This window comes from Ursus arctos, unplaced genomic scaffold (genome assembly GCF_023065955.2).
Source record: "Ursus arctos isolate Adak ecotype North America unplaced genomic scaffold, UrsArc2.0 scaffold_13, whole genome shotgun sequence".
Classification (NCBI taxonomy): domain Eukaryota; kingdom Metazoa; phylum Chordata; class Mammalia; order Carnivora; family Ursidae; genus Ursus; species Ursus arctos.
In genome coordinates this window covers 67,467,347-68,044,062 of record NW_026622797.1, presented here as the reverse complement: position 1 = coordinate 68,044,062, position 576,716 = coordinate 67,467,347, and the positions used below count along the sequence as shown (strand labels likewise).

General features: G+C 38.7%; 4 protein-coding genes, 1 non-coding gene and 1 pseudogene across 12 annotated transcripts; 3 read left to right on the top strand and 3 right to left on the bottom strand.

The window, feature by feature from the left end:
- Positions 1–128,033: 128,033 nt before the first annotated feature.
- Positions 128,034–444,660, bottom strand: RNGTT (RNA guanylyltransferase and 5'-phosphatase). 3 transcript variants are annotated; one of them, XM_057311200.1, is made up of 17 exons: positions 431,673–431,947; positions 424,647–424,756; positions 421,112–421,215; positions 420,933–421,021; positions 407,430–407,505; positions 407,071–407,186; positions 405,887–405,999; positions 395,075–395,184; positions 393,757–393,858; positions 349,742–349,877; positions 331,190–331,261; positions 325,890–326,054; positions 285,681–285,749; positions 253,454–253,554; positions 179,609–179,675; positions 132,143–132,266; positions 128,034–130,682 (listed from the first exon to the last, which is right to left on the bottom strand). In XM_057311200.1, exons 1-17 carry the CDS (start codon positions 431,734–431,736, stop codon positions 130,519–130,521), a joined length of 1,782 nt encoding a protein of 593 aa, XP_057167183.1. In that variant the 5' UTR covers positions 431,737–431,947; the 3' UTR covers positions 128,034–130,518. The 3 variants fall into 3 exon arrangements, with proteins under 3 accessions (XP_057167183.1, XP_057167184.1, XP_026367615.2); XM_057311201.1 differs by lacking the exons at positions 407,071–407,186; positions 431,673–431,947 and adding an exon at positions 444,637–444,660 and having other exon boundaries at positions 405,887–406,127; XM_026511830.4 differs by lacking the exon at positions 407,071–407,186 and having other exon boundaries at positions 405,887–406,127; positions 431,673–432,024.
- LOC123001755 (ATP synthase subunit f, mitochondrial-like) lies at positions 291,573–291,837 on the top strand (annotated as a pseudogene).
- Positions 444,661–500,005: 55,345 nt separating the features above from the next.
- Positions 500,006–504,275, top strand: PNRC1 (proline rich nuclear receptor coactivator 1). The gene is made up of 2 exons (XM_026511829.4): positions 500,006–500,721; positions 503,190–504,275. The coding sequence occupies exons 1-2, from the start codon at positions 500,182–500,184 to the stop codon at positions 503,631–503,633; spliced, it is 984 nt and encodes a 327-aa protein (XP_026367614.1). The 5' UTR covers positions 500,006–500,181; the 3' UTR covers positions 503,634–504,275.
- Positions 504,276–515,608: 11,333 nt separating this feature from the next.
- On the bottom strand, positions 515,609–533,946 carry SRSF12 (serine and arginine rich splicing factor 12). 3 transcript variants are annotated; one of them, XM_057311198.1, is made up of 5 exons: positions 533,752–533,946; positions 525,508–525,612; positions 524,062–524,165; positions 523,773–523,914; positions 515,609–518,655 (listed from the first exon to the last, which is right to left on the bottom strand). In XM_057311198.1, exons 1-5 carry the CDS (start codon positions 533,814–533,816, stop codon positions 518,286–518,288), a joined length of 786 nt encoding a protein of 261 aa, XP_057167181.1. In that variant the 5' UTR covers positions 533,817–533,946; the 3' UTR covers positions 515,609–518,285. The 3 variants fall into 3 exon arrangements, with proteins under 3 accessions (XP_057167181.1, XP_044244822.1, XP_057167182.1); XM_044388887.3 differs by lacking the exon at positions 525,508–525,612 and adding an exon at positions 525,034–525,379 and having other exon boundaries at positions 524,062–524,173; positions 533,752–533,942; XM_057311199.1 differs by lacking the exon at positions 525,508–525,612 and adding an exon at positions 525,034–525,143 and having other exon boundaries at positions 524,062–524,173; positions 533,752–533,837.
- LOC113264857 (U5 spliceosomal RNA) lies at positions 520,416–520,533 on the bottom strand. The gene has a single exon (XR_003319846.1). It is a non-coding gene; the product is annotated as a U5 spliceosomal RNA (small nuclear RNA).
- Positions 533,947–559,288: 25,342 nt separating the features above from the next.
- On the top strand, positions 559,289–575,755 carry PM20D2 (peptidase M20 domain containing 2). Of its 4 annotated transcripts, XM_026511825.4 has the most exons (9): positions 559,289–559,874; positions 561,944–562,092; positions 565,559–565,701; positions 566,962–567,116; positions 569,313–569,378; positions 569,822–569,957; positions 571,019–571,126; positions 571,355–571,546; positions 573,495–575,755. In XM_026511825.4, exons 1-8 carry the CDS (start codon positions 559,425–559,427, stop codon positions 571,507–571,509), a joined length of 1,362 nt encoding a protein of 453 aa, XP_026367610.1. In that variant the 5' UTR covers positions 559,289–559,424; the 3' UTR covers positions 571,510–571,546; positions 573,495–575,755. The 4 variants fall into 4 exon arrangements, with proteins under 4 accessions (XP_026367610.1, XP_044244820.1, XP_048081852.1 ...); XM_044388885.3 differs by having other exon boundaries at positions 571,355–575,755; XM_048225895.2 differs by lacking the exon at positions 569,313–569,378 and having other exon boundaries at positions 559,292–559,874.
- The last annotated feature ends 961 nt before the right edge of the window (positions 575,756–576,716 follow it).

The window sequence follows — 576,716 nt, the reverse complement described above, 5'->3', positions numbered from 1 at the left end:
ATCCCAGGGTCTTGGAATCGAGCCCTGCGGCGGCTCCCTCCTCGGCAGGAGTCTGCTTCTCCCTCTCCCTCTGCTGCTCCCCTTGCTTGTGCTATTTCTCTCTGTGTATGTCAAATAAATAAATAAAACCTTAAAAAAAATGAGGAAAGAAATGTCATCCTGTTTTTTTAAAAATAATCTTATGCGCATAGAAAAAAACGCTGGTTATCTCTGGGAGATGGGGACTATAACTTATTATTTTATTTTTGCTTATTTTTTTGCCCTAAAATTTATAAAATAAGCCCATTTTATTTTGTAAAAAAAATGGCAATAAGTTTCTTGAAGACAAAGATATCCAGCATTTTGGAGACTGGGCAAGGCGGGGTCTACACAGAAACTTCAGAAGGTCAGAACCTTGCTGTAGATTCCACAGTGTGGACAGGCACCTTTGGTCAGAAGGAGCAGAAAAATGATAAAATGACTTAAGGGAGGAAATTCTGTGGAAAAGTTCAAGTAGACAAACATGGCAGAGAATGGTTTCTAAATGTTATAGGTCTAAGAACTTAGGGGATGTATTCCTTTAAGTCACAATAAAATGCTAGAACTAGAAGATGTAAAATGAAAGCAGTTCTTTTGAAGGCTGACAATGAAAAAAAAAAACTTCCTGAAATTGCCTAAGATTAGAAAATACATTTAAATTTTAATTAGGATGATTAATCGGCTCAATATTTCACACACACACAGGAAGGTACAAAAAGAAAAGCAGGCTTCTTCTTGAGATTGCCTGTGCTGATGTCAGCAAAGAAGTTTCCTTTTACAATCCGTCCATTCATTCCGTTAGCAAACATTATGGAGTTCCTACTGTGTGCCCAGGTACTATGGTCGATCCTGGAACCACAGACAACCAGTGCATCATTTGTGTCCTCAAGGCTCTGAAGTTCTTTTCAGGAGGACGGGTTTGTACACAGGCTAGGTATAGCACAATAGAAGCAAGTTCATTGGCAACTAAATCCCTTCGTGAGTTTGCCACAACACAGTGATCTCCCCTATCTCTTCACTAAGCTCGTTAAAAGACCAGTTTCCAGTCTTTGTATCTGACCTATATTCACCCATCCAGAGGCCGTGGGTTTAATTTGACTCAGGATCCATTTACTGAAAACAAAAGAAATCATCTTAATCATCTAACATTTGGGTAAGAGGCTTTACTAAAGTTTCATCAGGGATGTAGAGTCCCATTTGTGGTTAATTTGCCAGGTCTAAGCCCTGACCTACCTACATTGCACAGTCATTGACAGTTAGAATATTTGATCCCCAAAGGCAGCCAAGAGACAGAACTTAGATACGGGTGTTTTGACGGGAGAAAACATTTAGATTGATAACCCTTGATTTAGAAACTTCCAGAAATTGCTTCAACTTTATAATGCTGCAGAACTGAAAAGCTGTAACTCACATGCAACCGTGTGTCTATTCAAGAGCACAGGCGTGGGATACGATTGCTCCTATTGCCAAAGCAGCTTGAAGAAGTAACTGCAAAATAGTAGAGTCGGGCATGATGGAAAGCTCATGACTTGTCAGGTTTTATGGCTTGTGCTTCTTAGGGCCCCTTCTAGAGAATCTGCCCTATCCATTGGCCTTAGAAGTACCATTTCAAAGGTGACTTTCCCATGGATAAGGCAGGCCAGTCAACTTCTCGGGAGAAGAGTTAGAACTTGGTGATAGAGGCCAGACTGTAGTGAGGCAGAGGCCATAATAACAGTGTTGCAGCCAGGGCCCTACTGGGTCGTGGACAAGATGAGTAAGAGAAGAAACTGGCCAAAAGAGCAAGAGTAGACAGGTGAGAGGAAAGCAGAGAGAGCCAGAGAGAAGAGAAATTGTATGGCCCTGAGCATTTGGGAAAGCACTGGTTTTTCACTTCAGTTCCTGAATCCATTCATAGTCATTAAATGATCTGCATTTCTATGCAAGAGCTCCCTCTTTACTTGGGCCACCTTAAGTGGATTTGTTTTCTTTAGATTCTAGAGAGCCTCGACTAAGACAAATCAGAGCACAGTTGAGCAGAACATGTTATTACTTGGTATAAATAACATTCAAATGCTTCAGTGGGTAAACAAGCTCTATTAGTGAAAATCAACAGAATACTGCAAAGCAAATGGTGAAAAATGCACTGCTGGCTACCATGGTACCTAACCATGAGAGGGTGAAATGGATTGCACGTTCAACTTGAGATTCACTGGGAAACCAAGAGACATGCCACCGGGGACATATTAAGCCCTCATCTCTGATGGAAATAACAGCTTGAGTGCCTTGATCGACTACTGGGCTCAAAAATGTTATGAAATCAGGCGCTCCCAATAGCAGCAGTAAGGATATTAATTTAAAAGTAATTCATAACTCAAGACAACAAGCTGAGGCTTCATGACAGGCCCCTGGATTTTCCACATCATGGTAGCATCTGATGGACTGCGTGCATCAGCTTTTGTTTTCTCCGTGGCAATATCAGAACAGTGTTTATGTGCCCGAGTCACAGATACATTTACACAATCTTTTCCAATACTTACAATTCATTTATTAGATGGCAATGGTCTATTCTTCCGATAAAGACAAATCAGTCTTTCACTTAGGAGCTAAACCTATAAACTGGTTTCTTGTCTACAGCACTCATCCATTATAGATCTTGTGCCTTCTGAAAGATGAATAATTGCAGTCCCTGAGGAAATTTGCTATATATATTGCTGTGGTAGTCATCAAATTTGAGGGAGGGTTGATAGGTGTGGGCAACAATGATAAAACGAACAGCCCTCTTGTCTGTCAGGCAGCAAAGTAAATCGGCGAGAACAGCGCTCATTACCGCAAGTTGAGTGGGTGTGTGTGGCGTCCAATTTCTGGGCATGTACTCTTTCTCTCTGTGACAAAATAAATACTATACCATAAAGACTTACTTATCATAAATAAATTCATCTAATGAGTGAGTAAAAAAAATCATACATGACTTATGGATGAGTTCATTTGGGGCCCTGTTTTATATAAATAGTCCGCCCTTTAAAACAAAATAGCCATATTATTTTTTACTACACTGGAAGTCTAGATTCCTTGGGGAAAAATGGCAGATCAGAAATCAGAATCTAACAAGCTGTGCATAATAAATGTGTAGCATATGTTACGGCTGAATTCATTCCTACTGTTTGCAGCATATACATTCTACCTAGAATTGCAGAAGTGCTTGTTATCTTGATGACAGTGAGGCAAGGAGAAAAGATGACAAGAAGAATGCCATATATAGCACAAGATATTCCCTCCTGGGATGGTGTCAGGATTCCTAGCAATAAATCCAGGGGAATAAATCCAGGAATCACTAGAGTTTAAAATTGCCATATCCTAATTATAGACCATTCTCAGCAGTCCCATATCCCATAGGTTCTGTGGATTCATTTTACATATTATGTTGATTTCATTATAACATATAGCCTTTAGAAAATGCAGGTTATAAATGACTTGGACCTCCCGTTAATTCAGTATGTTCTTTGGATGGTTCTGTCCCACCAATTCTTACTGGTAAAGCAACTCCTTCTCTCTCCAGCTTCAAAATCCCCAGTTTCTTCTCTTTAACATGTCTACATGATTTGTGATTTTATCCTTCGTTCAGCAAATATTTATTGACTGCCAACTATGTGTAAGGCATTATGCTAGGCGGTAGGAGAGATGTAGAGATGTATAATGCATACCTTCTAGAAAATTCATCTTTTTCAGACAATAAGGCATGCACACATGAAAAGTGAAATATCAATACAGAAGTGAGAATAATGCAAGATAATAAAAGAGATACCTCAAAGCGGGACGTTTTGAAATACCAAATAACTGGTATAGACCAGAAATAAAAAAGACTGGAAGAAGCAATAATCTTTTAGTGCTCAGAAAAGGCTTTTTTGAAAAGGAGGAGAGAAGATCCGAACCATTTTATAAGAGGCAATCTGAGCACGGACAAGGCAAGTGTTCATATGCAGAGGTGAGCGAGGCATGGCAGGTTGGGGGAAAACGGACCACTCCTCAGACTGGAGGGAGATTTAATTGCAGTGCAGGAGAAACCAGCAAAAGAGTGATTTGAGGAGAGTCGGTAGAGAATCTTGACTAGCATTCTCTGCTTCATCTTAAAAGTAATGGGTATCCATAAAAGGTTTTATTGTTAAATCAACCTTAAGGCATAATTTATATACAATCAATAGCACACACTGTGAACATACTGTTAGATGAGTTTTAACAAGTGGATACTGCCATTTAACCACCACTGCAAACAAGATATAAAATATCCTTATCACTCGAGAATGTTCTCTCATACCTCTTCCAGTCAATTTCTTCCAAACCCCTTCTTTTTCATTAACACACCACAGTCCACTACTTACCTATTATTGGACATTTTGAATAGTTCCAGTTTTGGGCTATAAGATTTTCAAGCTGCTCTATTATATTTCATACAGCTGTAAACACTTTCAAACAGAAGGGCTTTTTTAAAGTTTCGTAAATTTTCTTAAGCCTGGGCCTCCCAAATGGTATTACTGGGTTAAACCAGACATACTCCATTCACGCACTAGATTTTAAGTGTGGTGTGGCTTCTGATGCCATGTTTCTGCCTTGCTCTGACTCCTAGCCTGCAAGGGGATATGCTAGGTTTCTTCATTGGTTTGGTGATCAGCAACAAGTCCATTAAAGACTTCAGGTTAAGCATGGCAAACTGATCATATACATATGCTTCCTCTCATTCTCAAGACCCTAATAACATGAAAATAATGAGATAAAGATATTTCTCCACAAGATATAGAGAGGAGGATAAGATGTTGGCAGACAAGAAGTTTCAATGTAACTTGGGAAGACAGAGGCATAGAGAGTTGCAGTAATTGATTCAGCAGAGGAAGCCGTATTCGAAAGAGCCTTAGAGATGAGAAATCATTTTATCCACAGAATCCTTGAGATTATCAGACTATCAGTTAAATACTGCAGGAAGAAAGGTTGAGGCATGCAGTTGAAAAGGGGATTGGTTGAAAATCTGCATGTCTGGGGTGGCTAGACCACAAGACTCCTTCTCTCACATTATTCTATTAAACAATTAAGCATTATCTCCCTACTTCAACTCTGCCCCAAGCCAGAGAAGGGAGATTAAATTTCATGAGAACTCAGGGAAGAAGCACTGAACTCAGAGATCCCATACCTAGCAGAGGACATAATGAAAAAATTAAATGAAAGACAGAAGACTGAATGGTGGGTGGTCCTAACTTTGCTCACTCTGGTGACATTGGCAACTGGGTATATGGCTCACAGAAACTGAAGCTCTCAGATAACTAAACTCCAGAGAGTGCCCTTAAAATCAAGTGACCACTTCACTGCCTGATACAGAGAAGTCTCCCAGCTGACAAATCTCACCTGTGCACACAGAGATTCCAAGAAACTCTTCATTGCTTCTTTTTTTTCTCTTAGAAATGGACAACCAAGGGTTACTGTCATTTCACTTCGAATATGAAAGGGAGAGACAAAAAACAAAGAGTAGAAAGGACCCCAGGGGAAGGAAAACAGTGCAGGAAATGGAAGAAATTTTTCCCCCCAAAAAGTAAATATCCTTAGAGAGATAAGAGAATGTGTTGCATTCACAAAATAAGAATATAAAGTTTTCAAAAAGGAATAGTTAAGAATCAGAAGGTGCTCTTGAAAATTAAAAATTAGAGAGAATCAAGGAATTCTCTCAGAAAATAAAGCAAAAATAGTAGGAAAAAAGATATTAAAATTTCAACCTAGGAAGTACATATAAGTTTTGGAGAAAGAAAGCCAACATGGAAGGAAGAAAATTACCAAAGGTACATGTGAAAATTGTATGAATACCTGGACAGAAAGGGCCACTCAGCAAAGTGCAAACAGACTCATATTAGGACATATTATTGGGACACCTAGGTGGCTCAGTAGGTTAAGTGTCCGACTCTTGATTTTGGCTCGGGTCATGATCTCAGCATTGTGGGATAGAGCCCCACATTGGGATCCACGCTCAGCATGGAGTCTGCCTGGGATTCTCTCTCTCCCTCTGCTTCAATCCTCCCTTCTAAAAAAAAAAAAAAAGACATATTATTGTGAAATTCCAGAATGCTTGAGATAAACAGAAGATAAATAATAATTTTTAAAGCTTTCAGGATAAAAACAATGACACACACAAAGGAACGTAGAACAGAATGCACTAGATTTTTTTAATAGCTATAATGGATAACAGAAAGCAATAGAGCAATATCTTAAAAGTTCTGAAGGAAAATGATATAAACCTTGATTTGTATACCCAGCCAAACTATCAATCAAGGGTCAGCGTAAACGGAAGATAGTTTCAGAAAAGGGAGTCTCAAAAACTAACCTCCCACTCACCTTTTCTTAAGAAACAACAGAAGGATTTTTCCATAGAAATAAAGAAAATTATCAAAATAGTGGAAGACGTAGGATTCAAAAAATGTGAGAATTCAACAGGAAAGTTGTGAATGAAATTCCCAAGATGATATTGAACAGAAGTTCCTGTTGGTGGCTGTGCAGGAAGCCTAGACACCAGCAGGTCCAGGGTGGGGCAGGAGCACCAATGATTCTAGGAGGGGGTCTCCAGGAAAAACAAAATGGAATTGATGGATTATCTGAAATGTTGAAATGTCTTACAGAAAATTATATGAAGAAAAAAAGAAGCGGTTAATAAATTCAGGTCTGAATTGCACTACTGGGTATTTACCCCAAAGATACAGACGTAGTGAAGAAAAGGGCCATATGCACCACAATGTTCATAGCAGTTCTGTCCACAATAGCTAAATCGTGGAAGGAGCCGAGATGCCCTTCAACAGATGACTGGATTAAGAAGTTGTGGTCCATATATACAATGGAATATTACTCAGCTATCAGAAAGAACGAGTTCTCAACATTTGCTACAACATGGACGGCACTGGAGGAGATAATGCTAAGTGAAATAAGTCAAGCAGAGAAAGACAACTATCATATGATTTCTCTCATCTATGGAACATAAGAACTAGGATGATTGGTAGGGGAAGAAAGGGATAAAGAAAGGGGGGGTAATCAGAAGGGGGAATGAAACATGAGAGACTATGGACTATGAGAAACAAACTGAGGACTTCAGAGGGGAGGGGGGTGGGGGAATGGGATAGACTGGTGATGGGTAGTAAGGAGGGCACATATTGCATGGTGCACTGGGTGTTATACACAACTAATGAATCATGGAACTTTACAACAAGAACCACGGATGTACTGTATGGTGACTAACATAATATAATAAAAAAAATATTAAAAATAAATAAATAAATAAATAAATTCAGGTCTGAAATGGACAGGGAGTGGGAGTAAAGTGGAATGCAGGTGTGCAAATGCATGTGTGTGCAGTACATGTGTGTGCATGTGCGTGTAACACACGTAGATGTACAAGTCCACAAGCACACATGTGCAGATGTGCCTGTGTGTCACAGGGTCACAGGAGAGAAAAGTGAGGACAGAGGAAGAAGGAAAACATGATACTACTGTGTTCAGGGGTCCTGACAAAAATCTCAGGCTTCTTTAAGGAAATGTCCCTCAGGTGATTTGGTTGTTTTTCAGTTTGCTCTAAGGTTAGAGGTCATGCTAGTTCTGCACAGTGGACTGTATGTGTTATGCCTTCCTGGGAGCTGGCACAGCGCAGCCCCTGACCGAGGGCTGGAGTTGGATGGCCGTCAGAAGTCTGGTGCTAGAAAAGGGTGTCCTGGGGTCCATATTATAGCCCTTGCACAGAAGTCTGCTGTCACATCCTGGAGCTGAGTTGTATAAAGTGGACTAAGACAAATCTGTCTCAAGTGCTACCTTTTAAAGCCTCCACGTGGTGCTTCCACTGGTTGAAAGGATTTCAGCAAAGAGTACAGGAGACAGGGAGGCTTCCTGCTGATTTTGAGAAAACAGATGACTCTGCTTTTCAAAAGTCTGGGTGGAAGTCACAGTGGGAATGCTATTTTTCTATGTTTGCTTTCTTTTTCTTTCCTACTCTGCTCCCTTTTACTATTACTGATTGTTGTATTTGCTATTAAGACCTGGGACATACACACAAAATCTTAAAAATATTCTTTATTTCCCGCAACATAATCTTACAGGAATGAGAGAGATGCCACCAGGATGGAGGTGGATAGCTGCCTAGCCAAAAAGAACAGCAAGCATGTCAAGGGCATGGGCCTAGGCATGGCACCAGCCCACAGAAGAGGGTCCTAAAAGAGTGCAACAATTGGGCAGCAGTCCCTCAAGCCTGGGATGAGAGACCCGGGTTTAGGTCCTGGCTATGAATGCAGGCAAGCGATTTGACATGCCTGTGCCTCAGTTTTCTTATCTGTAAAATAGAAATAATTGCTCATCTTGTGGGATTGTTTCAAAGAGCATATGTGGAAGATTTTTAAATGTAAGAATTATAACAACATGATTTATTATTATTAACATTCATGTCATAAAATTATATAACTAACGGTATGTAACATATTATTATATTTCATGACATAAAATATTTGAATATACATTAAATATCTTTCCATTTTTCAGAATTAATTTGATACGTTGTTCCCAACATGTAAACAATTAAACTGTGGCTCATCACTATATATCACTAAGGTGACAGTCGTCACATTATGCATTTGGTTTATCTCAACTGAGAAAAACTGAGTAGTATACAGAGCGCTTGGTGTGTATAGCGTCCCAAACCAGTCCCCTTGATTCTGTCACTCCTCGATGTGCACCCTGGTCGGGTCATACCCCTTCTCTGAACCTGAGTCTTCATATCTGTACAATGGAGTTAGATCGATAGTCTCCAAGGTTCTCTCCCTGCTTGGCAATTTCATTTCTCATGTGAGGCATCTGAATTAGGCTTGGGGGAAGTCAGCAACTGTGTTATCTATTACTAAATAACAAATCACCCCAATCCTTAGCAGCTGCAATTACATTTATGATCTCACAGTTTCTGTGGGTCAGGAATCCAGGCTCAGCTTAGCTGGGGACCTTTCGCTCAGGGTCTCCTATAGCCTTCAATCAGACTCTTGCCCAAAGCAGCAGTCATCTTAGGGTTCAGTGGCAGGGAGCATCCATTTCCAAGCTCATTCTTGTGACTGTTGGCAGAATTCAGTTCCCCCGTGGTTATCCTCCAGGTACTGAAGGCTTGAGGTCCTTGCTGGATGCTGGCCAGGGATACCTGTTTCTGGCCAGGTAGGCTCCATAGGGCTACTCAAAACAAGGCAGCTGGCTTTCCCCAGAGTGAGAGCTCTGAGAAAGAGTCAGAAGGAAAGAGAGAGACAGAGAGAGATGTCCAAGATAGAAGCCACAGTCTTTTTGTAACCAGATCTTGGAAGTGGCATTTCATCACTTCCGCCAAATTCTATTCATCAAAGGCAAGTCAACAAGTCTAGCTCACATTCAAGGAGAGGGGAAAACACAAGGGCATGTATAGTGGGAGGTAGGGATCTGTGGGACATTTAAGAGTTGGCCAACCACAACGGCTAAAGGAGAATCATCAGGGAATTGCCTCATAGTTGAAATTATATGATACTAATTATCCATTGGTTCGTTCCTGCAACAAACATTATTTATGCCTTCCATAACAATGCCTTGTGTTACATTGCTCTGAAATAGCAAAGATAACAACTAAGAAAGTCCTTGTCCCCGTCCCCGTCTACTTGCATTTGTTCTCAGTGAAGCAGGGGTGGGATGCTACTGGAATCGCCTGGCGCTGTTTCCCAATTATGTGTGCCCACGAAGACCTCCACCCACACTGATCCTAATGTGCTTTCCTATTAAGAACTACTAATAAGAGAAAGGCTAAAACTGATACTTGAAGGACCACAGGATAATGTAGAAACAAGGAAGGACTGTAAGACGGTTCTCCTGCTGCCAGACCCAGAAGTATTATGGGAAGAAGCAAATGTTACATGATGCCAAGTTCCAATAAAGAACCAGAAGGTGACTGCCTCCTAACCAAACACTTCCAGTGCCTTCCTTACTTCACCTACTTCTCATTTTCTGTGCCCATTTCCCCTACCAGATAGCCAACTCCACTGAGGACAGTGTCCTGTCCAATATATCCCCCCTCCCAGCCTTCCAGGCCCCACCCCATCAAGTCTCTTTCCTGTTAATCTTTCTCTTTAGTTTATTTAGTTGTTTTTTTGTTGTTGTTGTTTTTGTGGTGGGGTTTTTTGGTTTTTTTTTTTTTTTTTTTTTTTTTTGCATGTGGTACATGTTCACTAAGTTGATGTTAATTTTAAAAGTAAAATAAAATGAGGTACACAGTACTACAGGAGTTTAGGGGGTGATGATATTCTTTACCAAGAATATCATTTGAAATCTTTCTAAGAAAGAGATGGAATTTATATTTGGTTTCCTTTGAAATTCATTTTTGCCAGTAAAGTTTTGTCACAAATCCCTGTTAGGAAGTGAACTCCTTGTGTAGAACACAGTGGGGTCAGAGGAGCAAGGGCGGATTATTCCTTCAATTTTAAGCATCCATGACCTTTAGAGTTTTCTGCCTCCCTTTATCTTTCTTGATGCCAAGACCCAGGGGGAAATGGTGTTATCTTCATCAAATGCTGATACTGTGCATTGTAGACACATGTTAGTAGTCACATGAGAAGGCTCTGCATGGTACAAATGCCCCTGAATGGGTTAAATAGTATCCCTCCAAAATTCATGTCCACCCAGGACCTCAGCAAGTGACCTTTTTTGGAAATAGGGTCTTTGAAGATGTAATTAGTTAAGGCTCTACAGCTATAATCACTCTGGATTTAGAGCCATCCAATGATTGGTGTCCTTACAAGAAGAGAAGAGGACACAGAGACAGAAAGAAAGACCTGTGAATACCTCCCATTTGCATTGACATGGATGGGACTAGAGGGGATTGTGCTAAGTAAAATAAGTCAAGCAGAGAAAGACATTCATTGTATGGTTTCACTCATATGTGGAATATAAGAAACAGCACAGAGGATCATAGGGGAAGGGAGAGAAAACTGAATGGGAAGAAATCAGAGATGGAGACAAACCATGAGAGACTCTTGACTCTGGGAAATAAACTGAGGGTTGTGAAAAGGGAGGTGGGGATGGTGTAACTGGGTGATGGTCATTAAGGAGGGCACATGTTGTGATGAGCAGTGGGTGTCATATGCAACTAATGAATCACTGAACATTACATCAAAAACTAATGATGTACTATATGTTGGCTAACTGAAAATAATAATAATAATAATAACAATAATAATAATAATAATAAAAGAAGGGCCCATGGAGACAGAGTCAGTGATTAGAATTATGCCACCACAAGCCAAGGAATGCCAGGAGCCACCAGAAGCTGGAAGACGCAAGGAGGGCTTCTCCTCTAGAGTCTTTGGAGGGAGTGTCACTCTGCCTCCAGATCTGTGAGGGAAGAAATTTCTATTAATTTAAGCTACCAAGCTGTGGTAATTTGTTTCAGTAGCCTCAGGAAACAAATGAAGTTTCCAAATACCCACAGAACTATGGGTAACTCAGACACAAATGCATCAGTAATTCTTTCCCTCAGATGAGTGCTAAGTATTCAAGTCCTCCTGTACCCAAGGTGGGTTGTTTTCTGCTTTGCGGACACTGCAGAAGAGGGGAAAAGGAGCAAAGAAAAGTGAACTGTCGAAAGTGCTTCGGTTTTCTGGCCAAGGCTGTGCCCTGGCTGAACACTGGCCACCAGTCCTCGGAAAGTGTCACTGTGGACAAGTGTGCATGGATCTGTAGACGGTGTCTTCTAGAGTGAGGCAGGGTAGTGAGATCATGGGGACACTATGTTCCAGTTAGAACTAGAGGGCTATAGGATTTGAGAGAGTTATTCCTTCACAAAAACTGCAAAAGTAGCAAATTCTACAAGGCACTGACTCTGAGTGTAATCACAGAGGTTGAGAGAAAGAGGCGAATTGGGGAAGTTTTGGAGGAGTTAAGGATGATGCGAGATGGGGAGCCATGGGGCATGACGGGAGGCAGGCAGTGCCTGCACAAGTTAGGCATACAGACCTTGGTGCTAGAGCAGCTCTGGTTTTGCATCCCTGCTTTGTTCCTTACCACCTATGTAAACTGAAATGACTCTAAATCTTTCTAGTCACCAAAATTGGGCAGAAACAGTACCTACCTTACGTTGTTATTGTGAAAGCTGACGCAATAATGTTCAGAGAACGTAGGATTATGTGCTTAAAACATAGCCTAATAAATGTTAATCATCATCGTCATTATTATTATTATGGGCAAGGACACAGTTTTAGCGAATTGGAACTGTTGTGATGGACACAAATGAGGAGCAAACCTCATTGATTAGGTTCAAGGACATAGCACCTGTGGCCCTTTCAGGCTCAGAAATGAGACTTTCTTTGGACCCTAGACTGTTCCCTTGAAATTCAATCAGTTGAAGTACAAATGTGTATTTATTCTCGTAAGAATGGAATTCTGCAATAATTGATGATTTAGAAAACTGTTTGTTTTATATATAAAACAATTATTAAAAACTTTCAAATAGCTAGGTAGAGAACTAGAGAGAGTCATTTTATTTAATGAAAGAATGAGTTAGCTTATTTTAGAAAGAACATAATTTGACTTTTAAGCCAACGTGTTACAAAAATTAAAATATAAATACAGGCAGACCACAGAGCTGCACTGTCCACAGTAGCCACTTGCATATGTGGGCTGTTAAAAATTTGAAATGTGGCTAGTCTGGATTGTAGCACTCAGATCCGTGCAAACAGGACCAGACTCCCACAACTCACCTTCCTCCTTCTCTAAACCTCTCCTAAAGAGCCAGCTTCCAAAGAGGCTAGTCCTGTGTGTCTGGATTCTTTACTGACAATTAGCAGAGTTCTTTGTTTGGGAGATAGTGTTTTGGTTTTTTGTTTTGGTTTGGTTTGGTTTGGGTTTTTTGGGGAAAAAAAATCCCCAATACAGACATGAATAATTCTCTCTTTCCCATTCCACCCCAACTCTGTAGAAAATTCAGTAATCTCCATCTGATAACATCAGGATCTAATAATATAACCTCACTCAAGCAAGTGACTTTTTTACACCCGACTCTTCCCTGCTACAATTTAGTTCCCATCCTGTAGTTATTCTCACAGTGGAGGAAAAACAGCCTATTCCATCAGGCTATAGGCACTCCTCTGTGTTTGCAAATAGTTAATGAATTAGCCTTGCTTCTGTTTTCATATTGAGTAAATTATGATTTTTTAAAATATTTCCTTGGTTTTTGTTTGTTTGATTTATTTTGATTTCTTACACCCTCACCTGATTCTACTTGAGTTTCAAAACATTAAATTCTTTCATCTGTTTTTGGAGTCCTTATTTTCTAAAACTTGTTTCTGTTGGTCTTTTTAGAGCCCCGCCCTTCTCCTGTAAAGGTTTTGGTATCCCATTATAGAAATGAAAACAGTGCTTTGAAGTATGGCATATAAAATTTAAAAAAAGAACCTTCGGCTTCCACTTTTTATACTTCTCTTTATCCTCACCCAGTACACATTCCCCATTACAGTACCAGAGCTACATTATTGATTCATGTTCAATGTCCACGCCACTCTTCCCTGTCATTCTTGTACTATCTGCAATTCCCAACAGGATATTTGTTTCCCTGTCTTTCCTGTTACCTGCAGTTTTCATCTTAGGTTCCATTCTACTTGCTTTAAAATTGGCAAAGAAAAACTATTAAGAATGGCTGTTTTTAGGTTGTAAGTGAAGTTGTATAAAATGGGAGCTCTGGTCTCTTTTATTTCTTTAGCTTATCTTATTCCCCAAAGTGAAAAATGCACCTGCTACTCAAACCATAATTCTTTTGTCAGTGGCTTCTTGGTCAGAATCAAATTCCTTCCTTTGCCTTCAAAAATAGCAAATACATCAAGAGTGTTGTTTCATCCTATATATTGAATTATGGAATACCCGTAATATTTCCCGGCCCTGAAGATTTCTTAATGTTTGCAGGATGTAGTTCCAGAACACTATTAACTCAACTAAAGATACATAAATGGCATCTGAATTTGGAATCAGAAAAAGACGCCGATACACATTGTTTTTATTTTTAGCATGTTTTTTGTATTGTAGGTAGCTCACAGTGTTTTCCTGTGACTAAAAATGTAACTGATGATTAAAATAACTTTGGCTAGTTGGTAAGAGTTAACAATGGAAATAGTACATTTCCATTTTGGAAAATACGACCATTGAAGTAAAGGCATAAAGAACAAATAAAATTATTTTAATGAGTTTTAATTTTTAATTTCTGAATTTTTTTAATGCCCTAGGATCTTTCTTGCTTATATTTCTCTTATTGCATGGTAACTTGTTCTTTTTTTTTTTTATGGTCTCAATACTCAATGAGGGTGTTATTTGGACTTCTTTTCATTCTCTTTTTTTTTTTTTTAAAGATTTTATTTATTTATTTGACAGAGATAGAGACAGCCAGCGAGAGAAGGAACACAAGCAGGGGGAGTGGGAGAGGAAGAAGCAGGCTCATAGCAGAAGAGCCTGATGTGGGGCTTGATCCCATAACGCCGGGACCACGCCCTGAGCCGAAGGCAGATGCTTAACCGCTGTGCCACCCAGGCGCCCCAAAGATTTTATTTATTTATTTGACAGAGATAGAGGCAGCCAGCAAGAGAGGGAACACAAGCAGTGGGAGTGGGAGAGGAAGAAGCAGGCTCACAGCGGAGGAGCCCGATGTGGGGCTCGATCCCACAACGCCGGGATCACGCCCTGAGCTGAAGGCAGACGCCTAACCTCTGAGCCACCCAGGCGCCCCTAAGGACTTCTTTTCATTCTCTTAATGCCCACCATTAATCCTCTGTCCCTGGAACATTTACTCCAATTGTCCAGGTAGATCTCTCTTTATGCTAGCTCCTGATTCTCTTCATATGCCTACTGCTTTTTCTAATGCTGGTGCATATGCTTATTTCGGTATCAGTAACTGGTATGGAGTGGATCCATCTGGTAACTGTGGAAGTGAGATGCGTTAACTTCATAGGAATACAGGCCCTCCCTCACCTCTCTCACTACCTCCCAAAGCAGACAAGATCTGCTATCAGATCACTCATCCCAAACTACATCAGTGGCTCTGCTCCTGCCGTAGTCCATGTAACTCTGATACGGAATCAGGGAATCCACAACTTGCTGCACAAGGTGGGAACAGGCTTATCGAATCTAACAAGCTCTGAATTGACCTCTATCCCCACCACTACACTGTGAACTTCAGACAGTCCCAGAAAAGCTGAGATTCTGCCAGGGTACCATAAGTGTAAATGTGTCTGCCAACTATAGTTTAAAGAGAAACTAGAAACCCAACTGCTAAGTAGAGATAGTAGGGTATTTGAATTCAACCCCACATTTTTTTTTAATTTTTTTATTATGTTATGTTCGTCTCCAAACAGTACATCATTAGTTTTTGATGTAGTGTTCCATGATTCATTGTTTGCGCATAACACCCAGTGCTCCGTGTAATACATGCCCTCCTTAATACCCATCGCCGGCCTATCCCAATCCCCCCCCTCCCTTCTGTAGCTCCCAGTTTGTTTTCCAGAGTCCATAGTCTCTTGTGGTTCCCCACATTCTACATTCAGGATACCCACTGTGCAGTACAGTTAATTGGCACCAGGAACTCAAAAGAAAAATGTATGCGTGTCAGGAAGTCCTTTACACCTTGGCCTCCAGTGAGGTTAGACCAAGAACGCAGGTAAAGCCAGGTACTGCCAAAGATAAATTTAAGATGATGTCAACACAAAGCTCTATATCACAAGGGGAAGAAAAATTGAAATTTTAGTTACATGGACAAACAATATTATCAAAATGGCAGCAAACTCCCAGGAGACTATATTATCACTTTTCAACAGCATTTTTGTCAAATGTACAAAGACCTTATGTCCCAAAGCTTTGTTTTTTGCCCCGTATCTGTCCTTTCTCTGAAAATATCATGCATTATCTTTTACTGAATTGTTAGCTGAACTCCCCTTCCCCTTGATCTCTGTTCCCATTCTGATCCTAGCTTTTGAAGAAGCTTACAGCAAAGCTCTGGCAGACACAGAGCATGGGGTAGGAATTTGACATGCTTGGGTTTCCATAGCAGCTCCATCCCTTACCAGCTTCTGACCTTGGGAAATTACCTAGCATCTGTCCCCCTCAGCTTCCTCATCTGTGAACGTTAATGACAATGCCCAAGGTATGAGCAATACATTACCCAAGTACCAAGAGTAGGGGCCCAATTACAGATAAGATGAGTATGAATCTTCCAGTTTCTAAATGGAGCCTTTAGAAATTTAAGAATTCCAGAAGTTCCTTTCATGTACAATACCCTGCATGAGTGCTTGGAGGAACACAAAACCTCCAGGGTAGCCACATACCTTCTCTCAAGGCAGGCATATAAGCCCAGCCTGATCAAATTGGGGCTCTGAATAGAATTGGAATAAAAGTTCCTTTTGCAGAATGGCTCTCCTGGAGACAATGCTGAAGCTTAATCCCAAATCTTTTCTGTATTCCCCTGCCAGAGGCAAGGACAGGTGGCAATTTCGCTGAGCTCTGAAAGCCATTTAATCCCTTTTGGAAATTATTTAAGGCCGCCTCACTCCATTGCCCAGCCTCCCCTCTTGGGTACATGAACATCCAAGGATGTCTTCTAGTTCAGAAAATTTCTGGCTCTGGAACACACCAGGGCCTCCTTTGCCACGGAGGAAAATTCCAGTGATGTGTTCCCAAAATTAAAGTCCAATTCACCACGCCTGGATTTCTTACCGTTACTAATAAGAAAATTTCCATGCAGAAGTAGTTCAGATAATATAGGGCAGGAGCTAGTGAAGGAATTACAGTTTTCTTCTTATTTTAATAAATTGCACTAAAATCAAACACACGTGCATGTATCAGAACATGAGATCAATAAAACTCAAATATAAGGTAAAGATGAATATTGACTTCTACTAATTACCTTCCCTCTACTTCTTTGACTCCAGAAAGATTTTTCTTCAGCACCCTATCAGATGGGGACCCTCCCACCAGGTTGAAGTCTAAACTGAAAAAATAGGGTCCAAATCCTTCCAGGGCTGGTATTTGGGAAACTTTTGCTTGCACCCACCTTTTGTGGGAGGACAGGCAATTTCAGGGAAGTGTATTTCTGCTCCTACGTGGCTGACCTGACAAGACAAGTTATCTGGGAAAGCATGAGAGAGACCCTGAGACAGCCACTGTCCCTCCAGTGCCTCAGGGCCTGATGGCTGTCCCTGTCCAGTGGAGTCCAGTGCACTTATGTTTCATTCTCTGTGACAGAGTCAGCAGCTCTCTATTTTAATAGAATCGAATGCTCATTGCACTCCTCAACAGTTCCCAGCCATTTCTTGTGGGGCACCGCCATGTCTCCAGCTATGCCAATGAGCTGTGAGGAAAGATGATGTGTGTCACTTGGGAAAGGAGACAGTGACAAGCCCATGAGTGGTCCTCCTTACTCTCTCTCCTTGCTTCAACATTCTAGATGGCAGCACATCTTCAACCAGAGACTCCAAGTAACAACAGTCAGCAGAGACCCCCAACAACCACCCCCACTTCAGTTCAAAATGGATTTGTCATGTGTGCAAGTGTAAACCTTCAGGATTTCACATTATTTGGGTACCATGGCATAACCTAGCTGATCCTGTCTGGTACATCCTAAAACCCAAACCCTTTTTCCTACTCCAGACTGGGAGGATTTCTTTTCCTTATACCCAGAAGTCTAAGCCACCCACCCATAAATGTGAGACGACAGTCACAACAATGCAGAAATAACATCTGACCAAAATGCCTATTGTGTGTATGTGCATTAATAACTGGAAATGTTCACAGGATCATCTCTGGAGAGTAGGATTATGGACAAATTCAATGTCTGCTCTTTATATCATTCTGAATTTTTTCCAGTTTTCTCAATGTATATGTCTTCCTTTTATTATCAGAAAATAATGACATTTTTTTTAAAAAAGAATTTTTTTGCACTGATATCAATAAAACATCTTAGGGCAGATGGGCATTAAAGAAAAATGGTTCTTCAGCACTACAGACACAACTTGCTTCTAGCTTCGGCCTCACTCACCTCTGTGCTCACCAACGTCACCCATGACTTCTGTGGGAGTCTGGGATCTCATCGTTCGGACCATAAGCCACACGTTTGTAGCCCTAGACCGGTACTAGATCACAAACTCCTGGAGGGAGGGTCAACATCATACTGAAACACAGTGTGAGCAGGGCTGTGCCCCCTCTCAGACTCTGGGGGCAAGACTGCGCTGTGCCCCTCTCTGAGCCTCCGTCATTCTCCGGTTTGTGGGTACATTACTCCAGTCCTTGCCTCCGCCCTCACATCACTTTCTCTTCTCATAAGGATACGCATGATTGTATTTAGGGCCCACCCAGATAATCTAGGATGAACTCCTCTCTAGATCATTAACTTAATAATATTCACAGGTTCCAGGGATTAGCATATGGACATACATTTTGAAGGGCCACCATTCAGCCCACTACACCTAGCATAGGATGAAATTAGCATTCCATAATATTTGTTAAATGACCAATAAAGTATGAATAAATGGATGAGTCCTACAGGATCGACCTCCTTCCTGAAGTCTGACTTACCCTTCCTTCCCTAGGCCTGACTAAAGACGGCTTATGTACTCCAAACTGCCTATGTTCAGTCATATTACCACACGCTACAATAGCGTGTCTAGAAAAAAAAGTGCATTTGGACCTGAACGTGTGGCCCTTGACCGGATAATACATTTTTGGAACAGAGCTCCTTTGGAAGAGGAAAGGCCTTGTTTCCTTTTGTCCTGTTAGCTGTTTAATAAAGGCAGTAGCGTGCTGAGCAAAATCCACATGTGGTCTGCGGGCCCTTTCTCTCCAGGCTGATGGGAGGATTAATCTCCATTGGTGATACTTCTTTCTTTTGCAGTTGAGTCAGCAGGAGCTCCCAGAGTGAATCTCACCAGATGGAAGGCTGGAGGTCCAGGCACTGCCTAACATAGAATCAACACTGTAATTATCAGTCACATTAAAGAATCAAAGTCATTGAGTAGAGAGGCCTGCTATGGCAATCAGTGTGAGGCTAACTAATGGGGGAAAGAATGCATACATATCTCTTACTTAGCATTAAAGCTGTTTTTCTCTTCTTAGGTGCATCAGAGCTAATCCAGTACAGTGATAGCTTCACTTCTTCAGAGACCTTGGATCCCCTCCGGCATTGTCCAAGATCTGCATTTCTCGTCAAGCTGATTCCTGGGGTCATGTCAGTGTGATAAGCTCAAACCACAGATTGGATTTAAGACACATCTCTCCTTGTATCGAATCTTAAATTTTGTATTAGTATGAATTCCCATCATCTTTGAAGCATCGGAAGGCCATAAATTATGAAGGAATGTTTTCACGCGTGCACAGGATGGGGAACCGGCTCCTCCCCCATAACCTCCAGTTGCGAGCAGAACTGCCGAATTCAGAGAGCTGACATTTGACATTTGACAGCCCTACCTGCACCCTCCTTGTCCAGACAGATACAACATGAGTACACATTTGCTACTGACACCAGTGTCCCCCAAGGAGCCCCGTGTTTAGGGATCAAAAAGAAAGCACTGCTGCTGTCAGGGGAGCCAGGATCAGTGAGAGGAAAACAGGAGCAAAACGACCTTTGAGCAGGGAGGCTGCACAAAAGAGCTGCAGCTCTTCTGGAGGACGCAGGCCCGGGCTGTGCGGAGCTCCCAGGGACACAGGGCTGTGAGGAGAGGACCCAGGTGTGGAGACGAGGCGTGCTCCCCAGGGAATGTGCTTGTCACTGCTGACACCAGGCTGGCCCCGGATCCCACCCTCTGCTGAGACGGATGGCCACCGAAACTCCCACACCATCAAATGGAAGAAGGACACCCATGTCCCCACGTTCCTTTCACTTCCATTTTATTTCTTTAGCTCTTGCCTGCACATGCTCACTCTAACATCTCAACCCTAGCTGCTTTTTGGCTGCCTGTCTCTTGCTTCCCTGCTCACAGCAGCAAAGCCTTGAGCAGCCAAGAGCAAAGGAAGTTAGCCCCACTAACGCATTTCTTCAAAACTGCTCATTAATTAGGTTAGCTTTCACCTGAGTTTTTACGAATTAAAATACATATTTTTTTGCCTGTAAATAGGAAAAAAAAAAAACACCAGGAAGAATGTATACCAAAATGTAAACAGTGGTGCTGAAGGGATTCTATGTTACTTTTGGAGTTAAAACAAATCAATAAAGATATTTTCTATTTAAAAAAAAAAAGAGTAAGTTTGGTTTTGCTCCTTACTTTACCAAGGAAAAGTGAGAAGATCATTCTGAATCGCAGTTTGTGAAGAGATGGGTGTTTGGGCGTGTGTGAGTGCACTTGTACTTCTCAGGATGCGTGCACTTGAAGAGCTCAGGGATAACAGAGCCATGAGGGTTTCTGCCTTCCATCTGTAAGACCCTGAAGTGTGAATGCTTCATCTCCACTCCCTTGCTTGGGCAGAAGAAGCAGTCAACACCTCCTCTCCAAATCACAGCTGTGCAGCAGGGAGAAGCGGGGCTCCTCTTGTGAATGCCAGGGACCTTCACGGAGAAGGGGGTGCACGGTGCCTGTCTACCAGCAATCCGTAACTAGCAAAAATGAAGACGTAACGAAAATGACTGATAGAGACATGCACACACATTCAACCAACCAAGCCAACAGAAACTATACGTGTAAATAAACATTCAAACAAAGAAATGGGGAGGGGGGAATGAAAGATAGTGGCATTACTAAAGTGACTGAAAATAGAAGAAGCGGACCTCAAGATGCCCTTGTGTTGAGGCGGTTGGAGAAAAGAGAAGAAGGGAGGGCAGAATTGCCTCTTCTTTATTTCTTGTCCTAAAGTCATGCCTTGGAAATAGAACAACCCTCAAAAAGCAGTTGGTACTTCCAGTTTCACCTTGGAAGTAGAAAGAGCTGGAAAGAGCATGGCAGCCACACTAACAACAAGAAATACTGGGACAAAAAAGCAAACTGACAACTTTTCCTGAACCCATGAAAGAACTGAGATCACAGGACTGACATCCAATCTCAAATTTCAAATCTGGGGAGACAGGCATCTGCAGGGAGAAACCAAGCCAAGTATTTGTTTACCTGGAGCAAACACTGCCAACTTCCAAATAAGCTGATAAGAAGGTTTAGTGAAATTTTACAGAATCACTAAAGGCTGAGGGTGGGTGAGTGTGTGCAGTTCCTGGGAGCCACAGACCTAGGGGAGCTCATAACCTCTTCTTGCAGGATTTCCTCCACAACCCTCCCCGAGACACTTACAGGGAAATCTTGTGTCCACAGTGCTGGGTGCTGGGGTGACAGCAACCACTGCCAAGGCTCCACCCAGACCCATACTTCCCATCTTCCCTGTGGAACAAAGGCTTCAATCTGCAGGGAGAACAGCAACAAAAACCAACACCTTAGAGCACTGGTAGAGCCTATGGCAGCTGTAAGAAGGCAACAGATTTTTTTAAACCTCTACCGGTCGGGGAACGGCAGGATCAGGCGCTAGGATACCACTAGCTCTCGAAGAAGGGCAGGCACCCCTGTGGGAGCCTCCTGCTGAGACTCAGGCTCACAACACCTGTCCAAGACTGAGGCCAAGTCAGAACGTCCGAGAACGACCCCCTTCCCCTGACCGTAGTAACAGACACCAAGAAAGGAGCAGTAGCTTATAGCTGGAAGAAGTCCAAGTGACAGACTCTCTCTGGTTAGCAGACACTGAGAGAACTCCTCCGGCAAAGTGGCCCACACTCTAAAAACAAGGTGTTGCTGGAGAAATTTGAAGCCTGTGGTATACTAGGGGGAACCCAGCACAAAAAGAATCTTCAAAATCTGCCCAAGTCCTGCCTGGATTAACACAAACCTGCACAGTAAACGATATAGAAGAAAAACAGATGTGTTCATCTCCAAGTGTAATAAATAATTACTTCAAAATCTTCTGGTTATTTCTATCCTATAAAACATGGACAGTTCTCTCCAAAAAAAAAGAAAAAGAAAAAGAAAAGAAAAAAGAAAAAGAAAAAAGAAAAACATGTATATTAAAAGGTAAGGGAAACTGAATCTGAAAAGATAAAATAAGCAATAGAAACAGACTCATATATGACACAGATACTGGAAATCAAGGAATTTAAAACAACGATGGATATGTTAAAGATTCCAATGGAAAAGGTAGACAGCATCCAAGATGGGTAATTTCAGCAGAGGGAGAGGCACTATAAGGAGGAATAAAAAGATAAAATCAAGACCACAGTAACAGAGACAAAGAATGCCTTCAACAGAGCATTCAGGAGCTATGCTATATCAAATGGTTTGATAAATGTAAAAATTGGAATCCCAGAAGTAGAAAATAGAAAGAACAGGGCAGAAGAAATACTTGAATAAATAATGGTGGAGAATTTTCTAAAAGTAATGGCATATACTAATCACAGATCAAAAAACTCAGAAAGCACACAGCAGATTAAACACACACACACACACACACACACACACACACACAGCTACACTTATCATACCAAAACATCTGGAAATCAAAGACAAAAAAAATCTTACAGGCAGTCAGAGGGAAAAATCACATTGCTGACTGAGGAACAAATTAAAACCACATGAGATATAACTAAACATTTATAATAATGACTAAAGAATAAACTGACTATATTTGAGTGCTGGTGAGGATGAGAGGAAACTGGGACTTATATTGCTGGTGGAATATAAAACAGCACTGTGACTCTGGAAAGCAGTTTTCCAGTTACTTATAAAGACAAATATACACTTATCCTATGACCCCCTCCACCTAGCTATTTTCCCTAGACAAATGAAAAGGTATACTCACACAAGTGTTGTGCACAATTATGTATGGTGGCTCTATTTAAAATCACCCAAGAACTAGAAACAACTCAAATGTCCTTCAATGGGTAAATGAACTTTAAAAAATACATTACATGCACACAATAAAATTACCCAGCAATGAAAAGGAATGCACTACTGATACATACAGCAATGTGGATGGATCTGAAAGTCACGATGCTGAATGAAGAACTCTGTCTCAAAAGTTGACATATGATTCCGTTTACATTAAAATTCTGGAAAAGGCAAAGCTATAGTGATGGAGATGTTTGCCAGGGGTTAGTGGCAAGGGGAGGGTGTCACTACAAAAGGGCAGCATGAGGCATTGTTTTGGGGTGATGGAACTGTTTTGTATGCTAATTATTGCTTTCACATGAACGTAGAAGTGTTTAACTTTTTGAACATTTCCCCCTAAAAAGTTTATTTTACTGTATATTAATTTTTAATATAATAACAAAAAATTAAAAATAGGTTGAGACAAAGGGACACTGTGAAATTTTATAACTCGTGCTCCAGGTAGTGAAGGTTATTCTTCCATGGTCGTTGGATTACTTGATCCAGGTTGTAATAGCATAGGGTTACCTTGATTACTGGTAAGATTCTAGTTAAATGCTAGAAGCCCCCCCCCCCCCCCCCCCCGCCTTGCTACCAGGGATCATGGAGCTCTGCAGTGGGTCAGAGGAAGTTTCCTGGGCAGAAGGGTGACATCTCAGTGGTGCACTAGAGCCACCAACATCATGATAAAAAGACATATTAGAGAGCTGCAATTTTCTGGCTCATCCTATTAAACTATAGCAGAATAATGTTGAGTTATTAACTTATGTTTTCTTCTTTCCATATTTTTCTCTCTTTTTTTTTTTTTTTTTAAAGATTCCATCCATCCACCCGACAGAGACAGAGACAGCCAGCGAGAGAGGGAACACAAGCAGGGGGAGTGGGAGAGGAAGAAGCAGGCTCACAGCGGAGGAGCCTGATGTGGGGCCCGATCCCACAACGCCGGGACCACGCCCCGAGCCGAAGGCAGACGCCCAACCGCTGTGCCACCCAGGCGCCCCCATATTTTTCTCTCTTGCCTCCAATCTGAGCAGATGGACGGACTTTTGTTTGCTGCTGCCTCAGAGGACATTGGGGCAGGAGACCACAGAAGTAGCCTGCAGTCAGCCAGCCTTCCCTTCTTTGGTTTGCTGAAGCCTGAGCCAAAGGAGAGGATGCTGCTCAGAAGTAAGGGTAGACAGAGAGCTGTTAGAATTCCTTTGAAGGATAGCAATATCGGAGGAGAGGATGCAGTTGGAAACTTTCAGGTTCCAACAAAGACTGAAGAGCCATAGTCGACTGCCTTGCAGTGCCCTCAGGTGAACTTGGGGTCGAGGGAAAAACAAACTGTACCCAAGGAGGCAAATCCCCAGCACTGGAGCTCCTAATCAGAGCAAAGCTTTCCAAGCCCAAGAGAGCCACAAAGCTTCCAGACATATATAGAAACCGTTCTGATCTAAACAAACATGGAGTGAAACCAGGGCTTCCCACATAGTTTGCTTTGTACGAGTTTCCTAGAAACTTTGCCCAACCTGAAAAGAGCCAGGAAGAACTCCACTAATGGATAACCTTATACTTTCTGACAGGCTAGCTAGATATGGGCTTGGAATTAGGTTGAATCTCATTTAAAGAAAATGAAATATTGTAACACTTCTTGAAAACCGTCAGTGCTGTCAGGTTCCCACCCGTGTATCCGTGGCACCTGTGCTTGCTGGTCCAGTTTCCAGATGCCAAAACCTCCAGCCTACGCCTAGGAGCTCTCCGTGGCCGCTGGAGTAAGCTCTGCCCACATGAGGCACAGGCTTGAAGTTCCAGAAAATTAATGCCTACCCACGCCTACCCCAAGAGCAACCTTTAACCTGTGACTAGTGAATAAATACCCCGGCTCCCCTGTCTCCAGGGCAGGATAAGACATGTGCTTTATGTAGTTTTGTACTGTTTAAGTGCCAGTGGGATAAGCGCCAGTTACCCACAGTGGTAAATTTCTTGATAAAACACTCATGATATCTTCCTTTCTCTCTCACTTCCCCAGTGACTTACTAGTATTTCCTGAGATCACTTCCTATATGTTCCATATGCTAATGTTAATATGTTATATGTTAAAGTTTGCATCCTTCCCCAAAAAAATTTTATGTAGAAACCTAATCCCCAATGTGATGGTATTTGGAGGTGGGGCCTTTGGGAGGTAATTACATGATGAGGGAGGAGCCCCGCGATTGGGATTACAGCCCTTATAAAAGAGACCCAGAGAGCTCCCTTGCCCCTTCTGCCATGTGAAGACACAGGAAGATTTAGACTTCCTAGCCTGTGAGAAATAAATGTCTATTGTTCATAAGCCACATAGTTGATGGTGCTTTTGTCAGAGCAGCCTGAATGACTTAAAACACTATGGAAACCACTTACATTCAAATCCTTGGCTCACAGTCTGCTTCTGGGCAGCCCCAAAATGAAGACTCCCAAGGTCTTGACTGCAAATTGAAACTTACTATATTATTTTTAAAATTTATGTTTTTCTGGATTATTGTTGGGGAGAACATTTATTCCCCCACCCCTGTTCCCATAAGGAGAAGGATGGTCAAAACATCCCCAGATTCTTACTGCCTGCCAATGCACACCATGGGAGAAGCAAATTCCCTGTCTGGTGAGTTCAAGGAGAGGAATGGAGCATGTCTGGCCCTTCTCAGCCCAGATCTGCCTGCTCTCCGAGGGGGTGCCTTCTGGTCTATCCAGCCCTGTGGCAGCTTCCAGGTCAGCATATGCCTGTCGCTGTACAACAATCTCATTCATAGGTTAAGAATTAATATTTAACCCAATTTGATTATTAATCTAAGCCATTCTCTAATTCTCTGATCAAGTCTCTCAGTGATGAAGCTCAATGTTGATCTTCCTCTATCTCCTCTATTTTATTTCTCAACTGATTCCAAAGAAAAGGAGAGGGCAAAAAATGGTATTTAATTGTTGTTTTAAATGTTCTCCCAACTACTCTTGAAATTAAGCATACATTTCATTTGTTTATGGATTATTTGTATGAGTTTAGTATTCTAGGTTGATAGAATTTTGTTCTTCCAGTTCTTTAAAAATATTGTTCTTTTGTCCTATTTTTGGTGAGAAAATTGTCATCCTCAACTTTCTGTTCCTTTGTTCATGGCATGTCTTCTTTTCTGGCTGCTTTTAAATTTTTCTATCACTGGTTTGAGAAGTTAGAATACTAGGTGCCTTGGTTAGATTTTTTTTTTTTCCTAATGTTTTTCCTCTGGGAGCTTGCTGACCTTCTTGGATCTATGGGTTTTTAGTTTTCACAAATTTGGAAATTTTTCAGCCATTATTATTCAAATTATTTTTCTATTCTCCTCCCTCCTTCAGGGCTCTAATTGCATATGTATTAGGTTGTTTGATATTGTCCTCGTAGCTCACTAATGCTCTTCTAATGTTTTTTAATCCTTTTTTTCTAGGTGGTTCATTTTGAGCTGTTTCTATTACTATGTTCGCCAGTTCACTGATATTTTCTTCTGCAATATCTGATCTAATGTTAATTCCATCCAGAGTATTTTTCTTCTCAAACACTGTCGCTTTCATCTCCACGAGTTTAACTTGAGTCTCTTTTATATCTCCCATGACTCCACTTGATGTTTTGAACATCTGGATTACAGTTACAAGTATTTTAATTTCCTTGTGTGCTAAATTTAACATCTGCATTAGTTCTTAGTTTTGCTTGGCTGGGGTTTTTTTCTCTTCATCATGGGTTGTATTTTCCTGAATCTTTTCGGCATGCCTAGTAATCTTTGATTGGGTACCAGAGATTATGAGTTGTACCTTGCTGGGTGCTGGATATTTTCTTTTATTCCTATAAATATTCTTGAGTAGCTTTGCTCTAGTATGCCCTTGGAAACTGATCCTTCCCACCCACCCCGAGCTTTTTTGAGGTATAATTGATTAAAAAAAAAAAACAAAAAAAAAAAACCTGTATATATTTAAAGCATACAATGTGATAATTTCTTATACACATATACTGTGAAAGGATTCCATCAACTTAATTAACATACTCCACCTATTTAACACCCCCCCCCTTTTCTTGGTGAGAACATTGAAGTTCTCCTCTCTTAGCAAATTTTAATCATATGATATGGTAAAATCATCTATAGTTACCATGTTTTACATTGGGTCTTCAGACCTTAATCACCTTATGGGTGAATAAGGGAATGTTTGAATCCTTCAACAACCTCTTCCCATCCCTACCCCACCCCCCAGCCACTTTTCTACCATTTCTAATGAGTTCAAATTTTGTTTTGTTTTTTGCTTTGTTTCCACATATAAGTGATAACAGGGGAAACTGACTCTTTTGACTCTTTCTTTTAAGACCTGTTAAGCAGATCCAGGGCAGAGGTTCATCTAGAGCTAATCAATTCCCACAGCTGAGGCAAGACCCGTCTGAGTTCTCTATCCCATGAGTTATGAGGTTTTCCCATCTGGTTTTGAAGAAACAGGCGCTGTGGGAGTGATGGCCATCATTCCCCTGCTCCTTCTGGGTGCTTTTTTTTAGGTCTTTGGTTGTTTTCTCATCTGTTTGTACTGATTGGTACTCTGCTAAAGACTCAGGGGCCTCCATGTATCTCTAGAATTCTCTCTGTGCCTCTCTCCTCCCTCCCAGGCCTTGTTCTCTGTACTCAGTCACTTTGGTCTCTGTGGACCTCAACCTGGGGACATTTCCAGCCTCTCCCTGTGCTCCAGGAAATAAGCTGCAGCAATTGTATGTCTCACCTGGTTTGGTTCCCATCTGTCAGGAATTACTGTCCTACACTGCAAAAAGGAAGATGAAATAAAGTCTTCGTCAGGCAAAAAAAGCTGAGAGCACTCACCACCAATAGATCTTTAACAAACATGTTAGAGGAAGTTCCTCTGGCAGAAGAAAAAGGATACCAGATGGAAATTTGGATCTACACAAAGGAATGAAGAATGTCATAAGTGGTAAATATCTGGATAAATATAAAATCCTTTTATTCAAATGGATAGCAAGTCCCAGTCCACTTACGGAACAGTCCATTATTTTCCCACTGAAATGAAATGCCTCCTTTCGATCAAATTTCTTAAGTACACTTGGATCTGTTTCTCTGTTCTCTATTCTATTTCAGTGACCTACTTGTCTATAATTATATACTAGTACCATTCTGATTTTATTTCAATCACTATATAATTTGTTTAATATTTGTTAGGACAAGTTCACCTTGTTCTTCATTTTCAAAACTTACTTGTTAATTTCTCATGTTTATTCTATGATATAAACTTTTGAAAATCAATATATCCACTCCTTTTGCCAAAATATATATATATATATAAATTTCTGCTGAGATTGTGACTAAAATTATCATAAATCCATACATGAATGTGTAGTGCAACAGTGAGCTGAGAACAAGCTTTCATTAGGTGAAAGAGAGCCCAAGATTCTGGGCCTGGCTAGAACCATGGGATACTACATCTCGTGCTGAAGCCATGGCAGCTCATGAGAGTGTCAGGAAATGCTTTGTGGAATACCGACTGGGCAGGGGACACTGCTGAGAGAGAATATCTGGCTCAGGCCAGGGTGGCTAGGAGAGAGGAGTGTGCACACGTGTTGGTCATTCGGATTTACCCAGCTCAGTGGCCTGTCTTAGAAACATAGTCAGCTTTTTTCCCACAGGTAAATTTATTGCTGAGAGATTCATCTACAGAAGACATGAGGAGGGAGATTCCCATAAACCTACTGAAGTATACAGACCCAACTGGAGAGAAAAGCTTCCGATCCTTGGTCACAAACTCTCCATGACTCTGCCATTCACTCTTGTATGTGCTGTTTGACATTCTCAAATAAAGGTGAGAGAGGCCATGAAAACATGATATTTAAAAAGAGGTAGAAAGGGGCGCCTGGGTGGCACAGCGGTTAAGCGTCTGCCTTCGGCTCAGGGCGTGATCCCGGCGTTATGGGATCGAGCCCCACATCAGGCTCTTCTGCTGTGAGCCTGCTTCTTCCTCTCCCACTCCCCCTGCTTGTGTTCCCTCTCTCGCTGGCTGTCTCTATCCTGTCGAATAAATAAATAAAATCTTTAAAAAAAAAAAAAAGAGGTAGAAAACCATACAATAAAAGTTTTGAGTAATTTTAAGAAAACAAACAGCTAAACGATAATGTCGTCCAAGAATTTAAATTTCCCCAGTGTATATGAAGGACTCTTTCAGTGGAGGCAGCTGCAATATTCCTGAGGGTAAACTTCACCAGCCATCAGCCTGCAGGTAACCTGGAGCCCGCAGCATCGATGAGAAGGGCAAGCACTGGGCTACCTGTGCCTCCAGGCCTGTGGAGTAGGGCTCGCGACCAGAAGAAGGCGAGGGGCACCGAAAGTCAACCTTGCCTTATTCTTAGCTGTGCTGGGAGCTGACAGTTCTCCATCCCTGAGGTGATTTTTACTTCCCAACTGAAACTCTAAACTGTGAAGACTCTGAGATAAAAGCTTATAGCACTCACATATAAATGTGCTCATATTTTGCCTAAATGCTTTCATACAAGAAATTCAGAGCACTCTAAAAACCATGTGGTATCAGGGTTCATGTATCCCTATCTTTCATGTGGAGGAACAGAGAAGAGAAGGGAGTGTTGAAGTCACTTTGAGCTGGAGGATGACTCTGGGTTAAAGCTGAGAGGGGAACTTACACTTGGAATGTGTACTTGGAATCATCCTGCTCTGACTGTAGCTTTCTTCCAGCTTGAGTAGCTGCTCAGAAGTATTCCATATGGTTCAGAGCTGTGCCCAGCAAGTGGCCTGGTAACTACATATATCAAGTATTCCTTAAGCTGAATCCTCAGCCTTATGTTAGTTACTGGGCAGATTTGAAGGAAAGGAAAGATGGGGTACCTGTCATCTTCAAGGGGCTTATAATCTACTCAGAACAGACATAGACACATAACTCAGGTGTGTCACATTATGAGTTCCTTGAGGGCAGAAACTATTTTATTCAACTTTATATTCCCAGAATCTGGCTAAAAAAAAAAAAAAGTAGGCTAAAATGAACACTTGCTTAATCCACAAATGAGCAAGATGGAAAATCAGTGGGTTCTGAGACTGGAGGATTCACAGTGGGCTAAGTGGAGAGGGAAGGCTGCATGTCAGAGAAAGGATGTGACCCAGACACTGAAATCCTTGGAGAGCAAATTCCTATATGATCATTGGTCTTTAGTCCTCCTTTTTTACTCTGTACTGTGGAATATAAGAGAGAAAGTGGGAGTCACAATTAATTCTTTTCTTTATCCAATAAGAAGCAGTTCATTCATTCATCCTACAAATGATTTTTAGCACCTACTTTGTGCCTGACTTTGCCCCAGGGCCAAAAGATGTAAAAGTGAAGAAGTCAGGTGGTCCCTGTTCTGGATACTCCAGAAAACCATGGGGTCCATTTGCTCATGCGCTGGTCTCCCCTTGCCTCTAACCTCCATCTTATGTTAGGTCACAAGACTGTCTTCATATCAGAGGCTAATAGATCCTCTTCTTTCTCCTTCTACCCAAAGAAGAGAGAGGAAAGCCCATCAGGTCCCTCAGTGTAATGAAAAGGTTAGCAGTGACTGTAAATAGCAGATTATTCCCAGGCCCTTGGGAATCTCTAATGAGAAGAAACTGTCACGCTCAAATTCTCTGGTGACAGTTTCTTTGGGGAGCTTCCCTTGGGAAACATTGATTGGACAAAATACACTTTTTTGTACTATGCACAATCCATTACTCCCAGGAGAAGGTAGGGCTGGAAATAGTTTCAGTACACTATAATTAGCAGCACGATTCTCATAGCAACAAAGAAATCAGATGGGGAATGTGATCCCAGCAGCTTGCCCCTGCCTTGTGTCTTCTTGCTCTCAGATTTTAGTCCCACTTTATAGCCGTATTTCTGAGGTAAAATGTCTGTCTCCTACAAACACCTACTCTGATGTAGTCCCAGATCCATTCTCTGACTTTGCTGTGTGCGTATTCTCTGACTGTATCTACTGAAGTCCAACACATTCTCAGAGTTCTACTGAGCAATGTTACTATAAAGGAGAGATTGGGAAATTATGGCACCTAGGCCAAATCTTGCCCATGGCCTGTTTTTTAGATAAAGTTTTATTGGAGCACAGCTCTACCATTCATTTATGTATGTTTAGGGATGCTTCTGAGCTACAACAGAATTGAATAGTTGTTATAAAAACTGTATGGCTCACAAAATCTAAGATATTTACTAACTGCCTATTTACTAACTGCCCTTTACAGAAAAAGTATGCTGATTCCTGCTATAAAGTGATAGAAATTTAGGACACACATTCTGTACTTTTCATTGTATCAATGACATAAATGTTTATGTAAAGAAAATTGTATTTATATTTTTATCTTTTCAGAAAATATTTATATGTAGTGTTGGGTAATTTACCTCTGATCATAAGAATTTAATGGGATTTGTATCTGTATTACTGGTTTGTTTGTTCCCAGGGTAGCTAATGCTAATAATTCATTCCACTAGGTTCAAAGCAAGGCTGGTAAATAGAGAGGTAAAACATTTTGGGATGGCTTCAAATGGAAGTTTTTTGAGATAATACTAGAGAAATGGAACTTGGAAGGATAACTTGTCTTGACATGTACCCTTCTTCTTCAGGTCAGACTTTCAAGTGGACCATAAGAAATAATAAAAACCATTGTAGACTTCATAAAATTAGTATCATTTTTAGTTTGGATGGAAGGAGATCATCTCAAACATTTAAAAAAAAAAATCTGGAAGTGATCTAAAATTAAGCCCTACCTAGGAAGCAGAAATTCCAGAGACATAAAAATCTTGTCTGCTATAAATAATCCTTTATTAGATTTGCTGACCATAAGAACAGGAAGGCCTCTTACTGAATAAGCAGTCATTTTTGTTACTTTGATATAAGATATCTACAGTTATACCTTCACAGCTAGTTGAGAGTTATTGCTTCTGAAGAGTGGTCCATGTCTTAAATTTGTAGAAATACCTTTTTCTGTTGGTAGGAAAGTTGACTCAGGTAATATCTGATATATCTATGGATCAACAGAGTAGCACAGATGTACTGAGTAGCTGCCATCCAGTGGCTGAACAGAATAAGTGCTTTAACCCTGAAGGGAGATTCAGCTTGGGGGCTGAAGGAAGTCACAGAAATGTGTCTTGGACAGAGACTTTATTGACTTTGATCACACCGAAAGTGTGAAACTTACTTGCAAATAGTACTTCATAACTGAAAAAACTAAAAAACTCCATTTAAACAATTAGAATAAGGGAATTTGATAAAGAGGCTGAAGATAAGATAAATATACAAAAATGTGAAGCTTTTCTTTATGTTAGTGGTAACTGATTCAAGATAGAAATGCAAAAAATAATCTCACTTGCATTAGTTTTGAAAAGCATGGGAGAGCTGGTCTCCTTTCCTCCAGGAGGCTTCAAGCAAAGTATTTGGAATTGTGACACTGACCTGATAGCTTTCAATCTTCCATGAGGCTCTGAGGACTAGTATCAGCCTGTGTCATGTGTCTGTCTTATATCAGTCTCCCTCATGAGCACAAACCTTCCCATTTACAGTTTTTATGGGGTTTTTTGATTCTACGCTGTACTGAACAAACCCTAATCCCATCCATTCCCACTCCTCCCCTTCTTCCTAAATTCTTTTACTGAGCTCTCTAAAACTCTAAATCTGTAATCAAAAACCTAATCTCTGCATGATTGTCCACAGAGAACATTGTCTCTCCTGTAGCCCTTTGGCACTTTTTTTCTCTCACATTTCATGTTCTTCAGGGTCAAGAAGGAGGTAAGCCTATTTCTTATTCACCATTGCCTATTTTCACTCTGACACTACCACTTCATACCTTCTCTTTCTTCAAACCTCCTACTCCTTCTCTCCCAAACTCTCAGCTGATGACCTCCTCTTACACCTGACTGAGAACAAGAGCCATCATTAAAGAGTCTTCCTTCCCAGTGTAAATGTATAGACCAGTGGCTCTCAAACAAGGGCAATTTCACCCTCTAGAGAACATATGGCAATGTCCAGAAACATTTTGAATGACATAACCAAAGAGAGGGGCTTCTGGCATCTAGTAGGTAGAGGCCAGAGATGCTACTAAATATTGTACAATGGACAAGACAGGCCAAACTACAAAGAACCACCTGGCCCAGAATGTCAATAGTGCTACAGTTGAGAAACCCTAATATAGACGAACCTGCACAGACACCTCTTTCCTCTCTTATTCCAATGGAAGAGTGTTCCTGCCCCCATCAAATGTAGTTATCTCTCATTCTTAAGGACTTCCTCTTGAAATTATCACTTCTCTTTCTGTCTTCATCTCTCCTTCTCTGTTTTATGTACTCAATCATTCAACAAAAATGTTGAATCCTTATATATGCCAGAAATTCTTCTGAAGTGCCAAGGATACAAAACTGATGAAAATTCCTGCCCCTTGTGAAAATAACATCCTAGGGGAGGAAGACAATCAATATTATAAATAAGTAAAATACACATATTAGTGGTGAGTGCAAAAAGGAAAAAAAAAAGAAAAAGAAACAGGAACTTCGTGTGAGGGCAGGGGTTGAATTTTAAATAGCGAGGCCAGAAGAGGGCTCCCTGATATGCTGTGATGCGATAAAACCTGAAGGAAGTGAAGGGGAAACCCATGCAAATACCTGGGAGAAAACATTCTAGGCAGAGGGAAAAACAAGTGCAAAGAGGGAGTGAGCCTGGTGTGAGGTTTGTCTGTTGGGTCCAAGGAAAAGAAAAAGGTCGGTGCAACCAGAGCAGATGAACCAAGGTGGGAGTTATAGAAGATGAAGTTAGAGAGGTAATGAGAGACAACAAATGGTATAATTTTGGTTTTTACTCATCTAAGTGACATGGGGACTCCTTGGAGGATTTGAGCAAAGGATTTCATTATCTGACTTATTTTTTTAACACTGAGGTCAACAAACTAAAGCCAGCAGGCCATCACCTGCTTCTTTAAATGAAGTTTTATTGAAATACAGCCATGCCCACTTCTTTACATATTGTCTATGGTTGCTTTCAGCCTACAATGGCAGAAATGAGACCATATGGCCTAACATATTTGCTATTTGACCCTTTACAGAAAAATGTAAAGAGTGGAGAGACCCTAATAAATTCAAGAAGCTCAAAAGCAATAAATAAAAAGATACAATCGATAGCATAAACTTTTTATAAAAAAGATTTATTTATTTATTTATTTGAGAGAGAGTGCACGAGCATGGGGGGTGGATAAAGGGAGAGAGAATCCAAGCAGGCTCTGTGCTGAGCATAAAGCCAAACGCAGGGCTTGATCCCATGACCTAGAGATCATGACCTGAGCCAAAATCAACAGTTGGATGCTTAACCAACTGAGCCACTCAGGCATCCCAACAGCATAAAATTTTAAGTTACTTTTGTTGTTAAGTAGAAGTTATTATAAACAAAGTGCAGAAAAAATAAGAGATCGTAAAAAATACATTTATCACAAATAAAGAGTTAATGTTGCTATTACACACAGAGTCCCTGCAAATTGATGGAAGAGACTGAAACCCAGGAGAAAATAGGCAAAGAATAGGAACAAGCAATTCACTAAATAGAAAATGCGAATAGCCAGTAAACATATTAAAAGGTGCTCAACATCACTAGTGGTCAGAGAAATACAAACTAAAACCAAAGAAGATACCATTTGTCACTTCAGAATGTAAGAACATAATAAGAACTAGTCCTACCTGGGATGCAGGCGAACAGGCACTTCCCATCCATTGCTGGTGGGAATGTGAATTGTTTCAGACTTTTGAAAAGATAATCTAAGAATAGCTACTAAAATTAAAATACAGGGATTTCTTGAGCAAGCCATTCTACTTTGGGAAATCTATTTTACAAAAACAAAAGCAGCAGTATATATATATATATATATATATATATATATATATATATATATATATATTAGGATATTCTTTCAACTTTATTTGTCCATGCAAACAAGCACCTAAAAGAGGAGGAATATCTCATAATAAACACCAATAGTACATTATACTATGTAGCTATTTAAAAAATTGTATTTGAGACAAAAAGCTAATCTCCTTAAATTTCCCTAATGTACAAAGAGGTTCCATGAATCAATACTGAAAAGGACAAATAATTCGATTTTTCAAGTGGGCACAGAAGACAAATAGTTCACAGAAAAATAATCCATACACCCTTAATAACAAGAAATGGCACGCAATCATAATAAGAAAAATTCACTTTAAAACTACCTTAAGATACAACTCCGCCCATCCCATTGCAAGGGACAGAAAGTTTGATGACATACCATATTACCAGGGTGTGGAGATTTGGGTCCTGTCTTACTGGTAGAACTATAAATGATACAGGCTCTCTAGAGGACAGCTGGACTATAGGTTCAAAATTAAAATCACACGTTGGACCTACCAATTCCATTTCGAGAAATGCATTGTACAGATAAGTTTACATGTATGCAAAGTGATATAGTTATGAAGGCAGGGAGAGATAGACAAAATTTTCATTGGAAGGTAGTGCGTGAAATATATTTTGGCATATCTATATAATAGAAAGCTTGGCAGCCATGAAAAAGAATGAAAAAATAACAATAATAAAAGAATGACATAGTTTTACCTGTATGGATATGGAACACCTTCCAAGATATATTATTAAGTGAAAAAAAACAAGAGAAGATAGTGTGGGAAGAATTCTACCCTGAATAGAAAGTATGTGTTTTCACATATAGAACAACTCGATAGGGTTTCAGAACATAACATAATGGTGACTGTGCTGTGGAGGGGTGGGGAGTGGCTATGGGACAGGAGTAAGAGGAACACAATTTTCACTGAATAACATTTATTCCACCTTTTTTTTTTTATCATGGGCATGTATTACCTTCACAAAAATAAATAAAATTTAATTTTAAAAAAGATCTATAGTAGTGGACATGGAGAGATGCCCACAATGTATTATTAAGTAAGAATAAAAAGTTGCAGAGTAATATGTATAATATGATCCTATTTTTGTTAAAACACTAAGTAAACCAAGTTATATGTATATGCACATATGCACTGAGAGAAAGGTGCAGCACAAGCTCTGAACTTGGCTTATCTAGGTGGAAATGGGTTTGGGGTAAAGTAAGGAAGAGATGACTAGCTTTTCCTCATATGTCTCTTTTTTATTTGACCTATCATAACAAAATAACCTCATTTTTAAGTTTTAATAATCGACTACGGTAAAGGAAAATGCCTGGGTGGAATTGTGCGTGCTATGTATTTTCTTCATTACACTTCTCTTGTGTTTGAAGATGCACTGCAGTGAGTTCAAAACCACAAAGTCTTACCTGGTCAGCATTCCGACATATGTGCACTGTGACCCGCTGAGGCCTGCGTGCGTGCTCTTGTGTCCAGAGACACAATATGTATCTGTTCCATACACAACCCCATTTAATGCCACTGTACATTCACAAAGGTCTCAGTTTTTTTACTTCAAACCCACATTCCCAGAGTACCTACTTTCTTCCCTTCTCCTTTGACCCTTGGTATAAGCTACTGTATCAACAGTGACCGTGCCATAGCGAGCCTTCATGCCCCTTGAGGCAAAAGGGAAAAGTCAGGAATACTGATCCTGCCTTTACTTACAATGTTGTTTTGTGTTCATCATGAATTTTTGCATTAATTTTGATCTTTAAAATACTGCATTATTATCTTCATGAGTTTGTTGATGCTCCCTTAAATTTCACATCTGAGGCAAATGCCTCACTTGCCTCACCCAGGCTGGCCCTGCTGAGGCCAAGACAAAATGAAAAAGGGGGACTAGGATGGGCTGATTCCAGGAGCCCAGAAATTATGCCAGAGGCTTATGTACTGCCAAGGGCCACTGCTGACCCAACTAGAGCATGAGCTCCTTCGGTTTTGTCTTTTATGCTAAGCTGTTCTGTCTAGTACAATAGATTCTAGCCACATGTGGCTATTAAATTGATATTAATTAACATCACAGTAGAAGGAGGAGGAAGAGACCCCGTATACAGCTGAGGCAGCTCTGCGAGGACAGATAGGGTGCTCCGTGGGAAAAACATGGGACATAATGCAACGCCAGTTCACAGTACACACAAACTCATTTGTTCCTCCCATTCATCCGTTCAACCAATATTCACTAAAAGCATCTGCTATATGATCTCTAGGTATCGGGGATGCAGCAGTGAACAAAACAGAGCAAAAAGTCTCTGCCCTCATGGAGCTTACATCATAGTAAAGGGGAGAGAGATAAAATAAATGAGCAAAATGTGGTGGTAAGTGCTAAGAAGAGAAATAAAGCAGGGAAAGGGGGTGGCACGTACGTCAAGTGTAAGGCAGTAACAGCAGTAAAGGGGGAAGGGGGGAGGGTGGCTGTGGGAGCAGTAACATCTGAAGGATGACCTGGTCATCCTTCAGGGAACTGTGTACATATCTGGAGGACCAGCTTCAGGCAGAGGGAGCAGTGAAGACCCTGAGGGAGGAAGGGTTTGGATCCTTGAGGAATGGCCAGGAGGCTACTGGCCAAAGTGGAGAGTGAGGAAGAAGGGGGATGGTGTGGCCACCATTGGACTGGAGAGCTTTAGCCTCTCTTTCCCAGGCATAGATCTTTAGAGATCTTGCTACTCTGTGAAAATATCCTTGCTATTTTGTCTTTCTTCCTGTCCCTTTCTTGTTTTAGGCTACCTAAGGAGGTTCTGTCACCATCCCATTCTTCCTTGAGGCCAGTGGGACCTGATTGCTGACTGCCCCTCCCCCATCACTGCAGTCTTTCCTCTGGAGCTCTGAGTCTTCATTGAGCCTCCTTCCTCCAGGAACACTGCACTGTTCAAAGTTCCACTCCTTGGGTGTCACCCACCAACGCAGTGCCTGCAGGGCATCCCTTGTGTCTGATCACCACTCAGGTTCTACTGTTTAAGTTCACAATTCTCATTACCTTCTCCTTGTGGATCAAAACTACCTAAGACCAGGCGTGATATTCCAAATGGTCAACAGCGGGTGGGCAGGGCCTGGCAAAGCATGTTCCAGCTGGGGCAGGTCATGGGCCCCACTGCGCCAGGTTAACCTTTGCGGCTGGCTGTGTAAGGTCTGGGAGGTGACAGGAAGGGCAGGGCACATTCAGGGCTCAAAGCAGTGGTGGCTTCCTAGCCAGCACGGAAGTGTTGACTATTTAACAGCTGGTACAGGCATACCAGCATCTGTCAGCTGAACATGCACCCTGCTTACGGCCACATTTACAACTCATTACTGACTGCTGCTCTAGTTTCCGGTCTGAGGCCTTGACTTTAAATTCACAGTCGTGGGCTCCTCCAGCAATGATTATCAGGGAAAGCTAACTTGATCTCATATGTCCACGAGTCAACTACACTCATCAGCACAACCCTCATGGAAGGGGCAGGAGTCCTCTCCCTAGAACCATCTTTGTCTGGGAGAAAATGTGTGAGTGGATGGAATTCATCCTCCTTAAATCTCAGAGATGATCTGCTTGAGTGCACCACCTCCAACTGCTCCTTTTGCATCAGACATTCAGATCATGTTCCCAGCCACTGAAACAACACCACGCAGGCCTGCTGAGTGATCAGACACCAGGATAATCTCTGAAGCTCATGGAAGCTTATTTGTGACCCTGAGAAGTGGAAACTGTGTGAAAGACGGAGGCCAACTCCAAGTTCGTCTGCCTTTATGTTTCTCATTAAATCTGAAACCACAGTCACTCTCCGAAAAACTCCTCAACACAGTTATCAAACTTTTAAAAATTGCTGAGCTTTGCCAGTGTCCAACCCAAGGCAGGCCTGGAGAGTAGCAGGGAAGGGCAAGTGGGGAAAGCGAAGAGGGGTGGGTTTAACAGGCACTCCTCCTACTGCCACTTAAAAGTCCTGCCCCCTGAACTTCTCTCATCAGAGATAGCATTCCACTGCTGTTATCTGGAAGTACAAAGGCAAAGGAGGCAAAGGAGGTCACCCTGCATGGATCTGGCTTTTTCATTTGTTTATTTCTTGAGCTACATCGTCAGCTAACAAATGTTGGAGGGAACTTCTGGATCGCGATGGCGGATTAGATGCATATATTTGCCTGCCATCTCTCTTGGGAGATACCCCCTCACCAAAATATGTGCAAATCCTCCCCCCCAGAGACCACGAGAAATGTGAGGCATTAAATTGGCAGAGCAAGGGAAGGACCCCCCTGACAGAGGGTACTTACAGAGTTTTGTTAGGGAAGGATTTATAGCAGAAGTTAGAAAGCCTGGTCTAAGGAGATTGGTCAGAATTTGGAAGTTAAGTAGTTACTGGAATAGTCAGTGCTCTTAGGAACTCGTAAGTCCACAGGGGTTTCTAGTAATACATTAACTGGTGTTAAAACAGCTTGAAATGCTTGTCTCACCTGTCATGGCTTTGATGCACTTCATCTGTTTTGCAAGTCGTAGTACTCCTGTTCACTGCAAACAGTGGTTCTGTTCTTCAAATACGAACATTAGAAAAGAAAGAAATCCATACCAGGCAGCAACAGAAATGGCATCACCAGTAAATGAGAAATTGCAGCAAGTTTCTGGAAAATAAGAACAACGAGAACGGTTAGATGGATAAAACAGGCTGAGAAGAGGAGGGCAAGAGTATCCTGTGAGAAACTTTACAAAAGAGAGGCCACCTTTGTGTGTGGCCAGACATCTAATAGTAATAGCTACCATGTTGTGGAGTGCTCACAGGGCCATGTGCTTTCCATACATTATCTTCCTTAATCCTTTAAATGGCTTGATACAGTAGGAATTACTATCCATTTTTTATAAATTAAGAATCTGAGACTCAGATTAAATGATCACCTAATTTTGTACAGTTAGCAAGTGTCAGAGCTTGGGTTCAAACTCACAGAACTTGACTGCAAGCTCTACAAAGCAAGGATTGTTACCTCTGGTGCACTATCGTATCCCCAACTTAGTTCAGTAGTTGGCACATGGCAAACTCTCTTCTCTCTCTCTCTTTCTCTCTCTCCCAACCCCTTCCTCCTTCCCTCCCCATCTCTCTCTACCCCTCTCTCCTTCTCTTCCTATCTATCTATCTATCTATCTATCTATCACCTATAGAGAGAAGATAGATGGATATTGGTGGATGGATGGATGGATGGATGGATGAATATTTGGATCAACCCAAATCCAACTCCAAAACCACCACACCAAAGTGCCTCCTCAGGGCTCTAAAGTACCCTATTAATCAGTCTACAGACTATATCCAGAGATGTTAGTTAAAGCCAGAAGCATGTAGAGATTGACCAAAATGTCCAAGCAAGAAGAAGCCAAGAATTGAGAGAAGTCTTGAGTGGCAGGCCTGGGGCACCATCCCAGCACAGGAGCAGAGCCTCTTACCTTGTGTTTGGATTGAGCCAAAAGGCCAAGAAGCAGCGAAGCATGATGTGGAGCCAGAGGCCCAGGGAGCCAGGTGCTCGCTATATTTATTCATGTATTTATACACTGCCTGATTCTAGGAAGAACATAAGGTACCTTACAAGGATACGCAAAGTACAAGCTAACATAAATAAAAGTTAGGTGAGAAAGGAAAAGCAAATAACAAGGATTGGAGCATAAGAGGAAGCCAGGAATGATGCAAGCATGCATATCTTAAAACGCCATGCACGAGCTGTGGGACAATCATAAGTCTACCTGTAAGGGAGATAAAGGAAAGGAGTCCAGAGGAAACTCAGTAGTCCCTTTCCTCCCTGCCCAAGTATAGGTTACTTAAGACTTAGACATGGAAATCAGACATTAGCAAGAGCACGGTAACAGCACATTTGGAATGTACAGCTGAAGTGTGCAACCAAATCAACTTGCCACTGCTCTCCACTGGCACACATTCTCTCATGGGTCCACCCTCTGGGGGGAATTTCATAACCACAGGCAGAGGCATTCAGCCAAGAGGTCCAGGGCAGGGAAGGATGGAAAGAACCCAGATCCTCAATGCTCACAGCCTTTTACAAGGTAAGCCTCAGCCAGTCAAGAAACATTAACTGTTGGTTGTCACCCACCAGTCAGGGACTCCTACACTGTGAGAGAGAGAAAGGAGAGTGGGGAAGAGGCTGGGGGTGGTCCTCCAGTGGCAGTTTTCCCCATGCAGACACAAGGAGTGGGGCTACCTGCTCGCTGTTGATATGCCCCTTGGGACCATAAATGAAAGGGCTTGTTTACCTTCTCATTTGTTCTTTGTACCCTTTTCCCCAACTCCTCTCCTTCTAGTTATTGGCAGCAAATATGCACCAGGGTAAGTTGGGAAAAGCTGTTTGCTCTAGTCTGCACCAGAGAGCCTTGGCTAGGTGGGGAATGCCACTTTGGCTCTCCTCAGCTCCATGTGACAGAACGGCCTGGAATCTTGCCTTGTTCTGCTCCTCCATTCCGGAGACCATGTGCCTGAGACCAGAGCCAGGCCTAGGGTGATGGGGAGCTTGTGGTGAGCACTTTCACAGGGAAGTATGCACCTGGTAGCATTCAATTATTATTCATTGCAAATCCCCTGTGATTTTCAATGATCTGTTGTACTATGATTCAAGAAAAATGACATCTGACATTGTCCAATTTTCAGCATCAAGATCTAAATTTTTGTAAATCTCGTTCATGAAATATCTGTAGCAAGGGTGGTGGAAGTAATACATGGGTGATAGGAAGCTCGTTCTGAGGTAATGGTCAGAGCTTAGATTATACAGCTCCCGGTGTCATAGATCCTTTTTCATAAAGTCTGACTCAGAACAGTAAGGAACATTTCCTAGAGTAAATGCAAGATCTGTACTTAAAATCTGTGTGGAAAAAGGAAACTGTAGCTCTTAAGCATGAGACAAATTTCTCTCTTCCACTACTTTTCTTGAGAAAACTCAGAGATCCTCATTTGACCTGAGTTTTAATCTATTTCTGGATCCATGTAGAACACCAAATCTGCTAATAGGAAGCATTATCATTGTGTTATTTTTAATGTTTTGGCAGTAAAACTTCCCTGACTAATCAATTATTTCCAGCTCAGCTAAGCCTTCCACCTAAGACTCTCCAGCTCAATGTCTGTCAGCTCCCATCGCTCTGTTTCACCTCAGTGCCCTTAGAGCAGACAGGAAGCTATAGGGTCCTTCATTTGTAAAGTTCTTCTCAGAAAGAGACCATAAGGGCTGAGAGCTACAGTGAACTTCTGAAGGACACAGATTAACTTTCCACTCTATTACCAGCTTTCTTCAAAATCTTAATTATCCCCTTTCTCAAGGAGTTATTATCATTAAGCTAATTTAATGAACCGATGTAACTATTATGGAGGAATTAAATATAAAAGTCTAGTCACTTCCATCACTACAATAGAATTTTTTAAAAATAGAATTTTAAAAAATGAGTATCCATATTCTACCCAATAAATGGTTGCATAACTAATTTACACATAAGGAAATACAGGCAATAAATTATCAAGGATAGAAATGCTTGTCTTGATAGCAATGAAACAAATGCCAAGTTAAATAACTTCAGGTTATCATTACCCGTATATTTAAACAATTAAGCATTGTTGATGGATCTGTTCAGAAAAATACTCATATATATTTTGGGAGAGCAATTTATCAACACTGATCAAAAGCTATGAAGGTTTGGGGTGCCTGGGTGCCTCAGTGGGTTAAGGATCCAACTCTTGATTTTGGCTCAGGTCATGATCTCAGGGTCATGGGATCGAGCCCCTTGTTGGGAAGGCTCCATGCTCAGTATGGAGTCTGCGTGGGATTCTCTCTCTCCCTCTCCCTCTGCCCCTCCCTACTGCACTCTCGCTCTCAAATAAATAAATAAATAAATAAATCTTTTTTAAAAAGTTATGAAGGTTTGATAAAATTTAGTTCCACTTTATGAAATTTACAAGAAAAAATTAACAAAAACAATAATGTATAAAAATGGTCACAGTGATGTTATTTATTATAGAAGAAAAATGTAAATAACCTGATATCTAGCAGTAGGAGAATGGCTGGAAAAATTGTTTGATATCAACATAATAGTTTCTCTAGTACTAGATAACTTCAAAAATAGGTTTAGTCAACCCACATTTAATGTAATTATTGATATGCAATTTGTTTCCATCTCATGTCTTCTGCCATTTCTCTGTTCCTCTATTATTGCTTTTTCTTGTGTTAAACAAATATGTTTTAGTGTTCCATTTTAATTCCTCTGTTGATTTTTTACCTGTATTTTTTAAGTGATTTTCTTAGAAATTGCTTGTGGGATTACAATGTGCATATTGAATTTATCACAGTTGACTACAGATTGATACTAACTTAATTTTGATTAAGTAGAGCTGCTCTATTACAATATAGTTCCATTTCTTTCCTTTTCCTTTGTTATTATTGTTATACATGCCATATGTCATTATAGATACCATATATACTTACATATAATCATATACAATACATCACATATAACCATATATCAGCTATATGATCTCATATCATAATCACATAGTATATATAATACATATTACATATTGTGCATGGTATATATCACAAACCCAACAGTATATTATAGTTATTGCTTTAAGCAGTTATTTTTTAAAAAATAAGATGGGAAAAGAGAGAAAAAACTATGTTACAGTCTCATATTTACCCACATATTTGATATTTTTGTGCCCTTCATTCCTTCCGGTGGATTTGAATTACCATCTGTTAGAATTTCATTTCAGCCTGACTGACCTTCTGACTTTCTTCAATATCTTTTGTAGAGTAGGTGTTCTAGCAACAAAGTCTTCCATTCTTTGTTTATCTGGGAAGGTATTTATTTTGCCTTTCTTTTTGAAAGATAATTTTGCATGATACAGAATTCTTAATTGGGTTTTTGCTTTCAATGCCTTGACTATGTCATTTCACTGCTTTTTAACCTCCATTGTTTCTAATAAGAAATCAATTTTAATACTTTCCAGTCTCTTCTAATGTTTCCATATTCTAATCCATTCATCTTGTTCTCCATACTTTCATCTTTTAATTTAGTAAGATTTGCAGTATTGTTGCTATTGTTACTGCTCATTTAACTTTTTAATCTGTTCGTAATGCTTTGTATGGAGGATGAGTGGGTCTGAGTTCATTCTCCTTCAAAGTCATAACTTCTTGTCCTGGTGCAGTTTCCATTCTATGAAACACCCAGTTACGGGAGGTTGAACAGAAGTGGGATGAGGCAGAGCTAAGCACTGAGAACCTACAGAACTCAAGCAAACAGTTGGCATTAGCAAGGTCCAGCAATAGGTGACAGAATGAATGACAGACAGGATTATCAACAGAGACCTGGCAACAATCTGAAGCATAAATAAGAAGATAACTGGCACCATGGATGTCTGTGATCAAGTTAGCAGAACCCAGCCAAGTGCTGGGATCAAAGTTGGGTTCCAGTGTGACTCTGCAGAAAAGACCAGGGCTTTGGCATTAGAGAATCTTATATGACCCTGAGCAAGTTCTTAATCTACATGAGCCTTATTTTCCTATCTATAAAATAGGGCTTGTAATACCTATTATTATTGCAAGATTGTTGTAGGGACTAAAATATGTAATGCGCTATGTGGGACAAGGTAGGTGTTTAATAAATGGTAACTGCTTATAGTATCATAAATGAAGGGCTGATTATATAAGCAGGACCTCATTCCTAGAGGACCTGTCAAAGCATAGATGTAGGCACTAAGTGAACAAGGTGAAGATTTAGTTCTTAAAACTTAAACCTGAGGTAAGATTCCATTTAACTGCATGGAGGCAAAGATCAGAGCTGAACTGTGTCCAGAAGTCACCTAAATATTGCATGAGAAGGCCTCATGTTTCTACTTGAAGCATCTGATGACACTGATACAAAATGAACATATTTAACAGGTTGTGAAATTCTTTTCTACAATGGAAACCATACATTAACACCCTCTTCCAATTTCCATGACTCAGTAACAAATTACTCCAAAATTTAGAGACTTAAGCCAATGACATTTGCTTATGAATCTTCAATTTAGGCAAGACTTGGTAGGGTGGCCTGTCTATGCACCAGTCAGTATCAGCTAGGGTGATTGGAAGGCTGAGGTCAGTAGTCATCTGAGGACTTGTTCATTCACATGATGTTGGCTCCTGGCTGAGACACCTACTCTTCACATGCTTGGACCTGGACCTGAACTTCTTCATTATATGGTGGTTACAGGGGAATTGCATGTGTGTGTGTGTGTGTGTGTGAAAGAGAGAGCAAGAGAAACAAAAGGGATTCAACAGTAGGAAACATAAAGCCATATCCTTGATGGAGGTTTGTCATCATTACAATTTTAAAAGAGCATGTTGGGTGGGATATAGTGATATAACCAACTTTGTAAGAAAAAATCTGCCACTCAACTTTTGTTTTTTTTTGTTTCCAGACATGTATGAGAAAAGTTGGAATTAAAAGTAAATAAAGTTTATTTAAAACAGTAACTTGATCTAAATGAAAAATCATGATTCACAGAGTGATATGAAATGACTTTCTGCAGCTGCACGTGTTAAATTATCATGGGGGCAATCTTAAAATAATTACTAACTTTTGAAGTAAATGCTAATGCTTCCTTGGTAGGTTTATGTCTTCTGTTTTTATGTGGTCAGTGATATTGCTACAGACTCCTTTGGTGGTTGATAAACTTCAACAAATATTTGTGTATGTTACGCATTTATCACCAACTTTCTTGAGAAATAAGAATTCAATAATTGATATTTCATGAAACATAAACTTTTGTTTTGAGCTCATTGCCAGCAAAAGAGTTTATTGCAGGGTGGGGGATGGCTGAAATAGATAATGAGGATTAAGGAGTACATTTTCTATGGTGAGCACCATGTGTTGTATGGAAGTGTTGAATCACTATACTGTACACCTGAAATTAATATTACACTGTAGATTAACTGGAATTTAAATAGAAAAGAGGCAAAAAAAATAAATTTTTAAAAAAAGTTTATTGCAAAATTAACAGATAAACACCAAGGAATAAAATAAACTGATGTATACATACATATAATAGACTATTACTCAGCCTTATAAAGGAAGAAAATTGTGACACATGCTACAGAGGTGAACTTTGCAGACATGTACTGAGTGAAGTAAGCCAATCACAAAGGGACAAATATCGTATGATTCCACTTAAATGAAGTACCTAGAGTAGTCAAATTCATAGAGACAGAAGGTAGAATGGTGGTTGCCAGGGACTGGAGGGAAAGGGGGATGAAAAATTAGTGTTTAATTGGTATAGAGTTTCAGTTTAGAAAAATGAAAAAGTTCTGCAGATCGATGGTGGTGATGGTTGCAGAACAATGTGAATGTACTGATACTGAGCTGTCCACTTGAAAAGGTTAAAATGGTAAATTTATGTTATATATATTCTGCCACAACAAAAATTTTTTTAAAAAAACCCAAATAAATAAACTGATGTATGTTTATTCCGCATACTAAATGACTAACCATTCTTAAATTGATATTCAGACTACTCTACATGCTCAATGGAAGGACTACTGAGACTCCATATCTTCTACATATTTCACTTATCATACATAACCTATCATTTTCCAACTTCCCCATCAACCCCACCAACTGGTAGCCTGGTGACTTCATGCAAATGACTCATGTGAGCAGCCAGCTGGCACACCAAATTGCTGAGAGCCAGTGGCAGCAGCAAATACTTCTCCACCAAACTGGAAAGAGATAGCTACCTATACAATCTGGGTGCACTTTGTTTTGCTGGTGAGTATGCCCTCACCCTGGCTGCTGCACTTAAAAGGGAGGTGTTAGTTACTCTGCATCAAGGAAGGGTCAGGAAAAAGGAAAAGAGTTATCACTGTTCATCATCTTTCAGATTTAACACATATTTAAAGTGAGAACTCTGTTCTTTACACATGCTGTTACCTACTACTACAGAAGACCGTGACAGAGGCCAGAAGTACTCTGTGGAGATGGTACCAAACCTATCAAGATTATTTGAATGCAACTATTAATAATAATACTACCTTTTAGAAAGAAAACATATAGGAAAAATACCAAATGGAAGAGGGGCTTCTAGACAATAGCAAACAAAACAAAACAAAACAACAACAACGACAAAAAAAACCAGGACTGCCCCAGGTATACTGGGACTTACGGTTATCCTAAAATGGGGATAATAACTAAACATACCTCATCGCAGGAGTCATTGTAAGAATTAAATGAGATAATGTTGTGAATGCATTTTGTGTGATCTAAAGTGTTACATAAAAAGCTTTCTATATGTTGATCCTATATGCATTCTGTCCTACTGATTACTTCAAAAAGAATGTTACTATCATTTTGTAAATTTCCATAAAGTATCTTGCTGTGATTTTAATAGTCATTGCATTAAATCTATATATTAACCTAGAGAATATTGTCATATTCACTGTTTTTAGCCTTTTAAATAAATAGTATGGTATAGCTCCCTGCTTACTCAAGTTTGCCTTTATTGTCCTCATTAGACTTTTACAGATTCTTCAAATAAATCTCTTTGTCCTGGATTATATTAATAGCCAAGAATTTAATGTCCTGTTGCTATTTTAACGGAATCTACATTTTCATTGCATTTTCCAGCCTTGCATCACTGGAGTATATAAAGATGTTTTTGTCTATGTGGTGAATTAATCTTGCATTCTTTTCTCACGTGTTCACTTCTTTTAATCTTGTTTGCCTCCTACAGCTCCAATTCTGATGTCTCTACCCCAAATTCCATTCCCCTGAGCACCAAACACATCTATACAACAACTGGTGCCCAAATATCCCTCAGGCATCACAAACTTAACATAACCAGAAGAAATTTCATCTTCCTCCCAAAACCTCCTCTCTTTGATATTCTTAATTTCAGTGAACCACAGGTCCTGTTGTACAAGATAAAACTCAGAAGTTAGCCTTGACCCTGTCTCCTCTTTCATCTGTACAGTTCCTCAAACCCCCCAATCATATACGATCTACATCCCTCATATCTGAAATCCAATGTCTTCTCTCTCTTCAAATCCAGGCCTGGAAATAGAGAGGGATTTTTGTTTGTAACTCTTCTTCCTCCTTCCAGTTTTGTCTGACTCTTCCCTTTCCCCCAACCCCTCCCCACCCTTACACTCAAGTTGTTTTTCGTCCTACGGGGACCTTTCTGAAACCACACTGCTTCCATGCTTAGAATCCTTCAAAAGTTACCCATCATGTTTAGAAGAAATGCAAATTTCATCCTCCTCTTAGGGGGATACACAAGACTGGTGGCTTGGTGCCAGCCTATATCTGCATCTTTAGCTCTCAACACTGAACCACGTGCCCACCCCTCTACCCCTTTATTATAGCCATGCTGATTTACCTCTGCTACCCAAAGGAGCCATTGTGTTTTCTGGATTTTGTATGATTCCCATTCCCTCCATTTGGAAATCTTTCAAATCTTTAGATCTCCTTTAAGAGAGCATTTGTCTCTAGAAAGCTTTCTTTCACCCTCTTCTGGGTAAGACTCCACAGTCTACTTGTCTGTCCCCAAGAGCAAAACTTGCATGTGCAGGAGGTAGGCATCCCTGAAGTGGGCTTATGCCAGAGAACAGAATATGTTCCCTGCTCTTAGAGTCTTGATGCCCCAGAGGAAGAGCAGATCACAACTGGAGCAGATCACAACTGGAACAGATCAGAGCTTGAGACATGGTAGTCCATGAAAACAGCTACCTAAGTGGAAGGTGCAACTTACTCTTACAGGTGTTCAGCAGGCATGGTAAGAATAGCAAAAATTGTCACCGAAATCAAAGATCACCCTTGAAGACACTGCCAGCTCTCTGTCAGATTGAGGCCCCTCCCAATGCTGCCGGGGTCACCGATTAGGGAAACAGATGGTCAGTATAATAACAGTAAAGATCAAAGGACATATTGTGACATACCCTCGCCTACATGGGAAACATGCTGTTCATTGCTTATTTGTTTTGAATTACAGTTTCAAGAACAGGATATATCATTCTGGGATTATCACCACCAGTTTAGGGATAGTTCAGAAGGGGTTTTATGAGTCTAAGAGGCAGTCTACTGAATTCTATAGTGATCTCCACAAAGGGTGGGAATAATGGGAATAACAAAGATAGCAGAGGAAGGTGTTTTTAATTTGATTTTTGCAGTGAGTTTCTATCTTTTAAATATCATAAGTAACACATGAACAAACTCTAGTGTTGCTGGTTATTTCTCAGTTTTCCAGTAAATTCTAGCACAGCAGAAGAGAAAAAGGCACTAACATATTCCATTCAGTGGACAATTTTCCCCCTCCCTTTGTCACAGACACCTGCCAGGGGCAAGTCAGCTTTGTCAGGAACAGCAGCACACTCATTCCTGCTGGCACAGACTGCATTCTAACTTTTAGTCTGCGTTAGTTTCAAGAGTATTTCTTGTATGCAGCTACATTAGTGACTCTCATTTGTCATTGTTGGTGCTATTGTTTAAACCAGGAATCAACCCTTCTTTTTCTGTAATGGATCCATCCCATTAAGCTTATGTAATATTCTCCACATTGCCCTGTAAACTTCACCATTCTTCTTTGTTTCCTTCTTTTATTTTACATGGATAGCATGTTAAATTCTTTGTTGTGTTTTAAAAACCAAGTTGGAATATAATCTTTTTCTAATCTAATCTCATTACTTTTATTCACTAATTAACACCTAGCAGAGATAAGGTGGCAGACGTTTTGTAAGAATATCTATGATATTCTTATCTTCATTACAACATCATAAATATTGACTCAACAAATATTTATTGAGTATCTAGTATGTGCTGGGTTTGGACCCTCTATTTCCCTTTAAATTCTAGTCGCAAAGTAAAGTTCCTTCTTCAGTTCATGTCTTTCTTGCAACATTTTATTACATACATCAGGAAGTACCCTGATACTTTCAGCATTCTGTCTGAAAATCTCCTGAACTACAACTTTATTAACTAAATTGTCTATCTTCTAAGTTACCACATGCAATGTTTTCTTGCCGATTGTTTGCTACTATGTAATACCTGCTGCCATGTTTCTAGTCTCCAAAAACAATTTTCATCATTTTTCCAGGATTTACCAATAGTCTCCTTGCCACTTTTTCAGATCCACCCACCACCCAGCCCTAAAGCTAATGGCATATATTTTGAGTTTTTGCTTCAATAGCACTTCACTTCAGGGTATCGATTTTTCTCTTAGACTTTTCAGCTTTATCAGTTATCTCTTTTGAATAACAAACCACCCCAAAAGTTAGTAATTTTATTTCTAATGATTCTAATGGATCATCAGTTTGCCTGGACTCCACCAATCAAGCGTTCTTCTGGTCTCTTCTGGGATCCCTCCTTTAGCTGTTGCCTCTGGCAGTTTGTCTTGGGCTAGATGGTTTAGGATCACTCCACACACATGTCTGCTGGTTAGTGCTGGCTGTGGGTTTCTCATTCTCTCTCATCCTAAGGGCTGGCCCAGGCTCCTTTATAAGATAGAATCAAGGCTCCAAGAGGGCAAAAGTCAAACTGCAAAGCATCCTACAGCCTAGGCTCCTCAATGTCCCTTCTACCACATGCTATGATCAAAGCAAATCAGAAAGTCAGCCCAGAAATAAACCCCACTTTCTGATGGGAAGAGTAGCCATAGTGGATGCGTGCTGCACTGTCCTGAGTCCTGTTCCAAGATTAAGGCACTCATTCCCCTATGTTCCAGAAGTGTTTGCTGCTGATGGCTCACAGCTGAGTCCCTCCCCAGGAATTACCCTCTGACAGAGAAGTCTTCCTAACCCTAGCTTACATCCCTTCCCCAGGCGCCAATCCAATTCAGTGACTTAGAACCTTACTTCAGTGAAAGACAACTCTGAAGTTTCATTTCATTTTCATAGCTCCCATGAAATGGACCAAGGCCACTCTTGCAACTACATTGTCCAATCCCGCTTCCCCCAGTGCCCTCACAGATAGTCCCAAGGGCATTCACCCATAAACCACATATGTGCAAATCTTCATCTCAGAGTTGGTTTCATAGAAAACCCAACCTAAGTACAATTTAATAATATATAAGAAATATATATTTGGCCATTCAGATGACCAAAATACATTTCTAAGATAATATCTGGTCTTCATCCATAGTTCTCAAAAACACTTCAGAGCCATAAGGGTGAAATAAGCATCTTGTTATTAATGAAGGTGACTTTTGGATCCCACTCAAAGTTGGGGCTGGTTGCCATGAGGACAAACCATGTGATTAGAGGTTGGAACTTTCAGTTCCACCCTCTGGCCTCCAGGGAGGGGAGAGGGGCTAGAGGTTGAATCAATTGCCATTGGCCAATGACTTAGTCAATTCTAAGTATGCAATGAAAACAAACAAACATAAAAACCCAAGAGGAGAGCTTTGGTCTTTTTTTTTTTTTTTTTTTTTTTTGAGAACTTCCATGGTTGGGGAACCAGACTGCTTTTATATATCACCAAGCCAGGCCCCAAACTCATGAGGAGGGAAGTCAAGACCTGAGTTTTTGTGAGTCACTCCAGCAAGTTAATCAAACCTAAGGAGTAGACCACTGAAACCTCCAATCTGTAGATGGTGTGTGTGAAGCTCAGGTAACAGCCTGGGCTTGCAACTGGCAACTGGGATGTGGGACAGTCTTATAGGACTGAACTCTTAACCTATGGAATCTGACATTATCTCTGGGTAGATAGTGTTAGAATTGAATTAGATTATTGGACACCTTGCTGGTATCCAAGATTTACTTGGTGTTGGCAGTGGGGGCAGGGTACCTCCCCTAATGTAGGAATTGGGAAACTTAAAAGACTAAAGACATTAGAGATATTAGCAAAGTCACATTGTGACCTACCACAGTTGCAAAGTAAACCACCCCAAAACTTAATGGCTTCAAACAGCAACCATTTATTACTTCCCATGATTTTATGAGTTGACCAGGCAGTTGAATGACCTAGGATGGCCTTATTCAGTTGGGCAGTTTGTAATCTCCACATTGGGTTGCCTCAGTTCTTCACCTGCCTCTCACCCTCCAGCAGGCTAGCTCAGGCTTGTTCATATTACAGATTGTCATAGATTGAAAATATGGCCACAAATTCTTTCTCTTCCTGTACTTATCCCCTTGAAATGGGATGTTGCAGATTCTGTTGACCACAGATACATGAACCAGCTCAGCAGAGATCAGCTGAAACAATCCAGATCAGAGGAACTGACCCAAACAATCACAAGAAATAATAAATGTTTATTGTTTCAAGTCTCCGATTTTTGAGATGGTTTGGTTTGAAGCAAAAGCTGCGCATGTTAATGTAATATGCAAGGTAACAGGCAATGGTAAACAAAACAGACCTTGTATCAATGACCAAGAATAATTTTATTAACAAAAAATGTAGGCAATATAAAATCACCCCCAAAATAAACATATATCCATAAAAATTAAACTGTTCAATTAATAATAAATTTTCCTCATATCTTCCATTAATATTTAATTCCTATCTATTCTCTCATAGAGCAGGAATAGAAGTTTAAGGAAAAAAATTGATGAGGGAGGGAAGAGGAGTGTTAAATTGAGGAAGCTATGTTCAACATTTTTTCCTGTGTTTTGGGAATATACTGAAATCATTTATTTTATTAGTGGGACACCAATATTTTACAGAAGGGCATTTGAGAATGACATATCTAATTTACCTATTGATTTTATTTTACAGCATTGATCTTGCCCTTTGGGGATGTTCTAGTCTACTTATCTCTTATTAGTGTCTTTTATCTACTTTCAAATCCATAAAATCCCTTGTAATGATCTTGCCAACTGTGAAACTTTGTTGATAACCCACATGGGCTTCTCTAGCCCTTGAAATCATCTACTTCTATTTTAAGAGCAGAAAGTTGACTTCATGAGACATTATAATTGTGGTGATAACTCTATTTCTCTTCATTTGCATTTCATTTTTCCCTCAAGCCCCTCTTTTCTCTGAAGCTGAGGGTCAATAAGATCATTTTTATTTTAACATGTTTAGAAGTTATTTCTGTTTTCTTCTTAACGACTTATAAGTTCCTCTTAAAGTTTTGAATATTGTGACAAGGATGTATGTGCTGAGTGGAATGCTGGGCCTCATATGAGATTAGGTGTTTTCCATGCAATTAATCAACAAGATTTTTATTGAGCATCTATGACATGAAAAGCATTCAGGAGACATTGTGAGAGTTACCAAGATGGCTTACAAAGCCCTGACCATACAACCCCACACTTACTCTACTATTCCTATTCTTCTATTTCTTCTCATACTCTGATTATTTACAAATTCTACCTCTTGTGTATATTTTCTCTATATTAGTTCTTTCTTAAAAATTTAGCTCTGTTTGAACTTTGCTGAGTCGTGACCTTGGACATCATCAATTCTTTGTGGAGGAGTGCCTCTCTGCCACTTTCATAGATTTGATTTCTTTTGCAAACGTCCGTTGTGCTGTAACAGGATGGTAGAGTGTTGACTATTCACTCCAATAGCTGAGCACTGAAATTTGGAAAGGCTGCCCAGGCTTAAGTCCCAGAGAGAGTACAGTCTTTATTATTTTACCCACAGGCAGGAACACGACTACAATTCTTTTCAGAAAAAAAATGTTTTATTTTAAATTATGAATTGTATTCCTGCTCACACTACTATTGTCAAAGCTGGTTGACATTATAGCACTGTGATTAAGCTCTGAGGCTCTGGAGTTAAAATTTAAGTTCTGTCCCTGCCTGTTATATCATGCTCACTTTCTAGCCTCAGTTCCTTCATCTATATAATGGGAGTGATGATGGAATCTAGCTGGCTTAGCTGTCGTGGGGAGTAAATGAGGTAAGCTATGTAAAGCATTTAACACTGTGCCAGTGACGGAGTAAACATTTAATAAATGGTAGTTGTTATTACTATGTCTGCCCCCAGTACTGGCCTTTAATAAATGAAAGTCATTTTATTTTCCACAAGTGCTTTTTTATAGGTTATGAATTTGGTCTCATCAACTATTCTCATATGTATTCATACCTCTGATCAAGAGGAAATCATGAATCACTAAGCTTTGAGAATGTCAATGTGAAAAGAAGTCAAATAAATTTATCCCATCCCTATTGTGAGCACTGACCAATGTTGGTGTTCAACTGAATTTGAATAGTACTCCAAACAAAAACATAAATATTTATTACTTGATATATGCTTATTTTAGAAATCATTAGAAAAGTATCTTCTTGAGAATCATATAATGAAATGGAAGAAAATTCCTGTATTTTTGATTTACCTACAGGTCTTTAGATACCAATCTGAAGAGAGCATGACTTTCAAAATTCACATAGAAAACAAAATGATGATAATGTTTAGCTTTTAGAAGTTTAGACTCAAAAGCTTTAAGACAATTTACAATTCTTTTTAAAAAAACAACATCATTGTACACAGAGATAATATCCTTATAAAACTATAACAGTAAAATTAAATGGCCAATGTAAATTCCCAGAACAGCCGAAGAGAAAATGAAATGAAAATGAAATTAGTGTTACTGGTTTTCTCGTTCGGAGCAAAGCTGTTCAGTTTCTGAAATATTTGGAAGCTATAAGAAAGTTTTCCACACAACTGTTTTGTCATTTAAATATACAAAATGTATCTGACAAATCCTGAGGAGACAGAGAAGACAAAAGTGAGTTTACCAAGATAGAAACTCCCTCCCAACCAAGTGGCTAATCCTGTGATTTTATGGAGGTTTGTGTGCCTGGGGAAGGGGTTTAACACCACGTTTCTCTGAAATCCCTAAAGCAAGACTGAGGTAAGAAGGCACTGAGGCTTCCACATGTGATTCCAGGGACACATCCTCTCAGAGAACGACACAGATGTAGATAAAAAACGTTATCCCCCAGCTGAGTCTGAAAAAGACCTGGTGTTTGAAGACACTAAGAAGATTAAAGCATTAGCCGTTTTTTTTAAAGCTTCAAAACACTATCTTCCAGATGGTCCTTATTGAGAGTAAAGAGTTTGTTGGTTTTCAACGTCTAAGAAATCCTTAGACTCCCAGGGTACAACCCTCCTAGAACCTGACTTTTATTTTCATTTTCTGGGCAAAGCTCTTGTCTGTGGCCCCCGGTGCTGAGGCAGGACATGGAGCCGCCTCAGAGAAATTCCACACCAAGCCCCTGCTGTCAGGAGGAAGGAGCGCCACACCTGGAGGATGCTAAAATGCCAAGCAGTTGTCAGCGACTGTCAGTGGGATTCAAGCGCAGCTACCACGAAGTTCAAGATACAAGCCCCATCACCACTCCCATCAGCTCCTGTACTGTTCTCTTTGCTGGCTGTGTAGGCCCACGTGGAGAGGGAAGTCCGGCTTTATCCCTGTCTGCAGAGGACAAGGTCCAGTGCATTGGAGGTGGGACTTTTTCCCTAAGAGGTGAGAAAGAGGGTGATTTCAGATAGAGCCAAGAAAAACGAAGGAAGTTCGGAGAGGCGGAAAGAGCTTTTATCGAAACTCCATTCAGTGAGGAGCTAATGTAAAACAGGATGACTGTAGTTGATAACATTGTGTTGTAGAATTAAACAAAACAAAACACCTCACTCAGTTCTGCTGAAATATCACCTCCTCAGAGCAAAGCACCGATTCTCTGCCCTTTTTCCCTGCTTAGTTTTTCTGTGTAGAACTTACACTCCCTAAGTTGTATTATGTAGTTATTTGTTTATTGATTTATTTGTCCATTCATCAGCTTTTTATTGACTACCTACTCTGGCAGGCCTACTCCAGCCACTGCGACTACAGCACTGAATAAAGCAGGCCAAGTTCTTGCTCTCATAGAATTTGTATCTCATTTAGGAGTGAGAAGAACGATTCACAATGAGCAAATAAACAAGTAAATTGAAAGTCTGTCAGGTAATTATAAGTGCTCTAGAGAAAAAAGAGTGCAGGAAAGAAAAATAGGGGATGACAGCATGTAGGGAGTGGAAATTTAGACAGAACAGGCAGGGAAGGCCTCACTGAAAAGGTAGTATGAGCAGAGAGCTGCAGGAAGTGAGGGAGAGACACATGTGGCTGACCAGGAAGGAAGAGTGCCCTCCCTACGCAGAGAAAACAAGTGCAAAGGCAGGAATGTGCTTAGCGTGTTGGAGGAGCCACAAGAGGCCAGTGGTCAGGGAAGAGGAAGCAGCAAGAAAATGGTTAGTGATGAGATCACAGAGATACAGGATCAGGTCATACAGGGATGTTTTAAGGACTTTGTTGTTAACTTTGAGTGCTATGGAAAATCACTGGTGTAGGGTTACAAGATAAAATATAGGACACCCAGTAAATTCAAACCTCAGAGGAACAATTATTTTTTTACTCTAAGTATATCCCAAATATTTCATGGGACATACTTATATCTTGAAAGTATTTTATTACTTACCTGAAATTTGAATTTAACTGATCATCCTGCATTTTTCTTGGCTAAATCTGGCAACCCTCCCTTCAAGACTTTTGAGCAGAGGACTGACATAGTCTGATTTAAGTTTTAAACAGGATTGTTCTAGTTGCTGAGGTGAGAATAGGCCGCAGAGGCAAAAGGGGAAGCAGGGGGAACCTCTTCGGATGCTATGGAGTAATCCAAGATGATGAGGCTTTTCCCAACGTCAAAGGAGTGAATCAACAAATGCATGAACAAATGGATGGTACTGTAGCTTGACTAGAGTGGGGGACAAATTAAATTGGGCAATTGGGAAATAATGCTGGAAATGTCTACTGGGACCAGATCAGAGGGAGATTTTAGTGTCAAGCAAGAGATCTGTACTTTATATTTTAGGAAATGGGAAGCCCACGGAGGTTTTGGAATAGGTGGATGATATCAGAACTGGGTTTTTAAGGACACTCTGCTACCATAGGGCTGAAGAGAGGAATACTAGAGAGAGACCAGTTATGGGACTGTTCCACCTCTTGTTTAGAGATGCCAAGGGTGTGAGCTAGGGTGGGGCCAGCCAGACTGTTACTCATTAACTGTAGAAAGATGTTCTTTCTTCCAAATTGACCCAATACAGGGGCGCCTGGGTGGCTCAGCAATAAACGTCTGCCTTCGGCTCAGGTCATGATCCCTGGGTCCTGGGATCGAGCCCCACATCAGGCTCCCTGCTCAGCGGGAAGCCTGCTTCTCCCTCTCACACTCTCCTTACTTGTGTTCCCTCTCTCACTGTCTCTTTGTCAAATAAATAAATAAAATACTAAAAAAAAAAAATTGACCCAATACAAATAAATAAATAAATAAATATTTCTGAGCTCCTGCAATAAAAGCAAAAATGTGTGGAAAATCATACATACATTTCAAGAGTTCATTGATCCAAGTAATGGGAAGCCTTTCCCTCATATACACACATGGAGATACATGGATCTGCATGACCCAAATGCTCTCAAGTTTGCCCCACAAATGCCAACATTCCTCCATAGATAAGTAATTAGACATGGAGAAACCGGGGATAATTTATATGAAACCATTTGGTGATTTGTCCCTACTATCTCTTTCAAAACCTCCATTTGAGAAGGCAGTTCTGAATGATCCCAATGTTGCAGGGGCCATGGATGTGTCCGCTTCCTTACAGCACCCTAGTTGTGTTCAGGCCTCTTCCCCCTGGGGGAAGCTCCCATCCCTGCCCCAGGGGTGGGACTGACTGGTCTAAAGACAATTCCATCCTCCTTGTGTGTGGTGAGTAAAGAGTGGAATGTGTCCCATTTCTTACTAGCAAGTTAATAGGAAGTAGGGGATGGAGGGTGCTTCTGGGAAAAGTTTCTTCCTTCATTCTCAAACAGATCTGCAGGAAGAGCCATTCTCACTTCTGATTATGGACAGTGTAGGGTCTGGATGTGATGAGTTTAGCTCAGAGGAAGGATGGTGGAATGGAGAGAAAGAAAGAACCCGGTCCTAGACCACATGGCTGAACCACTGAACCAACAGCCCCAAAGCCTGAACTGCCTCTGTGCTCCCTGCTGTATGAGATACTAAATGCCCTCCTGGTTTATGTCACTGAGTCAGAAGTTCTAGACTTGTTGCTACTTGTGTCTTCACTGCTAGACCCAGCACGGTATGCCAGGCTCAGAGCTAGACAGGTCTCAGATTCTAGCCACATCCCTCCACACACAAGGGTTAGATAGACCACGCTGACTCATTCACAGCACCTATGCCCATTGGCAGGGCATTTGCCATGTGAGAGAGGGCATCCTTTTCTCCACATCTAGGAGGGCTTCTGCTATAGAAACCCTCCTCCTCTCTCCCCCCACCCTCTCTTACTCTGCCCCAGAAGATGAGGAATGATCTATCTGATTGGTGAGAGGTTGATTGGCTCAACCTCTTCTCTCCCTCCTGGAGACACCGTCTCTGCCCCTCTGTTGTGCCAGGGACGAGGTGGCTAAGTCCAATTCAGAAGTGAAGTATTAGCCAGCCCACTGGGCTGCAGCTTTAAAGCCACTTTTCAGTCTTGTGTGCATGACAAATGCTATATTTTGACCCACATCTGTCTGGGTCCAGCATCCCTCTCTTCATTGGTTCTGAACTCAGGGAAGGAAGAAAGGGCTTTTGCTTCCAACTCCCCCCCACACACACACATATTGTTAGGGTAAAGGCTAAGTTGCTGTAACACCATGGCTTAACTGAGACAGAGGTGATTTCTCTCATACCTAGGTGAGGTGAGCACTCTAGATTGGCAGCAGGCTCTGCTTCACACAATCACGTGTGGACCCAGGTTCTTCCAGCCTGTGTTTCTTTTTTTTTAATATATTTTTTTAAGATTTTATTTATTTATTCGACAGAGATAGAGACAGCCGGAACACAAGCAGGGGGAGTGGGGGAGGAAGAAGCAGGCTCATAGCAGAGGAGCCTGACGTGGGGCTCGATCCCATCACGCCGGGATCACGCCCTGAGCTGAAGGCAGACGCTTAACCGCTGTGCCACCCAGGCGCCCCTCCAGCCTGTGTTTCTGCCAACCCCAGTGTTAGTCTTGCATGCATGATGGAAGCTGGGTCACCACCATATCCATATTCCAGTCCACAAGAAGGGAGAAGAGAGGATGGAGGAACAAATACCCTGTGTAGTAAGGCCATGGCCCAGAAATGGCACATGTCACTTCCACTTAATTCCAAAGCCAGTCCCATGGCTACTGCTACTAAGCTGACAACAAGGGCAAAGTGTATCTTTAGTTTGGTGGCTCTACTCCATATACCTCTCATTTCTCTGGATGATCCACTCCAAGATTCACTGCCTTCTTCCACAGGATAGAATAATAAAATCCACTTAGCTACACAATACTGAGCTATAACTGAATGTCAGTGAAGATCGTGGTTCTTCTGGGACAATGGGATTCCCAGGTAGCAGCTCCTTCATATTGATATTTCTCAACCATGCTTCTGAGGGGCTTCTCATGCCTGTTCTGGGAGTTGAAGATGCTGAGCATTGTCCACCCAGCAGCCATGAGTGGGCGCCAGGTCTTAGCCTTGCCTGGTACACAGAGGCACTTAACAGTTGGAGCAATCAATGAATGAATGGGTGGGTGTGTTGGTGGGTGGATGGATGGATGGAATCAGTCCTCTTCACAGTCTAATGCTCTCTCCTATGGGCTATGTCAGAGTACTACCTCTGTTCCAAAGTGGGCAGTTTCTGGACAGGAACATTCTAAGACATGACCAGCAGGAAGCAGCACCTAAGTCAAATAAGCATGGCTGAGAATAAGCATATTTTAAACCCTTATTGTTTTCTTTGTTGTGATGAGTCTTGCTGTAAAGGGGACACGGGACATGTTCCCCCCAAAATCTAAAAGTTAAAACAAAATCTTCTCCGAAGTTTCTGCTGTCTGATGTTGACTATTTCTCCAGCATTTAAGCCATGAGGTCAGAGGAACAAGGATCTGTATGTGCTTTAGGGTGCAGGATGTGTCCATGCATGAGGGCAGCCCTTGGGGAGGGGCTGGTCCGTGCAGCTGCTGCCGCTGCTGGGGCCACAGCCCTGACTAGGTGGCACGTCAGTGCCAGTGGCCAAGGGAGAATTAGCAATCTGTGGACTATAGATTGAGATTTTCCAATCCTCAACTAGCACAAGCCAAAGTACTCTCTCATAGCATCTGGAGGGTCACTAATGAGTTCTAGGCTTCAGTTTTTCCCCTTTCATAAGAAAAGGTCAGGTACCAATTCATCACATAGAGTTGTTTTGAAGAAAATAAATAAGTAAAAAGAGGTGTCAAGTAACTCAATGGGGTCTCATAAATCAAAAATTATGCTTGCGTAGCCCTTTCCCCAGGCTCCAGTCTGAGGTCAGTCATCATTCCTTTGGTTCTCTTATCCCATGCAACCCCATCTTTTATGCCACTAGTCTATCAAAACAGCTCAGACCCCTTGAGGAGAAGACTCTCACCTTCCTAGTCACCATCCAAAGAAGTTCATGAAGAGTGCCATGTCAGGAGGACCCTGAAAGGGCTTTAAAATAATGAATCCGCCCTGTTGGTAGTGTCCTTTGACAGACTTTAAAAACCTCCCTTTTACAAGAGGACTTGCCTTGGCAAGCAGGTATGACGCCCGAGAAAGAAAGGAGACTTTTCAATGGAATGCTTTTATTCTTCTAAGTACCCCTGTCAGACTGTGGAGATCAAGACCCAAGTGCTACAAAGGAAAACGTAGCATTACCTTGCATTTGGAGAGACTCTTTCATCTGCCATGAGTTGGAAGGCAGGCAGGGAGGGAGGGAAGAAGGAAAGGGTATTATTTTCACCTGCTCCTGAAACCAGGCTGTAACAATAAATGGCAGTTCCCCGGCCCCTCCTTTAGGGAAGGACTTCACCGTAGCCTTCTCAGGCCCAGTAACTAGCATTGGCTTGGCTGGGCCCTGACACTGCAGTAAAGCATTGCCCTTGTCTGCAGGGTGCCCCGAGGGTCCCCTCTGACACCTCATGAGGCAAGCCTGGGAAAAACCCCAAAGAGGGTAATAGGAAGAGGAGGAGGAATTGAGGAGGAATCGAGGGATGGAGGTCTCTAAAAGATTAGAGCATGACTCCTGTATGTCCTCTCTTTGGAGTGCAGACTCTCCACTTGCTATAAAAGACATGCTTATTGCCTCACAAAGCATGCATTTTGTACCTTACCAGGACAGAATTTTCTTTTTTAATACCATTCTGGAGGGAGAAGCAAAACGCTCTCTCCCTGAGGTCTGAGTGTTATTGCCCATGTTGGGTATTGCGCATACTATGCATATGGAGGTCTGAGTAAGTGCTCTCCGGCGACCTTTGCTTCTCATCCAGAGTGAACATCCCTGAGCTGCGTCTGGGTTTAAATTGCCAACTTGGGGGTGCCTGGGTGGCTCAGTCGTTAAGCGTCTGCCTTCGGCTCAGGGCGTGATCCCGGCTCCTCCTCTGGGAGCCTGCTTCTTCCTCTCCCACTCCCCCTACTTGTGTTCCCTCTCTTGCTGGCTGTCTCTCTCTCTGTCAAATAAATAAATAAAATCTTAAAAATAAATAAATAAATTGCCAACTTGGACACCTTGTGGGTGCTGGTCTGGAAAATGCACCGTGTTTCTTAGTGCACCTCAGAGCAGGGCCACTCCAGATGGAGGAGGCACAGAGAGACAGAACCCTTTTGGTGTAGTACGGTGGTTCTCAGACTGGCATATCAGTCACCTACGGAAGTGCCCACAACCCAACGACCAGACTGCATGAAACCAGGATTTCTGGGGTGGACCTAGACATCACACCCCAAGGGTGCATTGGAAGTCTCTGAGTTTTTCAAGGTGCAGCTGCCTGATCCCCAGGAACCAAGTCTGTAAAAGTCTACCAGCAACTGGACCACAGGCTACTGGGCAAATGCCTTTGGTTTGTGTCAGCCCTCTCCATAGCTGCATTCTAGACCCCAAAGGTCCTCAGGCACTGGCCAGCCTACCATTCAAGGTTGGAAACACTGATCCAATAAAATGATAACAACACTCTTTGCCAGAGTCACACAGTTGTTAGTTACCTCAAAGTGCCAGCATTCCAACTTAGGTCAACTGATTCCATGGTCTGAGCTTTTAATCACTTTGCCTCAAATTTTCCTTATCTTCTTTGTTGATACCCAATGATCTGAACCCATCCACTTCTCCAAAAGCCAATTCTCCAAAACACAAGTTTGGCAAAAGCTAATTTGTCAACTTAGCACATCACCAAAAATTTCCTTGAACCATCTCAAGAGTTTATAGCCATTCATGGTGCATAGTTGGTTTCAACAGATTTTGAGGACTTTTTTTCTTCCAAGGATTTCATTTTGCCATCTCCAGCCTGGTGAGAGGAAGGGGGCAAGCCTTTGCCCCTCCAGAGTAGCAACACTGTATTCCCGATACCGCCTCTACATCGTGTCTGTGCCCTGCCTTTATTAACACTTGCACACAGGGACCATAGTGAGGCTGGACTACACAGGACTCCCTGCCTTTGGTCAGGTGCTCCAGAGACAGTCCCCCCAAACAGAGTGATAGAGAGGTTCCACCCCAGTCAGTCACTCCAGACCTTTCAGAAGCTATTCCTCTGCCAATCTGACGTAAACCAGTCGTTCACCTAATAGATTTTCAATGAATTGACAACAGCCCTCCAATTCAAACCCCCATGCACTGCTCTGGCACCCTGTCTTGCCTAGGGCCACGCACTGATGGTGCTGCATTATGAATGCTTCTTCACCTCCCTCCTGCAGCGCACTGTGAGTCCTTTACAGGCCGGGCCCCCTTTCACTCTTGTACATCCAGCACCTCACACAATAGCTCTCCTATTGTTGGGAGGACAATAAAATTTATCATTCAAACCAGGAACTTCGAGAGTGTGAAGGGCTGCTGACTCAGTGGGATATTAGGATAACTGGCATAAACCAGGACTGTCCTGAGCAGTATGAGTCATGATCACTCTATTGGTAGCAATTAATAAGAATTGCTCAAATAAAAGGCATTCACAGAATTGGCCCACTTCCTGTTAATTGTATAGTTTGGATGTCTCTCAGCAGAGATAGGGCTTTTCATGAGAAACCTTGGGTGATATGAAGCACCCCACTGAGTGCCAAAGGTGTTTGTCCCAAATCTACTCCCTGTACCCTGGTTCAGCACCCAGCACAGAGAAGCACTCTATAAATACATGTTGAACTAAATTAACACACTTTGTTAAAACACCCGCGTTTTAGGCCAAGAATATTGTTGTGGGTTGAATTGTATCCCCTAAAAAAATATGTTCAAGTCCTAACTCCTGGTTTCTGTGAATGTGACCATACTTGGAAATAGTATAACAGTGTGTTTGAGAATGTAATCAAATTAAGATGAGGTTATACTGGATTAGGGTGAGCCCTAATCCAATGACTGGTATCCATATTAGAAGAAGGAAATTTGGACCCAGACATATGGGGGAAATGCTATGTAAAAGACAGAGGCAGGGATTGGAATGATAAATCTACAAGCCAAAGAACTCTAAAAACTGCTGGAAACCACCAGACGTTAGCAGAAAGGCATGAAACAGGTTCTCCCTCTGAGCCCCCAGTAGGAACCAACCCTGCCGATATCTTGATTTTTTACTTCTAGTCTCCAGAATTGTGAAAAAATAAATTTCTATTGTTTTAAGCCAATCAGCATGTGGCAATTTTTTACTGCAGCCATAGGAAACTAATACAGATGACTCACGTTCACTGTAAATGAGAATAAAAATGGCTGTACCAACATAACCTGGCATAATCAATACTTCACACTCTTACCTCCACCTCCCTCTCTAACCTTTCCTACTACACTCCTCTGGACATCCTCTACTCCAACCATGCTGTCTTGTTCATATTTCCAGGAACGTGCTTTGCTCTTCCGTAATTCTGTGGCTTTGCATTTGCTGTTCCCTCTGCCCTGATCTCCCACATACTAGTTTAATAGATAACTCCTCTAGAAGACTTCTCTAAGTCTCTCAAGAAGGTTTAAGGCTCCCTGCTTTGAAATCCTACAGATCTTCTTCCTTCTCTCCTGGTGTTCATGGTTATGATCTCTGTTCTTGTCTATTTACCCTGTTAGGTGTTCAGTGCTTCCAGGAGCTGTGCCCAACTCCTCTCTGAATCCATGGTGCCTAGCAGTGCTGGGCACAGAGTAGAGACGTCATAAGAATTCGAACAACAGATTGGAGAAATTTAGCCCTGGGGAATAGTGAGAGTTTAGTAAGCAGAGAGTGGAGAGAGTGTCACTTTTTGTGGGAGGATAAGGCTAGTGAGATAGGTTAGATCCAGAAAGGGATGGGTCTGAAAAGCCATGGAGAGAAGTTTAGATCTGGTCCTGCATACTTTTGAGAGCCTGTGAAAACATTTTATCTGTGACCTGAAAGACACGTGCTCTGGAACAGGATCCTACAACAGTGTGGAAGACAGGCCAGAGAGGAAGCTGTGTAGATGTCCAATAGCTTAGCTGGGAGGGACCTGCCAGTCCAGGTGGGAGATGGCAAGTCAATGAACGAAGTAGGGCTGAGGTGGTGCAGATGGACTCAAGAGATGTGTCAGAGATACAATCAGGAGTCCTCACAGCCAAATCACTGGGCAAAATAATGGAGAAAAGGAAACAAGGAGAACCCTGAGATTTTCCACCTATAAATATGAGAGGCAATAGTGCCATCCGTCATGAGAGGACTACTCAGAAGAAGAGCACGTTTGGCGATAGGACTAGGGGTGTCCAGAAAGTGAGTTCTCTTCTGGACATACCTGGAGATTCCCAGGAGGCCATGACGTAAGTGGTTCTCAGACAAGATAGCTGATTGCAGATACAACTCTAGGAGGTGTTGAGGTGTGGGTAGGGAATGGCTGAAGGAGTAGATGAGGTCCTCCCAGGAAAGCGTACACCGCAAAGGCAAAGCGGGCTGTGGACAGACCCTGAAGAATACCAACAGCAAGTGAGAGCCTCTCCATAAGGCATTTCCTGGATTTCCTTACTGGGAAGTGGCGAGGAGGCTGCCCCATGGTTTTGCAGCCATCTGCCCTCAAATCCTCTGGGCCGCCTCAGGAGCAGCTCTCCTATGAGAAATAACTCTTTCACTCTGCCGTCTCTCAAAATTATTTTTTCTGTTTGCTAATAATATTCAGGCACAAAAACTCTGGCTCACAAGCTCAGGATTAATGTGATGAAAATCCATATTCACCTTGAACAGGCTGTTTCAAATAACAGATATTTATTTGATCAGACTCCATTATGCCCTCAGCTATATCCCTGAATATAAGAAAAAAGGCTCAGCCCAAGGTTTTGGAAACCATTGTTCGGGGTCCTTTAGTCCCTGGAACACAGTAACCACAAGAAGAGACAAATTAAAAATTAATGAATGTGCTGTACTAGATGTCTTGCAGTCAAGGATATTTATGTAGATAAAAGAGCAAGGGGGAGGGGAGGTTTCATGGTTAATGTTTTTCTTTATAATTATTAGGTGAGGAAAATTGGTGAAGAAAGTGGGGGAAGTGACAGGGCAACTGAGACAAAATTAAAGGCCTGCTTTAAGAAAGCAAAGCAAGCAGAGATGAAGAGTGTGGAGACAATCAGGCCTTTTAGGCTTACATTCCTTGGGGGGGGAGGGCAGTATACAAAAAAGTGGGGGGTACTTCAGGGTAAAGAGCAACCCCACTTCCACTCGGGCTGCTTTGCCCAAAGCCTAGCCAGCCCTGACTTGAATAATGAGACTGTTTGGACTAGCTTGAGGCCAGTGGCAGAGACTTATGTAACAAAACAAAAAGTCTTAGGCTTTTCTACCTTCCTCAAAGAAAATATAAAGCTTCCTATACATTGTAATCTTTTGTGGCCATGGAGTAGTTTTGTGCAGACACTATAGTGGTTACCACCAAAGGAAATGTGTGTTTCCTAATAAGAAGTAAATTAAAATGCCAATAATCAAATAAAACCATTCCCCCTTCAAACACACATACACATTTGCTGAACCCTGAAAAAAAAAAAAACCAATACTTCTTTTTAATGTCTATAAGATCAACAGACTTTCCCCCCCAAAAAAGTACCTAGTGAATTAGAAGCAAATCTACATATTTTCTAAAACTACTGAAGTATCACAAACCCAGAATATGAAGCAGCTTTCCAAATCAAGCCGGAAGCAAACAAAGATTGCATTTGGTTAAAGTCGTGCTTCATAAAATATACTACTATGCTATTTTAAGATGATAACTAAAATTTTGTGGTTTAAATCCCAATAGAAAGGAGAATAAGCATATCAAGGATGAGGACTTGGTTAAGTGCTAAAGCATACTATCTGTGAAACAGACTGGCTTCTGGCAAGTTAGATCAGTTGGATGGGGCTTACAGAGCAGCAGAGCCAAGATGAGGGCTGTAATGGCCTCGTGGGACAACTGGTCACTGTTCTGTTTGGGACTCTGAGCCTAAGGACCACCAGACACCAGTATTATGCTTCTCATGAGGTGGAGCTGATGTGAGCGCCCTTTTCCAAAGTACATGAGCCATCCCAAAGTACAGAGCCTGCTGGGTTCCCCAACACGGTGGGTTGTGACACTCACTGTTCGTCAGAATCACTTACGGGGGCTTTTTAAACCTATAGAAAAACTCAGGCCTCACCCAGAGATGCAGTTCCAGTGGCTGTCGGGGTTTGGGCAGCCCTGGCATCTGTGGTTTATAAAAGCTCTCCAGGTGGTTCCAATGTGCAGTCACCAAGAGAGGCTGGTGGCTGAGTCCCCTTCCTTTTCATTCACATTTCTTCCTGGGTCAGGGAGTGCCATTAATACCCCCTCCTCCACCAAGTGTCTGCAGATGGTGCAAAGCCTAGTCACGCTGAAAGCTAAGGGAGTCGGTGATTGCCTCCAAGCAAGGAGTGATGTAATCTGATTTGTATTTTAAGAAAATAACCATGCAGGCAGGATGGCAGAAGGACTGATGAGGGAGAGCCTGAGGGCAAGGAAACCAGCTGGGCACTTGACCAGTGTTGGCTATCAAGGCCAGGAGAAGGGAAACCAGGGAGGGGAGGATGTGGACAAAGTCTGAAAACATATCTGAGATTGAACCAACAGATTTGTTGACTGTGTCAGCAAGGGCAAGGGCAAGGAAGGAGTTGAGGGTAGAAATACAAGACAGGGAAATAAGGTTAAGAGTGACAAAATGAACTAAGAAGAAGACCAACAGATTTGGGGAAGGAGAAAGAGCATCAGTGTGCCTGGTGCTTGCCCTTCCTTCTCACCCATTGCCCTGGAAGGGCTGGGGCAGATAACACAGAGCTAATATTAGACCTGGTGCTATGGGTTTGTGTTGCATTATTAGTTTGTGTTTCTGTCTAAACTCTGAGCTGCTGAAGAGCAGGGACTGGCATTATTCATCTTTTTTATTCTCAGCACCTAACAGTAAGCACGACATAGGCACACAACAACTTTTTTTGCTAAGAAGATGAGTGACATAATGGAATTGGGAATAGCCTCTCTGGGAAATCTCATTGTTATCAAGCCAGCTTTATGACATAGACAGTTTCACATAAAAAGGAGCCAAAATGCTGTATTCACCTGGGCTGCAAATGGCTTACATGACATAATGATTCCAGCAACATCTTTTGGGAGGAAATGCTAATGAGGAAAGGCGTTTAGGCTTGAGTTATCATGTTTTGGTGCAGTGTGTGCTCTCCAGGGTGGGCAGCCCCTGGCACAAGCCACTGTCCATGGTGGGTGCCATCTTTCTGATTGTGGGAGAGGAGACCACAGACAGGGAACTGAGACTGGAGCCTGTGTCTGTCCTTGTCGTGGACACAGTGTGGGTGGAGGTGGTGGGGGACATGGAAGGTCAAGAAATGAACTTGACCCAAATAACCCACAGAAGTGGGGGATATGCCACTCTGCTCAACAACAGAGAAACTCTTTTCGAATGGAATGGACGATGGTGGCAAGAGCTGCAGACATTGAGCAATAATGTCCAAGAGCACAGTGAGACAGATTCTATGGTTCTTTGTCAGAATTGCCATTCTTTGCTTTCAGATCTCCCTTCAACACCCCTTTTCTTTTCCTGAATTCCCTGAAATGACACACTGAATATGGTTAATTAATTGGTCAATCAATAGCCAGTGATTATCAGACAGCTGCTATATGCCTACCAGAGAGGAAGCCACCAGCGGGCAAACTGGGGAGTGACCCAGACCAGGGCATGCCTAACCTCAAATGTGCTTCAGGCAGTGTTTGACCAGATGCTCCATCCCCACCTCTCCTTATAGATGCTTTCTAAGTAGTTTGATCCCTCCTGTGCCAGGAAATTGATCATGTCAGCTACAGTTATACTTTTCACATGCAATCTCCCTGTGTGACTTTTTATTGTGAGCCATCTCCCTCTCCCTACCCCCACCAACCCACTCCAATCCCTGAGGGGGACAGTATTGTATTGCCAATTAGAAGTATGATATCCAGACTTCTTTGTCTGCAATGCTGTGAACGCTTCATTTTCACATTTCTCTTTGGCTGGAAGTGTTAACTCCCAGTTTCAGGAGTTCAGGGTGGGTTTTCCTTTGCACATCTATGATATTCAGTATAAATGTGTACTCACTTTCCCTGCCCTATAGGTTTTCCTCTTCTGTTTCTTATTTCCTTCAAAAGAGAACTCAGCAAAATTCTGCACTGGGCGGTGTCCGTGGGGGACTGTTGCTGACAGCTTGGGAGAGAAGAACAGAAAAAAAAGGGGGGCAAGAGAAATAAAGAAGAGGCCAGTAGGAGAAAGGACTCTTGAGGCAAAAGGGAGTTGTCGAAATGGTTTGGGAAACAACTCACGGCCTCCTGTTGTCTGCAATCGGCTTTTGTTTTCAAAGTCTTGAACTCAGTCACCACTTTATTTATTCAGTTCTCTGAGCCTGATTCAGCTTTAAAATTGCCTGATACATGTCTAAGCATACTCCCTGCAAAGGCATCCGTCATGGAAATGAAGCCATGTTACGAAAAAGCACAACTAATACTGAAGGGATGAATTTAAACTATGAGACAGGGGAAAATATTAACATATAAATATTCAGAGCCTTACCTTCTATCGTGCCTGAAAGAGTTCTGGGCTTTTTCTATGTGTGTAACAGAGGCTGTGGGAGGAGAAACTCGAAGCCTGGCTAGGTTCGCTTTAGAAGGAGCAGAGAATAGATCTGTAAAGGAGCAACTACTGGTTAGGAGCCCACTAGGGGGAAGGAGAGAAACTAGTAAGATGCTGAGGTTTGGGGGGTGGAGAGAAAGAGAATGTTTAGATCTTTTCTGTGCATTATGACTATACTCTGTCATCAGCATTTTCTCAATAAACTGGGATGAAGGTTCAATTTACTTTTAAGCATTTGGGGTAATTTCATTTTGAAAGCGACTCCCCACTGAGGAAGGGCCACAGGACAGCTTATCTTTATACAGGGTACAGATACATCTAACATATCTGTAGAAATTAAGTTTTAAATTAAGAGCTGCCAAGGAAAGCAGTATTGATTGCGGAGGGTGTTCAGGAAAAAAAAAAGTGAAGGAAATAAGACTCATAATAGTATGAAAAAGTCAGTCTCAATTTTTCACCAGACTGTCCTTGAATACTAAATGGTCACTTATGGAACAATGACAATCATGAAAGAGGCCCAGGGCTCCAGATCTCCTCTAAGTAAGACCTCCTTCTTGTTAAATGTTAGTTCATGGCTTCCTCTGTGGCCAAAACAGCAATGCTGACCCCACTCCCTTTCCCAATCACAGGCAGGACTCCTGCTGGAGAGGCTATTAGCCACACTTCACATAAGATTAGGGACCTCCTCTCCACTCTCTTGCAGCAGTTTTTCTGGATGTGTCTACCACCTTGAAGGCTAAAGGAAACCTAAGAGAGCAACCCCACTCCCTTAGGGTTTATTGAAATTATTAACAAATTACCATAGGTGAGAAGTCACTTCATAGCAAAAAGAAGTGACCAGTTCCCCAAAATCACCATTCAGAATATTTGAGGGAAGAACTGTTTTGAGAGTGGCTGGGAAGGTGGGCAGGGATGCCTTGCCTCCATAGCCCACTTCTTGGCTTTGAAAGTTGCATACTTGGGGCTGTATCTGGGCCCACTGAGATGAAAGAGATTGCCCCCAGGCAGGGAGTCATGGAAACTCCAGGCTGGGCAGGTGGAGGGCTTGCCCCAGGACATGCAGGCTTCAACTCTCACACCCAGCTCCCTGGCCTCTTCAAGTAGGACATTCCCACTCGAGGGAATGTCACGTTGTCAAAACAACCACAGTAATCCTGACCCACATTAATGTCAGCCCTAAGAGTGGCCCAGAGAGGTCCAGGGTCAAGTCTTGCTGCCCAGTATTTAAAATTGTAGGTTAAGCATCTGACTTCAGCTCAGGTCATGATCTCAGGGTCCTGGGATCGAGCCCTGCATCAGGCTCCCTGCTCAGCAGGGAGTCTGCTTGTCTCTCTGCCCCTCCCCCCCAATACTCTCTTTCTCTCTCAAATAAATTAATAAATAAAATCTTTCAAAAAATAATAAAATAAAATTGTATAATCACCATGATCACTGTTAAAGTCTGTGAAACATATACATAGATAAAAGATTAGAAACATAGCCCATGTTTACATTAGAGCAATTCTTATTTTCTCCAACAAATAAAACATTTCTAGTTGCCTACTTTTGAGCCTACACAACCATTTGTAACTTCTACAATCAGAAAATATCTCTTTTAATTGTGAAAATAATCGTAAGTCCTTGCTCTGGCTGTGATTAGGGTAATAACCTCTCTAAGCCTTGGTTTTCTCACCTAGGAAATGAGAGGGCATGTGTATGACTTGCTTGCCAAGGTCCCATTCAGCACCAATGTTCTGGAAATTTGTGAGAAATTTAATTATAAACAATACTAATTTAGCCACAAGAGAGTATTGTTCTTACAAACCTGTTAGAAGTCCCAATTATTTGTATCTAACTTGACAGAAAAAAAAAATCAAATTTGGCTTGACACAGGGAAAATCATTATATATACTAATTCTATTTTCTCTTTTGGAGAACTTAATGATCCATTAATTTATCAGATTTTGTTAAGGGCTTATTATGTTCCAGGAACTCTGCCAACCATTGTTACAATCTTCACAGCAGTGTGTACTTCTATGAAATTAGTGTTTTAGCTAAGGTAATGCTAGCTGCTATAACAGATAAACCCCCAGCTATCAATGGTTTACTATAAAAGACATTGTTTCTCACTCACTTAAAGCCCAAAATGGGCATCCCTAATTGGTGTGGAGGTGTGCTCTTCCAAGTAATGATTCAGAGGCTAAGGTTCCCCCACCTTGTGTCTCTGCTACCTTCAAGACACTTACTGGCTCACAGTCCTCTACCACCTTAATCTGGCAGAGGGAAGGAGAGCATGGAGTTTTTTCTAACAACTAAGATTGTGTTCCTCATAACTCCTGTTTATATTCCATGGGCTTTCCTCAGTCACATAACCAGGAATCACTATAGGGGAGGCTGGGGAAAACAATCTCGATGTGTGCCCATGAGGAAGAAGAATAAGTCTGGTGATTAGCTGTCAGTCTTTAGCATTATCCCCGTTTTTTAAATGAAAAAATGAGGCTCAGCAAGTAAGTGGCAGCTGCCGAATTTGAGCCCAAGACCCCGGCTGCAACACAAATGCCACATTCCCATAAGCAGCAAATAAACTAGAATTGTTAATGCTGTGATACTGGTACGGGATGAGGAAATAACAAACTCTTTGGGGAGGGAGGTTAACCTTGACGTTTGGAAGTTGTGGGGGACAGAGGATCACAGAAGTTATGTAAACTGCTCAAGACCAGGCAACTAGTCAATGGCTAAATGGAGACTCCAAGTCCAAAGCCTTATGCTTTTACCATGCTATCAGATTTCCTGAAATTCCATCTTGAAGGATGAATGTGTGTTTGCTGGCTGACAAGAGGACACAAACACTGATGGGAGAAGGAACAGCATGTCTGTAAGTCTGCAGGCAGGATGAAGCCTCCAGAGAAAGAGCAAGTCACTTCATGTGGTCAGTTATCTGTTACTAAAGCAATCAAACTATCTATAGCCAGCCCCAAAGTAGATTACGTCTGAGGAATATTATTTCCTAGATAGTCCAATTGTTATATTGCCTGTCATTTTTATTTTTGCATAAAATTGAACTTTATAGTTCTATGGTAATAAAATCCTTTCATTTATACCATGTTCCTACTCACTAAGCTTTCAGTAAGATATACTCTTTTACGTTACAGCTATATACTTTGATTAAAGCAGTTACAGATTCATCTAATTCCACATTCGAATAACCTCCCCGATCAATTTTTATTTTCCATACTTTCCCTTTTGATCCATTATCCCATTTCTCCAGAATGGCTCTAAGATAATTTGCAATCCCTGGCATTTTGCTCTGTGTATAGGTGCTGACCTATATGTTTAATAGTTTTAATAGTTGTGCAAATCAGCCTGGCTTGCTTTGTGTTATTCTTCACTATTTGCAGCCTGATTAAAGTCATGAATCTCTGAAATATAACTATGTTTTCAAGATTGCCAACTAAATTATGTAAATAACTAGCCCTGTAATTAGCTCTCTTCTTTGATGAGCTTCCTTTTAGGTTCAAAGTGTGTATTCCATATATATCAGGTTTGAGGTGTGCTTATCTCCCAGACAGGCATGCCTATGCAAGAGGTGAGGCTCCCCAGTGAAGTGCCATGTCAGCATCCTGCCCACCAGCCCTCCTCTCCTTGCTCTACTCACACATTTGCCAGTCCTCAAGTCTGGAAGATTCTTTCAAGGAATACAAACAGTCGAACCCTTAGTTCTCCTAACCACTTTTCAGGCTTCTAAGGTTGAGTACTTTTTCCATATTCTGTTTCCATATTCTATCTGTTTCTTTTTCCATATTCTATCTCTGTGAGGGATAACTTTCTAGATCCTTCTAAAGGAATTCATATTTCTCGACTTCACTTGCAGATCAGAAAACAACTAAGCAATTTCCCGTTAATAATTAGGGGCTCTTCTTTCTAGCAGGATAAGAGCTAAGGCTTCCAGGCTGAACTTTGAAGGACCCAGTCACTGGTACTGTCCTTGGCAGCATTCTTGTGGGATGAACACATTTAATCCAGGCTTAAATTCTGGCTCTGCCATCTATGAGCTGCATGACGGTTAATTTCTCTGAGCATCAGATTCCTCATTGGGAAAATGGAGTTATAATATTCACTTCACAGAGTTTTCATGAGAGCTAAGAGAGGTTAATGTATGTCAATTCCCTGGCAGTGTTCCTCAGAGAAGTGATCATGCAACGATCGCACACTGAATTCTGGACCAGAACCCCACTCCACCACTTTTCAATCACTTTGAGCAATTTACTCAATTCCTTTGGGTCTCAGGTGCTTCATCTCTAAAATGGACTTTGTAATAGCACCTATTCATTGGGTTATTTTGAGAATGAAACTGAGCATCAGAACTGAGCTGGGAACCCAGTGGACACCATGTTCTTAGCTATTACCATTCTGGCCCAGAACTGACAGATGCTAAATGCTTGGGAAAGTTAGTTTCCTTTCCTTCTCATGAGCTTCTTACAGAGGCCCCAGTGTTAGGAGGGAGCTAACTGCCACCTCACCAAAGTTTAAGGGTGGTGGGCTGGAAGTAACTATAAGACCAGGCGTAGCTCTTTGTTCAGGCTCTCCACAAATAATACCAGATTTCTGAGAACTAACACTTCCTGCTCACTTTTTCCTGTCATAACTGAGTGTTGCAGCTGGGGCCGTTTGCGGATTTTCATCTTGACCTTTCCACCTCTGCCCATCACCCTAGTGCTCTAAACCCAAAGAACCTCAGTCACTGATGTGGCATTCTAGAAATCTAACTGAATGCAAACCTAGCTGGTCCATCTCCTCACTCATATCTTCCATTGCTTTTTGTTTGTTTGTTTGTTTGATCCCTAGAAAGCATGCTTTGAGGCCCAGGACAAAGCAACCAACAAGCCATACTGACTCCATGGCACTGTCCACTAGGTACTGGCCTGAGTGCATGAAGGGAAGGTATCTGGCCTAGCAAAGTTCTTCTGCCGAAGTGAGCTGTGACTGGCTCCACAGCCAAGAGGAGAGAAGCCTTAGGGCAATGGCTGGACAGTTGGACCAGAAAGGAAAGCAGGGAATGCCTTCTGGAAGAAGAGATTCTTGAGCTAGACTTTAAAACAAGATTTAAAACACCTAAGGGGCAATAGAAATTATTGGGTCAGATGAAGAAACCCTATACACACTGGCTGTTAGGTTTGCAAGCCAAACACTCCACATGTAAGAATGGAACTCTGCAAATCCATAAAGACAGAAAGTGGATTAATGGGGAATGGGGTGCGATTGCTTATGGATATGGAGTTTTGGGGGAGGGTAATGAAAATATTCCAAAATTAAATAATGGTAGTACTTGCACAATTCTGTGACTATACTAAAAGTCATTGAATTGTTCACTTTAAAAGGATAAATTTTATGGTATGTAAATTATATCTCAATAAAGCTGTTATTTTAAAAATAGAAGAAGAATGAAGTCATAATAAGATCCTATCATGGAAAGGTCTCTCTGTTCTGCCAGTCCTCCTCAGACCTTGGGAACTGCCAGGAAGCAGACACACTCATGATACAGTGCCACAAACCATGAGGATAAGCACAAATATTAACTGATGATAACATTTTTTCCATTTAACTCAGTAGTTCACAACCATGACTGATTTTGTCCCAAGGGACATTTGGCAATATCTGGAGACATGTTTGGTTGTCACGACTTGGCGGGTGCTACTGGCAGCTAGTAGGTAGAGGCCAGAGATGCTGTTAAATATCCTACAATATACTAGACAGCCTCCCACAACAAAGAATTATCTAGCCTAAAAGATCAATAGTGTCAAACTGAGAAATCAGATCTAGCCAAAATTCTACAGGTTCCTCTTAACCATCTGTCCTTTAATGCAAGGTTTTTAAGACATTAGAAATGAAAAACAATTTGAAGTTCTCTTCAAAGAATTCTTCCCTATGTATAATTGTAGCAATAATATCCAGTTTCAATTTTCCAGATTCAAAAGGAAAATAGGCTTTTCCCGTAATTTCTGGTTTATTCTTCTTTTGAAAGCCAAACTGTAAGATCTTTACAGGAATACGGTATTTTTGCTAAATTAAAAAGTTAGAATGTTCAATTCAATTATTTTCTAAAGTTTCCTAGGTATTCCTCTGGGAGCAAAAACATTTTTACTTAACTGAACAAAAAAAATGTTGCTTTTTCCTTTAAAACGAAATTTGGAAGAAAACTATCTTATTGGAAAAACAGAAGTATGTGTTCATTGTTAAGGGGATGTCAGAACCTGGAGGCAGTTTGGTGGAGGGAAGGGAACCAGAGCTTTGAGTTACTCTGAGTTTAATTCTTAGCTCTGCCTTGTCATCTATATGGTCTTGGGCAGGTCATTGCTCTCTCTGAACCTCATTTTCCTCTCCTAAAAAAACAGACTTAATGCCCATCATTCCAGGTTATTGTGAGAGTCAAATGAAATCATGCATGTGTGACACCACACCTATAGTCAGTGATGTCCCCCATGTTCTTGAGTAGCCTTGGCCTTGGGCCAGTCTAGACCACCCACCTCACCCTTTACATACTACTGCCACCACCCACCCACATGCATTAGTAAATACAGGACCCCTTTGCTTCTTAGCAGGCAGGCACTCATAGTAATTACTAGAAATGGCATTAAGGAAATGGGTTTACCACAAAGGGTGGCTCTGCTCATTGCCAAGCCTAGGACAGCAGTGGTTGGTGATGGTTTCTGTCACCTCCAAGGCCTGGCACCTTGACTGCAACAGCCATCCCCTTCTCTATGGTCAGGCAGGTGTCCCCTGGTACCTGTGCCCCATCTGCTCTCAACTCATGTGCATTGTGTCTCTTGAGTCCTTACTTCAGACCGGAGGTCAGCTGGGGAGTGCCTTCAGCAAAGGTGGCACTAACCCTTGTTGAGCACCTACCAAGTTCTAGCACATCATCATCTCATTTAACTCTTAGCAGTAAGGAATCAGGGTCATGATCTTGACCTTTAACCATTGCTTGATCGGGGCGCCTGGGTGGCTCAGTCGTTAAGCATCTGCCTTTGGCTCAGTGCCTGATCCCGGAGTTCTGGGATCGAGCCCCACGTCGGGCTCTTCAGCCAGGAGCCTGCTTCTTCCTCTCCCTCTCCCCCTGCTTGTGTTCCCTCTCTCGCTGGCTGTCTCTCTCTGTCAAATAAATAAATAAATAATCTTAAAAACAAAACAAAACAAAACAAAACCATTGCTTGATCATGTGCCAGGCAGTGCTAACACTTCACATGTATTGACTCATTTTAATTTCACAATAAGCATGAAGAAGGTACTACTATTATCCCTATTTTACAGGTGAGAAAACGGAGGTACAAATGGGTAAAAACTTTGCTCAATGACAACAGGAGAGGTGAGTCAGGACTTGCATCTTGTACACAAGGGGTTTCACATGACGTCAGGAAAAATCTGCTTCCTTTGCCCTCTTACCCTAAACTGGTTCCCTCTCTGTTTAACAATGACCTACCTCCAAGGTGGGAACCCTAATTAACCTACTTTAGCTTAGGTTAGCATATTTGGAACACCATCCACAGGGGTAGTGTTTTAGGGCCAAGTCCACCTACCTCTTGGAATGCTGAGAATCAAGTTCATGTTCTTAAACTCAGATACCAAATCTGACTCAAGTCAAAAGCATACATTTAAAAACTGGATAATACTAAAGTCTCAGTCTTCAAAGTACGTTTAATTTTAAATGAGGCAGTCATACTAGTTTCCCATTCCCGTTGGGATAGGAAAACTTTTATGGAGTCCTTGATGCGCCAGCTCACCTCTAGGACGGAAGGATCCACAGTGCCTTCCTCAGCATTTCACTGCAGCTTTCGAATGCCCTGATCTGTACCCCATGATCCCAGGTGAGGTCTGAACCTAGGTCTATATTCAAGTGGACCCAGAGGCTCTGTTCTACCTCGAGCCATAAGCTGTCAATTTGTGGGAAGTCCTAAATTCAATATGGCCCTTCCATACCTCCCAGGCTAAGAAAAGACCACACCTTCTAGAACAGCTCTGGGCTATACGTAATATCTATGCTCAATACAGCCCAGACTTTGAACTCAAAAATGACATCTGTGGAAATGGAATATAGCTAATGGAATGTATCAAACAGACCAGTATTTCATCACACATCACAAGAGTAGAAAGAAGCACAAGCACATGATATATCACTGATGAATCATCCATCAGAGATCCACCCCAAATGACATTTTCCCTCTGCTTAGAGTGCCTATTTCCAATTTTCTCCCATCTTCATCTCACTAGTCCTTTAAGAGATGCAGTTCAAATGCTCCCACCTCTGGAAAAACTTTCCCATATGCCTACTGAATTAATTGCTCCCTCTTTTGGATTCCTGTAGGACAGTGTACTTCACTAACCACTCCAGCTCCTGCTGTACCTTGAAATGACCTGTTTAGGTCTGTCTCCTCCACCAAACTGAGCTGTAGGCAGATGCCATATTTACTTGTTTCTGCAGTCCCAGGGCCTACTAGTATCTGGAGTGGTTAATGAAGACCTTTGTGAGATGAGGGTAAATAAGAAAGAGAGTGGGAAGGAAGGTATAAAGAGAACAACAAGAGAAGTTGAAGTTTTCCACAAAGACCAAATAGCAAGATAGAAATTGTATTAGTGTCCCAGGGCTGCCACAAAAAATTACCACAATTCGGTAGCCTAAAACAACAGAAATTTATTCTCTCCCAAATCTAGAGGCCAGAAGTCTAAAATCAAGGTGATGGCAAGGCCACGCTCTCTCCATAGGCTCTAGAGGAGAATCCCTCCCTGCCTCTTCCAGGTTCTGGTGGCTCCTGGCATTCCCTGGGTTGTGGCTATATCACTGCAATCTCTGCCTCCATTTCCACATAGTCTTCTTCCCTGTTTGTGTCAAATATCCCTCTCCTTTCTCCTACAAGGATACCAGTCATTGGATGTAGGGCTCACCCTAGATTCAGAATGATCCCATCTCAAGATCCTTAACTTAATTCAGTATAGAGACTCTTTTTCCAAGTGAGGTCACATTCATAGGTACCAGGGGTTAGGATTTGTATATATCTTTGGGGGGGGGGACACAACTCAACTCACCACCACACAGAAATAAATTCCAGATCTCAACACCCCGCACTTCTACAGTGACCCAGTGGTTCCCAGACTGAGGCAATCTATTCCAGGGCTTCCCAATCTGTTCACCTCTCAGCATCATAGAATTGATGATGTTTCAGCACCACCCTGGAGCAAGGATGCAGCCTTTCATGGTCTGAGGTCCTCTCAGAGAGGATCGGGATGCTCCAGGCCCGCCTCATGGCCCTGAGCTGAGGGGTCATTATCTCAGCATTCCTGTGATCCATTTCTAACAGCTGCAGTCCACCACCAACACTCCATAAACATAGAAGAGTCACAAAACGTGGGTTACCACCTCCAATCTCACAATACCTAAAGCTGGCAGAAGGCTCACAAGCAACACTTCCCCAGGGAGCCCTTTTCTTCTTTGGTGTCCACTTCACCAGAATTTCTTGCTCTCCTGTTGTAGCCTATGAATGGGAGAGATGAGGCAGGCCAGTCTCCTTCTTCGACTGTAAAATACCAGAAGGCATCAGGAGCCTCACCCTTTTTCCCTGTGACCTTTCTCCTCCCAAATACCATGTATCTTACCTCTACGGTTGTAATCCAGTTTCAAGTTTACACTCCAACTTCTTTCATTATGCCAACTGGGTTTCCAATTATGTGTAGGGCATGCCATAAATGACAAAGATGATTGGTATTTTTTATCCTTTCACTCCTGTGTACGTATGGGGTAGGGCATTTCTTCAGCAGCCATGTGAATTTTTTGTGTGAGTTCTTGAGAAGAGGGTACAATTTTCCTCTATGTGGAACAATTCTACCCAGCCCCAATATGGGATTCAGGAAAAGGCAGTTCCTAGATAGAATTCACTTCACATCTCTATTTGTATTCTGATGGTGATTGGAGTGTAATCTGTTCTTCCTGAAACACCCTAATCAACTAACTTGGCCAAGTTCTTTCCTAAACAAATCCTGTGCAGCTTCCAGTTCTTTTTCTGCAAGAAATACCAAATTAGCGGCTTTGTGGTTTGCTGGTAAGCCCTGAGACCTTTATTTCCTTATTAGGCACTTCCTAGCCTACAGGGAACACTGCCTAGAATATCTAAAACTGTCTATTGTTGAAGTTCATTTCATTTCATTTCTGTGCCTGCTTCCGTTGGTGATCTCAAACATGGGCTGTATATCAAAATGTTACCAGAGGGGGAAAAATACATGAATAAGATGATTATGATGGCAAAAGAATCCAATTCATTTAAAATACCCACATTTCTTTTCAGATTTAATCATTCGTTCTTTCTTCTGTGCAAGGATAATAGTCAGTGTTGGCTGATCTTAAAGATAACCAGTTAAATTTCCTAGGAATATATTATGAAGCATGCTGCAAAATATATGTGGCTCAGCTTTCCATATTCAAATAGGAAGGTAATTTTATAAAATCAATTTTTGCAGAGGATATTCAAACTTTCATTTACAGAGCTGAGGAGGTAATTTTGGTGGGCAGAGTCAGTCTGCCCTTGCTGGACTCACAACTCAGCGAGGACCCTGACAACCCTGGGAATTTGACAGGGCTCATTTGCAGCTTCAAAGACAGGAACCATTTAAATTCACAGCCTTCGTAGCAGTTGGATGTAAGGAATTGTGGTGATGTTGACATTTCGCCCCTTAATTCAGCTGTGAGTCAGAGCATAAACTATCACAGTGCCAAAATTTTTAAGGGATGACTTTAATGTGTTGGCTGGATTAAGATGGGCCATACATATGCTTGTCCTATGCCCTACAATTCCTCTGCGGTAACTATCTAATTTATCATCCAAAAGGGGACACTTCTGAGAGGAAAGGTGGCTATACTTGTAATAATTTACAAGAATGGAAAAAATGGGGGCACCTGGGTGGCTCAGTCAATAAAGTGTCTGCCTTCGGCTCAGGTCATGATCCCAGTCCTGGGGTTGAGCTCCGCATCAGGCTCCCTAATCAGCGGGAAGCCTGCTCTCCCTCCCCCTCTTCCCCTCTGGTATTCTCTCTCACTCTCTCTCTCTCAAAAGAAAAAAAAAAGAATGAAAAAAATGGCATAAACCAGTACTATCTTATGAAAACTGGGAAATATCATCAATCCCCATCTCATCCCCACCTCTTCCCTGGATATTCCCCCCTCATTCCCCAAAGTAACCTTGTGGATAGCAGTGCTTGTGGGGGTTGGGGTGGATGTTGGTGGCAGCCATCTCTATAGCACTTCCCCTCAATCTCTTATTCAGAGTCTACCATTGTCGATATGTAAGACCACTTGGAGATGGCTGAAGAGTGCCCTCAGCAAGAATGCATGTGGTTCCCAAGGTATGTGGGGGACTTCCCCATCCTCAGTCTATTCCTCAGTTGCCAACACCTGCTTCATTATACGAAGACCCACCTCACTGCCACCATCTCCTTTAACCCATTTATATCACAGAACCTAGAAGTACCCAAACTTCCACTAGGCAAACGATGCTTAGCAAGTCTTCTGGTTAACCAACATTGGCCTTGATGACAGAAATAGATTTAGAATCATAGGGTTGGGAGAACCCTGGAGAACAAGGCTGCTCTATCCACTGACCTTAAAGGAAATGGTTTCAGTCACATAAGCATACATCTTATTGTTAGAATCTGTCTAGAGATGGAGTTTCCAAAGTCTATTTCGACAAGTCTATTTGCAATATCTGCACACATGAGCAACCAGAAACTCCTTATGTTTTAATAGCTCTGCAGTTTAGGATTTATTTCCTCTGGCTTGACAATATGGGTGCCCCCCATAAGACAATCCCTTCTCTGCTCTTTTCTTTCTAGCCTTTAATCATCCTCCTTGTTCCAAGTGGTTTCATAATGGTTTTGGTTACTCACACTACTCAAGAGATGAAGAAGAGTCTTCTATCTGATATTTCTAAACCCTAGAAATCTGAACTGATAATAACAACATAATCACTCATGGGACACCCATGTGTTATTCCAGCTCACTTGGCCACAAACACCACTTTGCCAATTATTTTTAAATACGGATTTCAAATCTAGAGAGTTCAAACTATTGCGTCCTGGGTTTTTTCCCACTTGGTCTTCGGCTTCTAACGCCTTCTCTGGTGTATCAAGGAAATTTGTGTTCATTATTATGTGTCTCTGCCTTAACTAAACCGATTAAGAGGAAAAACAGTTACAGATGGAAAAAAAATCTATAAAAACCTTGCCTTGGGAGGACACACAATGCCTTGCACTTACTGAGTACTCGATACATTTGTAGAATTTAATTAATTCAAGCCCATAATGTCTTTTTAAAAAATATTTGGACATGTTTATAATGTTTCCAGTGAAGAATCTTCTGTCACTTACCCTGAAAAAGAGCTGGGGATATTTCATCATTGGGAAGGTTTTGCATATGGGTCACTCTTATGAGATATGCTGGATAGAATTCCTGGCTGGGGGCCCTCATGGACCTGAATTACATCCCGATGGTGCCCAATTCTGGGACCTTAAAAAAAACACTTCACCTCTCTGGGCATGGTGTCCTCATTCATAAACATAAAGTGCAAGCTAGAATCATACTCTAATCTCCTGGATTGCAAATGCCATGATTCTACTCTTCTAATTAGATAAATAATGCATTTCCTTAAATTCTTTCTTAAAAAAATATTGTTCATAGAAAACATTTAAAACATACAGAAAATTACAAACAACATAACAACTATTTACTCTCCACCACTATTTAACACATCTTAAAATTGTGCTGTATTTCCTTAAAATTTTCTTTGAGAAGAAGAAAGAAAACAAGACAAATGTATTTGAAGGCTATCTGAAGACCTCCCTGATCCCTTTCCACTCCATCTCCCAAGAGCTTAACACTATTTTAAGACTAGTGTGCTTTTTGTTTCCATCTTTATTTTTATACTTTCATAATATATGCAGGTATTCATAAACTATAATTAGTATGCTTTATGTGTTTTTCAATTTTCTATAAATGATGTCGCAGCTTTTATTCTTAAATCCCTCTTTTTTCTCATCTCAATTCTGAGAGGTTTCAGATCTACACTATCACTAAATCACCCTGGTACATTTCTGTTGAGAGTTTACCTCACACATCACATCCCTCGTCTTATTAATTATTCTTGTTTCTCTTGGGAGTTCATTTTGATTTCTATTCAACTTCTTTTAACCGTTTGCTCTTCCTTGTCACGATCTAAAAGTGTACGTTTCTTGAAAGGGGAAAGAAAAATCTCATTCAAAATTCCAGAACTAAAATATTAAATGAGAGTAACAATTATAGAAAATTATACAATTTTTGTAGTGCCGTTTCTCTAAAGAATCCTTGACAAACACTAGTGCACTTGTTCTATGAAGAAACAATTTCTACACAGTATGGAATAAAGAACAACGGTTTCATTTCATTTATAAACAGTGTCCTTCGGGAAGGCTCACAGAAAGGGTTGCTAAACACTTGGGTGGACTGGTAAATTTCTCATACTTATTCATCAACGTCGTCTCTCTTACAAGGTAAGCACCAGGGAAACTTCCGTCTTGCAGAGTGTTGTAGAAAATACCAGCACGTAATAAAAGTTCTGTAATAAATTGATGGCAGTCACTCCTCTGGATCTAAGGCACTGAGGGAAAAGGACTGAGACAAATCGAGACAAACATTAACCTTTCTTTGTACTAGAATCACATACCCTATAATTACCAGACCAAAAGAAAATTAGTGTCAGCATTATTAAATCCCTGTCAGCTAAAAATGGGTGAGGGTGAAAATGACCACTTACTTACTGTAGAGCATCTCACATTAATAGCAGAGTACAAAGCAATATTCCAACATCCAGTGGAAAATACAACTTTCTGCATTTGATAAATATTGCTGCTCTGGGGTGCTGAGAGTCCAAGTTGTTTGATAAAATTATGTAAGTCAATGAATGGTCAAGCTAGGATTTGAACTCTGATGGAGAGAATAATATTAACCATTCAAAGAAGATCTTGCTGTTAGGCAACAAAAACTATTTCTAAGGCAAATGAACTACCATGCATCTGAAATAATTAACAAATTAATTTCCCATCTGGGGAACATCTTCCAAATTGGCAGATATCCACCTGGGAAAATGGCCCTTTTCTAAGGTCCTAAGAGACTGCAGACATATGAGAAAACTCAGATTAGTACCCAACAGAGTGTGTCAGACTGAAGTATCTAGTTGTGATGTTAAACTATGTGCCATCCTGCATCTGAGACTCCAAAATCAAAATTCAAAAAGAAAGCCCTTTGAACACCTTTCTAGCGTACTAAGAGGAATATGACAAAATGCTTAGGGAAATCAAAGATGATGAGGGTATTTCTTAAGCATTAAAAGAACAATATTTACACACAAGGCACCATTACTGATCCCTAGAAAATAACAAAGAAACTCCAACATCAAATGCATGGTATATTTCCCTCCTACTAGCCCAAGTTCTCATCATTCATGACTACACAGAACAAGCATTACAGAGCTATTCTTAACTGCTGGAAAAAATATCTCGTAAAGTGTTTAAATATTATATCGATTTAATCTCTTTCTACCATTACCCTAGTAATAGCTAACATTTAGTAATTCCTTCATGAAAGGCACTGTGCTAAGCGCTTCACATGCATTTTGCCCTATCATCTTCATAATAACATGCATAAAGTGGTACTCGGGTAGTGGATAAATAACTCAATGAAAACCAATCTAAGAAAAAAGTGTATACTCTGGAAATCAGTATGGAGGTTCTTCAAAAAGTTGAAAATAGGGTGGAGGGATGGGGTAACTGGGTGATGAACATTGGGGAGGGTATGTGTTGTAATGAGCACTGGGTATTACATAAGACTGAGGAATCACAAACCTGTACTCCTGAAACAAATAATACATTATATGTTAATTAATTGAATTTAAATAAAGAAGAAAAAGAATTTTTTTTTAAAAGTTGAAAATAGAGCTACCTTACGACCCAGCAATTACACTAGTAGGTATTTACCCCAAAGATACAAATGTAGTGATCTGAAGGGACACCTGCACCCCAACGTTTATAGCAGCAACATATACAATAGACAAACTATAGAAAGAGCCAAGACGTCCATTGATAGATGAGTGGATAAAGAAGATGTGGTTGGTATATATCTATACAACAGAATACTACTCAGACATCAAAAAAAAAAAATGAAATCTTGCGATTTCCAGTGACGTGGATGGAACTAGAGGGTATTATGCTAATAGAAATAAGTCAATTAGAGAAAGACAATTATATGATATCACTCATGTGGATTTTAAGAAACAAAACAGAGGATCATAGGGAAGGGAGGAAGAAGTAAAACAAGATGAAATCACAGAGGGAGACAAACCATAAGAGACTCTTAATCACAGGAAACAAACTGAGGGTTCCTGGAGGGGAGGAGGGTAAGATGGGGTAACTGGGTGATGGACATTAAGGAGGGCACATGACGTAATGAGCACTGGGTATTATGTAAGACTGATGAATCATAGACCTGTACCTCTGAAACTAATAATACACTATATGTTAATTAATTGAATTTAAATAAATTTTTTAATAAAGAAAAAAGTGTATAAAGCAAAAAGACCACATAACAAAAAGTACAAGCCTGGCTTTAGGTGTAACTTAATGCCAGGCTCAGTGGCAAGGCCCATTCCCCCCTGCCAGAATTCCCAAGCTGCTCTTTCCCTGGATTAGCTTCATTTTCCATGTGGCCTGGGTGTCATAATTTCAAGATGGTGGCCAATAGCTCCAAACCTCACTTCCTCTCAAATCAGGTCTAGTGAAGAAAGTATCTGCTTCTATTCCAGCACTCTAGCAAAAGTTTCTGGCTCTGAATAGATCACAAGCTGATCTCCACACCAATTGCTGAGGCCAGGAAAAGCCGAATGCCTTTTCTTAGGCCCAGGTCCCATGAAACATCTCTGAGTAGTAAAGTGAAGTCTCACCCAGGCACCTGGGCTGAGAGCAGGGAAAGGGGTGCTTCCTAGAGGGAAATGCCAGAAGAAGGGTAAGTGGATGCTGGAAAAACACCTGATACAAAATTTATAAGATAGGACAGAAAGGTTGAAAATATTCTGGGTGGGGAGAATAGCAAGATGCAACAGTGCAGAGGTAAATAAACACGTTTTCTATATAAGGAAACAGAATTCATTCCATCAGCAGAGCACAGTGATTGAGCAGTGGAAGACAGCATTAAGTAGGCAGGATACATCCAAAGTATGGAAGGCCTTCAATTAGACTTGGATGTTTAGACTAGATTTAATAGGTAATAAAGTCATTGTATAAACTTGGAGAACTAAGATGAAAAATAAGTAAGAGGAACTGGGTTTTCTGGAATACCAGAAAGTTGGATGTAAAGATGTGATTCAGAGACACCTGGATATTAACTCCGCTTTCAATAATGCCCAATCCTTGAAGTTATAGCTTTATTGATGCTGAGTTGAGCTTAAGAACAAAGAGAACCTAGACATATTTATAAATATTCCCTTAATTGGAAACACACAGACTATTAGTGTAAATTTTTCTGGAATATGGACATAATCCTTGAGACTAAATGGGCAAGGTCTTAGCAAGAATTGTGCTTTCCTGATCTAGGAGGAAATAGACAATATTGCTGGCAACTCCAGAACCTCGCTGAGGATTTCATGGGACAAGAGAAGCTACACCAAGATACGCTTTATGTGTTCCTCCTCTGCGTGTCCACACTGATTGCAGTAAGATTGTGTTTCTTTGGGTATTTAAAAGAGGGCTTAATATAATTTTACATTTGAGGGTAGTGCAGGGGAATCTGTAGTAGGAGACATGTCTATATACCTGACAAGAGTCTTTTCCCACCAATTCATACCCCAACAGCAACATCACAGTTGATGTCAAAAGTAGGATTGGCACAAAATCCCTTCAGTTTCTATGCTGGACTTTGAAAGGAATGTTGAAAGGTCAAAGGAAGGAATATCAGAAAAAACAAAACAAAAACTGGATACAGACAGCATAGTCCTTAATATGACACCATAAAAGAGACTATTACTTTTTTTAGGTATATTTTGAAGGAGAGACATATTAGTGGAACCCATCTATTTATCTACCTCCAACAAGTCAGCCCCAGGAGAAAATTTTAAAAGTCATTTTTCAGGGGAAGATGTCCCTGAGCATTGTTCTCTGGCTTCTCCTAAATATGCCAGTCATGGCACTGGGGCCAATTGAAGATCCCCCAAAGATAAGAAAGGATAATGAACCAGAAAGGTTTCTCTTCTCCATCATCTGGGATCCATCCCCCTAGGTTCCCACCAAGCAGAAACTGGAAAATTGCTAAGGTTTTGGAAGTACGAAGGGGTGAACATGGAGTTGAGATGCGCTTCAAATCTTGCTCACTTAACCGCTACCACAGGAGGGATGACAAACCGAGGGAGAATTAAGTCTATTCAAAAGATTTTTTTAAATCTTTTTTTTTTTTTTATTATGTTCGGTTAGCAAAAGATTTTTAAACGCTATGCTTCTGGGCCTTGAAAAACAAAAAAAGTGGCCAAGGAGAACACTAGTTCTGATTTAAAAATCTTAACTGTGAGTATGTTTCTAAAAGTGTATGCAAATAGTTCCCCTAGCATGCAAATCTGACCTTGAGACAGATTTGGACAAATGTCCTAGGAACTAATTGGGTTAAATTTTGTGTTCTGAAGTTTCACATTTTTCTTAAATAAGAACATAGTATTTTTATTAGTAAAAAGGTAAACAATTGCTTTTTCAAACTTCTACTTGAAACCAGTACGAATATGTAACCTGATGCAGTAGCGGATTTGTGTATCCGGGCTAAATGTAGAAGAAAGGGAGGATAAGGCATCGTTTTCAGGATGTTCACGGCTTCCAAGAATACTGAATTAAACAATCTCAAGACGATTCAGCTAAAGCATTAAGTATCTAACTTCTGTGTTTTACACATGATTCTGTTTGGGGCATAAATGAACTTCCTGGATCAGAGCCAAAGGAGATAAGGGGAAGCTGGCAGTGCATCCAGTGTCTCCAAAGTGAGAAATCTTAGGAAAATAAGTGTTTTTCTTTTCTTTTGGGTCACCTTAGAATCTTGTCCTGAGGCCACAATTTCTTTGGTAATAAGGAGGCTCATTAGACAGTCGCACCTCCCTCCTTTCTTCGGTAAAATGTAGGGAAATGCTGTGGAAGATATTGTAGAAGGCGGGGGTGGGGCGATGTGGGGATGTGAAATAGATACAGTTGAACTGAGGGTACAGTACTGAACACTGGAAGAGAAAAACTATCAGGGTTTTTATTAGAAAATATGTCTCCTACGGAAAGAATAACCAAAAGGAGTTGAGATGGAAAGAATAAGCAGGGCCCCTCTGGAGACAGTGTGTGCCATTACTTGGAACACTAACACAAGGCACAGAGCCAGCCAGCCAGGCAAGCAGGAGGGTAGTGGGTGGAGAGCCCCTGCTCCCTGCCCTCAACAGAACCACGCCCCCACACCCACACAACGTCCTCATGCCAGAGAACTTGAGATGGCAGCCCATACCCCGCCGGGACCTACACAAACTGAACGAGCCAAGCAGTGAGATAGGAGACGTCCACTGAGACTTCACTAAAACAAGGGGACACAGAACTCAGCTTTCAAATGAAAAGAGAGCATGGAGGAGAAAGCTACATGTTTCAGCAGTACTGCCCGTAAACCTGGCCAAGATGAGCCCTGCTTGGGCCCCATACTTTACAGGGTCCTGTATATTGGTTTGCAAATATATTGTCTGATAACAGCAAACGCAAAAAACAAAAAGCAAGTATCTGACTAGCCACCTAGGATCAGGGGTGCTCTTCAAAGAGATTTGTAATCAAGTTCTCAGACCAAACTATTGAAACACCCAGACAAAAAGGAATATACTCAGAGTTAGAGTTAATGTAACCTCACTGCTAACTAATGTGAGGGTGTTGGGGGGAGGTGGGAGAGGAGGACCCCTTTTTGCCAGACCGTAGCCCACCTGATGTATTACATACCTTATCTTGAAAAATGTTACCTAAACAAAACAAGCAGGAGTGTAATTTCTAGAGCAAGAAGTCAGAAATCTCTGGGTTTTATCCTCTATCCATTTCAAACATAATGCTATTCACCACTGCCTAAACTGCTTCTGCTTCTTTGACTGAAAAGTATAGTTTAGCTTACAAATATTTTTCCCTTATGTCTCACAGGAGGCTGTGAAATGTAACTAGAAGACATTTATGATCTCCAATGAAAGGTACTCATTAAGTATAATTGTTATCATTACCTGAATCTATTTTACTTTCCTCATTATATATATATCTCCATACGGCTTGATGTGGTCCACAAGAGTTCCAGCATTAGTATTCCTACCCACTTGCTCACATACCTCAGTGCCTGTCCTGGCTGGGCTAGCAGGTGGGTATTTCAAAGCCTTGGGTCTCTGGGCACTGGCCTCATGGCAACCCCAGATCTCGTGTTCCTATAGGTGGCACTTTCTGACAAGCATAAAATTTCATTCCAGAACAAATGTGCCAATAGTTGGCTTGCCTTGGGTACAATTAGTCACTTTCTCAGAATGAGGAGCAAAGGGCTAATTGTTCTGCAAGTGGACAATTGCTGCTGTAATTATTAGCCCCCGTAATTTCTCATCCATACATAATTGCACATGTGGATGAGGAGTACTTGGGCTGTCTTCTTGCAATTCTGTCCATAAGGCTTCTCATTGTTATGCTCAGGTTTTTTTCCACTTCTATTGGTCACAGTTGGTTGTGCTTTTCCATGATTGTCCTTTTTTCCTCCATAAAATACCAATGCCAAAGCAGCTTTTAAAAAGTTGTCCAGGACAATTTAAATACTGAATCAGCCCTCTAGTCATTGGGTTTCTGTTAAACGTAACTTGAATATTTACAAAGGCAAGTTTCTGGCTGAAGTTTGTGGAATCATAGAAAAGAATAAAGCTAAATGTTTCCCCTAGGTTCCCAGTATCTTTTCTCCTCTATAAACCATGCTCTCCTCAAAATCTCCAAGCAAAGAGATTTCAATTTCACAGCCTCTTCTTTGGAAGTTCATTACAGTGTTATGTCTCTAACTTTAAAATGTCTGAGCCTTGAATGTTCCCATGCTCCAAGGAGGAGTTCTGGGATCATAATGATGGCAATAATTTCACTGTTAGTTTCTCTGGGCATTGTGGGACCAAATTTGTTATATCCACGGTTGTAGCCAGACACTACCTCAAGCGGTCAATTAATCTGTTTTAGGTTTACGTGTGAAGTTTTATTAATATAAAATGCTTTTGGACCAGCTGATCTTTCTTCTGAGGCATTTCGCCAAAATTCACGCAGATTCTTTTCACCAACATCCGCAAAGCCTCAGCACATTGCAGGCAAGTATCTGGGTGATAGAGGAAGCTACAGAGGAAACTTGCCTCCTTCCAATTTGCAAAGCTGCTTGAGAACTCCTTGCACAGAAGGGCATCCCACTGTTCCCTGTTCCTGGAGCATGGCTGGGTGTCCTAGACAAACAAGCTTCCCCAGCACCCATGGTGATGCAGGCTTCCCTTCAGATGAAAACTGAATACTGAAGAAAATTCCGTTCAGCTTTGTGAACTCTCGTAATACAAGAAGCCACAAAGCTTGGTAATGCTGGGGAAGGCAAAATTGTCTTAAAGGATTTGGGGAGAATCATGCCATTAGGCAACGCTTGGATTTTTTTTTTCTTTCTTATCCTTTCGCTGGATTCAAATAAAAGTGAAACTCACTGAAAGATATAATATCTACCTGCTGAAGTTGAGAAATAGGCTCTGGTGAAATCATTTGCTATTAAAGGTAAATCTGCCTGTACAGAGACAGCAAATGTATGCCTCCCTGCCGCAGATCTTTCTGGCAGCCTCAAAGTAACACTCAGCTACTCCCTACCTTATGACCCCTAAAAGCTGCAGCCTGAACTCCCCCATCTAAGAACATTAATAATCACTGCCAAGATCATGCATTGCATTTCCGGCACCAAATCCCCCTTCTTTCTGCTCAAAGTGAATGGAATCCTAAATGCGCCACGTTTGCTTTTATGAGGATGCATTTGCCAGTCGGTCTCAATGCAAGCCCGAGTGCTTCAATAGCATTAATAAAAGGGGTGGTAATCTGAAGAGCCTTATTTTTGTCCCTAATGTTCACCCCAAAAGGAAATGTGCTTCTTACTAATAATAGAGGATGTGACCAAAAACATCGAGTATATTTATCTGTTCCAAGTTCATTTGCCAAGGCTTATATTTCCCATCAGCACTCTTTTAGAAAGGCTAAAACAATTAACCTCTTTCTCACTTGCCCTGCCAAAAGCCAAGGTCTGGCAGTTTTTGTTTAGGAAATTCAACTGAAGACCAGCCCCTCCTCCCCTAACACACAAACCAAGTTAACGCAAAATAACAATAAGAGCTAGCATTCACTAAGAGTTAGATGCACTGAGCTAGCAGCCAGGCACTGCTTAGCACTTTGCACAGGTTAACTCATTTAATCCTCACCACAACCCTCTGAGGTAGGTTCCATTAGGATCCCCGTACACCACCATGGAAACTGAGATACAGAGGCATGAAGTAACTCGCCCAGATTCACACAGCTGGTAAGGGATGATGCTCTAGAAACTGTGCTTTTGGTCACTACATGACCCACCTCTGTGTCAATGCTGTTTTACATTTTAAGATGATACCGACTGACCCACTGCCCTCCAGCTGGCATCAAGGAGCACAGGCTTAAGTAAGGGCAGTACCGGCTCTCCCCCGTTCCTTCAATCCATGCTGCCCTTATGCCTCCTGCTGTCACTTAGCTCATTCATAGTTTGGTTAGATTTCTGACTTCCAAATCAACTGTGCTAAAAAATCTTGGGCCCTGGTCCCATACAGGTTCTTCCAGATTCACTCAGAAGTCCCCGAGTAAGTTTACCAGACGGCTTATGTATCAGACAGACGAGCTCATTATCAGATTATGTGTCTAAAGAAATAACAACCAGCACACAAGAGCCAGTCACATCAGATTAATAACCATTAGGCATTTGGCAATGACAGTCACCAACTTCAGTGCTCACTGGTAAGCTTCCATGAACTGCACAATGCTAGCAAACAAGAAGGCAGTTACAGATAAATTGTATTGCCTTGTGCTGCAATCTGTGGTGATTTGGCCCATCTCCATACACCATATAATAATGACATTTTTGTTAATCTGTATATTAATATCTTCATTATTTCAAAATAAGTTTTCAGAAGCTGTTAGCCCTGTAATAATTTGGATGGGCACTTGTACGCTGCAGTTTTGTCTGTCTTTTAAACAAAAGCTAATTTTTTTAAAAAAAATTTTTATCCTGATAAAACTCTTATGCCCTCATTTTTAATGCCTTTAGCAAGCTCTGTATAGGCAAGGCGCTAAAAATAAAAGTTGGCACCAAATTATATTCTATAAAATCAAAATGTTTCCCTAGTGTTAAAAAAAAAAAAGTCACAAGCAACTTTTTTCTACACTCAATTTGTTAAACTCAAGCCCAAGAAAATGCAAAGGGGATCCAGATTTCTGTTCTACATGTTTAATGGCCTGTGTGTCCAGGTTACAATCCCTTTCCTCCTCTGGAAATCAATAAACTCGCTGCCGGGCCGATGTCCACCTAGCTCACCCACTCCGGGCTCAAATCTGATCTAGATGAGAGGCAGACTCGGAAAGACCTCTGCTCTAATTACTGTACAGCAGCATCACTCTGGCTTGAATTATTAGTGCTCTTTAATTTTTTAATAGTGGGCCGCAAAACGTTTTCCTTTTCATAAAAAGCTTGTGAGCAATATATAAAACATCTTTCATGTTCCTCAGCCTATAGCTTTCCAAGTTTTCTTCTCATAACTAATACTGTTTCTCTTCAGAGTAATTAACTCAAGAAGCCAGCAATCTGCCTTTAGCTTAACCTTCACTGGCTTCTAACTAAAAACAAAAGGAGAAGAGCCCAACATTTGGCCAATGGCCCAGTCAACCACTTTCCTTGCCAAGGCAGTTTCCAACAGGTGCTGCCATTCTCTGAGGGCCTAGAGATGTGGATTTTGAGCAGCAAACCCTGTTTTCATTCTGCCATTGGCTTCCCTCTGGATCCTGAAATGACTGTGTTTAACCACAGATCTATAGGTCATGGAAGATTATTGTTTCTCCACTCCAAGAAAAAGAAAGCATAAGCCCAGGTTTATCAAAAAGGAAATTTCCAGCAGTACTTTAATTAAATGTTAACCTTTCTGTGAAGAATTATAAATTGCATTAGAACATAAACGTCAACCGACGACATTTGAGACCTGAGTTAACTTATGTAATGTTTCCAATAATAAGTGTGTCTATTTAAGATGTCAGTTAAAAGTTCAAAACCTTGATATGTGGGTGCCATCAAAAGGAATCATTAGAGCCACATGTTGGAGTCGGTCTTCAGGGAGAAATTCCAGAAAGGTGACAGATTTTGACCAGAATTGAAGCTTACTTTTGGCCTCAAAATCTGTGTTCCTTCCATTCTCCTGGGCCTTCCAGATGCTCGGGGAAATCTTAATAATACTAGACGTGTTTACAAGTCAGGCGCAGTCAATTCTAGAGTCAAGATCTATAATGCTCTTTTCCCTTTCCCTAACAAGCTGATAGCCCCTGACTGACATCCCTTCACCTCAGAGTAATGATATGGCTGGTCCTAATCTCCCAAATTCCTTTCATTCTGCTTACTGGTAAGAAATGACTTTCCCTTCCATCCGAATGACAGGTGCCATAAACTGCACATTACTTTGTCAGCCCTAAAGCCAGGGCATGGATAACTTCCACAGGGACAAAGTTGATAATAATCTCTTGGTATAAAAATTGTCTTTTAGAGAATTAGATAAATGTGAAACACTCCACATTGTCGAGAACATCACTCAAGGCTGCTTCGCCCGTCTTGACAGCCCACAATGGAGGACGACACATTAAGAGCCTGAAAACATGGACATTTGTTTTCAGGCCTGTATTTCCTGCAACCTGTCCCCCTCTCCTTCATTCCAGGCAACAAGCTCAGCTCCACAAAGTGCTTGCTGGCCGCACTCTTAAACCTGACCGGGACTGAGTTCTGGGAGCAAGGCCTGCCTCTCAAGGGCAGGCTTTCAACTCCCTCTGTGAAATCTGCCGACTCTGGAGAATAAATAATTCATCCCACTCTGGTAATATCTTTTTTCACAGAGATTTCTGTGACAAGGCCTCGACAACAGCAATGTTCTTATGTTTGTTAATCCACAAGTAGTAAGGAGAAGGTCTGGGGAGGGAGAAGGAAGCCCCCACACGACTCCAGAATATAATTTCATATAGTTATCACAGTCAATGTTAGAAATTATTTTAACAAAAGGAAGTAAGTGGATTCGTAGGATTTCTGAACTGGCAATTGCTGGAAGAATCCATTTGGTGTAATCTAAGGCTCAGGTAGGACCATGTCCTGGTTGGTCAAGAGAGATCCCTGGCCTTCTAGACATTGGCTAGACACTGGCTTCTTCTGGGTTTTAATTATCCAGAAAGGAACTTCTTTCCTGTGAGTCAAAACTCCCTTCTCACTGCAGCGGACAACCTTTTACTTGAGATTTTCCTTTCCCGTGCCCTCCATGAGCTGGACCTATCTTTCTTCCCCCCTCTACCACAAATATTTGGAAGTATCTAAGAAGCACTCCCACATGAAGTGGCTTTGTGCAATTCTATCCAGATTACTCAGATGCAGACCTTGAGATTTAAGACTTCATGAGCTCACAAAATTCCAAGAGCAGACACAGCAAAGCCTTGCAATGGTTCTCCATTTCACCCTCAATAAAAACAGAAACCCATACGATGGTCTTCAAGGCCTGCATAATCTGTCCCCTTCCATGAGCCCCCCCCACACACACATGTCCACACATACAAGCTATGACCTTCTCTTCCTCTCCAACCTTCTCTCCTTCCCTCTCCTGGCTCTAGTCACATCACCCACTCACTTCAGCCAAATCCTACCTCAGGGCCACTGTACTCCCTGTTCCTCTACTTGGAGCTCTCTTCCCCCAAGGCAACCATGAGGCTCACTGCTCCCCTTTCCTTAGATCTTTGTTCAGGTGTTGTCTTTTCACTAAGGACAGGTCCGGCCACTCTGTGTCATACTTCAATCTCACTCCACCCCACCACCTCTGACCCTGTTCTATGATGTTTTCTATATTAATTACTTTCTAATGTACCATATTGTATATTTAGTTATTATGCTTATTCATAATTGGTGCCTCCCCCAGCTAGAATATCAGCCATGGGGACAGAAATTTTTGTTTTGTTCTCTGCTATATTCCTAGCATCTAGAGTAGTGCCTGGCATTAATAAATATTTGCTGAATACATGAACAAGTACATATCAAACTAGTGATGAGCTTCTCAGGCTCCAGCAGAGGAGTAAGAGAAGAGGACTGGTGGGGTAGATAACCGTCACTGTCCTGTTTGCTGAGGTGGAGGGAGCAGTCAGCAACCCAGAGCAGGAGAGCATTGGGAAGCCTCTCCAGAGAGCCTGGACTTCCAGAAGGGCTCATCTACCTCCCTGCCGGCTCAAACACTGCTGTCTCTCAGTTCTTCACACGCTATGATTTCTCATATGGCTCTCTCCCAGTTTACTTACAACCTCTACCCAGTGTCTGTCTGCTATCTCATGCTGCCTCCCAAAAGTGGGATTAAACCTGGACCTGATGTGTGTGCAGATGAGGGGGAAGGCCAGAGGCTGAAACTCTATTCCTCCCTCCCCCATGCCTGAGAGACAAATATAATTTTTTAGAGCCAATGGAGAACAAAGAAAAATACAGAAAATTGAGCCTAAAGGATGCAGACTTGAAGCCTGATGTTCAGACCAGAACACACTTAACTACTTGTAACAATGCTAAAGGTAGGAAGAATTCTCAAAGTCTGCAAGGAAATGCTAAGCAAAAGGGATCAAAGTGCCAGGAAGTAATTCAAGGCCATGAGTGGACAAGAACATGGTAGATGAGTTTTGGGAGAGGAAAATGCCAGGAACTGCACTCGGAGAACTGGACTAACAGGAAGATTGCTCAGAGCTAGTAGTGTAGGTCTGGCAAAATCCTGGGTAGGTGAGAGCTGTGGAGAGGACACAGAGCTGCCCCATGCACCCCTGCAGGGGAAGAGAACAAAAACTACTGGCCATCTTTGAGAAGGATATTGATCACAAAGTAGAAAACAAAAGTAAAACAAGAATAAAAACCCTTACAAAGGTGAAAAATTAGGCTTGTGTAGGAGAATGAGTAGATCCCACTGTGAGGCATACAGAGGAAATCATTTTTCTTGGAAAATGTTAGGGTAGCCTGTTGTGGGCACCAACATGGTAGGTAAAATACTGAGCAGCCTCAGAGAGTGCTCAATAAGCAAACTGAGAACCTGCTTAGCTGGCTCATCCCTGTTCACTGGATGTGCCCACTCTGAGATATCTCAGGGAAGCAGCGTGGATGTGACAAGGCTACAGGAAAGGACATGTGGCCAGGAAGCCTAGGTTGACCCATGAGAATGAGATCAGGAGCCTTGGGTTTTCACAGCCCAGCACCTTCCTGGAGGTTCTGACCCAGGAAATTGGAGAAGATGAAACTTCCCCGGACAGGTTACGCCCAGGAGCCCCTCTGGCCCAGAGTCTGTTATATGCTTATCTTTGTGTCATGAGGGGACAGGAAAGGGAGGAGATCAGAGCAGACACTCTGATACTCTGATATCAGGTCTTAAAGATACTTTGTGGAGTTTCTCTCTGAGACAGACTGGGACCAGGATGTGGCTTGACTCCCAGGACTTAGTAACCCCCCACTCCAAAGTATTCCACCCAGACCTGGCCCTGGCTTAGGGGGTCCTAGGATGAGCTCAGGGGGACATTCTCAGAATCTTGACTTTGAGATATTTTGCTGAAACATCTAAATCCAAAGTGATGCCTCTGCCACCTAGAACAAGAATCTCAGGTAAGAACAGTGATGGAGATTGTGGCTTCCTGGGTCCCATCCAGGTCCATGAGTCAGTACTTCCAATTTCCTCACAACCAAGCACTCAGAAGTAGTGCTTCCCTGCTCCCTGAGTCTGACACACAAGCCCTACATAGCCTTGATCCAGGGGCTAGGCCCTAAGCTCAGCTTTAGATGGCCTCCCTCGAGGCTCCCAAGGGCCACTCTGATCTGCACTCTGTCCCCAGAGAAGGAGCTGCTCATGACCTGGTGGAACTTAATTTGAGAATGAGAAGGCAGTAAGTGCAGGAGACAGGAGGAACTGAGGAGTCAAAAAAGTATATCATGGAGAGAAAAAGCTAAGCGGCCAGGTAGGCTCCTTCTGAGCTAGGAGTGACCAGTGGAGTTCCCAGTGCAGTTGCGCAGCTCCCACACTATAGCAAGGTGTTCCACAGAGGCCAGGCATGGAGGCAGAGCTGCACACGGAGGCTGCTTGCTTAGGCGTTGGACCTAGCACAGGGCTGTGTCCACTAAAGGACAGGGACTCTTTCTTATTTACACAAAGATGCAGCACATGCAAGTAAACAGCCCCAGGCTTCTCAGTACAGGTCACTGAGTGTTTGTGAGACAGTTGATGGAAGTGTGTGCCCCTCTTCCTCTAAGGAACACATGGGTTACAGAGTGAGCTGCACCTGTGCCTAGGTCAGTTCTGGCTCAGCAAAGCCACATCCTTGGCTGGCAAGTGAGGGAGAAGGTTATACATGTGGTAGGCTCATTATCCATAGGGAAGATAGCTACCTGACATTACACCAGGGGCTGGGCTTCACGGCTTTGCCTCATTCAGAGGCTTGGCAGGACCCCAGGATGCAGAACAGAGCAATGGGTCCCTGACCAGTGCAGACTGCCCCCTCCCATTCCCACCCATCGGCAGAAGAATCTCTCATTGCCATTAACCAGCCGGCTCCCAGGGTGCAGGGGGATAATACCCTCCCTGTGGCCGCTCCGCAGGGATAACATATAAGAACCATCCAAAGTGCAAGGGGATTGACCCTGCTCTGCAGCATTCTTTTGGCTTAATAGGAACAGCTGGTCAGTGAAGTGTTTGCTAGCAATTTAACAAGGCTCAAACAGCAAGAGGCATCTGCCAATAAATCAAAAGGGAGCGCCCAGCTAAATGAGGTTTAATTTAAATTCCTATCTCGAGCTGAGAGAAGAGTGCGGTTGTGCCTTCCAGTTGTATTAGTACCAGCAAGACCTGGGCCTTGGGGGTTGATGGCCCCAGCAAGACAGAGCAGTAAAACCAAGCCAAACTGCTGAAGGGAAGGTAGAGGGAGAAGGGAATGATAAGTTGTCATTTCTTCTCTCATAGAAACAAAACAAGCTTCATTCCATTTGGAGGCCATAAAACTCATCATGGCCATGAGCACGTCCATTGTGGCTGCCCCATTACAGAAGAGGGCAGGAGCCCATGCACAAGAGCATAAATGAGCCTGGCAGGGAAGAGGACTTGTTCTATGGAAATGTCATCAGTCAGAGCCATGATGACATCCAGGGAAAACAAGAGCTGATTCTTTCTCATTGTTTTCTTCCACAAAGAGCATCTCCATTGGCTTCCATTAAGTCCTCTGCCTATGAGCTGTGCCTGTGAGCTGTGCACAGCCTTGTGCTTCCATATGTAAATGCCCAGTCCTGAATGGACCTGACTTTCTCTTCCTGCACATCCCATGTGTTTTTTAAATCAGAGGCCTGGACTAACAACAGGCAAAAAGCTGACTGCTGCTTAACTCATTCCCACCTCAGGAAGTTGAGCGGTGAGTCACTGAAGATTCCTCCTTTTAGGAGGCCTACCCCAACTGCCCTTTTCCCATGTTTCATTTCACTGGGATCAATGACAACTTCCCTATGGGTCTGGAGGGTGTAGCAGGATCTCAGTTTCCAGGGCCTGTTGGCAGATGGAGTGACTCAGAAAACACAGCGGTGGAGAAGAAGGTGAACCCCTACCAGAAGACACCAAAGTACAGCTTAAAGTTCATGCACACCCAATCACTCCTCACCCCTCCATCCTTTCCAAGCCAAGCATCCTCCTCCCCACCTCCACGTGCCTCTCAGTTACTCTGACTCTCCTCTTAAAACACATCAGCACCCATTCCTTTGACATCAGTACATGTTCATTAAGACCATGGGATCTGCCACAGTGACCTCGTCTCACTTTGTAATAGGTTCCAAGATAGACAGGCCAGGACAGTACCTCACACAAGAGTGTATCTGTTAGGAATTGTGTTTGACTTGCTAAAAAGAGCAAAGAGAAGACAGAAGTTTATTTTTCTCTCACATGAAAGTTCACAGGTGGCAGTCCCAGCCTGGCATGGCAATGGGCATCAAGAACCAAGGCCCCTTCAATTCTTTGACTCTGTATCTTTAGCTTCTGGGCTTTCATTCTGAAGGCCACCTCATGAGCAAAGATTAGTGGTGGAACACCAACCATCACATCTGGATTCCAGACAGAAGGCAGAAAAAAGAAGGAGGAGCCTCCCCACCACCACCAAAAAAAGGTACTTCACAATTGTCTTTTTAAAAGTTTTCCCAGAAGTCTCACCCAATAACCTTTTTGTGTATTTCACTGGTTCAAATTTGTCGCATGTTCACACCTAGAAACATAGGAAGCTGGGAAATGTGGTCTATTAAGTTGAGCATCTTGCCACCTCCCAAAATAAATAGGGATTCTTCTACAAAGGAAGATGAGAAGTGGATTTGGGCTGGCACTATCAGCCTCTGCCATAATGGGCAGCATCTAGATTTCATTTGACAAGGACTCCCATAAGGTTGTAAGGTTGAGATGGTGACACACAGATTGGGTGACCAGACAATCTAGGGGGATTCTAAGCCGCATCTCAAAGGGTGTTGTGGCTATGCCAGCTGGGACAGAAGTCTATAGTGACCATCACAGGACCTAGTCCTGATAGCAAATGTTAACAATAGCTTGGATGAAAATTTTTTGGAAGACAGGATCTTTGCCCCAGTGAGGAGGGACATATACAAAAAAATTAGCAAAAAGACCACAATGTGACAATGCCTACAGGAACCCAGAGGGGAGTGCATCCAGGGCAGTAAGGAGACACCTAGAGTGAGTGATTTGCCCTGGATTCTGACCTTGGGGGTTTGCCCCGGACTCCGAACCCTCCTAAGTACATGATGTCTGTTTATACATGTATAGATACCAAAATAACAAATGAATTATATTCCTTTTTGCACGTACTTTGTGCTTAGTAAACATGTGCTGACTAACCAAAATTAGTCACACAGTTGCACAACATCAACTTCAGTGATATCAGTGAGACGAGTAGATGGAGGAAGCAGGGTTAAAGACTCTACAGCACCTGGGAAAGGGATCCTCAGCTCCTCTCACACAGATATTTTGAGCACGAATATGTTTGTCTGAATTGCTTGCAAGATGTTCTTCAAGGAATTAGGTAGAATTGATGGCCCAAAGGAAAGAGAGGCAGGAGAGGGTCTCCCTCCAGTCCTGAGTGCCACAATGAACCAGAAATGCTGCAAGTTGTTTGCAGAGCAATATTTAGAAATAGTTCCTGTTCAGTTTTTTGGTTCTGTTTTGGTTTTTTGCTTTTTATTTTAAAATAATGTTAGACTCACAAGAAGTTGCAAAAATACTAGATCCACGTAATCTTTACCCAGGTTCCCTAAATTATAACATCTTAAACAATCAAAGTAAATTATCAAAAGCAGGAAACTGACACTGGCACAGTATTATTAACTAAACCACAGACGGTATTCAGATTTCACCATTTTAGCACATGGATATATTAATGTAAACACTATCCTAATCAGGATATTAAAGTGTTCTGTTCCCACAGTGAAAACTCTTTTCTATTCTTTTATAGTTCCTTTAATATCTCTAACTCCTGGCATTCAATGATCCATTACTATAATTTTGTTAATTTTTTTTTAGAGAGAGAGAGTGCACGTGCTGTGAGCTGGGGGTGGGGGGCAGAGGAAGAAATAGAGAAAATCTTAAGCAGGCTCCATGCCCAGAGCAGAACCTGTCACAAGGCTTGATCTCACATCATGAAATCATGACCTGAGCCGAAATCAAGATTAGAGCAGAGATAAATGAAATAAAGGACAGAAAAATAATAAGAAAAAAATTCAATGAAACTAAAAGTTGGTTCTTAGAAAATATCAACAAAATTGATACACATTTAGGTATATGGACTAAGGAAAAAGAAAGAAAATCCAAATTACTAAAATCAGAAATGAAAATGGGGACATTGTTACCAATTCTACAGAAATAAAAAGGATTATAAGAGAGTAGAACAACTGTACACCAACCAATTGGATTCCCTAGATGAAACGGACAAATTCCTAAAAACATAAAACCTACCAAGACTAAATCACATAAAAATAGACAATCTGAATAGACCTATACCTAGTAAGGAGATTGAATCAGTAATCAAATATCTCCCCAAAAAAGAAAAGCCCCGATCCAATGGCTTCACTGGTAAATTCTACCAAACATTTAAAGAACTAACACCAATCCTTCTCAAACTTTTCCAAAAAATTGAAGAGGAGAGAATTGTTTCACTCTCATTTTATGAGGCCAGTATTACCCTGATGATATCAAAGCCAGACAAAGACACTACAAGAAAACTACAGACCACTATCCCTTACAAACATTGATGCAAATATCCTCAACAAAATACTAGCACACAGAATTCAGCCACATCAAAAGTATTATACATCATGACCAAGTGGAATTTATTCCTAGAATGCAAGGATGGTTCAACATATGAAAATCAATTGATATAATATGCCACATCAACAGAAAGAAAGAAAATACTACATGATGATCTCAGGGGAGGCAGAAAAAGCCTTTGACAAAAATCCACACCCTTTCATGATAAAAACACTCAACAAGCTATGAATAGAAGGGAACTACCTCAACATAATAAAAGTCATATGTGAAAAACCCACAGAAAACATTATATTCAATGGTAAAAGGCTGAAAGCTTTTCCTCTAAGATCAGGAACAAGACAAGGATGCCTTCACCACTTTTATTCAACATGGTACTGGAAGTTCTAGCTAAACCAATTAGGCAATAAAAATAAATAAATAAAAGTCATCCAATAAAAGGCATCTCTGTTTGCAGATAATACAATCTTTTATGTAGAAAATACACACACACACACACAGTTAGAACTAATAAATGAATTTAGCAAAGTAGCAGGATACAAAGTCAACATACAAAAATCAGTTGCATTTCAATACACAATGAACAATCTGAAAAGAAAATTACAAAAACAAAAACAATTTCATTAACTATATCAAAAAGAATGAAATACCTAGGAATTAACTAGCCAAGGAGGCAAAAGGCTTATACAATGAACTATAGTGAGATATCACCTCACACCTGTCAAAATGCCTAAAATCAAAAACACAAGAAATAACAAGCATCGGTGAGGATGTGGAGAAAGAGGAACCCATGTGCACTGCTGGTGGGAATGCAAACTAGCACAGCCACTATGGAAACAGTATGGAGGTTTCTCAAAAACTTAAAAATAGAACTACCCTACAATCCAGTAATCACACTAATAGGTTATACACAAAAATACAAAACCATTAATTCAAAAGGATACTTGCACCCCAATGTTTATAGCAGCATTATCTACAATAGCCAAATTATGGAAGCAGCCCAAATGTCCAAATAGATGAATGGATAAAGAAATGGATAAAGAAGATGTAGTGTGTGTGTGTGTGTGTGTGTGTGTGTGTGTGTGTGTGTCTGTGTGTGTGATGGAATATTATTCAGCCATAAAAAAGAATGAAATCTTGCCATTTGCAATGACACAGATGGAGCTACAGAGTATATATAATGCCAAGCAAAATAAGTCAGAGAAAGACAAATACCAAATGATTTCATTCATATGTAGCAGTTAAGAAACAAAACAAATGAGCAAAGAAAAAAAAGAGAGAAAGGGACCAACCAAGAAATAGGCTCTTAACTATAGAGAACAAACCAGTGGTTATCAGAGGGGAGTGGGGTGGAGTGATGGGTGAAATAGGTAATAGGGATTAAGGAATGCACTTGTTGCGTTGAGCACAGGGTGATGCATGGAATTACTGAATCACTATATTGTACTCCTGAAACTAATATGATGCTGTATGTTAACTATACTGGAATTTAAAATAAAAAATTTTTAAAAAGACTTATACAGTGAAAACTACAAAACACTGTTGAAAGACATAAAAGACATAAGTAAATGGAAACATATCCCATGCTCATGGATTAAAGGCTTAATATTGTTAAACTGTCAATACTATCCAAAGTGATGTACAGATTCAAAGCAAACACTATCAAAATCTCAATGACTTTTTTACAGAAAGAGAAAAACCCATCCTAAAATTCATATGGAATCTCAAGGGAACCCAAATAACCAAAACAAAGCTACAGTAATCAAAACAATGTGGTATTGGCATAAATACAGAAATATAGATCAATGAAACAGAATAGAGAGTCCAGAAATAAATCTTTGCATGTATGTCAAATTATTTTTTGACAAGAGTGCCAAGATCATTCAATGGAGAAAGGACAGTCTTTTTAATAAATGGTGTGGGAAAACTGGATATCCACATGCACAAAAATTAAATTGAACCCTTACCTAACACCGTACACAAAAATTAACTTAAAATGCATCAAGGATTTGAATGTTAAACCGAAAGTAATAAAATTCTTAGAAGAAAACATCAGACAAAGCTTCATAACATTGGACTTGGCAGTGATTTCTTGCATATGACACCAAAAACACAGGTAACAAAAGAAAAAAAGATTGGACTTCATAAAAATGAAAGACTTTTACACATCAAAAGATACTATCAATAGAGTAAAAAGACACACTACAAAATGGGATAAAGTATTTCCAAATTATATATCTGATAAGGGATTAATATCCAGAATATATATTCAGGTAGAGTTAAAACACAGGACCATCCTTTTCCAGATCCTTTGGCTAGAGAGGACAGGCTTTTCTGAGGGTTTTTTGGTACGTCAGTTGGCATTTCCAGATTTCAGGTTTTTCTCGTGCCTAGGCTAGGATATGCAGGAGGCACACACTCACATGCAAGGGTATGCGCCCACACGTGCGTGCACACACACATGCACACACACACACACACACTCACCTCTGGGTTATTTTCGAATCCCCTGGTCTGTAGCCATCTGTCTTCTTTCCTCCACATTGCAGAGTCTTCTAATAGTGCTTTATGCATTTTGTCCAGGGTTTTTTGTTGTAATTAGCACGAGGAATAGGTGGAATGCATTTTTTCCATTTTGTCTGGAATCAGAAGCCCCTGTCCAGTTGTAATGGAAAGTGCTGTGCTCAGGCCTCAGCGTAAATTTAACCTTGCAAACTGATGCTCACCGAGGCAAGCTTGACCGTGACTCCGAGGTAAAATGGGAGCAACAGCAGGCAAACTCCCTGATCCACAGACACAGAGCATCCCTGGTGTCTGGGGTTTACATTTTGGTGATAGGACTGCGCCTGTTCTTGCTTATCTCCCAACAGAAGAGGATCACTGGGTTTGGGTTTGGGTTTGGGTTGGTTGGTTGGTTGGTTTGTTCTTACACCATCTGAGAGGAAAATTAAGGGCAGAGACCCCCTTCGGTGAGATCTGGGGGATGCTGCAGTTAAGCCGACGCAGTAGCAAGCCCACGAGGTCTTCACCGTCCTCAGAGGAGGGTGCGGGAGAGAGGTGACGAGCAACGAGGCGCGAGGCCCACGTTTGCCACTTCCCACTTCCCCGTGCGGGGAAGGGCTGAGGGCCACACCAGGCCCGCTGCGGCTCTCGGTCGCGTGGGCCGTGTCCAGACCTTCTCGATGGAGGCCCTGGGTGACGGCGTCACCAATGCACGCACTCCAGCTCCTTGCCGAGCAAGGCCAGCCAGGCTGTGAATTTGAATACGGACCGGCTCCCGCCACTCGCCCCCGGCAGTAAGCCAAACTACAGGCAATGAGCTAGGGCAGACCCCGCTCTGGAAGGATGCAAGCCCCTCCGTCTGCGCACACGTGTAAGGAAGCGCCAGCGGTGTCGACCACTGCAGCCTGTGGCCCCAGGGTCTGGTCATCACGCAGAGCCAACCCGGGGCGAGCTGGGCAAACAAAGATGCTCGACCCGGGCAAGCCTCAGGCATGTGCCGCCAGGCAGCGCCCGGACCTCCTGAACAGGCGCCAGCAGCCTCTCCGAGCGGCGCGGCAAACTGCTGGGAAGACGCGGGGTAGCAGCAGCTGCGCGTCCTCACTTGCCATTCTGAGGAGATGCGGTTTCTCTTCTCTCCGCTTCAACAAGTGAGTTCGCGATTCCACTGTTTATGTGTCTTAAAAGCCAACATTTTCAGTGTGTTTTTGGTGTGGAAAATGATCATCCTACAATTGGCACGGCGAGATTATTTCTTAGGCGAGGCATTTCCTTTGAAACTGAATTGCCATGTGTACAGTTTTGTTATTTAAGACAACACATTGCCTGGCTGCTCCGGGAACAGAAGAGGAGCAAAGTGGCGAGCTTCTTCGGGAACGCGGGCGCCGGCTCAGCTCCGGGGACGTCGAGCTGGTGTGGGCGGGCCCCAGGCGGAGAACTGCCCACTTCACGCGTTCCGTGGGCTCTGCGCGTGCGCACGCCCTGGGGGCTGGGCGTCACTACGGCACGTGCCCCGCCCCCCACACCCCCGCGGCCGCTCCCCGAAAGGTCTTCTCGCTCTGGCCACCGCCAGCAAAAGTCACTCAGGGCCGAAGGGTGGAAAATGAACCAAACCCAAATGGAATCCAAGATCTGGGGGGGAAATGGGGCCATGCTTCTCATTTTAGTCCCTCTAGGAGATGTTCCTGCTCTCACATACGTTCTTGATGGCTCTTCTCTTCCCTTCTTCAATCTTCGTGGCCTCGGAATGTTCTCCAGAGGAAGTCGGTTGATTTAGGCATTAAGCTTAAAAGTACAGACACACTCATCAGTGACAGAAATGTAGTTGGGGTGCATACGCCGCACAACCAACTTCATGCGTGGTGCTTGGTCATTATACCCCTAACGGTAAAGGCGTGAAGTCAGGATATTGGAGGATTTTTACTCAAAATGGATGGATGGGTAAGTGGATGGTTGAGTCGGTGGATGGGTGGATAGATGGATGAGGTAAAAAGTGAGAATGGCAGGCTCCCTGGAAGCCCCCGTTCAGTGAGTAGAACGGAAAAACTACCAGACTTCCTGTCTTCTGTGTCCTGTAGGAAAACCCAGCTCCTCCTTGGCCCTGGCCCTAGCCCTGGCTGATGCATAAGTAACAGGCAGGACTTGGAGCCCTCTCACCCATACCTACCCCTGTGTCTCTGTCTTGGCTGATGCAAAAACACTGTCTTCCAGAAAGAAAGGTAGTAATAGGAAAAGACCCGAGGCTGAGAACCAAGACACAGAGCTATTTAGTTTCAAGGCCAAAATCAGCCAGCTACCACTGCCCTAATATTATTTTAAAAGTGGTTCAGTAGAATGGAAAAAAACAAATTCTGTGTTTACTGACCATATGTGTCTTTCTATCCTAGCAGGAACAGGAACCTTGGCGTTAGAAGAGTGTGCCCAGTGGAGTTCCATCCCAGCTGCTGGGCAGCATCTCTGCTCACCTTTCAGCCCCAGGCACTTGCTGACTTACAAAGCCCCAGCTTCCCGGTGGGAGGGAGCTGGGCTGGGGTCTGGGACCTGCTGCCAGGCCCCGCACCTGAGGTTAGTGGTGCTGGGGTGTTAGCCAGCACGATCGCAGATGGAAGTGGAACGTGGAGGCAGAGCCTACTCTGCCCTTCCTGGCTCACCGAGAAGCTCTGCAGGGGCCAGACTGGCTCCTCCCCGAGATGTCTTCCAGCCAATGTTCCTTTGCTGCCACGTGCCTTGAAGAACACGCTTTCTGGCTCTGATCTGGCAGGTGAGATGGGCGTGAGTCCCAGGAGGCCTGCTTGGAGGGGGCTCCACGAGTCCGCTTCCTTTTCCTTCCTCCTTTTTTCAACAGTTCTCCAACTTTATTCTCTGTCTTAATGTTCTGGTCCAAAACTCTTCACTCTTCAGCTTTGGCAAGTCTACTGGCTTGTGCGGGGTGGGAAAATCTTCCCTGCTTATCTGCTGTGCCCACCCCCTCCATACCCCAGTGTGTTACAGACCTGCTGAGATCCAGCTTCTTCCCCGTGGGAAGCACCTGGGCCACATACTGCCTAACTTCCAGCCCTGGTACTTCCCTTTAAAGAACGGGTAGTTATTTTCTTCCTCAGATCCTCAGAGCAAAGATCTTACTCCTCACCCCTTCTGGGCCCCATGGAAGACCCAGGACTGAAAACAGAACAATCTGCCCAGCCACACCCTCTGCCTGCCCTGTCAATGCCACAGGAGCCACTAGCCACATGTGGCTCTGTACATTTACATTTACAGTTATTAAAATGACAGAAAACTTAAAGCTCAGTATTTTAGTCGCATAAGCCACTTTCTGGTAGCTCCCTGCAGTTAGTGGCTACTATGTGAGACCATGCAGAAAACCATTTCTATGATCACAGAACTTTCTCCTGGTCAGTCCTGCTCCACACAGGTTTTGGGTCCTAGGGCTGAGAAATGCCCTGGCATATGAAAATGGCAGACACAGTCCTAACCATTTCAATCTGAACCCTCACACCCCTAATGTCCTTCTACATCTCTTTCTGAGACTTTAGCACTAAATGTGAGTCAGAGAAAGACCCCCAAGTCCCCAGACATGAATCTCATATTGAAATTTGAAGCAGTCAGCTTCCCTGCTGTCATCACTGTCCATACCCAAGACCATCCAGTGACCACATCCCCAGTGTGCCTTGCACCAGAAACATGAGGCCTCAGGGCAGGCAGTGACAAACCAGACCATGGTATTGCCGCAAAAGGGAGCCAGCTTGTCTTGTCCTCTAGGGCGATAATTTGAAGTAAGATGCATGCTCCGAGAATTCTTCCAGCCAACACAGGCTGAGATCAGAGACTGCCTCCGTTTCCCAACCCACCCAACTGGTCAGGAAAAACAAGGCTGGTTCCACTTGCACTGTTGGGGGCCCTCTGCCCTCCATGCACACTGCCACTTGGCCCCACACTCAGCAGTCCTCACTAAGACCTGAGTGCCTGTGCACACAGCCCTGGGGATCCAAGAAGCACTACTTGTCCCTGCCCTCTCGGCGCCAAGCGTCCAGAAGGTAAGGCAAGACCAGCTTGCAAGGTAAAGGACAGATGGATGTGCTGTGGCCATCTTTCTATCTAGAGTCTAGGAGCGGCCAGCTGTCTGCAAATGTGGGAACCTACCAAGTGGATGTGGTAGTCCTGTCCCTTGTAGATTCTTCCCTTGATGGCCTTATGAGCCGCAGAACTTTCCCACCTGCTTCTCCTCTTGCCCTGAGATCTCCTCTTCGCCTTCTCATTCGTTGGCACCTCTGCCTCACTTTGTCCTTAAATGTTGCATTTCCTGCCTTTCTGCCTAGACCTTGTCTCTTCATTCCATTCATTTTTTGTGGATTGGTTTGCATTTGCTCTTGTCCACATGTGTTCTCCACATCACCGCGTGGTCTGGGAGTGTGGGCTCCACACACTGCATTACTGCCAGCCTTGCACTCTGGCCCGCCGCAGAGTCAGCTGATGGAGACATCACCAGGAGTTGGGAGGGAGGGCCAGAGGAGAAAGAGTAAGGGGTGTTTGTAGCCCTTTCCTTCCTACCCTCCTCTCCAGTCTTACTGAGATTCTAGTAGGCCCTCATCTTTCTCCATCTTTCACATTCGTCGTGGCCACCAGGCTCTAGTCACACAGTCCCCTCCCATTTATCCTGTCTGGCTCAGAGGCAGGAATGACCCCTCCTGTTGTTTTTGTCTGGGTGCCTCGTCATCCCTTATTGGTTCTCTCAGCCTTGCCCACACCTACGGAAATAACCTTCTCTTTAAGCTCTCTCTTTTTAACTCCTCTGCGTGGACCTCCGGTGTTTTGCTAGGACCCAGAATGATGTAGCACCCTTGCCTATCTGGAGCAGGTTCTGCCTATCGACTGCTGCGTAACAAGCCACCCGTCACATGGTGGCATAACACAACAGTGACAGAAGTCTGTATTACTTCTCCGAGTTCTGGCTCTTGACTCAGCCCAGCTAGGTGGTTCTCACTTCAGGCCTCTTATGAGGCTGTGGTCGACGATAGGGGGGCTGGAGCCATCTCCAAAGGCTTTCTCACTTGCATGGTCCAGCTGTCAGTTAGCACCTCAGATGGGGCACCTACCTAAGGCCTTCCCACTTGGCCCTGGTTTTCTCAGAGCATGGTAGCTGGGTTCTGAGGGCAAGAGACTAAGAAGGAGCCATGTAGAAGCTGAATTGTCTTACGACCTGGTCTTGAAAGTCACATGGCATGACTCTTATTGCATGACTTTTATCGTATTTATTGGAAGCTAGTCACTAAGGCTAGTCCATATTCAAGATAGGAATAGTGTTAAAGAATTTGTAGACATGTTTTAAAATCATCACAGATGGTACATCCCAAATCTGATAACTTCTCCTCCCACAGCCACTTTAATCTATGTCCTCCACACCTTCTTGGGTCCCCCAAGGCAGAAATGAGAGTGTCTCTCCAGACTCTTCCCTTTTTCCCCTGGACTCATTGAGCACCAGGCCTATTGACTCTATCGCCCAAATTTCTCTCAAATGCCTCAGCTCCCTTCCATCCCTCTGCCACTGCTGCGGTTGGACCTCCATCATGTCCATCAGGTCCTCTGGGTCACTCCCTCCTCCTTCCCAGAGGTACTTGGGCCACCACTGCAATGCACCTAAGACCATCCCATGGCCCTTCACTTTCCTGAGTAAAGAGGAGGAAGAACTAGAGAGGGGAGAGACTTTGTCCAAAGTCACACAGCTAACCAGAGGCAGAGGCAAGCTGGAACTCAGTGCTGCTGCCCATGAAGGCTAGGCACCTTCCAGCACCTTCTCTGCTTGAGGGTAAATCTTTGGATGTTCTTGGAAGGCATTCTCCCACCAGAAGCCTGGGACAGTCTCTCTACCTCTTTATTTCAGGCCCAAAATATGGTCTCTATTTGCAAAGAAATTGTTGCTGAGGAATAAATAAATGGCTACTTTTATTATTTTCTTTATTCCAATGTACCAATTTACCATTTAAATAGGCATTTCCAGATTTCTGAGTGTCATCATCTCATGAAGGAACTATTCTTGCTCTTAAGGAACTTCCATTCTAAAATTAAACAAGACAGACAGAGGAGATAGACACACACAGAGAGACACTATGCTTTTCTTTTTTTGGTAAGGGCTGGGGGAAGCGCAGAGAAAGGAGAGAAATAGAAGAGGATAGAGAAAGATCAGCACTGTTTGGTGGATGGAAATAGCATAGAACTCGATGGGATCTGGCCCCCAGAAGAAGGGATTTCGAAGCTGCACAACTATTTATTTATTTTTGCATATGGGATCAGCCATTTTATGCGACTGATAAAATCAAGGACAATTAGACCAAATTGAGCTTTAATTTTGGATTGAAAGTGTGATTCTTCCACAGAGAACTCCCTCCCACAACATCTGAAATTACTAACTAGCTGCGCAAGGCACCCGGAGCCATCAGCCCAGATAAGTGTGAGCTTATTGCTTGTCAAAAATGTAGACACTGATAAGATCCGGTGCTCCTGCAGGGGCATTAGAAAGTCTAGACAAGATGCAGATTAAGGTCGTACCTCAGGGAGCATTATTTAAAACATGTGCTTGTTTACAGTTCATTTAACTTTGGAACTGGGGAAGAAACAGTAACCCCAGAACCCCTGAAATACCTGGGCTGCTAGTTTGGGTTGGGGAGGAATTGGAGTGGAGGAGATGTTGGTAGGACACATTCAATTTCATTCTTCAAAATGTGCTGAGCCTCTCCTAAGCCATAAAAAAATTCCATCATCTTTTTTTCTCTTTCTTACCTCTCCTTCCTTTGCCAACCTGGACCATAGCGGCATAACATCCACGTTAAAAGTTTAGACGCTTTGAGGCCAGATAGATGTGGAGCGGGACCCCTCCTGACCTCACCATTTCAGCACGACACGGACCGGTGAGTTCTCTCTGAGCCATGGGGCCCGCGTCTGCTAAGGGCTGGTAGTGACGGCATCTACGTTGCAGGGTGTTGACAGCATTAATGAGATGATGTGTGTGAAGCATTAGCACTATGCCTGGCACAAAGTCAGAGTTCAAAAATGCTTGGCATCATTATTTTATTTATTATCATCATCACATAGCCTGTCATGCTTCTAGGCCACTTTCTCCTGGCGCCTGCTAACTGTTGCTTGAGTAGTTTCCTTCCTCTCTTGGCTGGCCTTCCCTTCGGAAGGCTCCATCCCTGTTGGGAAGACGGGATGCCAGGCCAGAATGGGTGTTCTCACTGTGAGGAGTGTGGCACTCCACGCATGTCCCTGTTTGGGCTCCCTCGGCCAGACAGAGACGAGAACAAAGTTTTTCCCAGGTACAGCAGGGCTGGGTCCAGCTAAGGTCAGGGAAGGGGTGGACAGAGTTCGTCACTGGCCTTCTTCCCTTAGGCAGCAAACTCTGAGCTCCTCAGTCAGGAAACGCTAATGGTTGAATGTAAAGCTTGCCACTTCCTGGAAGGGCTCAGGAAGCATGAGGGGACAGTGTAATGAGAGACAACCCGGCTGGGCAGTCCCTCTATGCTCTAGGTTGGTGTCTCATCTTGGAAATAATGGCGCCGCCCACTATCACGAAGTCCACTATCACCCAGGCCTCTCCTTCTATCATTTTTGAACCGTGTTTGACTCCCCCTCCCTCCGTTGAACCTGGATTTCTCTTTCCTTCAGGGGAGAGAGAAGCAGAGGCTGAGCGGGCTCTTGGTGAGGACAGGGGTCTTGTGGGCGAATGGGACTGGATGGAGGAGCGAAAGGAAGACACAGTGAAGGACTTGCTGTCACCCCGTTAGAAAGTTCTTGGAGGGGTCATTCCTTTGAGTAACACTACCAGGCACAGTTCCTGCCCTGAGGGGCTCATGAGGGATTACTGGTAACGTGAGAGATAAGCACAGGGCTTGCTGCAAGCCCACAGGAGGGGTCAGTGAGGGCTTTCAGAAGGAAAAGTCAGGACGAGGGCGTCACAGGAAAGTGAGCAGGAGTTAGCGGTTAGCCAGGTTACAGGTTGGTAGAGGACAGTCTGGCGTGTGTGTGTGTGTGTGTGTGTGTGTGTACGTACTGTAGTACTACGATCTGCTTAGGGTGGCTGAAGGTGCAAGTGTGAAGGAAGGAATGTTAGGAAGTGAAGACGTGGGCAAGGGCCGTATCACACAGGCCCTAAAGGTCAGAGTTACAGAATTGGGATTTTCTCAACTAGGTGATTGGAAGCCCCTGATGACACTGAGACAGGTGAGTGCCACAGTAGGACTGCGTTTTCATCCGCCAAGACTGCCTTTGTGGGGGCAACACATGCTTGGGTCTCGGATGGTCACACACCCAGCTGCTCCATTTCTGCTTTGGTAAATTGAGACCTGAGGCAACATTGTTTGTCCCTGCCTTTGCTTAGCAATTGAAGCAAAACAAACTAGTCTCCCATATCTTCAGAGGCCCTTGAAAATGTATTTTTATTTTTTTAATCAAAGTAGCACATGTATATAGGTTTAAAAAGTCAAAGATGACTACAAAGTGTAAATAGAAAACAGCTGTCACTGACCCATTTGTCTCCCTCCTAATTCTCATTCTTCAAAGACACATCTTCTGGTATTTGCCTCCACACTTGCAGGCAGCATAGATGGAGTGCTATTTTTCAGCTTTAGATTTATTATGGAAGACGGCGCCATCTCTCCCATATATATATACCATTTCCTCCTCTCCATTTTCTCAATATAGTTACATCACTGCTGTTAGCTAAATCAGTGGCTGCTTTAATGTTTTCAGCACAGCTGAGCCACCTGATAAACCAGAACATTTTTTTCAGCTTGCTTTTTGTCTTTCCTGGCGTTAGTAATTGTCAGTTTGCTTTGTTTTCTTTAATGAAACTATCGCTGACTCATTCCCAAACTCTCCACCTGAGCCCTCCTTTCATACCTTCGAGTACAGCAAACCTTCTAGGGGATCCCCCCCACCTTTTTTTCTGAGACATTCCTCCTGGACCCTCCCTCTCCTGTTCCAGGTGGGAGATGCTGCTTTCCAGGCAGCTGCCCAGCTGGCCCAAAGCAGTGGGGGGTGGGGGGAGCTTCTTTTCACTCTCAGCTTGGAAAATCCATTTGCCTTCAGAGGCCCTTTTGGGAACCATTTGGGGACCCTGCTTCCTCAGAAAGAAGCAGCTACACAGACACACACACACACACACACACACAAAAGCTAGAATCATTTTTTATTTTCCTTTTACTTACACTAGAAACTGCTCTTAGCCACATGCATGCCTTGGCTTTCTGGGGGTGCAAAACTGAATCCCCTCTTTGGTTTTAAATCCACTAAAGCCTCTATTTTGCCAGTCTGATTTACACAATGGCATACAAGGAATGCAGCTGTTATTACTTCCAGGTGCACAGACAGTAATTTAACTAAATGCTATCAAAGCCTTTCTAAGTAAAAAGGCCTCCTGGGCTTGTTTTAATGAATAGATAAAGCTAATTTGTAATTAGTACATTTAGTTGTTAATATGCAAATGAGGCCTGCTGTTATCTGTAATTAGCACCAAATTCTTGATTGCTAAGGATGCTGCTAAAATACTTAGGAAAGTCTATAATCCTCACTGAAGTCTCCAGGTACCTGAGGCTCTCCCAGACCTCACTTGCAGCCCAGATGGCCCTTACGCCTGCACTCCCCGCCAGGGGTTCAGCTGCCTGCTGAACTCCTCCTCTCTGTTCTAGAAGCACCTTGCACTTGTCTAAACCTGAACTCATCAAGTTCTGTTCCCTCCCTACACCCGCAGCCCCTTCTAAGAAACCACTCCTCTGGTGCACCATTGTCTCCCCCTCTTCCTCCTCCTTCTCCAGCAGGATCCCCACCAGAGAAGACACCACCACCCAGTGAGTTAGCCAAGCCAGAAACACAGGCTTCTTCCTGACCTCCTTCCTCTCCCTCTGCATCCCATCCATTTCCAAGGTTGCTGCTGCTTATTCCACCCACTGTCACTTCTCTAGGTCAGGCCGCATCCTCTCTTCCCACAGTCTCCCCTCCTTTTTCGGCACTCCCATTTACTGCCTACATGGCAGTCAGCATGATTTTTCTAGACCGCCTCCTCACTTTATATCTTTCAGGTCCCAGTTTTGACATGGGATCCACTGGGAAGAAAGACATACAAGATCCCGGATCCCCATGTCTGACGTAAGCGCCCCTCGACCCACTCCCACATCGCCTCACACCATCTCGGGTAGGACATAAGCACCCAGTGTGGTATCCCCTGTTCACCTGCCTGCTTTGCTCCTTAGAACAGGGGTATGTGCCGCTCCCCTCATCAGCCGACATGCAGTAAACCGTCCACAAATACCTGTCAGACGAATGCCTGAGTTGGTCTTCTCAGATTGTTTGTAAGAGTTCTCCATCAATTTTTGCTATTTGATTCATTTCTTTGCAAGCTGACTCCTACCCACTGCATGCGAGGGAAAACTGTGTCTTAACCTTGATGGATTGGTAGTGAATACTGAATTAGAAAGGCCTGAGTGAGCTGTGTCTGCTCTTACTGCTGCCCCCAGTAAATGCACAGTTCACTCCGGGAGGACCGGATCTCCCCATCTCCGGGCTGTGACACCTTGGATCAGTGAGCTCCCCTGTTGGACCTGGGTGGCTTCCGAGGCGCAGGCAGTGGCCGCCCCGTGCAGTCTGAGGGTTGCCAGGTCTGCCACATCGTGTATGATTCCAGCCACCATTGCCCACATCTGCAGCCACCCAAATGCAGATTAAGTCCTTTGATGGCAGGCTCTAAAAACCCAAGGAAGATTTTCTCTTTGGTTGGAACATTTGAAATAACATCTTTTCAAGTGCGTTGAAGATCAGAATATGAATAAGATGGGGGTGTGGTAGAAAGGAGTAGTGGAAGGAGGGGCTGGGCCCCTGCAGCTTGGTCTATTCTGAAAGGGATGTAGTGAAGCTTGCTTTCTTTTCTCTGCAAAATGACAAAATCACTGTGGGGACATTTACAGCCAGAATCTTTTTGACATTTTTAAATTTCTGAAATCATCAAAAAGAAAACATTCTACCATGTGCGTTGGCACGGGAAATGCTTTATGTCGTGGGATCGTCTAAAAGACACTAATGGAGCCCAGTTAGCGTGTCAGGATTGCTCTGGGAGTTTCTGGACCTTTGAAACATTACTTATAGTTTCCTGGGCAGCGTGTACACCATGTGGAAGGCGGGGCGGAGAATACTAAGTTCTTACCAGTCACGGCAGACGCGGCCTGCATGTCAGGTTCACATCTTCCCTCTTGGAACGGAGGGGCAGGCACAGCAAGGAAAACATTCGAGGTGTGGGACACTCTCCAACCACCATTCACTGACTTAAATCAGCCTGCACAGTTGGGTGCTGGAGGCCAGTCGTGAACCCCAGCTCACGCCTAAGAATCTAGGAAAATGAAGAAGTCTCAGCTTTTCATTCAGGACTAGGAATGGAGCCCAGCAATCTCTGGAGGGTCACAGAGCCCTTGGCTCCCTCACTCACAGCCCCTTGCCCCTTGTGGGTGGTGACTTATTGAACAAAGTTCATGAACAAGCACTTGGCCTGGAAGGCAAAGACACCATAATCCTGAAGTGCCAGTGAGGCGGCAAGCAGCTTTCACCTTAAGCCACTTGGTCACCTACTTCCCCTGTTTTCCACCTGACATTCCATCAGGGCCATCAGTCCAGCCTCAGTTGCTGCCCCGTTCACTGTCCCTTAGGATCCAGTGTGATGAGAAATCCAGCAGCCCACCAGCACTTAATGACAACTCCCAGCAAAGATGCGCTGACCACGGGGACAACTTTCGTCTTGCTGATATACGGTTCCCTGCGTGGAAGAGCAAACCTGGGAGATAAGGGGCCAGCGCCTTGCAACTCCAGCCTCAGAGGGTGAGCCTAGGTGTACAGGGCAGCTGGAGCCTGAAGCAGACCCTCCAGCACAGCACGCCCCCTGGACCGTGCGCTTCTAGGATGCCCAGGACAGACTGTGGGCTGGTTGTGAGGCAACGATGGAAGCATAACCTTCCCACCTGAGAGGGGCTCTGAGTAGTATAACCCCACGTGATGAACGTAGGCTGGCCATTCCAGTTGGATCTAGGAGACAAGGTCAGCTTTGTGTTGAGGCTTCCTTTCCTGTCATTTTTACAAATGCTCACAGAAAGGTCTGATAATTTGCTAGGCGCCAAGAATAAGGGGGTCACCTGGCCAGAAAGTATTTCATGGCACTGAGCACGTGTAAGGGACCATCCTGCCCATTTCTACACAGTTCTGCCCAGGTGTACGCAAACACCCCAACTGCAAACTTGTCCAAAACACTGCTTCCGGATTTTCGAATCCTGTGAGTATTCCGTTCAAGAAAAAAATGTACATATACACAAATTCTGTCTAATTTCCCCCGAAACAAGACCTTTGGAGCTCAGTGATAGCCTCCAGGTTAATACTGATTTAGGAGTTGACAAAAAAAGTCCCTCCAAAAGGTAGATTCTTCACTGTAGTAGTGTGCGAAATATTGAGTTCTCTTGGAACACGTTATAAATTATTTTTTTCCCCAAACTCAGATTATTTACAACTTCTCAGGAACCTCTCTGTCAGTAAAGCAAGCTATACCTGTGGCATGAGGGAGGACATTTGCCTCTGGAAGGAACTGGTTTTCTCCAGAATGCATGTCAACTGCAGTCCTGATTCCCTCAAGAGATGGTCTGAGTTGGGGTGTGTCACCGACATTTTCTCGGGTATCTTGTCTGCTCCTGATAATTTATCTGATCAGCGTTTGTCTATGGTATGTGTGGTGACCATGTTACTAATGAATTTTGTGTGGGTTCACTCCCCCTGGCGTGATTTATGGCTGACTGATGTATGGGGCTGTGATTTGGTGTGGCCAGAGCACACATTACCTCACAGCTGGAAGAAATTTCCAGGGGGTCGGCTCCTTGTTTCCATCTACCCGGTTGCCACCTTTTCCTTCCCAGCACCCCAGAGGCACTCTCCAGAATCACTGTCTGATCCAGATTCTTCCCGAGGATGGTAGAAGTGCTGGGTGGGTGTGGGGAAACATCTCCCCAGGGCCTGCTGTAACAGAGCCAGCGGCTTGGCGGGCCTTGGCTGGCTCCGGGAAGAGCTGAGAGAGGACGGCCAGCTCACCCGTAAGATGCGCACTTAGCGCTCTGCCCGGCGGAGGAGGGGCTGAGAGCCGGCTCGCTTAGCTTAGCAAGCTCTGCAGTCTTTGTGCCATCTTGCCCAGAGGAAAGAGTTTCTCCAATCCCACAGAGGCACCGTATGGGTGATGCGCGCCTAGGAATGACCCCCTACTGGTGGGTGTGATGAGGAGTCCAGGTTAGGGGTGGAGAAGGAGGGCCCTAGGAGTGTGTCCCCGTCAAACAGGACAGGGCCCAGCTGGCTGTCTGCTCCTGGTACCTGGGGCAGGGGTTTGCTATAGCATCCAAAGAACTCAGGCCTCTTAGGCGAAGGCACTGCTCCCTGCCAGGAACACTCGAGTTGGTGGCAGATGTGAATCAATATTCTTTCTGCATACAAGTTGCTGCAAATCATTTTTCCAGGGTTTTCACACTAGGCACCTCATCTTCTCAACCTTGGGGTGAGTTCCAGGAGAACGTACTCTTCTGTTTTTTAAAGTCTTCCCTTGGCACCAAGCCCCGAGCCTGTAGAACTGTGTGTCTGGGCTCACGCCTTTGTACCCGCAGTCATGAGTCCCCCTAAAATGTGTTTCTGTCCCCCCCACCCCACAAAGTCTGAAATGACTAGAACACTCCCTGCCCTGAAGACCCATGTCAGATGCCACCAAGAGGCCATATGGAGAAAGAAAACAAGGGGTCAAGTCCCAGCTCCACCTCTTCTGGCCACGTGATCTTGGGCTCTCTGAGCCCCAGTCCAGTCCCCGGCCCAGCGCGGATAACGATGACTACCTCCCGGAGCTGCTGCGAGCGTTGGGCGTGGTGCGTTCGTCACACAGTTCTCCACGGCGTCTGTTCAGCGTGACGGGCCTTCCTCCAGGTAGCAGCTTCCCAAAGCCAACCAAGGGCCCTCTCTGCCTCTTTCAGACCTCCGCCACAATGCGTCCCCTTCGTATCTCACTCTTCTCCCGCCAGGTGGCCGGGATCTCGCATCTGCGCCCCCGCCAGCCGCGGCCTCCCGCACCTGCCCCGGGCAGCTTGTAGGGCGGCGCTGACGCTCACTCTCGGGGACCCACGCGGGAGGCTCCCCCACCGCATTAGGTCTGCTGCCTGGGCCGCGGGATAAATAGTCAAGTTCTCACAAGAAAAGACGCGCAGATACACACCAGCGGCGAGGCTTCCCACTTGAAGTTTTCCTCTGCAACAAAACTGTGTTTTGCTATCCGCGGCAGGCTTAGCCAGCCATGTGAATAATTTTAAACAGCCTGAAAAATTACCATTGATTCCAAAGCATTGATTTTCTGCACCACAGTAACACATTAAATCTCTTTTCTGAAAAAGACAAAAGAGAACTAAAAGAAACTTTCAGTCCAAAGGGTGGGGGTCCTTATACAACAAAATTAATTTAGTAAGTTGCCGATTTTTGTAGTAGACGACCTGTAAAGGACATTCTGCTTCAGCCAGAAAATCTCGTTATGTAAGAAGGGAAAGCTCAGCTGTGCCTCAAAGAAGAGGCACGCCGATGAACCCCTGGCTGCCAGCGTGGATGGCGGGGTGACGTGGGCTGCGGGCCGCCTCCGCCCCCCGAGCCCCGGCCCCGGCGGAGGCGGGGAGCCTGCGAGCGCGTCCGGGTTTGCATCCACGCTTGGTTACCCTGAAGGCAGATGCGGTGTCTCCGGATGCGAGTCCTGTGAGTCGGGTCAGCTCTGGGTTGGACTTGTTTCGTTACTGACACTACAGGTTTAAAAATGGAGGGCTGGTTTTCAACTCAGAAGACATCTCCTCAGGCATATGTGTGATGATTTAAATGTATAACCACCATTCATAATTTTTTTCCAAGCCAACCTTGTTTCTGTGACCTTTAGTAATCTTGTTATACCCAGTAGAAAATGCTCAGAGCTAAAACAGTTCAGTTATAACTTTGTCTTGACACTGAAAAAAAAAAATCCCACTGTCCTTTATCTTGTCATCCCGACTGCCCACCGCCCCCCGCCGCCAAAAAAAAAAAAAAAAAAAAGACCCTGAAACTTCTATACTTGGTTTCAAACTCAAAGCAGATTTTATTTATTTATTTATTTTTAGAATGCATCAGTTAAATCTGTTCATCTTTTTTGAGTTGAGGGACTGGAAGAAATCACACATCGTTTCTGATGTGATATACCCATGGGCGGTTTTGCATCCTACCCAAAGATAGCTCAACTTCATTTTAAGATGTTTTGCCTTCTATGGCAATCAAAATCAAACTTTTCTAAGTAGACATGTGCTTGTAGGTTACGCAACTCTGAGCACCCATCAGCGATGCATGTGGTCTGTGCTTCACCTTGAATAAACTTCCCCGCCCTGGAGGGGTGTGTGCACCTGTGCTCCCCATGGGCATCTGGACGTCTCATGTTGCTCAAGCTCCAGCGCGACAACAGGGTAAAGGGCAGTTACCGCTGGGCTACCTCGGGGTTTTGTGAAAGGTCAGACTGTCTGCCTGACTGGAGGCAATTGATTTTTCCTCCCCATCTTTATGGCCACAGGGACTAACACCAAGTGAGCTGAGAATGAGAAAGACGGGGACCAGCTGTGCTAAAGTCACTTAGTATTTCTGGGTCTCACTTTACTTACCTCTAAAATGGGACCAGATGCCCCAGAAGATGACTTCCAGCTCAAACTCAGTCTCATGCTTTTCTTCTCTCTGGCAGGATCCCAGGAGGTGATCAGGGGCCAGGAAGTTTTAGCTCCCCCCGCCTCACTGCCCTAAACTTCCTCCATCCATCCAGCCTCCCGCTTGTTGTTGCTTTCCCCCTGCCATCCCCTCTGCATACCTACCTAGGCTCCCTCTCGCCCTGCACCCTGCAAGCACCCCTTCCATTGGATCCCATCAACAAGAAAGCTGGGAAAATATATTTATAACCAGGATAAGCTCTAGATAAATCTTGGTCACTGTTCCTGTGCAATTTGATTGCGTCTATTATCATAAATTCCCTTAGAGTCGTATCAGTTTCCTCAAACTTTCTGCTTATTCCTTCTCCTAAATGAAACTGGATCTTTCTCCAACAATACTTTTTTTTTTTTTTTGCAACCCTTTTAAAGAAGGCCATTGCATTCATTCAATTAAATTATTCAGGACCTACTCTTTGTTGGATTGAAGAAATGCTTGTTGAGTAAGTGAATGAACAAATGTATCTTGTTGGGAGCTGTTGGAGATTCGGGAACAAACAGGCCCTCTTCCCGGCCTTTAGGAGGATGGTCTGTCTATGGTGATAGAAAGGATTAAAGATACACAACACTAGCTGGAGTACTAGCAGTGCCACTACTTTTGTTACAGCAACACAGCTTGTAAATATTAAAAGACACTACTAGCTGAATACTAGTTGGGAAACAGCCACTTCCCTAATCACCTGCTGCAAATTCCTCCTCCCAGCCATGCTGCCTCTCTGTGGTATCCCCAGACCTCCCTACAACCTAGCAACCAGGGAGGATTAACACCTGGCTTGGCAGGGAATGTTCAGTATGCTGCTCCAGAGCTGTCCTGATTAGTCAGGACCAGTGCCTATCAGTTGGTGAATATTTTGACTATTACTAATGAATATGAATATACCTCAGGTAGGTGCCAAAAATAAATGATAAAAGCAATTAAGTAAAGAAAGGAGATATTGGGAGACTTGGTTCCATTCTCAGCTACAGCAATGGACATTGGGCCATTCAGAGAGGGCATTATATTTCCTGGCCACAGTACTGGTTCAGTAAGGGGCAAATGACGAATCAGATGCAGTGCAATGTAATGAGACTTTCGCTGGGGCTGTTAGGAGATAGATAGTTGTTCTTTGTGATGGATGTGAATTGAGATGTGATTCTTGAAACATCAAGAGCCCAGTGAGACTTGAAGTTAAGAGTTGCAAAACTCCTGGATCAAGCCATTCCTGAACTCATTCCTGCCTTGTGGACTATTTAGTTATCTAGAGTAGGTGAGTTTGTTTTCCTGTCATTGTATAAAAAAAAGTTCTGACACTGGCGTGAGGCAGCAAAGAAAATACAAGTGTAGGAGAGAAGGAAGGCAGCGCCCTGCCATTTTCAGTGTAGCATGGTTCTACACTCTGATCTTTCAGTCTGGTCTCCTCACTCTCTCCCATTCACCCAGGCCATCATCCCCTTCCAATTTTACTTGATTTCCTACCCAGCGTGGGGTTAAATCTCTCACCTTTTCAACTTTCTTATGTCTTCACTTTGCCAATCTCCAATCCTTGGCCATCAGAACAATATTCCCAGCCCTTTTCACATAATGGCAAACACAGAAAATGACAATTTTCAGAGGGCACCCTGGGATAAGCTAAAGCATTAAAGATGTCTATATGGATCTTAGGGGCAGGGGAAGGTTCATTTGATTTTCTTTACATTATAAAATTGTGGTTAAGAAAAAGTAAAATACAAAGTCCTAGAGAAGACATAGCTTTCTATGAAATTTTGAAATAAAATAATTTCAAAATGTTAAATGAGAAACTTGAGCTTGCTTCCATGAACATGCCTTTTTAAATATCAGGCTTAATGCTTTAAATGCTGTCCTAAAATCCTGATCAAAACTTGTTAATGAGAATCTCTTCAGCTTCTTGGTAGTCACCATCAATGAGAAACCTTGCACATGTTGGGAATAAAAAATTAATTTTTTTTGGCAACCTTTCAAAAATGTCAACTGTTGAAATTATATTTAAAGAAGCCAGTAACGTTCCGTTTTTCACTTCTACATTACAAATTCGTTGTGATTTCTTGCTGACATTACTTGTGATAAAGCAAATGGACTTCCATTCCAAGACAATTATTTTTATATAAATTATTTCTAAATAATGACGAGGCCCTAATGTGCAGAACGCACGTGCGTTGGTAAAGTGGTCTCCTCGTACCTAAAATGGCTGGATGCCACCACAATAGTTTGTCAGTCACCGCGGACAGGAATAGCTGACATACAGGAAGGCGGGGACAGTGCCACCCCCTAATCCGTCGCCAGTTCCCAGGAAGCCCCTCCTGGAGAGCCACAGCCCGGGCGGTGTGCCCAGCTGCTCCCGGGCTGCCTGTCCGGGCGGGGCAGTGTCACGCTCTGCGACGGGCCTCCCCCGTCTCCACGGTGGAGCAGCAGCAGCCCGTGTACTTCAGGTTGGTCCCTGTTTCGCCTGCAGGAATCCCCAGGTCCTCCCTCTTGGGAGCCCAGAGACATCGCCCAGCTGGAGGCAACAGTCCAGACCCACCCAGCCAGCCCGAGGGCTCAGAGGATCAACAGCCCTACAGCAGCCCCGTAAGCCCCTGGCCACACACCAGGGTGTCTTGAAACAGGGGACGGGAAGCTGTCTGGACAGGTCATCACGGAGTGAACACATGGTGTCACCACTACCCTTGGGAATCTGTTGACAGATCAAGCCCCAAACCCCACCACCTCCATGTCCTCCCATTTTCTCATTTTTCCCGACTCAAGCCATCCCCATTATGTTTCTGAGGGTTATCAATCTATCTACCCTTTGCTCAGTCCTTCACTCTCCATGACTTGCTCCTGGAGCCATCAGAACTATTCTCTGCCTCCTCCATCAGGACACATTTATCTCGGCTCCTGCAGGCTGTACCTTTCTTTTCCTTACTTTATCTTTATTTGACCTTACGTCTTGATGCTTTACTTTCTTTACGATTTCTTTCTTCCACCCACTAACGTGGGGGCTGCTGACCCTCTTTTTACTCTGTACCTTGTACTCATACTGCTTTTACCATCACTGCTGTGTGAACAAATTTAAAATCTTGCTAGCGGTCTGACTGTCCGAGCTCCATTCTAAGTTTCTGCCATGTCTTCGGGCAGTTCCATCCGACCTCCTGACAGCACCTCTAGTTCACCATGCTCGGAAGCCACCTCTCCACCCCAGCCCCAAACCAGCTCTTCCTTCTCACGTTCCTGTGTCCGGGAAGGGCACCACCATCCCCCACCTTGGTTCAGACCCTTGAAGTTAATCTTGGCTTCTCAACCGATAACTGGATCTTGAAGATTGCCCCTCCCGAATGCCTGTCACATCCGCTCCTACACTTCTGTATATGCGATCTCATTCTAGGTTCTTTCCCTCTCACTGCGATTATTACAACACCCTCTCCACTGGCCTATCATATTGCTTTTCTTTCTTCTACAACCTTAGACAAATTCTCAATAGCTCTGTACTGTTGACCAAATTGAGCCTAACTTCTTAGCCAGACATTCAGATCCCTTTGTCATCTGTCCCCAGCCGATCTGTGCAACCCTAGTTCATTTACAGATTTAGAAATGTTTGTTAGACTTCTATACTTTGTGCCAGACTGGCGTAGGCACTGGAAATACAGCAATGAAGGAAGTCAAATACTCAGTTCACATTCTAGAACTTACATTCTAGAGAGGAGAGTCAGACACTAGGAAAACATGTAAACATGTTAGATACAAGCTTGTGGGAAAATACATTAGGGTAAGAGGGTAGGTAGGTGGTGATGGGAGTAGCACTTTCGATGCACTTTCTGATGAGATGGCATTTGTCTAGAGACTTGACTGGAAGGACAGTGAGCCTTATGAATAGCTAGGGGAAGGGCATTTAGGTCGAGGGAAGAAAAAGTTCAAAGTCCTTTAAGCCAGCAACATGCTTGCCAAGATGAAGAAACTACAAAGGAGCCAGTGGGACGTGCAGAGTGAACAAGGAGGAGGATGAGAGGCGAGCTCAGAAGAGGCGGCTGGGGGCCATGTTATGTAGGCTTTGTGGGCTATGGTATGCATTTAGAATTTAATTCTGAATGAGGTGGAAGGCACTGGAAGGTTCTGAGTAGTTGAGTGACATGTTCTAAAAAATATTATAGACAGCTGTGTGGAGAACAGACGGAGGAGGGGATGAAGGAGAACGAAAACCGGGATGCCAGTTAGGAGGCTGTGGCAATAATGTAGCAGGAGATGGGACGAGAGACGTTGTAGAGGTTGAGACGTTGTCAGATTCTGGTTACAGTTTGAAGGTGGCGCTGACAGCATTTGCTGATGGATTGGACGTGGCGTGTCAGAGAAGAAAAGAATCGAGGATGATTCTGAGGCAACTGGGAAGGTGCAATTGCCATTAACTAAGCTCTACAAGAAGACTGTGGGAAGAGCAGCAAGTCTGTGGGGGAAGGAAAGTTCAGTTTTGGGTGCATTAAGTTTGAGGTGACTATTAAACACCCAGGTGAAGATGTCAAGTTGTCAGCTGGATATGTGAGTCTAGATCTCACAAGCCAGAGCCAGGCTAAAAAGAAATTGAGAAATTGTGTGTGTGTGTAGATGGCATTAGCGTCCAGGGACTAGGAGCGATCTCTTAGAGAGCCTAGACCGTCTGCACATGCACAGAGGCCAGGGGACTGAACCTGGGTCGCTACAGAGGCAGGGAAGGTAAAGAGGGCTCAGCAAGGGAGACCGGTAGGCAGGAGGAAAGACGACCGAGACACTGTAGTGGCCCGGAAGCCAAGCGCAGCACGGGTTCAACAAGGAGAGGATGTTTGTGATTAGCTTTCCAATAAGTGTGTGTGTGTGTGTGTGTGTGAAGGAGGATGGGGGACTGGTTGGTGTATAAACAAACAGGAACTACCGCAAACTGATCATTGCTAAGTATAGGTAGAGGGGAGGTCACGGAACCATTTTCCTTACTCTTGTATATGTTTGACATTTCCCATTAAAAAGAGTAAAAAAGAAAAAGAGAGAGAGAGAGAGGAAAAAAACCCCCAACAACAGGCCGTGAGAAACTGTCAAATGCTGAGAGTGCTGAGAGGTCCGTTAGGAGACTGGACTTGAGCCTGCAGAGGGCACTGTGGTGGTGACAGGAGCCTTCTTGGCAGAAGTACAGCCTGTTGGCAGGGGGCTCGAGAGAGAATACAAGGAAGGGCGCCCGGCCCTCTCAGTCAGTTAAGCGGCCAACTCTTGATTTCGGCTCAAGTCATGATCTCAGGGCTGTGAGACTGAGCCCCGCGTTGGGCTCCATGCTGAGCGTGCAGCCTGCTTAGACTCCCTCTTTCCTTCTCCCTCTGCCCCCCCCACCCCCACTTGCACGCTTTCTCTCTCTCTCAAAAAAAGGAAAAAAAATCCAAGGAAAGCATAGGGAGTGAGCAAGTGCAATCACCTCCTTCTAGGAATTTTGCAGGAAAAAGGGAGAGAGAAAGGGATAGCTGGAAGAGGGTCAAGGGGCCAAGGGTGGTTGGTTGATTGGTTGGTTGAAGTTAGAGTGATTACAGCCATATTTCCTACCATGGTCTCTCACACAAGCTTTAGACAAACCTCTGTCTGCACCTCCCTACCGCATTCACCCCACCCGTCCACGAAGGTCTAGAACGCGTCCCACCTCCTGCATCATCCCGATCGTATGTGACGTCTCAAGGCACACAGTTTCTACCTACTTGCGGAATTTTCAAGAAATTTTTTACAGGAGAGTTTCAGTTGTCATGAGGCTCAGCTAGGCTGTCTGCAGCCCTCATCATCAATGGGTATCAGAGCTCACGGTGTGCTTATCCTGGAGATCAAACGACACGATGTTCCCCTGACAGCTTTCAGACGGGAAGCAGAACATCTACAGAAACTATAAAGTTTCTTATTCCTTTAGATCCTGGAAGATAGCGTTCGCTGGTAGCAACAAGAATCGTATCTTTCACTCGCCTTTCCCACTCTAAAAGACATGGCTGGAAGCACCAATTTACGCTAAGGGATCACGGACTGGTATTTATTTTTAAAACTAACTGAGAAGCCTCAGCAGCTACTGGAAGCCTTCTCTTTGAAAACATCAGAGTTGGGCGGGAGCGGGTGGGTAGCGACAAGGAGCCTCTTAGCTGAAGGTGCGGCAGGCTCAGCGAAAGTGCACCAAAGACCGGAGGTGACGAAGACCGCGACTTCCCTCACACCTCCCTCGGACTGTAACACGGCCTGGAGGCCAGGGCACTTTCTTAAGATTCCTCCTGCCGAGACACTTCCTCAGAAGCCCTCACTTCAGTGCAAAAAGGCAAGAACAGACAAGGCGCTTCAGCTCAGGACTAATACAAACGCGTCATAGCTGGCCTCTGCAGAAATTCTGAAGAAACGAGACGTTATCAGAGCTTCTGTTATGACGAGAAGGCCCGAGGGACCAAAAGATCACGCTCCTAGATGGCTAAGCTGAGGGGGACAGCAGCAAATACTTCTTGACCGAGTCCCGAGAGCAAGGGCAACAGGGCACTTGCACCGCCTGCCCTCACTACTGCGGAGGGCCTGCTGCTGCTGGCACCTGGGCTACGGGCCGGAACCCTCGTCTGGACAGGAGACCGGCGGAGACTGTCACGATACAGCGTGAGATCTAAGAGGCTACTGCGGCAGGAAGGCCCCTCCGTCCTGAGATGAAGGGCGCTTGGGGTTCCTGGCAGAAGGAGCAGCACCGTGAGCAAAGGTGCCTGCGCTTAGAGAACACGGAGTTCTGCGAACCGCAAGGAGGCACGCAGCTGTATCATGGGGCACGATCCAAATCCGAATACAGGCTGACGCCAGATCGCGGACAGCCTCTGACGTCATGTGCCGGGGGCTCTTACTGGGGAGCAACAGCGGGAACTGCTTTGCAGTCTTGAGCGGTCCTTCTGGAGGCAGTGTTCTAAAGGAAAAATAGACCGCGCGCCAACTTCAAAGCTGGGTACATCGGGGACTGTGGGTCTGATTTGTTGTCCAAGTCGAATTCTGTTGTTCTGTGTTGTATCTGGCTATGCTTAGTTTTGTACCTTACACAGCTGAGGGTTTCGTTCCGTTTGGGTATTTGTCAACAGTCAGACAACTCCTTTTTCACCCGTGCGCCTTCTATCTCAAGAGCACAGTCTAATCAACAATTGGGAGTATACTACGGTCAGCTCTGGCTAGGAACGTGACCTTTGGCTACAGAACCAGGGGCTGCTTCTTCCCTGGGGGCTTTCTCGTCCCTCCCCCCACTTAGGAGCTGCCTGGAATTTCACCTGTGCAAAGATTCCCAACACTGGTCCATGAAAAAGTTTTCACCAGTTTGGGGCAAAATGTAGAAGGAAAGGACCATGTAGAGAGTCATAAAACAGAATTTGTTCCATGTAAAGACATGTCCTTTCTTCTAAATTATGTCCTACTTCTTTTTGGGTGTTAAGATTCTCTTTATTTTGGGGCCCCTGAGAGGCTCAGTCAGTTAAGCGTCTGCCTTCAGCTCAGGTCATGATCCCGGGGTCCTGGGATCGAGTCCTGCATCGGGCTCCTGCTCAGCAGGGAGTCTGCTTCTCCCTCTCCCTCTGCCAATCCCCCCAACTTGCACGCATGCTCTCGCTCTCTGAAATAAAATAAAATTTTTAAAAAATTCTCTTTATTTTATGAAATAATGGCAACCTAATATTTTGTAAAGCCCTTCCATGGCAAAATAGTTGGCAACCCCAGATGCACACGCTCATTTTTTGAAATGTAAAGTCTTCTTAGAAGCCTGGAAGGCCCCTTCCCTGAGGGCCCTCCACCACCACCCCATTCATCCTGTGCAGTGGTCATCTGATATCAGAGTCCAGTAGGAGGAGGGACACTTTCTGGGTTAACCAAGGCTGACACCAACCTGCCAAAGCATCAGAGTTGACAGTTAACTATGCGACAATCAGAAAAAAGTCGGCCCGGTGTGTAATTTAATCATTTATTTCTTCCTAATTATGTCTCTGGAATTTAGCATCTTAATGAGAATATTAAACTTCTTTTCATGGCTTCTGTGTCACTCACATTTAAATATTGTTTAATAAGTGGTTAAATAAGTCCCTAAAAATCTATTTACTTTGCTGATCCCAACTTCGTCTCCCTGTTTTGGAGAGAGGTGTTTGAAACCTTGTTAGCACCAAAGAAACAAATAGTTTGGGACCCCTGGCACCAAAGCAGCCCCCATGCTGGGACTGCAACTAAGCCTTTAGGAGTACTGAACAATAAATTAGGCGTTGGAGTCAAAAAGACCTATGTTTGGGTCTCAGCTCACAACTTACTAGCTATGTCACCTTGGGTTCATTATCTCTGAGTCTCAGGCTCCTCGACCACAAAGTGAGGTTAATTACGGTACCTACTACACAGGGTAGTTGTGTTTAGGACAGTCTCGGTGCTTGGTCTATATGCAGTAACGGTTATATTGCCTTTCTTGTGAATATGGGCTATGTACAAAGCACAAGCCTTCACAAGAATCATGTTAGACCTGGGAAGGCTTTTTTTGATCATCTGGCTCAATCTCAGCATTTTATAGATGGGGACGGTGGGTAGAGGGTGAGATCCAGAGAGAACACAGAACCAATGAGAGGCAGAGCCTAACTTGGTTTCTGGGGTTAGCCCAGGGTTTCCTCTACCACATTAGTCTTCCCCACCTGCAAGTATTTGGTTCTTGACTTTCAAGGTCTTTCGACTAGAAAGGACTATGCACATAGTTCCAAATGTTATCATTTGAAAATTAAAAATGGCAAATTCCATACTATAAAAAATGCAGAGTCAACAAAAAAAGTGATAGAGGTCATTACTTCATTATTTCAGAATATTTACTGCGGAAAGAATTAAGTGTGTTAAAAATAATGTGACAGAATATCTACCCACATAACAGAGTACTAAGATGAGGTGGCTAAAGAGAAGTGATATAAATATCACTTAAAGATGTGCTTTGTGCTTTCCCCCCACTCCCCTACACTCCAAAAAGAAAAGGCGCAAACTACACCCCCCATGTCAATCCAACTTCTCGGTTTCTCAGCAAGAAAAACAACGGGTTTTCCAAGTCTTCACGCTAATTCTAGAATGCAACGAAACCAGATGGATTACGATGGGGTACGGCTGACAGGCAGGATAATGCCAGCGACAGAAAGGACACAAAATCATCAGTTAAACAAAGGGACACAAAACAAAGTAGATAAACTGTCTGTTATTTTAAATCGATAGTTTTATTACAATACACACTGACACACAGTTAGAGAAGGAATGTCCTGACATTTTCTGAGCATTTCACGGAAAGCAAAACGTAACCATCCAGGCAGTCGAGTCATCCACATCTTTTCCAAATTCAAAGCAAAAGCCTTTATATTTGATAACTCAGGAAAGCAAGGTTCTCTGATTCTCCTCTACAAAACTTCAGTGTCAGAAAATAGTTACTGTGAGGTGGGCTGAGAAGGGAAGGGTTTCTCTCCTCCTTGCTGTCCCAGTTCCTGCCTCTTGATCTTCCCCTTTGACTTTCTAGATGACTTTTTATGATACTGCAGATGATAGTGTGTTCAGGGGCCAAATGGGGTCTACTTATTAGGCTGGCTATTGTACTTCACTGTAATTGACAGGAAAGAACAAATCAAGAAAATTAAGTCCTGGAAAATGCACAAAGGCAAGGAAAAATATCTGGGTGTATTAAACATGAGATGCTCTTTTCACATAACTCATTTAAAAGGTTACAATTACCATAAACATTTAACTCCATTAAAGATCACTGGCAAAAACTAGCTCTTACATCTGCAAAAGGGCTCTGCATTTATACAGGCTCGGAAGAAAGCAGCATACCATGTGAGACGAGTCACTAATCCTGGTGAAGCAGGCATCAGGCTGTTTGGAGTTGCATAGGTGTTTTTTCAGATCCACTTTGTATAAGACACTATGGAACCCTGACCAATTTCCACCTTTCAGCCGTCATCGTGGCATTCAGGTGTTTTAATCCCTTTAGTGCCCAAACTCACAAAAGCGCTCGAGGACTGAAATACTAAGATGACATTCTGGATACATTCACTACACGTTACATAACTTGGAAAGAACAAAGGAAAAAGCCCAAGCATGACTCTTGTATTTCATATAGAAAAGCACTGCAGGAGAAAACTTTGTTAAAAAACATTAAAACTCAGGTGAATATAAATACATTTTTGGTTAATCTGTGCTATATCATATAGAAATCCTGTCAGATATTCAGTCTGCTGGGTAACTCATTTGCATTTTTCATGTCTGACTGTATTAGTAGGAAGCATATACACGGATGCATATACCGACATATATATATGCATATACACAGATAAAATTCAGATCATGAAAATTTGTTTTAAATACACATACTTAAAACCTGTACGTCTAAAAATAAATACATTAGCCTCTAATAGGCTAATTCTCAGAGTTCCTTCACAAACTAGTCAGAACACGGCTTCTCAACAATGGCGGATGACCAATTAGCTGCTCTTTAAATCCATTATCTATCAGTAAATGTTTTAAAATTCAGATGTATGACAGAAATAGCATCCCTAGCACAGAACATAGATAGAATTCTGGCTTTGAAAATAAATGTGTTGGCTTCCTTGATGTTTAGTTCCTACAGATGTCTACTCTTTGCCTCTGCATTTATCTAGCAGTGGGAGAGCATTTTCTAGTGACAGCATTCTAGGCCATTGGCATTACCTTCTAATCAAAGGAGTCAGCTGGCATTTCCTTTGTGCCGTTTCGTTCAAGGGAACTAACACAACATCGCTTGTGTTTGATATCACTCCCATAATCACAGTGAGTTGTGTGTTTTAATGTAATTTACAACGTGCCGATACCACTGAGGTAAAGCAGAAGTAGCCCTGGCTTTTTAAAAGAAAAAAAAAAAGAGTCTCCCAGGAGAACACCACACAAGAGGGACCTGGTAGTGTAGGTCTAAGTTCTACGAAGTAACTCAAAGCCATTGCCAGAATGGACACATTGGATATCTGGTATTTTAGTTCAAAGAGCAGAAACATGAAAATACTCAATATACTTCCTTTAGAAAGGATGCAACTCACAAAAACGGGGCTTTACTTTTTTACGTTTACATCTCAAAAAAAAAAAAACTTAAAATGATATAAGCCAGACCAAGTTGTTTAATATAGTACAATACTTAACAACCTTGTCATTTGTTTTTGAATACAAGAATCTCAGAAATGTAGGAAATCCATGATAAATGATAGCAAGAATGTTTAATGCCATTGCCTAGATTTTTTCGAATGGAAAATTTACCATAGTTGAAATACAACTTCTAAAAAATACAGTGTTTTATGCGCTGACAGTTTCAGATTACTAACTTTATAAATTAAAGGTGAAAGTTATCCATATACAAACAAGGCCTCTTTTTCATTGATTTCAATCTCGATTAAACCTTTGGATATTTCAATCTTCAGATTCACAAGGTAAGGCTGAGTTTATCAGATATAAATAAAATGTTTAAAGTCCACGATGTATTGTAGCACTGAGGAAACAAACGCATCAAATATTTACAGGCTGGCTACAATACTTTTCTTTTAAAAAAAAAAATTCAAATGTGTATCAACATCAAACCACACTCTTTTCCCAATTCCTCTGGCTGCAAAAACGGGGCAACAGCATTTTTTCTCACTCATTTTTCCTCTCAATCCTGAAGTCAGAGGCAGGTCTTAGGTCAAAGGGCGAGGTCTTTTGGGAGGTGGTGGAGGCATGAGCTCTGTGTCAGGGTCCAGATGATGCTTTCGCTTCTGTCCTGGAGAAGCTGCCGCACATCTGTCGATGAACTCAAACAGCATCTCCTTGGTGACAGGGTTGGAGATGCTGTTGCACACAGCTGTGGACAAAGGGAGACACGTGTCTCACGTGAGGGTTAACTAAGGCAGCTGACTCACCACAGCGAGACGCGAAAGGGGAAAGGTTTTCATCCCAATATGCTAAACACTTTCACTTCACCGACTGCGGTGACATGCTTCACACATTAAACGATTCTCCGCGCGCCCCTGCCCCCAAAACGGGTGCTTTTCTGGTGGCTACTCTTCCTTGTACTGTTAATTTTAAACCCAAACTTCAAGTATTTGAATTACAACCACACCTTCACTGTGGTTTCCCACCTCTCCAAAACCGTTTTATAGGATTTTAACGCACCCCAGCGCATCTCGCTACCGTCTATACTCAACCAAAAGCTCTATAGGAAACGCGCGCTAGCACCCTTCAGCCTCATCCGTCAGAAGGGCCTCCACGCTGTCATGACAGCACCAGCCACCATTTCCACCGAACAGGGAGGTTCCACCGCAGCTGGCAGACCGTACTATTTTATTTTAATAACTCGCTTGAGGTAAGTAAGGTGTTATAACAAAATTATGAATAAATACAGCATCTTTTCTTATGTGATCACAATTTACCACCAGTCCTTTGAATTGAATTCATACTTAGTTTGGGGGGAAAAAAAGGACACTGGCTTAATTATTCCTATTTTCCAAATTAACTCATCTTGTCTGAACACAGATGCTAGTTCCAACAGAACCCTAATGTACAATAGTAACTTTCATAAACTGCAAAACTGAAACTGGCAATTTCTGTCTTTTCTCATAAGCTTCTCATATAATCAGCATCATCACTGACTGAGCAGTCTAAAAGCACACAATTCTATTAACGTTTAATCTTGGTTTTTATCTTATTTTTTTCAGCTTCACTAAAAATGCAATCCGGAGCAAAAACTGCTACTAGTTTACCTTATAAACTTAATTAATTTGTGTGGTTTGCCATGACAGAAACTTCCTATTCTGAATTCCTATTTCTATCGTACCCGAAGAACTCTTGGAGGGATCGCATAGGACGTTGTAGGAGGGTGTTTTAATGGTTTTCATTTACTTTGTTCTCCATTGTTTGTAAAGCTATTTTAGGAGCTGGAAATTACATTTTCCCCCTGCTAATTTTGTCTTTTACCATCTGGCAAACAATGGTTTTTATAGGTCTGAATAGATCTGAAATTATCATGGCTGTTGTTGTTGTTGTTCAACAAATTCAACCTGTATCCAGCCCATTACCCTGCCCTTTACACTTCTCTTTTGGGCGCCTGGGCACAAGCCCACAGGCCTAGAGATGGGAACCTAGAAGCCAGCTGGAGCCGACGGTCACAGCCCCTTCCCAGCCAGCAAGGACAGGGGTCCGAAGGACCTACGCCCCATCAAGCAGAACGCCAAAGACGGCACATTTTGATTCTAAAACCTTAACGCATGCGCGCGCGCTCTCTCTTTTTTAATGTAACAAACATCGATAGGTCGTCATACTCACCCATGGCAGTGTTGTACGCGTTAGGAAAACTTTTGTCTGTTCTCTGTCTCATGAAGACCCAGCTGTTATTCTCAAATTTGCATTCTATAATTTTGTTGTCATACTGTTTTAGCTCTTTTGTCACCTGTTTTAAAAGAGAATTGAGGAAAATATTTAAATAATTTGAAAGGCTTTTTGCTTCCACTATGTGACAGACACATCAGGGAATGCCAAAAACACCTCAGTAACTCTTCACGCAGAGCCTTTTGTCATCTGAAGTGTCTAATCAAGCCGAAGGATACGGTGTGCACTCCCTCGTACACATGCTCATTAATCCGACATTTTATAAATAGTCATGAAAACTGCTGTCAATATATAGCAATTAAAAGAGGCTAAGCAGAAACCAGCCACTTCTGGGCCAAATGCAAATATGTTACCATAGGGACCGATGCTTTCAATATTTCTGCGTCCCTATGGCTTACAGAAATTGACGGTGCTGCGTAGGTCCGTCGGCTCTCAGAAGGGTCTCACCGTCTGAATTCCTGTGTCAAAACCTAAGAAGCTCCCTTTACCAGTTGAAAGAAAAAGTTACACACAAAAAGTAAACATTAGGATCAGATTCAGGTAACGCGCATCCTGAATATTTTGCTTTGCAAGAAGTAACAACTAACCTAAACTCTAATCTTCAGGTTAGTCACCCTTCCGTCTCCAGACTACTATGAGCGCTTTATACGTCTGGTGGGTTCGGCTACTTCACGTCAGCTGATTGACTATGAATTACAACTCACTCTGTCAAAGCTAACAAGTAGCCATGGTAACCATAAAACCTTCTAAAAGATATTTCATCAGGCTGTGAGGATAGTTTTCATAAATAGGAACCTAAGCTTATCTTTGCAGTTTTCAAATCAAATGCCAGTCATGGTAATATTTTAATTCTGTCCTCATCGTTCCCAGCTAGCACATTTCCTCACAATACGGGAGATTGCAATCATTTAAACTTCATTAGCATTATTTGAAATGCTCTCATTTTTCTACCCGCGGATTCAGTACCACCTAGGAATATGAAGGGAAGCAAATTTCTAAAAGATGCTTTCAATTCACAGATTAGGCAGTGCATGTCTTCATAAAAACTATAAAATTGCATTCCTTTTCCCTTAATAAGTATTACACTTGATTGGATTATTTGCATTTTCGACAAATCCAACAGGACCAATAAATATATTTAGTGGCTCTGGAACACACCTGCCCAAAAAACGGATGTTCCACTTAGTAAACAGGCTAAAATTGTTCTCAAATATTCATTATTCTGATCTCAATCCCCCCCCCTTTCTCCCTAAGGATCCACCTCCTTTTACTTTGGATACATTATCTATAGCCAAGTATTAGACAACTCATTCAGCTAGAGAACCATATTTATCACATGTAGGGTCTAACAGAGGTAAGTGTCTAAACCTTTCAGAGCCTCCATTTTATAATTTCTAAAATGGGCAAAGGAGTTCCGAATTTATTGGGACACTGGAAGAATAATAAATGAAAGTACCTGGCACATATTGGCCAACCAGTAAAATTCTTAATTAAATATAAAATTAGGAAATAACATACTGCTTTCAAAAGCAAAAAACACTTCACAAGTAAATTCACTAAAGAAACCAGGATGACATGGAAAGGTATGCTTTGAAAACAGGTGTCAAGAAAACTGTATCATATGTACTACACAGGACAGGCTGATGTCAATAATGTGCAGCTGGTACTTCCACTGACCAGCAACTGTAGTCAGTCTTTATCATAGAGCTCATCATTCTTGCGTTCCTGGTTTCAGAAGTGCTAGAAATTATGTGCTGCTCAATCTGACTACAGCAATTAAGCAGCATTATTAAGTATCTGTGTATCTATTTGGGCATGCATTAATAACAAATGGGAGACAGTTTTCTGAAAAATGCAGGCACTTGCCACTATACTAACCTAAATGTATGTCCACGTTCAAGAACAATTCACTGTTCTTCACTGATCACATCAGTTATATCCCAAGACAGACACACTGCAAGGTACTCATCATTTGGTTCAATAGTAAAACATACTTAACTGACAGAAATAATACTTCTCACATGTGCACAAACTAAAGACAGTTGTCACTAATGGTCAGATTAAGAGAATGAGTGGCATATAGAGGAGGAGTTTAATTTTAGTACCCAAATTCTAATTTTACGACAATAACCATCCTCAGCCAATTACGTATTATTATCTACTAAAACAAGACCCTGTTAGGCCTTCTATAATCAACTGTTACTCTAGTTTGAGCTAATAAGAGCTTGAAAGTAATAAGAATAAAATATTTAGGGGCGCCTGGGTGGCTCAGTTGTTAAGCATCTGTCTTCAGCTCAGGGCGTGATCCCAGGGTCCTGGGATCGAGCCCCGCTCACTGGGCTCCCTGCTCCGCTGGGAGCCTGCTTCTTCCTCTCCCACTCCCCCTTGCTTGTGTTCCCTCTCTCGCTGGCTGTCTCTCTCTGTCAAATAAATAAATAAAATCTTTAAAGAAAAAAAGAAAATATTTATAAATCAGGATTTCATATCTGTACTAATAATTATATTGAATTTATGAATTTTACTGTTTTTTTTTAAAGAGCAATATACAAGGTATTTTATATTGGAAAATATTTTGTTCATGTATCCATCCTGTTGAGTACCACACTTTTTATACCATTTGAATCTACCAATAAAATGAGGTTAAGAGACTGGATCAAGCATCTCTGGAGGTTTGTTTTTGTTTTTTTAAAGAGAGGGAGAGAGAGAGAGACAAAGAGAAGGGGGTGGGGAGGGGCAGAGGGAGAGAGAGAATCTTAAGCAGGCTCCACACCCAGCTCAGAGCCTGACGTGGGCTCGATCTCACCACCCTGAGAGCATGCCCTGAGCCAAAACCAACTGAGCCACTCAGGTGCTCCTAATATCTCTGGAGATTTTAAATTAGCAGCTCAACAATAATACCTGCAACAAAGAGCCCACAGTAGAGTCAGGTACAATCACAGGTGCTCTACTCTGCTCTATTCTTATGCAATACTTTTTGTAACTTAAGTGCTAGGCAGACACCTGCAGTACCAAGTCACAAAAGGCAAACCATCACTGTTGGCTGAACTGACCTATACCGAGCAAGCAAAGTTGCATTTCCATTTCTAGTGCTGGGATGAAACTCTAAAACCTACTGTCCCTGTTTTGGGAGAGCTGTTTTGCTATAAAGAGCTCATCTTGAGGCCCTGGGTGGCTTAGTCGGTTAAGTATCTGATTCTTGCTTTCGGCTCAAGTCATGACCTCAGGGTCTTGACAGCAAGCCCTGTGTTGGCCTCTGCACTCAGCAGGGCATCTGCTTGTCCCTCTCTCTCTGCTTCTCTTCCCACTTGTGCTCTCCCTCTCTCTTAAATAAATAAATAAATAAATAAATAAATAAAATCCTTCTTTTATAGAGACTGCACAAAGGCTTAAGGGGAGGGGGATTTCTCTGAATTAATTTGCTGTGGAGACACTTTAAAATAACAAATATCCTTAGACTGAGAAAGCCATCAGTGAGTTGTAGTGCTTCTATTTTTAACTTTTAATTTTGACATAGTTTTAGATTTACAGAAAAGCTGTGCATAGATGGTATAGAGAGTTCTAGTATTCCTGTCACCTAGCTTCCCTAATGTTTACATTTTACAGATCATGGTACACTTATCAACTCAAAGAAATTCACATTGGTACAACAATTCACTGAACTGCAGACTAGTCACACTTCAGTTTTTCCACTAACATCTTTATCTGTTCCAGGATCCCACCCAGGAAACCACACTGCATTTAGTCATCATGTCTCCTTAGTTTCCTCTGATCTGTGACAGTTCCTCAGACCGTCCTTGACACTTCTGAAGAGTACTAGTCAGATATTTGTAGAATGTTCCTCAAGTTGGAATTTTCTGATGTTTTCTCATGATTAGACCGAGGTTATGGATTTGGGGGACAAATGCCAAGAGGTGAAGTGCCTTTCTTGTTGTGTAATATCTGGGGGGAGGGTGATATCAACATGACTTATTACTGGTGATGCCAACCCCGAGCACTCCGTGAAGATGGTATGTGCCACGTTTCACTACTGTGAAGTTACTACTGTTCTCCTCTCCATACTCTGTCGGTTAGTTATGAGTCACTATGAACAAACAGCCTCACTCAAGGATAAGGGAAGTAAGCTCCACTTCCTGGAAGGAAGGGTATCAAAAAAGTTGTGGACATTTATTAAAACCACCACAGATATTACTAAGTTTCTTGAGAGAGATATTTTGAGACTACACAAATACCCTGTTTCTCCTTAAAGTTTTGCTCATTAATTTTAGCATTCATCCGTGAATCTTGCCCACAGCAATTATTCCTGTGGTGTTCTTTTTTTTTTTTTTTTTTTTTTAAAGATTTTTTATTTATTTATCTGACAGAGATAGAGACAGCCAGCGAGAGAGGGAACACAAGCAGGGATAGTGGGAGAGGAAGAAGCAGGCTCATAGCGGAGGAGCCTGACGTGGGGCTCGATCCCATAACGCCGGGATCACGCCCTGAGCCGAAGGCAGACGCTTAACTGCTGTGCCACCCAGGCGCCCCTCCTGTGGTGTTCTAATGGGATTTTCTCTTTTCTCCATCCCTTCTACATTTATTACCTGGACTTTTTCTGTAAGGAACACTTGTCCCACTTCCCTCATTTATTTATTTGCTTACTTAGTATGAATTCGTGGATATTTATTTTATTCTTTGGTTTATAATAAAATACTACTGTCATTTATTTTGTTGGTCAAATTGCTCCAGTTTTGGCACTGGGAATTCTCTCGTGTTGGCTCCCGTGTCCTTTTAATCTGCTTCCATTTTTACTTACTTACTTATTTTCAGCATTTACTTTCTGGCAACTCAAAATACTACTCTCCAGGCTCATCTTTGTATTTTCTCTGCCCAACCCTAGAATCAGCCATGAGGTCCTCTACCAGGATTTTATAAGAACAATATCACTCCTCAACAGTCCAGGCTATTCTAAGTACTGTCACCACCTGTTCAGGTCAGAATTTAAAAGTATTACTGAGGGAAAGTGAGAGAGAACGACAATGAGACTCTAAAGATGAATATATGTTTTACTTAGAAGTTTCCACTCCGTCTTTTGTGAACTGCTCTCTCTGGAGCTAAACTCAGTTGGCTGTTTTTTCTTTTTGAAGTTATAATTCTATTCTTTGATAATTCAAGTTCTACCTCTATAGAGTGACGGAAGGTAAATTTAAAAAACATATCTTAAGGGGCGCCTCGGTGGCTCAGTCATTAAGCGTCTGCCATAGAGCCCCGCATCGGGCTCCCTGCTCCGCTGGGAGCCTGCTTCTTCCTCTCCCACTTCCCCTGCTTGTGTTCCCTCTCTCACTGGCTCTCTCTCTCTCTCTCTGTCAAATAAATAAATAAATAAATAAATAAATAAAATCTTAAAAAAAAAATCTTAAGTAGATGAAACATAAATCTTATTTTAATGTAAATAACTTCAATTTCTAGTACTTAAAAAGGCACTGAAAATAAAATAATAATTCAGAAATAAAATGAAATGGAATTATGACAGTTCTCCTTTGGTGTCAGAACAATACAAATAGCTTAAATCTGAATTATAAGATAAAGACTCTTTTAACAATACTACATTAGAGTAGGGTCTTGAAATATACCTTTTAAAAAAGTGCATCCACTACTGGAGAAAGTAAAACACTTGCCAAGTTACCTTCTTAAAAGGTACACCTACCACTACTATTATGTATAAATAACATACTTCACATTTGCTAGGTTGGAAACAGAGCAGTGGGAAGTCTCTCCCTCATGAATGGTGGGGTCTTCAAGCCCTCCAATCAGGCGTTCAATTAATCGAAGTAGCCAATGAAAAAAGACGGCAGCCAGAACTCTGTCTTATTTATCCTAAAGGTCATTACAGACAAGTCACAACTCCAGGGTATGAAATTCCCACTCAACTACGGATTATTACCCTCCAATAAAGTCAGAGTTAGTCATAGTTCTTACTCAAAATATAACAAATCTTCATATAGAATAACAGACATGCAGAAAAACAATGATATGCTAGCAATGGTTATGGATGGATGGTGGAATTAGGAATGACTTTTACCTGTGCATGCTGTATTTTTCCAAACTTTCTATATTATATGTGCTTAACTTTTAAAATTTTTAATAATGAAAAATTCCTTAAAAAACTATTCCATAAAAGAAAATAAACATCAGTTTGGTTTTCAATGCAGTGGTACAGAAAAATAAGAAGAGACAAACATTTATAGAAAACAAAGTCTTGGAATCAGGTCTTAAGACCACACACAGTTCCCAAACTGTGCAATGAAATATCCCGGTGTGCTGCAAAAAACTCGCAGAGGTACTGTGGGATATTTTAAACTTTTGAGGAAACAGTGTCATGTGCTGGACACCACGCAAACTATTAGTTGGAGGAAGTTCAGTTTCAATATAAGATTCCTTGAGATGACATTATACTTTTGCAAAGCTGAGTTTTGGGTGATTACTATGATAAAAACCAAGGACCACAAAAATCAGTGTGGAACAACAAATGAAGTTGGTGGTGTATAATCTGACGCCAAGGTTTGAGAAGTTATGTAATCCTTAACATGTGGCTAAGTTGTGAAAATCTAGATACTTATTAAATTGTTTGGCTCCATCCCGTCAATCAATGGAGGTGTTAGGTATTTCTTTCGGCTTAGAGATGCTGTGTATGAGGCAAAATTAACCAAGAAAGTTTCATAGCCTTGGCCCTAAGTCCTTCTCATTCATTTCATTCGTTCATCCTTCCCCGGATCCTCCTCTCTAAACCCACATGTAGGCTTGTATCTCGCACTTACTGGAAACCAACCAGAGTAGTGAACGACTTTGCCTGAGGTGTAGAACATAGATCATGGGAGAGAGTGAGAACTTCTATCAAGTTAATCTCATTGGGTTTGATCTAGATCACTAACCTATGTATTCCCATTGATCTCCCATTCTCAGCGGAGTACCCAGTCCTGGGGAGATCCTCAGAGAGGATGTTTACCAAATTCAAGAGAATTGGGAGCTTCAGCTTATCAAACCAGTTTGTACTGTTTGATGGCTGGTTAAGTACAGTACGCTAGGAGTCTCTCCAGCCTTTTCTCTGCCTCTCTCCTCCTTTCTACCTTTTCTTTCTTTCCTCCCAGGCAAAACAAAAGGATTTAGGGCTTTAATATCCTCAGTTTGTCATCTGGATAAACAATGCATTTGTACTCTCTGTTTCTGGGTGCCTAACACGGAGGTGACGCCACTACTAGTCTTTGCCATCACAGTATTAAAAGCAGCACTTCTATATATATGACTGATGAATCACAGACCTGTACCCCTGAAACAAACAATACATTATATGTTAATTAACTGAATTTAAATAAATTAAAAACAAATAAATAAATAAAAGCAGCACTTCTGCTTGTGGCAGTAAAGAACACGTAGAGTAAGTGAGATTTTTCTGTCTGCCCTGCCGTGCCCATTGGTCAAGCAGTATCGAGCATTTCTAGAACTATGTGACTCATTTTATATGAATGAATATTAACGATTTATTCATTGAGCACTTAGTATGTATCAAGCATTATAAATTTGTGACCCACGCACATAACCTCATTTAATTTGCACCGCAATCTTATGGGGTAGGAATTATATTATTGCCCTTCAACAGCTGCGGAGTCTCAAGTTTAGAGTAGTTAAACATCCCATCCAAAGTCACAGACCTAGAAAATGGAGCAGACAAGTCTCAAATTTAGGTCTCCCTGTCCAATGCCACAATGCCATTTCATATCCCACCAGCTATTACAAAGCCTGGCCCTCCATGGACATAAATGTAGAATGAAACAAATAAGGTTATTTTCCTGCTCAGAATATGGCTGAAATTGGGTATAGAAACCTTTTCACATGTAAGTTTAAGAAGTCAGTAATGTGAAAACACAAAGACATTGGACCTACTGTGGTACCAGCCATGCACTGTAGATTCATACTTCCCACCATCTGACAAATGCTATTAAGCAGCCATGTGTCAGGCACAGAACTATAGACTGGTGATACGGACACAGTCCCTGTCCCTTCAAATGTAGAGTCTGGTCAACAGTCAAGTAACAAATTACAAATTAGAAATTATGATACGAGCTATGAAAAAAAAAAAAACAGATACACAATAGAAACTAATGCCGGGCGAAAGATACCTGGTTTTAGGTGGGATAGTCTGAGGAGCTGATATTTAAGTTGAGATTTACAATACGACGAGAAGCCAGTTTGTGGAAAGAAGGAAAGAGAGGGAAAGAAGGAGAAAGAGAGAGAGGGAAACAAATGAGAGCAGGTGGGGGGTAAGGGGAGTCACACACTTCAGGCAGTGATTAACAGTATGTCCAAAGGTCTGAGGTGAAAAAATCAAGATCTTGGCATGCTGAAGGAACTGAAATAAAGAATGCTCTCTACAAGCCTTTAGAGAGGGTTCCACATAAGTCCGACTCATTCCCAAACTCTTCCTCTCATATGGTATACCCTATATATACCCTTTTATATCATATGTATATAGAGAGGGTCCAGCTGCCTACTTGACATCTTTATTTGAAATTCCCATAGACTTCTCAAACCTGACATATTCAAAACTCTATCTTCCCTCAAATGTACTTCTTGATCTCAACATACAGGAGCTCCATTCACCCAGTTCCTCATGACAGAAACCTTGGTGCCCTCCTGATTCCTTTCCCCTCTTACTTCCCCTCATATTTAATTCATTACCAGGGTCTACCAATTCTACCTCCAAAATATATTCTGCACATGTCCATTTGTTCCCTCTCTGTCTCTCAGATTCCTACAACAGGCTCTTCTACTTTTTCCCCAGCCCATTAATTCTTTACAGTGCAGCCAGATTGGTCTCTGAGAAATGCAAATCCAATCAAGTTATTCCCTTGCTTAAAACACAAATAAAAGACATACAGATTGGGAAGGGAGAAATAAGACAGTCTCTATTCACAGAAGACATGATTACTTACATAGAAGAAATCTACAAAGATGCTCCCAGAACTAATACATAACTTTCTCAAGGTTGCAGAATACAAGGTTAATATACTAAAACCAACAGTATTTCTATATATTAGCAATGAACGGTTAGAAGTTTAAAATTAAAACGGTATCATTTATAATAACCTTCAAAAACATCAAATACTTAAGTATGAACTAAAAAAACATATGCAGGATCTGTATGCTGACAATTATAAAACACCAGTAAAAGAAAAAATCAAGGAGGACCTAAACAAATGGAAAGATACATTATGCTCATGAATTGGTAGATTCAATATTGTTAAGAGGTCAGTTCTTCCCAAATGATCTCCAGATTCAACATAATCACAAGCAAAATGCCAACAGAATTTTCTATAGATATCAACAACCTGATCTAAAATTTATATGGAAAGCCAAGGAAATTAGAAGAGCCCAAACAAAAAGAATAATGTTGGAGAATTGACACTGATTTTAAGACTGAGGATAAGCTACAGTAATCAAGACAATGTGGTATTGGTGAGCAGAGAGACACAAAGGTAAGTGGAACAGAAGAGAGTCTAGAACTAGATCCATAATTACAAAGTCAACTGATATTTGACAAAGTTGCAAAGGCAAGGCAATGAAGAAAGGATAGTCTTTCTAAGAAATGATGCTGGAGCAAATTACACACCCCTAGGCAAAATAATGTACCTCAACACAAATATTTCACTTTATATAAAAATTAATTCAAAATGGGAAATATACCTAAACATGAGACCTAAAACTATAAAATTTCTTAAAGAAAAAACAGAAGAAAATCTTTGTGACAAAGGGTTAGGCAAAATTTCTTAGAAATACCACCAAAAACATGATACATAAAAAAAAAAGTTGATACATTTTAAAATTTATGCTCTGTTATAAATATTGCTAAGTGAATGAAAAAGCAAGACACAGATTAGAATAAAATATTTGCAAATCACATATCTGACAAAGGATTTGTAACCAGAATACATAAAGAACTCTTAAAACTCAATAATAAAACACAAGTTAAAAATGGGCAAACACAGGGCACCTGGGTGGCTCAGTTGGCTAAGCATCCAACTCTTTTTTTAAAATTTTTTTATTTATTTATTTGAGAGAGAGAGAGAGAAAGCGAGCGAGTGAGCGAGAGAGAGAATGCGCAAGCAGGGGAGCGGGGAAGGGGCAGAGGCAGAGGGAGAAGCAGGTTTCCCACTGAACAGGGAGCCCGACTTGGGGACTCAATCCCAGACCCTGGGATCATGACCTGAGCCAAAGGCAGACGCCTAACCAACTGAGCCACCCAGGCGCCCCTAAGCATCCAACACTTGATTTCAGCTCAGGTCACAATCTCAGGGTCCTGAGACTGAGCCCCGCATCGGAGTCCATGCTGAGCATGGAACCTGCCTGAGATTTTCTCTCTACCTCTCCCTCTCCCTCTGCCTCCCCCTACCCCATGCACACGCTCACTCTAAAATAGATAGATAGATAGATAGATAGATAGATAGATAGATAGATAGATAGATTAAAATGGGCAAAAGCCTGAACAGTTACTTCACCAAGAAGATACATGGATGGCAGATAAGCACATGAAAATATATCCAAGACATCAGTAGTCATTAGGAAAACATAATTTAAAATCACAATGAGATACCACTATACACCTGATTAGAATGTCTAAAATAAATAAAATTTACAAATATGAACAATATCAAATGCTGACAAAAATGTAAAGCAACTGATATATCATTTTTGCTGGCCAAAATGGTATAACCACTTTAGGAGACAGTCTGGTAGTTTTTTATCAAGTAAAAAATACACTTACCACAAGAACCAGCAATCCCACTCCCAGGTGTTTACTCAAGAGAAATGAAAATATACGTTCACAGAAAAACCTGAATACAAATGTTTACAGGGGTTTTATTCATAATCATCCCAAACTGGAAACAACTCAAATGCTCTTCAACCACTGAAGAGATAAACAAATTTTAGTATAGCCATAAAAAGGAATCCTCTTCAGCAATGAGGACTATTGCTAAAACCAGTAACGCAGAGGAATTTCACAGGCAGTGTGCTAAGTTAAAGCAGCTGTGGAGTATGTGACTCCATATACATGACACCCTGGAAAAGGCAGGATTATAGGAACAGAAAACAGATCAGTGGTCGCAGAGTTTGAGAGCGGGAGGAGTGACGGATTACACAGGGATGTCCTGCAGGATTGTGGGGGGAGGTGATGGAACTGTGCTATCAGTACTCCTCCCTTATTTGTAGAGGATATGTCTTAAGACCCCCAGCAGATGCCTGAAAATGTGGTACTGAACCCTACTATGTTTTTTCCTATAGATGTACATCTATGATAAAGTTAAATTTTAAAATTAGGCAGAGTAAGAAATTAACAACAGTAATTAATAATAAAAAAACAATTATAGCAATATGCTCTAATAAAAGTTATGTGAATGTGGTCTCTCCCTCTCTCTCAAAATATCTTATTGTTCTGTACTCACCCTCCTTCCTGTGATGAAGAAAGATGATAAAATGCTTACATGAGATGCAGTGAGGTGAATGACATAGGCATTGTGACTTAGCGTTAGGCTACTATTGACCTTCTGATGATGCATTAGGTCAGAAGGAAGATCATCTGCTTCCTGACCATTGCTGATTGTGCAGGTAACTTAAAACCACAAAAAGCAAAACTGCAGATAAGGGAGGACTACTGTATCTTGATTCCAGTTGTGGGTCTACACCAGTATGCATTTGTCTAAACTCACAGAATTATACACCAAAGGAGTGAACTTAGTGTATGTTAAATTTTAAAAGGTGAATTAAAACAAAAAAGAAACAAGAACGATATCAATTTTTTAAAAAGTAAATCCAATCACATCATCCTTTGTCGATGGCTTCCCATTACGAAGTACTAAATGATACAGTCCTTGCTTATCCTTCTAGCTTGTATGAATTGTCTCAGAGCACCCTACACCTTTCCTTTAGAATATTTATCATTACCTGTAAATATAATATTTTGTTGATTATCTATTTAATATCTGTCGACCAGAATGGTTAATAATTATTGAATACTTACTAGGTGTGCAATACTGTTCTAAGGGCTTTACATGGATTAATTTATTTAATCCTCTAACAACCCTGGGGAGTATTTCCATTTTTCCAGATAGAGAAACAGAGGCACAGAAGGGTTAAGTAATTTGATCTCATAGCTAGTAAATGACAGAGAAAGGTACTGTATCCTTACTAAGTTTTCTTTTTCTTTTTTTTTAAGATTTTATTTATTTATTTGACAGAGAGAGAAACAGCCAGTGAGAGGGAACACAGGCAGAGGGAGTGGGAGAGGAAGAAGCAGGCTCCCAGCAGAGGAGCCTGATGTGGGGCTCGATCTCAGGACCCTGGGATCACGCCCTGAGCCGAAGGCAGACGCTCAACGACTAAGCCACCCAGGCGCCCCGTGTATCCTTACTAAGTTTTCTAACACAGTATCTAATTTAATCTGTGTAAATATCTAATAAGACTTGTAGAAACTGAAGCCCAGGGAATTTAAGTAATTTGCATAAGGATACAGAGCTCATTTGTTTTGGTATCAAAATTCAAATTCTAGGTCTTTGTGAGTCAAAACCATGGGCCCTCCTTATCTTTAAGAATCTAGGCTCTAGGTTGAAAATGTACTAAAGGAGGCAAAAACAGATTCCTCTTGTGGACAAGTTTACTTCTTGTGTAATAAACTATAATTTAAGTAACTATTTCCAAGGATTACATTCCACTTGGGAGTCTGGGGGTGAGAGACAAAGTGATATGAGACAGACGAAGGCATAACATATTGGCTTGAACCAAGCACAATGTGTAACAAGTTTCTTTTCCTTTACTTTCTCCAAATGCACACCATTCTGACCCGCATCATTTCTGCTGTTTGCTATTCTAGTTGCAGCACAAACCACAAATCATAGCAAATTGCAGAATTTCTCAATCATTAAGGATTTACAATAGGTTAATTTTAAAATGGACTACATTTCACAGCTGCAAAGCTTTTGTCTGATTTCTAGACCAAATGAGAAGCCATTAGTGGATTGAAGACCTTTCTGTGGGCACGACTAGCAAAAAGAAAAGGGCATGTGGACAAAACACGCAGCTCTGCCACGTAAGGTGAGGTAATGGCTTACTAAGTAGAGGGCCAAACCTGGTGACACAATGCATTGCTCCCTGTCTGTTTAGTTACCAAGCATGACAAGGATTAGAAGCAGATCATGGATTCAGTGCATGCGTGGGGTAATAAAAACAATACCCAACCAAGGAAAGCTTTAAAATCTACCATTTTAGAGAGAAGGCTAAAGCAACATGCATGTCTAACACTGTTTGTTTCTTCCTCAACAGTTATAAGTCTGAAGAAAGACTTACCTGGTTTGCTCATTTTTAAAGATGTCTGTCCCATAGTCAATGCAACTGTCAGACTGAATCTGATAAATGGTCAAGGGGCAGAGGGAGAGGGAGAGGAAGAGAAGGACTCTTAAGCAGGCTCCATGCCCAGCGTGGAGCCCGACATGGGGGTTGATCTCAAGACCCTGAGATCATGACTTGAGCTGAAATCAAGAGTCCGATGCTTAACCGACCAAGCCACCAAGGTGCCCCTATTTCACATCCATTTTAAACCCAACTATTCAACAATGCTCTTCTTGTAGTGTAGAGACCTCAAGAGAACTGTCTTCCACATCGATCAACGTGGCATATGGCAATAAGCCAAAATGCTATGAGAAATGAACATTTCCTTTCTGCTCTACCTTCCATTTAGAACGCCAACAAAAATGCTGAAGTTCTTCCCTTATCATCTTTTAGACTACATGCTTTCTTTTAAAAGGACTCAATTTGTTCTAGCAGTACTAATGGGGACCAAAGCCCGCAGGCCCACACACCTCTGAATCATTAGCATAGGCACACGCAGTGCCTCAGTGTAGTGAGAATGCTCTTGTGATAACCAGGACCCATCTGAACCGACAAAGCTTTCCAGGATTCCTTTCTTACAAGATCTACCTCAGGTCAATGCATACTCCACTGAGATAGTCTGACCGCAGTACCTGTAACCTGCCTTTGCTATGTCCGCTCAGCCATTTAGAGTCATTCTTTTACTCCTTGCCATGCACGTTGCATTCTGTTTTTACAAATGCTTTCTCAGCAGCTATGTTTCTTCTTTGGGAAAGAAATCCTGGAGGTCCTGACAAAGGTATTACACAAATACAGAGTGATAGTAACACCGCTTAGAATCCGAGGGTTCTATTTTTTGTTTCAATGTACCCTGTGAGGGATATTCACAATAGATTTATTTAAATCTGCCTCATCAGCTTCATGGACTGGGCAATCAAAAACTACTCAGAAGATGCTGGAAGTGAGAAAATGATTACAATAAATTATCTGCATCGAGTGTCACACTCCCTAAAAACCTTCCTCAAAAAAAAATTTTTTTGCCCCAAAACATACCACAATCCCCTTCCATAAAATCCAATACTTTGGGGCTAATAGGAACTTAAGATCATCAAATCAAATACTTTAATTCTAAAATATTCAAACTAAAATGTCCCCCCATTATTTCTATTAACTAGTATATCTTTATGTGTGTGAACATTCATGCATTGAGGAGGTATAAAACCAGGAGGAAAGAGAAAATTCATTATCTTCATAACTGGTACACAAAACTTACTTAATGTTTTCACCTAAGATACTTATTTTCTTCAGAACTATTTACTTTTAAAATTATTGACTGAGATTTTTCCTTCATAGGGAAGGGAAGGGGAGGGGAGGGAACTAACATTTATTAAATAACTGCTTGTAGCCAGCACCGTACAAGGCTCCTTATATACATTATTATCCTTCTATAATAATGAAGACATTAAGGATCAGAGTATTTAATTCTTTCAAGGTTGTGTTTGGATCTGAGCTTTCTACCACAGTAGAAAGTAGAGATACCACAGTTTATCTCTTAGTAGTATCAAGGAAATTCAATATACAAGAGGAAAGGAAAATTTCGTTATTGTTCACTCCTAATCAAGAAATTACTAAATAGTTAGAATGGCCAAAATTAACAAGGCAGGGAACAACAAACGTTGGTGAGGATGTGGAGAAAGGGGAACCCTCTTACATTGTTGGTGGGAATGCAAGCTGATACAGCCACTCTGGAAAACAATATGGAGGCTCCTCAAGATGTTAAAAACAGAACCACCCTACGACCCAGCAATTGCACTACTGGGTATTTACCCCAAAGATACAGTTGTAGTGGAAAGAAGGGGCACATGCACCCTAATGTTCACAGCAGCAATATCCACAATAGCCAAACCATGGAAGGAGCTGAGATTCCTTCAACAGACGAATGGATAAAGATGTGGTTCACATATACAATGGAATATTACTCAGCCATCAGTGAAATAAGTCAAGCAGAGAAAGACAATTACCATTTCATCAATATATGGAATACAAGGAACAGGGCAGAGGACCATAGGGGAAGGGAGGGAAACCTGAATGGGAAGAAATCAGAGAGAGATACAAACCATGAGACTCTAGACTCTGGGAAACAAACTGAGGGTTGTGGAAAGGGAGGTGGGTGGGGGGATGGGGTAACTGGGTGATGGGCATGAAGAGGGCACGTGATGTGATGAGCACTGGGTGTTATACGCAACTAATGAATCACTGAACACTACATCAAAAACTAATGATGTACTATATATTGGCTAACTGAACTTAAAAAAAAAATAAAACAAAAACAACAATAAAAAGAAATTACTAAATAGCTAAACCAAGGAGCTAATGGAGTATCCTTTGCAGTCACCACAAACTAAAGGAGACACATGAGCTCTAGTAGGAGGTCATGTTAAGTTTCATGTAACAATCTTCTAAAATAGAAATAAACTCAGGCTGCATGTGAGAAAAACAGATAAAAACCCCACCAACCTCAAGTGCCATGGGTTAGCTAATACCAGTCTGGAGAAAAGAGGTCTGGAAAGAAGTCAGGAGGAAGAGAAATCTCAAAAGTAGGGAGGGAAAAGATGTGGAAAGGAGACAAAGAAGTTCTAACTGTCCTAAGCCAGGTCTGTGAAATGAAGATAAAGTGCTTTTCAGCTGAGTAATACACAACAAAGAAAGATTTCAGTGATGATTAGAGCTATTTAAATTTCTAGTAGGTTTCAGTGATTTAAAACAGCTTTTTCTGTCCTGGCAACTGGTGTATCTGCTTTTATTTTCAAACTGGGGGTTGGGGGGGAGCGATCACTGCAAAGAATTATGCACGTACACAAAACGCACAAAGTACTGGCTATTATCTAAAGAGTCAGAAGTACTGCATTGCCCATCTTTGAGAGAACAGAATCGTCACAGTTCACAACTCTTGAAGATTACATGTGGAACCAGATTAAATTTCTCATTTAGTTCCCCCATTCTCCCACCCCCCTCTATCCCCTTAGGTTTTTGTTCTAATCCTGTTCTGGTGAGGATAATGGGAACGTCTCCTAGTGGGAATAAAGAACAAGAATCAAAACTACATGGGCAGAGAAAACCCTACATCTTTGGACATTCACCACTCAACTGCTCTTCTCAGGCCTTCAGAGAGTCTATTCTGAATAAAGTAGCTGTGATTATCTATTATTTTCTGGGCGATAGCACTAAGCTACTCGGAATTAAGTCTGAAGAAAATAAGGTCAGTGGCTTCTCACCTTTCTTCTGAAAGGTAGCACAGTCTTGATGCTGAGTCAAAATAATGTATCCAGTCATACATGCTTGGCAGGAATGCTTGTAAATCACCAGTACTTTTATGGGATATCCCCACACTAGCGTGCCTCCCTCTAACGTTGCCTAAGTCAGCTCGATGCCATGACTATCAGAAATCACCATCTGAGTCTCTGAAGAGCGATCGTCCTACCAATGCCATGCCGTACCCCTCTGCCAACTTTTAGGCCAGTATACCTGCAACCCTGAGCCCCCATGGCTTCCACTGTGGTGGACTGTTCCACCAGGAGCATGAGGGTCTGCTCTAGCCAAATGACAGTGCAGGAAGGACGTGTGTTTGGGGGGTTTATTCAAAATTGGAGAACACTATGGAAAACTAACAAACTGAGAACACATCATCTGCTTTGTTTGCCAGCTGCCAGCTGTCACAGAAGACACAGTGATCACCTCCTAGTACTGTGCTGTGCCCAAAGGCTCCAAATTATCACCGCTTTAACTGTCTTGCCACCACACTTCAGATGTTACCACTATCATTTCCATTTTTGCTTTTGGAATATTCCAGGAACAACAGTCCTTCAAATCCTACCATCTAATTGGTGCTAAATTTACATATAGTTATGCATCCCCACTTTGATGTTAAATGGATATTCTAGTCCTTTTCTGTCCTTAGGACAGGGAAGGGGGATAAGTCCCTGCTTTAACTACTGCACAGCCTGGAGTTTCACTAGCAGATAAATGCCGTGTAGACCACTCCAGGGCCTGCTGGTGGCAGAGCAAACAGCTTAATAACCCAAAACTAATCATGAAACATGAACTCCGAGTTTAAAAGGTTGGCAATGGTTTGGCAAGTTAGGGGAAGTGGCAGAGTGAACATTTGGGACTTAAAAAAAAAAAAAATCTGACATGATAACAGGAAAAGTAGCTCATTCTTAGTTATATTTATTTTTGCTGGTTTTGTTTTTTTAAGCAACCTTTTTTTCTTAAATAACTTTTTAGAAATCAAAACCTAACAGAGAGAACAATTATGTTAATGCCAGGAAATCTGTTTGCTTTGTTAAATTGAGCTTCAAAAGCACTTCACTTGAACATACATTTGTGATCACAAGTAATGCCTATTCTTATATCCATTTAAAAAGCTTACTTTATTACAGCTTATTATAAATGTGAGCCTGAAATGCAGCACCATGGCTGCTCAATTTCCAGGCCACAATTTTATGATAATGGTATGAAATGTATTCATGTGTCAACAGAACTGTCTGACAATGCCCCAAATGGGGTTGTTAGCCGCTCTCTCTGATGGCCACACAGTTCTGCACTCTATAGCTTTAAGAAACTGCTCCAAGCAGAGAGCCCTTTGAGAATTTTAACTTCGTTTGGAACATGTACTATTTTGTCCTGCTTAGCTCAGTTTAATTGCTACTATCTCAAAATATAGGCAAGCTCCTACAAGAACACTGACCCTAAGTAACCAAACATATGAATGGGATAAACTGGTTCTGTTACTTTATTTTATGGTTGGGTTTCCTTTTAAGGCAGCTTCCACCCAGCAGAGGGAATGAGACTGGAGAATTCCTCTGAACTTGACGTTCGCTCTTGCGTGCGGTAGTAAAAAAGTACCTGGGAGATACAGTCTGTCAGCCTGGCATCTCACAAAGGAGTAAGGGAACACTTATAATATACACAGACCCAATAACTGAAAATGGACGGTAGGTCTAGAGGTGCTCACCCCTCTCAAGTACTGGTTTCCCTGCAGCACTCGGACCCTCCTCACTTTCGTGACAAGTAGCGCACATAACTGTCTAGGGCAGGGCCTGAGAGCTCAAGCAACTTTTTCTTGATTCAGCATTTTTTAAGGCTCCATTATGCAGGTGCCAGGCCAAGTGCTTTTATGCTCATTATTTCATTCACAGGATCTAGCTGCATGCAGTGGACCATCTGCTTTATAAAGGAAGTGACAAGCATGTCCTGTCAGGAACCAGAATCACGGGGTAGGGAGCCATATATAGTCTTTTGCTTCACGTTTTTGTGTTTACTCTTAAGACTACGTCTCTAAATTGATAAAGCTGTGCAAATGCTCAATCAATTTTAAGACAATTCACTTTTTACACCCAACTGCCTTACAGAGAGTAGTAAGTCTAGAATCTTGGTTGGAAGGGAGCATTAAGAGCTCACCCAGGCCAGCTCTCTTTTCTGATTAAACCATGAGGTTCACAGAAAGCCTACACTTTGTCCAAAGCGTACATCTCTTTAGGAGCAGAGTTAGAACGTGGGTCCAGACTTCTGGCATCTCAGTCCAGCGCACTGATCCTGGGATGTATAAGACAGCCCTTAACAAGCGAAAGGGATAATTTTGCAGGCCCAATTTTTACTTGCAGTCATACAATCTTCACCGCAGAGGGAAAAAATGTTTGACTTAGTTCATCTAAGGTGAGAAGAACAGTTTATATTCCAACCTACTATCACACACACACACACACACACACACACACACACACACACACTATCAGACATTTATATCCTTATCTGGTGCACCTTTGCTATTTTCCCTTCTATTTTATATCATTAAAACAAAAACAAAATTGGTTGAGATCCACTAAACTGCTTTCAAGACCAACCTCCAAAGTCAGAAAAAAAACCTCACAGAGTATAGAGAATAATGCATCAATTTAACTATCAAGGAAGGGGGGGCATATTTCACCTTTTCTAGTCTTGAATTATATGCAAAATGGAGGTGGACAACCCTCAGGACAGGAATCTTTCTGCTCAGGATGCTAAGCTAGACCTTATCCCATGGCTCCTCTCCACCCTCCACATGTCATCTCCTTCCGCAGAGTGACTGCACTGTGAAGACGCTGCCTGGGCCAGGCACAGACTCTCACCCGTCTCTTCCAGAGTCCTGCTCACATAACATGCTGGCAAAAAAGAGCTGATGCTTAACTTTAACAATTTCAGATGACAGAGAAAACTACAGAATTAAGCCTATTTTGTCAGGTCCTGAAATACCATGTGATGTATTCTTTTATAGCCTAACTTCTTCCTTCTGCATATATTCTGCACCCCCTGCTTAGATGGTAAGCTCTTTGAGCAAATAAAACAAGAGCCCTTGTTTTTTGTTCATTGCCAGATCCCACTGAACACATAATGGGTGCACAGTAAATATGTGTTTTAAAAAAAAAAACTTGATGAGTATTATACAAAGAAATTATAGAAACGACATCAGATGTTAAAACATTCCAGCCACTATGAAATGATTTTCATCCTCTGGACTGAGCTGGTTCTCTTCTTGATCCAGGCATGTGTACTTACTCTTCCCTCGGACTTGCACATCATCCTCTCTTCCCCTCTGGCTAGCCACTTCTCTTTTACCAGGATCACTTTCTTTGGGAAACCCTGATTTTTGTGCTTCACTGATATACTTACAGTACCCTATTCTTACCTTACTTAGACAGCCTACTGAATTCTCTACATCTCCAACTTGACAATGAGCTCAATCAGGATGGAACTTTAATACAGTATCTAACACATAGTATGTGTTCAGTTAAAATTTTTGCATGCATACATGCATGAAAAGTTATGTACTTCTGACCTGAAAACAAAACCAAAGCAAAATAGAATAAGCCCACCTTAATGACCTAGTTATATAGGTAATTACATGGATCAACCATAGCTTTCTGAGTAGAAATCCTTTTAAACCATGCTGTCACATGAAATTTGTCTTCTACTTTGTGGATGTTGGTATGGTTCCTACTGAAAAAGGAAACAGGATGCTAAGCTATTAGGGAGATCTGAACGGGGGAAAAGAGGGAGGAGTAAGTAAGCAAACTATCAACCGTGCATTTTTATGTCAGACGGGAAACAAACATACAAAATAGCTAAAGCATCCTATTCACTATAAACCAAGAATTTTCTACTTCCTAAAATATGAAAGATGATACATCCACCCTGTATTTATCAATACTGCTCACAGTAGTAGGAAAAAAGATAAAGTTATCAAGTGGCCAATGGGAGAAGCACAAGATAATACATACTGTAAACATGTAAATTTTAAATAAGTAATTCATTTACATAGCTTTACTGATAAGAACTCAAATTTTACAAACATAAACTCTTCAGATCGAAAATGTCTTTATGAGCATTAACCCTTCACCTTCTTATGAGCTAGTTTTGCAAGAGTCTAATTTTAAACAGTGACTTAGGACCCATGTAAACAAGGATGAATTCAAAATAGGTTTCTACCTTCCTGCTGCTATTCTAAAATGAGCCTTTATTTCCTTCTTAAAATAATTTCCCATATATTTTCCACAGTAAAAATATTTAAACATATCTCCATCAAGACTTTCTACCAAATCTACAGATATAAGGATCAGCAAATTGTCTCAAGAAATACGACTTGCCAAATTAGTTCAAAGTGGCCGTGGTAACAATATTCAGACTACACAAAGCTGAAAGGCTACAGACTGAGAAAAGACGTATGACAAGCCACTAAAAGTCTGTCCTGAGAGTACAAAGGCTGGCTTCAAGTCTCTAATAATTTATCACTTGATTAATGATCCAATAGATGATTTAATGAGTAGCCTATTAATAAGATCTAAATTTGAATTTGAAAGTTCTTTAGAATATCCATTAGGAAAAGTAATATAATGAAAGAATTCTGGAGGAGGTATTTTTGCAAAAGAAAATTACAGAAAATAAAATATAACTTGGAAAAAACATAAAAGATGAAGTACTAGTAAATATTTAATATGTGAGGGAAAATGGAAAAGCTGTAATCACCGTGGAGAAAGAGATGACAGTAGACAGATTGTCCGAAAGAGATTTAAAATGAGACATTCCATTATATTTATATATTATTGTTATTAATAGTTCTCACTCCTTTTAACAGAAAGAAAGTCATATTATTATAGCAGGAGGTACTTTTGGAGGAAAGACTCTTGAAAGAAGAAAAATATCCTACTGCTGGATGGAGAAAACGGTGAAGTTTGAGCAGTTTGCTAGGCTCACTCTTTTTTCCATCTTTTTCAATACATTCATCCAGAAAACTATAAAATGCTTTTTAAAAAGTAACAAGGAAGATATAAACACAGAAGCAATCATTCCTTTATAGTTGTTTTCTGTGTTTGGTGTATATGTGTGTGTGTGTGTGTATGCACGTGCGTGCACGCGCACGTGCTTTTTGCAAGTACATGTGTATGTATATGATATATACATTTTTTTTTCAGATCTTACATATCAAATCCAGGGCTTTTAGAAAGCATGTAGCTGGTGTTTGGATATTTAAAAAAATTCTAAAATTTAGATGAGACTAAATCAAACCTTCCAAATGAAGATAGGATAAGAACAGAAACCTTCGCTTTCATTTTTGAACCTTCCTAAGGCCTAGAATGATAAACAAATCCCAGTCCTCAGTGTAACATATACATAAGTGCCTGTGTAGTCAGACAATGGCATACTCAGGAAGAGAACCGCACATCACTGGTGGCCAGTCCTGCAGTCTTTAATTTCTTCATTTGGATGTGTGTGCTTATTTTTATTTATAGCCTCCAGATCTGCAGATACAGGACTTGTAGTTTCTAGTATTCACCCTATCTGGAAATGTATCAGATTCTCCCCCCACCCCCCCTCCCCCAGCTCTTTGGTCCAAGAACAGGAACACGTTCTCCTTTTTTAGAGATATAGGTCATTTATACAACAAATGGTATCACTGGTATCACTGTGCAATCAAATTAGGGTGAATCAAAAGAACTTCCCCTACCACCACCTGGGGGGAGGTAGGTAGGAGTACATTTATATCACAAAGAAACCAACCACAGCCATCTATGGTCGGGGCTATGCCTAGCACCTTGGGGTAGATCTAGCTCTTTTAGGAATGCCAGAATGGTTGCCTCCTATAGACCTAACATTTTTAATTCTGCTTTGTAAGGAAGACTGTTTTAGAGTAATTCCAGTTTACTATTGCTAATTAACATATCACCCTTTGGCAAACTAGATCATGAAATTTATAAGGAGGAGCAGATATATGTTACTATGAGGTCATTCAGTCATGGAAGGTTTCAAGCTTACTTTCCCCTGACTCCAAAGCTCTTACCCATACAGTCTTAATAAAGTTCTCAAAGCATTTATCTGACTTTGAATATTTTCACTTTCTTTTATAAACCCTTAAAGCCAAATAATCATAAATGTATTTTAGTTTGGGTTTAAAAAAAAAAACTAGAAAAGATCCTGGACCTGATTTAATGAAAAACCGTATTTCTGATTTTAAAAAATTGTTTTGCGACAAAGGCAAGAACCCCAAGTCTCATGCCCAATTCTGAGCTCCTTCTGACACACCACACTGCTTCCTTTTTACTTCTTCACAGATAACTAAATAACATGCAACTTAAGGACAATTCGATATGGTATCTTCCTAACCTTGCTAGATTATTGAGACAATTTAGGAAAGAGTACTACAAGAGAGCACTAAGTACTCTGGCGTAGGCAGAACTAAACTAAAATCCTGACTCGGGTGCTTCTGACACATGTGCACTGTACTCCATGCTACCCAGTCCTTAGGCTCTACGCTCTTCAATTTTTAAGCTATGTAACCTGGAGCACACTGCTTGCAACCCGCCAGATGGTTGCTGTTGGGACTGAAGGAGTTAACTTATGTAAACCATTTGGTAGACATCAGGGGACGCGACTCCGACTCCGTTAGTCTGCTTTCCTGCTATTTCCTGGGGTTATTCTGCACTCAATTTATGTAGGAAAACATGATAATGTATTACATAAACAGAAGAAATTTTTTTCCATTTCATTTCCTTCAACTTCCATTGTAAACAACAAGAAAATAAAACGAAATAAACTGAAGAAACTAACCTCACGTGGCTCACTCTTGCTTACATGCCTTAGCATACAACTATGACTGACAGCAAGTAAAGGCAAATAATAGACGATTTGCTTATTGGCGTTCTGTTTTTGCCAACCTGGATTGCAAAAAGCTGGCTATTCCAAGAGGTTATTCGTGAATTAAAGCCAAAGTAAAACCTGGCTTTGAGACAGTATACCTTGAGCTCAAAATCTCTCTTTAAGCTAGAATTCTGTGTCATACACATGAGCCCCCATGTGCCCTATTTTCTCAGAGGACAAGTGTCAAGTTTTGGGCAGCCCAAGTCTTCTACAACAAATAATCAAAACACATACCTGTGATGTTATTTACTCACTCAGTTTCTCATGTCATAATTTCTCATATGAAAAAAAAAACCTATAAAAAGGAAGCGTGTCTGAAGTTCCTAATGGTTTGCATCCTGAAGTAATAAAAGAGTAAGTTCCCTTGTAATGGCTTATTAAATGCCTTGGGGGGGGTGATGGGGATAGAAGGGAACACCATTTTTTAAAACGACTTTTATAAACCTAGTATCGTGGCAGGTGCTTTGTCCACACAATTCTATACGATGCACAGAATAATTCTAAGAACTGGATATTGTTATTCCCATTTTATAGATGGAACACCAAGGTACATGCACCCAAGTACATAAACTGGATAAGAATCTCACCAGGTTTGTCTAGTTCTAAAGTCTATCCTAAGGTTCAGCGATTAATTTGATTTTCAATTGAATGGCAAATCATCCTCGTGCATTTTAATAGATTCATGAAAAAATTTCCATAAAGATTTCTAAAAACTAATTATCAAAGTTAATCCCATACCCCATAAAGGACATAAACATGTCTCACACCCCAGCCTGCTGCATTTCTCACAATTAAATCTACACAAAAAAGCACAAGAGCCTAAACAAACTAAAAACTGAAGTGTTCTATTCTTTCGATAAGGTATACTTTTTCCTCTAATGTGCCAAATTTCCATACTGGTTACATAGCCTGAGCAATTTTTGCGCAGGAAATCTCTTATATTTATAGCAAGCTAATTACTCTGTAGAAGTGATTGTCACATGCATGTGGATGGTTTTAGGATTCAATTTTGTCAAAAGCTGGAAAATTAATTCATGCCTCATCCCATGCAAGCCTTGTTTTAAGAGATTAAAAGCCATCACAAAGACCTATTACCAGGGAATTTCTGAAGACTACCCTTGACTAAAAAATCCATTAATCTAGTTTTCTTTGGATGATATAATCTACCAGATAGTTTGTTCACTATAATAAATTCAATGTTCCATCTAATTGCGAAGGAAATATCTGTTTATTAGAGAGAATTGTTTTATGTTTTAAAGTTTAGACATAAAAAAAGCTTACATCTTAATCCCATGAATGTACTTCATTGACACAAAAACAAGATTCCTGCAAATAAAATGCTAATTTTCTTTTCTTTTAAAAGTAAATGAGACATATACGCATTATTAGTTGCATATAATGTGAGATATTCACACTGCTCTCTACCAGTTATGAAAAGGCACTTTTTCCATCTTTACAGCTGTTTTTAATACACCCTTTTCTCAAAAGCTACAATAAGCTATTTACTACACAATAACTGTTTTCTCTCAAAAGAGAAATATAAGCAACATTTTGAAAACTTCAATTTGTTGAAATATATAACCGTCTGCTGAGTTTCTTATTTTGTACCAGCGAAAGTGAATTATGCTACTTTTGCTACTGTCAAACAAAAAACATTTAAAACGATTACCAATTTTGATTCTTACTCTAATTTTTTTTAGTTGAATATGGTAATACATTTCAAAAATGATGTCAAAGATGCCACTTGACTACTGCAAATATGGAATCAACATATGGTGTATCCCTGAAGAATATGAAGAGCATTTTTTTTAGAGGAGGCAACATCTATTTCTTAATCTACACAGAGTCTCGCTAAAGCATGTGATACTATTATACTAGACGTCTCCAGCAGTTAGGATACTTTTGCACAAGCAAACGTAATAAGGTTTCCAAGGCTACTAGTTAATATATAGAGCACCTACTATTCATATACTTCAGTGTATGAGATACATACTTTTTCATGTCAAGCATGGAAAGTTTCAGGGGCAAGTAAAGACATACAAAGGTAAAATCTTAAGAGGTAAATAAGAATACAGGAAAATACACGCATACCTCAGAGATACTGCAGGTTCAGTTCCAGACTGCCATAATAAAGCAAGTAAAATGAATTTTTGTATATAAAAGATATTTTACACTATACTGTAGTCTATTAAGTGTGCAATAGCATTGTGCATAAAAATGTACATATCTTCATTTAAAAGCACTTTATTGCTAAAAACAAATGTTAACCACATCTGAGCTTTCAGTGAATTGTAGTCTTTTTGCTGGTGGAGGGTCTTTGCCTCAAAGTTGATGGCTGCTGACTGATCAGGGTGGTGGTTGCTGAAGGCTGGGGTGGCTGTGACAATTTCTTAAAATAATAGGTCAATGAAGTCTGCTGCACTGATTGACTTCCTTTCACCAATATCTCTGCAGTAAGTGATGCTGTTTGACAGCATTTTACCTGCAGTAGAACTTCCTTCAAAATTGGGAGTCAATCCTCTCAAATCTTGCTGCTGCTTTATCAACTAAGTTTATGTGATATTCTGAATCCTTTGTTGTCACTGAAACAGTCTTCACAGCATCTTCACCAGGAGCAGATTCCATCTCAAGAAACCGCTTTCTTTGCTCATCCTTGAGAAGCAGCTCCTCAGCCCTTCAAGTTTGATCATGAGAATGCAGTAATTCAGTCACATCTTCAGGCTCCACTTCTACTTCTCCTGCTCTTTCTACCATATCAGCAGTTACTTTCTCCACTTAAGTCTTAAAATTCTCCAAGTCATCCATGAGGGTTAGAATCAACTTCTTCCAAACTCCTATTAATGTTGATACTTTGACCTCTTCCCATGAATCACAAATGTCCTTAACAGCATCCAGAATGGTGAATCCTTTCCAGAAGGTTTTCAATTTATTTTGCCCAGATCCATCAGAGGAATCACCATCACCATTACATTTCTTTTTTTTGTTTTTAAAGTAGGCTCCACACCCAGCATGGAGCCCAACATGGAGCTTGAACTCACAACCATGAGATTGAGATCTGAGCTGAGATCAAGAGTCAGACACTTAACTGACTGAGTCACCTAGGTGCCCCACAAAATGTATTCCTTAAATAAGAAGACTTAAAAGTTGAAATTATTCCTTGATCCATAGGCTACAAAATGGATGTTGGGCTAGCAGGCATGAAAACAACATTATACATCTCCATCAGGACTCTTAGGTGACAAGATGCATTGTCGATGAGTGGCAATATTTGTGGGGTTTTAAAAATTATTTTATTTTATTATTATTCTTTTCTTCATCATGATAAGTGATCACCTATTTCAGCCACCCCCCAACCCACCCACCTCCTCCTCTCTGGTAACCATCAGTTTGTTCTCTATAGTTAAGAATCTATTTCTTGGTTTGTCTCTCTTTTTTCCTTTGCTCACTGATTATTTCTTAAATTCCATATATGAGTGAGATCATATCATATTTGCCTTTCCCTAACTGACTTATTTCACTTAGCCTTAATTCTCTAACTCTATCCACACTGTTGCAATTGGCAAGACTTCACTCTTTTTTATGGCTGAATAATATTCTTGTGTGTGTGTGTAAGAGTGCGTGCATGCGCGCGTGTCTGTGTGTGTGAGTGCATGCGCGCGTCTGTGTGTGTGTGAGTGCATGCACGCGTGTCTGTGTGTGTGTGTGTGCGCGCGCGCGCGCACCACATCTTCTTTATCCATTCATCTATCAATGGATACTCAGGCTGCTTCCATGATTTGGCTATTGTAAATAATGCTGCAATAAACATTGGGGTACATGTATCCCTGTGAATTAGTGTTTTTGGGTTTTTCAGGTAAATACCCAGTAGTGAGATTACTGGATCATAGGGTAGCTCTATTTTTAACATTTTGAGGAACCTCCATACTGTTTTCCAGAGTAGCTCCACCAGTTTGCATTCCCACCAATAGTGTAGGAGGATTGCCCTTTCTCTGTATCCTTGCCAGCATTTGTTGTTTGCTGTGTTGTTGATTTTAGCCGTTCTGACAGGTGTGAGGTGATATCTCATTGTGGTTTTGATTTGTGTTTCCCTGATGATGAGTGATGCTGAGCATCTTTTCATGTCTGTTGGCCATCTGTATGTCATCTTTGGAGAAATGTCTGTTCATGAATGAGCAGTAATGTTTGGAAAGGAATCTTTTTTTCTGAGCAGTAGGTCTCAACAGTGGGTTTAAAATATTCAGTAAACCATGCTGGAAACATATGTGCTGTCACCCAAGCTTTGTTCCATTTATAAAGCCCAGGAAGAGTAGATTTAGCATAACTCTTCAGTTCCCTAGGCTTTTCAGAACGGTAAATGAGCACTGACTTCAACTTAAGCACACTGGCTGCATTAGCCCCTGACAAGAGAGGCAGACTGTCCTTTGAAGCTTTGAAATCAGACACTGAATTCTTCTCTCTTCCTAATAAAGTCCTAGATGGCATCTTCCAATAGAAGCCTGTTCCATCTACACTAAAGAATCGGTTTAGCCACCTTCATCGATGATCTTCGCCAGATTTCCCAAATAACTTGCTGCAACATCTACAGAAGCACTTGTGGCTTCACCTTGTGCTTTGATGTTACGGAAACAGTTTCTTTCCTTAAACCTCATGAGCCAACCTCTGCTAGTTTCAAAATTTACTTCTGCAGCTTCCTCACCTCTCTCACCTTCCCAGACCTGAAGAGAGAGTTTGGGCCTTGCTCTGGATTAGGCTTTAACTTCAGGGAACGTGGTGGCTGGTGTGATCATCTATCCAGACCACTAAAACTTTCTCCGTATTGGCAGTAAGGCTATTTCACTTTCTTACCATTTGTGTGTTCACTGGAGTAGCACTTCTAATTTCCTTCAAGAATTTTTTCTTTGCAATCACAACTTGGCTGTTTGGCACAAGAGGCCTACCTTCCGGCTTATACTGGCTGTTGACATGTCTTCCTAACCTTCATCATTTCTACCTTTTGAATTAAAGTGAGGGCATGACTCTTTTTTCACTTGAATACTTGGAGGCCACTGTTGGATTATTACCGGCCCTAATGTCAGTATTGTCGTGTCTCAGGGAGTAGTGAGGTCCAAGGAGACAGAACAGCCAGTTGGTGGAGCAGTCAGAAGACACACATTTACCGATTAAGTTTGCCGTCGTATATGGGTATTGTTTGTGGTGCCCCAATCACAGCAGTAACGGCAAAGACCACAGATCACTATAACAAATGTAATAGTAATGGAAAAGTTGGAAATATTATGAGAATTACCAAAACGTGACACAGAGGCACCAAGTGAGTAAATGCTGTTGGAAAAATGGTGCTAATTGTGGCATTCTGGCTGAACCATTTCTGAATACATATTATTTATGTATGCAAGAGAACCCAACATCCTATGTTTAAGTTGTAAGCCTCTAAAATAAAAATTCAGAAAGTAACTATAAAATAGATACAACCATTCTTTAAGAGGTTCCTGTTAATAATATATTGCTTTTACAAGAGTGCTTGGAATCGGACTTTAGCGTATTTCTAGTTGGGTAGCAAAGCTCCCACCCTCTGTTAAAGCTCCTGTGTTTTCTTTAAGATGACCACGTGAAGTTGAACTATACTGCTACCTTGATGATAAACCATAAGCACTCGGACACGGAGCTGAGCCCCGTGCTGTAGGACAAGCAAGTACCTGAATCTGCACATGAAAAGAGGAGTGGAGATGATAGAGCACACCGCACCGCTGGTGCAAAGACAGAAGGGAAAGCTGTGAGGCACTGCCTGACAAGGGGACTGAAAGCAGAACCTGTTCAGTCATTTTGCTGGAGAAACTGGAAGGCACACATGTGCGAGTTACGCTGGAAAAGTATTTTAAGCTTCAGACCTGTTTTAAATCACTTGGTACGGTTGTGAGTAGCAGTGACAGAGACATCAGCTACTGCCACAGTGACGAAAGGGAGGCTTTGAGTGAAGGCAGCAGGCTCGCTGAAGGAAAAAACCCACCGCAAATGAAAGATTCTGAGCATAACGGCTGCTGCTTTTCGCCTTCTTGGCTGTATTCAAATAAGTAAGTAGAGTCACATTCAAATATTTAGGATCACAAGAGCAATGTATGAAATTAAAAGAGATAAAGGGTAAGTCTGTAGGCCCTTTATACTTACAAGACACTACCATTAGTATAGTACTGCCTTAAGGAAAACACAGAAGAATTAGCATTCCCCCTCATTAAAAAAAAGAAAATATAGGAACACAATGTCCATGAATGAAAGTACTACACTCTTCCAGGAGGACGTCAGAGACACCTTTAGGCCTGCTGGTCAAAGCTTATTAATTAGTTGCAAATTAACGTCACTGATTTAACACGTTTAGTTACTAATTTTCCCTAAAAATCTTGGCACTTAAGTTACTGGCAAGTAAAAAAAAATAGAAGCAGTAAGAAAGGAACTGTCAGACTCTGACTTTGAGAAATAACAGCTGACGACAAATCACCAACTACAAAAGTACAGTAATCTTGGACCACTTTCTGAGGCAGTAGCTGGCGTAAGAGACATTAACAATTCCTGAGGCCATCACTTTATTAAAGTACAAGCTAACAGACTAAGACGACACTCAAAATAAAAGTTATATAAATTATAAAACATTTTAAGAAGGTAGGGATACTTTTAATATATCAAAGGAAGAAATTAACTTAAATGCTTGCTTTAAAAAGCTATATGGGAAATGTTTCACTAAATGATGATGACATTGGAAAACTGAAGTCATTACGGTCTTGCACTTCTTTTTTTATTTTTAGCGATTTTATTTATTTATTTGAGAGAGAGAGAGAGAGAGAGAGAGCGCGTGCACGAGCAGGGGGGAGGGGCAGAGGGAGAAGCAGGCTCCCAGCTGAGCAGGAAGCCCAATGTGGGACTCGATCCCAGGACCCCAGGGTCAAGCCCCAGCCGAAGGCAGAGGCTTAACTGACTGAGCCACCACTTGCACTTCTTTAGAGCTGCTTCTTTTCAATGCACTGTTGTATGGGGTGATTCCCTTGAAATACTTGATCGACATTCTTGAATGAAAAATTTAAGCCAGCAATATTTACACAAAACAGTGTTGTAAGAACACAGAAAGTGGGCTTTAGGGAGTCGGAAAAACCTGGTTTCCAATCCCAATTATATTATTTATTGGTTGCACAACCAAAGGCAAGTTATTTAACCTCTCTGTGTCACAATTTTCTCATCTGTAAATACAAATACCTACTTTATTAAGACTGCTATAAATATTAGAAGGTATAGTATGTGCTGGGCACATAATATGTGCTCAGTAAAAATTATTTCTTTTGCTATTTATAAAAATACCTTATTTCTATTCACACATAGAACAATTAAAATCATATGTTAAATTCCATTAATGACAGAGCTAAGTTTTTTTAATTACTACTGTTCTTAACACAAACATCTAACTCTGAAAATAATGTCAAGAGTTATTATTTCCAAAAAGAACACATATCAAACCAGAAATATGCAAATTCTACCAGTGGGTCATATATATCACTACAGTATAGGTTTCTGCTTCCAGATTACCATGTAGAAATACTGAAAAAAAATGTTTAATGAAAATAGTACACTTTAGGAAGTAGGTATTTGGAATTATGTATTATTCACAAATAATTATTATTTATGGGTGCCTCAGTGGCTCAGTCAGTTAAGCGGCTGCCTTTAGCTCAGGTCAGGATCTCAGCGTCCTGAGATTAGGCCCCACATCGGGCTTCCTGCTCAGCAGGGAATCTGCTTCCCCCTCTCCCTCTGCTGCTCCCCCTGCTTGTACTCTCTCACTCGCACTCTCTCTTTCTCTCAAATAAATAAAATCTTTCAAAAAATTATTATTATTTATTTTTAACTCAATCATAGACTCTCGATGCTATATTTTAAAAGTCACAATTTTGAAAGATAACTCTTCAAAGAACCTGCAAATGCAACAATAAAGGGTAATTATCACCTTCCATGCTGGAAAGGGTATAATGAACTAATGTCTTCTTCACAATAAAAACCTGCAGTGAACAAACTTGAACCAATCACTCTGTTGTCTTTCCAGAATACAATCCTCTTCTGAAAAATATGTCTAGCAGACTTAGGCTTAGTCTTAATTTCTCAAGACACAAAAAAAAGAGACGAAAATAACTGAAACAGCAATGGTGGCAAGGCAGGCTCTTCCATGACCTGAGCTGTCAGGCTCGGAGATCGAACTCGCCCTATGAAGAAAAGTTCTCCAGCGCATCCACCTCTCGTCACAAATCATTGTTCAACCTGAGCAGCAGCACAACAGCAGAAACAACTAATAGAAACATTAATCTCAACTAGTTTTATATCACTTCCACTGCTGTTTCTCTTCGAAATGAACACTACAAATAATATGAAGAAGATATAAAAATATTTTACTACCTGATAGTTATGACTTTAGGAATCCACAGGACCCTTTGGTCACTGCCCGTGTCAGTGACCTTTACTATTACTTTCTTTAGCCGGGGCTAAAGAAGCCATCTGGAATACTGACATGAATTGTCAGGAAAATGTCAGTTATTTATGTTGCACTTGGTCCTTACCTAAAATTTTAATGTTTCTCTAAAAAGGTATTCGGGTCCCCCCATCTTGTTCCAACTTGGAAATTCTTAAAATGGTCTACACAGTCTTGCTGTTAGTATGGTTGGATTTTTAAAAAATTCTCTAATACAATTTACCTCTTCAACCATATTTCCTCTTCCTTTCTTATATAAGCCTTTGCTCTTATATCCAAGGCAAGTCTTTATGGTTCCACAACTTTGTATTTTCTATTTTCCTGTATCACATGTCATCCTTCTATCTCTGCAGGGGCTAAATAGAAAAAGACAAAGACAAACACTCTCTCTCACACACACACACATCCTACTATTCACCTAACTGGTAGGACAACACAATTTGCACTTTCTTTGTAAATCCTAACTCAACACCTCAGTCCACAGTTCTTCAGCTTTTGACATTTATAGCTAATTCCAAGCATTTGACATATCATATCCTACACCTGAGGTCTTCATTATCTTTTTACAAAGAGATTTCTTTCATCTCGCTGGCCAGACTATAAATAAGATTAGTGTCTTATTAATCTTTATATCCCTAGTCTCCACCAAAATGCTTTGTGTGTGTGTGTGTGTGTGTATGTATGTGTGTGCATATATATATATACATATATATATATATGGGTCAGTATATATATATATATATATACACACACACACACACACACACTTAACTAATGTTCCTTTTTGACTAGCAGGTAAGTTTTGAGATATATAATGGATAAGAGAATAGTATGTACAGTCAAGGGAACAGGGAGTTGCAAACATCAGAGGAGTGGAAGTTAGGGAAAATAAAAGTACAATCGGATAGGAAAGGCTTTTGGGAGGAACTTACATTTGCTACAGTGGGCAGTAGGAAGCCATGTTGGTGGTAACTTAAATAAAATGAAAAAAGCAAACGAATACAAGGTAAACGTATTAAAGGTTCTAAAAGCCGTAAATAGGAGACTGGACTTAGAGAGTGCCAAAATGTCTAAAACAGAGACTATCAAGGAGTGTTAGGTTGTTGTTGTTGTTTTTTTAAAGGGGGGAGCACAGGGAGAGGGAGAGAGGGAATCTTAAGCAGGCTCCACGCCTAGGATGGAGGCTGCCACAGGGCTTGATCTCACTACGCTGAGATCATGACCTCAGCCAAAATCAAGAGTCAGACGCTTAAGCGACTGAGCCAGCCAGGTGCCTCAAGGACTGTAAGGTTTTGAGGAGGAAAGTGAGGAAGACCAACGGCAAGTCACTCAGGAGAGGTGGATCTTATCCGTCCTGACTACGAGAACAAACTGCAGCCTCAGGGAAGGTGGGTCTACTAAGGACATCTGAGACTCCACCAGGAAGGAGTAGAATTCCAAAGAATAGACTTGTCCTTACTTTTTTCTCCCAAACCATAATTTTTCATGATTTTACTGATTTAATAAATTATTCAGGCCAGTAAAAGCATTTGAAAATCAACATCAGACTTAAGATTTTACTTACTATAGATAAGAACCAGTCCTACCAGAGCTTGGGGTCTTTATCTTTTAACAGGATACAATAGAATGGAATAGTTCATCACTAGTAGTAACTTTCCCTCACCAATATAATTTCCACCTTTTCCTCAAATGGCTCCATTTCACTCCAGAAATCTCCACTTCATGACATCTAATGACATATATCATACACATGTTCCCTTATTTCATTCATCCTATTGCTAAGCCGAAACCACCCTGAGAGTATCTCCTTGCTTATTCTCAGTCACTGTCTTTTACATCATCCAATTACCCTGTGCTGTGCAACCAACCTACTCATCCTGAAACTTAAAAAACATCTGTTCCTTTTTGCAATTCTGCTATAATTCTTTCTGCAGCTAAAATCAGCCCTGAGTCATCAAAATGCCTCCAAGATACACTGATCTTGAAAAACATTTAAATGTTTTAATTCTAGCTATTCTCACAAAGCAAATTCAACGTTGAGCCAGACAATGAGAAACCATTTATCACTGTATCTAGCAAAACTGCCACACCTGGTTGAAAAAAAAATCTTGCAAATGCGATACTTTTTCTTTCTATAAGCTATTCAGAGCACTCAAAATCTCAGGTGATTTGTTTATATACCTGATTTTCTACCAGCTGGTTCTTTCTTAAAGAAATAAATTAATTTCCAGAGACTGTTTCAAATTAATAACCATGCAATACTTTCACCCAAATCTCTTGAATATTAAGAAGTAATAAAGGTAAAATAAAAAGCATTTAATCTGAAAGAAAAACAATAAGTAGGATTGGCCCTTTTAAAAAGGATGGCTGAGGAGAAATATATGACAAAATAAACTTCAAAGTAGATGCTTTGGGAACAGAAAGAAAAATACTTCATAATGAAATCAGAAGATATTATAACTAGAAGCCTTTTAATATCTCAGATTCACAAAGGTTCCCAATACAAGAACTCGCAGCTCTTGCTATTAACAACTAATGAATATAAACACTCAACAATGACTCAGTAGCAGAGGTGAGATTATAATTTTGAGTTCTTTATACTCCCTTCTTTTTTTATATAAACAAACCATAATGACTCTCTACCTTGATCCTTGTGGTGAAACCATATTTCTTTGGGGCAAGTTACTGAGTTCAGCCAGTGTCTTAACTAGTATTATATCAATTACAGAGAGAATTTGGCCTACTGTACAAGCAAAACTCAGAAGGACTTCAAGGACTATAATAATATTGTATATAATAATAATGCAACATAAATAGTAACTAAAGAGTATACAGTAAATACTAGACACTAAAATAATATTCCACAGAAGGCTGCATAATATAACTGTACTACCTGCTGGCAGTGTAATCTTGGGTTTGTCACTCAGCCTTCTAGGTCTTCCTAATCTATAAAACTGGTAATGCTAAAATACCTATACTTGAGAATTATTTAGAACAGTGCCTGGCATACAGTGCTCAACAGATGGTGGCTATAATATTATCCTATTTTCCTTTTTCATGACCAAGTTTTCAAATATGACAAAGAAGAAAAAGAAGAAAAAAGATGAAATATTCAAAGAGATATGTATGGTTCTAACATTTGGTGATAAAATGAGAAAAATTATTACAAATTAGGGATACATTACATTTAAATATTCTTTTATATTATTTTTCAAAGTCTAAGCCCCCTTTAACCAAAAAATAAAAGTTTTTACACTAAGTGAATTTTCTACTAGATAACTTCTTTTATTAACTAAGACTTAGAGAGTCGAATCAGATTCTAAAATATTGCAATCTATTGAGAAAAAATTATGGATAGTTAAATAACCCAAAATGTAATTTTATGTGTCTACCCACACCACTTCTGAATAGATTTTTTAAAAGAATGTATGTATAATGTATGTTCACTAATAATACTTCAACTAAGATTTAAGTCTTAGAAGAAAACTTAATGAAAAGTACTTTAATATCAAATAACATCATTATTTTAGCAGATGAATGATTACCTGTGAAACTATTTCTTGGGTATCAGAAATGCTCTGATCTGCTGACACTATAGAAATAATTTAAATATTAATATTTAAAATATTTTAGTAAAACTATAAATATTCAAATGGTACCTCAATGCAGACCTGTATTTGTAATGTTAAATTTCTAACAACTTCTCTAAGCCTTATCTTTCATTGCATTTAGCATAATTTGTGAATTTCTTAAACTACAAATTTATCATTTTTACTTACAGGCAAATAATTCTACAGATAATAGAATTTTGGGATATGGAGAAAATGAATCCTTAGCTATTTAGAAAAAATTATTTTTAAGAGATTATTAGATTTACTTGACTATATTTCTGTATTCCTATTATAGAAGAGTAAAGATCCCTCCTATCCACACCCCACAGTATTTATTTATGACAGGATGTCACTTAATGCAGTAGTCTCAAACTTCTGAAGATACTCAAGATAGCAACTTTAATACTGCTGATTAAAATTTTGGCAACATTTATTGATTTGTATTATCTAGTCTCAGAGGTTGTTACTGTTCTTGAAGAGCGAACAAAGACAACATCAATCTGGAGCTTTCCAAACTGCCTGATTCATGGTCACGGACACCTGAAATGGGTCTTTACTATATTCTCTGCAATTGAGGAGGGGAGGTTGTTTTTCTCAAACTTTATTAGGGAAGAAGACATGTGAATATTCCTTCATAACTGACTACTGGAGAAATTATTTTTCTCCTTTTGTGGGAATAAAGTAAAATATATAATTTCTAGATGTCTCACAGAAATCTAGATCAGAAACTAGATTTGTCTGAAATATGACTTTAGCGATAGTCATTTCAGATGTAATCTTCTGTATTGAAATGGTTATCAGTGCCTTTGAAATTCAAGCCAGAGAACTACTTTTTGGAAGATAAAATGTTGGTAGCAAAAAAAAAAACCACAAGGGGATAAGAAGTACCATGTTATTTCCTTTCAGCAAAATAGGAGGTCCACTGCATTATAAATACCCAAACAGGCATGATACCATTTACTTCTTTGAGAACATTTCAAAATTACAAAAAAGAATTGTTTATTCTTTTTCTCTCCAAACCACATTTAACAAGAACTAGAAGATGCTAAAATAATTTCCAACATTTTTCTATAAAGTGTCTGGCTCAAGAGAGATTGAAAGTCATTGGAATTTCCAGCTAAGAAAAATGCTAACTTTCTTAATTGGAAAATAATTTGAGAACTATATTTAAAATGTTCTCAGAGTAATGTATTCATAAAATCTACATTTCAAATAAAGCTACTGATGTTAATAATTTACAACCACAACCTTAAATTAGAAAATAAAATTAATTTATACTGCCTCAAAGATATCCCAACTCAAGATGTAATATATATTAGAAAATAAAGTTTTAAGGCAGTAAATATGTATGTAATTAGAGTCTTAAATACTTTGATGAACTTCATGGCAGATACTTAATGGTTAAAAAAACAACAACAAAGAACAAAAAAACAAAAAACAAAACAAAACCAAACTCTTAGATAGCAGAGATTGGTGGTTGTCCGAGGTGAGGTGGGGATGGGTGAAATGGGCGAAGGAGGCCAAAGGTACAAACTTCCAGTTACAAAATAAATAAGTTATGCAGATGTAATGCACAGCATGGTGACTAGAGTTAATAATACCGCATTGCACATTTGAAGGTTGCTAAGAGAATACATCTCAAAAGTCCTTATAATAAGAAAAAAAGAGATTTTTGTAACTATGTATAGTGATGGAGGTTAGACATTGGTGATCATTTCACAATGTATACAAATAATCGAATCATTATGTTGTACAACTAAAACTAATATAATTTCATGTCAGTTATACCTCAATAAACAACAACAAGAACACTTGGTTTTCTAGGCATCCTCAATAATAATGGTAACAGACGTCTATTTAGTGCTTCTATGTCTCAGGCACTAGGCCAAATGCTGAGGATCTGAAAGCGCACCAGATACCACCCAACTCCACAGGGCTTATAGTCATGTAGACAAGTTTTCTAAGGACAGGAAGATAAGAACACAAAGCCTGAAACATGTGTGACTACAGACAGGCCTTAAGTGTTGCTAAATTTTGGCAATAACATCGCCAAAACCACCTTGGTAAAAATGGCATGAGAACCACTACTAAGGAATACTTTGGGAACTTTCTGGAACCCTAGTCTGCAAATTACTATGTGACTTGTTAGTAAACAATGCATGACTCTCCAGAAAGCTACAAGGCGGGCTCATCTGAAAGCCCTGCAGGAACCCTGCAGCACTCTGGCAGCGAGCGTGCAGGACAAAAGGTTGTTGGCAACTGAAGAGCTATTACACAGAAGTACAAAGACTTTTAGCTTCCACGAGGGTTTGCATTTTTTTCAAACCTTCTTTCACTCTATGAATCCGCTTTCAACAAAGGGAAAACCACGTCTTCCCTTATTATGACATATGAGACACTGAAAATTTGCCTCTTCATTTACAGTATAATGGAAAATTTAGCCATCATCCAACGAATAGGCTGCACAAATCTAGATCTGAGGTCACTGCTTTCTCTCAATTTCTCACCCATCTCCATCTTTCTAATTTTTTTCCCTAGAGGAGATGTTACCTTTATTTCTTTCTCTATCCTCAAAATACATGAAATCACTTGGAAGACCGAGTAGGCGTGGAAGGCTCCCTTCTGTTCTTGAGAATTAGAATTTTTTTTTTAAACAGAAAATAGCTTTACTTGGCTCCATAAAACATCTAATTCATTTCTCATTTATCTTTTCCTAGGCTTTCCTTCTCTCTCTTCCCAGCAACTATGGCATCTTCTCATTTTCTTCTCCCTCCAAAGCCACTCGGAGGGCTGTCATCAACTCAGGGGCAGGTAAGCTTCCTCATTATCATCTGCAATGCGTTTAAGTGTGACAGCCTCCTGGCAGAAGTGTAAGGCAGCACTAGCTGGACAAGTCCTACTCTGCGGCAGTGTTTGCCAAACTGAATCGTGACCCATTTTCCAACAGGGAAGTTAATTTAGTGGGTGAAGACCGGCATTTAAAAACCAAATCAACAGAAAAACAAACAGAATAGAATGGAAAATAACAGCTATTGCATCACACTTTCGAAATTTCAGTTAATGCTGTGTCTGTATAAATACATGTATGTGTATGTGTATAGGATCTCAACGGAAATACATCTCTTACCTTCCTACAGGTCATGGTCAAAAGTCTGGAAGCCACTAAACTAGAAGAGTCAGTTCTAAGGACTGCATCTTTATCTGAAGTAATACTTCAGATATTTTAGAAATTTAAAATATGGATGCTAAATATTTTCTTTTAGTAAAAAGTATTGATCTAATAAATATATTACTTGTTTTCTAAATTCAAATATTTTCTAAAAGATCGTCAGTCAGTAAATAGGTCAAATCAGTTTTCCTGGTGTTTTTCGGTTTTTTCATAACTGAGAGTCCCCAAACAATACTTTACTTTTAAATTTAACCTACCCTAAAAATTACAACTGACAAGTTATTAGCCATCTCAAAAATACATTTAAGTAACAAATGACAATCTGAACTCAATATACTGTCAAGAAAAAATATTCTATTTTTTAACAGAAAAAAAGTCTGAGGGAATGGTATGAATTTCCAAATATGATTTGGAAAATGAAGAAGAGATCACTATTTCTTTGCATCTATTGCATATGCATATGAATACAAACACCAACATTATATCTCCTTGGCTATAAAGAGATTTTTAAAACTTCAGGATCAGAAAGTTTAGAGTTTGAGACTGTGACAAACGGCACCCAGCTCCTCAGCAGGGATGGAACCAGGATCTGAGGCAGGGAATAACTTAGCTGGACTGATCATAACACAACTGCTTCAGATTAATGGTTGTACTCCCTACTTTTCACATACAGGTGCTGCATGGAATTCATAGTTAAAATATAGAGGACTTTTCTGAGCCATTCTGCAGTGCCAAAGTGGAAACTGTGTCTGACTCCGCCTCACAGCCTCTCATACTTCTTGGGCTGTCAGAACTGAAAGAGACAACTAATACCAAGCCCTGCAGGGAGGGACAGCCCTGTGGCCTTGAGTCTTTCCATAATAACCTCTGAGTTGATTAAAAGTGATGTTGACAGGCTTCAGTACTTCTTGGGTTTTATGGATTCTGGCTGTTAAATGGAGCCTCAAGGACTAGAAACCTATAAGAATAGCATTAAGATTTTTACTGGACTGTGAGATGTTCTAGAAAACAAAATAGAATAATAGTCATAAAATGTAAACTATTACTTAAACTTGAACATGTCTATAAAAATAAGTTATGAATAATACTTTATATATACACAATTAAGATAAAAGTATTATGTGAAGATATATGGAAATACCATCCCCTACCTCCAACGAGGGACTTCTGAAAAACTTCTGACAGCTTGAAAGCATACAAACAAGAATTAAGCAAAATTTTACTTTAATCAAAACTTCCCTTTTTAATTTCAAAGACCGTATACGAAGATATAATGAACTATATCTCTTAAGAAAACTCAAGTCATGTAGAGCCTTGTATAAATTAACCTTAATCTCAATAAAGTTAAAAGAAGTTAGTCTTGGATGAGGGTGAAATCAGCTTCATTTATAGCACAAAACAATAGCAGATGATATGTGAGGCAATTCCTTTCTGACTCTGCATGATAACTCATTATAAGATGATCAGTGATTTTATTTAGTTATTGGTTTTATTTTATGATAAAACGAGATAATCACACGTTTAAAATCAAGTTCTTCAGATGACGAACTTCCCCTAGAAACCTAAATTTATGTTTTCAATACCTTTTTGGTTAATTGAAAAATTTGAAAAAACATATTTTATTCACTTTTTAGGGTTCTTAATTTGGGGTCCTTAAACGCCCTTAAAAGGCGTCCATGTAGGGCGCCTCGGTGGCGCAGTCGTTAAGCGTCTGCCTTCGGCTCAGGGCGTGATCCCGGCGTTCTGGGATCGAGCCCCACATCAGGCTCCTCCGCTGGGAGCCTGCTTCTTCCTCTCCCACTCCCCCCTGCTTGTGTTCCCTCTTTTGCTGGCTGTCTCTGTCAAATAAATAAATAAATAAAATCTTTTTTAAAAAAAGCGTCCATGAGACCTCTGAAATTATAAGTAGAAGTGCATGTATTTTTCTAGAGAGAGTCCATAGCTTTCATAAGATTCTGAAAGGAATTAATGATCTGAGAAGAGAGTCACTGACTTGGGTGAAAGTTATATACAAAAGGACTGAGCTTGTTTGAAAAAGGAACCTTCCGGATGACTTTGGAAGACGTTAAGAGAGAAAGGTAAGTTGGAGTAACTTCCCCTAAAAACAGTGAAACAAGCATGAAGATGTACTAATGAGTCTAACCCTATTAAATAAAGTCACATGTTTGTGTCTTTAAAGCTTGAGTAAGAAATTAGAACTAAAAGGTGGGTAATAGGGGCGCCTGGGTGGCTCTGTCAGTTAAGCGCCCGCCTTTGGCTCAGGTCATGATCCCACAGTCCCGGGATCGAGCCCCACATTGAGCTCCTTGCTCAGCAGGGAGCCTGCTGCTCCCTCTGCCTGCTGCTCCCCCTGACAGTGCATGTGCGGTCTCTCTCTCTCTCTGACAAATAAATAAATAAAACCTTTAAAAAAATAAAATAAAAATAAAAGGTAGGTAATAATGGAAGAGTATATATGTGTGTAACAATGGTTGTAATGACTCATGCTATTCATTAATAGTGCAGATATCTCTTGTCATGCTGTAGCAAATTTCTGAATTCATTGAACATTTGTCTATATATCTATTATCCATTTTGTTATTTTTCTCTTTCTCATCTTTATAAAATGGAGCTGCTTTTTCAAAATACAACTGTAACATGTCTCTAACAAAAAGAGCCTCTAACACCAAGCCACTCAAACTTAGTCTTGTGATGTTAATGAATAAGAATTCTTTTTCCTAATATTCAAGTGAACAGTTTCCTATCTTATTTACCAAAAAAACTCAACCAATAGGCTCTTAAGGAAATCAAAGCAGTTTCCATTTATTAAAGGTTATATCTGATATCTATGCTACACAATGTAGTACCATTACATTTAGTTTAATGGGAGAAAGATGAACATAACAAGTACTGGTATTTCACGTCCAAAACAAGTCAGGCGCAAGGCAAGGGAGGAAATGAACCTTACTAATCTCAAGCATTTAAACTATGATTCTTTTATTGTTTTCCAATTAACTTGTAAGTATTCTAATTAGGTAAGAATCAATATAGCATTTTCATAAGAACCATGAGAATTATGAAGGAACTTCAATGATTAATAAAGATAAGAAATCCTTTCACAGTTTATGAGAGAAACATTTCTCACAGTAACATCAAAAGGAAAAGAAAGGTGCCCTAAAATAATGGACCTTTTTCTACTGAGTTGATTATCCAGGCATTAAGGAGGGCATGTGATGTGATGAGCACTGGGTGTTATATGCAACTAATGAATTACTGAACTTTACATCTGAAACTAAAGATGTACTATATGTTGGCTAATTGAATTTAAATTTAAAAACTTAAATAAATTAAAAAAAAAGATAAAGGGTTGACAAAGGATTGACCTTGGCTGTCACTGAGCTTGTTAGGAAAGGCTTGGATAAAGAAAATGTTGTCAATAGATCAGGTGAGTGACGGAGTAAGAATTAACCTCATATGTACACTTAGACTATGTTTTTGAAACGTAACCCTCACACACACACACACACACACATTGTACCCTTCCCTAAATATATAAGCCTCTCACTTTTTAGTTATTTCAGTTCTAATAAGGAGAAACAGGATTTTCCAAACCAACAGACAGAAAAAAATTACGCTTTCAAAAATGTTCCTGCAGAAACTTATTAGGATTCCTGGCTACACTGATGAATTAGGTGAACAGGATAGAGAGAGAAGTTTATGAAGAAATCTTTGCCAACTTGTGTTCCAGGGATATTAAAAATAGAAGAAAACAAATGTATCTGAATACTTGCCACTACTTAAGAAATTAGAAAAGTTCAAGAGGGTCCACAAGTTAAGATCCTGATGGTGAGATTTTGACAGCATTTTGATTTAAATGAAATTAGTGGAGGTATTTAAAGAGGTGCTGATGCTATGGTAACTAAAATAAGATTTTTCATTAAAAATGTCAATAGTGTTACTAAACCTCCTCAATATTAAATATCTTCTATGTCCTATTCAGAAAAATCCTTGTTTTTCAAAGCATAAGAATATATGTCATGTATGCAGGTAGAAAGGAATTTAAACTCACACCCCTCAACTGGAACAAGAAAAAAAAACTCATACACAGCCAAAAAACAAATGCAAAGAAAAATCAGAGAACAAAAAACATGAAATAAATTTCACAGGCCTGTTGGAAAATGTTAACAAAAAGTTATAATAACAAAAAAGAATGATCTCAAACTGTCCTTTTTATTAACTACTTTGAAGGTTTATGATATTATTCCATTTCCTACAAGAGAGCCTAGATGGAATCTAGGATTCAACCTTTAACTAATATTACTATAAAAACAATTTTTGATGAAAGATTGAATGCTTTCCCTCCAACATCAAGAACAAGGTATAGATGGTCTGTTCTCACCATTTCTATTTAACTCTGTACTGTAGATTTTAGTCAATGTAGTAAAGCAAGAAAAAGCAATAAAAGGCATCCAGATCAGAAAGGAAGAGGGAAAACTATCTTTATCCTATGAAATATACAGAAAAAAAGTACTAGCACTAATAATTGAGTATAGTAAAATTGCAGGATTTAAAGTAAACACATAAACATTGTATCTTTTTATGTACTACCAATGAACAATCGGAAATTGAAATAACAAATACTTTTATATCTAGAAAAATGTTTCTATAGTCAATGTCAAAGAAATTACTGTCTATGTTTTCTTCAAGGAGTTTTATGGTTTCAGGTCTCATATTTAGGTCTTTAATCCATTTTGAGTTTTTTGTGTGTCTGGTATAAGAAAGTGGTCCAGTTTCATTACTCCACAATATAGCTAGCTGTCCAGCACCATTTGTTGAAGAAGAGACCATCTTTTCCCCACTGTATATTCTTGCTTCTTTTGTCACAGATTAATTGATCATATAAGCATAGGTTTATTTCTGGGCTCTCTATTCTGTTCCATTGATCTATGTGTCTACTTTTGTGTTAGTACTATCCTGTTTTGATTACTACAGGTTTGTAGCATACCTTAAAATCTGGGGTTGCGATACTTCCAGCTTTGTTCTTTCTCTAGATTGCTTTGGCTATTTGGGGTCTTTTGTGATTCCATACAAATTTTAGTATTATTTGTTCTAGTTCTATGAAAAATGCTGTATTTTGATAGGCACTACATCAAAATAACAAGCTTTTGCACAGCAAAGGAAACCATCAACAAAACAAAAAGGCAACCTACTGAATGGGACAAAATATTTGCAAATAATATATATAATAAGGGGTTGATACCCAAAATATATAAAGAACTTCTACAATACAAAAAAAAAAAAAATCCAATTAAAAAATGGGCAGACGACCTGAACAGACATTTCTCCAAAGAAGACATATACAAATGGCCTACAGACATATGAAAAGATGCTCACCATCACTCATTATCAGGGAAATGCAAATCAAAACTACAATGAGATTATCACCTTACCTCTGTCAGAATGACTAGACTCAAAAAGACAAGAAATAACAAGCGTTGGTGAGGATGCAGAGAAAAGGGAAGCCTCTTGCACCACTGGTGAAAATGCAAACTGATGCAGTCACTACGGAAAACAGTGTGGAAGTTTCCCCCAAATTTAAAGATATTATTACCATATGATCCAATAATTCCACTACTGGGTATCTATCCAAAGAAAACAAAAATACTCATTCAAAAAGATACATGCACTCCTATGTTTACTGCAGCATTATTTATAATAACCAAGATATGAAAGCAAACTAAGTGCCTATCAACAGATGAATGGATAAAGAAAATGTGATACACATGTGTGCACGCCCACATACACTGGAATATTAATCAGCCATAAAATGACTGAGATCTTGCCATCTGCAACAATATGGATGGACCTAGAGGGCATTATGCTAAGTGAAATAAGTCAGAGAAAAACAAATACCATATGATTTCATTCATATGTGTAATTTAAGAAACAAATGAATAAAAAAAGAAAAAAAAAGAAACAAACAAAAAACCCAGACTCTTAAATACAGAGAACTGATGGCTGCCAGAGGGGAAATGGACTGGGGGAGGAATGAGTGAAACAGATAAAGGGGACTAAGAGTACACTTATCTTGATAAGCACTGAGTAATGTACAGCACAGGTGAATCATTATATTGTACACCTGAAACTAATATACTATTATATGGTAATTATATTTCACTTAAAAAAACCTTTTTCCTATATTTATTTATATAAAATTATGCAGAAAAGTCTTTATAAAAATGTTAAAAAATACTTTTATAACATCACAAATACAAAATATTTATGGATAAATCTATTAAAAATGTACAAGGCCAATACACTGGAACAAAATATTGTTGAGAGATATTAAAAACCTAAATAATTCAAGAAATATATGGTGTTTGTGAATTACAAGACTCAATATTGTTAAGATGTCATTTCTCCTCAAATTGATCTATAGATTCAACATGATCCAAGTCAACATTCCAGTGGGCATTTTTAGAGAAATTGACAAGACGATTCTAAAATGTGTATGAAAATTAAAGGAATCGGATTAGTCAAAACAACTCTGAAAAAGAACAAAGTTGGAGGATTTACCCTATCTGTCTCCATGACTTATTATAAAGATACAATAATCAAGATAGTGTGGTATTGGTGGAGGGATAGACACATAGATAAATGGAACAGAACAGAGTCCAGAAATAGATTCACACATATATAGTCAACTGATTTTCAACAAAGATGCAAAGGCAATACGATGGTAGAAAGGACAGTTTTAGAAAAAATGGTTTTGGTGCTTGCTTCAGTAGCACATATACTAAAATTGGCCCCTGCTCAAGGACAACATGCAAATTCGTGAAGCATTCCATATTTTAAAAATTAAAAAAATAAATAAATAAAAATAAAAATGGTTTTACAGCAAGTGGATATCTATGTGCCAAAAGGCAGGGGGCTCAGCATTCCTCTATACCTTGAATTTTGAATCATATACAAAAATTAACTCAAATAGATATTAAACCAAAATGTAAAACCTAAAACTATAAAGATTCTACAATACAAAGGACAAAAATCTCTGTGACTTTGGTTAGACAAACATTTCTTGGATCAATACGAAAAGCATGAGCCATGGGAAAAAAACTAATAAACTGAACATCAACATTAAGAACTTCTGCTCTCTGAGGATCCTGTTAAGAGAATGAAAAGAGAAGTCATAGCTCGGGGAAAAAAAAAAAAAAAGCTGCAAATCACATATCTGATAAAGGACTTACATCCAGAAGATATAAGAATGCTCACAACTCAACAGTAAAAACACAAAAACCCAATTTAAAAAAATGGCAAGATTTGAACACACACTTCACTAGAGATGTACAGATGACAAATAAGCACATGAGAAGATGCTCAACATTATTAGTCATGACAGATACGCAAAATAAAACCGCAGTGAAATACCACTACATACCCATAAGAATGACTAAGCTTAAAAAGATGGGCCATACCAGGATATGGAGGAACTGGTACTCTCACACTCTACTGGTGGAAAATAGTTTGGTTGTTTCTTAAAAAGTTAAACATACAACCGCCACTTAACCCAGCCATGGCCAATTTAGGTATTTACGCAAGAGAAATGAAAGGATGTATCCCTGCAGAAACTTGTATACACAAGTGTTCACAGTAGCCAGAAAGTAGAAACAACCCAAACGTCCATCAACAGGTGAAAAGATAAAGAAACTGTGCTATAACCATACAATGGAGTACTAACTCAGCATTAGAAAGGATGAATTATTGGTAAGTGCGACAACATGGATGAATCTCAAAATAATTATGCTGTATTAAAGAGGCTGAGAGAGGGAGAGGGGGAGAAACAGGACCGATACTGCATAATTCCTTTATATAAAATTCTAGAAAATGCAAATTAACCTATAATGATACGAATCAGATCAGTAGTCCCCTGGGGTTGGAGGGAAAAAGGAAGGGCGGGAATGAGGAATTTCAGAGGCACAAGGAAACTTTAGGGGGTGATGGATATGTTTACTATGCTGATTGTAGTGATGGTTTCACAAGTCTAAGTATATCAAAATTTATCAAACTGTATACATTAAATAGTGCTTTGGTCAAATTTAACTCATTACTATGGGCAAGAATATTAAAATAATCAATTCTTGGGCACTTGGGTGGCTTAGTCAGGTAAATGTCTGCCATTGGCTCAGGTCATGATCCCAGGGTCCTGGGATTGAGTCTTGTATTAGGCTCCCTGCTCAGCGGGGAGCTTGCTTCTCCCTCTCCCTCTGCCTCCCCTGCCTGCTCATGCTCTCTCTCTTGCCCGTTCTTGCTATCAAATAAATAAATCTTAAAAAATTTTTTTTTAAATAATCAATTCTCTGAAAATCTGACTTACTTGTTCAGCAGGGATATGCAAAAGCAAATGAAATCAGTAATTCACATTCATAATATTTTTGATATGTTGATGGTTATTTGCAGGGTTTTGATGGGTTTTGGACAAGTGAACTACATCTAAGAAAAATATACTGGAAAATGAACCATCATACCTTGATTTGTGCAAAGGGTCTTTCATAACCTCCAACATAGAGCAGACCAACATTCTGAGGAAGTAACCTACAAAACAAAACAAAATTGCATTATTTTGAAAATATTCTTCCTTATATAAGCTTGTATAATCATCAAAATTTGTATAACAAATAGACTGTGAAAAAATATCTTTGCAATTATTCTTGTCTTTTGCTCTATAAGATAGCAACCAGCCAAGGAATAATCCATTTTTTAACTACTTTGGAAACAGTTTATCACAGGAGGGTACTTTGTTTTTGTTTGTTTGTTTATTCAAGTATAATTAACATAGAGTGTTACATTAGTTTCCGGTATACAATGTAATGATTCAAGAATAATTCTTATACTTCAGAAAACGGTGGTAAATGCTGAGAATGGAAACTTAGATGTAGAATAGTTTAACATATTAGTAATTCTAGCAAAATTACCACAGAGTGTCTCTGGGAAAAAATTAAAATAAGTAATGCATATATTTAAAAATTTGTAAGGATTCAAGAAACACTCATTGTACAACTATACTATGCACTATAGGAGATAGAATACACCTAAATAACTCAGTCCCAAAACCTAATAGGAAAACCAGGCACATAAGTACATAATGCTACCAAAAGGTGCTCTCTGAAAAGTGCTATATAGATGTATTTGCCACTGCAAAATAGTGGAGTAAGAGATACTTGCAATCGAGGAAGCTGGAAAAGTTCAAATAGGTGAGATTTGGTTCAGCCTTAAAGGATGGGTAAGGCAAAGGGAGAAATTTAAACAAATCCTGAAAATGCAGAAGATCTGAGACAAAAAGTAGACAAGTATGGCTAGAGTGAGGGATAATTTAGCTGAAGATGAAAATCCAAAGGAAGTTTAGAATTAGCCACATAGAATCTCAAATGCCATATCTTTATTTTATAAGCAGTATGAAGTCATAGTTCTATAAGATATACTTAGTTCTTATAAAAAATAAATACACATGAAAATAAAAAGCAAACCACACAGAGGGTAAAATTAATAATAATAATAATAATAATAATAATAATAATAATAATAATGGCTACCTTCTCTGTATCATCCCTCCCTTCCTATTCCCACTTCAGAGACCTATCATTCCTGAGTGCATTAAACAATGTGAATGAAGAAACACCATCATTAGAACTGTCCTTGTGGAGCATACAGTGGTACAAGGTATGAGAACATAATTAAACATTCTTGTGATTATCTCATTTTTTTAAAAGATTTTATTTATTCATTTGACAGAGAGAGAGAGGGAGACAACCAGCGAGAGAGGGACCACAAGCAGGGGGAGTGGGAGAGGAAGAAGCAGGCTCCCAGCACGCAGGGGTGGGGGGAGCGCCCGATGTGGGGCTTGATCCCAGAACCCTGGCATCACGCCATGAGCCGAAGGCAGACGCTTAACGACTGAGCCACCCAGGTGCCCCTCATTTTTCTTTTATCATAAATCTTTTTTCAATGGACACTGTGAGTAAATGAACACTCTTAACCTTAGTGTACATAAAGAATATGAAAAACTTTGCTTATACTCCTTGCCCAAAGCAACTAGGCCAAAATACATCTCCTCAGAGTCTAGGTAATGAAAACTAATAGCACTTTACGGCAGTAAAACAATGATCTCAAGGATGACTGTATATTCTATTGCATGAATCTGAGAATGAAACACTGAGTAGTATTTAAAGTGAACAAAAGACTGCAAACTCAAAAGAATCTCACAGAAATTTCTCAGCATACCATATTGGTCTAATCATAAAAAATCAGAACACGAGATTGTCATAACCATCCTTTTAAATTTATAGTTAGTGACTTCAAAAATCCTATTTCAGTAATTCCAGGATATGCATTTCTTCATAGTTTAACTTCTCTGAGAACTGGATGCGTCTGATATTCTATGGTGTTTTATGGTCACTGTCTCCCGGTGACAGGTGTGAGATGGTTCTTCCATTGACTCAGTCTGGGAAGTTGTCTTCCATTGACTCAGTCTGGGAAGACTAAGAAAGCACACTCTCAAAGCACCTTAGATTTTATGAAATAAGGCAGATAGATATTCAATCTCTCAGGAATACCCTCTGCTCCTTGACATTCTTTAAAGGCTTACAAAGCATTAAAGGCCATTAAAAGAATATTAATAGCTGATGAACACAATCCTGATTAAACCAAGTTAGCAAAAAGCTTCTTAAGTTAGCAATGTAAGTGATACTTGCAGTAATTCATTTTAGCATGTTGTTGAAGGTCATAAACATGACTAAAGGCATTTGTTCACCAAATATAAGTAGAAAGCATAGGCAATGTCTCTAAGTCTCAATTGTGAAATGCAGAATTTCTTAGCCATCAATTAACATATAAGAAATTAAATCTCTCAAAAATCATTGCCAGTATCACAAATTTAATGGTAGTTATATATAGCAGTGGTAATTTATTTCCTATATAACAAATGTTCACAAAAACCTTAATAAACCCCCTTCAGAAGTAAGAATAGTCACTGTTCATACAAATAGATGCTACAGAAAGAAGAGAATAAAAGCTGGCTGACTTTTAAAAATCAATATGCCTCTAATTACTACGCATATGCATTTCAGGAAGCTTGCCAATATACCATTTAGTGTCCCCCCCCTCCTCCAACTTGCCTATCTAATAGCTACCTTTCCTTAAACAAGAAATTTCTTAAATATATCAATTATGTAGCATATACATGTTTCACTTTTTAAATACCATTCTCTCTCATTCATGTACCTATTATTACTTACCATAGATTGATTATATTACCACCATCAACTGAGTGGGTTTTAATATGTACCATAATCTAAAGGCCTGCTATGCACAAAATAATTAACACTCTGAAAACACTTTTAAGATGGGATATTTCTTTAACCGTTTTTACCTTTCAAAAAATTATTTTGCCAGATTGTATACACAATTGTTGTCAAATAATAGACCATTTTATGGTGACAGGGTACTTGCACATAATACAGCAATCATACATTTTAAATCCCCCGGTGTAGGGCATTAATTCAGCACTCATAAGTGCATTCATATGTATATGTTAAAATAGAAACCCTGACTCATTTAGTACCAAATAATTGCTTTGCCCTTAAGTTACATGAACATTAACATAACCTTTATACAAATGCTAACAACTCCTAATATATTTGCTTGTAACTAAATACTTCTGTAGTGTGGCTATCAACGAGGGAAATAGCAGGGCACCTGGGTGGTTCAGTTGGTTAAACATCTGACCTTGATCTCAGGGTCATGAATTCCAGCCCTGAGTTAGGCTCCAGGCTGGGCATAGAGCCTACTTAAAAAAAAAAAAAAAAAAAGAATGAAAGAAAGAAAAGAAAAGAAAAGAAAAGAAAAGAAAAGAAAAGAGGAAAGTAGCAATAAGACAGCAACAAGGCATGGGGGTGGGAGAATGAGGGACGGGCCTGTTGGAGTTTTTAAAAAAGTAAACACAGGTAAGACTACTGTTCATTTTGCTTCAAATTCCCAAATACAAATATTAACAAATATCTATCCTGGAAAGAATGCTGTAAAGTTATTTTCAGAAAAGTTTCTCACATGATGGAAAAATAAAACTTGTCAGGTAATAAAATGAACATTATTTAAAAGGACCTCATTCACCATAACCTAATGATATATCAGATATAAAAAAATGCTTTAAAAGGAAACCAATCTATAATTGCTTCAAATTAAAAGTTAAAAAAAGGAAAGGGAATCTTTTTAAAATAAGAATAAGCTAAATAACTCAAAATTAACTATTCTGTCTACAACCCATAATTACAATACTTACTGATAGATATATTTTTCAACTGCAACAAAATATTCTGAAAAAAAATGTAGTTTATTTATTTTTAAGACAGACAGCGTGCACACCCACGCATGAACAGTGGTGGAGGCGGGAAGGGGGGAGAGAAAGAGAGGATCTATAAGTAGGCTTCAAGCCCAGTACAAAGCCCAAGGTGGGGAAATCTCACGACCCTGAGATTGTGACCTGAGTCGAAGTCAAGAGTCAGATACTTAACAGACTTGGCCACCCAGGTGCCCCCAAATTTACAGTATCTTTAATGCTGATTTACATAAAATCGTACTTCTTAGAGAAACTACATCCAATATATCTATTGTTAGGAAAAAGGAGAATGCCCCCCAAATTTACAGTATCTTTAATGCTGATTTACATAAAATCGTACTTCTTAGAGAAACTACATCCAATATATCTATTGTTAGGAAAAAGGAGAATGCAAATGTATTTAATATGGGATCAATAGCACCCTTTTGAATTTGAGAAAAATGCATATTACTGAGAAGGCCTCTATTCTTTGAGACTCCTAGTAGGATGTAAATAACAGCAGCATATGCCCTTAGGCCTAGAAAAAACTTGGATGAGCCAATGAGTAAGTTTATTATTATCTTTAGAGACTTTTCATAGCCTACCTTTTTCTATTCTAGTTTATTTTCTAAACCCTAGTACAGGCATAACAAATGCTCTGGACTTTTGTTAAAACAAAACAAACACCACAGCCACCACCACATTTAAAGAATCTGCATGCCAACAGAAATAAGTTACATAAAAATGAAGTTTGATTAAACAAAGTATATACTGAGTGAAATAAATAACAAATAATAAATAAGACTGGGGAAGGATTAATACAATGCTGAAGCAAACAAAAGAAAATGGAATCATTTAGCAAAGGTATATAAGAAACGTTGAGCTATCTGTATTCACAGAACAAATATATCTGTAACTATATTATTATCAGACAGAAAAAAGTCAAGGTAAAAAGAATTATTGAGGTAAAGAAAGATACCTCAGAATAATAACAGGTTCAACTTGTCAAGAAATTTATATGCATCTGATAACATAGCTATAAAATATATAAAACAATTAACAATGTACATGATGAAATTAAACAAATTCACAATCATGGTAGGATTTTAAACTTTCCTCTCTTAGTCAATGATGGAAAAAACAGAGCACAAAAGCCATCAGAACACACAACTCAGTAATACCATTAGCAAAAATATATAGGGATACCACCTAACAGTTGCACAATACATGGACCACAGAATATACATACACAGAAAATGTATAAAAACTGGCCATATATGCTGGGCCATGAAGCAAATTTGAAGCAAATAAAATAATTTAGATTACAATCTTTAAACACAAGAATTCAGTTAGAAGTCAAGAACATAAAAATAACCAGAAAATCCCCATGTTTAAAATGATAGAAATACATCAATAAATAACCTATAGGACAGAAAGGACATTCCAAAGGAAATCATCAAATATTTTTAACTAGATAAAATAACAATATATCAAAACTTGTAAGGTACAGCTAAATCCAACTTAGACAGAATTTTTTTTTTTTAAAGATTTTATTTATTTATTCGACAGAGATAGAGACAGCCAGCGAGAGAGGGAACACAAGCAGGGGGAGCAGGAGAGAAAGAAGCAGGCTCACAGCGGAAGAGCCTGATGTGGGGCTCGATCCCGTAACGCCGGGATCACGCCCTGAGCTGAAGGCAGACGCTTTAGCCACTGTGCCACCCAGGCGCCCCAGATAGAAATTTATAACCCAAACTGTATATTTCAAAAAAGAAATGCTGAAAATCAGTGAGTTAAAGCAACCACCTCAAGAAATTAGAAAAAATACCACTAAATTAAATCCAAAGAAAATAGAAGAAAGTAAGCTGAAATTCATTAATAGAAAACATACACTAGATAGGATTAAAAGATTAAAAACTGTTTCTTCTAAAAGAATGATTAAATTGATAAATCCCTAATAAGACTGACAAACAAAAGATAAAGCACAGATAGTATCAGGAATAACACAGAGAACACAGCATACATATACTAAAAAATAAGAGGATATTATAAACACCCTTACACCAACAAGTTTGAAAATTGAGACTAGAAAAACTTTCAGAAAAATACAGTGAACTAAAACTGACATAAGAAAAAATAGAGTACCTTACTTGTCCTACTGTAAAAATTTTTAATGATCTCCCCCAAAGAAAGCAAAAGGTCTAGATGGATTTTTCAGCAAATTCTACCAAACATTTAAGGGAAAATTAATTCTAATCATATATAAAATTTTCCAGAAAAAAGAAGGAATACTTATATTTTAACAAGTCAGCATGAACTCTGACACTCAGATATGAAAATGCAATGTTGATCAAGAGAGAATGAAAAAACCAAGCAAGAGACCAAGGAAAAATATTTGCAAGAGGACTTTTATCCAAAATATTAAAGAACTCTTAAATCTCAACAATAAGAAAATGAGCAACCTAATTAAAAAATGGCCAAAGACCTAAACAGACATCTCGCTAAAGATATATATGTCAAGTAAGCATTAAAAAAGATGTTCAACATCACAAGTCATTAGGGAAATGAAAATTCAAATGAGTTACCACTACACACCTATTAGACTGGCCAGATCCAAAACACTGATACCAAAGAATGCTAGTGAGAATGTGGAGCAACAAGAACCGTCACTCATTACTAGTAGAAATGTAAAATGTAGAACAGGTTGGCAGTTTCTTATAAAACTAAACATATTCTTACCATATGACCCAGCACCACATTACTTGGTATTTACCCAAATGAGTGAAAAACTTACGTCTACCTAAAAACCTAACAGCTAGGTGAAAACAGAAGAAACTATGTGCTGGGAGAGAGAGGATATATGGGAACTCTCTATTTTCTGCCCAAATATCTGGAAACATAAAACAGTTCTAAAAAAAAGTTTATTTTCTTTAAAAAAGTGCAATGTTGATAACAAGAAAGGAAATGTATAGGTCAATTTCTCTCACAAACAAAAATGCAAAAAGGAGAAAGAAAAAGAAGAAGGGAGGAAGGGAAGCCCTAAATAAAATGAGAGAATATATCATGTTCACGGATAGGAAATCTCAATGTTGAATATACTTAAGGCAATGTTAATAATTCTAACAGAAAATAAGAAACTTAAAAAGCTCCTGACAAAATATACATGGGAAAGCAAAAGAACAAAAATATAAAAGATTCTTTCCTAAAGAAGAACAAAATAAGGAGACTGAGTCCATTAGCTATCATGACTTCTTACAAAGCTTCAGCAATAAAGAAAATGTGGTATTAGCATGGGAACAGGCAAAAACGCCAGTGGAATACAGTAGAGAGTCTAGAAACAGACCGTTACACATAAACAAACACTTGATTTATTAAAGGTGGCACTGCAGGACAGTGGAGAAAAGCCTTATAAGTGTTAGAAGGAAAACAAACCTGGGTAAATTCCTCTTTAATTTTAATGTGACAAAAAAATACTGGTAAATCATATTATATAAAAATTTCAACAAACCATCAGGGCAAAAACAGTATAAATAAAGTCAAAAGATACCTGACAAACTGTGAGAAAACATTTGCAATATACACTACAGAGAAGGAACTAGTAATTCTATTATTAAAAACTCAAAAACTGAAGGGGAAAAGGGCCAAAAACCTGTTGAAACAATGAGAAAAAGACATTAAAAGGCAATACACACACACACACACACACACACACACACACACACACGGACATTAAGAATACACAAAAATATTCAAACTTACTTGTAATTAGAGAAATACATATTAAAACAGCACTGAGATACCATTTCCAACCTATCAGATTGGCAAAAATTGAAACATACGGAGAATGCATTCTGTTGGCTAGCCTGGGGGAAACAAAAGTTCTTATATACTGTTCTTGAAAAAGCAAACTAGGACAATGGTCATGGAGGAAAACCTGGCATTGTCTAACCACACACACACTTAGCTTTTGACCTAATAATCTCTCTTCTAACAATCTGCATTGAAGATACACCCCCCAAAACTCAATAATACACATGTACAAGGCTGTTCACTGCACACTATTGGTATGTAAAATACTGGAACAACCTAAGTACACAGCAGAGTAGTTAAATAAGTTACAGTAAATCCATACAATGGAGTAATATGTACTGTAAAAAATGAGGAAGATCTCTAATCACTGACGGGGAGCAATCTCTAAGATATGCTTACTGATAAGTGAAGAAAGAAAAGTAAAAAAGGATATATAGTATGTTACTCTTTTTAAGACTTTATCTATTTTAGAGAGATAAAGAAAGAGTGCAAGCGGGGAGAGGGGCAGAGGGAGAGAGAAAGGGAGAGGAGACTCTGCACTGAGCACAGAGCCTGACACGGGGCTGGATCTCAGGATCCTGAGACCAGGACCTGAGCCGAAATCAAGAGTCGGACGCTTAATTGACTGAGCCACCCAGGCGCCCCCATAATGTTATTCTTAATGTAAGAAAGAAAAAGTATTAGAAAATATTCAGGTAACTGTTCATTTGTACAAAAAGATTTCAGGAAAGCTAAAACAGAAACTCTAAAGATTGTTTTCCTTTAGGGGCAGGTATTGTGGTGAATGAAGAAGGACAATTTCATGAGAATACCTTTTTGTAAAGTCATGATTATTACATATTTTTTAAGATTTTATTTATTCATTTGAGAGTGAGAGCACACGTGAGCATGAGCAGGAGGAGAGGCAGAGGAAGACGGAGAAGCAGACTCCCCGCTGAGCAGGGAGCCCAATGCAGGCCTTGATCCTGGGACTCTGAGATCATGACCTGAGCCAACGGAAGATGCTTAACCGACTGAGACACCCAGGCGCCCCAAGTCATGACTATTATAACCATGATAATGTTTCATACACCAAATAAATAAATAAGTAAACAATCAAAATCAATCAGAATGTTGAGGGAACCCAAAATGGAGTAAAAATAACTGTATCACAAATGAATAACATCCAACATTAAGGGGGATGGGGATGAAAAAGAACTTTGACTACATTCCATAAGGCTACAGTAGAAAGAACTGTACACAAATATAGTCCTTGAGCTAGTAAGCTTGCTTCTCACAGGGGTATGGGTTAGTAATTCTGAAAATGTTATATGTATACTAGGAGTTAACAAACAAATAAATACATCATGGATAAGGAGATGCAGGTTTCTCACTGTATAAAGAGTTACACATAAGCAAAGGGGAAAAGCTAGAATTAACATTATGATGCCGGATTGGAATCAGAAGTATTAGCAGGAATTCATAGCTTTTAATATATTCACAGATGGATAAAAAAATAAATATAAATGTGTTTGTAGGTGCATGTTAATATATGATACATTCCTAGCTCTGAAAACTGAGAGGGCCTATAATGACACCAAGCAGCAATGACCAGACTGAGGATCTAGGTTTTTCTATCATTACACACACAGTGGGGTCCTTGGAGAAATGGCTGATTCCTGGACTGCAGGCAGGAAAATATAAGAACCTGGAACATCTATGGAACTAGAAAGTAAGGAAGTGCTGAAAAATATTGAGAGAATGTCAAAAAGACATAGAAACCAAACTGAAATTCTCAATGACCAAAGCCAAAACAGCAACATAAAATGAGAGTACTGGATTATGTAACCCACAGAATAAAATATTCTTAAATCCTTACTAATATAAACAAACATATGGGGAAGGGGGGACAGTTCTTTAGAGTAAAATTCCCACTGATACATTGAAAAAGAATGAGGGAAATTGAAATTCACCATTATTTGAAATATTCACCAAATCAAAATTGAAAAAACACCACAGTGGTGATTGTTACAGACAAAAGCCAATGAAAGATGTTAGAACTAGAAGATGAAAATATGAGAAACCTGCTATTTGCCTAGTCTCAAAGTTTCCCCCAAGAAACACTTATTAATTACAAAGAAAATATAGTGACTTTAGAGAAACCCAAACAAGTAACCAAATCTGACATCACGGTAGTAAGATTTATCAACATGCCGTCCCCTGCCCCAACACCATAAAACACACTGAGAAAGACACAATATCACTTCCATGGTGTTCCTGCCAAAAAGTACTGAAAAAGATCAAACTAAGGGACAATACATGACCAGTATTCTCCAAAAAGTGTAAAGATCATGAAAAACAAAAATGAGGTATTGTCACAGATTTGATTAAGGAGACATGAAAACTAAATGCAATGTGGAATCATGGATGAGAAACAGAATATTACTGGGGAAACTGACAAAATTAGAATAAGGAATGTAGTTAAGTTCATAGTATTGTACTAACATTTATTTCCTGATGTTGACAATGGGGGAAAACAATGTGACAGATATATAGGAATACTCTGCATTATTTTCGGAACTTTTCTATATGTCTAAAATTTTAAAATAAAAAAATTTTAAAAACATGCCATGAGACAACATGGATGGGCCTAGGGGTTACTACACTAAGTGAGTCAGACAGAGAATGATCTGATTCATATGGTTTCACTTATATGTGGAATCTAAATGGGTGATGGGTATTAAGGAGGGCACTTGTTATTATGATGAGCACTGGGTGTTACATGTAAGGGATGAATCACTAAATTCTACTTCTGAAACTGCTATTACAATATGTTAACTAACTGGAATTTAAATAAAAACTTGAAACAAAAAATTTAATTAAAATAAATTTTAAAAACAAACAAAACAGATCCTTAAATGCGGAAAGCAAACTGATGGTTGCCAGAAGGGAGGCAGGTAGGGGGATGGACAAAATAAATGAAGGCGATAAAGAGGTACAAACTTCCAGTTATAAATAAGTCACGGAGATGAAAAAAAGTACAGCCTTGGGGATGTAGTCAATAGTACTGTAATAACGTTATATGGTGGTTGTACTTACTGTGGTGAGCATTGAGTAATATGTAGAATTGTTGAATCACTATGTTGTACACCGAAAACTAATATAATACCGTCTGCCCATTATACTTAGAAAGAAAGAAAGGAAGGAAGGGGAGGGGAGAAAGGGAAAGGAAGAAAGGGACAGCCTGTCCCCCACACCATACCCAAAAATTATCCCGAAACAGATTGAGGAACTGAATGTAAGACCTGAAACCATAAAACTCTCAGATGAAAATATAGAAATAAGCTCCTTGACATCAGTCTTTGCAATCATTTTTTGACACCAAAAACAAAGACAACCAAAGCAAAAATAAACAAGTGGAACTAGTCAAACTGAAAAGCTTCTGCAGGGCAAAGGAAACAATAAACAAAATGAAAAGGGAACCTACAGAACAGGTGAAAATATTTGCAAATTAAATGCGTAATAAGAGGTTAACAACCAAAATATATAAAGAACTCTTAACAATTCAACAGCCCCCCCCAAATCCAATTAAAGTATGAGCAGAGGAACTAAAAAGACATACAAATGGCCAACAGGTACAAGGAAAGGTGCTCACCATCACTCTCAGGGAAACGCTAATCACAACCACAATGAGATATTATTATATGTTACTCCTTGATAAAGCTATAAAAAATGTACAAACTTCATCTTCCAAATTTTGTTAAATATATTTAAAAAATAAAGTCTACAACGGTTCACAGGCCATACAGCAAACCGAGCCTACAAATAATTCTAAATTGATCCACTGATCATTCTAAATGAATAGATTTGTTACTTGAAGAACTGCTTGTGTGAACATGAAGCAGAACAGTTTGAAAGTTTAACAGGGAAATCATTACATACATACAGATTCCTGCCTAGTTTGTTATCTAATGATACTAAACATTCTATGGCTTCCTTCTACCTACAAAAGAAGAGATGGGAGAATGACTTATGTGGGAAATAGCCCAAATCTAAACATCTGAAATCATCGGAATCATCACCGTATCCATAAATGTTCATCTCCTTGACAATGACACCGTGATGGATGTTATGTGTAAAGCACATTTGTTAAAAGGTTAAATGGAGTAAAAGTTTCATTTCCTGTTATTGGCAAATTCTGGACCTTCTTTTATTTTTTTTTCCTTCTGTTTTTGTTGTACTCTTCCCCTGTATACTTTGGACAAGAATTTGACCGTGAAGTCCTTGTTTTCCCCTGGGAAAATGTAGGAACATTATGTTAAGAAGCCATTTCTACAGGAAAAGAAGTACAAAAGATGCTCTGGAGAGTAGAAACAGAGAAATTTAAGCTGAGTGGACATAATTCACAATTCAATTTTTTCAGTCTAAATTATAGCACCATGTCACATGTTACCAGCAATTTCAATAATAGCTATGATCAATCAAAGAGAAAAATGTTGTTGTTTTTTTAAATCACAGACCCCAAAATGACTGAGATTGTTATATTTCACATTGAAAAGAATTACTGCAAATCTGAATTTCAGCTTCATTGAGCTCTTTACAAAATGCTGACTGACACATGAACTATAACCAAAAATACAGAGAACTGCCTAAGTGTCTCATTGATAGAATACATATTAAATTGGTCTTCTCTCTGCTATTAATTTTAATTTGAATATTCCCCTAGTAAATATTATATATTTTATATATTAAAACATGGATTATAGTAGGTACAGCATTATTATTTTTTCATCGCTAGGCACATACTGGCAATCTTTATTTTTAAAAGTAATTAATTTTATCTTTTTTATGACTATAAAAATGAATCAGCCTATTTTGAGTTAGCTCAATAGATAGTTCCTCCTTAATTCATCAGTACGTTTTTTGTTCAAACAGAGTAACTACTGACTGGTTGTACTTTGTAGAGCCCTTAAAGGAACTTTTTACCAGCTATTGAATAGCTCATGTAAAAGAATCTGAACTATCACAATTCATTTTATATTTTATTTTGATATCTGTTTCAAACGTACTTCTAACTAATGATATAATACTAAAACTCTTTAACAATTACTTCAAATTTAAAAGTGACTGTCTAGAATACGTAATTGCATGTCAATTATTTTGCTTATAAATGACAATATTTATCCTTGAAATATGTTTTGATCAACTAACAATTAAAAGTTAACATAATGTGTGAGATAGTTCAACCTCAATAATGTAACAACTATAATCAAGCATTCAAGACAAAGTTCCAGAATCTCATTTGCTGATAACAGAAAATAATGAAATGTCCCTAAGAAAGGCATTTTCACTGGATAGTGCCATCAATGTTACAAAGCATGGCAATTTTAACATTTCTTAAAACATTAATATACAGGCGCCTGAGTGCCTCAGTCAGTTAAACGTCTGACTCTTGATCTCAGCTCAGGCCTTGATCTCAGGGTCATGAATTCAAGCCCTACACTGGGCTCCACACTAGGGGTGGAGCCTACTTAAAAAAACAAACAACAAAAAAACCCCACATTAATAAAAATTAAATGATACCTCGCTGACTAGGACCACATTTGATAAATGACTTAAAGACCTTCATATCCTTATGGCTAGGCTAATTTGATTTTTCCTGAAAAGTGAGATGGAGGTTATCTAATAATCACAATATTTTTCCATTCATTTTTCCCATTCTATTAAGTGACTGATGTGAATTCTTACAGCAGGTTATGGTCATTACAACTTTAGAATATGCTCAGCAAAAACATGATGGACAGTAATATAATATTATTTTTCTCCTCAAACTAACCAGGCTTTCAGAATGACTTAAATGGTATGGTGGATGCATTTTAAAAACCCATTTCTTTGTACATCAATGTTCACGGCAGCATTATCCACAATAGCCAAAAAAAGTAGAAACAATCCATACGCCCATCAAAAATTGATAAACAAAATGTGGTACATACATACAATGGAATTATTATCTGGCCTTAAAAAAGAAATGAAATATTGACACCCTACATGGATGAATCCTGGTAACATTATGCTAAGTGAAATAAGCCAGTCACAAAAAGATTAATGTATGAGTCCAATTATGTGAGGTACCTAACATAGTCAAATTCATAGAGACAGAAAGTAAAATCGTGGTTACCAGGGACTAACTTGAGGAAGAACAGGGCATTATTGTTTAATGGGTACATAGTTTCTGTTTAGGATAATGAAAAAGTTCTGGAAATGGACAGTGGTGATGGTTGTACAACACTGGAAATGTACTTAATATCATTTATTTGTACACCGAAAAATAATTACAATGGTACATTTTATATTATACATATTTTACCACAATTTTTAAAAGCCCAAAAATATCCATTCCTAAAATACATGTCTATCAACAACTTTAAACATTTTTCTCTTCTCGATTTCCAGAGATTGTTCCAGACCTCTTCCTTTCTCCAAATCTCCTCAGGTCCATCCTTGTCTCACTCCAAAAAACCCTTTCATTTCTCACCGAATAGAGAAATCTAGTCTTGAGCTGCAAGACTATTCATTATTCAATTCCTCTGTATTTCTGTACATACATTCTCAGTTTCCCTGCTTGTCTTGACCATGCTAAAGCTATCTAGTCCTCCATTTACTTGATACTTTTTGGACTTTATCACTTACTCTTTCTTTTCTCGAAGACATGAAATCTTTTATTTTCTTCTACTCTTGCAGTTAACAAGGAGGGTTATAAGGTCAGGAATGGTAATTCTCAAGTTGAGTCCACTAAAGATTACTAGAGTGATAATATTTATGGAAGTAATCCACCTAAGAGAGACAACTCATGATGCTGTGGAAACAATGGCTTGAGATTATGGAGCAGGTCTGAGTCCTAACTGTAGTGCTTATTAACTATATTACTTTAGGCAACTCACTTAACTCCTCCTTAGCTTTAGTATTTTGTTGGACAAATGGGTTTAGCTTACTTCACAGAGATCTTTTGAGGATTAAATAATATATGTATTCAATTAATATTTATTAAATCAAAATCAGTTGAATACATTAAATGACCAAGGTACAGTCTCAAAATACATGACAGTTTAAAAGGAAGAAAAAATTAATTGCCTTGTGTGGAAATACGGAAGTTTGTGGTTAATGACAAATAAGAGAGTCGAAAATTATAAACCTGTCAGAATTTATATGCTACACGCATATCTACATGTATGAAAGAGGGAGAAAAAGGCAGATGATATCCTTTAAGATCACCTAACCCTTTTTCTTTATTATCTGGCCTAGTCACATAGTCACAAAGCAATCTTCCGGTGACTAAGTTTCCTGAGTAGTTAGATCAGAAATGAGATACCGTAAATAGCAGGCCTAAGTATGTATGTACAGCTGACCCCTGAACAACATGGGTGTGAACTGCACAGATCCACTTACATGCTGACTTTTCCAATAAATACAGTAATGAATTTTCTCTTCCTTATCATTTTCTTGGTAACATTTTCTTTTCTCTGACTTACTTTATTGTAAGGACCTAGTACATAACACATATACAAAATATGCATCAATCAACTGTTTATGTTATCGGTAAGGCTTCCAGTCGACAGTAGGCTCTTAGTAGTTTTGGGGGTGGGGGGAGTCAAAAGTCATACAAAGATTCTAACTGCATGAGGAGTTGGTGTCCCAAACCCTGCATTGTTCAAAGGTCAACTGCATATGTGTGTATCTCTGTGTGTGTATGTGTGTGTGTGTGTGTGTGTGTGTGTGTGTATAGACATACATACATATGTAATGATATATCATTACAAATTGGTACTGATAATTACAAAAACAACAGTAATAATAGTTATTTGCTAAGAACATCAATATGCGAGGCCACGTGCTAAGCTTAATTTTACATTACACTGGTCTTCTTCCTAGTATGAATTTTAATTTAGGACTGTCATTTAATCTTGTCAAAGAACCTCAAGAGTTAGGTATCATTATTATCCCCATTTAATAGATATGGAAGTTAACAGAAATGACTAATTTGCCTAAGGGCACACAGCTTGTAAGAGGTAGAACTAGGAATCTAAATTCTCTTCCTCTGGTTCTTTGTTCTTAATTTTCATGCATTATGGGCCCTGTTTTAATAATTTACAAGTTTGGTTAAGGATAATTAATTTCCCAAAACATGATCAACTCTGAGTAATAGAATCAGTCTGGGGCTTGCAAAGCTCTACCCAACCTCTTCAGATGTGTGGAGTATCTCTTCAATCAACAACAAGGGAGGAAAATTAAGTCAAATCTGTATTCATCTTGGCTCTCCCCCATCTTCTTTCTCCCTTTTCATGAAAACTGAATCACTTATTATATATGCCAGCCTTTGGGCCAGGTACCATAGATATAAAGATAATCCCTACCGCCAGGAGCTCATAGCCTTAAAGAGACAGCAGTTTTGAAGTAATTAAACTATAAGAAACTAAGACAAATTGGTAAATCCTATTACAGATTCACATGAAGTATGTATTGTAGCAATCTGAATACTAAAGACTTAAACTCTGAAAGTAGAAGCTTGAATGTTAAGTGGAAACCCATTTGCTGGTTTTTAGGGAATTCCTTGTAGATGCACTATGACTCAACACTGGAACCACTAATGGGAGTTTTCATATTTTAAGACTCTCTTATCAAACACCATGAAATGTCATCATATAAAATTTTATATTACAATCCCAAGCTTCTAGTACTACAGTGCCTGACACAAGGGAGATGTGATCAAGGGTTGCTCGGTAAGTAAAAAACAAAAGTAAAAAAAGGGGAGAAAAATCAAAACAAACAGAAAACCACACTATACCTCCTTAGGGAAGAACTAACCATTAATAATAAGTTAGTCTAAACAATACTTGAAAAATATAATGCAGATTTTTAAATGAATGGATATAAAGCAAATTTATATGTAATTACTTTGCTATAAAATATTTTGATATGCAAAACCAAAATTGACAGCTAAAGTTCTAGCATGACCTAAACAAGATAAGACTACCTAGACTTAGGGAATTTTAAAGTAGGATTTCTACAAATGAGACGACAGATAAAGCATAATAGAAATAATGAAGAAGTTTAACAGCTTCCTAAAACTCTTCAATTTTAGAAAAATAAACCCGAGGTATTCATGCAAAATTTAAAAATGTTGCTTGCTGTAGTACAGTCTAAGCTGGAATTAAAATGTTTGGAACTGGGGCGCCTGGGTGGCACAGTCGTTAAGCGTCTGCCTTCGGCTCAGGGCGTGATTCCAGCGTTCTGGGATCGAGCCCCACATCAGGCTCCTCCGCTATGAGCCTGCTTCTTCCTCTCCCACTCCCCCTGCTTGTGTTCCCTCTCTCGCTGGCTGTCTCTCTCTCTCTCTCTGTCAAATAAATAAATAAATAAATCTTTAAAAATAAATAAATAAATAAATAAATAAATAAAATGTTTGGAACTATCTGTGGCATTAAGAGTCAGCAATAAATTATTTTGTAAATGTTCTGATTATGGCTAGTGGGGCCCAAGTTAATTTATGTCTAAGGTCAAAATTAAATATTCTACTTCATTTCCTAAAGTTTGGTTATTATTATAAACTCACAAGTTCAGAGCCTCCTTTCACATTCTAGCAGGTGATACCCAAAAACAGGTATTAAAATAGCCTCTTTCTAAGACCAGAATTTCTGCTTCAGGAGTCTGAATTGATTATATGTGAAATATTGGAATGGGAATGGGAAGAATGAGAGTAGAGAAGGAAAATAAAGTCAGTAAAACAAGGAACACCAAAAATAAAGAATATCAGCTTATTAGCCAAGAAGTTTTTTAGTATGCTAATATTCCTTAACTCAAAAAAAAAAAAATAATAAGAGGAGCAAGACAGCAGCAGCAGGCAAGGGGCATGAGGCAAATCTTAGAATCAATATGAACGCTGAGTATGTCATCAATGCACTGAAATGCCCTTTTTGGGGAAAGAAGGTGGGAAAGTAAGCCTGTTCTGGGTGAATAAATAAGGTAAAGCAATGTGTTGCGTCTGAGATCAGATTAATTTTACAAGGAAGTGGAGATATCTTTACATTGTATTTTACCAAGTACAACGCTTATAACAATCTTTGCCATCAAATAAAACACAAAGCTAATAAAAACAAAAAGACACCGTGGATTTATCTGTTATATATACATAATTTAGAGATGGATGCAAAGAAATGTTACTATAAATGAGAAACAGCACTGATAGATTTTCTGTCAGATATCACATAAGAAAAAGGGCTCTATAATTTAAATGGTTCTATATTTTAAATGATTCCAAGCAGCAAGTTGGAAGCTTTGGACTAGTACTGTTTTTAAATGGAATTCTACTACCATACCTAAAAAGACAAGCACATTTCAACTATTTTGTAAGGTAAAATATAATTTAGTAAGGCAAGTATCAAGGTAGCCTAAAATAAAGTGAAACAATTCCATATGTATACAAGGCACAACAAAATTAAAATCTAAATGTGCACAGATACTGAGGGAATTTAACTACTTCGTAAGTACTTAAGTTAAATTTCAACAGTCTGCCGTGCATTAGAGAGGTACGCAAAAGATGACAAGCACCGTAAGTGAAGACATCCTGAAGAGAGATGGCAGATTAGCTTCTGTCTACCTGCTACTGCCATAACTAAAATCATCCAAAATACTTTGTTCCATTGTTTTCTTACAGTACCTATAATGTTGTTTACAAACTACCTACCAATGTTGCTTATAAAGTACTTGCCAAATTTGTATTTACTGAAAGTTTTAACCATAGTTTAAAAGAAGTCTGACACGGAAGTGAAACTCAAACTAGGTAGCTACTTATAAAATATGAAGAGCACAGTACTTCCAATTATAACCATTCCGGGCTATGAAAAACACGATTAAGGAAACAACTTCCTATGTGTAATAGCAGTTTGAAATGAAATAGAAATTTCATGGATTAGTGTATGTTGACACAAATAACTGCACACAAGAATGATGGTTCCGTCTAAGCTACTGACTCTTCATACAGCTCTTTCAGGGAAGGGAGGGCAGAGTTGCCAGGTGTGAAGAACACTAGGAAAGGAAAGAATCCCTTTGTACAAGGAAAATTTGTAAGAGTTAATATACTAATTCATAATTTCTTTAAAGGAGTATTTCACATTTTAGCTTAACTTTTCTTCCCTTTTTATTAATATTTCATAACTCTTCTGAAATTGCTATTCCCCAAAAGGGTGCTCGGCAGAAATAAATGTGGAAACTGAGCCATCACAACAACAACAACAACAAAAGGGGCAGGAATAAAGAAAGAAAATCGATGCTGACTGCATCATCAAGAAAACACAGTGAATTACACTGACAAGAGGTCCTCTTGCAGTAATAAAAGTGCAGAAACAACTTGATACGTATAGTGTCTCGCCTCGGAGAAAGTGACATGTCAGTATTCGTACAAGAACATGGTGGGAACAGGTTTATAGTGTTAAATATATAAAAGGGAAGAGCTAAAAAAGTACCAATATAAAACTTTGCTATTAAGATACTTAAAATCTGAGACAAGAATTCAGATCTTACTTTCTGATTTCCTTATCATCAGCAACTGGAGGCCTCTGCCTTCATCAATTCTTCTTCTTGACTGTCTTGTGAATGGGCCCTAGTTGTCTTGACCTGAAACACCCTTCGTCTCCAACAGCAGCCATTTCTCCAGACAAAGCTCCAGTGCCATCTCCTGTGTGAGGCTTGCTTCGAGTGCCCCACCCTCACTGATCTCTTACTGTTCTGATTCTTGTGCAGCACCAACAACCCAGGCTACACAGGCTGATCCTTATTTATACATTGTCATACATAGTTCACCGTTGTTTCATGTTTTTTCATTTGGTTTTTCTTGTTTTTTGTTTTTCCTGTTTTTAAAGAGAGGCAGACTGCCACATGCAGCGCCTCATCTGGATGCGTCAGGAGACTTGGAAGCCTGACTACCCTACGTTCTCCTACAAATGGACTTTGAGGGCTTGTTGGACGTTCCAGCAGAGGAGCGCAGCTACTCATAGACCCTTGACCGGAGAAAGGTCCTCTCTGCCCAAACCTGACCAAGCATGCAGCTTAGGGAAAAACGCACATGGAGCAGTGAGGGAGGAAGGGAACTACCTGCCTAGCCAGTCAGATCAGCTTAATCAACCCCGGACATCACTGGGGTCACAGATGTCATGGCCAGACTGCTCTTACATCTTCATGTGTCTGTTTTATCACAACTATGTTGTAATTCCCTACAGGAAAATGATATGTAATATTTCTTCTACAGCCCTCATAGGGTTTATCACTGTTCTAGGTATTCAATAAGTTATTCAATAAACATTTGTAAAATAAATCATACTAATTATTATACTAATACCCAATGTTTAGTATATGTATCAGACACTGTGCTAATTGACTTGCATTAATTTAATCTTCACAGTAACTCTGTGAGGTAGGTTATAATTAGTATTAACTTCATTTTACTTATGAGAAAACAAAAGCTTAGTTTGGTAACAACCAGGATCATAGTAATCATCTCCAAGTAATACGCTCCCCATAAAAGATATGAAAACTATTACACAGTGCTTTCAATCTATGACAAGTTACCTACATAGAGGGGTAGGAAAATGGAAAGGCTAACTACTCAATGTTTCAAATTCACCAAATTGTCTGGGGTCCTTAAAGTCGGTGCCTCTATCTTACCTGGAACTCACAGGCAAATGCCACACACGAGGCACACAGTAACCTTGAACAAGCAAATTTCACGTTAAAATAAATATGCTGTATAAAAGCTTCCCTCATCTTAAAAGAACGTAAGTAAACAACAGGGAATCCATCATTCTCTTCCTAATTTTATTAGGGCAAAATAGTCATTAATGAAGAAGAAAATGACAATGGCTTTATTGAAAGCCTCTCAGTTAAGCTCATTGCCCCCTAGCAAAATTCAGAACTTGATCTTACTATTATCAAACAAAAGATTCCAAGATTAAGAAATTTAGCTAAAGTTTTAATTAGATGGAACAATTCCTTGTTCAACTACCAGGATAAAGGGGGATAAAGAGACAAGTGTGATAATTTCAAGATTCCTTTGAGGAGATGATGCATAATGACTTCAATAATGGAAATAAATGTGTGCATATAATGTGACATATAATAAATATAAATTATATACATATATATACAATGCATCTATAAAATAAATAAGCTGTTTATTAGATTAGATATTTAAGAGATCATTTTTAAGCAAATATGATTCCAAATTTATTTTTTTCTCCCTGAATCCTCTAAAACTAACAATAGATTTAAGCTCATCTATAGATGACTGACCCTATAATAAAACACCTGTTATAGCAAGAAATAGGATGTTACACAGAAAACAATTCCAAATAATGATTAAACAAATAAAAAAAATATCTAGCTCAAAAGTCATGAGGACAAGAATGTTATCTAAAGATCCTTGAACAAGGCAGAAAGACTGTGGTTGATCCCATACATCAAGGCTGTATTTTCACGAATCATTTCACGATGGTTATTGTAAGAATGGGGAAAGTAATAGAGGGCTGACAAATATAGTTGATGCCCCAGCGTCTCATGTGATCAAGAAACACATTCTATAACAAACACTTTTTTCCTCATAAAAATTTGCTATTTCAAACATTTGTAAACTGTTGGACCCAAGAGAATAAATCTTCTACTCTCTAAGACTCAACTTGTCTTTTCTTCAGTTACAATTTATTTTAAAGAATGGCATGGGGACTTAGTCTTTTAGTGACTATTACTCCATGAAAATAAACTTTCCATGGTCAATTTTTTTAAATATATCTAGAAATCAATGATGCCCCATTATAATCTGTGAAAACTGAAAATATAAAAAGTCCTAGTAGCACCATAGGTCTTTGCCAAAGATGAAAGATACCAGGATAAGAATGCAATCTTTAAAGACTTCTTAACTCCTGACTTTAAGCGATAAATACTGTCAGGAATCAAATGACAAGTGTTTCCAAACCATCTTGCTACCAATACACCAGCCAAAGTACACAGTATCAAAACATCTTTCTTTCTTATGTTTGATCTCACAAACAATACAATTATAATCAGTAACAGAAAGAAAGAGAATACTCTCCACAAACATTATAGGTATTATCTCTGCTATTCCTCTTCCCTCACAAAATTTGCTAGGTAGAAATCCATTTAGGAAAAGAAGAACCCAGTGGTCATACCAACTAGATGGTTTCAGCTTAAAAGTACGAATTATATCTTTTTTTTTTCATTCTGTCAAATTTATGACCAATAAAAAATATTTTTAAAACACAAGTAGTCACAGCTATGGAAAAAAAAGGAATTATACCTGACATACAGGATATATAAGTTACAACAGATACACCTTGTATCTGCTATCTTTTTACTTCAGTAAGGGGCTGACTGGCTATGCTAGAAAAGAATAAATCACATTTCAGGGAACAACTATCATTTGGTTAATTGGTTTAAGCAGAGCTAGATATATACAGAGTGATTCTGCCAAAGAATAAAGAAAATCATTACAGTGAGCTCCTTATGACTTCTTAGAGCAGAAATCTTAGGGTTTTTATTCTTCTGGGCAAGGAAGTAGGTAAGAACTGTTTCTCAGAAAACAGTCAAACAGTTCTCTGAAATATGGGAATACAAACTAGGTCAATTCCTAGCTGATATCACTTTTTTCTAATTTAGAGAGACTTTGATGGCAATACTTTGCCAAATCATGACAAATGCTATTACCTACAGCATTCACCCTCTCCAAAGTACAAAAGGTCTTCAAAGCCACAGGTACTATGTTTTATGGTGGAACAATAGAGTCTACCCTCAAGAACATTATTTTTTAGTGAAAGACACAGAAAAATCAAACTCCACAATTCAATGTAATAAGCCAAATACACAGAAGAACCAATGGACTCAGTGCAAAGGGGACCACCAGGTAAGACTTCATTTGCCAGTGTGTTTTTGCTTGTTTCTCTTTTGTTTTTTTTTTCTTTTTTGTTTCCCAGAAGTATATTTTATTTGATGCCATAACAATACATTTTGTAATTAAGGCTGAAGAGCTTAGGTTTTCCTAGACCAGGTAGGAGGTTCCAGTGAATGCAGGATTGGGGGAAGTGGGTAGCCTTTATGTAATACTTGAAGTCCAATGGCTCTCTCTTCCAGGCCACAGTGACAAACTATTTCTTTCAAATTCCTTTTTTGCCTCACTGGGTCCTGGAGGGTTTCTGCGGCCAGCACAGTTGCCGCTAGTGATACCTGGCTACCTCACTGCCCACTGTCCCAAGGATAACAGCCCTGCTTCCTAGGGTGACACCCCTGAAGTTCAGAATGTGTGTCTTTGTTTGCATGCTGAGATCTGCTGCTGTTAGACATTTCCACACCCCCCGCTTCTCTTTTCTCCCTCCTTGCCCTAGCAGCTAATGCCCAATATCAGATCTCAGCTTTGGGCATGGAGGCTCCAGCTCTAGCTTCTAGACTGTAGGGTGGTGACTGATCTTTATGTAGGTTCATTGGTGCTGGTACTTTCTGAAATGTTACCACTCCGGCCCCTCCGTTCTTCCTAGACAGCTCCACGCCCTGTGACTGCTGGCTCATGCATGGCGCTGATGGATTGCAGCCAGTGCTGCAGCACTTTGGAATCTGAAGATTTTTCTCTGTCTTCTTATTTTAGTAAAAATGGAATTTATGCATTTTCATTTATTTTCCCTGTTGTTGTATGTGTTTTCCAGGAGGAAAAGGGATGTTTTTTTATGCTAAACTATAAGCTTCAGATTTTGGCAATAATACCAAGCAGGCATAAACCTTCCTCTGAGAAAAGAGAAATCTGAAAGGTGGCCAAGGCCACGGTTTTCGCTTCTTCAAAACACACAGTATTAAATTATCCATATTCATTTAGTGAATGAATTGCCAATGTCTGTGACTTCTGGAGGAAGGAGGATGAAATCTTAATTTATAAATATTTATCTTAAAATACTATGAAGATTAAGAAAGAAAACATCCTATGCTGGGACACTAACAGCTTTCAAACTAGATTGAGGCTGAATGGGAGAAAAATATAAAGAAAGAAAATAGGGTAAAGAGGGACTCAACTGAACTGCTTTTGGAACACAAGTTAAGCTGCTGTGGTCATTTAATACATATATGTACCATAATATTTAAGATCATTCAGCGCACTGGGGCCCACAAATGCAAGCCACATACGTAATTTGAAATTTTCTAACAGGCACATTAAAAACAATAAAAACATGGACAAGATGAAATTAACTTTAACAATACATACAAAATACTATCATTTCAATATGGTAACAAATACCAAAGCTATTAGTGAGCTATTTTACTCTCTTTTTTCAAAATCTGGTGTGTACTTTATACTTACATTTCAGACTAGCCACATTTCACGTGCTCAATAGCCACATGTGGCTAGTGGCTACCACACTGGAGAGTGCAAATAAAGAGCAAGTGAACTATGTGTTCATTCCGGGATGTGACCTGAACAAAAATTCGCAAAGAACTCTATTGAACAAAGAAGAAAATTCTGCTACATCTCAAGGTGGAATCTATTGAACCCACTGCAACCAAGAGTGGAAAATAACTGCTCATATACTTCCTGCCTCTGTGAAGACTACCTAACAAACCGGGGTATACCTGGGCCGTGCAGCTGGAACCTGTTCTTAGACAACATTCTGGAAAGCTAGAAGATGGAGATAATATGCAGTAAGTAATCATCATGAATCAAGAGGTTACAGTCTCTTTGTAGAAAAAGATTCTATCCTAATCTCATCTATTTGGTTTAAATCAAACAGGTTATCTTGTCAGGTATCTTAAATTTTTATAATCAACAAGCTACATGCATATATGTAACACATATACATCACATTACTTAAATTAGCTTTGTTTTTTTAATTTATTTTTTTTATTTTTATTTATGTATTTATTTATTTGAGAGACAGAGTGAGCATGAGAGAGCACAAGTGGGGGTGGGGGAGAGGCAGAGGGAGAAGCAGACTCCCCTGCTAAGCAGGGAGCCCAACTGACATGGCTCAATCCCCAGACCGTGGGATCAGGACCTGAGCCAAAGGCAGACACTTAACCGACTAAGCCACCTAGGTGTCCCTAGATTAGCTTACTTTTTTAAAATCAAGAGTTCTATATTTCAAGCCAGCTTGATATTCCTCCACTATATGTTTCTCTCTTTCAGCCTTGTACTACTATAAAAATGCAAAGTAAAAGTTATGCTAGATGATGTAAATAGCATATTGTTTGTATACAAATGAATGCAATTAAAATTGCTTAGTGATTCTTTGAAAGTTATTGTTTCTCCTTCTGCTATGAACTGAACGGTTGTGTCCCCTACCAATTCCTATACTGAAACCCTAATCCTCAGTATGAAGGTATTTGAATGTGTGACCCATGGGAGATGATTATGGTTAAATTAGGTCATGAGAGTAGGCCCTTCACCATGGGATTAATGCCCTTATAAAACAAACAAGAGACTTGAGATCTCTCTCTCTCTTTCTCCCTGCATGCACATACCAAGGAAGGCCATATGAAGACATAACCACCAGGAAAAGGGCCCTTACTGAGAACCCAACAATGCTGGCACCCTGATCTCCGACTTCCAGCCTCAAGAACTGAGAAATAAATGTTTAAACCATCCAGTCTGTGGTATTTGTTATAGCAACCTTAACTAAAACACCCTCAGTAAGACTAAATATACTTTCAAAAATGTAGAGCATGAATTTATTAGGCAATATAAAAGTACACTTCTACTCAACCAGTATGCAAACTACGCCCAGACTTCCAAGAGTCTAATATAAAATAACAAGGTCTTATTATATGTATGCATTTAAATGCACTACATTTGGTCTAAAGGTTAAGACTACTTCCTTTATCTATCAAAAATTCTAAGTAGATTCTTTTTAAAAAATTCTAAGTAGATTCTTTTTAAAAAATTCTTTTTAAAAAACTTTTAAAAAAAAGTAGATTCTTTTTAAAAAATCTTTTTAAAAAAAGATTATTTTTAAAAAGGAAACAAAATATAACAAATGGTATTTTGATTAAAACGGTTATTATACACCAGATTTTAATTGTCCTTCATATGATTTCCAAGCATAATATTTAAAATTCTTCTCTTTTTTAAATGCTGCCTTGCAACCACAGTAATCTAAATAGTGAAGTATAATGTGTTCATGACTGGTATGTAGAGGTCTAGACAGCAAATGATCTCTGAAGAGACATATTTCCATTAAATAATAAGTCCACAGCACTTTGTACTATCCTACCATATACAAATTTGGAGGACAACAAAATGACATCAGTAAAAAGGAAAATTTTATAGAAAAACGTATGTTCTTTCTCTTTGCAGGAGTTGAAAAAAAATTACGTAGTTTCCAGAAATTCATGAGTATAACCTAAGAAACATATTTCACAGTGATTTTTTTAGGTTAGGTTTTTCTTAGTAAATTGTTTTTGGCTTAAAATTAAAAAGCTAAATATTACTAATGTGCTTAAATGCTTTCTTGCGTGAAACTGGGAATCTTTTTCAACATAATAATTTTCACCTACAAACGAACCATTTTACTTGTTTCCTTCTCATTTCTAACTTCAAATAAACAGAAAATCTACCTTGTTCTTGAATAATCTCCAAAGATAAGCTTTGATCTTTCAAAGTTCAGCCTTTCAATGTTTCTTACAAATAAATCCAAACTACTTCCCCCCAAAGATTCACATCTGAATTACAGCACTGACATTTAGAAATTTGCTTTCCAATAATAATCTATCAAAATTGTATTCTACGTACTTAGTTATTAATTCTCCGTAATTTTTCTTATAATTGCATCTTTCTAAGCATTTAGGAACACTTAAAGACACCTTACCAAGAATAAGTTTTAGTCTATATCTTGACAAGCTATAAATCCAGCGTAATACCCAAACACACGTTGCATATACCCAACACTACCTACAATGTAGTTACCGTACAACAGTATTATTTAACATGTATTACTGGTTTCATATTAATAATAAAAGATTGTTTGATGAACAGACTAATCTTTGTATAGTAGCTTACAGTCTACAGACTCCCTTCACACTCACTAAGTCTCATTTATCTACATAACAATTTTATGTAATTCTGCTTAATGGGCTCGTACCTATATACTTAGCCTGGATATCTATTAACTTGATACATCTTAATCAGTTAACAGGTTTCATGTAGCATGTTCACACAGAGAATCAGCCTTCAGCACTAAGAAGTTTAAATTTAAATTAAGAATTTCCAACAAATGCTTGACCATAGTGACCTTCCCTATAAATACGTAAGTAGACAAACTATTAAAGAGAGGGGTATAAGAACCATTTGTTAGTTCTTTCATTCATCCATTTATTCAATTTTTTGAGTACATACTTAATGGCAGACACTGTTCTCACTGGACTGGCAACTAAATGGCATTTATTAGAATACAATTTATATTTTAAGATAATTGAGCAGGGGTGTCTGGGTGGCTCAGTCAGTTAAGCATCCAACTCTTGATTTTGGCTCAGGTCATGATCTCAGGGTTGTGTGATGGAACCCTGTGGTAGGCTCTGTAATGGGCATAGAGCCTACTTAAGATTCTCTCTGTCCCTCTTCCTCTGCCCCAACCCCACTCATGCTCTCTTTCTTTTTCAAATAAATAAATAAAATAAATAAAATACTTGAGCAATGATCACCTAATTTTTCTTTTTTTAGAAGTTTTTATTTAAATTCCAGTTAGTTAATATACAGCATACTAGTTTCAGGTGTACAATGTAATGGTTCAACACTTCCACACAATAACTGGTGCTCATCACAAGTGCACTCCTTAGTCCCCATCACCTATTTAACCCATTTCATTGTGTGTGTGTGTGTGTGTGTGTGTGTGTGTGTGTGTGTACCACCCCTTTTTTATCCTTTCATCAGTCAATGGGCACTTGGGCTGTTTTCACAATTTGGGTATTATAGATAATGCTGCTATAAAGTTCAGGATGCATGTATCCTTTTGAATTAGTACTTTTGTACTCTTAGGGTAAACACCTAGTAGTGCAATTGCTGGATCATAGGGTAGTTCTATTTTTAACTTTTTGAGGACCCTCCATACTGTTTTCCAGAGTGGGCTGCACCAGTTTGCATTCCCACCAACAATGCAAGAAAGTTCTCCTCCCTCCATATCCACACCAACATCTGTTGTTTCTTGTGCTGTTGATTTTAGCCATTCTGACTGGCACAAAAATAGACACCTAGATCAATGGAACAGAATAGAAAACCCAGAAATGAACCCACAACTATATGGCCAGTTAATCTCCAACAAAGCAGGAAAGAATATCCAATGGGAAAATGAGAGTCTCTTCAATAAATGGTGTTGGGAAAACTGGACAGCAATATGCAAAAGAATGAAACTGGACCACTTTCTGTACCACACACAAAAATAAATTCAAAATGGAGGAAAAACCTAAATGTGAGACCTGAAACAATAAAAATCCTAGAGGAGAACACAGGCAAGAATGTCTTTGACATTATCTGTAGCAACTTCTTTTTCAGATATTGTCTCCTGAAGCAAGGTAAACAAAAGCAAAAATAAACTATTGGGACTTTGACAAAATAAAAAGCTTCTACACAGTTAAGGAAACAATCAACAAAACTAAAAGGCAACCTATGGAATGGGAGAAGATATTTACAGATGATATATCTGATAAAGGGTTAGTATCCAAAGTTTCATGAACAACTTATAAAACTCAACATCCAAAAAATGAATAATCCAATTAAAAATGGGCAGAAGACATGAACAGACATTTTTCCAAGAAAGACAGACAGACGGCCAACAGACACATGAAAAGATGCTCAAGGTCACTGATCATTAGGGAAATACAAATCTGATTTTTCACCACACAAATTAAAAGAGTACTGGGGAAACAAAATCTTAATAATCTAACCATGTAAAGAAAACTGTGAATAGACCATAATTTTTTTTTAAAGATTTTATTTATTCATTCGACAGAGATAGAGACAGCCAGTGAGAGAGGGAACACAAGCAGGGGGAGGGGGAGAGGAAGAAGCAGGCTCCCAGGGGAAGAGCCTGACGTGGGGCTCGATCCCAGGACGCCAGGATCACGCCCTGACCCGAAAGCAGACGCTTAATGACTGAGCCACCCAGGCGCCCCTGAATAGACCATAAAATTAACAATGAATACATAACTTAACAGCCCAATGAAAAGCAAGCTGAAACAGAAACAAAATCAACATATTCATATTTAAAAAAACAGGTATTATGAAGGGGTCACTTGTTTACCTTGTCTTCAGGGAACTAAATTCAATTCAGAACATGTACTTGAAAATAGACAAAGTGTAAAACACTTTCATAGGTACTGTGGGGGTCAAGTTAACAGTTAACTATAATACAAGGCAAAACACAATAAATGTTAATAACAAAAAAACAAACTTCAAAGATAGGAAGAATTAGTTTAGACTTGGGGAATAAAATTTATAATAACTTAGTTTCATTATATGCATTCTTAATCTTGGACAACTGAGATAGAGGCTTTAAACTTTTTTTTAGTATCACCTCGAACTGAGTCATTTTAAAGAAAATACCCACTATGAGAAGCAGAAGCAGTAAATGGAAAAGCAATATATTATTACCCAGCTTTACCTCACAATGGCCAGAATTTTAACAATAGAGTACAAAAGGAGAATCTTAGAATAGGAGAAAAGGTTAAAAAAAATAGCAGAGAAGAAATCTCCATGGTGCTACAATATTAATTAGTTGCTACATCAGGATTCTACTTTCCAGACAATACTGCAAATATGCTTCTGTGGTTAATATATTTAGCAGAATAAGAACTAAATTGAAAACCCAGACCCTTAATTTTTAGTGATAAATTCTTTATGCATATTATAACAAACTACTCTAAAAAGAAAGCATATATATATTTTATGTAAATATTTCAAAATAAGAAGACAGATATGGAATAAAAGTTAATTAAGTAAACCAGTTCCCAAATTCCAACTTACTTGATACAATAGTACTCTTTAACGTGATAGTACTGATAGGTTATAAACCTATCATAAATTTTCAATACGTTTCATATCGCATATGTGCAATATGTATGGCATAGCTATGTTATCTAATTAATGGCCAGTATATGCACTATATTTGTTATACATACCATTTTTTTCAGTTTTTCTTTAAGTTGTAAAAATTCAAATAACTATCATATTTCTTGTTAAGGAGAAAATATTTTTTGAAACTATTGTCTTGTGTGTATAGACTTTTTATTATGCTGCATAGGAAAGAAGGGATATGATAATGATGAAACATTCTTGATGCATCAGACTGAAAAATTAGATATTTATGGACCATGTCTGAAGCCAAGGTTCTAATTGGATAACTCTTTTTTTCCCCTTGCTCTCAATTTGAAAGATATATAAATTTAATTTGGTTATTGGCATGGTCTATTGGACTGAGCACAGACGGTGTTTAAAAAAAAATTTAGAGTTCCAATCTTGGCCTATTGTTCCAGTTCTAATCTCAATTAACTGAATGCTCTTGGATAAGTCATAAACTAAATCACATTTTTCAATTTCCTCATCTGTAAAACGGAGATGACTATCCTACAGTTACTATTCAAACTGAAATTTTTAAAAAGTACTTTTTAAAATCTGAACTGAACACTCGAACACTTGAAAATCACCTGACTCATGTGAACCTTTATCTTTCAAATGGTGTGAAGTAGCCTCAACCTAAATGAGAACTTATAATTTAGAATAGATGCTTTGACTGGCTCACCAGCTCCAGAGGTTATCTGTGGTTTTATAATAAAAGACCAGGCTCATTTACAATCTGCAGCACAAAATCAAAAGACAAATGATCATCCAAAATGAATTTCGCATAACAGAACCAGCTTCCAGTTAACAATGGAAATGACAGGAAAAGACTGAAGTTATTGTTCAACACAATACTTTCTAATCTTTCCTCCCCTAAATCATAAATTATGTTTACTAAGAAGTACACAAATTGATATATTTGAAAACGAACTTGGTATAAATGCTGCACGTGTTTGTTTTAGTTGCATTTTCCTCTTCTCAATTCACAAACATCTTAGAGGAGACAACTTTCCTAAAGAACTATGCACCACTTGTGACTCAATTCAATAAATAATTAGTGAGCAACAACAGTGTCAACTGTTCTTAAAAGGTTATGCATAATTATATTTCTGTAAATTAAAACATATATTCCTAGGACTTCAGCTTACAAACCATAGCTATGGTGAAAAGACAAGCTTTTCCCTATTTCTCTAAGTATAACTAAAACCTAGGGACATGATATCTAACACAAATGGAAGAAGACTCTAAAAGGCAGAAAGAAGGGAGTCCAACTAAGGAACTCAGGACCCAAAAGAACAACAAGAGAATGAATATTGTGGGTTTTCTTTCTGCTTCATGTTTCAGAATGAGTACCAGAGAAGCCAGAAAGACAAAAACATCAATTGGAGAAGACCCAAAAAACCCCAAGAAAAGCCTGTTCTTTATCCAGGAAAGAGACAACCTAGCAAAACAGAAAACTTTTAGATAATTACCACTCTACTCTAGCAAAACACTACAGAAAAAATTGCCCATTCCCAGCCCTAACGACAAAGGCCAAATGGGAACCTAGACTTCTGACCTCACCAGGCTATCCTGAGGAGCCCCGACCCTCTGACAGAATATGGACAGAGAAAGCTGAGTGGGAAGCCAAGGAGTATGAGACACACCCTGCCCTAAGGTCAGTGAAGACCACAGGGAGAACCTAGACTTCCATCCCCACCCAGCTCTAAAGAGGCACACCTCCATCTCTCTCTGGGGTAGTCTGGAAGAATCTGGATTTCACCACCACCCAGTGATAAAAAGGCTATCCCTTCTCCAAGACAGTATCAGTGGAGGCCAAATGGCAACTCTAAGTTTACATCCCTGCCCAATGGAAACAAGGGGCAACCTCCATCCTCTCTACAACCCGTTCTCTAGACCCCAAGTGGGAAACCTGGAGTTCTACTCCAACCTGGCACTAACAAAGCAGCATCTCCTTTCCCCTGCTAGAGACCTGTCAGGCGAGGCCTGCTAAAACAAGAAACTTAAATAAGACAAGACCCAGAGTCTGATAACATAATGTCCAACAGGTCCAAGTTTCAGTAAAAAATGATTAACTATATTAAAATCAAGAAAATCTCAAGTAAGAAATTATACACTCTTACTTTTACTAATTTATAAATATCCTTTAATTGTTTTTAAATGATTTTTAACTGACAGAATTTTCTAAAATTAATGACAGACACAAAACCACAGATCCAAGAAGCTCTGAGAACATGAAACAACATAAATACAAGAAATTTACACCTAGGTACATTATATTTAAACAACAGAAGACCAAAGACAAGGAGAAAATCTTGAAGGAAGCCGGGGGGTGGGGGGGACGGGACGGGACTTAACCTTACCTATAAAGAAACAAGGATAAGAATTACATCAAACCTCTTGTCAGAAACCACACAGGCAAGATGAAAGTGGAGTGAAATATAAAGTGTGACAAGAAAAAAAAAATCCACCAACCTAGAATTCTTTATCCAGCAAAATTATCCTTCAAAAGCCAAAGACAAAGATATTCTCAGACAAAAACTGAAGGAATTTGTTGCCAGAAGACCTGCCCTGCAAGAAGTGTTAAAAAGAAGTTCTTGAGAGAGAAAAAAATTACATAGGTCAGAAACTCAAATCTACATTAAAAAAGGAAGAATGTCAGAGAAGGAATAAATAAAGGTTAAATAAAAGTTTTATTTTTCTTATTAATTGAACTAATTAACTGCTAGTTCAAAGTACTAACAGTAGAAATGTATTGAGTGATTATAGCAACTGAATAAATGAAATGAATGACAGCAATGCTATAAGGGATGGGAGAAAGGACTGGGAATACTCTGAAGGGGGTTGGGGGATGGATAGGGGAATTCTCTGTACTATTTGCTCAATTTTTCTATAAACTTAATACAGTTCTAAAAACTAAAGTCTATAAATACACTCACAGAAAAGCATATGATGGAAATATCAAAAGGCAATAGAAAAACTACTTGATTTTCACTGTTGCCAACAGAAACTATACAATATTTGATTAAATGAGATAATGTATGTATATGCATGACATACAAGGGAAATTTAGCACATTAAGCACATTTGGACAATAAATGATACTATTATTATTAACAAACTGATAAGACAAAAATAAAGCAAAATTATGTAACTGAGAGCTTTTGTAAGGAACTTTTTTAAGGTAGAGGATTCCTCATGTTGGATCAATACCCAACAATTCACAACTGAAATACTTCTAGCTGGATTTGAGGTGAGCAAGATGGAAAACAGAGAAAAATGAGGAAGCAAAACCAAGAAAAAACAGCTTCCTTGTAACAGAAAAGACATTCAATAATATCATTAAATAAATATCTTTTAACAGAGAAAAACACCTTCAGAACAATAAAATATAGAGAAAAGGATATTTTTATAAATTCTGAGACATAATAACCTTCCAGTATCTATCTGTACAAACTTCAAAAATAGTCAGAAAATAAGAAATTTTGATTACAGCTTCACGGGGTGATATCCCTGTCCTTGTTGGATAGATATTTTAACATTTTACTGCCCATAAGGCACAACATTTGCTCATTAAATCATGGTACAAATGAAGTACAGATGTAGGAACAATAAAGTAGGTGGCAAAAATGGCAGCGCAAATTCTATTAAGAGCCAAGAAAGAAGCTGAAATGCATGAGCCCGTGAAACCTGAAAGAGTAAGAGTCACAGGAAAGGGCAAAGTATGAGTTACACGTATTCAAAAATAAGAAGTCTCATTGATTTGAAAACAATAAATCAATGGTCCTTAATGACAATCTGAAAATCTGAAGACAAGGTTTGTGTTTGTGTGTGAAAATAAAAAGTAATTAAATAAAAGAAAATTTTTACTTTTAGAAACTATTTTCTATCATGCAATGATAGATTTTTTTTAAAAACTCCATCTCATATAGAACAGATTGAAAAGACTTTAAAATGTTAAAAATGTTTACAATTCTACCAGTTCAAATTTCACACTTTAGAATTAGGATATATTTCCCCCATGCAACTGCTGTGAAAAAAAAATTTTTTTAAATTATGTCCTACCTAACACATGTTCCATGTATCTAAGCTAACACTGCTTAATTTTATTATAAAGCCCAAGTAAGTACAAAATTTGAATTGCTATATAAAGTTCCTATTAAAATGTACTCTTCAGATATAACATGTGAAATAGCAGAAATTTACTTTTTAAAAGAATATCAACAAAATATATGAAAAGTATTCAAGTACCTTTCATAGCCAATAGATCACTTCTCTCAATCTTTTAAGTTGATCATATTTAATTTTTATAAACAAAGCATTCAGAACATATATTTACACATTAATACCATCTTAAAGGAATCAATAAAATGAATTCATTGATTATCCTCCCAATCTGCCAACAGCCAGATATTATCCTAGTCTTTTTCCAGAAAACCAAATATATGCTGAAGTCCCAATGTCCCTTTTCCAGAAACAGAAAGATACCACAAAAGAACATAAAGGAATTCTGACAAACAAGTAGGAAAAGATGCTTAAGAGAAAATAAAGAGAGCCCCTCTAGAATTTAAAACTGCTCAGAAACAGAACAGCACAATCAAGGGCAATCAAAAGATGAAACAGAATACTGCTTTACTCTGTCAGCCCCCTACTCCCCTCCACATCCTGAAGCCAAAAGATGTGACATCATGTTCCAACAATCATTATATGGGTCCTCGGTAGTTATATGGCCAAGAGCATATTTTCAAAAGCTCTAATGAAAAATAATTAGATACAAGAAACTATTAATAGTGGTTATATGGGAATAACGGAGAGGAAAAACTTTTACTTTTCATGACTCCAAACTTTTGTTTTTCACCCTCATAAGCACCTATTAGCTTTATAATTGAAAATAAATATAATAATTATTAATTATCCATTAGTATATAACATCTTAGCCTTCCAATTGTTACAAGCAAAATCACGTCTTCTCTTTAGAGGAATATAGATCATAAAAATAATCATGTAATCTAAAATACAAGAAAGGAGCTAGAAAAATCATATCTACTTCATCAACAAATGATAAAAAGCATTTACTAACTGCCCTTCCATTTACAGCATGACGACAATGCAACATAAAAACAAGAGGTCCTGCATTCTACAAAAATACAATTTAAACAGAAAATGCTGACTCAAGATAAGTCAGATGGATACAAAGCCAAAGACAAAACAAAACTGCTTTTAACAACACGTATTAGGTTAAGGTAGAAAGTTCAGAGTTTACTTTCCAAAAGGGAAGAAGAGTCAATAACTCAGAAATCACAGACAACTGAGTGGAAATAACTGTCTGTTTAAAAATTCATCAACTATATTCAAACATATTTTAGATTTGAAATGGAAAAACATTTAAGAATGCTTTAAGGGGGCGCCTGGGTGGCGCAGTTGTTAAGCGTCTGCCTTTGGCTCAGAGCGTGATCCCAGCGTTCTGGGATCGAGCCCCAAATCAGGCTTCTCCGCTAGGAGCCTGATTCTTCCTCTCCCACTCCCCCTGCTTGTGTTCCCTCTCTTGCTGGCTGTCTCTCTCTGTCAAATAAATAAATACAATCTTTAAAAAAAAAAAAAAAGAATGCTTTAAAAAAAAAAAAACTAAAACTGCTGGCTTTTATATCACATCTGTTTTAAAAATTAGTTGAAGTTTTAGCATTAAATATAGGTACATGACTAGTTAATCTATCAGAATACCTTTCAATAGCATCATAACCATCAAAAATATATGTTTCCTTCATTTTTCCTATTTGTGATCTGGAGGGAAATGTTTTAAATACAATGGAGAAAGAAAGACATCACAAGTTATTAGTAGAGACGTGAGGGGGACACAGGGTGCTCTGATTGTGTTAAAAAGTACTACAGCTAAATAAGGATGTCCATTCTCACCACTTGAAACCATAAAAATACTAGAAGACAACATAAGCAATAATTTCTCTCACATTGACTTCAGTAATATTTTTCTAGATATGTCTCCAAAGGCAAAGGAAACAAAAGCAAAAATAAACTATTTGGACTGCATCAAAATAAGTTTTTTCACAGCAAAGAACACCTATCAACAAAACAAAAGGGCAATCTACTGAATGAGAGAAGATACTTACAAATGATATAACCAATAAGGAGCTAATATCCAAAATATATAAAGAACTTATACAACTCAATACGAAAAAAAAGAAAAAAACTAATTTAAAAATGAGCAGAGAACCTGAATAGATATTTTTCCAAGAAGTCCTACAAATGCCAAACAGACAAATGAAAAGATGCTCAACATCACTCATCATCGGGGAAATACAAATCAAAACTATAATGAGTTACCACCTCACAACTGTCAGAATGGCTAAAATCAAAAACACAAGAAATAATGAGTGTTGGCAAGGATGTGGAGAAAAAGAAACCCTCGTGCACTCTTGGTGGGAATGTAAATTAGTATAGTCATTGTAGAAAACAGTACAGAGGTTCCTCAAAATATTAAAAATAGATATACTATATGAGCTAATAATTCTATTACTGGATATTTACCCAAAGAGAATGAAAACACAAATTCAAAAAGACTTATGCACCCCTACATTTACTGCAGCATTATTTACAACAGCCAAAATATGGAAGCCACCTAAGTGTCTATCAATGGACAAAAGGATAAGGAAGATGTGTGTGCATGTGTATGTGTACGTGTACGTACACACACACACGCACACACACACACACACACACAGAGTGGAATATTATGCAGCCATAAAAATGTTCTTGCAATTTGCAACAACATGGATGAACAAATAGGGTATTATGCTAAGTGAAATAAGTCAGACTGAGAAAGACAAATACCATATGATTCCACTCATATGTGGAATTCTAAAAACAAAACAAATGAATTAACAAGCAGAATCAGACCTATAAATACCTCCAGAGAACAAACTGGTGATTGCCAGAGGAAAATGGGGTTAGGGGAATGGGCAAAATAGGTGAAAAGGAGGGGGAAATACAGGTTTCCAATACTGGAATGAATAAGCCACAGGAATAAAAAGCACAGCACAGGGAATACAATCAATGACACTGTAATAGCACTGTATGGTGACACTTGTGGTGCACACAGCATAACATATAGAGAAACGGAATCACATTGTTGTACGCCTGCAACTAATGTAACATTGTCAAGTATATTCAAATTAAAAAAAACATTTGTTTAAACCTTACTGTAGTTAAGTGACCCGGGTCTATTGATAAGGCTGGGAGAAAATTTACCATCAAATGCTCTTCCAGAATTCCAAGATAAGACCGCCAGTAGCTAACAACTAAAGTTTGGCAGCATTTACTTAAAATTTATGTGTCAATTTTTCAAACTTTTTAAAGAGTACCTATTGAATAGTGATTAGAGATTAATTTTCTAGAGTTACAGTTCTGAAGAAAAATGGATTGTTATCCCTATTCTTCCATTTACATTCCAGGTAAATGCAGAGGCATTACCTTCATTTGGAGAAAAATACATAGACCACAGAAGCAATGTCTAAGAGGAAACAATCAGGCATTATTGGCTAACCCTTCAATTTCCAAACACATAAAGATATGCCAAATTTCACAAAGACTACCAACAGTTTTAATCTGAAATAATAACATAAGAAGTTTATATTAATCATCTTTTATATAAAAAGCACACAAGAGGGCAGCGTAGAATCCTAATTCAAACAAAATATTATTTGTGGAGCAGTTTGAAAACCACAACTATAATATAGAAAGTAAGTTTTGGAGTAGGACAAGAATTTGAATGCTGACTCCTTGATTTAAGCCAAGTGATTTTAGGCAAGTTAGCGAACCACTTTAGTTACTTACTTCAAATGAAGAGAGCAACACCTAGGCTTATTATTGTGATGAACTGAAATAAATATAAACTGCCTACTACAAAGCCTAGAAAGATATTAAACACTTTGGTAGTACCCTTCTCTATTTTCCTGAAGAGGTAAAAAACCTCAGGTACTACATTCTAATACTGAAGTTAATAAACTTTAAGATCATCATCTCCAGAAACGATCACTTCAAAGAAGGAAACAACCAGTAACTGTTCTAAAACAGCTGGAAAGAACAGTATCATTCTTCTCACTTTCTATAAATACATAAGATAACACAGGAAGAAAAAACTAACCATTACATTGGCCCTTTTTCCTCAGGAGAATCTCCTTTCTGTTATTTAACATAAATAGTTTTTTATGTTATAAAGTGAGGTTAATTCTTCATAAGACAAGAAAAGATTTCTGTGTATTGTCAATGTAACTTATACCAAACAAAGTGAGTAATTTGGGAGGACATAACACAGCAACACTTTGAAAAGGATGGTTTCATCTACTAAAATATGATAAATCTAGGGGCGCCTGGGTAGCACAGTTGTTAAGGTCTGCCTTCGGCTCAGGGCGTGATCCCGGCGTTCTGGGATCGAGCCCCACATCGGGCTCCCCCGCTGGGAGCCTGCTTCTTCCTCTCCCACTCCCCCTGCTTGTGTTCCCTCTCTCGCTGGCTGTCTCTCTGTCAAATAAATAAATAAAATCTTTTTAAAAAAATTAAAATTAAAAAAATGATAAATCTAGAATAGAAAGTTAACAAAACAGCTTTTATTTTCTTTACAAACATGATATTTAATAAAATAAACAGCTAAGGAAATTTATCACATGAATATTTTTCATTGCAAATAAAAGCAACTTGTTTCTATATGTATATAGTCCCAGTCTATTTAGAGATTAAAATAAAACAATTTCTGGAAGTAGAAAATTACTATGAAAACACTGCAGTAATAACTGTTGCAAGGCAGGATCGCCAGTGGAAGCTAAAACTAATGCATAAGAAGAAACAAGATATTTGCAGAGACTGAAACCATCTCGCCCAAGAATGTATTAACAACAATAGCAGCAGCAAAAGCAAAGCAGCAGCTTCACAAAGGAGATACCAAGCAGCCACCACCTTAACCCACGTGATCAAGAAACATCACCAGAATTAAGACCTATCTACCTACATCATCTGATATGATGCACTGAGAAGGGCACATCATTGTGTGGTATTCTTAGGAAAAATGCACAACCAATCTAATCACTAGAAAATACCAAATAAACCCAAATGTAGGTATTGTGCTGAATGTCCCCAAGACCGCCCTCATACTCAATTATTCCCTAGAAGGACTCACAGGGCTCAAAAGTTGTTATACTCGTGGTTATGGTTCATTACAGCAAAAGGACAAGAGTAAAATTAGCAGAGGGAAAAGGCACATGGGGCCTAGTCCAGAGAAAACCAGGCACAAGCTAAGTGAACAGTATATGAAAACTCTGTACTATTTTTACAACTGTTCTGTAAGTCTAAAATTATTTCTAACTGAAAAGTTAATATTTTATTGGTTTTGAATCTGAATTTCATACATTAAAAAAACATTTTGTTATGGAATTTTCAAACATATTCAAAAGTAAAAAAAAAGTAGCAAATGACAATGAATGGTCATATAAACCTATGCTGCAACACAGAGCCTCATGCTGAATCTTGTTTCATTTATTATCCCCATTATGTTCACTTATACCTCCAAATTATTTTGAAGTAAATTAAAGACAAGATACCATTTCATACATATGTATTTCAATATGTATTTCTAGAACACTCACTTTTAAACATTACTGCAACACCCTTGGTTCCATCTAAAAAGCCAGTTCTCCATATCATTAAATACCTAGCCTGTGTTCAAATTTTCCTATTGTCTACTTTTTTTTTTTTTAAGCAGGTCCTTATATTTCAATTAGTTAACAAATCAGTGAAGGTTCTTTTGGTTCAATTTCCTCTGACTGTGCCATTTTATTTTTTAAAGAAACCAAGTCAATTATTGTGTACAGTATCCTGGAGTCTGGGTTTTGCTGGATAGTACTGTTTTATATAATCCCTTTATTCCACTGTACTTATTAAAAATAGGTGGCTAGATCTAGATACTTAATGAGATTCATGTAAGTTTGTTTATTTTGGCATAACTACCTCATAGGTATGTATCAGAAGATGCATAATGTCCGGTTACCTCCCTTTCTGTGATGTTAATGCCATTGATGATCACGCCCTAGATCTGAACCATCCAATATGGTAGCCACTAGCCAAAGATGACTACTGAGTATATCAAGTGGGGCTAATCAAAGCGGAAATATGCTGTAAGTATAAAATACACACCAAATTTTAAAGACTTAGTACAAAAAAGGGGAACATAAACTATCTTGTTAATATTTTTTATATTGATCAATGTTGAAATGGTAATATTTTAGACATACTGGGTTAAATAAAATATACTACAGACATTAATTTCATCAGTTTCTACTGTTTTTACTGTGGTGATCAAAAAATTTTAAATTACATGTGTGATTCACATATTTCTATTGAAAAGTGCTGGCCTAAATACATTAGGAATTCACAAAATGGTGATAGTCTATCATTCCTTCTTCATTACTTGGCTGGAAAAAACTTTGATAAAGAACAACCTAGTCTCACTGACTATTTGCTTACCTGAGGTATATTTTATATAGCAAAGTCAGAGAGGAAAAGGCTTAATTCTTTCCCTTCATCAGCTTTCAAAACAGTGACTTGGTCTCCTTACATCCTCTAAGTGCAACTGTGCCAGTTATCAACTGTAATTGTGCCAGTTACCAATTACTACCTCTTAGCTCCAAATCTACTCTTCTTGCTCTGCTTTGGGATTCCAGACCCGGACCCTTAACATTTCTCTCTTGCCAACTGGCAATGTCAGGCTTTGTCAAAATAGAGCAGTGAAGGGACACTACAAAGTCATTGCCTAGGTTCTGGTATGCTTTTCTTCATTGGTGCAGTTGTCAGTTGAATACTGTATAGGAAGCCAGGTGGCCCTCACCTCAGAGGCCTGAGCAAACCAGCTCTGGCTTACTGACATTCTCTGGTAAATTTCTTTACCACCTGCCTGCTTCCTGTGGTCTACCTGGGGCCTGCTGCTATCTTCTCACCCAGTTTTCAGATCTCAGTCAATCCCCAAATCCACAGGCCCTTGATGAAAGGGAAGCTAGGTCCTTTTAAGGAAAGACCCTGCAGTATTGCCACAACTATAAATTTTCTATGAAATCTTCCCTGGGTGGGGGACGGCTGTTGCTTTTTAATAGAATAACTGTGCCACGGAGAAAAATAAATATACAACCCTTTCAGAGATTACTATACACTGAGTCTGGGGGAATGAATGCTAATTCTTGGGGACATAAAATACCAGGGCCCATGAGTCAAAGTGAGGACTTAAAGAGACCAAATAATAGGTGAAGTCTTAGCACAAGTTTTATTCACAGTAAGCCCTGTTAGTCTACAGACTCACCCAGTAGTTAGAAAATCTGAACAAACTGATTACTAGTAAGAAAATTCAATCAATAATCAAAACCTCCCAATAAACAAAAGTCCAGGCATCACTGGTGATTTCTACCAAATATTCAAAAAAAGATTAATACCAAACTCTTTCAAAAAACAGAAGAGAGAACTCTTCCAATCTTATTTTATGAGGCTAGTATTATCCTGATATCAAAACCAAACAAGAACACAAGAAAAGAGAATTACAAGCCAATATCCCTGATGAACATAGAAAAATCCTTAACAAAATATTAGCAAAATGAATTCAGCAAAACATTAAAAGATCATACACCACGATCAAGTGGGATTTACTCCAGGCATGCAAGGATGGTTCAACATTCAAAACTCAGTCAATGTGATATACCACATTAACAAAATAAAGGATAAAAATCATACCATCATCTCAATAGATGTAGAAAAAGCATCTGACAAAATTCAACATCCATTCATGATAAAAACTCTCACCAAAAAAGGAATAGAGGGAACATACTTCAATGTAATAAAGGCTGTTTATGACAAGCCCACAGCTAATATCATACTCAACAGTGAAAAGCTGAAACCATTTTCTCTAATCTCAGGAACAAGACAAAGATGCCTACTTTTGCCACTTTATGTGATACTAATACTGGAATTCCTAGCCACAGCAATTAGGCAATAAATAAATAATGATCCTGGTGTCTGTTATAATTATAGTTGAAATAAACAGTATTGAAATAAGTTGAAACTCAATAGTATATTATATACCCATTATTTTGGGAAAATAAACCTTGATTTTGAAATTACAGACTTAAAACTTTGTAACAACAATATTAACAACACTGAGTGACTAGGCACTACATTAGAAATTTACATTTATCATTTCTAATCCTTAAAGCCTGCAAGATATTAATCACATAAGACAATAGGCAATGATTTAAAAAAAGTTATTTCATGCCTTTTATGCTTTGGACACACAGTTTCCTCTCCTAGGAAAGTCCTCCCCAGTCTTTCTCACTTGACAAATTTTTTTAAGATGCATTTCATTGGGGGGATGGGGTAACTGGGCAATGGGCATCAAGGAGGGCATGTGATGTGATGAGCATTTGGTGTTATATGCAACTGATAAATTATTTAGCACTACATCTGAAAGTAATGATGTACTATAAGTTGACTAATTGAATTTAAATTAAAAAAAGGAAAAAAAGATGCACTTAATGTCACCTATGTCCAACTCCCATACTGGACAATTCCTATTTTCAAAAATATTTTTCACTTAACTACTACGGTTACTTGTCTATGTGTCTTTCAACTAAATGGTATTTTCCCTGAAGGCAGAGATTCTCTTTTCCATTTTGTTTGTCCTAAAATACAAAACAGTGGAGGCACCTGGGAGGCTCGGTTAAGTGTCCAACTCTTGGTTTCAGCTCAGGTCATGATCTCATCAGGGTCATGAGATCAAGCCCCATGTCCAGTTCTGTGCTCAGTGCAGAGTCTGCTTGGGACTGTCTCTCCCTCTGCCCGACCCTCCACTCTCTCTCTCTTTCAAATAAATAAATAATTCTTTAAAAAAAAAAGATACATAGATAAAATGTAAAGTGGTGTCTGGGCATATTAAATACTTAAATGCTCACTGAATTAAAAAAACAGGATAGGAAATAAAATACTACCATTTATTGAATACAAACTCTGTACAAGGCAAAATGCTCTTTACATTTATTATTTTACTGAATGAATGAATTACTGAATGAAAGACAGGAAGATAAAGGATATATTTTAAATATTATTAATGATAGCTATAGAGAAAACAAACAGGAAGTTCACTATCCATGGACCTGTTAATAATTTTATTTGCTAAGATACTTGTGAATTCTAAGACTACTTACCTTCATATTTATACTACAGGTGAATTATATATTTGGATGTCTACTGTAATGTTTGATTCCAAGAACTGCTAATGGATAAAACTATTAAAAGGTTAAAAGACTAAAGTAAGTTAGTACTTAAGATACATGAAATTTATTAAGAAAGAGCAAGATATTGTGGAGTATGCCTACATTTTTTAAGTTTACATCATATGAAAACTATAATCTCCCAGAGACCTAATATTAGACAGATCGTACTACTGACATGATCTAATATGCAATACTTCTGTTTTTATTTAATTTCATAAACTTTGCATCTCAGGAAGAATACAAGTTGTCTCACCAACATAAAATTAGTGAATAAGCAATGTGTTTGGTTATCTTACTTAAAGGTTATCTTTCCAATAGTCTTAACACTCCAGGAAAGATTTCTGTATCTCTAATTTTCTGTGAACGATACTGAGCATATACCCATGTATAATTAAACACACAATGTTTTTTCAAATAATAATGTTCCTCATGACAGAATTGGCAGAATTACAAAATCTAATAACATTACAAAAATCAAGTTTATGAACTATATTATACAAAAAAGCCCCTCATTCAACCCCAAAGGCTCTGGCAATTTATTTTGGCATTAATTTCCACAACTGAGGTTGTAGTGATACAACACCTTAATTAAGATACATCAATCAAAAAAAAAAAAACATCAATCAAGAAAGCTAGCATGTCCTTACATAGTCTTGGTCAGAGAGTCATATCAGGACAATATCAACTTCAAGGTGGATATCATATTAGACATAGCCACAGAAGTGTCATACCACCTGACATATAACATATATATTTGTTTACTTTGTCTTCTTTCACTGGCATGTAAGATCTATGATGGTAGGGACTTCATCTTTACCATTCAGTGCTATATAGCACTGCTCCTAAAATAGCATCTAATATGTGGTAATTACTCAAAAAAAACCAACAACAACAACTTCTTAATTGAAGGACTGAATGGAAGCGTACAACTTTTCATGCTATGATAAACCAGACAGATCTTTCACTCTGTCTTCTTGAACAGATTTTATCAATAAAACCATTAAATCTTTCTTGAAAGTACTATGTTTTATCTAATCTAAAAGGCTACCAATCGTAAGAGCCACAATTAATTTATTTACCACTAAGAAATAAAAAGTTACACATGACAAAAGCAGCAGATGCTGTGGTTGGCTACCAGATCTCTCTTCTCCAGAAATGAGGCACTCATCTGCCCAGGTATTAAGGGTACTGGACGTTGACAGCTCACAGTTGAGTCATTCTCTGGGAATTGCCTACAGCTGAAAGGAGCTCCTTCACCCAAAGTTAGGACCTCTTCCTACTGTTACTGGCATCTAATGATGGATGTGGAAGTTGCAAAGGGCCGGCCCCTGTATCTCAATTACGGACAACTTTGAGACACAATCCCAGTTCCAGAGCTTCCCATATGTGACTTGAGGTTTCTGCTGCAGGTGCACCACAATTCAACTTTTCTCCAAACCAGCCCTGCTTCTGCCATTCTCTTACAAGTGATGTTTCTGAGAGAATTCTCCAATAAACATGACTGCAAATTTCTGCTTCAGAATCTATGTCCTAGGAAAACCAACTTAAGACAGGTTCCACTGACTGAAAGACCATCCTGATTTCAAAGATGTTAAAACGTGGGGCGGGATAATATGCAACTTAAAATTGTTGCAACACTGTAAATGGAATGAGAGGGTCAAAAAAAAGTTTTGAAATTTAATAGAGTACCACAACTTACCACTTACCAGTACCTTATGTGAGGAAAGGGTTCACTTTATCATCTGGGTCACAGCAGAGTAAAGACGTCAGACTAGAAAGCAAAAGCTCAGAAACAGATCACCACGAGAAGGCGAACTGTCCTAAGATACTGTTATCTGGGACTTTGAACTTCAACAATGCACATAATTGAGTGGGGTACTTGGGGTGGGGGAAGGCCGCAGGAGGTGAGAGTCAAACCAACTTCATCTAAAAATCAAAAGTCAGGAGGTCCTTGCTGACACCTAAATTACAAAAAAATACTTAAAGAGGGGCACCTGGGTGGCTCAGTTGGTTAAACGTCTGACTCTTGATTTCAGCTCAGGTCATGATCTCAGAGCCCTGCATCAAGCTCCATGGTCAGCATGGAGTCTGCTTGTCTTCCTCCCTCTGTTCCTCCCCCTGCCCCCGGCCTTGTGCACATGCTCTCTCTCTCTCCTTAAAATAAATAAATCTTAAAAAAAGAGAGACACCCTCTGGTTATCATGGTTTTTTAAAAAAAGACTTAAAGACCTACTAAAAAATCTCCCCCTCAAAAAAACAAGTAAATAAAGCAAAGACCTAGAGAATACTAGGTCAAATCTTATCTAAACAATCACTGAGTAAGCTAATGGACCTACTCAGTCACTCCCAAGTTCAATTCTCCTTATACAATAAAATATAGCTACCAGAATAAGATCTGGTAGCTTATTCAACAAGTAGAATAAAAGAGTCCATGTTGTGCATAAGAAATACTAATACAGGAAATCTTATTAATTGAAAGTTAATTCATGCTGCCCAGGTAATTTCCATACAAAAATGTATACATTAAATAAAAGGAGGCTGAGCTATAAGCAAAAATTATAGAACGTCATTGTTTATAAAAAACTCTAAGATTTCTATTTTCATAATGACAAACAAGCCACTGACTTACCTAATTGACTGAAGCATACTTAGTTGTTAATAGGGTTAATATCTATGCCTATGCTGCACTGGACAGTGAGGTTTATAAAATTTCATTGTCAGAGCTTCTGGTGAGCAGAAATAAATAATGTACAAAAACCTTCTGTTAGGTATGACATAGGATATACACGAAAAGTGAACTTTTTAAAAAAATGACATACTTTGAAAAACTTCTGAAGAGCAACTTACGTAAGTACAAATTAGCCAGTGACATTTTGGCAGACATAATTATAGGAAATTTTGCCAGAACATGTCTAATGCAATTTTTCAAAAATACTTCCAGGACTCTTTGTAAGCATAAGAATTCCAAATCTAAGGTCTCTTTAAAATGATACTTTTGGTTTCACTGAATCATGACAATGTTCTGGGGCATTAGAGGAAAAAAGCCCTTCATCAGTAACATTTGCATCTGTATACATCTCCAAAATACTAAAGAAGTCTAATATAATCTCATTTTTCAAATATGACAAAATAAAATTCTAAAATGAAAGTTAGAAATATTCAAGTGTAGTATCTTTTGTACTCAAATATAAATTATTCAATACTAATTTCTCCAAGAAAAATGTACTGGGCATCTATTATGTGAGAGATACAAAGATTCATTTATTCATTGAATGAGTATTTATTAAATGTAGCCAATGTGTACAATTGTATATCCTGGGGAGAAAAGAAGAGCTTAAAGAGCATAAGGATAGGATGGATAAAAGAAAAAACATTCAGTCCATTCTTGTTATTCACAGTAGTTCTACGAAGTCACCAAGAACCCTAAATTAGTGAATACTGAACTACTGCTACTGCTCTTAGGGGACACACAGCATTAGGTTCCGACAATCTTCTGATGATCATATTTTTGTCAACCAAATAATACATAACTTTGTTTCCTGTATGTTTCTGTTTAAAGACACATTATTTAATATGTATTTTGATTAACACTGACCTCACAGCCAATAACACTACATCTCATGCCTGAACGAAACTTATCCAATACACATATTTTCTCCAAAATGCACATCACTGCATTCTTGCACTGACAAACACCAGATAGCACTTTAGCATTACACTTAGAGGTCACTTAAACAACAAAATCACCAATAAAAAGCAAAAAATATGAAAAACATAGTACCACAAAAAGGACACTTCTTTACAATATGAGAGTTGAAATAAGAAATCAGAGCATTGGGGCGCCTGGGTGGCACAGCGGTTAAGCGTCTGCCTTTGGCTCAGGGCGTGATCCCAGAGTTCTGGGATCGAGCCCCACGTCAGGCTCTTCCTCTATGAGCCTGCTTCTTCCTCTCCCACTCCCCCTGCTTGTGTTCCCTCTCTCGCTGGCTGTCTCTCTCTCTGTGTCAAATAAATAAATAAAATCTTTAAAAAAAAAAAAAAAAGAAATCAGAGCATTGTCTTGTTCAACCTCAGTTGGAAATGTGTATGCTGGAGGACTCCAACTTTTTGTCACCCTCTGCATGTCCATGAATGATTGCAAAGGCTCTGCAAGTATTAATTTTAACGTTACAAATAAATTTTAGCAAGTAGGCAAACTCGCAACTGCAGAATCTGCAAATAGTAAGGATCAACTATATACTATCATAAATACTGAGAGCAGAAAGTTACTTTAAAGATAACCTTTCCAATGTTTTCATTTTTGAGATCAGAAAAGTATGGGGTATTGCACAATATAGGCAAGGAAGGCCAGTCTAATTAATGAAGGTCTCCAAACCAAAAACATACGGCACTTCACAGAGAAGAAGATCAGGATAGCTTAACTGATTCTTTGCAGCAAACTAAAACCTTAGTAAATTATCATGGCCATGCTACACTTCATTGTGTGGTTAGTCTTATTTTCCACCATTCCCCTTTTTTTACATACTAGAAACAGAAAGACTTCTGTCCCTCTAATCCAATAGGGAAATACAGCACTGTCTTAGTTCTCCTGGTAATTTGTTGTAGCCAGTATCAGATTAAAAAACCCTGCATCTTTTTGGCAACCTATACCTGTATTTTGGTAAGAAAGAATATATCAGGGAAAAGATAGAGCCGAATACATTGTTGAGTACTTTTCCTTCTCCTCAGAGGAAATCCATAAAGTTGCATCATGTACCCAGGAGGACAAAAGTGCCTGATACGGAAATCCACATTAGTCTACTCTTCAGAGTCAGTGACCTAGCAGAAAGTCTAGGAATTGGTCTCCCTTGAAACTTCAACTTGACCTTGTCAGAGTTAAAATAGGGGATGATGACTAGTGAACGTAAGTATAGGTTCTGGAACCAAGTCTAAAACACTATATTATTAGAAAATTTAGCAGCTAAACATCAAAATCGATGAGCTTTGACAGCTTTCTTCTCCAAAATATATTTGGTTTGACTATACAAAGAACAATGGAAATAGCCACAATGCAAAAGATGGGGGAAAAGAAAAAGGAGAATTATTTTGATGGACCAAAGTCTGATTAACGGGCATGCAAAGTGACAGGTGATTATAATTCATTTTAAAAGAGTAAATTTAGTAAATTAAAAGGAGTCTAGTGAAATGTTTATGGTTTCCTAACAATGAAAGAAGGATAAGAATAAGTGGTAACTTGCCAATATCGGAATTGTAAAGTACAATCAGTGTATTTCTCAATGCAGACAGATGCGTGGAACAAAATAACTATCCTGGACAAATGTCAGGATATATAAAAATGTGGTACAAAATACAAACTATGTCATACTAGATCAGAAGACAATGTGAATATTAAAAAAAAAAACATAAAAAAAACAAAACAAAAAAAAACTAAACTTAAATCCATACAGAAATTCTCAGTTTTCATTAAGTTGACTTTTAGATATTACTTGACCAAGGTCATCACTTCTAATTCCTTGCTAAGTTTTTCCAACAGTCTTTTTTGCTGATTCCTCCTCTTTTCCCCCCACCTCTAAATGTTGATAGGTCCAGAGCTCAACCCTTCATCCTATTCTTTATCCACATTTCTTCCTTTAGCTGTATAATCCAGTCTCATAGCTTTAAATTCCATCTGTATTTCCAAAATTCTAAACTCTTTATACTCATCAGCTACTTAACATTTAGAGATGAATAACTACTACACTATCAAACTCAAGATATTTAAAACTGGACTTTATACCTTTCTTTCTACACCTACTCTTCCCACATTCTTCCCCAGTCTTGGATGATGGCAACTTCATTCTAGGGCTCAGGCAAAAATCCTAGAGTCAACCTTGACTCCTTTCTTTCTCTCACATCTGTCAGCTCTATTTTCAGTTATGGTTTAATCTGAGGAGCAGAACCATCCGGTGATATGCAATCAGGAAGTGATTACAAGGATTAGACCTTACACCACTGTGGGAGAAACAAAGGAGTAAAGATCACAAAGGAGATGATTAAAAGATCTGAGAAAAGTCACTAACCAGGGATCATTAAGGGCATTGTAAAGAAGTCTGTGGAAGCCTGGGACCTTTGTGCTTGATGATGGGCCTGAAATCAAGGACAGCAGGGCACATAATTGGGGAGAATATCTGGATGTGAACTGGGGAAAAGGGAAATCCCCAAGAACAAACTAGAACCATATCTATTTTTTAACTGCATCTACACTTGATGATGTTGGTGACCTGAGGAATCTGCTTCCCTCTCCCAGAGCTGTACATGTACCGGCCCAGAACTCAGAGAAGCTAAAGGAGGAGATGGGGGGCCAGTGGCTTGTAGGGCCAATTACTGTCCTACACCAATCACGTAAGCCAGAGAACCAATGTGCACATCTGAATGTAATAGCTACCACTACACTTCTGCCACTCAAGTATCACACATTTCCTAAGGCCAGCTAACCTGCCACCACACAAGGAACAGAATTTTGGGAAAAAAAATTTTAATTCAGCTAAATTAAAAACAATCACCATACTTTACCTCCAAAAGATATTCAGAATCTGACCATCTCACCATCACCAATGTTACTACCCTAGTCCTAACTCACAAGAACTGTAGCCTGGTTTCCTGCAAGAACCTCTTAATTGGTTTGCCTGAAACTTTCTTGTCCATTCTCATCACAGCAGCCAGAAGGATTTTTATGAAATATATGTCAAATCATGTCACTTCTCATTCCAAAACCCTGCAATACCTACTTCCCTCAGACTAAAAGCTGAAGTTTTTACATCAGCCATAAGGTGAGATAATATAGGGTCTAATCTCTACTACTTTTCCCTCCCTCATTTACTCATCTCTTGCCACACTGGCCACCATGCTGATCATGGAGCCTTTTGTTCCAGATGTTTCTTTTGTCTGGTATGCTCTTCCCTCATATATGAGTTTGGCTAGTTCCTTCACCTCTTTCAACTCTTTGCTCAGATCTTACTTCACCAATTAGACTTACAATACTTCAACTTGTCCTCGCCTGGCTTGCTCAGGCAGTTAAGCATCTATCTGACTCTTGATTTTGGCTCAGGTCATGATCTCGGGATCCTGAGATCAAGCCCCGCATTGGGATCCATGCTCAGCATGGAGTCTGCTTGAGATTCTCTCTCTCTCTCTTCCTCTGCCTCTCCCCCCAACTCACACACTCTCTCTCAAATAAAAAAATCTTTTTAAAAAAATACTTCAATGTGTCCTTCCTCCCCTCCAACTTAGAACACTCAATCCTTTACTCTACTTATTTAAAAAAAATTTCCAGATATTAATTGCCTTTCAACACATCATTTAATTCACTTACTTGTTATAGTTATTGTCTGTCTCTCTTGGCTAAAATGTAAATTCCATAAGGCAGGGATCTGATTCTTCACAAATGTATCACAGTTCTTAAAACAGTAACTGGGTACTCAATATTTATTTGTTTAGCAAATGAATCAATTGGAGTTCTAAGAGGAGGGAAGAAATGAAGTAGTTGTAATATTTGAATAAATAATGGGAGGAAAGGTTCAGAACTGATAAAAAAATACATATAATATTTTCCAGAAGCCTAATAAATTTCAGTTAGGAAAAAAATTCACACCTACACTCATCACAGTGAATCTGCAGTACACTAAAGACAAAGACTGTCTCTTAAATAGAAAGAAAATAAAGGTCATCTTCAAAGGAGACAATTACACTAACAGCTGATTTCTCAACAGTAAAAATGAAAGTTAGAAGACACTGGAAGAAAATCATTGATACTCTAAAGAAAACATTTGTGTACTTCAAATTCAATGTTCAACGAATAAGGATAAAATAAAGACTGTCATAAAAACAACTGAATTGGCTACCAGAAGAGCCTAAAAGAAACGTTAGCGGGTATAATTATTGGCAGAAGTTTAGTAATTCCACAGAGTAGAAAGTATAAGAAGCAATGCATAACAAAAGAAGTTATAAATAAACAGGAAAAGCAATCAAACATGATTGTACATAATAAAAATAATGTCTTCTGGACATTACTATAAAAAAAGATAGAAAAAAGTCAACAACAACACATAAATTGGAAAGGGGTGATCAAAGTACACTACTTGGGAAGGTAAAGATGTCAACTTTAGACCTACTGAGTTAAACAAGCATGCTAAAATTTCTAGAGTAACTACCAAAAGAACAACATTTCAAATTAAGCAGGGAAAAAAAATCTATCAAAATAAAAGGAAGCAAGAAAGAAGAGGAAAATAAATACAGAAAAGGTAAAATATATAACACAAGAGGGCAAAAATTTTTCACATATCTGACTAATTCATGTAAGTTTAAGTAAATAAGCAAAATGCTTCACTTAAAAGATTAAGAATGTTAAAGTATAACCCAAAAAATAATAAATTAAGCTAAATGCTATTTATAAGAGATAAGTCTAAATATATAAAGAAAAAGGAAGATTAAATTTAAAAGATAAACAATATATACCAGGTGTATTCATTTCCTAGGGCTTCCGTAACAAAGTACCACAAACTTGATGGCTTAAAGCAACAGAGATTTATTGTCTCACAGTTCTGGAGGCTAGAAATCTGAACTCAAGATGTCGGCAGGGCCATGCTTCTTCAGAAACCTGCAAGAGAGGGGTGCCTGGGTAGCTCAGCCGGTTAAGTGACTGCCTTTGGCTCAGGTCATGACCCCAGGGTCCTGGGATGGAGCCCTGTATCAGGCTCCCTGCTCAGCAGGAGAGCCTGTTTCTCCCTCCTCTCCCTCTGCTGTTCCTCCTGCTTGTGTTCTCTCTCTCTGTCAAATAAATAAATGAAATCTTGAAAGAGAAAGAAAGAAAGAAAGAAAGAAAGAAAGAAAGAAAGAAAGAAAGAAAGAAAGAAAGAAAGAAAGAAAGCAAGCTGTAAAAGAGAATCCTTTCTTGTCTTTTCCTAGCTTCTGGTGGTTTGCTGACAATCCTTGGCATTTCTTGGTTTATAACAGCAGCACTTCAATCTTTGTCTCTATCATCCCAGGGCATTCTCTCCTCAAGTATCTCTGTATCTCTTCTCTTATTCTATCTCCTCTGATGACACCAGTCATATTGGATTAAGGTGCTTAAATTTGTTGATTTTCCCCTGTGCCATAGACATGATCTTAGTTCGAACTAGCATTCTATATCACCGGGAAGTAAAACTTACAGTATTTCATATAATAACCAGATAAGGAAGATAAAGATGATTTATAGGTTTCTGGCTTGTGAGACTGGTTGAAATATGTAACCAATCTCTGTCTTCTGGCCAGAGTAACTTTCTAAAACACAGATAGCATTAATTATTTTTATAGTCCTCATTAACTTTCCAAGGTTAGTCCCAATTCTTTACTCTGGCTTTCTATGTCTATCTCAATCTGGGCCTGGCCTACTTTATTCAAATCTCCACTTCTATAAACCCTAGTTATTCAATAAATAGTCCATATGATTTCATGACTTCTTTCAGACTATACTTTATCTTAAACGCCATGCCTATGTATTTACAAAGTTCTACTCAAAAGAACCATCTTCTTTGGGACCTTCTTTCTGCTATGACTGACAACTAAAATATTTTTATATGTAATATAAGATTGTCTGGGCCCCTGTAGTACTTTATTCACACTGACTGTACCGTATTTGTCACACTGATGTTTATCTATATCTGTCCCTCCAGTCAAGCTACTCACACCTTCAGAGTAGGGCTCATCCATCCTTTTCATTCCCAGCACCTAACAACATGGTTTGCACATAGTTTTCAACAAATGCTTACTGAATAGTGATTAATCAGTTATAACTAGCACTGCTACTTACTATGATGAAAGTCTAAAAGTAAATGGAACACAAGTAGGATTGTGACGTTTTTTTCTTTTTTATAAATTAGATTCTGAAAAAGATGAATAAAGGTCTTTGTTTCTTAGTAATGAATTCATGCAATTTATAGCTAATTTATTCTAAACTCCCTTGAGACCATGTAATATGGTGCATACTTTCTACAATAAACCTATATTTAAATGCCCAAGCAATTTTTTAAAACTACATAATACATATGGCAGCTTTACTTATTAAAGTTAAAAAAACATTACCCAAAGGGATAAATTTGATGATATTTAAGGAATTCATGTAATTGTATAATGGTCAGTAAAAATATCTTTGATATTAACATGTTAACTTACATGTAGCTTAGATGGTCAATTTCCAAAGAAGTACACGACAATAAAATGTACTTTTTTTAAAAAGCTGCAAAAGCTAATAAACTTCCTTTGATTACTGAAAATGTGTCTGAAACCTGCAATGGCTTCTGTTTATCAATATGAACATAAAGCATCTTTAAGCTGTAGATATACAAAACTTCCAGTTGATAGAGGTTTCTAACTAAAAGAATATAAGGCAGTAATTTAGTATAAACACAGTTACTACATCTATAGTGTTACATTGGACAATGCTGGTGTAGTATACTGGCATTTAGAAAATCTAAAGCCTTAACTGCTATTACACAGTGAAATGCATTTCCTACAATTAAGTATAATTTTTAAATAAAAGCCGTAAATAACAGGTGCCAACATAATAAAATTAAGATATTAAAAATAACCATGAGCACAACCACTACATGTAGATTTGCAAAAATCTTGGATCATAATTGTTCCGACTATCCCATTATTCAATACTCGGAAGTCCCGTTTGCTAAGATAGTTTTCTGATGTACACAAAGAACAAAATGAGCTCCTTCCATACCCTCCCCCATATTCTGTCCCCTGAGATTCAAAGCTTAATATGAGTTCCATTTTCCAGAGATAAAAGGACTGCATTAACAATGATGTGTCCTAGCTTTCTTCTTTTTATAATAAATTACCATATTTATATTTTGATGCTGTCATATGTTAGAGGATATTAAATATCCTCTTGTCATAATTAACTCTTTAAACCAAATTAAATGGCTTGGCTCAAAACAGACTGTGAAAGTTAAAAGAATATAATTCTATTACTAATTATTTGCAATTATTTTAATAATCAGGGCTATGCAATTTATCCCATAATTGATTTTAACTGACAAATGTGGTGGCTAAAAAAGTTCAAATCTTTTTCCTTTAAGATACAAACAAGAATTTGAATTTGAGGTACTTAGAATTATTTAGTAACCTCACAAATACTTCAGGCCAAATCTTAATACAAAAAATATAAGCAACTACTAATTTTAAAAATTCCATCCATAATTATTTCAAATACAAGCCACTGGGCTTAGTGATATTTTTATTATAAACACAATTGTTTCTGCAGTAGACTAATAAAATGCCATGGAAAATAACTCTCCTTTATATACACAATACAGCGAAGTCTATTTTTAGGAGTAAACATAAATTCTCTACTTTTTAAGGACACTCTAAAAATTTCTGATGATCTACAGATATTATAAAGATTTTTTTAAAAAGTCTTTGTATATGGTGTGAAAAAAAAGTTTCTTAGAAATAATAAACAGAAATACCAAAATTAGTACTTCAAATTAACTTTTAAGATTTTAGTAAATATAAAAATCAATGAGAGCTGTTACAATGTAACCTTTTATTTCCCCCAACATTACGGTGATCATTTATTTTTTGTAAATTAAACCATAATAGAAAGATTTATGCTTATGAGAAAATACTAAATAAGCATATTTCTTAAAAATATTATGTGCAAATATACTTGAACTTAGAGAAAGATTCTGAAAAAAGGGTAAAGTCAAGGTATGAAATGAACACTAATAAGCACCAGAGCCAGGTGAAATAGGGATGAGTTTAAATAATTGTTAAAAATCTGATACTAAAATTAAAATATAAATCCCAACAAACTTTTTGAAAGATATATAAAGAAAAAATAAAAACACAATGCACATGATTTATATCTAAAAGGGTAGATTGTACTGACAAAGAGCAGGGGAGTAGCTAAACAGCATATCAAGCCTCTTGTCTTACACATGGGAGTCTCAAGAGACAGTTTCACTCTAGAGTGAGATATTCAGAGTTTAAAAGTCCTCTGACAAACTTAAAGGTGATTACAAATAGAAGTTAAAATAGAATACACAATATTAGACGGTAACAAAAATCTCTATTCCTTCTGTTATGGACAGCATGTTCATATTCCCTCAGATTTCTTATGCTGAAATGTAATCCCCAATGTGATGATCTTTTGAGGTCGGGCCTTTGGGAGGTCACAAGGGTGGAGCCCTCATGAACAGGTTTAGTGCTGTTATAAGAAGAGGACAGGAGCACCTGGGCAGCTTGGTCGATTAGGCATCTGACACTTGATCTCAGCTCAGATCTTGATCTTGGGGTTGTGAGTTTCAGCTCACACTTAGCGTGAAAAAAAATCTTTTTTAATTGAAAATTTTAAAAAAATAATAAGAGGAGGAGGAGGCAGCAGGCGGGGGGGGGGGGGGGCGGGGGGCTGGCGGTAGCCAGAGAACTAGTCCCCTCTTTTTCTGCCATGTGAAGATACAATGAATCTGCAACCTGGAAGAGGACCCTTTACCAGAACCAAACTATGCTGGCACCCTGATCTCAGACTTTCAGCCTCCAGACCATGAGAAATAAATGTCCGTTGTTTAAGCCACCAGTCTATGGTATATTGTTACAGCAGTTTGAACTGACTTCTGGGTGGGGGGAGGAGAGAAGAGGGTTATGGAGGAATACTTCTGTGATCACAATTTATGAAACAAGGAATAAAACACAACAACATAAATATATTTTTAGAAGTAAAAAAGCAGAAAGACTATTTGAAAATTAAAAATAAAAAATTAAGGATCATAAAGGATGATAATTTTAAACATGTCTGACTCCACATGCCCAACTCCAAATTATCAGCCTTCTAAACCAAGTAAGTATCTTTTGAGTATGGAATTTGAGGGCTTCCTGGCAGGGGAAGTGATCTGTGGCTTTCTCCCGCATGGGCTAAAAACAGCCACAAGATGAAGACTGAAAATTACCAAATCGTGGGGAAAGTATACACTACAGAAATCTGTGAAAATCCCAGAGACAAGGAAAACATGGGCCCCAGGTGATGTGCCTGGCCTTCTTGGCAGCCTTAGAAGCTAAGGCTGAAAATGTCTGAGGCCTGAGATGGGAGTATGTGCAGAATAAGGAAGCAGGGAGGCTTTCTCTATTCAGTGCAGAGAACTAGAAACCTTTGTTTAATTGATGCGGTGGGATAAAGAACAGGTATTTTTCCTTGTGTGGGCCGCCACCATTTACAGCACTCCAACAACTAGACTTGAGCCCCAATGAGCCAATAAAGAAAAATAAGAACAAGACAGCCCATAAAAGAAGGAAAAAGAATCAAAGTGACATTAGACTTCTCATCTTTAACAATGGAGCCAAAGGACAACAACAAAAAAAGAGAAAACAGTTGCACCTCGGGAATTCTATACTCAAGACATGACTAACCTGTCAGGAAAAAGAAAGATATGTGAAGATATGCACAAATTAAGAGTACTATATAACCTATGCTATGAGAAACTTACTCAAGAAAAATACTCTTGAGAGAAAAATACTCAAGAAATGATTATCCAGAGAACAAACGAATCTGTTCGAACAAGAAACAGAAAATGAAGGAAAGAGAAAATTGGTAGGCGATGAATCTTGCAATATACAAATACTACCAAATTTAAATTAAATAATGACAAACTGGAAATGTGCAGTGCAACAGTCAAAAAATATATTTTTGAACTAAAAGAAATATGCATGATTTTAAGACAAATTCTAAAACAATCAAACAAACAAACAAAACAGCCTTGCAGCAAAACTATTAAGATGTTAGTAATATCTATAGGGTTGGGTTGGGGAGAATTTCCAGTAAACATTCCAACAAAACTTAGGGTGGGGAGAGTAGTGAGAATAAGAACACTGCGAAGATTTCATCTGGAGAAACAGAGAAAGGTAAAGCATTAGAAAGTATTATAAGTTTCTGATATAATGGGGGAAGAGTGAAGAGACCATCTTGGTAGGGGAAATAGTTGGCATCTTATTTTCAAATAATAGAGAAATATATATCTAATTATGAATGTAGGGAAAGGAAAGGTAACCACTAATATAATGAAAGAGCATCATAAAAATTCCTAGGAGGAAAATACAATGAATACTAATGTGATCAAACAGAAAGGTTTTTTTTAAGGGGGAAAAAAAAAGTAGGTAAAATAAATAATAAACATAAATTAAGGTAGAAAGAATAAAACCAAATACCTTAGCACACTAATTTTGAATGAACTAAATTTTCTTGTTAAAGTTGGCTTAAAGAACAAAATTCTATTGGCTAAAGACTGATTTAAACAAAACCAAACAAATTTTCGAGAACAAACTTAAAACAAAGTAACAGAATTTCTCCAACAAAGAATTTGGTTTGAAGTTTAAAAAGAATAAATATATTGATCATAGTCAAATCACACTTTATCACTACATTCTTAAAATATATCTACAAAATTCACTAAGACGGCAGCAAAACTCAGAGTATGTGGCTTTTGAAGTTTCTTCTAGTTTGCTCATTTGGAGCTAAGTGCTAGCGATGTGAGGGAAACTGTCCAGAGTGGAAGTTGTGGAAAATGCGAGATGGAAAGGTAAGGGGAGTGGGGATCACTAGCTTTTTAGAATTCTTGTATCCTCAGACTGAAACCCTAGAAAGTAATCTAATTTGATTGTAAAAAAAATTGTCTTTAACTAGATGTTAGTTCAATAACTGACACCTACCATACCACATGGCTACATTATCTACTGATTTCATAAAAGGACTAGTCATCAAATACCCACAGTTGTACTGTCAGTGTGTAACAGTGGCTGGTCCCTGCGCATGTGTGATCATGTATTTCCTATTTTCCAAAGCCAGAGGATCTCAGCATGATAGCTGTCGTCATGAACTACCACAGTGAAACAAAAAAAGATAAATGAGCAAAAAGCACACCCAACAAATTCAAGAAAAAAAGAAAGAATAAGGGATAATAGTAGTATCAGACTAAAAGGAATTTAGAGTTAAAGGCAATAAAAAGAATAAAGAGGTACATGCTATAATGACAGAAGGCATGATTTGGGGAGCAGAAATATCAATTTTAAAATCTGCACATTTCATACAGCATGGGATCTAAAATATATAAAGGTAACAGATACACAAAGAGGACTTGGTTATAATGTAAGGCTTCAAAACATCTCTTATACAGGGCAGAACTAGTAAAAGGAGTAAAGGAATTCATGGATTCAGTTTTTAAAAACTCAATTTAATAAATAAAAAGGAAGTGTTACATTCCTCAAATAGTGAAATATTGTTGTCAGTATATCCAAGGAATATCTAGAAAAGTCAACACAAGATACCAAAGGCAAGGTTAACAAAATAAAAAATTAAGTCAAGATTTTACAAACTGGATTTTCTAATTAAAATTCACTGATGGGGCACCTGGGTGGCACAGCGGTTAGGTGTCTGCCTTCGGCTCAGGGCGTGATCCCGGCGTTCTGGGATCGAGCCCCACATCAGGCTCCTCCGCTATGAGCCTGCTTCTTCCTCTCCCACTCCCCCTGCTTGTGTTCCCTCTCTCGCTGGCTGTCTCTATCTCTGTCGAATAAATAAAAATAAATCTTTAATAAAAAAAATAATAAAAAAAAATTCACTGAAAATAGGATAAAAACAAAAGGCAACAAAATGCCTGGTTAAAAAGATACGTTGTTTCTTTTTGAAATCATACCATAGGATTCTGACAATATTTAAACTTCGACAGGCCAACCACAAAGCTATGCCTTTCACAAATTAATCCTAAACTCTGAAATTTTCCAACCTCAGACTCCAAAAAGCAACTTTTACTTATCTTTACAAGTTTAAGTAATAGCAAGTAAATAGTAAGTAAATAAGTTCCAGTATGCCATACGTCAGACACGATTATTTACGTGATTTAAAAGATTTAAAAACTATTTTTAAATAGATTTCAAATCTATTTTTCCTTATTATACCTCAAATTCAGTTATGCCAGAATGTTCTTACTCACTTGATAGTTTTTTCCACTATCTTGCAGCTTTTAAAAAGGTGAAGATGTTCCCTCCTCATAAAGAAGAGGAAAATAAAAAGCTCTTAAGTGATTCATGTTTGGTAGAAGTGTTTGTGAATTGTTCCATAATAAGTAAAAGCCTGTTTGATAGAAAATTACCAAAATTAATTTTATAACAGTGTTGTGATAACTGTAATTCAGAAATTCAATTTAGAAAATACTTACTGAATATACTCCAGTGCCTGGGAAGTAGGAACGAACAAATGAATGAATGTTCAAACAAGGAAAGGGTCAGCAAAGAGGCACAGGAGGCAAGCTGTCCAGAGACAGACTTTGCCACAAGGTGTATATTGCTCCAGGTAGTACCTGATCTCCTGAAATCATATGCAACTGTTTACGCATACATTCCGCAGACTTCACCTCTTCTAACACTGACACACTGAAATAAGCCCTTTTATTAAAAACACAGAATGTTCTACAGTTGGCATCTGTTCAATGTTTCCTCATGGTTAGACTCAAGGTATATATCCACAGTCAGAGTACCAGGTAAATGAAACACACGGTGCCCATTTTCCCCTCACTGCTAACGTTAATTCTGATAAGCAGTCAGGGGTTATCCAATTTCTCACCTGAATAATTACTGTTCTTCCCCTTGTAAGTTAGAAGCAATCCATTGAAAGACATTTCACAACCATAAAAATATCCTGCTTCTCATAAAAATTTCTCTCCTGGGCTTAGCATCCATTCATTATACTGCTTGAGCCAATCTTCACTGTGATGGTGGCAAAATGCTTTCCACTTCCAAGATTCCTTCCACATTTACCCATGAGCATTCTACTCTAAGCAAGACTACCTTTTCTCCTCATTTATTATCAAGTATGGGCTCGTGGATTCCTATTTTTAGCAAGGTCTATAATTCATTACTCCCCTTCATTGTTTTGGTACTCACACTGTCCTAGATTTGGCCAATGGGAGTTACTTTTAGTTAGCTCCTGCACCCTTTCAACATGCCCCCAACTTTCCTTTTCTTTTCATCTTTTTGACCACTTTCTTACTTTCTGGCATAAGAAGATGTTCTAGGGTCATCCTTCAACTTCTCTGCCTAGCCCTAGAATAAGCCATTTCTGTGAGGATATCTGGTTTCTCTGCAGTGGAAAATAGTTATTGGAAAGCAGCACCTTCATGCTAGATAAACTCATTATAACTGAAGCATCTGCTTCTAGGTTTCGTCAGCGGACAGAGCTAGGATAAGTGTTTACTTGTGTGTACCACCACATACATACATATATACGCAAATATACATTTATATATGCTTATATATTTGTATATGTGTATGTGCACATATATACATATTCGATTATTTTTAAAATTCTAATCCATTCCACAGGATTCTTCACTGCCTTGTTCTATTCCATATTTTTTTTTAAAGACTTTATTTATTTATTCGACAGAGATAGAGACAGCCAGCGAGAGACGGAACACAAGCAGGAGGAGTGGGAGAGGAAGAAGCAGGCTCATAGCAGAGGAGCCTGACGTGGGGCTCGATCCCATAACGCTGGGGATCACGCCCTGAGCCGAAGGCAGACGCTTAACCACTGTGCCACCCAGGCGCCCCTCCTCTATTCCATATTTTTGTCTTCTTCTTTGCTCATTGAGAACCCTGACTCCTAAAATGAGTACTCATTTCTTCAATCCCTAACACTTCAAAAAGTTTTACATTTCTACATCCATTACACTGAGAAAAACAAATCTACTAAAAAGGGATTTCAAAATGTGTTTGTAGTCCTCTCCATCCCACTCCTCCAGAGTCTACAGTCAAATACTACATTCATTAACTTGCCCAAATTCTCCCCCACACCCTGAATGTGACTGATTTAAAGTAGGAATTTAACTAGTATTTAATCTATACAAAATTCCCCAGAGGTATCTACCAAGTGACAAGCTTCTCATGACATAAAAGCTAACTCAGAGAAAAATTGCAATTAAGGAAAAAGTACATTAGATTAGAGCAAAAGACAAAAGCAAAAGATTCTCATTGTAAAAAATAATTTAAAATGAATAAATACAAAAATTAAACTCCAAAGAACCAAATGATGAAACAAAGATGATACCAATTTCTCTTTTAAATTAATAAGTGAAAGGACGTAATATGACTCCAGAGAGGTCATATGCAGATGTTTTGAAACCACATGCTCCTTTTCTCCTACTGGTTACTCACAGGCACTTTGACTATATTTATTTTTGGTAGATGGACTGGCAAAGATTTTCTGTGAAGTAGGGAGGATGAAATGAAAGAGTTAACAGGAATTAGTAATATCTGCTATAGAAAGCCAAGCAGAGGAATTGAAAAATCAGCTGTAGCTCCTCCTTTCCTCTCCCGGCCCACACTGGAAATAAAATATAATCAAGAATTTAATACAGAAACCCCCTAAAGGACTAAAATCCAAGGAAGTGTTTGTCTTTAAAAAAGAAAAAAAAGTTTAGGTGATGAGAATATTTCAAATAAGGTAACTAAAGCAGTTACTATGGGCCATTTGTTAGATGATGGAAATAGCCATTGTTACATACCAAAAAAAAAAACATATGACTAACTATATGCCAAATAGCTTAGTCATTAAGTATGATAAGATTGGCTATATTAGTGTTTTTATCTCTAATTTCACTTATTTAAAATAATTTTTAATGACATAAATAAAAGTTAAGCATTTCATTCCAAAATAGAGGCAGAAAAGGAAAAAACAAAAGAAAAAAAGACTCTGCTCAGCAAAGAAAGGACTTTTTCCCCATATAGTTTATTAGCTATGTTCTTACTGACTTAATCCTTTCTTATATAAGAACATTTTTTTCAACACTTCTAATATTTTACCACTCTAATTTCCTTCTTAAAAATAAAAACCCTAGTTCAAATAAACATGAAAAATAGAATTAATTATTCTATTTTTTAAATAAACCTGAGCAAAAGGAAAAAAAAAAACACTCTAGTTGGCAGAGTAAGAGAACATTTTCATACATTTCCAAAAGGAGGTAAAGTGAAATCATATACTCAATTCTACTGATTTCATTGTGCTTGCTATTAAGCTGGCATTTCTCAATTTCAAATGCACAAACCTAAACAGGTTAAAGACCGAAGCTCCTTAATAGAAGGGAGAGGACAAGTCCCCTTGAAAAAGGACCTAGCAACACTACTACAAGTATGTATAGTATAAATCTACCTTTGGCAAACAACAACCCGCAGGCCATATCTACCCTAGCACCTGTTTTTGTAAATAAAGTTTTATAGGAAACAGCCACACTCATTCATTTACATACTGTCTGACTGCTTTTGCACTACAATGACAAAATTAAGTAGTTGAGACAAAAACTATATGGCCAGCAATCCCAAAAATATTTACTATCCAGCCTTTTATTAAAAAGAAATGTGCTGACCCTTACTGTAAATCTTCATCAAATTATTCTTCAAAACACTGGCAGTGCTTGCGAGGTTGATTATGCACTGGAAAAAAGAAATACTCAGACCAGTCAGGGACTCAGACATGCACTTTAAACAGACATTAATTACCAGGGACGTAAAATGCTGTCATGATCTGTCAGAGAGAGAGCTTAGGGTGATCTGGTGATAAATGGGTTTCTGGCTGAAGTTTAAGTCTAAATAGGACAGTATGCCCACAGATGTAACCTGTGGTTATTTTCCAGTTCCTAGAAGTATAATTGGAAGAGAAATATTTGGCTGGAAGAATTTCCACCTTGGCTCTCTAACTCAAGGCATAAGCATCACTATACTAGGAAAAACCAAATGAAAGCCCGCAGAACTTATACTCCCCGCCACGGATGTAAAGCAAAAGTAATAATGCATCCATATCCCCAAGACAGGTACAGAGATTAGTACCACTATCCAAGACTTAGAAAGATGTTGCAGTGACAAATATCAATCATATATCCATTTATTCTATCTGTTTAGCCTATACAGAAGGTGGGTGATTGTGAAGAGTGATTACAAATGACCATAAATCAATCAGGGTGTGACAAAATGCTGCAGCTGTTTCCGACGTGCTATCTTTAACGAAGCAAATCAACTCAATCTGAAATCTTACCCACAACTACACAACTATAAGACGGCAAATATTCTGTCTCTATGTTAAGTGAGGTACTATCAGAAGATATTTGCCTTTGCCAGGCATGACCAACAACATAATTCATAGCCATCAACTCTCCTGCTTTTTGCCATAGTATAATTTGCAGAGACAGTGGTCATGTTTTCTTAATAATTTAGTATTTATTACGTGACATGCAGTGGACTAAATGTATTTTCTCATTAAATTTCCACAAGAGATAGGCACTTCCATTATCTACATTATACAGCTGTAGAAACGCAAGCAACACAAAGATTAAATAACCTAAGAGTGGTAGAGCCGAAACTGAAACCTAAGTGGTAAAATCCAGAGCCCCTTGCTTAAGAGGATCCGCTATACTAAATCTGATGAATAAAAGAGCTATTTTGTCTGCACATTTATCCATTTTTTAGTTGACTGATAACTCGGATTGTTTCTACTCTTTGGCTATTATGAATAATATTGGTAAGAAGATTTATGTACAGATTTTTATGTGGATATAGGTTTTCATTTGTCTTGGAAATACACCTGGGAGTAGACTTGCTCAGTCAAATGGTAAGTCTATCTTTAACATTCTGAGGAACTGCCAAAGTGGCTGCACCAATTTACAATCTCAATGTTTGAGGGCTCCAATTTCTCTATATCCTTACCACCACTGATTATTATCTTTATTTTTTTCAGAGACAGTGATCATTATGACATTACACAGAATAAAACACTGATCCACAACACTGATGACTTTGGACTTATGCTTATTAAAAATGAGGAGAAAGCATAAAGTTCTTTAGATACCTTAGTAAGACATATGTGAGACAGAAGATGAGGGGCGCCTGGGTGGCGCAGTCGTTAAGCATCTGCCTTCGGCTCAGGGCGTGATCCCGGCGTTATGGGATTGAGCCCCACATCAGGCTCCTCTGCTATGAGCCTGCTTCTTTCTCTCCCACTCCCCCTGCTTGTGTTCCCTCTCTCGCTGGCTGTCTCTATCTCTGTCAAATAAATAAATAAAATCTTTAAAAAAAAAAAAAAGCAGATGAGAGAGAAGGGGTGTCCGGGTGGCTCCGTCAGTTAAGCATCTACATTCAGCTCAGGTCATGATCCAAGGGGGAGTTTGCTTCTTCCTCTCCCCCTGCCCCTCCCCACCACTTGTTTTCTTTTCTCTCTCTATCTCAAGTAAATAAATATTTTTTTTTAAAGATGAAGGAGAAAATACACAAAAATTAAGGGGCCCATTACTGAAGTAAGATTTCTAGGAATCCAATGGCCTAAGACCTGTCAGCCTCTCCAAGGTGAACAAGAAATTGCTATATGTACACCATTTACTACTAAAAGGGGGAAGGGGGGATGGGCACAATGCTTGACAAGCATTTATAAGTTGGGATCAGAGCAAAAGAAAGCTCTGTAACAAATCCAGGCTGTAGTATAAGCTGTTCTATTACTTGAACCTTATAACCCAGTATATCCATTGTCCAGAGCTTTGGGCAAGCCCCAACAAGAGAATCATACCAGTCCTCAGGGTTATAGAGCAAAACCATGCCACTTCCTAAAGATCATTATTCTTTTCAGAAATAGATCCCAGCTTGTTATTGAACCTTTTTGAAAGATATTGAAGGCCTAATCATGGGAAACAAGTGACCACATGATGACTTAAATTGCCCATGATGAAAGGGGTACTATTTAACCTACTAAGCCATGAAGTACAGGGACAGTTGGAACAAACTATTCAGTAAGTACGACTGCTACATAAGAAGTGTGCCTGGGTGGCTCAGTCGGTTAAGTGTCTGCCTTCGGCTCAGGTCATGATCTTTGGGTCCTGGGGTCAAGCCCCACATCGGGCTCCCTGCTCAGCAGGGAGTCTGCTTCTCTCTCTCCCTCTGCCCCTCCTCCCTGCTCGTTCTCTCTCCCTCTCAAATAAATATATAAACAAACAAACAAACAAACAAATGCTACATAAGAAAGGTACCTGGGTGGCTCAGTCAGTTAAGCCTCTGACTCCTGTTTTCAGCTCAGGTCATGATCTCAGGGTTGTGGGACTGAACCCCACGTCAGGCTCTGCGCTGGGCGTGAAGCCTGCTTAAGATTCTCTCTCTCCCTCTCTAAAAAGAGAGGGGAGGGGAGGGAAAGGGAAGGGAGGGGAAGGGAGGGGAGGGGAGGGGAGCGGACGGGAGGAACGGAGAGAAATGCTACATAAGATACTGGGCTTGAGGAGGTCCAGAAAATACAGGTAGAGGTATAGCTTTCTTTACTGAGGCACTGCCTTCTTTTCTTCAATCCATACCTGACATCAAGGGAGAATTTCTTATTACCAGATGAAGGAAAAAAGAAAAAACTGAGACACAGTTTAAAATTTAAAGTCCATGATGTCCTAGGAAAAGAAAGGAAATGGACTGCTGCATGGTAACAGCCCGAAGACATGAGTGATGGGAAATTCTACCAATGGGCTGGGCTCTTTTTGTTGTTGTTCCATCTGACCCAATGTTTATTGTCCTTTTACAACATGTTATTTTTGGTTTAGAAACTGCTTGTGATTAGTTTCCCAACATTAACCCAAAAGCAGGTAAAATAAAATCAACCTACTCTCTCTATAAGCACCCAGAAACTGTGGCCCTGTATCCTCCTGCCCAGGTTGGGTGGAGGGAAAAAGAGAGGGCTTGGGTAGCACTGAGTCAAGCGCAGATGCTTTACTGTGGGGAGTGGTGGTGGTGCCTTGGTTCACACCCACACAGGTCTCTGGACCAAGCTTTGAAAACTACAGTCTGGACTGAGATGGCCAGAAGCACAAATCTACACTGACTATAGATAGTTCAGAAAACTGGTCAAGGATATGGGAAGACAGTGAAGTGTGGGGAAGGTATGTGGAGACCTCTCAGAAGAGGCAGAGATTACGAAGAAATAGGTATTCAGCACAAAGGAGGCTCTCAATAATCAGGTGGCCCAAATGACTCATTCTAAATGTCAATTCTTTCATTTCCCCAACCATCCTAGAGTTTATTCAATGAGCCCTTGTGAAAAATGTCAGTAGTGGAAGGGATAGAGGCTATAGGGGCTCTTTCCTCACCACAGCTGATCTGGCCACAGCTACCACTAAGGGCTCAACTTGCCAACAGCTGAGACTACAATGAGGCCCTTGATTCAGCATCATTCCCCGGGAGAATTAGCCAGCCACTGACCCATAGAGTATATTTTAGGCCATTATGGTAGGCTGATTACACTGACTTCTATCATGGAGAGACAAAGCAATTTATCCTTACTAGATCACATAAGTATTCCAGATTTTTAAAAATTTTGTTTTTCTCTTTAACACTTCTACTAACATCACCTTCCATGGACTTATGGGATGTCTTATTCATTAACAAAGGTTGCCATAAAACTTACTTCACAGCAAAAATAAGTGGGGCAATAGGCTCATAGCCTTGAAATTTACTGCTCCTACCTCCCACCTAGAAATAGCTGACTTAACAGAACAGTAAGATGGTCAACTGAAAATTCAGTTGCAACACCAGTTAGAAGACCTAAGGATGGTGTTCTTACCGGATTTGGGACATGGTTTTAAATCTGTATGCAAATATACAGTGTAGTTTCTCCCTTAGCCAAAATACATGAGTCAAAGAACCATCCTCATCTCAATATGATTTCTAACTATTTACTCACAGAATTTTTGTTTCCCACCCCAGCAACTCTGGTGTAGAAATTTTGGTTTGCAAGTAAGAATGCTTCTATATCAAGGAACACAAGAATGTCCCACTGAATTGGAAATTGAAACTGCTAGTTGACCATTTTGTACTTCTCATGTAACTGAACCAACAAGTGAAGAGAGAAACATTGATTAACTGACTGACTGATTACTGCCTAAAGTGACCAATTCTATTACCAAAGAAAAGTTGGACTGCTGCTACAGAAACCATTAGGAAGGACTACTTCTGGAACCTAGGGTATTCTCTGAGGTGCCTCTGCCTCTTAGTACCTTCACGTCCAATAGTATAAGTTAATGGAAAACTACATAAACAAGCAAAAAAAAAAGGTAAAACCACTGAGGATGAAACCTATCCGGAATAAAGGTTTTGTGTCACCCCACCAAGTAAAAAGCCTGGATCGTCTCAGAACAAGGGAAAAATGAAATGGACAGAAAGAAAGCTTCAGCTATGGTCTCATGACCACTGTCAGGACTGCTGATGTTGACTAATTTAACGATTCAGTCATTAAGTAGTAGGTATTTGTATGGAACTGTGACTGAATATGAGGAGCGATTAACATTGCCCAGAGATAGATATCACAACTATCTCCTAGAAATGGGTAAATAATCGATTGAGACCTTTGTCTATACACTTAGAATATATGCCTCTCAAGTAAAAGAATATTTTTGCTGGTCTATGGAAATTCAAGTATGTGTAGAATTGAATGGATAAGTACTAAGGAAGTGCATGGGGCTAATATTAAGCTATTGTCACTTGACTTCAAACTCACCCTCTATGCTCCAGTTTGTTATTCTAAACTCCTGGTGGGTGAGGGAGGGTACTAAAAGACTAAAGAAGAAAGAAGGAACTTACTCTCTCCTGTTCGCACAAGTTTTCAACCCTGAGGTGACAACTGATTTCAGTAGTACCAGCTGGCTCCACTAAAGTTTTCCCCACAGTCCTAGAACCAGCTTCACTGGGCCTCCTCTGAAAAATCAGCACCTCCTAGCCAGTACTGTACCCTTCCTCAGATGTCAAAATTCAGAACCATAAGATCTATCCGCCAAGATCTTGAAGCAACACCACCACCAGCTGGCAGTAACCTTCTAATGAGCTCTATAGGGCCCCCTCCAAACTTTTATATTTTAGTGATACATCCTCATTCCTTAGTTCCTTGCTTGGTAGGTGCTTTCTTTTTTTTTATTTTTTTTTTTTTTAAAGATTTTATTTATTTATGTGACAGAGAGACAGCCAGCGAGAGAGGGAACACAGCAGGGGGAGTGGGAGAGGAAGAAGCAGGCTCATAGCGGAGAAGCCTGATGTGGGACTCGATCCCGGAACGCCAGGATCACGCCCTGAGCCGAAGGCAGCCTCCTAACAACTGCACCACCCAGGCGCCCGGTGCTTTCTGAAGTTACTATCTCTTCAACACTTCTTTGCCTTTTCAGTTCTTTAAACTAATTACAATTCTTCATATTAAATTAATTCTGTTAAAATAACTGCTGTGGTTTTTGTTTTTTACCATGCCCAAACTGATATATCTATTAATATCACATAAATATGTGTGAATATAAAATCAAACGACAAAGTTGGACAGTAGGTCTGAGTTCAGTTTCAAACCTCTAAGAAAATCTTGTATCTCAACAGTCTGGACCCATTTGTAAAAGACACTATTTATAATGTTATTAGCAACTTTCCTAGAAACACACATGAAGATATAGGTATCTCAAAAGATTTATACAGGTAAAAAAAAAAAAACAAAAACTGCATATTTCCAATTTCCCTATTATAAGTGATACTTCAATATAATTCTTAGACACACACCTTTTGGTATTTTGTTTATACACATATAAAATAAAACATACATATATATCGCCATTTAGTATTTCTTGAGTGTCTATTATATACAGGTTAACACACTAGGTACTAGAAATACAACTATGCAGAAGACAAGACTTTTCCTATCACAAAATTTGAAGCATATTTCCTCAGGATATATGCTACCTTATCGCCCACCGGAAGAGTTGTACCAATTTACATTCTTATCAAGCAGAATAGGAGAGTGCCTATTTGCTCACGCCCCAATCAACCCAATCAAAAGGGACATTGCTAATATTTGCCAATGTGACGGATGAAAAATTAAACTTCACTGTTTTAGAATTTTTTTTATTAGAAAGAGCAAACATCTTTATCTTTTCACAGAAAAGTGCAGTTTCTTCCTCGATTATACAGGGCATCCTTTTACTCCATGATATAACCACGCAGTTTGCTGAGGTTAAATTAAAAACTATAAACATCAAAATGACAAAAATAAATATTTATTAGGTTCTATGCTGTATTCTTCACATGTACCATTTTATTTAATCCCTACCAAACCTCAAAAAGCAGTATTATTTTTGCATTTTAACTCAATAGCTCATAATTATAAAGTCTATAATGGCAGAACCCACATTTACTTTGTTAACTCCTGCAATTTTATACAGTATAAGCAAATCTTCACACCAAGATATAAGAACTATTACTGTGGGCATTTTACAGATGAGGAAGCTTAGAAAGATTAGTAAGAAAGTAACAGCAGCAAGAAAGGACTGGAGCTAGGATTTGATTCTGTGCGGTCTGAGCCAAGAACTTATGTTCTTAACCATTAGACCTGTGTTCTTAACCACTATACATATTCTCAAGGTTATTTTAAGATATTTGTTAAAAAAAAAAAAAACCCTACGACTAAAAGTTTTGTGACTTTATGTTCTTGCTCTCCAGGTATTTAACAATTTATGATTAGGTACACAAATAAGCTGAAGATATATGCATTTTAAAAGGGAAAAATTAATAGGGATTGGAATCAAATGGGAAATAATTCACATAGAAAATTGAACTTACACAGTTCAGCAAACAAAAGAACTGCAAAAGGAAATACAGACTTTTAAATCTATTTTAATTAAAACAAAAATGACAGCAAACATTTAAATGCTTACCATGTGCCATCTGTTCTATTTTACATATATTGGCTCATTTAATCCTTTTAAGTCTTAAGCCTTATGAGGTCAATATCTACTTTATGAATGAGGAATATAAGGCCCAGAAAAAAGGAATGTGCTCAAGGTAATACAGGTGATAAGGATATTTAAACCCAGGCAATCTGACTCTAGAATCTGTGCTCTAAACTACTATGCTATATAAATAATAAATTTATACTACTCACTATAAGCCCCTGACATTGTACGCAAAAGAGTTTGCACTTTCCAGAATAGACCTTTGTAATCCTAGCTTTTGACACAATGACCACAGTTTGGGGTTACAGATAAGTTAATATAAACCCATAATATTTTTAAAACAACATATAGCTCTCAGATAAAATTCTCTATTGCATGTCTATGAAGTTCAATACAATGTAAATAGCTAAGATAAATAAAAGTTATTTTAGGCTATGATAAATCAAAGTTAATATACCCCAAATTTTCAGAAATGATACTAAAAGGAGTTAAAAAAAAAAAAGCAAAGTTTAGGTTTTAATTGCCATCGACAGGGCATTTAACAATACATTTTTCTATTTGTATTAAATTTTAATCCAACGAGAATCTACACTATACCCACTTTATTATAGCAGCTGAGTAAAACTCAAAACCATACTTTGAAAGCCTAAGATTTCTAAAAAAAACAAAACAAAAAACTGTAGACATTTTCAAGGACTGGTACTTGTATTATACTTTTTAAGACATTCCACTCCATTCTAAGCTTTAGATTAGATTAGATTTTAGATTTAGAAATACTTAGAAATGCAATCAAGAAAAGAAATGAGCTTGTCTCATGGTATTTTAATATCTTAGTACCACTTCACTGGTCACTGCTTTGATTCTCACAATTTAGAGACATGGCTACTCTCCTTTCAAACTATTATAGGCATATTTCTTAAAATGCCTTCTAACATACAGCATCTAACATAACATTAGATGTAAGCTCATTTATTTAGTGAAAACTGCTATAATACATAACATCCTTTACATTCAAAAAGCACGTTACTCTGGCTAACTGAATAATGCCTGCTTTGTAATAGTTATCACAACTGTATTTTGTATTAAATACCCTATTTTTGAAAACCTACATCCATGTTACATAAGTAATGTTACCTACACAAATGTAACTTGCACGTTCCTACCATAAAATCACTTTAAAAGCTGACATTGTGGTGTGTTTTAAAAATGTACCAGAATTAAAAGTAATTCCCTCCTTTTTTGTAAGACTTTTAAAAATAGGTAAAATTTTAAAAGAACAAAATATACTTAAAAACATACTAAGAAGAAAACAAAACTGGGATAACTACTAAACTGAATTACATTTTGCTATCTTTAACTGCAGTAGACAACTGCAAGAAAAGAAATTAATATCATTTTTGCTACTTAGAAAATGGACATTCTATATATAGCCTCATGTAGCTTTTCAGTGCTAAGAATTATGATCTGTAAAAAGCAAAACAAAACAATTTTTCAAAACTTAACAAAATATCAATAAAACACACACAAGGCCCTATAACCCAGGAACTGCACTACTAGGTATTTACCCCAAAGACACAAATGTAGTGATTCAAAGTGGGACCTGCACCCCAAAATTTATAGCAGCAATGTCCACAACAGCCAAAGTATTGTTTGGAAAGAGCCCAGATGTCCATCAACAGATGAATATATAAAGAAGATGTGGTGTGTGTATACACACACACACACACACACACACACACACACACACACCATGGAATACTACTCAGCCATCAAAAAAATGAAATCTTGCCATTTGCAATGACATAGATGGAACTAGAGGGTATTATGCTAAGCGAAAGAAGTCAATCAGAGAAAGACAATTATCATATGATCTCACTGATACGTGGAATTTGAGGAATAAAACAGAAGAGCATAGGAGAAGGGAGGGAAAAAGATAACAAAATGAAATCACAGAGGGAGACAAACCATAAAAGACTCAATCATAGGAAACAAACTGAGGGTTCTGTAGGGAAAGTGGGTGGGAGGAGGGGGTAACTGGGTGATGGACATTAAGAAGGCCACTTGATGTAATGAGCACTGGGTGCTATATAAGACTGATGAATCACTGAACTCTACCTCTGAAACTAATAATACACTGTATGTTAATTAACTGAATTTAAATAAACACACACATAAGGGTTTACAATGCTTAAAGAAGTATTATAAATATAGCATTAGATAAAATAGAAGATTAAAGAAGTGATTTAAAAATTTTTATTTCATCTTCGGAATCATATTTCCAAAGAACCATATTCATCTATGTTTTTTAAGGAAAGAAAGAAAAAGATGCAGGCAGACTATCAGAATTAATTCCTCAGCCTCCACTGTTTTAGAAGTGAGGCAGTCTTCTAAAAGGCACTTCCAGAGAACACATCAAGCCCGTGTTCGGCTTGCATTAACTACCAATGTGTAGGTTCCACAGTGAACTGGCAACTCAGAATATCTGCATACCAGATGCTTTGTTAGGAAGAACGATCTTGAATTTAATACTTATCAACACTTACCAAGATTTTATATACATAGTTGGGGACAGTTTGAAAAACTGATAATATTTAATTATTAATATTATTAAGAATTAATAGCATATTAATATAAAGCATTTGTTGATGCTTAATAACAAACTATTAATTGGTATTGATATTAATATCAATAGTTATCCAAAAACTAAATAAGAAAAATAATATTTTTGGAAAAGTACTGATAGGAAGTAAACTTAAGATTTATTCTTTCTCACAAAGAATCTGGTGTACAGATATTATGGGTTGCCAATGCTATTTCTTTTATCTAATCTTTAATATTACTTGATGGAAAAATATATATATATACACATTCCATACAATCCTATAAATACTCAAAAATATATCTATTTATCCTTGGATGAACTCAGACCAATAAAGAGTGAACTACCTAAGCAACAGTATTTGGGGCCCCAGATAATTGTTCCAACTAAACCATACCTCACTACTAAGTCAGAAACTCTTACTTAAGGATATAAATTATTTATTTAAGGATATATTTTGTGAAAATTGACACTCATATGATTTATTAAACTCCCTTGTTTACTTAGGATTCACCACACTACACAGTATCCTTTATCTAAAAATGCACAGCCTCTTAAGAAACTATCTTCTGGAGTCTGGATTCATATAATTGATCACATAGCATACATTCCATTAGCTATAAAAAACAAATCTGTAGTTTAACTTTGGCAAATAAAAAGGATTTCATAGCATGTACTAGTAAACTTTTACTCTCTCAGTCAGTGTTATTTACTTTCTCTTTGTGAGTTCCTTGATTAAACATATCTTATTTTGGTTTTACATATTTACTTACATAAAAGGTCATAAAAATTTGTGGAACAAGGTGAACTAAAACAAGGTTATGGAAAAACAATGAAAATATTTAGGCTAAAGCATTTTTTATTCTAAATAGCAACCAATAAAGTCATATACAGAAGACTGACCAGTAAATGAAAAAACAATGAACATTATGAAAAATCTTAATGAAAGTCAACAATTAAACTATGGAGAAATGTTCTTGCTATGCAAATGCAAGCTTGAAGTAGTATCTTTCAAAGTAAAAAAGGCTTACTTCAAAACGCTAACTTGTAACAACCATGATAATACCTCATATTTATAATTCAACTGGGAGGAATTGTCAAGTAAAATCTATTTTCACTTTTACAATTTAACAAAGTTCATTTTTTATATTAGAAATAACTGTACTTTTGAAGACCAAAATTAGTAAAGTTAAAAGGATACAAAATGTTAGTAGCTCTAACAGCTAAAAGTAAGATGTATAGGTATGTATGTATATTGTAAAATATCTTTTGCGGGGGTAAAGTATATGTAAAGTATCCAGTAACAGTGAAGCCTCATACAAACAGCATTATTTCATGTAAAAATAGCGGCAAAAGTGCATCTTACCCTTCTCCTCCCATTCTTGTTATCTTTAGGCGGAAATCCACAGAATTCAGACTGGGAGGCTTCCATTTCAAAATATCATCACATCGACCAGGTTTATATTTCTAAAATGAATTAAAATGACAATGGTTAATAAGCTAAAAAATTAAATATATTAATTACTTTCTATAGTATGCTTTGTACTTTTTTAAACTGAAGTATAGTTGATACACAATGTTATGTTAATGTCAGGTGTACAACATAAAAGTTTGACAATTTTACATGTTCTACATACACACTCCTCACCACAAAAAGTGCAATTACCATCTGTCACCACACAAAGTTACTACAATATTACTGACTATAGCCCCTATGCTGTACTTCTCATCACTGTGACTTATTTATTTTATAATTAGAAATTTGGGACTCTTAATTTAAGTGAAATTTTATTTTTATTTTAAGCAAAATTACTACTTCTTTTCTGAATTTAAGTTTTATCTTCAACTGATGAGCAAAGCTAGATACCTACCTGCTTGGTGATGGCCTTTCTCCTTTTTCTGCCAAAGCATGCAGACCCTTGTTTGTGAAAGTCCAGAAAAAGAATGAAACCTGTTATTCTCTCCAATCTTTCTGTGACTTAAAGGAAGTTTGATCATTTTTTAAAAATTGTTTTTTCTTGTTCAACTTTATTGTGGGATAATTCACAATGAATAAAATTAATAAGTGAAATTTTTTTTTAAGATTTCATTTATTTGAGAGAGAGAAAGTAGGAGCAGGGGGAGGGGCAGAGGAAGAGGGAGAAGCAGACTCCCGGCTGAGCAGTGAGCCTGACATGGGGCTCCATCCATCCCGGGACTCCGGGATCATGACCTGAGCTAAAGGTAGACGCTTACCCAACTGAGCCACCCAGGCACCCCTAATGAGTGAATTTTAACACATGGATACACTCATGTAACCACAACCAAAATCATGATATATAGTACTCAATCACCCCAAAAAGTTTCCTCCTGACATCTGCACTCAATTCCTTCCAACTCTCTGGCAACAGAGACTTTCTATCACTATAGTTGTACCTTTTCTAGAATTCATAAGAAATTCTTAACATAGGTTTTGCGATTTATCAGTGCTGGTGCATATATCAACACTTTGTTCCTTTTTATTACTGAACGGGATTCCATTTTATATATATACCACAAATTGTTTATGCATTTACAGGCTAAAGCATATTTGGGTTGTTCCCAGGTTTAGGTATCATGAATGATGTTGCTGTGAACATTTGTGTAGACACGTTTCTCTAACTTGGGAAAATAACTAGGAGTAGAATGGCTAGGTCACATGGTAAATATATATTTAACATTAAAAGAAACTGTCAAATTGTTTTAAAAAGTGGCTATAACATTTTCCATTCCCACCAGTAACATATGAGAGGTCAGTTTGCTCCATATCCACTCCAGGACTAGGTATTGCTGGTCGTTTTAATTCAAAAGTGTATCTTATAATTTTAATTTGCATTTCTCTAATGACAGAAGAGCTTTTTTCTTTTTTCTTTCATTTTTTATGTAAATTCAATTAGCCAACATATATCATTAGTTTTTGATGTAATGTTCAATGATTCATTAGTTGCGTATCATACCCAGTGTTCATCACATCATGTGCCTTCCTTGATGCCTATCACCCAGTTACCCCATCCTCCCACCCACCTCCCTATTCCCCAACCCTCAGTTTGTTTCCCAGAGTCAAGAGTCTCTCATGGTTTGTCTCCCTCTCAGACTTCTTCCCAGTTTTCCCTCCCTATCTCTATGGTCCTCTGCACTATTCCTTATATTCCACATATGAGTGAAACCATATGATAATCGTCTTTCTCTGCTTAACTTATTTCACTTAGCATAATACCCTCCAATTCCATCCACATCAATGTAAATGGTAGGTATTCATCCTTTCCAATGGCTGAGTAATATTCCATCGTATATATGAACCACATCTTCTTTATCCAGTCATCTGTTGAAGGACATCTCAACTCCTCCCACAGTTTGGCTATTGTGGACATTGCTGCAATGAACATTGGGGTACATGTGCTCCTTCTTTTCACTACAACTGTATATCTTTAGGGTAAATACCCAGTAGTGCAACTGCTGGGTCATAGGGTAGCTCTATTTTTAACTTCCTGAGGAACCTCCATAATGTTTTCCAGAGTGGCTGTATCAGCTTGCATTCCCATCAAAAGTGTAAGAGGGTTCCCCTTTCTCCACATGCTTGCCAACATTTGTTCTCCCCTGTCTTGTTAATTTCAGCCATTCTAACTGGTATAAGGTGGTATCTCATTGTGGTTTTCATTTGTATCTCCCTGATGGCAAGTGATACGGAGAATTTTTTCCTGTTGGCCATTTGTATGTCTTCTTCGGAGAAGTGTCTATTTACAGCTTCCGCCCATTTCTTAACTGGATTGTTTGTTTTTTGGGTATTGAATTTGATAAGTTCTTAATAGATCTTGAGTACCAGCCATTTATCTGTTATGTCATTTGCAAAAATCTTCTCCCATTCCATAGGTTGCCTTTTAGTTTTGCTGTTTCTTTTGCTGTGCAAAAGCTTTTTATCCTGATTAACTCCCAATAGTTCATTTTTGCTTTTGTTTCTCTTGCCTTTAGAGATGTATCTTGCAAGAAGTTGCTGCAGCCAAGGTCAAAGATGTTACTGCCTGTGCTCTCCTCTAGGATTTTGATGGATTCCAGTGTCATATTTAGGTCTTTCATCCATTATGAGTTTATCTTTGTCTATGGTGTAAGAGAATGGTCCAGTTTCATTCTTCTGCAGGTGGCTGTCCAATTTCCCAGCACCATTTATTGAAGAGACTATCTTTTCTCCATTGGATATTCTTTGCTGCTTTGTTGAAGATTAATTGATCACAGAGTTGAGGATCCATTTCTGGGCTCTCTGTTCCGTTCATCTATGTGTCTGTTTTTGTGCCAGTACCATGCTGTCTTGATGATTACAGTTTTGTAATACAGCTTTAAGTCAGGCACTGTGATGCCCCCAGCTTTGGTTTTCTTTTTCAACATTCCCCTGGCTATTCAGGGTCTTTTCTGGTTCCATACAAATTTTAGGATTGTTTGGTCCAGCTCCGTGAAAAATGTTGATGGTATTTTGATAGGGATTGCACTGAATGTATAGATTGTTCTAGGTAGCATAGCCATTTTAACAATGTTTATTCTCTGAATCCATGAGCAACGTTTTTCCATTTCTTTGTGTCTTCCTCCATTTCTTTCATGAGTGTTCTGTAGTTTCTAGAATACAGATCCTTTACCTCTTTGGTTAGGTTTATTCCTAGGTATCTTATGGTTTTTGGTACAATTGCAAATGGGATTGATTTCTTAATTTCTCTTTCTTCAGTCACATTGTTAGATTATGGAAATGCAAGTGATTTCTGTGCATTGATTCTGTATCTTGCCATGCTGCTGAATTGCTATATGAGTTCTAGCAATTTTGGGGTGGAGTCCTTTGGGTTTTCTTCATAGAGTATCACGTCATCTGCAAAGAGTGAGAGTTTGACATCTTTGTCGATTCAGATGCCTTTTATTTCCTTGTGTTGTCTGATTGCAGAGGCTAAAACTTCTAGTACTATGTTGAACAACAGAGGTGTGGACATCCCTGCTGTGTTTCTGACCTTAAGGGAAAAGCTCTCAGTTTTTCCCCATTGAGAATGATATTCACTGTGGGCTTTTCAAAGATGGCTTTTATGATATTGAGGTATGTTCCCTCTATCCCTATGTTTTGAAGAGTTTAATCAGGAAAGGATGCTGTACTTTGTAAAATACTTTTTCTGCATGTATTGAGAGGATCATATGGTTCTTTTCTTTTATTAATGTGCTCTAGCACAATGATTGATTTGTGAATGTTGAACTACCGTTGCAGCTCAGGAATAAATCCCACTTGGTCATGGTGAATAATCCTTTTAATGTACTGTTGGATCCTATTGGCTAGTAGTTTAGTGAGAATTTTTGCATCTATGTTCATCAAGGATATTGGTCTGTAATTCTCCTTTTTGGTGGCATCTTTGTGTGGTTTTGGGATCAAGGTAATGCTGGTCTCGTAGAAAGAGTTTGGAAGTCTTCCTTCCATTCCTATTTTTTGAAACAGCTTCAGAGGAATAGGTATTAACTGTTCTTTAAATGTTTGGCAGAATTCCCATGTGAAGGCATCTGGCCCTGGGCTCTTGGTTTTGGGGAGATTTTTGATTACTGCTTCAATGTCCTTACTGGTTATGGGTCTGCTCAGGTTTTCTGTTTCTTCCTAGTTCAGTTTTGGTAGTTTATACATCTGTAGGCATGCATCCATTTCTTCCAGATTGCCTAATTTGTCAGAATACAGTTGCTCATAATATGTTCTTATAATTGCTTGTATTTCTTCGGTGTTGGTTGTGATCTCTCCTTTTTCATTCATGATTTTATTAATTTGGGTCCTTTCTCTTTCCTTTTGGATAAGTCTGGCCAGAGGTTTATTAATCTTATTAATGCTTCCAAAGAACAAGCTCCTAGTTTCATTGATCTGTTCTACTGTTCTTTTTGTTTCTATTTCATTGATTTCTGCTCTAATCTTTATTATTTTTCTTCTCCTGCTTGGTTTAGGCTTTATTTGGTGTTCTTTCTCCAGGTCCTTTAGGTGTAAGGTTAGCTGTGTATTTGGGATTTTTCTAATTTTTTGAGAGAGGCTTTATTGTTATGTACTTCCCTCTTAGGATCGCCTTTGCTATATCCCAGAGGTTTGGAACTGATGCGTTTTCATTTTCATTAGTTTCCAAGAATTTTTTAAATTCTTCTTTAATTTCCTGGTTGACCTATGCATTCTTTAGTAGGATGCTCTTTAACCTCCAAGTGTTTGAGTTCCTTCCAAATTTCTTCTTGTGACTGAGTTCCAGTTTCAAAGTATGGTGGTCTGAAAATATATAGGGAATGATCCCAATCTTTTGGTGCCAGTTGAGACTGGCTTTGTGACCCAGGATGTGATCTATTCTGGAGAATGTTCCATGTGCACTAATGTGTATTCTGTTGCTTTTGGGTGGAATGTTTTGAATATATCTGTGAAGTCCATCTGGTCCGGAGTACCATTTAAACCCTTATTTCCTTGTTGATCTTCTGCTTAGATGATCTGTCCATTGCAGTGAGGGGGGGTGTTAAAGTCCCCTACTATTAATGTATTATTATCAATATGTTTCTTTACTTTGGTTATTAATTGGTTTATATAATTGGCTGCTCCCACATTGGGGGCATAGATATTTACAATTATTAGATCTTCTTGTTGGATAGATCCTTTAAGTATGATATAGTATCCCTCTATACCTCTTATTACAGTCTTTGGTTTAAAATCTAGTTTGTCCGATATGAGAATTGCTATCCCAGCTCTCTTTTAAGGTCCATTAGTGTGGTATGGTAAATGGTTCTCCAACCCCTCAGTTTCAGTCTGGAGGTGTCTTTAGGTCTAAAGTGAGTCTCTTGTAGACAGCACATGGATGGTTCTTGCTTTTTTATACAATCTGCTACCCTGTGGCTTTTGGTTGGAGCATTTAGCCCATTTACATTCAGAGTAACTATTAAAAGATATGAATTTAGTGCCATTGTATTGCCTATAAAGTCCCTGTTTCTGTAGATTGTCTCTCTTTCTTTCTGGTCTATGAAAGAAGATCTTAAAGATCTTTTAATGTGCTTATTTGCTATCTGTGTATCTTCTTTGGTGAAGTGTCTAATCAAAACTTTACCCTTGTTTTTACTGGGTTATCTTCTTTTATTGACTTATAAGAGTCATTTATATATTCTGAATAAATAACCTTGGTTGGATGTATATACTGCAAATATTTTCCACCAGTCTTTGTTTTGCCTTTTCATTTTCTTAATTTCTTTTGATGAGTAATTCTTTTTATTTTAATGAAACCAAAAATCAATTTTTCCAGCTTTACTGAGCTATGACTGAGAAAAAATTTAAGGTGTACAACATGATGTTTTGATATATGTATGAACTGTGAAATGATTACCACAATCAAGCTAACATATCCATCATCTCACATAATTTCATTTTTGTGGGTATGTGGCAAGAGCATCTTTCTACCACCTACTCTCTTACCAAATTTCAAGTATACATATTATTAACCATAGTCACCGTGGTCACATTAGGTCTTTAGAATTTATTCACCTCATGATGGAAAGTTTTTACCCTTTGATTAATATCTTCTCTTCTCCCCTACCCCCTGTCTCTAGTAACCACCGTCCTACTCTCTGTTATGATATGTTCAATTTTTCTTTTTAAAGATTCCATTTATATGTGAGATCATGTGATATTTGTCTAGCTTATTTTATTTAACATAAAGTACTTCAGCTTCGACCATATTGTCACAAATGGCAAGATTTCATTCTTTCCTTAAGACTGAATAACATTCTACTGTGTGTGTGTGTGTGTGTGTGTGTGTATATATAAGTATATATAAATAAATATATATATATAAATATATATATTTATCTATTCATCTGTTGATTGACACTTAGGTGGTTTCCATATTTTGGCTACTATGAATAATGCTGCAGTAAACATGAAAAGGCAGATATCTCCTCAAGATACTGATTTTACTTCTATTGGGTAAATATCCAGAAGTGGGGTTGCTTGAGCATATGGTAGTTCTATTTTTAATTTTTTGAAAAACCTCCATTCTGTTTTTCATAATAGCTGTATCAATTTACATCTCCATCAATGGTGTACAGGGGTTCCCTTTTCTCCACAACCTCACCAACATTTGTAATCTTCTGACTTTTTGATAATTGCCACCCTAACTGATGTAAGATGGTATCTCACTGTGGTTTTGATTTGCATTCCCCTGATTAGCATGATGTTGAACATCTTTTCTAAATCATCAGTTTTCAAGTTTTATAATTTGTGCTGCTTTTGGGGCCCTCTGTAAGGAATCTTTGCACATCCTAAGGTTGCTATAATTTTCTACTACGTTTTCTTAGAAAATTTTATCATTTTAGCTGTTATCTGGGGAGTATATGACCCATTTGAAGTTAATTTATTTCTACAATATGAAGTAAGGGACTAGGCACACTGTCAGATATCAAATCGATACAGCAGCATTTGTTGAAAAGATTGACTTTCCTCACTCAGTTGCCTTGGCACCTTTGTCAAAAATCAATTGTTTACAACTACAGCTATATGTCTATTCTCACCAATGTGTTGCACTGAATAATATGCCTTTCTTCCTGCTAATAGCACACTGTCTCGAATACTGTGGCTTTATAGTAAGTTTTGAAATCTGGTTGTGTAAGTCCTTAAACTCTGTTCTTCTTTTCCCAAACCCTCTTAGCTAAGGTTGCATTTATATTTCCACACAAATTTTAAAATTGGCTTGTCAATGTCTATGAAAAGTACATCTACTGGGATTTTAATTAGGATTGCACTGAATCAAAAGGTCAATTTGGGAAGACATGACATCTTAACACTGAATCTTCCAATTCATGAACACTGCAAATCTGTTTATTTAGGTCTTCCAAAATTTTCTCAGCAATGTTTTCTGGTTTTCAATATACAAATCTTAACACAACTTTCATTAAGTTCATTCCTCATAATTTAATATTTTTGGTGGTATTATCAATACAAAAAAATCAACTGTGTTTCTATACAACAGCAATGAAAACAATTCAAAAAGGAAAGCAATTCCATTTATAATAACATCTAAAAGAACAAAATTCCTAGGAATAAATTTAACCAAGCAAGTGAATAATCTGTATACTGAAAACTGCCAAACCTTACTGAAAAAGTTAAAGACCTAAAAGTTGGAAAACATCCAGTGTTCATAGATAGTGTGATACTGTCAAGATTTACAATAAGAAATATATATTTGGTCTTCATCCCGTTTCTGGTACAGAGCTCCTAAAACCCTTGGAATTCCCTAAGTGATGAGTACAGTAAAAGTCTTTTGTTATGTCAGTGAGGTGGATTTTGGAAAGCACTTAATGAAGGTTGAGGACTGGCTGCCAAAGCAGCCAACCATGTGATTAGAGAGTAGGACTTTTCAGTCCCTCCCCCTTGACTTCTGGGGAGGACTGAAGGGCTAGACGTTGGATCAATCACCAATGGCCACTGATTTAATCAATCATGCCTATGTAATGAAGGCTCCATTAAAAACAACAACAATAACAACAACAACAACAAAAGGAGAGGGTTCAAAGAGCTTCAACAACAACAACAACAAAAGGAGAGTGTTCAAAGAGCTTCCAGGTTGGTGACCATGTGAAGAGCTGGGGAGAGTACCAAGGCTGGAAAGGGCATGAAAACTCTGTGCCCCTTCCCCATTCCTTATCTATGGATGGATTCTATCTAGCAAATTAATCACACCTGAGGAGAGGGTCATGGAAACCTATGATTTACAGCCAGCTGGTCAGAAGTTCAGGTCCTGGGCTTGCCACTGGCATCTGAAGGGAGAGGGGGGAGGCAGCAATCTTGTAGGACTGGGTCTTAAACCTGTGGAATCTGACACTACCTCCAGGTGTCAGAATTGAGTTGAATTATAGGACACCCAGCTGGTATTGTAGAATTACTTGTTGATATGGGGAACCCATACACACACACACACACTGGAACTGGTCTCAGAGTACTAATTTAGGAAGACTTAATATTGCTAGGATGTCAGTACTACCCAAAGCAATCTATGGATCAATGTAATCCCTATCAAAATTCCAACAGCTTTTTGCATAGAAATAAAAAAGCTGACCCCTAAATTCATATGGAATTGCAAGAGACCCAGAAAAACCAAAACAGTCTTGAAAAGAGAACGACAAAGTTGGAGGATTCACCCGTCCCAATTTCATACCTTAGTACAAGGCTATTGTAAATCAAAACAGAGATATGGGCATAAAGGTAGACATAAACCAATGGAAAAGAACTGGGAGTACAGAAATAAACCTATATGTCAATAGCCAATTGATTTTTTTTTTTTTACAAGGATGCAGAGTCCATTCAATGGGGAGAGAATATTCTCTTCAACAAATGATGCTGGGATAGCTAGATTTCTACATGCAAAATAATGAAGTTGGGCTGCTATCTCCCACTATATAAAAAAACTAATTAAAAATGGACCAATGAGGGGTGCTTGGGTGGCTCAGTCGGTTAAGCATCTGACTCTTATTTTTGGCCCGTGTTATCATCTCGGAGTCGTGGGATCGAGCCCCCCCCAGATCAGGTTCCCTGCTCAGCAGTGGGTCTGCTTGAGGATTCTCTCCCTTTCCATCTACCCCTCCCCCTGCTGTCTCTCTCTCTTTCTCTCTAAAATAAATACATAATTTTTTTTAAAAAGATGGACCAATGACCTAAATATAAGAACTAAAACTATACAACTCTTAGAAGAAAACAGAAGGGTACATTTTTATAATCTTGGATTCTTAGGTATGACACCAAAAGCACAAGCAATAAAAGAAAAAAAAAGGTAGACTAAATTTCATCAAATTAAAAAACTTTTGTACATGACAAGACATTATCTAAAAAGTGAAAAGACAACCTATAGAATGGAGGAGAAAATGCAAATTATATATCTAATAAGGATTTAATACCCAAAATATATAAAGAACTCCTACAACTCAATAACAAAAGACAAACAACCTAATTAAAAAATTATCAGGGGCACCTGGGTGGCTCAGTCGTCAGGGTCCTGAGTATGAGCCCCACATCTGAATTGAATACACATTTCTACATAGAAGATATAAAATGTCCAATAAGCACACAACACAATGCTATCATTACCCATGAAAGAAATGTAAACAGAACCACAATGGGATACCACTTCATATCTACTAGGGTGACTTTCATTTTTTTTAAAAGGGGGGAGGGGAAAAAGCGTTGGAGAGGATATAGAGAAATTAAAACCCACATATATCACTGTAAGGAATAAAAAATGATGCAGCCACTACAGATAACAGTTTGACAGTTCCTCAAAAAGTTAAACACAGAACTACCCTATGATTCAGCAACCCTACTCAGGTACACAGCCAAAAAAAATTGGAAAGAGGGACTCAGATACTTATATATGTAAATGTTTGGTGCAGCATTATTCACAACAGTCAAAAAGTGGAACCCTAGTTCCATCACCATATGAATGAATAAACAAAATATGCATGTACATACAATGGATTATTCAGCCTTAAAAAGGAATGAAGTTCTCATACATGCTACAAAATGACTTAATCTCAAAAACACTACGCTAACTGAAATAAGCCAGACACAGAAGGACAAAAATTACATGACTCCATTTATATGAAATATCCAGAATAGGCAAATTTATAGTGATAGAAAGTAGATTAGAGATACCAGGAACTGGGGGGTGGAGGAAAGGTCAGCTATTGCTTAATGGTTACAGAATTTCTGTTTGGAGTGATGTAAAAGTTTTGGAAATAGTAGAAATGGTTGTACAACACTGTGCACGCAATTAAAGAGACTATAGGAAAAAAAGTCTCAAATGTATTCTGGGAACACAGTAAAAAGAGAAAATATTTTACTTGAGTGAATTAAGAACTGATTATAAAGGAATGATCTTTGTGAGCCTTGACAAATGGGTAATATTCACTTATTCAGATCTGAGCATGAGGTAAACATGAGTAAAAGACAGGAGCAGAAAAATATAGGATCTACTGAAGGAGAGGTAAGTATGTCCATTCAGCAAGGGCATCATAGGGAGTGGAGCCACATTATGAGAAAGATACTTATCGGGAAGGAAAAACTGCTAAGAGTTCTCTACTATTACTATTTCTCTTAAATATAAAAGTCAAATTGCATTCTAACACACTTTTATAAATCTGAGAAAAACTGCAAAACCCTTAGTCACAGGATTACTTATTTCAAACAGAGATCCACATGACAAATTTAGTATAACTTAAATTTTGCTTACAAACCATTGGCGTTGATAGAAAAGATATTTTATCTGTAGCAAATTTAAGAATACACGCTATTTCCCCCCAAGTCTTATGTTTAAACATGAATGAATATAAAATCAAAGATATAGTATTTCAGTGGAAATTTCATCTATTTATTTGCCGTGAAAGATTCATTTAGTTAACATATATCCTTCAGGATGATCACAAATAAATCTCTTTAAACTTACTGAATATCAATTTTTTAAATGCTAAAACTGCAAAATTTTCCAGTTTTCAATCCATTAATGAATAGAATCTGATAAAATTGAGTCTTTTTTCTAATAAAGCATACCTGACAGAAATGTCATAGGCCTTTTAGTGAGAGTGGTTCACTATGCTATTGAGGGGTAAAAAGAGTAAGGGAAGAAAGGAAAGTCAGCACCCCACCTCGACCCCATTCACGACCTCTGCCAAGGGAATGTCATCCTTAGAGACAAACCATCATTTACTTCTGTTCCCTATTTATTTGTGACTATGAGTTTGGGACCACTTAGAAACCAATACCAATCTAAGTTATTAAATATAGAAAAGTTTAATGATGTACAGTTTTAAAATATTTCATAACAGGTAGCTAATGACAAACTCTGAAAAGAATTTTAATCTATAATATTACTTGTATAATAAATATTAAATATCCTTCACATTTTTCTCTCTGGAAATCAAGACTCAATCTTGAATCTAATGAGAAAACAGCATGTACTAATTCTGTTTTTTCTCAGCAATAATTCAGAAACTTAAGTCATTCCTCATCTCATTGCACACCAGACCATTTATTAACTTGAAATACTAGACTTGATATTATTGGGAATTTCAAAGCACCTTTATGAAAATTAATGAAATTCATGATAATAAATTTTAGAAAATCATATTTTAAAATACGATAGTTCTCAATTACTGAATGTAAATTCTACAATGACATAGATTCCATGAGTAAAATGTATTTAAATACTTATTAGAATGTAAATTCTACTCTAGCAAAAATCATGTCTAATTATGTGCCTACAAAACACCTAGTAAAATGTTCAATAAATACTTGATAAATAAAAATAATGAAATGCAAAATTTTAAAATTTATTATAAAGTATTAGTCCGGTACATTTGACTATATTTTTTAAATAGACTAATTTAGATTATGAAATGATTTAGATTAGCAATATTTATGAGGGATGATGCATATCAATCACTACCAAAAAAATCCTTTTTTCATGATCCCCAAAATAATAAAGGCAAAGATACTATATAATACAGGGACTTTTAGCCTTTTAAAATTAGATATTTATGGGTGCCTAGGTGGCTCAGTCAGTTAAGCATCTGCCTTTGGCTCACGTCAGGATCCCACCAGGGTCCTGGGATCAAGTCCCCCATCGGTCTCCCTGCTCAGTGGGGAGTCTGCTTCTCCCTCTGCCCCTCTCCCCACTTGTTTTCTCTCTCCTTCTCTCTCTCTCTCTCCCCCTTGCAAAAATAAAATCGTTTAAAAAATTTATAAAATTAAATATTTATGAGTTATCAAACTTAAAATACTGAATCTTGCTGAACTATAAACATGGATACAAAAACATCCTTTCAAGCTACAATTTTCAGGGTTAATTAGGGAGGAATGCACTTTAATTTCATTAAATTCACCAGCATGTATCCAGATAAAAATAATTATCAAAGCTATATTTAACTGATACATATAATACTTAGCTCTACAGAAATAAATCTGGTTTTACCAGGTAAGATGTTAAGTAAAAAATTGGGGATAGATTATGTCTGAAAGCAATCACTAATAACCTGAGTTATCCATTATCCTCTTAAGGAAAAAATGTAATTAACGCAAATTCAGACAACAGAGTAAGATGCTTGAGAAAGTATTTACCAAATGGTAACAGAATCTGGCTTAGAGATAAAAGATGGCCATGTACCATAGAGAAGTCTCTAAAACTTAGAAAATCAAATGGAGGCATAAGTGATATATTTGTTGGATAAAGCAGTGGTTCTCAATAGGGGTGATTTTACCCACTCCCCAGTCCCCCCCACCCCCCACTCCCCGGATATAAGGCAATGCCTGCATTTTTGGTTGTCACACTAAGGAGGGGGAGGGAGTAATGCTGCCATCTAGTGGGTAGAAACCAGAGATGTTGCTAAACTTAAAACCTACATGGCAGCTGCCGACAGCAAAGAATCATCCAGCCCAAAATGTCAATGGTACCAAAGCTGAGAAACTCTAATGTACAAGAAGCCAATAGTAATAATAGCAAAGGGGACAATATATTTAGTTCCTTTTTACCTCTACTAACTTCATGATTTTAAGCAAATTCAAAGTAGGGCATTCTTTATTTCCCTTGTAAAAATGCAGTAATAGTATTTTGCTTGCCTTAAACATGGTATCTAAATCAGAGCTATCTCATACTTTGTAGCCCTATGCTCGTCGATGATTGCCACTAGTAAAATGTGAGCAGTTATGTTACCATATTCCATCTACGCCCTACACTGAAACCTGAGACAGAATGCCTTCTTCACAAGGATCACACCCGGAAGCTAAGAAAGATCCCTGGCCTTACCATAATATTAGTTTTATTTTATTTTTCTAGCATTTCATTTAAAGGAAAACGGAAGAAATCCTAATTGGTAATGGTACTGGATAAAAGAATAAAACAACTCCAGACTTAGTGGCTTGGTTAGATCCTTTGTCCATATTTCACAGAGAAGCAAATAGCAAATATCTATAGTGTAAAATCAAGACATATAAATACGCTGTATGGAAGAAAAGTCATTCATTCAACACTAAGTACCTAGTATGTGCCCAGTACCATACTAGCTGGAGAAGATACAAACACTAACAAAACAGTGAGCTCAACTACAGTGAGGCTTTTAATCTAATCTGCAAGAGATGACAGGGGTGCTTAAAAAAAAACATAAAGGGGGCGCCTGGGTGGCACAGCGGTTAAGCGCCTGCCTTCGGCTCAGGGCGTGATCCCGGCGTTACGGGATCGAGCCCCACATCAGGCTCCTTCACTATGAGCCTGCTTCTTCCTCTCCCACTCCCCCTGCTGTGTTCCCTCTCTCGCTGGCTGTCTCTGTTAAATAAATAAATAAATAAATCTTTAAAAAAAAAAAAAAAAACATAAAGAAGAGTTGCTAAGGAAGTACAACAAAGACATCAAAATCAGAGGGATGGGGTAAAGGAAGTTTTCCTGAATAAGAAAAATGCATAAACTGAATTTTGAAAAACAATCAGTTTACAAGAAAACTCTAAGCACTGGGACCAGGAACATATCCGAATTGAGAAGTTAGTTCAAGTTTTCTGAGACTAAGTTGGCTCACTACTCTATGCTGTTCTTGTTGACGTAAAGTGGGGGGAAGAACTATTCTCTCAATAAAACTATGTCAAGGCAATCATTTGGTATTCCACTTCTGGAAAGTCACAAACTTGGTAGAGACAGTAGGGAGAGGTATCATGGAAAGACTCAAGGGAAGAAAATGGAGACTTCCCAGTTCGCAAAACCTTGCTGACATTTCTTATTTACTTATAAAGTTTTATTGCTACTTATGGAAATTGAAGTTGTAATTTGAGAGTAAAATTATAAGTGAATTGATATAGTTTCTTGGTTTATTCAGGTTGGAAAAATTACTCAAAAACACATTCAGATAACTATTTCAATTGTATTATTCACAAGTCTAATTAATTTCTTCTTGCTGTTGTTTTAACATAAAATAACCTGTGGCTTACATTTCTAATGAAACAACTTCTGAAAAAACTATAATTATACAGAAACTTCTGCAACTTCAGCTTTGGTTTCTATATCTAGGCAGTTCCATAGAACTACAGTGACTTTAAAATTTATCCAGTAAGGAAACTGGGATAAAGACAGGTTAGCGGTGCCTGGGTGGCTGAGTTGGTTAAGCGTCTGCCTCCGGCTCAGGTCATGATCCCAGAGTCCTGGGATCGAGCCGGCATCAGGCTCCCTGCTCAGCAGAGAACCTACTTCTCCCTCTCCCTCTGCTGCTCAACCTGCTTGTGCGCGTGCACGCACTCACTCTCTCTGTCAAATAAATAAATAAAATCTTTAAAAAAAAAGATTAAATGAAAATAGTATCAAGATCAGTTAACAGACTGGTATTATAAGAATACCAGAAAAATGAGGGGCCCTGAAAACATGCAGTAAACTCCCCTTTTTAAAGATAAACAAATTGATAACCAGAATGGTTATAGCTTATCCAAAAAAATTCCCAAATCACAGCAATACAAAAATCTTCATGCCATTAACAAAATAAAATGCATCATTTGTCCAAAAGCAAATGATTAAAGGTTGAAAAGGTTGGATTAAATGATATCATGAGATGAGATTATAAAACTGTTCCAAAGGAAACCAATTTTAAGTCAGTGGTTTTCTAATTACTCTAGTTTTATAGGGAGGGATGAGTGGGAAGAGAAAGCAACTGGCAAGTGGCCTGGAGAGCAGAAAAAGAAAGCTCAGCACCTCAACTTCTTCAGAACCTAAAGCACTTAGCTCATCTCTACTAATGGTGAAAGCCTACTAAGCCAACTATCTACACCCATCTTTAATATAAGCCCAATCTCCCAATGCACCCTGACCCTACTCTCTGGGCCCATCAAAGTACCTCCCCTACTCCATCAGTCTACACTGTTTTCACCTTATCCACTGTAATGTAATGCGCTGCTATGTCAATTTTCTCCATAGAATGCAAGTGCTTTGAGGGCAGGCACCTTGCCTTTATCCATTTTTGTTATTTCCAGAACTCGGCAATGTATATGACATATAGTAAGCACCCAACTATTAGATGAAGGAATGAGCTAATACATTTCACAACTCCAGATTAATTCCCACTTAATATCTAAGATTACTGTTAAATGATTTTAAAAAAATGCATTAACTTTTAGAGCTAGCAGACTCTCACAGTTTCTCCTCTTCTCTGGTAGACACAGTCTAAACCAAAGCAGTCTACTACTGATAGTTGACCAAACTCTAGATACAAGTAACACCTGCAGCTTAGTTACTCTATACATTAACTACATTAGCCTCCTTTTTACTCATTTATACTATATATCTTACTAAAACGATTTTCTATGCTCCTAGCATTGGTATGAAGAATGGATATGACTGACAGTGCTCTCAGCTGGAGGGCAGATAATTTAGTTAAAGAAGGCACTGCGAGTAATTCTGCCCTCCTGTCAATATTTCAGTTTAAGAGAACAACTCAATTTCTTTGTAAATCAGTTATTTAATAAATCTGGCTTTAAAACAACTCCAAGAGTTCTAATTATCTCAGGAAGCAAAGAAGTTCTCAAAAACTTCATAACAAAAATAATTTTATAATTTCATGTTACATTACTCAACATGGAAACACACACACACACACACACACACACACACACACACACCCCTTGAATGACAGAAAGCAAGGAACAGAAAGAAAACACATACATAGATACAGGTATCACACAACAGGGCATGGCAGACAGGGAGTGGAAAAAAAAGTGAATATATAATACTATATAGGCTTATTCTGCTTCATTAAAAACCATCAGAGAAACACTAACGTTAAATATTTATCAGAGATTTTAAAAAATCATGTCTATTAAACAGTCATTTGGGGTAAATTTCAACATCAGAATCAATTTGGAATACATATTCTTCAAATATCTATTGTCTGCCTTTTTTTACTGTTACTGCATATGACCCACTCTTCTAAAGCTCCAAATACACCTACAATAGAAATTACTTCCAAATCTTCATCTGTAGTCCAGATAAGTGTTTGCTTGGGGCACACGGGGCGGGGGGGTGGGGGGTGAGGGGGTGCTATCCTGTGCACTGTAGAAGATTTAGCAGCATCCCTGGCCTCTGCTCACTGATATCAGCACCAACATTCACCCCCTCTCAGTTGTGATCATCAAAAATGTCTCCATTGTCCAATGTCATCTGGCAAATAAAATGGCCCCAGTTGAGAACCACTGGTCCAGAGTATGCATTCACACTTTTTTCTCCAACAAATATCTATTGATCAACTAGCAAGTCTGTGTCAACCTCTGTGCTAGAGGCCAGAGAGATGAAGGTAATGGAGGGGGGGGCGTTCAGACAAATAAGCAATTACAATAGATTGTGAGCTTTATGAAATGTGCGGTTCAGAACGGTGACGGCATGTAATAGAGACTATAACATATAATCAAAAAGATCAAGAGAAGTTTCCCAAAGGAAGTGAAATTTAAACAAAGAGTTATAGGGAGAAAGAATGAGTATAAACTGAAACAAGAGAAAGTACAGTGAATCTCAGGAACTGAGACATTCAGAACGTATACATAAAACACAGCACCTAATAGCCATCCTCTAAGAACCTACTACGTTATAGATACTAAAAATATAACTGTGAATGCAACAAATATGGTCTCTGCTTTCATGGTATTTATAGTCGAGTTAAGGAAATACAAATTCTTAAAAAAACTAAAAATCACAATATGATGTTAAATTACTTAGAGCCAACAAGAACACTGTGGTAGCAGGGCAGAGTCACACTCTCCTAGTCAGACCTGGCTTCCCCAAGCAAGCAACACCTAATTTGACATTCAAAGGATGAATAGGAGTAATACAGGAAAGAAGAAAACAATTTGAAACAGAAAAAATAGCTTGTATAAACATGTACTCATTACAGAATATTTCAGTTTGCAGCTTTTACAAAATGAATTGGTCTACCAGTAGAAAGAGCCACTAAAGTTATCACTGAACTTCAACAACAAAAAGAAAATTTCTTTTTCATTCTAATTTGACAGAATGTGCACTTTCAAATATTTCCTTCTAAAACTCTGAATTGCCACAAGCATAAGGGATAGATGTCAAAAATAAGCCCCATTTTTGTGCTGATCCCAATATGTCCCCAGATGCTAAAATTAGAGAGCACTAACAAAATACACATTTAAAAATATGGAGGGACAAATTCTGAAAAGCAACATGCAAAATAATATGCTACCTTCCTTGAAAAGTAGGGTGGGAATAAGAATGTATTAACATATTTGTAATTGCTTATAAATGTATAAAAAACTACGAAAAGTTAAGTTAAAAACTAACAATAATCGATAACTGAGGGAGGGATGACATGTGAGAGCAAGACTTTCTTCCATGTATTTGTTTTTACTACACATTAGAATTTTTGTATTATCTAGTCAAAAATTAAAAATATACCATCAGATACAATTTTTTAAAAACTCGACGATTAATGTTTCAACACTAAACATAAGTTATCAAGAAAGAACTACCCTTAATTCACTGTTTAATATTTATCATTTATATGAAAACTGATTTTATACTTTATATATTTACCCTATTGGAATTCACTGATTCGTTCACTTTTGTGAAGTCCTTATTTATTTCCCCTTGCTCTGCTACCAACATATCATCATTAGCAGTGTCTTTTGGTAGTACAATAACATCATATATCTATATCCAACTGAGACTGATTACAAATTATTCATCTTTAGCTGTTTATTTTGTCAACAAAATTCAAAGGAAATGCAATATTTTATTTATTTAAGAAAACTAGAAAAATGATATTCTTCTTCCTTATACAAAGCAAGCTAAGAATATTTCACTATGTTCTAAAAGTTGAACAAGGAAAAAAATTTAAAATAAGGTGTATTTTCTTTCTTGGCACTTCACTATTACAATTCTTTGGAAATTATTATATTTTTCAATAAAAAAATAACACATTTGGGGAAAAGATAGAATGACACTTTTCCAGTCTGCCAGGAAACAGAGCCCTTCTTCAAATGAAGACCTATCAAAATATGCAAGCAAATGTCATGGCAACAGAAGCTCTCACCATGGTAACATCATCCCTGCTTCAGAGGAAAACCACTCTAATTCGTCATGTACTTCAAGACAAGGCATTAGACTAATTCCAATTTTCATTTTACAATCTATCCATAACATTCAATATATCTGGCAGTAGTAAAGATTTAATAAAAACATTAATATTTCACAAGAAAGCAATATTAAAATCAAAGCTGACTCGATTTACATGCAAACTGATTAATGCCAGGGATATAAAATCAAGCTGACCCACCTTAGAGAAAATCAAGCTCATGATGAAGACACAAAAAACAATGACATCACAACTGCTTAAGAGTAAATACTCTCGACTCAATACAGAAACAATTATATGTGTAATATTCACAGGATAGCTGGTAGATAAAGCAAGAAAAGCCTTTTTAAAAAATAAAACAAAGAATATAATTTCAAGATTTTTATTATTACTCTTTTGTAATTCATCATATAGAATTCTGTTTTATTTCAGTGATGGATTATTAATGGCACAAAAATTCTTACTTAGAAATACGGGTCTCCGGATGACAAAAGTAAAATCTAATATTTTTTAAAAGATTAGAAATTAATCAGTTATTACCACAAATAAAATTTTACTATGCTACCTACATCATTAAAATCCACTTATAAAAGCCAGTAAACAAGTGTTATCAACTTTGTAAATTAAATTTAAAAATCTAGTAGCTGTGAAGTAAAAGATCCACTGCCTATAGCATATTAAAATGCCAATGGTCATTTTAAAACATTCATTTTTAGATGACAAACCACAAAAGATTAGCAATTCAAACTGTCAATAAAATCATAAAACCAAAAACCTTGTATGTAAGAATCTAGTAAAACCTAACTGGTTTATGGTAGAGACTAACAACCAGATGATCACTTCAGTTTGATCAGAGTTTGAACCTTAAACCTTAATTATACATAGGTTTATATTAACAGTTAATTTTTTCTTTGAATACCCATTTTTCTCAAAATATTTAAATATTTTGTCAAATACAGCTTACATTTAAAATTTTTAAAAACACTGTGAACAAAGTAATATAAGTAAGTCACCTATAAATAAAAATTTTTGCATCAACAGCAAAGCACATTGGGGAAACCAAAAGGCAGCATATGATAAAGAAGACAGTAAACTGCCTTCAAATCTAATTTTGGTCTTCAACTTGAAAGCAAGGGGAAATCACTAGAGATAAAGGAATAAGATTATTCTGGATGCAGTATGAAGAAAAGACTGGAGGAAGACGAAGTGAACATTGCAGGACCAGTTAGGATGCCACTGCAGCAAATCAGGCAAGAGGCAATGAATGGTAAGTCAGATTAGAGCTGTGGGAGAGGTTACCAAGAGAAAAGGGAATAATTTATGAGATATTTGGGTGATAAAGCAGGAAGATAGAGCAAGACTTGGACATGGATCAAAGATGACATCTAGATTTCTCATTTAAATAAGTGGAGTAAGAAATGCTGGGAAAGGAAAGGTTTTTACAGTTTGTATGTTCATTTGTTTGGGGAGTAGAAATGGAGTCTTTGGTGTTTCTGAGAAATTTAAAAAGCAGTATATGAAGGTAGGCAATTAGATAAACAAATATGAAGCTTAAACAGAAATCAAAAGTTTGACTTCTAAGAGATAACTAAAGCCATGGATGTGGATGAGATTTCTAGGGAGAGAGTAGGGCATGAGAAAGAATGAAGGTCCAGGACATTAAACCTTGAGAAAGTTCAAACTTCAATCATTAGTAGAAGACGAAGAGCTTGAATGAGATGGAGAAGAAATGCTATAAGCCGAGAAGGAATTAGGACAATGTGGTATAGAGCCATGAAAGAGAGTATTTTAAAAAACAGTGCATAGCAGTGCAGAGTACCAAAAATGACTGAGTAAAAAAACGGACTGAAAAATTATCTTGATTTTGCAATGAAGAAAGATCATTGGTGACTTTTCAAAAAAGCAACTGATTCAAACAATATTTACTTAGGTAAAGCCCTTTTAAAAATACAATCTTATCTAAAGCTACAATAATATGTAAAAGAAATAAATCAGAGCTGTGGCGATGTAAACACAACACTTACCTAGTAACCTATCCCTCCATGTGGTCCTGAGGCAGTTCACAAAAACCTACAACTTTGGAAATTAGTGTTTTGAAACCATTGGGCTAATCTTGGAAGTATCTTTTCAGCTCTGATTTTCTATAATTCTATAAATGAGATTTACTTTGTTTAAATTGAGGCTTTCATAATAATTAATGATTGCTCTGTGCTTTAGTAATATCAGATACTGCTGCATTTCTTTTTAATCACAAAAAAAAATGCTCTAAGTTTTACTTTCCTGAACATACCATTAATTAACTTTGCTTCTCCTTTTTCCTATAAAAATAATGAACTATGTGAAACACAGACCATTAAATGAAAATGTAAGCAAACTTTCTTCTATGCCAGTGTTTGGTTTTGCCCTCATTAGACTCACCACCTTTATATAGTATCTTTATCACTATTCTTCAGTTTCTCGCCAAAATTCAAATATTTTCTCTTTTTTCTTCTTTTTAGCAGGAGTAATATGTTCTACCTTTTATTCAACTCCAATTCAATTAATGTAATGGAGCAGAATTAACTTCTTGCTAAGTTTTAAGTAATTAGCACCAAACAAACGTAGGCCAAAGAGTTTTTTCATAAGTAGATGTACCAGGAATCCTCTTCATCCTTCACCATTTATTTACCTTCGGAATATTTCTGTGGTATCAGAGAATGGATTACAGGTTAAAAACCAAGCTTTGTCTACCCCGACCAGGACTGCCTCTCCACTTTATGCAGGCTCCCTCAGACTGCTACAACAGTCACTCAATCAGTTCCTTTCTTCATTTATTTGAATTGTTGGGTCAAGGGAGCCAAGGGATGCATACCACATTGTGAGAAGTCTGGAAGATTTTCTGATAAACATAGTGAATTAAACAAGTGCATTTATATCCTCTTTGATTTGAAACCTCACTAAAGCAGGGTTACAGAAAAGAGGTAACAACAGAAAAGGAAACACAGGAGAGAAGACAACAGTAGAAAACAACATGTCAATACATTTTTGAAAGACAGAAAGGAGATGAAGTTAATAGAGCACAGAGCACAGAAATCTGAATACTAAGTGCTTGGAGAGGAGGGTATCAATGAAAGCAATTCAAGCTGCAGCCACGGTTCCGCAGAACAGATCAGATCAGATAACATAGGGAACAGATAACCAAGAAGGTTGCCAAGGGGGAAAAAGCTGAGGCATGGTACTGAAAACAAGGACAATGGTTGAAAATCTTTATAAAGAACATTTAAACCTCTAGGTTCCCTCCTCAACCCCAGGCAAAAGGCAGGAGATACCCTTATCCTGTGGAAAAACTGAAGAAAGAAAGTTCTAGTATGGAAGATTCAAGCGTAACAAAGGAGGGATACCGAGGCCTGGAGAATTCAGTAAAGCTTACCTACTGAACAGTGGACCCTTGCCCCATTATCTTCTCTATTCCAAGAATGCTAACAGCCAGGCAAATGCAACCAAGGGAGAGCCTGGAGGCTTGGTCTTTGAAGAGGCTTAAGAATTCCAGAGAAAAGAACTATAGAGTCTACCATTTGGATAACTTCCAATTTAAAACTTAAGGGTGAAACATGTACACATATTTTAACATGATAAGAAAAATACCATAAGGTATACCATGTTATTACAGTAAATAGCACATGAATTTGCTCTAAGTGTCCATCACTTACCCTGCCTGCACGCAGTTATTAAAGCTGAGTTCATGGAAGGTTTTAGATTTCCCCAGAAGGACAATTTAGAAATATTGGCAAATTTTACATTAAAAATTAGTTCTTAGTCTGATTAAGGTTCCTAAATTCTCATTCAGAACTTGCTTTCAATAGAAAGCCTAACAAAGGAAGGTAATTTACAAGTCACACAAGGACGGGATCAGAGATTACACTGGGTACTGTATTAGGCTCTATGGTTATTAGTCAAAAATACCACATCGAGCTAGGTAACTGGGGAAGGTTGAAAAATGGCCCCCAAAGATAATCGGGAAAATTCATCCAAATAGTACAGTATTAACACCATGAAGAGAAAATGGTATTGCTTGTCCTATAAGTAGTCCTAAAATTAGATACAATAAAAATGAATCAGGGATACTAAGTTATAGTAAATATACAGCCTTTAAATAGTGTAAAATCAGGCCCACACTTAGTTGGTCGAAATAAATAGACTTTCTCTTTATAAACTGAGAGAATAAATAAAAACTGGAATGGAACTAAATTTCTCATTGTGTGATGCAAGGTCACGTAATGCTCTGTCTCTGGACCAACTAAAATCACATCTCCCCCCACTGGAAGCTACACCTGTCTGTAATCAACTCCATTCTTACCTCTTTATACAGAAAATTTAGAGCTGCTGAAAAGGAAAATTAACGTCTTTCCTTTGGATATGCAACAGCAATCAGAAAAAGGCCATTTTACTTGGTGAAGAAAAGGAACTTGATGACAACATGTGAGCACAGTGGTTTCAATCCCAAAGAATTAGGTGAAAGAAAAAACTTAATATTCTTTCTTTGAAAGCAATAAAGAAATCATAAAAGTTATGAAATATTAGAAAAATAGATCTTAAATTCTACAGAATATCATGCATACAATGTTTGATAATGTCATTCAAGTTCACCCACTTTATATAAACCTTTATTTTCATTTTTTAAAAGAGGTAGAAAAGTCACAAATCTCTGTGTAGAAACCAAGTGTAGTCTCACCTGTGACTTTGGTAAATCAAAAATTTGAAAATGGAATACAGAGTACCCCTCCTCTGGTGGTCGCCCAAACTAAGGACTCAGTAAATAAGAACAGAAAAATCAGAACGAAATTGCAAAATTAAAATCACTTAAAAAACCCAACACTACAAAGTTGCATATAATGAAATTTTGTATGTGAGCAAGAAAACTGCTCTCCTGAATGGATTCATGGTAAATTGGAGCCTATTCTGGATGGCAGCGTTAATATATTTTATACTCAGAATATCCTTTCAAAGATTTGACACAAAAACAACAGAAATGCAAAAAGAAAAACAAACAAACAAAAAGAACCCCACCATAGAATTAAATAGAATGGGTAGACAGGTGACTAAGTACCACATCCTTCTTACAGCCAGATGCCAATCTATCAATTAACAGTGAAGTCCCACTAAAGGGCACACTACAAACACTGTGAAAGGTATGTATTTGTGGTAAAAATTAAGACAGAGTTGACAAAGTGTACTTTAAAGAAATAACAAACTAGATAAAAATGTTCATGAGAAATTACACTTAGAAATGAAACACATCAAGAAATAGACTAAAATCAGGGGCGCCTGGGTGGCGCAGCGGTTAAGCGCCTGCCTTCGGCTCAGGGCGTGATCCCGGCGTTCTGGAATCGAGCCCCACATCAGGCTCTTCAGCTATGAGCCTGCTTCTTCCTCTCCCGCTCCCCCTGCTTGTGTTCCCTCTCTCGCTGGCTGTCTCTATCTCTGTCAAATAAATAAATAAAATCTTTAAAAAAAAAAAAAGAAATAGACTAAAATCATCAAAATTTCATTGAAAATGAAAAGAATTAACCAAAGATTAATAACTAGTACAGTATAGTGCTGTGTCATCAATTAAACTTTTACAAAAATAAGTAGTTATGTAATATTTTTTATAGCAAAATGAGTCTTTCTAGATATATGCTAACCTAAGGATTGGAAAGGCTAAATTAATAAGAAACTGACAATTGCCACTGATGAATAAAATGTGAACCCTTCAAAGCCATTCCATATACTATGTAATCTTAATAATGTAGCATGCAAAAGTGAAAATTCTATTGAAATGATGGCAGGAGAAAAAACTGATAGAAATACAGTCATATAATAATGATAGTGATAAACTTCATAACAACTCTATTTCATTTATTGCAACAAATTTCGTTTTAAGAGATATACTGTTTTCAAGAAAGTAATATAAGAGTTTATTCTCTCTCTTATTAAAAATTCTTTACCCAATATATTTTCCCCAATACTGGAAGGAAGAAGGAATTCTTAAGTGTTAATTTATATTCACATACATTGATCATCATATGATCATTACAGAACTTCAGAGCTAAACTATTATAGCTTGTACATTTTACAGATGAAGAACTGGAGAACCAAAGAGATATTAATATTAAGTGCCTTATCTTAACCAGAGACCAATTCTAACCCACTAGGAAGTCTCTGAGAAGAATATGCAAGTAGCAAAACTCATATTACTGTTTCATGAAGAATAAGTGTTTGCATTTGGCATTCTGCAAGGAAACAAGTGAGAATTTAAAGAAAGTCACTGAAAAATTTCTTAAAAGAAAAAAGATCGAACATAAATTAGATTATACATATGCATGTACAACAAGAAAAATAGAAGAGCTATAAATTTTAAAAATGTTTGCTTGTATTTCTGTTGTCTGATTCCTGAGGCTAGGACTTCCAAGTACTATACTAAATAACATTGGTGAGAGTGGACATCCTTGCCTTGCTCCTGACCTTAGAGGAAAAGCTCTCAATTTTTCCCCAGTGAGGATATAGAGCTGTAGGTTTTTCATATATAGCCTTTGTTATGTTGAGGTATTTTCCCTCTATCCCTACGTTGTTGAGGGTTTATGTCATGCATAGATGTTATATTTTGTCAAATGCTTTTTCTTCATCTACTGAGAGTATCATATGGTTCTTATCCTTTTTTTTTCATTAATGCGGTATATCACAGTGACGGATTTACAACTGCACCAAAAACCGTTAAGATATCTATGAATAAACCTAACCAAAGAGGTAAAAGACCTGTACTCTGAAAACTAAGAAGAACACTTATGAAAGAAACTGAAGAGGACACAAAGAAATGGGAAAACATTCCATGCTCATGGATTGGAAAAACAAACATTGTTAAAATGTCTATAATGCAAGCCCTATCAAAATACCACTAGCGTTTTCCACAGAGCTAGAACAAACAATCCAAAGATTTGTATAGAACCACAAAAGACCCCAAAAATAGGCAAAGTAATCTCGAAAAAGAAAAGCAAAGCTGGAGGCATCACAACCTTGGACTTTAAGTTATATTACAAAGTTGTAGTGATCAAGACAGTACAGTACTGGCACAAAAGCACATAGGTCAATGGAACGGAACAGAAAACCCAGGAATGGACCCACAACTATATGATCAACTAATCTTTGACAAAGCAGGAAAGAATATCCAATGGAAAAAAAACAGTCACTTCAACAAACAGTGTTGGGAAAACTGGACAACAACACGCAAAAGAATGAAAACTGGATGATCTTCTTACATCATTTGCAAAAATAAATTCAAAATGGATTAAAGACAGGGGTGTCTGGGTGGCTCAGTCAGCTGGGCGTCCGACACTTGATTTCAGCTCAGGTCATGATCTTAGGCTTGTGAGATTTCTCTCAAATAAATAAATAAATAAATAAATAAATAAATAGAATCTTTTTTAAAAATGGATTAAAGACATGTGAGACAGGAAACTATCAAAATCCTAGAGAAGAACACAGGCAGTAACCTCTTTGACATTGGCTGTAGCAACTTCTTACTAGATATGTCTCCTGAGGCAAGGGAAACAAAAGCAAAAATAAACTCTTAAGATTTCAACAAGATAAAAAGCTTCTGCATAGCAAAGGAAATGATCAACAAAACTAAAGACAACTTTCAGAATGGAAGAAGATATTTGCAAATGATATATCTGATAAATGGTTAGTATCCAAAATCTATAAAGAATTATCAAACTGAATACCCAAAAAACAAATAATCCAGTTAAAAAATGGGCAGAAGACATGACTAGACATTTTTCCAAAGAAGGCATACAGATGGCTAACCGACACATGAAAAGATGCTCAGCATCACTCATCATCAGGGAAATGCAAATCAAAACTACAATGACATATCACCTCACACCTGTCAGAATGGCTAAAATTAACAACACAGCAAACAACAAATGCTGGCAAGGATACAGAGAAAGGGCAATCCTCCTACACTATTGTTGAGAATGCAAACTGGTGGAGCTACTCTGGAAAACAGTATGGAGGTTCCTCAAAAAGTTGAAAATAGAATTACCCTACAATCCAGCAATGGCACTACTAGTTTTTTACCCAAAGGATACAAAAATATCAATTCGAAGGGATACATGCACCCCGATGTTTATAGCAGCATTATCAACAACAGCCAAATTATGGAAACAGCCCAAGTGTCAATCGACTGATGAATGGATAAAGAAGATGTGGTGTATATATATATACATACTATGGAATATTGCTCAGCCATAAAGAAACATGAAATCTTGCCATTTGCAATGACCTGGATGGAGCTAGAAAGTATTATGCTAAGCAAAATAAGTCAGAGAAAGACAAATACCATATGATTCCACTCACATGTGGAATTTAAGAAGCAAAACAAATGAACGTAGGGGGAAAAAGAGAGAGAGAGAGAGAGAGAGAGAGGAAGGGGAAACCAGAAAACAGATTCTTAACTATAGAGAACAAACTGAGGGTTAGTGGAAGGGAGGTGGCCAGGGGATTGGGCAAATAGATGATGGGGATTAAGGAAGGCACTTGTGGGGGCGCCTGGGTAGCGCAGTCGTTAAAGCGTCTGCCTTCGGCTCAGGGCGTGATCCTGGCGATCCGAGATCGAGTCCCACGTCAGGCTCCTCCGCTGGGAGCCTGCTTCTTCCTCTCCCACTCCCCCTGCTGTGTTCCCTCTCTCGCTGGCTGTCTCTCTGTCACATAAATAAATAAAATCTTTAAAAAAAAAAAAAAAAAAAAAAGGAAGGCACTTGTGATGAGCACTGTATGTACTAAATTCTACATCTGAAACTAATTTTATGCTGGATGTTAACTAAATACAATTTAAATAAAAACTTGAAGGAAAAAAATGTCCATATATCGGTAAAATATAAAACCAGTCAAATCTGAAAGGCTAGGGGGAAAACCTAATGATATATTTTCATTTCATTTCTTTGATGAACATTTTTCTAAGACATAGTGGGCCAAACACTATCCTAGACACTGGACATAACAAAGTAAATAAGAAAGGAAAGTACAAATAACCTTGGAGAAACACACAGTATTTATAAGACAATAACTTAATATTTATCTTGTGAGGTGCTAGCTACTTCTTTATCTAGTGTAAAAAACAGCAAAGTTATCCTGAAGATCTTTTTTTGCTTTGAGAATAATCATTTAAGTGATCTGTCTTAGTTATAAAGATATTTAGCAATTAAGTAACAAGTGTTCAAGAGAAAAAAGGAAAAAAAAAAAAAACCAAACATTTCTTTTGGCTTCACAAAAGCAAACCACCCCCCATAAGTCCTATGAAATGAAGAGCAGGGGAAAGACTGAGTATGCACAGGAGCCCAAGATCTCATCAAGGCCCTAACTTCTGCTTCTTTTCAGTCATGGTATTACAGCTCTCTTGGTCTGGTGGCCTCAGAATGAGATCAGGTGGCCTCAAAGAATCTGAGAAACTCCATGTCACAGAAGGGGAAGGTACAGATTTGTGACCAGGAGCTAGACTGTCATGAGAAAGATCTGCTTCTAGACAGAGGTGTGTATAAGGCTAGAAATCGCTTTGACCAAGCCAATTCAACAGTAATGACAGAGGAATAGTTTTGTGATGTGCATGTATATGTGTGTGTGGTCCAAAGAACTAAAAGAGATTAAGTGTTCATGCCTAAGGTGACACAGAAGAAACCCAGAAACTACTTTTCCACCTCCTCTATACCCTCAAAGACTACCATCAGACTAACAGGAGTAACTTAGAAATACCCATCTTCAACCACGTCAGTGTAGAAATGATGGCAGTAAATGCACAGAAGAATACAGTCAATCTATGAACTCATCAGAATTTCACCTTTCCAGAACCTGGTGGCTAGAATCAGGATACCTTAAATGGGTAAGTTTAAAATCTCTGGGCACAATTATACAAAAAGAAAAACCTAGGAAGTAAAAATGGATCCTTGTAACATTACACTACACTGTGATTCATTTCTTCAGAGGAGAGAAGGGGCCAAGCTATTTCATTTGAATAATTAAGAAATATAATCTTTATTTTATTCTGCAAGCTGGGAATTTCCAGGGTAAGGACACTGAAGAGAAATCCCAAGGAGAAAAAGCTATGCAGCAGGACTACAGAATGAAAGACCTCAGAGGGAATGCCTTCAAATTAAAACCAAACTGGATATATTACTTGATAAATCTGACTGTACTGAAAAAAATTTTAACAGTTCTTTTAAAGAGTTTAAGGGAAGAAATAGTGATAATCACAACAAATGAAAATATAAGGCAATTCCTAACTTCAGGGAAAAAAAGTTTTCTATGAAAATATAATATTATACAACTTGACTCAGATGTGAACAATATTTATGTTACCACAGAAATATAAATACTGAATATTCATTTGACCAAAAATGTGATATAATTACAATGGGATGACAGAAGGAGAAGGGGTGATGTTGGAGGAGTGAAAGAGCTCAATCCTGTTCTTCAACAGCAGAGAGTAGGCAGATCATGTATAAAACAGAAAACCAAGGAAGAGCAGCATAAACAGATTTTGTAGAAATCAGGAGGGAAAAGAGAAAAAACACACAGCTAAAACAACAGAAAATAATTACCTCCTAGGAGTGGCACTCTAAATGTGGGGAAAAGAAGAAGAGACTGTTCTATTTTTCAGTAGAAGCCATGATATTTTGACTTTTAAAACCATGGGCATGTATTATTATGTATTGCTTGGTACTTAAAAGTATTTTTTCCATAATATTACCTTCTTTATTTTGAATATATAAAAAAAGAAAAAAAACTAAGAAATAAGGTAGCATAAATCCTCAAAAAACGATTACACTCAAATCCAAAGGTATATTAAAAATTACACATATCATGATTAAGTAGCATTTGTGTCAGAATGTAAGGATGGGTCAACGAGAGAAAATCACTGTAATTTACTACATGAATGTCATAAAAAGGAAAATGACATGGCAATCTCAATCAATAGATACAGAGAAAGCATTTGTTAAAGCCCAAAACTTATTTATGATTGAAAAAAAACCCAACAACCTTTGTATGAATAGAAACAAACTTTCTCGGCATGATAAAAGCTCTCTAAGAGAAATCTACCAAAAACATACTTAATGGAGAAAAATTAGCCACATTCCCTTTGAAGTTGAGAGTAAGGTAAGAATGTCTCTCTCTTCTCCACCTAATAAAGTCAATGTTTAAACCAGTGCTAGAGGTCCTGGCCAATATGTAATATTAGACAATTATTAGAACTAAAAGTGTTCAGCAAGATTCTTGAATCAACAAATTAATCAACAATGTGGCAGTACATTAGAAGTACCAAATAAAGATACCATTTACCGTAAAAATGGAAAATAATAAATATCTAGAAATTAGACAACAATTAAAAACTTACACTCAATTACAGAACAAAAAAGGACCTGAAAAGGGCTAATCCTTATGCACTGAGATGATCTAACACTATAAAAACAACAATTTTCTCCAAATTAAATTCAAAGCAATTCCAATTGAACTCCTAACAAGAATTTTTCTATAACCTGACAAACTATATCTGAAATTTCAATGTTAAACCAAATGTCCCCACATATTTAAGAACAGAGAGACTTGCCTTACTAGATATCAGTTACAAAGCCACTATAATAACAAGTGTGGTTATTTGAATCAGAACAGACTAATACATCAGCTGACTTTCCTAGACTCACGTATCAGGCCATTTCTCTTACATATATCAAAATCTCATATACATGTGGATATGAACCATGAGTTTAACAAAATAAAATGTATTGCAATTACTATTATTTTTAGACTTGACTTCGATCTAGGGGATCAGGCCTAGAAAATACTGTAACTCAAAGATCTAACTTCTACTTCCGAAGATATCATTTTCTACAATGTCTGTCCCCAGCCTCTAACTCTCCTCCATCACCTCTTCCCTTGACCACAGAACAGCTTCTCTCTACCTGTTTGGCAAAGGGGCTAGAAGGAAGACAGAAGCCAATCACGTATCACGTTATACCTAAACTTGCATATTAAAGTTCTACCATATACGTAAAACATATAGTATTTAATATACAGTCTTCAAAAATATTAGTTTCCTTCCCTTTTCTCCAGATACCCAATTTGATGTCTCACTATATAACTTCACAGCTAGCCCATGCCCTAATTTCGAAGGTTAGAGGCAAACTACAGCACATGAAATAACAACTCTTTTCTATAAAGCAGTTTTCATACATGAACATGCATTTGAGTACATGAAGAGCTTGTTAAAGCACAACTTGCCGGACTCCATTCCCAGGGTTCCTGATCAGTAGGTCTAGGGTGAGCTGCTTTTCTTTTTTTTTTTTTTTTTTAAGATTTTATTTATTCATTTGAGAGAGAGCAAGAACAGAGCTAGAAAAAGAAAGCACGAGCAGGGAGAGGGGCAGAGGGAGAAGGAGACTCCCCAACGTGGGGCTCAATCCCAAGACGCTGGGATCATGACCTAAGCTGAATGCAGGCACTTAACCAACTGAGCCACCCAGGTGCCCTGGGTAAGCTGCTTTTCTAATAACTTTCTGGGTGGCGGTAACGTTCCTTGTCCACAGGTCACGTCTTGAGAAACAGTGCTCTACAGAGCACAGGTTGTCTAATGAGGGCAATTTTGCTTCCAGAGGGAAGTAGGCAGTGAATGTATATATATTTTTGGTTGTCACAACCTGGAGAGAGAGGACTGGGGGAAAGAGGTAATACCGGCACCTACTAAGTACGTACCAAGGATGCTGCTAAACACCCTGTAATACACAGGACAGCTCCCCACAACAAAGAATTATCTGGCAAAAAAAAATGTCACTGATGCTAATGTTGAGACACCATGCTATCAGAGTAAAACGTAACTTACTCCAAATACATGATTTGACCATTCGGTTAGTACAAGTTCTTCAGTGAGTTTCAGAAATCTGACATTCATAGAATTCATAGTAATATTCACAGAATTACATTTTCTTCAAGTATTAAAAATTCTTTGAATTTCACTCATCCATAACAAATTTTAGAAATATTAATATTTAAAGGTATATTGAGCTACAGAAAGAAATAAGTATTTATGTAATGTTATTGGTAGATTTCTAGTGAAGATATATAAATTAACACTCATTTTGCAAGAATTATTTAAAAACAAATTATATCAAAAGACTTTCTTGAAAAATAATGATCCATGTTTCTTAAGCTGAGTGAAAAGCAAACAACTGTTCATTTTACCATTATATATATTCAGCATAACTGAAATATCTTAAATAAACAATTTCTTTAAGGATAGGCAGTGACTGTAGCAGTAATCAATCCTAAGTAAATATATCTCAAGAAAATGTACTTCATATATACATTCATGTGTACGCACATATTTATATACATAAAACACACTACAAATGCACACACACACACACACACACACACACACACGAACTTACTCCAATAGGCTGAAAAATAAGTCCATCCATTTCATGGCTGACTTCTTTGGCAAAATTTCCTTCAAGTAACTATAAAACAAATACATATATTTTTAGAAATACAATAATCACTTACAGGGTATTTTAATTTTTTACAAGCTTTACAAAAATTTCTTAATGTATAAGCTTTAAGAACTGAAATACAGAATGGGGAAGGTGGGTGATACAGAGAGATCTAGGTTAACATATTGCAAAATTTTTTTTAATGTACAAAGACTTACTCCATGGCAGGCTAGATATCTTGAACAACAGTCATGACTAAAACAACCAAAATGATGGATAAAATATTAAAAACATTTTTTAAATACATTGCTGAGCCAGCATAAAAGGAAGGAAGACAGAGGCCAAAATCAGTGAAAACAGAAATTCTGAGAAGTAACAAATACAGGGAATAAAATAAAAAACATACACAAAAAAGGAAACCACAGAGAAACGTGCAAGGGATAGATGGAGGCTAGGGGGCAGGGGAGACTTCCCCTGAGAATCTATAACCTTAAGCAACCTCAGACATGGGATCACAGTCCAAAAATATATTATCTGTGCCGTCCCCAAACCCACCAATAGAGGATTTTTAAAAAATTTTTTGTCCTACTTTTTGTTTTGTTGTCTTTTTCGTATTTTTTCAAGCACAGAAATGCATTACAAGGTATACACAGTATAAAATACAAATGACAGTTTTTTCCAGTGTCATTATCTTCTAAAGAGTAGGTATAGCCCCAAAGCTCTCTCATTAGTTCTGAGCAAGTAAACGCTTCTTTCGCAGATTTTTATTGTTTTGAAGACCTGAACATGTGTATCACCGATGGAAGCCCTAAACACTGATTTCTGTATTTCAGAGAGCCAGAGTCTGACCAACGTACATCACAGGCAGGATAGGTCTGGGATTCAAATACGTTGGATCCAAAATTTTGGCTATGCTGTGTATGATACATCACTTTTATCACAATCCCGTCCTCCTGAAAACCACTTTATCTACAGGGAGATTCATATTCCAAAAGCAACAACCAAAATTTCAAGTTTATTTCACTGCAACAAAATCTGTGAGTCTCCTCCAAACTGCGGCTTCGTGTTCTTTGCCACTTCGTTCTTCAAAATCTGTAATTCCTCTAAACTGAGGGCAGTTCACAGCAAAGAAAAACAAGAGCAAGCCTAGTTTCTAACAACTTTAAGACAACTCCGGGTTTGAATATCTAAATTCCCTTAAAACTGTAAAGCTTCTTAGTCAATTCATAGGGACAGAAATTAGGGAGCCTGGTCAGGGGGTGTGCGGCAAGGGGAGAATAAGGAGTTAGTGTTTAAGAGGTACAGAGTTTAATTTGGAAAGAAGAAAAAAATCTGGAGATGGATAATGGTGACGGCTGCACAACAACGTGAATATCCTTAATGCCACTAAACTGTATGATTAACAATAGCTAAAAAGATAAATTTTATGTATATTTTCACATAATTTTTTTTAAAAACTGTAATGCTCTTGAAGTTTTCTTTCTTGTTCTGTTTTTTCCTTTTACTACAACACTAAGAATTCTTAGGTGGGCAGCTGGCAAACTGGGACTCTTACAGCCATATTATCCAGAGTCTGGCAAAATGGGCAGGACAGTTCTGAGATTCATAGATTTGTCACCCATGTACTCAGTGGTTTAAATGACCTGGCTGATTGAGAAGGCAATTTGCCAGAATAAAAAATTCCATATGAATTAAAAACACTGATTTCTTATAAATTCCTTTTAAAAGAGGAAAAATAAATCCTAAGCATCAAAGAGCAAAAATATCAGCTTACATTCTTGCTGGAAATGTGGAAGATAATTTGAGATTAAAGCCTTCGTATGTGATGTATGTATGTGATATATTCATCCTAGAGGAAAAATTTTTGAAACTTGTATTCATATTGAGAAGCATATTATATTAAGACCTTCATGTTCTATTTCAACTTTTTTCAAATATCCATGAACTAATGAAGGGTAAAGGTTCAAGCAAGACAGAAAAGTATAACCTTAATACTTCTTGTACCCTATCATGTAAGAAAAGGTAAACTGCTAAATTCATAGCACAAAATCTGCTGAGAAATAATGCAAACCAAATGCCACATCACCTTGAAAAAACAAACAACTTTCTTTTTTTTTTTTTTTAAGTAGGCTCCACACCCAACCCTGGGTTCAAACTCATGACCCCCAAGATGAAGAGTTGCATGTTCTACCAGCTGAGGCAGGCAGGCACCCCTAAAAAACTTTTCAAAGGTTAAAAGAATTTGTCCTCCTTAACCATAGGTACATCATCTATGGCAAATAAACATAGCTTTCCTACTCTTAGGTCAAAAGTCTCAAACTGATATAATGGATCATCCCTGTACACAAAGTACATATAAAGTAATAGTACAGAGCTGGCAAGACTCTAAATAATATGATGTTACCTACTGCAGAAATGAAAATCACCTCATTTTTTATTTTACTCTACCTTTTTACAAATCAGAAACCTCTTACGTCAAAACAAGAAATAGCCCGTTTTTACTCTTGTTTTACTCCTTGCTGATTACTCCAGACAATTTTTTTTAAGATTTTATTTATTTATTTGAGAGGCAATGACAGAGATAGCGGGAGACAGCATGAGCAGGGAAGAGAGGGAGAAGTAGACTCTCTGCCAAGCAGGGAGCCCAATGAGGGGCTCAATCCCAGGACCCTGAGATCATGACCTGAGCCGAAGGCAGACACTTCACCAACTGAGCCACCCAGGCACCCCTCCCCTTCCCCCCCCTTTTTTTAAGATTTTAATTATCGAGAGACAGACAGACAGAGGTAGCAAAAGAGTCTTTCTTTACTTAACATGTATAGTGGCACCTATCATGTACTAAGGACCTATAATAAACTGTTTGCTTGGTTCTTAACATATACCATTCAAAATATGTAATTCCTCACAAGATATGTATTTGTGAGTTTTGTATTATTATTATTGAATTTGCCAGAAAAGGAAACTGAGGCTATCAGAGATTAGGTAACTAGCTTCAAGTCAGACAGCTAAAAAACAGAACAGATTTCGGGCACTTGGGTGACTCAGTTGGTTAATCTACTACCTTTGGCTCAGGTCATGATCCTGGGGTCCTGGGATTGAGTCCCACATTGGGCTCGCCCTGCTCTGCGGGAAACCTGATTCTCCCTCTCCCTCTGCCTGCCACTCCCCCTGCTTGTGCTCTCGCTCTGTCAAATAAATAAATAAAATCTTAAAAAAAAAAAAAGAAAAGAACAGATTTCAGTTAAAAATAAGAAAATAACGAAAGAAAGTCTGCTTTGACTCTGAAATAAATGCCCAAAGATTTTTGAAACATCCTATATGTATAGGTCCTCTAATCATCATTTAAGGTTTACAGATTTTATTTTTTTAATTGAAGATTTTATTTATTTATTTATTTATTTGAGAGAGAGAGAGACAGCATGCACAGGCACAAAGGCATGAGCAGAGAGGGGAGGGGCAGAAAGGGAGGGAGATGGACAAGCAGACTCTGCACTGAGCATGGAGCCCGATGGAGGGCTCGTGCTCACAACCCTGAGATCATGATCAGAGCCAAAACCAAGAGGACTGAACCAACTGAGTCACCCAGGTGCCCCAATGTTTAGACTTTAAATGTACTGTACCATGTACTATATGAAAAAGGTGCATACAAAGGTAGATAAAATTCTTGAAGGAAAAAAAAAGATTTTTGGGGAATAGAGATGAAATCTAAACATTGTATTACTATTGTACAATTTATCATTAATGGATTTACTTGTTCATATTTGACCATATATGTAAATTATGTTAAATTAAAAATACTGCTTTTTTACATTTACAATTCTTGAAAGAAAATTTATCCAAACTTGCTATGGGCATCTTCTATATATCACTATCTTCATTGTTAGAGCCAAAATTTAAATCATTTAACTATTTCCATTATTTTCACTCCTATCTCCTGCGTTATAGCATACTTCACATGCAATTTTCACAACAGATGTTATGCCAGGTTAAAAGTACCAACTGAATAACATTAGGAAAGTTTTTTCTCCTTTGTTCATTCCATATGTCTATGTTCATGATCTTGAAAGTGTTTAGCTTTTAAAGTTATCTTTTTTAAAAAAGATTTTATTTATTTATTCGAGACACAGAGAGAGAGAGAGAGCACATGTGGCTGGGGGGCACGCTCCAGGAAGCCTGACGTGGGGCTCGATCCCAGAATCCTGGGATCATGACCTGAGCCGAAAACAGATGTTTAGCAGACTGAGCCACGCAGGTGCCCCCTCCTTTAAAGTTATCTTTAAAAGTCTGGTTTAACGGAAAGTGCCACTTTGACTTACTATAAAGAGTGGCAAGAGAATGTTGCTTATAATCTGACAATTATAAAAAAGCAGATAATCTATAAAATCGTAACTTTTGCTAAGGTTATTAGAGAGCTGAGGGCTCTAGGCAACAGGATGGACTGAATCCCAAGCCTCTCCAAAGGGAGAGGAGACATATATACTGATTCACCTTTGGGAGAATTCACCTTTTGTATTGATTCAGCTTTTGGTAGAAACTGTTCTTTGCTCCACACTCAATAAGCCCATTAACAGCAGTCATGTGCTGAAGGAATGTGAAGTCTTTGGAGCACCAAAGATAATTATATAGCAACACAAACCCATCCCAAATAGAGAACAGAGTGATTCAACCACTAACCTACTGCTTCAAATGTGACCTATTGACAAACTGAAAAAAAGAGGTATACCCATACTAAGCACAAATATATTTACCTCAGTCTCTGTTGTTCAAACAGTGGAAAAAAAAACAAAAACAAACATCTAGCACCCAATAAAAAATATTTTTCACATATACGCAAAGCAAAAAAAACAAAAAACAAAAACAAAAAGAACAAAAACAAAACAAACAAACAAAAAAAACCCAAAAAACTATCTACACTCAATAGATAAGACAGTCAAAAGAACAAGACTCCAGATGACTCATGTTTTGAATTATCAAAGACTTTAAAATAACCTTAACATTTTAAAGGAAAAAGTGAAAAACATATATGAACCAACCTGGAATTTCAGCACAAACAGATAAAAAGTATAAAAATGAGACAAGTAGAAATGCAAGATATAAAAAAACAGGATCAGAGAGAAAGAATGCTAATCAATGGGAATAATAATCAATGGGATTATCAGCAGACAGAACACAACAAAGGAAAGAATCACTGAGAAGAAAGAATCTTGAAGAAGAAAAGTGTATCACTTCTTCCAACTGAACTACAAAAAGAAAAGGGGGAAGGAGAAACAGAATCAAAGAGCTGAAAGAGTAAAAAGATACAACTTCTGTACAATTGGAGAGATTTTTAAAAAGAAAGTGATTTTAAAAAAGAAACAATTGGGAGGAATAATGCCTCAGATTAATGCAAAATTAAACACACATTTGCACTAGCACACATCCCAATAGTAGCCTAGAGAACAAGGATTTAAGAAAAAAGTACACAGTCAAACCACAGTAAAAAGAAAAAAAAACTTATGCGCAAAGGTTCAAAAAAAAATAAGAATGACAGCAGACTCTTTGTCATGAATTATATAAACCAGGAGATAATAGAACATCAGCTTTAAAGTACTAATAGAAAAACTATAAACCCAAAAATCTTTAGCAAATGAAAATATCTTTTTAAAAAATGGAGGCACAATAAAAAACTTTTGTCCAACAGACAAAATCTGATAAAATGAATTTCTACCAGGCTGTAACACAGAAGATTTTAAAAGAAAGTTTTCTGGTAAAAGAAATATACAAACAACAAAAACCTGTATCTGAACAAAATATATGAAGAACATCAGAAATGGCTGAAAACTAGATATAACAGACACCCAGGACTCCAAGATGGCATCATCTGTACCAGTGAAGAAGAAGAAACTTATGGACGTCAGACTAGGAGAGTTGCCAAGTTGGATACCAATGCAGAATTTCACCCCAAAGGCATTGCTGGAGCGTTTCAAAGAGGTTACTACTAGTACTACCTGGTAGTACTGTGAAAAAAGGGGGTGGTGTTGCTGGGATTTCCATGATGCTGGCAGCTCATGTGTTTTTCAATTACTATTATTGTTATGAGGAACTCAAACATGAGCGGCTACAAAAGCACCACTGAAAAGGGCCCAGTGTGGAAGCACATTCTGCATTCCTGACCATCACTTTTGCCTGGAACCCTGAATCCTTTCATATCCTAATTGAGAATTAACATCCAAGAAAAGATGACTGGTTAAAAAAAAAAGAAAAAAATAGAAAAATAGTTGAAAACTAAAATAAATATAAAATATTTGTACTTAATTTCTTCAAAAGATAATTAAAGCAAAAATATTAAAATGTATTGTGTGGTTTTAACATGTTTAGAAGCAAAATATATGACAAGAAATGGAATGATATTGTTGTATGGTTCTCACCCCAACTATAAAGTGATATATTATCTAAAGGTAAACAGTGAAAGGTTAAAGAGACATACTATAACCCTTAGACTAACTCCTAAAATATAAAACAAAGATGTATACCTAAAAAGATAAAAGTGGAGCTATAATGAAATCCAAACATTCTCAAGTAATCCAAATGACGGCAAGAGGGAAAAAGGAATAACACATAGGCAAACAGAAGCAAAGTAGTAAGATGGTAGATCCACACTGACCCCTAGTAATAACTACATTAAATTTAAATGGTACACGCACCCTATTTAATAGGCAGAAATTGTCAGATTGGGGGAAAAAAATCAAGAACCAACTAACTATATGCTGTCCACAATAAACCTGCTTTGTATATAAAGATTAAATTAAAAGTAGGACAGATTAAATTTACACAATGTTATAGGTTAATTATACCTCAAAAAAGCTGGATGGATGGAAAGATAGAAAGATAAATGTACAAGGATAGAAAAGGTATTAAATCCTAACACTGGGGTGCCTGGGTGGCTCAACTGGTTAAGCGTCCGCCTTTGGCTCAGGTCACGATTCCAGGATGCTGGGATCAAGCCCCATATTGAGCAGGGAGCCTGCTTCTCCCCCTCTCTCTGCCTGCCATTCCTCCTGCTTGTACTCTCTCTCTCTGTCAAATAAATAAATAAAATCTTTTTTTAAAAAATCCTAACACTAATGAAAAGAAAGCTGAAGTGGCTAGCCTATATTAATATTAGACAAAGAAGACTTAAGAACAAGAAATATTATTAGAGATAAAAAAGGACCTATAACAATCTTAAACGTATATGCACCTCAAAAACAAAAACCAAAATGTATTTTTTAAAAAAAAAATCTAACAGAGTAATTAATAAAAATAAGGCAAAAATCCTCAACTATACATGGAAAATTTAAGACTCTTCTCTGGGTAAATAATTCAACAAGTAGAAAAAAAACATTCAGTAGAGGTAAAGACCTCTCAAAAACAGTTATGCCAGAGTAGACAGTTAGTTAGGTTCTAACAGGATATCTGGAGGTAGGCAAAGAGGAAGTCACGGCCAGCTTCTGGGAAAGTCAGAGTCCTGCCGGGCAGCAGTCCAAAACAAAGCCACATTAAGCTGTAGCAAATCAGAGAGCCCAAGATGACTGACAAAGGAGGCCAGAAATCCCTGACCGAATAGGGAAGAAAAAGCATGAAACCCTGCTCCCAAGAAATCCCCACCCCAAGTAATAAATATTCTACCCCCTAGTTAACAACTGTCAATACAAGATAGAAACCCAAAACCCCAGGTACACAACTCTGTCTCTGCCTCTCTCTGTTTCTGTCTCTCTCTGACTCTCTCTCTCCCCCACCCCCTTCATTCGAGCTTATGGGCTCTCATCTCTACTTTTCACCTAATAAACTTTCCTGCTTGGGTTGCTCATCCATTGTGCTCCATGTCTGTCCTTGAATTTCTTCTTCTTTTTTTTTTTTTCTTTTTCTTCTTTTTTTCTTTTATTATGATATGCTCAGAAAAAAAGAAAGAGCCACCTAGGCTGAAATCATAAGACTAGTGAAGAGAACCATGTGCCCCTAAAGCTAGTAAGACCCAGATATAGTTGAAGATGTCACAGTCTCAGTTCATTGGATGACAGAGAAGTTGATGAAATGTCTGGATGAAGTGTCTCACGAGTTTTTAAGAGCAGCTGTGGTTAGAAAGCAATATGTCTGCATTTAAAACTTTAAAGTAGGAATAGTAGCCAGAAATAAGTTGCCAAAGTCAAAATGACTAAATCAGAAGAAAATCACTGAGCTGTAAGTTATGAAGAAACGAAAGGCCAGGGTAATAAATAGATCAAACCAAACATAGGAAGTTGTATTCAACAAGGCTGATGGGTGGTCTGAGAGAAGTCAGGCACAGTCTCCAAGGAAGGAATGGTTAACCAAGAAGCCAAAGAGAGTTTCAACATACACAGTTAAAATAACATGGCTCAAAAAGTCAGCTTTTATTCTAATAACTTAAATAGCAGGTAATTTAAAAATTCACAAGAATTTGTGTCTCTGATATTACATTTCAAAATAGAATGTCCTATATTTTTAAGCTACTGTGTTTTTTTCCTCTTCTATACTTTAAGTAAAACTTATTTATGAGTTGTACTGGTATTCTTACATAAAAAGTGCTACCGTAAGTTTTTCTTAGATAATTGGATGATAACATCTCAATAAAAATAAAATTTCAAGCAGTGTTCATTAGGTAGTCATTGTCTGACTACCAATTGACTGCCTACCAATGCTAGAAATCCAGTTAGCATTTCAGATATTGGGGACCCAATGATAATATAAGCCCAGACCAATATGCCTAAATAATACCTTAATTCTAATTCATAGTAAGAACATTAAATGCAATGATGTGATTAGCCATTTCCTGTCAATCTTCCTACAGAAAAACAGTTCAACTTAAATTACCCAAGTTGTTTTTAAAATGCTTCTAACAAATTTCTTAAAATATAAAAATTTAACTGCAAAACCCTGGAGAAGATTTAAAGTGGAATATGTGGTGAATTATCCTAAACTAGGATACATTCCTTTTCAGAATTATAATCTTCTTATCTTCTACCAGATTAAATTTGAAGAAAATTAGATAAAAGGTAAAATAGAAGACATAAACCAAATAATTAAGAAGCATGATAGTGTGTCATAAAGTTTTACTTATAAAATTTTAACCTGCTTACCTATGAATATAATCCCATCACTGGAATACCATCTGAAACATCCTAGAACTTTCTATTGACCAAAAGTTGGTGGAAATGACAAAAAGGTTATACACCAGGTGATGGACTCTGAATTGGCATTTTATGTGTCTATGAATCAGAAAGTAATTGGAAACCAAATCATTATAAATGCATAAGCAGAGAAAGATAATGCAAAAGGCCTTGAAATTAGAAACATAAGAAACAAAACAGAAACTGCACAGTTACAAAGCGTAGAAAGGAACCTTTTAGAAATAAGTAAAATGATAGCTTAAGACTACAATGAAGAAGAAAATGAATCCACAGTGTAATTGGGAATGCAAAATGGCAACATCGATTCATTAAAGTAAAGAAAAATACACTAAGGGAATACTTAAACAAGAAAAGAAATAAACTACCTCCAGCTTTCTGTTCTGGACTATTCTACTCATATCGAACATTTCCTGAGCAGATATCCCTACATAACTTCAACTGACTGCCTGAGAATACTCAACAGAATAGCTCATCTCTGCTTATTTAATTGTGCCTTAGTAACTCCCCTAAAATTCATGACTTTATTTCCACCAATCCCCCCAAAATGGAAATTCCCACTCACCTGGATATTACTCTTCATCCTTTATCATTCCCAAAGTCTAATTTCTGGTTTAGGCTAAGATTATTCAATGCTTCTGCACCCTAAATATCGTTCTAATCAGTACAAAATCAATCTACAAAACTCATCCTTTTTGCTCACCAAAAAGCCAAGATCATTATTTCCTTTTGAAAACAAAAATTTGATTTTCATTATTTACCAATGATGATTCAACAACTATATCATTAAAGTTAGCTAATCAAAATATAAATAGCTTCACTGGCTCTTTCAATCCATATTACTACAATTAAAATTAAGCTTAAGAATACTGGTGAATCCTAAGGGACAAGTTAGAAAATCTAAGAACAAAATTTCTCTAGGAAATATAGATTCTTGGGGCGCCTAGGTGGCAGAGTCGTTAAGCATCTATCTTCAGCTCAGGGCATGATCCCAGCATTCTGGGATCGAGCCCCACATCAGGCTCCTCCGCTAGGAGCCTGCTTCTTCCTCTCCCACTCCCCCTGCTTGTGTTCTCTCTCTCGCTGGCTCTCTCTGTCAAATAAATAAATAAAATCTTTAAAAACAAAAAAAAAAGGAAATATAGATTCTTTATTATTTTTGGTAGTTGTCAGTCTTACTTTTACCAAAATTCCCTCATAATTCTATAAAATAAAAGTCAACTCACCCTCATGGAACAACCAAAGTTCTTTGTGCCAGACTTCTTTTTCATCTCATAACTGAGGCATTAATCATTTATTCAACAAACATTCATTTGGTGCCACTAACTCGCAGCCAATCTATCAAGTGTTTGAGATTTAAAAGAGATCTATCAGTTTTTATCCTGAAGAGTAAGTGTCAGGGTCTAGTGTGGAGGTCCCAAACTCAAACACCTGTAGATGCCAGGCCATAAACCTGAACAAGACTGGGAATAAGACAACAGGGACTAGTAAGAACTATGATGAACGTAAGAGCACATCTTCACCTACAAGCAAACTCAATGTTTTTTAAGTATTATAGGAGCTTAAACTTTCTGGAGCCTACCAGTTTATGACTTGTGGTTAATATGGATCTAAATATACATAAAAGAATCATTTTATAGTAAAGGGCATTTAGTAGAGCTGTTTAAAGACTTCCAAGAAAACAGAAAAGTAATTATAATTTCATCTCTCATCCAGTTGCATCCAAATGTTTACTGAGTACTAATCACGTATCCATGAAAACAAAACAAAACAAAACAGATGAGAAAAAAGAGGCAAAACATATAAACACTATATGCTGGCACTTTTCTAAGCACTATATTGACCCATGTTAGCCTCATAACAATATTATGCAATAGGGACCATTACTAACCCCATTTTATTTTTTTAAAGATTTTACTTATATATTTATTTAGAGTGTGCAAGTGCGAACGCACGCACGAGATAGAGAGAGAGAGAGCACACGTGCGCTTGCATGCAAGCACTCGGGGACTCAACACACAAGCAGGGGGGAGGGGCAAAGGAAGAGGGAGAGAGAGAATCACATGCAGATTCCACACTGTGCATGGAGCCCATCACCGGTCTCAATCTCAAGACCCTGAGATCATGACCTGAGCCAAAATCAAGAGTCAGCTGCTTAACTGACTGAGCCACCCAGGTGCCCCATCCCCATTTTAAAGGTGAAGTTTAGAACTTGCCCAAAGTCACAAAGCAAGGAACTGAGAATCCAAAATCATTCTGGGTTCCAAAATGGGTTCCAAAGCCCATGTTCTTAACTGCTTTTCCATGCTAACGTGTCACATTCCCAGAAATCTTTTCCTAATCTCTAATCTCCTTCAACATTGTCTCATAGTACCCTGCACTTCCTTCTACCACAGGATTTTCCTCTTTAATTGTCTGACTACCAAACTGAGCTGTGGGCTTTTTGAGGTCAATAAAATCAAACATGTATGATTGTATTTCAGCATCTATTATAGTAATCTGGCACAAAGTAAGCTCTCACTTCAACAAATGTGTACTGAATAAGTATAAAATGAACAGTACAGTTTTGGGACCAATAAAAACAAGCCAGGAGCACCTTGGTGGCTCAGTTGGTTGAGCACCCAACTCTTGATTTTGGCTCAGGTCATGATCTCAGGGTCATGAGACTGAGCCCCAAAAGTCAGGCTCCGCACCCCTGTGTGGAGCCTGCCCTAAGATACTCTCTTCATCTTCTTCTGTCTCTTCCCAACCCCAAACACATGCTCGATCGCTCTCTCAAAAAAAAAATTTTTTTTAATAAAAATTTAATAAAATAAGTAAATAAAAACAAGTCAATAGATATAGTTAGATAGAAAACACATGGAATTATCCCAAGAAACTGTGTAAAATAAAAACATTAAAAAAATTGTTAAGAGAAGTTTAAAAGCTGTTAATATACGTACAGATTATTAAAGGGGTAAGATTTTTTAAAAGATGAAATCATCCCTCATAGTTAATAACTTTCTCACAAATCATCCCTTATTACTTTCATTATTTTCAGCAGGGATAACACTAATAGGGTCCTAACTGGTCTTGCTTATAGGTTAACTTTCTCTTTCCGAACTATTTCTCTTCATCTCCACTAGAGCTTTCTAAAACAATTTGTTATGTGCCATAATCACAACTAAAAAGCTTTGATTGCTCCTCACTGCCTCTATAGTCCAAGCTTTAAGCACGGTTTTTTTTTTTTTTTAAAGATTTTATTTATTTATTCGACAGAGAGAGAGACAGCCAGCGAGAGAGGGAACACAAGCAGGGGGAGAGGGAGAGGAAGAAGCAGGCTCATAGCAGAAGAGCCTGATGTGGGGCTCGATCCCAGAACGCCGGGATCACGCCCTGAGCCGAAGGCAGACGCTTAACCGCTGTGCCACCCAGGCGCCCCTAAGCACGGTTTTTAAAGTACTTTTTTTTCTGGGAAACCTCTCCTAAATGTTTTCCAGAATGTTTACACAGATTGCAGCTGGTAAAAAGTACAGGTAAATATTTCCTTTGTGGGTAAAAGAGCATGACCTACTAGTTTGGAAGAAAAATAAGCACTTTTGAAAAGAATACAAGAACAGAAGGGGTACTTAGCCATAAACACATATGTAATGCAATAAAAATAAAATTAAACTACATAAGTGGCTGTCTGAATGTCGCAAGAAAAGGGACAAAAATTAGAGAAACAAAGAAAGAAGTTATTTATAATGTGAGTATAAAGGGGGAATCATTTTTTTTTAATAAAATTTAAGACTCAAAGAGCTACAAGGTAAACTGCAAAACAATACTTGCTACATCTCATTCAAAAATACATCCCTTGGGGCACCTGGGTGGCTTAGTCGTTAAGCGTCTGCCTTTGGATCAGGGCGTGATCCCAGCGTTCCGGGATCGAACCCCACATCAGGCTCCTCCACTGGGAGCCTGCTTCTTCCTCTCCCACTCCCCCTGCCTGTGTTCCCTCTCTCACTGGCTGTCTCTCTGTCAAATAAATAAATAAAATCGTGAAAAAAAAAATACATCCCTTATTTGAATAGGTATGTACTGAAGAATTAACTTTACCGAAAGAGAGGTCTGGCCTTTGCCCTCCACGACCAGGAGATGATCTCTAGGTCCCTGAAATGTACTGCCTGACAAGCCTATCTTTGTTTCCCTGAGGTGTCTGGCCACCAGAGACTGTAACAACGTGATTTACAATGGAGACTCTGGAACATGCCATATCAGTTCTGCCCTCCAAAGGAACTGGAGATTAATCTATTGGCCCAAACCTCTTACTTAGAAGGGCTGAAAACTAAAGGTCAGTCACGCAGGCAATATGTGACGGAACTACAACATAAAATTTGGACACCAAATTGCTCCCGGGTTGGCAATACTCTTTGGGTCCTGTCAATGCATCTGAGCCAGAAGTCGGTAATGCTGTCCGTGACTTCCCAGGAAGAGACCACCAGAAGCTTCAAATTTGGGCCCCTTCCAGATTTTGTCCCATGTGGTTCTTCTTTTGTTATTAAAAAACTGTAATGATAAGTACAGTGCTTTTCTGAGTCTCTGACTCACTCTACTGAATTATCAAACGTGAGGGAGACCCTGGGAACCCCAGAATTTGTAGCTAACAGATCTGACGCAAAGGTGAGCCTGGGGGCCAAAACTTGTAGCTAGAGTCTGAAGTGAGGGCAGTCTTGTCCTGAGCTCACTGCAGTAAGTTTTTGTCACTAAATTTATCTAGATGATACAATATGGACTGTCCTCAAGGTCATACTGATCAGCAGGAACGCATGACTTCCCTTGTTGGGCATTATTGCCAAGAGGCTGTTCAAGAAGTTGCAGACTGTAGAATGATGCCACAGTTCCTCTGTCGGTTAATGGGTAAAATCACCCCGTTAGCCACTACACATGAGACCTTTAAGAGACACTGAATATCTCTGGATGAAGGTAGCCCATACTGAGATGCCTAATGGCATTTATCTGTAAACTAAACATGATCTACTGCAAAATAAAGTAGAGAAAATGGTAGTGAGATCTTAAGAAATAAACTATGTTTTCCACAATATAAAAATGCATATAACATTTCCCTTATTCTTTGTATCAATTTTAAACTAGCATAGAAATATAAATAGAAATCAAATAAAAACAGGACCTAAGATTTATATCTAGATTGCTATATAAAATACTTTATGAACAAAACAGCAAAATATACCTCTGTTAAAGTGATTTTTCTTCCTATACTTAAAGTTAGGCATTTAACAACAATTTAACGGTTCACTAGAATTACATAATACTTTTTTTTAAGATTTTTATTTATTTATTTGTTTGTTTGTGAGAGAGGAGAGAGAGAGAGTGTGTACATAAGCAGGGAGAGTGGCAAGCAGAAAGAGAAGCAGGCTCCCCATTGAGCAAGGAGCCCAAAGTGGGACTCAATCCCAGGACCCTGGGATCATGACCTGAGTCGAAGGCAGACACTTAAATGACTGAGCCAGGAGTCCCTTTACATAACATCTTTAAAGAATACTTGCTTTCATTAATTCTATTGTCATTAGCCTCCTATGTCCACGTTAAAATTCCTTCTAGTTGTCTTTCATACGTCCACTTAACAGATTCTTTCCCAGAAAGGCCTCAACCTACTTCAGCCTGGTGAGACGTTCTCTACTTCTCAAGGAGTACACATATGTGTAAACAGTGTAAGTGGACATATATGTGTACTCATAGTCCCTAGACCAAGATGAGAAATTCTAAGGACATGCAAAAAGAAAAGCAAAGGATAAAAATAGGCAAAGAAATGAAAATCCTTGTGAATGAGGAAAAGGAATGGGTAGAACTAGTGGAAGAAACCCACAGCTTTGGGGTATTTGACACAAAATAATAGGTTTCAGAGATAAGACTAAGCAAAGTATATTTTAAGTACTAGAAAAGCAATGCACTTAGGGGCGCCTGGGTGGCACAGTCATTGGGCATCTGCCTTCGGCTCAGGGCGTGATCCCAGTGTTCTGGGATCAAGCCCCACATCAGGCTCCTCCGCTGGGAGCCTGTTTCTTCCTATCCCACTCCCCCTGCTTGTGTTCCCTCTCTCACTGGCTGTCTCTGTCAAATAAATAAATAAATAATCTTTAAAGAAAAAGAAAAAGAAAGAGAAAGAGAAAAAGAAAGAAAAAGAAAGGAAGGAAGGAAGGAAGGAAGGAAGGAAGGAAGGAAGGAAGGAAGGAAGAAAGAAAGAAAGAAAGAAAGAAAGAAAGAAAGAGAAAGAAAGAAAGAAAGAAAAGCAATGCACTTAAACCAGTAAAAACCCCATTCTGGATTTATTATTCTTTTGTTCTTAAGTATATAAAACTGAGTCATTCAAGATTCTACTTGAAAATAACATCTAAAAATATCTTTGGAATCCTCCTAGAATCAATAATAAAGTCTAATTATATCCTCATGAAACAATGGTCTACAATACACCAACATTTTGAGAAAAGGTGGCCCAAATATGTGAGTATTTAAACCAAATCTTTTTAAAGGGCTAGTATCCAAAATCTATAAAGAATTACCAAACTCAACACCCAAAGAATAATCCAATCAAGAAATGGGCAGAAGACACGAACAGGCATTTCTCCAAAGAAACTGGCACAAAAACAGACACACAGATGAACGGAACAGAATAGAGAGCCCAGAAATGAACCGTCAACTCTGTGGTCAATTATCTTCAACAAAACAGGAAAGAATATCCAATGGAAAAAAGACAGTCTCTTGAACAAATGGTGTTGGGAAAACTGGACAGCCACATGCAGAAGAGTGAAAGTGGACCATTTCCTTACACCATACACAAAAATAGACTCACAATGGATGAAAGACCTAAATGTGACACAGGAATCCATCAAAATCCTAGAGGAGAACACAGGCAGGAACCTCTGTGACCTCGGCCGCAGCAACGTCTTGCTAGATACGTCTCTAATAGCAAGGGAAACAAAGGCAAAAATGAACTATTGGCACTTCATCAAGATAAAAAGCTTTTGCACAGCAAAGGAAACAGTCAACAAAACCAAAAGACAGAATGGGAGAAGATATTTGCAAATGACAAATGAGATAATGAGCTAGTATCCAAAATCTATAAAGAACTTATTAAACTCAACACCCAAAGAACAAATAATCCAATCAAGAAATGGGCAGAAGACATGAACAGACACCTCTCCAAAGAAAACATCCAAATGGCCAAGAGACATATGAAAAAGTGCTCGACATCCCTTGGCATCAGGGAAATACAAATAAAAAGCACAATGAGATACCACTTCACACCAGTCAGATGGCTAAAATTAACAAGTCAGGAAATGACAGATGTTGGCAAGGATGTGGAGAAAGGGGAACCTTCTTACACTGCTGGTGGGAATGTAAGCTAGTGTAGCCACTCTGGAAAACAGTATGGAGGTTCCTCATGAAGTTGAAAATAGAACTACCCTACGATCCAGCAATTGCACTACTGGGTATTTACCCCGAAGATAGAAATGTAGTGATCAGAAGGGGCACCTGAACCCCAGTGTTTATACCAGCAGCATCCACAATAGCCAAACTATGGAAAGAATGCAGATGTCCATCAACAGATTAATATATAAAGAAGATGTGATATATATATACAATGGAATACTACTCAGCCATCAAAAAAATGAAATCTTGCCATTTGCAATGATGTGGATGGAACTAGAGGGTATTATGCTAAGCGAAATAAGCCAATCAGAGAAAGACAATTATCATATGATCTCGCTGATACGTGGTATTTAAAAAACAAAACAGAAGATCATAGCGGAAGAGGGTAAAAATAAAACAAGACAAAATCAGAATGGGAGGCAAATCAAGAGTGACTCTTAACTACAGGAAACAAACTGAGGCTTGCTGGAGGGGGGAGTAACGGGAGGATGTGGTACATGGGTGATGGGCATTAAGGAGGGCATGTGATATGAGCACTGGATATTATGTAAGACTGATGAATCACTGACCTCTACCTCTGAAACAAATAATACATTATATGTTAATTGAATTTAAATAAAAATTTATAAAAAATAATTTACTTAAGCTTACAAAAGGATAAAAATGAATAGCGTATGTTTTGTAATCTTTTTCTCTACTAAGTTTTTGAAGTGAATAGAAACTGACTGATGAGAAGCATATACAATAAAATGTCTCAGCAACCAAAAAAAAAAAAACAAAAAACAACCCATTATTTTTAAGTAAATGCAGCCTATTTTCTCTCTCTGTGTGAGTATGTGTATGTATGTGTGTGTATTTACACGTTTGACACATTTTGGTGGGTTTTTTTCATGTTTCTTTATTTGAATACATGCAAATCTTACCCTTGTTTGGTGGCTGCAACCACAGTTTGTCACGCAGTGGTACTGGTATTTGCTCTATGGTGAAGCACAGTATTCCACACTGGTCTTCTGCTCTAATAGTTCACTGCTGCTTCCCAGTAAACAATGGCTGGACAACACTGCTCTGATTTTGAGCACTGTTGTTTTTTTCTTTTTAAAGATTTTATTTATTTATTTGACAGAGAGAGAGACAGCCAGCGAGAGAGGGAACACAAGCAGGGGGAGTGTGAGAGGAAGAAGCAGGCTCCTAGCAGAGGAGCCTGATGTGGGGCTCGATCCCAGGACTCTGGGAACACATCCTGAGCCAAAGGTAGACGCTTAACGACTGAGCCACCCAGGCGCCCCATGAGCACTGTTTTTAAACATTTCCTCTGCACATCACAACTTACGGTTGCCATATTCCATGTGTTCATTTAAACTTTAAATTTCCCACTAACCTCCACTCCACTCAGAACCCAGCAGATAGATTCAACTGAGGCAAGACTGAGAGTACACCAGTGGGAAACAATGTGAAAATAAACAGATGCTCTGATCTCAGCCCAAACGATTTGAGTAACTGTTTTATTTGATCCAGTTTTATAAGCTGGAATGGAGAAAATACAGAGCCCCGCTCTCTATTAGGAAATACATTCTTCCCTATTTCACAGCCCACATGTTTTCACATCACTGAAAACAGGACATATCTTACAATCAATCGATGACTTATCATAAGTGTAATTGGCAGAGGTCTCTCTTATCCAGCGGTACCTAAAATAAGGGCATGGTCATGTAACTAGCAGCATCTTATTTGGTAAAACAAGGTATAGGAAAAATAGTTTGGGTGAACAACTTAAAGCTGAAAAGCCAAATATGCACTAGAATCACAACTGTGATTTACATTTTTCTCATGCATTTGTCTTCAGAATCTTAAGCATTAGCAAGACTGCTTAAACCAATAAATTTCAGGCTTCTCCGAAACGACTGCCAAAAGCGTTTTCATGAATAAATACAAAACCACAACCAATTAGTTGATAACAGGATTTTACCACACATTAGTGGTTAATCTGTGACTCCACAATCAAATCAAGTTCTTCAGTGCTTCACCTGAACCCTCTGACATCATCATCACAGACCATATTCTTTGAGTAAACACTATACAATATATCAAAATAATACTGCAAGAAGTAGAAAAGCACATAAAATAAGGAGCCACAAATCAATTGTCCTAGAAATTTTGAAATTATTTTAAAATTTTATTGCGATCATTCAATGATAATACAACAGTTTTCTATATTTTACTTCTGGTAAGACCGGCTCTGTCTGGGGCATAAAAATGACTAGACAGTATGTGTTCAATGACCAAGAAATACAATCCAACTAAAAAATACATGTTCCTGATTTTCCTTATCCACTCTAAAAATTCACATTTTCTCAACCATGTCTCAAAGTCCATTCCCATTTATATACATTATCTTTTCAGTTCTTGGGGGAGAACTAAAATACATACTGCAGATTTTAAGAAAGTCCGAAGTTGTTAAATATCTACTCTTCCAGCAATGTGACAAGTAGTGAGTTTCTTTAATTAAAAACATTAAGATGGACTATAAAAGTTACTTTCAGACTCATGTGCTAGAACCAAGGACCCTCCATCATTTTAACAATGACTAATAGAAAGTTCACTTTATTTTCTATGCAACTCTGGAAAGGACAAACACTATTATTGAACTTCAGTCTTTCATTTAAAAATTCTAATAAATTTCCTAGGTCAGACATTAATATCAAATTTCTGGCTCACACTGATGAGAGTTAGACACTTTTAAAAAAAAAGTGTTCAGTTGAATTTGAAGACATTTGTGCAATTTGTCAATCCTTTGCCTTTGTTAACCTGCAGTAGATTCACAGCCAAGGTGGGTTGGGATGATTAATCCATAAGAATTTTTTCAGGAAAAAACTGCCTCCTAATCATTTTAGAGGTCAGTGATCATTTTTTTTTCCTTCTGAATCTACTAATACATATCTCCTGAATGCTAACTGTAAAACAAATTTTAAGCTATTACACTGAGGAGATAGGAATTCCCCCATGTTAAAACTGTCAACCTTTCATAAAAATGTTTAAAATATATTTGGAACCAGAAATAATGATTTCTTCATGTTTTAGCAAATTACTACCCATGTTTCAGATTTCCTACCCCAAAAGAAGTTTCCTGGGACAATAAATAGTGAAGATCACCATATAAAACCAATTCTTTCTTATGCCTTACCATGACTTTTTTAAATCCTCCTCTGCAATGGTAAATGAATGAAACTGAAAGGATCGATCAGACCATATTTAATTTCAATAATAAACAACATATTAATAGACTAGATAATGCAAAACTGAACATCAGAATTTTGAGAATACATAAAGTTATCATTTTACCTTGCATCTGCCTTTAAGCCAAAAAGGTTTCACCATTATATCTATAACTACATTAAAAACTAAGCATAGTTACTGAAAAACCTCAAAGTGTAAATAACAGATCTTCACATTTAAGCAAAGATTCTTCTCTTCAACCACAGTTGCAATAACAACCTCTCAAAGGTTCTTTTTCTTTTACTATGATACAAACAATACAACACAAAGTCACAGACATTTGCATATATAAATAACAAACCTTATGGCTAAATTTTCTTTATGAACTACTAGTCTTAGATAAACACTTAAGAACTTTACATTTAGAGACAGAATAAGAAAATAAAAGCAGGCCATACCTAGAAAATAAATCTGAATGTCAAATGAAATACTCAAATATAAATAAAACCTCAATTTCCTACCTAGCAAAGTACACAAAAATAATAAATAAATAAATTCTAATTAAACTAGATGAGTACATACGCTGAAAAATTAAATGTAGTAAAAGAGTAACTTTCCTAATTCTCCGTTGAATCCTTGCAAATGTTATCAGAAAAATCTTCATATTTATTACTTTTTTCACCCTACACAGCAAATATTTTACTTTCAAAACAGAAATAAACAAATCACTGTAAAAGTGATTTCCAGAGAATTTTAATAGAGCAAACTGGACATGAGAAAATAAAATGACTCCAAGGAGAGAAAAGCAATAAATTTTTATTACTAGGAACTTTCAAGAGATTATTAGGTCTTTCTTTTTCTTTTTTATTTGAATGTATAAGATGAGAGAGAGGAATGGAGGCTTGCTTAATTTTCTAATCAAGTATAATTTCCTAAAATCCTTCAAGATCAGTTTCTTGCATGTTCTCTGACTTGGTCCTAACCACATACAACCCCCTCCAGGGAATGTAACTACCCCTAAAGAAAACAACAGGGAATTAAAAGAGGCAAACAAGCAGGAAATGAAGAAAGAGAACTTACTATTTCAGGAGAAAAAGACCTCACAAGTGTGAAATAATCCAAGACCAGGCTTGATCATATTAAGATAAAAATGGGGAGTTTACAAGAAAGAAAATGAATTATTTTTGCCAATTAGTAAAAAAAATTAATAGGCAATTAGGCAAAAAAATACATTAGTCAATCTTACTGCGTTTTATAAATGCCTAAAAATTTAGAGTGGTCTTTCCACCTATTTACATAACACATGATGACCATGCCCTGAAAATAATAATAAGATGTAAAAGCAAGCAGCTTCTCAGACTAACCAAATATTAAAAAAGCTTTGAAGTTTAAAATATTGTCTGTCTAGCAGCTCTGATACAAACTTTACAAAACATCTACTGAAACACCTAAGAAAAATGCAGGATGAAAACTTTAAACCTCGTATCAGGACAAAAAAAAGTTCATATGCCACCAGAATTTCAAGGCTAACAGATCTCTATTGAAAAGGTTGGTCAATGGACCTTGTATACCATGCAGACAGCAAGCCTGACCAACAAAAATGATCCACTCAAACTCCTTACAGATCATTCAAATTCTACTACAGACCATAAACACAAGGTTTATACCAACCAGACAGAAACCAGCAGTCAGCTGTTCTTCCATGTGTGTCTACAGCATCATGGGGCAGACTGCTCCTATAACCTTTTCCTCCCCCATCTTCTAGATGGTTTCAAAGCGTGTCTATAGGGAGTCCCTTGGACTCTTTCAGATGGTCCATGAGGTCAGAACTACTTTCATAATAAAGTTAAGCAATAATTTACCCTTTTCTCTATCACAATCTTATGAGTATAAACACTGTAGTTTTTCAGAGACTATATGACAGATGACATCACAACAAATTGAATCCAGCTGTCTTCAATGAAGCCAGACATTCTTTAATTTGCAAAAAGGCAAAACAATGCCACTTTTCAGACTATATTGTTTTTTGCTTTAAAATATGTAGTAATTTTTCACAAAAATCTTATTTCTATTAATATAGCAGGTTTACTGTTATTTTAAAATAAATGTTTTCAGTTGTAATTTCTAATATGATAAATATCATGAGATATAATTAATCCACATAAATAGATAACTCTCCAGAATCCTCAATAATTACAATGAGTATAAAGGATCCTGAGACCAAAAGTTTGAAAACTGCTACTCTAGACAATCTAAGTCTCTTAAAGAACTTCACTTCCTCTGCTGATACAAACACCAAGTCCAAGAAAATAATTGGGAAGGAAGAATATGTGTACAAGTTTCATGTTCACTCATAAAGAAAGTACGGCAGTTGAAAAAAAGGCAGGAGGCTCCCAAACAGCAAAGCATATTGGAGACTAATATTCATATACTCCATCTGTTCAGAGGATCATGCAGTAGAAGACAAAGGAATATTCCATTTTACTCTAGCATAGTCCCAGCTAGACAAGTGACATGAATGTAAGCTAGCATGCCAACTGAAATTTAAAGAGAGCACACAAGAACAATCTACAACTTTTGTCATCTAACAAACACGAGGACTAAATGAATCTTTCATCATTTAAGAAAAAAGAAATATCATCATGAAAACTCATAGGAAAAATAAAACTTTAAACATAAATTCGATTTAAAAAATTCCAGTAAAAAGAAATAAATTTTTAGAAAAATTTTGCATCCTCAATAGGATGCTAGAGGACAAAATCTCTCAAGAAAAAGACAAACAGAAATAAAGTAATAAGGAAAGAATTAGATGAGGAGAAAAAAATAACAGGATGAGATTAAAAGGAAGACAGGTAAAGCAAAAAGTAAACATTGCAGAAAGGGTAAAAAAAAAAAAAATCCACATTAGGGAAAATAAAGCAACATTAGGGAAAATTAAATCTTTCATTTGAGACCAATATCAAGATTTTCTAGAATGCAGGAGGGGGAAATGAGGGGAAAAATGGAACCGATATATTATATAAAAACAATCAATACCCAAGGTTACAATGTTAAGTATGTTCAAAGGAAGCAGAACACTTCGAAATGATGCAAGGAAAAAGGGCATTGAATACCCACATGTTTTTCTTGAAAATGTACTTCAGTTAGCAATGCAGTTAAAACTGTTATGTACTTCACCCCCTCTGGTCAGAGACACCAATAAAATGACAAGAATGGAATTAACTCAGAACAATAAAAAGCGAGTGGGGGACAACTATTAGAAGATGGGAAAGATTTCAATAAATTTTTGAAATATAAACAGGACAGAAACCTGTTGACATATAAACCAGAACACACCCACAACAATGGTGGGAACTTCGCTGAAGGAGAGGGAAGAACTGATCATCAGTAAAGGGACAGATGAGGGGAACAACTCTGAAAACTGCTAGGCCAACAAACAAGAACAATGAGGATCACACGTCACTTAGCTACTGTATTTGGAGAATTCTGTTTTTTGTGTTTCAGAATACAAACAACTTTATTCTAATGAACAGTTTAGGATATTTCAACTTTTTAAAAAACTGGCTTGTGCTTATAATTCCCTTCATTTAACAGTAGCAAATTCCAATGATACATGGGCATATCTCCACAGAGAAACATGAACTGTGATTCTGTTTACATTTCTTTAGTCAAAAATAAATCTTACAAGAGAACTTAATGTCATCTCTAACAAAACCCATAAATCTGCCCAGTGCTTTAATCAAACCAAAGGCTTTCGAATTATTGCCCTGAGGTTGCAGCATGAACACTGATGCAGTTCTCTCCTTTTCCTCCCGTAAATCATCTTAGCAACAAGATTTTTACGTGTGATTTTATTATCAAAGAAACTTTTTTTAAGTAACTCAAGTTTTCAGCAAAACTGAGGCAAATATTAATGCACAGACTCTAAAATACAAATGCAGACTACAAAAAGTAGCAAGAATCCAAGAGAAAAGGGGCTAAAGGAAAGTTCAGAGTGTGGATAGAAGAACTAGCAGCAGATTCCAGAAACTGTGCACAAAAATACATTCCCTGAAAGTAAACGGCTTGCCCTTAAGTGCAAAAGCGAATTTCGATGTTTGAAATACTGAGTACAGAAACTAGAATAAAAAGTGTTAGAGACAGAAGCACTCCAGTTCCCAGGCAAGTTTAGAACAACAGATTCAGTGGGTCTACTTAAAAGAATCACACAGAAAAGACATCCTGCCTAGAACAAGCTTGACTCGGTGAACAAGCATAGCCACAGTAAAACTCTGGGTAATATAATCTGTACTCTCCTCCCACAGCAACCTTCTACAAATAACTGATCCAGGCATATCTAATTTCTTTAAAGATGGGTAATATTAAGGGAACTGACACAGCATCAATACAAAAGTACCGAATGAAAGAGGTAGAAATGTAATACTAACAGTATAAACTTGACAAAAAAATACTGCGATACATGTGTGACGATTTTTACCAAACACTTTATCATGACTTCTTAAAAATTAGTAAAACTCTCACTGCTATAAAGAAGACCAACAAAGCAGAAATATAAAGATTCAAGGAAAAAGACAGCAAAACAACTGGAAAAGGGGTATGACAAAACACAGGAAAATAGTTCAAGGGAAAAAATCATCATATAGAAATGAAAGAATATAGAGAATATATAATAATATAGAACAAGGAGCAAGAGAATATAGATTTAAAGGACACAACAAAATGAAACAGAACAAAGGAAAAAGAATTTAAAAGCGTCAGGGCATCAATATTAGATTTAGAGCAACAGTTCTCAAAGTAGGGCCCCTGGACAAGCAGCCGCAGCTGCAGCTTCACTGGAGAATCTGGGAGACAGCGCAAATTCTCACGCCACCAGAGACCTACTAGACTCAGAAAATCTGGGAATGGAACCCAACAGTCTGCTTTCACAAGCCCTCCAGATGATTCAGATGCTCACTGAAGTCTGAGAACTGCTGCCTTGGAAGATGGAAAAGGAGACACAATATGAACACAGCCAAAATGTCCAACGAGGAAAACCAATCAGTACAACATCACAAATATTTAAATATAAAAGTTAAGAAAATTTAAAACTTGAATTTGCATATTAAGAAGGGCATAAATGCCAGAAAAAAATGACCTAGAACAGTCAACCCCAAGACATATCTAGGAAATTAGTGAACTTTAAAGATAATCTTTTGAGCAAAGGAACAAAAAGATTAAGTTAATTAAAATGGAGGGAAAAACCCACAAAAAATCAGATGGCATCTTATTGCTTCACAACAACATTAAATATTACAAGACAGTGGAACACTCAAAGGTTAAGTGTGAGCCAGGATTTTCTATTCCTCCAAACGACCCTTCAAAAATAAAGGTTACAATAAGCAAACACTTTTGAACGAACACGAAGAACTAAGGGACCACTGTTCTCATGAAATATTCTTGAGAAAACCACTAAGAGAGAAACTTTAGCCAAACAAGAATGGGAAGAGGAGTACTGTTATCAAAGCAGTAAAGCATAATTAACTGTAAAATAAAACAAATGTGGGGATTAGAAGGAAAGAACAGAGGGTAAGTATCAACTACCCCAATAATATGAAAATAATATAAATAAAAACTGAAAGTTAAAAAGGGAGAAATGATGGGCTGGAACTCCAAGTTGGCAATTTAATGTTAACAAATCAAGTAGCAGAAGTACATTTTATAGTAGGAAAATAATATTATTCATTAAAAACTAATACTAGAAAAATGGGAGTAAAAGGGCAAAGACATATAATGGGCAGGGATTTAATATGTAATATTTAAAGAAATACGAAACTGAAGATATCATAGAAAAATATCATTATGAAATTAACCACAAGAACCAAAATACAGACCATCCAAATACCAGAAAACTAGAAACACATGCACCCCCATACATTTTAACAGCAGAATGAAAGACTTGTGGTAAACTATGAAAATAGAAAACAAAACACAATGACAGCATTGATACCCAACATATCTATCACATGGATAAATGTAAATGGAATAAATCATCACTTTAAAAAATAAAGGAGTTAAACACATGTCCACATAAGAACTTGGACAGAAATGTTTGTTGCAGCATTATTCATAATAACCAAAAAGGAAAAACAACTAAAAATATCCATCAACTGAAGAACAGATAAACTAAATGTTATATATCCATATAATGATATATTATTCAGCCATAATGAGGAATGGAATACTGATTCACACTACAACATGGACAAACCTTAAAAACATTAGGCTATGTAAAAGAAGCCAATCACAAAATACCACATATTGAATGATTCTGTTTCTATGAAATGTCCAAAATAGGCTAATCTACAGAGACAGAAAGTAGACTGGTGGCTGCCAAAGGCTGCAAGTTTGGAAGAATTAGGGAATGGTTGCTAACAAGTACAGAGTTTCTTCTGGAGGTTATGGAAAATGTTCTAAACTTCATCGTGGTGGAGATCACACAACTCTGAACTGTGCACTAAATTGAATTCATTGAAATTGTACATTTTGAATGAGGAGGTTATATGATATGCAATTACATCTCAATAAAGCTGTTTAAAATTCCAAATAATGGAAGTGCTACAGTGTGGATCACAAAGGAAAACAAAACTTCACTGTATACAAAGCACACACCTAAAATACTATGATTCAAAAGACTTTTTAAATGGTAAGATGGACAAAGGTAAATACAAACCAAAAGAAACAAGGCTCACAATATTAATCACAATCTTAAAAGTCAAGACCAAAAAAAAAAAAAAAAAAAAAGATTAAACAAGTAAAACAAAAGTTTGTAAGTCTAAGGAAGATAAATCCAAATTAATAAATAATTACCTGTGAATTTATCATCACCAAAAAGCACTGTATTCATAGTATGAATATTCATGAAGAAACTTTAGAAGACATTATAATTAAACAGACACTAGTATTAGGAGGCTTTCATTCACCTCACTTAGTTCATAACAGATCAACTGAACCAAAAATAAATATGAATATAAAGACTAAAATCAAAAATATAATTAGTAAGTTAAATTTGATTGACACATATCAAAATCCTTACCCTGAAATTATAAAAATAACACCTTTTGAAGGGTCTAAGAAACAGTCCAAAGAATTAATAACACCCTATAAAAAGTTCCAAAATGCAGAAAAATACAGATAATATTCTCTACCATAACACAATAAAATTTAAAATAACAAATTCAGAAAATAAAAAAGACTTCCACCTTGAAATTTCAAAACTCTTTAACAAGCATGAAAAAAACAAAACAAAAATAAACCAAAATTGTAGAGTTCTTAAAAACATGACAAAAGTTACCCAATATCATATTCCAGTTATCAGACTATGGCAGGTTCAAAGGAAATTTTAAGTACTAATAGCTGTAAGAAAAGAATGAGAATCAATGAATTCAGTGCCCAACTCAAAAAGTTAAAAAAGGACGGGATGCCTGGGTGGCTCAGTCAGTTAAGCAACTGACTTTTGGTTTCAGCTCAGGTCTCATAAGTCATGAGGTTGAGCCACACATCGGGGTCTATGCTGTGCATGGAACCTGCTTAAGATTCTCCCTCTCCCACTGCTCCTCCTCCCACTTGCACACACACACTCTCTCTCTCTAAAATAAGTAAATAAATCTTAGGGGGGAAAAGAGCTGGTAAAGGACAATAAAATAAAGAGAGGTACAAACTAAGATTAATAAAAATAAAAGCAGGTTTTGCTTAGGAAAAGAGCAGAAATCTAATAAGTGAAAGCTGATTTATTGTGGAGGGGAAAAAACTTATATAGCTATCATTATTAAGAAAAAAGCAAAGAAACAAATATTCAACTAATAAATCCTGAGAGGAAATAACCACAAAAACAAAAGAAATTTAAAGTCTTATAATTAATTACTTTTCTCAATACTATACAAATCATTTTAAAATATTAATAAAATGGGTACTTTACAAAGAATGATAATTTACCAAAACAGACTCCAGAAGACAGAGAAAATCTAAACAAACCAAATTTCATAGGAGAAGTAGAGGAAGTCCAATATATCTGTTAATCCAACCCAAAAACACTAAGACCCAAATAGTTTCACGGAAGAATTCTACAAAACCCATCAAAACTAGGCATTCCAGGGGCCCCTGGGAGGCTCAGTCATTAAGCGTCTGCCTTCGGCTCAGGGCGTGATCCCGGCATTCTAGAATCGAGCCCCACATCAGGCTCCTCCACTGGGAGCCTGCTTCTTCCTCTCCCACTCCCCCTGCTTGTCTCTCTCTCACTGGCTGTCTCTGTGTCAAATAAATAAATAAAATCTTCAAAAAAAAAAAAAAGGAATTGCTTTTAAAAAAAAATAAAACTAGGCAATTCCAATGCTATTAAAACTACTCCAGAACACAGGAAAAAGAGAGGAAGGAAGGAAGGAAGGAAGGAAGGAAGGAAGGAAGGAGAGAGGGAAAGAAAGAAAGAAAGAAAGAAAGAAAGAAAGAAAGAAAGAAAGAAAGAAAGAAAGAACCTACATTCTTTTTATGAAGCAACTATAACATTGAAGTAAAAGTTACCAAAGATTTACAGAACAGGATCATTTATGGACATCAATGCAAAAATCCTAAATAAAATGTTAGAAAAAAAAAACTGGGCAGTACATCTTTTAAAAATAATATATTATGGAGAGATCTTCCATGTTCATGGATAGGAAGACTCAATAATAAAAAAATGTCAGTTCTTCCCAACTTGATCTATAGATTCAATGCAATCCCCATCAAAATGCCAGCAAATTATTCTGTGGATACTGGCAAACTGACTCTAAAATTTATATGGAGAGGCAAAAGACCCAGAACAACCAAGATAATATTGAAAAGAAAGAAACAAAGTTGGAGACCTGACATGACCTGACTTTAAGATTCACTACAAAGTGTAGTATTAGCAAAGGAATAGACAAACAGATCAGTAGAACAAAATACTGAGCCTAGAAACAGACCCACATAAATACAGTCAACTGATCTACGACAAAGGAGCAAAGGCAATACAATGGAGCAAAGACAGCTGGTGGTGCCAGAACAACTGAAAATCATATGCCAAAAAATGAATGCAGACACAGACCTTACACCCTACACAAAAATTTAACTCAAAATAAATCATAGACCTAAATGTAAAAAGCAAAACTATGAAACCCTAGAAAATAATATAGGGAAAAACCTAGATGACCTGCAGTACAGTGATGCCTTTTTAGATCTAATACCAAAGACATGATCCATGAAAGAAATAACTGATAAACGCGACTTCATTAAAATTACAAACTTCTACTGTGTGAAAGACAATGTCAAGAGAATAAGAAGACAAACCACGTACTGGAAAAAAATATTTGAAAAAACACATCTAATAAGGACTCTCATCCAAAATATCCAAAGACTCTTAATAACAAAATGAACAACTCAATTAAAAAACAGGTCACAGACCTTAACAGACACCTCATCAAAGAAGATATAGAGATGAAAAATAAGTATATGAAAAGATGCTCCACATCATACGTCAGGGAACTGCAAATTAAAAATAATAATAAGATACACTATACATCTATTAGAATGGCCAAAATCTAAAACACTGACATCACCAAATGCTGAGAAGGACGTAGAACAACAGGAACTCTCATTCTTTGCTGGTGGGAACACAAAATGGTACAGCCGCTTTGGAAGACAGTTTGGTGGTTTATCACAAAACTAAACATACTCTTACCATATGACCCAGCTATCGTCCTCCTTGGTATTTACCCAAAGAAGTTGAAAACTTATGTCCACACAAAACCTACACATGGGTGCTTATAGCAGCTTTATTCATAATTGCCAAAACCTGGAAGCAACCAAAATGTCCTTCAGTAGGCGAATGGATAAACAAACAGCGGCACATCCAAACAATGTAATATTACTCAGCGCTAAGAAGAAATGAACTATCAAGCCATGAAAAAGACATAGAGAAATTTAATGGTACATTACTAATAAAATAAAGGGCACCTGGCTGGCTCAGTCAGTAAAACATACAACTCTTCATCTCGGGGTTCTAAGTTCTAGCCCCATGTTGGGGAGTAGAGAGTACTTAAAACTGAAATCTTAAAAAAACAAAAAATAATTAATTAATTAATTAATTAAAAATAGATAAATAAACTAAATAGTGTGATTCCTACTATATGACATTCTGGAAAAGGCAAAACTAAAAAGACAATATAAAAATCAGAAGTCAGTGACTGAGAAAACAAGAGGGGCTGATTTTTTTGAGTTTTTTACAACCAACGGGGCTCAAAGACCAGAGTTTTAGAGATCCGTGGCAAGGGTGGGTGCTGCAGTGCTCCTTGGAGAAGGAGGGCATATAACCCAAGAGCAGAGGGCAAGATCTGAGGATTCCCTGGGACACAGTGAAAGAGATGGTTCCCCCTTCTTGGAGTGCATCTGGGAGACCTGGCAGGTGCCATTTCCCTCCCCCGCCCCTCAGCATAACCTTCCCAGACTCCTCAGCATAACCTTCCCAGACTCCTCAGCATAAAATAACTTCAGTGAGCAGCACAGAGCCAACACTGGTGGCCTAACTGGCTTACAATAAGCCCTGCCACCCTGCAGTCAGTTGGTGCTGCTTTTCTTGGGCAAGTGTGCCTGAGATACAGCTCAGCAGGCCCCTCCCCCAGAAGACCAGCACAAACCACTACATGTACCACATCTACTGACCACAGAGTTCTGCAAAGCTTCAGCTCTAGTGGAAATATCATCAGGTCTCTTAACAAATAGGGCACACCTAGTTAAAATCTGCCACACTCTGGCCGAGGTCCAAACACTCCACAATGCAGGCAAGGAGAAACTCTGCTGAGGACTGGCCTGGGGGAAAGAGCAGCAAAAACACAGCAGAAGAGTACACACAGCATACATCAGAGACCATTCCTGAAGCACAAGGCCCTGGACAGCACATGACCTCTTCTTCATAAAGCCATTACTCTCAGGGGCAGGAAGCATAACAGGATTTCCTAACACACTGAAGAAGACACAGACCTAGACAAAATGCTAAGGCAGAGGAATTCATCTCAAAAGAAAGAAGAAGAAAAGGTCAGAGCCTAGGATCTAATTGAAACAGATATAATTAATATGCCTGATCCAGAATTTAAACCAACAATCATAAGAGTACTAGCTGGGGTTGAGAAAAGCATAAAAGATACCAGGGTTCTTCACTACAGAGATAAAAGACCTAAAAACTAGTCAGGCCAGAACGAAAAATGCAATAAACAAGATCTGAAACTCACTGGATATAATGACCACAAGGATGGAAGAATTAGAGGAACAAATAAGTGATATAGAATATAAAATTATGGAAAATAATGAAGCTAAAAAGAAGGGGGAAAGAAAAATATTGGATCAATGTAGACAAGAAACTCAGCAACTCCATAAAACGTAATAACATTCATATTATAAGAGTCCCAAAAGTAAAGGGGGCAAAAGGGGGCAAAAGATTTACTTGAGGAAGTTATAGGTAAAAACTTCCCTAATCTGGAGAAGGAAACAGGAGGCACAGAGAACTCCAATCAAAATCAACAAAAGCAGACCAACACCAAGATATATTGTAGTTAAACTGCAAAATACATATATAAAGAAAAAAATCCTAAAAGCAGAAAGACAGAATTCCCTAACTTACAAAGGAAGACAAATAAGGTTAGCAACGTGGCAAGCCAGAGAGGGTGGCATGATATATTCAACTGAATGGGAAAAATATGCAGCCAAGAACACTCTATCCAGCAAGGCAGTCATTCAGAATAGAAGGAGAGACAAAGAGTTTCTCAGAGGCAGCTGGGTGGCTCAGTCAGTTAAGCATCTGCCTTTGGCTCAGGGCTCTGTGCTCAGCAGGCAGCCTGCTTCTACCTCTCCCACTCCCGCTGAGTGCTCTCCTTCTCTCTCAAGTAAATAAATAAAATCTTAAAAAAAAAAAAAAAAAGAATGGATGCTATACTTAGTCAAATGCTTTTTCTGCATTTATTGAGAGGATTATATGGTTCTTATCCCTTCTCTTATTAAGGTGGTGTATCACACTGATTGATTTGCAGATGCTGAACCACCCCTGTAGCCCAGGAATAAATCCCACTTGGTTGTGGTGAATAATCCCTTTAATGTACTGTTGGATTCTATTGGCTAGTATCTTACTGAGAATTTCTGCATCCATGTTCATCAGAGACATTGGCTTGTAATTCTCCTTTTCGGTGGGGTCTTTGTCTGGTTTTGGAATCAAAGTAATACTGGCCTCATAGAAAGAGTTTGGAAGTTTTCCTTCCATTTATATTTTTTGGAACAGTTTGAGGAAAAATAGGTATTTACCTTTCTTTATATGTTTGGTAGAATTCCCCTGGGAAGCCATCTGGCCCTGGACTTTTGTTTGTTGGGAGACTTTTGATTATGGATTCAATTTCTTTGCTGGTTATTGGTCTGTTCAAGTTTTCTATTTCTCCCTGTTTCAGTTTTGGTAGTTTATATGGTTCTAGGAATTTATCCATTTCTTCCAGATTGCCCAGTTTGTTGGCATATAATTTTTCATAATATTCTCTTAAAATCGTTTGTATTTCTATGGTGTTGGTTGTGATCTCTCCTTTCTCATTACTGGTTTTATTTATTGGGATACTTTCTCTTTTCTTTTTCGTAAGTCTGTCTAGGGGTTCATCAAATTTTATTAATTCTTTAAAAAACTAGCTCCTAGTGTCATTGATCTGTTCTACTATTGCTTGTTTGTTCTATGTCATTTATTTCTGCTCTAATCTTTATTATTTCCTTTCTTCTGCTGGCTTTAGGCTTCATTTGTTGTTCTTTTTCTAGCTCCTCTAGGTGTAAGGTTAGACTGCATATTTGAGATTTTTCTTGCTTCTTGAGGTAGGCCTGTATTGCTATAGACTTCCCTCTTACAACCACTTTTGCTGCATCACAAAGTTTTTGAACCACTGTATTTTCATTTTCATTTGTTTCCATGTATTTTTAAATTTCTTCTTGAATTTCTTGGTTGACCCATTCATTCTTTAGTAGGATGTTCTTTAGCCTCCATGTATTTGTGGTCTTTCAAATTTTTTGTGGTTGACTTCAAGTTTCATAGCGCTGTTGTCGGAAAATATGGATGGTATGATCCTAAACTTTTCGTGCTTGTTGAGGCCTGATTTGTGACCTAGTATGTGATCTCTTTTGGAGAATGTCCCATGTGCACTCAAACAGAATATGTATTCTTATGCTTTAAGGATGAAATGTTCTGACTATATCTGTGAAGTCCATCTGGTCCAATGTGTCATTCAAAGCCATTGTTTCCTTGTTGATTTTCTGCTTAGATCTGTCCATTGTTATAAGTGGGGTGTTAAAGTCCCCTACTATTATTGCATTTTTATCAGTGAGTTCCCTTATGTTTGTTATAAATTATTTTATATACTTGGGTGCTCCCAAGTTGGGGGCATAAATATTTACAATTGTCAGATTTTCTGGTTGGATGGACCCCTTTATTATGATGTAGTGCCCTTCTTCATCTCATTACAGTGTTTGGTTTAAAATGTGGTTTGTCTGATATAGATATTGCTATTCGGGCTTTCCTTTGACATCCATTTGCATGGTAAACATTTCTCCATCCCCTTATTTTCAATCTACAGGTGTCTTTAGGTCTAAAATGAGTCTCTTGGAGGGAGCATATAGATGGATCTTATTTCTTTTATCCATTCTGACACCTTATGTCTTTTGATTGGAGCATTTAGTCCATTTACATTCAGAGTAATTACTGATCTGAAATTAATGTCATTTCATTACTTGTTTTGTCATTGTTTCTGGAGATATTCTCTGTTTCTTTTTTCTAGTCTTTGTTGCTTTCTAGTCTTTGTTGAGTGGTCTTTCTTTCCCACTCAAAGAGTGCCCTTTAATATTTCTTGCAGCTGGTTTAGTGGTCACAAATTCCTTTAGCTTTTGTTTGGGAAACTTTTTTGATAGAAACCTCAACAAGGTAGGAATAGAGAAAACACATACCTCAACATCATAAAGGTCAAATAAGAAAGGCCCATAACTAATATCAGCCTCAATGGCGAAAAACCCTCTAAGGTCAAGAACAAGACAGGGATGTCCACTCTCCCCACTGTTATTTAACACAGTATTGGACATCCTAGCCTCAGCAATCAGACAACAAAAAGAAATCAAAGGCATCCACATCAGCAAAGAAGAAGTCCAACTTTCACAATTGCCAATGACATAGCAGTCTATGTAGAAAACCCAAAAGAAAATACCAAAAAAAAAAAAAACAAAAACTGTTAGAACTGATAAACAAATTCAGTAAAGTCGCATGATACAAATCAACACACAGAAATCTGTTGCATTTCTATATTATCAGTAATGAAGGATCAGAAAAGAAGTCAAGGAATTGATACCATTTACAATTGCAGCAAAAACCATAAGATACCAATGAAAAACCTAACCAACGAGGTAAAAGACCTGTACTCTGAAAACTACATAAGAACACTTATGAAAGAAACTGAAGATGACACAAAGAAATGCAAAAACATTCCATGCTCATATATCAGAAGAACAAACATTGTTAAAATGTCTATACTACCCAAAGCAATCTATACATTTAATGCAAGCCTATCAAAATACCACCAGCATTTTCCACAGAGCTAGAACAAACAATCCAAAATCTGTATGGAACCACAAAAGACCCCAAATAGCCAAAGTAATCTTGAAAAAGAAAAGCAAAAAGCTGGAGGCATCACAACTCTGGACTTCAAAAGATACTACAAAGTTGTAGTGATCAAGACAGTACGTTATTGGCACAAAAACAGACACATAGATCATGGAACAGAACAGAAAACCCAGAAATGGACCCACAACTACATGGTCAACTAATCTTTGACAAAGCAGGAAAGAAAATCCAATGGAAAAAAGATGGTAACTTCAACAAATGGTGTCAGGAACCTGGACAGCAACGTGCAAAAGAATGAAACTGGGCCACTTTCTTACACCATATACTAAAATAAATTCAAAATAGATGAAAGACATAAATGTGAAACAGGAAACCATCAAAATCGTGGAGGAAAACGCAGGCAGTAACCTCTTTGACATCAGCCATACCAACTTCTTACTAGATACATCTCCTGAGGCAAGGGAAACAAAAGCAAAAATGAATTATTGGGACTTCAGCAAGATAAAAAGCTTGTGTACAGCGAAGACAACAAGCAACAAAACTAAAAGACAACCTTCAGAATGGGAGAAGATATTTGTAAATGACGTCTCTGATATGTGGTTAGTATCCAAAATATATAAAGAACTTACCAAACTCAAACTCAAAAACAAATAATCCAGTCAAAAAATGGGCAGAAGACATGACTAGACATTTTTTCCAAAGAAAGCATAGAGATGGCTAACAGACACATGAAAAGATGTTCAACATCACTCATCATCAGGGAAATACAAATCAAAACTACAATGAGATATCGCCTCACACCTGTCAGAATGGCTAAAATTAACAACACAGCAAACAACATATGTTGGCAAGGATGCAGATAAAGGGGAACCCTCTTGCATTGTTGGTGGGAATGCAAACTGGTGCAGCCATTCTGGAAAATGGTTCCTCAAAAAGTTAAAAATAGAACCACCCTAGGATCCAGCTATTGCATTACTAGGTATTTACATAAAGGATACAAAAACACTGATTCGAAGGGATACCTGCACCCCAATGTTTATACCAGCATTATCAACAACAGCCAAATTATGGAAACAGCCCAGCTGTCCAACGACTGATGAATGGATAAAGAAGATGTGATATATATATATATACAATGGAGTATTACTCAGCCATTAAAAATAATGAAATCTTGCCATTTGCAATGATGTGGATGGAGCTAGAGAGTAAGCGAATTAAGTCAGAGAAAGACAAATACCATATGATTTCATTGGTACGTGGAATTTAAGAAACAAAACAAATGAACATGGTGGGGAGAGAGGCAAACCAGAAAACGGTCTCTTAACTATGGAGAACAAAATGAGGGTTGCTGGAGGGGAGGTAGGCAGGGGAATGGGTTAAAAAGGTGATGTGTATTAAGGAGGGCACTTGTTGTGATGAGCACTGGGTATTGTATGTGTGGTGAATCACTAAATTCTACACCTGAAACTAATATTACACTGTATTGTATGTTAACTAACTGGGATTTAAACAAAAACCTGAAACTAAAAAAAAAAAAAAAAAAAAAAAAAAAAATGTTGTTGAACCTAAAACTGCTTTAAAGAAATTATAATAACAAAGTCTTTAAAAATAACAATACATTAAGATTAAGTAGAGCTTATCACATGAGGATATATTTTCATATAATTCATGAGATAAACAAATCTAACAGAAAAAGATAACAGTATTATACCGATAGTACATAAAAAGCCATCTGACAACACTGTATACTTATTCTTTATTAGAAACAAAACAACTCAGTAAAAATAGAACCAGACACTTGTTTAACCTGATAAAATAGATTCCAGACTCAAAGGCAATATATTATACTTTGAAGAATCACTGGAAGTATTTCCACTCAAATCAAGGACAAGACAAGGATCCCTGTAACTATCACTACAATTCAAAATTGTACTAATACATAACTGAATCAGATAAGAGAAAAATTAATGTATGAAAAATCTAAAGAGGAGAACTATATCTATTTTTCTTTAATATGATTAAGTACCTAAAAAAATCCAAGAGAATCAACCGTTACTAACAAACAGTAACAAAATACAATGAGAACTGTATAAAATTAGTATACTAAAATCAATAGCTTTCAAATTTAAAAACTCATCTTGTATAAAAGGCATCTGCTAAAGTCCTACAAGTAACATCACCCTTTACAGTTAAAAACAAACTTTTCTTGCTCCAAAGAAAAGGAACAAATATGGCTATTCGCTCTCACTACTTCCATTCAACATTAAATAAGAGGCTCTAGCCAGTGCAAAAAGGCAAGAGAAAAAAATAAATGGTACCCAGATTGGAAAGGAAAAGTAAAAGTGCCCCTTTCTTACAGATGACATGCTTGTCTATGTCAGTTGAAATCTATAAAAAGCTAGTAGAGGAATAAGTGAGTTTTGCAAGACTGCAAGAAAGAAATCAACATACCAAAATCAATGTATTACTATACATTATCAACAATTAGAAATTGAAATTTTTAATACTATTTATATCAAACAGTATGAAATAAATTTGAAAAAAGTCAGATAAGTAAAACCTGATCCTTAAAACTACAAAAATGAGAGAAATTAAAGACCTTTAAAATAAAAAGGAGAGAAATACCAGGTTGATAAATTCGAAAACTCAGCATTGTTAAGGTATCAATTCTTCCCCCTAAATTGACCTATATATTCAATGCCATCCCAATCCAAATTCCAGCATGCACTTTGTACATACTGACAAGCTTATTCTAAAATTCATATGAAAATGCAGAGGCCTAGAATAGCCAAAACAACTTCAAAAAAGAAGTACAAAGTTGGAAGATAATCCTATCTCATTCAAGATTTAATTTGAAAAGTAATCAAGATAGTATGGTAATAGTGTAAAGACAGACAAATACAATCAAGGGAATAGAACAGAGGGACTAGAAAAAGACCCAAACATACTTGACAGCTTACTTTTCATAAAGGTACAAAAGCAATTCAATGAAAAAAGGAGAGTCTCTTCAATAACTGGTGCAGAAACAATCAGATATTCATATGCAAAACAAATAAACAAAAATCTACCAAATGACTAAATACAACTCAAATGTCTAAGCTATGGAATAAATTATGGTACACTGATAAGATGGAAACCTGCCCGTTCGTTTAAAAAAAAAAAAAAAAAAAAGGATGATCTCTATGTACCAATAGGGCAAGGGACTCAAAATATATTGTTAAGCAAAAAAAAAAAAAAAAAAACCACAGAATAGTGTATTAAGAATCACCCCTTTGATACGGTTGGTAAGAATATTAATAAATGTATTTGCTTATATATGCAGAGGAAAATTCTGATGGATACAGTTAGTGCTAATGGCAATGGTTATTCTTCTGAGGTGATAAAAGAATAGGAAACTTTCAGAGAAACTCCGCTACATGCCTTTAAAATTTTGTAAACCATATTAATCCATTCAAATAATTCCTTTTTAATTGGCCTTCAAGTTGTAAATACAAGTAAGTTGTAATTTGAGAAGTTGCTATTTATTTTTACTATCTTGGATGTTATATTCTAACTATGTATATTAAAATTAAAAACTGAACAACTCATTACCTCTTCACTGGGTTTGACAGATCAAATGACAAACTGAGTAGGTTTTTAACAGAGCTACATAAAGTCCTAAAATCGAAGCTATCACCACGATTTTATAGATATACAGAAATGAAATTCTATTATGTTCTGCAAAAACCTATGCATTCTTCATAGCTGTAAATTTTGTTTAAAACCATATAAAAACTAGTATTCCTCGTAAAAATGATATATACTTCTCTGCAAATGCTTTATCATTCATAATATCACTAGTTCACCCATTCCCATTAGCAATAATAAAAATACTAAGAATCTCTACAGCAATAATCTGTTAACTGTAGCTACTATCCTATACCTGGTGTTACTACAGTCCTACCCTTTAGACCAACTCTGCTACAAAATGCACTTTCCTTCTGGATTACTAGGAACAAAACAGTAAGAACTGGAAAGTGGGGGAAGGGAGTTATAGTTAAAATTCCAACCAGAATTCCTTTAAAAAAAAGAATATCCTAGGATTTTTTAAAGGGGTTTATAAGCTAAGAATAAAGAGAAAAAAAGAACAGGTTTTTGTAGTGAAAAACTACATGAAAAACTGTTCAACTCAACTGCTTCATATCCCTAAAGAATAGTTCTAATAGTCATCCACTGCAAATATTTCTAAGTAGCACTGATTCTGACTCAAGAAATATACAATCTAAGACACATTTTCTTAAACGCTGAAATTGAATTATGACAGCACAAGCTGGCAAGTTAGTTCTTTTTTTTTTTAAACTGAATGCAAACTGAAACCATGTGGCTTCTGCCCAACTTTTACACTGATTTATAATTTCAAAAGTATTTCTGTAAGAGCACATTGCTCCAGTTAGCAAATTTTCACTAATGACGTGGCCCACATTAATTGTCAGTCAACCTTATTTTTACCCTACAGATTGGGCAGGGCATAGAAGTAGATGACCCGATAATATCCCTGCTGCCACAACAGACACAAAAGGCAAGCAGTGAACTATGGGAAGATCATGGCAGCAGAGGTCAACTTATCAGTTCCACACCAAGCAGGTGTTATGCAAAATATCAATAAAAACAGAATGATAGCTATATATACCTTGACAGGAAAAAAGATAGGCACTGGGCAGTGCTGGGATTACTGCTACTATTATATCCAAGGGCTAATACCAAATTAAGTGGGTATGAATAGAAGCAGGTAAGATAGAACAAAAATTTACATCATCTAGCATGTGGGATTATACTAGAAAGGATTTGCATATGTTGCTATATTTCCTATATTATTCTACCATAACCACCCTTTTCCAAAAAATAATAATTTCATGGTGCACCTTTACTGTCAAATACTATGTAGCAGTTAAAAAACAATGTCTAACCACTGACCTGGAAATACTTCCAAGCCACACTGTTAAATGAAAAAACAACAATCCAAGAAGATTCAGTATGATGTATTTTAAGTATCAAAACAATAGAAAGAGTCCATAGTCTCTCATGCTTCATTCCCCCTCCTTTCTTTATCCCTTTCTTCTCCTAGCATGAGAGACTATGGACTCTGAGAAACAAACTGAGGGCTTCAGAGGGGAGGGGGATGAGGAATGGGATACGCCGGTGATGGGTAGTAAGGAGAGCACATATTGCATGGTGCACTGGGTATTATATGCAACTGATGAATCATCAAACTTCACATCAAAAACCAGGGATGTACTGTATGGTGACTAACATAAAAAAAATAATAAACAAATATTATAATAAAAAAAACAATAGAAAGAAATAAAACTCTCAATATATATGTGCCTGCAAATGAATTTTTTTAAATAAGGTCACCACCGGTGACCTTCAGAAGGCGTAACAGCTGATTTTCACACTATACCATTCTTTACAGTTTTTTTAAAAAACATAACACAGACCCATGAATAAAAAACTATTATGAGAAACAAGAAAGTAACCCAATTTAAGTTTCTACCACTGAGAATCTTACTCTGGAGAAGACTTGGGAATTGCACGTTTGTCCAGAATAGTGCTATATTCAATTAAAATAATTTCTGAAAAAATCAAGACAACTGGGCAGTAAAATGTCATTCATATTCCTCTCACAAGCTGAATTATGACACACTGTAAGTACCAATTAGAAAATTTTACCTTTCTTGAAGTATAGATGTCAAAAAATGGCTTATTTCTGACACTAAATGGTTCCTGTGTTTTGTCAATGAGCCCAGTCTTCATTTTTTCATGTCGAGGACTTATTATTTCTCTTTCTATACACTGCAGACGAATATTAAAATCACAATCTCCAACTGGCTGTGCCTGAATTAAATGAGACAATTATTTAAATTTCAACACTGAAAACTATCTTATCAGCATAATTATTAAGGTTGTCACAGTATACATAGCAGTCTACGTAAACAGCATCCTCTGGAGTTGTCCAACGCACAGCCTGCGCAACCACACATGCCAGTCCTGATTTCACTAATTAAACACACCTAAACACATACACGGTTACTTATTTTAAAATTATAAATGCATAAAATAGTATGGGAGAGTGGTATAAATCTTCTCTAATATAAATTGATCTGAAGTTTTCACATCTGAATTAAAGTATTAATATACTCACTAATCATTTTAGTATTTGAATTAGTAAAATTATATGAATTAGTAAAATCTGTAAAAAACTACAATCCACATAATTCAGGAAAGTATAAGCAAATAACACATCAAAATAAGCAACACAATCACCTATAATGTTTTTTGTTGCTTAAAGCGCTAATGCTTTACAGCCATCAATAAGTAAAAGATTATTATTAGACAAATACACCCTCAACTCTAAAAATTAATATAGAACAAAGTCTCCATAATATTGTCAATCATATAGTTAAAAAGAAAGTTCTCCATATACAGTTACAGACAATAGGGTACATATATGTGGTATAGATGATCTGAACCATAAAGTAAAAAGTGCATAGACTTTTTCTGTAAGTTGAAGGTAGGGGCTTACCCTATCTTAATGGCATATAATAATACAGCTTCTAACATTTCATCTGGATGACAGTAACCATCCAGATTAGTAGCATCAGCTCATATCAAGTACCCCTCTTCTTTACTTTGCAACTGGACACCCTTCCATGAATTTTTCTCACCTTTTCATCTTCTTCCTCTTCTCTAATCTATATTACTCAACCTAACATTTACACAACCCAACACTTACAAATAGGTGACAGTATTTGTATGCCTTAAGGATGACTTTTTCTACTGGAAGGATGACAATTTTGATACTCAGCAAAGAAGAAGGAGCAAGACAAAGCAAGTGAGACCTAGGTATGAGGTAGTATATGTTCCCTTTACATAAAGGCATATAACTGTTTGTAAAAGGTATGTATTGAGGAAAGATCAGTAAATAATCACAAACTCCATGTGTAATCTTTTCCACATCACCTACATCACCAACAAGGTTGAAAAATCTAAAATGTTAGGCTTATTTATTAGACCTATTAGATGAATGCAGACCCCTATAAAGTTAATGTGGAACAAGCAAGTTGTCCATTTTTTTAAGAAAATAGTCTAACAAGTGTCTAAAAATACTTAGTCTAAATTTTCTCCTAAATACTTTTTACTTATATATATATAAACCAAAACAACAAGAAAAAATTGAAAGCAAGTTCACCTTCAAATCTATGCTGCCTACAGGAAAGGAAGCGTTTGTTAGGTAGTGTTAAATCGCTGAAAAAAAAGGGGCAACTGGGTGGCTCAGTCGTTAAGCGTCTGCCTTCGGCTCAGGTCATGATCCCAGGGTCCTGGGATCGAGCACTGCCTCTGGCTCCCCGCTCAGCGGAAAGCCTGGTTCTCCCTCTCCCACTCGCCCTGCTTGTGTTCCCTCTCTCGCTGCCTCTCTCTCTGTCAAATAAATAAGTAAAATCTTTAAAAAAAAAAAAAATCACTGAAAAAAGACAACAAAAAGAACTCGATAACTATTAACTGACTTCCTAGTTTTGAATTCTTTCTCACTTCAAATACTACCCATGCTGCCACTAGAGTTATCTTTCAAAACAATGAAAGTGTGATCCTATCATTACCCTAACTAAAACCCTTCAATAGTGCCCTCTTATATCCAGAACTAAGCTAAAATGTCTTATCCAAGTCACCTGGCCCCCTAGTCAACAATCTGTTCTCATTTCTTGCTGTGTCCCACATCCCAACACACATCAAGTACACTAATCATCTCTAATGCTCCTGACCTCCATGATTCTATCCTTCAAAATTAATCCACGTAACTTTCTCTATCTGCGAGTCCACACTTCTTTGACTCAACTATACCCTGGTTAAACTGAAATACTCTCACCTCTCCAGTACCTTTCATATATTCCTGTATCTCTGACATACCTTTATTGTTGTTATACTATTATAATTATTTCTTTACATTTATTTCTTATCCATTAGAACGATGGTCCACAAATTTCTTTTGATTTTGTACCCAATCTAAATACATACCCTAACAAATGCTCACAATATATGCACGTTAATTTTTACTGAGTTGCATACATGTACAACTGTGTATGTTATAAAACAGGCAAAAACTGAACAGATAAAAAATAAACAAAAAATTCTACTTTCTTCCAAATCCCACTGTTGAAATGGCCTTCTTTGGAGGCAAGTGTACTGAATTACGAATTTCCCAAAGGCAAGAAATTACGTCTTATTCATCTGTGTATATCCAATACCTAGGACAACTCTTGACATATAAAAGATGATCGATGACACGCTGGACAAAATAAACTAAGGGAACTAAAAAGATTTTAACTATTTTTTCAGAATATCATTTTTTTCTAATAGTGACCTTGATTTGGTGATTCAAAATAAGCTAGTTAATCATAAAAGCTCCATAGTAAATTAAAGAATGAAATATATAATGCTTTCAATTATAAATATATCCTAACATCAGAAATGTGAGGGAAAATGTCACTTTAAAATCAATGAAACATGGCAATAAGCACTCAATAAATATTTACCAAGTAAATAATTACAGACCTAGTAAAAGCATAACTTATTTTTACACCAAAATATGGATGAATTTCCTAAACAAGACATAAAAGCACAAACTTTAAGAAGATCTAGTAAGTCTAATATCATGAAAATGAAAAACTCCCATGCATCAGTAGATACTAATTTGCAAAAGATACTGTTTGTCACATACATAACCAAAAAAAGATCAGAATGCAGGAAAGATAATTAATTCCTACACATTAAGAAGACTGACAACCAAATAGAAAAATTAGAAAATTATTCGAACTTACAATTAAATCTCAAAAGAAAAATCCAAACAAGTAAAAATGAACATATGAAGCAGGCTTAACTTCATTAGTAATAATGGAAAAGCAAATTAAAACAAGATCAGATGCCATTTCACGCACATCGAATCAGCAAAAATTTTAAACTCTGGTAATACCAACTGTGGTAAGTTGTTACACCTACTTCTGAGAGGAATTCAGCAACGTAGCAAATACACCTGAAGTTGCCAATTCAGTCAGAATCTCTATGATGTAGGTAGGGGTGAGGAACTCTGGTTTTTAAAAACACCTCAGGTGCTTACATCCCAAGAATGAGAATTGTCCTAGAGAAATTCTGATGTATGCACACAAGAATATATAAACTGTTTAATAGTAGTATGACAGCAAAATGTGGAAACTCAAATGTTCATCAAAAGGAAGACAAATTCGGTATATTTATACAAAGCAATACTCAATAGTAATTAAAGTGAATGAACTAAACCTGTGTGTATTAATACAGATAAATCTCAACAAAATAATGTGGAGTAAATGCTCAGTACCACAGTACAAGTACAGTATTTATATAACACTAGAAACCTTGCAAAACAATACCACGTATATTTTATGGACACACACATAGGTAGTAAGGTTATTAAAAACATTCATGGAAATAATAAACATCAAATACAGGGTAGAAGTTGCTTCTGGGTAAGAGGGTCAAAAACAGAATAAGTGGGGTGTGCAGGAGAAACTTCTACTGGATCTGTAATGACTTATTAAAAAGAAAGTGCAGTAAAAATGACAAAATGTTAAGCTTTCAACAAATCTGGTGGTTAGTTACATGTGTATTCCTCATATTATTACTTATACTTTTGTATACGCTGAAATTTTTCATATTTTTTTAAAGAATTAGAAAGTTTGTTAAGTCGAGTCCCACACTGGGCTCCTTGCTCAGCGGAAAGAGTCTGCTTCTCCCTCTCCCTCTGCCTGCTGCTCCCCCTGCTTGTGCTCTTTCTCTCTCTCTCTCTCTCTCTCTGTCAAATAAATTAAAATCTTTTTAAAAGAAATTTTTTTAAATAAAGCAGAGCTCAATGTCAAAAGGCAGAGACAAAACTGTCCCCTTCACAACAAAACAATGCCATCCCCACCCTTTATGTCTCATTATGAGCCAATGAACATTATTCCAAAATCTGTGATAAGAGTAAGCCAATTCTAGAAAGCATTAGTTCTGAGGCATACAGTGATCACAAACACACAAGATTAATATTTGATGGTTTCTGACCTTGAGTCTCCTAAATAGGAAACTGTTTAAAATCTATAAATTTAACAGAAAATGAAATATGTACATTGAAGATTTCCAGGAAAAAAATGCCTTTAAAGCGGATTAATGCAATCCTGAATCTCAAAACTGTAATTTAAAATATATACTCCAAAAAAGAACTCTTAAAAACTTTTGTTATAAATCTTCAAAATCCTAAAACTTAAACAACACTTTTAATTCCAGAATTCTTAATTGCTTTCAGTAGTTTGAATACTAAATGACTATGCAATTTGAATAATATATGTCTAGAGGAATGATTATACCTTTTCATAGATGTACACTATTGAAAGAGTTTCTCACATTTACAGAAGTCATCTTGTACTGCCTAAATAATTTAGACACTGATACTATAATTAAACGTGAACAGGCAGATTCTTGGCTTGTCTAAAACTATAGGAAATGGGTAGAAAATAAAATTCCTATTTTTTGATATCTATTTATAACAGAATTTTATATTTTGTTTTTAAGTTTCCTGCCTGTACTCATGAATAACATATTTGTGCCCCAAAGTTATACATTCAATACCCATAATCAGGTTCTCTCTATTTTTTTAAGTGACAGTAATAAAATCTGTGGACTCCTTTTTTTGTGTACAGGATAACTAAAACCAAGAGTTTCCATCTTATAAAATTCTGTCTTATTTTACCAGTTAAACTATTTTTCTTTACTCACTTCAAGTATATAACAAAATCTAAAGACAAAGGAATGTGCAAAATTATTATTAAGGTATCAGGTGAGTAACTAGAGTCACAATTTTTCTTTCCTACCATCTCTAAGGCAGTAACACTTTTTATTTGTAAAAACATATCTGTTATCTCAGGGACAATTTTTATTTTATAAATTATATTAAAGGTACTTACATTGAATTTAATTATGTCATATATCAAATATCTAGGAACGGCCTGTCCGTTTACTCTGTCAATAATCATTTCCTTGAAAGAGAAAAGAAGGTTAAGTTTCTTCATACTTTAATGACAATTTTTTCAATTTGATTAAAACAAAACATACACAGAAAGCACATAAACCATATATATACAACCTGATGAAACATTAAAATGAACACACTTATACCCAGATCAAATCAACAGACTGTCAACATCCCAAAACTCCCTGTCATGAATTTACTCTGTATTGAAATAAAATCATATGACAATATCTCATTATGTTTTTTCTATTTGAATTACTATGCTACATTTTGTTTAATGTTTGAGTTCTAAGCAACTATTAGAATGAAGAAAGTACAAATTTTAAATTTCAAATATGAGGAATATTTTTTAAAATAATGTTGTTAAATCATTATTGCTTTAAATTTTGTTATATGCCAACTATACCACAAAATCTGTAGGTATAAATGGTGCACTTATTATAAAATATATTCCCCATGCAACCCATGTGGTCTTTCTTGGTCCTGTCCCTCTACTATGATCAAAGAGAACAGGACAAGAGAATATATTACATACCATACCTATAAAGTGAAAAAAAAAAAAACTTAAATTCTGCACTTTCACAGAAAAGAGATAAAGGACATTAAAAGACAGGGGTGCCTGGGTGGCTTAGTTGGTTGAGTGCCTGACTCTTGGTTTTGGCTCAAGTCATGATCTCATGGTTCATGGGATCAAGCCCCACATACAGCTCCATGCTCAGTGGGGAGTCTGCTTGGAGATTCTCTCCCTTTGCCCCTCTCTCCCCTCTCTCTCTCCACCCCCCTAAAATAAATAAATCTTTTTTAAAAAAGATTATAAGTACATAATGCAATATTTTATAAAATTTTAATTCTTAATAATACATTTTGACCTAAAATTATTTTTCTTTCCTCATATTCTTCCCAGGAAACTAAGCAGGGTTTTTGTTATCTAATTTCATGACAGGAAATCAACAAACAACCATTTAAAATTACAAAGAACACACTGACTTAGGACAGATATACTTTGTTAAGAAATTATTATTAATTAATTACTTTCCCAAATATGTATGTTAATCTGCAGACATTTATTTATGGTTATCATCCTGAACCCAACACATGGCATAATTTAAATCACTTCATTATCTTAAACTATTTGCTAAATATTTTTACTTAAATACTTGTATCTGAGAATTTTATGAACCATCAGGTGGCACCAAAACAGGTTTCAACTCATTGTTATTGTCAAAAATGTGTGGATGTAAGTTAAGTGAACTTCCAGGTTCGGATAACAGACACCACAGAATTTCTCTCCCAAATTACCTGATGAAATGAGCAAAAACATATATTCCTTTGAACATTAAAAATGGCAAAAAGGAAAATTTATTATCAGCAAACAAGTAAAAGGAAATAGACAAGTAACCATTAAAAACTGAAAACTACCAAGGCTGTGGTAAAACAAAAAGGCACAGCAGGGTTCAGCTCCAAGCCCACTAAACCTCCAGAAGCCCTACTTGTAAAATGACAAATTCTTGGTAATTGTCACTATTACATTCAAATATAGATAGAAACAAACTCAGCAGTCACTCCTGTCTTCTTTTTTCCTCTCTTCTGATTGGAATAATAAAAAGAGCACAATACTCTTTTTGCCTGAAGAAAGATGCCTATACTCCACAATAAATTGAAGAAATAACCTGAGCATTACTGGAATGATATATGGCTCCCAATTAGCTGAAGAAAACATTCACTAAAAGCTTTTTAAAAAGAACAGAACCCAGTGATTTTAACAAAAGACCCAATAACTAAGCTGAGTCTTCCCAAATGACCTTCCCACCACAACGTCCCCCTTCCCCACAGCTGCTATCATTACTCCAGGCTACAGAAAAGTAGGTAAACATAAAATACCTAAGCTTAAAACTTAGTTAAGAAAATTGGAACCCGTGGGTACTGTTGCTGGGACTGTGAAATGGTACAACCACTATGAAGAGCAGTATGGCAGTTCCCTCAAAAAGTTAATATTGTACCTCCATATGATCTAGCAATCTCACCTCTGGGTATATATCCCAGAAAACTGAAAGCAGGGTTTTGGAGAGGTATTTGCACCCCTATGCTTATAACATCATTATTCCAATAGCTAACAGGTGGGAGCACAGCCCAAATATCCATCAACAGATGAACAAATAAATAAATGTGGTATACAGATGTAGCAGAATGTTACTCAGCCTTGAAAAGAAAGGAGATCTATCACATGCTGCAACATGAATAAACCTTGAAGACACTACGCTAAGGAAAATAAGCCAGTCACAAAAAGACAAATCCTATATGATTTCACCTATATGAGGTCTCTAAAGTAGTTAAAATCACAGAATTAGAAAGAAGAATGATGGTTCTCACAGGTGTACAGGTAATGAGGAACTATTTAATGGGTACAGAGTTGCAGTTTTACAAGATAATGTTCTGGAGAACTGTTGCACGAAAATGTGCACTTAACACTACTGGACTGTAGCCTTAAAGATACTTAAGACAGTAAATGTTATGTTATATGGTTTTACCACAACTCTAAATAAAAAAATTTCTTAATAAAACCCAGTTAAGAAGGAAAAACACATTTCCTCTCCTAACCAAACCAGAGAACCAGGAATTTGATTTATCATCCCACCTAAACAACCAAAGATGTGGACAAAATAGAGGAAGCAATAATTTTCAAGGCACCAGACATCCAACAATAAAGGACAGTAATCTCTAGAAGATAGTAAATAAACTATATGAGCCCTAGAATTTTCCCAACTTATAGCCCAAGGGGTTTCCAGGCTTCAGTGCAGGCAGGGGGATCCCAGGTAAAGCTCAGCAGTCTCCCTGAGTTTAAAAAAAAAAAAAAAAAATAGAACAAGTTGTCTAGGGAGAGCAAAAGGACTAGAGTTCTCAGGGCAGAGTGAGAGTGTAAGAGAGAGAGAGGCAGAGAGAGAGATCCCCAGATAAAGAACGACAAATATCCTCAGTCAGACTTCCATGAATGTTCAGCAGAGTATGCATGAGAAAAGAACCACTCAAAAGCCTTGGAGGGAAAGTTGGGAATAATGCCTGTTCCTACCAGCCAAATTAATTTACAGGGCATTGAGTACTCGGAAGGATCTTGTCTCAGCAGAAAACAATTATCCCTACACTAAACTCTACTCTACCCATCTACCAAATCTTAAAAGCAAGACTCAAAAGGTATAAACCAATTCCAAGTAAATTAACTGCATCCCAGAACAAACCTCAAAAATATAGGAATACAAAAATATCAAACCCCCAACAAGGTAAACTTGAAAATGTCTAGCATCTAGTAAAAAATTAACAGGTATGCAAAGAGGCAAAGAAAAAAAAAATACAACCCATAAAGAGGAGAAAAATCAATCAAAAATAGGCCCAAAACTAAGAAAGATGTTAGAATTGGCAGGCAAGAAAATTAAGGCAGGTGATTATAACAGTATTCCATATATTCCAAAAAGCCAAGTAGAGACACAGAAGACATTAAAAAGACTCAAAATGAATTTTCAGAGGTGAAAACTACAATGCCTGAAGTGAAAAATAGTCTGGGTGGGATGAATAGCAATTTAGACACTGCAAAAGAAAAGATTAGTGAACTTGCAGACACAGCAACGGAAAGTATCCAAAATCAACCAGAAAAAAGGTTGGGTTTATTTGTTTAAGATGTTATATTTGACAGAGAGAAAGAGAGCACAAGCAGGGGGAGCAGGAGGCCCCCCATCCCGTGGAGCAGGGAGCCTGATGTGGGGCTCAATCCCAGGACCCTGGGATCATGACCTGAGCCAAAGGCAGACGCTTAACTGACTGAGCCACCCAGGCTCCTGTTTGTTTTTTGTTTTTTTTAAATGAAAAGAACAATAAACAAATCTTCAAACATGTGAAGGGTAGAAATAATGGCAAAAAAAATTCTACTTTTAAGGAAAATTGTAAACCCATAGATAAAAGATGCTCAACAAACCCTAAACATAAAAAACCTGAAGAAAACTACAAGATACATCAACTTCATATTGCTCAAGAATTTGTTAGAAATTGCTGCATTGTCTCCTGCTCCAGACTGCTATGGAGAAACCTGCAGCTTAAATCCTTCATTAGGGGTCCCACCAAAAAAATAAGTTAATAATTTTTTTAAAAAATTCCACATGTTTGACTTTCCTATCCTCTGTACTTTTCTATATTCCATTTTCTTTTTTTGAAGTCCCCAAGTATCCACCCTTCTACCTATCCATCCAATATTTCCTGAGCCCAAACTATGTATTAGATATAGCTCTAAATGCCTGAGAAATTAAGCATACAGTCCCTACCTTCAAAGAAGAGTCCCAGGAAGAGAAGAAAATATATAAGTAGCTGCGTTCAATGAAGAATTCTAATTTTAATTTTAACAATAGATGGCTATATAGAGTGACCATGCAGCTTACTGTCTACATCAGAATACTTCTGAGAATGAAACAGATTCCTATTAATAACTACACCAAGACAAGAGATATAAACCTATACTATTTCAGCCAAATAAGGACATATGGTATAAGCTTAACAAGGGGTAGTTATTTCTTTTTTTTTTTTTTTTTTTTTAAGGGGTAGTTATTTCTAACTGAAGAATAAGAGAAAGGTTTGATAAGACTTTGTGACCCATTAGTCAAATCCTCAAAGATACAAGCAGATATTTCCTAGCAGGATGGTAAATGAGCCAAATTGCATTACAAAGGCATGAAAGATGGTGGTTTTGAGTAAGCTGTCCAAAGCTCCATATATATGGAGCATATCGTTCAAGGGTCACAATCAAAGACAATGCTAAAGACATAGGCATGGCCCAGATATAAAGATTATGTTTAGTAGTTTGGTTTCATGATATGGGCAGTGGGGAACCATTGAAGTGTTTTAATGAGAGGAAGTAATTAACTGTTCTCTGGAAACCTGTAGATCTTCAAAGCTCATCTCAAAGGTGACCCATTCCTCGAAATCCTTTCAACTAAGGCCCACTTGATTCTAATTATCACAGTCCACTGAGGTGATGAAATGTTCTGGAATTAGATAGGGGTACAGGTTGTACAATCTTGTGAATATACTAAAGACTACCAAATTATACAGCTTAAAAGGATGAATCTTATAGTACGTGAATTATATTTCAATTTTTAAAAATAAAACTAAATTTTTAAAAAATCCTAAAAGCAGTTCTTCAGAATGAAGGAAAATGACGGAACCCTAGATACATAGCATATATTAAATGTTAGCTATATATATATATATATATATATATATATATATATATATATTGATTATACACATTCTGTAACTAAACACACAACAAAATGACTGAAAATACAACAAAATGTTAAAATGTAACCTCTTATTGAGAGTTGAGTTTTCCTACTTTATGATGTACACTTTGTAAAATTTCAACAATGAGTATGCATATTCCTTTACAAAAAACATTAACAGCTGAAAAGTCACGCCATTTTTCCAAGATTCTTGCTATTAACTTTGGTGATTAACTGTTATATTCTCCCCTTAGCCTCAATATAAAATCAACTGAATTTCACTGATTTTTTCAAACGAATTAATGCCATATTTCTAAACTCCTATTTTCCACATTTTGTGGGTCAAAGAACATAATTTAGAGAGCAAAACAAAAGCTTCAATGCTCACATCTGACAGCCAGACAATTAGGTAGTTTGAGTTATTCTTGGATTTGGAATTTTACAAAAACAATTTGCAAATGAAAATGTAGAAGAAACAGGAAACTACAGAGGACTGTTTTAATTAACTAACTGGAAAAACAGATATGGTAACTATAGTTCTGGTCCAAGTAAATTGACATCATGAATCATATTGCTATTTTAAAACTTCGCAAGAGTCTATTATGCAGCTTTCATTTGTCCAAGTTTGGGGTGAAAATAAATAGTATTGCTCAGTTAAATCTGCAGATAGTTAAACATCTAATTTTTAAGCATTATTTCCTACCTGGAATGCCCTCGGGCCGTGTCCAACAAAAATCTCTTTCTAAAGAAATGATGCCAATTCCTCTATAAAACATCTTTCATTCCAAACTAACTAGATTTAATTTATTTCTCCTCTAAACCACCACTGGACTTTTAAAATACCAATCATCAAGTTATTCTTATATTTGAAGGTCTCCTCCATCACTACCAATTTTTCTCCACCCATACCAAATGAAGTAAAAAGTCTCAAGAGTAAGGTCTTTTTTTCAACCCTCTGCACTCTTGGCACAGCAACTTGAACATGAAGGTCATTCAAAAAATATTAGTTCAATGATAAACTATGCTAAGCTGTGGCAAATGCTTTAACTTAAGCGTCTTTTTCTTCCTTTTATTTTATTGATTATAGTGCTAAAAAACTATATCTTAAATGAGGGTAACAAAAACAAAAATGTTCTTGCTAATCCTGTGAAATGACTACCACGGCTGCCACACTGGCTGTGCAGTTTACAAACAGCGCAACTCCAGGGGTGCCAGTCACTCTAACTATAATAAGAATGGTGCACCCTGGAGATGTGCAGTGTACAACACTTCCAACCTTACACAGTGGTTCTGTCAACCACAGGTGGTCTGTGTGCTGCACACACACACACACATATATGTTCCAAATGTTTATGTATATATGTGTGTCATTTTGTTACAAAATGACATTTTACTAAAGCCCCACAGAGTACACAATACTCTTTGTCTTGTGACTATATTTACTCTGCTCAGTCTCTGCCACTACATCCAACTATAGCACCTTCTATCTTCCTTTTTATTTTTACTACCTCGTTCATAATCATCCTCTCAACCCGGACTCCTACCATCACTCATTAGCAACCACCTAATACTTTCCTTGATCTTACTTGCACTGCCCTTCTTCACACAACCTCAACCTCTCACCCTCCGCAGATCACATCCTGAACCTTCTCTCACCGCAAACTACACCCCAGAAGTGACTAATTCAAACATCCTATTCTCCCATCAGTCTTCTACCTTCTGGTTTGCATACTCCAGTATCTAGCTGGTAAATAAAAACAAAGCACATGGGATGGGGCCACAAGCATTCAGAACACTTGGAAAATGATATTCCTCTGTTAAACAAATAAGTGTTTTATGCATGTGATTTTCATTAGGATCATCCTATCATTGAGAATTTAAGTAAACATTCACAAGCCACTTCCTATAGTGGATAAAAACCAAAAATGAGGAGCAAATCTCATCTTAAGACAAGAAAGCATTCTCATACAAATTCCAGAGAATTATTAGCCACATGTAATTCAATCTGGCTCATGAAAAAGATTCAACATTGAAGAAAGGTTAGAAATTTTTAAAATATAAGTAGTATTCCATAGAAAGGAGACCTGCAGTTGTGAGAAGTTATAATAAAGATGTAGCATTCCTTTTTCCTCCCAAGAAAGGCAGTGAATGTGTGGCAAAGAGATAAACCATACAACCAAAAACAGCAAAGAGAAAGATGAATGGTCTGAAGGCAAGCCTACCAGAGATTACTCTGCAGAGAAAAGTATAAGCTTATTGTTGTATAAATTTGCAAATGAAGTATAGCCTAACTTCTTAATCAAATAGCCTATTCAGGGGTGCCTGGGTGGCTCAGCCGTTAAGTGCCTTTGGTTCAGGGCATGATCCCAGCATTCTGGGATCAAGCCCCACATCAGGCTCCTCCACTGGGAGCCTGCTTCGTCCTCTCCCACTCCCCCTGCTTGTGTTCCCTCTCTCGCTGGCTGTCTGTCAAATAAATAAATAAAATCTTTAAAAAAAAAAAAAAAAAAAACCAAACAAATAGCCTATTCACCCAAAAGCTAAAGAGAGCAAAATCCAAGTGGCAAACCTCAGGATAGCCAGGAAACTGGGTGCTCTTGGACTGCCAAACATTAAACTGTATGCTTCAGTCAAAGTATTAAAATCAATCTAAAACTACCACTGAAAGACCAAAATACCAATAGAATGAGAAAACAAATCAAGAAAGAAACAATGATATATAAGGGAATCCCCTATACAATAAAAATTGTATATCCAATTAAAAAGGAAAAATAGATTAGCTGAATGGTATTGACACAACAGTTTAGACAGTAGGAAATAAATAAAATCATACACTTATCCACTCCTTTTATCAAAATGTATTTCAGATAGATCAAATATTTAAATATACAAATAAAGCCATAAAAGTACTAGGAGGAAATACAGGGGAGTATTATAATAATTATAAAGTAAAAATATGAACAATAGGAAGAAAAATAAGTAAAAATTTCTTAAAATGACACAAAAGCCAGATACTAAAAACTAAAGTGTTCATAATTTTACCTACATAAATTTACCTATATAAATTTAAACTTGTGCCAAAAAAACACCAAAAAAGTAAAATATTTTTTTTTCAAAATATGTGTCACAAATACCCTAACAGACAAAAATTTCTTGTAAATCAGTAAGAAAAAGATGAACACCCAATAGAAAAACATATAAAGGATATAAACCAGCAGCAACTCACAAAAGAAAAACAATGACTCATAAAGAAGTGACAAAATGTTAAACCTCATTAACAATTCACATAAATGTAAAAAGAGTAAACATTTATGTAACAGACACTATTACCAGCACTTTATAAACTATCCAACTTTATTTTCACAACAGCACCAAAATCTAAGTACGGTCTTTAGGCTCCCTTCACTACAGATGAAAAACTGAATAAATTATTCAAATCCCTCATATACTAACTGACGAAGCTAGTAAGGCACCAACAGTTAGAGTCAGAGCTCTTAACCACTATGTTATACTGTCCCATAAAATAGAAAAGAATTCCCTTCCCTCATCAAATTAGAAAATAGTCAATTTTCAAAACCCAGTGTTTTGACAGTGTACAAATCCTTTAAATATGGTTGGTAGATTTGTGCGTAGGTTCAAACTTTCTGGAAAGAAGGGTACCAATTACACCTGTCAATATTTACAATGGGCACGCCCTCAAACGTAGCATACTTTAACAAGGTAGAGCCTATTACTATCCCCCCCTTAGGAGCACTACTCCTCTTGCAATCCAAGCTGTAGTAATATCAATGAGTGCCTGGTCTCCACTGTCATTCTCCCATGTGTATGTAACTCAGGCAAGGCCCTTTGGAGTCTTCCCTGGGATTAATATATGGATGTTGAAAGAAAAAGTTCCCTTTCTGCTTGCACTACAATGCAACCTGCCTCTTATGTGAAAGAGCCTTCATGAAGAATGAGACCAAACAGACAAGTAAAGCAAAGACGGAGAATGACAGAGAGCCTGGTCGCTATCCTTTGAGGCCCCAGATCCAACCTGAAGCAGGCCAAGCTGAAACAATTATTTGTGCCAATCAAGTTCTTTTCTTCCTCAGTTACTTTAAGTTGGACTTCAGTTACTTGCAATCAAAAGATTCTTAATACACATTATAATCTCACCTCTAAGAATCTTCTTAGTTATAAATGTGCACAATTGTGGGGGAATCCAAGATGGCAGAGAAGGAGGAGCCCTTAATTTCGACTGGTCCCACGAATTCAGCTAGATAGATATCAAATCATTCTGAACACCTGAGAACTCAACCAGAGATTGAAGAAAAGAATAGCTACAACTCTACAAAGAGAAAAGCAACCACTTTCTGTAAGGTAGGAGATGCGGAGAAGTGCATCCGAGGCTATATATAGGAAGATAAATCACGGCGGAGGGAGCCTCCATCAGACGGCTACCAGCAAATGATAGAGCAGCAGAGCACAAAATTGGAACTTTTACAGGTCTGCTCCAGTGAGGAACGTCACTCAGGTGGCTAAGGGGGGGGCAGAACCCTAGCTGGGACAGTGTGGTCTCAGAATCCCTGGGGTCACAGGAAGACCAGGGGTACCTGAGTACTGCAGAGGTCCCAGGCATCAGAGGAGGGAAGCCAGCTGCAGTGAGCCCAGGAGTGGGCTCTCAGCTCCAGGTTGCCATAAACTGCAAACTGCAGCACAGTCAGGCAACTGCTCTCCTACCAGGAGCCCAACAAGCACCAGAACCGGAAAGACCCCACTGCCTCCCCAGGGGAGGAGTGGTGGGGGAGCACGCTGCAGTTGTCTACAGGGTTTGGAGGCTCAAAACAGGGTCATGTGCCTGAGACAGAAACACTGGGTCACAGGCCAGGTGAGCATGGAGTGCGGAAGGAGACCAGAGACACAGGACTGATTGACTGTTTTTCTCTGAGGGCACACTAAGGGCTGGGCCCCTGAGCCTTCAGCTCTGGGGTGAGATTAGGAGGACACCAATTTCATTCTCACACTCTAAAGCTGCACGAAAGCCTTCAGGGAACAGAAGCCACAGAGAGAAAACCTGAGCACTGCTTAGGCCCCCTGGCAAGGGTGATACAATTCCACCTGGGGCAAACGCACTTGAGAATGAACGGAACAGGCCCCTCCCCCAGAAGATCAGTGAGAACAGCCAGCCAAGACCAAGTTTACCATCAATGAATGAGAACTGCAAAACTCCAGCGCTAGGAGAATACGGCACATAGAATTCATGGCTTTTTCCCCATGATTCTTTAGTCTTTCAACTTTAATTTTTTTTCTGTCCTTTATAACCAGTTTCTTATTATATCAACTCCTTTTTGAAATCTTTTTTAATTTTCATTTTTTCATTTACAATCTATCCCTTCATTGTACTTTATCTCATTTTTGCATATATATATATCTCACCTCCATATTGCATATATTTATATGTATATATATATATAAGATCTCACCTAGATATTGCATACATATATATATATATATATATATATCTTATATATAAGATTTTCTTTCTTTATAATTTTGGGATACTAATAGAACAAAATACACCAAAAATATAATGTATGGCACTGTTCTATTCACCCATCTGATCATACTCTCCTTTTTGTTGTTTTTTATTTTTTTTTGTCTTGTTAAAGTGTTTATTTCCATCTTTACACTTACATTCTATTCTTTCAATTTACTTAATTTTATTTTTCTATATATAGGAAGTTTTTCTTTCTTTACAATTTTGAGATGCAGTTTCTTCTAACAAACTGACCAAAATACACACAGGAGACAGCTTATTGCTCTGTTCTCTCCACATGTCTGTTTATATCCCTTCCATTTTGCTGTTGTTTGGTTTTTTTTCTCTTTCGTTTTTTTCTTGTCTTTTAATTTCCATGTTTATAATTACATTCCATCCTTTGATTGTATTTAATTTTATTCTTGTACACATATAAGTTTCTCTTTCTTTACAATTTTGGGATCTAGTTTTCGAAAAAACAGACCAAAATACACATGGAATCCAGTGTATTGCTCTATTCTGCTCACCTGTCTGATTAGATTCTCTTTTTTTTCCTTTATTTTTCCCCTCCCAGTTTCAGGTCTCTTCTGATTTCTTTAGTGTATATTTCTCTGGGGTCGTTGTTGCCATTTTAGTATTTTGTTCTCTCGTTCAGCTATTCTTCACTGGACAGAATGACAAGATGGAAAAACTCAACTCAAAAAAAGAGAACAAGATGCAGTACTGACTGCCAGGGACCTAATCAAAATGGACATTAGTAAGATGTCAGAACAGGAGTTCAGAATAACGATTATAAATATAGTAGCTGGGCTTGAAAAAAGCACAGAAGACACTAGAGAATCCCTTTCCAGAGAAATAAAACAACTAAAATCTAATCAAGTCAAAATCAAAAAGGCTATTAAAATGAGATTCAATCAAAAATGGAGGCTCTAACTGCTAGGATAAATGAGGCAGAAGAGAGAATTAGTGATACAGAAGACCTAACGATGGAGAATAAAGAAGCTGAGAAAAAGAGAGATACACAACTACTGGATCACAAGAAGAGAATTCCAGAGACAGGTGATAACATAAAGCAAAACAATATTAGAATAATTGGGATCCCAGAAGAAGGGGAAAGAGATGGGGGGCAGAAGGTACACTGGAACAAATTATAGCGGAGAACTTCCCAAATCTGGGGAATGAAACAGGCATCAAAATCCAGGAGGCACAGAGAACCCCCCTCAAAAATCAATAAAAATAGGTCAATGCCCTGACATATAATAGTGAAACTTAGAAATCCCAGAGACAAAGAGAAAATCCTGAAAGCAGCTCGGGACAAGAGGTCTATAACCTACAAGGAAGAAACATTAGATTGGCAGCAGACCTACCCACAGAGACCTGGTAGGCCAGAAAGGGCTGGCATGATATATTCAGGGTGCTAAATGAGAAAAATATGCAGCCAAGAATACTTTATCCCGCTGGGATCCCATTCAAAATAGAAGGAGTATCATAAAAAGCTTCCAGGACAAACAGAAACTAAAAGCATTTGTGATCACCAAACTGGCCTTACAAGAAATATTGGAAGGGTCCTCTAAGAACAGAGAGAGCACAAAAGTAACATAGACCAGAAAAAAAACAGAAACAATATATACTAACAGTCATTTTACAGGTAATACAATGGCACTAAATTCCTATCTTCAGTAGTTACACAGAATGTGCTAAATGTCCTAATCAAAAGACAAAGGGCATCAGACTGGATAAAAAAACCAAGACCCATCAATATGCTATCTGCAACAACAATTTTAGACCCAAAGACACCTCCAGATTGAAAGTGAAGGGGTGCAAAAGCATTTATTATGCTAATGAACATCAAAAGAAAGCTGAGGTGGCAATCCTTCTATCACACAAACTAGATTTTAAACCAAAGACTGGAATAAGAGATGAGGAAGGACACGATATCATAATTAAAGGGTCTATCCAACAAGAAGATCTAACAATTGTAAACACTGATGTCCCTAACATGGGAGCAGCCAACTATATAAGCCAATTAATAACAAAATCAAAGAAACACATGGATAATAATACAAGAGTTTATTGATTTCTTAGGGAACATTAATACTCCCCTCACTGCAATGGACAGATCATCTAAGCAGAAGATCAACAGGGAAATAAGGGTTTGAATGACACACTGAACCAGATGGACATCACAGATATATTCAAAACATTCCACCCAAAAGCAACAGAATACACAATCTTCTTGAGTGCACATGGAACACTTTCCAGAATAGATCACATCCTGGGTCACAAATCCAGTCTCAATTCGTACCAAACGATTGGGATCATTCCCTACATATTTTCAGACCACCATGCTTTGAAACTGGAATTAAATCACAAGAGGAAGGTTGGAAAGAACTCAAATACATGGAGGCTAAAGAGCATCCTACTAAAGAATGAACAGGAAATTAAAGAAGAATTAAGAAAATTCATGGAAACAAATGAAGACACAACTATTCAAAACCTCGGGAATGCAGCAAAGGCGGTCCTAAGAGGGAAGTATGTAGCACTACAAGCCTGTCTCAAGAAACAAGAAAGGTCTCAAACACACAGCCTAACCTTACACCTAAAGGACCTGGAGAAAGAACACCAAATAAAGCCTAACCCCAGCAGAAGAAGAGAAACAATAAAGATTAGAGCAGAAATCAATGAAACAGAAACCAAAAGAACAGTAGAACAGATCAATGACACTGGGGGCTTGTTCTCTGAAAGAATTAATAAGATTGATACACACGTGGACAAACTAAACAAAAACAAAATAGAAAGGACCCAAATTAATAAAACCATGAATGAAAGAGGAGAGACCACAACCAACACCGAAGAAATACAAACAATTATAAGAACATACTGTGAACAGCTATATGCCGACAAATTAGGCAATCTGGAAGAAATGGATGCATGCCTATAGAGGTATAAACTACCAAAACTGAACAAGGAAGAAACAGAAAACCTGAACAGACCCATAACCAGTAAGGACATTGAAACAGTAATCAAAAATCTCCCAACAAACAAGAGCCCAGGGCCACATGCCTTCACATGGGAATTCTACTAAACATTTAAAGAATGTATACCTATTCTTCTGAAGCTGTTTCAAAAAATTTAAATGGAAGGAAAACTTCCATTAATAGGAAGAGCAAACTCTTTCTATGAGGCCAGCATTGCCTTGATCCCAAAACCACATGAAGATTCCCATCAAAAAGGAGAATTACAGGGGCGCCTGGGTGGCACAGCGGTTAAGCATCTGCCTTCGGCTCAGGGCGTGGTCCCAGCATTATGGGATCAAGCCCCACATCAGGCTCCTCCACTATGAGCCTGCTTCTTCCTCTCCCACTCCCCCTGACTGTGTTCCCTCTCTCGCTGGCTGTCTCTGTCTCTGTCAAATAAATAAATAAAATCTTAAAAAAAAAAAAAAAAAGAATTACAGACCAATATCCCTGATGAACATGGATGCAAAATTTCTCACCAAAATACTAGCCAATAGGATCCAACAGTGCATTAAAAGGACTATTTACCACGACCTGGTGGGGTTTATACCTGGGATGCAAGGATGGTTCAACATTCATAAATCAGTCAACATGACAGATTACACTAACAAAAGAAGAGGCAAAACCATATGAACCTCTCAATACATGCAGAAAAAGCATTTGACAAAATACAGCATCTTTTCTTGATTAAAACTCTTCACAGTATAGGGATAGATGGAACATAACTCAATATCATAAAAGCCATCTATCAAAAGCCCACAGAGAATAGCATTCTCAATGGGGAAAAACTGAGAGCTTTTCCCTTAAGGTCAGGAACACAGTAGGGATGTCCACTATCACCACTGCTGTTCAACATAGTACTAGAAGTCCTAGCCTCAGCAATCAGACAACACAAAGAAATAAAAGGCATCCAAATTGGCAAAGAAGTCAAACTCTCACTCTTTGCAGATGACACTATACTCTATGTGGAAAACCCAAAGGACTCCATCCCAAAATTGCTAGAACTCATACAGTAATTCAGCAAAGTGGCAGGATATAAAATCAATGCACAGAAATCACTTGTGTTTCTATACACTAACAATGAGACAGAAGAAAGAGAAATTAAGGAATCCATCCCATTTACAATTGCATCCAAAAACCATAGGATACCTAGGAATAAACCTAACCAAAGAAGCAAAGGATCTGTACTCAGAAAACTATAGAATACTCATGAAAGAAATGGAGGAAGACACAAAGAAATGGAAAAACGTTCCATGCTCATGGATTGGAAGAACAAATATTGTTAAAATGGCTATGCTACCTAGAGCAATCTACACATTCAGTGCAATCCCTACCAAACTATCATCAACTTTTTTCACAGAGCTGGAACAAATAATCCTAAAATTTGTATGGAACCAGAAAAGACCCCAAATAGCCAGGGGAACGTTGAAAAAAAAAAAAAACCAAACCTGGTGGCATCACAATTCCAGATTTCAAGCTCTATTACAAAGCTGTAATCATCAAGACAGTATGGTATGGGCACAAAAACAGACACACAGATGAACAGAACAGAATAGAGAGCCCAGAAATGGACCCTCAATTCTGTGGTCAACTAATCTTCAACAAAGCAGGAAAGAATATCCAACGGAAAAAAAATATCCAACGGAAAAAAAAAATATATATCCAGTGTTGGGAAAACTGGACAGCCACATGTGGAAGAGTGAAACTGGACCACTTTCTCACACCATATACAAAAATAGACTCAAAATGGATGAAGGACCTAAATGCGAGACAGGAATCTATCAAAATCCTAGAGGAGAACACAGGCAGCAACCTCTGTGACCTTGGCCACAGCAACTTCTTCCTAGACATGGGAAACAAAGGCAAAAATGAACTATTGGGACTTCATCAAGATAAAAAGCTTTTGCACAGCAAAGGAAACAGTTGACAAAACCACAAGACAACCGATAGAATGGGAGAAGATATTTGCAAATGACATATCAGACAAAGGGCTAGTATCCAAAATCTACAAAGAACTTATTAAACTCAACACCCAAAGAACAAATAATCCAATCAAGAAATGGGCAGAAGACATGAACAGACACTTCTCCAAAGGAAACATCCAAATGGCCAACAGACACATGAAAAAGTGCTCGACATCCCTTGGCATCAGGGAAATACAAATCAAAACCACAATGAGATACCACCTCACACCAGTAAGAATGGCTAAAATTAACAAGTCAGGAAATGACAGATGTTGGTGAGGATGTGGAGAAGAGGGAACTCTCTTACACTGTTGGTGGGAATGCAAGCTGATGCAGCCACTTTGGAAAACAGTATGGAGGTTCTTCATAAAGTTGAAAATAGAGCTACCCTAAAACCCAGCAATTGCACTACTGGGTATTTACCCCAAAGATACAAATGTAGTTATCAGAAGGGGCACCTCTACCCCAATGTTTATAGTAGCAACATGCCCAATAGCCAAACTATGGAAAGAATGCAGATGTCCATCAACAGATGAATGGATAAAGAAGATGGCATACACACACACACACACACACACACACACACACACACACGCACATGCATGCACATACAGTGGAATATTATTCAGCCATCAAAAAATGAAATCTTGCCATGTGGAATGATGTGGATGGAACTATATGGTATTATGCTAAGTGAAATAAGTCAATCAGAGAACGACAATTATCATATGATCTCACTGATATGTGGAATTTAAGAAACAAAACAGATGACCATAGGAGAAGAGAGGAAAAAATAAGAAAATCAGAGAGGAAGGCAAACCATAGGAGACTCTTAATCATAGGAAACAAACTACAGGTTGCTGGGGGAGGGGCAGAGGGATGGGATAACTGGGTGATGGACATTAAGGAGGGCACGTGATGTGATGAGCCTGGGTATTATATAAGACTGATGAATCAGAGACCTATACCTCTGAAATCAATAGTACATTATACGTTAATTAACTGAATTAAAATTTTTAAAAATGTTTTAAAAAATTGCACAATTGTGAAAGAAAAAAGTATAAGGACATGCATTCAAGTGTCTTCCAATTAAAAAAAAAAAAAAAAAACTACAAAAAAAATGAAAATATCCACCAAGAGAGGACTGGTTAAATAAATTACAGAACTATTTCTTAAACTTGCCTGATTAAAATCACCTGGGTACTTACTAAGCACAGATGACTCTGATCAATGGGAGAGTCTAATTCATTAGGTTGAGGTTGGGTTATTGAGATGGGTCATATTTTTAAAGAGCATCCACTACAATTTTCACAGTCGAGATAGTTTGGATATCCCAAATTATGATGTTTACATATACAACGGTATACCATTCAGACATTTATGTGAGAAAGACATCCAAATCAAATTGCTACGTAGAGGAAAAAGACAAGTCACAAAACACATGTACCATTTGGTTCTTTTCATACAAAAAATTTAACTATACATGAGTATACATATTCCACCAGAGCACTCATTTTCAACCAAGGCAGAGGTCCCATGATTATTCAGAATCTTACTGGACTATAAAGGAACCCAACTACACTAAAGAATCTATGTTCTGAGTTGCTATTACTAATATGAATGTTACATTCCACAGGAACAGACATAAGATTGAACTCTGTCACGGAGAATAGTCTGGAATAAAGTTCATCAAAATGGTAACAGAAGTTATTCCAATAGTAGGTCTAGTGATTTTTATCAGCTTTTTCCTAATATTCTATATTATTTTAATTTTTATTTACAATGAACAGATATTTTCAGAATTGGGAAGAAGAAGCTGTTTATATAGGAGAAAGTTAAAATATTTTTAATCAAGTAATTTTATGATTATTAAATGTATTTTCTGAAATGGGAAAATTCAGGGGTGCCTGGGTGGCTCAGTTGTTAAGCGTGATCCCAGGGTCCTGGAATTGAGCCCCACATCAGGCTCCCTGATCAGCGGGAAGCCTGCTTCTCCCTTCCCACTCCCGCTGCTTCCGTTCCCTCTCTTGTTGTCTCTATCTCTGCCAAATAAATAAATAAAATCTTTTAAAAAAAAAAAAAAGGGAAAATTCTTTTCAGCTTTTAAAATTCAAATGTAAAAGTACAATGGTTGCTTTCAAAGGCATGACTCTCTTCAAACAAGAACTATTAGTTTGTAAGCTAAAGAGCCAAGGGAAAGTGTGACACGTTGTATCACCTAATTAAAATTCAACTGACAAGTAAAATAATAAAATAAAATTAAGTCTTTTCAACAAGAATTATTTTTTCAATCACAAGGAGCAAAAAAAAATTAAGATTTAATTTTGTTCACTTATTCTCATAGCCAAGACAATGATCAAGTGAGAGTAAGTGAAGGTAAGAGATAAATAAAATTTAACATCCTAATAAAAAACTGGATTACCTTCTTTATAAGTCAATTATACCTCAAAAAGATATTTAAAAAACTAGATTATAAGTTTCCTATTTAATTAATAAAAATACACATTTAGGGGCGCCTTTAGTCAGTTAAGTGTCCAACTCCTGATTTCGGTCATGATCTTGTAAGACTGAGCCCCACTTCAGGCTCCACGCTTGACATGGATCCTGCTTAAGATTTTTTTGTCTCCCTCTCCCTCTGTCCCTCTCCACTCTAAAAAGGAAAACCATATTTACTTGTAAGAAAAAGAAAAATAGCAGTGTCTAATTTAAACAAACAAACATATGACTTACCCCATCCAAGAGAGTATTTGATAAATGTATACGGAGATCTTTACGAAATGGAAATTCCAGATTTGAAACATGAAACACTGAATTATCTCTATCAATCATAAAAACTTCATTTGTGCCATCAATCAACATCATATACCTGTAAATGAAACATTATAAAGATAATATTAGCAGTATAATTCAAGTATAGGATCATAAGAAATAAGTTATAAGTTATTTTTCCTTAGCTGCACAGAATAACGTTCACTGGAGTCCCCCAACCCCAACAATTATCATTCAGATTAAAGTACCACAAATAACAAATACTTTTTTAAAAGATTTTTTTTCCCCATAAAAATACACAGGGTATAGAGAAATCAAAGTTTTTTATGGAGACAATGTGATATTGAAGTGCAACCTTATGACCCCCCCTTAGGAGAGAATAGCTCTTTTTATTAGATCTTAAACATCGAAGTTTACAAAACACACATACACTTATATGCAATTATTGCATTTTATTAGCCCAACAACTTTATGAATAAGTTATTACTCTTTCTACTTTGCAGTAGGAAAAAAGAGAAAGTAACTGATTTGCAAATGGCTGAACCTTAAACTATCCAATGCTTTTTCTACTACACTACAGTTAGCAAAATAGCTAACCCCTTTCATTGAATCAAGATTATGATACAGCCAGATATAACCATTTCAAGTACAATTCTCATTCATTCCTATAAAATTAAAATTTTTTTAAACATATTAAGCATTAAACACAAAACATTTTAAACATTCCTGAGAATTTTTATCAGCCCTCATCTTCTTAGAGCCAATCAATTGGGGGGGGGGGGTTATACTTTAAAATGCATCATTCCCTCAAATGGTCATATTACCATCACTGCTTCCCCATGAGTGGATCACCAAGAACGGAGCTGTACTTCACGCTATATATAAAAATAAATTCCAAACGGATTCAAGGTGGATAGGCTATGCTACAAATGAATAATGGCAAGATTGGGGGTGAAAATGAAGATGATATCCAGGTACCAATATCTTCAAATGAGAGAAAACTGACAGCAATAAGTAAGAAAGTTAAAAGGCATAAGACCCAAAAGAACAGAATTTTATTTTATTCAGTTGTTCTTGCTTGCTGTTAATTGAAAGAGTGGAGGAATAATAGTCTGGATGTACCACTGAAAATGGAGGAGAATGTTGACTGGTCTTGCCCAACCCCATGCCCACAAGGTATTTCAGAAAAAAGCAACAACTGAAAGACGTACCTCAACTAAGTCAAGGCCAGGGGGGTAGAAAAGACATTAAATGAAACATGAAGAGATGGAAGTTAACATAGCAGAGGTTTATGTAACAGAGGATAATTTGTTTCCCATAAACAAGTGTTCTAAAGAGCGTACAGACATGTGTAGAAGAGGAGAGGAGAAATGGGAGAGCTGATTAAGGTACACGAAGTGTGTGACAAACAGGTTGAAGAGCAGCAAAGAAGACCAAAAGAGCTTACATCTGGGGACTAAATTGGAAGCATGCTGTTACTAGTGTTTTCAAAATAATTAGTCCCAGCAGGGCCCTGGCGATAAGGTGGGGAGCTCAGGCCCTTACTACATATTGAAACAGGGATAGCCCTCGGAGGTGTGGGTCCTGGAGAGTCAGGTTACACTAGGAAAAATAAAATCAGCCTCAGTCTAGAATGACTGTGCCTTGAGAGACTCCTAGACCAACTGCCAGTTCAGCAAGCTGGCAGACAACAGAAATACTTAGCTCCCAAAGCATTCCTGCACATGCTTTTCAGAAGCAGCAACTCCTGGTGGATAGGGAAAGTCTAGAATTCTTGGAAGAAGTTAGCCTTCCCCCGGATTGTGTTTCAAAGAAAATTTAAATCAACATAAGGAAAGGTCAAATAAAAAGCAATTCTGATATCTTCTGCAAAAATGGTATTGAAGACATAATCCATCATGTTGCTCGAGTACTTAGGCCACCACTTTGCAAAGCTTAATATTTACTTTAAAAAGTATTTCATGGCAAAATGAATTAGGGAAACACTCTATCTTTCTCTTAGAAAGTCAAGCTACATATTAGGAATATTTAAGGTTATGAGAAAACATATAAGAAGTCTCTTTACGACAATAAAAAGGAATAAAATTAGTAAGTAAACAAATTAGTAAGTAAAATTTTCGCTACCTGCAGATGGCATGATACTCTACGTAGAAAACCCAAGAGACTCCACCTAAAACTACTGGAACTGATATGTGTACTCTAAAACACTGATGAAAGAAGTAATCTACAGATTTAATACCATGCCTATCAAATACCAACACCATTTTTCAGAGAACTACAATGAATAATCCTAAAACTTGTATGGAACCACAAAAGACCCCAAATAGCCAAAACAATCTTGAAAAAGAAAAACCTGAACGGATCACAATTCCAGACTTCAAGTCATAGTACAGAGCTGTAGTAATCAAACCAGTGTGGTACTGGCACAAAAACAGACACTTAGATCAATGGAATAGACTAGAAAACCCAGAAACAAAACCACAATTATATGGTCAATTAATCTTTAACAAAAGAGACAAGAATATGCAATGGGTGAAAGACAGTCTCTTCAACAAAGGTGTTGGGAAAACTGGGCAGCTACATGCAAAAGAATGAAACTGGATCACTTTCTTACACCATAGAGAAAAATATATTCAAAATCGATGAAAGACCTAAATGCAAAACAGGAAGCCATCAAAATCCTAGAAGAGAGCACAGGCAGCAATTTCTCTGACATGGGCAACATTTGTCTAGATATGTCTCCTGAGGCAAGGGAAAAAAGCAAAAATAAACTACTATGACTACATCAAAATAAAAAGCTTCCACACAGTGAAGGAAATGATCAACAAAACTAAAAGACAACGTACTGAATGGGAGAAGATATTTGCAAATGACATATCTGATAAAGGGTTAGTGTCCAAAATATATAAAGAACTTACAAAACACACAAAAAATAAATAATCCAATTTAAAAATGGGCAGAAGACTTGAACAGACATTTCTCCAAAGAAGACATATGGATGCCAACAGACATACAGAAAGATGCTCAGTATCACTCATCGTCAGAAAAATGCAAATCAAAACCACAATGAGATACCACCTCACACCTGTCAGAATGCCTAAAATCAACAACACAAGAAACAACAGGTGTTGGCAAAGATGGGAAAGGGGAACCCTCTTGTGCTGTTGGTGGGAATGCAAACTGTGCAACCACTCTGGAAAACAGCACAGAAGTTCCACAAAAAATTAAAAAGAGAACTACTCTACAAGCCAGTAATGGCACTACTGGGTATTTACCCAAAGAATACAAAACCCTAAGCCTAAAGGATGCATGCACCCCAATGTTTACTGAAGCATTAGTTACAACAGCCAAATTATGGAGGCAGCCCAAGAGTCCACTGAAACATGAATGGATAAAGAAAATGGGACACACACACACACACACACACAATGGAATAATACTCGGCCATAAAAAAAGAATGAAATCTTGTCATCTGTAACAATTTGGATGGAGCTAGACAGTATATAATGCTAAGTAAAATAAGTCAGTCAGAGAAAGACAAAAATGATTTCATTCATATGTGGAACTTAAACAAAACAAACAACTACATTGGAATTAAAATTAAAAACTTTTAACAAAAGCAAAAAAAAGAAAGAGAAGTCTGTTTTTCTTATTTAGCCCATTATCTTTAAACTTAATCCTGATACCTGTTAGTATTTAGCAGAATTGGTGCTCTACATTCATAATTTGAGAATGGCTGAATTATGCTAATACATTTTAAAATTCAGAAAAAAGAAATGGTTTGCCTCTTCTGCTCATATGACAAAAATCATATTTCCCTTTTTATGGCTGCTTAGCAGTTCAGAATTAAATATAATGTTGAAACTGAATAAATATTCAATTCCAGGGTGTGGCATATTTGTTTTTCCTGTCATAACTGTTTATTTCCTATTCACACTTTAACACACAGACACACACACACACACATATATACATATATATGTATATCTTACTATCAGACCTTTCTTTTTACTTCAAGTAGAATATTAAAAGAAAATACTGTCTATGTACACTTATTGTAAACAGATTTTTTTTAAAGATTTTATTTATTTTAGAGGGAGAGTGTGTGGGCACGAGCAGGGGCTAAGGGTAGAGGGAGAGAGAGAAGACAACTTCCCACTGCTCCCCAGGGAGCAGGGAGCCCAATGTGGGGCTCAATCCTAGGACCCTGGGATCATGACCTGAGCTGAAGGCAGACTCAACCAATTGAGCCACCCAGGCGCCCCTATTGTAAACAGACTTAAAAGACCAAGGAAAAAAAGGCTTTAGAAGATAGAATTCAGTATAAAGGGCTGCTCGTGGGAAACACAGCTTGCATCTGCAGAGATACCAGAGAAATTATTTAGCAGTTGGTATTCAAGGATTCTTCTGCACATATAAATTTTCAGGCTTTGGAACAAAAGTTTGTGGGATATGATTTTTTGGTTTCAACACCAGTCATTCGAAATCATGTGTTCTTTTGTTATGTGATATCTATGAAAAATAAGGACCTTTTTCATGTTAACAAGAGAAGGGATGTAAAAATATTCCACATCACTCCAAAGTCTCTGAAAGCAGCCAGATGCTAAAAAAAAAAAAAAAAAAGAAAAGAAAAGAAAAAAAAAAAGGCAACTATCCCATATACCATGATATGCTGGCAAGACACTAAACAAATCACCTCAAGCACAAATATTGAAAAGGAGAAGTACATGACTCTACAGGAACATATAAAAGGTGGAACCTGTCAGAGTGTGGAGATCGAGAAAGGTATCCCAGAGGGATTCTCATGTAGTTGATAATAACAGCAGCTTATTATCACTTACTGAACAATGACTATACACAGAGCACTGTTCAGAGTACTTTACATTAACACATTTAAGCCTCACAGTAACCCTACCATGTAGGTAAAATTATTATCCCCATTTTCCAGATGAGGAAACTGAAACACATATTAACTTGCTTCAGGTCATAAAGCCAGCAAAATAACAAAGCTGATATTAAAACCTAGGCAACGGCGTATCTCTACAACCTCTATAGTGTACTGTCTCTGGCCTGCATCATGCAGGAGTTAACCAAGGAACTGCTATGGGATGGGAGGCTGAAGGAAAGGTAGGTGGGGGTGCTGACAATCAGAACTTGGTACAGTCTACCAGGCGCAACATATTTGAGACGAACTGAATCTGCATGTTCTGGCAACTAAAAAAACTTCAGATACTGAAGCATAAAGAGAAAAAGAGATGGGGCATTGGGTGGCTCAGTTGGTTAAGCATCTGACTCTTGATTTGGGGTCAGGTCATGATCTCAGGTCGTGAGATCAAGCCCCGAGTGGGGCTCTGTGCTGGGTGTGGAGCCTGCTTAAAAACTCTCTCCCTCTGCCCCTACCCACCGCTAAGAAAGAGGTGGGGGGGGGGGGAATGGCAGGGCTTGAGACTAGAGAAGTAGTTCCAAACTTAGGAATTGATGAAAATCTTTTTTTTTTACTTTATTACTAGAAAATGAAAAACCCCTGGAATGAGACAAACAGAAACCATATGGGTAATTCAAGCACTGATTTAGTACAGGAACCTGGTTACATAGATACTGAAATGCTGAAAGGGTAAAAAGGAACGCTAAGGGAATCAAGAGATTAATAACTGCAGGAAGTACTACCACCACAGGGCTAGGGCTAGGGGAACAAAATGGAAGAAGTGTGTTACGAGAAGCTAGGAGCTTGGAGAAAGGGTATTATGTGGCTATGCCTAGAAGAGAGTGGGGAGGTCCATGGAGTTTGGTGTTCAAACCTCTAAGGAACTGGCACCACACGGCTGATACCTTGGCCTCTAAGGAGAGGAGCCCTGCAACTCAAGTTTGAGTCCCTATGGAAGAGGTACAGAAAAGAGGATGCTCAAACTGCTCAGGGGACACAGCCCAGTGGGGGTGGGTGAGGAAGAGATGCAAATGCACTCCATCTATCTAGAATGCACCACCCAGAAGTTGGTAGCTGGGAGAAGGAGCAGCAAGCCTGGTGCTGGGAGTGCCAAAAGAAGCTGGAGAATGAAGCGATGGTTACCGTTGACTACTGGAGGTATAAAGAAACTAGAAACAGAAGTCTTACCTCCCGAATGCCCCCCAAGGGTCCCAGTGGTAAAACCCAACAGGAAGCAAGCTGGCAAGGAAGATATGCAGTTTGCAGAGTCCCAGTCCCCCCATCGTGGTTTAAAAGGGTAGACCCGAGCTGAGAAGTAATAGGTAAATAAAAGGCGGACCACTGAAAGGCTGTTAGCCAAAAAAAAGCATAATCTGACCCATATTTTTTAAAGTTCACTCCCACATAATGTACACTCCTACAGAGTAGGAACCAATGTGTAGACCAGAGATATCACGAAGCTTCTGTTGTATACCAAGTGGGACTACAACTGGCAAAGATTACTCAGAAGTAAGTGGATCAATTCAAGGCATTTAAGAGGCAGATTGACAGGACAATACGCTATTGATTAGATATGAGGCTTAAGGAGTAGGAAAAGTAAAGGATGACTCCCTAGCTTTGGCATAAGTAATGGGTGTACCTTATTGACTGAGCCATGAAGCATCTAAGAGGAAGGACTAACTGGTTTGGCTTGGCAGAAGTGACAGATATCATAAATATGGATATGGAAATTTTCATTTTCACATTGAAAATCAAAAGCCCTCTCCTGGCAACCAGGTTAGAAATAGGCTCAGGTTCTAAACCAGACAATCAAATGTTCCCTTCCCAAAATGTCTAAGTTCAGTGAGTAACAGTGAGGCACAAGAATAGCTGAAAAATTATTCAGAGCAACAGCAGGGTCGCTGTCAGCAAGTGCCAGTGGTGGCTTCCTACTCGAAGTGTTCCTGTGCCTGATCTTGGCTCTGGTCCTTGATACCTGGCTGCCCCTGATGCCAACCCATTTTCTCAGACTGGTTCTCCTAAGAGCTTTCCAATTTACTGCTTTCCTTAAATTAGCCAAAGTTGATTTCTACTGCCTACAGTCAATGTAATGCTAACAGATATGCTGATTCGTCTTTTTTTTTCCTTTTTGCCCACTGTATAACAGGTAAATTCAAGTAATTTAAATTTGTCTATGATGTAACCTCACTGTTGTGTTCCCCAACATACCCTTAATACCAAGGGTTACATGACAGTAGCTCTTTACATAATAATTTCATGCCAAGAGACATGCCATCTATTTCCTGTCCTTCAACAGAGGTAAGTGTATAACGTTAAGCCCAGAGTTTACTTTCCCTTTGTATCTTTTCTCTCCTAAGAATGCATGGCCAAACCTCTATACCAGCTATCTTCCCTCTCATCTCTATTACCAAAAGAAGCGGCACACAAGTACTTGAAACCTAATTCTCAAGGTTGTAAAACTATACAGAAATAAATTCAGGTATACTAAAATTCCTTACAAAGAAAATTCAGTTTAGAGCCACTTCCCCATATACAATTATAAACCGGCCTGACATAAGACCAGGTGGTCAGACTCTGCCCCCTACCCCCCAGCACCTGTCACACCTTATTCTAAAAACAATACAAGAACAGCTGACTTGCCAAATGCCAGCTTTCTTCCTTTCCCATGGGGGCTTATATGCACACTTTGCCTTTTTCTCTCACTAGCTCACCACTCAGTAAATTTTATCTATGGTAATCTCTCTTGCAAAGTAGATCCCTGTCTCCTTTAACCCAATTTTTTCTGTTTCTTTCAACTCTTACGAAAAATTCTATTACGTCTATTTTACCAAAAATTTTTTTAAATAAAAAGACATTTTCCTTTTTCTCACCTCATTCACTTAATGAGCCTAAGAAGACTCTGATCAAGGCTAGTGACACATCTGTATCAAGCAAAATAAAAAAAGTCATTAAGATTTTAATCCACCTACACAAAATAATCAGTGTCACAGAGTCCCCGTCACAATCTCCGTCATACTCTCACTCTCCTCCTCATCCTGTAAAAGCAAATCAGTTTTCCCCAACAGAATTTTTAAACTAGTCAAAACACTGTTTTTTATAAACTTCTTGCATTTGTTCCAATTATAGTTTGGCTAGTTACCAGTGTTGGAACAGTACCTTTTGTCATTTTTCACAGCTGACATCCACAGTAATGTAGCTACCTTAGGAATTAAGCAAACTTCATGGCCTCGGTTGGCAACCCAATCACCATTTAGATTAGAATGCTACAGAAACACAGCCTACACTCTACCAAAATAAGTTCAGGAATCTCAGAGAAAGACTGCTGATGAGTTTAGGAATCACTGTTTGCATCACTTTCACAACAGGAACAATACCTGATGATGTAATCCTACACATGAACTCTACTTTCAAACTAATAGCTATTTACCTGTTTATGTGACAAAAATAACATTTCAACCCTTGAGAGGAAAAACTATTTGAAAAACAAGTACAGCTTTACCTTATTTCATCTTCCAGAAATTCAAAGAATTCACATTAAGGTCATTCTTATTTTCACATTAAATAATTAAAGAGAACACACACACCTACAGTAATACCACCACCACTACCTAAACTTTTTAAAATTTCTGATTACTGTTAACAGTCACTGAAATGAAGACACAGTTCTAACATATTCTCTTCATCAAAAACTATCAAAATTTTCATTCAGCATAATAAAAGATTCCAACCCAACAAGTAATTTTATTTTGATTTACTGATTCTATAAGCACAGCAGTCTTCCTCAAAAGGATTATGCCTCTTTTAAATCCTCATATCACATCAATTTAAGGTCATGAAACAGATGGGATTAAGGTTTTGTGGTCTTAAATTCACTTTAAGCCCACAGCTTCATTCTATTAAGTGATCACTTACATACACACAACAGTAATTAAACAGACATGTATTATCTAATTTTAAATTGCAAAGCCCATTCACTTCCCCACCAATTTAACTGTCAGATTTGTCTAACCAGCCTTTGATCTTAGAATGTTAATTGTTTATTAAATGGCAAGCCAGCAGCATGCCATTTAGACAACTTCCCAACATTTAAATGTCTTTTACCTAAGCATAGCCATCTTTGTTTTCTATGTTGTTTATACAGCAAATTTTCTACAATGTTCTGTTCATATACTTTTTTTGTTTAAGCTTGGTACTTGATAAAACTTAGTCTATGGAAAAATCATCAAACGACTCTAACTTTTCTTTCAATTTAGGTAATTCATCACAAGTAAATCCTGCAGACCTGAGGGTATCTACCAGTTTAAAAAAACAAAAAAGAAAAGAAAAATCACAGATTCTCCAAGCTTTCTCATTAAAATATGTGTGCTTATTTCTATTAACAGATATTAATCATTTTCAAATATAGATGTTTCTGTTTCAAGATACCCCCTTCAACAGAAAGATTTAGTGTGTTGTGAAAAGCTTAAAAATCAACACTATAAAAGTTTGGCAAGGTGTAAGGCCCAGTGTCAGTTTCTAACTTCCTCCCTCCCACTCCACAGAATTACTGATATGTAATACAAATAATCAAGTGTATAATAAGATACAGAGCAAATTCGTTGCACCCAACAATTAAAAACATAATTTAATCTGCTTACTTTGTTTACATGTGTCAATGGTACAAATGCTATCATTATGGGCTTCGGGAAGCCTGTATTACCAGACTCAACAGTGCTTGCCATCTAGATCCTAAAAAAATACACAGACAGATTAGAAACAAAAATCTCATCAAATACCATAATTCTAACTGTCCAAACTCCTAAGCATATGCTTTACCTTCGAGTTTGCAACTTCTTTATCCCTTTCTCATTTTGCCATCTTGTATTGCTCAGAAATTTGTGCCTGCCTATTTCTAAGCCTACGTATTATACTACTACACCATCTTATCCTAAAATACACGGGAGTCTACTATGGTCGTTAAGAACATGCATCCCAGACAGACACTTCTTAGCTCTGTGATTTTGCGCAAATCACTTACTGCTCTAAGACTCAATTTCCTCATCACGAGTCTCTACCTCTCAAGGTACTTGAAAGAATTAAATGAGGTAGTACACCCATGTTCATTTCATGGCAGCACTATTCACAACTGCTAAATTGTGTAAGCAACCCACGTGTCCACCGACAGATGAATGGATAAGACAATGTGGTATATAGCAGAATATTATTTACCCTTTAAAAAGGAAATTCTGACATATGGTACTAAACCTCGAGGACATTATGCTAAGAATTTAAGTCAATCACAAAAAGACGAAATAATGCATGACTCCACTTATATGAGGTACCTAAAGTGATAAAAATCAGAGAAACAGAAAGCAGAATGGTGGTTGCTAGGAGCTGGGGGAAGAGCGCAATGGAAAACTATCATTAATGGATATAGAATTTTAGTTTCGCATGATGAAAAGAGTTATAGAGAGGAAAGAAAGGTGGTGATGACTGCACACATTATGAATGTATTTAACACCACTGATCTTAAGAATGGTTAAGATGGTAAATTTTATGACATATATATATATTTTTTACCACAATAAAAATCATTGGAAAACATAAAGAACTGGGGTGCCTGGGTGGTTCAGCTGGTTAAGCATCTGCCTTTAGCTCAGGCCATGATCCCAGGGTCCTGGGATCGAGACCTGCATCCAGCTCTGCTCGGCAAGAAGTCTTCTGGTCCCTCTCCCTCTGCCCCTCCCCTGCTCCACTCATGTGCTCACTCTCTCTCTCAAATAAATAAATAAAATCTTAAGGAAAAAAAAGAAAAGAAAAGAAAGAGAAAGAATTAAGCAAGTTACCACAGGAAGGGTTCAGAACAGTGCCTGGCACATGGTAATAAAACCTCAGCTACTGGGGCACCTGGGTGACCCAGTCGGTTAAGCGTCCAACTCTTGGTTTCAGCTCAGGTTATGATCTCAGGGTTGTGAGACCAAGCCCCACATTGGGCTCCGACCTCAGCATGGAGTCTGCTTAAGATTCTCTCTCTCCATTTCCCTCTGTCCCTCCCCTGCTTACATGTTCTCTCTCTAAAATAAATAAATAAAATCTTTTTTAAAATGTCAGCTATTGTTATTATATTATGTCTAAGGATATACAGTATTTAAAGTTGGATATCAATATTATTAATACTACAACTAGTATTTTACACAAACCAAAAAGGAATTGAGGTTATTCACAAAACAAACCTTGGATAAGACAGAAAGGATTAGTTTAAAAACTTTGTAGACAGGAAAGAAGACAACCCTTCCAAGGAGAAAAAAGAGAAATGAACAAACACACAAATTTTGAAATGTAGAAGAACAAACCATAGGTTACCCACCGCCCACAAACTCAAGCTTATCAGCGTATTTATACAAAGGCAGACAGCAGCTACAATAAATAGTTACTTAATTCATTTTTCCATGAATAGGTGTCACCCAGTTTTGTAAAATCAGACGCCATACTACTTGAGTGAGCAATAACTCAAAACAGAATTCAAATTAAAAAACCTGAATCGGGGGTGCTGGGTGGATCAGTCAGTTAAGCCTCTGCCTTCAGCTCAGTTCATGATCCCGGAGTCCTGGGACTGAGCACCGCATAGGGCTCCTTGCTCAGCAGGAAGCCTGCTTCTCCCTCTCCCTCTGCCACTACTCCCTTCCTGTGCACTCGCTCTCTCTCTCTCTTTCTCTCTCTCTCCCTATGCCAACTAAATAAGTAAAATCTTTGAAAAAACAACAACAAAAGAAACCTGAATCAGGTGGATCTCTCAATCTGTCTAGGAACTTGTTTTATAAACACTAGGATGATAAAAACAAACCTGAGCCTAAAATACTCCACTGTATTTCAACAGCCTCATAAGATTTACTGACAATAATGGTACATACAAATATACAATAACCCCAAAAACTACTGTATATAGTAGAAAATTATGTTTTGATTCCACAATCTAACTCATTAAAATGAAAATTAGTAACAGCATGAATTAACTTATAATTAAACCTATCGAAGTTCGTATTTCCCTTACCAGTGCCCCCCCAACAGAAAACGTAATTATCATAAAATAAGAGCTGACTGATAAAGTCCCCTCCTACGTACAAGTTTACAAAATCAACTAATTAACAGAGTTTAGGTAAATCCAACAAGCAGAATATCAAAGCATATCTTTCAACTAGTGAAAAAACTATCATCTGGACTAAATTTATTTCCTACCAGCAATATGCATCGTGCCCCCTCCTCCTTTCTACCAAACTACAAACAATTAGAAAATTATGGAATCTTAAAGGGGTGGAAGGGTTCTTACATCGTCCCATTTCACCCAAGTAGCAGGTGCACAGATGTCAGCACACATACACATTTACCCCCCCCCCAGCCTTGCAACAATCCTAATAGCACTTAAGGCATAAGAAAAACCAGGCTGGATTCAAATGCAAGTAAAAACAAAAAGTGTTTATACAGACACTACCATCTTATCTGGTTATATTACCTCCTCCAGTTCACATATGTCTGAAAATAAAGTACATGATAACAATCACTTTACATAAACAGAAACATGATTTACCTTTCTATAGCAAGAAGATTCTACCTCAAAAACTTGATTTGAATTTAATATAGATATTTTTAATGCCATCTAAGTTTACTTAATTTGTTTCTCAATGGTCACCTGAAGTCCAAAATGTACTGGAAAACAGTAGGTGGACACAGACATAGCTGAAAAAAATCAATTTCTTCAAATCCTCAAAAGCAATAGTTCAAAGACAAAATCTTATGATACCTCTTAAAGATTCAAGATCAATAAAGTTGGCTATTTATTAAAAATGAGCTGCCATTTTATTAGAAGAGGGTTTTCTCCTGGTTTTTAAATATTTCCTACACTAAGAAATATGACTTTTTTGTCACATTAAATAATAAAAGTCCAACTGCTAATTAGGTATGGGTTGTTGAACATCCTGAGAAAGTGGAGCAAGACATTAAGTCTTGCTACTTAATGTGTGGTCCTTGGACTAGTAGCACTGATATTGCCTGGGAACTTGTTAAAGATGCAGAATCTTGGGCCTCACCCCAGACTTATCTAATCAGAATTTACATTTTAACAAGATCCCCAAGTGATTCATATGCAGTTAAATGATGAAAAACGCTGGTTATCTAAGCACCCTTAACGCTCAAATTGCAAAGGAAAATGGAAAAGCCAAACTGTGTGTCATTCAAAGCCCTTGTTTCTTTGTCGATCTTCTGCTTAGATGATCTGTCCACTGCTGTGAGTGGGCTGTTAAAGTCCCCTACTATTAATGTATTATTATCAATATGTTTCTTTACTTTGGCCATTAATTGGTTTATATAATTGGCTGCTCCCACATTGGGGGCAAAGATATTTACAACTGTTAGATCCTCTTGTTGAATAGACCCTTTAAGTATGATATAGTATCCCTCTACATCTCTTATTACAGTCTTTGTATAAATCTAGTTTGGGGGCGCCTGGGTGGTGCAGTCGTTAAGCGTCTGCCTTCAGCTCAGGGTGTGATCCCAGCGTTCTGGGATCGAGCCCCACATCAGGCTCCTCCGCTAGGAGCCTGCTTCTTCCTCTCCCACTCCCCCTGCTTGTGTTCCCTCTCTAGCTGGCTGTCTATGTCAAACTAATGAATAAAATCTTTAAAAAAAATAAATAAAATCTAGTTTGTCTGATATGAGGATTGCTACCTCAGCTCTCTTTTGAGGGCCATGTGGTAAATGGTTCTCCAACCCCTCACTTTCAGTCTGGAAGTGTCTTTAGGTATAAAATGAGTCTCTTGTAGACAGCATATGGATGGTTCTTGCTTTTTTATCCAATCTGATACCCTGTAGTCTTTTGGTTGGAGCTTTCAGCCCATTTACATTCAGAGTAACTATTGAAAGATAGTGCCATTGTATTGCCTATGAAGTCCCTGTTTCTGTAGATTGTCTCTGTTACTTTCTGGTCTAGGTTACTCTTGGGGTCTCTCTTCGCTTACAGAATCCCCCCTAATATTTCTTGCTGGGCTAGCTTGGTGGTCAAATAATCTTTCAGTTTCTGTCTGTCCTGGAAGTTCTTTATCTCTCCTTCTGTTCTGAATGACAGTCTTGCTAGATAAAGTATTCTTGGCTGCATGTCCTTCTCATTTAGTACCCTGAATTTATCTTGCCCGTCCTTTCTGACCTGCCAGGTTTCTGTGGATAGGTCTGATGTTATTCTGATGTTCCTCCCTCCATACATAAGGAATCTCCTCTCCCTAGGTGCTCTCAGGATAGCTTCTTTAACTCTGAGATTTGCATTATATGTCAGGGTGTTGATCTATTTTTACTGATTTTGTAAGGGGTCCTCTCTGCCTCCTGGACATGAATGCTTGTTTCCTTCCCCGGATTAGGGAAGTTCTCAGCCATGATTTGCTCAAATATATCTTCTAGCCCTCTCTCTCTCCACCCCCTTTGGGATCCCGATAATTCTGGCATTGTTTCGCTTCAAGGCATCATTAAATTCTCGAAGCCTTTCTTCATGGGCTATTAGTTGTCTTTCTCTCTTTTCCTCAACTTCCTTCCTTTCCATCAGCCTGTCCTCTAGATCACTTATTCTCTCTTCTGCCTCACTGACTCACGCTGTTTCAGCATCCAATTTAGATTGCACCTCATTCATAGCATTTTTAAGTTCGGCCTGACTAGATCTCATTTCTGCCCTTAGGGATTCTATATTGTCATTTATGCTTTTTTCAAGCCTAGTTATTAACTTTATAATTGCTATCCTGAATTCCATTTCTGCTTACTTATATCCAAATCAATTAGATCTGTGGCAAGAGAATGCTGCCTCTGGTTCTCTCCTTTGTTGTGAAATGGGCAGAACACATGAACAGACACTTCTCCAAAGAAGACATACAAATGGCCAACAGACACATGAAAAAATGCTCCGCATCACTTGCCATCACAGAAATACAAATCAAAACCACAATGAGATACTACCTTACACCAGTTAGAATGGCTAAAATTAACAAGACAGGAACAACAAATGTTGGCTAGGATGTGGAGAAAGGGGAACCTCTTACACTATTGGTGGGAATGCAAACTGTACAGACACTCTGGAAAACAGTATGGTGGTTCCTCAAGAAGTTAAAAATAGAGCCACCCCACGGCCCAGAAATTGCACTACTGAGTATTTACCCCAAAGATACAGATGTAGTGAAAAGAAGAGGCACCTGCACCCCAATGTTCATAGCAGCAGTGTGCACAACAGCCAAACTGTGGAAGGAGATGAGATGTCCTTCAACAGATGAATGGATGAAGAAGATGTGGTTCACATATACAATGGAATATTACTCAGCCATCAGAAAGGATGAATACCTACCATTTGCATCGACGTGGATGGAACTGGAGGGTATTATGCTAAGTGAAATAAGCCAAGCAGAGAAAAACAATTATCATATATTTTCATTCATATGTGGAATATAAGGAATAGCACAGAGGATCATAGGAACAGGGAGGGAAAACTGAAGGAGAAGAAATCAGGGAGACAAACCATGAGAGACTCTTGACTCCAGGAAAAAAATTGAGAGTCGTGGAAAGGGGGGTGGGTTGGGCATAGGGTAACTGGGTGATGGACATGAAGGAGGGCACATGATGTGATAAGCACTGGGTGTTATACACAACTAATGAATCATTGAACATTATATCAAAAACTAATGACGTACTATATGTTGGCTAATTGAATTTTTTTTTTTTTTTTTTTTTTAAAGATTTTATTTATTTATTTGACAGAGATAGAGACAGCCAGCGAGAGAGGGAACACAAGCAGGGGGAGTGGGAGAGGAAGAAGCAGGCTCATAGAGGAGGAGCCTGACGTGGGGCTCGAACCCGGAACGCCGGGATCACGCCCTGAGCCGAAGGCAGACGCTTTAACCACTGTGCCACCCAGGCGCCCCAAGCTAATTGAATTTTTTAAAAAAGAAAAGGCAAACGGATAAAAATCAAACAAAAAAAATTTTAAAAAATTTTAAAACATGTAAAAGGAGCTTTCACAGAAGCGCCTGCCCAAAAGTTACAAATAGATTTTTCCTCTGTTCTTAGCTATAAAAATATTCTTGTTTTAATGCTAACTCAAGTAAAAGGAACAAAGAAGAGTGTGAAAGAGAAGAAAAAGAAGACAATGCAAGATCACAAGTTAGTCCCCATCATAGTCCTCTAGTCTTCACATTTTATATTATGCAACTTTTGAAACTCACTATTATCTAGACTAACTGAATAAATGCTAATATAATCTACTTTTAGTAAAAGCTATTAACTGAGTCCCAAAAAAGGTTCACCTAATAGCCTTTGAATGATAACTGAAAATAGGAAATAAAATGCTGGGGGGAGGACCGTGGGGGACAAATTACTATAGGGTCTTCCAGTGCCCCCTGTAGGATAACCCCTTGGGGATATCTTAGTAAAGTCAGCTGTGACATCACCCCCTTTCTTTTATTCTTCCACTCACCAAAGTTTAGTCTGCTTCCCCTTCCACAGCAAATGTTCATTTCCCTGCTTTCTAAATCACTATGGAAAATACTGTTACCACTTTCTATTTCAAACACAGCTCTTTTAAGTCCCTCAAAGGCCACTGGGCTAAGCAACTGACCCAGCAACTCCAGGTGGCCTTAAACTTCAAGAAGACTGAGATAAAGGAGATAAAGGATCCCCTACCTTACAAATTCCTAAGAATAATTCAAGAAGTAGTAAGAATTGACCTTAAGGCAAAATTTAAATCAGAGATTCAAGGTTTAGCAATCATTAAGACTTTGACATGTTTAAAGATATAAACAAAAGGTTTAACCCAGGCACCAGTAGTAACAATTCTCTTCCTTTGGTCTAACCATCAACTTGCCCAGTGACCAGAAGTTACAAAGATTCTGGATTTATCACCAATTACTAGTCAGCACTGTCCAGCTCAGGCTGTTTCCCTCCTCTTGCCCATATTATTCAACCTTCAGTAGTCAATCTTCTCCTAAGAACTCCTACATTCCTATGCCATGTCATTTACATGCAATTATATTTCATACTGTGCTCTCATGCATTCCCATGTTAATAGAGCAATTAGAGTTTGACCCATTTAAGGGCATGAACCAGGTCTTTTTTTTTTTTTCTTTAAATGGGCTACCTGCTCAGTAGGGAGCCTGCTTCTCCTTCTCCCTCTGCTGCTCTCCCTGCTTGTACTCTCTCTCTCTCAAATAAATAAATAAAATCTTAAAAAATAAAAAAAATAAAAAAAAAGATGTTATTTTTAAGTAATCTCTGCACCCAATGTGAGGCTCAAACTCACAATCCCGAGCTCAAGAGTCACAAGCTCTACTGACTGAGCCAGCCAGGCACCCCATGACCAGGTCTTAAAATTTTCTTTTTTTTGAATATGTACAAACTAATTCTCCTCTCAAAACTTTGCCACTGAAAGTGACCACACATTTAAATATTTTATTTGGTAGCTCCAAGTATATAGTCAGCACAGCTACCAATTAAAACATGCCCCAAATTAGAAACTGTCTTTAAAATAAGCAACATCTTTTTATCTTCATATTATTTCTACTAGAACAATGAATATTTTATTTATTTTAGCAAAAGAGAAAGACCTAATCTATAATGATTTTACTTTCAACACACATATTATACTCTACCATAAAGATCCTCAAGTATTTATTTTAAATTTATAAATGGGCTAATAGCACAACTAAGGTATTTTTAAGGACATGCACATAGAGAAAATGTAGTAAGTAAAATTATATCTAAGTGTACCAGTTGTTCTAAATTATTTTTAATTTCTCCATTTATTAGTAAATAATGCTTAATGGATCACACTATTAGCATTAACTGGTTTCCACTAGTCTCTGTTCATGTTCACATAAAAGTACCAGGAGATAGTTTAGATGTACCAATCTCAACAGCTAAATACTAAATATAAGAAGCTAAATACTACTGAGGCTACAAAAATAAATATAATATAGACTCATAATATTACGGCAACCACCAAGGCCAGATCACGGAGCAGACTCACTGTGCAGTTGCCTGAAGTTATAATAAGCAGCAATTTTATTTGTTGTAGTTATATACTGTACTCTGTACCCCTTGCCACAAGTGTATATCATCAAGCTAATATAAGACATAAAAGGCTTAAATGCCATTCTAAATAATTCACGAGGAGACAAAATTTGGTTCTCTGCCCATGCAAAAGTATTTTAAAAATTAAATATTCTAAATTCCAAAATGTTGCTGAAATAAAATTTGTCCAAGAAAGCTCACCTGCCAGCAAAAATATCAGCAACAGCAGCAACATTAGAGCTGGGCTGAGAGCCAGAGACGCAGTGTACTAGGATGGGTTGCCTATAAAATCTTCAAATCAGACTTCACAATTTTAAAAAGAACTGTCAGAATTACTCATTTTCAATTTCTTTAACTCGTTCACAGATACTAATGCAAACTTTTGGAAACCAAATTACCAGAAACATGCAAAAACTGAATATAGTTCCCCAAGAAAGTAAAAATACTATATATGATTTTTAAAGGAAAAAAACATATGGTCATAGAAATTTATTCCCTAAAATATAACTAGAGCACATATGTCAAAATCACTATTCTTCGTATACCACACACAAATCAAATGACTTTTCTATCCTCGGACCATAAATTTCACCAACTAAAATAAAGGAGTTATATTCCAGCACAATTTTTTCTATTAGACTCCTTTGCTCCCAACACAGACAATTGAGAGCAAAAAGGCCACATGGAATAAAAGAGAATCTTCACATCATTCTTTTACTCTCTGGGATTCCTACATAAAACACTGCTGTTTTCTGAAGCAGACAAAATACTTTCAGGGATTTTAATATGGTTTAATCTTATTTACAAATACATTTCCAAAATGACACTACGCAGTCCCCTACAAATATAATTTAGATTCAATGCACAGTAGAGTATGTCAACATTATCAAAACTACTATATTTTCAATATTCTTGTATACATGAACCCCCTAATCCTTACTAAATTCTTAATAATCCCAAACTAGTATTTTGGTATGTATTAGATGTTACAATGTACTAAATACTTATACTGCTTCACAAAAGCAGACTGCAGTAAAAGCTGGTCCTCTGCTGCCATCTAGTGAAGTCACAAAATGCCAAAACTAAACCAAAGTGACAGGAAAAAATTTTTTCAGGGATGAATCTTTTTAATAAACCATTAAAATATACTAGCTCAGAACACAGTCCTTAAAATATCCCTTAAGAAAATGCTACAAAAACATTTAATATGCTGGAAGTTTTTTACTTTAAAAAAGATATATTTATAGTCCCATAAACGTATTCTAGAGCATACAGAATATAGCAATTATAATGAACTATCAGATGAATAATTACTCATATATAAAATTGATCTAGAGTAACACTACCACAGTACTGTTATAAAGGCAAAATTTTCAAAACAATCTAAATTTCTAACCACACAGGATTTGTCAAATAAATTAAAGGACATTTGTACAATGGAATATAGGGATCCGGTATTAAGTCCTTCTCCTCCCAAGACACTATCAAAATAACCAAAAAAAAAAAAAAAAAAATTTTTTTTACATACATACACAGCCATCTGGTGATTTTAAAAATATGACCACAAGTCCACAAATTCTTTGACAGTCTCCCCCACCCCCTTCAAGAAGTGGAACATAATTTCCCTCCCCTTCAGTGAAGGCTAGATTTATATCTCAGTTCCAACAAACAGAATATGGCAAAACGTGACTGTATGTCATTTTGAGATTAGATTATAAAAAGACTACTGCTTCCATCGTGGATATCTCGCAGTAATCACTCTCTCTCTTGGATCACTTGCTCTGTGGTGAAGCTGGCTGCCATGTGGTAAAGACACTCAGGCAGCTGTAGGGACACACTTGGAACCCCAGAGTTAGTATGATTATTTTAAGCTGAAGACTTTTATCTGAGATTCAACAGATGCAGAATGAAGCCTCCTCTAAGCTTCCCTTATCCGACTAAAAGCAGAAACTTCTGGGAGTGAAGCTGCCATAAAAATTCCCTCTTCAGAGAAGCTTTATTCCCAGGAATGACAGTGAAGCTATCTTAAATCCTCGGGGGGGGGGGGGGGGGGGCAGGTGATGATTTACAGCCATGAAGAAGACAGAAAAGACCATTCACCCCAGCATAAACAAACATTATTATAAATTATTATAAACTTTATTTCCCATTTGTTCCCCTAAAAACCCACTTGCCTTTCTCAAAGAAACCCTTTTGTTCTTCCAGTACCACTCTTTCCTCCCCACTCTTTTCCCCTATTAAGTTAGGTATATAAACCCCTAACTTTAGTCTTTTAGCAAGCCACTTCTTTCATGCACTCCCATAAGCATATGAATAAACCTTGTTTTTTGTTTTAGGTCTTTTGTCAGTTTAATTCACAGGCCCCCAAATAATGAATCTAAGAGGAGAGAAAAAAAGTTCCCCCCCCCCCCCCACTGCCTATGGACAGACCGGAAGGGCAAAGAATGAAGGCTTCGGGCCAAGAGCCAGTGAAGAACTGAGACCTGCTATCAACCACATGAATGAGCTCAGAAGTGGAGCCTTGAGATGACAGCAGGCTTGGAAAAGTTTGAAGGCAACCTCATAAGAGCCGGAACCAGCCAACTAAATTGCTCCCAAAATCTATGAGATAATAAATGTTTCTTGTTTTACGCTGCTAATTTTGAGGTAATTTGTTAGGTAGCGATAGATAAGTAATGCAACACACAACAATGAAGATAAGGGAAGAAGGGAAAAGAATCAGATGAACTATTTCAATAAATTTCTGGTCAACAACAAATAGATGGAGAAGTGCCAAGAACCACTGCACAGAGGTAATCCTTTCCAATAATCTAAACAGTTTCACTGAAAACATTTTAAGTATTTCACTATTTCAATTCAACCACAAACTTAAGAAATTTTTTTTAAAGGGGCACTTGGGTGGCTCAGTTGGTTAAGCCTATGCCTCTGGCTCAGGTCATGATCCCAGAGTCCTGAGATTAAGCCCTGAGTCCCACTCCCTGCTAAACAGGGAGGCTGCTTCACCCTCTCCCGCTCCCCCTGCCTGTGGTCTATTAAATAAATAAAATCTTTTAAAAAAATTGTTTTAAACTGTGTTTACCAGACAGCATGTAAATGTAAATGAAGCTGACAATATTAAAGTTAGATCTAACATAAGAGGTAGGTGAAGACAAGGGAACTCTAAAGTCCTCATCTGACAATATAAAGAGTCACCAAACACTATATAGGGGTTATGAGAACAGTGAAGGTAGGATTAAAAATACAGGCTTGATCAATAAAGAACAATAACAGTATAACTAGGATGAGAAACCAAAAGGAAAGGTAAGCACAAAGATTTTGGTTGAGCTATCTCTTCCATACCCACTCTAAGAACTCACCTGAAGTTGATTAATAAACAGAGATCTAACGTTATTTAGATCTAGGGATACGCATAGGATCAGTAAAAAACAGAAATGGTTAAAAGTGGTTGCCTTTAGTGACTGACTGATAGAGAGAAGGAAGGAATGGGGAAGGGTTCTAGTCCTCTACATTATAGCTTTCCAGTATTATTTTTTTAACCATGAGCAAATATTACCTTAATAAAGAAATAGCTTTATTTTTAGTCATCTAAGAGAAAAATGTTTAATGAAATGGAAAAATATTTAGGATGGATGAAGTAAAAATAGCAGTTTACTAAACTATAAATCACAGATACAAACAGTTCATGTTGAAAACATAATTCACCTGATAGAAGCTCCATTATAGCAGGAACCACTGTAATAAATTCCCAGGACCTAGAATGGCACTTGGCACATAAACACACTGAAAAATACTGTGGAATATTTTCATTTAACTAAATAAAATAATACATGTAAGAGAGGAAGGTCTAAAAGTACACACCAAAATTTAAGTAGCAACCATCTCTAACTGGTGAGATTACAGATGCTTTTCATTTTTTCCTTTTATCTTCATTTTCTAAATTTTCTATAATGAATACAAATTACTTTTATAATGGGGAAAAACAGTTTTAAAAACACTGCTGTGTTTTCATCATTACAAAACCAGAATCACAAGATAAAAAGAGATATTTTTACTGGGGCGCCTGGGTGGCGCAGTCATTAAGCATCTGCCTTCGGCTCAGGGCGTGATCCCGGAGTTCTGGGATCGAGCCCCATATCGGGCTTCTCCACTAGGAGCCTGCTTCTTCCTCTCCTGCTCCCCCTGCTTGTGTTCCCTCTCTCGCTGGCTGTCTCTCTCTGTCAAATAAATAAATAAAATCTTTAAAAAAAAGAGAGAGATTTTTACTGAAATATCAAGTCCAAATTAGAAAAAGGCACAACTACTAATGGAAAAGGTTTAGTAAGGTACAGACATATTCATTGATCTTGATCTAATTAAGAGGATTTGAAAAGCTTTCAGTATAATGGAATACTGAAAAATTATTATTCATTGCACAAATCAGGTAATTAGTTCCCATCCTTGTAAACAAATTTCATGAATCTACCAGTTCTATGGATAAGAAGCCTCTCTTGGTTATTTTAATTAGTTACTTTTAGATTAAGTAGCTCTGTTCATAATGAGAATATAGAGTATCTTTACCAACTTCAAAGCATAAAATCAAATGATATATTCATTTGCACTAATTATCATGAACATAACAGGTTATGCTCTTTAGAACTTCATAGCCACACAAATTAAGTATGTAAAATACTGTATCCTTTTAAGTGGTCCTCCATCAGAGAGTAATGCCACACCCACTGCTCAGATTTGCCTTGATCTGGAATAAAATTTAAAAGCCACTTACCATGGTTTGGGCAACACCATATATCAAAAGGACACAAAGATGTGAAAATCATTTTGATTTTTATAAAGCAATCAGTCTCCATAAAAAGAAAAGAGCAAAAGAAATATCCCAAAGGTTTGTTTTATTTTGCATTTGTTCCTGACATGGCTGGTTACTTCCAATTTTCATTTGTATATAATGTGCATGCTTTAAAAATCAATTATAATTCTTTCAATAATTTTTCACTGATTCACAAAGAGGAACAGATTTTGTTTCCCTTCTATACCCAAACTAGTAGTTGCCATTTCTATAATCACACATAACAGAAACAGACCAGAGCACTTGAGCAAATAACCGGTCCTGCAAATATGATGGAATTGTGAAAATGTAAGTATGAAATCCATTTAACATCTATAACAGACAGTTCCAGAGCTACCATAATGGTAGGGGGCAACTGTTCTTCAGTCTGGTCAGTAGACTCTTCAATACTAAATAACAAATGTGTTTGTATCTCTTATTTATTCCATTATCAAAATTTCAAAACCATCTAGGACATCCAATATTACACTCCGAAAATCACAATGAGCACTCATATTTCATATGGAATATCAAGTAATGCTCCTTAGTAGCTCTTTGGTACCTCTCGTATTTATTCTGTCTTGTACTATTCACAGTTTCACGACAACTCTTCTATCTTAAAGCTGCTTCAGGGTAGAAATTCTATTTTGTTTTCCTACAGTGTACTGTATTATCTCTGACACCTCATAAGGCCTATACTCACGTAATAGTTACCTAGTAAAGCAAAAAAATATTACTTCTGCAGACATATTGATTCTCCCATTAAGTGAAAGTTACAATGCTATTCCAATTACCATCACAAAGCGATATGAGGAAAACTGACAATGTTTTTCTATAGGTTACTTACAATAGAACAGTATGTATCATATCCCATTTATGCAGGATCAGGCAGTGAGGGAAGAAGGTAGCAGATAGGTAGATGAATGTAGATAATGTCTACAGAAACCAAACATCCAACTCTTAACACTGATTATCCCAAGGAGTGGGATAAAAGTTCTCATAGGAAGAACTTTTAATCTCCCTATGTAATGTTTTATAAGCCAGACAATATCAGAGTTAAGTATAAACTAAGACAAAAATGCACCTATAAGAATAAAACAGTAAAAATAACCAAAGAGATATTGAAAAAAGAATAATGAAGACATCATCTGGCAATACAGAAAAAAAGAAATATGCTCATAATACAGTACAGTGGAAAGGATCCTAGGCTCTGCAGCCTGACCACCTACATTCAAATCCCAGTCCTGTTACTTAAATAACCATATGAGTTTGGAATACTTACTTACCTTTATGTACCTCATTTTCCTAATTCATAAAACCAGGATAATAACAGTGTCTACACTTCGTAGAGTGTGTGCATTAAATGAGATAGATATTCTGTGTAAAGTACTCAGAACGTCTAGTATACTTAAGTGCTCAACAAGTGTTACCTATTAAAAAAATTGTTCCTAAAAAAAATGTTACTATAGCCAAAATACACAGTAAACTCCAGCAACCACACTACACACTAACACTAAAAAAAAAAAAACAATGCTAATTAAAGCAATAACAAAATTTTATTTTTGATCGTCAACTTGGCTACATCATTATTTATGAAACTACCCTGAATTGCCACGGATGCAGTGAAATGGGATCTTTTAGGCAATGGTATTTGGGGTGTACCATACAGCCTTTAGCAAAGTATATCAAGGACTTCAGAAGTTTCCATACTCTTTATCTAAGTATCTAAGTACTTTAAGTATTGAAGTACTATATCTATCATAACCTACACAAAGATGGGTATAAGGAGATCGTTACAGTTATTTCTAACAAAAAGACAAAATGGTCTCAATGCCTCAATAAAGCGAATAATTTTATCTTGACAGCAATTAAGCATTATTTTTAAAAGTATACTTTAAAAATGGAAAATGCTCATGTTAAGATTTAAAAAATATATAAAAATAATCATACAGTTTACTTCTAATTTTGGCATATAGTAAATGTTCAATAAATATCTACCGGCCATATGAATAAACAAAGAGACAAAGTCATCTCTTTACCCTATATTATTTCCTTTCATGTATTTGGGCCCTATAGCTCTATTTTAAAATATATATGCTTAGAAATATTAACCAAAAAAAGGATTTTTTTTTAATATTTCAAAGTTCCAGATGTTTGCTACTCCTAGAATATGGGCAACTGCAAATTCTACCTTGGGGCTGCACGTATGTTTGCAACATAGGTTTTACCTGTACCTGTTTAGCTATAAGATATAAGAATTCCCTAGCCAGATTTGGTAATAGGTATTGAATTCACTTGATTCTTATTTTTAAGTACTACTTCAGATACAATATCTCTATAAATTAGGAATAACTCTCATATTTAGTGTTTAATCAAAGAGGCTAATATTTAAAGGATCTTTTTATCCATTAATAAATCCTGAGGCTATGACTAGCTGGTATCTATTTCAAAAGTTGGGTTTTAAGATATTAGACTTTTTTTGACCAACACCTAGTTTTCTTCTTGTACAGTAACTACACCACACCCTAAGAGAATTGGGAATGGACTCTAGGAAACAAAATGTTGGTTCCCATGTAAAAATAGTTTTCCAAGGAGTCTTTAGCTATGACAACAATAACTAACGTCCACTGAACACTGTACTAAGCATTTTATATGTATGCCCTTTAATCAATTAATGATCAAACTCTCAGCCATATCCTCAACTCAACGGCTGGCTAAACATTACTCTGATTCAGATCACTGAATTTTACACTGTATTCCACAGGGCGCTAAAAACAGTAGCTCCCAAACCTCGCTAGAAATCAGAACCAACTGGGGTGCTTTTCAAAGCATATTCTCCAAGCCAAGCAAGGCCTACCGAATGTGGATCTCTGAATTTTTTTCTTTAATAAAAGTATCCTATATGGTAATATAATCATGATGGTAATGTGACCCAAACACCCAGTGGTGTTTGGGGATTGTTGCCCTAAGAAGTCCCATCATGACATTAGAAACCACCATGTGCAACCCCACATGTTCTCTGGAAACGTGCAAAAACAAAAGTGGTACCACTTTGACTTATTTTATGTAGTGGGGCTCCAAGTAAGAGTTGGACTTAAAGAAGGAGCAGAATGAGTTCTGCTAGTTTCTTTTTTAACCAATTTACCACCAGATATAAATTATAGCTTTAGATCATTCAACAGTATTTCTGATTGACCTCTAATCACTCTTTGTTAGTCTCCCTTCTCCACACTCAAAGAGAAACACAGGAGTCATAGCATTATTGTATCCCTCCCAGTTGCAAGACAACTGGCCTGGCTCCCTCCCAGTAGGTTCCAAGGAAACTACTGCAAAAAACAGTGCTGGAGTCTATAAGTGATGTAATCTGCTCTACATTCTAAGGGTTTCTGCTTATCACCAGAAGTATGATGCTAAACATTCAGTAAGCTCCAAGATTAGTCATCTGTATAATAAGAAAAAGCTACCATAAACCAAATGTTAAAAGCCCAAATACTAGAATACAGAATAAAGAAAAAAGCTACAGAAGACCAGAGTTGTATTGCTGATTTTGCCACTATCTATTTTATGATTGAAGCAAATACCTTATTTTCTGGATTCTGGCCCCTTAGACCCTTCCACAAAATTCTAAGTTTCCCTAAAACAGTTCAAAAATTCTAAATCCTTTCCAGGTATAACTGTATATACTAGTAAGTCTCTAAATACTAAATATGTTGTATGGCTATAATTAATACTTATTAGTAAATAAAAGATAAATTCTTATTAATACCAATAGTCAAAGTTCTTACGTTACATATTATTAAGAACAATTAAGCTTGGCAGTCAAAAGAAAAGCAGAAGTAAAGAGAAATTTATATTTGCTCTAATCTCTTCCCTCAAGTGGAAGTGAAAAACAACTAAGTGAACATATCTAAATTAAGGTAGTATACACATAACTTAATTGATCATAATTTGATTTGTTCACTCTGTTCCTAAATAGCATAAAACATATTTTGGTTTTGTTTGTAGTTCACTGAAAATTATTCCAGAGACATCTGAAACCTCTTTAATATTCTTCTCAGCGTGTAAGACTTTTCTGGTCTAGCGTCTCATTACCTTATTCTCACTGTTCCTGTCTGAACATTCAGCTCCAGTCATTAGAATAAACATCTGCTACAAACATCATTAATGAGATACAGATCAAGGGATCCAAGGAAGCTACCAACTACCTGGGGTCATTACACTGTTCTGTATAAAGATCGTTATAGCAGCAAATATAGAAGCTACCTAAACATATTATAATTAGTTTATCCATACAAGCATTTCTGTAAGTCACTAAGTACATTATCAGGACATATATCGCATGACCACACATGGAGGATATTTTCCTTTCAAATTTATACATCTCATGAGTTACTTACATAAAACATCTTGCCAAAGTACCAGGGGCTTAGCAATGACTTACTAGTAACAGGAAGAAAAACTTATTTCAACTCTTATAATTTACTGAAGCAAATTTTAAAACAAAAATATTTTTATATTAAACTTACGTTTTCCTTACTTTTACACTTTCTTATAAAGAAAGGAAAGACCATTTAAGATGTAAGATAGTCTTTTAGGGAGAATGTATTTGATCATGGATTGGCAAACTTTGATCCAAAGGCCTAATGTGGCCTGCTACCTGCTTTTGTAAATAATGTTTTATTGGAACACAGCTACGTTCATTTGTCTATGTAAGAACACCAGAATACAGCTGCTTTTGTGCTATAATGGCAGAGTAGAAATAGTTGAGACAGAGACAACATGGTCCGCAAAACTAAAAATATTTACTATCTGGCCCTTACAAGAAAACATTTGCTGAACCTTGGATTAGATGAAAACTTAAAGCTGGGGATTCTGTCTTAAGTACTCCTGATCCATTTGGCACTTGACAGAGCCCTGGAAGTATGAGCTTTCAGTGTAATTTCTGAATGGATGAAAAAAGGGGATTCCCAGACCAGGGTTCAGAAAGAATGAATCTGTCTACAATTTCCTCCAAGAAGCATTATGTAAATGTATCTCACTTACTTAAATAGATGTGTTATAAAAAAGCTGACTATAAGTTACATTTCCATAAATGCCTAAGCAGCTTTTTTTTTAATTCCTTCAATAATTCTCCTTGTAATCCAAGTCCCATATTTACCTTATAAATTCAATTTTTCTTAAAGCAGGGTATGGTTGTGTGTGTGTGTGTGTGTGTGCGTGTGTATTAGATATAAATCAAAGGTAAGTTACACATATATTGCTATCTTTTCTCTATTGTCTACTGAATGCAAACTGCTTTAAATTAATTACTTCATTTAATCCTTCTACACCTGTATGGGGACAGACCATCCCTATATCATATAAATCCAAACAAAAGTAGTTGTTTCTTTCTTAAATCTACCTAGGTTTAAATTCCGTCCTAGTGTATCATTTTCCTTGAAATATACTTATTTCTCTTGTTAAATGGTTTACATTTTTGTTTGGAAATTGAATGTGACATAGAGTTGTAATTTTGTAAATGTTAAAAATCTCACAACCACCATGTTCTCTTATCTTTCATGTGAAAACATTAGCAGCTTTTCACTGATGACTTCATTCAATAAATATTTACTGAGTGCCTATCATGTGCTAGGCACTATTCTACGAACTGGGACACAAAGGTTAAAAAGACAAAAATCCTGGGGCGCCTGGTTGGCTCAGTCAGTAGAGCATGTGACCCTTGATCTCAGGGTCATGAGTTCAAGCCCCACATTGGGGGGAGGCAGGGAAGGAGGGAAGGAAGGGAGGAGGGAAGGGGGGAAGGAGGGACGAGAGGGAGGGAGCGAGGGAAGGAGGGAGGGAGGAATCTCTTTAAATGGCAGAGAAAACAATTCATTCCTATTTTTTTTTAAAAGAAGACAAAAACCCCAGCCCTCATGGAGCTTGCCTTTATCATGATTATCAATTCAGAATAAGTCTTTTGCTTTTTATGGGGCAAAGCTACCACCTGTGGGATTATGACTGAACGCCTCTAAGTCAGAATCCTGACCAGGCGGAACTACACGATAGCACCCTGGAGCCTCACTTGGCCTTGGATAGCTGGTACCCATTTTCACCACCATCCCCATCGGCGGGCCACGCACGCCCTGCACGCACCGCATGTGGTGGCATGCCCTACCGCATGTGCCTGGGGTCGGGTTTGGAGAGCATGTGCCTGGGGTCGGGTTTGGAGAGCACCTCGTCCCAGGAATCAGGGTGAGGCCTGCAAGGGTGCAGCCCCCTCACCTGCCACACAAAGTACCTTCCCAGGAAACCTTGATACTAAACCATTGGTAGAGGACCTGCTTCTGGGTCAGGGTTTCGTAGGTAGCAGAGCAACTCCCTTGCTGCGATCTATTGAAAGTCAGTCCTCGACACAAGGGTTTGTAAAAAATAATATGAAAAATAAAGAAATAATAATAATAATATTAATAATAAAGGCTTTTGCTTTTCTATTACCAATTATTCCCATAACCTTACACTTTTCCTATTGTCAACACAGCCTAAGTTATTTATCTTTTACTCTGCTACCTGCATGACAATAGTAGTTACAAAAAATAATTTGTTTTTTACCTTTATAATGATTCAGAAACAGCCAAAATTAAATTTACACTATTTAATCTCTAGATTAAAAAGAAGGAATTAAAGTAAAATTTGAGGGGGGGGAAAGAAAATTTGAGATCAATTCTAAAATTTTTACGTATTTCCAAATCTTCATTTTCAAATGGATGTTGGAATTAATTTTGAATGAATGAATTTTGAAGACAGATCATTTCTTTTTACTGCATTACAAATTATGCTAATTAATTACACAGAGAAATTCTATTATAAAAGTTCTAAATATCTTTTCCCAGAATATTCTTCAGAATCTGTGAAAAGGCAATATTTCACAATTTCACAACAGTTCAATTCCAACTGCATCTGCAACACCCTGATATCACTTCTGCTGATAATGAACTTACACCCAACTATAATAGACTTTCCCCCTCCTCTGCAACTCTACTATGACCAATACAGATTATTTTTCTAAATAATATCCTTAGAATTCTCCCATGGGTCAAGTTCTAAATTCCCTGGACATGTTACACTTTGTTTATGCTATCTCATTAAGTATTGTATTCTTTCATCTAATCACACTTATGCTAAACAGTATACTAATTGCCTTAAATTAATTACCTCATTTAATCCTTCTACAACTTTATGAGTAACACATTTTCCCTGATTTACATAAATGTTGTAGATATATAACAAAAAGCAAAGATCTCCAATTCATTTTAAAAGATTAGTACAATCTTCATATCAAAACCACACAGAGTACAAAAAAATACAGACTAATCTCATTTACAAACATATATGCAAAAAAAACATCAAATTGAATCCAATATTATATTGGAAAAGAAGTAGCTCAACTTCAGAAAATCTATCAGTGCAATTCACTGCACTAAGTAAATTAACAGATTAAAGGTAAAAACTCATATGACTTATCTCAATAAACACTAAAAATGCATACAATAAAATTTGATGATGATAAAAATTCTTAGCAAACCAGGACTAGTAATTTTCTTAATTAGATAAAGGCTGTATGGTAAAACCTACGGCAAATATCATTCTTATCATTAAAACTGAGAACTGTCCCCACTGAAGTTAGAAACATGATAAGATTACCCAATACCATATAATTCTACATTGTCTAGAAGTCTAATACCATAACACACACACAAGTACTAATTATAAGACTGAATGAAAATAAAAAATACTTTCAAATATTACTTACACAGTAAATTAAAAAAATCTACAGTCACACTATTAGAAAATGTAGTGAGTTAAGAAGAGGGTTCAGCAAGAGTGCTAGTACAATATCAACACGTACAAATGATTAGTGTCCTCATAATAGTGCAGGAAGCTACTTGCCAGGAGATAGTACTTGTGAATTCAAAGCAAGGAACCTCCTTTTGACTTCAGTAGATATTAGGTGTTTCCATTTTAATTTCCAAGCAACGATTTCCAAGTTTATTACATGGCCTCCTTTCAGGGCCACATGCAAACAGGCAGTTAACTATAATACCAAAGCACCGGTTCTTCTTTAAAATTTTTAAAAAGACATGCCAGATCTCTATACTGAAAGCTACACAACACTGCTAAGAGAAATTAAAGAGAACGTAAATAAATGGAAGGATATACCAGGTTGACGGGTTGGAACACGCAGTACTGTTGCATGTAGATCAGATGCAAATCAAATCAAAATTCTAGCAGGCTTTTTCAGAGAAACTAAAAGGTAGATTCTCACATTTAGAGAGACAAGCAAACAATCTAGAACAGCCAAAACAACTTTAAAAAAACAACAACAAAGCTGGAAGGCTTATACTACCTGATTTCCAAACTTACAGTCCTAAAGAAGTCAAGACATTATGGTAAGGACAGACACACAGGTCAATGAAACAAGAAATACAACAACAGATATATGGTAAATTGATTTCCAACCCATGTGCCAAGACATGTAAATGGAAAAAGGATAGTTTTTTCTAATAAATGATACTGGAACTGATTTTCACTGGGAAAAAAATTAACATTGACCCTTAACTAACACATACACAAAAATTAACTCAAAATGTATCACAGCCCAATGTATAAAATTTCTAGAAAAAAAATTAAGAAAAAAATCCTGCAACCTTGAAGAAAACAAACATTTCTTAGAACACAAAAAGTATGAACTATGAAAGAAAAAATTTAAATGAAAACATCCCTACACAGACTTACACGCACACAAACGTACACAGCAACTTCACTTAAAATGGCCAAATACTAGAAACAGGCCAAATATCAATTATAGGTGATAAACGAAATATAGTGCATCCAAATACATACCCTCAACAAAAAGGAATTGTTACTAATTGATATACAGGTTTTTAGAATCATTATAAAATTATTATATCGAGAGAATAAAGTCAGACACAAAAGAGTACACACTGTATGATTCCATGTATACAAAATTCTAGCAAATGCAAAGTAATCTAATAATGACAAAAAGTAAACTACTGGTTGACTAGCGCTGGTGGCAGAAAAGGGATGGGCTATAAAAGGACAGGAGAAAACCTTTAGAACAACAGAACGTTCTGTGTCTTGATTATGGCAGTGCTTTCATGGAGGTATATGCCTGTCAAAACTCAATGAACTACATGCTACACATAAATTGTAACTCAATTAAGTTGACAAAAAATAAAGTAATAATGTTATAAGCCATGTGGGGGAAAGTACATGTCTCCTTCTGGCACAGTGACTTGGTTTAGTTTGTCTAATAATGAAGCAATGAATAACAAAAGCCCTATTCTTCGAAGCAATAATTTCCCTATGGGGGGGTGGGGGGGCGCAGAGACTTAAAAATTCCAATTTTTAACACCTAAAGTGTTTTTCCCATTATAAGTATTAGTTGGACACTAATACTTAACAAGTATTAAACAGAGTATTAAAGATCCTACCTAACTTTGAAAGAAGCTAGATATTTTAATAACCTTTCATTTGAATGTTACATATGGAAGTTTTAGAAACAATTTGGGGGGATGCCTGGGTGGCTCAGTCGGTTAAGAGTCTGCCTTTGGCTCAGGTCATGGACTGAGGGTTCTGAGATCAACCCCGGCATCAGGCTCCCTGCTCAGTGGGAAGTCTGCTTCTCCCTCTCCCTCTGACCCCCCACGCTGCTTGCACTTCTCTCCGTCTCTCTCCTTCTCTCTCTGTGTCTCTGTCTCAAATAAATAAAATCTTAAAAAAAAATTTGGAAAATAACAAAATGAAAGAATCTCAACACAAACCTCCAAGAAAAATATGAACACTGTACTAGGTTACAGACATTAGCTCTGAAACACAATAGAAAACTTTTACATATGTAAAACTTTGGGTTAAATAGCTTCCTTTCCATAAGAAGAAAAATAACAACAGCAAAGGCAAAAGCCAGGCACAATTAGTAACTACCTTGCATTCAACTCAATTAATTAATTGAGGCACAATTAGTAACTACCTTGCACTAACTCAATTAATTATCACAAAACCCAAGAACTGATTCTAGTATTACCCCCATTTTATAAATATGGAAACTGAGATCACAAAGGTAGTAATACAATGAACCAGAATTTGAACCTGGGCAGTCTGGCTCCACAGTCTTATGTAATATGGCCTTTTACAAGGTAAAAGCTTTCTTTCCTTCCAATGTTATGATTTCTTGACAACATTCATGTGCATGCACACACACACGCACCCCCAAAAGAGTAGGCTTTGCCCAAGTATATCAAGAATTATTTGTTAATACAGGTTTCATTTAAAAAATATATTAGCTTAAATTATAGGGGTCCAGAAGTGGGAATGAGAAGAGAGATAGGGGCAGAAAACTTATTTGAATAAATAATAGCTAAAAACTTCCCTAACCTGGGGAAGGAAACATGCATCCAGGTTGAGGAAGCACAAAGGCTTCCAAATAAGATGAGCCCAAGGAGGTCCATATGAGGACATACAATAATTAAAATGTCAAAGATTAAAGAAAGAATTTTAAAAGCAGCAATAGAGAAGCAAAAGTTTTGTACAAGGGAAACCCCATAATGCTATCAGCTGAGTTTTCAGCAGAAACTTTCCAGGTCAGAAGACAGTGGCATGATATATTTAAAGAGCTAAAAGGAAAAACACCTACAACCAAGAATACTCTACACAGCAAGGTTACCTTGCAGAACTGAAAGAGAGAGAAAGAGTTTCCCAGACAAACAAGAATTAAAGGAGTTCATCCACCACTAAACAGGCCCTACAAGAAAAAGAAGTTCTCTTAGAATGTGTTCAAATATAACTGACCATCAACTTAATATGGACTGCTATATACTTAGCATGCCATATATGAATCTCATGGCAACCACAAACCCAAAACCTGTAACAGATGAAAAATAACAAGAAAGAAAGCCAAGCATAACATAGAAAGTCATCAATCATAAAAGAGGGAAAAAAAAAAAGGAACAAAGAGAACTACAAAACAACCAGAAAACAATGAACAAAATGACAGTAAGTACATACCTATCAATAATTACTTTAAAAAATATATTAGCATCTACTGTGCATCAGGGTTATTCTAGAAGGCACTTTATATCAACATTTCACTACATACTTACGACCCCAAGAATATTATTTTCATTTAACATATGAGAAAACTAAGACTTAAAATTTGCTTAATTTATGCAAGGCATGGAGTTATAAAGTTCAAAGACCAAACTATAAATACCATCTGTCTTCCTCAAAAGCAATATACTCTTAACCACATCATGCTGCCTCTCTTTTTAGCTTATTTAGAGCTGCTATGCTCAGTTTCACAATAACTTCCAAAACTCTCATTTTGCCTAATTTTTCACCTAACTTGAAGTGTTAATATTGTTTAACATTAATGTTGGTTAATTTCCAAATATGTCACTTAACCTAAGACTTAAATATTAATTTTTAGATATAGAAGACTCAGACCTGTTATTCTGCATTGCTATTTAAGCTTATGTAATACATTCATCAAAAAAATCAGGGGCGCCTGGGTGGCGCAGTCGTTAAGCGTCTGCCTTCGGCTCAGGGCGTGATCCCAGAATCCCGGGATCGAGCCCCACGTCAGGCTCCTCTCCTGGGAGCCTGCTTCTTCCTCTCCCACTCCCCCTGCTTGTGTTCCCTCTCTCGCTGGCTGTCTCTCTCTGTCAAATAAATAAATAAAATCTTTAAAAAAAAAAAAATCAGTTATCCATCGACAGATGAATGGATAAAGAAGATGTGGTATTTATATGCAACTGAATATTACTCAGCCATCAAAAAAATGAAATCTTACCATTTGCAACGATGTGGATGGAACTAAAGGGTACTATGCTAAGCAAAATAAGTCAACCAGAGAAACACAATTATCATATGATTTCACTCATATGTAGAATTTAAGAAACAAAACAGAGGATCATAGGGGAAGAGAGGAAGAAATAAGACAAAATCCGAGAAGGAGGCAATCCATAAGAAACTCTTAATCATAGGAAACAAACTGAGGGTTGCTGGAGGGGAGAGAGGTGATGGGCATTAAGGAGGGCATGTGATGTAATAAGCACTGGGTGTTAAATGCAACTGATGAATCACTATATGTTAATTAAATGAATTTAAATAAAAAATAAACTTTTATAATCAGTTATAAGAACACACATATCATTAAATCTTAAATAGCTCCAAAATATAAATACATTCATATTTTACTAGTCACATATCATATTCTATCAATTTTAATGTCATGGTTTTTCATTAATCACAAATTACTCATGTTCTTATTTCCACTAATCACATGCCCAACATGAAATTTCAGTATTTTTCTCAAAATGATTCTTAGGAAGGCTGACACCTTCCTCCAACTACGTTTGTATTCTTGCTTCTCTTAAAACCCACACAACATGGGGTGCCTGGGTGCCTCAGTTGTTTAAGCATCTGACTTCAGCTCAGATCATGATCTCAGGGTCCTGGGATCGAGCCCCACAACAAGCTCCCCGCTCAGTGGGGAGCCTGCTTCTCCCTCTCCCTCTGCCCCTCCCGCATAATTGGGCGCATGCACGCTCTCTCAAATACATGAATAAATAATCTTAAAAAAAAAATCCACACAACGTATCGAAAGCATAAACTTTAGATCTTGATGCATTTAACATATCCAATAAAAAAAGACCCTATTTGTAATTCTGACAAAGCTACTAGAATAAAAAGGTTCAAGGTTAAAATAAGAGAAACATGCTAGCAGGAAGGCAGTATCTCAGCAGTGGGCTCCTGGTACAGGTCTCCACATTCTCCCAAAGCACAGAGAATGTATGTGAAGGAGCCTGAAGGGAGGAAGGGAGCACAAGAAACAGGGAAGTTTAGTCATATCTCCTCAGGGGAAAAAACAGACTCCTCTCAAACAAGATGCTCAGATAGCAAGAAATTATTTCCTCCAATATTTACCACAAGAAAAAGAAACAAATGGAGAAAAAGAACTTAAAACAGTGAAATATTGCTTCTTCTTTCTGCCTTGAAATTCACTATTTACTATAAACTTCACTGCACTAAGACTTGCCCACGTCCTGTTGACAATATCTGATATATTCACCTTGAAAAAAAAACAATTCATTGTCCTTACACAATCAACAACTCTACTTCTTAGAGTTCGATTTTCCTAAGTTACTAATAGGATGGCAAAGCATAGGTTTTTAAATGGATCCCTAAATTTTGGGTTATTATTCACTTGTTATAGATAAGGAGACTGAGGCTTAGTAATATCAAAACAAAACAAAACAATCTTAATTCTAGAACAGAGTTATTTATTGTCATTATAACTCCTGGATTCCAACCTAACACATTTTCTCTTTCTCTATCATTCACACACTTACATATGCATGTGGCCTAATTTCTTTCTTGCATCAACTAGAAAGCAAATAAACCATCAGGAATTTTATAGCCAGTTAAACTGGCCATGTGATTTTGCTAATGCTGTACAGAATCTTTGCAAATGCACAAAGGTTTGAAATTAAGAGGTTTATCAAGTCAACTAAAAATGAATTAACAACTACTGAACACTGTATGCCAGCATCATGGTAGATACTTAATACACATTATTTCTCTTAATACTCAAAATAAACCTATGGGGTAATTATTATTAATTTCATAGTACAGATGGGGAAACAAGATAAAAAAGGTTAAGAAATTCTGTCCAACATTCCACACCAAGGAAATTGTAAGGGCATACTGAACATATTTTTGTGATCTTTCTGATCCCAAGCTGCCTCAAAGAAGTCCCTAAATTGAATAGTAAAATTACTACTTCTTTAATAATAAAAGGTATCTTTCTTTGCTCTTTGACAAAAAAGTCTTTTTTTTTTGCTTTCAATTAAATCTCTTTTTTAAAATTTCATTGTAATTATCAATTTTAGTTTTAAAAATAAACAAATGTATATTTTGGATTACATGGGACAGAGGCCTATGATTTTCAAAGCTCTTCAGAATACCATGTAGATTTATAGTAACCCTAAGCAGCATGTAAAAAACTTAACCATGCCTTTGTCCGACTTATAAGAGGCTTGAGATGCTCCCTTCAATTATAGATTCATCAGTTAAAATTTCCTCTACTATTCTAGTGCACATTTCCATTCAGAGTTGGCTTTTCTATGACACGACAGATCAAGCTAGCATGCCTCTTGCCCCTCCTCAGTCTAATCTCATTTTATTTTTTAATCTCATTTTAATTTGACAAAAAAATAATGTCCTCCTCTGTCTAGTCCACTATCCAGAACAGAACTATAACAAGAGTCCTATGGGTAGTTTCCAATTTTTGAGTAGCCACAGTAAAAAAGAAATAGGTAAAATTAATTTTTTAAATGTGCTATTTACTTCAAAACATTCAACATGTAATCAACATTAGAAATTATTGATATATTACACATTCTACTATTTGTGAATTCTGTGAATTCTGGTGTGTATTTTACACTTACAGCACATTCCACCTCGGACCAGCCATATTTCTATTGCTCAGTAGCCATGTGTGTAATGGAAAGCATAGGTCTAGACCAAGAGTCAGCAAACTTCTTCAGTAAAAGGCCTGATGATAAATATTTTAAGCTTTACAAACCACATATAGTCTGTCACGTGTTCTTTTTCAACCATTCTTTAAAAATATAAAAACAGATTACACAGCAATGTGATCATACTTAAATGCTACTAAACTATACATTTAAAAATGTTAAAATGGTGAATTTTTAAAATACCAAATCACCATGTTGTGAACCTGAAATATACTACTGTATGTCAATTATAATTCACTAATAGATAATAAAAATCCAAAGACGTTTGCACTGGGAGACAAAAATAGAATAAGTGAATTTTATGTTTTATATGAATTTTTATGAATTATATGTTTTATATATTAGACTACAGTAAAAAATTTACATATATAAATGCCATTCTTAGCTCACGACCCCTACAAAAACAAGCCACTGGCCAGTTTTGGACTACAAGGACAGTCCAGCCCCTGCTCTAGACAAATCCAACAGAGCCACCTAACAAGAAAGATAACCTGTGTGAGCTGAGGCATAAAAACACGTATTTTTGTGTGTGTGCACACACATATAGTCCATGTAATAATATTATTGCAAATTATCCAGAATTAAGGCTAGTCTTCTAAGGATTATAAACAAAGTACAAAATACAGTGGAAACAGGAAAAATATCTAATATATACTACTATAAGTAGATTTTGAAATTACAGACACACACAAGCAGGTACCCCATGCTAGAAAAGACTATCATACATATTTTTTATACACATGAAATAAGAGGAACCCGGAACACCTGGGTGGCTAGTCAGTTAAGCGTCTGCCTTCAGTTCAGGTCATGATCCTGGAGTCCTGGGATCAAGTCCCCCCATCGGGCTCCTTGCTCGGCAGGGAGCCTCCTTCTCCCTCTGCCTGCCGTTCCCTCTGTGCTCACTCTCTCTCTCCCTGACAAATAAATAAATAAAATCTTAAAAAAAAAAAAAGAAAGAAAAAGAAATAAGAGGAACCCATATATTTATTTGCTCCTCTACCTACATGGGCCACTAATATGTTTAATACTGGAAAACGGACATTTCATTTACAGTACTCCACAATTTAAAAACCATTTCTATACATATTTTCTCATTTAGACTTCAAATAAACCCTATGAAGTAGAAAACACAGCTATCTAACAAAAGATGGCACAGGTGCGCCTGGGTGGCTCGGTTAAGCTTCCAACTCGGTTTCAGCTCAGGTCATGATCTCATGGTCGTGGGACTAAGCCCCATGTCAGGGTCCATGCTCAGGGGGAGTGTGCTTGAAATTCTCTCTCTCCCTCTGCCCTTTCCCCTGCTCGAACATTCTCTCTCTCTCAATAAAAAAATCTTCAAAAAAAAAAAAAAAAGATGGCATATATTACTACCAACTATGCACCTTATTCAAGCCAGTAAAGGATACAGACAGATCCAAAACTAAGTCTTCAACTTCTATCTCCGTGCTCTTTCTACTTTTCGGTAGTTTTTCTAATATGACTTTCTTCCCTTCTCAATCCATTCAATGAACCAAAAGATCATGAAATATCTTTAGAGGAAAAGTATAAAAAATGAAAATTTCAATCTACAAAGCTACAGATCTCTCAAGAGCATAAAACACTGCCAACACTATTCATTTGCTCATTCAAATCGTTCACTATCTACTACGATAAGGACTTGCCGATTACCATTGATACAAAGGTGCAAGAAGACAGACTTGCTCCCTGATCTTGTGAAGCTGACAATACAGTAGGCGATACAGAAGCAAAATAATTAGAAGGAAAAAAGTAACTTCTGATAATGAAAAGTGCTATGACAGAAATAGTGTGCTGTGATACAAGGAGACATCTCATTTCTAAAAGTATGATTTTACTGAAATCTAAGACATACAATTATTAAATCTTCTATTAAAAAAATGATATCACTTGTCTCTGGGACAACAGTGGCATAGTGTTTAATCAATATAACTATATAACCATATAACAAATATATAACTATATACAAATACACCTATATAACTAATACAAATTTCTCACTGTCCTATTTTTAAGAAATTCTGTATTTCTATCTATATAATTTGGCTTTACACTTAGGAAATAGTCCCTATTCTACAATGTTTTAGAATCTGCAAGAGATTCCTGTCAAAACTGCCACTGCTGCCCCAGGTCTTGGCCAGCCAAATCAAAATTCTTAGGCAATACCTCTTATTGCTAGCTCTATCCAGGTCTCATATTACACTCAATTTCAGAGATGCTTTGATCTAAATACTGTTGCTAGATACAATAAATAGTGAGCCAGTAACTACGGAATAAGTATAATAAAAAGAGGTCCCATACTCTATCACAACAGGGCTTTAAGTAAAATGGAATGGGGTGCCTGGCTGGCTCAGTCATTAAGCAGAAGACATTTTTTTTTTTTAAGATTTATTTATTTCAGAAACAGAGAGAGAGAGCATGAGTGGAGGAGTAAATGGAGAGGGAGACTCTCGAGCACAGAGCCAGAAAAGGTCACAATCTCAGCCAAAACCAAGGGTCAGACACTTAAACCAACTGTGCCATCTAGGCGCCCTCAGCATAGGACTCTTAATCTCAAGGTCATGAGTTCAAGCCCCATGTTGGGTGCGGAGACCAGTTAAAAAAATAAAAATAATAGGGGCGCCTGGGTGGCTCAGTAGGTAGCATCTGCCTTTCGGCTCAGGTCATGATCCTAAGGTCTGGGGATCAAGCCCCATGTCAGGCTAACAGCTCAATGGGGAGTCTGCTTCTCCCTCTCTTCCCCCCACCCCCGGCTCATGCTCTCATACTAATAAATAAATATAATCTTTTAAAAGTAAATAAATAGATTAAGAAGGGCACGTGATATAATGAACACTGGTTATTATATAAGACTGATGAATCACAGACCTATACCTCTGAAATCAATACTACATTATATGTTAATTAAAAATAATTTTTAAAAATATTAATTAATTAATAAGTAAATAAATAAAATAGCATCTAGAGTTCATGGCTGTTAGTCTGCTATTCTAATTCCATGGGCTCCTAGGCCATTCTACAGCTCCCTGAGGTTCTTTTCACCCTATAAATCACAGAAAGTCCCTCTCCCATGCTATTGGCCTTAAATCCTACTGTGCAAAAGAAAGATTTTGCACTGGTCCAGAAAATAACTCACAGAAATGTTTTTCTCACAGAATAAAGTACCCTAAGACAGAGTTCGTATTCAAATAAATACTTAAAGGGTCTCCTTTTCTTTGTGAAGCATGGTTCCATGAGAAATGAGGTACTTCCATTATCAATTGAAACATCTTAGCTCAAATTACTGTAGCTAATCATTTAGAGGTCTGACAGTATTGAGAAGACACGGGGAAAGGGGTTTACAAATACAGAGAAGGGAAAACAAAAGTAGGATGGTAGAATACAAATGACAAATTTTACAGACTTTGTTATTTTGCCCAAGGATTGCCATGATCACAGCCTGGATACTATGGAGATAGAAAGTAAAAAATAGGGGCGCCTGGGTGGCACAATCGTTAAGCGTCTGCCTTCGGCTCAGGGCGTGATCCCGGCGTTCTGGGATCGAGCCCTGCATCAGGCTCCTCCGCTGGGAGCCTGCTTCTTCCTCTCACACTCCCCCTGCTCTGTTCCCTCTCTCACTGGCTGTCTCTCTGTCAAATAAATAAATAAAATCTTTAAAAAAAAAAAAAAAGAAAGAAAGAAAGTAAAAAATATCCAGAATATGAAACTCATCAGATCAAAACTATGCCTCACTCCCAAATCCCCAGGCCATTTATAATGTAAGTCTGGAGACGCTCCTCACCTTCTCACTCCTTCTCCACTCAGAGGTAGGTAATAAACCTAAGACACTGTAACAATATTAAATATCTATTAATAAACTTTAAGACATTGTTACACAGCTATTATATATCAAGGCACCCGGGTGGCTCAGTCGGTTAAGTGTTCAACTCTTGATCTCAGCTCAGGTCTTGATCTCAGGGTCATGAGTTCAAGCCCTGCACTGGACTCCACACTGGGCATTCTGAAAATAAGCAATGATGTTTTTATTTATCCTTCAAAAATATACATTCCTAGGGAGGAGGGCATGGAAAGGACACATTATCCAAATTGTCTGTATCTGAATCTTTAACTGTATCCATCCTTACAGATTCATCCTTGTAGAATGAATACTCCTAGAAGCACACAAGGCAAATTTTATCATTTTATGTCTCTATACCATACTCTATATAATTTTAGCAAGTATTAATATTAATTTCTTAGATTAGTTCATTTTTAAATTCAAAATAACATGCAAAAATAAACATATATAAAACACATTTGTTATTTAACTATTTGCACTCACTATACAAAGCGTTACTATAACTGCCTTTTTTTTTTTTTTTTTAAGTAGGTTCCACACCCAGTGTGGAGCCCAATGCAGGGCTTAAACTCACAACCCTGATATCAAGACTGAGCTGAAATCAAGAGTCAGATGCTCAACTGACTGAGCTGATATACTGGAGCCCAGGTGCCCAATATAACTGCTTTATAACCAAAAGAATAAAGTCAAAACTACAATGATGGTAATGGTTACTTCCAGGTGATAAAATCATTCTTTAATTTTATTTTCTTCTTTTATGTTATTTTCCGAACTTTGTTTCATGAACCTGTGTTACCTATAAAAATCCCCCCAAAAAAGCTAGAAAATGCTAAGTTGAAAGGAAAGATCATTTACAGCAAAGACAGACAAATGAAAGAAAATATTTTGATATATTCCCTATTAAAAAAATAAAATGTAATTACTAAAAAGCATATCATATTGAAATAGTATCATTATATTCACCTAATATTAAAATCAAGTTCTACCTGCCCCACTCCATATCTTTTAAGGTCACCACAAGCAAAATGCAGATGAAGATAAGATGATACAAAAGGTGTAACCGCCACTTTGACATTCAAAAACTCCTCACAAAAATTAAGTGCAACCTATATCATCTTCAAAATAACATTTAAAAACTAAAATGTGGAAACAGCATCTCAAAGAAATATCTGCAGTCCCATTTTTATTGCAGCATTTTTCACAATAGCCAAGATACAGAAACAACCTAAAGGACTATCAACAGATGAATAAAGAAGATGTGCTAAATAAGTACAATGGAATATTACTCAATCATGAGAAAGAAGGAAATTCTGCCACTTACAATAACACAGATGGACCTTGAGGACATTATGCTAAGTGAAATCAGTCAGAGGAAGACAAATACAATACAATATCACTTACAAATGGAATCCAAAAAAAAAACCAAACTGATAGAAACAGGGACTAGAATGGCAGTCAACAGGCGCTGAGAAGGTAGAGGAAATGGGGAGAAATTGGTCAAAGGGTACAAACTTCCAGTTACAAGACAAATAAGTTCTAGAGGTCTAATTTACATCATAGTGATTATGGTAAATAATACCATACTATATACTTGAAAGTTGTTAAGACAACAGATCTTAAATATTCTCACACAAAAAAGAAATGGTCATTATGTGAAATGATGGTGGTGTTAGCGAACAGTAATCATCTTGCAATATGTAAATGTATCAAATCAACACGTTGTAATCCTTAAACTTCCACAGTGTTATATGTCAATTATATCTCAATAAAGCTGGGAAAATAACTAACTATATAAATGCTATCTTAATTATTCTGAAACACCTTCGTTATTATGAAAAAATTAATAGGAAAAAGCTAATACTAATATCTGTTAAAATAATTACTTCAACTATTAGAACATTTGCTAAATAAAAACTACATATAACAAAGCTATAAAAATATGATTACAAAAGAGAAAGAAGTTAAATGTTGCAGAAGCATAAAATTTATACTAATACATATTTTAAAGTGTAGGAATAGGAAACTTGAAGTTAAGCTTTGTTGTAAGAACATAACACCCTTATGAGTGTATAAAATTACAAAAAGTATTAGCAAAGATTAAGAGAAAAACTATTCAAAGGAACAAAATATAGAACAAAATATTCAAAGGAACAAAATATCAGGGAGACTTGGTAATTTTTAGATTAGAAACTGACAACACATCTGTTAGTTTCAGAAGTGCTCAACAACCACTAAACACAAGGTGGTGGGCAGCAGACGCACCAAAAAGCACAATATTATCAAGAGAAAACACTTTTTTTTTTTTAAGAGAAAACACTTTCAAACTTAAATTTGGTATAGACTAACGTCAAACTAACAGAACTGGGGGGGGGGGGCACCCAGCTGGCTCAGTAGGTGGAGCATGCAACTCTTGATCTCAGGATTCTGAGATGGAGCCCCACATTGGTTGCAGCAATTACCGAAAACTAAAATCTTTAAAAAAACAAAAAGAAAAAAAAAAGAACTCTGAAACCAAAAATTTAGCAGAATGAGAGAAAATGAATTACATAACTAAGAATACTAGCAAAACAAAAATTATATGATATTTGAAACATGATTATTTTGCTGTTCAAGTCAGAAAATCACACTCCCAAGAGTACAAACCTTATCTAACAACAGAGCAGTATTCTTCAAGCATTAGTTATTTGTATAACTTTATTTAGAAGTCTAACTTACCGAGTACCATCTGCTTTCCAGCTTACTTTATATGGCTTCTGCTCCAAAAGTTTAATATTTTGCTTGTCCATGGAAACAGGCTGTGCTCCAGGGAATCCAGACCTTAAAGAAGAACATTTTATTACTATTATGGCTGGCACCCATCCAAAGCAATACGTCTTAAACCAATCTTACATCAGTCACACATTTATCACAACATTCTCCCTATCATGAGATTAATGCCACCTGGAATATCAGCATTCCCAAGGATACTAACAAAACATTATCTTCTAGACATTTCAGACTCCAGTTAACAAGATTCTAATTGCCACTATATACTGTAACTATTGGGCTTTTGAAATATTAATATTCATGACCTAATAGTAAAGTAGGTATGTTTACAAATCTTCTACTTCAGGAAGAAGTTTAAATCTTGCTTGCCTTAATTATCTTACATTATTCTAGACCCCATATTCCTCCATCATGACTCTACCAACTTGGCATAACTCCACAAGGTTGGCAAATTTCTGCTCAAAAGATACCCAGAAGTGACAAAACACGAGAAATACAGGTGGAGATTAAAGTACACTGGCAAGGGCTTAGCACAACACTAAAATCAATATTACTTCATCATCATTTTCATCTTTTAGTTAAAATTATTTCTGGCTAACATTTGTACGTCCCAGTCAAAAAGTTCTTTATATTAGGAATTTTTAACAATTATCAATCCTGTTTCATCTGTTCTAGCTGTACGATTTTCTGCCACGGATGGCAATGACCAACAGAAATGACCACAGACAAAGACCTGACAGCAGAAGATTAGAGCGGTGAACTCTCCTGAATTCCCTCCCATGAAATGTCTGATAAATAGTTTCAAGTCATGGTAGGGGGCAAAATATAATTAAAGCTGATTCTCCTAGGTTTCAGAAAACTAGATGACAAAAAAATTGGAAAATGAGGTACATTCAAGTCTTCAAGTCCCACTTCTTCTCCCTTAGTAAAATGATATGGGCAACCAAACATTAATCAGCAACAGAATCAAACACACACAAAAAATACTAGATAGTGACAAAAATAACTTTCTATTCCATTAGGAAGACATGTTTGAGTCATCTAATTTTGACTCAACTGTCTAGTAGTCTAATTTTTTTGTTTTTGTTTTTTTCCTCAATTGTTGGTCTTGAGAAAAACCTGATAAACTCTTGCTTGATATCTTCGTAAGCATTCTAGGTAAATATTCAATCTTCAAGGAACAAAGAAGCTAAGTCAATGTTTGCTTTAATGTTAAAAGTTGCAGAGTACAAGTATGTTTTATTTAAAACTTGAAAATGTTTATTACCCTTCCCAGCCACAGAACTGATGACACTTCTGCTGTACCTCTCCTAACTTTGGTTGAGTTGTTACTTGAGTCACACCTTTAACAGTTACACCTTCCAGGAAAATAGCACCCTTAAGATAAAAGGAAAAGAAAAATATTGTTAGTGTTCAAAATCTATTTACAAAGACCAGACTGAGAGATATATTTGCTTATTCTCACAAGTCTGCAAATATATGAAACAGGAATGGTCTGCTCCAGAAAGTTCTATAAACTCCCTCTGGGACTGTACACTTGCTTTCCTTAATCCATCATATACTTTTCAATGTCTATATCATATTGTCAAAGCACTCCATGGACACTACTTATTAATGTCAGCAATAATAACTTGCCTACCATTTACTCAGAGCTAGGCAGAGGATCTGACATTCTGCAAACATTTTCTCTAATCCTTGTAACAACTCTAAAACGTAGATTATATTTATTTTACAAATAAGTATATGAGACTGAATGTAATTTATTCAGGCGATAAAAATGGAATCTGAACCCAGGTCTACACTATACCATTCACTAATGATTCTAACTGGGGACAAAGAGAGGAGCTATACCACTGATAGAGTATGGATTTTAAAGGGATAAACCCACAAAATAGATACTTTCATAAACTAGAATAAGAGTATATCAGTAGACAAAACGGCTAAATTATAGTCATTAGATGTAACAAACACTATTACTCATCACTGAATTTTTAATCTAAATTTTTTAACTCAGAACTACATAAAGTGTTTTACTGTATTTCATAGCAAGCCTATTCTTAAAATATCCCAGAGAAGTGAAGCAGATGGAGAATTTATATATCAAATAAATAAAGAACACTCCTGGAAATTTTAAAGACTAAAAATACAGTCTAGATTCATGCTACAATTACTTTCAGATCCATAAAAGGGCTGGCATCGGTCTCAAGAAAAATCCATAAAACAACTCTAGCTGTTAATGTAATTAAGGAATAAAAAATATGGTCTACAAGCTGCAATGATGAACCTTCTGGCAAAGATTTGGCAACTCGAGCCACTTGGGAAGGAAAAAAAAGAACACAGTATTTAGTCCACATACGTCCCTGTCAAATCTAGAAGAGTCCTGAGTCAATCCAGCAGACACTAGCTCTACTTTTTCCCCTAATTCTGAATTACTTTTTATAGTTATATGTCGTCAACTCTGTTTTCCTTAAAGAAGCATACTTTAAAGACTTTGTGAGCCAAAGGATTAAGGAGTACCATTTCTTTCATGTTACACCATCACCTCTTTTTACCAACCACTGCAATTTCTGCTTTAGAACCATCCAACCATTAAATATAATAACTAAAGAAAGAGAAAAAGAACCAGGTTCACAAGATATTTTTAGTATATTTAGTAACTGAGTTACTCAGATAACTGCAACAGCCTTATAAAGTTATATCCTGTATATACTAATTAAAAAGAGAAAGTGTTCAGAGAGTTCAATATTCAGCATCTTTATTCTGAAGGTATTAATAGAATAGGATTTTTTTTTTAAGTTTTACATGAAGAAGGTTCACTCATGAGCATGTATTTCCTGAGGGAAGTTAAGAAATCAAAGATAATTTCTGAAAAGCAAAGGCAACTAGCATAAATTATTCCTAAAAACATAAACACTACTTCTTTTTTAACAAGTAATGAAAAGGACTAAAACATTGGAATATGATCAACATTCAACCAAGTGCTTTCCCACAATATTACTACAGAAATATTTTAATAATTCTATGCAGCTGAACAAACTAAATATTTTTTAATTTAACAGAATAAATATTGAGCCTCAGTACATATTTAACAACTATTAAGTGTGTTTATAAAAGATAACTCCAACCATCTAGCAAATGCCTCTCATCTATTTAGATTTCTTCTTCCTTCATCTTTCCTACAACGCATCCATTTCTTTCTTACTGGATCTTCCCCTACTTTCTTCTGCAGTAATTATTATTAAGTAGAAAATGGTAGAAATAAGCCCATTAAAAACAGTAAGCATGATACACTTTATACACAAATACTATTTAGTAACTTTTTTTTGAAGATTTTGTTTATTTATCTCAGAGAGAGAGAGAAAGAGAGCACAAGCAGGGGGAGGAGCAGGCTGAGGGAGAAGGAGGTTCCCCGCTGAGCAAGGAGCCCGATGTGGGGCTCAATTCCAAAACTCTGGGGTCATGACCTGAGCTGAAGGCAGACACTTAACCAACTAAGTCACCCAGGCGTCCCATCTATTTAGTAACTTTTCAACTGAATCTGCTGTTCACTGTCATTACAAGTTTCTTCTGACAAAAATATTTTATATTATTCAAAATTACATAGTAATTTCAAAAAGTATCACTAAATCTAAACAGCTATGTCTTAGGTCTGGAACGATTTTCAAACATACTATAATTGAGATTCAAAGTCAATGACATTTACTTTCACTTTTTTTTTTTTTAAGATTTTATTTATTTATCTGATAGAGAGGGAGCACAAGTAGGGGGAGCTGCAGGCAGAGGGAGAAGGAGAAGCAGGCTCCCCACTGAGCAGGGAGCCCAATTAGGGGCTCGATCCCAGGACCCTGAGATCATGACCCAAGCCAAAGGCAGATGCTTTACCGACTGAGCCACCCAGGCGCCCCTTTACTTTCACTTTCTAACAAACTACCTTTTCAGTTTGTGGGAATAAAGAAATATCAAAAATGAAAGGAAGATGACGTATGCTTAAGATGAAAGAGGTGTATTTCATTAACAGAAGTCGCACCAGGCTTAAAATAGAAATTCATATGGCTACTACAAAAAGGACAAAATTAATCAGTGATCAGTTAAAGGGAAACTGAGAAAACAGTTACAGAAGATGGGGGCGAGCAAATTATATGTAAAAGGTTTGTGTGTAAAGAGAATGAGTGAGCAAGTATGTATGTTATGTATAACAAGGATATTTTAGTAATGAAGAAAATGCATTAACAGTTTTATTCAAAGAGATGATCCCAGACATCGATTCAAAGGAGCAACATAACTGTAAGTCATACTCCTCCAAATCAATAATAGCATGTACTCAAAAGATGAGGAAAGGTGTCAGGAATGTGAAGGCCAAGTACAGGACATGTGCAACTGTCAAAAACCCAAATGGAACTACCAGAATTCATCACTTCAAATCATAGCCATATCAATATGAGTCAGAAAAGGGGAACTCTAACAAAAATAAAGCCTCAAACCAAAATAAGTTCATTGTGTTGAGATGGAGCTATAAAAATTAGTCACTCTTGGACTGCCTCTGTTAACTATCTTCAACTCAGAAGGAAATCACAGAAAAATGAAAGTTTTCCAACCACTAATTTGCCAATTACTTATATCTATACTTCTCATGCCTGTCAACCATACTGCTGACAACACCCAAAATCAAGTCACCAGTCATCTTTCCTCTCTGACAGTCCTATCCTCACTGCTTTGGAGCCCCTTCTCTTTGGTTCATCTTATCACCAATCACCTTCCCAAAGAGTTTCAATATAAACCCTGGAATCTCTTTTTTCATAAATAACCGTCCCTATCAGCTCAAACTTTTTCATGAATACCCCATCCCCTGTGTCCTAAGAGCTAACTCTCCACCAAGGAGACCACTTCTTTTGTTAAGTAAAAGCTGCTCATTCTCCCACTGCCCAAGTCCCATGGTGGAAACCATTCTCCTATATCTTCACTTGCTCTCCTGGCCTCTTTCAAAAGTTCCTCCTCCATTTCCATTTAGACTAACTCCATTCAGCTATATCACTCGACTGTGGTAGAGGAGACATCCACTGTGGTTGGTGGCACAACAGCTCTCATTAAGAGCTGCCCTCTCATCCACAAAGATGGGACCCTAACAGCCATGTTATATGACATTACAAGATAACGTCCCACCCCAGCCAAAGTTGTCTGGAGCATAAGCAAACCACTAACTCAGTGTGAAGCGACTAGATTCTCTCTTCTGGTAACTTGGCATTAGGATTCAGAGAGTCGCTGCGTGTGGCTAAAATTACAACATGTAAGCTCAGAAAATACAGGATAATTATAAGCTCTCAGATAAACAAGGAATAACAAAGAGCCAGTCTTGAAAGACAAAGCTAGTGAGATATATGACACAAAAGGAGAGAAACAGAAATAGGAGAGAAAAGCAAAGATGAGAAAATAAGAAAGAGAAGAAACTAGGTTCTAAATAGCTTTCCAGGCCCAGGCTCCAGTCTCTTCCTAAGATCTGCCTATATTCTGGGTTTGAGTCCTACTCATGCTCTCACAGTAATTTCCTCTTATTATTTAAGCTAGTTGGAGTTAATTTCTGCTGCTTGCAACCAGAGAGTCCAAAGTAGTAAAACTCTCTATTCTTCGTGTACTGACCTCTGGTCATTGCCCCACATCCATCTAGAACAGTATTTCTCACTGTGCTAACTTCTATCACTACACTGGTAACATCAACATCCACCAGGTAATCTGATACATCAAATGACTTACGCTTCACAGTTCAGTAATTTCATTTTCAACAACCATCACCTTTGCTTAACTTGTACAACCTGCCACATGGCCATACCATCAACACTTTACGCTGCTCTACCTTTTGATTCATCAATTCAACTCACGCTGATTGAGGAACCACAATACTCAAAAGCCAACATACCACTCTTTGACCTCTTTGATTAAACAGCTTAACTCTTTTACCCTAACTATGCTCTAACAATCCCTTCACCCCTCTTTTTTCACAGGCTAACAGCCCCCATCCTGACCTTACTTCCTATTCAGCCTAGACTCTATGGCTGATTACTTCAATTATTCTTTGCCTGATATCCACAGAACTCCTCAATCTTTTGTCCTTCCATCACAGCCATACTAAGTATACCCAACCTTGTATCAACCTACCATTCGTCTTCTCTACTCCCACACATATGCAGCTGAAATTCACTGAGGAAAAAATCACAATCTCAGTGCAATGGATGAGGTTGCCCTACACTTACTGAAGACCCATTTCTCCATCTGCTTTTGAACTCCATTCCCTTTCACTTCCTCAGACATCGCTGTATCATTTATTCCCCAACCTTTATTTCCAAGGTCACTGATTCTACTAGCCACTTATACACAAGCAATAAATATTCTGGAGTTCATTCCATACCAAAAAGCCTTTTCTGACTATATATGCATCAAGCAATTAACCTCACTCTCCCTTTTTCATCATAACTAAACTACTTGAATGAACATTCGGTACTAGCGTGCAGAAAAAAGTTAACATAGCAGGACTGTGTACAAGGTTGGCCCTGACTGGCATCTGGGAACAAGATTCTTAGAATGCTTAGTCAACTGATAAAGGTGATTCACCATGCCTAGACTATTCGTACAAACAATAAAGCTTATGCTGAACAAATGCCTTCCTTCTGGGATCTGGAAAATTTTGGTATACACTATGCAGAGGCTGCCTACGTGACCAGCCTTCAGTAAAAACCTGGGCACTAAGACTCTAATGAGCTTCCCTAGGCAGGAACATCACACATGCTGCTGTATCTTCACTGCTGCTGAGATAGTGAGCTCTGTATAACCCCTCATCGGAAGAAGAGAGCATAAGAAAGCCTACATACAGAATCCACCAGACTCCACTTGTCTTTTTTCCCTTGTGATCCAGTTGTATATCTTTAGTACAACACTGTAATAAATCTTGGCTGTGAGTACAACTATATGCTGAGTCCTAGTGAATCTCCAAAAGCAGGGGTGGTAGTGAGAGCCCCCAATTCTGCCATTTTCTCACCTCCCATTAGCTTCTTAAAATCACTAATCTAACCTGGCCCTACTGCATTACAGAAAATATAATCCTTGTACGTGTCCCCTCTGTGACATTTAAATTACTGTTAAGTCATTCATATAAATCACTACCTAACTCTAAACTATTTTTCAAATTTCTTTGTCCTTTTGTGCTGCATCCAGGAAGCATTTCCTAGCTAAATCTTCCAGCTTGATAATTTCCTCTATGGCTAACTTCATTCTATTATCCAACCCACCTAACTGGGTTGCTGGATTTTTTTATTATCATTTCCAAGATCTCTAATTGGTTCTTTTTCATAATAGTCTGTCACTATTGTATGGATTGATATCTTCTCTCCTCTTGCAAAGAAATATTTTGTTTGCTTTATATAAAGTGTCTCTTCCAGAATTACCTAAAAAGAATGAAGTAGTTAAAAATATACTAAGAAAAGATACCCATGTTAAAAAAGGGGAGGGGGAAGCTGCAGAAAAATACATCTACATTAAAAAGGAGTGGAGAGAGTAAGGTCAAAATTGAACATACATATGTAAATGCATAGAAAAATAAGTATCTAGAAGAACTACCAAAAAGTAGAGAGCAGTTGCAGTGGGAATGAAAAGACCTTCACTTTTTACTCTATATACTTCTAGATGTTTGTATTTTTATTTTATAAAGAAAACTGATCTTTATGTCATGTGTACACTTTTAAATTAGATAAGTAAATGGGAAGAAATTCTTCCATGATGACAAAATGCCAGTAGTAACACAAAAGTTGAAGAATTTTAAGCAGTTTCTTTTATTTTCAAATTTTCTTTAAGTATACTACTTTTAAGTAAAAAATATATTTAACAATTTTAGAATTTACGAGTTATGATTTGAAAAGAGGAAAAAACGACCTAACCACTTTGAAATCAAACCTACCTGCTTTCTCCAAAACACGAGAAGGAAAGATTTCTCCTTTTGGCAATGGCAGGCTAGCTTACTGAGATCAATTCTGCAGCCATGAGAAAAAGCTAGACAAAATGTTAAAAGCACCTATTTGAGAAGTAGAAAGGTAGTAAAGGCTTGAAGGGCCAAGAACTCAGAAGGAAAGGAACCCAGAGAGGTGAGCTGCACATCTGGTACAGATTTGTCTACAGGCACTGTTTACAAAACGGCAGGTAAGAGGCTAAAAGGGCTGAACACAGCTTTCAGCAATATCACAGGAATGGGTAAACAAAAACTGGAGTTTCAAGCCACTAAGGAGGAAGGGTCCTATTTATTTCTCCAGGCTTTCAGTTAGGATCCCCAAAGGGCTACACTCTCTAGGAATTAAGTTGAACCAAAAAGAGACCAGCCCCCCAAAACTGAAGACTGGTTTCTGAACAATTCAATCCTTGACTGAGTTAAGATGTCCTACTCTTAACCCTACATAGGAACAAAAGTAAATGTTCTCTGAAGGAAGAAAACATGATGCAGAGTCTCAAATTATTTCCACAATTTTTCATACATAATGTCTAATAAGCAGAAATACGCAAGTATGCCAAAAAAGAAACAACTGACTAGAAATCAAAAGGACACGAGAAGAAAAACTAAAGATCCAGAAGAGATTCACATCCATTAGTTATCTGACCCAAGCTTTAAAATAAATGGGATTAATAAATTTAAAAATCTAAATGACAAGGTGAAGAATTCTAACAAAGAACTAAAAACTATTTTAAAACTCAAATGAAAATTCCAAAAGTGAAATAACTGAAATTATATACTTAATGGATAAATTTAACAGCAGCTTAGACAAAGCTGAAGTGGGATTAGTAAACTGGAAGACAGGTTAAGAAGAAAAGATCCACATTGAAAAATGAAAAAAAAAAGGGTAGAAAATATAGAAAAGAACATAAGAGACACTAGGAGAAGGGAGGAAAAAAGTCTATTAGGTGAATCCCAGAAGAGAAAAAGAATGCATGTGAACCAGTATTTGAAGAGATAATGGCTGAGAATTTTCTAAAACTAACAACAAATCCATCCATAGATTCAAGAATCACTATAAATAGCAGAATAAACACAAAGAAAACTCCAAGTAGAAACATGATAGTAAAATTTTTGAAAATCAAAAACAACAAGAAATTAGCTTCAAAGAAGCAACTTCTTAATAGAAATGGATTATGGAATGATATCTTCAAAGTGCCAACCCAAAATTCTATACCCAGAACATTCTTCAAAATGATGGCAAGAAAAAGACATTTTTTACAAAAATACTGAGAGAATGTGTTACAGCAGACCCACAATAAAGAAAATACTAAAGAGAACTCTTTGGTTAGAAAAAAAACTATCCAAATGGAACCACAAAAATACATGAAAGAAAGAAGAGCACCAGAAAAGATAAACATGTGGGTTTGTCTAATGAATATTTGGTGTATAAAATGATGATGATGATGATGACACGTTATGGGGTTTAAAATACTTGTAGAGGGGCGCCTGGGTGGCACAGCAGTTAAGCGTCTGCCTTCGGCTCAGGGCGTGATCCCAGCGTTATGGGATCGAGCCCCACATCAGGCTCCTCTGCTGGGAGCCTGCCTTCTTCCTCTCCCACTCCCCCTGCTTGTGTTCCCTCTCTCGCTGGCTGTCTCTATCTCTGTCAAATAAATAAATAAAATCTTTTAAAAAAAATAAAATAAAATAAAATAAAATAAAATAAAATACTTGTAGAATTATGATAGACAATAACAAAAAGGCAGGGAGAGGTAAATACAACGAAAGGTCCTAAGATTCTTGCACTGTTTAAAAAAGTGGCAAAAGTACTAATATATACCAGACTTTAACAAGTCAAAGATACATACTGAAATCTTGGATAACCACTAACAGAATAGTAAAAGAATGTATAACTAACAAGCAATGGCTTGGGGTGATACAGAAACAATTAAGCATAAAGAAGGCAAGAAAGGAAGATAAAAAGAATATATGAGGCGGCGGATGGGGATGGGGAGAGGTGAAGTAAGACCATAAGTTTTAAATATAATTACATCAGTAAAATAAATGTTCATGGACCAAATACTCCAACAAGGCAAAAATTATTCACTGGATAAACAAAACCTAACAATGCAATGCCTATAAGAGACGTACCTTAAATAAAGGATAAATAGTCTGAAAGCAAAAGGACAGAAAAAAGATAACCCATACTAACACTATCCAAAAGAATGTTTGGGCAATCAATCATACTAACATTAGATATTTTTAATGCTAAAAGTGAAGACACAGTTAAGATGTAATAATCCTTTACACATATTTATATAAACTAAATACTATGACCTTAAAATACATAAAGCAAAACTTGACAGAACTGGAAGGAGAAATAGATCCACAATCATTTTGGGGAATATTTTTGGAGGGGGAGGGGGAGGGGGACAGGGAGGGAGAGAATACCAAGCAGGCCCCATGCCCAGCATGGAGACCAAAGAGGGACTCTATCTCACAACCCTGAGATCATGACCTGAGCCAAAATCAAGAATTGAACATTTAACTGAGTAACCCAGGTGCCCCCATTGTGGGAAATTTTTTTTTTAAAGATTTTATTTATTTATTTATTTATTTATTTATTTATTTATTTGACAGAGAGAGACAGCAGGAGAGGGAACACAAGCAAGGGGAGCGTGAGAGGGAGAAGCAGGCTTCCTGCCAAGCAGGGAGCCCGATGTAGGGCTCGATCCCAGGACCCTGGGATCATGACCTGAGCCAAAGGCAGACGCTTAACAGCTAAGCCACCCAGGTGCCCCCATAGTGGGAAATTTTTAAAACACTCCTCTTAGTAACTGACAAAACAAAATTGAAGAAACTAGATTGGGGATTTTATTTTAAACGTCCTTTATTTTCCCTAAAGAAACATGCCCATCTTGGCTGTGTTTCTCTCAATGCTGCTGAAGCTCATCTGCAACTACAGAGATTTAATGGTACTTGATATTATAAAATAAATGTCATTTTTAAGACCTTTTCTGCAGGGGGAAAAAAAACCGGCAAACTTTTAGCACATTTTGCAAAATAGTAACTCTTTGCTTTAAACTCTTTTACACATTCAAATACTATACTGTAATGCAAAAACACATTAGCATATGCTCATGGTTAATGTTATTCTTAAAAAATAGAGTTGAATTTCCTTACAAAAATGATACTATAAGAAAGTAGTCATCTATGCTATGTTATATTATCCTATTAGCCTTTCCTTAGAATGTGATTCTTATTTTTCTAGGTATGTGATTCAGTAATCAATGAGTTAGACTAAGAATAAGTTATTTTTTAAATTATTTCTATGTTTCGAAGCAATTAACATTTTTCAGTGGCCTCAAGTCTTAAATTTGAAATTTGCAAATACATATTAAAATAATGTTTTTCAAGCAAAGGACTTTTTTTAGAAAGTCCAAATGACTGTATCACTTGATTTACATAAAATCAAGGCATTTTCTTCCTTGCCTATGAATCACTGTAATCTTTACTGCTCAACTATGATATCCCACATTCCTTAATAATTAACTTCATTAACATTTAATAATCTCCACACTTTCCCTAACTTTTCCCTTTGGCCTATCCCACATATTTGTGTATGTACAAGTACCATCAGTACTTTTCTTCTCAGCATCTCTCCTGTCTTCCCAAGAAGAGAATTCCTATTGTTAGGACTTTTATAATGGGAGTTGTCCATAGAAGAATCTTCTCAGTTCAATTTTACAGAAAACATGAAAATACCAACCATGGGAAGGAGCAGAATTTATATGTAAAGTTATTTTAACTATGTGACAATTTTGTAAAACATCAGTAAAAATTTCACTATGTAGTTCGAATCTCCCAATACTTTGCAAAAAATAATATGTTCTCAATCTAATATGTAAGAGTTCTTTGGTTTACCTAAGAATCAAAAACAAAATAAACTTATTAACAAGCTTTTCCCACAGAAAAGGCAGACTCATGGCTATCAAGAATCTTTAGAAACAGCCAGAATGAAATAACTTTAGAATCTAGCAAAACAAACACATAAATTTCAATAAGCTTGCAGAAGAAATAAGTAAAGACTATAATATTTTTAAACATTACCAGTTTTAACCGTTCTTTTCGCCTTTTGCCAAAGGAGGCACTTGACCCAGGTTCTGATTCCTTTTTTCCATCCTCATCCTCATCTTCATCTTCATCATCCTCAAAACACCAATCTGGCAACAGAGGTGGGGGTGGTGCTTCCTCTATATCACCATAGCGACGAAAAAGTTCTTTCAAATAATCACCCTTATAAATTCCTGGTGGTCTGGCTTGAGCAAAAGTAGCAACTGCTGCTTCAATACTATGGAAAACAAACACCATGGAATTTCCTCACTACTCTTAATTTATGCAGATTTATCAAAACTCACTCATTCTACTTCAGGCACCAAATGAAGTATAATATAGGTTTATAAAATGGACAAATCATATTCCCCATGCCCAAGGCATTCAATCTATTAAAGGACAAATTCCTTCTGAAACAGCTTTAATATAAGGTACATTAATAATCCCTAAACCCTAGAGGTAAGCTGCAATGACTGTACAGAAGAGACCTGGGAAAGTCTGTGAAAAATTTAAATAAAACCTTGAAGGTTGAGATCTCACTCTAAGGGAAATCAAAGAAATGTGAATAGCAGTATGAATAAAAATAAAAGCATGCTAGCTTTTAAGAACTTTCAACAGACCCGGTAATAAGAGCAAAGGTCATCAGAGAGAGGCTAAAGCACAGGCTGACACAGGAGTCTGGGGTCACTATCAAAAGCAGCTCAAAGGCCAGAAAGGCAGAGCTAGAAGAGCATGCAGTAGAGAACCAGAGGGTGTGTGAACCAGGGAAATACACAATCATATGCGTACTTCAGCTGATTATATTTAGAGAAGGACCTACTGTGTGAAAGGCTTTATAAAAAAAATAATGATCCTCAATCAGTAAACAAGAAAATTCAGGTAGTAATATGCCATTCACTCAGGAATGTGAGGCCACAAAGGTTCTAATCTCTCAGGATCTAAAAAGGCACTTCAATTAAGACATGCTTGCTTGATTGGTTCATAGAGAGTAACTGTCCCAAAAATACCTCCTCCATATACCATTACAAGTTTTTCCTAATATTCAACAGCTATTTTTAAAAAGGTATTATTAAAAATGAAAAGAACAAGGGGCATCTGCCTGGTTTAGTCAGTAGAGCATGCAACTCAACCTCAGGGTCAGAAGTTCAAGCCCCATGTTGGGCATGAGCTAGCTTACTTACAAAAAGAAAAAAAAGAAAAAGAAAAAAGAACAATAACAACAAAAGTAACTTCCAAAGGTGAAAAATAAAAATTGAGTAAACTTGTCTCTGATAATTCTGGAATATGTGAACAAAATCTGGAAAAGAAAATACATAGTATATAAAAATCCATAAACATTCAACTGAAGTGCTAGTTAGTACAAAACACCAGGTAATAAATGATATTCTAAGATTAATCAAGTCTAAAATGAAAAGCACTTTAAATACTACTAATCAGGACTTCACCAAAAATTTGGCAATATAAAAAGCTAAAACTAAAAAAATCAATAAAATTCTTTATCAATTACTAATCTTCTTCCATTATAACAAGAAACAAATACCTCCAATCCATTTTCTCCACCAAAAAGGCACATATGAGGAAACCAGTGCGATTGAAACCATGGGTACAATGAACACCTAGAAAATAAAGTAGCTTTGGTTTAAAATTAATATATCACTTCAGAAGCCACATTTCACTTTAAAATTCCAACCTTCAATCAAAACATTTTAATGATTTTATTTAAAAAACCACATTTTTAAAAACTTGGCCCTCTCTTGTAACTATCAGTAACTGTCAGTTTAATTCTTAAAATCTAATTTATCTCACTAGCAAGAAGTTTAGTATATACTGATTACAAATCACCTCTAAGGTCTAAAGATATCTCTTAAAACTAAAGGATTCCAAGCATTTTAGGGGTACCTAGGTGGCTCAATCAGTTAAGCGTGTCCCTTTGGCTCAAGTCATGATCCTAGGGTCCTGGGACTGATCCCCACATTGCACTCCCTGCTCAGTGGGGAATCTGCTTCTCCCTCTCCCTCTGTGCACACTCTCTCTCTCTCAAATAACTAAGTAAATCTTAAAAAAGAAAAAAAGAAAAGAAAAGGAATTCAAGCACTTTAAATAAGAAGGTATTTTTATCAAACACACAACTCTAAAAGATGGACACACACACACACAACACTTGATTGGATCTAGAAAATAACTGACGGTAATACAGTACAATAAAAACAAAACTACTATGGAGTTCTCTTAGAAACCAACTGACAATATCTTTACATTAACTTATAATATTTAAAATAAACTTTCAGGGGGCACCTGGATGGCGCAGTCAGTTAAGCATCGGACTCTTGGTTTCGGCTCAGATCACAATCTCATGGTCCTGAGATCAAGCTCCACATCCAGCTCTGTGCTATGCATGGAGGTTGCCTAAGACTTTCTCTCCCTCGGCCCCTCCCACCTCTCTCTCTCTCTCTCAAATAAATAAATAAATCTTTTTTAAAAAGTAAAATAAACTTTCAGGAGAAAAACCTGAAAATTCAGTACATATTCAAGATTAGTGTGGTCCTATCTCTATATTTTTGAAAAGCTGCAAATGAGCTTCATAAATTCCAAAATGACTGCATTTTTAATCATTTCAACTACTTTGAAAAAGTAATTAAAACAGTTTGGTTGACATTACTAACATGACAACATTACTTAAGTCACTCTCTTGCAAAACTCGAAATGAAGCTTTTCCTATTACCTCTTTAATGGAAAGATATCCTGCCATTTAAGACTATATCTTAACAAACTACTCTTCTCTTTGTATATGAAGCATCCTAATAGAAGGCAACCAAAATCAAATATATACATAAACTAAAAGTTAGAATTACAAAACTTCTAGAAGACAATATGGGAGAAAATCTTTGCAACCTTAGTGTACGAAAAGACTTCTTAGATAAAACATAAAATAAAAGGAAATATTGATAAACTGGGCTACTTCACAATGGTATATGCTTGCTCTTTGAAAGATGTCATTAAGAAAATAAATACACCAGGGGACACCTGGGTGGCTCAGTCAGTTAAGTATCCCAACTCTCAATTTTGGCTCAGGGCATGATCTCAGGGTCCTGAAATTGAGCCCCACATCGGACTGCATGCTGGGCATGGAGCCTGCTTAAGATTCTCTCTCTCCCTCTCCCTCTCCCCCTCCCCCGCTCTCTCTTCCTCTAAAAAGAAAAAAGAAAGAAAAATATAACACTAGCCACAGAATATACTCTCATTATGTATATCTGATAAAGGACTTCTATCCAGAATATATAAAGAACTCTTACAACTCAATAATAAAACAAACACCCTAATATTTTTAAAACTGGGCCAAAGATTTAAAAAGACACTTTACAAACGAATACGTGTAAAGGGTCAAGAAGTACATGAAAAGGCAGTTGACATCATTATCATGAAAATGCAAACTAAAATCCCCTATATACTAATTAAAATAGCTAAAATCAAAAAGAGTGACAATATCAAATGTAAGTGAGTATGTAGAAGAACTGAAACCCTCAGATACTGCTGGCAGAAATACAAAATAACACAATCACTTTGGAAAACAGTTTGGCAATTTCTTAAAAAGTTAAACATACACCTACATCAAATGACCCAGACATTCTAATCCTAGTTATTTACCCAAGAAAAATAAGAATATGTGTGCAAAGATATACATAAAGATTAATGTCCATAGCAACTTTATTTATAATGGCCAAAAACTGCAAACACCCCAAATGTCAGTTATCAGGTGAAGGGATATACACGTGTTATATCCATTCAATAACTACTACTCAGCCATAAAAATGAATGAATTACTAATAAATACAATGACGATGATTTCAAAACCTGTGTGAAAGAAGCAGAAAACAAAAAACAAAAAAAAAGGCCACATATATAAATTTTATTTACATAAAGTCTATAATATGCAAAAATTTGTATGGAACCATGAAAGACCCTGAATAGCCAAAGCAATCTTGAGGAAAAATAACAAAACTGGAGGTATCACACTTCCTGATTTCAAATTATACCACAAAACTGTAGTGATTAAAAGCAGTATGGTACTGACATAAAGACAGACATACAGGGAAAGAATGGAATAGGATTAGGGAACCCAGAATTAAACTCCTGCATATACGGTCAACTAATATTCAAGAAGGGAACCCAGACCACTCAATGGGGAATGACAGTCTCACCAACAAATGGTGTTCATGCAGAACAATAAACCTGGACCCCTATCTTACACTATTCATAAAAGTTAACACAAAATGGATCAAAGACTTAAACGTAAGACCCAATACCATAAAACCCCAGAAAAAGATGTAAGGGAAAAAACTATTTGACACTGATCTTGCCAATGATTTTTTGGATATGACACCAAAAGCACAAACAACCAAAGCAAACATCAACAAATGAAACTACATTAAACTTAAAAGCTTCTGCCCAGAAGATATGAACAGACACTTTTCCAATGAAGACATACAAATGGCTAACAGACACATGAAAAAATGTTCAAAATCATTAGCCATCAGGGAAATTCAAATTAAAACCACACTGAGATACCACCTTACGCCAGTTAGAATGGCAAAAATAGACAAGGCAAGAAACAACAATTGTTGGAGAGGATGTGGAGAAAGGGGATCCCTCCTACATTGTTGGTGGGAATGCAAGTTGGTACAGCCACTCTGGAAAACCGTGTGGAGGTCCCTTAAAAAGTTAAAAATTGAGTTACCCTATGATCCAGCCATTGCACTACTGGGTGTTTACCCCAAAGATACAGACGTAGTGAAGAGAAGGGCCATATGCACCCCAATGTTCATAGCAGCAATGTCCACAATAGCTAAATCGTGGAAGGAGCCGAGATGCCCTGCAACAGATGACTGGATTAAGAAGTTGTGGTCCATATATACAATGGAATATTACTCAGCTATCAGAAAGAACGAATTCTCAACATTTGCTGCAACATGGACGGCACTGGAGGAGATAATGCTAAGTGAAATAAGTCAAGCAGAGAAAGACAACTATTATATGATTTCTCTCATCTATGGAACATAAGAACTAGGAAGATCGGTAGGGGAAGAAAGGGATAAAGAAAGGGGGGGTAATCAGAAGGGGGAATGAAACATGAGAGACTATGGACTATGAGAAACAAACTGAGGGCCTCAGAGGGGAGGGGGGTGGGGGAATGGGATAGGCTGGTGATGGGTAGTAAGGAGGGCACGTATTGCATGGTGCACTGGGTGTTATACGCAACTAATGAATCATCAAGCTTTACATCGGAAACCGGGGATGTACTGTATGGTGACTAACATAATATAATAAAAAATCATTAATTAAAAAAAAAAAAAAAAAGAATCACAGAACCTGGCAAGACCTCTCCACCAAAAGTTCTTGGCAAATAACAGTAAATTAAATAGTAACAACCAAAGTATAAAAAAAAAAAAAAAGCTTCTGCCCAAATAAATAAACAAATGAAATGGCAACCTACAGAATGGGAGAAAAATTTTGCAAACCATACATCAAGCCAGGGACTAATATCCAAAATATATAAAGAATGCATACCAAAAAATTAAAAAAAAAAAAAAAACAAGCCAATTAAGAAATAGGCATAGGATCTCAAAAGACATTTTTCTAAAGACATCAAAATGGCCAACAGGTATACTAAAAGATACTTAACATCACTAATCATCAGGGAAATATATATCAAAACCACAGTACCACCTCACACCTGTTAAAATGGTTATCATCAAGAAAACAAGAGGTAAGTACTGGCAAGGATGTGATGAAAGGGGAACTCTCGTACACTGTCGGTGGGAATGTAAACTGGTTGAACCACTTTGGAAAACATTATGGAGGTTCCTCAAAAAATTAAAAATAGATCTACCATATGATTTAGCAATTCCACTTCTGGGTATACACCCAAAGGAAATGAAAATAGGATATTGAAGAGATATATGCACTTCCATGTTGATTGCAGCATTACTGACAATAGCCAAGATATGGAATCAACCTAAGCACCATCAGTGGATGAATGAATATAGGAGACATGAGGTGTGGGGGGGGGGGGGTATGGGGGTGTAATGGAACTTTACTTAGCCAGGAGAAAGAACATTCTTCCATTTGTAACAACATAGATGGACCTTGATCATATTATGCTAAATAAGGGAGATAAGTCAGACAGTGAAAGACAAGTACTATATGCTATTACTTATACATGAAATCTAAAAAACCCAGACTCGAAAAATCAGAAGAGTAAAATGGTGGTTACCAGGAAATGGGGGGGGGGGGTTGTTACAGGACACAGTTATTTAAGGGCACAAATTTGCAATGAGTAGTAAATAAGACCTGAAGATCTAATGCACAGCATAGTGAATATAGACAACACTATTGTATTATGTTCATCAAACTTGAGAAGCTACAATTTAATTATTCCAAACACTAAAAAGAGAAATCATGTAACATGATAGAGGTGTTAATTATTGCTACAATGGCAATCATATTACAATGTATAAATATATCAAATTAACATGTTGTATATCTCAAATTTCCACAATGTCATATGTCAAATATATTTCAATAAAACAATTTCTAAAAAATGCAAATTAATCTATAGTGACAGAAAGTAGAAAGTGATTGCCCGATCTACAACTAAGGATTGAAGAGAAGATGGACAGAAAGGGACATAAACTGCAAATGCTCTGAACCTTGGTTGTCGTTTCATGATTATCTACATAATTAAACTGTGCATTTTAAATGAATGCAGTTCATCACAAGGTTGACTGTTTTTAAAACCAGATTATAAAGTAAGGGGCGCGTGGGTGGCTCAGTCAGTTAAGCATCTCCCTTTGGCTCAGGTCATGATCTCGGGGTCCTGGGATCGAGTCCCGCATTTGGGCTCCCTGCTCGGCAGGGAGTTTGCTTCTCCCTCTCTCTCTGTCCCTTTCCCTGCTTGTGTCTTTCTCTTTCAGATAAATAAATAAAATAAAATCTTTAAAAAAGGAAAAAATCTAGACGTTAAATTGAGATGCTGATATAAGTCTGCAATTGGCTTTTTTGGGGGGTTTTTTTGGGTTTTTTTTTTTAAGACTTTATTTTATTTATTTGACAGAGACAGCCAGCGAGAGAGGGAACACAAGCAGGCGGAGTGGGAGAGGAAGAAGCAGGCTCCTAGCGGAGGAGCCTGATGTGGGGCTCGATCCCAGAACACCGGGATCACACCCTGAGCCGAAGGCCAACGCTTAACGACTGCGCCACCCAGGCGCCCCTGCAATTGGCTTTTAAAACACATTCCAAAATACTTGTTTTTAGCAAATGACTATCAAAAATGTAACTTTGATACATTTTTATTTGATACATTTTTAAAGGTATACCAATAAAAGTATCATTTTCATCTCATTTCCGTAACAGGGTAAGATTTCCAAAAAAGATTTTTGCTACTTAAAAAAAAAACAACTGAAAGCCAGTATCTTAGAGTCACAATCAACTTAAACCAAATCACCTATTTCTACATTCACAGTAAATAAATAATCATTAATATTTAGAATAAAAACCTTAGTCAATGAACAATACCCAATTAACAAGGATACAAAGGAACTACAGACGGGTAATTTGCACAAATAAAAATATGTATGAATCAAAACACCACATATGGCAAACTATAAATTAATCAGATGGCTACAGCATAGAGTATAATAAAGTAATACCAAATGCAGTTGGAGGCAATGAAAAGGACAATATCCTGAAGAAACCTGTGTACCATACTAAAGACAGTATAAGGGCAATAGAGAGATATTAAAAATTTTTAAGCATGGGGCGCCTGGGTGGCTCAGTCGTTAAGCGTCTGCCTTCAGCTCAGGGCATGATCCCAGAGTCCTGGGATCAAGCCCCACATCAGGCTCCTCCGCTGGGAGCCTGCTTCTTCCTCTCCCACTCCCCCTGCCTGTGTTCCCTCTCTCGCTGGCTGTCTCTCTCTCTGTCAAATAAATAAAATCTTTAAGAATAAATAAATAAATAAATAAATAAAATTTAAAAATAAAAAATTTTAAGCATGGCAATAAAATTATCATGTTTTTAAAAAATACTCCAGGGGTACATGGCTGGCTCAGTCAGAAGAGCATGCAACTCTTGATCTCAGGGTAGTGGGTTCAAGTCCCACATTGGGTGTAGAGATTACTAAAATAAATAAATAAATAAATGTTTAAAAAAATAAATAGCCCGCTCCAAAGGCAGCTCGACAGAAGGCAGAAAGGCAGCAACAATGAAGGCAAGAAACACAGTAAGGAAGCCACCCCAGTAATTAATGTGTGAGCTAAGGGTCAGAGTGACAAGGGTCATAGTGATAGGGATAATGAGGGGAGGCAGACTGAAGAGACATTTAAGGCATAATCTCCAATCGGAGGGGTCTGACTGTCAACACTGAGAGAAAAGACATAAAAGGGGTCTCTGGTTTCTGATGGGGTGACTAAGTGGGCAGCGGCACCATTTACTAGCTTAGGAAGTAGAGGAGTTTACATCAGTCTTATAGGCGAGGTAATGAGTACAGTTGGTGATGATGAGTTTAAGGCTCTTTTGGGACTTAAAAGTATTTGGAAAAAATAGCAAAGAGCTTCACGGAGAGGTGTGGCTGGACCTGCAGATTAAAAAATAATCAACACACAGTGAACTAAGGAAGAGGTCTGTGGTATAGATAAGATCACTAAGACTGGGCATGTAAAATAAGAGAACAAACTTAATAATGAAATCTGAGGAAAACCAACCTTTTGAGAATAAGTAAGGAAGGAAAATTATTTATAAAGAAGATTAAGAATAAACTGCCATGAGGTCAAGAAAACAAAGAGAACATGGAGTCATGTACAACAAAAAAAAGAGAAAGTTTCAAGATATGACAGTTTAACTTTTTAAATGTCACAGAAAAATTAGAAATGAAAGTCACTATTTGTTTAAGAGTGCATGGGGAGGACTCCAGATTGCAATGTAGTGAATGGAGATAAGTGAATTCAAGTATCAATCTTTCAAAAAATCAGCTGGGAAGAGGAAAGGGAAATATAAAACAAGAAGAAATGTGTGGGATTTTTTTTTTTTTGGCAGGGGGAGTATCATTCAATATGAGACTTAGATATGTTTACAGGCTGAGAAGGACCTGGGTTAAATCACAGAGGTTGACAATAATTGATAACAAGGATACAACTGAAATAAAGTTCTTAAAGAAGAGAAAAAATAGAGATCAACCTTGAACAGAAAAAGATACCCCTTAGAAATAAATGGCTATAATCATGAAACTATAAATTCCATTATCTCCATTGCTTTTTAAGAAAAGAGGCCTCAAAAATTACAAAGTCAGCTGCAGAGAATTTTTTGCACAACATGAACCTAAACCTACCATGTATATTTTCCTTCTTCTTTACATTTCAGACCAATTTAAGCAACAAATATTCTAACTGTAAATATGTTTCTCACCTAAACCATTACTGTTTTGCATTCTAATTTTTACCCTAGCAAGATACTTTTATGAATAGAAAATGTAAGAATAATTGCTAATGCACTGATCAAGTCATGTGATGAAATATAAACTAAGGAAGTACCACAGTTTTTTTAATATTCCTTGTTATTACAAATACATAAAGTTTCAGTCTTATTATACTTCAAAACATTAACAGATGACTGGAGTTTTAAAGTAAGATAATAGTTATAAAAACCTTCATCAAAGCAAATCTCTGCAGAAAAATATGGAAGATCACACATTTGTTCTTTAAAAAAAATTCCATTAACTACAAGTTTAGTATGATAGGTCTTCAATGTTTAAAAAAAGGAAGAACATTTTTCAGTTTTCCTTAGTTCATTATGAGAATGGGTCCACCTAGTGGCAAGTAAAGCAGAGTTTATATCTAAAGATGGCTCACTATTAACTATTTTAAGTCAACTTCTTATTAAAATTTGTCTTCATTTTCTAGGTAAGCTAATACAATAAATTTACACAGCATGTCAAAAAATATTAACACTAATATACGTATTAGGGGAAACCACAGTTCTTTAAAAATCAAGTTGAGAAGAAACAGGAGCACCTGGCTGGCTCAGTAGGTAGGGCATGCGACTCTTGATCTTGCGGTTTTAAGTTCAAGCCCCACGTTGGCGTAGAGATTACTTAAAAATAAAATCTTTCAAAAAAGAGAGAAAGAGAGAAGAAGCAATCTCCCCAGCAAAAGGAGAGAAAGATGAGCTATAACAATAGAAACATACATCCTGGATATATAAATATAAATTTGGAAGAGGTGATTTATAAAAGCTTAGTGGCAACCTATCTTTTCAAATAAAGCCTGATTTCAACATACATGGTTTCCTTTCTATCTCACTAGTCAGATAAATTAATTTTTAGGATCGAAAAAACTTATCTGATCAGTCTAAATCAGTGCTTCTTCCCAGAGGACATCTGGCAATGTCAGGAGACTTTTTTCATTGTCTCAACTGGTGGCGTGCTACTAGCATCGAGTGGGTAGAAGCCAGGGATGCTGTTAAACATACTACAAAGCACAGGAGAGCCCTCCGAAATAATTATCCAGCCCAAATTGTCAATAGTGCTGAGGTTGAAACACCCTGGTCTAAAAGAGCAGCAAAGATAAGAACAGAAAAAAGAAACTAACAATTATTAAGAACTTATTATATGCCAAGTTATCTTAAATATTTTTATTAAACAAAAAAAAAGTTTTTTACCAAAATAACATATGCTACTCATGAAAATACATATTCACAAATCTGTTACAATAGTCGTAATTGGAAACACCTAAAGTAATTAGAGGCATCAGTTATAAACCCAGTTATCATTTACCAAGAAATCAGCTGCTTCTCTTTTAACAAAGATTTTTTTTAAATTTCTCCCATCCACAAAATTCTTATTCTCAAGACAGTTACTTCTGCACATGCAAACGAATGCACTATAGTTCCGTAAGCTCTTATTTGTAATTATAATTTCAAAAAAAAAGTTCTAAAAAAATTAAGGTTTTGGTAAATCATTTGAGGACAAAACCTGATCTGAACTGATGTAACATTTATTTATAGGCTATTTTTCCCACTTAGTGTAAATGAATATTCATATGTTTAACTGCAGAAATGTTAATGTGTTTAATTACGGAATGGTCTCTTAACACCAAGGTTATCTCTAAACACTATTTTCTAAATAGGAACCACTAAAGGGAACCAATCTCCTTAGAGAAATAACTGATTCCAGGTCTGGAAAACATCATGTGCCAGAAACAAGGAAACCATCAAAGAGCAATGCGTGATACCAAAGAATACAGAAAACAACTTGAAGGGGCTCCCATTGCCCCAGGTTGGAGCAATTTGGACATTAAGAATAAATGTCAACTGCAACTGATTTAAATATGTCAACTATATAAAAATAATTCCAACAATACAACTGGACAATTTATAACAAGGGTCAACTTCTTTTCCTAAACCTGGTATTGTTAATCTTTCTAACAACACGACATCTATTTCTGAATGCTAAGACTTATTACCCTCCTTTGAATTCTTCAAGTACATTTAGCATTTACCCCTACAATGATTTCTCTCAAATGAGAAAACAGTTGTCACTCAAATAAAGGCCACAATGCTATTTTAGGCTGTGTATCTTCTGGTTGCACACCTAAATATATGTGTGTATATGTGTACTTGTTATATATATTCTTGTGAATGTGTAAATATATACGCACATATACATCACAATACTGTATGGCATATATTCCCATGTTCTTGTTCTTCTGTTAAAGAATAGTTGCATATGCTATAAATGACCTGCTTTAACAGATATGTAAGCTGTTTCCAGTTTTTATTACAAATAAAGCTTTGATGACATTCCTTTCACAGAAATCTTTATGTCCATCTCTACTTTCTTAAAATGAGTTCTTAGATGTAGTCTTGATAAGTCAAAGTATATAAACACTTATGAAGACCTTGAAAAATATCACCAAATTGTCCCTCCAGAGAAGTAGTACCAATTAACACTCTAATTAACAACGTATGAGTACACCCAATGTATCCAATCCTTAACATTCTAATTTTTTAAATCTTTGCCAATTTGATGGGGGGAAGTAACAACTATATTTTAATTGTATCTCTTGTTAAAAAATTAAAAAAATTTTTCATGTTTCTTGGCTACTTGTATTTTATTTTTTATAAGTTGCATTTTCATTGTTTTCCATATTTTGCCAGTTGGATTATAAAATCTCTTTTGTACATATATTTTTTTGTTTTCATTAAGTGACTGATTCAAGAAAGAGAGAGAGCAAGCAGGGAGAGGGAGAGAGAGAAGCAGACTCCTCACTGAGCACTGAGCCAGACGAAGGGCTCGATCTCACAACCCCGAGATCAGGACCTGAGCTGAAATCAAGAGTTGGACGCCAACCAACTGAGCCACCCAGGCATCCCTCTTTGTATATATTTTTTTATCTGTCATATGCTTCAAATATCTGTCCAAATTTGTCAAATAATCCTTTTGCTCTGTTTCTGTTATGTTTTATAGTACAGAAATTCTTTTTCATTCTCACGAGTTAATCTAGAAATCACGGCAGCAACAACTTAGAGATCTGAACTTTGAAGTCAGAAAACGGATTGAAAATCTGACTTAAACACTGATTAGATGTGTGACCATGGGCAAACTACTTAATTTCTCTGAAACTTAGTTTTCTTATCTGTAAAATGGGGATAACACCACACACTACATAGTTGTTATGAGGATTATACTCATTCATTTCTTCATTCATTCATTTACAGTTTCCCAACATGTCTCCCAAGCAAAGAATAAGCACTCATTAATAGGAGCAGGTACTATTATCACTAACAGAGAACACATTTTAATTTTTGACAGCAGCTCTCAAATTTAAGTGTTCATAAAAAGTCACCTAAGACCCTTGTTTTTAAGAAAAAACTGAATTCCTAGGGTTCTACCCCAGAGTTTTTTATTATATAGGTCCAGGATGAGGCCCTAAAACATTTCTAATAAGCATCCTCAGATCATTCTGAAGCAAGCAGTCCAGGGACACTCCTAAAGAAATATTTATGAATTCTGCCTTTGGTGATATAATTGAAATATCCTACCCTACCCCAGAATTAAATAAATATCGACCTGTATTTTCTCCCATATGCTTATGAGTCCTTTTAAAAATATTTAATCCATCAGGAAACTACTGTAGTTTCCATTACTATACCTTATGCTTTAATAACTGGTAAGGACAATCTCCTCATTATTTTTGTTTTTCAAAATATTCTTACTCATAACATTGCCTGTTTCATTTGCCAAACAATTTTTTTCGGTCCTCAATATATGTTAATTATGTAGAGGCAGTAAATTTTACAAATAAAAGAAATCAACTTCATAGTAATTCTTCCAAAGTCTCATTGGGATTTTGCTTAGAATTACACTAAAAATTGAAATTAATTTGGAAACAAATGTCCCCCCTTTCTTCAAGTCTTTTTTAATATCCAAGTATATTTTCTTCATAAAGACCTCCTACACTTCTTAATAAACTTTATTCCTTGGTATTTTATATTTTTGTTACAGAAAAGAGAAGTGGCTTAAAGTCCGAACTTACAACTCAGATTGCTTAGGATATGATCTAAGCTCTAACCATTACTAGCTGTGTGAATGACCCTGAGCAAATCACTTAACCTTTCCAAGCTTCAGTTTCTCATCATAAAATGGGGGTGGCAATAAAGTCTACGTTAAGAGAATTGTTGTAAGAACAAAATGAGATAATGAATGTAAAATGGTTTACTGAGTGACTAACACAGAGGAAATGCTCCATTAATGTTAACTAGTATTATTAATAAGATTAATAAGACCATCTTCTAATTTTATTTTCTATTTACTGTTTATTTACAAGAAAGTTGCTGATGTTTTCTTATTTACCTGTGTTCAAATATATCCCCTGAACTTTCTTACTATTCCTAATAGTTTTTCAGTTAATTCTCTGAATAGGGAAAATATCAGATGCCTAAAACTTTAAAAACAAGAAATCACAGAAGAAAATATATTGACAACAAAAAAGTTTTAAAACATTACCCCCAAAATTAAAAGGCAAATGAAATGGAAAAACTTTACAGTAGTACAAACAAGAAGTTAATTTATGGCTTCTAGCTATCAGGAGAAAAAACTACTCAATAAGCTATGCTAAAACAAATGGTTGCTTATAAAGAAAACATTTAAATTAGATCCTCATTTCAAACCATATGTCAATATAAATATCAGAAAGAACAAAGAATCAAAGCTAAAAATCAAACCTTAAAAATTCTAGATGACCAGTCCTAGTAGCACTATTCATAATAGGAAAAAAAACAAACTGAAAACAAGCCAAAAGTCTTTTTAAGTAATTGTCAGGCTTTTTCAATTGAGTACATTTAGTATATTGTTTAGTATACTTAGTATACTGTTTGTTTAGTATATTGTTTATTGCCTGCCTTCCTCCCACATCCCTTCCCCCCCTGCTCCCAGTCCACCCTAAAATATAAGCTCCAGGAGAGCAGGGATTTTTTTTGTTTTCTCCACTGATGTGTTCCAAGAGCCTGTACCTTGCAAAGAGTAGCAATCAATAAATATCTGCTGAAATAGTTGTCCCTCAACAGGAGAATGGATAAACTATAGGGTACTCGTGGTGGAATACTATACAGCAGCAAAAAATGAACCACAGTTACACAGATCACCATGGATCACTCTCAAAAACATAATACTGAGTGAAAAGAGTTTCGCAATACATATGGTATAAAATGCAAAATTATAAAAAATAAATATGTAGTGTTTAAGGTAAAGTTTCCCAGCAGTATACCTGAAGAGGGGGAATTAGGGCTTTATCTTAAAAAATACAAAAATTACAAAAATACATTTCATAGTTCACAAAAGTTAGTTTATCACTCTAATCACTTTTCTTAGTGATTACTTAAAAAAGAAAAGAAAAAAAAAAAACTTCCATATCACCTCACTTGCTAAAAAGAAAATGGAAACACAAACACAAAATAAAATATTTAAACAGCGGTAAAGTAAAGCCAGACATACCTATAAGTTCGGGTGGGTTTCTTTCATTAAACCGCTCACACAGACGAATGAATGTCTCCGTATTCTCAGTTGTAGGGCACTCACCATGGCTAGTAATATGGAAACATTTTTTTTTAAAGAAGAAATTGCAAATTTCAGCAAAAGGTTTCAATACTAAAGAATCTTAATACGTGACTTACCCTTTACACTGAAGTTTTATATATTTGATTCCTTCTTTTTCTATGTCATTTCTGTCATAAAACCTTGAAGTATTTGTCAAATCCACTAACAAGCCCATTTTAACCTTAAAAAAAAAAAAAGAAAAGAAAAAGAGAAAAGAGATTTACTAGTAACTGAATTTGTTCCAAAACAAACTGATGAAATGGCAATACTCCAGTTCACCCATCTACACTGAGGGAGATTTTATGTTCACTCTACCAATGAACTATTGATAACAAAAGCATCACTTACTCAAGTCTTACTCAAGGTACTAGAACTTAGAAGGCACTAAATGAAATAAATTAACCCTCAAACTGATGACAGAACTAGAACATAAGCAAAACTTACTCCACTTCAACATCACAGAAGTCTACCTAAAAAAGCAAACATGGATGCAGTTTTCTGCAACCACCACCCCACCTATGATTTATCAGACAACAGGATAGAGCAAGAGTAGCATCTATGTGAAATACACCCCAACCCCCAGCCACACATCAACCCAGCATTCCAAGCTGCTATCTCTACAACACATGCTAAGCAGTTAAATTCTAAAGTGAGTACTATATAAGGTAAAAAGTACGTACAGTCAAAATTCTCTTATAAACCCCTTAAATAATCAATAAAGAACAGTACGCATGGCCATAAAGACTTAATCCCATCTCTTAGCCAGTTTTTCTTCCTGCACTGGAACAAAAAAATCACTATTTCTTCTGTTGAGCATTAACTGATGTAATTGGCTTGTGATCAGGAGCCAAGTGGTTCAAAAAATCTTTAACAACTAGAATCACATTCAGACTAGTAAGAAAGTCTCACTAAGATACGCATACCCAAACTGAGCCACGTAAAAGAACAGTTAATTCATACATCCTCTACCCCATTCTGAAGCACGTATTCTCTGGGAAGAATGACAAGAGAAACAATCTGCACTTTTTAAATTGTTATTTTTCTCTCTTTTATTGTTATCACTTTTATTGAGTATCTAGTGTTGGATGTGCCTAAAGGAGACTGGTTTACATAATGATTTCATTCCACTGTTAGAGGGGAAATAATGGCAAAGACATTTATATTTCACGTACAACAAAACTGACAAAACTAACAAAACTGTGTGTTTCCAAAACATTAACTAGCCACCATAATGTGCTCCACTGATTTCTCCAGATTCCTTAGTTCAAGTGTGGATGAGATAGGTCTACCCATCACGTGAGCTCTCACTTATAGAAAATGTATTTTTGATGGCATTTTCTACAATCTGCCACCCCGCGGCCTACTTCTCTTCCCACACAGCTTCTGCAGTGATCTTAATTCCTTCAGAGAACATGTACTGTCAAACACAGAGAGTTAGATGTCATTAATACAGCTTTCTCAGTGAGTTAGAAGTAGAACCATGTTGTTTGCATCCAGGTCCAAAATAAGAAATGGATGAAAAGTGGGGATGGGAAAGAAAATAGGAGTTTTCTAAATACACTTTTTGTGGCAGCAGAAAATTGTAGAACAGGCTTAAGTTAATCAGTAAAGAAAGATAAAAGTCAAATAAATACATACATACATACATACACACACACATAGGAACACTTTAGCCAAGGAAACGGAGAAACTGTACTATATAACTTAACTGCTTGGAGCCCCATATATACATATGTGTGTATGTGTGTGTGTGTAATGTGTCTATATGGATAATGTGTTTGTATGTGAATCTGTCTGCATACACATACATACATACATATATTACATATACATATTTATTTTTCATAATAGTCCCCATTCATGAAGTAAGGATATAATAGTATCTACCCCATGGAGTTGTTGTGAGATTCAATAAAGGCCTAACTCTGCACCAAGCACTATACTACATGCTTTATAAGCACTAATTTTATTTACAGATGAGGAAACTGAAACAGGAAGAGATTATGTAACTAGCCCACAAAGCTGTGAGTCGCAAATTGGAAATCAAAGCCAGGCCATATGGCTTCTAAGCCAAACTCTTACCATACCAACAAGGAAATATTTAATGCTCTATAAAAGTTAACTAAGACTTTCAGTATCACTACTGATAACGAAAATAAAAGCTAAAAATTTACAAAAAATATAAGTAAATACTCAAAAAACTACACTAAGAAAAGGGATGAATAACAGGTTTTCAAAATTTAAGTGACAGTTTTTCTATCCCATGATAGAAACCCTTGCACATAATGAGTATTAATACTGGATGAATGAACTAAAATAGAGGAGTACAAACAGTAGTGTAACAAGTTGAATTAAGTCCCCAAAAAGATATGTTCAAGTCCTAACTCCTAGTACCTGTGAATGTGACCTTATTTGGAAATAGGGCTATAGGGTCTTTACAAATATAATCAAGTTAAGATGAGATCATACTGGATTAGGGTGTCCTTAAAAGACAGAAATTTGGACAGACACACACAGGGAGATGTTAACAACAAGAGAGATGACCCACAGACTGCAAGCCAAGGAATGCCAAGGATCACTGGCATTAACCAGACGCTAGCAGGAAAGAATGAAGGGAAAAGAGTCTCCCTCCAAGCCTCCAAAAGGAACCAACCTTTCCAACACCTTGATTTAGAACTTCCAGTTTCCAGAACTGAGAAAGAATACACGTCTTTGGTTTTAAGTCATCCAGTTTGTGGTAATTTGTTACAACAGCCCTAGGAAGCTAATTTAATCAGTATTATGTCAGGATAATACAAAAAAAATTACAGTTTCACTTAGGAAAATAGTTTGGCCCTTTCTTGTAAAATTAGCTATAAACACAGCAATCATACTCTCGAATATTTATCCCAGAAAAATGAAAACTGTTCATGAATGTTCACATAACCTTATTTGTTATTTAAGCATTCAATGGGAAAAGAATTAAATAAACTCTGATACATCTATACAAGTGAATACTATTCAACAATAAAAAGGAACAAACTTCTTGTGGAAACATAAACAAACAACTTGGATGGACCTCGAGGGCATTATGCTTAGTGAAAAAAGCCAATCCCGAAAGGCCACATACTGTTTTATTCCATTTATATATCATTCTCAAAATGACAAAATTACAGAGATGGAATTAGCAGGTGCCAGTATACAGGGATGCGGGTGGGTAGAGTCTGACTATAAAGGGGTAGCATGAGGGAGTTCCTCTGTGGAGATGAAACAGTTCTGTAACTAATACCACGGATCTATACATTGGATCAAACTACAGAGAACTATACACACATACACATAAATGAACACATATAAAAATTGGTAAAAACTAAACAAGGTCTGTAATCAATTCAAGAGTACTGTACAAATGTCAATTTCCTGCTTTGATATTGTACTACAATTATATAAGATTTCACCGTTGGGAAACAGCTGAGGGGAGGGTTCAGAGAATTCTATGTACAATTTTTGCAACTTCCTCTTGGTCAATAAATTATTTCAAAATAAGAAGTTTGGTTTTTTTTTAAGGCCACCTGAAGAACAAGAGAGGGGTAAAATATACTAAAACAATATCAAAAATGTTTTGTTTCTTACCTTCAGACTCTTTAGATAATTTGAGAGCATACTGGGATGGAATCGATTTTCTTCAGCAACTTGACTATCATATCTTGGTCCTAACATTGTCTTCAGAGGTAAGAATCTTCCTAAACAACATTAAGATGAGTAACAATTTTCATTAAAGAAAATGTTCCAGATTGAAACTATAATTAGCAATTCTCAAAATCACTTTCTTAAAACGTTTTAAATGGAACTTTTCATGATGTATTCTCAATCTAAACTACATTTTTAAAAGGCACCACCTTACAATTTTTAGGGACAACATAAATTCCAGAAACTGACAATCAAATATAATAGCACAAGAAAGGGGCGCCAGGGTGGGTCAGTCAGTTCAGCATTCGACTCTTGGTTTCAGCTCAGGTCATGATCTCAGGGTTCTAGGATCGTGGCCCATATGGGGCTCCAAGCTCAACAAGGAGTCTGCTTGAGATTCTTTCCCCCTCCTTCTCTCTCCCCTTCTGCTCCTCCCCAACTGCACGCTCACACTCTCTCTCTCTCTAAAATAAATAAATATGTATTTAAAAAAAGAATAGCAAAAGAAAAACTACCAGTGAATGAAACTTCAAAAAAAACTCTTAAGTTTGGGGTGCAGGTATGGACAAAATAGGTAAAAAGGATTAAGAGGTACAAACTTCCAGTTATAAAATAAATAAGTCACAGAGATGAAAAGTACAGCATAGGATAGAGTCAATAATATTGTAATAACATTGTACGGTAACAGATGGTAACTATACTTATTGTAATGAGCACTGTATAACGTACAAAACAGTCGAATCACTATGTTGTACACCTGAAACTACTATAACATCGTATGTTAAAAATACTTCTTTATTAAAAATTTTTAAGTAAAAATAAAAAAAATTTTTTTAATTGGCTAACAGTTTTTTAAAAACTAAGGTTTTAAACTACTACATTAAAAAGTTATTACCTTAAAGCCTTCAAAGATATAATACTAGAAAACTGATAATGGAGTGCATTAAATCAATCTTTGAAATTCCTAATTATACTTCTTTACTATGAGGTTGGAACTTTCTCATCTTATGCACTTTATCCTGCATTCCAGGATAGGGATCATGCTGAGAAGCATGCTAACCAAAATCATTCTTCAAACAACTATCAGTGATCATAATTTCAACAAGACTAACTAACCTTTTTGGCCTTTTTTTCCCCTGAATCATATATAAGCATAGGAGGAGTCACCCTATATAATCAATTTTAAAATCAACTATTTTAACTGACTTATAACTTAAAACACAATAATATCAGTAGGAATAAATATCTGCCTAAAATAACATGAGTGAAATCTTAACATCTATCCAGAGACTTTAACCTAAATTTCATAAAAACACAATTTTTTAAAGTTTCATGTTTTGGATGTGTGGGTGGTTCAGCCGGTTAAGTGTCTGCCTTCAGCTCAGGTCATGATCCCAGGGTCTTAGGATCGAGTCCCGCATCGGCCTCCCTCCTCAATAGGGAGTCTGCTTCTCCCTCAACCCCTCCCCCTGCTCCTGATCTCTCTCTCTTTCTCTCTCTCGCTCAGATAAATAAATAAAATTGTTAAATAAATACATAATGTTTTATGTTTTATGTACCAAATCACTCAAGATCACCAATCACCTCCACATTGCTAAATCCAATGGTCAATCTCAGTTCTTAAACAACTGGCCATTTTTTAATTCAAGATCACTTTTTAATTCAATTTAATTTTTAATTCTTGAATCACTTTTTTATTTGGCTTTTAGGACACTACATCCTCCTGGTTTTCCTATTTCTCTAACCTCTACTTCTCTCTTTTTTTTTTTAAAGCTTTTATTTATTTATTTGACAGAGAGAGAGACAGCCAGCGAAAGAGGGAACACAAGCAGAGTGAGTGGGAGAGGAAGAAGCAGGCTTCTAGCGGAGGAGCCTGATGCAGGGCTCGATCCCAGGACTCTGGGATCACGCCCTGAGCCGAAGGCAGACGCTTAATGACTGAGCCACCCAGGTGCCCCTCTAACCTCTACTTCTCAATCTCCTTTACTGGCTCCTCCTTATCTCCCTGACCCTTCAATGTTTTTCCCAGGGCTCTGTCCTTGGATCTCCTTTCTATCATAACTCACTCACCTGTGTCTCATCTGATCATGGAGCTTTAAAAGCCATGAATGTGCTGCTGACTCATAATGTGTATCTCCAGTCCAAACCTCTCCCTGAACTCTAGGCTCGGATACCAAACTGCCTACTTGGTTTAGTCTCTGCTTGATGTCTAACAGATGTCTCAGACCTGATCTCCAAACCTAGCTCTCAATATTCAAACTCTAAAAGGTGCTCCTCTCATGGTCTTCCTCATTTCAGCAAATGATTACCACTATTTTTTTTAGTAGCTCAGGCAAAGCCCTTTGGCGTTATCCTTGACCCCTCTCTTTTTCTCATAATCCATTTTCAATCCATCAGCAAATCCTCTTGGATCTATCTTCAAAATACACCTAGAATCTGACCATTTCACCCACTTCTCACCACCTCCACATCAACTCACATAAATTATCATACTTCATTCAGCTTATTTAACAAATATTTAAAGAGTACTTATTATGTACCAAGCACTGTTCTAGGTACACAGAACGCATCAGTGAAAAGAAAAAAACAGATAAAAATCCCCCCCTTCATAGAGCTTACACTCTATTAGGGAAAGATAAACCATAAACAAGAAACATAATAAACACGTAAATAATATGGTATGTTAGAAGATTCATCCCACTAGACCCTCTCTCCTTCTCACTGTTGTCTCAGAGGCCCAATCCTGTTTCCATCAGCTCCTCCAGGCCTCACTTTCCTTATCCAATGTCAGAGTCCACAGCTGTTCATCCCGGTCAGTCCCCACTAAATACTCTTAACCTCTCTGATCTCCATAGCATTCAGCCACACTTACCTGAGGAAAAAAAAAGACCTAAATAAACTCAACCACTTGACTTCTTTGGGCCTACACCTATGCAGCTCAGGGCTCCCAGAGAAAATCTCACCACATAGCAGATGGCTGACACTATAAACTATGTCTAAATCATCTCCCTAGCCCTAAGGACTAGCACAAAGTAAACTCTCAAATATTTGCGAGGTAAAATGACTCCAAAGTCACCATCCCCATCACAAAATTGTTTCATATTACATCCTTACAGTTAGTTCCAAGTAAGTTCTTCACACATAGTAAGCACAAGTTAATTTTATGTTGAATGATCTACCTTTAAGAAATGAGAATTTTGCTTTTTTCGAAGTGTTACCCTGAAATCTATCACTCATAAGGTGAAAAAAGAATTTTTCAGAAATAAAGCTTGGCCTTATCTCCAGGAGCTCTCCCGCACTGGAAGTCTGGTTTTATCAGAGGAGGTAACTTCACAGTAGAACAGACTATATATATAATTGGTATATATGTCAAACTATACACATACACACACACACACACACGTACACATATACACACCATCTCCTTTCTGATTCAGGAAAATTATGAACATCCAGTACTATTGAGATGTATACTAATGTTCACAGTGAGAAAATGTAAACAGCCATAACACATTTTCCTAACTATGCCAAATACCAAGGAAATTATACAATAAGCATGGATTACTTTTATAATCAGAAAAAAATAAGAGAAAGAAAATAGGAGGTAGAAAATGGAATGTGAATTATTCCTTATTTTTCACTAAAGCTTATAAGAATATAGCTAGTATTTCTTGCTCCACGTACTATAAAACATTGCTAACATGGCATTTCCAAAATACACAACATGGCATGAACACTTCTAGGACAGGAAGAGACAGAACTTTAAAGGAAATTTAGAGGAACTTATCAAGAATTTTACACTGTGTTCACTTTACTTTCTAATAAGCATCACAAGCCGAAGCAATATCGATTACCAGCAAAGATCCAGTTTGATTGTCAGGAGGCCTGGGGTTCTGTCCAGGGACCACAATTAATCAAATAGGTGAGGTTAGTATCTCACTGAACCACAATAGTTAAGAGTCTAATTTTTGGAGGCCAAAATATTCCAATACAATAATAAGGAAAAGCTTTATTCCTGGCCCTTAATTCCCAGCAGAGGGAGAAAAAAAGGCACACAACTCTATTTCTCAGAGAGGCACAAAGCTGCCTGAAAGCTAGCACCTTACCTGCTGCCAACTACCCCAAGTCAGTGCCACATTTAACAGTAAGTCAGTGTTCTGATCTCTGTCACTGCCAGCCTGCAGATTATATTACAATTCTGATATTTAAACCGTTTTTCTAACTCCAAATAAAAAATATTCACTTTGACAAGATCTTCTTTATGATCTTGTTTTTCTCACAAATCAGTGTAGCAGATAACTCTAATTAAAGAATCCAGGAAGCAAGCCCCAAGCTAGAAAAGAAGCCATACATCTGGGGCACCTCGGTGGCTCAGTCCATTAAGCATCTGCCTTCAACTCAGGTCATGATCCGAGGGTCCTGGGATGGAGCCCCTCAACAGGCTCCTTGCTCAGTGGGGAGCCTCCTATTCCCTCTGACCCTGCTCCCCCTGCTTGTGCCCTCATGTTCTCTCTCTCTCTCTCTGACAAATAAATAATAAATAAAACCTTAAAAAAAAAAAAAAAGCATACATCTAAGTTTAGAGGTTCCTTCGTAACTCCACAGAAGAAAACCAAATGTAAAAAAGAAAGGATTCACTACAAAGTTAGAGGTGGTAAGGGGAAAAAGTCAAAACGGCTGGAGAGTAATACCTACGAAGAAAAATGTAAAGAACTGTGATCAATTCATTTGAAGAAGTACAATGACTACCAAGAACAACTTTTTATTACAAGTGAAAATGCATATATAAAAACGGTTAGAGCAGGAGCACCTGGGTGGCACAGTAGGTTAAGCAGCCAACTCTTGATTTCAGCTCAGGTCATGACCTCAGGGTGGTGAGATTGAGCCCTGCATCAGGCTCTGTGCTCAGGAGGGAGTCAGAGGCTGCTTGAGATTCTCCCCCTCTCCTTCTGTCCCTCCCCCGCTTGTGTGCTCTCTTTCTAATAAATCTTTTTTTAAAATATGGTTAGAGCATGAAGAAAATTATTTCATTTTTCATTAAAGAAAGACACTTCCTCGCCCTAAGACTTACTTAGGTTGTCTTTCAGTATTATTTTTATCCCTCATTCATACAGCTCTATTGACTAAGGATTTTATGTAAAATGTGAAGAAAAGATGACAAAGTAGGACAATAAGGTAACCTGAATTTAAAAAGGACTCTTTCAACAATTTCAAATAACTAGTCAGACATAATATAGATATATACATAACAAGTAATCATAGTTCACTACAAAATCCTTTAATTTTTGTTGCAAAACACCTTCTAGGATAGCAGCAAGCTGTAGTTAGAACTTAAATCTTTCACGCTTCAAAGACACTGTTAAGAAAATGAAAAGGCAAACCACAGATGGGAGAAAAAAAATTTAAGCATATATCCAACACAGGGTTTGTATTTGCAATATATAAAGAAGTCCAACAATTCAACAATAAGATAAAAACCCAATTAAAAAATCAGTACAAGATTTGGACATTTCACAGAAGAAGATACGTGAACTGCCAAGAAGCTGACATACACCACAAACCACAATATTACTAAATACCTATTACAGTGGGTAAAATTAAGAAGACTGATCATACCAAGTGCTGGAGAGGATATGAAGCAAATAGGACTCTAGTACATTAACGGTGGGAATGTAAAATGTTATGACTTTGAAAAAGAGTGCATTTTTTTGAAAAGGTTAAACATACACCTACCAGAGGATCCATTCCTCTCCTAGAGATTTACACAAGAGAAATGAAAGTATATGTCCATACAAATTACTGTACATGAATGTTCATAGCAAGTTAATTTGTAATAGCCAAAAACTGCAAACAACCCAAATCACTATTAACAAGTGAGTGGATAAACAAACGTTGTGCATCCATTAACAATGGACTACTACTCAGCAATAAAAAGGGATGAACAAACACACAAGATCTTAGCTAAATCTCAAAAAAATAATGCTGAGCAAAAGAATACAGAGACCTCCCCCTCAAACAAGTGTACGCACTATATGTTTCCATTTATTTTTTAAAAACTATAGAAAATGCAAACTAGTCTGTAATGACAGAAAGCATATAAGAGGTTGCCTGAGGAGGAAGGGATTACAAGGGGCACGGGAAACTTTGATAGGTGATGGTTATGTTCACTATTTTGATTATGGTGATGGTTTCATTGGTGTTTCATTGGAAGTGTGTCTGTGTATGTGGTCAGTATTTATCAAACTGCAATTTAAAGTCTGTTGTGTGTCAAACTCAATAAAGATGCAAAAATTCACATTAAAATCATTTTAAAAAAACAAACTCCGGGGGCGCCTGGGTGGCTCAGTCGTTAAGCGTCTGCCTTCGGCGCAGGGCGTGATCCCGGCGTTATAGGATCGAGCCCCGCATCAGGCACCTCCGCTGGGAGCCTGCTTCTTCCTCTCCTACTCCCCCTGCTTGTGTTCCCTCTCTCTCTGGCTGTCTCTCTGTCGAATAAATAAATAAATAAATCTTTAAAAAAAACAAACAAACAAATAAAAAAACTCCAGTCAGTGTCCATCCATTTCACCACTGGGAAACTTCCCTCCCCTCTTGAGCCCTCCATCTCAAGACTGACACTTGTCCCTTCCCCTTCCGAGAACCCTGGAAGGTTCACAAACTTCTGACTAAGCTTCAAAGTAATGCCCACTGTGTTCTTGGGTCCTCAGCTCCTGCCACACAAACCTCCTGTCTACTTTCCCGTTCGTAATACTTAGCCGTTCTGGATAGCGGCACGTGCCCCCACCCACCGGCCCACCCCCTCGGATCATTTTCCCAAACACTCAACCACGAAGCTTCATCGGACCGAGCACATCTCGGTCCTGAAACACCACTAACAAGCACGGAACCCCCGACAGCTGCGCCCCTCAGACGGCCCACCCACGGGCCCCGGTATGCAGGGACTCGAACACCCACCCCCGTCCGGGTTACCTGCCACCGGCTGGCCGCGCCGCGGACAGTTCAGCCACCGTGGTGGGATCTTGTTATGAGCCATGTCTCGGGGCCGCGCAGAGCCGCCCCCTCCACCAACGCTCGCCGCGCCAACGCCACCGCCTCCTCGCGGTCGGCTCCGTACGGGGGTCCGAGGCACCCGAATCCCGGCAGGGGTCCGAATTCCAGCAGCTCCTACCCGGGAAACGTCAGAGGCAGCGCGCCACTTTCATTCAGGATCAACTCCACCGCTCTGAGAGAGCCCACAATGCACCGCTACTTCCGCCGCCAGAGACCCCGCCCCCTTCTTTCCGAGGTCAGAGGGAAAGACAGAGAAGCTCATTACAGGAATGGGAAGGAGTTAAAGCCACGGCGAAAGGCAGAGGCGCGTCTTCCATCGCCCCGCCCCACCGAGATCGCCGCACACTCTTAGGACAGCTTTGCGCAAGCGCAGGTGGCCTTGTAAGGGTTCCAGCGGAATGACACGTATTTTTTATTCCTAGCTAGACAGCTGAGCGACTCCCCTGAAAATGTAGGGAAGCCAATCCTCTTTCCACGCGTGGACTGATCCGCAGCTTCCACAAAAGCATTTGTTCTAGTGATGAAAGGGTCCTACCTGCCACTGGTACAGATCTAGAGCCTGATCGCCTTTTTTTCTGCCAAGTTTGGCGTCCCGGCAGGATCTGGATTTGATCTGGAATTTGGGGAGTTCTCCCTGACGTGTGGATCAGGGGATCAAGCTTTAGAGAAATACTAAGGGTGAGAAATTGGAATGCCAGAAACGAAGAATTTATCTTGGGGGGGGGGGGTACTTCTAAGGTTCCTTGAAGTATCTGAAATTAATCCCAAAACAGTTTTCAAGAGTTTTGTTTGTACATTTCTGGAGCAAAGTTTCAGAGTATCTGGGAATTTCAGGGGCTCCATGTCTCAAAGTTACTAACGTGTATAATTGGCAAAGGCAGGAATTGCCCTCTGGAGTACCACTACCTGGCGGTGTTCTTTGCCTTACCAAACAAACGGTCTTACCCTTCGAGTTAAGCAGAAGTAATTGGGAGCATTTTATCAACTCTGTCCCGTAATAAGACTTTCTGTAATTACCAGACTAAAGTATTAAACACAAAGCTGGATAAGGGGAAATTAATTGTAATGTAGCAATTTGGTTTTAAACACCAATACTATATTTGAAGTGCAAGCTCCTGAGGTTAGTGGGTGGTGTATATTTTAAGGGGTGGGTGGGAAACTTGCCAGGCAGCTCAGCCCCTGAATGCCTGGGCCCTCTCAGTAAGATTGAGAATTCTCCCATAAATAGAGAGGGCCCAATGGCTGTCTCTCTTGAGAGAGCCTGAGTTAGATCACACTCCTGGTCTGCCCTGCTGTTATATCTATTCAGATCTTTTTGTGAATGTATCACACCTCTCTAGACAGGACAAAATAAGATTCAGTTTCCTTACAAACCAGCAGTCTGCCTAATTAATTCTCTTCTCTGCTGGCAAAGTAGAATGCATACCATACCCAGAGTGCTGAAATGTTTGAGCCCCCAAATCTCTAAGGATGGAAAAGATAAGCCTAATCCTGTGATAATATCTCACTTTCCCTTTCTGGGGATGACTCCCCTTGGAAAATGTCCCCCTCACACACATTGTGTCCACCCAGGGAGCTCGGTCCTAGGCACAGGGAGAGCTTCCCAGAGGCTTCATGCCTACCCATGAGCAGCTGTAATTGGTTGTAAGACATCAGTATGTGCTTAATTTTTACATCATTATCCATTTATGCCCTCTCCATCCTTAGTGCCCATAGATCAAAAGGACCTCGTGGCTCCCTTCTACCCACAAAAGAGAGTAGAGTAGGAAAGTGGCATCCAAGTAACTGGGAGTTTCTCCCTACCAGGAATCTTTCTCCTGATGGGTATTTCTGTCTATATTACTCCTAATCCCACATCTCTGCTTTTCCGCAAGAGGAAAAATGGATGCCCGTAGAGGGACCAACATGACACCTCCCTGCTTTCCTAGAACCCCCAACCCACCCTCACAAATATGTCTTGGCCTCCTCTTTATCAGTTCTTCATGGGTGAATTCTTCTGTCAAACATCCATTTTGCCAATAAGGAAATGTGTAACGGTAAATAAAAATAACATTGAATTTTCCCTGTTGAAAAAAAGCAGACCTTTTCCCCCCTCCCGTTTCCTAGAGCATTCTCTTGAGAAAGCTTCTATTTGTAAAGTCTGCCTCATCACTTTGATGTGTGTATAAATCTATTTAACAGCTAAATGGACCTCTTGCCTGTCTTGCCACACAGGAATGTTTTTCTTAGGGCCTGGGAGCCATCTCTGTAAACAAGGAAGATAGCGCCCCTATCTTCCTGTCACCATGGGAATTTCACCTAAAGTGACTTGTTCTAAGCTGTAAATACTGCAAGTCATAGAGTTAAGAAAAGTTTGTTTTGGGGATGCCTAGGTGGCTCAGTCAATCCCCGAGTAGCTCAACTGGTTGAGCATCTGCCCTCGGCTCAGGTCATGATCCCGGGGTCCTGGGATTGAGACCCGCATCGGGCTCCCTGCTCAGCCGGAACCTACTTCTCCCTCTGCCTGCCAGTCCCCCTGCTTGTGCGCACGCTCACTTGCACTCTCTCTCTCTGAAATATAAACAAATAAAGTCTTAAAAAAAGAAAAGTTTATTTTTCTTTCAAACAATGGCAAATAACTGACACAAGTGGCCGTGCCCATTATCAAGTGAATTTAGGAAGAACTAAGAAAGAACGTATAACAAATGGTACTGCCAAGTCCTCCTTACGTGACCACTGGTTATCATTTGTCTTGGGAACCCGTGATCTATGTAATATATGTGCTTGTCTGTAGAAGAGGGTGAGATTTGGTTTTCTCTTTTTGCAGTCTCATTAAAGGATTGCCTGTGAAACTAATTGCAGTCTGGTTTAATGTGTATCCAGTAATAAAATTGTGTTCTTTCTTTTCTACATTTGTGGAGAGGATTTTCTGGGTTGGCAGGAGATTTTATTCCTAATGTTTTCCGCAACAAGTGTTTATGTCTCACTGAACTATCAGACTATTGCAAAAACACCCCTCAGAGACTGAACAGTGCCCCCTCAAGCCTTGCGACGGAGTTCAGTCTCCTGCTCCACGTTTCTCCATCAATGGCTGACCAAGGGCCGAATCCGTTCATTCTGACAGCCAGCACACCAGCGTGTGTGGAAGGATGCTCCTATCTGGCCTCCCAGAAGGTGGCAAAATGGCAGCAAGCAATATTCGCTTTTTTGATCAATTCCCATCTTGCCTAGCTGGCGGGAACTAAGCTGGTGTCACCTGTGCCTGCCTCTCTTTCTCATTCTGGTGACCCACCGCTTCCACCTCCTGCTTGTACTTTACCAGCTACGATACATAAGAGAAGTTCAGAAAGGGATCATGTTGGGTTAAGCTTGCGCCAAGGAGGAACATGAGTCCCATCTCACATAGAGGTTTGGGTTCTAAACGCAGGGTGTGGGGCAAAAGAAGACAAATTCCAAACTCTCCTCCATTGCCGCTTCTTCGTTCGAGCGCCAAATGGAGTCACTGACGGGCCTTTAGGGTCACGTACAAGACATTAACTTTCGCACAACAGACTCTCACTTTGCACAGCCAGATTCTCCCCTCTGAGCTTCACATCTTCCTCCAGGGCAGGGGTTCAGGAAGCAGAACAACACATAGTCCATCTCTCTCTTTCTTGCATGCCTGCACGGGTACAGGTAAGTTCATATGAGTTCCGTGTGGGCGCGAAGTGACTTCTTCACAGTCAAATTCATACCCGCCAACAGCTACTCTAATTTGTAAACCAAAAGAAGATGTACTGTGAAACTTCTTATTCTCACAAGCTCCTTTCAAGGCCTAACAAGGTATTTGTAACTTTTGAATTTTTAATCTTTTTTTTTTTAAGATTTTTAGTTTTAAGTAATCTCTACACCAAATGTGGGGCTTGAACTCACAACCCCAAGATCAAGAGTTGCATGCTCTATCGACTGAGCCAGCCAGGTGCCCCTATATTTTTAATATTAAAGAGGACCCACTCAAGTTGTATAAATTCAGGCCTGTTAGTTTAATTGTGGGCAAACAGAGATATGTTGAAATCCAAACCCTTAGTACCTCAGAATTAGACCTTATTTGGAAATAGGATCTTTACAGAGGTAATCAAGTTAAAATTTGGACATTACGGTGGGCCCTAATTCAGTATGATTGGTGTCTTATGATAAGAGGAAATCTGGACATAAAGACAGGCTTGCACAGAAGAAAGATGATGTGAAGACACACTGAGAAGAGGGATGTGTCCATAAGTCAAGGAAGACCAAGAATTGCCAGCAGATACCAGATGCTAGAAGAAGCAAGGAAAATTCTCCTCTGGGGCTGTCAGAGAGGGCATGACCCTGTCTACAACTTGATTTTGGACTTCTAACCTCCAACTGTAAGACGATACATTTGTTGTTTTAAGCCACTTGGTTTGGGGTACTTTTTTATAACAGCTCTAGGAAACTAATACAAGGACACCCCAAAACCTGGATTTGCTCTGTTCTAACCCATGCTTTCTGGAGCCAGTGTCCTCTGGACCAAAGTCCCTAACCTTAGTATAAAAGCAGACAACTTTTCCCAAGCACTTTTACTCTTTTTCAAATTTGTATTTAAATTCTAATTAGTTAAGACACAGTGTAATATTGGTTTCAGGAGTAGAACTCAGTGGTTCATGACTTACATACCCAGTGCTCATCATAACACGTGCCCTCCTTAATATCCATCAACCCTCTAGCCCATCCCACACCCACCTCCCTCCTTCAACCCTCAATTTATTCTCCAAAGTTAAGAGTCTCTTATGGTTTGCTTCCCTCTTTTTCCCCCTTTCCCATATGTTCATCTGTTTTGTTTCTTAAATTCCACATATGAGTGAAATCATATGGTATTTATCTTTCTCTATCACCTTCCATGTCCCTCCCATGTTTTGTATACTGCTTGCAGCTGCAGGGAATGAAATATAGAAGCAAACTCAAAATTACCCTCTCTTCCCGCTTTCCAACAGCACTGAACCTGCTTGAAGAGTTTAAAACCCTTATTGGGATGCTTTCCCACCTGGTCTCCTCGGAGCCTCCACGTAGTCCCCCAGTGATCTGAGACTTCTAAAGCCCAAATTCATGTCTGCACGTTGTTAAAAGATAAACTGAGGCATATTAAAAATGTTAAGAGTTTATTTGAGCAAAAAGTCATTTTGAATTGAGGCTTCCCAAACGGGAAATGGTTTGAGGCACTATGGGGACAGGAGCAAGAGGAAAGACTTATACAGAGAATGTGTAGAAGCAAAGAAAATAAATTATTTTACTGGCTATAGCTTAAAGCCTAGTTGGCTCTTTGTGATCAGTGGTCCTTAGCATTTTGGTTTCATAACCAGGAGGCATTTACAAAGGCTTAGATTTGGGTTTGCTCATGCAGCCCGCCATGGCTTGAGAGACACCTCAACCCAATGGCCTCCTTGTTTAATTCATTTAGCACCAATTCCCCAGCAAGGACTCAACATGAAATGACTCCAGTTCCAGGGGTGCAAATATATGCCCAACCGGAACAGGCTCCTACACAGAGAGACCTGTGTGCAAGGATAACACATCCTTATCTTCTGTAGATCAGCTTACTCTTATTCGGAATCCCTTCCTGCTAAGTAGGTAGTGTAGGGGAGGAAAAATAATGTTTCCTCTACTCTTCTGAGTTTTAGGTCAATATCTCCCATAATAAGAGACAGATTAACAAGAGGAAAAGCTTATTAACATGTATGCCTCAGGTATAGTTGGGAGATACTTGGGGAAGCTGAGTAACACCCTCCCCACTGGACGCCCAATCCCCCACCTTAAATACCGTCTTCAGGTAAAGACAAAATAAAGATGTTGGGGATTGAGGGGGATGTGTTGTTAGGTGAGATGACCAGGGAAAGCCTAGTAAAAGGTAAGCTTTGTTATGCAGATTTAAGTGTCTGTCTTCTCTGTTAATAAGTCTCTTGTGATTTTAGAGTCATCTTTCTCTTCCTGGGTCCAGAGGGAGACATGCTCACGAACGGGGACTTCCTTTCCTCTCTACATGGTAAATTTCCCTTACAGAACGGTAACTTCTACTCTGTTTTCAGAATTTCTCCTGTATCTACTATTTCTCGAAAATAACCAGCTCAAAATAATCCTTCTGCCAAAGAGCTCCTCTTCAGTAGGAAATTGTAGCTCTGTCATTCATGGGGTTCCCCCACTTCTATGACATGAATTACATCTTGGCTCTGTGGGCTCAGACAACACATCCCCAGGTGAGGATGGCCTCTTGTCACTGACCATCTGTTCACATAGCTTGCACCGACCCTCAACCCTGGGAATGGCTCCTTCAGCTCTCTACTGATTGATGGCCGCTCTGTGGGGGAAAGGGCGTCCCTTTTGTGAGACTGGAAACCCCACTGCTCAGGCCTTTCCTCTCTGGGTGCACCTCTAGCCATTCCTCTCCCAGGCACAACAAGGGAGCAGGGCCCCCAGAACCCAAAATCTAGAGTCTGGAGGAATATCCAGTACCTTCCTTCACTAAGCAGACTTTCCCACAGGAAGAGTTAAATAAGTACATGTGGCTGGATGTACTTATTTAATTTTAAGGAACTAAATGTTTAGGGTTTGATGACAGAATGGACATATCTCATGAGGGAAGCTTCAAAGATGACTCCAGTCTTCCTGTTCTAATTAGGAAGGCTTCCAACTTTCTGGCCAGTGCCAAGAATCTTAAGCCCATTGTTTCAAATATAACAAAGAGCATTAAAAATGTGTATATTGGATCATTTCTTCCGAATGACGAGAAGTTGGATGCATTTGAGTTAAAGCATGGAACCAGAATTTCCAAAGATTTCTCTACAACCCAAAATTGAACCATGCACGGCCACTAGATGGAGCAAAAAACTAAGTAGTCCAGTCTACTGTTTTTGCGGACGGAGAAAGTAGGTCAGTGAGTCAGGTTCTTTTACGTATGTGCGTGCCTGCTCCCAAGGTTGAATGTGGCCCTGGTTCACCATGTTCATAATAACAGAGGTCAGTCTAACCTACACGATGATTAAATAACAGCGACCAGCAGAGTGTCTCTGCTGTGCAGTTTATATAACTTCCTTCAGTGGAAAATATGAAAGTTCAAAAGGAAAACAAGAAACTGCTTTCTAAACGTTACTGCCAAGTCACGATGGTTTTCAGAGATACAAACAGCGATCCGCTTCTGTGCGCGGTAAAAGACTTACGCTACTTTACGCAGAACATTGTCCGCCTTCCCTTTGCAAATAATACAACTTCACATGTGAATTGTGCTTTACCTTGCCCAAAGCGTTCAGAGATTTTCCAATTTGAGTGAATCCTCACTGCTCTGTGAGGTAGACATTGCTATCGTCTCCATCTGATAGATGAAGGAACAGACTCAGAGAAGTTCAGTGACTTGCCCAAAGCCTCACAGCCAAAAGGCCCAAGAACCAGGCTGTGAGGTGGTGTGTGACGCTAGAACCTGCCAGCAGTCAGGAAACCTTTGTTTCTCAACGGAGCTCTGCCTCGAGGAGGAAGGGAAATCACCCTTAAATACCTGGCTTTTTGCGTTCGCTTGTTTTTCCATCTGAAAAATGATTACATGGTCCTTAAGGCAGGGTGCCTTAAACTTAAATGCGCTCAGTCCCCGGGTTCTTGTTAAAATGCAGACTCTGATTCTATAGGTCTGGGGTGGGGCTGAGATTCTGCTTTTCTAACAGGCCCCCTGCTCCCCGGGTGATGCTCAGGCTGCCAATGGGAGGACCACACTGTAGAGCCTTTCTATTATAGAAAGCTAATAACTAACATCTGCCAGGGAGAATATGTCCCAAACTAAGAAATGGGCAAAGCATACACGCGCAACAGTGCTTTGCAGTCTGAGAGATGCTCACTGCTCGCTGTCTACTTGAAGGGACTCGGTTGCTTGGTGTTCACCTCTATTTTATGCTTCTAGATTATTGGAAGCCAATCGGATTTTATGGAGAGACAAAACTTTGCTATTTCAGTTATCGGCCACTAATATATGATATCATGTCCTTTTTAGATAAATTGTTTTTTATTCTTGATTGATAGCACACCGGCCTTCTTGGATGGAATCACCCCAGACTTTCTGATATGAAGCCCATGCAATGCAAAACCGTAATCTTTACCTAATCCCGTGCTGGGAAACAGGTCCGGCATGCTGCTTCCCAGATGAATAACCCCTAGATTTCTATACCCTCTCCATACTTGAACACTCTCGTACCTCTTTGCAGATTCCACTTTCTAGAGAGTTATTAAACTGTGGCATGTACTGAAGATCAATTGTCTGAGAGATTTTGCTTTTGCTCTGTGCCGTGCTTTAAAATTTACAAAAGTCTTTTCACCTATGTTAACTCATTTGATCCTACAAAAACTTGGTGAATTAGATAGGGAAGATATTTTCCCCATCACAGATAGAGACAAAGTCTCCAGGAAGGTTATGACAGACAGGAACACAGCCAGTGTCTCCTGACTCTAACTGGCAAGCACCTTTCTCCACATCACACTGCTTTCTTACCCTACCTGATGGTTCAATGTGCCTATGAATCTGTAAGCAAGAAGTGCATCCATGCTGTAGATAAAGGAAGAGGAAAGAAGGAAGTGGGCTAAGCTTGGGATCACTTTATTAGGAGAAATGAGCAAATGAGTGATACATTGAGGCGGGTTGATGGCTAGGGAACATCTGAAGCTCCTGGTGACATATTTCAAAACTCCAGGTCTGGATTCTACAGAATGCTAACTTCAAAGGTCATTGACTCACTTCTAGAATGGTTATCTTAGTTTTACACTCAGAAAAGTATACTTTAAGTCTACTCCATCCTATTCAAATTTCTACTGAATACTGACTGTGTAAGGAAATCCAGAGATTACAAAGATGAAGACACATTGGTGAACCCTAAAAAGCTTATTATTCAATAGGGAGAGCTTATTACTTCAATTCCTCGTGTATTAATTCCTTTTTTTTTTTTTAAGTAGACTTCACACCCGGCATGGAGTCCAGTGTGGGGCTTGAACTCACAACCCTGAGATCAAGACCTGAGCTAAGATCAAGAGTTGGACACTTAACCAACTGAGCCACCCAGACTCCCCCTTGGTTCATTTAAAAGTATGATTTAACACCTTGCTGTGTGCCAAATACTATCCAAGGAGGAGAACTGTGGCAATGAACATGACAAAGTCCTGACCTCAGTGACTTTACTTGGCCAGTATAGGATACAGAAAAAAAACCAGTGTAAGCACCACACTGCGGTGGGGGGGGGGGGGCTCCCCACCCTTTCACAGGATCACAGAGAAGGGTATCTATCCCAATCTTGAAAAATCAGGGGGAAAGCTTCTAAGAAGAAGGCACATTTAAACTGAGCCAAGTTGGGGGCAAGGGTGAGGGAGTGTAGACCATATGTGCAAAGCCCTAAACACAATGGTGTGACTTTAATGGAGACAGAAGCCCAATTACAGTATTCTGCAGTGTGAATTAGAAGTGGAAGTGGACAGAGTGGGGACAGTGAGTGCAGGCAGTACCTGTACTTGCCTGTGAAGCCAAAGGAGCAAGGAGCTAAGGCAGGAATTGTTGGGTAACTTGAAGGCAAAGGGTTTGATTCAGGAATTCAGAATTTTTAATATGAAAAAAAAATGATCAGTTCCCATGAATATGACAAAGGGCCAGTGGAGAGAGAAAAGAGGGGACAACAGATGGAGTGTTCCCTCTGAGGACAGGGAAGGATGGGATCCCAAGTTCAGATGACTTATCATAAGGTAGAATAAGAGAAATACCATGAGATTAAACACATTTTATTCATGCTAAAAGTAAAATCCAAAGTAGCGCTTTGAGGGCAAGACCCTTGTCAGTTCTGCTCAATGCTATATCCTCAGCACCTAGAACAATGCCTAGAACGAGGTAGGTGCTCAGCAAGTATTGAGTGAATTAATTCATGAATGGATACAAGTAACCACTAGGGGCGCCTGGGGTGGTTCAATCAATTAAGCGTCTGCCTTCAGCTCAGGTCCTGATCCCAGGGTCCTGGAATAGAACCACACCACACACACACACACACACCCGCCCCAATGCGCCAATCCCTGCCCAGTGGGGAGCCTGCTTCTCCCTATCCTCCCGGCTGATGCTCTCTCTCGCCTCTCTCACTATCTCTGTCACTCTCTCTCAAATAAATAAATAAAATCTTTTTTAAAAAAGTAAACATTAATTAGACACACTTTGTGCCAGGACTGTGAAAATTATTTTCATGCATATTCTCTTTAATGCTTACAAAAACAATTCTAAGAGATAAATAATTATTTCCATTTTACAGATGAGAAAAGAGAAGCTCAGATTTAGAAATGAAGGCGTTCAGGACATGCCATCCAAGTTATGCTGCCCTATCACTATAGGGCTAGTGATTATTTTGAGCTGAAAGCATTTGAGAAACAGCAGATGCACAAAGGGCTTTCTGATCTGCCCTTTTCTACCTAAAAACAAAACCATAAAATTTCCCATGAGACAAGTACCCTCCTGTACCAGGAAGAGAAGAACATCCTTATCACCAGAAGACTGGGAGTCAGCACAGAAATGGGCCTGAACAAACTTACTAATTTATCCTTATCCTCTCCTGGTTTCCTCCTCTTATATCTCCTAGACACTTCCCCACAACCGCCTGCCCCTCGGCAAACTCCTTTGTCAAGTCATTTCTTCACAAATTTATGGTATTCTTGCCAAAAGGTATAAAAGTTTCCTGTTCTGGTCACTTCTTCAAATCTGTGTTTTCTTGTGAAGGCTCTCGTGCACATGCAAAAATTTGATAAACTCTGTCTTCTCCTCTCCTGTGAGCCAATCTTATGTCAGTTTAGTTGTTAGGCCCAATTGCAGACCCTAAGAGGGGCAAAGAGAATTTTTCCTCCCACACAAAAACTTAACCCATAGCCCGTAACCACACAGCTAATGAGTGGTAGGCATGGGATTTAATCCAGGTCAATCTGATTCGAACTATGCTTTTAACAATGACTATCATTTGAAGTGTCTGGCTTTTAAATATTCTATAACTTTGCCAGATTACCATTTTAGCTAAGTACTGATGCCTTAACCCACTTCAGACCAACTGAGTCAGAATCCCCGGAAGCGGGACCCAGGTGTCATTATTTTAAAACACCTCTAGGTGATTCTAAAGTGAAAGAGGGCTGGGAACTACTTCATTATATCACTTTCTAACTGAGATTATAAATATTATCTATCGGCCATTTTATTCTGAGGCAAAATCTTTTCAAGTACACCAAACCAAAGATTTCACCTTATTTTCCTTGGGTAACTAAAGTACCAGGCACACAGTGAGTGCTTTGTAATTGGAAAGTGTTGGCAATAATACTTATCCAATACCTTGTGGAGAAATATTAAATATTTGAAGGAAAAATTTAAAATATTTGAGAAAAGAAAGACTTTTGCTGAGGCACCTGGGTGGCTCAGTTAAGTGTCTGCCTTTGGCTCAGGTCATGATCCCAGGGTCCTGGAATACAGCCCCAGTCAGGCTCCCTGTTCAGCGGGGAGTCTGCTTCTCCCTCTCCCTCCGTCTCTCTGTCTCTCTCTCTCAAATGAAAAACTAAAACCTTAAAAAAGAAGGAAAGAAAGAAAGAAAGAAAGAAAGAAAGAAAGAAAGAAAGAAAGAAAGGAAGGAAGGAAGGAAAGGAGAGTTCTGATACATCAGTAGAACAAGTAGAAATGAGCTGACCATGGAGAGACAGAACAGCATCGCAGTACAGCATGCATCCTGGGGAGCCACAAATCCCAGCTCCAAGGTCACTAACTAATGACCTTCAGCAAGTCACTGAACCTCTCTGTTCACTGCTTTCTTCTCCTAGGAAATAGAGATGACGATAGCACCTATTTCCCAGGATTGTTAAGAGAGTGAAATGAGTTAGTATGTGTGAAGCACAAAGAGCCCAGAAGCATTGAGTGTCATCCAGCGTTCTTATTACATATTTTTCCTACTAGAGAAAGAGGATTTTGTCTGTTTTCTTCCCAACCATATCTCAAGTCCTAGAACAGAGCTTACCACAACATGGCCTCTCCATAAATGCTGACTATTGTTATTTTTGAAATGAGATAAGTATATAAAACATATATATATATATATATATAGAGAGAGAGAGAGAGAGAGAGAGAGAGTGTGTGTGTGTGCCACTTAAAAATATGCATTGATTCTGAGGCTAAAAACATGACATTTGCTCATAAATCAAGTTACATCATCACACTTTCAAAGGAACGTGGTAAGCCAGTATAAAATAAAGAAACTGCGAGCACTGTTTTAAAAATATGGTGAGACATAACTGTAGAGAACAAACTGCTGGTTACCACAGGGGAGGTGGGCAGGGGGATGGGTTAAACAGGTGATGGGGATTAAGGAGTGCACCTGCTGTGATGAGCTTCGGGTTCTGTGTAGAAGTGCTGAATCACTATATTGTACACCTGAAACTAATATTACACTGTATGTTACCTAACTGGAATTATTTTTTTTAGATTTTATTTATGTATTTCAGAGAGAGAGTGAGAGAGAGAGAGAGCACAAGAGGGGGAGGGTCAGAAGGAGAAGCAGGCTCCTCACTGAGCAGGGATCCCAATATGGGACTCGATCCCAGGACCCTGGAATCATGACCTGAGCCAAAGGCAGACACGGAACCGACTGAGCCACCCAAGTGCCCTCCTAACTGGAATTTAAATAAAAACTTTAAAAATATATGGTTAGACAGTTAAGCCTTAAATTTTACATACATACATCACCATCATCCAAATAATACAGACTTTAGGTTAGAATTACAATATGCAAAAATGAAAACAGTTAAATATTAGGATTGTAGCATTATAGAGATTTTACCCTTTTCCTCTGATCTCTTTCACTTTTATTGCACCATCATTTCTTACCCTATCTGTTTTTCCTCCCGATAGTAAACTGAGAACAGCTTCATCTGCTCTTGAGAAAGAGAAAGAAAAGACAGGAAATAGTCCAACAGTTGAGCTGCATTGAGTAGTTTAGTGCTGCCCTTTTAACAGCTGGAAATTTCTCATGGAATGGCTCCAGCCACTCCTCAACTTGCAAAAAAATCCTTTAGGAAGTTTCTGCCTTATAAGCAATTCATAACCCTTGGCAAAGTTGGATCCAAAAAATGTACAACGTGCGTATGAGTCATCCTTAAAATACTGGTATTTTCTTCAGTAAGATTCTGTAATGGGGAAAAACTTATCATTGCACACAAGCTTCTGAGACCTGTTATCACTCTGCAGATTGAATAACCCTTGGAGACAAGGCAATCTACTGGCTAGACAGCCTGGAAACAGCTTCCAGACCAATAGGCTGCCTGGAAACAGTCTTTGGCCCAATCACCCACCTAGAAACAGTACCTGGACCAATCGCTGTCTTCTAAGAACTGTTTCTCCTAAAATCTGCCACTGCTGCCCTGCAAACCAAAACCAGAGAAAGAAAACATACCTGAATTATTTCTACACTGACCTCATGTGTCTCACCCCATCTGTGCCCTCTTTGACAAGTGCTCCGAACTCCATGCCCCTCAGTGGAATTCATTCTGTATCGAATAATTTTTTAGCCACGTCATACCCTTTGTGGAAAGTCGTAAGGAATAAATACATTTCAGAACATATCATTTTGTACATTGTAGTAGTTTTGATTTTTTTATATATATTTTTCATTCAAACGAGGTGGCTCTCAACCTTGGCTGCACATTAGAATCGCCTGGGGACTTTTAAAAATCCTGATGCCCACGCCTCACCCTGGAAGGATTAAATCACAATTTCTGTCACCAGTGTTTATTAAAGTCCCACAGATTATTCTAGTGTGTGTCAGGGAGTAAAAACATCCTGTCCCCTTCAAGGTCCTTCTAGCTGGACTAAGAACCAAATTGACATGAGACAGATTAAAGAGAGAAAATTAAATTTAATGGTATACCTGGGGGGAATCCAGGCAGACACGCAAATTCTAAAGACAGGCACAAATGGGGTATGTACGTCATTGGGGGTTAAGGAGAAGGGAGTACAGGTCTGGGACTTCAGAAGGGAAAAAACACAATTCACAGGAAAATGAAAAGGAGTAAATGTTTGGTAAACAGAGGTGTGCTGGGCCACTCAGAAACAATGGGACAGAGAGGACCCGGACCAAACAAGCCTTGCAAGTTCCTCGCTGTCCAGCACACCTGGTTCACAGCGTAATGTAGTTCTCGATGGTAATAGCTCTCTTCTTGGAGCAGTTCCTCTACCTAAACCCTTTTTAGGCGGTTGAAGGGGGAGGTAAAGAGCTTTTCCTAAATCTGTTGGGTTTTTTATTGCTTTTTAACTCAAATCTTCATGCCATAACGGCCCATCTTGGGGCGGCCGGCCCTTGGCCCCTACATTTGCATCTTAAGTTGATAACAGCTGCCTAACTAGATCTTAGGAATTGGCCAAGGGGGCGCCTGGGTAGCACAGTCGTTAAGCATCTGCCTTCGGCTCAGGGCGTGATCCTGGAGTTCTGGAATCGAGCCCCGCATCAGGCTCCTCCGCTGGGAGCCTGCTTCTTCTTCTCACACTCCCCCTGCTGTGTTCCCTCTCTCGCTGGCTGTCTCTCTGTCACATAAATAAATAAAATCTTAAAAAAAAAAAAGAATTGGCGAAAGGCAAGGCAATTTCTTGCATTTTGCATTATCTCGCCCTGTCCTGCCTGGACAGTTTTTCCTGCCTAGACCAGGCAATCTGTTGATGGTAAAAATACAGGGAGTTTCGGCAAGGTGCCTGGGATTTGAGGTAAGATCAGGTTTCCGTCGCCCTCTGAACTCAGTAAGGGAATATGGAGTAGTTGTAAGACGTCCATCTCTATCACCACCTAACTCTCTGTTCTAAAGTAAGTTAATTGCAAAATGGGGTAATAGAAGGATCTGTTTGAGAGGACGTCATAAAGATCACATTAGATAGTCTGAGTCAAGCTCTTAGCCTGGCCCTCAGTACATGCTCCATAAATAGCCAACTACGAATAAACACAAAATGATTGAGATGACCCGCTTGCAGAAGTAATCCTTCAGAAGAGATGATTTGTAATATTAGCAGGGGCTCAGAAAGTAACCTGCCGTGACAGTGTTCAAAGTGTATCCCCAGGCCTGTTATTTAACTCAACAGAAGTGTAATCTAATCAACCCTCCCGTAACTTGAACATTTCAAGTAACATTATAGTAATGGACGTGTTATCACCAGCACAGTCAATTAAAAAAAAAAAGAAAACACTATACAGATAGATAGAAAAATAAATTAAATTAAATTAAATTAAATTTAATTTAATTTAATTTAATTTAAAAAGTAGAGTGAGTTTAGGGTGTGTCTCTAGCACTGTATGGAAGAGAGAAGCTGTCTTCTGTGGTGGGAGCATTTTTGTTCCAGCTTTTGGGAGACTTTCCTGGATTATTGATTATATGATAAGAAGGAATCTGTACTACTCCTCCTCCAGCTGCAGCTTGACTCTCTAGAATCAATAGGCCCTTTTGGGTACAGGAACCCCTTGGAGAATATCAAGCCTCCTTGGAGGATATCAAGCCTTCCCCAATTACAGAGCCTCCTGGATCTGGGAGTTAGAACTACACATACAGACGTACAGCCGCAGCCCGATCTTTTGTCCTAGAGAAACCCCTCTCAAAACCCCGCCTGGAGTAGGAAAAACTTCTCAAAATCTAATTACATTTACATCTCATTTTATTAGGGCAAGAACTTCTGTTTTGACTAACCTCTGCCCGTCTCTATCTACATGAAGAACACACAGCGAACTTGACTCTCCCAGTACCTAACGGATGCTTTAGAGGGCGCCTGGGTGGCTCAGTCGGTTCAGCGGTTAAGGGTCTGACTCTTGATCTCGGCTCAGGTCGTGATCTCTGGGTCATGAGACTGAGGCTGTGTCCAGCTTGGTGCTGGGCATGGCCTGTTTAAGATTCTCTCTGCTTAAGATGATCTCTGTCCTGCTCCCTCTGCCCCTCCCTCTCTCTAAAAAAATAAATAAGTAAAAATAAAAGAAGCCTTAGAAACAAATCAATAATAGATCTATCAACTCTTTCAAGCCGTACAGCTTTTGGGTCGTGGGATTTCACTTCTGCAAGGTTGGAGCACCTGCCTCTCCATCACCGGGTAGGAGCCTAGTCAATACATTCTCACTGGTCATAAATGAAAATAGAGGGCACCTGGGTGGCTCAATCGGTTAAGCGGCTGCCTTCGGCTCAGGTCATGATCCCGGGGTCCTAGGATGGAGTCCCATGGGCTCCTTGCTCAGTGGGGAGCCTGCTTCTCCCTCCCCTTTTGCCCCTCCCCTCCTACTCATGCTCTCTCTCTCTCTCTCTCAAATAAATAAATAAAAAATAAGTGAAAATAGAAATTTCTCCTGCTATGGATGTAAAGGGAGAGACAAAAGCCACTCTAAAAATAGAAGGTCATTTTATATCCCCCAGAAAATAAAATATTATTTAATGATTCAAATTATTTTCTAAATGATGCCCTCATGGCCTCAATGCAATCACAGCCCTTTAATAAGCTTTACTTAATAAATACGACTCCTGAGGTTTGAGAGTGCTCATAGAGCAGTTGCGTGCATAATTTATTTCCCAGGGCATGGATAACATAGACTCAAAACTGTAATTTGTCATAAATATATACTACAAATATAATATACAAGGACAATTTTTTCATAGAGATACCTCGTTGTTCCAGTCACATTTGTTGACATGACTGTCATTTTCCCCATTGAATTTCCCTGGCACCTTTGTTGAAAATCAATTAATTGTATATGTGTGAGTCTATTTCTGGATTCTATTGTGTTCCATTGATCTATTTACACAAATATTACACTGTCTTGATGACTGTGGAGCTTCTTAGTAATTCTTGAAATCAAGCAGTGAAGTCCTCCAACATTGTCCTTTTTCAAGATCATTTTGGCTATTCTATATCCTTCGCAATTTCACATAAACTTTACAGCCAGCTTGTAAATTCTTTTAAAATAATCCCCCTGGAGTTTTGACTGGATGGCCGTAACTCCAGACATCAATTTATGGAGGGTAGACATAATAATAATCTGGAGGCTTCCAATCCATGAACAATTTACCACTTCGTTTATTTAGATATTTAATTTCTCTCTATAATATTTTGTAGTTTTCATTGCATCGGTTTTGCACATTTTTTGTTGAATTTATTTACTCCTTAGTATTTTATGTTTTGATTTTCTTGTAAATGGTATTATTTCTTAGTTTTATGTATAGCCCAGTAACATAAGATGTATCTTGGTGAATGTCCAATGTGCACTAGTAAAGAATGCGCACTCTACAGTTGTCGAATCATCTAAATATGTCAGGTCAAGTTAGGGAGAATGCCACTGAAATCTTCTGTATGCTTATTGATACTTTGTCATTTATTCTGTCACATAGTGATAAAGGAGTACTAAAGTCTCCAAGTATGCGTGTTGATCTATTTCTTTCTTGTCAATTTTTGCTTTTACATACTTTAAAGTTTTGTTGGTAGGTACACACACACCTAGGAATTTTGCATCTTCTTGATCAATTGCCCTTTTTTATCATCACAATATCATTTTTTAACCCTGGAAATACTCTTTTTCTTCAAATCTACTTTCTCTGATATATAGAAATATTAGCTTTCTGATGCTTAAGTTTGCACGGTATAGATGTTTTTAATTTTCAAACTGTGTGTTTATATTTAAGTGCATCTCCTGTAAACAGTATATAGTTGGGTCTTGCTTTTTTTTCCATGCAAACAATTGCTGTCTTTTAATTGGACTGTTCATTCTGCTTATATTTGGTATAATTGTGTTACAGGTGGATTTAAGTCTACCCCTTGCTATCTGTTTTTTATTTGTCCCCTCTCTTCTTTATTCCTCCTTTTTGGTCTTCTTTTGGATTGAGTATTTTTGTATTCCAGCCTACCTCCTCTATTGGCTTTTTTCTATTATTTTTAAAGGGCTTGCTAAAGATTACAAAATGCATCCTTAATTCATCACAGTCTACCTAGAGTTGATATTATACCATTTCATGTATAATGTAAGAACCTTACAAAGTACATGATGATAATTTTTGATAAAAGTTACATCTTTTTTGAAACTTCGAATTTATATATATATAAAATAATAAATCAAATTTATGTATACATATATAAAATAAATCGAATTAATATATATAAAAAGATAAATTATATATGTGTGTGTGTATATATATTTATATATATATCTCAAAACTCATCAAACAGAACACTTAGGAAGTTTGCGCTTCCTTGTATGTGACTTTTAACACACACAAAAAAGAAAACCTAAACAAACCTTAAGCTCCAGTTAATGATACGCATACTGATGTGTCCAGGGATGAAGTTTACTGATTTCTGCAACTTACTTTGATACACGTCAAAAGAGAAGACGAGGGGCGCCTGGGTGGCACAGCGGTTAAGCGTCTGCCTTCGGCTCAGCGCATGATCCTGACGTTATGGGATCGAGCCCCACATCAGGCTCCTCCGCTAGGAGCCTGCTTCTTCCTCTCCCACACCCCCTGCTTGTGTTCCCTCTCTCGCTGGCTGTCTCTATCTCTGTCAAATAAATAAATAAAATCTTTAAAAAAAAAAAAAAAGAGAAGACGAATTGATGAATGCCAAGAAGAATGGCTAGATGGATAAATATGTGACAAAGCAAATATAATAAAACATTAACTGTAGAATATAGGTGATTCTTCAACTTTTTCTCTTTCTCTGAAAACGTGCTTAATAAAATGTTGGATAAGAAAGCCACTCTTCTAATTTGACATGAAAATTAAAATTTAATTTATTTTGTAGTGTCAATTAATTGTATAATGAAACCCTAAGGACAGAAAAAAATTATGCACATAAATTTTGCAGTGATGATTGACCTTAAAGCTCTAACTCAGTAACTCCTTGACGTTCTGAACTCCAGATCTGGCCTGAATCCTAAATTCACAACACCATCTGCAAGACTGGACAAGATCTCACCCTTGCTCACATTTCCAGTCTCAGCAAGCAGCCCTCTTCCCCCAGCTCTCTGCACACCAAGCATAGGAGATTTTCAGTTCCCTGAGTGCCCTGCCCTTGTTGTGCTTGCCTAAGGCCCCGAGGCCTCCCCAGGAAGTGTTTCCTTGCCTGGAATACTGCCTTCTGACACCCTCGCCTTTTTTTCCAAAAGTCCTATTCATCATTTAGGTTTCAACAGAAATATCATTTCTCCAGTGAAACAGTCCCTCATCTCCCAAAGTAGGTCAGGTTCCTGTGCTGGAGGAACCATGGGAAAGCACCTCGCAGGGCCTGACTTGCTCTGAATCCAGCACAGGACCATGGAATTTCCTTCTTGAAGAAAGCAGATGTCATTAACAGCCCATGAGTGACATTTGTAAATTGTCCTTCAGTAAGGCACTCCCCTTCTCAGAAAGGAGGAGTAGGCCTTTAGATTTTAACATCTGAAAATCCCTGACTAAAAACCTGTTCGGCTTTGGAAATAACGCTGGGCTGCTTTTCGTGTTACGTAAGAAGAGCAACGTGCCCCCTCAGTGCCCTAAACGAGGTGAAAGAGCTGCGACTGGGTATTAGCCATGAACCCACAGCTTCTGTCCTAAAGAAGCAATGCAACAGCATCAGAACAAGGTAGGGTGAAGCTGAGGCTACACAGGAAAACCACTTAGCGGGCCCCTGTACAAGTCCAAAGGCCTGAATTAGAGCAATGAAAATGGAAAAAGAGAGAAGGTGCCGGGTTGGAGCGGAAGACTATCTGGTCTTGGCACGTTTATGTGGAGGTTGAGTGAGGAGCACTGGTGGGAGAGGATGGAGTGGGGAGTCCTCACTTGTCCTCAGTCACCACAGCTTTGGGATGTCAGTAAAGTAAGTCTCAAGCTGCATAACATTTAGGTCTCCACGTGCTGTCGCCCCACAAGTACCACAACCAAAAGTTCCCAATCTGGCAAATGTTTATGATCTATAACACTAAGCAATGAAAATAACATAGAACAAATTTATTGAAAGTTCTGGTTTTCTGGAAGTACCCTCTGCGATACATCTCCTATGTCAACTTTTGTTCTTAATAAGGCTGGGAGCAAGTTCTCAGAAAGCATCCTTTTATATTACAGCAGAAATCCAATCCTCTGATAACGGTAGTTGAAGCAGCCGCCGAGAAACAATCAATTTTGAAAAGAACATAGAGAACTTCTCCAAAGATTTATTACCGATACGGATTTCTTTTTTTAACTTAATGACTCACCAGCAAAATCCCTTAGAATTGGAAGGCTCTGTACTTTGCAAGATTGCCAAATTGTCACTGATTTATTCCCCTAAGTGTAATTTGAAAGAAACTGCTGTGTAAATCTGAACACTGGAACCTGGAAACTGTGAATCTTTTCAAATCTACTTTTCCTATTAATGGTGCCTAATGCCTGAGAATAGAATCACAAATTGAGAAGAATGTGGGGCTTTCATGTGCTGAACTTCCGTGCAAAAACGAAGAAATGGACAAAAACAAAAACAAAAAAAAGAAAGGGGGAGAGAATGTGCTAGTTCATGTTCCTGAAAAGGCCAGAGCACAGTTGAATTTAAATATGGCCGTACCCAGGGCTTCAAATGGTATCACCAGCAATTCATCTACCTCCACCTCTTAACTGCCTTCCTCTTGCTTGTCTTTACTTTCAGACAGCTTCTGGAGCTCTAGGCATACATCCTCCCAGATTAAAGTCTCAGAGAAAAGGGAGTTCCTTTCACTCTCTGAGTGAAGAATCAGCCAACGTTCCAGGATGGTGTCAGCATCAGTCTGGGGCCAGTAGGAATCAACTTAGGATTAATTAAAAAATAATTTATTTACACATTTTATTTACAAAAGCTGATTCTTGCCATTTCCTCCTAACTCTGTGTTCAGTGATTTCACACTGGTAGCTTAAAATGGGCCATGACTCAGGTCATGATCTCAGAGTCATGAAATCGAGTCCCACCAGGGTCTCTGAGCTGAGCATGGAGCCAACTTGAGATTCTCTCCCTCTTCCTTTGCTTCTCCTGCTTGTGTGCTCGCTCACTCTGTCTCTCCCTCTCTCTTTCTCAAATAAATAAATAAATCTTTAAAATTTTTAAAAAATAAAATGGGCCACGATGGGAATATTCACACTAAGCAATTGGCAAAACTACAAACTGAGGTTCTTTCCCTCGTCCCCCAGCCATTTACCAGCATACTCTGAACTATGGACAAAGGTGTAGGAGAGGCGTAAAGATCCTGCAAGGACCCAGGACTAATAGCAGCAGAGATGCAAAGGACCAGTGGAAAGAGGTTACCAGAATCCAGAAGGAAAGACGAGCAGTGACATTGAGTTCAGGGCCATAGACAGTCTTATGGGTATCCCAAGGAAGGAGCTGGAAGACAAATATCCTGACCACCTTCTGCACCAAAGTGGTTTTGTTTTATAGATTTGTTTTATAGATTCTGGAAAGAAAGAGCTAAAATGACATAAACAATTGTTAATTAATATTATTAGGATGTGGAGTATTCAGCTTCCAATTTATTTGCCTAATGATAAAAAGTCCAGGGCTAGCTTTGGAAACTCCCCACGCTTCCCTTGCTGGAAACTCCCACGGCCAGACAGTTCAGAGAGCTAGTCTCCTTCTCCTCACATGGACTTCCTGTGTCCACTGGTTTCAGATTCACTTCTGCAAACAAGCGTAAGAATTGCCTTTGAAATGAGAATTTAGTATATGAAAAAAATGGTGTTTTAAAACAGCAGAGAAAAGATAGAGTATTCAATAAATAGTATTGGAACAATTGTCTAGTCATTTGGAAAACAGAATAAAATTAGTTCCCTATCTCATACCAAGATCATATATTTACAATCTTGGCAGGACAGAAAGCCTTCAAGTAAAATACAGAAAGCAAAAAACATGAAGTAATGACTAGATAGGAAATATTTGCATATATAGATAGATATGTATATAGATATTTACATAGGTATTTATCATATATAATGCATATGAAGAACTACTAAAGATCAAAAATAAAAGGCTAGGGAGCCTGACTGGTTCAGTCAGTAGAGCATGCGACAATTAATCTCAGGGCCATGAGTTCAAGCCCCACATTGGGTGTGGGGCCTACAGAAACTATAATTAAACAAACAAACAAACACATAAAATAAAAAGGCAAACACTCCAATAGAAAAAAAGTGAGAAGAATGTGAAAAGACAATCCTAAAACTAGATGCTCAATTTCTTTAGTAATTGTGGAAATAAGAATCCACTTTACACCGATTTGCTTGGCAAAAGTTTAACATTTGTTATATCAAGCATTATATCAAATATACACCTTATTTATGTTAAGGCTTAGGAAAACGGATAGTCTCATTCACTGCCAGAGGGAGTAAAAACGGCGATGGCCATCTCAGCAACAATTTGACAGTACTTTTAAAATGAAGAAGTGTATATATATCTTGGGGTGCCTGACTGGCTCAGTCGGTAGAGCGTGGGACACTGGATCTCAGGGTCATGAGTTCAAGCTCCACGTGGGGCGTCGAGCTTACTTCAAAAAATAATTAAAAAATAAACTCTGCAATTCAGTTTTTTTAAATATATTCATGGAGGTGTGCAAAAATCACCACCATGTAATTTTGGAACATTTTCATCACCCCAAAAAGAAATGTCTATCACCCCAACCCTAGGAAACCACATGTCTGCTTTCTATCTCTATAGATTTCCTTTTCCCAGACATTTCATACAAAAAGTTTCATACAATATAGTTTTTGTTGTGTGTGACTGGCTTCATTCACTTAGCATAATGTTTTTAAGGTTCATGTATGTCGTAATGTATATCAGCACTCCGTTCCTTTTTATATAATGTTTTATTATATGGATATACCACATTTTTTATTCATTCACCAGTTAATAGATCTTTAGATTATTTCTACCTTTTGGCTGCTATAACTAATGCTGCTGTGAACATTCATGTACAAGTCTTTGTGTGGCCAGATGTTTTTGTCTCCCTTGGGTATGTACCTAGGAAAGAGATCGCTGGGTCATATGACAACCTTATGTTTAACATTGTGAGAAAGTGACATAGTGTTTTGTTTTGTTTTGTTTTTTTCAAAACAACACCACCATTTTACATTCCCACCACATAATTTGTCTGTTGAAAATTGTACTGTGGGGTAGGTTATGAGAGGCAATGGTTGTTTCCCTTCATTTAAACTTCCTCCAGAAAAAGTATGTGTGTGTGTGTGTGTGTGTGTGTGTGTGTGTGTGTGTGTGTAAAGAGCAAAAATGAGTGAGTGAGTAAATAAATAAATAGCAAAATCTCAGTTGTGTATCAGGTTGGGAAGTCCCTGGGCTTAGGATGGGAAGAGACAGTAACATCTGGAACCTGGCAGAGTCATTGGCTAGAGCAGTCGGAAAGGGCAACGGGGATGACTGAAGACCATCAAGCTTAACACAAGTCCAGCAAGGTTCTCTGCCTGCAGAAGGGAGGAGATGAGTTGGAGCCAGGAATCCTGTTTCTCTCATTTGTTAGGAACTCTACAAGGTTTTGAATCAAGAGAGCCTGAAGCATGAGGAAGATTATTACAAATCCAGTCCAGTTTCAGGGGAAAGGGCCTGCTGAGGATTCGAACCAACCAAGGGTTGGCGGAGCAGTTTTGACAGCCCATCAGCCAGAGGTCAAGGCTAGGCTCTAGACCCGGTGTTCTGAGCTACGAATACTGGGCATAGGAGATGTGTCCCTATGGTGAGTCAGGCGTGATGGGGGCTGGGGGGCTCTCAGATACCAGGCATGCTAGTGCTAGAGACCATTTCCTGACTGCCTAGTAGGGAGGGTGACTTTAATAGAACAGGCCACAGCTTTCCTGGGACCTGGACAATATGGCAATGTCATAATTAGCACAGCAGGGGTAGGAGGGCTGCAGTGGGTGGAGGCTGATAGGTACAGAGCATCGCAGTGACAAGTTCCAAAGAACTTTTCACACACTCTAGCTCATTTGTTCCCAACCTGGTGGCTGGCTTGCCCAAGGACTGTAATTATCCCAAAATATCTCAACACATTTCTAAATTGCCATTTATAACTTAGAAGTTTTTACAACTCTTTCCTAAACCTACAGTTAGGACATAATTGAGAAAGTCAGCTCCCCAGAATGGGAGCCCCTCACGGTAATATTCTTCAAATAATTGTTTGACATTTCTAAGTGTAAAATGTATTAAATGATATTTTATCAATAAAAACTATTTACTCAAGACTAATCTGCTCTTTTAGTTCCACTGGCCAAGGTAAAGTTAAACATCCTGGAAAAAAAAATCTGCACAGTAATTCCTTCTTTTCTGTTTCTTATTTCCTCCATAGTTTCCTTTTGTGATTTTTTCTTTGAACTAGTAACTTTGTTAAGGTATATTAAAGAGATTAAAATGTAGATAAGAAAATAAATCACTTGGGGCGCCTGGGTGGCGCAGTCGTTAAAGCGTCTGCCTTCGGCTCAGGGCGTCCATCCCGGGGATGGACGCCGGGATCGAGTCCCACATCGGGCTCCTCCGCTAGGAGCCTGCTTCTTCCTCTCTCACTCGCCTGCTGTGTTCCCTCTCTCGCTGGCTGTCTCTCTGTCACATAAATAAATAAAATCTTTAAAAAAATAAAAATAAAAATAAAAATAAATAAAAAAAAAAGAAAATAAATCACTTGCTTCTAGCAAATAGCTCTAACACCATCCATTCTATTCAATCCAGGAGTTTAGTTGATAAGGCTGCTCATATGTACAATTCAGAAGTGTTCCAAAGGAGGTTAATCTGAATTGAGAGGAGATTTTTGTCGTCTTCTCTTTAAATTCCATTCAAGGGCACTGTGTTTTTTCATAGGGCCAGGAAAATTTTACAGATGTAAAATTGTAAGAAGCTTTCGGTGGAAAACCTGAGTTAACAGACACCACATTCGAATGGGTTTGTGCCTCTTGCAGGCACCTGGGGCAGCTGCCTGGCTGGCTTGACCCCTAGTCCAGCTCTGCCTGAAGGATTTACATTTTCGGTTGGCACAGCCTCATGGAGTAATGGATTCTGTATGTTCACGCGTGCTGTATAAAGAGCTATTTTCTTTTATTTTTGTTGGGAAGACTGTTAGGCTTCAGGAACATTACCTATTTCTATTTTTTCAGGATTTGAGAAAATAATCCATGATTATTCCTCATGAGTTTAAGACTTCCGCTTTTTTTGCAAATGGGATCTTTTTCATTTTTACCGCCATACATAATTCTCTCTGCCCTTGATCATTTTTAATGTCCTCCGCTGGATCTTTTCTAGTGCTATTATGTCTTTGAAAAGCAGAGACCAGAACCCCATGAAATATTCATCATATAAAGTATTCCAGAGCCAGGCGCTCCTTCAATTACAGTCACCTCTCTTCTCTGCAACAATCCCCAGACCTATTTTCAATCATTTCCCCTGACACATCTCCTAGACCTGTGCTTGCCGGAGACTGAACCTTATTTGAGAATCCACGACTGGTCCCTCCATCTCGACATGAACTAAATGCAACCAAAACAAAAACCACCCTTGAGACCATAAACTCTCCTTTATTGGAGTCTTAGAATGTGCCGGGCACTGTGCTAAGTATGCAGAGGTAGTGATAGGAGGTGGTTTCAAATATTAATAAAAAGCAGGGGCCCTTAAGAAACATGCAGTCTTGGCACAAAAACAGACACATAGACCAATGGAACAGAATAGAGAGCCCAGAAATGGACCCTCAGCTCTTTGGGCAACTAATATTTGATAAAGCAGGAAAAAACATCCGGTGGGAAAAAGACAGTCTCTTCAATAAATGGTGCTGGGAAAATTGGACAGCTACATGCAAAAGAATGAAACTTGACCACTATCTCACACCATACACAAAAATAAACTCCAAATGGATGAAAGACCTCGATGTGAGACAGGAATCCATCAAAATTCTAGAGGAGAACATAGGCAGCAACCTCTACGACATCAGCCAAAGCAACCTTTTTCATGACACATCCCCAAAGGCAAGAGAAACAAAAGATAAAATGAATTTATGGGACTTCATCAAGATTAAAAGTTTCTGCACATCCAAGGAAACAGTCAGAAAAACTAAGAGGCAGCCCACGGAATGGGAGAATATATTTGCAAATGACACTACAGATAAAGGACTGGTATCCAAGATCTACAAAGAACTTCTCAAACTCAATACACGAGAAACAAATAAACAAATCAAAAAATGGGCAGAAGATATGAACAGACACTTTTCCAATGAAGACATACAAATGGCTAACAGACACATGAAAAAATGTTCAAAATCATTAGCCATCAAGGAAATTCAAATCAAAACCACACTGAGATACCACCTTACGCCAGTTAGAATGGCAAAAATAGACAAGGCAAGAAACAACAATTGTTGGAGAGGATGTGGAGAAAGGGGATCCCTCCTACATTGTTGGTGGGAATGCAAGTTGGTACAGCCACTCTGGAAAACCGTGTGGAGGTCCCTTAAAAAGTTAAAAATTGAGTTACCCTATGATCCAGCCATTGCACTACTGGGTGTTTACCCCAAAGATACAGACGTAGTGAAGAGAAGGGCCATATGCACCCCAATGTTCATAGCAGCAATGTCCACAATAGCTAAATCGTGGAAGGAGCCGAGATGCCCTGCAACAGATGACTGGATTAAGAAGTTGTGGTCCATATATACAATGGAATATTACTCAGCAATCAGAAAGAATGAGTTCTCAACATTTGCTACAACATGGACGGCACTGGAGGAGATAATGCTTAGTGAAATAAGTCAAGCAGAGAAAGACAACTATCATATGATTTCTCTCATCTATGGAACATAAGAACTAGAATGATCAGTAGGGGAAGAAAGGGATAAAGAAAGGGGGGGTAATCAGAAGGGGGAATGAAACATGAGAGACTATGGACTATGAGAAACAAACTGAGGGCTACAGAGGGGAGGGGGGTGGGGGAATGGGATAGACCGGTGATGGGTAGTAAGGAGGGCACATATTGCATGGTGCACTGGGTGTTATACACAACTAATGAATCATCGAACCTTACATCGAAAACCGGGGATGTACTGTATGGTGACTAACATAATATAATAAAAAATCATTATTAATAAAAAAAAATAAAATAAAATAAAAAAAATATATGAACAAAAAAAAAAAAAGAAACATGCAGTCTTGTGGGGGAGGCATATGAATTAAAAATTATATATCTAGGGGTCCCTGGCTGGCTCAGTTGGTAGACCATGTGACTCTTGATCTCGGGGTCACCGAGCTCAAGCCCCACGTTGGGCCTAGAGCTTACTTTAAAAAAGAAATTACATATCAATATGTAAATGCTATGGGGTTCAAGCCACCTCTGGGGAGTTGTGCTCCCTTCCTACTACTGCTGAAACCAATTACCACACGCTTAGTGGCTTAATTCAACACAAGGGTATTCTCTTACAGTTCTCAAGGTCAGAAGTCAGAAATGAGTCCTTAGAGATAAAATCAAGGTATTATTTAAGAAACAAAACAGAGGAACATATGGGAAGAGGGGTGAATAAAACGAGAGAGAGAGAGAGAAACCATAAGAGACTCTTAAGGATAGCGAACAAACTGAGGCTTGATGGAGGGGGGTGGGTGGGGGATGGGCTAGATGCGTGTTGGATATCAAGGAGGGCATGTGTGATGATCACTGGGTGTTGTATGTAAGTGATGAATCACTGAATTCTACTCCTGAAATCAATATTACACTCTATGTTAACTAACTAGAATTTAAATAAAAAATTGAAAAATAAAATAAAATCAAGGTGGCAACAAGGCTGGTTCTTCCTAGAGACTGGAGGTAACTCCTCATGTGTTCCAGCTTTTAGCGGCTGCCACCATTCTTCGGCTCATGGCTGCGTCACCCCAATCTCTGCTTCCATTAGCACTACCCTACCTTCCTTGTATAAGGAATTTTGTGATTATACCGGACTCACCTGGGTAATCCAGAATACTCCCCCATCTCATGTCACTTTATCACATCTGCAGAGTTCCTTTACCACGTGAAATCACATATTCATAGGTTCCAGGGATTGGGATGTAGACATCTTTGAGGAACCACCGCTCAACCTACCACTGAAGGCAAGAGAGCAATGACCTAAAAGGACACTTTAATACTGAGTGGCAGTAATAGCTCACTTTTATTTAGCCTTTGCTCTGTGCCAGGCATTTCCTAAGCACTATACATGTACTTTCTCCTTCAAGCCTCACACTAGCCCTTGGAGGCAGTGCCTGTTATTTTCTCCATTTTACAGATGAGGAAGGTGAAGCTTGAGAGATTAAATACATTGCCCAGCATCTCCGCTAGCAAACAGAGGAGTCGGTGTTCAAATGCTGGTGTCTGGCCTACAGTCTTGCTCCAAAGCACTGATAAAAAGAGAAATGAAGGATAAGGGCATTCCGGGACAAGAAAACAGTATATTAAAGGCCCAGAAGCTTGAAAGAGCCCAGAGCCTGCACACTATAACGGGAATGAAGACATAAAGGGGGGAACGATGGAAGACAAAGAAGGGGAAGGAACAGGGATTTGATGGGGATGGACTCCATTGCAGGGGGCAGGGCCCTGTTGCTAATGGTCAACCACTGAAAGATTTTTTTCCCCCAACCCCCGTTAAAGGATTTTAGAAAGGAGAATACCCTGATCAGATGGTTGTTTGAGAAAAATAACTGTGGCCGACTTTTGGAAGTAAATTCTGGAGGTGTGAATCTTGCAACAAGGAGACCTGCTGTGTGGTTTTCATAAAGATCCAGAGAAGAGACGGTGGAAGCCTGAACTAGAGCCTGGAGAGTGGAATTGGAAAGGAGGGCCAGACTGAAGAGTCATAGAAGGGGCAGAATCCACTGGGTCTTGCGGACTGTATCATTGTGATTGTGAGGGAGGTAAAGAGGGCAGAGTTAAGGATGTCTTGTTTCTGTCATGGGAAACCGGGTGTCAGTAATTGGGATGAGTAATTGAACTTACACATATTAAGACTGAAGAGAAAACCCTCTGCATAGATTAATAAAGTAGTTGAGGGCTTTCCACCATCGGAGGAACTGAACATTAATGATGGAAGGTACTCTGGTCCAATAGCCCAATCGCACTGTCCCTACATCCTAGCCACTTGGTTGGATCCTGTTACCACAACCTCATGGAACTGAAAACAGTGCTGTCAACAAACCAAACTGCCCACCAACCATAACATATTTATTTTTTTTTAAGAATAAATTATTGTTTTTATTTTTTATTTTTTAAGTAGAAAAAATAATTTTAAAGCAGTTTAGTTATGATCTCAGTATAGGAGTAAGAAGCAAGACATTTCTACTTGAAATAATAAAGTACACAACGGAAGTGATTACCTTTTTCTCTTATCGCTATCTCTGTTTTAACTTTTTTTAAAATATTTTTTTATTATATTATGTTAGTCACCATACAGTACATCCCTGGTTTTTGAGGTAAAGTTCGATGATTCATTAGTTGCGTATGACACCCAGTGCACCATGTAATATGTGCCCTCCTTACTACCCATCACCGGCCTATCCCATTCCCCCACCCCCCTCCCCTCTGTAGCCCACAGTTTGTTTCTCAGAGTCCATAGTCTCTCAAGCTTCATTCCCGCTTCTGATTACCCCCCCTTTCTTTATCCCTTTCTTCTCCTACCGATCTTCCTAGTTCTTATGTTCCATAGATGAGAGAAACCATATGATAATTGTCTTTCTCTGCTTGACTTATTTCACTTAGCATTATCTCCTCCAGTGCCAACCATGTTGCAGCAAATGTTGAGAAATCGTTCTTTTTGATAGCTGAATAATATTCCATTGTATATATGGACCACAACTTCTTAATCCAGTCATCTGTTGAAAGGCATCTCGGCTCCTTCCACGATTTAGCTATTGTGGACAGAGCTGCTATGAACATTGGGGTGCATATGGCCCTTCTCTTCACTACGTCTGTATCTTTGGGGTAAATACCCAGTAGTGGAATGGCTGGATCATAGGTTAGCTCAATTTTTAACTTTTTAAGGGACCTCCACACTGTTTTCCAGAGTGGCTGTACCAACTTGCATTCCCACCAACAATGTAGGAGGGATCCCCTTTCTCCACATCCTCTCCAACAATTGTTGTTTCTTGCCTTGTCTATTTTTGCCATTCTAACTGGCGTAAGGTGGTATCTCAGTGTGGTTTTGATTAGAATTTCCCTGATGGCTAATGATTTTGAATATTTTTTCATGTGTCTGTTAGCCATTTGTATGTCTTCATTGGAAAAGTGTCTGTTCATATCTTCTGCCCATTTTATGATTTGTTTATTTGTTTCTCACGTATTGAGTTTGAGAAGTTCTTTGTAGATCTTAGATACCAGTCTTTTATCTGTAGTATCATTTGCAAATATATTCTCCCATTCCGTGGGCTGCCTCTTAGTTTTTTTGACTGTTTCCTTGGCTGCGCAGAAGCTTTTTATCTCGATGAAGTCCCACAAGTTCATTTTATCTTTTGTTTCTCTTGCCTTTGGAGATGTCATGAAAAAGGTTGCTGTGGCCGATGTCGTAGAGGTTGCTGCCTATGCTCTCCTCTAGGATTTTGATGGATTCCTGTCTCACATTGAGGTCTTTCATCCATTTAGAGTTTATCTTTGTGTATGGTGTGAGAGAGTGGTCAAGTTTCATTCTTTTGCATGTAGCTGTCCAATTTTCCCAGCACCATTTATTGAAGAGACTGTCTTTTTTCCACTGGATGTTTTTTCCTGCTTTATCAAATATTAGTTGCCCAAAGAGCCAAGGGTCCATTTCTGGATTCTCTATTCTGTTCCATTGGTCTATGTGTCTGTTTTTGTGCCAGTACCATGCTGTCTTTGTGATCACAGCTTTGTAGTACAGCTCGAAATCTGGCATTGTGATGCCCCCAGCTTTGTTTTTCCTTTTCAACAATTCCTTGGCGATTCGGGGCCTTTTCTGTTTCCATATAAATTTAAGGGCTATTTGTTCCAGTTCTTTGAAAAATGTCATTGGTATTTTGATCGGGATAGCATTGAAAGTGTAGATTGTTCTGGGTAGCATGGGCATTTTAACTATGGTAATTCTTCCGATCCATGAGCATGGAATATTTTTCCATCTTTTTGTGTCTTCTTCAATGTCTTTCAAGAGTGATTTGTAGTTTCTAGAATATAGGTCCTTTACGTCTCTGGTTAAGTTAATTCCAAGGTAACGTATGATTTTTGGTGCTATTGTAAATGGGATGGATTCCCAAATTTCTCTTTCTTCAGTCTCATTATTCATGTATAGAAATGCAACTGATTTCTGAGCATTGATTTTGTATCCCGCCACATTACTGAATTGCTCTATAACTTCTAATAGTTTTGGAGTGGATTCTTTTGGGTTTTCCATATAGAGTATCATGTCATCTGCGAAGAGAGACATTTTGACTTCCTCTTTGCCAATTTGGATACCTTTGATCCCTTTTTGTTGTCTCACTGCTGTTGCAAGGACTTCTAGTACTATGTTGAATAATAGTGGTGAGAGTGGGCATCCTTGTCGTGTTCCTGATCTTAAGGGAAAGGCTTCCAGCTTTTCCCCATTGAGAATGATATTTGCTGTAGGCTTTTCATAGATGGTTTTTATGAGGTTGAGGAATGTACCCTCTATCCCTACACTCTGAAGGGTTTTAATCAGGAAAGGATGCTGTATTTTGTCAAATGCTTTTTCTGCATCTATTGAGAGAATCATATGATTTTTGGCTTTTTTCTTGCTGATAAAATTTATGACATTGATAGTTTTGCAAATGTTGAACCACCCTTGCATCCCAGGGATGAATCCCACTTGGTCATGATGGATAATCCTTTTAATGTACTGTTGGATTCTATTAGCCAGGATCTTATTGAGAATTTTGGCGTCCATATTCATTAGCAAAATCGGTCTGTAATTCTCCTTTTTGATGGGGTCTTTGCCTGGTTTGGGGATCAAGGTAATATTGGCCTCATAGAATGAGTTTGGTAGCTTTCCTTCTGTTTCTATTTTTTGAAATAGCTTTAGGAGAATAGGTATTATTTCTTCTTTGAATGTTTGGTAGAATTCCCCAGGAAAACCGTCCAGGCCTGGAGTTTTGTTTTTTGGAAGCTTTTTACCACTGTTTCAATCTCTTCATAATTAATTGGCCTGTTTAAAAAATCAATGTCTTCCTGTTTCGGTCTCGGTAGTTTATAGGTTTCCAAGAAGTCCTCCATCTCTTCCAGATTGCTTAATTTATTGGCATAAAGCTGTTGATAAAAGTTTCTAATAATCCTTCCAATTTCATTGGTGTCGGTTGTGACCTCTCCCTTTTCATTCATAATTTTATTAATTTGGGTCCTTTCTCTATTCTTTTGAATAAGTCTTGCCAGTGGTCTGTCAATTTTATTTATTCTTTCAAAGAACCAGCTTCTAGTTCTGTTGATCTGCTCTACTGTACTCCTGGTTTCTAATTCACTGATTTCTGCTCTAATCTTGATCAACTGCTTTCTCGTGCGTGGATTAGGCCTGTCCCTCTGTTGCTGTTCCAGCTTCTTGAGGTAAGAATATAAAAATTGCATTTTAGATTTTTCTATTCTTTTGAGTGAGGCTTGGATGGCTATGTATTTTTCCCTTAGGACTGCCTTTGCAGTATCCCATAGGTTTTGGACCATTGTGTTTTCATTCTCGTTGGTCTCCATAAATTGTTTAAATTGATTTTTGATTTCCTGGTTTATCGAATCATTCTTGAGCAGGATGGTTCTTAGTCTCCAAGTGTTTGAGTTTCTTCCAAATTTTTCCTTGTGGTTGAGTTCCAATTTCAAAGCGTTGTGGTCTGAGAATATGCAGGGAATAATTTTGGTCTTTTGGTATCAGTTGAGACCTGTTTTGTGACCCAGAACATGGTCTATTCTTGAGAATGTTCCATGGGCATTAGAATAGAATGAGTATTCTTTGGTTCTGGGGTGTAGTGTTCTATATATATCTATGAGGTCCAACTCGTCGAGTATGGCATTCAAAGCTCTTGTTTCTTTGCTGATTTCTTGCTTAGGTGATCTGTCTATTGCTGATAGTGGAGTGTTGAGGTCTCCTACTATTAACGTATTTTAATCTATATGTCTCTTTATTGTGGTTAAGAGTTGGTTTGTGTATCTTGCTGCTCCCCTGGTGGGGGCATATATATTTATAATTGTCATATCCACTTGTTGGATACATCCGTTAAGAGAATAATATAGTGCCCTTCTGTGTCTCTAACTATAGTCTTTAGTTTAAAATCCAATCTGTCTGATATGAGAATTGCTACCCCAGCTTTCTTTTGAGGTCCATTGGCGTGAAAGATGGTATTCCATCCCTTTACTTTCAGTCTGAATGTATCTTTAGGTTCAAAATGAGTCTCTTGTAGACAGCAAATGGACGGGTCATGTCTTTTTATCCAATCTGCAACCCTGTGGCTTTTTATGGGAGCATTTAGGCCATTTACATTGAGACCGATTATTGAGAGATATGATTTTAATGATGCCATGTTGCCAGTAGAGTCTTTGTTCCTATAGATTGTGACATTCTGTTCTGTATCACTCTTGGGGGCTTTTTACTTTTATAGAACCCCCCCTTAATATCTCCTGTAGGGCTGGTTTCGTGGCTACGAAATTGGTCAATGACTGGCGATTTTGGAAGGTCTTTATCTCTCCATCAATTCTGAATGACAGCCTTGCTGGATAGAGGATCCTTGGCTGCATGTTTTCCTCTAAAAGAGCTTTAAAAATGGCCCCCCAACCCTTTCTCTCATTCCAGGTCTGTGTAGACAGGTCTGCCATAATTCTCATACCTTTGCCTTGGTACGTGAGAAATTTCTTTGCCCTGGCCGCTTTCAATACTGTATCCTTGGAACTAATATTCACGAATTGCACTATGACGTGACGTGGCATAGGTTTGTCGTGGTTGAGCTTGGGAGGGGTCCTTTCTGCCTCTTGGACACAAAGGCTTGTTTCCTTTGCTAGATTAGGGAAGTTTTCAGCTACAATTTGTTCAAATATCTCTTCTAGACCTCTGTTTTTCTCCACCCCCTTGGGGATGCTGATGATTCTGACATTGGAACGTTTCACTGAGTCCGTAATCTCCTGTAACCTACATTCTTGAGATTGGATTTTTTTGAGCCCAGATTCTATTTTAGCTTTCTCTTCTACTAACCCATCCTCCAATTTGCTGATATGTTCTTCTGCCTCATTCACCCTGGCCGTCAGAGCCTCTAGTTTTGACTGCATTTGATTCATAGAATTTTTAATTTCTGCCAGATTCGCTCTCATTTCCGCCCTTAGATATTCTATATTCTCATTAACATTTTCGTTAATACTTTTTTCAAGTCTACACATCATCTTGACCATTGTTACTCTGAATTCTATTTCTGATAATTTGGTTATATCCATATCCATTAGTTCTGTGGCGGAGGCCACAGACTCATTGTCTATTCTTTGCTGGGGGGGATTTCTCCTTCTCGTCATTCTGATGAGAGGTTGTGGGGTTGTCAAGAGCCCAAATTATTGACCAGGACCCAGGCCGTGCGCCCTTGTTTTATAGGGATCTTAGGGATGTGGGCTTCTTGATTTTTCAGCCTGCCTTCTGTGTTCTGGGGGAGGGGCCTGCCACGCCGATACTCAGGCAGCCCTGTTTGGGTAGAGTTTCCGTGTCCCCTGCCAGGGGAGATGGGGATGGGGACACTGTGAGCCGGTATTTCCAGGCTTTTGTTCTCTGGCGGCTTTCCCTGGCGGTTTGCTGTGCCTCTTCTGAGAGTCAGAGCAGCAGCAGCCGAATCCCAGCCTCTGTCTCAGAACAGAGGGATCGCGGACCGTTCTCCACTGATGTTCTGGCCACTTTAACTCTGTTTCTGTTGGTGGTGCTCAACCCTGCAGCGTCCCTGGATGTGCGCCCCACACCCGGCGTCCCAGCCGTCACTTCCAGGGCCGGCGCGTCCCTGTCCTTTGTGTTTCTAACGCTGCCCGGCAGCGCGCGCTCCGGAAGCTCCCGGTCTCAGTCTGGATCCAGTGAGCGCACCGGGATTCCGGGGTTCCGCGAGATGCCTGGTGGCGCGCGCACCCGGCTCACGGTCTCAGTCTGCTGTTTTGCGGGTGCCGACCTCGAGCCCGCCCGCTCCCCCGTGCAAGTGGCTACCGCTTCCCGGCACCCGAACACGGCGGCTCCCTCCCCCTTCCGTTTATCTTCCGATATCTGTGCACGGTTTCAGGGCTCCCCCTCTTCGTACCTCAATACTCAGCGCTGGAGATGTTCATTTGTAGAGATCCAGATGCATCTTCCTGCGTCTCAGGCTGGTTCCGTGGTTGTTTAGGCTGGTCTGGTACCTATCCAGCTCGACTCGGGGGACCGGCTGAAAAAAGCAACCATAACTTATTTAAAACCTGTGTAATCTCACGCAGAGCACACGTTCTAAGAGGACTTCAACAAGGAAGAAACCCTTTTTCTCTCTCTCAGGCTGTGTTTGGGCTACCTGAGGATAGAAGACAAGCACCACATGAAATCATGAGCAAAAGTACAAGAGAGTTTATAATTAAGTGCTAAATTATGAAGTACATCCTATTCAGAAGAAAGTGATGTGATATTTACTCTCCTAGAATAGCCGGGAAAGATACTAATTTTTATTGAGCATCTACTGCTAAACCACCACCCTGAGAAGTATTGTCCCATTTTCCAGAGAAGGTAAAGGAAGTTCCTTAAAGTCACATGGTTGCTGACAGGGCACAGCCAGGGCGTGAGCTCAGGAGAGACTGTCTCAGAGCGGGTGCTTCTGGAAGTCACCACAGAAGCTAAGGCTGTCAGGCCCGTCGGGTCTGGTTTGGACAGGCCCACGGGTGAGGCAGAGAACAGGGAGAGTCACGTGAGGAAAGGCAGGAAGGCAGGACTTGGTACAAGTTAATTATTCCACAGAGGAGACATTCTGACTGGAGACTTTCAGTTCGCGCACCACTGCTAGGTGTTTTAAGCATTTCAGTTTGGCAATAAACATGAAAAGTTTAGCTATAGAGGCGTAAGCCTGGAATACTCAGTGACTGCTCACTGCCTTGAATAATGGTGACAAAACGACGGCTGATCTGATACTGAGGCAGCGGGCCCCACCTCAGCCGCGTCCCACCTAAGGGCTTTCCAAAGTTCGCAGAAACCAGGCCAGCCAAGCGTTCAAGCCGCCACTCCCAACACACTGCAGATACGTGTTTTATCGGTGAGAGCGATGACTAACTAGGAGGCTGGTTTACATGCCAGTTCCTACTTGGCCTTTTTCCTGTCAGCAAAATTTACTACCGTCGTCTGTCTTCCTACTTTAGTATTAAAAATTGTTACACTCGCAACAGTAGAGCACATCCAGCCAAGTAACAAGCAGAGAACTGTTAGGGAGAAGCACACAGACAGTATGGGCTGGACGTCACCGGGAAGAACAAGAGCACAGACTGCCCAAGAAGTGTTGCAAGGAAGGAATTTTCTAGAGCCTGATGCAAACCCCAGTTATTATCCTGGGCAATGTTGCAATTGCACTTCTGGTTTATATTAACTAGTACTAGAAACACATAAGAAATGACCTAATTCTTTTCCTGTGGGTTTTCCTTTTATTAGAGCTGTACCCTGGTAGGCTGCTTAACTTACTAATTTTGAAAAATCAACATTGAATACTCTTTTGAGCCCAATCCTGACTTGAATCTTCAAAAATGTCATTACAATATTTAATATGAATTCCTTTTTTTAAGTTTTTTGAGGTATAATTTTACATTCCATGAAATTCACCCATTTGAAGTGTACAATTTAATAATTTATAGTATATTGACAGAGTTGTGCAAACATCACCACAATAAGAATTCATTTTTGAGCTTATTTTTTTTTTTTATGATTTTATTTATTTGACAGGGATAGAGACAGCCAGCGAGAGAGGGAACACAAGCAGGGGGAGTGGGAGAGGAAGAAGCAGGCTCATAGCAGAAGAGCCTGATGTGGGGCTCGATCCCAGATCGCCGGGATCACGCCCTGAGCCGAAGGCAGACGCTTAACTGCTGTGCCACCCAGGCGCCCCTTGAGCTTATTTTTTTTACTCGAATTTTCCAATAGGTAATCTTCAAGAGTATATAATGGGGCAACTGGGTGACTTGTTCAGTAGAGTGTGCGGCTCTTGATCTCAGGGTTGGGGGCTCGAGCCTCATGTTGGGTATAGACATTACTTACAAATAAAATCTTTAAGGGGTACCTGGCTGGCTCAGGTGGTAGAGCACATGACTCTTGCTCTCAAGGTTGTGAGTTCAAGCCCCATGTTGGGTGTAGAGATAACTTAAATAAAAGAAAGAAAATCTTAAAAAAAAAAAAAAAGATAATTTTCAAAAGTAAATGATAAGCCACCAAAAAGGTCTGTATTCTAAGTTATTAACTAAACTTTTATCCAGTTTTACTTGAGTGGCCAGAAGTCTCCCACTCTGCTCTTCCAGAAGCCTGTGTTTGGAGAAACAGTATGTCCACATAATGTGATTTGTTGTCCCAGCTCATCCTGTGGTTTGACCATTACTTACTGTCCCTGAAGGGGACTATGCCCCCTCCATACACTGGACTCCATCACACTGGTAGCCATGACCAAGGGACTCCTAAGGTTACTAATGAGTGCTTTGGGAGCCAGAGAATCAGCTACTTTTAATGCTTCTTGATAGTACTCATGGGAAGTCCCTTCGTGGGTCAACAATGTCAGGCATTTTTATTTCACTTTCAACCCTGATTCTAATTCCCTTCACTCACCCACCTCTGTCACTGTGACCTTGAAGTGGGGGAAAATATCTCTTTCCAGTTTTTCCCTTTTCCACGTGGATCTCTATGACCTTGATTTTGGCTTTGCTCGGTTTGCTTTCCCTTCATGCTTGAAATGTTTATTTACCCACTTTCTCTATCAAAAGTCATCTTCATTGCTGCCTCTTCTCCTCTCTTCACAATCTATTCCAACAGCATATACCAAAACTTTTGCTCATACTCAGAAATTTAAAACTTGGTGTGAGGAGTTTCCGAACTCTGTGGTTCTGTAGTTAGCTCTTTCAGAAGCTGCATTCAAAATCTCAGTCTTAAACTTCTCATTCCTACCATCACCTTCTGCCATCTGAGCTCTGACTTCAATAATTCCTCCTCTATTTGCGATGTACAATCCATTGATCCTAGAACCATTTCATTGTCCATAACATCCTCATGTCTGTCCTCAATCAGCTTCTATCCATGATTCATTACTACCTACACCTGCCCCTTCACAGACTTGCCTGGTAAAACCTAAACCCATGGCAAAAATTGTCCACCTTTGCACCAAAAAGAACCAGCACTGTCAAGACCTTGGTTTTAGCCCTTGCAACTCATGTGTGCCCTTGATCATGGCTAAAGGAAAACAACCAGCCATGCGGAATGGCTCACATCAAATTATGACCGCTAACCTTGAGGGCGCCTTTAGTGTTGCCTGGCAATCCTATCACATTTCCCTAAATAGTTCGCTTTTCTACTCACCAAGACAACTGTTTCACATCTACTCTTTGCTCAAACCTCACACAGCTGATGACCTTATCTCCCATTCTCCTAAGAGAAGCAACCAGAAAAAAAGTCTTCCATGTGCTCTGATCACCAACCACATCTACCATATCCTCTTCCTTCCCACATATCGTCAGATAAACTGTCTAAGCTCCTGTCCAACATCATCATCTCCATTTAGATACTAGGATTCTCCCATCTACTCAAAGACATTGCTGCAGAAATTATCCCTCTCTCCTGAATAGTCAAATTTTCCTCTCTACTAGATCGTTCCCATCAGCCCATCAATATATTCTAAGATATCCTCATCTTAACACATGACAGCAGTTACCTCTCAACTCCACATCTTCCTCCTGGCTGTTACCCTATCTCTCTGCTTCCCTTTAAACAAAACTTAATGCATGCCTGGATGGTTCAGTTGGTTAAGCTGCTGCTTTCAGCTCAGGTCATGATCCCAGCGAGTCCCGCATGGGGCTCCTTGCTCAGAGGGGAGCCTGCCTTTCTCCCTCTGCCTGCAGCTCCCCCTGCTTGTGATCCCTCTCTCAATCTCTCTCTCTGACAAGCAAATAAAATCTTAAAAAGAAAACAAAACTTGGAAGCATCGTCTAAACATACTGTCTACAATATCTCTCTCCCATTCTCTTTTGAATCTACTCCAATCATGTTTTCACCCCCACCACTACTATTGTCAAGGTCTCCTGCAAGGTCCATGTTGTTAAATACAATGGTCATTCTGAGTCCTAATCTTACCTGACCCCTGAGCTGCATTTGCACAGGTGATCTTTCCCTTCTCCTTGGAACACTTTCTTCACTTGGCTTCCAAAAGAATACTCTCTGACTTCTCCTGTCTCACTGGCTGCTCCTTCTCCGTCCATTTACCTAGTTCCTCCTTATCTGCCTGACCTCTATGGATGGAGTGCCTCAAGTCCTAGTTCTTAGACCATTTTCTCTCCTCTATATTCCCCCAACCCCGACGATCTTAGACAGCCTGTACCTTTAAATACTATCGCTAAGCTGATGATTGCTAAATGTCCATCTCCAGCAAGATCACTCCCCTGAACACCAGATTCACATATTCAGTTGCCTGCTTGACTGTCCAGTGTACGTTCTTAAGCACATTAAGTGTACGTGCACAAAAGAGAATGCAGGTACCTGATCTCCCACCCTCTGAAGCTGTGCCTCCTATAATCCTCGCCATCTGAGCAAATGGTTTATCAGCTGCTCAGCCAAAACCTTTGGTCTCACCTTGATTTCTCTCTATCGCTCAACTTCTATATTCAAGCTATTGACATTCTGCTAGCCTTTTTTTTTTTTTTTTTTGAGAGAGAGAGAGAGAAAGCATGTGCAAGTGAGCAGGGGGGGGGGCAGAGAGGGAGGGAAAGAGAGACTCTTAAGCAGGTTCTACACCCAGCACAGAGTCCAATGTGGGGCTCAATCTCACAGCACTGAGATCATGACCTGAGCCGAAATCGAGAGTTAGACGCTCAACCGACTGGGCCACCCAGGTGCCCCCAATTCTGCTAGCTTTGACCTCAAAATATATCCAGAGGTGCACTGCTTCTCACCACCATTATCATCACCGTGGGCCAGGATTCCATCCGCTGTTGCCTGCACCACAGCCATCGCCTCCTAACTGATCTTGCTTCCACCCGAGCCTCTCTATAATCTTATCACGGCAGCAGAGAGATTCTTTTTAAATATAAGTCATATCATGTCCCTCCTTAGCTTAGAACATTCCAACACTACACTGGTTTTCTTATCTCAAAAAAAATCTCTCAAAGTCTTTACATGAGCTTTAAGACCTGTACAATCTCACCCGCCTTATCTCTCTGACCTTATCTTCTAGGGTTCTCCTCCTTCCTCGCTTTGTTCTAGCCACGTTGGCTTCCTTGCTGTTTCTCAAAGAAACCCTACTCACCACTATTTCAAAGCCTTCGCATTTTCTGTCTCTTTTGTTTGGATCTTTCTTCTCCCAAATATCCTCATGAATTGCTCCCTCACTTCCCTGAGTTCTCAACTCAAATGTTGCCTTTCAGTGAGGCTTTCTTTGACCACCCTATTCAAAATAGCAAAACCCAAAACCCAAAACTCTGCCCCTTTGTGCTTTCTATTCCTCATCTCCTGCTTTATTTTTCTCTGTAGAATGGATCCCCATCTGGCATACTACCTATTTATTTGCTTATTTTTCACAGTACCTCTCTCTCCACTGAAATATAAGTCCCATCAAAGCAATAAATATTTATTGAATGAATTAATGAACTGAATAAATATGTATTGAATAGCTACTATGTGCCTATTCTCAACACTGATGACATAACAGTGAACAACAAAATGACATGGTCCCTGCCCTCGTGAAGCCTGTATTTTAGCGCTAGAGACGAACAATAGACAAATGAACATAATACATAATGGTCAGTAGTGATAAGGGCCATGAAGAAAGTACATCACTTAAAGGAATAGGGAGTAGTGAGAGTGTCATTTTAGATGGCATGTGAGGAAAATTCTTTCTGAAGCAGCACTTGATGACAGCCTTGAATAATGTCCAAGAGTGAGCCCTGCAGAGGTCTGCAGGAGACAATTTTAGGCAGATAATCCAGCAAGTACAGAGTTCCTGAGGCCAGGCCAGCTGGACATGACCAAGGAAAAGCAGAGCCAGTGGGGGGGCGGGGGGGAGCAGGAGAGGGTACAAGAGGCAAGACAGGTAGTCAGAAGCCACAGTAAGAACTTGGGATGTTTCTGTGACAATATGGGAAGCCACTGGAAGGTTTTGAACAGGGAAGTAACAGGATCTGATTCACAGTTTTTTTTAAAGATTTTTTAAAGATTTTATTTTTAAATAATCTCTGCACCCAGTGTGGGGCTTGAGCTCACAACCCCGAGATCAAGAGTCACATGCTCTATGAACTGAGCCAGCCAGGGGCCTCTGATTCACATTGTGAAAGACCACTTTGGTGCTGTGGAAGGGGTGAGGCCAGGCAAAGGGAGACCACTTAGGAGGCTGCTGCAGTCGTCAGTGAGCACTGAAGTTGGGTGGTGGCAACCAAGGGGGAAGAAACAGTCAGATTTGAAGATATATGTATCACAGATTGGATTTGCTGACAAAATAGATGCGAAATAGCAGAGGAAAAGATCAAATGATTACCCAAGGTTTGGGCCTGAGGTCCTGGAGCGTGTCATTGACCAAGATGAGGAATATTTGGAGGAACAGGTTTGGGGAAGATGGTGTTTAAATCAAGATCACCCAGGGAATGGGACATAGATAGAGAAATCCAAGGACTGGGCCCTGGCATGCTAAAGAAAATGAGGAGGATTACACAAAAGAGACAAGGAGGGATGCCAGAGATGTAGGACAGAGTGGGGTGCTGGAACCAGACGGGGGTGGGAAGGAGATGTTTCTAGTGAGAAGAAGTGAAGGGCGCCTGGCTGGCTTCTTCCGAAGAGATGTGGCTCTTGATCTTGGGGTTGTAAGCTTGAGCCCCACATTCGGTGTAGAGATTACTTAAAAATAAAATCTTCTTTTTTTAAAGACGTTATTTATTTATTTGTCAGAGAGAGAGCACAAGCAGGGGGAGCAGCAGGCAGAGGAAGAAGCCGACTCCCCACTGCTCAAGGAGCCCGATGCAGGACTGGATCCCAGAACCCTGGGATCATGACCTGAGCCAAAGGCAGATGCTTAACTGACTGAGCCACCCAGGCGTCCCCAAAATAAAATCTTTAAAGAAAAAAAAAGTAAGAGGAACTGACCAATCGTGTCAAATGTGGCTGAGGACTGAAAACTGGTCATTGGACTTGGCAATGGGGAAGTCATTAAAGAGGTAGCTTCCGTGGAGTGGTGGGTGGGCAGAAAGCCTGATGATGGTGGGTCAGAGTGGATGTGACAGACTCGGAATCAAGCAGCGCTAGTGCGAGGCCTCGGGAAGACAGTTCGACCTCTCTGCTGTCAGCTTGCTCATCTGCCTAAAGGGAGTCCTAACTCCTTCCTCTTCGAATGTGGTATAGATGAAAAGGATCAGAAATTCTTGAACTAGATGTAAAATCAATCTAAATGGTTTAATATGTTATCATGTTTAATGATACATGTTTTTAAAAATGGGAAAGAAACATATATTAAAGACCTACTATAAGACAGGCACTTTGCATGGTTGGTGTTGTTTGTTTTTAATTTTTTTTTTTTTAAAGCAAGCTCTAGGCCCAACGTAGGGCTTGAACTCAGGACCCCAAAATGCAGATTCACATGCTCCACTGACTGAGCTAGCCAGGCGCCCTGCACTTTGCATGTTTGATCTTACTTAATTTTTTTTTAAGATTTTATTTATTTATTTAGACAGAGAGAACGAGAGTGGGGCGAGAGGCAAGAAGACTCCCCGCTGAACATGGAGTCTGATGTAGGGCTCGATCCCAGGGTGCTGGGATCGTCGTGACCTGAGCTAAAGGCAGATGCTTCACCGACTGAGCCCCCCAGGCGCCCCTGACCTTCTGATTTTGATTAGCCCAAACAGAAACATGCTAAAGTGTTGTCAACTTTTCTTTAAAAAGATAGGCCTCAATATAAAAAGAGCAAATAGTGCAGCTCTTCCTGCCCACGGGTCCTGTCCTGCCCTGTCCCTGTGCTTTAATAAAAACACCTTTTTGAGCCAGAAATAATAATAATAATAAATAATAAACCAAATAGAAGTAACAAAGGAAAAGTCTCGTTTAATTTTCTTTTTTTTTTTTTAAGATTTTATTTATTCATTTGAGAGACAGAGAGAGCACAAGCAGGGGGAGAGGGAGAAGCAGACTCCCCACTGACCTGGGAGCCCAACACTGGGCTCAACCCCAGGACGCAGAGATCACCACCCGAGCCGAAAGCAGATGCTCAACCGTCTGAACCACCCAGGCGCGCCCTCATTTAATTTTCTTTATGGGATCCGGAACATTTCACTTTTATTATCAGTGAAATGCTCAAAATCTTTCTAAAAGGATATACATCTGACTGCAATCTAGACCTTTGATACTCATTTTAGAGAAAGTAAACACCCACTTAGTAACATTTTCCTATAAGATGACCTTGTGGAAGTTTCTCCCTCAAAACAAAACAAAACAAGCTAAGGGTTCTTTGAAAGTCATGTTAACCAATCCAGCTAGGTACGCACACCAGCCTGGTATTAATTTGTACAACTCGTATACTAGTTTCTGTGGTTCTGTTGTATTTTGCCCTGTTACTTTGCTAACACCATGTTTTCTAGTAAATGTCCTTGAGTGTTGGCTCCTTCCCCAGCTTCTGGGCCCTCTCTCCTGCCTTTTCTGAGAGGGAGTGGCCCAGCAGCCCCAGCCTCTACCTCCTAAAACCACCCTTTTCCTTTCTCACGGTTTAGAGACCATGCTTTATTTTTAAAGACCAGCCAGGTGCCTGGGTGGCTCGGTCAGTGAAGCATCTACCTTTGGCTCAGGTCATGATCCCGGGGTCTGAGACCGACCCCATGTTGGGCTCCTGGGAAACCTGCTTCTCCATTTCCCGCTGCCCCTCCCCCTGCTTGTGCTCTCTCTCAAATAAACAAATAAAATCTTTAAAAAAAAAAGCCTTTTCCCACACAGACCCAAGGAGGGAGACTATTCCAAATTGAGAAAAAGGTTTTCATCAAGAAGAGAGATCTAAACAGCACTGTTTTAAAGATTTTATTTTTTAAGGTTTTTAAGTAATCTGTACACCCAATGTGGGGCTTGAACTCACAACCCAGAGATCAAAAGTCACATGCTCTATGGACTGAGTCAGGCAGGCACCGCTAAAAAGCATTCTTTTAACTCTGCATACTTTTGAGAACAAGTGTATACTTTTGTTCCAGAATGTATACTTTTGAGCAAAAATACTAACCGTCTTCCTCCTACTGCTTCTGAATCTCTGTCTTCCTTGTCCTAAACCCTTTCACCGTGTGGCTCGCTGTCCTTGGAGCCACCCTCCCAGATAGAGGGGCTGGAGAGGTGGGAAATCCGCAGGCTGAGGGAGGCTGAGTACAGGCTTGCGCCGCGGTACGGTGTGCCGGGAAGTGCACCGGCCAGGACGCCCAGCGTTCCAGCTTCTCACTCCAGCCCCGGTGGGGGACCTTCAGCACGTCACGTGTTCCTCCAGGGCTTTCGTGGCCCTGTGTGGAGAACATGGACCAGGACTACTGTCAGGTTCTGGCTACCCCTGCTCCCCAAATGAGGACACTAAGGCATGGTGATGGGGAGAGTATTGTGATAGATTCCTCTGAGGTGTCAGAGGAGAAAAGAGTGGACACACGGTTATTTCATTGTTTGATTTCTCTTGGCAGAGAAAGGAACACGCGGTGACTAAAAATGTGTCCACTCATGTTCAAATTCACACTCAAGCAGCGTAGGGTAGGCAAACCGCACCTTGGTACAAATGACGTTTTTCTTCTCTTAACACCAAACACAGATGGTTCCCGATTTGCGATGGTTCGACTTGACATTTTTGAACTTCACGATGGTATGAAAGCAATACACGTTTAGTAGAAACTGTATTTTGAATTATGAATTTGGATCTTTTCCCACACCAGTGATGCGTAGTTAAATCCTCCGTCAAGGTGGCGAGCTCCCACCAGCCACGCGATCACGGCCGGGGCGGGGCGGGGGGGGGGGGGGGTCAAACCCTTCTGTATCCACACAACCATTCCGATTTTCACTTTCAGTACAGGAGTCAACGAATTACACAGGTATTCAACACTTGATCAAACAGGCTTTGCTCAGCTGTCGGCTAGCGAGTGTTCTGGGCAAAGCTGGGTGTTTGGTAGGTTAGGTGTATTCAGTGCTTTTTCAACTTATGATATTGCTAATTTATGAGGGGTTTATTGGGACACAAACCATTGTAAGTTGAGTTAGGTCTATAATGGGAATTTCAGACGCTTCTTAGAAATGCCGGTAAATAGATTTCTTGAGAGTCATTTTCAAAGTGGTTCTATCTCTTGGGCCTGGGATTAATGGGTAATTTCTATTTCCTTTTTATCTTTTTATGTGTTCTCTGAATCTTTTACTAATACATATTAGTTCTGTAATCAGAAGGGTACCTTTAAAAAAGAAAAAGAAGAAGAAAACGGCTTTAACTATACAGATGGAAGAGAACAAGAAAGAAACTCAAAAACTAATAATGATGAAACTGACACTTATTGCGTATCATTTGTCATCTACTGGACAGTAACGGGCTCATTTACTCTCTCTACTTTGGATAAGAAGCTATGTATTATTACTTCCATTTTACATATAAGAAAAATGAAGCAGAGAGGGGTCAAATAACTCTTCTAAAGTCACAGAGCTAGTAAATTCACTTGCTGGGACTTCACCTAGATGGTCTAATATCCGGGCCTCTTCTATTTTTCACCTGCCTCATAAATGATCTAAAAATTAGGCATAATCTGGTATAATTTCAGAGAACAGATTTTTCATACTAATTACATTTTATTTAGGTTAATAATCCCTGAACACGCATTAACAAAACGCTGGAGGAAAGTGGTTTGAAACTATGGTAGATCTGTGATTTAAGTTTTGCCGTGGGTAAGCTAACTGTGGGCTGGAGTTAATTGCACAGACAACCATTGTTCTATGCTTGTTAAGTTAAACAAGGAGGCCAGTAGAGCTGGGTGGTTCTAATGCCTTAGAGGCTTAAGCAAACCAAAACCCGTGAATGCCTGAATGCTGAGACATCAGACTTGAGGACAGCCAATCACAAACAGCCAATGAGACTTTCTGAATGAGGCAAATGCTTAAGCTACAGCCAATCCCATCATCTCCTTGCTTTGTTTCTGCCTTTTCTTTACGTCTTTCCCCTAGTTTCTGCTGGCGGAGTGCTCCTAACCATTTCTGATATGGCACCACCTGATTCCCACGGATTTTTGCTCAAATGAGCTCTTAAACATTTTCATATGCCTCAGTTTGTCTTTTAACACTCTGACAATTGGGTCATTTTGTGTGGACACCTCAAAGAAAGTTGACAGAAGGTCATTAGAATTGCTAGAAAGAGTCTGAGAACATCAGAACTGCCCATCAGTTTTTTTAGAAGAAATTTTTTAGAAAGGCATAATCTATCCATGGAACAAAATTGCACCAGCACCGCAACCAGTCAAGGAGAAATCGCACCCAGCGAAGGAAATGCCCATCACTGCTCCCTGTTTTGTGCGCACGAGACGGTCCCTGTCTCTCAACCAGGAACTTCAGCTACTTCAGGGCTTTGAAATGTCGGTCTTATTTCTCCTGTCATCTTCTACCTCCTGACTTTTCAATCAGCTCTCCTCCTGTAGCTGGATTCATTTCACTGCATATCACATTTCAGGAGACTGGATCACAGAAGTGATTTCAGGACTCGTAACTGAGCAAAGACCTCAAGCTCAATAAATATTAGCTGGATGAATGAATCATTTCTATATGCATAATCCTTCTGGGCAAGCAATTTCACCTAGTATCTCCGGCCAGGAAAGGACACTGAACTACAGAATGTAAGAACGATTACCTACATTAACCAAATCTGACTAGGGAGGATAGGGGAGTTTGGCAGAGTGAAAAAGGACTTCAACTATACCTCCATTTTGACCTCTCTACTCTCTAGGTGATTACGTTCTTTCCAGCTCACCTCTTAACTCAGGCAAAAGACCCAGTGGCCAAAGCAGCCTCTGACGGGAACTGAAATGATCCCCTCAAGCAATAAGGACTGCCCTGAGCCAGCAAGACGCGCCCTTGACAATGGTCGAACTCGCCTTCAAGGCTCCCCTGCGTGCACCCACCCCCCTTGGTCCCACCTTTCCTCAGACAAACCTGGAAGTGTTTTCAGCACTTTGGACACAGTCTAGAAACACTAGTCTCTGCTGTCTTGCTGGTGTCGGCCTCACTGAAATTAATTCCTTTCTTGTTTCACTACCACTCATTTCTCTGTCTTTGGATTTTGTCAGTGGCAAGTGGCCGAACCTGGTCTGTGTGGGACCCCCGGAACCAGGTGCTCTTGCGCTCCTGTGTTCCGCCTACGAGAGTAACAGCATGGTTCTTTAGAAACTGGTTTGCAAAATACTGACAGGTCATTTCTGTACAGTCATTGGGCCACATGAGATTGGGGCTTTCTTCTTTATCTTGTCAGAAGGCCAGAACTTTTCCAGGGTAAAAGAAACCTCCCTCCTACCCTCACCATTGTTTTCCTCTCCAGACCTCTCTCTTTCTCTCTCTCTTTTTTAAGATTTTATTTATTTATTTGAGACGGACAGACAGACCACAAGCAAGGTGGAGGGGCAGGGGGAGATGGAGAAGCAGACTCCCCACTGAGCAGGGAGCCTGACATGCAGCTCGATCCCAGGGCCCTGAGATCACGACCTGAGCCAAAGGCAGACACTTAACTGACTGAGCCACACAGGCACCGCTCTCTTTTAAAATATTTTTTTAATTTTAAGTAATCTTTTCACCCAATGCAGGGCCCGAACTCACAACCTCAAGATCAAGATGCCCATGCTCCACTGACTGAGCCAGCCAGGCACTTCGGCCCCCTTGTAGGAAGGTTGTTAAGTGCGGAAGGGCAGATCTCTGTGTTTTTCCCTTCCAGGTGACCTAAGTGGCAAAGAAGGTGGGAACCAATTCCTTCTGGAGAAAAGACCTGTCTATCCTGTTCTCTTTTCCCTCTAGTATCTCTTTTCTTCAACTTACTTTCTTCCATGTGACCAGTTGGTAGTACTATTTGGGTTTAGGGTTAAGGAGAAGGAAAGGTCTAATGGAGTCATTCCTTCCAGAGGTCTCTGCCTCACAGTTTCATACCCAAGCCCATCAGCAATAAAGCAAAGTCTGTACTCCCTCTAACTTAACATAATCTCATCCTGGGTAATGGGATCCCCACTAGAGCTGTTTCTCTCCCTTTTGTTTTCTTCCTCCAGAAGGTGTGTGGAAGGTGGTGCTTGGGTGACCTCATGATTTCTCAGCCCCATGTTCTTCTCTGGATCATCACCAACTTGTATTGCAAGGATGTTAGTCTGGTCTTGCTCCTGAGCTGCCAGTCATAAGGTCTGCTTTCCTGGCTCTTCTCCTGCCCCAACTCCCATGGCTGGCGGGAACTTCTCTTGCATCATACCCACCTCCTTGCCAAGATGGAATGTGTCAACAGCTACTTGCCAGAGGACTACTAGCAGAATGGCTACTGGGAAACATAATTTACGGGATAGAGGAAAACACACACATACACCCACACCCACACCCTTTATCACATTGTTTCGCTTTATCATTGTCTGTTGTCTGAATATCACCTTTAGTAACCCTGCAGGGGAAAGAACCTGGAATTTGGGATTACCCAAAATACTTCATAAAGTCAAGCACTTTCAGGTAATTTCTAGTGTTACTTCTACATACGGCTTTCTTTTTTACTATATTCTTTTATACTCTCCTCCTATATCCCAGTAAAATGGTTGGGGATTTTCTGTTTTGCTTACTGCTGTAACCCCAGTGTCTAAATAGTACGGGGCACATAGCAGGTGTTCAACAAGTTATTTGTGGAATGAGTGAAGGGTTGATCACATCTGCTGTCTCTGGATTTATCCAGGTCAGCTGTCAGAGGTGACCTTACTTCCCTGTCCCTCTGGAACGTGGGAGCTCACTTGGAGCCCACAGCACGGACCAGCTCAGAGGCGGTAGCTGAAGCGGTGGGATTTGGGGAGGTCTCTCAGGAAGAGCAAGAATGAGAAGAAACGGGGGTCAAGAGTAGCCCTAAAGGAGCAGTTCTCAAGCTTTTAAATCTCAGAACTCCTTTATAGTTTTAAAAATTGCTGAAGGCGCCCAGAAGCTCTCTTTACATGGGTTATATTAATATTTGTTGTATGCAAATTGAAACAAAACTTTCAAAAAATTAATTTGTTTCAAATTAATAACAAAAACACATTACATGTTAGTATAAATAACATTTTTTAAAAGTTTTTATTTATTTATTTGAGAGAGAGAGAGAGAGAGCACAAGCAGGGCGGGGAGGAGCAGAGGGAGAGGAGAAGCAGGCTCCCCGCTGAGCAGGGAGCTGGATTCTGGGCTCCATCCCAGGACGCTGGGATCATGACTGAGCTGAAGACAGACACGTAACCAACTGAGCCACCCAGGCGCCCCTAAATAACATTTTCATTTAAAACATAGCTATCCCTGGGGCACCTGGCCGTGGAACATGTGGCTCTTGATCTGCATGTTGCAAGTTTGAGCCCCACGTTGGATGTAGAGATTACTTAAAAATTTTTTTAAAAAGAAAGAAAAAAAAAAGAAAGGGAGGGCGCCTGGGTGGCTCAGTCAGCTGAGTGACCGACTCCTGACCTTGGCTCAAGTCAGGATCTCAGGGTTGTGGGGTTGAGCTCTGCCTTGGGCTCCGTGCGTGTGGAGTCTGCTTGAGGTCCTCTCTCCCTCTCCCCTAGCCCTTCCCCCCATGCTCACTCACTCTCTCAAACAAAATAAAGAAATAAAATCTTTAAAAATAAACAAATAACAAAAAAATGTAATTACTAAAAATTTAAAAAACCACAGCTATGTTTCCCAAAACAAAAGTCACTGACGGGTGGGGCACTTACTTTTCGGCAAATAGCCTCTGTGTGGCCTAGCAGGAGGCCGCTGGGTTCTCCTATGTGCCTCTGCATTCAATCTGTTGCGATATGTTTTCGCTGAAATTCGGTCCTATACAGACACATAGTGGGAAAGGGGAGGATCTTGGGGCCTCCAGGGGTTCTCTGACCACATTCTGAAAACTGCCGTCCTAAGGTGAAAGTTGCTCTCGAATACTGATGATCTTCTCTGTTACCGAGCCGCCAGTCCTCCAGGGAGTCCAGGCCCCGATGTGAGAACAGAATCCCTGTTTCTCACCCTGCCCCCCTTGGCTTAGGATTGCACAATTCTTTAATAATGTATGAAACAGCTGACAGCCTCGAGCAGGAAAACTAGATAAGATGTAAGTTCTTCAGGGAGCATCTGGTCTCGGGTAGAAGGGAGTGTAACAGGCACCTCAGAAAGGGGACGAGGGCAAGAACCTACGCTTTTTCAGTCAGGAGAGAAAAGAGGTTATAAAGTTCAGGCACCTTGTGAGTGACCACGTCTCAGCGCCTGGACTAAAGAAAGGAAACCAGCCATGAAGTCAGCCTGCTGGGTGTGTGTGGAAGGAGCTGGTGTATCTAATTACATTCTACCTCTGTCTCTTCTCGGGCCTTGCTGGGGGCTGGGCCTTATCTGCCTCAGCTGAGGATCTGATGGACAGATACCCGACCACCCAGTACAGCTTTGAAAGACTAATCGATTCTCAACACCGGGCAGTGGCCTTGCTCCCGTGGTAGGAAGGCTTCAGGTAACACGTTCTGTTTATAAACCTTCCTCATCGGCTAACACGACCACCACGTTCCCCGTGTACCTGGCTTATATGCTTTATAGAAGGAAGGCGCAGGCAACAGCTGTCACCAGCCCTTGGAGGCCCCACATGCCACAAGCGGCCCAGCTCTACCTGGAAGACGGGGGTGTGAGGGACTCTGGACGGCTGTAGCGAGAGCAAGAGCCGCAGCCCGCAGTATTTTAATAAACAGAGGACAAGTCCAAACTTTGTACCTGGAATTTTCCAAGGATTTTTTTTTAACTACTAAGGAGTAAACTTACCATCTTGCTATGCTCCTGTCCCGACCTGTGACATCTCTTGCGTTATTGCTATACCTGGCTGTTCAGGGGGCCCAGGATCGTGACTGGCCTGTTCAGCACAGTAATCCCTGAGTCTCATACAGCGCTTGGTACATAGAAAGCACGTCGAAAGTTTTTAGTGAGTGAAAGTTGAGTAAATGAACTCTGATGGTCTTAATTATAATGTGTACCAAAAGTGTGTGTTTTTCATACATTATGCCATTTATCTTTTTTTTCTTAAGATTTTATTTTTATTTATTTGACAGAGAGAGAGAGCACAAGTAGTGGGGAGGGAGGGGGAACAGCAGAAGGAGGAGAAGCGCGCTCCCAGCTGAGCAGGGAGCCAGACATGGAGCTCAACATGGGGCTGGATCCCAGGACCCAGGGATCACGACCTGAGCCGAAGGCAGACGCCCACCCGACTGAGCCACCAGGCGCCCCAACGTTGTGCCGTTTAATTAAGCTGTTCATGTAAAGCTTATCTTCCCAAGAAGGTACAAGCTCTTTGAAAGCAGGAAATGTGTATTTGTGAGTTTTTTAGCCGTTCTGCACAGCAACCTGTATCCACCTATCTTATGGGAGTGTTCCCCAGATCATTCCAAAAGATGCATCTTCCTTTATATAGTGTTAAAGCTATATTTATTTATGATTTTGCTACAGAGTCACTTAAGAACTTTATTAAGAAAAATTCACATACCATAAAATTCACACTTTCAAAGTTTACAATTCAATTTTATGGTATGTGAATTTTTCTTAATAAAGTTCTTATATTAAAAAACAATACAAGAACAAAAACCCTAATCCTTGTTTATACTTATTCATTGAGCTAATAGGTAAAGTGACTTTCTGGAGAGACATGGAAATCTTCTCTTTCTGTTTGGGAAACTTCTCTGTCTGTCCTCTTTATTAATTTATTCATCTTGTTATTTTGATGTCTGTCAAGTTTTCCACTGAAATACTGTATATTCCTTCCTAGGCACTGCTGTCCTGATTTAGGTGAAAAAAAAAAATCTGTGGAAACCTTTCCATTTTAAACAAACAACATCTTTGGTTCGAAATGATGTGGGAGACCTGGTATGATAAACATATGCTTTTACGTGTAGTCAGATTTTGTTACGCAATTAGTAAAGGAAGCCCTTTAGCTGGGACCATCACCACTATCTAATTTTAAAACAGTTTTTTTTAAAGATCTGTGTATTCGTTTTAGAGAAAGAGAGAGAAAGCATGAGCAGGAGGAGGGGCCAAGGAAGAGAGAGAACTTCAGGCAGATGCCTTGCTGAGTGTGGAGCCCAGCATGGGGCTCGATCCCAGGGCCCTAAGAACATGAACTGAGCCTGAACCAAGAGATGTCCACTTAACTGACTGAGCAGCCAGGCACCCTAATTTTAAAATAATATTTTTAGGGCACTTGGGTGGCTCAGTCAGTTAAGTGTCTGCCTTCAGCTTGGGTCATGATCCCAGGGTCCTGGGATCGAGTGTCGCATCAGGGTCCCTGCTCATCCAGGAGCCTGCTTCTCCCTCTGCCCTTCACCCCACTCATTCTCTCTCTCTCTCTGAAATAAATAAATAAAATCTTTTTAAAAAATAGATAAAATTGGGGCGCCTGGGTAGTGCAGTCGTTGGGCATCTGCCTTCAGCTCGGCATGATCCCGGCGTTCCGAGATCGAGTCCCGCATCGGGCTCCTCTGCTAGGAGCCTGCTTCTTCCTCTCCCACTCCCCCTGCTTGTGTTCCCTCTCTCGCTGGCTGTCTCTCTGTCACATAAATAAATAAAATCTTTTTAAAAAAAAAAGATAAAATTATATTTTTATTAAAACATTTTGTTTTGTTTCCAAAAGAAACCCCGTAGCCATTAGCAGTCCCTCCCCCATTCCTTCTCCCCCCGCCCTTCGCAACTACTAATCTACTTTCTGTCTCTATGGATTTGCCTTTTCTAGACATTTCATATAAAAGGAATATTATACTATGGGCCCTTTTGTGGCTGGCTTCTTTCACTGAGCATGTTTTCCAGGTTTGTCCATATTATAGCATGTATCAGTACTTCATTTCTTTTTATGGCTGAATATTACTCCATTGGATGGTTATGTCACAACTTGGTGGTCATCCATTAATTGACAGACATTTGGGTTGTTTTCACTTTTTGGCTATTATATATAACGCTGCTATTTTATGTATAAGTTTGTATGTGTGTGTGTGTGTGTGTGTGTGTGTGTCTGAGTGTGTGTGTATAAATATATATTTTGTTTCAATTCTCTTGGATATGTACTTAAGAGTGAAATTGCTGGGTTATAAATAACTATAACACTTTGAAGAATTGACAAGCTTGTTTTCCAAAGCAGCTGCACCATTTGACAATCTTACCAGCAATGTATGAGAGTTCTGGTTTCTCCATAGCCTCACCAACATCTGTCTTTTTTTTTTTTTTTTTTTTTTTAACACTGTAGCAAGCCTAGTGGATGTAAAGTGGTATCTCATTGTGGGGTTTTGTTGGTTTTTTGTTTTTTTTATTTTTGCATTTCACTAATAATTAAATGATGTTAATCATCTTTTCATGTGTTCATTGGCCACTTATGTATCTTCTTTGGAGAAATGTTTACTTGGATCTTTTGCCCATTTTTAAGTTGGGTTGTCTTTTTATTATTGAGTTGTAAGATTCCTTTCTGTATTCTGTATACAAGTGCCTTATCAGATATATGATTAGCTAATAATTGCTCCCATTCTATGCATTAGGTTCCATCCATAACTCTAAACTTTGAGCAAATTACTTCACTTTCCTCATCTGGAAAGTAAGTGGATTCAAAAGACTCACTTTTGAATTACGATGTGTATCACTGAGAGCAGTGTACACACCAGAAGTATAAGACACCAAAGGATTCCATGCCATTTCTCTTCTGAAATGCCAATATTATTCAAAAATTTGGGGTAAGCAGAATCTTCAAAGTCCAGAGGAAAGAAAAACCGTATTGCTGAGTAAATGGAAATTTTGACACTTTTGAGAACCTGGTGGTAATAGTATTACAGTTGTGTCAGAGTAATCAGGGTGAGAGACTTCAGAGGGAGAAATTATGCCTGACCATTGAAAGCAATGAGCTGAGCGTGTGACTTCGCAGCATGTCTTCAGAGCTAACTTTCTGGAAAAACAAGCTTATTTTGTGGCTTTTAACTTTCGATCACTTAAAAATTATTAACTCACACAAAGCAGCTCATTTCCCTTTTTCTTTTATTTACTTTTGTTTCTCTTTTATTTACTAGGTTGTTTGTGTGTGTGTGTGTGTGTGTGTGTTTAAGATTTTATTTATTTACTTGTCAGAGAGAGAGAAAGAGAAAGAGCACAAGCAGGGGGAGCGGCAGGCAGAGGGAGAAGCATGTTCCCCACTGGGCAAGGAGCCCGATGCAGGACTCGATCCAAGGACCCTGGGATCATGACCTGAGCTGAAGGCAGATGCTTAACCAACTGAGCCACCCAGGCACCCCTACTAAGTTGTGTTCAGTTCTACTTCCCACCATAGTCAGTTTCCTAAAAATACAAAATATCAAAGATTCTTGATTTTCTTGATTTTTTTAGTATCATTTTTTAGTTTACCTGTTTAGAGTGTAATAATTCTGAGAAACTACGTTTTCCACACCAAACAGGGATAGGTTTCAAAAACAGGAACTTTGAAGTATAGTCTCAAAAAAGTTAAAAGAAAAAAAAAAGGCAAAATAATAAGGGAAAATGAGAATAACCTGAAATCACCAAAGGTTGAAACAGACATATCATTGATTGTCTCTGGGGCACCCCCAACATGAATTTGAGAGGATGGAAGATGACAAAGAGCACTCTACAGCTGCAACCACTAAGACACTAGGAAGGAGCACAGGATATTCTTAGATGCTTATTTAAAATATTGGTCCTAGGGGCGCCTGAGTGGCTTAGTCATTACGCGTCTGCCTTCGGCTCAGGGCGTGATCCCTGTGTTCTGGGATCGAGCCCTACATCAGGCTCCTCCACTGGAAGCCTGCTTCTTCCTCTCTCACTCTCCCTGCCTGTGTTCCCTCTCTTGCTGGCTGTCTCTCTCTCTGTCAAATAAATAAATAAAATCTTTAAAAAAATAAAATAAAATAAAGTAAAATGTGGGTCCTAGGGAGGCCTGGGTGGCTCAGGCAGTTAAGCATCTGCCTTCGGCCCAGGTCATGATCCCAGGGTTCTGGGATCTGTTCCTTCATCAGGCTCCTTGCTCAGTGGGGAGTCCGCTTCTCCCTCTGTCTCTCTCCTCCTTGCTCTTCCTCTATCTCTCTGAAATAAATAAAATTTTTAAAAATCTTTAAAAAAAAATGTGGTTCTAGTCTGTAGTGAATATGTACAAACTAAAACCTTGTGTTTTTCTGTTTGACAATACCCCGACCAAAAAATGGAAGGAGATTTAGCTTTCGCAGCTGAAAAACCAATAATGTAGGGGTGTCTGGCTGGCTCAGTGGGTAGAGTATACAACTACTGATCTTGGGCTTGTGAACTTGAGCCCCACATTGGGCATAGAACTCACTAAAAAACAAAACAAAAAACTCCACCAAAACAATAATGCATATCTGATGTGGGCATAGCATCAGAATGTATAAAGAATACTTACAACTCAACAACAACAAAAGGTAAACAGCCTAATTAAAAACTGGACAAAGGCCTTAAGGAGACATTTATCCGACAAAGATACACATGTGGCTAAGAAGCACGTGAAAAGATGCAGGGAAATGTGAATCAAAACCATGAGATACCAGGGGCGCCTGGCTGGCTCAGTCGGTAGAGCACGTGACTCTTGATCTCAGGGTCTTGAGTTTGCCCCCACGTTGGGTGCAGAGATTACTAAAAATAAATAAATAAACTTAAAAACAAACCATGAGATACCACTTCATACCCACTAGGATGGTTATAATCACAAAAACAAACGAACAAACAAAAAACAACCAGAAAACAAGTGTTGGTGAGGATGAAGAGAAACTGGAAGCCTTATACATTACTGGCGGGAATGTAGAATGATGCATTCACTCTGGAAAAGTTTGGTGTTTCTCCAATAAACATCTGATCACCATATGACTCAGCAATCCCCTTCCTAGGTGTACACCCAAAAGAACAAAAACTTGTGTACGAATGTTCATAGCAGCACTATTCACAATAGCTAAAAGGTGGAAATAATCCAAATATCCATCGATTAACGGATGGACCAACAAGAGTGGTATATCCATACAGTGGAATAGTATTTGGCCATAAAAGGGAATGAAGTCCTGATACACACTGTGACGTGGATGAACTCTGAAAACATGCTCAGTAAAAGAAGCCAGCCACAAAAGACCACATAGTATACAATTACCCTTAAATGCAATGTCCAGAAAAGGCAAGTCCGTAGAGTCAGAAAGCAGTTCAGTGGTTGCCAGGAGCTATGGAAGGGGGAAATGGAGAGTGACTACTTAATGGATAAGGGGTTTGTCTTTCAGAGTGATATAAATGTTCTGGAACTTGGTAGTGATAATGGTCGCACAAGATTGTGAACGTACTGTTACTGAATTGTACACTTTTTAACTTGGTTAATGTGGCAAATGTTATGTTATGCATATTTTACCACAATTTAAAAAATAATTCAGGGGCAAGTAAGGGAATAAATAAATAAAAATAATAAATAATGCAAACTTTCAATGCAAACTAATTTCTTGAAACTTAAAAGAAAACCCATAGCAGAGAGCTATTTAGTTGAAAGCATAAACACGCAAGTTACAAATTGCTTGAAGCTCCCCTCAGAACTGATTGGGCCAAGAGTGGATACCAAATACCAGCTGGGTCACTCAGAGCCTTTTCTGGGGAATTTAGAAGAGACTCCCCTAGTTGACTTGGTCATGGGACAGGAAAGAAGTCGCACCATAAGATTACTAGTATGTGTTGATGTCTTGGAGCTCATGTCTCCACTCATGCTTGGTTAGTTTTCCATGGATTCCTTGAGCTTGGCATTCTCATAATAAATCTCTTAAAAAAAAAAATAGATAGCTAGATAGACAGATAGATGAAAGACGATAGATAAATCCCATTTTGCTTGAGTTAGTTTGTATGGTTTCTTTTCCTTGAAACCAAACATCTAATCCCCATACATAAGATATTTGGTTTTCAGGTGTTTTAGGACATTTAGGTAATGGAGTATTACCAGTTGTATTAGGTCCTGTTGCTGTTATAACAAACTACCACAAATTTAGTGGCTTATACAACAGAAATTTATTTTCTTGCAGTTCTGGGGGCCAGAAATTCAAACAACAGCATAGTGGCCCCCTTTGAAAGCTCTCGAGAGAATTATCAGTTCCTTGTCTCTTCCTGCTTCTGGTGTTTGCCGGTGTTCCCTGACTTGTGGCCATATCATAATCTCTGCCTCTATGGTCATATTGCCTCCTCCTCTTCTTATGTGTGTCTCTCCTACCAGACATGGGGCTAGACTCCAGGACCCTGGGAACATGACCTGAGCCGAAGGCTGAGGCTTAACTGACTGAGCCACCTAGACGCCCCAGCCTTTCAACTTTGAGTGTTTTGCCCCTCTCTTTCTATCCTCTCCAAAGTACACTCACCTACAGGTGTTGTCCCTACTCGTGCAGCTTCTGGGGTCCCCCCAACACAGACAGGAGACTCTAAGTTGCTCAGCAGGGTCCTAGTGCCCCTCTCCGTATGACCTCCGTCTAATTTTACAACTTCCCTGGATTATTTTCTGTTTCCTACCCATGCCTTCCTTGCACACTCATGCCTCTATGCCTTCGCTTTAACTTTAAAATCCTGTCAGTCTGCTTTTTAAAGAACCACGTATTTTTTTTTAACATAAAATAAGTACTAAAGGTCTAAAACAAAAACCAGAGGGGTCCTGGACTCCTCGCCCACCCCTTGCTTCCTGTCCACTCCCTCCGTCCCCAGGAAACCTCTTTCAACCCTCTTACCTGGCATTTAGTATTAATCTTCATATTTTAAAATAAAATGCTGATAGTGCTATATTTAGTTTTTGGCTTAAGATATAAACCGGTGACTTTCTACTATGAAGATGAGATTTTAGCTGTATTATTATCCAGATCCCACCTATATACACATACATATACACAAATATTATATACATATATTCTCCTTGCTCATCCTCCTAATGTCGTTGTATCATAAGTTTGGATTCTATTGCTATTTGGTGGTTTGCATGCGATTGGTTTTACTATGAATATATTCTTTCTTGTACTTTTGCTCTTCTTTGGAATTAATAATTGCCTTGTCCTTTCCTTGACTTCATTTTCTTTGCTTCATTTTCCATTTACCCAGCATCTATTCATCCCCTGGCTCTCTGCCAGAAGCACCCCTCTTCTCAGTTCTTGCACACATACTGAGGATTCTATTGATTTCGTCTTTTTCTTGAAAATCCTCCCCTCGTCCCCAGAATCTTCTGTCCTCCTACTGCAGTCTGGGCTGCCTTCTCCTTAGGCCACCTGTGCAGCTAGCTGTTGCCCTAGCTCACTTCTCGCCCTTATCCTGGAAATTCCTTCACTCCTCTCTTCTTGTGCAGGAGGAGTTTCCTAGATCCCATGTCTTATTCTTTCTTGGTTTACTCTCTTTAACGAAATGACTCTTCTAGTAGCTTCCTGGGAAAAACTGCGCGTGGAGTAAATTTCTTGACCTGTTATATATTCGAAAGATATTTATTCTACCCTTATACTTGATTGATAGTTTAGGCTGCTAGAACAAAGTACCATAGACCGGGTGGCTTATAAACAACAGACATTTATTTGTAATAGTTATTTGCTACCATTTATTTCTTCCTGGAGGGTGGAATCCAAAACCAGGGTGCCAGCCTGGTTGGGTTCTGACAAGAATTCTCTTCTGAGTTGCCGATTACAGACTTCTCATTGTATCTTCACATGGCAAAGAGCAGAGAAAGGACGCAAGCTCTCTCATAACAATTCGAAGGGCACTTGTCCCATTTATGAAGGCTCCATTCTCATGACCTAATTGTCTCCCAAAGCTCCCATCTCCTGATACCATCTCATTAGCAGGCAGGGATTCAACATATGCATTTTGGAGGGACACGCACATTCAGTCCGTAACAGGAGGAGACAGATTTCTAGGGTGGCATTCATTTACCCCTGATTTTTGAAGTTACTGTCCCATTCTCTTCTAGCTTCAAGCTGATATTTCAGATAGTATTCCAATTCTGATGCTTTGTATATGACCTATTTCTCCCACAAAGAAGATTTTAATAATCAAGTCTTTTTAAAAAATTATTATTATTACCTTACTACCTTTCTTGGTGTAGACCACTTTTCATCCATTGTGTTGAGCACTCAGGGGCCGTTTCAGTCTGCAGACTCGTGTTCTTCAGTTCTCGGAAACTTGTACGGTTTCTTTCTTTTTAAATTTCCTCCCCTCCATTGACTCTGTTTGCTCTTTCTCGAATTCTTGTTTGAGAATTTGCATCTCCTGGACAGACCTTCTAAATCTCTTTTCTTTCCTATTTTTCAAACTTTTCATTGTTAAATTTTTACTTTCTGGGAGATGGCCTTAAATTTACCTTTTATTATTTTCAACTGGAATTTGTATTTCTGCCATGATATTTTTAATTTGCAAGACCTCTTTTTTTTCTCAACTGTGTCCTTTTTACACCACCTTGTTGTGTTTCATACATGTACTACTGGACTCCTAACATTCTGAGGCTATGAATGAGAGGAGCTCTTTATTCCTCTTTGTCTTCCTTTTATTCCTGCTTGTTTCTTTGCTTGTTTGTTTGCTTGCGTCCTCAAAAACCTGGTGATCCTTGCCTGACTGCTTACATTTTAGGGTATGGCAGTAAGAGGTTGATTGTAAGCACTGTGTGCATGGCGTCCCTTATTGGCTAGAGGGCATCACTATGGCATGACCTGGCTGATGTTCGTATCTCACCTGATCACATATATACACACTCGTTCCACATATGCAGAATAGCTATAATACGTAACTTACCAGTTAGGCCACAAAATCACCCTCTTCTCTCCTCTGAAACGCAAAAAGCTGGTGACGTCATTTTCGATACAGCATTTATAGGGATGAGTCATATCTGGCTGTGAGTCATAATCAATATCTCGGAGAAAACTTGGCAAAATATCAACATCACAGCTTCGGTCTGAGCTCCTCGGTGAAGATGATTGTGCTTGCTCTTCAGCTCTGCAATCCAAACATTGTTTGGGTCTTTCTCTGTATGTTCAGGAATTTTTAAAAATGATATGTACTCGGGAATGTTAGTTTTATCTTCTTGTACAAATCTTAAATTTTCAAGAATAAAATAAAGGCACAGTAAAGATAATTCAGGCAATGTTAATTTAATTGTTTTGTACAAATCCTAAATCTGTCTGAATGTTATAAGGACACGGAAATGTTCTTTCTTAGGAAGAATTAACAGAAAATCATTGGCCAAGTCTCATTTTTCTTTTTGTATTCGGAGGTTACGAACTACAGGGAAAAAAAGCTCTATGTAGTCTCACTTAGGCTTGAAAATCACAAGCGTTTCTCTAAAACAAATACTCATTTTGTAACCTTTAACATCACATAGTTGAAAGAGCCCTAGTGTCTGAAATTCTACTGTATCATATCACCTTAAGTTCAAATACTACAAAAATTGGGGCACTGGAGTATTTTGTAAAAATGAAATATGCTTATTTTCCTTATGGACTTTACACTGCTTAGAAGGACTGGATTGAATTGATTATCCTGGGAGCTGAAAAATACAGAAGATTTAGTAGGGTATGTTTTAATCCATTCTCTTTAATTTATCTTAAATTTCTTGGAAGTAGTTGTCGTCTCTTCTGGAAATGTCAAATGAAATAGTCAAAGATAACCAGACTGATTAAACAAATGGATTTTCTTGTTTTTGCACTGAACAAGAGTAAGAACGCTTTTTCTATTAGGGCTTCATAGGCAAATAAAAAACAACTTAATTATTCTGGGGTTCTTTTGTTTTTGAGAGACAAAATAAATTTTAATTCACTTGGCTTTAGAGTGAGGAACATCGAAAATAAAACCTTACTAAAAAAAAAAAAAGAAAAAAGTACACCTTATTAAATCACAGCAATTATATTTTCTCCTTCAATTGCTCCCTCCAGATTTTCATGTTTCTGTCAAGGCTATGATTTCTCTCCAAATCACTCAGGTTTTGAAAGTTTGGGAGCCATCTGTTTGACTCTCCCTTCTCCCTACCTCCTCTCACTCTCGTACATCCGCATACAGCCTGGCCTCTCTGCTGGGCTCGTATTGTCAGTCACCAAGTCTCAGGCTTTTCTCTCCGTGTCCACCTTTGCAATTCCTTGGACTATGTTAGCCAGAGTCCTCGGGTGCCTCATAGCTGTTATTGCCATTTGTCTCACTAACTCCAATTATTTTTAGAGGAGTTTTCAGCTTATTTGCCTAAAGAGTCAGGTAAGTAAAGGAATGAAATGAGCTGGCTGAGCTTAGACCTTATTTGAAAGGACAGCCTCCACTCAGCTCCCACTAATTGTTGCTTCACCAGGGACGATGGGACAGTGTCACTAGAAACCCAGTTTTCTAAGAATAGTCAGAGCTCCCCAGAGTTTCCATAGGTCCTCTCACCTCCCTTGGATTCCTGGGAATTGTAGGTACGAGAAGAGAGATATTTTGGACCTGGAAGTCAGCTTATGAAATGTACTGGGCTGGCCACATTTCTCAATGCTTGTTAAGTCCGTGGTCCCTGAAGTGGCCCTAAGTGGTCCCTTGTTCATAGATCCCTCATCATCCTGCTTCATCATCTTAGCCAAGAGCCACCAAGAGGTCTAGTAAGAGAATTAAGAAAGTTCTGTTGAACCCGGATGATGGTCACGAATCATCCAATCTAGACCAATCCAAACTGGACCAATCAGTTTCTCTCTTTCTAGAATTTGAACTTTAGAGAAACAGTGAGTTAATCGGTAGTGATGTGGACGTGGAAATATACCAAACGCACAAACAGAAAGAGTAGTTGAGTCATGGGAATGCCAGAACATTTAGAGTAAGGATCAACGAACACCTTCTGCTAGGGAGCGACAAAATAACTTAGTAACTAAGGTCGCAAGGGATCCTGAATAAATTTCAAGTTTCCAGACTCCATCCCAGGTCAGTGAGGCCCTATACTCTTATTCCTCTGTCTCCCATGATTTCTGGATTCTGTGAGGCCTGGTACGTGCCTTGTGCTCCTTATGTCTGTGCGTGCATACCCTTCAAACAAATATGTCATTACTTTAGAAACCTGAGTGAATTCTTTCAATGGAAAAAACCTAACAATGTATACAATGCCTTTTTAAAAAAGGCTGGGGGTGGTGACTTTACTCAAACCTTGCTAAATTATAAAATGCTTGTCCTAACTGCTTCTCTTCTGTGGTCCTCTGCCCTTCTCCATTTGTTGTGATGTAGAACATCATTCTGGAATACTTATAAGAACACTACTTAACCAAAAATACATCAATATGTCAATACAAATGTGCCAATATTCCAGAGAGTGTATTCGGTCACACACACAAAACTGGCATTAAATTTTTGATGACTTGATCAAGAGTAGTTGCAAGTAGGGATGTCCCAGGTTTTACAAGGGGCTTAAATCGTGAGAAAGACTATAACTTACCAGAGTTACAAAACACTCTGGAGCAGGGATTATGCTCCAAGCCCATGCTTTGAATATCTAAGGGAGGGGAGATAAAATCCGAGTACATGAGAACAGTAGAAAAAAATTAAAAGATAAAAAGATGTCTTATGTCTCTTTTTCAGACATAAGAGACAAAGTGGTAGGATGTAAGATATCAAGGTTAATGAAGTGATTATACAATTGTTACCTGAGAAGACATAAAGATTATACACAAGGACACAATTGCAATTTGGGTGAGGGGTTAAAATTTTAAGATTATGTTGGGAAGAAAACACAATTTTTGTAAATAATGGAATAAACATTTTAAATGATTTCATAGTGTTAGAATTAGAAATTTAAAAAATCAATGCAGACTCGTGACTTTGAAATGTCTTTAAATTTTGTCCAAAAATGGCCTAGCAGTGATATTATTCTAATCCCAATCTGTACTCACACAAAAACAATCTCATATTCACCCTTGATGCCCAGATTTTTCCACTAATATTTTTCTTCGCTTAAAGGAACTAGGTTTTTTATAAAATAGCTCATTCCAGGTTTTGGATTAGAGAAAGAGGAAGATATTCTGGAACATCTTGTTGTGTATATAAAGCAAGAATGTTTTCAAAAATGTTTGGGAGAAGTGCTGAAGAGACAATAGAACCATCTTAAAAGGATCTTCACTGGCCAAGATTTAAAGATTTAATTTTAAAAAAAGGAAAATGATTATGGATGATTGAAACTGTGTTAATATATGAAAGTCCACAATGCTTCTCCAAAGGAAAAAAGTTTAGAATTTAGTCATAGATAGTTTGGCTATAAAAGATAGTATGGGGGGCCTGGCTGGCTCAGTTGGTGGAGGGTATGACACTTGATCTCAGGGTTGTGAGTCTGAGCCCCATATCGGGTGTACGGATTGCTTAAAAAAATAAAATCTTTCTTAAAAAGGAGATAGTGCCTGTGATAATACAGATATGTTAATATTTAAAAAGTTGGATAAATACAGAGTTATATGTATGGGTTTTTTAAAAAAAATCTAAAGCATATATTAGTTTATAAAGCACGGGCATGCCTTTTCTCTAATTGCAACAGTAGGGAAGGTTGAATAGAAGAAACTGGGAATCAGCCAAGCAGTCCTGGAAAAAAATATTAACTATACCAAGAACAGAAAGAACTGCTCCACATCATTTGTCACATGTAACAAGTGGGTAGAAAGGAGATTCAACATTTAATCAGGACTGGGGTAGCAAAATGATCAAGCAGAAAGTGAATTGCATAGTGTTTTTCACGATGATAATTTGCCAAATGTCCTGCAGATAGCTAATTGCGTAGATTCCCTCCCTGTCTCATGAAAGGTGAAAAATTTCAATGATCCTATTAATTGTAACAAATTAATGAGACAAAATCAGTTTGCAAAAGTGAACAATCTAGCTCATTATATAATGATAAGAAACTGGATTCTGTAAGCTGGCCACATGAAACCTAAAAAATACATCATTTCTGGAGAGGCATTAGGTTGCATCCTGTGAATGGCAAGGATTTAAAAAGTTTTATCAATGTATGAAAGGAGAACCAGCCAGGAGGTACAACCAAGCCTATGACCCAACTAAGATTAAACTGGTTGAAACCCCAGCTGGTCATAAATAACGTGCTTTTTCTTGTGGTTTTATATCTAGGATGAACTAGAATCAAGTCTCTATAATATTACTGTACCCCAGGGCTGCCACCGGTCCTTTGACATCTTTGTACCAATAAGAAAAAGACTTCTTTTCCTCTAGGTAGCCCCTGGAAAGATGGCTTTTAAAAGCAGAGGGAGAGCTGTATTTCAGGCCTCGCTTTGGTCAGGCACCTTCGTGCAAAGTACAACCTGCACAGGCCTGCTGCCCCCTTAGGAAAGTTGAAGAAGTAAATGTGGTAAAATTACTGCCACCCCAGAAAGGTATAAGTATAGGGATAACAAAGACATTAATTTCAACCTGTGGTAATAGTACTTTAGTAGCAATTTAAGTATCAATTTTGTCATTACTGTGAGATTTTGTGCCTATTGTTTGCTTCTAAATATAGACCTAATAATTTCAATTAAATTTTTCAAACTATGTTGATAAAATAAGGCTTGTGATCAATGCTTAAATGTCAGGGAAATTTTTAGTTGTAAAGTTTAAACATTTTGATTCCCTGGCTCTGTTCAGTGTTTAGAGGAATTTTATTTCATAGATATGAAAGATGAATAACTTGAGCATTAAGGAAAGTATAAATTGCAGCATTCCTCTTTTCACGCGTGTCCCTTAGAGCCTAGACATTTAAGCTCAAAGCAGTAATAGGTAGAGGAAATGGAAATAAAGCCACAACGAGAGGGAAAGAAAAATATTAAGAGAAGGAGGACAGAAAGATGATATTCAAGGCAGAGAAAGGGAGACGACAAATAAAGTGTAAGGGACAAAGGTCTAGAGGAGAGAGCAGAGGAATTCAGGGGGCTCTGAAGTGTTAATGCACGTAAGCTGCTTATTTCATACATGGTTTTTACCTCTTTTCCCTGATTTTTACTATCTGGTTTACTTTTCAACTGTTTTTTTTTAAAAAAAAACAAAAACGACTTCCTTTAGAGAAACTGTTGACTAAAAAAATAAAACCAAGGCATGCACTGGAACAAAAGTTTCCAAGAGCCCTGAGAGTCTTCCCAAAATTTACTTTACCCTTGGAATGTCTCGCTACCTCCATGATTAGCCCTTTGAGCCCAGACAAGAGTATCTGACCTCTTCCTTTACATCATATAGCACAGATGAAACCAGGTTGGAGTATTAAAATTAGGCTTTCCTAAAGACAAAGGATCTATAGGAACTATACCCAAAGAATAATATGAAATCCAATAATCTGGTGTATAAAACCTGACTTGTTCTCTTCTGGGGATCCATTCCAGCTCCCTGTCCCTTTGTGGCCGGCACCAGCTTAGCACCCATCATCCAGGTGGCCACAGCTGAAAGGCTATCTTTCTTAATGTACAGAATCCAGGGTCTTACATGAGGCCTAAAAAGTATAGGCCTAAAAAATTTTAAACTACATATCACATAACTCTAACGTTCACCCAAGAGATACACACAGACGATATAGGCGTCTTCCATCAAGGGCCCCTCTGAGTTGACTACCAGTTAGCTGGCCCCTGGAGGGTAAATTAATCTCCAGGACACTGTGATATTATCTCCAGATTACCAACCTTTAGGCCTTGGGACATATTTAAAAGAGGACTAGGCATTAGGAGTTCAAGGGATTTAGTCCCTGACTCATTCCGTGACCCTTAGGTAAGTTATTTTATCTTTAGAGGCTTTATTTACATCATAGGTAAAATAGAACTTATCTCTACTTTAAACGATTAGGGTAAGAATAAAATGAGTTAGATGAAAAAGTGCTTTGAGAAAGTATAAACTCTTACCAAAACAATTTTTAAAAATTTTTGTTATTTTTTGAAACTCTTACAAAAACAAAAGAACTACATCATTCCAGAGTCTCCAGAATCTTTGCTTGCTCTTCTCCACCAACTGTTGCCAGGCCATTCTCTTCCCCTGATCTTGAACCCAGCTTCAATTTGCAGACCAGAGGATTTGAATTAAGGGCCCTCTAAGATCTGTCACAGATCTGGAAGTATAGGATTCCCATTCATCCAATGAATATGAGCACTTACTATGTAACCCGTTGGAAACCCAAAACAGTAAAATCCAGCAAAAATGATGAAAAACCAAGCAATCACTAATATTGGAATGTCATATGAAAAGTTTATACAGATTTCCCTCAACTTACAAGGGGATTATACCACCTGCATAAAGTTTTGGAAGCATTCTTCTAGATATTCCTTCTGTCCAATTTTGTTACCAATTATAAAACATTTATCAAACACGCTGAAAAATACTGGTCAGAGGCTGTAAGGATACAGAGAAGTGTAAGGTTATTGCGGTGGTCTAAAGACCTACAATCTAGGGGTGCCTGGGTGGCTGGGCGGCTCAGTCCTTAAGCGCCTGCCTTCTGCCCGGTGCCTGATCCCGGAGTGCTGGGATCCAGACCGACTTCCAGCTTCCTGCTCAGCAGGGAGCCTGCTTCTTCCTCTCCCACTCCCCCTGCTTGTGTTCCTTATTTCGCTGGCTGTCTCTCTCTATGTCAAATAAATAAATAAAATATTAAAAAAAAATAAAATAGGGGCGCCTGGGTGGCACAGCAGTTAAGCGTCTGCCTTCGGCTCAGGGCGTGATCCTGGCGTTATGGGATCGAGCCCCACATCAGGCTCTTCTGCTATGAGCCTGCTTCTTCCTCTCCCACTCCCCCTGCTTGTGTTCCCTCTCTCGCTGGCTGTCTCTTCTATCGAATAAATAAATAAAATCTTAAAAAAAATAAATAAATAAAATAAAATAAAGACCTACAATCTAGTGTGGCAGGTTGTATGGATGATGTTAAAACTTTGGCCTTGCCATCCCTGGACTGGAGTTCAAATTCTCTTAACTTACTGTATGATGTTTCACAAGTACTTTTTGCCTTTCTAAGCTTGTCTCCTCTCCGATGAAATGGGGATAAAAGATAGTACCCATTCCTTAGGGTTGTTGTGAAGTTCAGAAGACAATTTATGTAAAGAACAGTTTCTGCCCCAAAAGTGCTTGATAAAATAACCACGATATTTTGTGTGTGAGCGCAGTGCGGAGAGATGATGAGAGTTACACATTTCCGTAACACACAGCTAGCAAAATACGCTATATGTTGCAGAGCGGTTTCACTTTCTCCCTTTTGAGACTCAAGCTTCCTCCTTTGCTTCCTCCTCAGTGTCAGGCACCGCTTCGGGATCCCAAAGTCTCACAACCCTTCAAGTATAAAGACAGTAACATTTCCAATACACAATTACGAGTTTAGGGGGAACTCTATATACTAAGGGGCCAATTTCAATCAGTAAATCACTCCCCTAATTTTCACCCTCTTTACCGTGGCTAATGAACAGCGTTGGTGACCCGAGTAAACGAAAAAAACTAAGTCATATTTCGCCAAATATAATTTAAATGTGGACTGATTTTCTTATAATTGCTAAGAATGAAACCCCTATAACGTACTTTGAAATCTTAAAAAAATTACATTATGTTGGGCTTGAAATAAAACAGCTACATCCCCAAGGTCAGTGGCTGAGGAGGCATCAGTGGCCTTGGTTTCTAGATTCTTTCTCCCGCCCCCATCCCCTTTGCCAAATTCAGCCTAGATCAAGCACGGCCACCGCTGCCTTCGGGGCAAGGTGCGGGGGCGAGTAAGGAGCAGGGTGGGGGAGGTGGGGCTGAAACGGAACTTCATTGTTCGCGGGACCGACTCTTCCCGAAAGAGCCCGTTGGCTGCGCCTGCGCAGTGCGCGCTCTTTGTGCGGGGCTGCAGCAAGCTGGTTGTTTGTGTGTGTCTCTCGGAGGCGGTGGAAGGAGCGCCGAGGGGTGTGGCCTGTTCAGTCGCATCCTGATTGGGCTCTTGGAGGGAGGTGGGCGGGCATAGGGCGGAGCTTCTGATAACAACACTCGGCGCTGAGGCTGAAGCTATTTGTTGCTGCGCCGCCACCGCCCGAACCATGGTCCGCGCTCCACTCGGGCTCTCTTAGCAGCAGCCGCCGCCGCCGCCCTGTGATCGCTGGCTTCACTTCCTCCTTTTCTTCTTGCTGAGCCACTTTCCTCCTAGAGCTATGACCGTCGTCTCCGTCCCGCAGCGGGAGCCACTTGTCCTGGGCGGCCGCCTTGCGCCTCTGGGCTTTTCCGCCCGTGGTTACTTCGGGGCCCTCCCGATGGTGACCACGGCCCCGCCGCCTTTACCCCGAATCCCGGACCCCCGGGCACTGCCCCCCACCCTTTTCCTCCCTCACTTCCTAGGGGGAGACGGTCCCTGCCTGACCCCGCAGCCTCGCGCCCCTGCACCTCTGTCCAGCTGTAGTCTAGCTACGGCGGGAGGCACCCCTCGGGCAGCGCCAAAGAAGCGGCGAAAGAAGAGGGTGCGGGCCAGCCCGGCGGGGCAGCTGCCCAGCCGCTTCCATCAGTACCAGCAGCACCGGCCGAGCCTCGAGGGCGGGCGGAGCCCCGCGAGTGGTCGGAGCGGAGCGCAGGAAGTCCCGGACCAGGCGGCCAATTTGGCCCCGGGTCCTGCGGCCGCAACCCAAACTGAGGAAGCGAGCCCTTTCCCTGGCCAGCTGCCGCCCGCGGCGCCCGGCCAACCCTCGTTCAGAAGAGAGGTAAGGGTCGCGAGGGGGACGTGGGGACTGTGGAGGAGTTCTGGCCCTTAGACGGCTACGGACGGGCTCTGGAATTTGGGGCCCTGCACTGAGGGGTCGGGAAGGGGGGGGCCGGGGTGAGGGGCGGCTGTTTACTCGGGAGGGAAGTTTCCGTGACGCCCGCTCTGTTCTAGCCGGGGGAAGAAAGGGGAGGGGGAAGGCATGCGCTGGCGCTGCTGATTGGCTCCCGGGAGCCAGCCAATGAGAGGGGTGGCTGCGCCCCAGCAACAGCCCCGATTTAGAAGGCTGGCGCTGTTCCAGGGGGTTTCGGTGTTCGGGCGCGCGGTGGGGTGGGGGATGGAAGGGGCCCGCGGGAGGCTGACGTCAGCGCGCGCTACGTGCGCAGCGCTCGGCCGCTCATGAAGGAGGTGAGGCCGTGTGGCCGTGGTAGGGGAAGGGGTGGGCGACCGCTTTCAGCTACTTTACCGTTGGTAGCTCCAAGACTAGTCGGGGGCGCGCGTGCACGCGCCCACCGCCCTGTTGTGGGCTTTGGAGTGGGCCACAAGCGGCTCGATTCCCTTTGGCTGGCTTTTTGCTGAGATGAGAGGTGCTCCGTGTGCCCAGCTGGGTTTCTGCCCTCGCTGGCCAACCTGCTTAGCTCTACTTTAACTTTAAAAGTTGGCAGGAGCGGTGGCAGTTCTCTTTGAAACGATAGTTTTTGCGAGCTAGTCTATTAGTTGAATGGAATTGTTTACACTCTTATGTTGTAGTGGGCTTTATTAGTGGAAAGTAGTTTTGTGTCCAGAATGATGAAACTTTGAGAAGTTGTAAGTTGAATTGACGTTAAGCCACCCAATTGCCATGCTGTTGGGTTAGGATAAAATTAAAACTTAAACGAGATTAAATCGTTAAAATGATTTGAAATTAAGCTCTATAGCAAAATAAAACCTTGCAATTCCAAAGACTTTTTCTGTCTCATGAGAAATGAAAGTAAGTGGGGCCCCTCGGTGGCTCAGTCGGTTGAGCTTCCGCCTTCGGCTCGTCATCATCATCCCGGAGTCCTGGGATGCAGTCCCCGCGTTGGACTCTGCTCCGCGGGGAGTCTGCTCTCTCCCTGCTTGTGTTCTTTCTCTGACAAATAGATAAATAAAGTCTTTAAAAAAAAGAAGTGGGGTCCTAGGTGGCTCAGTCGGTTGAGCGTCTGCCTTAGGCTCAAGTAATGATGCCACAGTCCTAGGATCCAGTCTCGGCGTAGGGCTCCTTGCTCCTCGGGGAGTCTGCTGATTCCTTTGCCACCCCCCCTTGTTGCTCGCTCTCGCAAAAGTAAATAAAATCTAAAAAAGTAAAACGACGAATTTTTTAAAAAGAAATGAAATAAGTTGCAGCCATTTCTTGTTGGGAGAATATTGGACAGATTTGCAGGTTCTCTCTTGCTGTGCCCTTGGGAAAAAATCAGATTTGACTTCCGTGATTACGTATATTAGATTGAAGTTTTAAAATTCCATAGCCTTGAAATATTAGTGATACGCTAATAGCCTGCTTTTGTACTACTTGTTTCCTGGTTAGCAAGTAATAATTTTGTAGAACTGTTAAAACGGGGAACTCTGGCAGTTACATGGAATGTTACCTTGTGCCCTATCTTTGTATTTTTGTATCCCGCTTCCCTACCATATTACAAGTGTTGGAAGGGCAGTGATCTAATGAAGTACTTTATGCTTTTCCATCCGGTCCATGGCTTCCTGTGATCACTTGAGTTAGGACAGTGATTAGGATTGGTGTGGCAAAGTACTGAAGCAGTTGTTAACCCAGGAAGTAGGGGCACGTGGAAACAATTTTCTGATTATATTTTTACTATAAATATATGTAACTGGGAAAGATTATTTTAAAAAAGTGATTAGTATTTAAATTTTTAATATTTAAATTTCTGAAATTTTGTTTTCAGAAACTGGGAGATAATTTTTCTGTGTACTTAGTAATTATTATCAAAACACTTTCTCACTTAAAATCTGGTTCCTGCTAATCAAATTTTTATCTGGAATAATTTTAAAAGGACTTGAGTAAAAGATGAATAGTAATCTATGAATAGTTTTTATTTTTAACCAGACTCAGCCAATCAAAATGAAAGCATGTGAAGATTTCTTAGACACACCCTAATGTAGTCCCTGACACCTTTAGTTTGTGTGTGTTTGGAAGGCAGCTCATTACTCTTCCTTAACATTTGCAGAAAGATGAACTTGGGTTACTCTGGGTTTTCCCCTTTGACACTTTAGAACTGACTCCCTACGTTGCATATTGGCGATGGTTATGATTTTATTTTTAGTAGTAAACTTAGATGTGTGCTTATTTGATAAGTGCAGGGAGCACATACATGTTTAATCAGGACCGTAAACTGAAGTCCCAGAGAAGAAAACATTAAATACATGGTGTGAGGTTTGTGACTAATTTTTATCATGAGACTGTATTCACTTTTATGTTCCTTGTCTTTGTAGGTTTTAAAATCAAAGATGGGAAAATCGGAGAAAATTGCCATTCCCCACGGCCAGCTTGTTCATGGTATACACTTGTGTGAACAACCAAAGATAAACAGACAGAAAAGCAAATATAACTTACCACTAACCAAGATCACCTCTGCAAAAAGAAATGAAAATAACTTTTGGCAGGATTCTGTTTCATCTGATTTAATCCAGAAGCAGGAAAAAAAGCCTTTTAAAAATACTGAGAACATTAAAAATATGCATTTGAAGAAATCAGCATTTCTAACTGAAGTGAACCAAAAGGAAAATTATGCTGGGGCAAAGTTTAGTGATCCACCTTCTCCTAGTGTTCTTCCAAAGCCGCCTAGTCACTGGATGGGAAGCACTATTGAAAATTCCAACCAAAATAGGGAGTTGATGGCAGTACACTTAAAAACTCTCCTAAAAGTTCAAACTTAGATCTCAGATTGCAGTATGTCTGTAAAACAGTTTTTTCAAAATCCCTGGACTCTTGAAAATTGGTACAGAAATGGAAATTGCCTTGTAACATACAAGTGCAAAAGATGAGTTTAAAAAATTATAAACAACTTGTATTATATTTTATATTTTGTAAATACTGTATACCATGTATTATGTGTATATTGTTCATACTTGAGAGGTACATTATAGTTTTGTTATGAAAGTATGTATTTTGCCCTACCCAAATGGTAGGTGTTTTGTATATATACAATGGAGAAATTTTAAGTGTGCTAAGGCACATGGAAGACCGATTTATTTGCACAAGGTACTGAGATTTTTTTTAAAGAAACAGCTATCTAATCTCAAGGTGAAGATCTAAATGTGAACAGTTTACTAATGCACTACTGAAGTTTAAATCTGTGGCACAATCATTGTAAACATGGGCTTTGTCTGTGTTTGGCTAAATTGATTTCTGCCTTCTAATCTGTAATTACTGGAAAACTCCTATTCCCATTTTTACCAAACTTAATTTCTGGTTTTTGGTTTATCCATTCAAATTTAAAATACCTCTAATTTTAATGCCAACAAAATTGGTTGTAATCAAATTTTTAAATAATAATATAATAATTTGGCCCCCCCTTTTATACTAGTCTTGACTCTTTGTGTGTGTCTTTCATGTTTGAATGCGTGACTAGGAGATGGATCTTAACTGTTCCATTTTACTGTCTTAGTATTATACTAATTGTCTTTCCTCCGAAATTTAGAGGGTCCAATAATGTAATGCTGCTACCTCTAAGGGGAGGAATTCCCCATTTTAACAATGGAAATGGTTGTGGTCAAAAGTACAACCGATTAGTTTATAACTTACAGTATACTTTTATACATGAACTGTTCCATAAGTACTATTTGACTTACCCTATAATTTCAATGAAAGAAAATGGCACTTGGTTTGGTTTACTAAATTTGTATTCATTTTGAATGGTGGTTCTTGAAACAAAGCAAGCATAATTTAGCTAAAGTAGTAGGTGAAGATTTGGAAGTCTAGACCTTTGCTAAAAGGTAAATATGGCAGCTTATGTATTTTTACTTTAAAATTCAAACTTTGTTCTAAGATTCTAAAGCACTAGTTTTCCCTGTATGGTTTTTAGTTCTACAAAGCTGAAGTTTATCTTGCAACGAAAGGAGAGGTTTTTTTGAGTAGACAGGCACTTGACATATGAAAAGGGTATTCAGGGGGTACAAATGATTCTCTTAAGGTGAAATAGATGAGAAAGGTGCTACCATCCTTCCAAGAAAAGATAAATGGAAGAGTCTCTGTCTTGCACATTTGGTTCATACAGGTGGGGAGACTTTTGGGCTGTGCAGAGGTGGGTGGTATGGGCACAACCTTAGAGTCGTTACTGATGAGCTGTGCCAGGAGGGTATGAAAACGGACACGGCCACCGCAAAATCTGAGCTCGTTCAGGGGCCTGCAGTCTGGTTTACACGGCACATGCATAACCCAGCCAGACCTTTGGCCCTGGCTATAAAATGCTGCTTTCTTGTATGTGTGTAGAGAAAGCTATACTTAATACATAGAAGTTACATATAGCTTGCTTTAAAAAATGCATTTAGAGAAACTTTTAACAAAATACAGTAAGCTTTCGACCTTTCAGAATTTTGTAAGGTTTTCTAAGTAAAGGAAATAGATTATAAAATAATCAATTATGGTTTGACGAGTGAACAAAATTGTCTGAACTACACTACAGATGATACAGTGAAAAGGTATTAGCAAACTTAGAAGTTCAGTAGTTTTGGTATTACAGTAAAATACTATTTAGCAGCCTTAGTCCCTTTGGATTGCTGTAACAATACTAAAGACTGGTTTGGTTTCTCACAGTTCGTTGTCCAGGAAGTCCAAGATAAGGCACCAGCCGATTTGGTATCTGAGAGCCCACTTCATTGTTCATAGATGGGAAGTCTGAGTCACATGGCAGGAAGGTTGAGGGAGCTTTCTTGGGCCCCTTTGGTAAGGATATTAATTCCATTCATGACGGTTCTGCCCTTATGTCCTAATCCCTTCCCAAGGTCTCCACCTTGTAATATCATTAATTATAGATTAGGTTTCAACATAATTTACACTGTAGTGCCGGCCAATCCATTTAACCACCTGTATTTTTCTCCTACTGAAGTCTTCACCGAAACACTTTTCCTCCAGTGTTCCTGTAACTGGTTTTGTAAAAAGCAAACACTTTGCAGTCACCAGCTTCAGGTATACATTTTAACTAGTAGTCTGGTAAAGGGCTCATAATTGCAAAGGGATGAAAGGTTTTAATGAGTGGAAATTAAGTTCTATAGTGAAGTGCCATTGCATATATTGGCATGTGAGGTATTTTATACTAAAGTGGCTTTTAGGTAAGTGTACAGTTTGATAACGTCAACTCCTAACACTGATAAAGTGACACATATGCTGATACAACACCATAGAGCTTTTATTTGCATTAATCTTGGTGCTAAGTATTTTAGTGTCCTTGTAGGCAGATAAAGGAAAAAGAAGGTAATAGAACATCAAATCGCACTATTAAAAGATTGACAGGAACAATTCTTTTCAAACTTAAAGTGGTTTGTAAGATAAAATACAAATTTTAAGATGGTTTATGTAGTTTATAAGTTAAAAGATGAAAATGTATTAGGCAAGTAGTCTATGTTTTATCTGGGCCAGCATTCAGGTTTTAGGTTTTTGTTTTTAAGATTTTATTTGAGAGCGTGAGGGGAGGGGAGAGGTAGAGGGAGAAGCAGGCTCCCCGCTGAACAAGGAGCTGATCCCAGAACCCTGGGATCATGACCTGAGCTGAAAGCAGACGCTTAACGGACTGAGCCACCCAGGTGCCTCAGCGTTCAGGCTTTTAGGCATGTAGTTGACCTTTGAATAACATGTGTTTGAACTGTGTTGGTCCACTTACACATGAATTTATATAGTACAGTACTGTATTTTTTCATTTTTTTCTCCAGCTCACTTTATTGTAAGAATACAGAATATAGTATATAGAAAATATGTTAATTGACTTACCAGGCTCCTGGTCAGCAGACTATTAATAGTTAAGTTGTGGGGGAATCAAATGTTAACACGTGGATTTTTGCACAGGAGTTGGTACCCCGAAACCCCATGTTATTCAGGGGTCAACTGGACTACGTAATCACCCCTTCATAATATTTATATAAATAGTGCTATACAAATGTGGGACTTAAATGGGATCCATTCGTGCCACACTTGGGGGAAACCATTTTTATTTTTCTTACATGTGATTTCAAACTATCTAAAAAGCCCATGTTACTTGCTTTTGTCATTACCTGCTCTCTGTGAAAGTCCTAACTCAACTCTTGGTGTTGAGAAGGAACAAAACCTAGACTCTATCCCTGTGCTTCTCCCCCTCAGCATCAGGCCCCAGAATGGACCTGGGACAGCTGGCAATCCACCCAAGATGGTGAAACTAAGATTGTGTGGAGCTGTGGCTGTGGTAGGCTAGACTCTGGATGCCCTGTCCCTCAATTCCCAGCATGTTCTCAAAAGCATTTAGATGTCTGGGAGACGGTTTGGGTTGTCCTGGCTCAAAGCCACCCACCTCTGCCTTATTCCTGGTTCTTCCAGAAATGTTGGGGGGGGGAGATAGTAAATGGCTTGAGATTACAAAAAAGGGGGGCTGCTTTTGAGATTAAGGAGGCCTTTGAGAGGTGGTATAAAGACAAATTTTGAGTGGGGACATCAGTTCTAGAAAAGAAGGGAAGTTTAAGGATGGAAGGGAACTTTATTTGATGTTCACATTTTGTATGAGGCTCCATTCCTGCTCACACAGATGCAAGTACCTACTTCACAAATAGTTGGGAAAACTCATTTTAGAAGTTCAGACCATAGTTTGAAAATTCCTTCAATATTTAGTCACCATTTTAAATTTTTTCTAGTAATGTGTTGTAAATACGAAAACTAATGGGTTGCCTTAGATCTGACCTCTTTCTCAGTCTGATTCCAGAAAATGGTTCATTATTGCACAGGTTTGGTAACACATTTCTGTATAAGATTATAAAAATTTCTAACAAACTAATACAGAGTCCCTGTCTTTTAGAAAATAAACTGTCTCAGCACCGCTCCCCTCCCTTGTTTGACATTTCTCAGCTCCTTTGTGACGTTTCCGAGCAGCACGTCTACAGTTTAATGTGTGGGGGCTTATGTGTGAGGTATGTTCAGGAAATACAAAGATAAATGGCAGAGCAGAAAGTTTACAGGTGGCTGAGGAAGAAATGACAGATATACAAGCTTCATTTCCCCTTCCCTACAACAAATGCCTGAAGAGGTGAAAAAAGTAAAGTCGTTTCTTCCAGAAGGTAATGGTGAATTCTGGTGAGTAGAGATTGTCTAGTTGGGAACCTGACACCTTAGAAGTAGCATTGAGTTGGGCCTTAAGGTATTTGACATAGTATTTGATATGTAAAGAGAAGGAAAATATTTGTCAGAGGTCAAAGTCTGTGTAGACAGTGGTGTAAAATAGATGTGGAGTATCCAGTAGCTCAAGACAAGTGCAAAGAACATAAGATATGTTGAAAGGTGTACTGTGGTAATACCCTGAGGGTCTTGAATGTAAGAGTTGCAACTTGATTCTGCAAGCATGCAGAACCATCCAAGGTTTGTGAGCAAGGGAAAGATTTCTGTTTCAAAAGAAATCAGGTGCAAATATGGAGAACAGTTTGGAAAGGGAAAGCTTGAGGAAACAGCATTTGTTGGTAGTTTAAAATCAGAGAAATGAGCCTAAGGACATTGTTGGAGGAAACACCCAGGCATGGACTTACTTGGGAGATGTTTTGAAGGTAGAATTGAGAATTGAGCAACTGGGTGGAGGGTAAGAAAAGAGTTTTTAAATTGGGCAATTAGGAAGACAAAACTAGCAATTAGGGAACTCTGGAGGGGGATCCAAATTACAGAGGAAGGCAGCTTTAATTTGCATGTTGAACGTTGTGGGGTGTGTAGGATAACCACACGGAGTAGAAGACAGGTGAGACCCAGAAGCACGGTTTGGGCAATAGTGCACAGAAGCACTAACTGCAACACGAAAATGGAACTGAAATACTTCGTCTTCACGCAGCCTCTTTCTCTCACAAGGCTGAAAACCTTTACCAGTGCTCTTGACCTCATCCCTTCTGCCTGCTGTGGACTCTAAACTTCACCTGTGACTGTAAATTAGTAGTCGGATTTAAAAGTATTTCCTCTGGAGGCACCTGGGAGGCATGGTCAGTTCAGCACTGACTCTCGGCTTCGCGCGGCTCGTGATCTCAGGGTCGTGAGATCCAGCTCCTTCTCGTGCCCCAGTCCGGGCTCAGCGCTGTGCGGAGCCTGCTGGAGGTTCTCTCGCCCTCTCCCTCTGCCCCTTCCACTCCTGCACGCTCGCTCACTTCTCTCAAATAAATCTTTTTTTAAAAAAAGTTACTTCCTCTGAAACTGTTAAGTGGGGGTTGGTTCTCTACCTACCTGTGAAAGTCTATGTTAGGAGATCGTTCCAATTCGAGTTATGCATTCCGATAGCAGGGGCCCTATTTGGGGAAGGGAGGAATAAAATATATTTCCTTTTTGTTCGTTCAAGATTTCAACCTAGGTAAAACATTTTGTAACTTTTTAAAAAAGTAATCTCTACCCACGTTGTGAGACTGAACACTCACGACCCCAAGATCAAGACTTGCATGCTCTACTGACCGAGCCAGGGTGCCCCCAGCCTTTTATACTTCTGTTTCTCTTCCTGTGCGTCTCCCGTCTCCTAATGACCCTCCATTATGTTGCTGAACACACTATCCTTTATTTAGAGGTTGGAAGTCTCCCCAGTTCCCATGCCCTCTATGCAGTTGGTACCTGCTTCAGCTATCAAAGGGAATCAAACACGCGTACTTAACACTTGCGTGTGGAAAGGCTGATCGTCTCATCTTCCTCCCATATATATTTAAGCTTTTGAAAGACATTGCTGAACTAAATGCATTTTAAAATCACACGCCCGCCTTGCTGAGCGCCTGATCTCTGAGTTAACTCCTCATAGTTGTTCTTTTGTATTTCCTTTTCTCCTGAATCCACAAATCTTTCAAAAACCCCAAAATACAAGTTTGCAACTGGAAAGAGGATGTCTGTGTTGTGAGATGAGATGGCAGGAGTGTGTAAATACAAATCATGTGTAATTCAGAAACTAGTTTTTAAATTAGGAAATTTGAGAGTACATTTTATAGAATGCTATTTATCAACACATAAAAATTTAACCTTTGAAAGAAACTTTCTTGAAAGTTTTAGATAGGATTCTCTGAAGGTATGGGGTAGAGTTTGGTTTTATTTATTTATTTATTTATTTATTTATTTATTTATTTATTTTTCCTAAGGGTTAGGGATCATCTATTTTGTGCTTCAACTAAACCCCTTTTCTTTAAATCAGATTGTTTTGAATTAATCTCTGACCGTTTTCAGATTAAGTTACTTTTCATATCCCTTGCAGTTATCTTGGAATTCTAAATTAAATATGCTGAAATGTATAAGTAATGTTCCTAACACCCAGGAATTGTATTTGTCAAACTTAAACTTGTGCTATACCCCGAAATAGAATTACACCTGAAGGTTTATAAAAGGTGTTGCATTTACTGAGGGTTCATTGCTGAGATCTTAGAATTCATTTTTTAAAGCAGGGTTTATAGTAATGTTCCCTCAGTGTAGAATCGGTGACACAAATTTAAAGTTCCTTCCGTTAGAGAAAAGTTTATCATAGATGATGAGGCACTGATTACAGTCTCTGAATTGAGTAATGGTAGAAAGAACAAACGGGAGGACTGGCAGCAGCACCCTCCGTAGAAAGTCACGCGCCGTCTGCCACAGGAGGCTGCGCGCTCTCTTCAAGCTGCGTCCGGCTAGATCACGTTCTGTGCACGTGTAAGGGCGTAAAAGGTACTGATGAGCGCTAATGGTGAAAACACTGCGTTTCTCTAGTAATTCACAAATAACTTTCATGTATAAGAAAGGATTGAGAAAAGTAATTTTTCCTAATACATAAAGTGGCAGAAAATATGTGGTATTTTATATCTGGTTGTAAAGATAATAGATACCAATGAAATGCCTCCAAAGCTGGTCAGGTATACATAGCTACTCCTAAATCATGACAGAGAGTTCCTTTTTGCTAAAATTAGAGATTAACCTGATTAGTTGTCAAAACCAAATTACAAATGTGTTCTTGGCAGTCAGGAATCTTGAGGAGGGGATGGCAGGTAGAAAGACATTTTGACGACTTTTGATTATTTCCAACATGCAAATGTTTGATTTAAATTGAACTCAAAATTGCCTTCTAACAGGAAGATCTTTAAATAGGAAGATTATTACTATACTGTACTTAGGAACATCAAATCATAGAGAGCTTTGGTTCTTTCTATCAAAACCGTGGAGGGGCGCCTGGGTGGCTCAGCTGGTTGGGCGTCTGCCTTCGGCTCAGGTCACGACCGTGGGGTCCTGATATTGAGCCCCTGCGTCAGGCTCCCTGCTCAGCGGGGAACCTGCTTTTCCCTCTCCCTCTGCCTGCCGCTCTCCCTGCTTGTGCGCTCTCTGACAAATAAACAGTCTTAAAAAAACAAAACAAAACCAAACCTTGGAGATCTACAATATTGGGGATCGTCCTGCTGTGAAATAAAGGCTGTCAACGGTTGGAATTACCCTTACTCTTTAAGTGACCTGACATTTATTGCTCTCAAATTTTAGAGTGAAAGGGTTAATATCAAAGATCACATTGCCCTTTTCCATTAGCTTTCCAAGGGTCCTACTCACTGTATACTCCTTAATCATCAGTGTCTATTAAGTTCCTTTAATCTGATGCTTGAGACCAGAACCTAAATTTCAAAAGAAAAAGAGAATTAGGTTCGGGAAAGTTATTCAACTAAGATTTTCTGATGACTCTAGCTAATTGGAATACCCTACTTACAAACACCCAGTTTTCGAAATTTTATTGTTAAATTAAAAATAATTGGAAAATATACGGATATATATGTGATAAAGTGAGTATAATTTACTGTTAATTGTAGAATTTAGGTAGTGGGTATATGGGTGTTCACTGTAAATTTTTTTTTTTTTACTAGAGTTTCGTAACAAAATGTTAATAGAATTTGGGAAGATTAAAGTTGTTTTACTAGCTCACTCCAACATTAGATGTAAGTGGAGTACATGCCAATAATTCTAAAAGCTTACATGTAGCATACAACACAAATTATCTTTTGAGGTTGTAAAATGTAAATCTCCTGAATGTTTTCCTTTGCACTTTCAAGTAGTCTGTTAGTTGGTTATCACACTTCTAATAGAACAACTCTAGTTAAAGACTGAAACACCAAAGCCATTGTAAATAAGAACTGGAAGATTAGGGAGAGGAAAATGTATTTAAGCATTGGCTTATTTGGGAAATGTGACAATCAACATTTAATATTAATGTTGACATAAATGTTAATGCTTGAAGAAGCTTTAATTAGGGAGGATAAAGAGGTAGATGGAAACTTACAAAGATTCTGAAGGGTATTTATAATAGCTGCCCATGGTTTGAGAGAAAAGTTAAATTATCTAAAGTGGAACAACTTGAACTTCAAGCAGTGGAAGGAAATGTGTATGTATGACTCCCAGAAGAGAAGAAAGGGGATGGCTGAAGGGCTGGTTAGCACTGAAATGATTAGGGAGTAGGAGGGCTGGGGGTGTAAAACTCTTAACTCTTGGTTGGCTCCTACTCTTTAAAGCCTCTAATGCTGAATTAATACCAGCGGTGCTAATGGAAAGCTAAAAGTGTTTAAAATTAATCCTTAAAAGATGTAGTTCCACTTTCCATGCTAGACATAAATCATATAAAAACCATAACCTTTTAGTCAAAATAGGGTGGACAGAATATGGTCAACAAAACCTCTTAAAGAGTTATATTTGACTACTGACAGGCGGGTCAGACCTCTGTATAAAGTGCTTTTCATATGAGATATTTTAGAATAAAAATTTTTCATCCATCATGTTTTTAAGTGTTTTTTTAAACCCTTGTTTAGTAGATTCAATGCTAAGAGGAGGGAATTACAAAGTAGAAAATACCAAAAATGGTTCGACTTCATATATCCATTAAAAATTGTAAGGAATATCTTAACAAAACTAGAACATTAGTATTTTTAATTCAGCTACATTTAATATTTTAAGGTCAAAATGTGAAGGTTTACTGTCAATGATGAATATCGATGTTTTTCTGTAAGATTCTTATGAAATCGTATAAATATTTCACAATGCCTTAAAGTAAACTTAAATACCATTTCTTCTTATTTTTAAAATAAGATTTCCCAGGAAAGTCTGACCAGTTGTATAGCTTACGTCAATTTTGAAAAAGTCTTCAACAGAATACTTTTCTCAAGTTGTGAAGTATTATTTTCACAAAGCAGATACTACCTGCCTCACCAATGTAACAGGAGTGATTCTTAATCCCCCTTAAAAGTTATTACAATTTATTTACTTAATTTACTATTAAAAGAAATAGGCTATCACTTGGTGCTTGGAAGACTTAAGATTTGATTGATTGATTGATTGATTGATTGATTTAGGGAGAGCCCACATGGGGAGGGGAGGGATGCAGGGAGAGAGGGAGAGAGCCCAACTTGGGGCTTGATCCCAGGACCCTGATACACCACGACCTGAACCGAAATCAAGAGTTGGACACTTAACTGACTGAGCCACCCAGGTACCCTTGGAAGACTATTTTATACTGAGATTTTTCTTGAATCTAAAATCAACTGAACAGCATTTTAAGTCTCTATAATTAGGATAAGCTAAGAAACCTAGAATGTAGTCATTTCTTTAGAAAACAGGTGGTCGTAGCAAAGAATTCTGGTTTTCCTCACTCTCCATGAAGCTCTTTCTAAAAAGTGTATAGTACTTAGGCGTTAAGTTCATAGAATTAGGAACTAGAGAGGTAGTCATTTTGCTTTGTGTTTCAATTACACTCTTTCTGAGAAACTACTCATCCTACACATAAGATCAAACAGTAATGAACATGCAATCAGTCCATTTCTATGACTAAGTACTAATTACTGGCTAGGCATTCTCTCATCAGAAGAGACTGACCCTTTAAATTTTTTGTCAGTGTTATGAAAGAAATTGAGTAAGATAATCTTGATTTTAATTTGTAATCTATTTACTATAAACATGTAGGTTGAATATGGTGTTTTGAATTCTATGAACCATAGACCTTTTTTTTTTTTAAAGATTTTGAAATGGAAAGCATGGCGGGGGGGGGGGGGCGGTGCAGGGAGCAGAGGGCGAGGGCAAAGCAGGCCCTCCACTGAGGAGGGAGCCTGACCCAGGGCTCCATCCCAAGATCATGACCTGAGCTGAAGGTAGATGCTTAACTGACTGAGCCACTCAGGCGCCCCAAAGTTGGCAAAAATCACCTACTTTTATTTATTTTTAAGATTTTGTCAGAGAGGGAGAGCACAAGCAGAGGGAGCAGCAGACTCTCCGCTGAACAAGGAGCCCGATGTGGGAATCAATCCCAGGACCCTGGGATCATGACCTGAGCCAAAGGTAGCTGCTTAACTGACGGAGCCACCCAAGCGCCCCAAAACCACCTTTTAAAAAACAGTAACCATCAATCTACTTAGCACCCAAGTACCTCCACAAGTTGATACTATTTATCTTCCTAAGTTCAGAGTTGCAGTATATTCCTAGAATATAAGATTCATATAGCCTTTTCCCCCAAAAGAATAAAAACGTGACAATTTTGGGGAGAAAATGCTACTGATGGGGTATAATAGTCCGTATTTTTTATTCCAATCTTTCACATAATATGGTGTCATTGTTTTATTAACTTGAGAAGTTGAGTCGAGTGTTACGTCTAACACTTACATCAGAGAGTACATTTCCAAAAAAGCTTCTTGACTCAATTATGTTTATGTTTAATTTGCTTAATTTTATAAACATCTTTTTAAAGGTATCCAAGACATGTATTTTCTAGAAGGCCTAAATTGACCGTAGAAACCAGTGCCAGAGTTCATGATAGGATCCTAAATACTCTATTCATCAAGGGAGGGATTCAGATGCTAAGGTGCATAATCCTCATTTAAGACTTGACAATGTTTCTAGTCAAACAGAGATGAAGTTCTGACTCAAAACCCATGTCTCACTGAACCACACTGGTCCTTAAACTCTTGCAAGTCATGGACTTGTTTGAAACTCTACAGGACCTAGACCTAAAGTGTTGGTTCCATGATGCCAACTAACATCTCTGCACCAGACCATACTAAGTACCGTGTGTGTGTGTTTTTCCTAAGTAAACTCTACCCTCTACCCTCAACATGGGACTCGAAACTCACCACCCCAAGATTCAGAGTCACATGCTCTACCAACTGAGCCAGTCAAGTGCCCCTAAGTAGCACGTATTTATCTACATACAAATACTCCAAATATTCTACCACCCTGTCTGAAAAACAAATTTTAATGTTTAATTCTAAGAAATTACAATTTTACTATAGTTTAGAGGAATTGTAAACGTATTTCTAAATACTTCTTCAAATTTTTATTAATTTTGTCTCTTGCAATGGGATGAGAATAAAGGCAGACATTCTTACTTGTAATAAACAGCTGTATCTCAAGTAAACACTACAAATAATATATAAAGTCCTGAAATTAATTTTTAAGATTTATTTGAGAGAGAGAGAGAGCACAAATGGGGAGGAGCAGCATAGGGAGAGGGAGAAAATAGACTCCCTGCTGAGCACAGAGCCTGATGCAGGACCCAATCCCAGGACCCTAAGACTATAAACTGAGCTGAAGGCAGACACTGCACCGATTGAGCCACCCAGGTGCCCCAAAATTAGTTCTTTTCATTTAAAAATAAGCTAGCCCAGTGCAACACGAAATCCTAGGCTTCAAATAAAAAATTTGGTATATTCCACTGTTTGCAGCTCCAAGTATCAGCTGCTATACAGAATTTTTTTTTTTTTTAAAGATTGTATTTATTTGAGAGTGAGCAAGAGAGAGAACACAAGCCAGGAGGTGGAGTGGAGGGGAAGAAGCAGAGGAAGCAGACTCCCCCCTGAGCAGCGAGCCCTATGTGGGACTCAATCCCAGGACCCTCATGACCTGAGCTGAAGACAGATGCTTAACTGACTGAGCCACCCACGTGCCCCCAGGAATTGTGTATTATTCATGGGGAGAAAGAAAACAAACAGTTGTAGTGGCCATTTTTATTTTCTTTCACATTAAGTTACTCTCTGATCCTGAACAAATGTAGACAGGTAGTTCTCCTACACTAAACTTGGGAAGTAGCTGAGTAAATATATTATCTTTAAAGGAAATGGTCACAGATGTGTAAAACGTTTGCTTTATTTATTAACAGTCTTATCCTAAGTATCCTCTCCTAAATGGTCCAAGAAACAATTCTATAACAAAAGTGAATTCTAGAATAGAGATATACCCAGAAGACAATTTCTCAAGGAACCAGCACAATTGTCAATTTCCACTTAGTCACAGAACCCATTTACACTGAAAGCTTAAAATCATTTATTTTCCTAATTCTATTTTCTCCTTTCCCTCTAAACATTACCTTAGTTTAGCATATATCTGTCAAAGATTTCTCTTCCAAAAAGCACAACAGTCAGGGAGGGGCTGTCTGGAGCCCAGCCACTGCCCACTCCCAAGTCTAACAGTGTGTGACTTTGTGGGTATCACTGAACCTCTCTGCCATCTCACTTTTCGTATCTGCAGTGGTGTTTATCTCCTACAGCTGTTGTGATGATGCATGAATAACGTAAACCTTATAGAGCAGTGCCAAGTAAATACTCAAAAAAGTTTGAACTATTATCATTCCAGTTTTTCCATCAAATCAAATACTACCCTCCCACGCAGCCTAAAGATTACGATGGAAAACCAAATCAGAGCTAAATCAAAGGATAAGCATCTACAGAAACACCGCCGTATTAACTTTTGACTAAGATATAATCAAATGCAAAGTATAGACACTATAATCAATTCCTACTTAGTACTTCAAATTAATGCATATATGTGTGGATAAACCCAAACATTTATTTAGAAAATATAAAACATTACTATTAATATTTGTCTGTTCTTTCTTTGGACTGTCCTTTAGATTTTCAACAGTGCCACATAATTTTATGACTAAACCTTATTACAGCTGAACACTTCAAAGCATTGTAGTTTTGAAATAAATTTTGCTATTATGATTAAGTAAAATGTATTCAGAAAGTACTGTACAGTTTACATGAATTTATGGTACTTGTCCAAATATTACCAGCATATAAATTATTTTGTAAAGTTGTTTCTTACATAGGGTCTAAAATGCAAAGAAACGTGGAATTTGTATTTAAAAAAAATAGAAGCAACACTGGCTCCTATATGCCAAAAATATAAGACAGATTTTTCTCTTAAGCACTCTAGTTACAAATATCAACTATATGGGCTGAGAACTTTTAATTTTCAATATACTTCGACAAAGTACACAAGTAGAACTCTATAAATATATCCCCTATAATAATCATATGCAAAACCATTTTATCACAAATACTACCAAAACCCTCTGAAAAACGTAAACTACAAACACATTTTTAAAGAAATTGTTTTAACAACTACAAAAGCAATATCAATAAGGTTATTTGGTTTATAAAAATTACGGGCAGTGTGAAGTAAATCTGAATACCACGAAGCTTATTGAGGATGCAGTCTTGAATTCCTTAATACAAGATACTAAACACTTTGAAAAATAATAGGACTTATTCTATACAATTTAAAGTCTTGAGCTGGAACTCCACAAAAAAGAAAAAATTAAGCAGTAGATGAAAAGTAGGTGTGTAGAAATAATGTTATAAACTGTGATTTTTATACAAAACGCACCACTCTTCAAATGTATAAGGCCTAATGGGAGTATTTTTGGATTATGAGTGCCGCACATAATTTTTAGTCTCCAATCATTCAAAATTCAGTATTTTTAAAACGTTTTGATATTTCTGAAGTGAATGAACATTGTACAGGATGCAACTTAATGTCAACTTATGTATACTGTTCCACACAGTGAAAATAAAAGCTTTTCTGAGCTCAGGAGAGAATGTATCTTTTGAATGCTTGATCTCTATATAAATTCTACTTTTAGGAATGTCAGAATTTTGTAATGTGAACTAATATCCGCTAGGAATTAGCCCAAGTTTAAACAGAAGATACAAGAGAGACATAAGGTGTCAAGTAGTTTAAGTCTGCCCTATGGAATTATACAGTCATAATTACTTTTTACATGAAAGTAAAAGTGCTTTAAAGTAAAAAATACTTTGTAAAGGTATCACTAATATTACTAATACTTAATATCCAGGTAGAATATTCTACATTAGTTCCATTTTACCCATTTCCTTTGAAAAGTATCCTTCTGCCACAATGTAAACAAAAAACGGTCCATAAAATGGCAACATCAGACACATCATAATTTGTGGTATGGGCCCTTTAAACTGAGACCAAGTCTTTATTAACCCAAAGCTAGAGATTTTATTTGTTGCACATGCCCAAAGTAACTCACATTTTCTATAAGCCTTGAAGAATTTTATTTAATAGAGTGAGAGGTTTAATAACACATTCAAGACCATGTAGCGCTCTTCTGTGGCTCTTCACCAGCTGTTTTTATGACGATAACTCCGAGATCTGGAATGTGATCGAAAATGAGAGTGCTTTGCTGTTTGTGCTTTAGCTTCCGAATTGGTAAACCCCTTGGGAGATTTACAAGGGGATCTTGCGATGGAGTCAGAATGTCTTCCGTGTGGTTTTGATTTTGTTCCTGAGCTAGTCTGCTTTTGAGGTGAACTTGATTGTGATTTTCCTGTTGACTTAGACCTTTTTGGTAAGGACTTGGACCTTGACCGTCCCCTAGAACCAGAATTCCTTCTTGGAGTTCTCGACTGCCTTGCTGAGGCAGACCGCCTTGGTAGTGATTTGGAGCGAGATTTAGACTGGCTAGAAGAAAATCGCCTGTGTCGAGACCTGCAAATATTCATCATGTTAAGAGTATATATTTCACACAAAAACATTTAATGAAAGGTTAAGAAACAGCAATTTCAGGAATTTATACACTTTATATACTATTAGCTATGTTTTTCCTGGATAATCTAAAAGAAACTATTTTAATTTTATTTTGCATGCTTTTAGTTCAAACATAAGTAACAAGTTTGTAATATATGTTATACTAGAATCTATGACCAAACATTTTTTGCTTTGCTCGATTTATCTTATGATATGGATCAGTTCTGAAAAAGGCCCTGCATGTTTGATCTGGGTTACACAACTCCCAAGAGGTACGAAAATCTGAAAGGAAAAAAAAAAAAGATTAAAGAAAGGGAGAGAGAGTAATTATTTAAAGTTTGTCAAATAATGCTTATAAAAACACACACACAAAACCTAGATGCAGGACTTCTGAATCCTGCCGTGATAGAACAACATGTATTAGACTAATCTTCCCATGGCAAAAGCTATATAAAGAAGCTAAACGACATTATAAAACAACTATTTAAAGGCACTGGAGAATAACCAACCCCAGGAGAACTTGAGGGGTTACAAGCCATGGCTCTTTTAAGTAAGACCATTTTCCAAATGCTGGCAGGGGGAAACTGAACCCAACCACGAAATGGCTATTTGACTAAGGTGAAGACACAAATTAGGATTCAGATTTACCAAAATGGTTGGGACGGAAGACGCAAAATCTCAGCGATGAGGGAATGGCAGACAAAAAAAATCTAAAATTTGCCTATAAAATCTCTTCAAGTCACTGGCCATCTTTTAAGCTGTGCACGCACAGGATGAGACTCCAAGAAGTCAGCAAAAATAGCAGTTGGAGGATTCGAGAATTAAGCTGAAATTCTATCAGACACACAGTGCTGGGGAGACAGGCTGGAGTTCAAGCTCCCAAAAGGTCACGGAACCCTGAGTAACAACCCAGGCTTTCAGCTAAGAACCCAGAAGGGCCACATCCCATAGGTAAGGACCACGCCCTAAGAGTAAGCGTGAAGCTGAAGTAAATCAGCCTTAACAATGCCTCAGACCAAGCCTTGGCAGGACCGACGCCATCTGCCAATACTCCCCCTGCTAGAAGAAAACAACCTTCTTTGGAGGATATCATCCAGAGTCGTGTAAGTTTTCATCAACAAAGTCCAACATTCAATAAAGAAAGTATGAGGTATGTGAAAAATAGATAAAAATTACTAAAAGCTAAGGAAATAAAAGACAAAAAAACCAGACCCAAAGTAATATGGATATTGGCATTATTAGGATAGGAATTTTTAAAAATTACTATGACTAGTATGTTCAAGCAGGTAAGAAGAAAAGACACGCAAAACATTTAAAAATAGAGAAGTTCAAGAGAATACTGGAATCTATAGAAAAAAACAAATGGACATTTTAGAACTGAAAATATATTTCTGAAATTTAAGTCATTAGATCAATTTAACAGCAATCTAGACACAGCAGAAGAAAAAGTGAACTGAACTGTAAAAGATTATTAGAAAAACATATATACTGAAACAAGGAAAGAAAAGGAATTTTTAAGAAATCTAGAACAGAGCATAAGAGTTATGCAGTACATAGTCACAGTCAAAAAGAAAAGTTGAATGACACAGAAGCAGTATTTAAAGAGATAATGACCTAGAATTTTCCCAAATTAATGAAAGGTATCCTCACAATTTCAAGCAGCTCAGTAAACCCTGGAGAATAAGACACATTACCTTTATTTATTTATTTATTTTTTTAACAGCCCTGTTAAAACAAGGCCTCGAAAAATTGGGTTTAAGACCCAGAGTTGTTCCTCTCCATGGAAATCTTTTAGTAAAAGGTGAAAGATTTATATGATTTTAAGAGAAACCAGAGTATAAGACACATTACCTTCAAAGGAGCAACATTAAGACCGTCAGCTGACTATAAATATCAAGAAACAATATAATTTTTTAGAAATTTTATTTATTTATGTGACAGAGACAGCCAGTGAGAGAGGGAACACAGGCAGGGGGAGTGGGAGAGGAAGGAGCAGGCTCCCAGCGGAGGAGCCTGATGTGGGGCTGGATCCCAGGACCCTGGAATCACGCCCTGAGACGAAGGAAGACGCTTAACGACTGAGCCATTCAGGTGCCCCTAGAGTATTATTATTTTTAAAAGAGGGGGAAAAGGGGTGCCTGGTTTGCTCAGTCAGTAAAACACGAGACTCTTGATCTCAGTGTCGTGAGTTCAAGCCCCATATTGGGTGTAGAGATTACATACGTACATACATACATACATACAAAAAGTCCCTGACAACCCAGAATTCTATCCCCAGTCAAAAAAATCCTTCAAAAGTGAATATAAGATGAAGATATGCTGAAAGAATTCATTGCTAGCAGACCTGTACTGTAAGAAATACTAAAAATTCTTTAGGCTGAAATAAAATAATCTCAGAAGCATGGAATTACAGGAAGGAATAAAGAACACTGGACAATATAAATATATTGATCGAGAATATACACTGGAGTAAAAGCACAGCCTTTTAGAAATTACTAAATTTCAGGGCACCTGGATGGCTCAGTCGTTTAAGCATCCGACTCTGGATTTAGGCTCAGGTCATGGTCTCAGGGTGGTAAGATCGAGCCCCATGTTGGGCTCCGTAATGAGTGTGGAGCCTACATAAGATTCTCTCTCTCTCTCCTCTACCTTCTCTCTCCCTCTCTTCAGGAAAAAAAGAAATTATTAATTTCATTCTTCTTGTAGAAAGCCAAATGGGGGGCACCTACAGCTTGCGTTGTGATCCCGGGGTCCTGGAATCGAGCCCCATGTTTGGCTCCTGGCTCAGTGGGGAGTCTGCTTCTGTCTCTCCCTCTGCTCATACTCTCTCTCTGTATCCCTCTGCCTCAAATGAATAAAATCTTAAAAAAAAAAAAAAAAGAAAGAAAAAGAAAAAAAAGAAAGCCAAATGGGAAAATTGTCCTTCAGAAAAAAAATCCAACATAGAAAAAAAAAAAAAAAGGGGGATGTTATATTTGGACTAAAGAAGGCTGAGGGGCAATTTTTCAGGAAAATGTACGTTCATTGAAGTATGAATTCAACGAAAACTTATGGAATACCTAACATGAGCTAGGGACTGCTGCTAAGTGCTGGGGATATAAGCATGAGTAAGACAGAAGTCCTTGCCCCTCACAGTTCATCATAATCCAGTGGATAGCTACAAACTAGTTTGTCTTTTTAATCCATATCCGCTAAAAACAAAATAAGAGACCTCTTTTTAGTCTAAGATAATACGTATACTGTATTACTTATCGTATATGTTAGGCTTATACAAATTCTGCTTCATTTACATACACACACATATGTAGACACAAAATCTATCCTTATGAATATAACAAGAGCTAGGTAAGATTTGCATTCTCTATAATACAATTTTATAAATGAAAAAACTGAGGTCAGGGAGGTTAAGCAATGATCTTAATAATGAGTACAAAGCAAACACTATTTTCTTACAAGATGTGGTCTGTTCTATTCCTGATACTCCATGATGATTTGGGACAATTGACATATTTTGTTTTTCCCCAGCTAAGCGTATTACTCACAGAAAGAGAGTATTAGTATAAATGCTGATCATTCTTTTTTTTTTTTTTTTAAGTAAACTACACCTAACGTGGGGCTCGAACTCATGACCCCAAGATCAAGAACGGCATGCTCCACCAACTGAGCCAGCCAGGAGCCCCAGTGCTGATCTTTAAGAACAGAATTTACCTTTTTTTTTTTTAAAGATTTTATTTATGTATTTATTTATTTATTAGAGAGAAAGAGAGAGAGAGCATGAGCAGGAGGAGGAGCAGAAGGAGATGGAGAAGCAGACTCCCTGCTGAGAGGGAGCCTGATACAGGGCTCAATTCCAGGACCCTGGGATCATGACCTGAGCTGAAAGCAGACGCTTAACCGACTGAGCCACCCAGGTGCTGCAAGGACAGAATTTACCTTTAAATTCTACATGCCTATGAAAAAAATATAGCATTAAAACTCAAAATAAATAGTACAATTATTTAAGAATTTAGGCATGCCGGTACAATTTCAGTTATTATTTAAATAGCTTCACCAAATGATTAATTTCCATTGTGATTTACTATTACTCTAACAGAAACAAACTCCTGGCTAACAAAATAGATAACCTGCAAATATCTTTTTCTGAAAAACTGATTATTTTCATGTCTTCTTATAATACCATACTTAGAATTTATTTTTGAAAATAACTTACCTTTTATAAATATACTGATTTACATTAATTTTAGGTTCAATCTCCTTTCACAAGTGATTATATTTCTTACAGTTTTTAATCATCAGAACTTAAGATTTTTAATTATTGCATTCAGTTAGGAAAATTTTATTTATTTAAAATTCCCCGGGGCACCTGGGTGGCTTTGTCTGTTAAGTGTCTGCCTTGGGCTCAGATCATGATCCCAGGGTCCTGGGATCGAGACCTGAGTAGGGCTCTTTGCTCAGCCGGAAGCCTGCTTCTCCCTCTCCCTCTGCCTGCCACTCCCCCTGCTTACACGCGTGCGCGCCCTCTCTCTCTCTCTCTGTCAAAGAAATAAATAAAATCTTTAAAAATAAAATAAAATTCCTCATTTTGTTTGTCAAAGTGAACATTTTAAAATGTTTTTTTCTTCAGCACCTATTATTTTTCTATTAAAAAGGTTTAAAGTTAAGTCTGTCATGAAATAGAAACACTGGAAGGGATCCAATAAACCCGAGTAACAATACATTTCAAATAGAGAAGAGCAGATCTTTTTTTGTTTTTTTTAAAGGGGGGGGGGCGATGGGAGGTAGAGGGGGAATGGGAAGAAGGAAAGAGAGAATTTTAAGCACACTCCACACTCAGCGTGGAGCGGTATGCAGGGCTTGATCTCCCAACCCTGAGATCATGACCTGAGCCAAAATCAAGAGTCAGACACTTAACCGACTGAGCCACCCAGGCGCCCTAAGAGTGTATCTTTCTAACAAAAGTTGATCTTTATGTATATTAAATAAAATTATTCTCGTGGCCTGTTTTTGAAAACTCTTTAAAATATCCTCCAGAAAAAGTAGAAAATTAAGTTTTCAATGCTCTTGCATTTTGTACTTACTCTTTGAGGCTATCAGACCGTCTCCTATTTCTTCCCCATGAAGAACTTCTACTTCGAGTTCTCCTTTGGCTGGGGCTTCTTGATCTCCTATGATCACTTGGAGAACAAGGGTGACGTTCTTTTGATTTCATTTGGCCTGGTGCTAGAATATGAAATAATTTATTACCTGAAAACCTCAGTATCAGCTATTTTAATAGTATTATTTTCTGAAAGAATTTGGAAAAAACAACTGTCATAGCTAAAACCCATTCTGCTGAATAATTAAGAACTAATGTTTAGTCACACTTACTTTTTCGATCACCTTGTGCAAACTGTATTTCAATCTGACGGCCACATACCCATTTTCTGTTGAGGTTATAAAGTGCGTCCTCAGCATCACGAACATCTTCAAACATGACTAGCTGTTAAGGATACTTTGAACGTCAGATACCAAGCAAAGATGTTATTTTTAAAGAATTATTTACATGTGACATGAAATTAATAGGAAAAACAACTCCAAGTATTAAACTTACATCTCCTACATATATATATATAAATATATATGTAAAATCCTATATATATATATATAAAATCAAAAAGAATTTCACTTTTATTATGAAAACAAATGCCCCCTTATGATTCAGAAGAATCGATCTAAAATTCGGAAAAACAGAAACAAACACGTAACTATACTTTTAATGTACACATTAGTGTAGTTGCAGTACGCATTTATAATGTGAAACAGGTTATGAGAAAAAAGTTAAGTCCAACCCTGACTAGTATTAAAAAATAAACTGTATAGGACTCACTCCCTTCTTTAAGATTTTTCACTGAAAAAATCAGCATGCAAAAGCCTTTATTCTAAAATTACAATTACTCTTTCACTAAAAGGTGTTTTAATTATGATGTTTAGGAGAAATTAACTTCTTATAAACAAAACTGCATAAACACATGTGACCTAAAACATTATACGTTTAAAAATAATCATATTTACTTTTGAACCTATTACTTTAAAATACTTTTATGTTCTTATTACTTGGGATATAATTCTAAAAGAAACACAAATCAATATGTGAACATCTGGAATATACTAGTTTGTAATATCCCACTGAACTTCCTTATCTACATAAATTATATATTAAACCTAACTAAAATGGAAATAAACTATATAAAATGACTAAGTAGCTGTCTTTCAGGAGGTTGTTCACTGGTTTAATTTTTTTTAAATAGAAAACAGAAAAAGCTCAAGAAATGCAATACAAAATGAGACTTTGGCAATTACCTCAACGTCACTTGATCTTGAACCTTGACCTTTACTCTTTAAGGCTTGCAAGATGGACTTTATAAGAGCGAAGAACCAACAAAATCAGACTTGGCTTTGACTCTGGAACTCTGAATAAATGTAGGAAAGCCGAAGTCTCAACCTGGTGTTGGCTTTGTCTTTTGCTTGATAAAGACTTCCCCTCTTCCAGGTCTTTATATCTGTGTCCACCCTCCCTCTTTACTCCTTGATGCTTGAACTTTAGGTGCCTTTTTTCTCGCCTGCTCGGTTTATGCTTGGATTCTAGCTAACAGGTTGGTTCAAACTGGGGGGCGCTTGCCAGCTACTGTGGACTGCTTTAGATTTTCTGAGGTAAAGAAATAAACACATTTAATTAGGCCATATTAATCTCATGTAACATGCGCTCCTGAATACACGTGCGTGTCTGCACACGCGGACAGTACATTCACATGCACAGAGTAAAACAAAGGATATTGAACATAAGCAAATCCTCTTGGGCGGCGGGTGTAGAAGTCAAGTGGAATGTAAACGTCTACTATAGGGCCATATCGACCAAACTCACGGCGCAAGTCCTCAGGCCTGAAGTGTTTTAGAAATAAGGCAAAGAAATATGAATATCTAGATTAAAATATTTTGCCTATGGAAATCCAGTTGAAACCTTCAAAACAAAGTATATTATCTAGACTAGCATTATCTAATATTGTCGTAAGAATCACCCAGGGTGTAGAAAGGAGGAAAAAAGAAAAATCCTCAGGCCTCACTTTTGGAGGTTCTGATTTAAAAGATCTGGATTAGGGGCTGGAAATCTGTATTTTTTTTTTAAAGATTTCATTTATTTATTTGACAGAGAAAGAGAGACAGCCAGCGAGAGAGGGAACACAAGCAGGGGGAGTGGGAGAGGAAGAAGCAGGCTCCCAGCAGAGCAGGGAGCCCGATGCGGGGTTCGATCCCAGGACCCTGGGATCACGCCCTGAGCCGAAGGCAGATGCTTAACGACTGAGCCACCCAGGTACCCCTGGAAATCTGTATTTTTATAAGCACTCCAGATGGTTATTATGCTTAATCAGACTGGGGAAACAATGACCCAGGAAAGTTATTATCCAGCTTTGAAAGTTTTTTCTAGGGGCGCCTGGGTGGCTCAGTAGTTAAACGTCTGCCTTCGGCTCAGGGCGTGCGTGATCCCGGCGTTATGGGATCAAGCCCCACATCAGGCTCCTCCGCTGGGAGCCTGCTTCTTCCTCTCCCACTCCCCCTGCTTGTGTTCCCTCTCTTGCTGGCTATCTCTGTCAAATAAATAAATAAAGTCTTGAAAAAAAAAAGTTTTTTCTATTACAACATATTTTAATTGTCAATATAAATAGTTGTAACTATTAACCCTATTTCATTAAGAACACATTCATTTGCCTCACTATAATTTCATGTTTATGTTAATTTTGTTTTCAGATCACAAGAATTAGATTCTAAAGAAGTCCTAAAATTATTTCCCAGGCTTTAAAGAAAAATGGATGTTTTGCTTTTAAACATAAAGCAAAATAACTACTGTATTTTTAAATCTGATGAATATTTGTAAACCTCCTACTATATGTGATAGGTAATAAAGAGGGGACACCAAAGGAATATGAAGCATACTTGTCCTCATGGAGCAACAATCTAACTCAAGAGACAAAACACTCAGCATTTATAGCTGACAATTACATGCATTTATCATCGGGCCACTGTTCACCTTAAGACCGCTTAATTCTCACAACAACCCTATGGTTGTTTACAGATGAGGGCACAGACAGATGAATTCACCTAAGGTCACCAAGCCAGCAAACGACAGAACTGGAATCAAACTCCCACAACCTGACACTAGTCTGTGTTCTTAACCACTACACGCTACTGCCTCATGGAGATCTTAGAGGTTCAACACCAAGTTATGAGCACAAAACATGGCTCTTCCGAAGTAAGAATACTTCAGAAACATACGGTGCAGAAAGAAGACTCAAAGATGACTGCAAAGCTGCTAGCTTGGGCAAATGGAAGAAAGATGGTGTCAGTGACAAAAATCAGACAGCTGGAAAAGACAGGCTGAAGAGGGAGGAGGCAAAAGAAATGTCGGATTTGAGGTGATGGCAGCACGTCCATAAGAGTCCTACAGACAGGGGCATCTGGCTGGTTCAGCAGGCAGAGCATGCAACTCTTGATCTCTGGGTTCTAAGTTCAAACCCTATGTTGGGTACAGAGATTACTTAAAAAATAAAATTTTTAATAAGAGTCCTGTAAACAACAGAAAATTACGATTATACAAATTAATTTCATTTTCTTCTCCAGACTAGAAGTCAGTGATTAAAGTTAGAGATGTGAGGGGCGCCTGGGTGGCTCAGTCGGTTAAGCATTGCCTCTGGCTCAGGTCACCGTCCCAGGGTCCTGGGATCAAGTCCCGCATCAGGCTCTACTTCTCCCTCTGCCTGCTGCTCCCCCTGCTTGTACACTCTCTCTCTGACAAATAAATAATCTTAAAAAAAATAAAGCTAGAGATGTGAATTTGACTATGATTAAATGTCCACTATACACCAGACAGTGCAGTTGACATAATATACTTTATATTTTTATTTAATAATTACTATAAAACATTTAATTGTCTGCCTTCCCTGAAACTATTACATTTAGAGGGTAGTGACAATGTCTTTTTCTTTCATTTATTCATTCAACAAATACTTATTGAGCACCTACTATGAGCAGACTCTAGGGATGTGATGGAGAACAAGGGAAACAATTCCTGCTACCACAGAACATGGACAAGAGAGTAATGACTCTCAACCATTCCTGAATATTGGAATCATTTGTGAAAGAAATGTTATAGAAACAGGTACTCCAGCCTGATGCATTAACACTGGACCCAATTAGTGCTTCCCATGGTGGGCCCCAGTTAGGTTTAATTTTTTTAAGGGTTTCACAGGCAATTCTGAGAATCAGTGTTGAGGATCACTTTTAAAATGGGTATCTTTACCAGTGTACCTAGCATGGTTGTTTGACACAAAGTAGGCACTCAAAATATTGAGTTACCATTTGATATTACCGTTACCCATTTAATAGTCAAGGAGACTGAGACTAAGAGAATTTACCTTGCCCAGAGGGGCACAGAGCCAGCAGCAAAGCTAGAGTTCAAATGCATATTTTCTGAGACAATTAATTCCATCAACCAAATGTGAGTGGCTGATAGGAAAAGGATCCTAGATAGTATAAAAGGAAGTTGGAACAATGTGTGTCATGGAGGTTTGGAATCCCAGAAGACAAAGATGATGGGAGTATGAAGGAGCCAAACTTCTTAAGAGAGCTGGCTCCCATTCACTGTTACCACTCCTACACCTGTTAGCTGTTGTTTTGTCCTCATTTTTGTATTTTTGGTGTCATCTATTTTGACATTCAGAAAATAGAGCATAAAACAAACACCTATGTATCTACCAACTTTATTTATTTATTGTATTTATTGTATCTCATTACTTGTCATCTTTTTCAGTAATTGTTTTTTTTAGAAATGAGACGTTTACATTTATATTCTTCTACCTTAGAAACAATCATCAGTATTCATCATTCCTCTGCATAACTTTGTAATATTTTTTAAGATTTTATTTTTTAAGTAATCTCTACACACAACATGGAGCTTGAACTCAAAACCTTAAGATCAAGAGTCACAGGCTCTACTGAGACTGAGCTAGCATATATGAGCTGAGCAGGCAGCCTGATGTGGGCTCAATCCCAGGACTCTTGGGATCATGACCTGAGCCAAAGGCAGACGCTTAACCAACTGAGCCACCCAGGCATCCCTGTGTATATGTTTTGTGAATATTTTCTCATCTGTAGCTTGCCTATTTTCTTAATGGTATTTTTTAATGAACAGAAATTTTAATTTTAGAGAAATCTACTTTATCAATACTCTTTTTTCTTTTATGGTAATTGCTTTCTTTGTCCTGTAAGAAATTTTTGCATATCCCCACGTCATGAAGATATACTATGTTTTCTTCAAAAAGCTTTATGTTGTTATCTTTTCCATTTCAACTGATGATCCAGCTCAAATTATGATGTGAGGTAGAGGCTGTGGTTCATTTTTTTCCAGTATGAATAATCTAGTTGTTGCAGCACCATTTGTTGAAAAGATTTTCCTTTCTCCACTGGACTGCTTTGGTACCTTCATCAAAAATCATTTGCCTCTGTATGTGTGGATTATTTATGGACTCTATTCTGTTTTATTGATTTGTCTATACTTAGGCCAATTTCACACTGTCTTGATTAGTATATTTTTAGTAAGTCTTATGTCAGGTAGTATAAGTCTTCCACCTTCAGTGATCTTTTTCTAGATTATTTAGGCTATTCTAGATTCTTTGTATATTAATGTATTTTAGAATTAACTTGTCAATTTCTGTTTTATTTGTTTTGTTTTTTCAAAGTTTTTTTTTTTTTTAAGATTTTATCTATTTATTTGACAGAGACAGCCAGCGAGAGAGGGAACACAAGCAGGGGGAGTGGGAGAGGAAGAAGCAGGCTCCCAGCGGAGGAGCCTGATGTGGGGCTCGATCCCAGAACGCTGAGATCACACCCTGAGCCGAAGGCAGAGGCTTAACGACTGCGCCACCCAGGCGCCCCTCAAAGTTTATTTTTTTAAATAAAGCCCCAATGTGGGGCTCAAGCTCAGGACCCCAAGATCAGGAGTCACACGCTCTTCTGAGCCAGCCAGGCACCCCCAGTTTCTGTTTTTTAAACAGCCTTTGATCAGGAATGCCTTGAATCTATAATACAATCAATTTGGGAGAAAACTGATTTAATATTTTGTCTTCCAGTCCAAGAACATGGTATATCTATCAATTTATGCGGTCTTCTTTAATTTCTCTTGGCACTGCATTGTAGTTTTTAGTGCAAAGGTTTTTATTACATGTTTTTTGTTGTTGTTGTTCTTAAACTTATTGCCAAGTCTGCTTTTTGATACTAACGCAAATGAAATTGTTTTAAAAAAATTCATTATTTTCAATTGTTTGCTGCTAATATATAGATTTTTCATAAGTTTATCTTGTATCTAACAATTTACTAAAACTCATTAGTTACTGTAGTTTTATGTAAACATGTCACCTAAGAATAGGGGCAAGTTTTGCTTCTATCTTTACTATTATTATGTCTCTTATTTATTTTTCTTGCCTTGTTACACTGGTTAGGACCTGCAACAAAATGATGAACTGAGGTTCTGTGAGTGGGCATCACTGGCTTATTTTTGAAAAGATAGATAGATAATTTATTTAATACTTAATGGTAAAAACTGAATGCTTTCCACCTAAAATCAGAACTGATTTTAGGTGGAAAGCATTCAGTTTTTACCATTAAGTATCTTGTTAGCTATAGGCTTTGTACATGCCATTTATTGGACTGGGGAAGTTCCCTTCTATTCGTAATTTGCTGACACTTTTTCTCATGAATCTTGCTGAATTCTGTTTAATGCTTTTTCTATACCACCATCAATATTAATATAGCCTTACATACACTGTAACCAAAAAATACTACTATGTCCAAAAGAGGGCATCTGATGGCTGCTCCAAAACTGACATGATTATTATGCATCAAAATGGGAATGTTATATTTGGGATTTGGACATTACTTTGTTCCATTAGAAAACTATATCTGACATTTAAAAAAATTACTCTCCTACAGGGTAAAAAACAAAGATACTAAAGTATTCTTTCTGATCGAGATCTTGCTTCACCAGTGAAAAGAAAAATAATACAATTATAACATCACAAAATGTGTTTTTTTTCAAGATTGAATTTATTTTTTTAAGTAATCTCTACAACCAACGTGGGGCTCTAACCTACAACCCCAAGATCAAGAGTTGCACGCTCCACCAACTGAACCAGCCAGGCGCCCCTTTAAAAATTTTTAAATCTTTCTTTGGTTCTTGTACTCAATTTCATTCCTAACAAATTTTATGCTAAGCCATAATATCTTTTAATGTCTTGTTGCTTTATGGCATATATTAAAGTGATACTACAAAGAAACATTTTAAATAAAATTTGGCTTTGTTATAAGACTAACATTTTATTAAATAAAATTTGAAAACAGGAAAAAGAAACCACTCAAATGGATTTCTTTCCAGGCTCATTTTCTATAGTTTTTCCTTTCTTCATTTATTAGTATAATTGAAATCACACCATATAGATAATTTTATGCCGTTTAACATTTATCCCAATGATTTTCTTTATAAACGTACTGTTAAAAGCTAATTTAAAGTGTCCAGTTGCCATATTGCTAGTTAACTTACACTGCATGCCACCTCGTACAAAAAAAGCTTTTATTTTTAAAGATTTTATTTATTTATTTAACAGTGCACATGCCAGCAAGTGCGTGTGTACAAGAGTATAAGCAGGGGGAGCCGCAGGCTCCCTGCTGATCAGGAAGCCCAACGCGGGACTTGATCCCAGGACCCTGAGATCGTGGCCTGAGCCAAGGCAGACACCTAACCGACTGAGCCACCCGGGCACCACCAAAAAAGTTTTTAATACAGGTTACCTGTAATGATTCTACCTTCACAAAACTACTCAGTAGCTGTGCAATTTTAGGTAAGATACTTAATTTCTAGGGGCACCTGGGTGGCTCAAGTCGGTTAAGCCTCTGCCTTCAGCTCAGGTCATGATCCCAGGGTCCTGCCTCAGGTTCCTGCTCAGCGGAGAGCCTGCTTCTCCCTCTTCTCTCAGCTCATGCTCTCTATCTCTGTCGCTCTCTCTCAAGTAAAATCTTAAAAAAAAAGAAACTTAATTTCTCTAAGCCTCAGTTTCTAATCTGTAAAATGGGATTAACGAAGAATATACATTACAGGGTTATTGTGAAAATTTAGTAAGATAATATATACAAGGTGTTTAGTACAGTGCTTAGCACACGGTGAATACTCAACAAATGTCAGCAATTACTATTCCATTAATACAAACCTAGATGATTGCCCCCAGTGGCAGTGCTAAAGAGTGGTGAAAAAAAATTGTAAAAGGAAATCAACAAATCTCAGTTTTCAGTCTTGATTACTCATGGTGATTATCTAGATCAGAGATCATGTGTCACCTGCTGATGTGTTTTATTTGGCCAGCAGAATGTTTAAAAAATTTTTAAGGTGTGCTGAAACATGAAACTGCCAATATTTTACAGTTTTTAAATCTACAAAAGTGGGAATCTCATATGATTCAACTTAATAAATGCCAACATTTTAAAACACAGTTTACACACACACACAGTTTTCTGACTTCTTTAGAAAATTAGGATGATGTGGCAACAAGTCCAAATGTCTACATGGTAGTTATTAGCTGGAGGTACTAGTACCAGCTGCTGTCCCCTTTAGATGGCACCTGTTCCTTTCTATTTCCTACAGCCCACACCATCCTACTGTGCCTTATAACCTGACAACTTCACTCATTCATATTACCCTGGCTGGCTGGCCATTAGAATTGGAAACCTCTTTTTTTTTTTTTTTTTGTAGACACTGGAGAGGCTCGATGCTTATTTAGCATTCAAGTGGTCTGTTTAACTGTGGCAATTTTTTTTTTTACCCTTCCCAAATGATTAATTTTGCTTGTTTTTTATGTAATGTATTGATAATTAGGTTAAGAGGAGGTGGAGGGGAGAAGTATAAACACAGGCATCTTTTAGATGTTAATTAAGCATATTAACTCACAGTGTGTAACTGTGACGTACATAATAATAGGGATCAAATAAAAAAGTATTTAACATTTACTCTTCTAAGGTAAATTATGATTACTCCATATGGCTCTGGAGTCAAGGGCTCCAGCATATTTGTAGCCATGCAGACCCAGGTTAAATCATTAAAACTCTGAGCTTCAGCTTTTCCTTATGTACAGTAAAGATAATACTGCATACCTAAAAGGGTTGAGCAGGGAGTAAATTAAGCAAGCCCAGTGAAATGGAAACGTCTCTTAATGCCCCTATCCCACTCTCCGTCATTCCCTCTGGCGCCTATTAAGGGAGAAAGCGCTTTATGAAGCAGTCATTCCTTAATACTTATGTTTAAGCACTATATAGACAAAAATTCTCAAGGCGGGGAGAAGAATGTGTGTACTGAGAGCATCACACTTGACCAGGGAAGTCTATTCAAACCGTTATCATGGGTGTTTATATTGTACTCTGAAGTTTATAGAAAAAACATCTAAATCTCATTCACTGAAGCCATCCTTTGTATTGTGTAACAAATAAAATCTCACCGGCATCCCCTGTAAGTAGACTAGACTGAAGGAACTGAAATTGTAAGGCCCAAGGTACGCATTATTTTATACCTTCTCACCAGCCCCAATTCTTCTTCATCTAGGACGCAGGACGCGCAGCTTTAACGGGGCACGGCGACAAAGGGGCCAAGCGAAAACACTCGGTCAGGGCCACGGAGGGACCTTGGCTACCGGGAGAGCAGCAGCCTGCGCGCCGCCGGTGCTCGAGCAGGGGATGGGCACCGATCCCCCGGGCGCCGGGCCCTGCCGCGGGTGTGCGCCGCGCCGGGGCGGAGGAGCCAGTCCCGCCCCCGCCCCGAGCCGCGCGAGGGCTCGCACCACCCCCGGGAAGGACGCCTCCGCGGAAAGCACGGGCCGGCGGGCGGAGAGGCGCCGGGCACAGCCGCCGGGCCACCATGGGGCTCGGCGACGCTGCCGTTACCCCCACCCCTCCCCCGCGCGCCAACCTGCGGCGGCCGCCGCCGCTCACCTGGTGGCGTCCGCGACGTTCCTGACGAACAGGGAGGTGTTGGGGGGCCTCGTGTAGCGCGACATAACCGCTTCCTCCGTTGCCTCCGGGCCTGCCCGCGGCCGCCGGGCTCGCTCCGTTTCTCGCTGCCGCCACAGCAGCTCAGCCAGCCCCCGGCGCGACCCCCTCCCCTCGGCCTCGGCCCCACGAGCGCGCAGCCGCAGAGGCGGGAGCGGGGGCGGGGGGGCGCTGCGCGGCGCGAGCCGGTCCGTGCGGACCGCGTGGGGGCGGGGCCCGAGCCAAGGGGATCGGGGAAGGGGAGGCGCGGGGTCCGGAAAATCCAGGCGGGCCGAGGAGGGGGCGGTGCCGGGGTCCGCGGGGATCCAGGAAGGGGGCTGCGCGGGAGTCCCGGGTTCCGAAGAGATTCGGGGAGAGGACCGAGCGGCGTCCCGCAGATCGAGGGGATCTGAGAAGAAGGGGGCGGTGCAAGAGAGGATCGGGGACGGGGCGGTGCGGAGGGTCCCGGGTTCCGAGGCCATCTGGGGATGGGGCGGTGCCGGGGTCCGCGGGGATCCGGGGAGAGGGCGGGCCTGGGGGCTGGAGTCCGAGGGATCGAGGGAGGGGGCGGCTGGCGTGCGAGTGTGTCCGGAGGGTAGCGGCCAGGCGGGTCCTAGGCGCTGAACCTGAGCTGGGGGTTAGAGAGTCCGGAGAGAGGGTGTTGGGAGTCGTCGGAGTGGGTAGGGGTGAAGACAGAGCTCAACGGCTGAACAGCTGGATGGCCACCGGGGCCTTCATCCCTGCATCCTCAGCCCAAGACCTTGTCAGTTGTTCCTACTCCTGTCCCTTTAGGCCTGAGCCTGATAAGGTTTTCAAATTGTGAGGATTCGGGTTTTGTTTGTTTGTGTTTCGAGTCTTCATCCATTATTCCCTTAGGGCATACTATTCAGCTACTGAGTGCCTACTGTGCACCAGGAACTGTGCTAGGTGTGGGTTATGGCAATGAACACTACAGGCCAAGTTCCAACTCTCAGAGCTTACATTGTAGAGAGAGTGTCCAACAATAAATGAATGAACAAGTGAATATGTGATGTAGAAGAAAGCAATGAAAATGCAGTGGCAATTAAGCAAATTTAAAGCATCCTCTTCCCGGTACCTGGGTGGCTCAGTCAGTTAAGCTTCTGCCTTCTGTCTAGGTCATGATCCTGGGTCCTGGGACCAAGTCCCACATCAGACTCCCTCTGCCCCTCACCCCACTCTCGTGCTCTCCTTCTCAAATAAATAAATAAAATCTTAAAAAAGAAAAAAAAAAAAAAACCCAGCATCTTCTTTTCTTTGTTCCAAAATGTAGCCCAGCCCTTTCTAGTTATCCTCCTTTAAGGTTTGCTCTTGTGGTTGGCACAGCCTATTACCCAGAACTGTATTACCCAGCTAACTTGTAATTATTAATAGCACCCCTGTTTATTCTCAGAAGTGGTCCATTTTGGTGGATAAATAATAGGGTCATCCTATACAGCTCACAGCTGTCTAAAAGGCTGTGAGAGTTTCCCAAGGTCTAGAAACACTTCTGGAACAGTGGCCATTCATTCAAAAAGGAATTGCTTTGGCACAGCAGGCACAGGGCTAGACAGGGAATACAATGGTAGGGAGTGAGCAGGGTTCCTAGTCTCATGGAGCTTACAACTTGGTAAGGTGGCAGAATCTAGTAATAATGCTCATAAACACATAAACTATGACGAGGGCTGTGGTAAGAGCTGTAGGCTACTGAAAGGGGACCTTATAGTGGTTGGCAAACAGGGCTAGAGGGTCACTGAACTTTTCCCTGAAGTTTGGGGAGGTATTTGAAGAATGAAAAAGAGCAATCCATGTACTGGAACAGCATGTGCAAAGACTTTGACGCAATATAGGACTGAAAGGCAAACAGTCAAAAGCTAAAGAACAGAAAAGCGAGGCTGGAGTACAGGCTGGGTTTATAGTAGGGAAGTTGGAATGCTGAGTGTACTGGTTTGCTAGGGCTGGCGTAACAAATTACCCTAATTCAGTGGTTTAAAACAAGAAAGATTTATGGGGCGCCTGGCTGGCTGGGTCAGTGGAGCATGAGACTCTTGATCTCAGGGTTGTGAGTTCGAGCCTCACATTGGGTGTAGAGATTACTTAAAAATAAAATCTTAAAAAAAAAAAGAAATTTATTCTCTCACAGTTCTGAAGGTCAGAAGTCTGAAATCATGATGTTGGTAGGTCCACATTTTCTCTGAAGGTTCCAGGGGAGAATCCTCCTTTGCTTCTTTCAGTCCCTGCTGCCTCCAGATGTTCCTTGGCTTGAGGCTGCATATCTCCAGACTCTGCCTCCATCTTCATAGGACCTTCTCCTCTTCTGCCTTATAAAAATACTTGTCATTAGATTTAGGGCCCACCCAGATAATCCAGGCTGATCTCATGTCAAGATCCTTAATTGTAGCTGCAAAGACCTTTTTTCCAAATAAGGTCATATTTGGGGGTTAGGGCTTGGACGTACCTTTTCTGGGGCCACCATTCAACCCACTATACTGACCTTGTGGAGAAAAGAGTCTTGACTTGGTGGGAAATATTAGTAAACCTATTCCCTGACATATTAAGTAGGGTAAAAACTGCATGTAAACTATGAACTTGGGGTGCCTGGGTGGCTCAGTTGGTTAAGCGTCTACCTTCGGCTCAGGTCATAATCCCAGGGCCTTGGGATCACATCTGGCTCCCTGCTGAATGGGGAGCCTGCTTCTTCCTCTCCCTCTGCCTGCCACTCCCCTCTGCTTGTGCTCGCTTTCTCTGTTAAATAAATAAAAATTTTAAAAATCTTTAAACTATGAACTTGTTTCGTTAAAAATACATGTATTTGTATGTCCATATATAAATTGGATTCTTTTCTAGGTGGAGACATTACACTCTAATTTTTACTTTCTTCTTCTTACCTTTGGTACTGTCAGATTATTTTTGAAATCCATTTTATAATTGGAAAAATTCTACAAAACTCTTTATAGTTTGAAGAAAAGCTTTTGTAGGTATATGTGAAAAGACTTACAGTGCATGAGGAGTGGGTTTTTTCCTGTTCCTATTAATGAAAGTATCTGAGGAAAGGGTTTTAAACTGTGAAAGAAAGTTCATTTAGAATCTGGAACTTTAAAAGTAGCTGGAGTTGAGGGCACCTCAGTGGCTCAGTTGGTTAAGTGTCTGACTCTTGATTTCAGCTCAGGTCATGATCTCAGGGTGGTGGGGTTGCGAGTCTGCTTGAGATTCTCTGCCTCTCCCTCCGTCCCCTCCCCCGCTTGCACACACTCCCCCTCTCTCCGGCTCATAAATAAATAAATAAATAAATAAATAAATAAATATCTTTTAAATAGTAGCTGGAATTGATTTAAAGTAAGTTGTGAGGGGCGCCTGGGTGGCACAGCGGTTGGGCGTCTGCCTTCGGCTCAGGGCGTGATCCCGGAGTTCTGGGATCGAGCCCCACATCAGGCTCCTCCGCTGTGAGCCTGCTTCTTCCTCTCCCACTCCCCCTGCTTGTGTTCCCTCTCTCGCTGGCTGTCTCTATCTCTGTCAAATAAATAAATAAAATCTTTAAAAAAAATAAATAAAGTAAGTTGTGGAAATGGTAACTGTGAGGAGATGGACATGTTAATTATCTTGACTGTAGCGATCATTTCACTGCATATATATATCAAATCATCATAGGCCTTAAATGTACACCGTAAACATGTACACCTTAAATGTGTACATTTTTATTTAATAATTTAGTTGTGGAGCCATAATTATTTATATTACATAAAAATGTATGCTTTTCTTGTTTCCGAATATGAAGTGTAAAGAAGTGTAAGTAAACTGCTTTCTAGTTAGAAGTCCTGAGGAGGGACATGGTCAGGCATGGACAATGAAAGAAGGTTATACGATGCTAGGGTTCGCCAGTGTCTTGACCAGGTCCTCAAACCAGTTGAGATGAGTAACTGATGAGACTATACTTTGTCTTTTCCATGGCATTTTGAAGTACTCTTAAAGAAGGAGGGAAAAAGCTTAGGTCAAAACTAAATACACTGCCTGTCGTCAGACTCACAAATATATACCTAGTTACCCTAAGTCCTAGAATTTAGGGAGGTGCCATTTGGTAAATCAGTCATTGCTTTGAGTCACCAAATGGTATGCTACAGGCTTGGAGGAGTTAATATTCTTTCTAAATCTCCAGGAAATTCCCAAGGAGTATACCACTGGCAAAATCTGACAATTGTTTAATAACTATAGCCCCTCTTCTACAGCAGAGTTTACTATATTGTTCTTTGCAGCAACTGCTTCCTTTCCATTTAACACATTTTAAAAATTACAGTGTATCCTCACCACAAAAGAGAAGTAATAAATATGTGACATGATAGAGATGTTAGTGAATGATACAGTGGTAATCATGTTGCAATATATAAATGTATAAAATCAACACTGTTACACACCGTAAATGTACAATGTTATATGTCAATTATATCTGAATAAAAATAAATAAATAAAGTTACAATCTAATGCTTCTTGATTTTTTTCCCCATAAGAGGTCGACTTGAATTGGAAAATATTTTAGGAAAATGGATAAGGTTATTTCCAGTTTAGATACAATCATTTCTTTACCTCACTTTTCAAAAATAAACAGGTTTTAAACTTTTCATTGAAATCACACTTGCATAAAGAAAATAGCAAGAGAAATTAAGAATGTTTTTCAACTTGTTAAAATTTGTCATAGTGGACAAATCTTTAAAATCAGTAATCTATAAGTTATGCTTAAAATAAAGGCACATATGAATTTATTTCTAATAGTTGAACCTTTACTCCTGAGCCCTGGGGGAGAATGCTGATTGCTAACTTATCATTTAGAATATAAGCACTTAGGACTTGCCTTCATTCGTCACCTACCTGCCATACTAAGCTGTCTATCTCTTCTACTGTTTTTGTGACCTTGGAGCACCTATTCACATGGTAGACAGGAGAAACACAACCCTCTCAATCTCAACAGCAGATTTGGGGGGGAAAGTTTGAAAGTAGAAATACACTGTGTGTGGGTTATTAGTAAAGTTTGAAATTCAAGGCTATCCCTATTTCTAATTACCACAGATAATCAAGAGATGCCAAGACTGGCTTATAAGACCAAGAAACATGTATTTGTTTTTTAAAGCAATCCTGTAGTGGATGTGGCTGTATAATTAACTTTTCTTCCATTTCTTAAATGGATCAAAATGGGTTAATTATCAAGTCTGTAACTAAGGAGTCAAATCATGAAAGACTAATATATCTTTTTAAAAATATTTTATTTCTTTATCTGAGAGAGAGAGAGAGTGCAGAAAGAGAGAGCACAAGCAGGGGGAGTGGCAGAGGAAGAGGGAGAAGCAGGCTCCCTGCTGAGCAGGGAGCCCAATGTGGGGCTCAATCCCAGGACCCCAGGATCATGACCTGAGCCACCCAGGTGCCCAAAGACTAATAAGTATATCTTAATCAGATCAATGAATTAGTTTTGTTTTTGACTGTCAAAACGGAGAACTAGAACTGATTGACAATTAAATTGTCCTTAGGTATGTGTGTCTTGAAATCTGTGTGATGAAAAGAAATTCAGAATTAATGAAGTCACCTGATCGTGAATCTCTCTTATGCTGGGAACTCACTCCCCAACAGATGGTGCTAGATGTCCTCTAGTTGGAGCTACTATGGTCTACCCTTTCTCAAAATGTACTCTTGCATGGCCTTGAAGGTGAAGAGAGATGTGCTGGTTTGCATAGAATGTACTGTAAACTTCCTTCTATTGCCCCAAACTTTGGCTTATAAGACATTGTTCCACACAATCCAGTTGAAAAATCTATGATTGTATCCTCTTATGAAGTTGATTTCTTCCACAGCAGCTATAGGAAATAATTTAAGAGGTCTTTTATATGATAACAATGGATAGTATTTAACTTTTTCAGAAACACTGGCTTACAGAAGGCCCATCACTTTACCTGCGTATTCCCCAAAATGACACTTGGTCTTGAAAATGCTAGAGGTGTGTGCTTCTCCCTAACCTAATTAATTTGGCAGAAGTTTGGTGACGATCCGCTGTATGTTAACCATAGTACTAGAAACTGGGGATGAAAATAGAAGTTATGCTTCATAAATCTGAGAACCCAGCCCAGTGTTTCCCAGACTTAAGTCATTTTCATATATCCTATGAGATTTTTGCCATGATGTACTTCTTTACTGTAATAGGCTTATTATTTTTCTTTAAATTAGCTTGCTTTTATTTTAAAAGAACATTCTATCACCAATATTAATTTTAGAAGTTTCATAGAGGCTAATCATTACAAAATATCATTTTATTAAAAAAAAACATGTAAAGTCTAGCCTATTACTTTTATCTACAAAGGTTCCAAGACTGAGGCCTGCTATCTCTTCAAAAGAGAAATTAATCACACAATAGAGAGATGCTAAAGCCGCCCTAGCACCAAACTAAAACGTTTCCCCTAATGTAGATTATTAAAAGGGGACCAGCTCTCACCCTATGCAATTCAATATTTAATGGTATTTAATGCTGCAGCAGTGTAACACACAAAACCATCCGCACTACCACCAATGGTGAGTGTCCTGCATTTTGGGAGACGGTCGGGCTAGGGAGAGATGCACGTGTGAAGAAATCACCGCAGCGTGGTCTCATTAGTGGTACATAAAGATTTCAGAGTACTACACAGAACACGATGGAAACAGATTAGCTCTCCCTGGGGAAGGGAGGCTGCAAGTTACTGTAAAGAAAATCGATGTTTGAGCCATTTATTGAAGGGTGGATATAAATTCACTGAGGAATGGGAAGCACAGGGCACTTCGGAGAAAGTGAAGTAGTGGGCAAAGGCACAGGCGGCAGGAGGAGTGTGGTGTAGGAAGCCTGCAGTAGCGGCCGGACTAAGAGGGGAAGGAAGAAGGAATGCTAAAGAGCTGGGATGGAGATTAGGAGCTACAGTTGGAGAGCTTCTGTGTGTGTGTGTGTGTGTGTGTGTGTGTGTGTGTGTGCTTGCGCACTTGCACCAAGGAGCTTTGCCTTAATTCTTTTGGTAATGGGATTCCATCAAAAGTTTTTACACAGGGGATGAAGAAAATTGGATCTACATTTTATAAGGATGGTTCTGACCGAGTTGCATGGGATGAATTGCAGGGAGTAGTGAAGTAGAGCTTGGTATAAGCAGATCAGTTAAAAGTCTCTTGCATGTAATGTATACATATCTATATCTATATCTATATTTAAAGATTTCATTTACGTGAGAGAGAAAGAGAACTAGCATGCACAAGAGTGTGGACGAGCAGTGAGGGGGCCAGAGGGAGAGGGAGGAGCAGACTCCCTGCTCAGCAGGGAGCCTGACATGGGGCTGGATCACAGGACTCTGAGATCATGACTGAGCTGAAGGCACCTTAACCAACTGAGCCACCCAGGTTCCCCTGTAATATATTTTCTCCTTAAATATGTTTCTTAAATCAGAGGAAGACAAATACTCTGTAATCTTACTTATATGTGGAATCGTAAAAATAAATAAATAAATAAGCTCATAGATAACAGAGAACAGACTGGTGGCTTCCAGAGGCAGGGGATGTTCATTGGGCAAAATGAATGCAGAGGGTCAAAAGGTACAAACTTCCAGTTATAAGAAAATAAGTCCTGGGGATGTAATGTACAGCATGATGGCTATAGTTAACCATACTGGATTGTATATTGAAAGTTGCTAAGAGAGTAGATCTTAAAAGTTCTCATCACAAGAGAACAAAAATTTGTAACTGTGTGGTGATGGATATTAACTATACTTATTGTGGTGACCATTCCATCATATATACACATATCAAATCATTATGATATATACCTAAAACTAACACAGTGTTGTATGTTAATTATATCTCAATTGAAAAAAGATATTTCTTAGCTTTGTCCACTGAAAAGACTTAGAAACAATGACCAGCCTAGCAGTGTTGAGCATCCCTAGAGCTCACACTATATCTATTATTTTCTCCTAAAAGGATCCATGACTTTGGAAGAGTGGCTAATGCCAGGTCTAGGGCAGGACACGAACAAGACAAGCCTGGGGTATCTTGTCATATCAGAAAGAAAGAAGCCATCAAAGTCTTCTGGGGTCATGTGAAAAGGATTCAAAAGACAACACTGGCTAAAGATATTCTTGAATATTAGTAAGAATCATAACTGCAATGAATTAAAACATATCAAACATTTTTAAGTGTACATATTCATAATTATACTAAAAAACGAGACTAATTGATCAACTTTTGTTTTTTTCTTGGAGAGAAAGAGGGAGTGTGGTGGGAGGAGCAGAGGAAAAGGGAGAGAGAATCTTAAGCAGGCTCCATGTTCAGTACAGAGCCGAAAGCCAGGCTCGATCTCATGACCCTGAGATCATGACCTGAGCAGAAACCAAGAGTCAGACACTTACCTGACTAAGCCATCCAGGGGCCCCTACAAGAAGCTTTTTTTAATTGAATCTATCCTTCCCCTGGATTAGCTCCATTGGTAGACTGCTCAGGTTGCCAGTATGAAGCGTTTACAGGTATTACTAGAGGGAGTTTGTTATGGAGCTGGTGGGAGGCTGGTGGAGGCATGATTATTCAGCAGAACTCTGTTCTAGGCTTTCAGTGCCACAGAAGGGCTTCAAGCCACTGTAGAGCTTGGCTTCAGGGGTCCTCAGGAAACCACAAGTGGTGGTGGTGGAGCAGTGGCTGGGTGATGGGAATCTGCACCCTGCCCTCTGTGGTCTCCAGCTGGAGTCAGTGATGTCATCAGCCTTTTGGTGGGTCTTGTATTTGTTCAGACTTGTCCAGTTGGCTAGCAGCTGGCTTTATGTGAAATGGAGAGTGCTGCTTTCACAAACACTGGCTCAACATGTCAAAAACACCAGCTGCAGTAATTCTAGATAGTGTCAACTCCTTGACAAGCCTGGCTTTGTTCAAAAGGGGAATGCAGGGATTGAGTCATCTTTTGGAGGATGCTAGCCTAAAGAAAGAGTCATCAAAAATTCAGAGCCTGGTGGACACCTGTGGAAAGCAGAAGAGAACAAACTTAACCTGAGGGAGGAAATCATTTCCCTAATAAAAGAACTTAATGAAGAAAGATCCAGACATGCAAGGAGAGATGATGGCTGAAGTTATTAGAATGATCTGGTCACTGAGCTAGGAGTCACTACATCTCAATAAGCTTTGCCAGCTAACAGCTCCCTCATTAACCCTCCAAAGGGTGGGCTTGGAGGCTGAGTTGCTTTTTCCTTCTGCTCAGGCCTCTTGTGCTGCGAGGCCACATTCACCCACCTACACTCCAATACGAGGTTTATCACTACCCACCTCCCCACCCTCCCCCCCAACCCCCGTCCAAGGAAATAGTGTCTGTGGAGACCTCCTTTTCCTTCTCATTTCCTGGGAAGCACTTACAGGGAGCCGCCTTCTTGGGCTGGAGTTTCTCCTCCACCTCTGAATCCTAAATATGGGTGCTCTTTTGAAGTTAATCCAAATTTCAAATGAGCCACCTACTGGAACCAACCTCAGAAACTCGAGACATAAAATGATGTCTCGTCAAAGGAATTTTAATCTCATTCATCAGCATTTTAGACCATTCCTTTGATCAAAGTAACATCCAAAAGAACTTTAGTTCTTAGAATAATGGTTTTTGTTTTGTTTTGTTTTTGTTTTAAAGACTGACTCATTTATTTGAGGGGGGAGAGGCAGAGGGAGAGGGAGAGAAGGGAGAGAGAACCTCAAGCAAACTCCCTGCTGAGCTCAGAGCCCAACGTGGGGCTTGATCGCAGCACCCTGAGATCATGACCTGAGCCAAAATCAAGAGTCCGACGCTTAACTGAGCCACCCAGACGCCCCCTCAGAATACTGTTTTATAAATATTATTTTTGTTATTTTATAAAGCTATTTTTACTTTGTTTTTCTCTATACATAGTCTAGATACTGTTTTATTTGATTATATGTGTAGTTTGTCAAGAGTGTACAATTCCGGGGCGCCTGGGTGGCACAGCGGTTAAGCGTCTGCCTTCGGCTCAGGGCGTGATCCCGGCGTTCTGGGATCGAGCCCCACATCAGGCTCCTCCGCTATGAGACTGCTTCTTCCTCTCCCACTCCCCCTGCTTGTGTTCCCTCTCTCGCTGGCTGTCTCTCTCTCTGTCGAACGAATAAATAAAATCTTTAAAAAAAAAAAAAGAGTGTACAATTCCAAGTGGATTCTATGGAGTTCTTCAGAGGGTCCAGGCAGGATCGATCCCTAGTCGTGTCTAGTGATTCAGTAATACACATTACTCTTTTTGCCAGTATCACTCCACTGTTTTCTGGCATTATCTTCCAAATAAGTCACCTGCACTTAGGAGTCCCTGCCTTGGCTTTCAGGGGAAACTAAACAAAGACTTTGGAATGTCCATCCAACAATACTGTGTATAACTAGACCCTCTTGCCTTCTACTACTAGGGTTGTAGTTAATGTGAACATTGCCATCAATAAATGAAGCTTAGTCACATCTCTGTGAACTTCAGTCATTGTCAGAGAGAGAGCCTGCGATGGGGACAATGTCATCATCAGGTGGCGAATGCCGCTGGCCCATGAATTCTCTAGAGCCTTCCCATGCTGTGCCTTCTCACATGTTCCCGAATGTATCAATCACATTAAATCAATGAGATTAACTGAACCGCTCCTTGTTTATTCCATTGTTTCTCTGTGTCATCCAGAAAAGTACTGGAATCTTTGGTTATAGGAGTCCTTCAATAGCAGTGTAGTCTCAACCAGTGTCTGGCAACAAGCTAATAATTCATTTTCGGTACAAAAGTGGTGAGCAGCTGCATTGGGTAATTTTAGGAGCTGAGAGACTGGAGTAGTTCTGCACTTAAGCCAGTCCTGATATGTGTCAGAGACCGTTGCATTAGAACGTGTACCCCATCAGTCTTGGGGTATATGATAAACAAGATAGGGCATTGTCCAACACAGAACACAGAGCATGAACAGTCTCTCTTTTTTAATATATAATAATATTTTTTTATTATATTATGTTAGTCACCATACAGTACATCCCTAGTTTTTGATGTAAAGTTCCATGATTCATTACTTGCATATAACACCCAGTGCACCATGCAATACGTGCCTTCCTTAATACCCATTACCAGCCTATCCCATTCCCCCACCCCCCTCCTCCCTGAAGCCCTCAGTTTGTTTCCCAGAGTCCATAGTCTGCCATGGTTCATTCCCCCCTTCCTTCCTTCCTTCCTTCCTTCCTTCCTTCCTTCCTTCCTTCCTTCCTTTCTTTCTTTCTTTCTTTCTTTCTTTCTTTCTTTCTTTCTTTCTTTCTTTCTTTCTTTTTTAATCACCTGCAGCCTCTCAGGCCAACACATGCCCTTGAACTGAGAGCTTCAGAGTTAGAAGGTGTCTGTTACCGTTATCTCAAGGATTCATGCTCACAGGCCCTGAGACTGGCAATAGGGCTGATCTGGCAGAGACGTTCTCCAAAAGTCTAGTGATTCTTGGCGTTCTGTCCTTATTTAAGCAAAAAAACACCAAAAAATGGATTGGAAGCTTGGCTGGGTGTGCTGATGGTGGCTTCACTCTACTAGACTTACACTTAGGTCTTACTTTGTAGACACCCAAATATTAACATCTGTGGGTTTTTTTCTCCTGGGCTAGTTTTTTATTTGCTTTGTTGTTGTTCTATTTTTCAGGAGAGAGATGCCTTCTATCCTCCTGCAGAAGGTATAAGCCTGGCTGCTATTATTCTCGGAGCGGAGTAGGGGCAGAGCACTAAAGGTTCTCACAACTCAATACATAGAATTTAACTTAATCTCCCTATTTTACCATTTGTCTTACCTCCCTGAGATATCCCCAAGGCTGGAGCTCTGTTTTAACTTTTGCAGTGAGAATGCCTGTCTTCTGTTGGAATGGAGAAGGTTCAGGTGCCTGGCCATGCAATGTTAGAGCTGGCATCTGGAGGTCTAGCTGGGCTTACAACTAATCTTGTCACTTCAAAGTGACCAGTGTCTCTGATTTCACAGTTGTTTTGTCTTGCTTTTTGGCTTTTCTGACTGCAAGTGCTGAAATTTCAGCTTTCTCTGCTTGGTTAAGTCTCCACACCTCCACCTACTTGCCGTTTTCCACGTTGTATTCTAGCAGCAAATCACCTCTCTGAAAAAGCGTTTCTCAGCTTTCCTTGCATCTAGTTGTGGCAACATGACCAAGTTCTGGCCAAAGACACATAGGGGGAAACGCTATGTGAGACACCTGGAATGTCCCCCTGAAGGGGTCCGATTCAGGTGAGGGATACTCCTTTTATCCTTGTAGCTTCTTCTTATTGCCTGAAATTGGACGTGAGGGCTGGAATGCCAGGAATTATCTTGAACTCAGGAGGAAACCTGGAGGAAGAAAGCTGCACAGTGAGGACGGCAGAACGGAGATACGGGAGCCTTGGCTCCTGGTGGCAGCAGAGTTGCCCTGGTCTAACACAGAAATAAAATTCTGCCAGTTGGGTTTTGAGGTTAAATGCTGCCGTATCTAATCTTAGCTGATGCGTCTTTTATCCTACCCCTTTAACCAAATCTTTGGTGGTGGCAAGAGGCAGGGAGAACAATCATCAAAGTTGCTAAAATAGTGAGCAACCCAACCTTGCTCCTCAAAGCACTTGCATGAGATGCCCAAGTTCCAGCCCAGCGGGTCCTCTGTGCAGTGATGCCAGTAAGTAGGACCAGACATAAATCTAGAATTTGGGGGACTTGATGCTTCTACAGTTTAGGGCATTTATCTGAGAAAAAGAATACGAAATTAGATACTCTTTTAGGTGGGGTTCCCTAAAAGCAGAGCCTGAGATTGGGATTCTTGAGCAAGTCATTTATCAAGGGCTGGCTCTCAGGAAATTGTTGGGGAGTGAGGGCTGTAGGAGAGGGCCAGAGAAGCCAGCAAAGGTGTGGTTTCAGAAGATACCTAGGCTTGGCCTGACCTCCCGGGGAGCTCTGGAATGTGTGTTACCCCGCTATAAGGCAGGGGCTTTTATGGCCCAGCATCAGTCAGTCATGGAGATAAGTCCAGCATCCCAGTTAGCTCTCAGAAAGTGGCTCCCCGAAGCTGTGGACAGTCGGCTGTAGCAGGGTACAGATGTGAGTCCTTTGTAATCAAAACACTTACAGCTGCTGGGATGGGGGCTCTGTCTTGCTGGAGGGAATTAGGTCAGGAGGCCGACAGCTATTACCACAGGTACAAAAGTGAAGAATGGAAACAGTCATTTAAAAAATTTTTAAGCCCCTCCCCCTGCTCTTGCCCCTTCCCCTCTCTCGAATAAATAAATAAAATCTTAAAAAAAAAAAAAAAAGCAGAGGGAGCACCTGGATGGCTCAATCAGTTAAACATCTGCCTTCAGCTAAAGTCATGATCCTAGTGTCCTGGGATCGAGTCCCACATCAGACTCCCTGCTCAGTGTGGAGTCGGCTTCTCCCTCCCCCTACTCTTATGCTCTCATGCTCTCTCTCTTTCTCTCTCTCCCTCTCAAATAAATAAATCTTTCAAAAAAATTAATCAAAAAATTTTTAAAGTTGGGGTTCCTGGCTGGCTCAGTCAATACAGCATGTAACTCTTGATCTCAAGGTTGTGAGTGGGCATAGAGATTATTAATAAAAGAAAATTTAAATTTTTTTAAAGTTGATAAATATTGTAAATATCAGAAAATCCAGAAAAAAATTTATATATTACAGGTACCTGGAATCTCTCTATAATACTATTTCTCCTTTATTGTTTTACTGCATAGACTTTTATCTCTCTCTCTCTCTTTTTTTTTTTTTTTTTTTAGCATGGAGCCCAACACGGGTGGAGCTTGAACTCACAACCCTAAGTTCAAAACCTGGGCTGAAGAATCAGATGCTTAACCCACTGAGCTACCCAGGGACTCACCTCTCTCTCTTATTTTAAAGTCATCTCTACGCCCGACATGGGGCTTTGAACTCACAACCCTGAGATCAAGAGTCACATGTTCTACTGACTAAGCCAGACAGGCACCCTTTGATCTCTTCCTCATATGACAATGGTTTGTAATATTGGATGATTACATAAGGATGATTTAGTTTAGCATGTTGGCTTAAACTTGTTTTATTTTATTACTGATAATTTAGAAAAGTTTTTTGAGCTTCAGAATTCATGACTAGTAATGTCTTGTATATTTTTAGAATTATTGTCAAATATAGTAAAGCCTCTGTCACATATGAACTGTAAGATTTAAAGACATTTCAAGTTTTCTTGGGCGGTGATAAACCTTAAATCTTTTTGAATAGGCCACAGTCATCAACCAGTTTGTCTGCCATGTTCTGTCTCAGTGGAATATAATGAGCTTTATGTTATCCTTACTGATGCCAGTATTTTGCATTAAATCAAGAGTCAATGAAATCTTCTCCCAATGAGTGACATGTCATCAGCCTTTGTGAAGAGCAGATGCATCAGGTATGCTAAGACACAATCCAGTACTTTGCAATGCATGTATAATGTATGACTTCACAGACAGACGGACTCATTGTGAGAGTCCTGCTAAGTTCATACGCTACAGACACGGTCATTCTGATTAAATGCTATTATGTACAATCTCCAACAAAGGAGGGGGGAGAAACCATGATACATTTGTAATTGTATCCATTACATTGTTGAGTATATCACTGACAGGATAGAACCTCCTTTTTGACTAGGAAAATGAAAACAGACTCTTGCCTTCTTAACAATTTTGCATATCTAGTGTTTGGAAGAATTTCCAATAAAATGACTTCCAGTAAACTCCGTTCATTTCAAACCTTGTGTCTTCACCTCTACCCACATACTTATGGTGCTGTGCAATGGAGGATAAGGTCACATTGCAATATGACTTATGTCCCTGTACCTTCATGTGGCAGGATGCCAGGGGCATTGGCATAGCAGACAGTAGGGATATTCCTGGAAGCCAGTTCTACAACTGGACAGCTAGCAGTACTGTCCTCTACACGGAAGTACTGCAGTACACATAATTATATTCCTCTAAACCCAAACCAAATGTATGCTTAGTTCAACTTCCCGTTAAATGGATCCCAACATGCTTATGGTGCTTCAATGTGACATGACCCAGGGAAAGTCAGAATGGAAAGAGATAGTGGTCCTACCTGACCGTGATTAAAATATCTTCTTCAAATTTTACTCAAATATATGACCATGTGAAACCATTTCTAAGCCCTTTTTGGGCCTGGAAGCTGAAGCTTCATTAAGCTGTGCAGTGTCTCTGCCTCTGGGTGGGACAGGTAGAATAATGCTCGCCCAGGCACAGTTAGTTTATTTATGCTGTTGTAACCGCAGCACCAGGAAAAACAACAGCCACTATGTCCCAAATGTTCTTGAGATTCAGCAACATCCTTTTATCCACCAATCCAACCCTTTTCCTTGATCTTAATCACTGGTTTTTGCATAAATTCCTCCCAAATTTCCCTTCTCTTCCTCTTTTTTTGTGGTTATAGAAATTTCAAACTGTGAAGTCTCATCCTTTTTGTTAGATCTGTGTTTCCAAGAATCTTGCTGATCAAGACACATCCTTACCAAATGAGTCACGTTCACCTAACTCCGCTCTTCAGTGCAATTTATTTCTAACATATTAATACAAAAAGTATTTCTCAAACATATGTATCTGCATGATGCTTTAATCATTTATACCATTTATAACCAGACATATTATATATACTTTTATAATCAGAAAAATTCAGAGTTTTATATACTTATTAATCTTATCAATTTCCTCAGAACAGATTTCTCTTTTGATCAATTCTGTATTTCATCATAAGTTTTTAAAAAGTGGCAGTATAGCACGTGATGGTGGCCAATTTCTCTGGTACGAGTAGCAGAGGCTAAAAGTGGAATCCATTACAGGGTTTCCGGGAGGCTCAGGTTATGATCTCGGGGTCTTGATATGGAGCCCTGCATTGGGCTCTTCACTCAGTGGGGAGTCTGCTTCTCCTTCTGTGCTCTCCTTCTTTCTCCCTCTCTCTCTCTCAAATAAATAAATAAAATCTTTAAAAAAATAAAAGTGGAATCCATTGCTACAATATTTTTACCTTACGGACCAGTTGATACTTTCAGAAGATGTTTCTGTCAGCGTTTAAGGTTTCTCCACTTCCGTAGGCTTGCTGTCCTCACAGAATGGTGGGCTGCTTAAGCTGATTATCTGCAGAGTAATGTAATTTCCTCGCATGCACCAGCCTCAGTACTACTGAAGCTTTACTAATTATTGCTGTTTCCGATACCAAGTCAACCAAAGTTGACTAATAAGCACTTGCTGAGTTTCTATATTGATTTAAAAATATTCAGTGAAGTTAATGGGAATATTAGTACTCAAAAGTCAAAAGGGGACATCGGAAGCACTTCATGGGATTTGGGGTTTGAAACTGGAATGTAGGAGTGTGTGGAGTTTGTTTATTTCATAGCCTTGGGTATTTGAAGATCAAATTCTCTTAGATTAGCAGCTACGATAGATGATCCTATTGTGCAATGTAGAAACTCAGCTTTAATATGATCTTACATGAAACTTATTTAGCCATTAATTGAAAGCAGACGAATAGAGTGGTTAGGTCATGAATTGGCAACTTTGGTCGTTCTATTTATTTATTTAGTTTAGTTTGTTTTCTTTAACTTCACCTTCAGTGTGTGATCCATGGGTTAAAACGCATATTTTTTGTGTATATTTTATTATACTTATCACAGACTTAATTTTTTAAAATATTTAAATAAGACAACAAAAATGTAAAAATTTTACTACTGCATAGTTTGCTTATTTCCCTTCTTTTTTTCCCTCTCTTTCCTTCAAACACATTCCATTATTCGTTTTTTTTTTCTTTCTCATAATTTCTCTAGTATTCTAAAATTATGTGGCATAGGGCCTATCTCCTTTAATGATGACTATAAATCATTGGACATTCCAGTGTAATAACTTTAAGCCTTTTATTCCCATCTCAAATATAATGGTATACACTGTTACACGATTAATTTGGTTGTGTGCTAAATTCTTCTTTTTAAAAAATATTATTTATTAAGTTTTTTAGAGAGAGAGAGTGTGTGCTGTGGAGGGGTTGGGCGGAGGGGGAAAGAGAGAAAGAGAGAGAGAGAGAAAGAGACAATGCCAAGCAGGCTCCATGCCCAGTGTGGAGCCCAACACACAGCTCAATCCCATGACCCTGAGATCATGACCTGAGAGGAAATCAAGAGTTGGTCGCCCAACCAACTTGAACCACCCAGGCACCCCCGTTCTGTGCTAAATTCCGATGTTGAATATCATAGTCAAATCTGGGCTTTAAAGTTTTCAAAGCAACATGATGGATCCTCATTAAATGTCCTCATAATTGCAGATCTCTGAATGGTCAAGTGTGACCAGAGAAAGAAACTAACATCTGGGTAACAACACTTCAGTAAAATTATACACTAAATTTAGATAAGAAAAAACATGACAGCATCACTTGTTGCCGTTTGCTAAAAATTAGGCGATGAATAAAGTGTTTGCTTTTCTAAAATGATAATATAAGTGACATTCTAGATTTTTTAAAAAAAATTTTTTAGGTTTTATTTATTTATTTATTTATTTATTTATTTGAGGGGTGTGGGGAGAGAGAACAAGCAAGGAGAATAGCAGAGGGAGAGGGAGAAGCAGACTCTCCACTGAGCAGGGAGCCTGATGCAGGAGTCTATCCCAGGACCCTGGGATCATAACCTGAGCCAAAGGCAGATGCTCAATGGACTGAGCCACTCAGGTACCCCGACATTCTAGATTTTTAAAAATTGGCCAGCTATCATATTTGGCTGAAGAAAATTAAAATATGGAATTAAATATCTCTTCTCCCATAATTCAGCTTGAATGAACTTTTCTCATAAGCCAAATTCATTTATAACAAAGGAAGCTAGTTTTAGTGAAGTCAAGCAACTTACAATAATAATAATTAAATTTTAGTTATTTGGCATAAAAAACTTATTAGAGCAAGTAGGACTGTAAAAGGCAGCTTTTGAGGAACAGTGTAATCTGATTCACATTTATCACTAAGAAAAAACATGAAATTTCAAGGAATGCTCTCTTGAAAGGAAATTAACACTTTAAATTCTAATGTTATCCTAAGTGTATATTACGAATTTTCAATTTCTCAAGGAAAATACTTGGAAAGCCTTTATGAAGAATTTGCCTAATTCTGTGTATGTGTTTCCTATAAATGTCTCTTTTTAGAGATATTTAACATTACAGCTTATAATGTGATCTTGATGCAAAATAAATCCTCTGCTTTGCTGCTATATGGTTATCTTGGACTGCTGGTGTTGGGTAGATGTTATGAACTAAATTGTGTTCCCCCCCAAAAAAGTTAATAGGTTGAAACCCTAACCCCCAATGTGACTGTATTTGGAGATGGGGCCTTTAGAGAATAATTAAGTTTAAATAAGGTCATAAGAGTGAAGCCCTCATCTAATAGGATTGGTGTCCTTATAAGAAGAGGAAGAGATACCAGAGGTCTCCCCCTCCCCCTACCTCTCCCTTCGCCTGCCCTCTCTCCACCCCTGTGCAATCATAAGGGAGAGGCCATTTGAGGACACAGTGAAAAAAATGGCTTTCTGCCAGCCAGGAAGAGAGCCCTCACGATAGCAATCCTGACGGCCTCACAGTCTCCAGAACTGTGTGAAAATAAATTTCTATTGTTCAATCTACCTATTCTCCGTTTTTTGTTTTTTTTTTTTTTTTTTTTGTCATGGCAGCCTGAGCAGACTAAAATAGTAGATATCTGCATAACATAGATATGAAAAGACAGCACATTGTCTAAAATTCTGGGTCAGCAGGTTGGCAAGGCTGGTGTGGCAGCACGATTCACCTTGGGGAGCATCACAGTACCACTCTGGAACGGCGGCCACATTTCCAGTTAAAACATCACAACCTATGGGGCGCCTGGGTGGTGCAGTCATTAAGTGTCTGCCTTTGGCTCAGGGCGTGATCCCACGGTCCTGGGATCGAGCCCCACATCAGGCTCCTTCCTAGGAGCCTGCTTCTTCCTCTCCCACTCCCCTTGCTTGTGTTCCTTCTCTCGCTGGCTGTCTCTGTCAAATAAATAAAATCTTTAAAAAAAAGAAAAAAACATCACAACCTAAGTAATCTGATGGTAGTGATGCTCTTGCTTTGTTTAGCTCATCACAAAATTACAGATGCTCATAGTATCTCAGGAACCACAGAAGAGACTGAGGACTTGGGATGTCTATTATTTTCATTTAAAGCACAGCATAGACCCGGACTTTTGTAAATGGAGAGAGGCTAGTAGAGGGCTTTCCCTGGGTTAAGAGATCCAAGGGACATGTTGAAGGGACCAGGGTGCCATCAAGGTCATCCTGGCACCGTCATCCCAGAACTCTTGGGGTGTGCCTTGCTGAACTGATGGCGACCAAGCAGACCACGACGGGGCGGGGTGGGGGGGCGGTGGCGGGGCGCGGTCAGAGAGTCAGTGCATGGACACGCACTGCTTGGATTTGCCAGGTTCTTCTTTTCTGTCTCCTGACTTGAAAGATAATTATTAAACTTAGAGTCATCCTCTCCCGCTGGTGTGTGTCAAAGTACATGTACACAGAGGAACTGACTCACCCTGGTACAGTCAACAGGTGGTTGAGGTATGTCCAAAAGTGCCCTGATTAGAGGGTTCCGCTGAACCAAGTCTGCGTGCTTTGGGGAGTGTTGCGAGCAGGGGAACCAGAGGCAGCGGGGGTACCTGTGGAGCAGTGGTGTGCAGGAGGGGAGGCGTGAGGCACTGCCAGAGGGAGAGGGACTTGGAAGCAAGGAGAAATGCAGAAACACTGGAAGGAAATATTACACTGTAGGGTATGATGCAATGCTGTCTTTACCTCCTTTCAAAGTGCTCAGTAAAGACTGTAATCCTCATCAGTGGTTTGCACTTGAATTTAATGTATCGGTCTGGCCTAAAGATGAAAAAAGAACACACATGGGAGCCACGAAGGGGGCCCAGTCACAAACAGATTACATTTGTATCACACACATGAACATAAGGTACATCCATAGAGAGAGACAGAGAGGAGTCTGGAAGCACACACACCGCGTTAATTATTACTACTCCGTAACAATAATCACAGCGATGAGATCATAAATTATAAGTAATTTTTATTATTTTTGTGTTTTGCTGACTTTTCTTTTAGGGTGACATGTAAAAAAATAATGTGGATAATCCCAATGATATCAGCTACTGTTTTTGAGTACCTACAGGACTACATGCCAGGCCCTGTTTCAGTGTTTACATTATACTGAGTTCATTTAATTCGCACACAGCCTACCTGTGAGATGGCTGTAGAGGCACCATCGTTTCCATTTCACAGATGAGTAAACTTTAATAATGTATTACATTTAAAAATCAAAATAAGGAAAATGACATTTAAAAAGGAAACAAAAGAAAAGGAAAATGGCGCTGGGAGGAAACAACCAGAATCTAGAGTGTACTACGTCCCTTCTTCTCCCCTCTGTGATCAACTAAATCAAAGTGGAAAGCATGTTTACCTACCAAACTCTGCTTTAAAATTTAAGTATTTTATTGAAGCAGATAAGCAGGATGATTAAAACATGGGATCCTTGGGCAGTGGGGGGATGGGGTCTCTTTATTCCAGAATGGGTCTTACACATAACTGAGTCCAATTTCATTTCATAGGTAAGAACCTGGGATGCCCGAGGAGACACAGATAAAGTGTCGGGGCCAGGACAAGATCCCTTTCCCTTGTTGCTGCACTAACACGGGATACACAATTTAGGGGCATGTTTTAAAAATGTAAAATTAACAATAATTTGTTGCATAACCACTGATATTTAAATGTTCTCAACCATTACTTAAGCTAAGCTATGAACTATTCCTAGACTTGATTACAGTCCCCCAAAACCTTTTAGCTGGGAAATTACCAGGCTATGGGAGAAATCTGTACAACTCTTTGAAGGTTTTCAGGTTCTTACAAGCACTTCTTTTTTTTTTTCTTTTCAATAAACCACTTTATTGAGGAATGGCTGACAGACAAAATGCTGTACGTGTTTAATGTATGTAACTAATGATTTTGGATGTAAGTATGTACCCATGAAACCATCAACACAATCTATGGCATAAACATATCCATCACCTCCAAAAGTCTCTTCTTGCTATTATTTCTTCCTCTCTATTATGTGTGTGTGTGTGTGTGTGTGTGTGTGTGTGTGAAGAAAACTTAACATGAGATCTATTCTCTTAGCAAAGTTTTAAAATTGTCAGCTATTGGCACCGTGAGGTACAATAGATCTCTAAGATTTAGTCGTCTCGCATCATTGAAACTACCCTTTGCATAATTTGTACTTTTGACCACTTCTGTCCAGCCATTGAATCTCCTAGTTTTGCTCTGGTTTCAATTTAACTGTCAGAGGCTTATTTTGTGTCCTGTTAACAAACAATAAATATTTTGAAATATTAACTAGTAAGAAAGACTTAACTCGGCTTCCGAACTTTTCTGGTCAGCCAAAGTTTTCCACCAGGGTCTCGTCTGTCCTTATTTTGGTCTCACACCTTGTAGCAAAACAGAAGGGGAAAGGCATTTTATGCAGAAGACCTTTGGGAACATTGTACTTTTTTTTTTCTTAATCGGTTTTATTGGAAATGTTTAGTTTGCTGCCTGCTTCATGCCTCTAATTGCTAGATGTTATTTATTAATATTTAGACCACACATTTTTTATTAATGACTCTTCATTACCACATCTTTTATAAAACATCTTAAATATTTTAACCACCCTCTGACCATTTTCACCATCCATTCCTGCTAGCGACTTTAAAATAATGAACACCGAAATGACCGAGAAGTTTGAGAAGCGGATTTTTAATATAGGTGATTACTAACGATGGTATGCACATGGCCAAGCTGCACACATGGCCTGAGAGAGGACTCGCAAAAAGGACCCTCAAGCACTGCGTTGGGTCCAAGCTCTAAATGTTTTACCAATGAGGGTAGGGGAGCAATACGAATTCTCTCCGTTTTTCTGCACCATAGCCTTAGGAGAGAAGCGTTCCCCTCTAGCACAGGCCAGGCCCCGTCTCCCAGTGTTGCAGTACACAAGCCCTAGGGAATCGGGGCAAAGGAGAAGCCTCCTCTGAGAACCTCACTGTCCTCATTTCCAGGAACGGTCATGGTCAGCAGAGCAGCTAATCTCACTGCCAGCAGAGATGGAAGCCAAAGGGAGCCTCAAATAACTGTGTGTACCAGGACGTTCTGGGCTCTGAAATAGCTGCCTTCACCTCATGGGCCATTTGAAGGAATCTATACAGAACTTAAAAACAAGCTGTAATAGAGCCTTACCCACAGAAGCAAGATTCTGCCAGACATTTTTGCTCCTTCCCTTTGTTTTCGCTCTCCAGAGTTTCTTCCTCAGCTTCATTTTTTCCCTCCCTCCCATTTTTTCATTCCCTGGATGTTTAATTCTCCTCTGGATATAACCACTATGCATAGTAGATACAGAGAAATACGCTTTCCTTAGTGCTATTGCCAGTCTCTCGAGTGGGGGCCTCCACCTCATCTTGACTTGTCTAACACATCCTTCAGCTTGCCCCTCGTGCTCACATTGCCCCTATTTTGTTTAATGACTTCACCATCCACGTACCTCTTCACACGACAGGCCTCAGTCCTCTTTCTTCCTTCTTTCCATCATGCTCCCTTTCCCCCAAACACATTCAGTCAGGCACCAAGTCTGGTCACTTCCGCCTGTGGAATGTTTCTGGAATCCCGGGACTTCGCAGGAACTGGTTAGCTTGTCTCAGACCAAAGTCAATTTCCAACGTAACTTCCACATGGTCATCAATTATTCTTCCAGAACAAAAATCTGGTTTTACATCTCCCCTGCTTCATAACATCCAGTAGTTACCCACAGTCTGGGTAAAGGTTTATCTCTTTAACAGTGTGCGCACGGTTCCTCTGTGTTCCTTCACCTTCAATCAAAATTCACGTTTCTGCTGAATTCTTAGCTCACTGCCTTCTTAGGTCACTGCTTTCTGCCAAAACGACAGTCAGTTTTTCCAACATCTTAGCCCAGAAGTGATTTGTTATTATGCTGTCTAGTTAGAGTTGCATGTTTATATCAACTAGAGGGTTCTCTGGAAATAACTGCAAGTATTTGAGGTGGGGGAGCAGGGGGAGGCGGTTAGGGCAATGTCGTGAACAGTGAACATCCTAGAGCAGCACTGGGGTTTGCTCACTCTGCATGCTGGCAGTGGTAGCCCCAAATCACCCAGGGCCACGGTTTGGTTCCAGAGAAGAAGGTTCAGATTCCAAGTATTGTTAAAATGAAAAGATAGTCAGCAAGAATCCTATGCACTCTTGGAACTAATTCCTTTTTTCTATATATTTTTAAGGTTTTACTCTAACTTTTATTTATTTTCGGGTGAAATATCTGCACTCTCTCTAGGGATGTAATCATTTTAGCACCTTTTATTCCTTTTCTCCCCAGCGTTACTGGGGAAGATACACATTCAACAAATTATCATTTATTAAATAAAAGGGTACAAAGCACCATGAGCAAGAAATATAGGGTGCCCACAATGGAAACCCAAGATATACAGCATGTGTGTGCACACGAACAGAACAGAGCTTGAAATGAATTTATCTTTCCTCTACCTCAAGCGACAGCTTTGTTAATTCATGACAAGCCACATAAATAGCTTCTATATAGGACTTATATGTATGCCTTTTCTGTTGCTGTTTACAGTCACCTGGTAAGAACGAGCAAACATGGGTTCTACTTATGTCAACAGGCAGAGTTGCTACAGTATATTTATTCAAAATAAGTGGTTGTTAATGGGTTCTGATGTAAATAGACAAGATACAGATGCATTTATGAATTTGGACGTCTGCTTACATAAGCGATAAATCATGGTGGCTGAAAGCAGGTCACTGGGAGCCAGATTGGCTTCTGTTCCATCCTGGGTCCACTATTTACTAGCTGTGTCATCTTCGACACTGTATCTGTAAAGACCATAAATCTGCAAAGATAAATAAGGACATTAGCAAACTCATACGTTGTTATGAGGATTAAATAAGTTAATAGAGGGAAAGCACTCGATACATGTTAAGTGCTTGCCACGGGGTAAGTGCTCCACAAATGTCCCCTATTGGTTTTGTTCACATAAAGCAGTAATATTGTATTTCATAGATAAAGGTGGGATTTTTGTCAGAAGTATACCAGGGTATGATTTACTGAGTATAGATAAGTGTCTAGGAATTTAATTCCACATTTGTTACCTTCAGGGCTGAGATTTAGTTAGGGTGTTAAAGAGAATGACAGTATTTTCCGAGTTTAAATATGACATTTACTCTGGGATTGTTAGCATAGGAAATAGTTACAACAGGAATAGAGAGTCTTCATGTATGCGGATTCCATTAGACTTATTTTCGAAAAATACATTTCTCTAAAATAAATAGATAAAATCTTTTAAAAAATAGATAATTTCTCTATTTGAATGTATTGTGTCTCATTTAACCTAATCGTGACAAATTAAGGAAAGAGGTGGTAGAGTATGAAAAGCTGATGGAAGCTTTCAGTACGTGGAACACCTTAGAGTACATCATCAACAACAGGTTGGTTTTTTTTTTCCCCTCAGACTTTGTGCTTCATTCTGGAAGAAACCAAGAGTATGGCATCTTGAATTTCTTCCCTGGGTAATTTAAAACCCAGTTATATTGTGCACAGCCGCTGCACACATCATGTTACTTGAGTTCAGCATCAATTACAGTTACAAATGAAACTGGTCATGTGTTCTCTTTCATAGCTGTTACTATTCAAATCAAACACCCAAGTCAACAAAATGGTATGAATATTTATGACCATAAATCTTTTTATTAACTCTTTAGTTTGGGCTTTAAAAAAAGCCCTCATTTTAAATTCTTAGTTCTACTCTACTCAAATAGACTATAATAGCTAATACATACCCAGTCCTTACTATATTCCAGGCGCTGTTCTAGACACTAGTGTCACTCTTACAAGAAAACTGCACAGAGTAGTTGCAGCCTTTAGATAACACAGCAACCTCAAGGAGAAGAAAGTAAGGGCAGTACCGAACACTTTAAGAATATGGAATCTATAGAGCAGTGTTCTTTGTATAGTATTTTTATACCGACATCTAGTTTTATGATCTAAAAACCTTATATAATTTTTTATTACTAGTCTAGGAAGGAGAGTGGCATTTTTCAAGGACTATGGTCCACTTGGTCCGTGTCTGATGCCAATTAATCCATAAAACCGTCCTCATTCTGCTGCTGTGGAAAATAAGCAACAACAGAAAAGTAATAATGACTTTAAAGCATAATTCAGTTATAAGCACAGCCAAGGAGACGGAAGAGAGACGAGTCCCTCAACACCGCTACTTCCCAGCGCTCCCCGCTGGGAGCACTTGTCAGCTCTCCCTTCTCCCCCAGCGGGCGGAGCACTTCCAGGGCGCAGAAGGGGCGGACCCTGCACCGGGCCAGGAGCTGGAGGCGGAGCTCCGGGACTCAGGGGCGGGGCTCCCGGGAGCCGCGGAGCCGACCTGTGGGCCCCTGGCGGATACTCGCAGAAGGCGGACCGCGCACGGAAGTGGTGGGCCGCTGGGAGGGAGCAACCGAGCGGCAGTGTAGCGGAGTGCTGCGGCTCACGGGCTGTGCGCACGATGAGACCGGGAGAGGAGCGGCCCGTGGAGGGAGGCGCCTGCGTCTCCCGGCTGGAGCTGCTGAAGCTGCGCGCCGCGGAGCGCATCGACGAGGCGGCCGAGCGCCTGGGGGCCCTGAGCCGCGCGATCTGGAGCGAGCCCGAGCTGGCCTACGAGGAGCACCGGGCCCACGGCGTGCTGACACGCTTCTTCGAGTGCGAGCCTCCGGCCGCGTCGTGGACCGTGCAGCCGCACTACCATCTGGCCACGGCCTTCCGCGCCGAGTGGGAGCCGCAGGGGGTGGGCGCGACGCCGCGCCCCCTGCAGCTGGGCTTCCTCTGCGAGTACGACGCGCTGCCCGGCATCGGGCACGCCTGCGGCCACAACCTCATCGCCGAGGTCGGGGCGGCGGCCGCGCTGGGCGTGAAGGGGGCCCTGGAGAGCCTCCCCGGGCCGCCTCCGCCGGTGAAGGTGAGGTGGGGCCCGGGCTCGGGACTTCCTTCGGCCGCCTGGGCCGGGCGGGAGCCGGGGATCGCAGCACTCGGCGCTTCCCGTGCGCATCCGCCCCGCAGGGTCCCGGCCTCGCCTTTGCCACAAGGCTGAACCCCTGAATAGAAGTCCATAGCTCACGCGTTGCCCGCCCAGCGACATGCTCCAGATTTTTGTTTTCTCTTACGTAGTTGTAAACGATTGAGTAGAGTCTCCCTAAGGAAAGAACTGAGAACCGAGCCCGGTTTTCGCTGTGATTTATTTTTGGTAACAGAGGTAACCGCAATTTGCTGACAAGGTTGTGCAATCTCTGGAAGAAGTAGTTATTGTGGGGAGACCTATAGTCCCTCTTTATTAGGCTCCAAAACATCTTTTGTGTGGTAGTCGTAGGAGCTGTTGTGATTCGAATCACTGGTTTTTGGATAGGAAATTTTCAGGCATTAGAACTACCAACCACCCCACAAAAAGTGGGGAAGTGAATGAACATTTACTGCATAGGTGAGTTCATCCTTAAATTTTAATATTTCATGATTTTAAGAAATTTCTCCTTCTTTAAGCGGGGAAAATGTCGTTTATGTTTGTTATAGGGCAAGTTTAATCTTGTGTTACTGTGTTTTTTCAGATGGTATATCCTTCATTCTGTGAGCTAAGATACAGTCGTCTCCATTCTGCTTAAGGGCAAGACCGAGGTTTTCTTTTCATATTATGTAGCCCGTTTTTTCCCCAATGTCAGTAACTTTTCTTTTACAGTTTCATCTTTTGTGGCTTATTCTCTTTTAGCTGCCTTCTCTTTTCTGCTTCTGGGGACTTGTTTTTGCATCTGGGTAGGTTTTTGTTTTGTTGGGGGTGGTGTCCTTTGCCATTGCATGAAACACTGGAGAGATTTAACTTTAACCAGGTTTATGAAAGATTCAGGGAAGTCAGCAATATTTAACTTGAGAAGTCATCAGATGTAAGGAGTCAAGGGTTTAGAGTAACAAGTAGGTTAATTTGAGTGCTTTATAGATTTCCAAGGAAGGTTCAACTTTGGGAAATGTATGCATTTGAAGGGTAATGCATAGTTTTAGCAAGGTTATCTTTCCTCTCTGAGAATGGAGTTTATGTTGACTCCCTTAACAAGCCAAGACTTTTTCCAGCTTGTTCCACTATATTCCTATACATGATCTTGAAAGTGTATTAGTTGTTTGTAGATAATTTTTCTTTGCTTTAAAAAATTGTTTGAAGAAGTTAAGCTTAAATATCAAAGTAAAATGTTTATTCTGTAAAGTTCTCTTTTGTTTAATTAGGTGTTTGGTGACCAGTAAGTCTGCCTGGTTGAACTGGTGGAATCGAATTAGTAAGTTTGTGTAATAGTTGGCTGTTTCTAACTGGGGCATTAAGGTTTATTTAATGCTCTTCATAAAAGTTTAATGAGTTAAGACCTTTTAATGAGGTATCTCAGTAAGGAATCAGAGTTGAGGCCTCAGGATCAGGACATCTAATCCCTGCTCTGCCTGGAGACTTGCTCTGTGTCCTGGGGCAAAGCACTTCACTCCTTACCTCAACACCACCATCCCTGAAATGATGACACACATCGTTCACCTACCTCACAGGGTTGTTGTGAGGATAACTTGTAAGTAACTGGAAAGTTCTTTACCAGTAAAATGTTTATGAATAATTATACACATTGCTAAAAGACTTAGTCAAGAAGACGCTTTAAGAAACAAGTCCTAAAGAATTTTGAGGAACTCAGTAGATAGTATTTATCTTTTTTCATCTTTGCCATTAATTATATAAAATTCAGTTATAAAATTAGGAAAAGTTTCCTGTTGTAGCTTTAGTGCATCCTTTGCACCAGATTGGTATACTAATGTAAGTTTAAATTAGTGGTTAATTTAGCACTATAGATTTATGCCCACTGCATTATTTAAGTGTCAGAGAACAAAACCTCTCTCCGCATAGTTTAAGGACTTTAATGTAGGTTGTGAATACATATGCAAGGGAACCTGTTTGATATTTTCCTCCAAGGATTTTTGTTGTTGTTTTGCTCTGACACAGGTATTTCCTTCTAGGTAATTGTCCTGGGAACCCCTGCAGAAGAAGATGGTGGTGGCAAAATTGATTTAATTGAAGCAGGGGCTTTTAAAAATCTTGATGTTGTTTTTATGGCCCACCCATCCCAAGAGAATGCTGCTTATCTACCTGATGTGGCCGAACACGAGTGAGTAATCAAGTTGAAATCAGCTCCACTGTGGAAAACAGCCTCTTGAAACACTTACATGTCCCAACTGGAGACTAAAGCTCCATATTTATACATTTAAAAAGTAAATTGAAAAATGATGATGTGATGCCTTACTTGATTTCTTTTGAATACCATTTGGTAAGCCTCTTCTAATTGAAATTTAATATGGTGTTCATAATTAGACTGTTAAATGGTGCCTTTAGAATAGCAAACAGAATATGTTGACACATATTCTACTTTTTTAAAAAGACTTTTTATTTATTTATTAGAGAGAGAGAGAGCACGAGCGGAAAGGGGCAGAGGGAGAGGGAGAAAGACTGAAGCAGACTCCACACTGAGCACAGAGCCCGAGGTGGGACTTGATCCTGCAGCCCTGAGATCATGACCGGAGCCAAAACCAAGAGTCGAACACTTAACAGACCAAGCCACCCAGGCGTCCTAGCACATATTCTGCTTTATTTCTATTTTTTAAAAAGATTTTATTATTTATTTGAGAGAAGAGAGCGAGAGGTGGGGAGGGACAAAGGGAGAGAGAAGCAGACTCCCCACTGAGCAGGGAGCTGATGCGGGACTCAGTCCCAGGACCTGGAGATCATGACCGCAGCCGAAGGCAGACGCTTAACCATCTGAGCCACCCAGGTGTCCCCACATATTCTACTTTAAACTGAGCAATTCAGGAAAATATCTGTCCTTTAATATGGGCTTGTCTTTGCAACTGAATAGATTTGTAAGTGGCAGCTTTATTGGACTTGGGAAGAAAACACATTTCTCTGTTTATTGTAATTTGAGTTCTTTGCAAAGAGGGTAAATTATATTTCTGAGAGAGAATACAGAAACTAGCCAGCTGTGGATTTTAGTGGAATTTGCCAGTATATACTTTTCTGACTTGTCTGGTATGACGTCTTATTTATTTTTCTCTACATTGAGGAGCTCACTTCTTTGGTACTTAGGAGCATGGATCATTGAAGTGGTTTGAATTTTGTACACCAGAACTTTCCATCATAGTCGTTAATGATCCAGTTGGTGGGCCAGTCTCAAGGAGCCACTGCTCAGCTGCTTCAGGAAAACCACATATTCTCCTCCGGGGAAGCTAGGGATTAATAGCCGAACCATTCCAGCGGAGCTTCTAGATTGTACTCAGTTACCGTACATCTCAGCATCCCATGAGGCCTTGTTTTCAGAGGATGACCATTTTAACTGTTGTGGTATCTTCCTTCTTAGCCCCAGGAGTTGGTACTGTGGCAGTAGGAAGAATCTTTCCACTTTGGATTTAGGGGTAGTGTATACTAGTACATGTCTGGAGAACCTTAGAGGTTAGAAGTCTCTGCCAATGCCTCTGGCTAGAAGGGGCATGCAGCTGCAGGCAGGCGTCCCAGCCCATTAGCCTTCTAGGACTTACGAGGTAGGCTTCTAGGCCTTGATCCTCATAGCCCAGTTGGCCTCAGGCCTTGTCTTAGTGTCTGGCTTCTTAGCTTTTTCACTGGCCATCTTTTAAGACAGAGAAGATAACAAGAACTAAAATTAAATTTTAAAAAAATTACTAATCTGTTAATCCTAAAAATCTCTAACAGTAAGATAAAGTACTATGTCCATTTGACCACCTTTTCCACATCTTGTCCCTTCTCCAGAGGCATATATCCTTCCAAGACATTTTGAGTATATTTATAAACATAAATAGGTACACATATAAATTGGATTTTATTTTATTTTTTAAAGATTTTATTTATTTGAGAGAGAGAGAGTGTCCATGCATGAGTGGGAGAGGGGCAGAAGGTAAGGCAAACTCCCCGCTGAGCCTGACTTCCCGGCTATGCCAGGACCCTGAGAGACCTGAGCCAAAGCCAGATGCTTAACCCACTGAGCCACCCAAGTGCCTCATAAAGTGAATTTTAAAGGAGGATTTTCCCCTTAAATATGCTGCTAAATATATTGTTGGTCTGGCTCTTGCTTTTGAAAATGAAGGAATATGTTTTAAAAATTATTCAATATCAGTTTGTTTAAAATATGTTTTTTATTTTTTTATTTTTTTAATTTTTAAATTTTTTATGTTTTTATTTAAGATCAGTTAGCTAACATATAGTACATCATTAGTTTTTGCTGTAGTGTTCAGTGATTCATTAGTTGCATATAACACCCAGTGCTCATCATAAAATATTTTTTTCAATAGGTTTTCAAATATGCTCAAATACTAATGTTGGTATAAAATGACCATTAGCACTTCTTTTCCTGTCGTTTATTGTGCGTTAATGGTACGTAGATTTGAGCTCTGGGAGAAATGGGGCTAGAGCCATTTTCATAAAGATCATCCTTTTCCATTTTATACTTATCACCAGTTTTGTTAAAATTCCCGTTTCAGAAGCGCCTGGGTGGCTCAGTCATTAAGCATCTGTCTTCCGCTCAAGCATCTGTAAATCACAGAAGCCTGCTTCTTCCTCTCCCACTCCCCCTGCTTGTGTTCCCTCTCTTGCTGGCTCTCTCTGTCAAATAAATAAATAAAATCTTATTAAAAAAAATTCCAGTTTCAATATAATGGTGATAAGATATATCAAGGAAATAACAGGTGTCCAACAAAATCTTAAAAATGTGTTTGGATGCTTTGCTAACAGAATGTTTTGAATTTGTCAAGAAATATGAGCATGCCAAGGACTGTTGAATCTAGTCCATTAAAAAAAAATAAGTCTCGAGTAGCTTTTTAATAATTTAAATGTAGATACTATTAGTTAGGCTTAAACAGTGTTGTCTAAGCAAGTCGTGTTTATAAATAACTATTTCATATGCAATCCTTTCTTTAAACCTTATTTTTTATTGTATCTGAGTAGTTAGATTGATATGAGAACTTTCTGAAAGTGGAATAACGATAATTGATAAAATTTTGAGATATTAGTGATACAGTTGTTTTGGAACACTAATAAAATATTAGGAGCACCTGACAATGCTAGAGTATCATAGTATTGTGAGTGTAATCTGCTCTCCAGAGGTTGTCTCAACTCATTTCAAATTGTCACCTATTTCTGTTTTCCTTTACCTTCTCCTACCCTTAAGACAGAATTATCTGAGTTTTGCAGACCTTTGATATGGCGTTACCACAGTGCAGTGTAGGAGGAGACAGGAGCCATCTTTTTTGTAATTCCAGCACCTAATACAGAATTGCATGTTTGTTTGACTTGAGTGGTACGCAGATTTAATTTCTACAGAAGGTCGACTGAGCAAAGTTGTCTTTTTCTCTCTTTTTTGGGGAATGCCATCTTTGTGTCAGTCACTATATTACATAGTAGTAAACCATAACTAAGGTAGATAAATTGTTATTTCTACAAATGATTTGCAAATAAAAATTCCAGCAGTCTGAATTAATTCTGAATACTTGTTGGGTAATTCTAATTACAGTACCTGGATTTTCTTTAGTGATTTTGAAAAGAGTGATTCCAAATGGTGTTTTATTTCCTAGCGTGACTGTGAAATACTATGGAAAAGCATCTCATGCTGCTGCATATCCCTGGGAAGGAGTAAATGCATTAGACGCTGCTGTTCTCGCCTACAACAATCTGTCTGTGTTGAGACAGCAAATGAAACCAACCTGGAGAGTTCATGGTACGAATGTCAACTATTTTGTGTAATAGATGGTGCTTAATATATTTCAGTGCAATGTAATTAGTACTTAAGTTTTAAAAATTGGAAACATTTTATGTATTTCATATGAATATTCCAAATTTTTTAAACATTTTCAGAAATTCACGTGACAGAATACTAGGATGTTTGTATATATTGGGTAAGAAGACAGTTAAGAGTATTTATGTATAAATAGAACGGTCATTTTGAGTGTTACAGATAATGGTTTTATATAAGGACATACATGCTTTCTGTGGGTATTTGAAAGTTGAATTTTGATTTTCCAGTTATCCTCAGTGTCTTTTAATGGGAACAGATCATTTCCTCCACTTAAAAAAAGTTATGGTTACTGGTTTTATTTTCTCAAGTGCTGTTAATCCTGAGTAACATCTTTTTAAATTATGTGTAGCCCCTTAATGTAACGACAGTAATAAAGTACTATCTTGAAGGTCCGAATTTTTTTTTTAGTTTATTTTCTTATGACTTGGGATATTAATATTCTTTAATATCTGTTCTTTACCTGATTTTGTTATAGGCTGAAATTAGTTTGTAATTGCACTTTTACCAATTTTCTTAGGTTTTTTTAAGAGAAATATGTAGAAATAATGTTTTTGAAAGGAGGTCATATAAATTTAGATTTTGTATAGCTATATTAGTTACTACTTTGAATGGATAAATTTTCTTTCTCAGTGTAGTTCCAAATAAATGCATTTGTTTTGACTGTTAATAGTGCTTAGTGACCTTTGACCTGCATTGGTTTCTTGCTGGCATAAAAATTATGTTCTCATAATTTAAATGCCATTTAAAATATTCATTGGATTCTGGAAGCACAAGGGTAATTACAGAACCTTATACCACTTTTTTTCCCCCTTAGGTCAAAAATTTTTCAAAATGTACAGTTGTAATGAAGCCTACTGAAATAAAGGTCTCTTTCAGAAGGCTGGATAGTTATAAAAGTTTTTAACAGTTTCTTTATAGTCATGCAACATAATTTCTTAATATTATATAAATTCCTTAGAATAAAATACATCTAGACAATTTTTTTTCCTATTAGCTAGAAAGTATTACCCTATGTATAGAAGCTTTTGTACAACACATCAAAATCTTTGATTGGTATTATCTGAAGCTAGTAAATTTAAATTGTTTTTCTTCATATACATACTGGCTGAAAACTTTTAGGTGTACTTTAACCTAAAGAAATGGTCTCCAAGCTCAATTTCAGTAATTTGGTTCTTTTTATAGGCATAATAAAAAGTGGTGGTGTAAAACCCAATATCATTCCCTCTTACTCTGAACTAATCTATTACTTCCGTGCGCCCTCAATGAAGGAACTTCCAGTTTTGACCAAAAAGGCAGAAGATTGCTTCCGAGCTGCAGCTTTGGCTACTGGGTGTACAGTAAGAACTTTTAAGAGTTAATCTAAATTATAATCAGAGATACATATGGGGGCTGGGGTTGTTAAATTAAACTGTTATCAAGTTAGATTAGAACCCGGGGCGCCTGGGTGGCTCAGTTGGCTAAACGTCGGACTCTTGATTTCAGCTCAGGTCATGATCTCAGGGTCGTGAGATTGAGCTCCATGGGGCTCTGCACTCAGGGTGGCTTCTTCCCCTCCCCCCCCACAGGTGCACGTGTACATGAGCTCTCTCTCTCTCAAATGAATAAATAAATCTTTAAAAAATTAGATTAGAAGCTACCTTGCCCCTTATTCACTTGGCAATGTTTTGAATATGTAAAATCAATTGACTGAATAGGTGATGTGAAGGTCTTTAATTCGTAGTCCTTTTACTCAGTGCCCACGTAGGGAGGACTACAGTACACTGTTCTCAGAAGAACTCTTGATAGTCTGAACTACCTGCTGTTTTGCAAGGTGTAGCCTTCCTTATTGGCAGTTATGTTTTCAGAATTACTCAGTATAGTTCCTACAAAGGGAACTTTATGGCAAAATCAGCAAAAGCTATTCTTGGTGATATGTGCAGTAATGATACAAATACTTAGGGCTTGCTGGAAGGTTAAAATAGATGCAGAAGTTAGTGAGGAAACTTTGTTCGTTTGAACCATAAAGTCAGTAACATTTATGTACCGATCATATAAGGCATACAGTAGAATGAGAAGCTTCAGAATTACATAATCTTGTCCTGGGAGGAGCTGGTAGTCTAGTTGGCGAGCCAAGATCTGGATCGCTGCCTCCCAGCCTACTGATTTTGTAACCTTAGGAAACATTATTACTATCTCATTATTATTGCATATGTTTAGGCCCCCATTTTATCTTGAAAAATGGAGATAATATAATCTGTCTTTGGGTTCTTGTGAGAATTAAATGAGGTGTTTGTTAGGAGTGAGGGCCTACCTCTCATCCTTACTAACTGATTTGTTTCTGCTCTTATTAGACTGGAGATGTATGATTTATTCAGATGGTAATGGTGTCTCACAGTAGCAGTGATTCTTGGGCAGTTTAAGTGTCCACAAAGTAAAAAAATTAATCATTCTTCCCTTACTGATTTATAATTGTAAATATAAATACTTATAGAATAAATACATGAAGTATTTTCATTAGCTAGTATCACAGGGTATAATATTCCCTTAGATTGAGGTTCATTGTTATTAGGTTTTAACTTAAATTTGAAATAGTCTCTCAATAGGTGCACCTGGGTGGCTCAGTCGGATAAGCGTCTGCCTTCGGCTCAGGTTATGATCCCAGGTCCTGGGATCGAGCCCACATCAGGTTCCCTGCTTAGTGCAGAGCCTGCTTCTCCCTCTCCCTCTCCCTCTGCCATTCCCTCTGCTTGTGCTCTCTGGCTCTGGCTCTCCGTCAAATAAATAAATAAATAAAATCTTTAAAATAGTCTCTTAATAATTTTTTTATGTATTGGCTGGCTTGTAATATATGACCAGGTTGTCATTATTTCTAACTAAAATGTTGCTAAGAATAGAAGAAATGTCCACCGTGCCATTTTATAATTGGCTTTTACTGGTGTTATTGGTATTACCTTTAGTTTGAGGAATTGTTACCCATTTGGATTTAATCAAAACTAAATCTGTGAATCCTCTTTAACTGGCCATCTATGAACTGCTTGTAAATCTTCACACACTGAAATGCTGAAATTAGTAAGTGAGGACCGGGGTGCTGGCTGGCTCAGTTGGTAGAGCATACAACTCTTTTTTTTTTTTTTTTTTTTTTTTAAAGATTTTTATTTATTTATTTGACAGAGATAGAGACAGCCAGCGAGAGAGGGAACACAAGTAGGGGGAGTGGGAGAGGAAGAAGCAGGCTCATAGCGGAGGAGCCTGACGTGGGGCTCGATCCCGGAACGCCAGGATCACGCCCTGAGCCGAAGGCAGACGCTTTAACAGCTGTGCCACCCAGGCGCCCCGAGCATACAACTCTTGATCTCAGGGCTGTGAGGTCAAGCCCCTGAGTGCAGAGATTACTTTAAAGAATAAATAAATAATAAATGAGGACCATAGTCAACCCTTCTTCATGTGAACCTTCTGTCTTTCTCTCAGGGTACTTTTAAACCTTTCAGACCAGGCAGTGGGGTCAGTGTCAGCTTGTATTTTGGATATGAGTAAAGCTTAAGTTTTTCTTTTAGAGGCTACAGCCTAGAGCAGTGTGGAGATTCCTGGGCTCCCCCCACACCCTACCGAAGTTACTAAAGGTGAGATTCACTGGCCAGTAGAGCAAGGTGACATCGTGGGTTTGGTGCATATATCACACTAGGAGATAGGGTCCCAGGGAAGTCTCATTATAGAAGAGACTTTTTTTTTTAAAAGATTATTTATTTATTTATTTGACAGAGATAGACAGCCAGCGAGAGAGGGAACACAGCAGGGGAGTGGGAGAGGAAGAAGCAGGCTCCCAGCGGAGGAGCCCGATGTGGGACTCGATCCCGAAACGCTGGGATCACGCCCTGAGCCGAAGGCAGACACTCAACGACTGAGCCACCCAGGTGCCCCAGAAAAGACATATTTTTTAAGGGTAAAATATTTGAGAGAGTTTATATCTGGAAGGGAAAGTGTGCCCTTAAACCTCTTGCTGGTTTGAAAATTAGATAGTGAATGAGTTTTTTATTTCAAAACGTGTTTTATAATTTCTTATTAGGTAGAAATTAAAGGTGGAGCACACGATTATTACAATGTTCTTCCAAATAAGAGCCTCTGGAAAGCTTACATTGAAAACGGGAAAAAACTGGGAATAGAATTTATTTCAGAAGATGCAACGTTGAATGGTTCTTCAGGTAATTAGGTTCCTTCATATATACTATATTGTGCTGTTTGAGGAAGGAAAATACCACCTTTGGTTAAATGGTTTTGTTTAGCAGCTTTGGAGGTAGGGAGGTATTGCTCTTGTTTTTAATAATATTTTTCACAAACCTCACGGTTAGGGGAAAGAACTAAGGAACTCTTCAGTGAATGTAAAGTGTTAAATGAACAGATTTGTCTTTAGAAATAACCAGCATACTTTTTCCTTTGTATTCTAAATATTTCTAGTGTTTAAATTTGTTTAGTTCTAATTTTTAAGTAAGCTTCTTAAAGGAAAAGTAGAATTTTAGTTCATTCTCCACCAGGCAGACTAGCAAGTAGTTATAAGGGGGCATTTCAGTTTCTAAGGTGTGCCTGTTATGGTTGTTTACTAATAGTTGTTTAGTAAGCAGCTATTAGAATTTAAATAGTCAACAGTGTATTGAGGGTTATTTTAGATTTTATTCCTTTTAAAAGCATCATTACTAATATGTTTGCATGTTAGAAATGTATCTCCTAAAATATAATAAGAGATGTTGATGAGGTGGACTCAAAAGGACTTGGCCATAGAAATGGGGTGTTGATGTCATTTATTGAGATAAGGAGTTCAAGAGAAAGCAGGTTAGGGTATGGTATGTTAGTATATATTAGGATGTTAAGATTGAATTGCTTTTAGGACTTTTAAGTGGAGCTGTTCAGTAGCCTATTGAATCTGGAACCCCCAAAAGATGTCTAGGTTGGAGATATAGAAGTTGTCAATATCTGAAAGGTGATTGAAAACACAGGAGTTTTTGAGGTCACCCAAGTACACAGAGAAGAAGCCCAAAGATGACTCCCTGGGGATTACCAGCACTTAGGAGACAGGCAGAGGAAGCAATTTAGAGGAGACAAAGCCAGTCAATCAGGAGAGAGTCAAGTCATGGAAGCCAAAGGAGTAGAGAATTTCTAGAAGGAAAGGAGTGGTAAATCATCTCAGGTATATAGAGATTGGATAAGCGTGGTCTGGTGTTCATTGGACTAGCAATTAGAAATTCATGGATTGTCTTACCTTTTCAAGGATCTACTGATTTTGGAAATGTTACTTTTGTGGTTCCTGGGATTCATCCATATTTTTACATTGGATCTGATGCCTTGAATCATACTGAACAATATACTGAAGCTGCAGGTAAGTGTTCTTAGAAGCGAACGTGTCGGCATATGCTCTCTTTTTGTGGTAGTAGCTGCCCGTTCCGTTTAGCCTGTTGTTACTTCATTGTCTAACATGAGCTCAGGAAATACTGTACTGTGGTGGGCATTTGGAGAGGCGGTTTTGATATCGAGTGCTAACCTGAAACCAGTACAGTAATTTATAATAAATACAGCGTTTTCTTCATTTATTTTCTCCACCTTTTAGGATCCCATGAAGCTCAGTTCTACACTTTACGTACCGCCAAAGCTCTGGCCATGACTGCGTTGGATGTTATTTTTAAACCAGAGTTACTAGAGAGAATCAAAGAGGACTTTAAATTGAAAGTTCAAGAAGAAGAGTTTTTAAATACGGTAGAATAAAAAGAAGATCTAGGAGCCACTTACGGATCATTAAGAAGTAATGATTTTTTTCTTTAATCTTTTTTAATGACGGAGGAGGGCATCCTTAATTTTTAGTCTTAAGGGAGTCAAGTTCCTCTTACCTGAAAAGTGAGGACATGATGTGGAGAACACACATGACCTCATCTCTAAGGTGAAAATTTTCAGGGCACCAGGCTGGCTCAGCCAGTAGAGCATGTGACTCCCGATCTCCGGGTCATGAGTTTGAGCCCCACATTGGGCATACAGTTTATTTTAAAAAATTAATTTAAGTAATAAAATTAATTTAAGTAAATAAAATGAAGATTTTCACAAATCTATGTTTGATGCAATTGTGATCTTTTAGGAGCTGATATGTGTGATGGCATCTCGTTTTTTTCTTTTAAGATTTTATTTTTAAGTAATCTGTCTACACTCAACTTGGGGCTCAAACTCACAGCCCCACAAGATCAAGGGTCGCACCCTCCACCGACTGAGTCAGCCAGGTGCCCCAGTGATGGCATTTCTTAAACAACTTGGATGATACATGGCTTACCAGTGATAATATTTTATAAATTCAATTGTTGTATAAGTGTATTTTAAAAGATTCAAGGGATTTCAAACTTTATATTCAGAATTGACCCATGAAAGATTTTTTTTTTTAAATTTTTTGGTATAGGGTGGTGAAATAATTTAAAATTCAAGTACTAAATTTAGGGAAGGTTCATTCTGAGTATCTGACCGTATCTGTTTTGGTTTAGAGAATCTTTTCATTGATAATAAAAGCGGGTTTTTAATCAGAAATGCTGTGGGAAACAACTGGAAACTCTGGTACAAAGAATAAGCTTCAGTTAAATCATTTGAAGGAAAGTGAAAATTTTTTTAAATTAACTCTGAGAAATGGCATTAAAGTGTCATTCCTAATTCCATATTTGCGTAATAGGAAAAAATGTAGACGGGGTTAGACTCTCTGTGACGTGTTTGCTTTGTAGCTCAGTGTGCTCTGGAGGGCTTAGTTAGGAAGGAGCAAAGTCTGTTTGCTTTGACTATTAATGTCATGTAACTGGTCACCTCTGCCCAGCAGCCCTATTCAGGCTTCTACTTAGAAGCCGCCTGTCCAGTTTACTGAGTTTAGGGAACAGAATTCTAAGCCTTCTTAAGCCCCATGCCTTCTCAATACTAGTTTTAAAGTATTGTGCGTTTTTCTTGGTTCTTAGTGTGAATTCCATGAACACGATAAAAGAATGTGAAAAAAAAAGTATCTGGTAAAGCAAATACTTTAAGCTGTGAATATAGTAAAGCTCTAGTATACTTTATTTTAAAGGGAGTCCTCAAATTTGAGTGTATTCCAAAAATGGAAGGTAAAAGACAAGTGTTTGGCCTGTTACAAGTAAGTCACTCGGGGCCCCTGAGCCTTGAGCTCCCCATTTGGAAAGTTAGATCACTCATCCTTACAGTCCTTTGAACCCCTAATTCCTATTCTATCTGAAGTTATTTAAAGTTGAAAAAGAAGGAGAGTTAGTAGTTGAGAATTGGTTTTCTTCTATATCAAGGGACTATAAGCTATGGCCTCATTTGACAAGCACCCAATTTTATATGGCTGGCATGCTAAAAATAATCTTTACATTTTTAGAGAGTCATAGGAAAAAAAATATCAGAGACCAAGACCAGATCACGTGACCAGTAAAACTGAAAATATTTACTATCCGGTCCTTTATTTAAAACTGAAAATATTTACTATCCGGTCCTTTATTTAAAAAAAATATTTACTATGCCAGTCTCTGTCCTATATAACAGCAAAATAAAATCAGTTTCTGTTTGACTTACGTCATATAATCAGATCGTCTCCTAGGAGAAAACTGCAAGCCTCAATTGAAAACACAGGGACAGGGGTTTAGGTGGCAGTGCCCTGGTGTTGACAGTTGTAACTCGTCGGTGGTCTGTCCTTGTGTGGAGTTCTGGCACCTTCAGAAGTTTGTTTCTTTTAGCATTGACCTTCACTGTGAGATACAGCTCCCCTGATGCCTGAAGATTGTCCTCTATGCAACCAGGCTTCCAGCTCTTCACATCAGGGTCTTCCGTGACACACCTTGTCTGATACTTTGCAATCTCAAAGAGCCGTGGTTGGTATATATTTCACAAACAGGAGAGGAATCAGCAGAGGCTTCTGGCTGAGAATTGGAGATGGCCAAGATCGCCGGTTTCCACAAATGGAATGAGTTTCCTCATTATCAACTTAATAAATTTCTCAACTACAGGTTTTCAATTCCTTATGTAAGTCCTGCACGCTAAGGAACACGGTTTTATTTCATAAAGCCTCCATAACATTCTAGAACAGTGATGGTTAACAGGAACCCAACACGCTAATACCCTCCTGTTTTTTGTGAAGTGTCACACGTTCATTGTTGTTCATACAAAGCGTTTGTTGTTTGTGATTGATTTACTTTTTAAAGACGACGGAGACAAAATTTGGAGGTTCGGATTCCGTCGTTACTGCATTACTGGCGCTCTGCTAAGTATTCTTGCTGAGAGAACGAGGTGTGGAGCTGGAGCTGGTGGCAGGTGTCTTCTGCACCAGCGCTCTCCGCCGTAACCCAGGGTGCAGAGCCGATACGGAGCCACCGCTAAGATTTGCATCCCACCGCAGTTTCTGTAATATTGTATTTTCCTTCCAGTTTTCGAAACACTTGGTCAGAATACGGGTTTATTCATTGGAATACGTCATGGATTAATCATGTCAGCAAAGAGGTTGGGAACTGGTGCTCTAAAGTCTAGGTAGAGGTACTTTTTTTTAGTACTAGATTTTACCTTGACTTCTTACATCATTTGACTTTAGTAGTAGTTAATAGAATTCAGATTTTTAAATCCCTCTTTATTTTCTATATACCAGTGAGTTGATTGAGCCACATTACACTAAAAAGTATAAATAGGGACGCCTGGGTGGCACAGCGGTTAAGCGTCTGCCTTCGGCTCAGGGCGTGATCCCGGCGTTATGGGATCGAGCCCCACATCAGGCTCTTCCGCTATGAGCCTGCTTCTTCCTCTCCCACTCCCCCTGCTTGTGTTCCCTCTCTCGCTGGCTGTCTCTATCTCTGTTGAATAAATAAATAAAATCTTTAAAAAAAAAAAGTATAAATAAACATGGACATAAATGCTGGAGTCAAAAATCTCATTTCAGAGGAACCAGTGATCACTAATCCTCAGGATGCCGTTTGAATATAAGAGAGCGCTTCCTTTGTAATGATGGATTTTCCTTTTGGAGCTCTTAATTACTGCATGACTGACTCTATGCCATATAATGAGACTGAGTATAGCTGATGTTTAGCTTGCCTCTTTTCAGACTGCTCTTCGTTTTTAAATACTACCCATATTTTATGGAACTACTCAGGAAATGTATCCTTTTAATTACTTCTTTGTATAACACTCAAAAGGGCTGAGGCATTTAGGATAAACTAGAACGTTGTCGTGTGTTTATGAATACTTGTGTAAACTGACAGTGTGTGATTTCCCACAGTCTTCCAAAGGCCTGTTGAGTTATCGATACGTTGACATTTTAGCTGTTGTAGTTTCAGTAGTTGGGTTCAGTGAACATTTGTGGAGGACTGCTTACTTCTAAGCTCAGGGTGGTAAGAAGAGGTAAGCGTAAGCCTGAAAACGCTTCTGGTTGGTGGGGAGCCCTCGTAAGATTTACTTCATCTGAGCAACCCAGGTATTGAGGGAACATCTGAAAGCTACTGTCTTGGAAATGTTTGAGAAGTGTTTCTAAAATATTTAAAAATACCTGAGTCACGTCTCTTTGGATAGAAGAAATTGATATTAAAAGCCCTTTTTTTTAAAGGATGATTGTCTAATACTCTTTAAAAAAATCTTTCTGATACTTGTGTTTTATACGTTTCTTACTTTTTACCCAAAGCATCTCTTTAGTCTTCTGGAAAGTGCCCTGCATTGTGTATGAGCCTTCAAATTACAAAACACATTTTCATTGTAACATAAATCTGTTATCTTTGTGCTGGCTAGCAACTCTTTATAAGGCTGTAAGGTCTGATAAGCTCCGTCTCGATCTCTTTCACATACTTTGGGCCTTTTGCAGTTCATTTGAGGATGATGCATTTTGCTATGTATGACGTTAATATTTTCAAGTAAGCAGTCTCTACCACCATCAGGTGATAGTAGTTCCTGTAATATTTTAATACATACATATTAAAGTGTGTGTGAAAATCTAAAATGGTAATAAATACGTTTAATAACAGTTGTCTTGTGGTTGTTTTCAATGTACATGGAGATAAGAAAAGACATGAACCTAATGTACAATTTCTCGATTACCTTGTGATATATTATTCTCTTATTAATTCATCAGTTTTACAGATGAGGATTTGCTTTTAAACTGTAAATGTCGGGGCACCTGGCAGGCTCAGTCAATAGAGCATGGGACTCTTAATCTCAGGGTTGTGAGTTCAAGCCCCCCATGTGGTGTGGAGTTTACTTAAAAAACTAAAGAAAAAAAAATAAATGTCATATTACTCATATAATGGAGAATTTTTTATTTTTTATTTTTATTTATTTTTATTTTTATTTTTTTAAAGATTTCATTCATTTAGTTGACAGAGACAGCCAGCGAGAGAGGGAACACAAGCAGGGGGAGTGGGAGAGGAAGAAGCAGGCTCCCAGCGGAGGAGCCTGATGTGGGGCTCGATCCCAGAACGCCGGGATCACGCCCTGAGCCGAAGGCAGACGCTTAACGACTGCACCACCCAGGCGCGCCGTGTGTGTTAAGAGAAGGTCCCATGTAAAAAAAAAAAAATTATATATATATATATAATGTATGCATTTGCATATGTGTATGTGTATGAAGAACCTGTGATAGAAAATCATCCCAGGCAGAAAGAGATTGCAACCATGGTTCTCTTGGGTTTTTATCTCTGGGTCTCTCCCATCAGATGTTAGTCCGTGGTCCAGCCTCTGACGTTGCCATGTCCCCTTTGTCGTGAGCACTCTATGAAGGTGCACACACGAATTGTGCCTTTCCACAATGTCAGCTTTATCTAATCATAAAGCAAAGATAATTATAATTTAAAAGTATGTTCAGCGTTCCAAACTCAGTGACATTTCCCCATGTGATTACCTTGACTTCTTACCGGCCCACAGAGCAGAACGTAAGACAAGCCACACAACAAACAAGGTAACAGAAGGTTTTAGGAAACAAACAGAAG

Excerpts from the sequence above, each read along its gene's own strand:
- SRSF12 (XM_057311198.1), bottom strand. The coding sequence starts at position 533,816 with ATGTCGCGCTACACGAGGCCCCCCAACACCTCCCTGTTCGTCAGGAAC. Across the intron at positions 525,613-533,751 it reads AACGTCGCGGACGCCACCAG|GCCTGAGGACTTGCGCCGTG; the intron begins GTGAGCGGCGGC and ends AAAACACTTCAG. Across the intron at positions 518,656-523,772 it reads CGGTCTGATAGCCTCAAAGA|GTCTCGACACAGGCGATTTT; the intron begins GTAAGTACAAAA and ends GAATATTTGCAG.
- RNGTT (XM_026511830.4), bottom strand. The coding sequence starts at position 431,736 with ATGGCTCATAACAAGATCCCACCACGGTGGCTGAACTGTCCGCGGCGC. Across the intron at positions 179,676-253,453 it reads ACAAGAATGGGAGGAGAAGG|GTTACTTCCTCAGAATGTTG; the intron begins GTAAGATGCACT and ends TTTGTTTTGTAG. Across the intron at positions 130,683-132,142 it reads CGCGTACAACACTGCCATGG|CTGTGTGCAACAGCATCTCC; the intron begins GTGAGTATGACG and ends CTTTGTCCACAG.
- PNRC1 (XM_026511829.4), top strand. The coding sequence starts at position 500,182 with ATGACCGTCGTCTCCGTCCCGCAGCGGGAGCCACTTGTCCTGGGCGGC. Across the intron at positions 500,722-503,189 it reads AACCCTCGTTCAGAAGAGAG|GTTTTAAAATCAAAGATGGG; the intron begins GTAAGGGTCGCG and ends TTGTCTTTGTAG.
- PM20D2 (XM_026511825.4), top strand. The coding sequence starts at position 559,425 with ATGAGACCGGGAGAGGAGCGGCCCGTGGAGGGAGGCGCCTGCGTCTCC. Across the intron at positions 562,093-565,558 it reads CCTGATGTGGCCGAACACGA|CGTGACTGTGAAATACTATG; the intron begins GTGAGTAATCAA and ends TTTATTTCCTAG. Across the intron at positions 569,958-571,018 it reads AACGTTGAATGGTTCTTCAG|GATCTACTGATTTTGGAAAT; the intron begins GTAATTAGGTTC and ends TACCTTTTCAAG.